The 570,449-nt window shown below is 37.4% G+C and overlaps 7 protein-coding genes across 17 annotated transcripts; 4 read left to right on the forward strand and 3 right to left on the reverse strand.

Annotated features, from left to right (window-relative positions):
- The first annotated feature begins 50,007 nt into the window (after positions 1–50,007).
- On the forward strand, positions 50,008–104,827 carry lrrtm4l1 (leucine rich repeat transmembrane neuronal 4 like 1). Of its 2 annotated transcripts, none has more exons than XM_087791100.1 (3): positions 50,008–50,454; positions 70,355–71,985; positions 103,225–104,827. In XM_087791100.1, the coding sequence occupies exons 1-3, from the start codon at positions 50,418–50,420 to the stop codon at positions 103,288–103,290; spliced, it is 1,734 nt and encodes a 577-aa protein (XP_087647226.1). In that variant the 5' UTR covers positions 50,008–50,417; the 3' UTR covers positions 103,291–104,827. The 2 variants fall into 2 exon arrangements, 1 of the variants encoding a protein (XP_087647226.1); XR_015711326.1 differs by having other exon boundaries at positions 50,009–50,454; positions 70,355–72,047; positions 103,225–103,242.
- Positions 104,828–115,907: 11,080 nt separating this feature from the next.
- Positions 115,908–163,707, reverse strand: LOC148079501 (putative flavin-containing monoamine oxidase A). Its single transcript, XM_087791071.1, has 12 exons — positions 163,556–163,707; positions 161,568–161,655; positions 157,582–157,762; positions 155,624–155,738; positions 149,822–149,979; positions 147,605–147,694; positions 145,897–145,981; positions 133,488–133,588; positions 132,160–132,318; positions 130,158–130,244; positions 128,029–128,129; positions 115,908–116,393 (listed from the first exon to the last, which is right to left on the reverse strand). Exons 1-12 carry the CDS (start codon positions 163,671–163,673, stop codon positions 116,123–116,125), a joined length of 1,554 nt encoding a protein of 517 aa, XP_087647197.1. The 5' UTR covers positions 163,674–163,707; the 3' UTR covers positions 115,908–116,122.
- An 8,359-nt stretch (positions 163,708–172,066) lies between these two features.
- vsig8a (V-set and immunoglobulin domain containing 8a) lies at positions 172,067–186,094 on the forward strand. The gene is made up of 6 exons (XM_087791974.1): positions 172,067–172,136; positions 174,288–174,463; positions 175,862–176,057; positions 176,203–176,355; positions 179,555–179,930; positions 185,884–186,094. Exons 1-6 carry the CDS (start codon positions 172,067–172,069, stop codon positions 186,092–186,094), a joined length of 1,182 nt encoding a protein of 393 aa, XP_087648100.1.
- Positions 186,095–187,087: 993 nt separating this feature from the next.
- On the reverse strand, positions 187,088–371,538 carry vav2 (vav guanine nucleotide exchange factor 2). Of its 5 annotated transcripts, XM_087791082.1 has the most exons (29): positions 371,315–371,538; positions 315,809–315,925; positions 248,173–248,231; positions 239,980–240,048; positions 230,267–230,372; positions 228,646–228,660; positions 227,829–227,927; positions 225,451–225,519; positions 224,913–225,013; positions 215,221–215,320; positions 212,300–212,395; positions 207,251–207,319; positions 207,080–207,166; positions 206,895–206,983; positions 206,683–206,815; positions 206,096–206,205; positions 204,998–205,099; positions 202,539–202,627; positions 200,259–200,272; positions 200,145–200,163; positions 199,813–199,940; positions 198,471–198,542; positions 197,601–197,662; positions 197,409–197,525; positions 196,262–196,349; positions 196,032–196,155; positions 191,559–191,648; positions 190,985–191,139; positions 187,088–188,800 (listed from the first exon to the last, which is right to left on the reverse strand). In XM_087791082.1, exons 1-29 carry the CDS (start codon positions 371,516–371,518, stop codon positions 188,753–188,755), a joined length of 2,631 nt encoding a protein of 876 aa, XP_087647208.1. In that variant the 5' UTR covers positions 371,519–371,538; the 3' UTR covers positions 187,088–188,752. The 5 variants fall into 5 exon arrangements, with proteins under 5 accessions (XP_087647208.1, XP_087647211.1, XP_087647210.1 ...); XM_087791085.1 differs by lacking the exon at positions 228,646–228,660 and having other exon boundaries at positions 191,559–191,645; positions 206,895–206,980; XM_087791084.1 differs by lacking the exon at positions 228,646–228,660 and having other exon boundaries at positions 206,895–206,980.
- An 8,532-nt stretch (positions 371,539–380,070) lies between these two features.
- brd3a (bromodomain containing 3a) lies at positions 380,071–387,630 on the reverse strand. Of its 2 annotated transcripts, none has more exons than XM_087791102.1 (11): positions 387,437–387,630; positions 386,527–386,878; positions 385,097–385,234; positions 384,881–385,016; positions 384,039–384,118; positions 383,719–383,958; positions 383,513–383,641; positions 383,303–383,449; positions 381,037–381,143; positions 380,322–380,590; positions 380,071–380,245 (listed from the first exon to the last, which is right to left on the reverse strand). In XM_087791102.1, exons 2-11 carry the CDS (start codon positions 386,743–386,745, stop codon positions 380,145–380,147), a joined length of 1,566 nt encoding a protein of 521 aa, XP_087647228.1. In that variant the 5' UTR covers positions 386,746–386,878; positions 387,437–387,630; the 3' UTR covers positions 380,071–380,144. The 2 variants fall into 2 exon arrangements, with proteins under 2 accessions (XP_087647228.1, XP_087647227.1); XM_087791101.1 differs by having other exon boundaries at positions 380,322–380,596.
- A 2,478-nt stretch (positions 387,631–390,108) lies between these two features.
- Positions 390,109–406,219, forward strand: hook3 (hook microtubule-tethering protein 3). 5 transcript variants are annotated; one of them, XM_087791089.1, is made up of 25 exons: positions 390,109–390,246; positions 394,120–394,205; positions 394,386–394,458; positions 394,544–394,594; positions 394,667–394,799; positions 394,883–394,950; positions 395,087–395,149; positions 395,402–395,485; positions 395,886–395,948; positions 397,151–397,314; positions 397,380–397,520; positions 397,603–397,690; positions 397,819–397,932; positions 398,023–398,133; positions 398,349–398,433; positions 398,519–398,588; positions 399,199–399,339; positions 399,821–399,908; positions 400,988–401,022; positions 401,126–401,208; positions 401,281–401,381; positions 401,461–401,565; positions 402,038–402,109; positions 403,263–403,399; positions 403,541–406,219. In XM_087791089.1, the coding sequence occupies exons 1-25, from the start codon at positions 390,190–390,192 to the stop codon at positions 403,551–403,553; spliced, it is 2,226 nt and encodes a 741-aa protein (XP_087647215.1). In that variant the 5' UTR covers positions 390,109–390,189; the 3' UTR covers positions 403,554–406,219. The 5 variants fall into 5 exon arrangements, with proteins under 5 accessions (XP_087647215.1, XP_087647214.1, XP_087647216.1 ...); XM_087791088.1 differs by having other exon boundaries at positions 404,487–406,219; XM_087791090.1 differs by having other exon boundaries at positions 403,263–406,219.
- A 10,845-nt stretch (positions 406,220–417,064) lies between these two features.
- trabd2a (TraB domain containing 2A) lies at positions 417,065–480,395 on the forward strand. Its single transcript, XM_087791072.1, has 7 exons — positions 417,065–417,465; positions 421,515–422,075; positions 448,602–448,748; positions 448,834–449,008; positions 473,543–473,633; positions 476,119–476,385; positions 479,432–480,395. Exons 1-7 carry the CDS (start codon positions 417,367–417,369, stop codon positions 479,640–479,642), a joined length of 1,551 nt encoding a protein of 516 aa, XP_087647198.1. The 5' UTR covers positions 417,065–417,366; the 3' UTR covers positions 479,643–480,395.
- The last annotated feature ends 90,054 nt before the right edge of the window (positions 480,396–570,449 follow it).

Here is a 570,449-nt window from a genome sequence, read left to right on the forward strand (position 1 = left end):
TCTGTCATCGTGCTGCCAGATTTTACAGCGTTCTCATCCCTATGCATGTCGAGTCATGCACATCACCGATGCCCAATCAATATCCACGGAGGAGAAACAATGTGCAGGACTCCCATCCTGCCCATTAGAAGAGCATATGGTGACATCACCCACTGAGCCTTCTTTTATGTGAGATCCGACTCTCCACTGGTAACCAGACGTTTCTGTCTTCTGAGTCATTATTCACATCTGAAACAGTCTTCTATATAAAGTAGTGTCAGGTTAGGAATCTGACTGACACTTTAATTAAACAAAGAATAGAAATCGGATCTGGTTCGAAGTCACACATTTTATATTAATAATACAGTTTACATGTCAGTCTGAATCCTTTCAGAAGCACACTTGGTTCGCTGTTATATCTTGACTCCAGTAGTTTTAGAAAAGCAGTATAAAAGCAGTAAGGTCTTGAAATGAGGTTGTCACTTATGCACCCACTGGGTCACACATTACAGAGTGATCCCATCAATCATGTAAATGTGAAGGGGTCTCTTATTTAACATGCCTACATGGGCACGAGTGTGTTGGTGTGTGTCCGTGAAGCAGCGAGTCGCTTGACACCGGGACGTCAGCCAACTTGATGATCAGAGAAATGGTTGACATGGAAGCCGGGAATTGTTGCATCTGGGTCATCCGTTATTACAGCTTTATAACTGCTCGTATCACGTAACTCTCCAGAGAACATGAATGAGAGGATTGGTCTGATTGCACTCTCTGCTTAAAAATACCACCTTATAATAATAATGATTCACTGAATAATTCACTGAGTAAAATATTTTCTTCATACTTTATTTTATTAATTATTGATGATATATCACGGTGACTTTATCAATTTGATTGTTTATGTTTGTCATGTTAAAGATCATTGTGTCATGTACATATCATGTTTACATTATACGTATGTGTATATGTAAACATTATGGGTCATGTGATCATTTATTTATGTCACTATACATTGTGTGTGTCATGTAAACGTTTATTTGTCATGAGGACATTATTTGTGTCATGTAAACATTATGGGTCATGTGATCATTTATGTATGTCATGTGAACATTATGTGTTTCATGTAAGTATCATGTGTCATCATGTGTGATTGTTTATTCATGTCAGCCAACATTATCTGTGTCACGTAAAGATTCTGGGTCATGTGATCCTTTATTTATGTCTAGTGAACATTATGTGTCATACGATCCTTTAATAATGCCATGTGAACATGCGAATGAGCTGTAAGAGGGAGATTCACAAGGCAAGGATTACGTTTTCACAAAAAGAATGTTTTGTTCCAAAATGTTCAAAAATGAAATATAAACGTTTCAATTTCTTTTCATTTAAAGTTTCATATCATAACAAAGTTATCTCAAGACATTTGACAGTTAAAGTTAAAACTATATTGGAGAAAAGAAAAAACACATCCCAGCAACTCATTGATAATTATATTTTATATAAAAGAAATGTTTACAAAATAAAACAAAAAACTTAATTGTTCACTCAGGCTTAACTAAAACAAACTAAACTCAATTGAAAAAGCAAAAGCATAATGTACACTATACTGCAGTCTTGTGTCTTCTCTATTCCCCCCTTGAGTCTATTTGTTTTGCACCTGGGTAGGAGCATTCATGCACTCATTCTGCTTCTCTGCTCACTGATGACAGTGTTCAGAGGATGACTGTCATCATCCATGATGGACAGTAGTTTGTTCAATGATCTCCTCTCAGCAACTGTCACCAGTGAGTCCAGCTTCATTCCAACCACAGAGCCAGCCCTCCTGATCAACCTGTCCAACCTGTTGACACTCCTCTTGGACACATTTCCACCCCAACACACCACAGCATAGAACAGGACACTGGCCACCACAGACTGGTAGAACATGCAGAGGAGCTTCTTGCAGATGTTAATTGATCGAAGCCTCCTCAGAAAGTACTCTGAACTTTCTTATATACATGGTCTGTGTTGCAGGACCAGTCCAGTTTACTGTCCATCCACACGCCGAGGTACTTAAAGTTGTCAACTATCTCCACCTCGTCTCTCCTTGTAAAGTATCTCTCCTTGGATGTTCATTGGGACTAAATAACAAATATTTTAAGGGACACGTGATCGTGTATTTACGTCATGTGAACACAATGTGTGTCATGTATACCTTGATGGTTACTTGTGTTTATTTTATCCATGTTTTTACTATCTTATCTTATCTTTTTTTTTTTCTTATTTAACTATTGCTGGCAAGGTTTTGTGTTCGCTATAAAAGGCTCACCCAGTGGTGCAGGAAGGCCCTTCTTTCTGTATAACCGGTAAGCTGCTCAAGGTTTTGGCGATTTGTGGCCGAGTCCCTGAAATCATTTGTCGCAGTCTTCTCTTTGAAGTTGCTCAAAATGATGCTTTGGAAAGTTGGCCAGTATTTGCTGGTGGCATTGGAGAACTGAACCATGTAAAAGGGTCAAAATAGCTCAGGGCTTGAACCTTAAATAATGATGTCGTGGAATACTTGTAAAACTGATGAAAATTGATGAAATGATGGTGAATATTTGTGTTTCTTCATTTGGATGTCAAATGATTATGAAGGTCGAACATTCTACGGCCTAGTTTAAAGTGAAAAAAGTGTCATGGATAATGCAACAAAGCAAGTGTGGAAACGGGCTCAGAGGGTTCGGGTTATGCTAATTGAATGAGACGATCGCATCTCCCAGACAAATCACATGTGGCTACATCTAGTTACACTCCGCCTTGTGCTGAAACATTGTGGGATTAATTAATGTTGTGTGTTTTTTTCTGATGGTTTTAAAATGATTAATAAGACGGGGAAATTAAATCAGGATCCAACTCGCAATAACAAATGTTCACAAAGTGGGGTACCAGTTGGTGAAGCATTTGATACCACACAGAAAAAAAAGAATATTTCATTTAACATCTCTTGTATTTGGTATTTCTGGTTAAGTTTATTTAAAAAACAACAACCATGGAAACAAGTGAAAATCAGTTAAATACAAATTTAACGTGGGACCCTCCTATGGCTCTCCTGCTGATTCAGCATTTTTATGAAATGTATTTTTCGTGCTGTTTTTATCAATGCTGACAATAAACATGTCCATTGTGCAAAAAAGATTGGAGACCCCTAACATGGGACATTTCCCATCATGTTAAACTTTGCCCTTGCGGATTGGTATATTTTCTATTTAGAATTTAGAATAAATATATTGTATGTTGACATTGACTGAGGGGAGACTGGAAGAATGAAATGAAGTTTTCAAGAAGAGTTGTAGAAAAGACATAGTGAAGACATATGTTATGAAATGAAATGATGATGGCCGATTAATATACAATGGATACGGTAGATTTATATGTATATACGATAGATACAATATAGATTGGAAGATACAAGAAACTATTTTTATATTTAGACATTATTGTCACAATGAGTTTTGTTTCCACTGTGTGTCAGTGTTGTTGTTGGTGTATGTGTGGAGTCCTGTTAGATAAACAATATTGTGTTTGATTATAAAAGACGTGATACTTACTAAACCAACCTCTGAATCATTACAAACAAAACAAATCAAATATAATTTGTTGTGACTTGCATAAGGTTTATGATTTGTTTGTGTTCCTTCTCGCGTTTTGAATTATCTCATTTTCCACAAATATTTTCATAGAAAACCTTGATTAATTAAAATAAGTAGTAAATTAAAATTAAAAAGTTAAAAAATTAACTTTTACTGAAGGTTTAAATGAACGTGTGCAGAACACATCTTTATATTTCAAAATCATTAACAGTAAATATGAATATGAAATAATAAGGTCATCTATTCATTTAGACTAAATAAATGCTGTTTTTGTGTGTGTGTGTTTGAGTGTAATTTTAAGAGAATGATGATGGTTTGACATTAAGCATTACGAGTTGCATGTTGTTGGATGAATATTTAAAATATATGCTATTTTCCACTTTTATAATTGACTTCATCAACCTCACTGCACGTCATTAAGTACCTACAATTGTATTATAATACACAGTTTTCAGTAAATCGTTTGTCATATTTTCCAATCGCTTTTAAAGTTGTGTTTTGTAAATGAATAAACTGGCACAAAACGATTGTTTATCACGATAAAACATTTACTTTATTATTTTATTTTTTTCAATAAAGTTATGTTTACAAAATATTGTCCCTTACAGTTTGTTATTTGTGAATACTGCAATGCAATCTAAACTGTGATTGTTTCTGTCTGGTTGCTGACGGAGTGAGAGAGGTCAGTGTTCATACTTGTGTGAATAATGTAATTGTGTTTATCCTGTACAGACATATACAACAGATACAATGGATGGATATAAGAGATGGATACGATAGGAAATGGTATATGGATGGATACGATGGTTGCGATAAATGGATACAATATATGGATGGATACAATGGATGCGATAAATGGATACAATATATATGATGGATGCGATAAATGAATACAGTATATGGATGGATTCGATGGATGCGATAAATGGATACAATATATATGATGGATGCGATAAATGGATACAGTATATGGATGGATACGATGGATGTGATAAATGCATAAAATATGGATGGATACAATGGATGCGATAAATGGATACAATATATGGATGGATAGGTACAATATATACGGTAGATGGATACGATAGATACAATATATATGTTAGATGGTTACGATAATATGGATATGATGGATGCAATAGGATGGATACGATGGGATGCGAAATATTGATATGATAGATACAATATGTACTTTAGATGAATACGATAGATACGATAATATGGATAGGATGGATAGGATGGATGTGATACGATAGATACAATATACACGTTAGATTGATACAATAAATACGATGACATGGATATAAAGGATAAGATTGGATGGATACGATGTATGCAATAGATGGATACGATAGGATGGATACGATAGATACAATGGATCAATTCAATATATGTGTACTAATAGGATACGATATATGGATGGATACGATGGATGCGATAGATGGATACGATAGATACAACGGATGAATACAATAGATGGGTACGATAGGATACGATATATGGATGGATAAGATGGATGTGATAGATAGATAAGATGGATACAATTATTGTAATACAAACCAAAATATTGCAAAAATTGACACTGTATTTTTATAGGATTTATTGGAAGATTAAAAAAGAAAAGGAAGAACAGTGAAGAAAAATCGAATGAAATGAAACCATGGCTGCGATAATATACAATGGACACGATGTCCACAACAGATAGAAAATGGGTAGGAAATCCGAGTTAAAAAAAAGAAAACATACAGTAAGTCTTAGACCCTGGAACAGCTGGCTCGTCTTTGATTTGACATTGTTACACGGAGGGTCTGGAGGGACTTCTAGCTCAGCTGCGTGTCAAACAAAAATCGTTAGAAAAACAAACAACACTTATTATTTGTGAACATCAAACCCAATACGATCCACTTCTGCTGAACCCCCTGTCAACACATCTTAAACTCTGGGGAACTTGTTTTTTCCCCCACTCTTTCCTGGAGGGGGAAGTTCTGATCATATCATGAAAACATGCATCTTCCCTCAATCCATGAGTGGGTGCCAATTTATTTAGGGTAATGATTTCAGTCATTTAACTGGATGTGTATTCAGGCTATGCTTTAATAAGGAGTTTTTTTTTTTTAAAGCATTTTCAGTGTAGATGTGGCAGAAGGGGACATAGATAGATTCCGGAACAGAAGTGTGTGTTCAACAGTAGATCTTGTCATAGCTTCAGGTGAGTCAGGGCAGACGAACAACAGGTGTTGAGTAAAATCTCAGCTTCAACTGTTTTCATCGTGCCGAGCTCATATTCAAGTTGAAATGAGGAGCTCACGGTTTCTTCCAGGATTTGTAAGTTGATTGTTTTTTCTCGTTCTGACTGTGAGGCCACAGCAATATCGTGCTACTAAGCCCCCAAAAATATATATATATATTTTTAAAAATATATATATATATTTTTAAATCATTTGTAGTATTTAAAGCCCAACTGAACAGAAAACTTCATTAGTCTCATGTCGTGTACAAGGGGTCCCAGTCGATGCTTGTGTCTCAGTATTAAATGAGTCCCTGAAGAGTTATTTGTTATTATTTTATCTAATACTTGTAATCGACACTTATGTTAATGATAAATAAACAAAAGAAATGAGTAAATATTCTGGTCATTGTGTAACATACCAGTGACTTCACAGGGTCCGAGGACATCAAGCTCCAATTATTCTTTCTTTCTAAAAGAACATTGACCGAACACACAGGAACTCGGATAAGTAGTTTGTTTTCTTTTTTCATCTATCGTTTATGCCATGATTGCGCGCTTGGAGACTTCACGGAGCTCACCGTGTGGGGTTTATTTTCATTTGGATTATAGGCCTTGCACACTGATTTCAGCCTTTTTGTTTGACTTTTGGTTGATCGTGGGTGTTTAAATTGTTTGTTTTTTGTCAAACTGTTCTTTTATCGCTCCGTTAAGGAGCGCCTTTTGTTATTGAGAGTAAGTTAGTAAGTAAAGATATTTTGGTTTCCTTCAAAATCAGCTTTGTGGATGTTTTTTTTTCATTAAATAAATGCTGCCACTCTGGTCACTGAAATAAAAAAAGTAATACGAAGCAGAAATTATATAAACTTTTCTTATCTCTGTTCCTTTAAAATCTATACATATAACCTAAATGTTCTTTAATCACAGATGAAAACTGATTTCTGTTATACAGTATATACATTTTTTTTTTTGATTGTAGAAAATTGACTTCAGCTGAAAAATGTTTGATCGGAGTTTTAAAAATCCTACCATTTTATGATGTATACAAAGCAAACACATGTATTAATCTAAGTTTACAAGTGTTTAAACTCTTAGTTTAACAGAAAAAGATGTGAATAAGATTGAAATCTTCTTTTTTCATATTTATCAACTGCACTCAGAGATTACTTTTTCTTACACACCCAGAGTTCGAGTCAGTAAACAACACTCTTACGATTTTCAAAATGTCTGGCGAAAAATGTTAAAGTGTCATCGTGATTGTTTTCAAATCAGTTAATCAAGAAAAATGCTTTTTAGAGACAATTTGTGCTGATTAATGCGTCTGTTTCCCTTCGTGTCGGGGCATGATTTGAATCCTCTATTCAAAAATAAAGAGGACTTGATTTTTGTGCGGGTTTTTTTTTTGACACATTTTTGACATAGTGGATTTAATTGGTTGTTGAGGGAGCGCCGATCGTTCAGAAATAGCTTCATATACGGCCGCATTAATTGCTGCTCAGAGAGCCGGCAGGACGTCTCCTCCTCTGGAACGGCAACAAACAGAGGATGCTTTCTCCGGAGAACACACAGCCGTATTCATGAGGATGTTCATGGCGAGGGACGGCTGAGAGCAGCAAGTGCAATAAATAAAAATGACTTAAGAATTACCGGGCGTATATTTCACTTTACTTTCTTGCTGCTTCTGCATTTATGAGGCTGTACGGCTTATTGATGTTCAACTATCATAGACGCATTATTGCTAAACGGAAATACAGATGCTTGCTACGGTATGACCTTCATAAGGTTTTTCTGCGAAGAAAATAGAAGCTATTTCGGGAACTGTGGATATAACTGTCTCCAGTCAAGATTGTTTTCATTTGCAAAGTTAAACTAACATTTGTGCGAGTCAGAACACAGGAACACATCAATTATAAGCACACCCACACTTCCTCCCGCTCGTAGGAAACCCCGCCGTGGAGTTTGAGCTGCAGTCTAAATTAAATTGATGTGGTGGACGGGGGAGTCGTGTTCACTAGCAGTCGTTGGCTTGGGGGTGTTATTGGAGTGTGATGGGAGTAAGTGAAGGCGAACGATCATTACTCTTTGGGTCAATTGGAAAATTAGACCACACGCAGAAGAAGGAGAAAGAAAAAAAAAAGGTCCTTCTCCCTGAGTGGATTTGAAGAGGGATGGTACAATTCAGAAGCAATAGAGGTGGCGCCAAGGAGGGGTTTGATGGTGCTTTAGCTAAAAATAGAAGGAGTGAGGCCATCATGAGATATCTGCAGTACATGTTTTTCCTTTTTTTTTTCATTTGTGAGAGTGTGCTTTTGTATGTGTTTTAGAATCTAGAAGAGAGGGAAATAGAAAAATGCCATGGATGGACAGATGGAAGTAATAGAAGTATACAAATTATTTATTCAGTAAGGGCTTGAAGAAAGAGAAAAAACTTGAATATAGATAACTCTGAGGAGACAGGTGGAGGAGAGATGACAGTAAATTCTGGAGGATTATGGGTCCTAAGGTTGAAATGAAAGTACCTGAAATTATGGAAATATGATATAAAATACCGTGAAGGTTCTCATTCATCCAGGTCATGGTTATCCGAGTGGTTTGAAAGCGAGTCGACGGGACTGTGTAGAGCAGTGTATTATTGATTATTACTCTGTCTGAAATGTGTTTTGCTTTGACAGAAAGATGGTATTTTCTCCGAAGTAAAATCGTCCTGTGGCTCTTGACACATCTAGATGCTTGTTTCAGTCAAGTTTACTCAAAATATAAACCTATAAACTAGGGAAAATGAGTGAAACACAAACTCTATACGATTTATTTTTTACTGTTTTATTTAAAGGTCGTCATTGAATAGAATGCCAACATGATACTGGTCCGTGGTGCAATGTTCTAGGAAGTCTTTAGAACTGTACACAGTGCAGTTGACTTTCAAACCAACTGGATGGTATACATTTTAATAAAATTGGACCCATTCAATTATTAACTAGGATCCCTTTGTGCCCCCTTACAATTGGCCAAAGAAATTCTGGAAATTTCCTTTTCTTAGTAGGTAAAACATATGGTTTTTGGATAGTCATGGAGGTCCGTGCCTCATACAGAATAATATATAATAACTATATACAGTAAAGTCCAAACGTTTAGACACAACTTAACAGGCTGATTCTGTCTTACCTTTGTTTCTTAAAGTAATGTAATAAGTCAATTATTTCAAATGTGTTTGTTGAGTACATAATTGCACATGTATCCATTCATCATTTTTGATGTCTTCATGAAAATGTGCCCAAACTTTTGGCCCATTGTGCATATTTAATGTTTGAATCCATTGGATTTCCCTCTCATTTTCATTTAAAAACGTTGCATTAAACATATTTATCAGACATGTAAAGACAGGTAAAGTCCTGCATTAGGTGTTTGTTATAGGCTGGACTGAGGGTCATGTATTTAAAACAATATATTTTCAAGTGTAACCATTAATGCACTTTGAATCAGACAAAATAAATAGTATTAAGGAACTAAAACACACTGCAAACAAAACCTGTGGTAGGATGTACAATAATAGCTAGATAAGGCAATACTAATCCAAATACCCTGGCATGCTAACTCAAATATAAATGAAATGTAACTGGACAAATGGTGGTTCCATCCTTATTTGTCACAGTGTTGTACGAATGTGTTTCTGTAGCCTGTAGTAGAACTTACACATTAATCTGTAAATAACAGAGAACAAGTCAAAACCACCTTTGATTTGACACATTTGTTTGGAGTGCAAAGAACCAAGACATTTCTCTCCTTCTTTCTTTGAGAAAAAGAAAGGTGACCGTGTTACTTTCAAAAGGTTGTGAGAGATCATTGCTGGGACATTTACTTTGCTGTCACAAGGATTTATGTATACAAGATTAATCCTTGGCAGCCAGCTTTGAGTTCAGTAAGTTTTTAAGTGCGTGCCAAACTTTTGACAAGGTGTACTTGAAGGTCTGGGACTTGGAAGCTACACTTGTAGATTCCTATCCAATTTCCAAAATAAGGAAAAACAACTCCGCATGATATAATAGTGACACTAATGCAAGATAAATTCAATAATATTTTTTGTGGATGTTTTTTTGGTTATCCAAGCTGAAGGTGATGCCAAAGAGGTGGATGACGCTGCAATAGATAATTAATCCTTTTAAGATCATAGACTGAATGAGATATAAAGTATGTATGTAAGTATTTGTGTCTTTTACTGAACCACAGTTTTTAATCTAGTTCAGATCCACAGAAATGCAGTCTTATGGTTTAGCCACATTATTCTTCAAGTGGTAGAGTTTGGGCGGAATTATGATTGGATGATGTACCTGTCCCCAATTACTTGAGGTCATAGTTACCCATATATTGACTAAGGGTTGAGATCATTTTCAGAATAATCTTTGTCTTTTTGGAGTTATAGGCAGAAATGTATGTTCATATGACGATCATGAATGGCACTGATTTTCTTAGTCCTCCTCGTCCAAACCTCGGTTTTCTGTCATGTCCACCTTGTATTTAAGCCTCGACAAGTGAGACATCTTTCAATTATTTTTTTTTAAACAAAGCTAAAAGGCTTCCTTTATACATACGCAGGAAACACTCCAGTAAATTTTGCACAAGCTACCACTGTAAACGGTACAGACTAGGATGCAATATTAATAAATTATTAATTAATACATTTTTTCAGATCAATTTCTATATTTTTATATTTGTTCTATACATTTTATAGGGGCATTACAGAAGAGCAGTATTTGGATGTTTTTTGACAAAGAAAAGTGAGCTCCTGTCGCCATCCTCATATGCATGTACATTTTTGCCTGTAATTCCAAATAGAAACGGATTACACTGAAAACAATCCCAACTATTAATCAACATGAGGGTGAGTAGGAAATGGAAAACACTTAATTGTCCGTCAAGTCGACTGCACAAATTCTTGTAAACTGTGAAAAAGGGAAAAGACTGAAAAAATGACAGTGTTTGTCTGATGGTTACATTAGGGTTCTACTCGATTAAGACATATGAAATACTAGGACGTCCTCCAAGGAGCAATTTTCACATCAGTAGACATAAGTCACCCAAGTAGTGACTTAACTTTATCATCAGGCATAATAAGAGAGTTTCAGTTTTGTCCACATTTAGCTGCAAAGTGTTTTCACTCAGACATTGTTTGATTTCTAACAAACAATTGACTAAGCTGTTCAGCCTCTGGGGCTCAGTTGGATCAAATGAGCAGTGAAGCTGGATGTCATCAGCAAAAATGTGATAAGAAACATCAGGAAATCTCTGAATGATTTTACCGAGGGGAATCAAGTACAGCAAAAACAATAGAGGATCCAAAACAGAACTTTAATGGACCCTAAACAACAGATCCGCAGATTTAAACCTTATTTGATTGGCAGAGAAAAAACTGGTTTTCAAAACATACTAACATGGATGAACAAATTTGGTGCTTTTGATTTTATTGTATTTTGTTGTATTGAGTAATGGTTACAAGCCATACAAGTCAATACAAAAACACCTCACATGTTTTTCTTTTCTATTCTTTTTAGCAGTTGACCTGGACCAAATTCTTGAATAATTATTTGTAGTTTTTTTATTTCTATTTTATTTATTTTAAATGAGTTCTTTGGCAGAGGTCTTCCTAGCACTTTTGAGTTATAAAATATGTATATTTAAAACACATTTTTACCGATCAATATTGCCTCAGTGAGTTTATAATCCGCATCACAAAAGTATCCTTGATATCCTTGATACATTTCAGATCATCAGGCGACATTTCTGTTACTGTTTTGCAATTAATTATTTCTCAAAAATGGCAAAAATGTAAGCAATTCTTGCTAACCAATGCTCATAAATATTGCCTTTTTCCAGCTTACACCACTGTCACTTTTTATTACCTTGATACACAACCACAGTGGAACGCTAGTGCGAGGCAAATGCTGATCCAGCAAAGTAAGACAGGCACACACACACACACACACACACACACATTTACACACCATAATTGTGTTTTGTCAGAATCCTTGGAAAAAAGTTGTGTTTAAATTGTGTTTCGGAGACACAAAAGAAATCACAGTTGTACTGTCTGGAGTGAGGCGGAGATCAGAATGATTATAATCTGTGTTGACATTGGAGCTGTAGAGAAATGATCTGTTTAATTATGTTTAAATGGCAACATGCTGTGACAGCAAAGGCACCTCACAGGAAGAGAGAGTAATTGAATTAAACTTGTAGCTGTGATGTATAAAGCTCAAAAGATCAGTTCATGTGACGCTCAAGTGATATCTATAGCTCAGACTTGAACAGCATTCACTGTATTTCCCCTTTTTTTTAAATTAAATATCTTCTCTATCCCTTCACTAATTGACACAGCAACTTTAATCTAGTCAACATTAAAAATACTTGATGCAACATTTCAGATGTCCTCCAGCTCTTGCTGATGCTGGTTATAAACCAACGTTTCATCAGAAGACGGCTGAGTCCCTGCCTCTAATTTGTGAAATTAAACCAGTATTACAGCACAAAAAGATTATATAAACATTTTAATTGGATTTGTTTGGGGCCAACTGAGTATGTGATCACTTAACACACAGCTTGTTTTAAATAATTAAAGAAACTTTCTCTTTGCGCAATACGATGCCAGTAAATGGAATATTTTTTGTTTTTATGGACAAAAAGTCTGAACGCAGAAAAGACAAAAGTTGGTCATGGTAATCTTTGTTTTTACTTCTTTTTTTTTTTTAAACTTTTTGTTTGTTTGTATTCTTTTAAACAGTGGGTGAAACCATACAAGTGAATGGAATATCGTTGTCGTTAGTGAAGGACAACCAAAAGAGTTGTAGCTGTTACCGAATGTTGGTTTGAAAATCCATTTACAACTTTATTAGTTGTGTTTACAAACTAAAAAAGATCTCTGCAGGTGGGATAGGTGGATGTTCATCCTTTATACCTTTGGGTCATGTAGCAGAAGCCTGGGAGCTTCAGACCTCCTGAGGGCTCAATACAGTTCTGACTTACCTTACCTTACCTTATTGTCTGTTGGAGCCATCAATTGCTCCGATGACCATCTACAGTTAACTTCACCTTCCAAGCTTTCTCTAGATCTTCTTGGAACCCATTTTTCCAGTTTCCCACGTTTCTTCTTCGTTATGTCGCTTGGTACGACTGTGTCTTCCACTGGGCTTTCCTCATAGATACGTTTTATTTTCTATCTGTTTGTAGCTAAATCACATAAAAACATGTTGGCATTGTTCAGGCAGCGCTTCCAGCATCACTTTGATCCTGAGGGAAATGTCCCTCAGGAGTTTACCTACGTTCATCAAAGGTTTCAGTTTGTTTTTTCTTTGACTCTGTAACTTGCTTTATGTATTCAGCAGTAGTGGTTTCATTTAAGGCTTGTCCAAATGTATGAAAGCTGTGTATGAAAATAAGCGTGTTTAGGAAAGCCTGCTTCAGATGGATGTTCAGGAATTTGGCTTTAAAAGGTGTTATTGACAAAACCTCAGTTTGTTTTAATTGCCAGATAGACATAAAGGAATTAGGGTCGTAAAGGTAAATATAGGAGTAGGTAAGTAGTTAAGTAAGTTAATGTTATTTGTTAAGCGCCTTTCTAGACTGTGGCCTAACTCACCCAAGTACTGACTCAACCCTGGAACCTTATCATCAGGAGCAATAAACAGAGTTTCAGCTTTGTCCACATTTAGCTGCAAAGTTTTTTCACTCAGCCATTGTTTGATTTCTAGCAAACAATTGACTAAGCTGTTCAGCCTCTGGGGCTCAGTTGAATCGAATGAGCAGTAGAGCTAGATGTCATCAGCAAAAATGCGGTTAGAAACATCAGGAAACCTCTGAACGATTTAACCCAGGTGAATCAAGTACAGCGAAAATAATAGAGGACCCAACACAGAACCTTGAGGGACCCCAAACAACAGATCTGCAGATTTAGCCCTTATTTGGTTGGCAGATACACTGAAATCTGCACCCAGAAAGGTATGACGAGAACCACGGTAACACAGACACAGAGGAGGTGCAATTATTTCCATCCATATGTGTTTGTATGAATGTCAGTGTTTCTCTGTTTTCCCATATGACGATTTCTTTGAATTGTCTCTCATTGATTGTGTTTCTTATCACTGTTTGTGTGGGAAGATAAGTCGGGGGACATGTGACTTCATGCCAGGTACCGATCTCTGAAGGAGTTAACGCTAACCTGACCTTGAGCAATTATAACTTATTCAAGTTTGTATTTGGTGAAAGCTTTTGGAGTAGCTTGTGAAACCAATAGAAAATCAAACCGCTCAGAAAGTCCTTAGAAAAGTCCTTAAAGAATTTAGACAGGCATGTAAGATGTACTTTTTTATTTTTTTTATTTCTTAAAATGTGTGACTTTAAACCAAATTTGATCTGTTCTCTGTAAGTTAAAAACATGAGGTCAGCCCAGAATTAAGTTTATGTTATTACCAGATGTCAAATTGTGTGGTTCAGTTATCAGAAAGCATCTGTTTTGCTCTGGTATTTGTGATTACATTTCCCGGCAAACGTGTAAACAGGATTCACACTGAATCTGCTTCGTCAACGTTCCTTTCGTCAGCTTCTTTGACAGGTGTGAGTCGCGGGGGGATGCGAGAAGATTCAAATCTGTCACGGAGTGTAACCTGGAGATAATGGTGCACATTAATATGAAACTTTGATTGCTCATGAGTGCAGTCATCCATGATTATTCATGATCACACTAGTGCTTCTAGTATGATTGAAACACATGATTCTGTCCTGTATTAATGTGACCTCGAATCAACATTAAAGTATTTTTACGCAATATTTTGAAACATATAATGACATATAATTATAGACAACACAGTTGTTTCTTTAAGCTCCAGGAAAAATCTGATTTAACGGTGAACATGGGACATTTCCTGGTGAAGATTGCGTGCAGAATTTTCAAAAGAAAGGGTAATATACCAGCAACAGTGTGTTTAAATATAGACACACTCAAGGGCAGTGACTAAAATGTCCCTTCATGAAATATTAATGTGAGGTCAAGAGGATGAGCCAAATATGTATATAAACCCCCATCATCCTTGAGGGGACTGGTCTGTGATACTGTTAAATATATTTCAGCTAAACGGGCAGCTTGATTTTCATTTATTTATTTATATTAGGTTGATCCAACCACACACAACACAAAAACGGTATTTCCCAGATGCCTTTTTTTGTTTTAATCAACCAAAAATAAATGATTCATTGTTAACTGCATAATGCACAACTTAAATTAACATTACAGTTTCCAGGATCGAAAACAATTGCTTTAACAATTATTCTTAAGAGACCCAAGACTGATCAAGAGTATCTAACCTTTGCTCGGTTTAAACGGGCCAATTTTGATCACAGACAAAAAAAAAACGAATAACCCTCCCAACGAAACTGTTGCAAAATCATTTATATCAATTCTAATAGATAGGAATTTTCTCCAAACTCCCCCATGTTTACTGAACTGTTGCAGCTTAACAAATGCACTTTGTTTGATAGAGGATTCAATAAATGTCTTTTTCCTTATTATTTTTTTTAGAATTGGTCAAGATGTTTGAGGAGTAAAAATCTATATTGCACAGTGTGTAAAAACTGTATATAGATTTTTCTTAAAACTGTTGAGAAGCGAGTCTCTATGGTGATAAACTTTATCCGCATTTTGTCTGTGCTGTTTAGGGGGCTTCATTTGGTCAGTTATACCAGGATGAGATTTGTTCTTTTTTTTCATATTTTGAGGGTTCATTTGGACAGGATGAGAGCCTACACTTTGAAAAGGAAATGCACGTTTAACCCCACACTTACGGTAGAGATGCTGAGAGCAACCAGGAATTTTGTGATCACCGGAAAACCATCTGCTGTTGTCGTTTGAATTATAACGTTTGTACCGTAGTCGATGAGGGCAAAATGGATATTAAATTAAAGAACATTTTTGGAATTGATCCCTAATGGTGGATGACTAATGTATTAAATCTGCGACGCCACCGCCCTTTTTTTGCCATCATTGTTTACAACTTCAAGTCAGCCTCTTACACCTTGTCGTCACATTGTGCCTCCTCTACAAATCATCTCTGGACAAATCACTGTAACATCATCGTCCATGACACTTTCTTCTGAATGTCTTTTAGATGTTAACCAGACAACGCTCAGAACCTCCAGTTTCTGGATAATAACTAACAACTTCCAGTATCAAACTTCGGCTCTTGTAACTCTATCTTGAGATCTTCAAGGAGACAAACTTGACATGACAAACTTTTTTTTTTTTTTAATTAGCCTCAATGCCAACAAAATATCTTGATTTCCCGACAGCCTCCAAAACCGCTTCAAAGAAAACCTCGCGAATCTGACATCCAACCAAATTGCTAATGAATGATCCAATTACCAAACGTTGAACTCGACTCTCATCTTTGACGAGAGAATGTTTAGTTGATTGAATTTGCTTCCTCGGCTCCAAACGTGAATTAGGTTTTTATGATCATTATATTAAAGATTCAGCGATAAATCAGAAGCTATATAGAGTCTGCAGGATGGTTTGAGGTATCATTTTCACTACGTACAATATTGATTATGGAAAAAAAAAGAAAACCGTAAAAATAGGAGACCTGACACAGCGTATCTGGTGTGTTTATGTAATTAAGAAAGACCGGAGGATTCATATAAAAATGTAAATTTATGTGCTGAAGTAGGAAGAGCCATTAATGAAACTCATCACAGCTGACTTTGTGCATTTCCTCCCAGAAGATGTCGATGTTGGCAAAAGCCCCAACTCTTCTCTCTTCAGTGACTTTAACTATAACTTTTTCCATAATTACATTGTCAGTTTGGGAGGAAATTATCATATTGCCAGGAGGAGCAAATTATTGACATCCGAGGCTGTGGTGTAACGTGTCGTCCAGTATCAATGAGAGCATTTTTGTAATTAAACGCTGTTTCCAATTTTGTTCATCGAGAATAATTAGTTCATTGTTTTGACACAGAAATTGAGCTGAAGGCACACGATGAATAATTCAAGTGAAGAGTTTTAAAAAGGCCCATATTATGGATTTAATAACCATGGAATATGTTGTCTTTCGCCGTGTGGGTAGTGCTATTGATTGTGGGGAGGATTGATTGAAAATCTTTCGGTATCTTAACATCGAGACCGGTTCCTGAATGATCCTTTTTTTTCCAATACCAATTAATTAATTCTAACAAAAAACAAATGACATTATACATGTTAAAAATCTGGATGTATATTCAACAAATATATGGATAAAAGAAATAGGAACTGGGAAAAAATAACATATGTAATCAAGGGGAGAGCCGAGGAGTTCGAGGAAATTTGGAAACCACTATTATATTTTGTTGAACAATGGGGTACACAGTTGCCCACTTCAAACTGATACTAATGTGGAGTTGTCTAATGTGGATTTTTTATAAATTATTAATATTATTTTGTTTGTTTGTTGTTTTTTCTTGCAATGTCTCTATTTTATATAACTTTTCTTAATTAAATGAATGTTGTTTTTTGTTTAATGTCAATGTTTTCGCAAAACATGTGAAAAAACAGTAAAACTACTTTAGTTTAATTTTTCAGCTTTGGTACATTTCCAGTTTACTTCAAGTTTTCTTATTCAGAACATAAATAACAAGTAATTTCCAGTGCAAAAGAAGGATTACTAAGCAGGGAAAATTGAATCTGATGTTCAATGCCTTTGTCAAATATCAGCTTTTCTTCAGAAAACCCATACATTATTAAGTTTTGATCATACATGGGAACCAAACCTTGGTAAAATGAAAGTATTAAGTTGCCATAAAAGAACCGAATTTCAATACTTTGCATAAGTCATCAGTGAGGAAAGTAGTTCTGGGTTTCAGGTATAATATCACCACTTCCGTGTGTTTCAACCCACTATTCCATTTGGTTACAGACAGTGTCAAATTCTGACACTTAAATTAAATTATTTAATTCTTTCATTTTGTATTATCACCACAAACAATACGCATTTATGATGTTTAACCCAAGTAGAGTTTATTTTAATTAAATATGAAAATACATTTGAAATGACAGAGAAGGGAAAAGTTGGGTTTTGGAAGTACGTGAATACAAACCAGAATTAAAGCTTCTGTGAGTCAATCAAAACTTGAGCAGCAGGTCGACGAACCAACAACAACAAAAAAACAAAAAAACACTCCTAATTTAATATTATGTATTCATAGCACACAGACCGAGTCATGATAACTTAAGATCCATCATTTTAGAAATTGGATTTTTAACCTCAAGATTGTGTTTATTAAAAACCAAACAAATCAGCTAAATAATTCCTTGAACAAATAACATTTTTAAAGGCTTCTTGTATTTAAAATGTATAAGTATGAAAACGTTCCAATCCAAGACGCTGTGAGTAAGGCAGGCAGCACTGGTAGAAAGGGGTTGAAGAAGGGGTCATTGCCGTATGTGCTTAACGCTCTTGTTATCTCCTTGAGTTAAATAAGTGGTATCTTACCTCGTCACTTAACAAGGTTCCAGTGTTGAATAAAAATTAAAACGGCAGTAAATGAACAACAGCGCATGAAGTGGAACGTACGGATCATAAAAATGAATTTGTTTAGTGTATAAAATTAACAAGTCAGAAAAGGTTAAGTACCCCTTAAATTATCAAGAGCAATTGAAAATGCAGTAATGTTAAATTAAAATTATAATTTAGAATAAAAGATTAATAATGAAAAACTGGGTCCAGACTTTCCTCTCTCCCAGGTGACATTGTACAGATCCCGAGGCATTCCCAGGCCAGCTGAGAAATCCAGCCTCTCCAGCATGTCCTGGGTCTCCCACCGGTGGGACAGACTGTAAACACAGTAAGGCGTCCAGGAGACATCCACATCAGAAAATACACCTTCAATGACTTCGCTAAGAATCAGTGGATCTGTTGTGTGGGTCCTTATTATTTTATCCCTTGGGTAAGAACATTCTGAGATTTCCTGATGTTTCTCACCACATCTTTGCTGATGACATCTGGCTTTACTGATCATTTAATCCATCTGGGCTGAACTGCTTAGTCAATTGCTTGTTACAGATCAAACAATGGCCGAGTGAAAACGCTTTACATCTACATGTGGACAAAACTAAAACTCTGATTATTGCTCCTAATGATAAGGTTCCAGGGTTGTGTCAGTACTACGATGACTTAGGTCAGTCTGTCAAACTGAGACTGAGAAACCTGGGTGTTGTATTTGACTAAGACATGTATCTATGGCAACACTGCAGAAAACTGACCAAAAACAGTTTTTTATCAACTGAGGGAAATCTCTAAACTCAGGTAATGGTGTCACAACATGATCTGGAGCTTATAATCCATGTGTTTGTGTTTTCTTGTTTAGACTAATGTAACAGTTTATTTTCATGTCTAAACAAGAAGGAGCTGTCTCGCCTGCAGTTAATACAAAACTCAGCAGCGAGAATTGGCTCTAGTAGAAGAACTCGCATTTCCCCGATCCTTAAACCACTTCACTGGCTGCAATTTTATTCAGGATCAATTTTAAAATTCTGTTTTTTACTTTCAGATCTATTCATGGTCAGGCTCCTCCTTACATCACTGATCTTCTCCAGCCTTATACCCCATCTCGGGCTCTGAGGTCTGTTGATCAGAATTTATTGATGGTTCCTGAAAATGCTTCAGGACCAGAGGAGAGAAATCCTTCCAGGCTGTTGCTCCTAAGCTTTGGAACGATCTTCCTCTCCCTCTGTGTTTGATGATCTACTGACTCCTTCAAGAAACATCTTAAAAAGACATTTTAATTTGTGCAGGCTTTTTCTCAATTTTCTCGGGGATGCTATGTTTGTCGCTTTGTTGTCTTAGCCTGTTAAAGTATGTATTTAACTGTGTATTGTTCTGTTGTTGAAGCGCTTAGTGACCCTGCGCCGTGAAAAGCGCTTTACAAATATAAATGACTTACTTTCATCGTAGTGTAGCTGCGGCTCTACTCCGGTTGCCTCCTTCTCCAACGCTATTTTTATCCGTAGGGGGTCTGGACTTTCCCTCAAACATTATTTCTGACATTTGTACCTGCTTATTATCTTTTCTTCTCATAAGATAAGCTACTCTCCTTCTGGTTCCTCTGTGACCTGGTTGCCTTGGGTGACCTTAAGACTAGCATGAAATCCCAGAACACATGGCTCCTGGGATCAGTGGGACACACCACAACAATGGTTAGGTGGTAGCTATTAAAGGAGAAGGCGGACATTTTCTTTTAAATTAATGGCTCCCTGTATTCCAGCGACACACAGCATGATGGAAATGATAGTCCTCCGCCCACATAGGCAAGATGTACAAATACCCTCACAGAAATAGTCATAGTTATTTACAACATTTTCATTATTCATCACCGTAAATTACTATTTTATAAAGGTTTGAATAAATTAATATATGACCGTATTATTGGCTTGTATAATTGTTTGTTATAATTGTAGTTTTAATATGTTTATTTATTTTTTTAAATCTTTTTATTAATTAGCTTTAATACTTGATTTAGATGTTTTGCCTCCGTTGCTCCATTATTTATCCTCCCGTTGCTATATTTGTTTAACTATTTTTCATTAACTTATTCATTATATTTTAGCTTTATTTATAACTATGTTAGTCTTGTCATCCCATAAAAATGCTATTTATTCCTATTAATAACCAGCTACATGCACATAAATATGCATGAACTGATTTCACGCAAAGGGAATTGAGTGGTTGCTGCTTAAAAAATGTCTGAGCATTCCGGGCATTCCTAACAGCCAACGTGACTCTAGTTTTAAGGAAGAAAATCGGCAGTAGAAGCAGGGAAATCAAAGCTTTAATGGAAAAAAAAACCCATTACCTGAAAGCGCAGGAGCTCATTAGCTTTTGTCGCACTGGGTTTGATTGGTAATGATGAACATGTCTTTTGTACTTCATCATGAAAGAAACGGAAAGCATGTTCACATGGCCGTTTGTTGGTATGCTCCGTAATTGTGTAGCACTTATCACACCCAGCTAAAGAAATGTTAATAGTAGTACTCGACAAATGTTCGAGTTGTCCATTAAGACAAAAAATTCATTGATGTTTAGTACTGAGTCCTTGCTTTTATTGACTATAATTTCATGTCTCTCTACCATCACTTCAGATTACTTCATCATCGGCAAACATCATGGTCCAAAGAGACTAGTCCCTGAACACAAATGTCACAGATCTTTCACTGCATGAGCATGTTTTCTAGGCCAGTTTATCAACTGACTACATCGATGTCATTTCTAGATCTTATGGTACCAGTTTTATTTCAGTACCCTGTTCTGTTTCGTGTCATTTTCCCTGATGTCATTTTTATGTCTCAACAACAGACATTTAAAGGGCAGCTAGGAAGACTTCAACATTTGAAACATGTGAGTGAGTCAGGGAGGTAAGAGTTTGATGCTAGTTGCCCTTTAAAATGTATTCAATAATATAGTCATGACAGTGAATTTAAAGCACTTTCACTCAAAACTCCCCTGGCAAAGCCAGGACAGGACGGTACTTTTGTCTGTGAAAACTCAACAAAATCAGCCCCAAAATATTACTTTAAAAACATCTAAGACAACTGTATGTATTTATTTCAGTTTTATTCATTTTGTTAATCACTTTAAAAGACGTTTTAGAAACGTTTTACATAATTATATTTGCATTATTCACTGTTTAACCACCAACATTCCGAAAACAAATGTGTTTGTGGTATCCCCTGTGTTGTCCCTGGGTCAATGTGAAAGTCCTCACTAGCTTTTAGAAATACAAATGCAGTGGTGGAGGTCGTTCACCTTGAGCCCAGAGCCAACACAAGGGATACCGCGAGCATATTTGTTTTCAGGCCTCCGGGTCACCTTGAGAATTGCTGTTAAAGCTTTTGTTATCCTGTATATACAGTTTATGCACTCAAACTGTAAAGGCAGCTGCTTTTCCATTGAAAGATGCTTGATTCAGATACAGGTTCTCATCAGAAAAAGATGGAGCTAAGATGACGGAAATGATGTGTACGGCACCAGACGAACAAAGAGCTGCTTATTAATGTGAAGAGCTGAGGAGCCTGGCTGAGTTTCTTGCAGATGTCTAAAGAGGCAAACAACACCCACATAGAGAACATCCGTGTCTACTTGCTTTCTGTCCCCAGGGTTTTCAGTCGAGAGCAGAAGCCACCTTATATGCTGTTTTTTTTTTTGCTTTTCAACAAACTCCTGAAAAGTTCTACTACTATATGTATAATTGATCTGCAGTATTTTTAATCTTTCATCCATGGGAACCAAAAATGTATTCACACTTTTGCTCTTAGTCTAAATCCATATCAGATTTATTTTATTTTGCAAAATGATTTATTTTCCTCAATGTGAAAAAAATCTTCACGAGGTTTTAGATCAAGACTGTAATTTAAAGTGTTGTAAATAAAAAAAAGGCATTTTAGCAGCCTTTGTCATTTTTCATTAATCTGTATCATGTCTATATCCTACATAGAATTAGAGCCAACATAATCCTTATGAATTCCCATCGTTTGTTTTTTCATAAAGTCCCTTAAAACATCCAAGCTCGCATATAAAAGCCATGATTTATGACAGTCATGTAGTACTACATATCACCCTATTTTACATATACTTTACTTTTGCTGCCATTTAAATCTCCCCCTCTAATCACTCTGATGGTTTAACTTCAGGAAGTCTACATAGGTTTCAAAATAAAGTAGACTAATAACTCTGATTGGTTAACCTCCTGATGTTACAGATAGAAACATTAAAGGAACATTCCAGTGACAGCGTCACTCAAACCCTTGCAGGAGCCAAGGTTCCCACGCAGTTTAATAGGATAGGCAGGGTCCATAAGAACTCAACAACAAGTTAAGCAAAAACATACACAATTCCTATTAATATTAAGTCTCTTTCATCTGTGTCAATTTTATGTATATTAAATTGAAGGACAATTTAAATTGACTATATTTGCTCGGTTAGCTCATTGATTAAAAAGGTTAGCCGTTTTCATTCTGGGATGAAATGTATCAACCAAGTTAAAAAAAAACACTATAATTAAGTGTATTTTAATGTTTGAATGAAGTGCATTTTGTATGTTATCACAATATTATCAGTGATTAATGTCTAAGGGGGGGGAAATATTGTTTTTAACATGATCCATCTGGGTTTGCTGTAAGGAACTTGCATGTTAGTACACTGTGACATGCATGTTTCGTTTATTTAGAGAGGTGTTATATTGGTCGTACATCATTTACACTTACAGTAACTGAAGGCTCATATTCTGTCTGCAGGCTGACCCAATTACTGAAGGGAAGGACGCTCCTTTCATTGACGAGACAAAATCAATGTCTGCTTATCCTTTTACTGTCACACACAGTGTGCCGCAATAAGACTTTTCATTCCCCCGAGGAACTGCAATACGGATGCTTAAATGTGTCGGTGTGGTATTATTCTCATTAGTTTAACCGTCTTCCCTGCTCGGTGGCGGTGGCATGTTCACACCTTGTCCTGGGAAGTCACGGTGCACAACGGAAATAAGGGAATAACTAATACAGACTGTCATCCCTCTGGTCACAATAAGACAGCCAGTCATCCCTTCCCTGCCGCACATGGTGTGATCTCAGCAGGCAATTGGCTAACAGTGTGTTTTTAATCCAGATCATTAGTGACGCCATACTCAGTGTTTCACCACAGTCCACCATGGGTCCATATTTCCTGCTGAGTTCTACTGCTGGGTGTTAACAAAAACTACGTAGGAATATAAACATACTTATATGGATCCATATTCATAATTACAACAAAGTATATCAACCTTTTCATTAACTATAATCATTTCTACACAAAACATCTGTCGTGCTAAAACATAATACAATAAACACAATAAAACAGTGATTCCGAACCTTATTTGTAGGTGGGTGGATGTATTTATATAAAAATAAAAATACACATAATGATGTTTTAAATGTTAAAACTCGTTAAGTTTAAAAGGATATTAAACATTTTCAAATATTCTTTCCATTATATGGTTTTCCAATAAGTTTCTCCTTTGTTGATTTCAGTCCTTTATGTTCATCTTCAATAAAAAAGTGCTCTGAGAACGCATTATAATTCCTTCGTATTCATGGGGTCGGAGGTCGGCCGCAAAGGTTTTTGAGACAAAAAAAGGCCCTGAGTTGGAACAAAACATTCAAAGAAAAAAAATGTTGCTTCTGAAATTCACCTTCTGCACTTTTGCACTTAATACTTTTGATGTTGTGGCCTCTAAAAAATTGCCCGAAACGGTGCCTAAAACACAAAAGCAAACTTAATTAAAGTAGTTTCCTAATAAAGAAAACAACTCATTTTGTTGCGTTTCAATGGTAATAAGATACGATGATATTATATAAGATATTTCTCTATTCGTCCATGAGAAGAAGTTCGCAGCAGCAAATTCACAATAGAAATAGAAATTGAACAAAGATTTAACATAACATTAACATTTAATGCCCAAAATGAAAGAATAGCTAAAAATATCAAATTATAATTAAATAAAAAATAAAATAATAATAATACTAATAATAATAGGTAACTAAATGGCAATATATATTAGTAGTAGTTACAGTGCATTAAAGTAAGTAAGCAAAGGTTAAAAGGTTTGTAAAGTGCCTTTCTAGATCAGGGTCACAAAGCGCTTTAACAATACACAGTTAAAATACTGTATATACTTTAAAAGGCCAAGACACATAAGACAAAGACAGGACGCATCAAAATGAGGAAAAAGCACAAATAAAATAAAAAAAGATTGTTTCTTGAAGGAGTCAGTAGACCATCAAACACAGAGAGAGAGGAACATCGTTCCAAAGCTTAGGAGCAACAACCTGGAAGGATTTCTCTCCTCTGGTCCTGAACCCTGTTCAGGAACCATCAGTAGATTCTGATCCAAAGACCTCAGAGCCCGAGCTGGGGTGTAAGGCTGGATCAGATCACTGATGTAAGGAGGAGCCTGACCATGAATAGATCTGAAAATAAGAACCAGAATTTTAAAGTTGATCCTGAAAGAAACTGGCAGCCAGTGAAGAGTTTTAAGACAGAATGAGATATATTCTGTCAGCTTAATTTTGGGGGGAAATTGTGTGTGTTAGGTGGAGTGCATGAGGGGCTTTGCAAGGCTGCTCAAGAGTGATATGGATCACTGTCATGACTATACTTTTAAATTCATGGAAAATGACATCACCGTTTTTCTTTTTAGTACTTAAGTTTACCGGTTCTGTGATGGTAAAGAGTATTGGTATGCATATGAGTACAGTGTAACTTTTAATTCAAAAAATCTTGGCGATTCAAGCCGTATTTTTTCCCGTTTTGTTGTTTTAAGGTTTGTAGCTACAATCACGTTTCAAGACACCAGTGAGCACCAACACCCAACCTCGTTGCCTTCCTCGTCTATTTTTAGCTGGATCAGTGGTATCCAACTCAATTAGACAAGGGGCCGAAATCTTTTAGCCCTTTTGGTCGCGGGCCAAACACAGCAGAGCCTATTTACTGGCACTGGCAGCTGCCAGGCGTCTCTGAAATGTGTCCTTCAGGAGGTGCCGGTAAAGTCGCCTGTAAACCAAAGATGCCAACCAGCCCTCGTTAAGAAGTGCTAGTAAATCTTCCTGAATATTTTTTTTTATTATTATACTTCAAGTTTTTTTTACGCTCATTGTCATTTTCATGTTTGCTGGTCCAGTAACCTTTTTTGAGCTACATTTGAAAAACATACCGTGATTATGATGAGATGTAATTTACGAATGTCATACATGTTTATAAACCAGCATTTCTAAATGACTTTAGATATAGTGACGGCTGTTTGTTATTGCTTTGACTTATTTTGAAACCAATGCACTCACTCCGCACCACACAAGACGACTCTGGGCTGTCTTTCGTCATCCTTAACTCAATAGATTTAAAAAAAAAATGACTACTATAAGAACATAATTATTATATTAATAATGTTATTTATTGTCATATTCTGATGGATCTCTATCATTGCCATATCATTAATACATGCATTCTCATTGGTGTTTTCTATGTTTTGATACATGTCTGTTCATTAGTTTATTATTTTTAAACTGTCCTTCGTATTTATGTTTATTGACAAATTATTATGTCTGGGAAAAAAAGGACTTGTTGTATAAACAAAGGAGGAGGGATTATAGCTGGCTGGAGGAGGAGTAAAGGACTTCATTCTCGTAACCTCTTGTTTGCTGAGATTCCAGACGAGGGAGAACTTTCCTGCAGAATTAACACACAGTAGTTGTAGTTACACAAGTTAATATGTTCTCATTCACCAAATTGATTATCTGTATTTATTAAGACAACATCGATAATTTTATAATGAATATTCTAATCCACTTTTTTATTCATTCAGAAAATAATTAGAAAAGATGAAGTGCTGTTTTTTTTTAAAATAATATAACAAAGAAACAAAAGGCAGTGTCACATGATTTGTTCATTTGTACACAAAACGTTTTTATTTTATAAATGTAATAAGAACTCGCGTGTGTTGCAGTTGCGTCACACATTTATATGGAGCTCAGATGATCAGATCATCTTCATCATCTTAATCATCAATACTGAGCGCTTTTAGTTACTGATTTACACTTAGACGTTTCTCAAAAAACCCTGATCGTCTGTGAATAAAGTATTAGCGACTGCACTATTTAAATGTAAGTATGTGATCCATGTCAGAATCCATGTTTAAATGAATGAATATAAACGGTTAATCCAGTTTACATTCACGTTTTCATTTGTTTGTTCTGATAGTAGAGAGAAATATCACATGACTTTGCTTCATTTAAACATTATTTAAATTTGTAAATAAGGGCGTGGAAAGTGACGAACAAGTCTGTGATTAATTCTACATTTATTGGGTTGTACGAAAGAAAAGTGCCTAAATTCGTGTCGCGCACAGATTCCTAAATCCGAATCTTTTTGTGCTGCGTCATCTTCTGGATTTTAGTTTCCAGACATATTTGGTAGAAGATCTACGCAGTTCTTGAGGCCCCAGGAGTTTAAAGTTACTTAACACGACTAAACTGTGACGTAATTTCTGAAATTGAATGCTGAACAACTATTGTAACAGAGAAATATTCCATGAACATGGTGACAAAGCCCACCCTGGTTCATCAACTTCAAACACACTTCTCATATAGCTGAAATAATAAGTAAATAAACAGATTAAAATGTGTATTAAATCAGATTTCCTCCTTATTAATGACTTCTTTGATTTTCATGCACTGGCGAATTGGAGAGTCTGTTTGCTCTTGAAAAATTAAATTAGTCAATGAAAGCTATCCAATCTAATAAATGGACCAGATGGATTTTGAAAAGTTATTGTTTATCAATAAGCCCCTCTACTTTTATTAACGTTTAATGAGTCTCTGGTGAGGGAATCTTTTTACCAGCCACCTCGACCCTACTATAACAGTTTTCCTGAAAGATGGAAACCAACTCTTTTTAGCCCTCAAAGGCCTCCCTCACTACTGATTGTAGATGTGGGACGTGTTGTCCAAATGCCTTTATGTTGAGAAAAGAAATTCCAAAAGACATTCAATAAAAAAAAAAAGATGAAGAAATAATAATTAAAATTGTAACTCAAAATAAATATTACAAAAGACACCACAAATATCATTGACATCTTATTGTTTCGCAGTAATACAGTAGCATGTTTTGTTTATGTTCTTTTTAAAATCAATAAAACAACTATCATTTCCATCTGATTGTCTGGCATTAAGAGGAGAAGATGGTTTTGGTAAATGGACTCCATGTTCTCCTCCCCCAACTATGATGAGGTGTGCAGCTACTCGACCATAAAGAATTAGAAAAGAAGATCCTAATTAACAAGATCATTCTTACAGTCTCCAACGTGTGTGTGTTTTATGCATCACCGCTTTTGCCTCATAGCTTCTACAGGCGCTTCAAAGAACTCAATCCAAGTGAAAGCTAACAAGACCATCATTGGATTTGTGCATCTGTGGAATGAGCTGGTTCCTTTCTTGAAACCACAAGCCAATGATGTTCTACTAATCAGTGTATTCACTTGTCTAAATGTGAAATAATACATTTTAATAATGGGTTTTTAGAGATGATTGCCTCTTTACTTATATATAGAAAAATACTGAATTTGATCTCAATGAAACAGAATGACTCTTTGACAGCGTCTCTTGAATAAACACAGAGGGAATGTTGGTCACAAACACATCGGCAGTCTTTGCTGGTTCTACACCACTTCATGGGAGATATCATGCCGGCGTACCAGAAGAGTCGCCTAGTTCACTCCAACCAGAACCACCATAAGCATGCAGAGTTGGTGCTGGATTGATAGTATCTGAAGGAATAACATGTTTGATTTAACTGCAGTTCTTAAAAAAAATAACTTTGCTGTCTTTGCTAAAGCATCACAAAAAATACTTATGGTTAATAACTGATGTAAATAATTTGTAAACTGTATAAAAATTACTGATTACTGATTAGCTAACAGGCTAATGGAGAGAAGCTGCCTCCATGCATGATAGCTTTGATGCTAACGTATGACTATCCTAAAAACATATTTATGGACTGCTTATGTAGTTCTATTTTGTCATTCTTTCATCGATTGCTGGTGAGTATTGAAAAGTATCTTCAGCTGCAATAAAAAGCTATTTTAGTGTCAAAATATGTATAAATAATGAAGTACTTTGATGGCAAACACATCTTCTCAAGTGAATAGAAGCTAATATTTTAGCTATTCTATAAAAGTTATAGTGGAGTTTGCCTCAAAAAACAATACGTTTGAAAACATCACTTGTTTTGTTGACTTTTCTGTTGATTGCAAAATGTCCAAAAATATGGGGAAATGGCAAATCATGAAAAAAAAAATAGGCCATCTGAACTCCAATCTTCCCGTCCGACACGCGGAGTGCATGACTAAAACCCTCTTGATGGGCACTTAGAGGACAACAAAGTCTGCCAAAGGAACCATGTTGCGTTTGTCGGGACAATTTCAACATTCCCCAAATTGATTAAAAAAAGATGACACCATGTCACTTTTGTCGTGATGTGCTCCAAAAGCAAATGGATGTTCCTTGGCTCAAGATCGACACATCCAAAGTGAAAACAACCAAACACAAAAATAGATATCGTGTCACACCGAAAAGTGCTTCTCTAAAGTTAAAAGCACATTTTACATCTAAGATATTTCTTCAATCCGATATTTATTTTTTTTGGCCATCAATTTCCAGACAAAACAATGAATCATAACAAAATACCTAAGCATTTTTACACACGTTTTCTTTTTCTCAATATCAAATGATTAAAATACTAGCTGAGGCAGTGGATTTTTTAAAAAGGAGGATCATTAATAAAAACTAAACACCATGAAAATAAATTATAGCTTCAAGGTGAAATGTTGAAAACGTAAGGAAACACAAAGCGGTTAAGAAAGCAATGTAATGACTGTCTTTTTGAAAATGTAGGTGGAATTGAAATGTTGTTTGCACCATTATTTTTAATAGTTATATATATATACATATATATATTTTTTTTCTTCATACTTTAACTTTTCTTCAGGAGTAACTTCTCCACGATCACGACTCAACTTTGGAGTAGATTGTTGTGAGTAATCTTTGATCTTTAACTGTTTGTTATTGAGTGGAAAAAAGGGCATCAACCTGTTGACAGTTCTGCACTGTTTCCATTTCCCGTTGGATCCTTTGCATAGATTTTACCTCACGCATCTCACTTCATTTGTCAAGCAGTGACATGTTGGATGTCAAATAGTCTGGTGGAAGACCCCCTGCGGTGCTTTGATAAATAGAAAGAAATGGAAATATGAATCTCACATACTTTTTTTAAATTGTTCTTTTTTCGAAATATCTAAATGTATACAAAGTGATGCAGCATAGTCTTATTTAGATGATTTAATAGTTATTTTCTTAATGAAAGCTCAAGGAACACAACTGTGTTACTATAGGATAAGATACAAACGACCGTGAGAAATGTAACTGTTATGAACATTTAAACATTTATGTCTAGATAATGGTCTCATACAGGTTTAATCCAGTATACGTGTCTAATCTGTATTTTTTTTAATTATCACATGGAGTCTTGACTGAAAAATCCCAAATTTTAAAGTTGTTTTAAATAATGCATTTTTTTTCCAAGTAATACACAATAACTGTGTTTTGTTCTGTCATTATTATTTCCAGGATAGAGTAGGAGTGTTGTGATTCACTTTTTCAACTTTTGTGACTTTATTTTTCAATGTATGTTGAATTATTGTATTTCGGAAACAATCAGTTCAAACAGTTTTTAGTAAAAATGACAAAATGACTTTTTGGTCGGGGTACAACCATGGCCATTATAGTACCCAGTCATAGTACTACTTATGTCTTAGTCAAACTTTAATTACATAATAATTTCATTGTATTTACCTCACTCCAATTAAGAGTTTGGTTTCTTTTTAAACACACTTTCGAACCTTGTAAACAAGTACTTAAATATAAGACAACACACAATACACAAATGATCACATGACACATATTATCCAAGGAAGAAGGTAAACACAACAATGCATATATGAATAATAATAGAAAAAAATAAATGCAAGTATGGAGTTAATATTGTGTTAAAGAAATAGATTAGTATGAACAGTAGGTAGCTTCAATCGTCACCTGATCACGCCTCGCTTTGTTTATACAATGGGTCCCTTGGGCTTCCGAGATTAATAACACATGTTGACAAACCTTGATGCTTGACCAATCACAGCAGCGTGGGTTTGGTTATAGTAAAGTGTTTTCAGTGGGCGGGGCTTAAGATAATTATAATGTAAATATTTCAATGAAAAGAGAGTTTTGTACAAACAGACACTGATGATACAATAGAGTCCAACATATATTTAAGACTCACTTAAATCCACACATTACTTGCTCTTTAATGAACCTATTTGGTATTTTTACTTCTCCTCCTGACATGACTCACTGTTAAGTGAAATCATTTTAGGGTCGGCTTTAGTCTCAAGTTTTATCTCTCCAAACTCCAAATGCAAACTTAGAGTTGTATCAATGTTTCTGTGCCCAGTTGCTAAGCAACCACTTGCACATCAAAACTATTCCTAAAGTTTTTGAAGAGTTTTCAACGAAGAATAAGTTTATATTTAATAAATGCTGAGGCAAATTCTGAGTCTGAACTTTGGACTATAGAAAGAACGTGAGCATTTGTTAATGTTATTGAATGTATTATCAATGTAATGTACATGTATTTAACATCAATACATGGAAATGTATGAAAGAAAAATCCATTTAAGCCTGTTCATTGATGTTAATATAATATATTCAAAGTTTGTCCTTGGTTTTCTCCACCAAGTAACCCTTAGTCATTTCAGTTTTTGTTTCAGTGGTTTCGGTTTACATTACATTTATAAAAACATTTAAGGGCAACTAAGGTGTTGATTTAAGTTTCTATTAAATTGATCTTGGACCACTATTTTACTATTACTATTTTAAAACCCTCTTTTTACTCAAATATTTATATTTGAGAAAGAGCTTAAGTCCCTCCCAATGAAAGCCCTTTTTCTGAAGATTAAATTTACCATAACCGCACCCACTCTGCTGTGGTTGGTGATTGGTTTGTCACCGCGCGTCATCAATTCCGAAAATCTCCACCTCAATCTCGTTGTATAAACAAAGCAGGGTGTGATTACAGCTGGCTGGCGGAGGAGTGAAGCCATTAATAAGTCATAACAGACTCCACTCTCGTAACCTCTCGTTCGCCGAGATGGGGGAGACATCATGGTCATGATGAGACTTACTTCATCTTGAAGAGGAAGACTTCAACATTTGAAACATGAGAGTCGGGAGAGTTGGGTTTTCACATTAGTTGTCCTTTCAGCAGTTAACCTTTTTCTTCTTTCACCATCAGAAGTAATCAGGGTTTAGTGTCTTGCTCAGGGACACAGAGTCACAATATTATCTGGAGCTGGGATTGAACCTGCAACTTCTTTGGCCACAAGCTAACAACGTCTCGGACGGAAAGTTTCATACATTTAAGTGCAACATTTCCTCCAACTCTCTGGTGAAAACTACATTTTCGCTGCTCAGAGGGCTACATCATTAACAAATCGGACATTTGATCTGTTTGGCTCAGAGTGGGAAACAACTGCATCCTCAGAAGGTGAACGCTGCTTCTGAACACCAGAGTTCTTTCTAGTTCAGAGACGTTTTTGGTTTCTGACGATTAAATACACAACAAACCTGATGATCATTACCTGCCCGATAATGATGTGGAAATCTTGGACGGTAAAAGGATCCACCATGAACTACATCATTCATCTGTAACCCTGTCATGTCTTCCTGTCATTCTCCTTTTCATTTTCGTTTTAATAGAGAAAAAAAATGCTTGAAGACTAAAACATTATAGCCATTTTCTTTAAATTTCTCTCTGAATGGGAGAAATGAACTACCTGCAGCAATTGAAACATTCCTTTTGCCACTTGATAGGTTTCGCTGCAGCATCCGTCATGACCTGCAGCAGTTCATCTGTAAAAGAGCCGCTAAACCTCCCTGGAATGTACTTTTGAAGTGACCATTTGAAGTCAGTGACTCAGCAGAGAGTGACAATGCTTTAGAAAAGATTCCTAGGAAATGGTTCCCAGGTTACCGTGCACACACACGAGACACAACAAAAATGAAATTTCTTTTTATTTCTGAGCAAACACCAGGTAGAAGCATAACCTGCACATCGAGTTGTAACACATTTATTGTCCTACAAATCCACCAAAGTGGGCTCCATCTTTGTACAATGTCAGAGTTAAGGAATATAGATCATCAAAGGTCATCATTTTCATTATAGAGTTGAGATGAAACAGATTTATAAAAATAAAAATAACACATAAAATGAGACAAAAAGGCTTAAATTAACAGTATCGCCACAAAAAAAACCATAGAAAATTCAACAAATACAACGTAAATATCAGTGGTGATACATGCATTTCACCTAAATAAATCCACAGTAGAAGAGAAGGAGAATCAAACAGAATCAAACATAAAATTAACTCTCATATAGGCTCTTCTGCAACACTTTATTTCCAGAGCAAATCAATGAACTCACATTCACCATTAGAAAACTAAGGTCAGAGATGTATCTGAAATGTAAAAAAAAAATCAGATTTTAAGAAATAAGTCAACAAGTCCACCAATATGATACATGAGCTTAAACAAGTTTTTCCTAAACATGTCATATTAGACATGAACTAGTTGAACTGAAATGAACTGACCAACAATTCATTGAAAATAAAAATAAAATAAATCACTAATTTACAGATTATTTGCAAAATAAAACAGTATAAGAAAGTTCAGAGTAGACAGTACTTTCCGATTATTTAACATCTGCAGGAAGCTCCTCTGCATGTTCTACCAGTCTGTGGTGGCGAGTGTCCTTCTCTATGCTGTGGTGTGTTGTGGTGGGAATGTGTCCTAGAGGAGTGTCAACAGTTGGACAGATTGATCAGGAGGGCTGGTTCTGTGGTTGTCATGGAGCTGGACTCACTGGTGACAGTTGCTGAGAGGAGATCACTGGACAAACTACTGTCCATCATGGATGATGACATCATCCTCTGAACACTGTCATCAGTGAGCAGAGAAGCAGATGAAGCACGAATGCTCCTCCCATGATGCAACACTAATAGACTCAGGGACTCATTTATTCCTTCGTGCTATTAGATTGTTTAATTCTGAGTTTGGGGGCAGAAGTGGAGTAAAAAGATGATTCTATTCCATGTTAATATTTGTATCATTTGTCTGTTATTTTTGTTTGATCTATGTTCTTTATCTTTAGACTTGTGTAATCTTGCACTTTCTTTTTATTGCACTTCGTTCTTGTTTTTTATGAATCAATCGTCTGTGTTGCTGTGTGCTGGAAAAACAATTTCCCGAAGGAGACCTCCAGAGGGATCAATAAAGTATGTAGACACACTTTATTCATACTTTATTTACGTAATAAATTACAGAATGTATATTTTTAATTTGTAGCATTTATGTAATTTCATTTTGTTGCATTTTATTGATTACTAACAAAATAAAATATCAAAACATAAAAATACTAATACAATGGTTGCACTCATCAAAGTGGATCTCCTCCACGTCGCACATTTACTTGATAATAAAATCCATTCTTTATTTCCTCAAGAAGACCTCATGTCTCTATTGTACAGTTCTATCAGTTCTCCTTTAACCATTTTCTGCCAGTCACAGGAAAAGACAAGAACATGTCAATTCACTGTAATTGTTGCTTACCCTCTCACAGTACATTTACTGTATGTGTCTGTTCACGGTGTCAGGACTTATAACTACCTTCTTCAATCACTTCAAGTGAACAAATAAAGCAATCTTGATCGTTCTGTGCCTGAGGCATAATGTCAGTGACATCACTAGCCGGCCTGAAACATGATTGGATACACTTGAAACTGAACCGCCAAATGGATATTAACATGACATACACCATTATTTCCAGGCCAGGAGAGAATCTATGCCGACCCTCATGCTCCGACACTGGGAAATGTGGATCAAAGACGTGTAGTTGAAGAGCTCAGTCTTGACAAGAACTTTCCTCTGGTGGCCCCCATTCAGTCTGAGACCACAAGAAAAGCAAAAAAAACATGTAGAAGAAACCGTTATTTCATGTTCTTCCCTTTGTCTTTTGGCCCGGCTAACTCGCCTGCAGAACTACACTGTGTTCCAAATTATTACGCAAATTATATTTTTCTCAGATTTTCCTAAATGGTGGATCCACGACAGTCAGCATGATTTTCAATTCATCAACTGTTATTTAATGAATTTGAATCTGTTATTGAACAAACCTGCAAATGACAACTGTATTTTTTTAAATACTAAAAAACGTAAAATGCACTGTTCCAAATTATTACGCACGACAGAGTTTTATAACATTTTATAGGTTGTTAATAACCGAAAATGCTCATTTTTTAAATTTGCAGCATAAGGAGGTCATAGTTACTGAAATCAAAAGCTATTTCAATCAAAATCATCTTAACAGGTCAAGTTACATTTGAACATAGGACCCTTATTTGATAGCAGCTTCACAATTCTTCCATCCATTGACCTTGTGAGTTTCTGGACAGAGTCTGCTTGAATTTCTTTACAGAATGTCAGAATATCTTCCCAGAGCTGCTGTTTGGATGTGAACCGCATCCCACCCTCATAGATCCTTTGTTTTAGGATTCTACAAAGGTTCTCAATAGGGTTGAGGTCAGGGGAGGATGGGGGCCACACCATGATGTTCTCTCCTTTTATGCCGATAGCAGCCAATGCAGAGGTATTTCATGCAGCATTCAGATGGTGTATCGTCATTCATGAAGATGATTTTTTTTACAGAAAGCACGGTCCTTCCTTTTGAACCATGGAAGAAAGTGGTCGGTCAGAATCTCCACATACTTTACAGAGGTCATTTTCACACCTTCAGGGACCAACCAGCTCTGTCCCAATGATTCTGCCCCAAAACATGACTCCACCACCTCCTTACTGACATTGTCCTTGTTGTGACACAGAGTCCGTCCACCAACCACGACTCCATCGATCTGGATCATCCAGGGTTGCACGGCACTCATCAGTGAACAAGACTTTTTGAAAAATAGTCTTCATGTATTTCTGGGGCCACTGCAGCCGTTTCTACTTGTAAGGATTTTTTTAGGGTTGGCCGAAATAAACTTTTAGGCACAACTGCAAACCTGTGGAGGATCCTACAGCTTGATGTTCGTGGGACTCCAGAGTCACCAGTAGCTTCAAATATCTGTTTGATACTTTGATATCCGATGTTTTTGTCTCGTTGTGCCTTCATCTGCAGGAACCCGTGTCTGCTCTGAATCAGCCACAAATCTCTTAACAGTAGATGATCCTGCTTAGGTTTTAGTGAAATATGTAAGGTTTTCATACCTTGCCCAAGGCATTAAAAAATTTCACGCTTTTCAGAAGCAGAGAGATCCTTTTTTCTTTCCCATATTGCTTGGAAATTGTCATCTGCTTAATAATGTGGAATGAAGTAGTTTTTCCTTAATTGGGATCATCCGAAAATAGATGATGATCCAAAGAGATCCTGGGACACAAAATTATCCATGAATTTAATTGAAAAACAATAAAATTGAATCTTTATTACATTTAAATACAATTTGCGTGATAATAATTTGGAACACGGTTTACAAAGGTAAATAAAACACGTGCTGTAACTATACAGTAGTTTTATCCGGTGGTTCAACAAGTACTGTAGCCAATATTTTGTGATTTCATCGACATTAACCGTCATCCCAGGGTCCTCTGAGACTAAACCATGTATGTGTATATTTTATGGAAATTTCTAATTCAGGAACCAATTCTTTCAGTTCAGGTACGATACCTAGTCTTGTGCTGTGTCTCAAATCACGCACTTCCCTAAGTGCACTGCTTTACAGTAGACTGTAAGACATGGTAGTACTGTCTCAAATCAAACACTGCCCCTACACACTTACCAGAAATGACTCGACAGCTTCTTCTTTTACAACCTTTTAACGCTGACGGCAACCAGCAGTTGCACCTTATCGCCAACACTTGACATCGCTTTTTGCCAATTAAAACAAGTTATTAAGTTGTGTTTCATTTTGTAATTACTGTTGTTGTGTTGTGATAAAAAAGTTGCGTTTTCTCCAGACATTTACGCCAGTATTTGCTTCGAAGACGCGTCGTCAGTGACGTAGCTTCTGTTTAGCGTCATCCACGTCTCTAAGAAGGCGGCTGTTGAAGGTGGAAAGTGTCCATTGATCCACACTGAATTTTCTGGCCGTTTGAGTGCGCCAATTTAGTTCTCATGGCGCACTTCATTTTTGCACACTGCTCGAGGTTTCTGCCTGTTAAAAGGGAGTTTTTCCTGTAGACGTTGCTCATTGTTATACCCTATAACCTGTTTTTCTCTTCTCACAATTCTCACATTCAGTAAGTCATATCATCATATCACATCTTTCTGTCAAGGTTCCGGTCGGCTTTGCTTGAGATAATTTTTCTTAAGGCAGGTCTGGAGAGCTAGAGATCCTTACAATAAAGAGGCACTTCAATTTATAATGGGATTGGAAAGAAAACAACTGGTATACTTGTCATTCATGTCACAAGGCAGGACTGGTGAAGTTGTCCGCTGCTCTTTGTTTATTTAGCACAACTCCAAATACTTGATGGTCCAGTTGAAGCGAGTCTAATCAATGACTTTAAGTAAACAAAAAGGAGGATTATACGATCCGAGCAGAGGAAATTGAAGTTGCAGTCGGCATGATTGGAAAAATGTTGACTTTTCTCGATGGTACTCATTGACACAGGACCTTGAGAACCTCATTTACCAGGAAAATCTCTTAAAATTCTTGCTTCCAATGGATAGATAAGCGAATATTTGACAATGTTTGCACTTCTGAGACTACTGGGTCTGTCTCGGTGTTGTCTTGAGCTTTTAAGTATTTATTTTATTGGGTACTTTTTGATGGTTAAAGCGCTTTGTGACCCTGGTCTTGAAAAGCACTCTATACATACTAATTACTTACTTACTTACTTACTTATAATGTGAATTAAGTTGTGACACTGTTTTTTTTTAAGTGTATTATTGTAGCTAAATTTATAATAAATACTACGATTTCTACAAATATAACTTGGATATGAAAATTTAATTTTTGGAATTAAAGTACATTTAATAAAGATGTTTGTGAATAGGTTGGTTTCAATACGACTTGTCAAAGTTTGAGGAAAACTTTTCTACAGCTTGTCTAAATATTGTTATTATGGAATAGTTCCAAGTGAAATACACTTTTCATTCTTAGCTGGTTGCTTGGCAACCGTCTAAAACCGCTCCGGATCCACAGTGTTGTTTTCTACAGTAAACCAGAACCTAATATTTGTGCTGAATCACACGTTTCACAATGCAAGTATATTGTTAATTCTAGTCAATATCCAATAGAATATCAAGTTTTACATTGTTCAAGTATGCAACCTGCAAGGCCCCGGGGCCGAATCTGGTCATTTTATGTGGCCTGTTGAATAGTACTCTCAAAATTAAAGTAAATACATTTTAAAGTTGACGTTGTGACCTATAGAGATGTCAGTGTTTAAGATAAGATAAGGACCAGAAGTTGTGGATGTCAAAATGAGCAAAACATTACAATGTAGTAAGCTTTACAAAAGTTTTTTAATAATAGGACAATAGATTATTTTTCTTCATACTAAGAAAAACTCATAGAAAAATAATTTATATTTTTAAATATAACATAAATACAGTTGAAGTTATAATGATAAAAGTTAGCTGCCAAAAATATGTTAGTTTTATATTTTTACCAGGGACATACGGCCTCACCTCTTAATGCGCAATCCATCACAAACTGCATCTCTGAATAGAAAGATAGATAGATAGATAGATATGTGGATATATGGATGGATGGATGGATGGATGGATGGATGGATGGATGGATGGATGGATGGATGGATGGATGGATGGACGGATGGATGGATGGATGGATGGATGGATGGATGGATGGATGGATGGATGGATGGATGGATGGATGGATGGATGGATGGATGGATGGATGGATGGATGGATGGATGGATGGATGGATGGATGGATGGATGGATGGATGGATGGATGGACGGACGGACGGACGGACGGACGGACGGACGGACGGACGGACGGACGGACGGACGGACGGACGGACGGACGGACGGACGGATTGATGTTGCAAATATAATGCTCACAGATAAACGTTTATTTGCCTTAATTTTCCACAGTCTGGCTGATGTATTTAACCATTACGTTTTTTCTCACCTGTATATAGATCTATTTAATACTCAATATTTATATTTATAAACTCTAGTATTAATAAACTCTAGTCCTTTTTGCTTCACTCTAGCCAATCACAGAACGCACCACACAATATTAACCAATCAGAAGCAACACAAATCGGGTCTTTCATGTGATCGAGTCATCCTAACTTAACATTTTAATACAAACACTGCGCTGACATCATAATTCTGTCAAGCTAACTATCGCTTGTGATTCTTCACTCTTGAGCCAAATTGAAATCTGGAGAGTTCTGGCTTTACTTGGCGGTAACTTCCCCTCAGTAGAAGAAAATAAACGTTCGGCTTTTAAATTAAGAGCATTGAATCAGCTGCGTCTTCCTTGTAATCCTTTATCATCACGGCCGTATTTTATACTGTTGAAATGCACGTCTGCTAATCCTTTTTTGGAATTATTTATCAGTTCATTCTTTTTTTCTATATCTATTGATTGTTTAAAACGAATTTGGATTTAGATTTTCAGCCAATTGAATGGTCCCAGATAATTAAATATGGCAGGTTAAAGATTTTCAATATAGAATTTTAAATACATTTATAATTAAAATATAATATTTAAGCCATGACTCTTATGTCAATGTCAAAGATGATGATGATTATGAAGCTATAAATAAATATTCATCCACAATCGAATACTGCCATAGATCTAGAGTATGTAGACTAATATCGCAAAAAAAATATCACTACAATTCAATATAGACTTTTGGAGAAATTATTAATTCAATCATATATTTTTAAACCATCTAAGTCATATGATATTTGTCAAAGATGACAAATTGATGCTATAACTGGCATGGAGGTGAGCCAGCAGTCTAATAAAATCATATAAATCATCTTTTAAAAATTTCACCCATGAGTGTGTGTGTAACTAACCAGTACCTGATTGAGCAAACTTTCCTTTTGGGTTCATATAGTTATAGTATATTTATATGAATATATTGCATTTAAATGGCCCTAATTCACAGTGAAACCAAGTTCAGAAGATATGAAACCACAAAATATGAATGGTTCATTGTAATTTTCTCTTTGACTGCTACACTTTTGTCAAAGATCCCGCCTGACACTTTTTTCGCCGCATGGTGCCACCGTTCTCGCACTCTCTTCTTCACCTCATTTGATCTCTGTCACTTGAACTCATGTGTGTTCTTCTGAACCCAGCATCTTCCTTCTGCCTCTCCCTCACTCCCACTGACCTTCATTCTTCTTCTCTCCAGCAGAGAGTTGACTATTGATGTTTTTTTTGTTTTTTTTACATTTCAAACTGAGAGGGGCTGATATGCACAGTTAAATTTAGTAAGTAAGTAAGAAAGTAAGTAATGGTTATTTGTAAAGTGTCTTTCTAGACCAGGGTCACAAAGCGCTTTAACGATCAAAAACAATACACAGTTAAGTCATATACTTAAAAGATCAAGACACATAAGACAAACACAGATGTCCCCGAAAATCAGGGAGAAGCCTGCACAAATAAAAATGTCTTAAGATGTTTCTTGAAGGAGTCAGTAGATCCATCAAACACAGAGGGAGAAAATGTTACAATAGTCTAAACGAGAAAACACAAACGCATTTATTTTTATGTATAAAACAACTAATGAAAATGTGTGAGAACACAGATGATGCACAGCGAAATAAAAACTGAAAATGCAACATATTGCGTCAGGATAGGAACAAGATAAATGACGAGAGGCTTAAATCAAATTTCTCTTAAATTTTAAGCCAGTCCTCCTAAAATTCTAGTGACGACAGATGTCAACTGACAGTTTCACTTCAAACAATATGAATTAGCAACACCGTGAAGCCGAGCGGCAGAACAGTTATGCAGTGAATCATCAATATTATGATGACATCAGCAGATTGGATCTGTAAATAACCTCAAGTTTACTGTGACTCAAGACTATCCTCTCACCCTCTATTAGCCTGGATCGTAAACTCCCGTCTGGCCGTAACTCTTCATCACGAGGTTACGACTCTAGATGTCCTTGACAGACAGACATTTGTCGATCAGAATCAAATCCAAGGACTCATGCTGGTGGCTAAGAAAAGGACAGAAATGCTCAGGGTGTACAGAATGAACATACTTTTGAAAGTAACATAAGGAGAAATTGGTTGTTTCTCCTGGCTCCCTGTCGCTCTTCTTCTTCTTCTTCTTCTTCACACCCTACCCTTCTTGTGACAGCGACTGCCGGTAACCACTGCCTGTCCAATCTTTTTGGGGGGCATTTTTCACATCGATATTGAAGTGCTCACTCGCTGCAGTCGTGCAACGTCTCACACGGTGGAAAAAAAAAAGAAAAAAAGAACCACAGGAAGTTACAAATGCCTGAAAAATGAAAAGAAAAATGTCAGTGATTTGGATTCATCCTGTTAAAGAATGTTATGGAAATGCAGAATGTTCCAGTGAGCTATATTTGTGTTCAGAAGGCTGTGCTGACCCCACTCTCGACTGTCGCTCTCTCTGAACAAAAGCCGTCGCTGCAGCTGTGCTGCCTGCAGCTAGATCTTTGGCTCCACACACACACACACACACACACACGAGGAGAATTCTATCTCAACTGTTCAGCTGCTGTGGTTTTTTTTTTTCTTTTGACTCAAATTATGAGCTTTTGTGACAAAAAGAATATTTCTTTGGTTGTTTCAGTAATTAGGGATTCAGGGCTCAACAAGCACAGATCAAAGTTATTGATAATGAAAATGATATTACCATGTTAAAAAAGTGGACAGCATCTCCAGCTTACAGTAAGAGATGAGCTTTCTACTTTTTCAATCGCCCCTAGTTTCTTTCCTTCTATTCTACTTGAGTTCCTTATTCCCTTACGTCTTAATTGTTTGTTGTTTTGTTTCCTATTCTCCTACCTTGTGTATTATTTTTTTCCTAGTTTGTTTTCTTGTTCTCTTACTTTTTTCTAGTTTCTTAGTTTCTTTCCCAGTTTTATTCCTCTTTCCTAGTTTGCTTATTTACTTTGTTTTTTTCCCTTTGTTTTTGGATAAAAAAAAACGCGGACGTTGTTGTTTCTTCTTAGTTTCCTTCAATGTATCCTTGTTTTCAAGTTTCCCTACTTTTTTCTCTACTTATTTCCTGCAAATATTTCCTTCCTTGTTTCATTGTTCCTTTCATAGTTTCCTAGCGTACATATTTTTCTACACTTTTCATCCTTGTCTTCTTTTTTAAATCTTAAGTCCTTGTTTCGTAGTCTACTTTAAGCATTCTTATTTCCACACTTCCTCCCTCATTTCTTACTTCTTGTCTCCTTGTTACCATCTTCATTTCCTAATTTCCTTCCTTGTTCCTATTTCCTTTCCTATTTCAAAGTTTCAACCCTTATTTCCTTGTTCGTATCCTTGTTCCCTAGTTTCCTCCTCTTAGTTATTATTGTTTTTTCCCTTTATTTCATGATGTTTTTCCGTACTTCTTTTCCAACAGCTATCAACCATTTCTTTTTTAACCTTGTGTCGAATTCAATTCACGAATGAAAGTACGAGGTCGACTGATTGCTTTGTCTCACTTACGGAGTGATAATCTTATAGAGGACAAGTGGTCTGCGTGTTGTTCAGGGTCTTGCTGCATTCTTGTGAAGCCTCGAGGTGCGCCGATGTGGTGAGAGAATGACTGCAATGTTTTGTGACTTTATCCCAGCAGATGTGGAAGTTAAGCCCTGACAAAGCAGTGACTGCAGTGATGACATCTGTAGAACATATTTGCAAAAGGACTCAAAAAGTCCTGAGAGATTTGAATGACATTTTTCACGTTTCCAAAATAGGTTAAGAAGCTCCCAAGTGCTAGGATCTTCTTAAGAAGGATGTGATATGTTTTAGGGTCGCAGCTTAGCTTAACTGTTATCATTAACTTAGAGAGGCTCCAGCTACTGCTCTAAATAAAGCTGTTGTAAAAGTCAGCGCATGTGTGGGACTTATGTTCTCTGCTCAACTTGCCTGAATCTTCAATTGATTCAATTTCAGCACCACTGTGATGGACAGCTCCTACTTAGAGCATCTTACGTCATAGGCTTAATCTTAACGTTCTCTTTAGAAAGCAGTTAAGAGCACGCTTGGGAAGCATGCATATTTTGGCTCTTCTTCTAAGCCGAAACGTTCTTAAGTTCCTTCGTATGTTCTTATGAATGATGGAATGAGTGAAACTTTGAACAGTTCTGGGGGTTCTTTTTGGATTAAGAAGGATCAGAAGTTTTCACCATTTACCTTTATGGCTTCTGTACGCTTCTGCTAGAAAATAAGTGGTCGAATCACTTATCTTAATAAAAACAGTTGGTTTCTACATTGAGATTTATTCGCATTGTTCCAAAGCTGCTTGTTTATGTCACAAGTTTGTGACTCAACACCACAGAGCCACTTAAGGGTAATATTACAAACATAATATTAAAGAAATGAAACATAAAGATGAAATGTCCATAAATATGAGTGTATGTGTGTGTGTGTGTGTGTGTGTGTGTGTGTGTGTGTGTGTGTGTGTGTGTGTGTGTGTGTGTGTGTGTGTGTGTGTGTGTGTGTGTGTGTGTGTGTGTGTGTGTGTGTGTGTGTGTTTGTGTGTGTGTGTGAAATGGTGTATATCTTTGTGTGTCCTATGACGGACTGGAGTGCTGTTCAGGGTGTCCCACGCCTCTCGTCTGGAGAAACTGGGATAGGCTCCAGCCCCCCCACCCCCATCCCTATAAGGGAATAAGCAGCAGGAAATGACTGAATGGATGTTAGATAAATCAAAAAATGAAAGTCTCTGGTGTACACTCCTAAAGTTCATTACATTTTATTTTGTGTGGGTCCCTTTAGTGTATGGGAGGTGTCACCTTATTTTTTGCAACTGCGCTCTACCACATGCTCACCAAGTAACTGGAAGTGCTACCATCAGTTTGTTACACACTTCTGAAATAACCTAATATATACTATCTATCAATTATATTCTCTAACACACTTATCACATTTTTGTTTAATCAATCTTAACCAAAAGGGCGTCAAGAAAAGAAACACAAAATAAAACATTTTAAGATAAAAAAAAAAATTGAATTACATTTTTTTAAAACATGTCCTATGCCCTGTTTGGGTGCCTTGTGTACTTAGTCTTAGTATGCAATCTCCCTGGCTTCCCAAAATACAAGGTTGTTCACCTTGCCAACAGACAACAGAAGGGATACCTCAGATACATTTGTTTTTGGGCCTTTAGGTCACCTTGACCTGAGATAACACAAGAGTTAAAACACATCGAATAGTGTTCTGCCCAGATTTTTAACAATACACCATTAAAATGTCTGGAGAGTGTGAAAAAGGGATCGAGCTGTGCACTGAAAAGATGAGCACACACAAAGCAAGAAACTCAAACCATGTATTTTTTAAATAATCTTTTTTTCTCTCTCATTTTTAGTCGCATTTTTTTTCCCTTCTCTTTTTGTTCCCCCGACAAAGAAACATATTTCTTTAACATCCCGTCTTTCTCTGACTTGAAAGTTTTATGATGAGTGCAGCAGTCCTGGACGTAATCCATTTTACAGTAATTCAAAAAATATAACAGACTTTAGCAGGAGAGCAGCACTGGGGGCGACCGTTGCATTTGACTGAACGGGAACTCCAGACTCTTGCTCAAGGACAGTTCGAAATTCTCTCCAGGAGCTTGAAAGTGAATTACTGGACTATCATACTGCTCCCTCAGCTGTGTGGATCACAGTCAGAGGCTGCCCTCGGAGAACAGCAAGCTTTTCATAAATATTTCTGACAAAATGAGTGAAAAAAAAAAAAAAGGGAAAATACAATCGATAGACTTTAAATCTTAAACTGCACGGATCACCTAGTGAGATAAAAAAAAAGTTGACAACCTTTAAGCATTGTTTGGTTTATTAATTAAAAATAGTGCTAAACCTGGTGTTATCTGGCTGAAAAACAAAAGTGTTTTTGGTATCTCTTGTGTCGTCTCGGGGTCAAGGTGAACGACCTCCACCACTGCATATGTATTTATGGAAGTCAGAGAAGTCAGAGACGACACAAGGGATACTACAAACACGTTTGTTTTTTCATCAGGTCACCGAACCCTGAGATTACACAAGGGTTAACTATTAGACCAATATTGTGAAACTTATATTGTCCAATCCCACTTGATTAGATGAGTTTGCGTTGACTTTTTAGTGATGCACTCATCTATGTGAATTCAATATTTAATTGTTTATGTTCATAGAAAAAACATATTTTTTTGTGGAGATTTAAGATTCAAGACTGTTACGGTTCAGATTTAAAAAAAAATAATTGAACTATAAACTAAGTGATTACTATTTTTTATTTATATTATAATTCAATAAGAATAGCTCAAAAGTAGAAATGTATTTCCCTTTTTATTAACAGTAAATAGGAAATGACTGGATGATGCATTTCTACTCCTAGAACTCCACTCAGTTCTAAAGTTGCCACGTAATGGAAGGCAGTGAAGAGCACGACCTCTGGGGCGACCTCTGGATAAAGTAGTTTTCCTTTACAAAGGACGGCCTTAAAAAGGTTAAACCCATAAACAATTCTTAACAGAGGTTACTTTTACGTGGCTGACCTTGATTTAAAAAAGAAAAAAAGAAAAAAAAAGTCAGAGTACAGGAGTTGTTTTGTGAGAAAGAGATAGGAGGCAATTTCTCAAACTGATTCTGCACACTCCTAAACACAAAATGCAATTCAATTGGTATCGGCTGATAACAAAAAGTCCTCTGAGGACAAATGAAACAATTCCGTCAACTATTGGGAATGAATGAGATACAGAATACAATGATGCAGAGTTTGTTCCTCTTTTATTTTTATTTTTTTTGGTAACCATTGAAACACATTTTAGCTTCTTTTTGTTTTGTGACAAATTTCTCAATATTTTTTCTTTTGTTCCAAATCTGCTAATTATCACGAAAGCTTCACCACAGTTGTTATTATATATTTTTAATTCACCAACTTCCAAGTCTGCAGTATCACAATGACAATGTTCAAACTATGCAAGAACAAAAACAAGGTCATGTTCAATGAGTCCCGAAAGGTTTGTTTTAGGAACGATTTTAGTCTGTTTCAACAATACGTGACTCGTTTCACAACATCACTTATTCGGGGTCGTATTGACTGATCTCAGAATCTTAAATTTACATTATCATCCGTACAATTGTCTGAACGTTCAGCACAGTAGCTTTTAAAAATGACATTATTATTGCCAATATTCTGGAAAATGCAGAAGAACCATTAGGAAAGAAGACATCCCTGCTACGTGTCAATGTGTAGCGACTCACACATCTTCTCTATGAAATAGAAATGAAACCTTACGCCTTTTTGTTGGGGCAATTTATTCATTTTTGGCCTTTAAATGTCATTCTGCGGAAACCTTGGGAAGATATTCGGAAACCCTTCAATGAACTAGTCCGACCCGATCCATTACCTTTTCCATACACCCTCTCATGACCACTTCCACTTCATCGCCCTTTTTAACACTCACTCCACTGTATTTTTATCCCCGTATTTTTCTTGCTCCATCTTTTCCATTTGGTCATTTTGTTGATACATTTTTCTGAAGTGTCATTACAGTTCAAACCTATTTTTTGAGGTCGTTTCTTTCTAGTTCAAGGCATACGACTGTTGGGAATTCATCCAGTCAGAAAAAAAAAACCTTGTTGTTGAGACAAAATCTGGACCGACACAAATCCTTCTGAAAGCCTGAACTTAATTTTTAAGGCCACATATTTTAAGAAGAAGAAAAAAAAAAGGCTAAGTGCAAAAGTTCAGTGAAAGTGCACAGTCACATTTAAGGGCTCTCATAATCTGTGTCGTTTAAGACTCGATGCGAAACTGGAAAAAAAAAAACCAAAAGAAGACAGGCGGCTCATCAGAAGTTGCCATCACTGAACTTCAAACTGTCAGAGGAGTGTTAAATATTCACTAAGTCACTAATTGGGACGACGGGGCCAAGCTCAAGTCAGGCCGTGCTAGGACAATCCCTGACAAAAGCGTTTTTTATAATTCATCATGTTTTTATCTTGACTGAGGGGATGTTAAAATGTGATTAAATGAAGCTGTGAGATGTATTCGTTGAGCATCGTAGGTGTGCGTGACTCAAACTGAGAGAAAGGCTTGATGAAGTATTACAGTCAACACGTATCCGAACATGGCGTTCGCTTGAGTTGACTCCATCGACATCCTGTGTTAAGACTGTTTAAGCTTTTTTTTAATCAAAATTTAAAATATCAAAGCCAAAACAGTTAGTTGAAAATGAAGTTTTACTTTGAAAATGATGGGAAGATTGTGTTTTTTCTCCAAATTAATATCAAATTACTTTAATGTCTGTTTTACTCGCATCTGTGAAATTCTTAACATCCATAATCTTTGTTCCTGATTTTAAATTCAACAGTGGAAGCTTTAAACTTCCCATAGTTTAATATCAACATGAATCTTCTTTCATTTGAGCCGAGCGTCTGGTGCGCGGCATAATGTGACTGTAATCTAGGACGAAACAACAATTTTTAAGGGTTTTTTTGGGAGTAGAAAATCCAGGAAAACTTGAAGGAAAAGATTTTTTAAATAGTTCTTGACGCTGGTAAATCATTGGCAACTTCACTAGTCAATTATTGAGATTAAAAAAAAAACTGAATTTAAACGCATTCTTCATTGTTTTATACAACAAAAACAAAACACAAAGGTAGACAAAACAGACAAAGACATGTCACTAGTTAAACAGCAAAAAAACTGACCAGAAACTGTTTTCTTCAACTGAGAAAAATCTTTAAACTTAGGAAAATGTTGTCACAACATGATCTGGAGCTTGTAATCCATGTGTTTGTGTCTTCTCGCCTGGACTATTGTTTATTTTCATGCCTAAACAAGAAGGAGCTGTCTTGCTTGCTGTTAATACTTTTGAGCCGCTCTAGTAGAAGAACTCACATTTCTCCGATTCTTAAAACTCTTCACTGGCTTCCAGTTTCTTTCAGGATCAACTTCAATTCTGGTTCTTACTTTCAGAACTATTCGTGGTCAGGCTCCTTCTTCCATCAGTGATCTGATCCAGCCTTACACCCCAGCTCGGGCTCTGAGATCTGTGGATCAGAATCTACTGATGGTTCCTGAACATGCTTCTGGACCAGAGGAGAGAAATCCTTCCAGGCTGTTGCTCCTAAGCTTTGGAACGATCTTCCTCTCCCTCTGTGTTTGATGATCTACTGACTCCTTTAAGAAACTTCTTAAGACATTCTTATTTGTTCAGGCTTTTCCTTGATTTTCTGACACTCCTGGGTTGTTCTCAGTGTTATCTTGACATTTTTAATATAGATTGTATTGAGTATTGTTTTAATTGTTTAAGCACTTTGTGAACCTGGTTTGGAAAAGCGCAATACAAATATAAATTACTTACTTAGTCGCCCTTTCATCTGAGATAGTTAAGATCTTATAAATGTTCTCTTCAAACCAAACCAATCTATTCACTGAGATAAATAAACTTTATGAAAACATGTGTTAAGGCTTTCAACTCTTAGCAACAACACAAGACGGTGGCCTTGATCAAATTCAACTTAATTTTGTCCTTCAAACATGTTCATTAAAGCAGAAAACTTGGATTATAGACACATCTTTTTCAAAGTTTTCACCTAGGAGTCGACACAACATTTAAACTTCGATGATTGATTTCGTTTTTTTTTTTTATCTGATCTAAACATAACATCTGTGGTGTATGTTCCATCACATCACACAATTCACCAGCAAACAATCGTGTCCGAACAAACCTCACAGACATGAACGCAGAAGTCGAAGAACAAAGGCAACTTCTGCGTGTTCTTAAATACATCAGATATTTGCAAAATGTAGTGTGTAAGAATCAAAACTGGTCATTAAACTGTTGACATTGTGTCATTGTTACCAACAACATGAAGAATTTCTGTCATGAATTATCAACTTTTATATATATATATATATACATATATATATATATATATATATATATATATACATATATATATAAACATCTCAAGTCTTTTAATCGGTATAATTAATATATATATATATATATATATATATATATATATATATATATATAATAGGTATATAATAGTATATTCTGTGACCCTTACATGTTCTTGCTACTACAAAGAACCTGTTTCTTTAACTCAAACCACTTGTAGGAGCCAAGGTTACAAGCAGACAAACTCCCATACAATTTGATGTATATTAGAAGACGTCAAAGTCAAGTTGACTCGTTTTTAAAAAAAAAGTTTATTTAAGCTTCTGCTGGCCTCAAAAAATGGGATCCTTGGCCGGATTTGGACACTGTGCCTTGACACTTTTATTTATTTACGTTTTAAGTAAGGTGAAAACTACACTTTGTTTCGTATAATTAACCCCAATTTTTTCATAGTGTATCACAGCCTTGCTTCTAAAACAGACGTTTGGAAATGTCATTTTATTAGGGGCTACATTATATACTGTGACTGTTGTGAGGGGCCGTCAACCGTTTTTTCTTTTTTTTTTTAAACAATCCAAGTAACACGAAAAAAATATGAGAAAAACAAGCTTATCATTAAAAAAAATCTAAATATGTAATTCAAATATTTATAAAATTTGGTAAAAAGGAGGAAAAATCACTTAAAAAATGTATCGATACATCAGTATGTCCTCATTTTTTTTTAGTGGTAAGAAATATTCGGGGGGAAAGAAAAAATTGACTAAAAAAGATGTATTAACGGTAAATAAATACAAATTAAAATAGTAATTTATATCAGAAAAACTTTTTTTTTTACATATTTTATTTTGATAAATACAGTTGTTGCATGGGGCCCTTTTACCACGTCTGTTCCAGAAGGTGAATCCGTGAATATATTTATTTTTTTAATTAATTTTTTTAGGTTTAGGAATTATTTGTTCATCAACAGCTATTGATTTGAAGATTGTTGCTGAAACACAAAGTAGTGTCTGGACATAACGTGTCTGCTGCATCCGTTTTCACTGTGAAATTGCTCTCTCTCACACACACACACTAACACACAAACACACACAAGAACAACGTCTGCATTTAGCCCCGAGGATCCGCAACAATTATGCAACATGAGGTGGGAGCAGGCATGGCAGCCCACTCACGAGATGGTGCAAATCTCCGCGTGTCCTCCGCATCACCTGCATAATGGACTTGGATGAGGCGCGCTGGCGTGCGTAAAAAAAAAAACATCAGGACAAAACAAAAACAAAAAGCAGAAACAAAAAGCAAATCTCACACATGTGCCCGCAGCTGTTGAACACCGCGTTGGTTGTAATTCTGTTTTTTATTCCCACCCCTCTTCCCTTCACCCACGGTCACGCGCATACAAGCACATATGCCCTCCCCACGCGCCGAGAGCGCGCACACGGCACTAGCTTCGACACCGTGGCGCAAGCAGACACTTCGCTGGAAGATCTGCGTCGAGGACGTTCAACAAACCCTAGCAAACTTTTCTCGTGGAAATTTTCCTCACGCCAGGTCTTCAGGATTCATTCCGAGGCAGACTTGCATGGATGGGACCCCGTTTTTTTTTTTCCTCTCCCCCCTTTCTGCGTTTTTTTTCCCCTTGAAATCTCCGTAAAGTTGCGCGCAATCTGGGAATCTTGGCCGCAAACTTTAGATGCGTTTTTTTTTTACTGCGGGTTTTTTTTGTTGTTGTTTTTCTATGAAGATAGGTGAGTCAAGTGCGGAGTGAGTTGAAGCTCCAGGTTGCCGAGGAGGAAGAGGAGACTCCGGGGGAAGTCGTGAGCTGTGCGGCAGATGCGCTACGGAGGAGCGCACCGATGTGACACCATGGGTAGGCGAGACAATTTACATTTTTTTTAATCCATTCATTCATTTTATTAAGAGAAAAAAATATTTTAAGTGTAAATACTAAACCTCCACCTTTTTTTTATATATTTTTTATAAATAAATTTGAATGTTTTATTCACCAAAATGTGTCATATACTGTAGGTAAAATATTTAATTCTAACTGCGACAAAATAACGCATTTACACTTGACATTGTGACAGTCAGACTGACATCTAATTATCAATCAGAGGATGATATTGTTGTTGAAAATGTGTTTTGTGTATTTTTTTTTGGGGGGGGGGGGGAACATACCCACCTTCTACGGTTCACCCACTGTCTTAAAAAAAAAAAAGCCTCATAAAGCCGTGACATGCCTTTGCCTATTCCCCCCTCTGACACCCCCGGTCTCATCCCACTCTCATCAACTCCCTCATTTCACTGCACGACCCGCCTAACAAAAGGCACTTGTCTTCAGCGGTGAACGACAAACGTCAGCTGCTTCATTGAAGTCCCCCCGGATTGTCCATTAAGTGCTTTAAAAAAATCACATTTTAATCTAGAAATATTAAGTGTTAAAAAACGTGAGGGGGTTCTTCTGCACCCCAACTCCCCTTGTGTTTAAACGTTTCAATAAACCCTCACTTATTATGTTTTTTATTATCATATTTAACTTGATTAGATATAATTATTTAGTAGATATTACCTTTCCCTAATTTTCCCTATAAAGAGTAAGCCTTGATTTAACAATCATGATGAATACAATCTCAGGATGAGTCTCCTGAGCTCATATTCCCTAAAAACTACTCCCAAAAAAGGGAGTAAAAAAAACCCTTCAATATGGAGTGACGATGACGACACAAACTCACTGACAAGTATGGTTAGCACGACTCAACCCAGCACTAAAGCAGAGTGAGTGGACATAACTCTGAAATGAAGACAGGTTTTATAGATTTTAAAAGGGAGATGGGATGAGCCTTAAATCGTTGCTAAATAACCAGCAGACCAGGCAGAATTACAGCACAACACCCCGAGTGCTAAATTAGGCACATCTTATTTCAATTTGTCATGCTCTCGGACCATCGTCGTTCTTTTAGATTACTCAGGTTATTCTCCATGAATCAGGTCGTCTCATTTCCTGAAGACGATTAGATGAATAATTCTTCCACGGTCGCCCTGGTCGCACTCTGTCCATCGTTTTCTTTTCTTTTTTTTGCCTGAGGCCAGCAGGTTGTTTGACAAGTTCGCCAGGTGAGCCAACTTTAAAAAAGACTCTTGGGTAGTTCAGTACTGTTCAGATTTCAAACCTCAGCACTTCCTGAAGGTCCATGAATGATCTTTGTTGCTTCGATTGTTCACTCACAGCTGTACTCACTTGTCCTTCAAAGAGTCTCAACAGAGAGAAAAATGTGCAAAAATAACATTCGAGTCCTGCTCGATTCTCCAAACTTCAAAATCAAGGAGATGCAGCTTTTTTCTCCCCACACCTGTGGCTTTCATTTGATCTAATAATAACATTATATCTATATATATAATGTGATTTTTAGATTTGGTAATACAACATTTATCTTAAATAATAATGTCCAAATATTGATCCAAAATTACTGGAGAAATTCAAGTTTGCAGCAGTTTTTTGTCGGAAGAGTACCAAATGTTAATATAATTGTCTATATATTTGACTCTCTTAATCTGATTTTTAAAATGAAAAAAAATAATCTTACAATGATGTTTAAATGAATCTGAAATACAGTCTAATGCAGGAATGCTTGTCTTAACAGAAATGGCTGATCTCCTTTATTGCTTTGGAATAAATGTATAAATAATTTGGCTGAAAAAGCTGCCGCAGCTGAAACTATCAATAAATATTCTGCCACACTAAGGCTTGTTTCCTCATCCAAAGTGAAAGTTCCCTGCGGGCATCTCTCCTCCTCAGTTTAGTAATATCCACTCCATCGCCCACACGCGCAATTCTCCCCGAGTCCATTTGTTTGGAGGTTTTTGTCTACGTTTTTTTTGCGCCGAGTGTGACACTCCTGAGTGATGTGATTGATCACTTATCTTTACTCATACCATTCAGCTCTCCTCCGAGTCGGGATAAATGTGTCTCTTGCTAACAACATTGCTGTTTGACATTGATCGCTGGAACAAAAGCAGGGACACAAAGGTGAAGTCTGGCAGTGAAGACAGTATGGAGCGCTTCTGGTTGAAGGTTTAGTGATTTTTCTGAGGCTTATTTACTCCATTTTCTTTCTGTAAATGTTGCAGCATTTATTGCATTTTACTTCCAGGTATGGAAAGTATCAGTGTGAAACGATTAATAGAGTGAGGGTCGCGGGGGCTCTTGTCTCAGTTAAGAAACACAGACTTCACTCTTCCTTGCCATCTTGTCCCGAGGGGCCCCAGGGCATTCCCAAGCCAGCTTCCAGACACAATCTCTGGTCTTCCCTGCACTCTCCTACTATAGGAATGTGCCCTGAACGCCTCACAAGCAATGCATCCTTATTATATGTGCAAGAGTATCAGCTCTGCTCCCAGCCTCTCACAGTTGGCCTTACTTTGCCGCCCAGCCACAGAAGGGGCAATAAGTGCCCAGCATAAAAGTTTGGGTCTTCAACACTGACTTGACTATCGGGCAGACAATGTATTGTAGATTCTTTAAGGTAATCTTAGAAAAAAATACTGTTTTTACAAATATGCATAATAATGGGCGGAGTTAGCTTGACTGACAAGCAAGTAGTAGCCAATGTAGCCTCAACTAAACTGGCGTGGCTTCTTCTCCCGATCACAATTCAGCCCACCTGTCTCCACCTCTTGATTTTAGTCTGGATAAACTTGAAGACTCCATTTCCAAGATGGTGGCAACCAACCGTTGGCTGACATCATAGAATCTACATCCGAACTCACATTTTTCCGATCCTTAAAACACTTCACTGGCTGCCAGTTTCTTTCAGGATCAACTTATTCATGGTCAGGCTCCTCCTTACATCAGTGATCTGATCCAGCCTTACACCCCAGCTCGGGCGCTGAGTTTCTGTGGATCACTGATCACACTCCTGAACACTCTTCTGGACCAGAGGAGAGAAATCCTTCCAGGCTGTTGCTCCTTAGCTTTGGAATGATCTTCTCCTCTCTAGTCTACTGACTCCTTCAAGAAACATCAAAACATTTTTATTTTTGCAGGCTTTTCACAGATTTTCTGAGACTCCTGTGTTGTTCTCGGTGTTGTCTTGTCCTCTTAAGTATATATCTTATTGAGTATTGTTTTGATTGTTTAAGCGCTTTGTGACCTTGGTCTGGAAAAGCGCTATATAAATATAAATTACTTACTTACTTAGTTATATAGGGTCATTCTCCTTTCTAACTCCAGTCTACTCATGGACGACCTATAATGACCTAATATGATCTTGCTCTTGCATCACTGTTACTTTGCTTAAAGCTAATTTATCGACCATAACAGTTCTCACAAACATATGTTCTAAAATACTTGAAGCATTTCATGAAATATATATCATTCTCAAACGTTATTAAGTATAATTAAGCAAAAAAAACCACCAAATATTGATTGATTGTTATTTGTCACTTTCCCTTAATATATTTAACTTATCGAGTGACTCAAATATTGTCGATACTGTATGTAGAACTACTTGAACTATCCAATGTTGCCTGAGGATTTTTAAAAGATACAGAACCAAGAAGATTTTTTTGAGGCCATGTGATTCAGTTTTAAATATTTAACTGTCCAATGATTCCAAAGACTTATAAAGTTCATTTTTGGTCGATAGTGGCAGAAGAATGACAAGTTACCTGCTAAGGGCTAAAAGGAGTCTAAACACTTTTCTGAGAATGAGATTTAAAATTAGATTTTGTAGCACTTTATAGGTAGTAGTTTGTGCAGAACCGCTTTCTGTCTATTTTGCCTTTGCAGAAGAATAAGGCCAAAAAGGAAAAATCATCTTAGGCCAGACAGTTCCTGGTGGTCATTTTGAGTCCAAGAAGATCTGTGTAGCACCCCTGAGACGCAAGTGCCTTTTATAGATATTTATTATCTAAAATAATGACGTATAAACTCATATCTGTTTTTTGTAACTCTCATTTCTGTTAATAAGAGTTTATGTAAGACGGGAGTTTTTGTTTAAACATCTTTTCCAGGAAATGTTTTGTCCCTTTAAATGAAAGAAGACGTGTTGGATTTATCTCAGTTTCTCAGAGAAACAAGATTCCTCTGGAGTGAAAAGCGTTCAGAAGGAACTGACGTTGATCAAGCTTCACCACTTCATGTCTGATTAGTCAACTCGAAGAGTGACATTGCATCCGGGATAGTAAAGCTTAAGATGAGTCGAGGGGCTGCTTCTCCGCGGAGGTTGTTTGAGGACGGGGCGCACTCAGGACAGGGTCAAAGTTTATCTTTGTGTGTTTGTGGGTCTTAAAATCCTGGCTACTTGAAACTGCAACCCAGCGATAAGAAAACTGAAGGATTTATGAGTAAATATCGCGGCTGTTGTCCAATTTATTTGCAGAAAAAAATATGGCCTATGTGAGTGCATATGTGAGTATCTAATAGTTAACGAATAACCACCATAGTAGTCACCATAGTATTACTCCACGAGTCACTGTAGTATTACTACGCTAGTCACCTTAGTATTACTTTGGGATCCACCGTAGTATTACTTGGTGAATTTAACATTTGAATCCCTATATAAGTACTTGTCTGTGAGTCTTCACTGTCCCAAAACTATGTTGATAACACAGTCTCCCGTCTGAATCCTACATCACATGACCCGTCAATTAAAAAGAGGTTACTAAAAGCTTGCATGTTATAAGAGCTTTATCTCCCAAAGTGCATGTTGTTGATTTGTGATTGAGGGGAAGCTATAAGCTAGCCGAGGAAAGGAAGGATTTATAAAACGGTCGTGCTTTTAAATTATTGTTTGTCCAGAGATAAACAATAATTTGTCTGGATTTCTTTTGCGTGAAAACCTTCACTTAGTCCGTCCAATTAAATACATATCTCAGTCTGAAAGCAAATGTGTTGTGCGCCGTAACTCGGAAACAGACGTTCATTATGTAAAGAAGGCATCTGACTTGCCATTAGTTTGGCAGGGACGTCGAGAGGCACATTGTGTGTCGGTTATTACCATGCAGAGGCTCCAGTTTTCACAGCAACTGTGTGGTTTGTTTGTCGGGCTAATGAAGCATTTCAATACAAACAGGATTTAAATCATGAATTGAGCGAGAGCTCTTCAACTGTCCCTTAGGGACGGATGATGAATAAAGGCAAAAGAGAGGAAGCCGAAGCCAGTGGTGGAAGGTGCGCTGCCAGCCCATACAGGTGGGCTTCACAGGACAGTCCCTGCAGAGACGCTTTCATGGCCATTAGAAAAAAATCATATTGTACTCACCCAGTGGGCCAAGGTCTGTTCTACCTCCCCACCGTGCCTCTTCACACCTTATCCCTTGTCAACTCGGAGAGTAGTGTCCTGCGCGTCTTTCTCAGACGGTCGTCAACCAGGAGACACAAATAACTTCTGAAACACATAAATTATCAAGCACCGGAACGCATGAGTGAGTTCCAAACTTACACCGTTAAATGGAACCCATCCTTCACCAAGGGCTCGCTGGAATACTTCAAGGTGGGTTCTGTCCAGTTGATTATGTATTTTGGATTCTGCTTGAATATCCCAGAGCCTCCAACCTGTTGTATGATGAGTTTTTTTGTTCTCACGTTGTGTGCTGTGTAAGTAAGCAAGTTTTCTGCTTTAATAAACATGTTTATTTATAACAAAATTAAGTTGTATTTGATAAAGGCCACCGTCTTGTGTTGTTGCTAAGAGTTGAAAGCCTTGACACATGTTTTCATGAAGTTTATTTATCTCAGTGAATAGACTGGTTTGGTTTAAAGTGAATATTTATAAGATCTTTACTATCTCAGATGAAAGGGCAACTCGCCTGTAAGTAATTTATATTTGTAAAGCGCTTTTCCAAACCAGGGTCACAAAGCGCTTAAACAATCAAAACAATACAATAAAATATATACTAAAGATTAAGACACATAAGACCAACCCAGGAGTGTCAGAGAATCAAGGAAAAGCCTGCACAAATAAAAACGTCTTAAGATGTTTCTTGAAGGAGTCAGTAGATCAAACACAGAGAGAGAGGAAGATCGTTCCAAAGCTTAGGAGCAACAGCCTGGAAGGATTTCTCTCCTCTGGTCCTGAAGCGTGTTCAGGAACCATCAGTAGATTCTGATCCACAGACCTCAGAGCCCGAGCTGGGGTGTAAGGCTGAATAAGATCACTGATGTAAGGAGGAACCTGACCATGAATAGTTCTGAAAGTAAGAACCAGAATTGAATGTTGATCCTGAAAGACACTGGCAGCCAGTGAAGAGTTTTAAGGATCGGAGAAATGCGAGTTCTTCTAATAGAGTGGGTCAGAATTCTCGCTGCAGAGTTTTGAATCAACTGCAGGCGAGACAGCACCTTCTGGTTTAGACATGAAAACAAACTGTTGCAATAGTCCAGGCGAGAAGACACAAACGCATGGATTACAAGCTCCAGATCATGTTGTGAACATTTTCCTAAGTTTAGAGATTTTTCTCATTGGAAACAGTTTCTGGTCAGTCTGTGTCCAGCCCTTATGCTCCCTGCGAAGAAATTTGCAACCTCTGCCAAGGGGAAGCCGCCAAAAACTAATAGATTTCTCAAAGAAAGACTCAAGTCTGGGTGAAATCCCAGTTTTTTGTTTTTTCTTTATTGGAATATTAATACTAGAAAATGTGCTTAAGTCCCGCCCACTGAAAACGCTTGATGATCTTAAACACTTCATTTTGCAGACAAAATCTTGTTTACTATAACCACACCCACTCTGCTGTGATTGGTCAAACATTCCGGTTTGTTACTGCACGCCATCGATCCGGAAAGTCTACACTTTCAAATGACTCGTAGAATAAACAAAGTGGGGGGTGATTACAGCTGGCTGGAGGAGGAGTGAAGACATTATTACATCATAATTGACTCGTAACCTCTCATAGGGTGAGATTTCAGACGGGGTAGAACTTTATAAAGTAATGTGTTCAAAACATGGTCATAATGAGGGACTTACTGCCTCTTGGAGAGGAAGACTTCAACATTTGAAACATGTGAGTGAGTCAGGAGAGTTCGAATTTGAAATAAACTGCCCTTCAAGGAAAGGAAAACTAGTGGTAGAGTACCTGGTTAGATTTTTCTCTAATATTGATATGTAACTATGAGCTACAGTTGTCAAATCTACATAGCTTTTAAAAAGTTTTCAGCCAATTAATTTTATGATGAAGATTGATAAAAACACTCTCATATATAGGATATACTTTTGCTTTGATACCGGGCTCTAACAATTATGACAATTGAATTAGATAAATTCTAACAAAAAACAACAACATTACACATACTAAAAATCTTTAATTTATGATAGTTACATTCTTCAGCTTTCATAAGTTGCCACTCCAAGCTGTTTTCTTAAATAAAAAATACCTAAAAACATTTCCAGTGCAAAATAACACTTCCAAAAAAAGGGTAAATTAATCTGACGTTTACTGCCTTTGTAGCTCTTTGTTTCTTCAGATAAATCCACACGTTATTAGAGTTTTAATAACACTTTAGCTTCTGAAACGTGGCACTAAAAGACGAAGCAGGTTTCGGTGCTCGGTACTATGGCAGCATTTTGGTTAGTGCCACGAAAAATAAACATTTCAAATGATAATTTGTTTTTAATGCGACTGACTATTTTCTGTTTCTTATAACTGCTAGCTTAAACTAGCTTTTCCATTTCTTGTATAAAATGAAACACATATCAACATGTCAATACTTTTCCAACACTTGAAAATCCCTTAAAACCTCACAGTTAATCTTAACCCTGCTGTGAGAGGAAGTTCAGCAGCAGCAGGATGTGTTGCTGAATCACCACGTCTGCTCATGGTGAGGACTGTGACATACTAGACTTCTCGTCAAATTAACCTTTTACAAACCATTTCCATCTCCACATAAAACCTGCTGTAGCAAAGAAGTTGACATTCAAAATCGGAAATACTAGTCTATAATAATAATAGTTCAGTTCACGCACGACATTTCATTAGAATCGTACCAATACAATGTGTTCGTCATAGTTCGCTGCATTTCTTACACATAAGTAGAGACTGGTTCATCATAATATTCCTTCAGCGGTTTTATCCAACTTCGATGTCAAATGTTAAAGTTACAAAGGTTTAACCTTATCAAGAGATTGTGGGTTTTAAAAGTTTGACAAGTTGAGTTTTTTGCACATATTACCATGAACAGTACTCACTTGAGCAAGACATTCAACCTTTTTTCCTCGAGGCAGTCTAGGCGGCTTACATTTTTTCTTCATATTTTCATCATTTTGTATTGGTGATAAATTAAACTAATGATTGTCAAGCAAATTTACAGACCGTTGAGTTGTGCGAAACAAAAAAATTAAGTTTGATTTCTGGATCTCAAACAGGTTTAATGTTAGCAGTACTTTCACGGTGCGCCCTACAGATATAAAGAATTCAAATAAAATGCCAAGACCTGCTAAAACCAAACAATAAGTGCGTTAAAATACATCTCACAGTAACGCTGAATCAGCAGGAGCCCCGGGCAGGTTTCTCTGCAACAAGATGGTCCATATAGAGTTTGTGTTTAAGTTATAAATACTGTCTTGATATGTCAAGAGTCACATGCTATTATGATGTGATAATCGAAAATATATTAAATAATTTAACATGTTTGCAGACAGGTGGTTGGGGGCCACTGATGTAAAAGACAAGATAAGATTGAGATTCATTGTTTTCCACACTTAAATAAAATGAACACTTTCTTTGTTAACAGCATTTTTCTGTATGTGCCATAAGATGAACCTAAAACATGACAAACTACACGTTGAAGGCTGTGAATTAGTCTTGAAACAAGTTCTTACAGTTCAGCAGCTGTATATTATTGGAAATAATGGGATTTAATCTTCAGCTCTGTTATTATAATAAGTGTGTTCACAACAAGACACTGAAAAAGCAAACACAAAACACAAACTCAAGTGCAAGTCACTCGGATCAAACAATTAATCGAAATGAAATGGAATTTAAATTTGTAAAAATAGGTCTTTTGTCTGTGTTGATGCAGTGTTTAGTGGTGGCGACAGATTTGCTCAAAATGTTGAATAACGCGAGTACTATGGTTAACCGATCTTTACGCTTCACTTTTCTTTTTAAGGATCAGGAAGATACCTGAGATGAGAAGAAACCATTCACAAAGGTTGGCCATAGGCGTTGCTTTCTTTACGTTCTTGATCATAAGGTCCCTCCGTTGTAGTTTCTTTGGATCAAGCAGCTGTCATTTTAAACTAGGGATGTACTGATCAGACTTTTAATGTCCTGATACCGATACCTGGGCTTTGAGTATCTGCTGAAACCGATCCGATACCAGTGTTAAAATATGAAACCTTCGTCCCCTGATGTGACACTGCTTTTAATAAGAAGGAAACATGACTTTATATATACATAATCACAAAGTTAATATTTATCCAAGTAAAATCATTACATTTTTAGAAGCATTTTGAGAATAACAATAAAATAACTTTTTTTTTTACTCTACAACCTGCAAAAAACTGGCAAATGGGAACGTATTTCAAACAACCAAAGTATGAAGCGCATTAAGCGAACGCAAAAGTTCTAGAATTTAATAAAGATAACGCTTTTTTTTAGAATATACAAGTCGCTGCTCGGATCGGATGTGTGGATCGGAGCTTAAACAGCTAATTTGATGTTTCAAAGATGGCTGAATTAAACTGATGCAATGAAGAATTGAAGCGACAGCTTCATCACAAAGTGAAGTGTTGGCGCACCAGTTATGAACTAACAGTATGAATTAAAGGCAAGGTTTACGTCTGCAAATGCTATCTTATTTTATAAACCGACAAGACATACTTTACTTTTATAACTCATTTCTGAGTGTTCTTATGAACATCATGTAATGTGGCTAAAGTAGAAATGCCATTAGCAACCGTTTTTTGTGTGAGTCCACGATTTAAATAGTATCAACTTTAAGTGCAGATTCTAGAATCCATTAAGACTATCAACGTGTCTGACGCATACATTTGTGTTGCTATTCTTACCACAGGGCTTTGTCTTCCCCCTGAAAAGATACACGTGTATGCTAGTAAACATGTGGAAGTTGATTGCATTAAGCTAGAAAACGTGGCTCGCTCAACACAATGCGATTTAAATCTCTCGTTAGGAGAGAAAACATGACGTTTGGCTGTTGGCCTCTCTCCCACGCACACACAGGCGGACACACACTCCAGGGCTTCGCTGCAGTTATCGCTCTGTGCCCGACACGTTGAAAATCTCCGCCTCCTACCACGTCCACCACACTTGCTGTTTCATCAAATATCTGTAAATTGAAAATGTCAGTTTGTGTCTCCTGCTGCCAAGATGTATGGATGCATTAGATTATATAAAATGAGTTTATTGTAATTAAACAAATATGATTTTAAATGTACTCCAACTTTTTCGGAACACACAATAAAAGCGTTTTGTTTTGTATATAACGCTGATTTCTTCCCAAACACTGGTTTATTTCTTATTTACAAACATAGTATTTTCTACTCAATACAAGTTAATTGGCTAAAACATGTGTTCCAAACTTCACCAAGCAAAGGCCCACAAAATTCAAAACACAACTTGTAGAGTTTATTTTCTTACTTTTAGTCAGTTTCAATATTTAGCAGTTAAGCATAGGGAATTATAAAGAATGTGTTCTCAGTACTGTATATTCCGGTGATATTCCCATCACGTTTCATCTCTCATTCCATGAAAGGTCTTCATATAATTCCTGTTTCACCTAGAACTCTAATCCGAGAGGTGAAGCTTCCATGACCTGGATGAATGAGAACCTCCACGGACATTTTCTGTTTTATGTTATATTCCATTCTTTCCCTCCAATTTTCTGAGGACCCTTAAGCACCAAGGCCGGCACTTTGAAAACCACTGGGCTGGATGACACTTCACCAGAAATATATTTTATTGATATAAATATTATACAAAAACAAATGTACGTATGATATGACTTAAAAAAAGTTTAAATTCTATTTATCTAAAATAATCAATTTGTGTCCCTAATCTTACGTTGTTTAAAGTCCCAAAAAGTTGACCTGAATTCCCTAATCAGATTTGAAATATTTCCAATTTTAATTCAACCATATTCATGAAAAGAAAGATAGATTTGACCTCCCTTTTTGTTTAATTTAGGAGGATTAAAATGGGTAGAAGAACTCAATGAAAATTCAGGTAGACCCAATTGTGAGGAGACAAAATAGTTTGAAAATAGTTTTCATAAACTAACTTTATCGAGCGTCTTGCTTATAATCCTTTATCATCACGGTTATACTCTAAACTGTTTAAAATCCAAGTTTGCTTATAATTTTTATTTTAAACTATTTATCAGTCCTTTTTTTTACGTCTATTGATTGTTTAAAACAAATTTAGATTTCGATTTTCAGCTAATTGAAAGGTCTCAGATAATTTAATTTGGCCGGTTAAAGATTTTTAATATAAAATTTTAAATAAATGAATAATTAAAACATAGTTATTCAGCTATAACTCATATGTCAATCAGGTCATCAGTCTTATGAAACCGTAGAAATTGTAATTTAAATTTTTTCAAAAGGTGCATATGTGCCTAAAGAATGCTGATGATATATGAAATAACCAGTAGCCAATTGAATAAACTTCCCTTTTGGGTTTAATTACCCATTTGACACTACAAGAGTCAGTGCCTCACCAACTGTGAATCTCACATTTACACATCTACACATCTACACATTTTAAATACGTATATATCTATATATAAGGATATACCTACATAATCGTGAGCTCACCAAATCTTAGCCCAAATTGAAGATCTCTCTTCATTGACTATCGCTACTCGCTCTGAGTGCCGTTATAAAGGCGTTTTCGAGTAGTAGAAAGAGCTTTTATCATACATTTCTCACTTATTCATGGGTTTTTTCCCCACAGCTTAGATCACAGATTCCAATTTTCAAATTAATAGCCATTATATAATGGGCTTTTTACCCTGTAAAAGATACTTCATTTCAATATTGTACCGCCAGTGTGGCTAATTCATCAACGGCCAGTCATGGGATTGCGACTGGTAATATGTCACATACTTCTATGCCCTGAAAGTATTTTTAATTTTATGTGCCTTAAATCTGAGTGAACACACTCAATAACGCAATATATCACACATACCAGAGTGCTCAGAATTCTGCTTGCCTAAGCTCTAACTCCCATCATACACTTGAGGATTCTTGGCTCGGGTGCAACTCGGAGGGAGGAAAAGGACTCAGATATTGTGAGTTTGAAAAAAGAAAAAAGACATTGTGATGATCACATTTATTTGAAAAAAATGCTCTATATTCACATCCCATTATTCCAAGAAAGTGAATTTAACTATTGTGCCAATCTTTAAGCCTGAATGCTTCCAGATAAAAAAAACTTGCCATTAATGTGTCTTACAATGGGACATTTAATAAAGAAACAACTACTGTAATGCTTTATTGTTTTTCTGTGCACTTTTCATTTCTTTGAAGTGCTTCTGCGTTTCATCCATTGTGATGTTGGCCAACCCACATGGGCACTCTGGGTAATAGCCTCCGCATTCGGTGCTCACAGTGGCGTGCATTTAAATGAAATATAATTTGTCGCAATGCCAAGGAACAAGGCATGACTGTACCGGGGTTGCCAGAACCTACTCTGGCCTTAAGCAGAGAAGAAATCCTTCTTTTTCCCACGTAGCATTTTCAAATAACAATCTGCCGCTGGAAGGAAAGTGAAAGGCGCAAAATCCACATAGCGTGATGGACCAGTTATGGTTGGTGCTTTATAAGGTATTTTGCTGAAGTAAATATGTTTCAAATACATACTCGGGAGCAGCTGCACAGCTGGTGGAAAACCATGAGTAACAAGTAAGTCCAGCTATAATCGACTTGCTGAACGAGGGAGGAAATGGAATGTGGCCCTAGTGATGGAATCCGAAATGATAGAATAAAAGTTCGAACAAAAAAAAAAAGAACGCTTGGGAATAAGTGGAAAAAATAAGTGGGAAAACGTTGAGAGGAAATGACAGCCATGAAGAAAGATATTGCCACAAGTAGGAAAGAAGCATCAAACAAATAGCATGAAGACATTCTAAAGGAACTGTCACCACTAAAAGATCAACTACAGTAAAAGGAAAACATTTCCTGGAGACAGAGGAAGGATTTGCAACATAAGAGGTTGAAGCGGTAAATTGATTATATATTCGGCGCTGGGAAAATTTGAGCCAGAACAAAAAAAATAATCGAAAACAAATTTGGATGAAGGAAAAAAGGTATTATTGCCTATGATTAGACAGCTGCTGCCTGGGTGGCTAACACAACTTCACCATGTCGGTGAAAGAATTATTGAAGGTCTCCGAGCAGCTCGACAGACTAAACATGTCGAGCTTCAATGATCAGGAAAGAAATTTGGCCATGATTGTCCACTTAAAGTCTAGAAAGAAAATTAAACTCCTTGACATAAAATACAAACAGGACTGAAAATCAATGACAGCTGAGACACAGGTCGATGAACCATCTGAGTTTGTCGAAAACATGACAAAAAAGGCAAAATGGTGAATATTTTGAACCAGAATTTGAACAACATTCACTGATAAAATCATATTATCTTTGAATTGTCCTAGCTTCATTACAGGAGATAATATGAAAAATGCAAAAGACTATTTTCAAGTTTCCAAAGTTAGCCATTTGTATGTTAAAGGAAAGTAATTTAAAAAGAGGAATAGTTTTTTAGATTGTCTCCAATGTGCTCCTTTTCAATCTCTAGGATGACATTGAATTGGAAGAGCTGTTGTTGTGCATATGCTGTAAAGTTTAGTGAAATAAACTACTGACTACTTGTGTACAACAGAAGAAGGTTTTCTACTGGAATGATTTGAAATCTTTGATTTTCTTTTTAATTTCTCTAAGTTTTTGACAGATATGAAGTACGGGTATGTTAGGGCGACTACAATAATAAGGGTTTAAGTCTTGAAAAAATGATACAATTTGTCTGTTACTAACTCAACAAAGAAGAAAAGGATCATTTTGTTTAGAAGTACGTTTTTATTGTTCTCCTATATTAACCTCGATGGTTCCAGAAAACGTCTTCCCGCCTTCCTATTTAGCCCTGAACAATGGAGATTTTGGCACCGGGAACACCCAAGACTCATAAGTGTCCCGATAAATTGTGATCCATTAAAGCTGCCTTAATTATAATCCCGCATTGACTGATTGGTTAATCAATCTTTTCTAAAGTGAAATTCTCTTTGCAGCTGACTCGATGAAGCGCCCCGTGAGACCCGCGTACTCATGTCGACTTGGTTTCTGTTTGACTTACTTTCTGTCTTAGCAGAAATCCATGCCGGACCATTTCAAGCTAATTAAACAGGCTGTCATATGAAGATGGCACGGAGCCAGTGGCTTGTGGATTTCTATCATCCCCCTGAACGGCCCCTTATAATGCTCCAGTGGGATTATCACTTAGAGAAAAATGATGAGTGTGGGTAACTGCTGCCTGTTTGGGGAAGGTTCACAGAATACCTAATGGAGGTGATGGAAGTGCCAGAACTAGTGTACAGAGATTATTCATTGAGGATATTTTACAGTCAACGGGATACAAAAACCATAAAGTATCTTATTTACTGTTTTAGGTTTTAGTGGAATACAGGGATTTTTCTTTGTCTCTTTAAATACGTAAAGCATAGAATAGAAAGTATTTCCAGTTGAAACAGGGCTTTGGACAGGAGCAACGTAACTATGGACCGATACTAAGGGATATTAAGGCAATTAAACAACGTGAAATTAAAAACATATTCATGGGCTGTGTCCCAAATCACACACTTCTCCAAGTGCACTTTAATACAGTGCACATACTTGCGACATGTAGTACTGTCTCAAATCAAACACTGCCTCTACACACAATTGACTCGACAGCTTCTTTTTCTACTACTTTTTAACACTGATTGCAACCAGCAGTTGAATTGCATTTAAGTTTATATTACATTTTAGTATTATTATTATTTTTGTTTTATTTTAGTGCAATAAAACATTTAACAACCAAGACATTTAGTCACACTTTGTTTATTGGACAGGCTGGAAACACACACACAGTGTTTTTAAAAGTAATATAATCTCTATTACAGCTGCAATGTTTGTTAGTGAACGTCTACACACAAGAGTCTGTCACGTTAGGCTGCTACTGAACGAGGATTCTCATCCGGGGATTCGCAAAAGATTCGTTCATTGAACGGGGATTCTCATCCGGGGATTCGCAAAAGATTTGTGCAGTGAACGAGGATTCTCATCCGGGGATTCGCAAAAGATTCGTTCATTGAACGAGGATTCTCATCCGCGGATTCGCAAAAGATTCGTTCATTGAACGAGGATTCTCATCCGGGGATTCGCAAAAGATTTGTTCATTGAATGAGGATTCTCATCCGGGGATTCGCAAAAGATTCGTTCATTGAACGAGGATTCTCATCCGGGGATTCGCAAAAGATTCGTTCATTGAACGAGGATTCTCATCCGGGGATTCGCAAAAGATTTGTTCATTGAACGAGGATTCTCATCCGGGGATTCGCAAAAGATTCGTTCATTGAACGAGGATTCTCATCCGGGGATTCGCAAAAGATTCGTTCATTGAACGAGGATTCTCATCTGGGGATTCGAGAAAGATTCGTTCATTGAACGAGGATTCTCTTCCGGGGATTCGCAAAAGATTCGTTCATTGAACGAGGATTCTCATCCGGGGATTCGAGAAAGATTCGTTCAGTGAACGAGGATTCTCATCCGGGGATTCGCAAAAGATTTGTTCATTGAACGAGGATTCTCATCCGGGGATTCGCAAAAGATTCGTTCATTGAACGAGGATTCTCATCCGGGGATTCGCAAAAGATTCGTTCATTGAACGAGGATTCTCATCCGGGGATTCGAGAAAGATTCGTTCATTGAACGAGGATTCTCTTCCGGGGATTCGCAAAAGATTCGTTCATTGAACGAGGATTCTCATCCGGGGATTCGAGAAAGATTCGTTCAGTGAACGAGGATTCTCATCCGGGGATTCGCAAAAGATTCGTTCAGTGAACGAGGATTCTCATCCGGGGATTCGAGAAAGATTCGTTCAGTGAACGAGGATTCTCATCCGGGGATTCGCAAAAGATTCGTTCATTGAACAAGGATTCTCTTCCGGGGATTCGCAAAAGATTTGTTCATTGAACGAGGATTCTCATCCGGGGATTCGCAAAAGATTCGTTCAGTGAACGAGGATTCTCATCCGGGGATTCGCAAAAGATTCGTTCATTGAACGAGGATTCTCTTCCGGGGATTCGCACGACAGGGATTCGTTCAGTGAACGAGGATTCTCATCCGGGGATTCGAGAAAGATTCGTTCAGTGAACGAGGATTCTCATCCGGGGATTCGCAAAAGATTCGTTCAGTGAACGAGGATTCTCATCCGGGGATTCGATGTTAACATCGGGTCTGAATCATTAAACCTAGTAACGGATTGTTTAGTTGCGTTCAGGAAGTAGGAGAAATTGCAGTCAGGGCTCCAAAAGCACAGAGATAGTGATTTGGTGAACTAACGAACTGAATGAATCTTTTGAAGGAATCCTTTTAATGAAGTGATGCTAGTGATTCAGTACAGTCAAAAGAACTGTCGATTCCATCACTACTCATCGGCACGCACTTGTGCACTCTAAATGTATTGTGTAAGATCAGAATTGCGCGATTAGGGACAAAGCAATGAAATGTATCACACCTTGCAAACCCCGCGCACACAAAAGTGAGTCCAAAAAATATACTGTAAGAATACAACTTGTGACAAAGTGTACTGGAGAATAATAGATTTTTTTTCCTGGCTTGGTTTTAAAAATAGGTGTGTAGAGACTTTATAGAAGTGGAGAGATGTTCAATTGATCTAATGTATTTTTGAATCTATCCACATTAGTAGTTTATACCAATAACAATACATTTCTTTGATACTTTTTGATAGTATGGTTTAAAAAAAAATAAGCCTTTACTTTAAAGTACGCAACTTTATTACATATTTTTCAACATATACTGTACATTAAAAAATAAACAAAACCAACAATTATTATGCTTTGAAACACCATTGAGCAGAATTAAAGTATAAAAAAAATACTTGTATATATATAGTTTTTGCCTTTCAAGGATTTCTGCAGTATGTGACTCACTTGCTTCACAGTTTCTTTCATTCAACTGACACTGTAAAGGAAAAAGGAAAACACATTTTAATGAGTTCAGCAATCCTCAGAAAGAATCTCATAATGTTACATTATCCTTTTGTATCGTTTAAATTTATTTCAGTCCAGTTCAGTTTATTTTAAAAGGATAATGTGCAGTTACATTAAAAAGATGGCTGCACCAGATTAAGCAAAATGATACCGTACATTATTTAACGCAATAAAGTATCACAAATTAGCAACGTCTGTAGTGAGTGTAGCTGAAGTGAAGTGACCCTCTCGTTCAAGTAACAGAACATTTGTTGGTTGTTAGTTTAACCTGAAATAAGTTATATTGAACTACATTTCCCTCGCCTTGATGAGTGTTTTCTGATTGTTACCGAAGTATCACTTTTTGTGACAAACCTAATCCACACATTCCTCGGAGAGTAGTGCTCATATGACGAGGTATGTCACAGTCTATGATGGTTCTGTGTTGGGTTGTATATTTTAATGTAACATTGTCTGAATATACTCTTCATGAAAGCAACACATTGCGTACCGCAGTGTTTCTATTTAGTTTATTTAAGTGTCCTTCTTTTTAAAATATTTCATCATAATTCAGTTTTTTTGTCTTAGAATAAATACCTACTTTATCTGTAAAGACTGGCCACATTGCTTAAAAAATAATCAAACACTATCTTAAAGTCTGTCAAAATGAAGAATTACCTCTTCATTCAAGTGTTCCTTGTAAGAACAGGCCTGGCTCTCATTTGCCATATTAATGTCAGTATATCTGAGATGGTGACACTTGCTTTATGGCGTTGGCTTTGTGCTGCGGGGTTTTTAATGGCTAGAATCAAATTTGAGTGTAAGTGGAAAAAGTTGAATGGCATTTAAAATGTAAGAGCAATCATATCACATCAAAGGAGTGCTCCACTGTTCTGGGAGAACTAAATATTGGCTGACTGTACAAGCTGGCAAGTACAAGATAATAGCATCATCTTAAATGGTCCTTTGTAAACATTGATTTTTCCTTTTTGCATCAATCATTGTTTGAATGATATACTGCATGAATAAATCAAACAAGGATTACATTTGGCAACATAATGAGCTCTTTGACAAATAAATGCTACATTGTTATCCAACGCTGAAGTAATGACGGTATGTTTAGTCGTGATGACTCAGCAGTAGCGTTAAAGTTTTTGCTGTCAGCAGCAAACACAATGGATGAAGTCTGCTGAAGTACTTTTTGCAATAAGTATTCACGTAATGCAACAGACTTCTAGTGGCTTCACAAAGTGGTTTGCTTTTAGTGGGTGACCCTATTCCATTTAGCTTTTGAAGCTGAACGATTATGTCACGAAGATTTTAACCATACTATGATTTTTTTGGGGGAAGAAACTACTTCTTCGGTTCACATATTATTCATAAAACTTTTACCATCTTTGAGGCGGTGTAGTACAGTAGCTCAACATCTGATGTCAGATCCAGATCCTGTTCTGTGTTATATAATTGTCCTGTGCTTGCTTGGATTTCCTACTGGCACTTCAAACTTAGATTCGTGCCTTGCGATGGACTGGCAACTAGGGATCAGTCGGTGCTTTAACCCTTGTGTAATCTCAGGGTCAACGTGACCCGAAGGCCTGAAAACAAATTTTTAGTATCCCTCTTGTTATAACAACAATAACAATAAACATCGTATTTATTTAGGTCTTTTTGGAACACACAAAAAACGCTTTACAAAAAGGATAAGAAACACATAAAAAAGCAATTTTGAAGGTGGGTTTGGAGGATTGATTTGAAAGTCTAGAGTGAGTCAGAGTTCCTGATATGTCAAGTGTGGTGGTGGCAGCAGAGAAGGCTCGGTTCCCCCAGGGTTTGGTGCTTTGTCCTCAGGGAAGTGAGGAGGTTGGCATTGGAGGATATGAGGTGACAGGGTGGACAGTGGAGGTTGGAGCAGGTCGGTGAGATATGAGGGGGCCAGATTATTGTAGGGACTTGTAGGTGATGAGGAAAACCTTATATTATATGCAAAGTGCTTTAGGGAGCAATTCGCAAGAGGACTTCTTTGAGGGTGTGGGTGGGCAGACGGGCAGCAGAGTTCTGGATATATTGTAGTTAGTGGAGATGGGAGGCCATAAAGGAGGCTATTGCAGTGATCGAGTCTGGAGGTAATGAAGGCGTGGAGGAGGATTTCAGCAGTGCATTGTGAATGGGAGGGACTGAGACCGGCAACATTGCAGGTGAATGTGACGGTGTGCATGAGTTTTGAGTTTTGATCCAGAAAGTGTTGTGAACTGGCGCGACTATATTTTTTACAATGTTGAATGGTCGTATATAACCACCGTTTATGTCAGAACTGGTGCGAGTATCAGTAACTGTCCAGTGTGTCTCCCTTCAATTTCTTCATGGATATATGCTCTGTTCAAGACACTGTAATAGAAGCAGAATACTACGAAATATCTTATGTGTGTTCTCCAATCACTTTAAGTCACAGTTACATTACCATTGTGCAAATGTAGTTCTTTAATCACATTTGCCCACTTAAGTTCTTGATTAGTCTAATCATTGTTATTAAGAATTAACTCTAATTCTCTGTCTTATCCTCCAACAGATGCATTGCTGTATAATGGCCGGATGACGAGCCTCCTCTTACCTCTGCTGCTGCTATTGCAACCCCCCCTGCTGCTCAGCTTTGGTGAGCGCACATGCCCGAACAACTGCAGATGTGAAGGGAAAACGGTGCATTGTGATTCATCCGGATTCATAGACGTCCCGGAGAACATCTCTGTCGGGTGTCAGGGTCTCTCTCTGCGCTACAATGAACTCCACACACTGCTGCCATATCAGTTTGCTCACCTCAATCAACTCCTCTGGATATATTTGGATCACAATCAGATCTCCTCGGTCGACAGCCGTGCCTTCCAAGGTGTGCGCCGGCTAAAAGAGCTCATCATGAGCTCCAACAAAATCATGTCCCTGCACAACTCTACGTTCCATGGAATACCAAATCTCCGCAGTCTCGATTTGTCTAATAATAAATTGGAAATCCTGCAGCCCGGACAATTCCATGGACTACGAAAGATGCAAAATCTACACCTGCGGTCAAATGGTCTCTCTAATATTCCCATTCGAGCGTTCCTAGAGTGCAGGAGTTTGGAGTTCCTCGATCTAGGGTACAATCGGATAAAGATTCTAACTCGCACGACCTTTTTGGGACTACAGAAGCTGATGGAGTTACACCTTGAACATAATCAGTTCTCGCGGATAAACTTTTTCCTGTTTCCACGCTTGGCCAACCTGAGGTCACTGTACCTGCAGTGGAACAGGATCAGGGTGGTGAACCAGGGGCTGCCGTGGACATGGTATACTCTACAGAAACTTGATCTGTCTGGGAATGAAATCCAAACCCTTGACCCTGCTGTGTTTCACTGCCTGCCAAACCTTCAAGTACTTAACCTGGAGTCAAACAAGCTCTCCAATGTGTCCCAGGAGGCCGTGTCAGCGTGGATCTCCTTGACTTCGATCAGCCTAGCTGGCAACATGTGGGATTGTGGGACCGGCATTTGCCCCCTTGTCGCCTGGTTGAGAAATTTCCGTGGTACTAAAGACACTACTATGATATGCAGCAGTCCAAAGTATCTACAGGGGGAAAAGATAATGGAGGCCACGAGAAACCATGGTATCTGTGAAGATACCGATTACATTTTGACTGAAACCCCTTCACCGATGTCTGATCTTATTTCCGAAGGAACCATTGAGCCCACTTTTGCTCCCACTATGGGCGCTCCTCTTATGCCACAAACCAACACGTTAGGACCGTTCCCACCGATGAGACCGCAACCCATTCCTCATCCGACTATCCCCGGACATATGAGCAAGGACCCGAGGAACTCTGTGGCGCGCAGTCGTCCCACCCACACACCTCCCCCAGAAATAGAACACATGACTCTTCACAAGGTGGTAGTGGGCAGCGTGGCCCTCTTCTTCACCATGTCTCTTATGTTGACCATCATTTATGTACTGTGGCGGCGTTATCCTGATGCGACTAGATTGCTGCCTCAGAGATCAGTGGTGGGAAGGAAGCACCGCCGGAAGAGTCCAGAGCCGGAGCAGAACCTAAGTACTCAGCTCCAAGAGTATTACATGAGCTACAACCCTGCAGCAACACCGGAGGCATTGGAAGTACTGGGAAATGGAACTGGCTCCTGCACTTGCACACTAACTAGCTCCAGAGAGTGTGAGGTATGATCGATCGCACAATAAAAAAAACTCAAACAATCAAAACACAGAGGCTCATCAGACAGGTAAATTGTTTGTGCAGCATGTCTACCAAGACACTGTTGCACTACTGCTACCCACCAATGGCTCAATTACCCTCACATACTTAATTTGGTGTATGATTTGCTTTTTTTAAATATTGATTACATTTTGCCATGATTGAACCGATCTAATCTAGGGGAGTTGTATTCCGCCTAGATTAATCATGTGGTTTTAATGAGTTGTTTCTGTGAACTCACCCAGAGAATGTGCATGGAAAAGTGGGGATAGGACCACACACAATTTAACACCACCCAAACCAGCGTGTCTGAAAAATGAGCACCGCATGAAACACTAATCCATAAAATATAAGTTGTTCTGCCTGTGTTTGTATTTGTGGTCATGCTGGCTGTGAAGACTTTTGCATGCTACTGTGTATAATAGACAAATACATAATAAGCTGTTCACAAAGCCTAAAGGGTTTGAGGCTATGATGTTTTTCAGGACTTGTATTTAATGAGAAGTTACGTTTTTAGACTATATCTTTGACAAATATTACTAAAAACACATTTTCTGCACTGAGAATTCTAAACTGTTCATGAATGGGGGTAATTAAGACTCCTAATGCGGGCGCACTCGACTGCTGATTTCTAAAGTTTGCTAAACGGTTACGTGATTGTTATTTTTGGCCACATTTGGAGCCAATTATGAAGTAACACAGCAAGAATACAGACACAAATCCACCACTCAATTGTTATTCATATCCGCGATACAAACATATTTAAAGCTACAGCTGTTGTTTAACAGGTTGTGGGTTTCTACTGGTGGTCTGAAGTTCCATGAGGCCTCATTTTTAAACTCTAAGATTTGGTCTTTTCATGTGCAAATTATTGGCTTTGTTTCAACTACTGTATTTTAATAGAATCTCACATCATTTATAAAACTAGAGTGCCACTCGTTTCGTTCTCCGGAATGAAGGCGTTGTTAATGCTACATCAGCAGACCAACACAAGGTCGATTCCATCTTAAGGTCAAATAACTTTCAAACCGCTATCCCATAAAGTCCCCTTAGAAACCCTTTAAAATAAGTTTGTATTTAGTTCAGTAGTAAAACATTTAACTACTGACATTGTAAACATTTCATTATAGGGAGGTTCAATACAGATACATTTACAACTTTTGCAGAAGCAGCAAAACATTGCAATCATTGAAAAGTACAGGCACAGATTGCTCATGCAAGATTTAATATATTTGTTAAAATAAATGCATCTGTGATGGCAACCAAACCTTTGAAATATTCTGTTAAAAAAAAGTGGAAATGTTTATCTTATTAATGTCCATTTTTGGTTAATTTGATCACCCGATTGGCCTCCTAACACAACATATTCAGAGTTTGGACATTAAATATTAAAAAGAGTAACAGTAACATTATATTATTATTATTATTTGTCACTATAGGGCTGGGTATTTATCGAAAATTCTCGATACCTTTATTCAGATACCAGTTACTGAAGGATACTTTTTTAACACTTTCAAACTTTTTTTTTTACAAACCTCTTTTGTGATCATTTCTAAAAAAAAAGAAAATAAGATTACAAATAGAAGCAAACATCAAGACACAAATAAATGTGATGTTCACTGCCTTTGAATATGACTTTTTCTCCAGTAAAATACACATATTATTACGTTTTATTAACACGTGGTTGCTGAAACTTGGCACCAAAAGATGAAGCAATATAGCATTTTGGTCAGTGCCACAAAATAACAAAAGTTCAATACCCAACCCAAATATATTTATATATACAAAACTTTAAAGGTAATCTACATTTGCTCATTTTAATTCTCAATACATCTTGGAAAAGAAAAGAAACGTTCTTAATTTGCAATTCAAGTTTTCTTCTTGCGGCTCTAAAGCCTGATGATTTATGTTCTTTTTGCCTGATATTGAACTGCCAGGAACTCATTATAATATTTCAACATTTGGAATAATTATTTCATTAATCATTTCTCGCTCAGTCACAGAATTGTTGGAGATAATTGTACACAGGCAGACGGACACGTCCCAGGAAGAGTAAACATACCCCGGTCTGAACTCCTAGAGAGCTCAGAGGGAATGCATACAAGCTTTGGAGTACAATCAGACTTTACACAGAAAGGCCCCCGGTTCACCTCAACAGTCCATCACACAAATCGCATCCGTCCTGGGAGGCTGCAGGACGACTAGCCGTGCTGCTGCACTGGCCGTTTACTTCATTTCAGGTCATAGGATGTTAGGTATTCCATTTGCGGCTTTTGATCCAGTTTCATTAGCCTCTGTCAAAAAATGTATTTGTGGCGCGTCAACACAAGTTCACCTCTATCCTGGTTTGACACTCTATCCTGTTCTCATCAGGATGTGTCTGTTTGTATAAAACTCTGTCTTCATTGAAATATTCACTTTTAGAAAATGTGCTTAAGCAACGCCCACTGAAGAAGGGTACAATTTCGGGAGATATAATCTTGTTTACCATGACCACGCCCACTCTGCTGTGATTGGTCAAACATCGAGGTCGGTCAACATCCGTGATCAAACAAAGCGAGGCGTGATTTCAGCTGGCTGGAGGAGGAGTGAAGATATTATAACGTCATAATGGAATCCGCTCTCGTAACCTCTTGTTCGCCGAGACAAGGGAGAACTCTGTAAAGTAATAAGTTCAAAACATGGTCATGATGAGGGTCTTACTGCATCTGCAGAGAAAGACTTCAACATTTAAAACATGTGAGTGAGTCAGCAAAGTTGGGTTTTAACATTAGTCGCTCTTTATGATTATATACTTTTTTTTTCTATTTAAATGTATGCTCCGCTCTGAAGTCTTGCAAATGGTCCTGATTACCCGAGACTCAGACCAACAGCTCAGAGTTCAACAGAGTTTTTCTTTTGCAGCTACGAAAATGAAACCACTAAGATCCACCTTTTTCCGAACACTGTACGGCACCGCTAAAAAAAGATTGGTTTCTGTTAAATGCGTTTTATTTAGCAGTGCCGACGTGCATAGATCATTTAGACAAGAAATTAGTGATAATAACAGAACAGTTTTTGCAGACTGGATTAAACCACTTTCAATTCATAACATGTCTTCATAACCGATCAGGAACGAATGAGTGAATACGTAGTCAGCATTTGAAAAGGAAAATAGAAAAATACAAGATTGCAATAATGTGTTTGAAATAATACAATAAAATGTATATATAGAATATGTGCTCAATATTAAATATAATAATGTAAAATTAAATTAACAGAAAATCTACTATAGAACGAACTCTGGTAATTGGCCGTATATTAGCCATTAAACAAACGGAATTCCTAAGAACGTATTAAGCATTTAACATATATGCATATAATTTGAATTTACGTAGATCATTAATAAAATAAAGCCTCATAAGGTCTGTGATGCACAGTGTTCAGACCAATGGGGATCTGGAGCAAAGTTGTGCAATTAGATCCTTAAAATAATTTCATCTTTTCACGACCAGTGTTTTAAGTAGTTAGTCTACTCCACTGTTGTCTCTTTTTTTTCCGTGTTAAATAATAGAAGAGCTGGTGTCAGCCTGATTTAGCTTGATTAAAGCTAAAGCTAGAACATGCTGGGCTGGTTCTCATGTGGGGAAGGCGACTCCACATGATAAGCACAGGAACAAAAGAGACGCATTCGACCAGCACAGTCAGTCGGGGAGGAAGGCAGCGGCTGAACGAACAATCTTCCCTCAATCTTTTCTAACTCAAACTTCATCTCGTGACAGGTGACCTCGGGTGGATAGCGCAGCGGTTTGATTCCGGCGTGTGATCGTCGATACATGAATAGTAATGTGGGACGACTTTGAATACTAATGTGACTAGCTGAGGTACGGGTCAAACTAGCTAAGAGTTACGAGGCTAAGAAGTCTAATACATCATGGTTGTCAGGTGGTACAAGTGTGATCAAATCGCTCATTAAATAAGCGACATTACTTTTATAAGAGTATTATTATCACTGCTTGTAGAGAGGCCAGTCAAGGGCAATAGTCTGAAAAAGTAGGCTCGATTTGTCAAATGAATTGACTCGATATTGTTGAGATTATTGGCTCTCTTGGTTTTTCTCCATGTTTAAATCTCCCACCGGATCGAATTACTGAGGTAATATTTATGTCCGCTCGTTTCGCTCTCGTAGGTAATAGCAATTGACGGAAACATTTATTTGTGATAGCGTTAAACAATGAATATAAATGGCTGGCTCTGCTCCAGGTACTCCATCCCAACCATTGATTTAGTCATCAACACGGTAGACTTGCTATGTTAAGTTGTCTCCCGTTAACGTTCAAATTCTCAATTTAATAGTAATGGTATTTGGTATAATTATACAAAAATAAAACTATCTAGGTTAATTATTCTATCCTAGCTTCTTGTTAGTGGACGTCATGTTTATGTTGCTTGAATGCAAACAGCACAGCTCACTCACTTGTTATAGGATTAACAAGACATTTTTACAATGAAAATGATGAAATTTGTAATCATGGGACTTATTTTACAGATTTGATTGTATACTATGTTTTTAAAGTTGCTCTTTTGGGGGAGGCAGGTGCAATTTCAGTGCTCCTCTAAGTTGTTTATGAATTTTTTCATCACTGGAATATTCTCAATGTTATCCAAGTCGTTGTCATAGTTTCACAGACAGGAGACATTTTTCGTCATTTACTTCTGCACCAAGACTTCTCTGTGAGGTATTTTTGAAGACAGAAAATCTTTGTCATTTAGTTCTAAGTATAAGAAATATTCTAAATCTTTAATAATTTGAGATACTGTAGAACTTTTTCTTAAAATAAAGCTGCTCTGACAGCAGCTTGTGCATTAAAATCATTAAAGTTTCAGCATCCTTGTATGATGCCTTAGCCTTTTTTTTTTCTTTCGCTTTTTTTCGGGGGGGAGTGGGGAACTTCTGTGGTAACTGAGGTTGTTCAAATGTTTCCCAGATAGTTGAAACCAGATTCTTTGTACTTCAGGAAACATAAGGGTGATTGTGTAAAAAGTCTTTAGGAGGACACCATCATTTCAAAACAAATTTGACTGTCAGGTCAATGTTTCAAGTGTCACCGGCACAAAAAAAACATTGTATTCACATCAGAATATTGAAGATAAAACAGTTGTTTAGTTGTGTTGTGGATATACAACTAAGAAACACAATAAATGACATAAAATACATTCAAATACATTGAGATGTATCAAATAAAAAGATAAGTTGAACGAAAGTGGGCTTATTTGAGAATAATTTACAATGAACATAAAGCCCAAGACAAATCAAAGCTTGATTACTTTACATTAAAAAAAATAAAAAACATATTCAATTCAGATATGTATTTGCCTAACAATCTATGCAGATAGTCATGACAAAGTAATATACTTGATTTTGTTTTTGTTCCAGAATTTCCTTCTTAATAATCGTCATATCTTGTTACTTATATTCATTGTATAATTACTCAATCTTATTATACAATTTGAATGTATTATTTTTTCATGAGTGCGATCCTTAAATTGTCCCTCCTGGCTCACACGGAAAAGTTAAGATTTTGTTGTTGTGTCCCTGAGCAAGGCTCGCCAGCACGGAAGCATACTCCCATCAGTTTGTGAGTGGAAACTATATTTATTTATTTTTAGTTTTCATGGTAGAAGATGAAACTTGTTTGGTCATTTATGATATTTGGCCTCCCAGTCTGCTTTGAGTACCTCAGCCTCTGTTTTTTAAATGTCGTCATGATTGGTAGTTGTTTCCACCTTGAACCAGTATGGTTTTGCCAATAAAAAATAAACAAAGGGAAATTTGAAAGAAAAACAAGAATGCATATTTCATTTTTATTATTTGCGAAACCCTGAAAAAATCCAATCTTAAAATCTTTTTTTTTTGGCGTCCTGGCCAAGAGGCAGCAAAGTCCAAAACACAGTAACAACTAATTTTATCAGAAAAAAACGTAATGTAATAAAAAAGTAAATTAGGAAAAGGAGAAAATATTAGAAATAGTTTCAGCTGTGTTTAAAAAAACATTCAGGAATAAAAATGGTCAACGTAAAGGCAACATGTTTCAGGGAGAGAAAAAGGTTAAAACAGCTTTCTTTCTTTCCCAGTAATCTTGTGTACAATAGAAACAGTTTATCTTGAAGAAAAAGCAGTGACACATCTCTGTGTGGTTAAAGGACATGTGTAAGGAGGCAGTTGGCCTTGTCGATAAACGTGTACCACTGCCTCAGCCTTCTGTACAATAGACAGTGTTATGTCAAGTGTTTGGTAATAAACCCTTAAGGAAGCATGATTGCCAGACATCGCGGAAACAGTGCCATTCATAGAAAACAACCCTGGTTCAAGGTGTGTTTTCTATGCGTGGATTAAAAGAAGACACAACGATCAAGACATTTAACATGTATATCAGGAGCTGATCCATATAAATAAGTAAGTGATAGTATCATCTGCATAAAAATGCTTATTTGCAGCAATGAAATTTTGACTCAACTCACCGATTTCGTACCGCTTTGTGGACAACAAGACATTTAGAGGCAGAGACCATCAAAATTAATGAGTCGTTTTATAGATGCATACTGTTGAAGGTCTCTCCAATCCTTTCACAAAATGGTGTCGTATCGATTGCGAATCAAAGTTCAAAGGAACTGATGACATGCGTTCTGTCAGGTATTTCTCTATACCTGTGTCAGAAGGAAACGATGACGCTGTTGAGTCGGCCAGGATTGAGGAGGGCAGGAGGGGGGTTCAGGTGGTGAATCATTATGCGACGGAAGGGCCGGGAAAATGATCTTTCATGTCAGGGGAACAGGGGAAAAGGAACAGTAAGAGATGGGCTGAGAAAGTGTCTGAAAAAGTAAAGGTCTTCGGTCGATCCGAGGGGATTGAGTTCGCAAGTGGATGTGTTCATGTGTGCTACTGTGAGTCGGACGCTTTAGGTGAAGATTGGAATTCTAATGGGGAGTTTTTATTAGAGTTAGTCCGGCATGTAAAAATTAAAAAAGGAAAAACACATTTTAGTGTTACGTAGCAGTGGCAAAGGTTTTAAATAGTATCCCAATGGTACGATTTTAAGCAATGGGGGTAGTTTAATACCCATATGTCACCCAAAATCTGCCCAAGCTCGAATGAGTCTCTGATGCCATCTTCTACAGCAGGGGTGGGCAATTATAATTCTTCAAGTGCCACATTAAATTGTGTGAATGTTGTTAGGGGCCGTCAAGCAAAAAGCAAGAAGAGGAAAATCCCCCCCAAAAAAGGACATTTATTAAGCTAAATAAGCTGCAATTTTCTTATTGTATATATATAAGTAAATTGATAATAAATACAAAATACATTTGCTAATGCATTAGAACCATTTATACACGATCATACTTTGACATTACGAGAGCCGCTTAAATACAGTCAAAGGGCCGCACTTTGCCCAGGTCTGTTCTACAGTGTATTTCTAGGGTCAAAGATTCATTTCGAAACTACTGCTGACAGATTCAGTAGCGTGTGGGCAGCATGTTGGATGTTAGCATTTGGCCATGAAGCTTATTAGATAGTGTTACGCCACCTGAGCTCAGTGGTACAGTTCCTTGTGTTGGCAGCCTTGAGCTGTGAACGTATCAAGCATCTGTCCCTGACATTTCTTAGGATAAAAAGTCATGCTCACAGATGTAACAGATGAATATATTCTTTTATAAAGTAAAAACCTACTATTTTTAACAATCTTGTGTCCAAATCAATCCATGCTAATTTTGAGAGCCACTTCATGTTAATTCTCCTCGAGTTAATGAGATTTCAGCCATGATTTTCTCAGCCTGACTCCACAGATCGGCTTAAAGAACGTGGAGTTGGTAATGTGGTGCTCTGCGCCGTCTGTGGTGAAACAGTCAAACATTAGAAGTCAGAGCACACTCGTCATGTGGGAAAACACACTGTAATATCGTTCACACTCAATGTTTGTTTTCATGAATCCAGGAGATCGTAATTAAGTCTTAATAAGAAATTGAAAGAACAGAAAACGATGCAAAAATGCAAATATCACTTGTAGTAAATTAAACAAAAATAGAGTTTGATTGTAAATAAGATATACTTAAATAAATGTTGGTTACTGAACCATGAAAGAATAAATAATAATTTAAATCATTTCTGATAAGATCTATTAATTTTCAAGAATCCGGCAATATGATATGCATCACGATAAAGAGACAAAGATATGTTATATTGCAACATATTCTGATGTACTGTGATGATTTTATATATTTGTAGTATTGTCGAGTACTTGACTGTGTTTCAGAATTTACAGACCCCATGACTCTTCGTAGTAAGCTGCTGGATTTGAATGTAGGGAAATAGTCCTCAGGACTCTACAGGATTACATTGTTTCTTCGGCTGTGGAGGACATAATTGCTGCCACCTAGTGGCTGGGAGTTTAATTGCAACACAAAAAAGCCTTAAACATTGACATGTTAATTTCATTATTTTAATTTAAATACATTTTATTGACGTGCAAAACTTGGATTTAAAATAAAATATCAGGCTGGATTCAATACATTTTACTGAACTAAAACAGATCAAACAATACCTGCATGAGCCAGATATGTGCAAGATAATTACTTTGGTGAAAAACAAAAAAAACATTTGGTAACCCCTTGTGGAAAAGAAATGTTTGATTGTCCTTATTTTGATGAAACCATTGCAGCAACCAAAATTAAAAAAAGTGAGACAAAAAAAAAAAACAACAACAGATTGTCTCTGTATCTTGAGGCACTCCTTGCATATTAAAGATACCGAGTTTCTAGCATCGCTCCCTTCAGACAGGTTTAAAAAAGAAAAGAAATGTCACACACTCGCTATTACACACACTCTGCACATCTCCTGGATAATTCCCTTCCCTCGAGTCGTGTTCCAGCTGACAAGTGTTCCTCTAAAAACCATTAAGATGCCCACTTCCGTCTTTTTTCACTCTCTGAAATGAGTGCTGAGAATCTGGAAAAAAAAAAGTTAAAAGGAAAAATCCCTGAAAAAAACATTCTTTTACTTAGTATTCTAAATGTAGAAAAGATCTCGTGTGATTAAAAGATGAAATCACAAGTCATATCTTATGGACGATGCAACAGTGTTTGGGAGCTAGATATAGAAAATACAAACTCTTAGACTAGAACAGTGGTCGAACAAACCCCCGGTCCAGGAACCATTATCAGTCTTTAAGGTATTGGTTACTGGGCCGCACAGAATATATATATTTTTTAATGTAATTACTTTATTAATATTGTCTTAAAGGCGTTTTTTCTGAAGTAACATAAGCCTGTGACGTCAAGACATTTTTTTACTCACAGTTTACTCACAAATTTAACTATAAACGAGTGACATTTTCTTCTTTTTTTATGACTACGATGCCACAGGATAGAAGGGATGAGTCAGATTTATGAACCTATATTCACCGTCATCGACACAAAAATCATCCTCAGTCCAAGTAAGATCATCAGTATTTCAGACTCAGGACACCTTTAGGCATTCACAGAGATTAGTTTCTGATACGTGAGTAAGTAAAGTCTTGGCTCCCTCCAAACTTAGAAATCTTTCTTATGGACAAATAACTTAAGATATTCCAGGATACATACCTAATATGGGGGTTAATGACCCCCACAATGACGTGCTATTTTACAGTGACGATGTGATTCATATAGCTTTAATTTAACGTTGACTTAATGTGGATAACTCTTGATAGAGTGTATATTAAGAGGGAGGAAAGTTAGTATTTCGGAAGCTTCCAAAGACAAAATGTTTATCAGTGACGAACGGCTGACAAGGTAAATGTTTATCTTATAGACTGATGTCAATATAAATACGAACCGACCATGTAAATACTGTGGCCCGATCATGGATAGAATTAAAAATTGAAATAAAATGTAATTGACAAAGTAAAACCTTGATTGATTAGAATCAAACATATGAATGATCGTTTTTGACGACATCATTCTCTAAAAATATAATTCTTTAAATCTTTTTTCATACACAATCATATCAATAACACAAACCAACATGAAACAAAATGAAGAGTCAACATTGATCGATCAATTATTGGCCCCTTGGGTGATTAAGTTTGACACCACTGCTCTAGACACACAACAACATTCATGGCTGTTGCCGTCAGTTGCCGTTATTTAGTGCCTGTTATCTATCTCGGAGGGGGGGTTTCATGACCTCTTCTCTCAATCGCTGGGTCGTTCTGGACGAGCTGGATGGTACTGCTTGTTCCGTAATGTCCTAATCACAGCAGCACTACCGACCGCACACAAGGGACTAGTGTCAGCCACGCTTTTTAAACAAAACCATAAAGTGTGTGTGGTAATAATAGCAGCACAGTGAGCTCTGGCTCTTCCTCCTCAGATCAAAAAGAACATGAATTATCGTCTTCTTTCTTTTTTTTTCCAACAAGATTAAATGGAAACAAAGAGTGTTTGATACACAATCAGTCTATATATGTGTATGTGTGTGTCCTAGACTATGAAGGGTAAAGCTGCTCAGCGCTCACAATACAAAAGAGACACTTCCTCCTTTGCCCTAAATTAAATTCAATAATCCTTATGCCCCCTTCTTTTTTTTCTCCTCTTGCCATCAGTTTTTGGCAGCAACTCTGCGCCTCATCCTCATAACAGTGGCATCAATCCACCCACCTTCCCCTTTTTGTCGACTACAAAGACGTCACATTTCGCCGAAAATACCAAATCTTCGAAACTTCCAAAAAGAAGACAAACTATTAGACTCTGATGACGATCCAAATTTACTGTAATCCACAAACTTCTGCACTCAATGTTGCTGTTATGAGAGCAGTGATTAGGGGACTTACAGGGGATAATAAGAGCTGAGCTAGAACACACACACTTGACATATAGCTTTGACAAGGCAACCCTTTTAACCCCTGATTGAGAATGTAATTGTTTTGACCTTTTAAACTACTCAGACTTGGCAAAGGCTTCTCTTAATGATACAAAACACCATCTCAGAATAAAGAACGGTGTCCTTTGAAATTATTACTGCAGCTAATTTAAAATTGCAAAAGATTTCAGAGAGCAGAAAAATAACATGTTACCAACGAAAATGTGCACGATGATGATAAAATGCATTTTGTAGGCAGCCATGAGTTCACTGAGAGGGAGGGAGCTAGAGAGAGATCCCTGATGGTAAAATATTGTTTAGAGCATGATCCTCAGTTTCAATTGAGTTAGAAAGTGAGTCGTAAAGTGGCTTTGTTTTAGTTAGAATGGAATAGATTTATGTCCTATAACAAAACTAATACATTTTTCTCATAATTATTGGTAGAAAACTGAAAAATAAAATCTCAATAGGAAAAGTGCAATATTGCAAATATGTAACATAGTTCCATGATTGGGTGGTTAATTGTTGTGACTTGGAAAATCCCCTTTTTGTTCCAAAAAAACAACATTTTCCGTTGAAATTATCAATGATAAAATGCCAGAAACTGAATCTTTAATAGGGGGACAAAAGAAATAATGTATTTTCCTGAGATTCCAGTAATAGAATTGGTTTAATCCATGTGTTCCAATCTGAAAATGCAAACTAATTAACTTATATTTACAATGTAGAGGTTTTAAAGAGCAAATGAAATCTATCTTTTGTAGAATAACATGTTTTTGTTATCTAGTGATAGCTGGAATGTCAGTGGTTGCCAAGAAAAAAAAAGTACGAGCCATTTTGATGTGCTGATTAGACAGAAACACATTTCTAGAACTGGAAAAGCTCCAAGACAGGGAATACATCCACCAAGGACAAATTTCACACAATATTGTAAAACACAAAGTAAAAAAAAAAAAAAAAAACCCTAATGATTGGAGAATTGACTTACCCAAAGCAATATAGTGAGTTCCCTGTTCCTTGCACTAAACCATCAGTGGCGTTAGCCTGGCAGTATTCCTGGGATAAAGCTCAAGAGATCTTATCCCATATTAGGTCTTCCATTTTTTTTGCATGGAACATGCACAGCAACAATGTGAAGCGCTACAGGATATCTATCACAACTAGGTCTTTTTGTTTTCTTTTCCTTAATCGACACTGAAAATATCAACCAAATCAGGACTTTGCAGCAAACATAGAGAAACACAACCTCTTCGGCAGAGGTACTAATAGAAGTTCTTGTCATTTTCCTGTTGTACATAAATATTTCCAGGAAACCAAAACAAAAGCACTTGAATACAATTAGCCGTAAGTAAGTAAGTATAACATCTGTTATTGTATATTTCAATCTTCAATCTTGTTATATGATCATGGCAGATCCTGTATCTATAGCCATATAGCGAAGCTAATTAAAGACTTCTCTGCTAAGTAGAAACGCCGAAAGTATTAAGTTCAATACAGCGAGGACACACTGTACACATTTTTTAATTTGTATACATATTTTTATGTGTATTTATTTACCCTAAACCCTTTGGTTTAAGGTTGACTCAGGGGCCTGAAAACAAATCAATGTCAATCTTGACCCAGAGACAACACAATGGATAACACAAGCACATTTGGTTTAGCACCTCTGGGTCACTTTGACCCAGTGATAACACAATCATCCAAAATATATCTGTTCCTTGTCTGTATTTCCACTCGCTTTTTATTACCTAGTTGGCATAGCATTGTACAGGAAGCATGTGTCAAAACGAAAGGGGACGGATGTCCTTGCTCTCGCAAGTTTCAGGATCATTAGTTAAGTGACAACAGCAACTGAAGAGAAATCGTGGCGTTAGCGAGGAATTCAATGCCAAGGGCTCGTACCTTGAATGGACGCTTTAAGTGTCTGGGATCATAAGCCTGCCTGAGTTCAAGATCCACGAGAAGATGCTTAACGAGCCGAGTGCTGATGTGCCCTTTTAAACCAATCATCCGCCAGATCTTTCACTCCTTCCTGGATCATGTGAAAGGCTCGACAGTTTTGCAGTCAAGGTGAGAGACAACTATAGCCTTTTTAGAGCGATCGATATTCTTTTTTTTTTTTTCGTTAGGCAGATGGATGGAACAAGGAACAAGCAGAGAGGCGGTTATTATTAAGGGAAATGTTTTGGATGAATGATCTAATCTTCTTTTCCCCAGGGATAAATAAAGTAATATCTATCCATCCATCCATCCATCCATCCAATAGCTTCACTGCATTATTGTTCTTAGAGACAGTGGTCTGCAAAGCTTCTCATGATCTTTTTCAGGGTCATAAGTAAATAAAATCTAGGAGCGTTGGCTTCATGTGAACAGAAAGTGATTTAAATTGAATTCAAACTAGCAACGAGATAATATGCACACACACAAACAACAGTGTTCTGTAGTAATTACTTCCTACTCTCTCATATTCAATGCTATACAAATTCTGGGAGCCATCATTACAGAAGACGTATTCAGTCAACATATGTGTTGTAACTTCTAAAAGCTTTGTGTTCCTTCCTTGAATTGCCTGATTCCAATGGCAGTGAATCTGGAAAGAGTACCAAGCTATTATTGTAATAGAAATTGACCACTCAAAGCTCTCGCTTAGAAAGAGTCACAAAGATCCCTAGCAGTACTATCAGTTCACAAACAATTTCACCACAAGGATGTTCTGCTCCCAACCTGTTCCAAAAGGATATTATGTTCAGGTCGGTACTTATCTACATGTCCAACGGGACATTGGGAACATGATAATGATCAAGAAAAAAGGATCATGAGACATCGGAAAAATACCAGAGGTTTAAAGAAGAGCTTGACAAAGCCTGGAAGGTAAAGGAAACAGTAGTGCCGGTAGTCAAAATGGTTTCAACAGATCCTTCAATCTGAGACTGGATCTCTCCAGAAAAGTGCAATCCTACATATAGCCACGATACTACGCAGAAACCCTAGCCCCGTGAAAAGCCAGCCACCACAACCTGGTAGAAGGAAGAGTCATTTTTGGTCAATTTAAAGCTTACAATCAAATCTTTGAACATAATTTGTTTCTGTTCTTCCCTTAACCAAATGGACCCTCTAGTGTTGGACATGGTGCTGCATTGGAAAGGTAGAGAAATAACTTCCAGATCTCCTTCTGTTGTGTAAACTAAAATATTTTTTGCCTTGAAATAGCCAAGAACAATAATTGTCAATCATCCAAACATGTCATAATCAATGTGGTTATTAGTGTATTCCATATTTTTCCAAACCAGGCAAAACAATCACAATCATACAAGCGCTCTGATGGCTCATAATAGATGTCATTAACCCAAGTCGCTCGCAACAAAATAAAACACATCTCGCGGGCTGAGGAAAAAAGTCTTTGGCGAACTTAACGATTTCCGCTTGACAAAGTCGCAAATGAGAAAGAAACGGTTTCTGTCTTTAAACATGAATTCCCGGCTCACAATTAGTGGGGAGATTGCAGATTCCCAGAGCAGAGGCGAAAGTTAGATAATCACAGGCTTTCACCGCCGTCAACCGTCTCTCAGCGGTGCACTGATCAGTAATCATGTTACAGGCTCTGACAGCTGTGACAGCTCAGTGCACATTTGTGAGTGTTGGAATCCCTCAAGGTTTTTTTTCCTGTTGTTTGATAAATCGGGAAGGATCCAACTTTGGTAAAAATGTATCTCTTTCTTCTGCTCCTTTGATCCCAGTGGAAGACACAAATTTATAGCACTGTCTGTTTTCTGCCTTTTCTCCTTTTTATGCGGTTGTACTCCATTTTTTTTTTTATGATCTTGCCCCGGATGTATTTAAACTTAGATGAGTATCTACTGTAGGAACTGTTAATTATTTAAGATCATTTTTATAGGGGTCCTGTGTCTGTTCGAGTTTTTTTTTTTCCCCACACCCATAGCATTTCTAAGTGGCATAAAAAGTAATCCCAGTAAAAGCATCCCATGTCCCATGAGTCAGGCTAGGATTCAAGGGATCAAACAGCCAAAGTTTCCCTGGTTTGGAGCTTACCCCAACCTTTTTGTTCCCTCTCCTGGTTCATGGCCCCCACAAAATATAAGACCCACATTGTCCTTTCAGGCTGCTCCCAAAAGGGGCCTTATGGTCGGCGGCCTGTACACGGTATAGAATCAGTTTTCCTTCTGGTCCCTCATTCTTGAATTTGTTTTCTTGGGAGACTGTGTATAGTGACTACAAATACATAATTGAAAAGAGTTCGCTGCCCCACAACAATAATAGTTAAGGTGGCTCAGGTATTTCAGGATGACCTTGGACACCGCTTTGGGGAAGTTCTGGGCATTCCTTACCGCAAGGAGATCCCGGAAATCCAGGATACATTATACTATGTCTTCGTGTTGGCCTAGAATGGGCGCACATTTCTCACATAGGAGTTAAGTTTCTGTATATACCTGTAAAATTGTCTGTTTAAAAGTGTTAAAAGTGAGCAGGAGCCTATGTACATATCCATCAATGCCCGGAAGGCGATTATACTTTTCGTTTTTAAGCATTTAGTTGATTGCTCAACGCTCATACGTGGCTATTCTTTCCCACTTAGTGTTGAGAAAGTAGAAGAATATTCGAAGAGAAGATAATTGTTTGACAGGTTTTGAAAGAAGAAGTGCTGTAACTGGAAAGCATAATGAATAGGTGGCAAAACAAAAAAGGATATCAAATATTTAAACTATTCCTCTGCCTTTTCTGACTTTTTTTTTAAGAGTGGCTTCAGGATAGATGAAAATCTATATTTTTTAAACATATTACACAGTATTTTATTAACCAAAGAACATGTTAAAGTATACAAGAAAGCCATGTTAATAAAACAGGATATTGATAAGCCAATAATACTTGGGACATAATGTATATGGTCATAGTTTAAATGGATTTCAATTTTCACCAAATGATTCTGATTAAATAAGTACAAATACAAGTATAATAATGTTAAAAAATAAATTATATAAAAAAAATATATATGAACAAGACACATACTGTGGCTGTGGTGCTAAATATGTGTTTTTTCAGGATTGTAAAGAACAACAAATATGTTGATTTAAGTTTCCCTTTAATTGATCTTGGCCCTCTATTGTACTCATTCTTCACTCTTTTCATTGAAATATTTACATTAAAAAATGTCCTTAAAATGGGTTTAACATAACCACATGCTGTTATCGAGTTTTGTCCCTGCGAGTCATCAATCCCAGAAGTCTCCACCTCCAAGGGACTTGTTGTATAAACAAAGTGGGGTGTGTTTACAGCTGGCTGGAGGAGGAGTCATTATGGACTCTGCTCTTGTAACCTCTCCTTCACCCAGATTTCAGACGGGGGAAAACTTTATGAAGTAATTACTTCCAAACATGGTCATGATGAGGAACCAAAGTCCTTATTTCAACAGCACTTTCAAGAATGAGCTTCGAGATTTAAATATATTATGGATGTCCTGCTTGGCATAGCATAGGTTTTTGTTTTCCTAGTGTTTTTTTCCCGTTTGTCATTATTGTTGAACTGTCAACAATTAATGAACAAACGATGTATCTAAAGTTTAGGATGGATTACTTTGTCAGGTTATGATGAATTAATTACAATGGATAATAGACATAAATAGAATAATTGACTGAACAGCCAAACAATCGCCACATGTTTCACGTTTAAATAAAATTTAAGTGAATAATTCTAATGCAATGTTGGACTAAATTAAATATATTTTGTATGAAAATTGTGTTGATGCAATAGTGAGAGTTTGTTGTTCAACTGTGATACATTGAAATGCCTTTTGTTACTTGAATCACTTTCAAGGGTAAAAAAAAAAGAAGCAAAAAACGTGTTGAAGGTGATACAAACATGAGACCACTGTTCAGATTTGTTTGGCTTCTTTCAATAGTCATCGCTGTCGTTGTGCTCTCATGGACAGCAGCACCTCAGTGATACAATCCTCATGAATAAATCAACGTCGCATAAGCACGTCTTTTTATTTTCAAAGACTCATATGTATGCTGGTAGAAAACCCTCTCAACACCTTGTTGATTGTCACGACTACACAACCCACTGAATGTGGATGATGATGTGAGAATGTGTGTGTGTGTGTGTGTGTGTGTGTGTGTGTGTGTGTGTGTGTGTGTGTGTGTGTGTGTGTGTGTGTGTGTGTGTGTGTGTGTGTGTGTGTGTGTGTGTGTGTGTGTGTGTGTGTGTGTGAGCAAGTTTTGATCTTCCTCTTATATCTATCTGAGCTTGTTTCCATACCCACGTATATTTTTACTGTTTAACATGTAAATATTATTTATTTTTAACTCGTAAACAACCTCCCTGCAATCCTCTTGAAAAGTACCTGCTTCTGAATTAACCTTTTATTTTAATTTCTATAGAGTTCACAGATAAGGAATGATTCAGACAGCAAATGTGTTGATTTAACAATTAAGAAACATGAAGGAATAGTTAAGCAATATGGACATACTTTCAGGGATTTTCTGCATAGTCGTGCACAACATTTTTATCAATTATGTCATTAATTCATTTTCCACATGGTGTTCGGTTCTTTTGTTCATCTGGAACTATCGATCATATTCCTGGTTCTCTTGTGTGGCTCTCGGACTAAGTAATTTGGCTTCACGGAGCTGATTAATTGAGCTGTCTGGGAGCAAAGAAACCAAACGCATGGGCTAGTGACTTATTTCTCCTCTCTAATTAGTCATCATTGCACTCAGCTGATCCAACATTCATGAGTTCATCTACGTCGCTAACAATCGATAATAAAATGAGAGAGTCGACGGTGGTTTAATGTCGCTTTGATTAAATATCTCATTTAACTTTTCCGACTCATTTCCAGTGAGAGTTGCGGTGCATTTGAGGTGTACTCGAAATTCTGAGCTCGAAAATCGAATAACCCTGGAATCCAAATTGGCTTTATTAAACTTGTTTATTTAATTTGTTCTTACATTAGATCAAAATAAATTCTAGTCTTAAAATTGAGAAATGTCATTTATACTTGTTTTATTCAACAATCTGGCCAAACCATTTTAACATGTGTACCTTATGTGCCATTATGTATCCTTTTATTATCTCAATTTCAATATTTCATGTTCAAACATGCAAGAGCTAGGCTCTATCTCAAATTGCAATTTATCTAAGTGCACTGCTTTAAAGTACACTGTAAGACAGTGCACCTTCTTGCGCACTGTGCAAATTTGAACAGGTTAGTACTGTCTCAAACACTGACGCTGCACACTTACTGAAAAAGACTTCTTCGACTACTTAACTCAGATTGAAACCAGCTGTTGGAACCTTATTACTACATTTTCACACACTGCTCAATGTAAACACACTTGTGTACTCAAAATATTAAGTGTAAGTGCATTAGTGCGTGATTTGGGACGCACCGGTAGAAACAAACCTGTGGTCGTGGCCATCTTCTATTACAACTTGCACAATTGGAACTCTCTAAACTCATCTACTTCCACTGTAACTGGAATTGTACCATTAGACTCCCCCTGTTACTGGTCCTGTTCTTTGGTTAATAACTTTGTAAGAAAGCCGCTTTATTGGTTCTTAGAATGGCACAACCCTCAAGGGGCGAAAGCTCCTGTGCAGTCCCAAAACACAACTAAATTACTGAATCAATCGCCTATCAAGGCACATTTCGAGGGAAAGATAAAGGGACCTTAAACTAGTGACTTCATCATGGATTCAATACTTATTTAAGTATCGATTTAAGATAATTTAAGACTTTGTTTAATCCCATTCAACATTAACAGATTTGATTCATCCAAGAGACAAATTACTGCGATGAAAGTTCTGTGTTAATCCCAAAGAAAATAGTGACCGACATTAAAGTTCCTTCATCCCTACTGTAAATATGGACGAGCTGGACAAAAATTTTCACTATTTATCAGGTAAAAAGCATTTATCTACGATTTATGATCACTTCCATTCACCTGCTACCCAGAATGCCCTAACATCATCAAATTCTTTTATTCCCTTTTCCTTTTTTTTTTTACACATATTACAAAATGATTCAAGAAAAACACAAAGCATCAACTCTCATAATTATAAGAGCATCAAAATAAAAGAAAAGTATATGCCCCTTTATCCTATTAAAATAGGTTCACTTCGACATTAGGGTATATTACAAGTTTGGGAAAGGGATCAGGCTGGAATTTTGTTTAAAAGTGAGGGAAAGATACAGCAAGAGCTGGGCGGGAAGGCACTTCAAAGTATGAGCCCGATTTTGCTACCTATATGTTGCCACCAACACATTTATACAATCATGTTCCTCTAACATGACATAGACCTCCAAATGTATCAGCTATTGCAGTGGCTGTAAGAGTCCACTAGGCGATTCCATGGTAAAAAACTTTCCTCACTTTGAAAATAGTTCTGCTAATTGTCAGCTGTCCAGAGATCAATTTGTTCTCTGGGATGTTCAATTAACTGGTACAAGAAGTGGAATTGTTTGGTTCGTGTTCAAATTGCACTCAAGAGCTTAGAGATTTGTTACACTCATTCCTTGGGCCCACGGTCATAATAGGTGAGGCAACCTCAGAGGACAAGACAAGATTGATGTGGGGTTTTTTTTATGGTGTACAACCTCCCCCTCCCTTCTTCTAGTTATCACACTGGATTGTTGAACATGTTGCTGGTGGGTGGGTTTACAAGGATTGATTCTAACTCAGTTGCTCTTAATCTATAACAATATTGATGCAAATCCTTTTAGTTCTGGCACGTAGGGAATCATGTGCCGTTGGTACAGCAGCATACGTTTGTTACAGATTGAGAACTAAACGAAAATGTATTTATATCCAATTTATTCAGTGTTGCATCACGGACTGGTTAAATGGAGGCTTTATTTTAATGTACAAACCCAAGTCTCCTGACTCACTCACATGTTTCAAATGTCAAGTCTTCCTCTCCAAGATGCAGTAAGTCTCTCATCATGATGATGTTTTGAACGTTTTACTTTATAAAGTTGTCCCCCGTCTGAAATCTGGGCGAATGAGAGGTTACGAGAGGCTCCTCCGTATCACGCCCCGCTTCGTTTATACAATGAGTCCGATGGAGGTGGACACTTCCGGGATTGATGACGCATAGTGACAAACCTTGATGTTTGACCAATCAAAGTAGGGTGGGCGTGGTTATGTTAAACAAGTTTTAATCTCCAGAAAAACAATGTTTTCAACGAACAGGGTTTAAGATAATTTTCTAATGTAAATATTTTAATGAAAAGAGAGTTTTGTACAAACACACATACTGATGATACAATAGAGTCTAAAATCTATTTAAGACACACTTAAATCAACACATTTATTTCCCTTTAGGAACGACCTTTAGATAAAAGAAGAGTTATTTTATTGCAAATTTATTAAATATTTATGCTGTTATAGTTATAGCCTTGACGTGTCAACAGTCGCAGACAAAAAGTCTACTCCTGACAATTTTTTAGACACTAATAAATATCTCATAGAGCCATAATCAGGCCCTTTTAATAAGCAACAAGGCCGAAGGAGAATGGATTCTTTCAGATATAAAATGGGCCTCTCTGTAGCCTATTTTTCCCACATACCAGACAATTACGCACTCAGAACCGTGGAAAGTGGATCCCATCAAAATCCCTTCATTCCTGATCTACTCTCCATTATCCGTCTCTCTATGCGGTGCTTACTTTTGTATCAAAGTGTTTTATGTAATGTACCTAAGAGGTTTATAGCTTTGCTTATTCAGGGAACGTGTGCAACGTAACCACAATAGTACTCAATGTTATGGGTGAGGTATCCCACGCTGCTCACCCGCATGTGATCCATCACCGGCATTAATTACAATCATCGTGGATCCAAAAGGCTGGTGATTCGAGCTTCCCTGCGCACACACATACATAAACATGTGCACGCGAGCAGAGGTTTCACATATAGAGGCTCACGGGATACTTATTGGATCTGGTTTCCTCTGGGAAATCCTAATGCGACACAAATTCAAACACTGTACAAGAAGGCTCGTCTACACTGTAGGTTATTGCGTGATGAGGTCATAGGCTGTATTGTTATGACAAGGTCATGCACTTGAAACGTGTTTTGAAACGTAAAAAGGTCACATTAAAGCTGCCCCAATATTTTGATAACAACTAATTATTACATCCCAGATTTATATCCATATTCATCGCCCACCAAAAAAAAGCCCTAATGTCACATCCTTGAATTCAAGGATGATTCTGTCCTCAAATGAAGCATTACTTGACTCATCCCAGTAGAAAACATTTCAAAAAGCACTTGTTCTTGAAAAAAGAGAGGAAGTCCTTAGTGAAATATCACATCAAAAGCTAGTTTAATTGTGGTACGTGAACTTATGCATGTCCTTTATTAAAGTGCTGTTTGTTATTTCAGCTCCAAAACCGAATGTTCATGTCAAGTTCACTTGTACCCACCAGGAGTGTTTGGGGGTGTATTCTTATTTTTTTCTTCCTATAATAACCATTTTGGGAAGCATTTTAATATAATTGGGGTTATACAGGGTTAAGAATCAATCCTGGTCTCTGTCTTTTCACTCGTCCTTGTTCCGTACACGGTTGTCAGTGAAACATTTTTTAAGGTTAGAGAAAATTCGTAATCTACTAGTTCACTGAACGATAGTACATAACCTTGTTCAAATTGTGAACTGATGGTGTTCATTCTGGTGTGCGAGGACGACACACAGGGATCGTCCTCCAATCATTTCAACTAGTTTTATCTCAACGGGCGGACGAAGATGGAAAAACATTACAATTCTATCAAGACTTTCCTCGTCCGCTTTCAAAATTCAAATACTTGAACATCGGGACCGCGAACACATCGTTGCTAGAATAGACAGAAATGCTACCATGTTTCATTAGGGTTTAAAATTAGACTTTAGGTTGAAACTTTTCATTCTTATGCCCACTTTAATGTTAGAGTCACTTGTTTGATTTGTCTTTTAATAATCTGAATGTATTTATTTATCCATCTATCTATCTATCTATCTATCTATCTATCTATCTATCTATCTATCTATCTATCTATCTATCTATCTATCTATCTATCTATCTATCTATCTATCTATCTATCTATCTATCTATCTATCTATCTATCTATCTATCTATCTATCTATCTATCTATCTATCTATCTATCTATCTATCTATCTATCTATCTATCTATCTATCCATCTATCCATCCAGCTATCTATCTATCTATCAAGTACACTTTTCCCCAACACTGCTTTACTCTGCTTAACATCTAAAAATATAATTCAAAGATATTTTTGTGGATGTTTCAGTTTCAGGTCAGACAATGTGAGCCATCTCCTCGTAAACAACATTTACTAACAACAGGTACAAGCGTGAAATAGTGTGAGTTGTTCAGTCTGGAAAGCTAATGCACGTCCGCACTCTCACAATGAATACGCACCTTTGGAGGGGAAAAAAAAGAAGAGCTTTTTATCCCAAAGATCAAAAGCATAAGGTTGTTGTTGTAATTAAAAAGCGTGTCGTCTGAACATTTTTATCTCCAACCTTTTTTTAAATTTGCAGCTGTGGAACAGCAATTTATGCAAATGAGTTTTGTGTTTTTAGCAACAAAAAAAAAGGTGGTGAGCTTAAGAGGATGTGAACGTATTTGTTCGCTGAAGCTCAAGAGCTTAGGCATGCTGTTATAGAGCAGAAATTGTCTCGGAGTGTAACTGATGTTTTTTTTTTTTTTTTATCCTGCAGCCAATATAAACTCAGTCTTTCATCTTTAATCTGCTGCCCTTTGTTTCTTGTATGAGAAGATTAGAGCTCTGTCTGTCATGACCTCCTTCAGAGGGAGCGGGAGACGGCGTTTATCGTGGCGCCAGAATATCTTGATCTCAATCCTCCCGGTGGTTGCACTTGTGGACTCATGAAGGTTTGCAGGTTCGGATACACCTTCACTCCAAAAGAGTTGTGCTACACACATCACTGACTGTCTGTTTATTTTTAAATCTCATATCCTTTGATAGAATGTCAGGAAAGATATTGAAAAAATTCCAAATCACTACTATAAATAATTAGAGGGCTCTGCTAAAGCCATGTTATTCCTTCGAGGGCAGCAGGCATACGTCGGTGTTGTTACTAGCGAAACTAATTATATTGCAGGAGTGCCTTGCTAATTAGTATCAAATTTGACGCACGGAAAGTTGACAGCTGGGGCAGGATTAACATAGTATCCGTTTAGAGAATGTGTTATTAGCGCTAAAGAAATCCACTCGAGGGCGTCTTACTGACATTTGATGATAAATCTTTTCATATGGTGTAACAATGTTTTTTTTTTTGCAACCTTACCTAAAGAGGAGCACTGAGTTGAGAGCAGCGGAATACTTGAACATTTTCTTGTGCTTTTGATTTTCTCAACTAAATTGTACTGACGTCAAAGATTTCATGTCTTAACAAGAAGGTGTTGTCTCGCCTGCTATTGATTCAGAACTCTGCAGCGAGAATTCTGACCGGCTCTAGTAGAAGAACTCACATTTCTCTGATCCTTTAATCTCCACACTGGCTGCCAGTTTCTTTCAGGATTAACTTTAAAAATCTGGTTCTTACTTTCAGATCTATTCATGGTACGAGTCAAATACAATAGACTATTCAAATATATATTTTGAGGCCCTTATAATCCCTCTATGCACTCTTTTTAATTCTAGGTGACCCAGTACCGGAAAACAATACAAAAACAGAGAGTAATCTTTGGAAAATAGTGACAATCTAATACGTACAACAATAAAAGAGCAGTGTGAAAGAAGTAGATAGGGTCAATGTCCAGTGAGTCTTTTCTCCAATAACAAAAGTCATAAAAACTCAACAGAGGTTAGCAGCAAAACATGAGATCTACTAAAGAAAAAACATTAATTAAAACCAAAAACTCACACTCAAATTAAAATAAATCAATTCACTGAAAAAACTGCCAGGAAGATGTCAAAGTCCAGAAAACACGAGTTATCCAACAAACGGTAGAAGGAGAAGTTAGGATTCACCAGATTGAACATTGTACTTGCTGACGCCGATCAGAGATTGTCCACAGCTCTGTGTCAACCCCCCGTCAGACACCTGTCAACTGTCGGCAGAAAAGACAAAGTGGGCAGAAGCATAACAGGAAGTAAACATCATAAATAAAATGACTGGAGAGAATGTTGAAAACTTTCATAAATGTTTTCCACATTCTCACACAGTTTACACGCTTGAAAACCCACATAGTTGTAAATACATGATGTTCCTAATAATTACTTTAATATTTGACAGCTCCTCTGATCGCGCTGCTTCCCCACCCTCTTCCGTAAAGTTGGTTTCCTCCTTTTTATAAACCATATTTCTTTATCTTCCCAGTAACAGTTAGAATCTTCTACTGTCGCTTGGGTACAGTAACGGGCAAAGCAACAGGTGCTGAAGGTGTGGAACGTTTGGCAGACATGATGCTGAAAAAGACTGCCAGGAAAATGTCAAAGAAATTTTCCAGATAGAATTGAGCACGTGAACAGCGAAATGACTAAAATTGGCGGTTGTAGATATGTCAACGTCCTTGAGTCTCCACCTAACCCTTGAGCCCAGAACAGGTAGTGAGCATCATAAATAAAATGACGAGATGAGATTGTGGCACCAAAACTAGATTCACTTAAAAACCCACATCATTTTAAATACATGATGTTCTTAATAATCACTGACTCCATAAAGTATTCTACAGCTCCTCTGACCGAGCTGCATCCCCACCCTGGTCCCTAGAACGTTAAGCAGACATGAGACTTTGTAGAAAAAAAAAAAGAATCACCAAAACTTTTCTCTGTGAAGCAACATGACCATGTAATAGCAAGTCAAGTTACTTTTCTCAGGACTAGTCCTTTGACCAATAAAGACACAGAACATGCACTTTTATGTTCACTGATCCAAATAAGGATCAAAAGACATTTGGTTGATTCATTAAATAGGATTTAGACATAGAATCATAGACATAGAATTGAAATATATTCTAATGTTCACTACTATATGCAAGAAGAATATGTGCAAAACAGACCGTTGTAGTTTAACTGTTATATGGCATGTGTCCACTGTATTGTTGGGCAAAAAGTATTTGGCAGCTACCGCCATGACCTTTTCAAGTAAGGATGAACAGGGCCATGTATTGTGAGGTACTTGCAAAACACCTCCTTCCATTAGTGGGAGCGTTCAGGATGAAACGTGTCTAGACCTTCTAGCACAACAATGACCCCTAACACAACGGCCCGGGCAACTAAGGAGTCGCATTTCAAGGATTTCTAGAGTGGGTCAGTCAGTCCCCGGAGCTTTGTGGCGTCGTCTCCACTGCTTAAACCTTAAGTGGTACTCAATTCTGCGCCATCTTTTATTTTGTTTTTGGAAAATCAGGAACTATACTGACGACAATATCTTCTCGAGCGGATGTAAACTTTTTGGGGGGCACACCACCTTGACATATAAAAATGCCAAATGAACAAGTGGTGAAAATCATGAAAAATAAGTGGTTTGGTTTAAAAACAATATGTGATTGTAAATAACAGAAAATAGATGACATGTCCAAACATACTGGACTTGTTTTGTCCTGTTTTTTCTTTCTTGTAACACCCTGTGGCTATGTATGTGTACTTTGAGTTAAATATATTTAATATGTTTATTTTAAATATATAATATAAAGTTTTCAGATTTACTTAAAAGATCATCTTACACTTCGCCTCTGATCGTGTGACATTGCTTTAATAAACTCTGTTCGTCCGTCTTAAGCATAATGGAAAATATGTGTGTCAGATTTAGCAATAGAAAAATCTGCCATCATCAAAACATCAACCATTTACTTAACCCTACGTTAGCAACAGTGTTGATGTAAACACGATACTGTCACCCTTTAGTTTAAATTGACAAATGTTGTAAAATAATTTATATTACAGTTACATTTCAAAGAATGTGAAATTTAAGTTTAAATTATTTTTAATTTGTCAAATATGAATCTTTATTTTATATTCAAATTAGGTAAGTTATACATTACTGGCTTTATTTTTTTTTTTAAAACAAGTTTTCAAGTTAATTAACTTCAAAATCTGTCTTAAATTTTGGATGTTGCACCTTTAAAGCGAGTGTTGTTCTATTATTTTTATACACAGCAACACAGACGATAGATTCATAAAACAAGAACAAGAACAATAAAAAGAATAAAAAGACAAAAGACAGAAATCTAAAGATAAAAGCATAGATTAAAGAGGAATAACGCAAAGAAAAGGCTACAAATATTCACATAGATTAAAACATATTTTCACTCCACTCCTGCCCCCAAACTCAGAATTAAATAATCTAATAGTGAGTAAGCAAGTAATATTTGTAGAGCGCTTTTCTAGACCAGGGTCACAAAGCACTTAAACAATCAATACAATACCCAATAAAATAGATGCTAAAATTTCAAGACAACACCGAAACCAACACAACTCTGCAGCGAGAATTCTGAGCTGCTCTAGTAGAAGAACTCACATTTCCCCGATCCTTAAATCTCTTCACTGGCTGCCAGTTTCTTTCAGGATCAACTTTAAAATGATGGTTCTTACTTTCAGATCTATTCATGGTCAGGCTCCTCCTTACATCAGTGATCTGACCCAGCCCAGGACGAGGAACAAATTAGTCCATGAGTCTGTTAGTGTTGCATCTGGGGAGGAGCATTCGTGCACTCATTCTGCTTCTCTGCTCACTGATGACAGTGTTCAGAGGATGACTGTCATCATCCATGATGGACATTAGTTTGACCAGAAATCTCCTCTCTGCAACTGTCACCAGTGAGTCCAGCTTCATGGTAACAACAGAGCCAGCCCTCCTGATCAACCTCCTAACACTCCTCTTGAACTAATTAAATAATTAAACTAATTTGTAATCTTGCACTGAGAGTCGTTCAACATAAATTGTTTCAGGAGCGCGATTAACTCCCTATAGCTAATTTACGATTCAAAAGTCGCATGTAAAGTCACCCTCCTTCAGTTGGCACTCAAGCTCTCAAAGCTGCTGCTAGATTGATTAAGTAATTGTTTCGTTTTGTTTTTCTAAATTGATCGTCTTGTGGTTCTTTTAAATAAAGTTTCAGTTTAGCACATCGTATAAAGGTTGTGCATGGTAAAAAAAAAAAGATGGACATGTATTCCAGGCATTATAAACCAGTGAAGAAGAGTGGACGCGGCTCTCCGGGGTTCTTGGCAGTGGAAAGGTTAATCAATAGAAACCGTCAATAGAAGCCGTGAAGGCTTTTGTTGTCCATGTGTACTTCAAGGTGTTGTCAGGGAGGATTTCATGTCTTTAGCAGGTGAAGGAGTATTAAACTTGTGGCTGTCTTATCATCCTTGTTGGGTCCATCTCTGAGGGAGATCCTTTTATCTTCAACACACTGTTTCAGGTGCAAAATAATCTGTTGTTCCTCCTTTACACGAAGCATCCCTGTGGTGTTCAACACCAAACTAAGTTTTCTACTCTTTCTTTCATCGTTTGCGTTTTTTTGTGTGTGTTTTGAAAGCGTTTGGATTAATTCTGTAAATTTAAACATGTGTCGACATTAAACCAAGGCTTTCAAACCAGCAGGCATAATATTTTTTGGCCCTTTATTGATTTCCAAATGTTGTGTGAGTGTGATTGATAGTATAAATTAATCCTTACTATGTCAAATTGTATCATTTTTATACCTTAAGAACAGGTTGTTTTTTTTATTGTTATTAAAACAATGGAATTAGCAAGATTGATGATTTTGCGTGATATTTATAAATAATTTTCAATTCACAGTTATACACATAAAAATATAGAAAATGTTACACTAAAATGTTTTTTTAGCAATTCAATGCAGGGAGACAAAAAATCAGTAACAGCAAAAAAGACGATTTTTACCATCTTATACAAGACTGTACCAACCATCCATCGGGTTCTGACCAGGGCAAAACTTGGCCTTGGGGCCACAAGCAGCCCTTTAACTGTATTGATGTGACCCTTGTGAGGTCAAAGATCATGTAGAAACTTTTTTTTCTTTTTTTTTTTGCAAGTATTTATTTATAATCTCAAAAAAGATTGAAGTGACTATTAAAAAAAAGGGAATAAGTAATTCTGCTGTATATCGGATTTGAAAAATTCAAGTTATATAAAAAGCCATAAAATATACATTTTAGCGAGTGATAAGTTGATGATACAGCTCTGTAGTGAAGACAATGTATCATGATACAGCTCTGTAGTGAAGACAATGTATCATGATACAGCTGTGTAGGGAAGACACTGTATCATGATACAGCTCTGTAGGGAAGACACTGTATCATGATACAGCTCTGTAGGAAGACACTGTATCATGATACAGCTCTGTAGTGAAGACAATATATCATGATACAGCTGTGTAGGGAAGACACTGTATCATGATACAGCTGTGTAGTGAAGACAATGTATCATGATACAGCTGTGTAGGGATGACACTGTATCATGATACAGCTGTGTAGTGAAGATAATGTATCATGATACAGCTGTGTAGTGAAGACACTGTATCATGATACAGGTCTGTAGGGAAGACAATATATCATGAAACAGCTCTGTAGTGAAGACACTGTATCATGATACAGCTCTGTAGTGAAGACACTGTATCATGATACAGTGTTTACATTTTGAATGACCACAAGATGGCACTCTCCTCTTTACAATGTAAGGCTCCGATAATTCAATGAAACTTGGCATCACCTTGAAACTGAGAGTGACATCTAGTGGCCTTAAAAAATGAAGACACTGTACAGTAAAAATGAAGAAATTGTAATGTAATTAATTAAGTCATGAATTTAGATCTTAAGATAAACTTATGATATGACACTTTAAATAATGTAATACAATTTAATTCAATCATCCAAATGCTTTATCAAGGTCAACTCTAGAATTTTAAAAGGGCTCCCTCCCGGATTATGAACCCTAACAAGACATTCTAGATCCTCCTACACAGGAGGCTTTGAAACTTTGATAGCATTCTTGTTGTGGAGTTAAACACATAAGTCGGTTCCATCTGGAAAATGTGAGTCTATTTCCTTTGTGAAGCCTCACGTCTCGCCCGTCCAGATTCTTTTCACAATTTCGATCCGTACATGGAGTCATGAAAAGACGCGGCAGGCTTATGGATCATATTCTTATCGTTCTGAGTCACGACTGTAATCTCCCTGATGGTACATATTTTTTCCCAGGTATTGACAGAAAAGATTACTTGTCATCACCGAGTGGGAAGAACAGTCCCGGCACCAACGATAGAGTCACAAACGCAGTTGGATTCGTTTCATGCCGTCGTTCGTCTTCGCAGCCACGGGAGAAGTGATGGATGCCTGTGAGATTAGTGCGGATTGACGTCAGGAAGCAGAGGAATTGTCGTGGAAAACACGGCAGAAATGAGTCAGCTTTAATGTGGAAGAGCTCCAGGTATTGTTAATGCTCTTTGTGGGCTCGGAAAACTAAGCGAGACATTTCGTTCGTCTCCATCTAGCTGGTGCTTTTAAGGATTTTAATTAGGACTGAGATTATCGAGGCAGGATGGGGAGGTGTGTGTGTGTGTGTGTAGGTGTGTGTGTGTGTTTGTGACAGAGAAAGAGAAGGAGAAATGTTAATAAGGTCAATGGTAGTTTCTTGTAGGCAGTGCAGTCATTTGTAAGCTATATAAGTTTCTCATTTTATTTGCCGTGAATCATCACACATGGCTCTGTGTGACAGATAATTCCTTCCTGAACTCTTTACTATCCTTTAAAAAAATCTGGTTAGAATCTTCGCTAGCTTTGAAACGTATGAAAGGTCAGGAAGAGTCTTGACAAACATGCTCACGGGGGAAAAACTTCCAATACGTCATTTTTGTTTCTGGTCGTTAAAGAGGAATTCATGCTCTTGCTGCCAGCGAGTGAGAAATGTCAAATGGTGTTCTAAATTGCAAATAGCAAGTCATGACATTTGAGTATTCTAGTAATATATTCTGATATAATTTGCTCTCAAGCAAATTAACAGAGGATTTTCACCTACCAAGTAACTTTTGTGAATTAATTCATGGTTTTTCTTAATTTTTTTATGTTTTTTTTCCACTTTTGACCATTTTTATTTTTAAAGCCAGATGCTTTCTATAAAGGCCGTGGAAATAATGACCTGAAAATGGATTCAAGGATTTTAATCATTATTTAATTGAATACGAATATGTTCAATTTGTTCTTGTTGGTTTTTTTTGTGTAATTACCATTTGCTCCGCCCCTACAATTTCACACTTGATGACATCACAAACTCTATAGTCTTCAAAGAAGCTTTTTAATGAGTGAAAAAAACAACCTTCAAATGAACATTTTTCACTTCGTGCAACACATTAAACTTTTATATTAACTTGTAATTTTACCTTCATCTAATGGAATGTGTCAGGGCTACATGTGACAACGCCACTGATTGGCTGAACCGTCCGTGTTCCGTGATACTTTTGAAATATTTTACGAGTAGTTGATTCGTATGACAGACGGACAGATGCTTGGAAAAATGTCTCTTTTTGTTAAATATAAATGTTGGATGTGTGGTAGAAAGTGTCCTTCAATCGCTCAGTTGAAGTCCCGTTTACTCATTAAAAAAAACTTTTTGAAAAGTCGCTCATGTTTGTCACCGATAATGGAAGCAATGCTCCAGCACATCCAACAAAAGATGAGCAACATGATGAAGCAGGACAGAAGACGTCCTGAGGTAGCAAAAGTCTGCACAGAAGAATGAAGATCATTGATCTTAAAGGAATGTTATTGTTAAAGAAGCTAGCTGTTGAGATGTTTGCCAGGGTTAGTGTTCGACGCTGTGTAAGCCTTTACATTCTTTAGAAAGTCTCCGTTCTTGTAACTCTTTTCTCTCCGTGTCGGATAATTCCTTTTGCTTTTAATGTGTCTAAGATGTTGTCTTTCATCTTCAAGCTGAACTGTACCTGTAACTGTAATGCAAGTCTTTATTGTGAAGAAAACTATGATCAAAACAGAAACAAGAAACATCTTGAGACATTTTTATCCGTGCAGACTTTTCCTTGATTTTATGAGACTCCTGTGTTGTTCTCGGTGTTATCTTGACCTTTAAAGTATATATTTTTATTGCGTATTGTTTTGATTGTTTAAGTGCTTAATGACCCTGGTCTGGAAAAGCGCTCTATAAATATAAATTACTTATTTACTTACTGTGCGCCACCATCCTATAGAAAACAATAACGTATTCAAAGAGTGAGATCGATGTTGTCACGCCTTTAAGTGTTCAAGGACGGAGGTAAACTCACCCTGTATTTAACTTTTAAATTTGTCTCTCTTGTTTCCTTACAGAATGAGTACACATGTCCGCGGCCATTACCTGGTGCCTGGCTGGGAGATCTGACTTCCATCCACTGAGAGTGAGATGAACAATTTGAAGGTGCAGGATATTTTGTCTCGTCATCCACGTCCCGGGTTCCTTTTTTAAATATATATATATATATAAATATATATATATATATATATATCTATGGCTCCACTATTGTTGCGGCAACAGTTGGTCGAGATAAGGCGGAAGGATTTGTTTCTTTTCCAAGTGTGTTTTGGGACGTGAAGAGCCAATTCACCGACAAGAACCTCTGATTGCAGGATCAAGATGCTCAGAAACTTGTGAGACTTGGGACCATAATCTGTCGGTTTTTTTTGAGACACAAGACTGCTTTCACCAGAGGCTTTAACATTTAAAGGAGCGCAAAAGCTGCACCGAGTCAGAGGAACTGGCAGAAAACAAAGCTGTGTACAATTCGGGGAGGATTTCCAATCAACACAAAACCATTATTTTTTTTCCCCAAGTTGTTTGTTTCAAAGGACAATTTATCAACTGCTCGGTGGGTTTAAATGTGCCTCATTAGGAAGCAGCCACTTTTCTAAGTGTCACTACGGTTGGAAGTCTTATGAATCGGCAAAGGAGTGTAAGATAAATCCCCGCCGAAGAAAAAAAATGTAGTTTTGTTTTTGTTTTGCTTGTAAAAAAAACAATCAGCTTATTCCAACAACAAAAAAATGGCTCTGTTGATGAAGTTTGTTTTCTATCCACGTTAAAATAAGACTTTCTGACGTTGATGTTTTACTTGATGTGCCATTTTTCACACCAGTATTTCGAAAAGTATGGGATCTTTTTAAAAAAATGATGTTTAACAAATGAAATCCTAGCTTTCAGCTTACACCTAAAAATATGAATTAGAAAAAAAAAGTGTGATAAGGAAAAGGTAAAGCAGGATTTATATTAATTCTAATACAGAGACGTTCAGGGACTTCAGATGGTCACATTATTTACTTCCTCCCTTTTTGGGAGGTGGGTGTGGGGGGGGGTCAGAAGGTCCCTTTTAAGGATAATATTTGTGAGTCAAAAATACCTCAATATTCATTAAAAAAAATCTTACCAATTTGATATATATTTGAAAACGACTGACTTTTTAAATATTCTTGTGACTCGAAAGATCCTGAATTCAAAGCTGTGTGTTCTAAAGACAAGCCTCAAATCCAACCCGGTCAAACAGTGCTCTTAACCCATGTCCACCACATGGTCAATGTACATGTCTTTGTGAAGAGGTCAATCTGAAACTGCAAGTACTCAGAGACACAATGTTTATTTTCTTTTAATATATTTGTTTTAATGATTGCATATGTTTGCTTCACTTTCCACCTCTCCTGGAATCATCATCCCATCTGTTGCCTTGGAAACTGAAGATGTTGCTCTGCACCGTTCGTTGTGTGTGCTTTTTTTTTTTCCCCACCCATGATACATTTTGTATTATATTCTAAGCACTGTTTTTTTCAGTTGTCTGTTTTGGTCTTTTGAAAAAAAGAAAAAAAAACAACCTTTCTACACTGGACGTTTTTTACCTATTGTAAATTCCTGCTTATCCCTATTAAATATGTTGATATTCAGTGAGCAGATGTCTTTGTTTAAGAATATGTATGTTGGTTGTTGCTTTATCGGCAAAGACTGGAATCCCTGCTTTGTTTTTATCAAGTTTATTTAACGGCAATAAATGGCTGATAAATTAAAAGAAAAATGTTGTAAAAAAAACGAGAAAAAAAAATATTCCCTACTTTGTTTGTGAATTAATTCCATCAACACAAGTCTGTCTAGTTAACACAAAATTATGATAATCTGTTCTGGAACTATTTTTGTTTTTCAGCAACAAAAGCGTTCGGTTTTCATGACGTTAATGTTTTGAAGTACGGTTCCACTCAGTTCATTTCTTCTTCTCAAATGGACTATAAATGGAAAAACATCATGCTAGGGCGATTTTCTTTTTCCATGTGATAAATGGTTGAGGGGTTGTGAAAGGATTTGAACAGAGCAAAGTGGTAAGTGCCTTTTAACAAATGTGAAAAAAAAAAGTGGACAGGGGGGGGTGGTAGCTCAGACGGTACAGTGTAAAGTTGTAGATTTAGTTACTACTGTGTCGTGTTCCTCAGAAAGACACTGATGGTCAACTGGCACGCAGCGTCGCGGCCTACTCCCATCAGTATGTGTGAATGGGTGTAAAACACTTTGATATAAAGCATGTTGAGTGCTAAATAAGTAAAAATGTCAAGTTAGGAATCTGACTTGTAGCTAAAAAAAATCAAACAAAGAAAGTCACAATAGTTTTACTTGTACAAGGAGAGAGAAAATACATTCTCATAGTCAGTTCCATTTATCTCTAAAGCAAGAACTGTTTCAATTGCATCGTTATACTCCATCGTAAATGATTAGTTATTAGTTATTTATCCGACAGAAAACAAAATTCACTAATTTTCTACTCACCCTCATCTCGACTAATCTGTTCCTTTTTTAGAGTTATAGACATAAATGTTTGTCCATTTTAATTTGCCGACTGGAGCTCAGTTGTCTTCATCTTCGTCCGAAAAGAGACTTAAAAAATCCAAATACCTCCAAACTGTTTGTCTGTAACGTCCTTCTTGTATTAAAGCCTTGACGAGTTTGTGGCAGACATTTAAAGTTTGTTTTTTTGGGGTGAACTATCACTTTAATGCGAGTTAATGCATACAAAAATTAAAGTTGTGCTAACTTGTTAGTCATAATACCTTAGGGGGATGTGAGTCAAATCAATTTAAATAACTTAAACGGAAAATAAAATGTGACTTTAATTAAAGAGCAGGAGGAACTGTTGCTTTATAAACTCTCAGTCATAGAAGAAAATAACAGTCAGAGGATCCTTTAAGTAACTTTCTGTTTTCCATATCATTAAACCTAAACGTATAAGTACCTCTTTCAACAAAATTCAAGGTAAGTGAGTGGATTTTTAAAAATGATATTAAACATTAATCTTTGATTAAGTTTCGACTAATATATAGAACAGTTATAACTAGAACTTACCTGTGATTTAAAATAAATGGGCCCCAGCTGCCTTAAATCAACTTAATAGTATTTTGAAATAAATAGTCAACACACTATTTTAGTTTTCATGTTCTCAATTATTTGTATTAATTTTTTTTTACTTCTTCCTTATATCCGTTTTCAGGATTACTTTTGCCTGTTATTGTGTATAATAAATATTTTCTTTCAAGTAAAAGTGTCACATTTTCATGTGGATAAATGATGTAAATCAAGACATGAAGAGACTAAAATGATGGAGAACCCAAAATGAGGAATAATGTTGTCTTAAAATATTTTATCTGGAAAGGAAAAGTGATAATATTAATAAAGAAGGAGTACACTGGTTGAAAAGGTTTCATTCTAAAAACACATGAGGAGTCAGTTTAACCTGAGCCAGAGCTGCAGCTGTGCTCCCAGTGAGGAGTTCAGTGTCTATCTTGATAAATGGACTTTTCAGCACAAACACAACATGTCAAGCTGTCAGCGCAAACGTCCAGATGGTCGTCGATGTAGATACCATTTTCTCACACACGTACCAGAAGCTACCAATTATCACGATGCCACGAACATCTTCATCATCACGTCACGATCGCTTTTCAGCCCGTCATTTGAACCACAGTATTTATAACTGTGTATGTAAAAGTTCGGAGGATCTCTCTGAAGTTTGTACGCTGCATGAAAATGTTGCTGCATCACAGAAACCGTCCAGGAAATGTCGAGTTTCCAGCTTCAACCATCTGGACCGTCCAGTCCGGGCATCGTAGCAGATCGTCATGCCAGGGACAACCCATGAGAGGGTCGACTACACTCACGGAAGAAAGTCAAACACACAAAAAAGAGTAACTAGGAACCTTTACTTGGTCCAGCATGAACATGGAAATACAAGTTTTTACCCCAAAATGTTTGGCAAAACAAGTGGCCCTTTTTTCTGTTTGTGTTTCTTTTAGCACTGTATTTTATACGAGAATGGGAAGCAGAAAATAGTCACATTGCAATATACTTAAATAAATGGGTTTTTTGTAAACAACTAGATGTTCAATAAATAAACATAAACACTGTTCCGACTTGTTGGCAGATGTGAAAGTTAGAATTTCCCAACAGATTGGTGTGTTTAAAAAAACAAAAACAATTAAATCTGTCAAAGAAACACAATTAGAGATGGGAGAAAAAAAGCAATCTTGTGTGTCTGCTGGGGAATCTAAAACCTTATATCATGTTTCTCTATAAAACAACGATTAAATTCACTAAAATATAAAGGTGGAAGTTGTTGCCTCAAAAGTTTGAGTCGATTAAGGAAGAGGAAGCAGCCAAGGAATCAGGTGAGTGGAAAAAAATATATATATATATATATATATATATATATATATATATATATATATATATATTTTCAAATGCGTAAAAAGATAAACACACAGCCTGGAGTTAAAGCTGAGATAAAAAATAGACACTTGAGCTACTGGAAAGATAAAAGTCAGGAACGTGGAGCTCTTAACTCCACACAGCTCCAGTTTTCAACCAAACACAGACAGATATGAAAAGATAAACACAACTGCTGGAGGAGACGCAAGACACCATCTTCAAATATCGAAGAGTACACAACATTCCTCAAGTTGTGTTTGTTAAAATAAGAATATTATGTTGAAACAACGGAATCAGAGAATTTAATAAATGATCTCTTTATTTCACTAAAACAGATACAGTAAATGGCTAAAAGACATAATTAGTAAATGAGAGGGGGGACAGTATGTATAAGAAGGAAAAGACAAGCATTCCAGTTCATGGACGTGGTTTATGAGGACCAGCTGAAGAAGAGGATGAGATGACACCGTTAAAAATAGTAATTAACGGTCAGAAAAATGTAATGAATAGCAAAAGAAAACTAAATGAAGGACACAGCAGGACACTGAAAAGATGCTTTTTTTTAATTAAACAAAATTAATTTAAATCTAAGTGTATTCATGTTTTTTTATACAATAGAAACACTTTTATACAGGTGCAATCCCAGAATGTTGATTTACAATACAAATGTAAAGCTGTTGTGGACCCAATTATGAATTTTAAAAAAACAAAACAATTTCAAGCTGTGATCAAACTATTTTTAACTTTATTTAACTATTTCCAACAGTAAACAAACAATTTCCAATGGTAACCAAACAGTTTTTAACTTTAAACAAACATTTTTCAACTTTAAGCGAACAATTTTTAACTTTATTCAACTATTTCCAAATGTAATCAAACAATTTTCAACTAAAATTAAACAATTTTTAACTTTAGATCAACCATTGTAATCGTGATCAAACCAATTTGACTCTTAATCAAACAATTTTCAACTGTAATAAAATATTTTTCAACTTTAATCAAACAATTTTCAGCTTAAATAAAACAATTTAACTGTAATGAAACAATTTTAAACTATAATCAAACCATTTCCAGCTTCAATAAAACAATGTTCAACTGTAATCAAACAATTATCGACTGTTATCAAACAACTAACAACAGATGGAAAACCTTTCAATTGAAAATTAAGTCTTTGTTTAATGTCAAATTGAAATTTTTAATGTAAGTAATGAAAAAGAATTCTTAAAAAATGGCTTATTTATTATACTATTGATGATGAGCAAGAGTCCATCCTTTTTCCTATGAATATTACTAACACAGGGCTTGAGTGTCTTTGTGTCTAGTTGTGAGTAATGATTTCAACCTGTACAAAGGTCCGTGTTTTTTGTTTGTTTTTTTTGCCACGCATGTGAAAATGCAACAAAATAGCCTCGGAAATAACACGCGAGCTGAGCTGTCTTGTCATTATAGTCCCGGTGTTGCAAAAGCAACAAATGTGTTTTTGTATTCACTCTTTTCAGATGTGTTTCTGCATCTCACGGTGCTCTTCTCAGTTACTCCGCCTCCATCCATAACACTCGGAGTACTGTGACCGCACAGACAGGGCAGTATGCCTGTGAGCAGATGTCTTGAATTATTCATGCCGCTGACAGATCACTGTCCAGCCAGTTTGTCGTCTGAAGCATCTCCCGTTATTAGCGAAAAAGGAAGGAAACGCAGATCGTGGTCTAGCACATTTGGAAATGAATCTCTCTCTCAAACTGAAAGCGTAAATTCAAACTCAGCTTCAAAGTCAGGAGGAGGTCCAGGATGAGGAGTCTCATGTCTCACCAGAGGTGACTCACGAGTGATTCAATCTGCTTTAAGACTGACATTATTAATCTGATGTGTCCAATGAAAGCTTTACATAGAATAAGTGCAGGAAAGTAATATGATCCCTGACTTGAATGTAAATCACTTTGTATGAAAATGATTAGACTCAAAAGTATGTTTCATAATTTCCCTCCCGTCATTTTCCCTTTCACCCCATTCTGCTCATTCCATGACTCTTAAATACACTTTCATTATCCGATCTCACTATCTCCTCATGCAGCACAGCATCTGGTCAAACTGCCTCTGGCCTGAGATGGATCAGTCTTTTTGATTGAGTTGGACGACACTTTAGGAAGCATCCACGGCTTAGGACTGTGGTAATAATGGTTATTTTGTGTATCTAGAAAATGTTTAAGATCGTTGAGTTCATCTCATAGAAATGGGACGAAAAACAAAAGTTTTGCGTTTATATATTTTTTCAGTGTAGAAGATGAAAATGAATGATTTGTGAATGAATCCAAGAAAAATATCTTACAACTCAAGTAAAACTGATAATGAAAGAAAAGGCATTTGATTGAAATGTTTGTACAGGACGTTAACGTCGAGCCTCTAAACACATCACAATATCACAATCCAACTCCAACTCTTTCTTTCACTGACAGTTTGGTGATTAAACGATGTGTGACTTAAACAGTTTAAATATTTGGACACACCTGCTTTTATTATAAGTTTGTTTTAAGTAAGTAAATAAGTAAGTAATGGTTGTTTGTAAAGTGCCTTTCTAGACTAGATTCACAAAGTGCTTAAACAATCAAAAACAATACACAGTTAAAATATATACTATAAAAGGCCAAGACACATATGACAAACACAGAAAGTCATAGAAAGCCTGCACAAATAAGAATGTCTTAAGATGTTTCTTGAAGGAGTCAGTAGATCATTAAACACAGAGAGAGAAGAATCGTTCCAAAGCTTAGGAGCAACAGACTGGATTTTTTCTCCTGTGGTCCAGAAGCATGTTCAGGAACCATCAGTAGATTCTTATCCACAGACCTCAAAGCCCAAGCTGGGGTGTAAGTCTGGATCAGATCACTGATGGAAGGAGGAGCCTGACCTTGAATAGTTCTGAAAGCAAGAACCAGAATTTTAAATTTGATCCTGAAAGAAACTGCCAGCCAATGCTTTAAGGAGTTTTAAGGATTGGGGAAATGTGAGTTCTTCTACTAGAGCTGGTCAGAATTCTCGCTGCAGAGTTTTGTATTAACTGCAGGCGAGACACATCCTTGTTTACAGATGAAAATAAACTGTTACAATAGTCTAAATGTGAAGACACAAATGCATGGATAACAAGCTCCAGATCGTGTTGTGACATCAAGTTTAGAGATTTTTCTCAGTAACAGTTTCTGGTCAGTTCTTTGCAGTGTTTTACTAGAGAAATGCTTTTGTCAAATACAACACCCAGGTTTCTCGGGCTCAATTTGATGGACTGGCCGTAGTCACCCAAGTACTGACTCAACCCTGGAAGCTTATCATCAGGCACAATCACCAGTGTTTCAGTTTTGTCCACATTTAGCTGCAAAGTGTTTTCACTCAGCCAATGTTTGATTTCTAGCGAACAATTACTGAGCAGTTCAGCCTCTGGGGCTAAGTTGGATCAAATGAGCAGTAGATCTAGATGTCATCAGCAAACATGTGTTAAGAAACATCAGGAAATGTCTGAATGATTTTACCCAGGGGAATCAAAAATAATAAAGGACCTGAAACAGAACCTTGAGGGACTCCACACAACAGATTCGCTGATTCAGACCTTATTTGATTGGCAGATACAATGAAACTGCGCCAAGAAATTTATGACGAGAACCATTGTAACACAGACAAGGACACTTCATCCCTCAGTCTTCTCAGCAGGATCTGATGATCAACTGTGTCAAAGGCTGAGGACAGATCCAGGAGAACCAGAAACGTAGAGTGATGTTTGTGGAAGCCAGATTAAAACTTCTCATGAATGTCGCTCTGATCCAGGAACAATGACAGCTGCTCCGACATAACCTTCTCAAAGATTGTTGACAAGAATGGAAGCTTAGAAATATGCCTTAAATTACTGTGTTTAGTTGGGTTTAAGCCCAGCTCCACAATGGCATGCTTAAATGCATAAGGAAAAACCCCTATGGAAAGGGGTACATCAAACACTTTAATAAAAGAGCCTAAATGGAAGGACGTCAGACAAGCAAGAAGAGGGTTTCATTTGCTTACCAGTGCTGAAATATTAGCCAGAGTCACATTGTTAAATGAGAACCACACGCTGGAGACATGCTCAGTGACACCAGGGGTTCCACACAAAAGGGGGTGGATTTTCTCTTTGATCCACTTAAAGTGTCAGTTTTAGATGAAAAACAACAACAATTGCGTGTTTTCATGGTCATGTTGTCTTGTCTCACTTAAACGCTATTGGATTCTGACATTCTTTCCACGAAAACGTAACTGTTCAAAAACTGAGATAGAAAAAACAACTAAAACCCAGCACAATTGATATTGACTTCAAGTTAACACGTCAACTATGTTGGGTATTAGGGTGAGCATGTTTTTTTTTGTGATTTTGAGTAAGTCAATTTCTCACGAAAAGCCCTTGAAAGTTTAAGCTTTCAAAGTCTTCAAACAAGCAGATGATGTTCTGCCACACAAAGTGCTATTCTCGTACCAGCTGTGTTAAACAAAACGTATCCACAACTCGACACAAAGAAAACGACAGTGGCACGGCTGACCAGCAACTTAGAAAAAAGTTTTAAAAAAGAACCTGTGAAGTTGAAAAGGTCAGAAGTAAAAGTCCATCACAAACTTATTCACAAAGCGATCCAGGGGAAAACAAAGGGAGAATAAAAAAACAATAAAATAAAAGAATCACATGGTCACTATGACAGTTCCTTTCTCTTAAAGTTGATTCATCATGCATTGTTTTTTTCTTTTTTTCTTGTTAATGTTTTTTTTTATTGCTATAATTTTTGTTGGGTTATAATTTGCTTTCCTACTGGGCTTAAGAAAATCATTTCACCCAATTCCTGGTTAATAGATCGACAGTAAAAAGTCCTTGAAAAAAACGTTTTTAGAAAAAGAGATTAATCATTATGATGATGAAATAACTAAACTAAGCTTAAATGTCTCAAGTGTTTCGATTTTTTTTTTTTTTTACTTTGCTGTCATAACTCACTGCCACCTGAACTTAGAAACATGGAATCATTTACCCATTTTAAATCTTATTTGTATGTTTTATTTAAAGATTTTTATTGTTCTAATTATCTTTTTTTGTGTCTTTATGTTTTAATTGTGTTTTTATGCTTGGCTGTTTGAATTTTAAGTAAGGCAAACTTTAGGGCCGAGATTTTATTTTATTTTGGGGATCTTGTTCATGTGTGAGTGAAGGTCCGTCCCTGACAAAGGTGAGTCAGTCGGAAATGCTCCCTAATGAGAGCACTGTAGCGATCTGTCAATGGCACCAGCTGTTTCAGTAATGGTGAGTGAGTGACATTAAAGGTTTCCAATCTACTTCCTTAGACACCGGCTCCGGCGGCTTGGGTGTCTTGATAGGATACGTTAAGGCGAACAAATTCTGTGGTATGGTCAGCAGGAAGTCTGGACAGAAATCAAAACTGATTTAAAACCCTTGCACTGGATAACTCTATGCTTCAGGAATAAGTGGCACTAAAAACTAAACCAAAGGTTTCTTTATTACTACGATTATACTGCAAATACATTGAAACGTATCTTATCTTTCCAAGTTCAAATTTGTCTGCTAACAGAGGGGTCAACTGTCATTATAGTGACGTGGTTTTAAGAGGACTCAACATTCAGAGCTTTTAAAAACATAGAGTCTGATATTAAGGGTTTGATTAACATGTCAAGAAAATAGGACTTTAATGAAAAGTAAACCTGCGATCGTTCTCACACCAAAGGAGGGAGAATACTGTAAGGGGTGGCTGTTTAATTCTAACCTCGCAAATCTGGTGGTAGAAAGTCACGAAAATTATAAAGAAATGTTAGTTACAAAATTGAAATAGGAAAACAATACAGAAAAAGAATGTGAAGATAAAGAAAAAAAAAATCCAAAATAAATGTTATGTCTAAAAATTATAGAAAACAATAATGTCAAAAACGCTGGACCTGAAACAGGGATGTTAGGGTGAGGGTGCAAGTCTCAATCTGGTGAAGCAATTGTCTTGGATGGAAACCAAGTTGGAACATAGGAAGAAATAATAATAAGGAGAAAGTGGTTGAATTAAGTTTTAGGAAAGTGGTTAAGGTTAAGGGTAAGGGTTGGGATCTGAACCTAAATAAAATTAGGGTTGGGTTTGGGGTTATTACACTATAGTAATAATAATGCTAATCAGTTAAAGTAGGCATGGCAAGGAAACCAGAAACAAGAAAGCAACTTAGTTTATCTTCAACGTCATGTGCAAAAATAACTGGATATTTTAATTTAACTACATAAAAAAAAAATGATGTGCGTTTGTGTTCTCGCCAAAGAACACAAACACAGTAAGGATATTAAAAATGTGCTTCTAAATGCCAGCAGACAAAGGAATGTGCATAATGTCCCTTGTGTTCCCCCAATAGAATTGTAAACTGACTTTCGAGGGATATTGATGGAAAATGCTCATTATAATTCTAAAGCATATGTATTTTGCAACATTTTCGACTTTATATACCTTGGTAGATTTTGAGTCGCACGACTCACCGCATGTAAGCGAAGGCTTCTGAGAGAGAAGTAAAAAGTCATTGAAAGTATTGTCATAATTGTTTTAATGAAAAAAAAGAAATCACACCTGTTTCTCACTGTGTCTCATCATTATAATCTTTTCCATTGTAATTATCAAGTAATTAAGTATAGCAACGTTCAAAGCATCGCCAACACTTAACACGGTAAGATGTTCAATTTGTTTAATTCCTTTTCATCGGCAGCACCTGGCAGACTAGAGAAAACGCCGCTCACAAATATATTTTAGAACCGTCATAAAAAATAAAAAATGGAGAGTTGTTTCTAAAAAAAGTACCGCTTTACTCAAAGAACAAAATAGAAAGGGGAGGGGGGGGGGGAATTACAGTACAAAAACAAAGTTAAAGTTATGTTATTTACAAAGCAGTCATAACGTGTATCATATTATATTATCCACAATCAGATTCATTACCTCATCGTTGTCCATCCTTCATTCAGCCAATGGAAGTCTGGAAACAGAAAATTCGTCCAACTGCTGCCAACCGGGACATGGCAACTTTTGCGACGTTTAGCGAGTGCTCATGGGAAATGTGGTCTCCCATCGACCTAGGCACTACCACTTTAGTCCACTGGCGTCGCTCAACTTCAAATCGCATAGAATCGCTTTAATTATAAATTGTAAAAGAATCAAATTAAACAACCTAAATAAAGTTAATTTAATGTTCAAAGGTAGGATAGGTCAAGTAATGTGAGCGACATGTGCTAACTTTGGGTGGAAAAAATGGAAGTTGAGTTTGACTGAACAATTAATTTAGGGTGAGATGAAATGAATGGACTTTCTTTTTGGACTCTATGTTGCGCAGATGACTTATGTGTTTACATGTATTGCTGGCTTAATTGATGGAATTTAAAGTGTAAATACAGTTCTATGGAAAATAGACCCAAATCTTCTAATTTACCTTAAACATAAGTAGTTTAAAGTTGTTTTATATTGTTCGCCCAAGTAAAGACTTCAGCCAGTCATTTCTGAATGAAACCCCCCTGAAATAGTGCTTGAGTTAACTATAAAGAAATCAAATTGACTGATGACATGTTGAATAATTCAATGATCGGGCAACTTGGTCACGCACAATGCGAAAAATCATACACACAACAGTGAAAGCTTTCTCTCCAAGGCCGCCAACATAGCTACATTATTAGCATGACAATACCCAAATATGCTGACTCGGCATTGCTGTAACCTCCTGCTGACATGATCTCAATAAAACGGCCACAACAGTCTTGAATTGCATTACGATGGCGCCGTTGTCATCACAACAACCGGAACGTCCCGGTTAGCATAGCATAGAGAATGCTGTAATAGAAAGTAAATCCAATTTGGCACCCGTACAGAAGTTGCTGACAATGCACCACATTGAAAGTTGGTCCACGTAGACTACATATTGCATGATCGGAATTAGAGGAATGTTTAAAAAAAAAAGAAGAAGCTAGACCCTTGAGTTGCAGCCTGTGTTTTAGTCGGACAAACATATAGCAATATTTGAAAAGCAAATCCTATCTTTTTATCTTTTGTTCAACTGAAAAGAATTACACCTAGAGATATTTTTTCTGAACTTCAATTACTAACAGAATATAAAAACCTCCAGCCTTTATTCAGAATCAATGACTGCAATTAACCTGCTTTTTTCCACTTACAAAGCATCTTCTGCCCCCATTAACAAAGCTGTGTTAAGCTTGAGAAATACCTACGCGATAACCATGTCTTTGAAACAAAGAGCAAAAACCTTTATGTGAAACATGAAAGAACTATTTATGGAACAGAAACAGAAATATGTATCGAAGTCAGTGGCCTTCACCGTAAAGAGCTTGAAAACATACGAATATTGACAATTTTTCATTTGAAAGTTTTGATTATTTAAAAAAGAAAAGATTATTCCATAATATATTTTGGTTTTGGTGTGTTTTTAGTTCCATTCTGTATTCTCCTGAGTTTTTTTCTATTAGGACTGGTAGGACAACAGCAGCGCTGCACCAATCGCCAGTATTCCCAACATCGCGGCCATTCCTGTCGTCATGAGTTTTCCGGTTTCTGAATGATTCCTGGAGTCCTCGTCACTTTGACCAGGTTGAACCGCTCGCAGCTCCTCTCGGGTCAGGCTACTTGGGTCGAGATCCGCCAGGACCTCCAGCGCCGCACGCTCGCCTGATTGCACGGCACCACTCATGTATCCACACCACTTGGTAGCCGTCTCGGTGCCCGCCCAATGTACCCTGCAGGAGAGAACATTTCTGATTCCACTCATGGAGGAGCTTCAAGTCCGAACATTGTTAGACGATATACCATCATTGCATGCTCATTTCAAATTATAGTAAGTCCTTGAAGAAAGCTCTAACAAGAAGATTTACATTCATCTGAAAATAATGACCCTGCTTCATGAAGCTTCATCAGACCATCACTATGTCAAAGTGTCTTAAACACCCTGTGACTGTAACAAGAATCATAACTCCTGTGGAATCTGTGAAAACTCTTTTTTTCTGATTCTTAATTCAGAAAAAAAGAGTTTTCCAAAGAGGTGAACATATTAAATAATGAGAATAGGTTGTTGAACGCCCACAACTGTAGCAATGAGTCAGCAGTGATGGAAAGTGTTTATTTCAAAGAAAAAGTCTCAGAAAGTGATTTTTTATTTTTATTATTATAATATAATAATAATAATATATATTACTATATTTTATTTTTAAGTATATGTGAGTATATGTGATGGAGCATTACTGAGGTAGAGTGTGACGATTGTGTTATCAGATGTACTTAACCAAACTAGAAATTATTATACACTATACGTATACGCCATACTTAAATTAATGCTAAAAAGATAATCAAAATATAAAGTATAAATTACTAGCCTCATCTAAGAGCTTAAACGTTTGAATACACATTCACAATCAACATTCCACTCAGACTTTGTGAAACAAAAGAGCAAAACGGAACAGACCCAAAGAAGGGGGGCTGGAAGACAAAGTAACTTGCCCACACAACAGGGAAGCAAGGAAGTTACTCTCCAGGTGACCCGAGACATGAAGAAGCTTGAAAGAACCACTGCCCCGGAAGAGACGACCCCCTGGACAGGAAACTTTCCCTTAAATACAGTGAAGCCCCATAACACGAGACCGTCTTTCCCGGAGCTATTGACCTGTAGAGCTGCCGGCAAAGAGCGAGTCCTTTCGATCGTAAAGTTTGTATCTTTGTTTGACTTGAAGCGGCGAATAAACGACCCTTACACTCTGCATTTTGACCTTTCTCTCCATAAAGCAAAGTATTAAGACCCGGACGTGACGTCGTGTTGGAGCGACAGAAACGGACTAAGTTTTAATCGTTTTAAAACGTATTGACGTAAGTTTCACGTGTTAAATGATTCCTTGTGCTTAAATCATTGCTTGGTTTGAACCGAAATGTAGGGGGATCTTTCTATTTAACATATACAAGGTTTACACAGATAAGCAATCAGAAAAAACACTAAACATTCTTCATCTCCATCTAAGATAATGTAGTCTTTCTTTTCCGTTTGTAACCTTTACTCTTGTCCCTCTGATAATTAATAACTTACGAGGGAGTAGAAAGATGCAACCGAAACCATTCTTGCTTCAGAGAAATAGAACACACTATGATCATGTATTTTCACTCCTTGTGTAAGTAAAATGATTGGTCACGTAATTAAAAACTGACACTTTAAAAAGGATAATTCGTCCAAAACTCCAATTTCACTAATTTTTCACTCACCCTCATGTCGATAAAGGGAAACGTTCTATAGATATCCGTGCCTATTACGATATAAAGGGGGTGGTCGGCAGCAGTGCATGTCCATATGAGTCCCGTTTCTTCACCTTAAATAGACTAAAATACATCTAAATACATTTGTACTGCTCTTCTGTAATGTTCCACTTGTATTGAAGCACTGACATGAGAAATTGTTCCCAAAATAATTCAAGTCTATATTTTAAGCTTGTTTTAAGAGGAGGCTCCCAGTGTCTCAGTTTACAGATCTCCTAACCTTTTAATATATTGATTAAATTTAATGATGTCTTTAATGATTATCTTCTCTAAAAAAGGGACAAAAGCTTTATAATTTGATAGCCATGAAATCAATGTAAAACCAGACGATCTTGACATTGTTGTAAAAGTGAAAGAGTTGAAATATAAAGTAGTTTAAACAGACCTACAATAATGTAGGTCAAGATGAACTCAATGGTGCCACGCTCCACGCTCCTTGAACCAATGCTCACGTCTCCTTCCATCCTGCGTATGCTGTTCACACGAGTCAAGCCAAGACTGAGCCACTACTGGCCACTGCTGGCTCAGTCTCAGTTCAGAAGACCAGACGGCAGATGTTCCCTTGAGTGCAGATGCTGTCACGTAACCTTTTTGGAGAGTCACTCCAAAAGCAACTCTCAAAGTTAACACAATCCACAACTGGTGAGTCTGGCCCACATTTCCCTCTCAGAGAATGAGGTCTGCAGAAGACCATGTCTAGGAATAGTTGCCTCTGCTGATGGGGTGTAAACTGGTGTCTCTTCGAACACTTACGGTGAAAATGGTGCAATAATGGGTAATAAGAACTCAAGTTGTCAACTTATTATTCAGTTTTTACCTAAAAAAAAGGAGCGTATTGTCCAGGTGAGTATGTTATGTTCTCTGTTTTTGTTTGGTGTTTGAGTCAGTTGTTTTTTTAGGGACACAAGTGAGCAATAAAAGGTATTTTCTTGTATTCAGAAAGTCCTGTGCCCACAAACGTTGCTGCATCTTTCTAGTCAACAACAGTACAACAAAAAAAAGAAAAGAATCAAGTTTACTTTATTGATGAAGAGTCTGGACTCATACAAATGTAGGATTTCAAAGCAAGGAAAACAACTTCCCGGCAGCTTTTATTAAAATTAAAGTAGCTTAATACTTAATACACACACTAATAATACAATGCAGCTCTGATGCTAAAGACTCTCGGAGCTAATTTATTACATTTGTCTTTCAAGAGCTTCGGAGAATCTCATTTGAATCTATTGTCATCGCATAAGCAGCGGAACGTAAAGATGTTTTTCTTCCAAAAAGTGCATTGAATAAAGCAATCACACGTTGAAGCAGGTACAATTGAAATAGAAAATAATTAAACATAACTAATCTAATTATGTTTGTGTATTGAAGATCAATGCAGCAATGAATGATATATAATTATATTACTTCAAAAATTGTAACACAGAACAATAAAGAAGTCTAAAATACACTCCTCTTCGTGATTTTGATTGTCATTTTATTCTTTCATATTCTAAGTTTCCAATACTGGTTCATTAACTCTGTACTAAAGTTCTGACTACTTTAATTTTAGATTATGAAAAATACATGTTTCAAATCAACAAATGTTCAACAAATATGTATTTAACAACGCAAAGATAGTTAATTTTAATATAATGTAAAAAGAAAAAGAAAAAAGTTAGGCCTAAGAGCAAAAGCACATGCATTACATATACTTATTTTGGTCCGGTAGCCACGCAGGTACATAAATGTCTCATTCTCCTAATGGAAAATTAAATTAATTCAAGTCAATGGCATTTACCGGCCTTTAAAAGGTTGTAGAGCGCTCATGTGACCTTCCTTATTTTAACCACATCCAGAAATTTAGCAAAAAGATATTATGCAAACTTATTGTGCAGACTTAAAGGTATTTCATGTTTGATTAAATATAACTGATGCACACCAAGCAAATATTGGAATGTGGAATTCAAAGAAGGTGGAATATGGGATTTATTAAGAATGAAAGTAAAACAATAGTTTTTATGTATTTATTTGTAAGTTACACGGCAGCATTCAAGGCTCATCGAACCGCATATATTGGTTGAGCTGCTGGTTTTTATATTAATAAGAACTTCTTCCTATGAATCTCTTGGTGATATGTCTGTTTTAATTTAAGACATTTTTATAAGCCGATTACCTTTTTCTTAAATTTGTTCTTTTTTCCTAAGTCCTTGTTCCAGTCCGTTGTGTCAGATTGTGGTTTCTTCTCTTATGCTTTTAATTTTGATATCTCTACTGTTCTCTGATTATTATATTTTATTATATTATATTGAGCATCATATTTTTGCTGGTTCTTTTGAACTTCTACATTTTATTCCATGTAAAGTTCAGATTTTCTACGTTTTTGGTGACAGTGGTCTAGAAAAACACTCTACAAAAATGACTTGCATATCTTATTAAATTATTTTATTCTGTACTGACACCACAAAAAATCCTATGTTGTGTTTACAACACTAGCAATAAACGTTTTTCATTCTGCCTCATATTTATATTTCAAATACACATGTTTTATTCTGCAATTGTTCTTTTATCAATTTTTCCATTTCTCCCTCCTTTTTTTACCTTCTATTTGTTCCGGAACAACCTTTTTGTTCTTCATTTTATGCCAATTGCCGATTTTATTTTTCAAAGTATAAATATTGTAGTTCGTGCTTTGTCGTGGGTTATGCTGAAAGTATACCGAAGGTTTTTTCAAAGAATGTGTTATGCAATGATATCTTTTATTCGAGGAATCATATTTAGTATTCCAAACCATGCTAGATATCTGTTAAAAAAAGAAAAAAAAGAAAAGAAATAAAAAACCTTGAGGGCTGTTAAAATCAAGGGAAGACTCTCCAGAGGCCAGCAGAGATACATGCAACCCATTTTAACATGATTAAAATTATTCTGAAATTGAGGCTACGGCTTTTGCATCACGATGCCCTGTAATTGATTTATCCGACCAAGGTTCAGCCGCAAATGCATTAGTCTTCGGGAATGATACGAGGTAGAGCTCTGCATGCACGAGTATAAAAGCTGCCTCCCAAGGAAAGTAATACATTACTCAAATATAGCAATAACACATAAACAAACCCTTTCAAAGTGGCTAAGCGACAAATCATTCAAAGACCAGAATTGTAGCAAAAGAAATGCATTTTAGGACGTCAACAGCAGGAGAGACGTTAGAAGCTGAAGGCTAAATTGTGTTTTGAGTGAGACTGATGTTTTCAAGCAAGGTAGGTCATTTGACAACAAAAGCCGGAGTTCATGTTTCAAAAAGCTGCCAGACTGTGTCTGAAAAGTCTATGGACATATTGTATTATTACTGATAATTGTTATTATTACTGCGCTCTACTTTGTCCACTTATGATGCATGAACTGCAGGACAAAGTCGAAGACTCTGTTACACACACTGTGTTATTCCTGAAAGATTCAGAACAGGTTCCTGTCTTCGAGACAATCATCTTTAATCAATGGGAAAACATATTGACACAAACTGATTTCAATAATCCAAAAGAGAACATAAATTATTTTAAAATAGTATTATTGATAAACATATTTAAAAAACGGTTGACATTTCTGCAGAGAAAATGTAGAAATGTAGTAAATTAACAGTAGTAAAATTAATTTTCAAATAATGATTTTAACATTTAACATTTCTACATGATACAAACATTAAAGCTGAATATTCAGGACGATAGAGGAAAATCTTATTATTCTAATTTCATGAGAATTTTTCTTTTTGAAGAATTTTGTAAAAATGTCCAAATTTGGCATCCTGTCCAGGGTGTCCCCCGCCTCTCGCCCGGAGAAACTGGGATAGGCTCCAACCCCCCAATAAGAGATAAATCAGCAGAGAAAATGAGCGAGAGAATGTATCCTTTGTATTGCGTCTTCGGGTCACCTTGACCCAGAGACAAAACAAGGATTAAGAAAACATAATTATTTTAATATCATTGTATTATTATTAATGCGTTTGTCCTTGTGAAGGTATGGACCATTTAAGGCTCATAAGTCAAACTAACAATCTAATAATCCTGGGGTCCAAAATTCAGTCTGCTGTGTTTTTTAACATGGTCCGCTAGATGATTGACTCAACATCAAGGAAGATAAATGGTTGTGTCTTTCAAATATATGATCTGTATTCACAGGTAGAAACTAAAAAGAAGCTACAAAAGTGTCTTCATTCTACGGGAGAGCTTGGTAAGACGGGTCGGATGTATATCAGACTGTAATGATCCCCAAGATATCTCCACGCAAAACCAACTTCCTGGGCAGTAAATGGAGAACATATCACTTGTTCCCAACTATACAGAGACTAAAACTGATGGAGAAGAGTAACTGAGATAATCAAGAGCGTGAAATTAGGAAAAGATAGATTTCAAAGTCACTTACCTTCAATCTGCAGACACTCGAGCTTTGTTCATTTTTTCATCTATTGTTATTCATTGTTCCATCTGCTGTTCAAAATTATTAACAAAAATTTTGAATTTGGTAAATTACTCTGTGTTAAGGTCAAGGTGATCCCCAGGTCCTTCATCTTGACCCAAAGGCTACACAAGGGATGAAACAATCACATTGGTTTCGGAAGACGTCGGGTCACCTTGACCCTGAGATAAAACAAGGGTGAAATTGAAAAACAGATGGATGTTCTGATGGACTGACAGAAAGACAGATGAAGGGACTGACAGAAAGAAAGACCAATGGAAAGATTGATGGATAATGAGATTGAAGGACATATGGATAAACGATGGCAAATTGGCAGCAGTTCTAGCAAAAATCGACAACTCTACTCCACTGTTCATCTCTAACATCTCTTGTATTCAAGCCTCGACGTCAGAAGATGTTCAGAAAAAAACTTCAATAAATCTTTATTTTAAGCTAGTTTGAAGCGGATGTATTTGGACGTCTTTAAGTGTGGCATTCTGGACGAGTAGGCAGACGATGACAACTGAGCTCCAGTCCCTTCTTTAAAATCGACTTATATGTTTGTCTATAACTCTGAAATGGGAACAGATTACTCTGAAAATAATCCAAACTCTAAGTTAACATGAGGGTGAGGAGAAAATGAGTTAAGTTTGAAGAGTGGGCGAACTATCATTTCTCCATTTACATTACAACTGATTAAACCTTATATTTTAACATCTTTTGCAGGTGTAATATATCCGTGGAACTCCACATGGAAATATAAGATGAGTCAATTCCAATTGACGACAACGTTGAGTCTTGTGCAAACGCAAACATGAAAGCAGCAAAAGATTGTTCTGGTCGTACAGAGGAAGATGAAAAAGCCCATCCCTGTGGACGAAACGACTAAAATGAGTTGTCTTCGGTGACGAAGGACTTCTGAACCATCTCCTGACAGCGCTATTGTTCGGAAGGCGAGATGATGGATCTCCAGATCTCCTCCTTCTGCATTGTTTAAGGCACATCACGGGCATACATAATTCACTGTATGGCAGCAGTGAAAGTAAAACATATCTGGAATCAAAATTCGGTTTGAAAAGCCGATGAAATTAGCGTCGCCACGAGCCGGATCTGACAGGTTCTCTTCCGTTGACGCATGTCCTGCCTCCTGAGATAATTGATGCTATAGACATAATTGAGTTAAATACGAACATGGAGATAATAGCTGTTGTTAAAGCAGCGGAAGACAGCGATGTAAACAGCAAGAATGATAAGAAATAGCGGCTTACCTTAAGTGCGTCACATCCCTCGATAATCGTATATAGTGTGAACAATGATCTAGAAATCCTACAACAAATGAATGTTTAGTTTCTATCTTTTATTTTCAGATGCTTGACAACATCTTATTGACGAATCTTTTTAAATCACTGAATTAAAACCCTTTTCTTATCTATGGTAGGTGGTGAGATAATAGCCTCTCTTTGCCACGCTTGAAAAAACAATGGTGGAAAAAGTTTGAATTCTGAAGAAATTCCTTCTGAAGTTTTTAATCTTTAAAAAAAAAAAAATATTTTTATGAAGTCATGAGTAGAGGGGACACTCTTTAAAGCAGCGAGATATTGGTAGAATGACGGATACAATCAGCATCGGTTTTTAGAAAATTTGGCTCACCTGGGTTCAAATATGATGATTTTTCTTTTTGTTTTCTTTTTGTTTCATACAATACTAGAAGGCAACTAAAAGAACTCAACGTGGTATGAAGAAAAGGATGAAAAAGTAAAAAGACGAAGACCAACTTTATTTTTTGCTGCTGAGTTTTTTAACTCATGTTGGGAATGCTCGGAACAGACGAATGTTATGACACATTTTGATGCTGACATAAAGGTATAAACATCAAGCGTTTCTCTCTTATCTCTTTAAGTTCTGACAGGATGAGCCAGTGAAGCACTTGAGGAACTTTTTTTTGGGGTCATTTTCCGCCTCAGTGGATTAAAGGCAGTTTATTTTCCATCCAATGGTTGACTAGATCAAATGCAAGCCTCTATTGAGTCACTGAGTTTGACTTCTGAGATCATCATTAATGTTCGAGGAAACATGATATAACATGTTAGTTTGTGGAGCTAGATACTGGATATGTCAAATGGTTTGAGAAATATTTTTTAGCCTGATTCTAGAATCAGGAAACTTTGTAAACTCAGCACTGAATTTTTTTTGGATGGCAATGTTACATGACATATAGATAATTAAAAAAACAAACCAAAAAAAATATATACATTACATTTAATAAAACAATATTATATAATATTAATATATTATATTAATATATTCATCATCCAGACACAAGACAGTTAGAAATATTTCTTGTAACGTGATCCTCTTGTAATTCTAGTTAATTAATTAAATAACAATTAGAGTAGTTCAATCAATGATTTGTTACATTTAAGATAGACTTACTTATTACATTTATTTGTATATACCTATCTTCTTTAAGATCAATTTATATATTTTAATATTGTGTTTTATAGTGTCATGATGTGATTAAATTAATTTGTATATTTAACAGTAACAGTATGGTTCGGTTCGATTTTTCTATTGTTTGTTTTATGTGTTATTTTATTTCATTCTTTTATTCTGTACCGACACAAAAGAAGCTTGTTGTCAATCTGGTCCGTCAATAAATGTTTCTGATTCTGATATATGTTTATTTCCATTTTTCTGGGAAATATATTTCCTCATTAGGGAATTACTTCAATGTTGGTAATTTGTATTTCTGTATAAAGATTTTAAAAGAGGTTCCAGTAGATTTTATGGCACCTGACTTCATAATTTGGAGTTCAAATAAATCCTTCAAATGAAGTCAGGGATATAAGAAGATTTTAGATCAAACTGTCGGTAAGTTGGTAACGATGTCCTTTTTTTTTTTCTTTTTTTTTGACGTGACCAGTCAAACAAAAAGCATTCCAATTAACCATAAGATAACATTAGACTTTTAAAAATTCTACACATGCAGCTGAATACATAATGTTCCCATCTTGATCCGCTTATGTATCAGATACATGTCGGCTTCTTGCCAGGACATGCAGGAGATTGGTGTCATGGTCACTGTGTGTCCTTGAGGTTTCATTTCCTATATGCGCCAGCGGGACTGTAGAGAGGGTCCACGTGCTGATGTTTAAAGTCATGTTATGTAATGAGCTTCAGTCGCTCCCCAAAGGATTGGATGCCATTATGGAAATGCATTACCTGGACCTCTCCGCACATTTCGCTCGCCCTCGTTCTTCTTTGTGTGATTACAAGAAAGAGATTAAGGGATGGATTTGAATATATTTTCTCGTGAGGACGTTATCAATGTTTCCTGAAAGACTATCCACCCATCAGACGTTTGAATTTTGTGAACGTAAATATTTCAAGGAAAAAGAGAGTTTTTTACAAACACACATATACTGATGATACAATAGAGTCCAATATCTGTTTAAGACTCACTTATACCAACACAATAGTTGTGCTTGTACTTGCACTTGTGGTTTCAATAGCTAACACAAGTTTCAAGATGAAACAACAAACTGACTTTTGATGAAAACTTCAATTGAAAAATACAGTAAATTAAGCTTTTTTTTTCTTTTTTTTTACAGAAAACTGGGGCTATGTGGTTTATTATTTATCAATAAACAATTGCACACACTCCTTTATTAAGATAAAAAGTGTTTTGCCAAGATGAGTAATGAAGTAAAATCTTCAATATTTAAAAGAAAAGTTACAAAAATAGATGATATAATCACTTGAATGTCCTAAGTAAGCAACTATTTTCATTTGTTTTGAAAACAAGCTTTTGAGGTGATGCAACTTAAACCTGAAAGCAATGAATGAATAACTCGATCATACAAAACATGAAATCTTATATGTAGCTGGTTCACTAGATAGAGGGCGGCTCTTTATATTTATGAACACAAGCATGTATCGCCTGCATTTTGATGACATTGCAAAACGTTTATCTGAGGGAAGAGGGAATTCATTTTGCTCTTTTTCATCTCATACATGCGCTTTACTTTTATGTTACATCAAGCTCCTGGACTTTGAGCCTGTTTCTTATGAAACAGAAAACAAAACATACTCACTCAAACAGTAAAAACCTTCCAGTCCATAAAAATACCGTTCTTTCTCTTAAAAAACATACTTATTTTATATCTAAAATAAAAGTGTTAAATAAAATATATACTGTATACTGTATAAGAACTGTATCCTGAGCTCAATATATCGTATTGAATCATATCGTGAGTTGAATATATCGTATCAAACCATATTGTGATCTGAATATATATTTTCTTATGGTATCGTGAGCAGAATATATCATATCCAATGGTATCGTGAGCTGAAAATATCGTATCGAACTGTACATATCGTATCAAAACATATCGTGAGCTGAATGTATCGTATCAAACCGTATCGTGAGCTGAATATATCGTATCGAATGATATCATAAGATAAATATATTCTATCAAATTGTATCGTGAGCTGAATATATCATATTGAACTGTATCATGAGATGAATATATCGTATCGTGAGCTGAATATATCGTATCGAAATGTATCGTGAGATGAATATATCGTATCGTGAGCTGAATATATCGTATCGAAATGTATCGTGAGCTGAATATATCGTATCATGAGCTGAATATATCGTATCAAACCGTACCGGAGCTGAATATATCGTACCGAACTGTATCGTGAATTGAATATATTGTATGCAATCGTATCATGAGCTTTATGTATCATATTGAACTGTATCGTGAGCTAAATATATTGTATTGAATCGATCGTGAGCTGAATATATTGTATTGAATCGATCGTGAGCTGAATATATTGTATTGAATCAATCGTGAGTTGAATATATTGTATTGAATCGATCGTGAGTTGAATATATCGTATCAAACCGTATCGTGAGCTGAATATATCGTATGGAATGATATCATAAGATAAATATATTGTATCAAATTGTATCGTGAGCTGAATATATCGTATTGAACTGTTTCGTGAGATGAATATATCGTATTGAAATGTATCGTGAGCTGAATATATCGTATCATGAGCTGAATATATCGTATCGAAATGTATCGTGAGCTGAATATAACGTATCATGAGCTGAGTATATCGTATCAAACCGTACCGGAGCTGAATATATCGTACCAAACTGTATCGTGAATTGAATATATTGTATGCAATCGTATTGTGAGCTTTATGTATCATATTGAACTGTATCGTGAGCTAAATATATTGTATTCAATAGTATTGTGAGCTGAATATATATAATCGTGAGCTGAATGTACTGTATCGAATGGTATTATGTTCCAATTATTGTATTGTGACTTTAGTTTATCGCTTCAGGTCTAATCTACACTGAGTCTGGTTCTGCTCTTGGTTTTTGCCATTTAAAAGGTTGTTTTTCCTCACAACTAATACTCGAATGTTATTGTCAGTTATGACATTTTAGATAAAATTTAAATATAAAGAAAAAAGAATGATTTACGCAAATTGACTAGAATTCATCATCATCTCCCTCTTTTTTCAAATGTACCACATATTGTTTGTTTCATCCTCATAAAGACATACTTTTTTAACTGTGTGCTTTAAAAACTTTGATTTATTGCTGTAAACTATATATAAATGTGAGCGTTTGTTTACCTGCCACAGGGTTCTCTTAGACTCGGATGGTAGTATGTTAGCATTCCGGGCATCATGACATTTACGGGGCAGCCGCCGCTGTACTCATCCTCCACCCAATCCTGGAAAAAAAATTCATAGATCAGATTCCATGCCTTGAATTCATCTAAAAGTCTAACATCGTAAAACATTTTACACTCAAAGTATGACGGGAAAAAAAAAACTCATATCTATCGTTTAACATTGTCTTCAGAGAAACAGAATCCGATTTATCTTGTTCTTTATTCAAAGTGAATCAAGTTTCCCCGGGGCTCCGCTCTCCTATATTAACTTTCAAGTTAATGTTGGAAAAGATAAATTCATATTTGCATGACTAATGTGCTGTTTCACTGCACCGCCATGTATGAAGCACATCATGCAGGCGGCTCAGTAGCCATCCCCCGTGTACGCCGAAGAATCATTTAGACAAGTGCAATATACAGTTTGATCTACGACAAGACGAAACTCCCCAGGGTCTATTAACCAGCTTCCCTGTATCATTTGGCTCCGAGCCTCCTACAACACGTTCGTCACGCCAACCTCCATCTAGTCATTGTTTTTTATCCTTTGGTTACTGAAGACTCTGCTGCAGGTGATGATTACCTGTATTAAACATTGATATTCATGTGGACCAACATGAAAGTAGGTTCATGTTCATGTCAATGTTGGGAGCTATTGAAGGCCTATGTTTGGCGCAAGATGTGGAAAAGATTTTATTGAACAATTATACAGAGAATTCCAATGACAGTAAAACTGGTGAAAGGTGGACAAACACAGAAATAAGTTCAAATATTGAGAGTCCAAGGACGAGAGGTACACAATCTCACTCAGACTCATTCCTCCTTTTTAAAGCAGTTGGTTTAGTATGGATTTTCCATGGACTGTGGCTTCTTTTTGTTGCTTATTCATTTGTCAAAGAAAATCTGTCTAATGTGCGATGCTTTAATTTGTTTAGCTATGCTGTGCTTCAGCACTCACCTTGAAAAAAAACAGGATCAGGTTAGATTTTTTTTCTCTATATGAAGAATAAACCATATAGAAAACAGAATAATACACTTATTATACTAAGTATTTAAAGGGACAAATGACAAGATGGAGGTAAGGCCAAATACAAGTAAGGTACATTAGCAAGTTATATTTCACAAGGGCACTTAAAGTGACATGTTTAAAAAAAACAACCTTTTTTCACTATAGAAATAAAATGTTATGTAAATATAATGTCACAGACTATATTGTGTGACAGATCCAGATAATCTGCGTAATTATTGGGGGAGTCAGTTGCTGTCTAGTTAGCACCGGTCGACACGCTTTTTTTTATTTCCCGAATCCTTAGTAAAGTTCACATGAAACTAAAAACACTCATACGTTTGATACAAAGATTCGACACATGTTAATAAAGTTAATAAAATGTGATTTATTTTTTGCTCCTTCCTTTCCGAAATTCAATTTCTGTTTATCATAACCTCCAATGGACTCCTTGTATAAACAAAGTGGGGGGAGATTACAGCTGGCTGGAGGAGGAGTGAAGACATTATTACCTCATATACTGATGACTATGCACTCGTAACCTCTCGTTCGCTGAGATTTGAGACGGGAGAGAACTTTATAAAAGTGATAACTTCAAAACATGGTCATGATGAGGGATTTACTGCATCTTGGAGACGAAGATTCAACATTTGAAACATGAGAGTGAGTCAGTAAAGTTGGGTTTTCACATTAGTTGAACTTTCACAAAGCTTAATAGTTTTAACTATAGTTTTATTCTGACATCATGAGGACCACATAAAGAACCCAAACTCTGGTCAGGTCTTCCTGTAGATAATAAGTATACACGTTTATTCCTTAAGCAAATGCTTGTTATAAATATTAAATCTTCACAGTCCTCGCCTTTGTGCAACTTTTTAAAGTAATTGTCATGCTTTCATGCAACTGGCTCGGAAAGATATTATCACAATCAGATTTTGCTAAATTCAGCCATGTGCATTTCAGCCATTTATTCTTTAAAAGCTGAGTAAAATAAGATTATTTATAAAGATAAGAGTTATCAGGGGTTTTATAAAAGAGCGACGTTTTGATTTTAAATTGCCATCTTTTAGTTTTTATACACTTACCTTCTCCTCATAGTGGATGAAAGATTCTGCCTCAGGCCCCAAATATTTACTCAAACTGGCGACCACTAATCTCCTTCTCTCTCCAGCCTGCACACAGAAAAAAAAAACCCTCATCAGGAAGACGTGCATCAATGAGTCGGATTGACATTTTTTAATGAGTTTTGCTTCCTTCATATACAGTGTATCCATACACTGTGTCCTGTACATATGTGTCGCGCGTTAAATTATTCAGCCCATCAGGCGATGGAAGCACAAACATCGGGGACATGCACACTCAGTGTCGACTCGCCTGGCAGACATACACCAACACTCGTTTCCTCAGTTTAAACAGGCGAACAGCAAGTGTGGGTTAATTATTTAGCAAACTGTGCAACCGCAGCCTGGTGCCACAGAGAAACAGCTTGACTCTGCCTTTTGTTGCTGCATGAGAATGGCGTCTGAACATCGGGAACAAGACTGGACTAATGTGCGTCTAAGAAGAAACAAGTAGGTGTCGAAAGGTAAGATCACGCCCTGGGAAATAAAGTAAAGGGAGAATGGTTTATTATGACATTTAAAATGTTCTTAATTGAAATGGTTTATTGAATTTTAAGCATTTCTTCTCTATATTGAAGGGTTGAATTAATTACTATCAAATAATATAATCAAATAAGTTAGTTTTAGTATTATTTTATAAATGTATATAATATTAAGCATAACAAATATATTAAAACATTTGATAAATTGTACTTTTTTAATTTCACCATACAAATTTTGGTATAATTGTGCCACCACATAATACTAAAAGAGTATCGAAAAGACGATCAGTCATGTGATCGCCCGCGCATCACATGAAACAAAAAAAATGTATATATTTTGGCCCATTAAACACTATAAATATGTTTTTAGCCCGATAGAGAGCTGAGCTACTTGTGACAGATCTCAGCCAGTCATATGATCACCCGCGCATCACATGATTGGCTGAGAGCTAAAAACATATTTATAGTGTTTAATGGGCCAAAATATATACATTTTTTTTATGTATTTTGAAAATATATAGAACTATAATTTCATCATTTCAAAACAACCAAACAAACGCAAATGTTCAAGGTAGAAATAATTGAATTAAATAGTTTAAAAAAGATAAAGGCAACAACTCAATAAAGGAATTAAAACTAATTTCCAAAAGTTTGAATGTTAAATCCAATTCTTATTGTGGCACTTACGCTTCCGTATTGTAATGCTTTTATTGGTAATTTGTTCATGTTTTTATCATCCTTCATCTTACTAAAGGGAAATCTGGTGTCTGTTTTTGTTTTACAAATGAGCCAATGTCAGGTTCGGATTGGACTCATTAGGATTTTATTTGGATTCTAGAGTATAAATAAACATCAAGCAAGAAAGAAAGAAGACTTCAGTTTGTTTATGAGCCTTTAAAGTGTCATCAGATTCTAACTATGAATAATTTGGCCTTAGCAGAACTCCCCTTGGAGAGGCGCCCAATTTAGACTCTAACTTTCATAATAAGGCAAGTAGAATTGCATTTGCCGCATCAGGACTGCTGTAGTAATGAGTGTGAACGATATTCTCAGTTGGCAAGGCTGTGAGACTTCATTTGTCAAGGCGGCGCAACAGACAGAGATAACCTTGAGGTAGGAGGCGAGAAAGATCGCTTGGTATTGTTACGTATAGGCGTACGTCCAAACAAAAGACTGTTTGACTTGTTTGACAACTTTTCTCAATTAAGAAGTCAGCACTGGAGAAGAGAACACAAGATGATGATAAATGACAGCCTGACCAGAGTTGTAATAACATCCGGAGCGAACAATGTGTCCAAGACTTTATGCCTCATGAATCTTTTAGAAATCTGATGATTTTATGCCTCATATTTTTTCTCATAGCTTGTCAAAACCATCTGGTGTATTTTGCGTTTCGCTTCATTAAAGTTGCCACAAAATGATGATGATGATAATAAACGAGGATAGAAAGAATGATGGTTGAAGTCATCAATGCTTTAATTTACCTCTTTGCTGCTCCACTGAGTGGCTTGCTTTCCAGCAATAAAGCCAACAAGAGCAGCGTTTCCTTTGGAAGAGGTGGCATCGAAAGTTACACTGAACGGGCATCCAGTGGAGGATCCTGCAACAATCGCTCCCGAGTAACCTTTTTCCTTCCAAAAGGCCTGTGAAAGCAAACATATTTATCGATCATTTACAGAAGAAATTGAAAATGATAAAACATTATAGATACACAGTTTCATTGAAGGTGTGACCAGCGAAAATGGTCCCGGTTAATTAAAACGTGTTCAAGAATCAATAAGAGCATTTAAACATTGTTTTGCTTTTGTTGCTTGTTTTTGTTAAAAACTAATGTGAAATTAAAGTTTTTTCATTTGCAAGTCCTTGTCTCACCAAACAAAAGTTTATACGTCTTTCAAAAGAAGCTCATTCAACAAAACACCGGCACGTTGTCTCACTGCTTAAACACAAAATTACTCTTAACAAACTGAACTAAAAAAATACCAACAGGTAATGACAACAAACAACATTACAACAAATACATCTTGTATTTCAATTGATTTTTTCGGGTAAATCAGTGTTTTATGTAGTATTTTTAGCACTGAATTGTATATGTTGAATTATATTGCACAACACTAAATATGTAATGCATCAAATAGAGATTACATAAACAATAAAGAAGAATCTCTGAATTCAAGGGGGGGTGGGTACAAATTATTGGAAGAGATAAAAAAAACAACTAAAAAACTGTTGTATTCAGATCCTCTCATCTGCATTCAACCATGTGTTTTCATCCATGTCACATCTTATGTCATCCCTGGCAAATACGGTAGAATATTCTTGAGTGTCTCATCTATCCCTGGCAGGCTTCGAGAGAAATATATCTACACAACCAGAATCCACGGCATCAAGCGAGGAGAGCTGTTTTTTGTGGAGACTGATCCTAAACCTTCCACCTCCATGCTGATAAAAATATTCAATAGGGTTTAAAGGGGGCGAGTACGGAGGCGTTTCTCCTAATATTTATCGCCAATAATTTGATATAATTTTCAATAGATTCAAACTTGGACATTCCAAGTGTTGGCATTTGAAAACGGTGTTGTTAAGTCATTGTGTTTTTCAGGTGTGAACTAGTGAACGAGAAAATACTTCCTACATTTCTGCACTTTGGTCACTAAATGCACTTCGCCTGAAAGACATTTTTTGCACACTGTGTTAAGAGTTCCATCTCACTTTCCTCCAAGTAGGTTCTTTCACAAAATCAACCTGCTTTTTTAAATGTTTTCCCTCTTTCTCAAGGATGTTGTGTTGGGATCGATGTCCAGGTACTCACTCGGTGGTATGTCACGATGAACTTGATCATGTGTCCCATTGGCATGTTCTGGGTGAGGAACTGTCTTTGGACGGGCAAGGGTGGCTTGTAGTGCATCTTTGCTGGGTAAAAGAAAATCCGAAGTCGATATCAGTGCATGGGAATTAGGCAGAACTGAAAGTACTTATTGACTATTGTACCTTCAACAAGGATCATCATTTAATTCAATATATTTATGCATTCAAATAATCAAAAGCAAGAGAGAAACACTACTTGATCTTGTGTTCCCCCGGCCTAATACTGGTCCCGTCTGTAACCTGGCAGCACAGTTTTTTATTTTTTCCAAAATCTAATTATGTGGTATCGATTGATACTCGAAAAGTGGATATTCTCCCAAGTAACATTAGCCACACTTAGCGAGACGATCGTTTCAGCCAAGTTTACTGAAGACAAATCTGTGAAAGAAGAGGAAAACACAAACTCTCTAAGGAACCATCCTGTTGTTTGGACACCATCCCAGGGCTCCTGCTGAGTCAGCGTTATGACGAGATGTATTTTCGATCCATTTCACCTTTTTTTGCAACCTATGTCATAGTTTTTATCTGTATATTATCAGTCCATGAAAATAATGTGACCTGGGGTCACTCCTCTATTAACAAGACTTAGTTTTTCAAAGAATAAACTGGTTTTCTTTTTTAAATGAATCCCAGAAGCTTCATTTTTGCCATTTCAATGACACAGTGCTGTACTTGTTTTCCCTCCAGCAAAGGGGGATCGTAAGGGGGGAAAGAAATGTTCAGATCTAGGACGAATTGTTGGCAAAAGTTGAGCATCAGAACTTTCAACGTACTTGGTCATAATTGCAACATTTTCCTTCATACAAGAGAGAACTTGGCTGCTGCTGTCCGTCTTGAAAAGCGAACTTAATCCACTTAGCATTTGTCACGGTCTTTAGGAAGACCTAAAACATCCCTAACTCATATAAATACAGGGTAGAGTCTTCCTATATAATCCATCAGTGCAGCGGCTGAGCTGTTGTAGCAGCATGTTATCCATATCTTCGTCATTTGTGTGAGTTACATGAAGTCACATGGGAATTGTGACACTAGTAGGGTCGTAGTCTGAGCAAATTGAATCACAATAATCGATGCAGAACAAAGGGATCCAAATCTATAAAGAGCACTTGAGTCATTTCGTCTTGGACTCAAAATGACCGCCATGAACTGATCCATGTCCAGACTGGACATGATTTTTTGTTTTGGCCTTAAAAAGGCCAACGTGGTCGTGAAATAACTACTTCCCTATTATTGGTACCAGTTCGTCTCATTCCAAGGAAGGTTTTAAACTAAATTAGATCTCAAATATTAAGGATGTCACATTACGTTTTCGGAATATGTTACGACTGGACGAAAATGTAGAGACACTAACATATTTATTAAAACTAAATTGTATGGCCTTTGTATTTTTCATTGAAAAGATTTTTCGCAGTTTTGTATCTTACAAAAATCTGCTGGAAAACACAGAGTACACGCCAGTGTTATAAAGAGAAATACAAGTTTGTATTTTCTAGTTTTCAAATTTTAAAGGTGCTAATTTAGAATTTCCTATTAAGTGATATGTTGTTGATCACATTTTTTTAAATATGACTTTCAGACTTTGTATTTTTTTCTTTTTATCATTGGATTTTTTTTTTCATGAGTTAAGGGTAGGATTAGATTTAGTTTACCACAGGATATCAATATACAAATAACGTCAGACAAACGCAAGATCGTACTTCCTGATATTCGTGTCAAGCAAATAAGAGATTAACCAGGAATTGTTTCTATATATATATATATATATATATATATATATATATATAGTGCAGTTTCTACTTCATAGCTAAAACAAACATTTCCAAATCATTGCTCATTTTAAATACATTTCTCTCTTTTTCTTGCCAGTCTCAACTGGAAGCCTTTTTCTTTTACATCGAGTCTGGTTCTGCCCAAGGTTTCTGCCTGATAAAGGAAAGAGTTTCCTCACCACCGTCGGTCGGTGTGATTTTCTGGAAACTCTATTTATTTTCTCACATATCATGTTATTTAAACCGTTGAGTCCCTAACGATTTAACACTTTAAATCAATTACATTTAATCGAAATATAAAATATCTCTCCTAACATCAAGCCTGACACTGTAATCTCTCAATCGATTTAAGTGTATTGGACAATCTTGTTGCGCTGCTCACGTAAGTGACAAACATAATTACAGAATTGCTACCACGACTCATTTAACAATAAAAGCAATTTCATGCCTTCAACAGTAGCAGGTAGGTTTAAAAATTTTTTTTTTCAAAAAAGACTCTCAGGCTGCCATAGCTAAGGCTTAGTATCTGGCTCTGGGCCAGGCTTTCACCAGATGAAAACATGGATGATGGCAAACATAATTCAGATGCTGTCCAGAACTTGTCAGTGGGCTTCTGTAATGTCAAGAACGCAAAACAAAATTGATAATCCAAGTGCAATAAAAGTGAAAAACAGTGACATGATAAGTGGACCCGCACTAATTTGACACACTCCCTTCGACGTCTGGACGTGTTGCAAGGTAACATATGACGGGGGGGGCATTCAATAAGTGTTACATGCCTGTTTCCTGTTGATGGATGAAAGGCTGTTTAATTCATAATCTGTTAAATGGATGTGGCAAGTGAGGTGCTTAATGAATATGTGTCAAGATCTTAAAAAGCTGTGATGCACTGTTTAGTAAGACGCATTTATCTTCGCTATATTGAATTAGAAAAAACACTTTGTTCATGATTGTTTATCACAACATGTAAAGGAATAGGTTTCTCTTTTTTTTTTTAAAGATCAAATGGGGATTTTATAAACGACTAGGGACCGTGTTTCTGGTACGACTAGTGTAGGCATATACAGATTTAACGTCCCAACACGTCTGTAGGTAAGTAAGTAAGTAAGTAATTTATATTTATAGAGCGCTTTTCTAGACCAGGGTCATAAAGCACTTTAACAATCAAAAAAAATACTAAAAAAAAAAAAATATATATATATACTAAAAAGATCAAGATAACACTGAGAGCAACACAGGAGTCCCAGAAAATCAGGGAAAAGCCTGCACAAATAAAAATGTCTTAAGATGTTTCTTGAAGCAGTCAGTAGATCATCAAACACAGAGAGAGGAAGATCGTTCCAAAGCTTAGGAGCAACAGTCTGGAAGGATTTCTCTCCTCTGGTCCGGAAGCGTGTTGAGGAACCATCAGTAGATTCTGATCCACAGACCTCAGAGCCCGAGCTGGGGTGTAAGGCTGGATCAGATCACTGATGTAAGGAGGAGCCTGACCATGAATAGATCTGAAAGTAAGAACCAGGAAAGGAACTGTCAGCCAGTAAAGAGTTTTAAGGATCGGAGAAATTTGAGTTCTTCTACTTGAGCAGGTCAGAATTATCGCTGCCGATGTATCTGTATCAACTTCTTCACTTCTTCTTGTTTAGACATGAGTCAGTTCCTTTACCAATTTTCTGTTTATTAATTATTTGAAATTTGAGGATCAATGTTGAGGAAAAAAAAACGTATTGTTTCTCATTACATGGATAATTCTTGAAAGAAATAAAATAAAATAGGAATAAATAGACAATTTATGTATTTACATTTCCAGACTTCTCTCTAGTCCATACACAGCAAGTATTCTGACAACCTCAGACTATTTCACACTCACATAAAAAGTCCAAATGAAACTGTGAGCAGGAGGAAACTGAACCGTAACTCAAGTGTTTGGCTCCAGCGTCTGACTGAGATGCCCTCATTGGTTTCGTCACGACTCACACAGGCTGGTGCTGCATCACAACAGCGGGCGCAGAGACAGACAGACGGTCCAGAGATGTTTATTCTGCCCCGGCAGTGATGGGAGAATTTCACTGACTTGAACAGACCTTTAATTATTTTGTTTGTTCATGACCTTTTTCCCAAGATGTGATGGAATCAGCAATGATTTATAGCCGCGCCGATTAAGCATATTAGAAATATGTTGCAGCCTCTGCTTGTTTTCGTCGATGAACTGAAGTCTCAGCAGAGTCTAATTATGAACAGATGTGATGAACAATGATTCAAACCAAAGACCGAGAAATTCTGCACTCTTAAGAAGGAAAAAAATCTTACGGAGTAGGGCTGTAGTGATAAATTAATCTCACGATATGATTCGATACGATTTATTTCAATTCACTTTTTCCTTTTTTAGGGAACAATACATTTTAGTGACATCTTGTCATTGGTCAACTTTCTGTTTGGTTGAAGCCAATATATGGCCAGCTTTAGAAGCCACTGGAGCCGGTATAATATCCTCTCGTGCTCAGTCGTCGGCAGGATCTCACAGGAATGACTGTTGCTATTGAGATAGTTTAATTGAAACACCGAAGTTCCATTTAATTAAATTTTATTTCAAGTGTCGCATCATAACAAAGTTCTCTCAACACTTTATAGTTTAATATTTGAACAAATGCTTTAATAAATGAACAAACACTATGAATATTTGAACTTAAAAAAACATACACTTATTTGAATATAAACCAAAAATCATCTATGATACAAATACTATGATTTGAAAACCATAAAAAATATTTATTTGTTTTTATGATTTTATCTTTTGAATTTTCAATTAAACTCTACAACAAGATGGCTAAATCTCTATCAGAGTTGAGACTTTGCTTCATTTCATTGTTATTTTAACCTAATGAAAATATATTTCAGAAAATTTAAAAAAATAAAATAGGCACTCAAAAACTATATTTATAAAAAAAAGAGTCTTTCTCTGCACCTGACCTTGTCTGGCCAAGCCTTTTGTGTGAGTCATCTCATGATTTTGCTCCTAAATTATACCTACAGAACACAACAAATACCTAGTCTGGTATTTTAGAAAAGTTAAATTAGCTCATGAAATCAATTTGAACAAAGTTGGCATGTTTTCTGTTTGAAGCACAGTGAAAAAACATGAACTGATATCACGTAAAACCTTAACTTTATCAAACTCTAATCCTCAGTGACGGACAGTTTTATTCTGATTGAGAGATGATCAAAACCTTATTTATGAAACCATCATCATATATTTAAAAAACATTTTCACATATTTAACAACCATCTTTTTGCAGCAGCTGGAAGGAAGGAGTGGAAAAGGGTTTTTTGTGGAAGAAGAATAGCAGGTAGAGGAAAATGATGTTACAACACGATCTGGAACTTATTATCCATGCGTTTGTGTCTTCTCGTTTAGACTTTTGTAATAGTTTAGTCCCGTGTCTAAACTAGAAGGTAGTAAGTACAAAACTCTGCAGCGAGAATTCTGACCCGCTCAAGTAGAAGAACTCACATTTCCCAGATCTTTAAAACTCTTCACTGGCCGCCAGTTTCTTTCACGATCCATTTTTTAATTCTGGTTCTTACTTTTAGAACTATTCATGGTCAGACTCCTCCTTACATCAGTGATCTGATCCAGCCTTACACCCCAGCTCGGGCTCTGAGATCTGTGGATCAGAATCTACTGATGGTTCCACGCACACGGTTCAGGACCAGAGGAGAGAAATCCTTCCAGGCTGTTGCTCCTAAGCTTTGGAACGATCTTCCTCTCCCTCTGTGTTTGATGATCTACTGACTCCTTCAAGAAACATCTTAAGAAATTCTTATTTGTGCAGGCTTGTTGGAGAGAAGAGACGCGTCCAACATGAAGAGATGCCAGACAAAAGGAGAAGAGGCGACTAATGATGAACCTAATTAGGTCAAGCAGGAGGACTTTAAAAAACGTAATAAATTAATACATTGAGCGGCATTGGGGTTTAAAAGAGTTTTCAGTTACCATGATTCATGCTCCCATTGATTTTACATGCTAACATAATAATGTTGATGTTGAATTATTAATCAGGACATGTTTCTAATGTAGAAGGTTTATTGGAAGGGATTGGGTGAAATGAAAATGATTTTTTCTTTTTTCAACTGAAATGGCATATAAATATGCAGAGACGCTGCACATTCTCAAGCTTGATGCATACAAAAAAGAGAATACATAAATGTCATAATTACTGAAGACTTTCTTTGTGCATCTTCAGCTTCATATAAACAAGTGTGAAAAACAGTTTTCTCTTTTGCTTTCACACGTTTTTTTGGTTGAACGTGAGCTTGCATTTCAGGATTTAAAGTAGATGGAGTTTAAGACCCCCTGCTCCCCCACCACCCCCCGCCCCCTTTCAGTTTTGGAAACATGAGTTGTTTTTCCTCCAGCGGAATGATTGAGATTCAATATGCAAATGTTGATCCAAAGTGTTTTAGCCTCGTAGGCTGCTTTTTAGTGATTTATTTGAAAGTAGTTTTTTCTCCCTCTGTCCCTGCGGAAAGATTTAGAAAGGTTGAACTGGAACATTTTAAACGTTTTTTTTTTTTTTTTTAGATCATATTGTCTGATTCATTTTTCCATTAATCAGATTTGAGCTAAACGGAGGAGCCTTTCATATCCATGCCCTCCTTTCTGTCGCCTGCAGTATCAGATATTTTCGTCTGGTTAGCGTTCCACGTGGAACCATGGAGGTACTCACTACTATAATGCCTGACTTAGTTTGGGGTAGAAAAGTGATCTGACCTCTGACAGTAGCTGGATCCAGAAACTACATTTCAAGAAGTCTTTTCCTACAAAAGGGCTTCGTCACGGATGGTTGCCTTCGTTTTTTGGGGGGCCTGTTAAAGTGTGGGAAACGAAATGCGTGTTCAGGCTTGTGTGAGAACAATTTGAACTCAGGTGACCAATGCCTGGAACGTGAGTACCATGGAGACATTTTTCACTCCGAACAATCAAATCGGATTTTAACCGGATTCTTTGCAGGTATGACGAAAAAATTGCATCCAAATTTCTTTAAAAAAACGTTTTCCATTTCATTATTTTAACAATTTTCATAGTAATTAAACACTAAACATCCCTTAATAATTATAATAATCTTAAATTGTTGTTTTGTTTTGTTCCAAGATCAATTAAATACACTTTAATTACTTCTGTTCAAAATCGTTCAAAAGTGAAAGCAATAAAAACCATTTCTCTCACACGGCATTCCTGTGAATATGTTTTGAATAAGAATTGCATGATACACCAGATAGCAGAGGATCTGACATGTTGCTCTGCGTGGGAAATATTTGACGCCATCACTGGAGACCGGAATATTAATTCTTTTTTTTTCCCCCGCTTCTCTCACTCAAACATCTTCTCCACTCCCAGAGTCAGGACCATGAGGAGATAAGGCCTTTGTATCTCCAACTGCTGATAAGAAAATGTCCTGAGTGTCATATGGTGTCAGATAAAAACTCAGGATGAGATCAAATCAAAAAGGAGAATAAGTGAAATTAGAAAGGTGTTAGACCCAACATAAGGCCTGGATTAGCTACAGATTACCTGAGCAGCCAAAACTATAAAATCTGCTTCTATTTAGATCTCTTTGTAATTCTGTCAGAACCAACTCAGCCTCTTCCATCACAACAAGTTTGACTGAACAATACACCACAAGTAGTTCATTTTATTCATTTTAATGTACGCTGTTTAATACTTTAAATAGTTAAAAGTTGTTTTTATTTTTTTTATTTGACTAGTTCTGTATAGGGCAGGGCACTACAGCAGCAGCGGTTAAAAGCCATACGAGTAAAATGACAATTCCTTTAAAACCGTCCTAAATACAGATCAAAGTGAATCACTTCTGACCCCATATGTGTGCGTGTGTAAAAGCATAATTCTATCATTATATTCAAGATAATTAGAATAGTTTACTTCAATTTTTCCAGAAGCACGGATATGATACTGTTGTTTATTTACAATCTTTGTTTTTCCTTCCACTTCGTTGTTAACCTGTAAATTAGGCTCTATAAATTTCACAGTTTAATAAAAATAATAACAATTATTGACTAGTGTTGCTAGTTCTAAACAAGGCAGGTCACTTGAGCAGCAGCAGTTAGAAGCCATACAAGTCACTGACCATTCAACTAATGTGAAAATCCCAACTTTCCTGACTCACTCACATGTTTCAAAAGTCTTCCTCTCCAAGATGCAGAAAGTCTCTCATCATGACCATGTTTTGAACTTATTTATAAAGTTCTCCCCCGTCTTAAATCTCGGCAGACGAGAGGTTACAAGAGCGGAGTCCATTATGACGTAATAATGGCTTCACTCCTCCTCCAGCCAGCTGTAACTACTCCCCGCTTTGTTTATACAATGAGTCCCTTGTAGGTCAAGACTTCCGGGATTGATGATACTGCCTGACAAACCTCGATGTTTGACCAATCACATCAGAGTGGGCGTGGTTATGGTAAACAAGATTTTAGCTTGAGAAAAACAAAGAGCTTTCTGTGGGCGGGGCTTAAGCACATTTTCTAATGTAAATATTTGAATGAAAAGAGAGTTTTTATACAAACAGACACATACTGATGAGTACAATAGATCTATTTAAGACGCACATTAATCAACACGTTAGTTGAACCTTAAAAACCCATTTAAATACATATGGAAGTTACAGAAGTTACAGGAAGGCTGAGCAAAGAATCACTCCTGACCTGATATAGTATAGTACAACATTTAATTTTGACATAAAAAAATTACAATAGTCTACTGGGGCACAGTGGTGAATTTTTACGTTCTCCCCATGTTGTGTGGGTTTACTCCAGGCACTCTGGTTTCCTCCCACGATCAAAAAAACCTACAGAGGTTTGCTTGGAAACTTACACTTAATAAGCTGCAGAAAATGAATAAATAAACAACCTTCTACTTCAATGTTCCAAACAAATTATTAATAGTTCTTTGACACGTTCAGATTGTTTAACGATGACTCCCGAGTGCAGAGATGCTAAACAGGATAAAGTCATTTTCTTACGATGTTCGAAAGATTCATATCACAGGCTTGTTTGTTATCGTCACAATCACCTATTCTCATTTCCTCCACTTCATTTATAATCCGTAAATTAGGCGCCATTAGTTTCGCTCAGAGCGCAGTGAGTCACACTGGCAACGGAACTCCGGTTCAATCAACGTCTGGAGTTCGGTGTTTACGCCTCCCTCCTACACTACGTACCTGATCCCGACGCGTAAACAAGAGCTGACTTTATTCCGAGTAAGCGGCTTTTAATTGAAGACGTCATGATTAATGGCGGAAATGTTAAATGGCAAAATTAATCGCTGTCACGAGAAGGTTCTAGAAATCAAGATCAAGAAGTTTCCACTAACTCCAAAACATGCCACGACACAAAGTCAGACTTTTAACATGCTATCCACACTCTTCCCCCGCTTGATAGTGTGAGACAGAAATAAACAAAAGAACCCAAAAAAAGTTAATTTAGCTACTTGGAGTCTGTCTCGACTGCTATCGCTGGCTGTTCATCTGTGCGCCTAATTGCATTATGCCGTGCACGCTTCACACCGAGACTGCTTCATTAGGATCGTCTTTGTCAAGTAATCTCGGAATAAACTCGGGAACCGAACCAAAACATCGCTTCCCCGTTTTTCCCAAAGTCAACGCTCGGCCCCCCCAAAAAAGATGTCCATTCCCATCCCTCCTCATGCATAGCAATCTGGCATCCACTGAAACCAAACAGTTCATAAATCATGGAGGTGAGTGAGAGAAGTGGTAACACAAAAAGAGGGGAAACGTACAGAACTCATTATAAAAGATGGATGGATGACGCCGGGCATAAATCCAGGAGCCAAGAACAGTGCTCGCGTGATGTATTAGAAAACACCGAGCTCCTATCCAGTCATGCATTATCTTGCATAAAAAGCGGCGGCTTGATCCGAGGCCACGGACCTTGTGGGGCCCCCTGGATAGATTAATTTATTTGAACGCTCTGGAGCTTTAATAGGGTCACAACCAAGTATGGGATTCGATGGCTTGATGAACGACATGACCCTGTTTACATGTTGGGATTTGGCCTCTCAGGTGTAAACAAAATATTGAGTAAAATTCAAACATTTAGATAAAGAAATTAATAAAAAAAATCCTCTGAGGGAAGCTGACCCTTCAATACCCCGGTTCTGGTTTGTAACATGTATTAATGGATTCAGGCAATGCTGGCAGCAGAGTCACCGTGGATCCCAAACGCAAACATCTCTGCATAATTCAACACTGATTAAAAATGGTCTCATTAAGGATCTTGGCCTTGATCCACAGTTGTTCTTAGGCTCAGATGAGAGATGGCGTTCCAGTTTGTACCCTCCAGGAAGGGAACAAGATAACATTTTTTTAATAAATTCAAGTTGACTCTTGTGATGTGGGATTTTCATCATGTATCATTGATGGCTTACGGAGGTCAATGCCATGCTAGACAAAACAATTAAAAATATATATATCAATCAATATTCAATTAATTATATTAATACCTTTAACTTTATTTATTTCCTATATACCCTTTTTTCTAACTGTCTTCCTATTTTATCAGTCTTAATTGATACCCTTAAATGTGATCTTATGACCTTCGTAGTTAAAGATTCTGGGTTAAAAACATTTTTTGTTTTTTTTGTTAAACAGCATTTACAATGCAAGACGACAAAAACTCGGTTAAAGGTATAGTCGAGCTAAAATTCAAACTTCCCTCATGTTCTACTCCCCCTCATGTCAAGAAAGGGTTGGGATTATCTTCAGAGTAATCTATTATTTTCTAGAGTTATAGACAAAAATGTTTGTTCATTTTAATGTAGCAGCTGGGGCTCAGTTGTCTTCGTCCTTATATTCGTCCATAAAGACAATTAAAAACATCCAAATACCTGCTCGTCTGTAATGTTCCTCTTGTATTATAGCCTTGAGAATTGTCCTGGAAAAACTCAATTAAGTCTGTGTTTTTTTAAGTTAGTCCCAGAAGTTCCTGCCGGAAGTCTTTCCTCATTCAAACACAAGTGGCAGTGTACAAGATTTATGTTGATGGCTTCGCAGATTCCACCAAAAACAAGCTTAAAATAATGACTTATTTTGTTTTTTGGGAACAATTACCCATGTCAAGGCTTCAACATGGATGTTACAGACGTACAGAGGTATTTGGATGTTTTTAAACATGTTAAGACGAAGACAAACACAACTGAGCTCCAGTCGCTACATTAAAATGATCAAACATTTTTGTCTAACTCTAAAAAGGAACATATTACTCTGAAAATAATCCTAAATTCCTTTAGTCGACATAAATATAACTAGAAAATAAGTGAAGTTTAAATTTTGAGTGAACTATCACTTAAGGATATAGAAATATATACACTAAGAATGCAAGTTGTTTTTTAAAAGGTTAAACTAAAGTTTCTGCTGATATCATTTATAATTTTCAATGTATTGCTTGCTGGCAATGTTTGACTAAAAATATATCAAATTAGAAAAAAAAAGATGTACTTTGATTTTTATTGAATAGGGATGTGTTCTTGTAAAACGGTTCATGAAAGTGTATGTTTTTAAAGTTTAATCTTCTATCTTCACTATAGACACTTTTTTTTCCTATTACAGGTAAAATAAAATACCTGCCAACATCAATGACCATGAATTCAAGAAGGATACTTGAGGACAATATAGAAGAAGTTAAACTTCTTACTTACAATGTGTAGTCAAGGTAATATTTAGCTTTGAAGAGCAGGTTATTGAAGTCGGACCAAGGTGAGAGGGTCGTAGGTTCAGGGCAGTTGAATGAATAAATCACCAACCCATCTTTTTATAGTTTTAAAAAGATCGGATGGTACATTGTATCTCCGTTTGTCCAACAGGTCAATTTAATTATTTATTTTCCTTTAAAAGAGCACTTTATGCATTGGATGATGAAGTGTTTGAAGGGGATTTCAAGGAATATGGGAACAAAAACTGCACAAGGTAGAAAATCTCCACCTAAAGTACAGTAAAGGATTTCATCTGAACACCAACGGTCCACATATGCTATTGTTAGAGCCATATTAAAATAGAAAATATATATTTATATATGCTCCCTTTTATATCAGACACAAATGTATTGAAGAAACGTGTTCGAATTAGTTTAATCAACACTGAATGTGAGTTTTAAAACTCTAATTTCAATTGATATTTCAAGTGCTGATGAAGCCAGAAAAGACTCGCTGAAGGGGTCTTCGCTTTCATGTCCCCAGCAGGACGATGAAGACGCTCTTCCCCCCCCCCCCCCCCCACCCTTCCCCCCCAAATCTCCAATTCCTAATTCAGACCATAGCAAAATGTCACATCAGCCCGCAAGTTTTCTGGCACTAACGCCTGTTCCATCTTAACTTTTGAGGGCAATTTCTGACATCTTTTACTTCTGCTAAAGTGACTGTCTCAGCCTCGGAGGCAGCGATGGAGAGAGAACATCAGAGGCGTCTCCACGAGGATGCGCAGCTTCAGGAGGAGAGCGCTATTTGCTCTCCGGTTCTCCGAGGAGTTAAGGTAACGGGTGACTCAGAAGCACACTGACCTGCCAAATGAGGAGGGCAGCTGACGATCACAGCTCTACTCAAGAAGGTCTCGGTTGCCGTCTTCACCTGAGCCCACTCAGCATCCTGTTGCACAAAAGGTACGCGTTAATACAAGGTTTTTTTTATCACAGTGTTGCATTTTCATTCACTCTAGGGGCCGTAGTCCAATATTTTTTTTACTTTCCTCTTCATTATCTCTATGAATTCAGTAGATTTGCGTTCATCTAGTTTGTTTTAAAAGAAGCTTAAATATGTATTCAGACAACGTTTCATTTTTTGGCCTCAGGTATGAGGAGCAGGGATATAGTTTTGTAGCAACAATTTTGTGATTTGTTTTTTAATATTTCGCTTGTTGAAGAAAAAAATAACTTTTATAAGTTTATTTTTGCACAATAAAATCCATTAAAAGTCCAGTTTTACCCTTTTTTTTTAATGTTTACAAACGATAATGATGATAATTTATATTCGGTATAATCCTTGCTAATAGTCAAATTCAATCGATATTAAACAGATAAATATTTTGACACAAATCTATAACCATTAAAAAACGCTTCTCCACATTTTATAGATTTTTTTTTTCTTGCTGAAATAATATTTTCCCAAATTGTGTTTCAATCAGATGCTGATCTTGAGCTTTGCAGGGGTAAGACATTTATTCATGACTCGTCTTTAACGGTTACAAACAGATGCATTTTACAAAAATGGTAACGGTTTACCATTTAATCGTTTTTAATATAAGATTTTGTCTATTAAATCTGGGATTGACAGACATATTTGATAAAAAAAAAAAAAATCCCTAATAATAAATAAAAAAGAACAATTATTATATACATTTTATAGAAATGGATCATTCTGAATCCCAAAATAAAGTCTAATGAAATAATACAAGCCAAGCTCAAAATAAACTTATTTTTTGTTTCCATTGAATATTATTTTTAGCCAAGATGGACAGAAGTTTACTGATTAAAAATGTTCAGTGTCGGACTAGTACTTTTAAAATGGTGCAAGCTTGTAAAGAAAGGATGCAGAAGTTGTTCAAGAACTTTAATTAAAGTGATATTTAAAAAAATAAGTACACTTCTTCCGAGTCACGGTATGTTTTATAGTGGCTAAATTGAGTGTGTATTGAAGAGACACTGTGGATACGGAATGTGTTCGGGCTGTCGCTTATTGATGACATCACATCGGGAAGTTCAGTTTTTTTAAATATTTTGGTATGTGTTGATAAAACTCTGAATTAAAACATTTTCTAACAGACAATAAATGATGATCTTTGTCAATCTGATTCGTTGCCACTTCCTGGTCTGACGATGTGTCATGATTAGTTTTATTTAACTGTTCAAAACAATACAAAAAAACATATATATGTCACCTACAATTTTGTTTTTTATCTCGTGCAACAAAATCTAAGTAAGTAAGTTAGTAAGTAATTTAAATTTTTAAAGCGCTTTTCCAGACTCCTGTGATGTTCTCAGTGTTATTTTGACCTTTTTAAGTGTATATTTTATTGGGTATTGTTTTGATTGTTTAAGCGCTTGATGACCCCGTGTAACTGAATCACTGAATAATAACTGATACAGTGATGACAGACTCTCTTTTGCCCCCCCCAAGGCAGCCTTTTGCAGACGGTCTGCTCCCCAAGTGGGGGGGCTGTTATCCCAGCGCCGCACCTCATCACTCCCTGAGTGAGTGGTTACCGTACACTACCTGCCATATGGCTGTCACAACAGAACCCAGTCGGACATTCTTCCGACCCACACGCTCCGCCAGATGCTCTGAAAGCTGTTGGGTGCCTCCCTGTGGAGATACAAATTCAAGATGCACTTAATAGCGAACAAATGTCTCTCTCCCCTAAGAGCCGCAGAGTTCAAAGGTCACTCACTCTAGATCCACAAAAATTCTCTACGCAAGCTAAAAAAAAAAAAAAACAACAAAAGATTTTCTTTGTTTATAACACGAGTCCCTTGGAGGTGGTGAATTAATGACGATTGGTGACACACCTCAATGCTTGACCAATCACAACAGAGAAGGTGTGGTTATGGTAAACAAGATTTTAGCTCCAGTGGGCGGGGCTTAAGAACATTTTCTAATGTAAATATTTCAATGAAAAGAGAGTTTTGTACAAACAGACACATTTAGACAAAATTAAATATCATGAGAAACGACACTACACCCGAAATAATACTGTTCATGTCGGAACAGTAGTGTGTCAGTGTCAGTGTCCATCTGTACTTAGTATTAGTCTTAATTATGCATTTTGAAATGTAAAGGTACATTTTATTTTATTTATTGTAACTACAAAAACATGCTTTTGAAGTCTAAACTAAAAACTGTAAGTTGATACAAAGTGTGAGAATGATCAGATTGCTTCTAGTAATCACAAAATTCATTTCTATACAACGTACAGTTATTGTAACCCAAGGTTAGGTTCAACTTCTGTTTGCATATCTTATGCTAATCATGTAAGATTCGTGGATGGTCGTTTGACACTATATTGCTTTCATAACTGTGCAGTCATGCAAGAGCGCTGCCTAATGGAATCACATCACACAAAAGTGCAAAATCATCTTGTTGAGTTGAAAAAAAAAAGGAATGGAGCAAATATTTAAGCATGAAGTTTCAACGATTATTAAGACCAGCTTTTACAAACCAAGCTCAAAAGAAACTTTTTTTTCTTTCCATGGAATATTATTTTTTGCCAAGATGGACAGAAGTTTACTGATTAAAAATTTTCAAGTACTAGTACTTTTAAAATGGTGCAAGTTCGAAAAGAAAGGATGCAGAACTTGTTCAAGAACTTATATTAAAGTGATATTTAAAAAAGAAAAAAACACTTCTTCTGAATCACGGTATGTTTTAGATTGGCTAAATTGTGTGTGAGAGACACTGTGGATACGGAATGTGTTCGGGCTGTCGCTTATTGATGACATCACATCCGGAAGTTCAAGCTTTTTAAATATTTGGTATGTGTTAATGAAACTCAGAATTAAAACACTTTCTATCACTTAATAAATTATGATCTTTGTCAATCTGATTAGTTGCCACTTCCTGGTCTGACGATGGGTCATGATTAGTTTTATTACCAATAAATGATAAGTAGCGGATATATTTAAATGGTTTTAACACATTTGGACCAATCACGATGGGCGTCGTTAGGCCGGGAAGTGACAGAACGGACAGAATCTTGGAAATCTCAGATGAACAAAGTGTTTTTGATCGTTTCAAGTCCTCAAATCCTATATTTAAGGATGAACCAACTTGTAAAGAGTTGTTTGTTTTTTTTACCATAAAAGCCTGAGGCATTGAGTATTGGAATTCATCCCTGTGTTTAACTTCCTTCATTGTTGATTACACAATGAGAGATAAACCAGCTGAATGATAATCAATGACAGCTGGCAGATGCAACTGTTGAAAGGAGAGAAAAAAAAAGACATTTCTTGGAAAGCTAGTTTATCTTATTGGCACATATCACAGGAAGGGAACGTGGAGACTGAGACCAGAGCAGTTCGTGCTGCTCGTTGGATTTCATATACATTATATGAGAGGCACGACCTGATGCTTTGAATACGTACATGATAATCAATGCACAGATTCAAAGAGAACAAAGTACGACGATGGCTTCAAAGCCTCTTTACGATCCACATGCAGTAATGCCTTAAAGAATCAACGAGATATGAGGAGATTCTTATCGCGTCAAATCAATAGCCTAAGAACAGATTTTGTAACAGCTGTTATGAAACTGACGAAAACACGAGCCAAAAGTACCTTCATCCGTGCCGAGCATTCTAGGATTGTCAATCAAGCCAAAGAAAAGAAAAAAGGATTCCTGCTGGGATGATTGTTGTGAGGGGAAATGCTTTATTTTCCTGAAGATGAAATAGACTGTGGATAGTGCTGCCTGTGGGCGCTTCAGTGGGGCCTCACCTCTATCTTGAGCTCTTGGGCAGAACCCGGGGTGCACTCCAGCAAAGGCGAAAGCCCTCCAGCTGCCGCAGCGTACATCAAGAAGTACAGGAAGGACATCTGGGATGGCTCCATTCCAAACACAGTCCTGCTGCACACTCCCATCTCTTCTTTCAGCTCTGGCGGCGAAACAAATACAATCTATTTTGAAAGGTGTTTCTGCCACAGAGGTGTCCTTTTCCAATCGATGAAGCCGTGACAGACAATAGACGTGTCGATGAGCCGGCTGTGTCAGGACTCGACAGGCTTGTTTTCCCAACGTCAAATGAGACGTCTTTGTAGTCCACACTTCATGAATTTGATGGGCTTTTTTGATTTGACACGACTCGCCGTGAATATTAATTCACATTTTTGACATTTGATGCACAGACAGGAAATTACCCGGCGTATTAGACTGCAAATCTACTGGGCAGAGAGATATGAGACAGTTTTTCTATGAATTCATTAACACTGGAGGATCCAAACCAACTAGAGGTTTCATCTCAATATACAAGTGTTTTTCTTACAAATGTAATGATACTTATCAAATTAGTCAGCTGACATCATCATTATTAGATTAAAATTGTTATATGTGTATACGCCATACTTAAATTAATACTATATGATAATCAAAATATAAAGTACAATTTACTCGTTTGATCTAAGAGCGGGAAACATTCGTCTACACATATTCACAATCAACATTTCTCTCACAATGATTGCTGGTTTGAGACAAGCTTGGATCAGAATTAGAGTTACGACCGGTAGATTCAAAGATTGTTGTTTGCCTGCATATCCCACCTTAAATTGTATATCAAAGACAAAGCCGGCGACACCCCAGGGTGGGAGCAGAAAACAGAAAAACAACGCACACAGCATGTGACCTCCGCCCGGGAACATTTCAATAATTAGATTTACCAGAGACAAAATAAAGAACTTGAAAGAACAATTTGGCCACAAAAGACGACCTCCTGGGCGGGAAATTTGACTTAAATGTAGAGAGTTTCCTACAGCTCGGGGTCCTCAGAACTGGGTCCAGTTGATTGTTATAAGAAGCTTGTATTTTCTTTGACTTGAAGCGGTGAGAAGAGCGACCCGAACTAATCTGGATTGTTCATCTTTCCCCACAAAACGAAGTATAAGATCGGAATGGAATTGACGCCGTGTTTGATCCTTTTATCATTAAAGTGATGGTTCACCCATAATTCAAAAGTCATTCATTTTCTACTCACACTCATGTCGACTAAGAGTTGGGATTATTTTTTTTTAGAGTAATCTGTTCCTTTTTAGAGTTATAGACACAAATGTATGTTCATTTTAATGTAGCAACTGGAGCTCAGTTGCCTTAGTCTTAGTCTTTGTCCAAAAAGACACTCATAAACACCCAAATCCCTCTGTCTGAAGAATATTGTATTGAAGCTTTGACAAGAGGAATTGTTTTGAATAAACCTAAACAAGTCTGTCATTTAATCTTATTTTTAGCAAACGCTGCTAGACTAGCTACTAGGCCAACATCCCACACAGACAGGAAGTAGCCTAGCAGCTTCTGTTTACCGGTACAATTCTTCTTTTAAAGGCTTCAATACAATCTGGACGTTAGAGACATGAATAACGGAAGGATTGGTGTTTATGTTTGCCTATAACTCTAAAATGCAATAGATTACAGAATAGAAAGAATCCCAACACTTAGACGACATGTGCCTGAACAAGTTCACTGAACGAAAGTTCATGAACTAGTCTATATTTTAGGCAAACGTTAACTGAACATAGTGTATTTTGCCTGATGAACGCTACTGTGAACGCGTTCATTCTGATATCCGTGAACGTCAAACTCTCCTCGTTCATCTTCGTCCAGTAGATTGTCAGATTGATACTAGAGTATTCTGGGGAAAACCCGGCTGAAGCACACTGTAAACAGCTTTTAACGTAAAGTGGAATCACACAATATGGCAACACCAGAGGCGCATAACTGCTTATGTCAAGACAAAGAGAAATGACAAAGTACAATCACTTAAACAGGTTTTATGTCAAGGACAATGAACTCATCACTGCTACTGCTGACTGAATAGACATAAATGCTACTCCGACATAAACCCATGTTCTTTTGTATGGATCATGAAAGCTTCAATTATTAAATTAAATATTCCCACTTTAATGTAAGAGTCACTTATTTCATTGTATTTTATTCATCTTACTTTAGTTATATTTATTTCATTTAATCTGTTTTATATGGTATTTCACAACACTTCATAAAATTCCTTTGTTGTTCTTATAATACTGACAGTAAATGTTTTAAAATTATGAAATGACAATTAGATTTTATAAATCGATATTATTGCTGTCTATAGTAACTGTATGTATCTGGCAATATTTTTTTCGAAAAAAGATGAGCTTTTAGCGAAACAGAACTAGTTAAATTGGTGAAACTGTACTTTGAACTAGTTCACATACAAAGTGAACTTTCCCAACACTGGTTAAGACCCCCACCTAATGCGGGTTGCCGGTAAAAAAAGGGGTCCAAACGCAGTGACCAAGATGCTGAAAATCAAGATTAAGAGGTTTATTCCTGGGTGTCCAGAGGGAAACATTGGCAGAGTGAGAACTGGATGTGTTGGATGTCAGCCAGCTGAAGTTGCACTTTACACTGCAACAGAATGCTTCTCTGGGATCACAAGTGTTCTGAGGAGGACATTTCCATGTAAGGAAAGTAGATCAAAAGGCTAAACTTGAGAAGTTAGTGAGGTAGACCGATCGACCCTTTTACTGCTGCAGCAGACACAGCAAGGTCAGTTATGTTTGGTCGAATAATCGTTTCTGCAGTTTCAACCATCAATTCATGATACGAATTGGCTGCTTTTTAGAATTCAAGAATTCCGTCTGGTCCGCCCAAAAAAAGTACTTCTCTACAGCATTATTAATGAATTATTTAATAAAACTTATTTGTGTTGCTGCGTAGGAACAATTTGTGTAGTTGTTCTTAAGGCACACATAAAACAACTAGACAAAATTCAAAGCCTATTTTCCGGAATAAATAGAGATTAATGTATTCAGTGAATATCACTGTAACACAATAATAAAACAATGGTTTGACAGTAATCTTGACAGTGAATTATTTTCTATTGACCAGTTTACATTTGGTGAAGTAAAACCTACATAGGTTTTAGTTTTTATAATTGACCTATATCTATGTATATATTGTGTCTAACTTGCTTTTACTTGTATGTTTTACTGGTACTTTGTTGACTCAGCAATATATCTAATGTACTATTCAATTATTAATGCTTCACTGAGGCAGTGCATACGAAGGAGGTAATGTCACATGACTTTGTAAAACCACAGCGTAACATTTTAAATTTAGATTTCAAGGCTCACAGCAAAAGAAAATAAAAATAGACACATCACAGTTATACCTTTGGTTTAACATACAAGGTCTTAACCACTGAGCCCCCCAGTGACTCATTTGAGTAAATGAACCCCAAAACTCGTGAGTTTAATCATGTCATCTTCTAATACTAAAGCAGCTGTTTTAATTGACAGCTGGCTGATCAAATTATATTATTACAGTTTTCCAAGAAAATTGCACCTAATGACAAAGAAAGTCACCCATTGGTTCATTTTTGTAGTTTTGAAGGGGGCTTGTCCAATCACCGGGACCTTCACAAACATGGTTTTCTGTGACTGTGTATTGTCAATCATGTTGTAAATGTACTTTTATTTATACAATTAAATATCAAAGCCAAAAAAATGATGACAAAAATGTTAAATATGACAAGAATAATGTGAGTTAACTGATTGACTATTGGAGTACCACTTGGGGTGCTAGAGTGACCCTTATCCCTATAAAAGAAAATGTGGATTAAAATTATAAAAATACTTCATAAACTGTAGATGACTATATTAAAGATTATTGACTTTATAATCCAGCTAGTCTTTCTCCATCTATGTAAGCCATACTGTATATGAGTAGTTTCTGATCTCTTTTCCTGTTTTTGTTTTGCCAAAAATCTATCACTATTATTCATTTTTAATCTGTTTCCATTAAGAAAAAAATGTTCATCTTGACTCTTTTCCCAAATATGAGGACAATTCTGGATTTCAGAGGGACATATTGTTGCCATGTTGTAGCAGAATGTACAAATGTAATTGTTTTCTAGTAATTTCTTCTTCCTAATGGATGTTATCATTTAGTTTTTGACAGTTTGGATAGTGTTGTTTTTTGGTTCACATCCCAAGGGTAGAGGAAATCCTGCCAGCATGCTGGCTCCATGTCAGAGGCCGTCACCCGGAGTCCTCCAACCGTTTTTTGAAACAGCTCCAAGAGAGTTAATCGAATTCCACCTTCCCAGCTTTTGTCAACACACAGTTGAGGAAGACACTGAATAACTCAAAACTTTTTCAACATTAGGTATTATTAGTGTGTCAATAATCGAAAAAATGGCCTCCTATCAAGGATGTTAAAGAGCAACTAATTCCAACTCTCCTGACTCCCTCACATGTTTCAAATGTAGAAGTCTTCCTCCCCAAGATGAAGTAAGGCTCTCATCATGACCATGTTTTGAACTTATTACTTTCTAAAGTTCTCCCCCGTCTGAAATCTCGACGAACGAGAGGTTACGAGAGTGGATTCAATTATGACGTAATACTGGCTTCACTCCTCCTCCAGCCAGCTGTCATCCCACCCTGCTTTGTTTTTACAACGAGACCCTTGTAGGTGGGTGACTTCTGGGATTGATGATGCGTGGTGACAAACCTCAATGTTTGACCAATCGCAGAGAGGGTGTGTTTATGGTGAACAAGATTTTATCTCCAGAAAAACAAAGTGTTTTCAGTGGACGGGGCTTACGATCATTTGCTAATGTAAATATTTCAATGAAAAGAGAGTTTTGTACAAACAGACACATTTTGATGAAAAAATAGAGTCCAACATCTATTTGAAAGACGCTTGTTAAAGCTTGGACCATAGAATTAATCACTTAATCCAGAGATAATGAATGATATACAGTTTTCTTCTTCAAAAACATTGGAATCGCGCTTCTATATCCTCCCAACGGAACCAACATACAGTACATAAATATATATTTATATATACAGTATTGATGTTTCTCTCATGTTTTATATATTTTATGTTTTTTTTGCTATTAATACAAATTATTGTCCTCATGAAATGATTGATCTACTAGCCATCATCACTGCCAAATGGTTTGAAAATTATCCTTTTTTTCATTCAGCCGATCTTTCATTGATCCCCGAGACCTTCTTGTTTTCGCAGCTTCGGTTTGATCGGTGAAGAGCTGTGAGGTTTGGAAACGGTAACACCGTCGGGAGTTAAACACGGCGAACAGATGGGACGTAAATGTTTGATCGTAGCAATGAGCGACAATGAATAATTAACCGGAGTCCAAAGGCACTTCTTTTTCTACGAGGAGACGAGACTCAAATACTATGATATACTTTAGCGTTAGATGGATGAAACTTGAGGACGGATAAAGAGATTCAATGATTGAATTCATTCATGCGTTTTAGGGCTCGGATTCAGATAAACGAGAGAGCGTTTCACATAAAGTTCTTTCATCTCCGCAACTTCGGGCGAATAAAAGAAAAGAACTTGTCAAATATTTCAGATGAGAACACATGCCTCTCCTCTAAATAGTCTAGCGTTGCCAACAGGACGTCCATAATTGACACGTCACCCGCACATCCCACGTACTTGAACAAATTGAGCTACTGACCGAGCCGCTGCATTCCGTTGTGTAGGAAGTGAAAAACGCGTATTTAACAACTTGCCTTTGGTCCAAGCGTGTTTCTGGATGTAGGAGTGTAAGGTCATGCTGTCAAATTCCAACGCATTGGGAGTTTTGTTGGGATCCTCCACGCATACGGTGGCGCACAGTCTCTCCATCTGGGAAGAGCAAAAATAGATGACGAATTTTATATCGTACCGATGCGTAAAACACAACACGATTGTATCTACTTTTATCTCCTCGGAGGTTTTAATGCTTAAGTTATCATTCATCTCCACAATGTATATTTTTCTCTTGTTGCCTAGCAACACATGTTTTGACTTCAGCAATGAATCACTGATTTTTAATCCTCAGGAATTCCAACTAGATTCTGGGATTAAAAGGAAAACGACTTATGTGGTCTAAATTCACAGAGAAGTGAGACCTGATCGTAACACACAGTCCAGGATGATGCCCCAAAATTTGTCCCTTGAGGAATGAATGAATGATTCAAAAGAGGTCACAGTTTCTCCAATAAGTATGAATTTTTTTAACTTATAATCAATTTTTTTAAGTTAAAACTTTCATTTCCCCTTCACTTGTGAGGCCATTATGCACCAATTGAATGTGCTGAATCTTAACTACGGTAGAAACACACGCAAAAAAAATCTTAGTAGAAAAATAAACAACGTTTAATCAGAATATTCAGTGTTATTTCTTTTTTCAAACATACACTTGACAATCACAAGTACGGCACTTAATCACAAAGGTTTTAAGATTGACAGGATATGAAATAATTCATAATTCAATTAAAAGGAATTGAGTGAAATACATGAATGTCTAATTAAATGTGTTTAATAATTCAAATTAAAGAAAGAAACATAATTAATTATATAGACCAAAAGCATTAATAATGATAATATATCATTGAATAATTAACTACATAAATATGGTGTTAATTGTGTTATCTCTGGGTCTCTGTTTTGGGGGCCTTTGTGTGAGCTTGACCCAGATACAGCACAAGGGATACCACAAACACATTTGTTTTGAGGCCTTCAGGTCACTTTGACCCAGAGACAACACAAGGCATACAGTACCTCAAATAAAAACAAATTCGGGCCTTCAGGTCACTTTGACCCAGAGACAACACAAGGAATACCACAAACACATTTGATTTCGGACCTCCGGGTTACCTTGACCCAGAGACAACACAAGGGATACCACAAACACATTTGATTTCGGACCTCCGGGTTACCTTGACCCAGAGATAACACAAGAGATAAATCAAACACATTTAATTTCGGGCCTCCATGTAACCTTGACCCAGAGTCAACACAAGAGATACATCAAACACATTTAATTTCGGGCCTCCATGTAACCTTGACCCAGAGTCAACACAAGGGATACCTCGAACACATTAGATTTCGGGCCTTCGGGTCACCTTGACCCAGAGACCACACTAGGGTTAATAGCAAAGAAAAATGTAAATGTATTGTACAAATAAATATATTTGCTCATTTCATAGTCAAAGGATCAAAAGTGACAAAATAATCAGGATTTACTTAAAGAAATAAACACTGTGTCAAGTATTGTTCAATAATCAAAGGTTAATTTGATTAAAAATAAATGTTTTTATTACAAACATGTATTTAGTTCATTGGTCTTACGCTGCACTTTTATACAATGCAATGCAACCGACACATTGATTGAAATACTTCACTGCGTCCTCTACATCAAAGAAGGTTCAAATGTATTTGTGGCAGGAGATGTTGTCGCAAACATGCATCAGGAACATTCGCGCATGAACTATTTCCATCTGGTCGTTAAAGGGGCGGCCGTGAAAACGTGGAACCCAGTTAACGACTCGTGCTATTCAGGGTCACTAATTAGACACTTATTTAGGATTCAAGGACTTTTTTTATTGTTATTTTTATTTTTTAATTATAATATTTGAATCGACATCGAGGGAAGTTCATGGTATCTTCCTACGCTGGTTCCGCGCGACGTCTTGAGTAGGTTCACCTTCCACATGAGCTGCATGAGGTCCATCAGCACCAGCGGTGACGAGGAGAGAAGACTTGTCTCATGGATGCGAACTTGAGCATCGGGTCCGCCGACGTGTTGAACCGACTTCCCGGCGGTGAACTGTGGGTACGTGCTTAGGTTCAGCTCCTTTATCAGCTCCAAGACGTGTGTTTGAGTGCTGGGAACAAAAAGAAAAAAAAAAAAACACAGTCGTGAGTCTGTCCAGCTAGAAAATAATAAGTGCAATTTTCTTCAGATTTCTCCAACTCTCACCGCTATTTTTATCACTTTCGCTGCAAAAATGTTTGCAAATGCAAATGTATTTTGTATGTGTTGCCTCTGGTTTGAGAGAACGACCTCCACTGTTGCTTGTGTTGTCTCAGGGTCAAGGTGACCCGGTGGCACGAACACAAATGTGTTTGTAGTATCCCTTGTGTTGTCTCTGCAGTCAAGGTGACACGAAGGCCCGGGAACCGATGTGTTTACTGTATCCCTTGTGTTGACTCTGGGTCAATGTTATCCAGAGGCCCGAAATCAAATGTGTTTGTGGTATCCCTTGTGTTGCCTCTGAGTCAAGGTGACACGAAGGCCCGAACACAAATGTGTTTGTGGTATCCTTTGTGTTGTCTCAGGGTCAAGGCGACATGAAGGCCCGGAAACGAATGTGTTTGTGGTATCCCTTGTTTTTGTCTCAGGGCCAAGGTGACACAAAGGCCCGAACAAAAATGTGTTTGTGGTATCCCTTGTGTTGTCACAATTTCAAGGTGACACGAAGGCCTGAACATAAATGTGTTTGTGGTATCCCTTTTGGTGACTCAGTGTCAAGGTGACACAAAGGTCCGAACAAAAATGTGTTTGTGGTATCCCTTGGGTGGCTCAGGGTCAAGGTGACACAAAGGCCCGAACAAAAATGTGTTTGTGAAATCCCTTGTGGTGTCACTGCAGTCAAGGTGACACGAAGGCCCGAACAAAAATGTGTTTGTGGTATCTCTTGTGCTGTCTCTGGTTCGAGAGAACAACCTCCACTGTTGCTTGTGTTGTCTCAGGGTCAAAGTGACCCGGTGGTCTGGAAACAAATGTGTTTGTGGTATCCCTTGTGGTTTCTCTGCATTCAAGGTGACCGGGTGGCATGAAAACAAAAGTGATTGTAGTATCTTTTGTGTTGTCTCAGGGTCAAGGTGACACAAAGGCCCGAACAAAAATGTGTTTGTGGTATCCCTTGTGTTGCCTCTTGGTCAAGGTGAACGACCTTGAGCCAGATAACAGAAGGGTTAAAAAACCAAACCTCTCTCTCTTTTGTGTGAAAACAGATCTAAATACATCATAACCTCCTGAGTGTGTGCTTTGTATGAATTAACTAGTCTTGTAGTGATAGTCAGACATTGCTGCTATAGAATGAGTCTGAACTATAGACAGTTCATAGTGTGCAGCTGCAAAGTTTGGTTTGTTTCAAACGAATCGCTCAGATTCTCGACTAATTCACCGTATTTTCACTCGTGTTTTCTATGAAAGTCAATGAGATAATGCTGAAAAACTTTCCTCGTTGACATTACACATAACCACGCCAACGTTTTATGAGAATTTTAAAAAATGCAATGAAAAGATTTTAGATAATCTAACCCACTCTCCTTAAAAGAAAAAAAGTGATTCATGAGGTTTGACCTTTTGCAATGTTCCTGAATATACAAACACAATTTCCATCTGCAAGTCTATAACTCCCTGAACGTACATATTCATCCTCGGAACAAGGTCGTCCGTGTTGCTTCTAATTAGTTCCATAATCCGTGCGTCAAGAGAGCCGAGAGGATCTGTCAATCTGCTATAGGTGTGCAAACTGATGTCTTTTCATCAAGGTGCTGTATATATATATATATCTATATATATATATATAGATATATTGGTCTTCAATCGTTTGTGTTAATTAGTTAAACTCATCATTCATTCATTATAATTATAATCAGTAAACTGTGAGAGTTTCTTTTCACACCTGGATAAAGGAAGGAGATAGATAGCAGAGCGAGCTGGTTATTCCTAGCTTAGCACTGGATACCACCAGGATAATAACTTAACTCGACTTATGAAGCGTGACACGCGTTGAGATTTTGCCTCTCGCTTCAGGGATTCACGCAGATGAGGCCAGCTCTGCTGAATATCTGTCATGGTATAATCAGAGACCATGAAACGTTTATTTATATATGGTTTGTGTTGTCATATGAATCGCTTGTGTTGTCTAAGGGTCAAGGTGACCCGGTCGCCCAGGAAACAAATGGGTTTGGAGTATCATAGCGTGCATTTGCAAAGTAAAAAAAAAACACTCATTCACTGTATTTTTACTTATATTTGACTTATTATACTTATAATTGTATTTTCCATGAAAGCCAATGAGATAATGCTTAAAACTTTCCATGTTGACCAAGCACATAACCTCGCCCACTTTTACATCAGAGCAGAAAGAGAATAAAAAAAATGTAATTCAAAGAATTTGATAATCGTTATCGACAAAGGTCACTTGAGTGAGCTTGGTTATGCTTTCATGGGTTCTGCAGGGGTCCTTCAGAGATCTTCATGGACTCACAATGACCGCCATGCTCTCCCTATTTATCCACAAAGGACGAAAACGGTGTGTATGCATAACTACTTTTCCTATTACCAGTATGACAGCCTGAATAGGTTTATTTTCTTCAAAACCTTCCTTGGTATTAGACGAATACAATTCGAGCTCTGTAGCTCAAATAGTAAGCAGTGGTAAGTAGAGCCTTTTAAAATTTGCAAATCCCATGAAGTTTTTGGCCTTTTTTAGCACTTATTAGCTTCCGCGTCTTTTTCCGGAATCTGTCGCGATATGCCGAAAATTTACGCAAGTTACGGGACAATAAAATGTTTTTTAACTAAATAAAATGGCCTTTGGGTTTTTTATTTAAAGTTCTTTTCGCTGTTTTGTATCTAATAAAAATCTCTATTCAACCTTGGGGACTTCAGTTAGTAATATAAATTTCCATTTAAAAAAACATGCACAAAACTATGCTTAAGTGAAAATGTATATAATATTTTTATTAATTGAATGTACATTATTCTCTACTCTCCCTCATGTCGACTTAGGGTTGGCTTTATTTTCGGAGGAAACTGTGGTTCTTTTTGGATTTTCGGATTTCGTCCGGGATCTTTCGCTACAGCCTTTTTAACCTTTATTTCTAGACTATTTGTCATGTTAGGGCTTTAATACAAGGGCGACATTACAGTGTCTTGTTGTACGAGGAAGACGAAGAGAAATATCTCAAACCCTTTGTCCAAAATGAGGGTGAGTAGAAAATTTCGGGTGAACCAATATATTTTTTTTAATCTTTGAACCAACCTAGGTTAGAAAAATCACTATAAAAAGCACTTTAAATAACTGCTGGGCATTATTCATTCATTTATTTATTTGATCCCTTTTCCTATACGACTGGAGTGCTGTATAATATGATGAGAAGTCCTGCCAACCTACACGGTTTAAATCAATCCCTTAAAGTGCTCACCGTTCACTGGCTTTCACAGCGGATCGGTACACCCTTTGTATTGACATGGGCACTTTGTTTGTGTGATTAATATATTCTTAAAAACACACGCACAAAAAAAAAAAAAAAAAGTCCAGCCTGGGTGCCGGTGAGGTGCCGCTAAGCAATGCATTCATCATCTTTATTACATTTTCTTTTCCATTGTCAGTGGGGATTCCAGCCAATTACAGCTCACATCTGCCAGGTCGGAGACGTTTCAACAACCACTGTGACTTTGTTACAATTATCATCCGTCTGACGCTCGGCCATCCAAAGACGTTCTGACGTTATAAACTCCAATCATGTCTTCTATTCCAAAATGAATATGAGAGTCAAAGGCAATAAAGGATTAAATTAAACCAATTGTTGCCAACACGGTAAAAAAAAAACAATAAATAGGAAAACAATAAATCAAAATGAAGATATTAGATTAAGTACAGTTCTTGTTACCTTCCTACCCACTGCGCTCCAAAGTCCCAGCGATCAGAACCGCCCGCAGCCGGTATATCCACGGACAAAGTTCGACCACCGACGCGATCTGCAAGACAAACAGATGGCTCAAGGATCAGACTGAAGAAAAGTTGCTTAATGTGCAAGACCTTGAAAATATTGTTTTTGCTTGATGGAAAATTCACTTCACATTTCATGGCACAAATAAAGACCACAATGGCTATTTTCTTGGTTTGCAACAGGCTTTTTAAAATGTTAAAATGTTGTTTCTACTGAGATTTTGATGAAAATATTTGAGGCATCGATTTTACTTTCAAAAAATTCCCTGTTTTCCCTGCTTTTCCAATTTTTTTTTAACCAACCTCCAAAACATAGGGTGAAAAGAAATCACAGAGTTTAGTTCAACACTAACTAACAGGAGAAAATTACCAATACATTCGGTCTAGACTACTTCCTTATTTCCACTGAATGAATCTTAAATACATTTGTTAATTTTGTTGTCATACGGCACACGTGGCGCACTGGTTAGCTCGGTCGCCTCACAGCAACAAGGTTGCTGGTTTGCTTCCAGGCCGAGCCAACTTGTGAACTTTCTGTGCGGAGTTTCTATGTTCTCCCTGTTTTGCGTGGGTTCACGCCAGGGACCCTGGTTTCCTCCCACAGTCCAAAAACATATACAGCGGTTGATTGAAAACTTTGGGAAATTGTCCGTAGGCATGAGTGTGTGTGTGAATGGTTGTCTATATATATATTTATATATAGCCTGATAGATCCTGATTCAAACTTACTTTTTTAAGACAGAACCTAAAATCGAATTTCAAACAGTACAAACCGGCCACAGTTCGTATAAAATTTTTTACGTATGTAAGTTTCTGTTAACTATATTGTTTGGAAAGTTTTTCTGGTCACACCTAAAACAATTAATAATAATACTAATAATAATCGATTTTCATTTCAAGGCGCCGTTTACAGCACTACAGCGGCTGGCCCATAGGGGGCGCTGGGCGATGCCCTCCCACTGATTTGGCTCTTGTTGTTTTTTAATTTATTAATCTTATCTTTTATTTATTTTAGTTTTTTGATTTTAAATTAGCAAAGTTTTAATCATTAGAATTGATCATTTTGTATATTTTTAGAGCTCTTTACATTGATTAACTATATTTGGTTGATTCACGTTCTGATTTTAATCTTGGTCTGTGTCGTCATTCGTCGTATGCGGTCTCTGGTGTGGGTGTGAAGACTCTTCTTGAATAGCCCACCTGTGACGTCACGTTTACATGGCTCAACACGTCGCAAAACAAAAGCAGGCGTTCCAGTTCTCAATTGAAATTCGGGTCGCTGGAGAAGGCGAACATCATGGTTTGAATAATTCATAGTAAACATTCATTCATCAGGTTGTTTAGCTCAGTTTTTTTTGGTTAATATCAGTTATTTTCATTAATTAATTAGTGATTTTATTAGTTTGTACTTTTTTTTTTAATATATATATACATTTATTTATTTTTTATTTGCAGTTTATTTGTGTGTTTTTGTGATAGTTTGGTAGTAAGTATCTCTATTATTGGTTGTTTTTTTTAGTTTTTTAATAATTTAGTTTATTCTGTATGATGTATATAAGAGTATAATTAAAACATGTTTTTATTTGGAATGAAACAAGGAGCATAATAAATATTATTATCCATCATAAACTTTAAGTGATTAGATTAAAGGTGCTTTACAAATAACCCTTACTTACTATTAATGTGTTGCTTTTTACATGTAATGTATAAGATAGGGGGGGGAAATTGTATTGGAAGAGCACCACCTAAAATATTTTTTATACCAGCCGCCACTGGTAATGTCATTGTACACAAACTGACCGATGTCTCATTTGATTTGTTAATATTAAGAACAAAAAATAAACATGTTGATCAACTGACAAAAACAATGTATTTATTCAGTTCATTTGGAAGAAACTTTTATAACACTTTAACAATATGTGGACAAACCTTTTGCCTCCAGGATCAGTATTTCCAAACTGGGAAGTCGCTTCTTCAGCAGATGAGCCGCAGTCAGCCCTGAGAGTCCAGCACCGACAATAACAACGTCCCATGTTTTCGAACTCATGCTCTCTCTTCCTCGGGTGACAGTGGCTGTGAAAGTGAGCGAAGCAAAAAGATTGTTTCTCCGCGTTAGACACTTGAACTCTGGACGGCAAACAATTCTGCTGAGTCATGGGAAATTCCGGTTATTTCACAACTGACTTGAATCAGTTTGTTTATTCAATTTACTAACTACAAAACTTTCTATGGAGGGTTTATTTTGAAAAGATTACTTTGAACAAAAAAAAACATAGAACTGGAAATACAGAACTAAGACTTGGGAATATAAATAAATGTGACTTTCTTTCTGACTTTCAATGGGGACATTGAGTGTATTTTCTTACCCTTTTTTATTATTTTATTGACGTCATACGGAACAACAAAAAAGATAGTTACGTTTATTTTTCTATTGATTGTCTGATAAAAAACATGATTCAGTTCAATAAACCTTTAGCAGACTCTGTTTTACTTGTTGTGTTGTTGAGTTATATAAGCAAACATAAAAACTAGTAATAAAATAAATAATTGTATTGCCATTTTATTGATTATTGCGGTCTGAAAGGTTTTTAAATTTCAAAGAAAATATTTTTATCCAAAGTCTTGTTGTTTTTATTTTTATTATTATTATTCATTACTCTTTTTATCATTATTTTAATATTTCTACTGTATGTCCAACATCATGTGTATCTATGTTTGTTGAATCTTTTTTGTCAACTGTCGTGACATCTTAAATGCCCCAAATCAAGGAAAAGATGCTGGTTTGGTCAAGTTTACACAAAACATAAGTAGAATAAATGAGTCCAAATTAACTAAATCGTTTAGACTATTCTAACAGTTTATTTTCTCTTAACAACAAGGAGCTGTCCTGCCTGCAGTTGATACAAAACTCTGCAGCAAGAATTCCTGCCCAGCTCTAGTAGAAGAACTTACATTTCCCTGATCTTTAAAACTCTTCACTGGCAGCCAGTTTCTTTCAGGATTAAAATTCTTCTATTTATCTATCCATCGATCCTCTTATCCTCTCATTCATCCATCTATGAATGCCTCCTCTCATCCATCCATTTATCTAAACATACTCTCAACCATATATTCATCTATCCATCCATCTATCTAACCATTCTCTCAACCATCTATTCATTCATTTCTCTAAATAATCCATCCATCCATCCATCCATCTACCATGTTGTTTCTGAGAAACGAGTCCAGAGCTAATGCTGATTCAACGTTTTGGTGATTTTTTTTTTTTTTTAATTTCTTTTTTTACACTGAATGTCTTGTGTTTGGAGGTCGTGCAATTTTATTAAAAAAAAGAAAGATTTACTTGGAGTAATGTCGACATTTAACTGGTCTGTACTTAATCATATGAAAACATTGTTTCTCAGGCTCAATGAATGTACAAAGTGAGTTCAGTAGTTTGTAAAGCAATATATCGTGCACATATCAGTGTATCTACCAGCTTTTGGTTATCATTAGTGATGTGCTGGTGAAGCTTCATGAAACAGTGTCATGTTGTTTAGAGGTCAGTAGGTGACGCTATCAGTTTAAAAATGATGTGATATTTCATTGGAGCAGTTGTTCAAAACAAAGGAAAATAGTGCAGATGCCGCCATCTAGTGGACTCTGATAATAATGACACTGCTTCATGAAGCTTCATCGGACCCTCACTTGTTATCGTCACTGTAATTATCATTAAACTCCTCTTATTCATTCATGTTTTGTAATTAAATCTTGGTTTGTTACAACTCAAGTGTTGCTGGTTTGGACAATGCTGGATATGTTTGGAGCTCTATGGATTCTTCTTTCCGTCCATGCTTATACCTTGTTAAAGAGGTTAGTTTGACAATAATTTAATTTTCCTCAAACTTTTCTTCTTATCTTCCCCCCATCATCAGCTACCTTGATGTTCATATTACAAAGAACTATGTTCCCGTACTAAGGGTGTTTTTCCTTTATCTGAGACATGCGTTCTTCTGTATTCGAGTGTCTGAGAAAGCTTTATTTTTATTATTTATTGTGTTTTTCATTTTGCCAACTTATACGAGCCACTTAAGATCTATTCAGAGGAGTAAATGAGAGGGAGAAGAACATATTCTCCATCATGTTTCTCCCGGCCGTGACTCCTGGTCGAGAACGGAGGCGATAATTAATTGAAGCTGAGAGCTTCTTATGTGGACCAATTTTTTGGTCACATCAGTTTGATAAGGTGGACTTCTCCCGCTGCTCTCAATCCATCACACCTCCAACTCTCCACTTTTCTCATCCACTCTCCAAGATTTGTTCCACACTTTGGCGTGAGCGCTCAATTAGGTGTTCAATCTTCAAAGCACGGTGGCGGAGGACGTGTGGTCCGAGGAGATATATCGCAGAGCGATCGCAGAGAACCGTGATCTCAGAGGCTGGTGGTAGCTTACGCTTAAAATATAGACTTATTTGGTTGTTTTTTTTTATAATTCTGGTGTCCAGGCTCCATTACAAGAGGGACATTAAAGGTAACTGGATGTGTTTTTGAAAAGAAAAACAGTAAGCCCAGTCTGCCACCTTCATATAGACCTGCATACATAACTCCCACCACCAAGGGGAGCCAGAGACTGTACTTCAAATCCTATATATAGGGCCTTTAACAGCCTTTTTTATATATATAAAACTTAATAGTTTTATTCATTCTAAGTTTGTCTCATGATATTTTTATTAATGCATTTGAAATGTACTTGTCACTCTCATTTTAGTTATGATTTTCAAACTTTAAAAAAAAAAAAATTCCAGTTAGAATCCTGTTAGGATGATAGTGTTTCTGGTTATATATATATATATATATATATATAATTAAAAAAACTTCCGCGTGTGAAATCAACCGTCCAAGTGAATATTACCATCAAAAACACAATTATTGTGGCTGAGTTTTGTGTCTTTTCAATCAAATTTTGGAATTCATACAACGAAGCACAAAAGCTTGGGAGATAAAAAGAAATATCACTGCATTAAGTACGAAGGAATTTTATTAAGTTTGAGAAGCGAAAGGTTTTTCATTTGAATCTCACTATTATCGGTCGTAAGAGGCTTGTGTCCTGCTCGTTTCAGGGAACTTTAAAAGGGTATTTCATTTCATTTTCGGAGTTTCTTTCAACTATTTCCATGAATCTCAAAACTATGTAACTATGTCTTTGTGTGTGTGTGTGTGTGTGTGTGTGTGTGTGTGTGTGTGTGTGTGTGTGTGTGTGTGTGTGTGTGTGTGTGTGTGTGTGTGTGTGTGTGTGTGTGTGTGTGTGTGTGTGTGTGTGTGTGGGCTTTAATGCAGCTCTATCATACACAAGAAGTAACCAATCACATGACAAAAATCAACATTTATTTGGCATTTTGGACAAAACCCTTTAATTCTTGATTAATGTTGGTTGTTTCAAGCCCATTATTATTATTAGCTTATTATTCTGACTGGAAGACAGTGGAAATGTTGGTATCCAAAGTAGTTACAACATCCATTTTGGGGATGACAGGGGGGACATATAAGTCAAAAGAATGGTTCACTTGAACCTGGAGAAAAGGAGTAACTTGAAATACAGACCATGACCTCATATTTGACGGTGGTTTTCTCTCTCAGACACATCAATTCACAGTGTTTCTGTAAAACAAAAACATACCAATGTTTTTTCAAAAGTATTTGTGACACAAATGACCAAATATGGAGAGCAGCAAATACTATTTTACTTACAATTTTTTTTCAATGATAAGAGTCTGAACTTAACGGACATCTAAATGATCTTGTCCTATGATAAAAACAAAGTAATGTTGACAAAGTGGTGTTACGCAATGGGGAGTTGGATTATTGTGTCTTTTATTTTGAAATGTACACCTTTTATGTTTCACTTCCTTTGTGGTGCGATTTAATCGCTGTCGATTGATGCATGGCGGCTCCGTCATCCGGCAAAAATAGACCTCTTGTCGTGTACAAGGATCCAAGTGCGGAAATAAAGGTCTTTTTATAAATTTCGAGTTCGCTAATGAGTCTCTGAAAACAAAAATATTTCCAAAAGTCGATGCGGCAAAGCTCCAGGGTCGAAAAACGTCCAACAGGAAAACCAAAATGCAAAGGGGAACAAAGGAGGAATTACTATAAAAATCTAAGTAGCGATGCAAGGATATGGAAAAAAACTGTACCATGTGTCAAGTAGCGATCTTCTGGCGATGCGTTCACGGACTGTCAGACCTTTCAGCATCGCTCCTTGATTGCTGGTGTGAACGTAACACGGGAAAATAAACATAGAACTATGAAACCTCTTGCGTATTTATACCGGATGCAGGAGCAATTGACTTGAATGAGTCCGAATTGCTCCGCCGATCCCAACGGAGTCAGGACAGACTGGAGACGAATCCAGTGGAAATTTGTGGTTAGTCAATCCAAAAGAAGAATTGTGTCTCTTCAACTTCTGACTCTTTTTCTGAAGTCTACTTAATGACTTAATTATACTTTCTCGCCGGAATCCCAGAAGCCCTTTATCAACCTCAACATTCCTTGACAAACTGCTGAGAAAATTTTCGGAAGAAATAAAGGAAACCGGATTAAAAGGTAATTAAATTGACCGGGTCTTTTACTATATCGTGCTGCTGAACTCTGGGAGAACGGATCAACGTTTGGGTTAAATGAATAAGGAACGTATTTCTAACGAGAAAATGTCACTCCCATTGGCAGTACTGTGCTTCCGTACATACATGTTCAATGTAAAACAATATAAGTCATGTTGCATTTGCATTTATCATTTAAAATATTGTTCACGGTTTTGTACATAATATAGATCCCTGAGCAACTCTGTAGTGGGCGTATCTATCCATCCATCCATCCATCCATCCATCCATCCATATCGGTGCCAACAGGATATTGAATGGTTGAATTAACATCTCGCTTTTTTCATACGTTGTATTTCTTTTAGCCTTTGAAAGTTTTTGAATATTCAAATCTATTAAGTTATTTTCAAAATGAATGCTTTTTTTTCTTTACACATAAAGTTTGATATACTAAATCCAATAACTACAAAAAAAAGGAGTTTTCAGAATTAATTGTTTTTGATTCGTAGTCGTTCTTTTAAATAGAATGTCAGATGTCAGAATGAGCTTGAATCTGGTGAAACCATCAGTCTTTATGAAGCTCGTTCTGTGAAAAAGGTTGAAGTTGTCTTCATAACAACCTTTTCAAAGAACGACCTTCAGTCGACTCTGTCTTACCAGATACAGACATGTAACCTCGCGTCACATGATTGGCTGAAAGTAGCTCGGTACTCTTTCAGTATTGTCTAATAAACTGACATTTTATATTGGGTATGAAAGCCTTCGAAATTAAATTAAAATATTGAATAGAAAAGATATCAAAAGGAATCTTCATGTAATGTGAAAACCCAACTCTCCAGACTTATTCACATGTTCTAAATGTTGAAGTCGTCCTCTTAAAAATGCAGTAGGTCATTCATCATTACGTTGCTCCTACATGTTAATCGTGAAAAACAAAATAAATATTTATGTAAACATGGTAAGAGTTACTTTAGGTGTTTTTGTAATGTGTAGATAAAGCAGCAAACTTTATTTTTATTATTTGTTTTTAATGTACAAAACGGGAGTTTCAGGGCTATTTTAGAAATTTTCGTGAGTCCTTGAATGCAACTCCTGTTTTTGTAACCAATCAGAGCAAGGTGGGCGTGGCTGCTCGGACGCGTATCAGCTGAAACGGAGCATTTTAAGTGGGCGGGGCTTAAGCGTATCTTCTAATGTAAATATCTTTATTAAATGAGAGTTTTGTGCAAAAAGAAACATACTGATGAGTATAATAGAGGTCTTAAAACAATTTAAGACACTTAAATCAGAACATTAGGTGCCCTTTAAAAGCGAAAAATGTATGGAATTATTTAATAAAAATAAATTCAACCTTTCAATATACACATCATTGAATTCAATTATTCAAAGAATGAAATAAAGTTACATCATTTGCGATGTTTAATTCATAATATTATGGCGCTGATCTACTTCTATACACTCTGTACTTCAGTTTGTATAGATATAAGTACATAGTAAAAATGCTCATTAACTATTTAAACTCCATGAACCTCATGGGAAGTGGAATCCATACTCACGAAAACTCTGTCTAAAGGTGTTCAAGTTTGTTTTGGGTTTTTTTTTGAGCCTGCAGAATAAAGATGCCGACTGACCCTGAACCGCAAAACAATCACGAGTCACTTCTACAGCATTATTTTCATCAGAAAGTTTCGTCGTAACCATTAATTACCGAGAGCGCCGTTCGTTTTCCTGACCCTCTGCCTCCGTCGCGCTGGCACTGGCAAGATCTGTTTATCTGGAGATATTTCCGCAGGTTTTCTATTTTTAGGAGCCAGGGAATAGAAAAAGCAGGTGTGATTGAATACTTTTCCCCGGATTTAGAGATTGTGCCAGCAGCACTAATTGTTACTGTAATCAGATGCAAATGAGGACCGACACGTGTGGCGTGCTTCACAGGAAGAGGCTTGGACTGGATTTGGGTTCCAGATTTACTGTATACGATGAACCGACAGTTGAGCGAGAGGACACGAGCAGAAGATTTGTTCCCGGGAATTCTCATTGTCGAGGCCATCTGTGTCGTGGACCCTCCAATTAGAGGATGAATACATGGAATATATACAGCCTGTTTTTTCTGTGCCGCCATTATTACCCTCCTGTTGACGCACAGCTGAGTGTTCTCGCGGCTGATACGCACCCCGGAGACTCGGCTGCACGACGGCTGAATGCTCAGATCCATCTTCACTAAATGCAACGGAGGTCAAGGTCGTGTGAGACCTTCTCTTTTTTAAAACGTTATCTCTTTTATTTTTCGACCCAGGAGTCATTTTCTAATGGAGTTTATGGATTTGTCTTTCATGGTCCACGTGTCACACAAAGAAAATAAATATAGATATATAGATATCTATATATCTATATTATATAAAATATATACGTATAATAATCAAGATTGTTTTTGTTTTTTTGTTACGCTTTCTCAATCTAGTAACAATTAGTAGAACACAAACTCTATATGGGAACTTCTTATTGCGGAGAAAAACGGCACAAGGTTTTTCCCGAGTCAGTACTGAGAGACTTTTAGACTATTCATATAAAGTACTGAGATACTTTTACACTATTCATAAAATACTTTTAAGTATATATTTTATTGAGTTTTGTTTTGATTGTTTAAGCTCTTTGTGACCCTGGTCTGGAAAAGCACTCTACAAAAATAAATGACTTACTTACTTACCTTTCATATAAAGTACTGAGGTACTTTTACACTATCCATATAAAGTACTGAGATACTTTTACACTACTCGTATAAAGTACTGAGGTACTTTTACACTATTCATATAAAGTACTGAGATACTTTTACAATATCCATATAAAGTACTGAGATACTTTTACACTACTCATATAAAGAACTGAGATACTTTTACACTATTCATATAAAGAACTGAGATACTTTTACACTACTCATATGAAGTACTAAGATACTTTTACACTATTCATATAAAGTACTGAGATACTTTAACACAATTCATATAAAGTACTGAGAGACTTTTACAATATCCATAAAAAGTACTGAGATACTTTTACACTATTCATATAAAGTACCGAGATACTTTAAAACAATTCATATAAAGTACTGAGAGACTTTTACACTATCCATATAAAGTACTGAGATACTTTTACACTATTCATATAAAGTACTGAGATACTTTAACACAATTGATATAAAGTACAGAGATACTTTTACACTACTTATATAAAGTACTGAGATACTTTAACACAATTAATAAAAAGTACTGAGATACGTTTACACTATTCATATAAAGTACTGAGAGAAACTATTTAACAGTTTGTTTTTTATGTTTTTGTACTGATACCTGATATATTTCACTAAACTGGCAGCTACAGAGTTTGAAGAAAGTAGTTTCTGTTCACTTGAGACTTCCTGGTGTTTCTTTGTCTTTCTAACCGTCTGTAATACCTGGAAGCATCAATGAGGACGTTGACCCTTCGTTAACTGTGGATGTGTTTCTCAATTTCTTAATTTCCTAACACATGTTTTTTTTAAACTAAGGTTCTTGGTATTTAAAGTTCAAGTCATCAGCGGCTGCCACGATCACCATCCGTGTGTAATGATCTCGGGGGGAGGCTGAACAACAAAAGGTAATTGCACTCTCTGAGAAACGGGAAAAACAGGTGGAGCAAAACATCCCAATTGGAATCGGCGTCATGGTGATGAAGAGGTGGGAACGGGCGGAGCTCTAATGGGAGCCGCAGCCTCTGAGCGGACTCTTTGCAAAGTGAGTCAGGACTCGGGTAATGTTTCTCTCTTGTGTCTTTGTTGACATGTAGTTTATTTTAGTTTGACCGTGTTGGAGTGCGGTGACGAGGATGGAAACAAGGTCGCGCCACGTCCGCCGATGGACGTCTTCGCTCTCACTGTTCATCGTCCTCTGCGCAGGTGAGAGTGTGACAAATGGAATCAAAAATAACCCAGTAATAGAACCCTCTTGTATTAGGAGACCTAAGTAAAGGGAAAAAAAAACAAAGAATGAATCTATATAATCCTCTACGATACCCTGCTGGTGTTGGAACTCTTCAGAGAGCCCTATGGAACGACGTTCCGGCCTTGTTGCCATGGCGCTGACCGCACCACCAATTAGATATTCATATACGTATCCAAGTGACGCGAGAGGAGGCTATTACATTCTACTAACACTAAAAGTGTTTTGTAATAGATTTAAAATCTCTAAAAGATTCATCTTCACGGTCAGTAAAGTGACATTTCAAGCGATCTTCTTTATTTATCATATATTTACAAAGTTTTTAAGTGTGAGTTACATTATTCAAGATCAAAAATATATCACAATTTTCAACCTTTCAAACTCTTTGTGTTCGTTACATTTATATTATACATTAAAAATGGTTTTACTTTCCTCTGGTCGAGAAGATAAACCATGAGCCGCATGGAATGCCGGATCTGTGCTGAATATCAATTTACTAAACTAGAATCATTTCCTATCCTTTAATTATTTTTATTGTTTTAGATTTCAGAAAATCCACATTTTCATTGATTCTGGTTATTTATTTGTGTTAAGATGGTCCTCGTTTCTGTGAACAATGCTTTAGCTGTATTAAAAAACAACTTTTCTTTAGAATTAAAAGCTTTTTATGTTTTCATTTTTACATGATCTTTAATAGATTTAGTTAGATTTCAGCTATCCACAATTTTTATCACTTATGGACATTTATGTGTGTTTAGATGGTGCTGGTTGTATGTAAAAAATTCTTAATAAAAACTTTTATTTACATGAAAATGTTTGTCTTTGGACGGTCATGTTGTCATTTTTGTTAAATTCAATAATACAAATAAAAAAATGTTTCACCTAAACTTTTAAACATTTTTTACATTTCAGTTATCCACAATTTTATTTTTTTTTAAATTAAAAGAAACATTTCTTTTCACATTTTATACATGATTATTTTCCAAGGTAGTTGATTGTCCACAATCTTTAAACATTTCTGGATAATTATTTGTGTATAAATGGCCCTGTTGTCCGTGAACATTGCCCTCGAGGCATTTTTTAAATTCAAGACCTTTTAAAATAAGTTTTACATGAGCTTTTTCACGTTTAGATTTTATAGAACTTAACAACATTTAGAACTTTTTTACAAGTAGATCAGTAGAGTTTAGAGTAGATTCAGTTATCCACAAATTTCAACATATTATGGACATTTGTGCTGTTGTCTGTGAACAGCGCATAAAAATAAGTTTTAGTTTTTTCCTTGTTAATTAAAAAACATGTTGTTTTTTTTCACATTATTTTACATGAACATTTACTTTATCCACAATTTTCAACATATAATGGACATTCATTTTTTGTTTACATGATGACATTTTTGTTGAAATCGAAAAATTTTCCAAAGAAATCTTTACATAAACTTTTCAACATTTTTTGTATTTCAGTTATCCACAATTTTCTTTTTTTTCTTCTTTTTATTTAAAACATTTTCTTTTTTTCCACACTTTTGACATGAACATTTACAGAATTTGTAGATTTCGGTTATCCGCAATTATTTTTACCTTTTTTAATTTTTTTTCGAATTTATTCGTTTTCTGTTATCCACCATTCTTCAGCATTTCTGGAGATTGATTTGTGTTTCAATCAAGTTCAAAATGTCAGATCTTTCAGATTTCAGTTGAAAATATTTTCCATCATTTCATTTATTTATGTTTGAAGGTTCAACCTGTGCCTTAACTTCAAATCCAAACCGACTGTCATTTCATTTGTGCAGTCCTGGCAGAGTTTTGGAGGTCGTTTTTTAACAAAGCCTTCATAGATCTTCATTTCTCCAGTTACAGTGATGAAAAGACGAAGAGGAAAAATGCTTGGACGCGAGTGTTATGTTCGAGTAACCCTTCACCGAATCAGCAGTACCAGAAAAAAAAGCATTTAAACAAACTTTAACCACCAGTTGTGTCTGAAAAACATTTTTTAAAACCACCTCGAGTCTGTTTTTGAAACGACAAAACATCTAATGTTACAAAAGCTGTTGTTTATTTCTCTAATTATACCTTCAATGTGTCCAAACACGATGTGTTCTTCTGCAGACTGGAGATGCAGCCGAGGGTTGTCCATCACCTCCAAGGGGCCTCAGACGCTCCGCGTGGCAGCCGGCGATACTGCAGTTCTGGGCTGCTCTTACGAAACCAGCGCCTTTGACTCGGGTGCTCTGGACATCGAGTGGTCAATGGTCAGCCCTGACACGACACAGAAGGACAAGATGGTGAGATTGTTTGAGACACTTGACACAACTGCAAAGACCACAACACAACCGCAAAGGCCACAACACAACTGCGAAAGCCACAACACAACTGCAAAAGTCACAGCACAACTGCGAAAGTCACAACACAACTGCAAAGACTACAACATAACTTAAAAACCACAAAACAACTGAGGTGGTGCTCTGGACATCGAGTGGTCAATGGTCAGCCCTGACACAACACAGAAGATGGTGAGATTGTTTGAGACACTTGACACAACTGCAAAGACCACAACACAAGCGCAAAGGCAACAACACAACTGGAAAAGCAAACACACGACTGCAAAAGTCACAACACAACTGCGAAAGCCACAACACAACTGCAAAGGCCACAGCACAACTTAAAAACCACAAAACGACTGAGAAGGCAACAACACAACTGGAAAAGCAAACACACGACCGCAAAAGTCACAACACAACTGCAAAAGCTACAACACAACTGCAAAGGCCACAACTGCAAGGGCCACAACAGCACTGGAAAAAACACAACTAATTTAAGTAACACCACAAATGCAAAAGCAACCTAGCAGTTGCAAAAGTCACAACACTACTGCAAAAGTCACAACACAACTGCAAAGGCCACAACACGACTGAAAAACCACAACACAACTGAAAAGGCAACAACACAACTGAAAAAAAACCACACAACTGAAAAACCCCAACACAACTGAAAAACCACAACACAAGTGCAAAAGCCACAACACAACTGAAAAACCACAACACAACTGAAAAGGCCACAACACAACTGAAAAAGTCCCAACACAACTGAAAAGGCAACAACACAACTGAAAAAGGCACAACAAAACTGAAAAAGGCAACAACACAACTGGAAAAACCACAACACAACTGAAAAGGCAATAACACAACTGAAAGGGCAACAACACGACCGCAAAAGCCACACCATGACTGAAAGGGCCGCAACACAACTGGAAAAACCACAACACAATTGAAGAACCACAACACAACTAGAAAAACCATAACATAACTGAAAGGGCAACAACAAAACTGCAAAAGCTACACTATAAGAAACTAAAGCCACAATGAAACTTCCCAGAGTTCTTCTGATGGACGAGTGAATTGAAGAGAAAACTAGCAGAAGATCTGAAACAAAGGAAGTTCAGACGATCAAAGGTCGAAGGTCGTTTGTGTTTATCCTGATCCTTCTCAACCCACGATGCAACAACGATCTTGTCTCGGCTTCTGGAGATAAAGCACAAAACACAACGACCTGAAAGCTTGTTTTGAAGCTTCTTTTCTTTACCGTTGATTTTTTTTGAGAGTTATTTTCAATGAACTCCATCAAATCTAAAGTGTTCAGCCTTGATTCTTTCAAAACCCACGAGTTTGTTTGTGTTCCTGCAGCTTCTCTCTCACACCAGCGGCTCCACCTACGACCACGGCGTGGGCGAGGACTTCAGCTTCGTGTCCCGGGACCCTTCGCTGGGGGACGCCTCGCTCTCCGTCGGGCGACTCTCGCTCGCCCGCACCGGAACCTACCAGTGCAAAGTGAAGAAGTCGCCCGGCGTGGACTCGCGCAAGATCTCGCTGCTTGTGATGAGTACGATCGTTGAACACACCCTGACGACCTCGAGGTCACCGCTCACGACCTCGAGGTCACCAGAAGAAACCCTCAGGATGAAGAACTGTGGGATGATATTTGAAGGTTTGAAGGACGAACGTTGTCTGTTCATTTTTCTTCTCAGAGAAACCTTCGGTGCCAAAGTGCTGGTTGGAAGGAAGCGAGATGGAGGGAGAACCTGTCGCGCTCCGCTGTGAGTCAGCAGGGGGCGCCACTCCGCTCACGTACTCCTGGAGGAGGGTCCCTCCCGCTGCCGTCCCTCCTGCAGCCTCGCAGAGTAAGTGTGACCTCTGCTGAAGCCTGGTGGCTACTGCACGTGTGTGTGTGCGTGTGTGTGTGTTTGTGCACGTGTGTTTCTGCATTTGTGTGTGTTTGTGCATGTGTGTTTGTGTTTGTGCATTTGTGTATAAGCTTGTGCATGTGTGTTTGTGTTTGTGCATTTGTGTGTAAGCTTGTGCATGTGTGTTTGTGTTTGTGCATTTGTGTGTAAGCTTGTGCATGTGTGTGTTTGTGCATTTGTGTGTGTTTGTGCATGTGTGCATTTGTGTGTGAGCTTGTGCATGTGTGTGTGTTTGTGCACGTGTGTTTGTGGATTTGTGTATGTTTGTGCATGTGTGTTTTTGCATTTGTGTGTAAGCTTGTGCATGTGTGTTTGTGCATGTGTGTGTGTTTGTGCATGTGTGTGTCTTTGTGCATGTGTGTTTGTGCATTTGTGTGTGTGTGTGCATTTTTTTGTAAGCCTGTGCATGTGTGTTTGTGCATTTGTGTGTGTTTGTGCATGCGTGTGTGTGCATTTGTGTGTGAGATTGTACATGTGTGTGTGTGTTTGCGCATGTGTGTTTGTGCATTTGTGTGTGAGCTAGTGCATGTATGTGTGTTTGTGTTTGTGCATCTGTGTTTGTGCATTTGTGTCTGACCTAGTACATGTGCATAGGTGTGTGCTTGTGTGTTCTTGCATGCGTGTGTGTGTGTGTGTGTGTGTGTGTGTGTGTGTGTGTGTGTGTGTGTGTGTGTGTGTGTGTGTGTGTGTGTGTGTGTGTGTGTGTGTGTGTGTGTGTGAGCCAGTGTGTGTGCGTGCATGTGCATAAGTGTGTGCTTGTGTGTGCATGTCTTTGCGCCTATGTTTGTGTGTACATACGTGTGTGTGCACATTTGTGCATGCATGCTTTTGTGTGTGTACATGCTTGCTTGTGTGTGTGTGTGTGTGTCCGTGTGTGTGTGTCAGTAAACATGATTAGAGTGAAGATATATATACTCATTAGCTCTAAAGTGCTTGGATGAGAAAAGCTATGACTGTCAGAATAACTCACAAAGACTTCAGGGATGATTCAGGGACACACTTCTGTTCAAGAGATTGTCCATTTCATCTCGCTTTTTTACATTAGAGGAAAACGTTGAAAACTTTTAAACTAAATCATAACAGACACACGCAAACATAAATGGTCAGTATGGCTGTGTATTAGCAAGAATCTGGCGATCGGATACGTTTCGCGATACAGGGACAACAATACGATATTTTATGATATTTTGCGATACATTAGGAAGAGAATTTATAAACCAAATTACTCTTGACAAATTCGTAACTTCTTTCATTTGATTTGAAACAAAATATATGTCCATTCATGAGCTTTAAATGTTGCTGAAGTAAATGTATCCTCTCGACCCCAGCCATTCCCGGCCTTAAAGGATGTAATGACTGCTGCCATCTACTGTCCGAAAGTTTTATTGCAACAAAAACATGGAAATGGAAAAAAAACATTAATATTAGCATGTACAATTTTAAATTAAAAAAAAAAAAAAGAGTGATTTGAACACTTAAGAAAAAAATGGATGAATTGCTGTCACATGTAAATACAGCAATATGCGCTGTTTTAAAGAGACTTTAGATGCAAGAAAGATTTTGAGATGGCTTGAGAATCTGCCGATTCACGTGAGCAGGGTCGCGTAACTTTTAAAATTTGAAGTCTGAGACTAATCATCATCACTTTTTTATCTGGATAATGTCTTCATATTTCAACAGCTGTTCCATGTAGTTGTCCGTGTGGAAAAGTCTGTTATTTCCGCTATAATCTCCGCCAAAATTCCTGCTATCAAAACAAAAAAATGAAACAAATTTGAACGCTAAAGAAAAAAATGTATACATTGCTGTCGCATATTGATACAGTATTGTTAAAAAAAACATATGTATATACAAATTGCTATATTGACGTTATATAAAAACATGAATTGGCACAAATTTAAAGGATAATTACTCAAATATTTTAACGGGCAATTACTTCTTTCAATCCTGCTACTCATCTGGTGAGATTGCTTGAGACACTTGACACAACTGCAAAGACCACAACACAACCGCAAAGGCCACAACACAACTGCGAAAGCCACAACACAACTGCAAAAGTCACAGCACAACTGCAAAAGTCACAACACAACTGCAAAGACTACAACACAACTGCAAAGGCCACAGCACAACTTAAAAACCACAAAACGACTGAGAAGGCAACAACACAACTGGAAAAGCAAACACACGACTGCAAAAGTCACAACACAACTGCAAAAGCTACAACACAACTGCAAAGGCCACAACTGCAAGGGCCACAACAGAACTGGAAAAAACACAACACAACTAATTTAAGTAACACCACAAATGCAAAAGCAACCTAGCAGTTGCAAAAGTCCCAACACTACTGCAAAAGTCACTACACAACTGCAAAGGCCACAACACAACTGCAAAGGCCACAACACGACTGAAAAACCACAACACATTTGAGAAGGCAACAACACAACTGAAAAAACACCACACAACTGAAAAACCCCAACACAACTGAAAAACCACAACACAAGTGCAAAAGCCACAACACAACTGAAAAACCACAACACAACTGAAAAGGCTACAACACAACTGAAAAAGCCACAACACAACTGAAAAGGCAACAACACAACTGAAAAAGGCACAACACAACTGAAAAGGCAACAACACAATTGGAAAAACCACAACACAACTGAAAAGGCAACACCATGACTGAAAGGGCCACAACACAAATAAAAAGCCACAACACAACTGAAAAGGCAACAACACAACTGAAAAAGGCACAACACAACTGAAAAGGCAACAACACAATTGGAAAAACCACAACACAACTGAAAAGGCAACACCATAACTGAAAGGGCCACAACACAAATAAAAAGGCAACAACACAACTGAAAGGGCAACAACACGACTTCAAAAGCCACACCATGACTGAAAGGGCCACAACACAAATAAAAAGGCAACCACACAACTGAAAGGGCAACAACACGACTTCAAAAGCCACATCGTGACTGAAAGGGCCACAACACAACTGGAAAAACCATTGTCACTGAGACCATTGTCTTCTTTCAACGCGTCGACAATCATCATTCAACTAGTTCTTTGTCGTGTTCATGCTGCTGTGAGAAACACATATTTCACGTCTCCGTGTGTTTTTCTTTCCTCTCAGGTCCTGACGGTGGGGAGCTGAAAATCAGAAACCTCTCTCTGAGCTTTGCAGGACGTTACCTTTGTGAGGCGAACAATGCCGTCGGCGCCGAAGGCTGTGGCATCAACCTGAGAGTGGAAAGACGTAAGCTCAACACAAACGCAGTCCCTTGTCACACACCAGACACTCGAGCTGCGAGCCGGAGATACGACGGCGTCGTTCACTCTCACCGAGACTTGTTTACTTCAACATCAGCTCCGACGGCAGCCGCGGTCGTCGTGGGAACGGTCGTGGGTTCCATTCTTCTCTCCTTCATCCTTCTGGTCTTCGTGGCTCTGCTGTACTGGAAGCTGAGAGTCGCCCGTCGCCGAGAGAAGGACTTCTCCAACGAGATCAGGTACAAATCTCGCTGGCCTTGAAACCTTGGTCACGGGCGAGGAGAACAGAAGGAGAAACTGAGAACATCAGCAAAGACTGTGAAGAGGAAAATGAAAAAGTCACAGGTTAAAAGTCAGTGAAAAGAAAAGAAATATGGTCGGATAATACACAGTGAATTAGCATTAGCAAGGGGCCATTTGAGGTCCTTCATCAAATTTCTTGTGGCCCTGGCCTTGTAAAGGTTCTTTAAAAATAAAAGAAAAAGTATGTAAGTAAGTAATATTTATTTATATAGCGCTTTTAGAGACCAGGGTCACAAAGCGCTTAAACAATCAAAACAATACTCAAAAAATTACATACTTTAAAGATCAAGATAATACTGAGAACAACACAGGAGTTCCAGAAAATCAAGTATTATTAACATTTCTTAAAGTGCCTGAAAATGGTACAAATACAACTTTTAACCAAATAGTTTTGTGAAACATTTCCACCAGGGTGGTTTATTTCTTTAATCGTCCTCAATTTTTGGTTAAAAAAAAAAATCGTTAAAAGCTGATTTTTGCTTATTCTAAGCCCCGCCTCTCTGGTTATAGCTCAAACTGGACTGTCAGCGTAAGTTAGGAAAAACGTGTTAAGACATTCTAAAAGCACAGCTTTTCTGCAGTCGTTTTCAATTATATATTGCTCGGAAAACAGTCGACTTTGACAAAATGCCTCGTAGATTTTTGGCCGCGGGCTGTTCTAATGCATCCATTCCACAAAAATCACAGTTTAAATTTGCCGCAAAGAATTTTCGAGGTAGCCGAGGAGTTGGTCTTTGATGCGTAACAGAAATTTCAATGCGAATCGTTTTGATTTTTAACTAAACAATTTAGCGGGAATCTGCAATAAAGAGAATCTCTCTGGCAGCAGGGATCTGCCGATTCACGTGAGCAGGGTCGCATAACTTTCAAATTAGAAGTCTGGGACAAATAATTCACTTTTGTCTGTAGATAATTTCAACAGCCGTTTCATGTATTTGTCCGTGTTGAAAAGTCTGTTATTTCCGCTATAATCTCCGCTAAATTCCTGCTATCAAACCACACTAATGTCAGTGTGCGACAAACGTCAAAGACTGTGTCAGTAGACAGTGGGAGAGGCTACGTTTCAACATTTTCTTTTAATCATTTAACTTTTTCTGTTCCAAATATGCTACTTCTCATTATATTCAAATTCAATTTAAAATCTCTACCCTGACATTAACTAGATAAATGTGTCCTAGATTCTACACTAGTCATTCATTCAAGGTTGAAATAATATTCAAAACAAGTGCAAAAAATTAACTTTAAGTAGTGAAAATAAATGCTTTAACCAAGTTTTTTATTTATGTATTGATTTTTAGGTGAAATCAAATTCACATCTTTATTTGAATGTGCCATTTGTGCCATGGATTTTTCCATTTTCCTTTGGAGACACAATTTAAAATATATATATATATTACTATATTTTTCTGAATACTTTAACATATTTTTTAAATGTTATTCCTTAAATAAAATATTCTGAAGAATATCCTTATAAAATAATTCATAATCCCATGAATTATTTAAGTGTTTTTTGAAAAACAAATCAATTGATTTAACTTGATTTCGTAGTATGAAATGAAGGGTTTTTGTTTTCGTTTACACTGGCTTGACAAAGAAACTATAAATTGTGGGTAAGATAAATTAAGGTAAGTTATCAGGTCTGTCAATGTTTGTATGAAACGTGGACATTCCAGAATAAATATTATTACATTTTCTATTAGAAGACAATTTACTTGTCAATAACAATTGATCAGAAGCTAATTTGTTATTTGAGAAGAAGTTTTTTTCTGTGATGAACAGACTCAAGATCAAAATCTCGATAAACGAAATCAACGAATCCACGTTTGTTGTGGACGGGCAGTTGAAACCAAAACAGTGCTTCCCCACTTTTAGTAAAAAAAAAAAAGGAAAAAAAGTTCTCAAAGCAAATCTGGGTAAAATTGGGAGGTGTGAATCAGAAGCAGTTGCCATCTGCCCACGTTCCTTTTCTATTTATGTGAGCAGCAGACGTTGATATGTGAGCGGCGTCAGGCGTGGGAGGACGGCAGAGACTCCACACTCGTCTTCTACGCCGCTTCACTTCTCTTAATATTTAAACGGAAAATAAAAGTCGGATGACAAAAGAACCGCTCGATGTAGTTTGCGACTTGTTGAGACACACATAGGCAAACTTGCTAGCAAGATAGAAAGAGACAACAAAGACACTTTAAAACAAGAAACTCCCTTTTTTTATGCTAATATTTGATTATTCATTTATTTTTCTTACCTTCTTTAGATTAGTATTTTAATTGTAAAGTACAAGAGCTTCATTCATGTATTAGAAAATTTGATAAATTGTGTTAATGACTTCCAAAAAAATGGTGAAACTGTTGCAGCCGGTCAAATAAAAGGGATGTTTCTGTGGAGTGTGTCGGGTCAAGCTGTGCTGGTGCTCGTCAGCCATGATGACAACACGAGTGTTTCCTGCCTTTCACTCACGGCAGGATAGAAAATCAAGCAAACGAAAGGTTTTGGGAAAAAGTGAATATTGAAAAGTGGACACGGTCATGGTTTAGTTAACGGGTAAGCTTTTTGGAAACTTTTAAGTGGTCGAGAGATTGACAGAAAAGGTTTTTTTCAATTGAGCTCAGAAAGGTGAATGACAAGAGGAAAAAAAAAAGGTTAAAACCTGTGTGGATGAAACTCTATGCAACACTGTTCATACCACGCAGACTTTTCTGGCCATTTCTATAAAGTGTTGAAGAAACGTTTTCAAGGCTAGTTGAAGGAAAGAAAAGCAAAGTGATGTTATCATTTGTGATGCTTGAACGTTGACCCAACAAAATATCTGATCCAAGCCAAGTACTTCTTTTCTGTGGTCCTCGTCTTGTCAGTATGTTGTCTCTGTCTTGTCTTGTCTTAACCGTCTCAGTCTAAACCACGGCAGTCTATGGTCTCATCTTGTCAAGACTAAGATAATACCCGGGACCATATAATGTCAATACTTGGACAAGAACAAGACCAGATAATGTCAGGACTAAGACAAGACAGAGACCAAAGACAGTCAAGACTTAGACAAAACTGAGACTGTAGAGACTAAATTTGAAATTCTTGAGTCTAAGACTGCGACTGTCGAGACTAAGACAAGACCAAGATACTTGACTGTCAACTAGGACAAGACAGAGACAGTGTCTAAGGTCTCCGTCTTGTCTTAGTTTTGACTTTGTCGCCACAGTCTATGGTTTATGTCTTGTCTTAGTCTCAACCTGGAACCCGTTTCAAACTGAGAGTGCCATCTAGTGGTCAAATAAAATTAAGACACTGTATCATGATACTACATCAGCTGTTTCATGAGGCCTCATCACTACTTCAAAGATAATGGATCTTGTTTGGCCTCAATAGACTTTACTAGTACTTTTCTGGCCATTTCTACAACGTTTTGATTTTTAATGGGTTTTTTTGCCACATTTTTCAAGGCTAGTTGAAGGAAGGAAAAGCAGAATGAGTCATATTTGTGATGCCTGAACTTTGACCCACCAAAATATCTGAAGTCTGGTAGTTCTGGAGACCAGTCTCAGTCATAGTCTCGACAGTCTATGGTCTCATCTTTTCAAGAACAAGACAAGACAAGACCATATTCTGTCAAGACTAAGCTAAGAACGAGACCAAATACTGTCAAGACTAAGACAAGACCGAGACCGTATACTCAAGACTAAGACAAGACGGACACCATAGACTGCCAACACTCCGTCTTGTCTTGGTCTTGTCTTAGTCTCAACCATCACAGTCTTATAGTCTCCATTGTTTCAGTTTTAGTCTCTACAGTCTCAGTTTTGTCTTAGTCTTAACAGTCTATGGTATCCTTCATGTCTCAGTCTTGACTGTCTTTGGTCTCCGTCTTGTCTTAGCCTTGACAGTATCTGGTCCCGGTCTTGTCTTAGTCTTTACAGTCCATGGTTTAGGTCTTGTCTTAGTCTTGACTGTCTTTGGTCTCTGTCTTGCCTTAGTCTGAACAGTCTATGATCTCTGTTTTAAACTGAGAGTGCCATCTAGTGGTAAAATAAAATGATACGATACCACATCAGCGGTTTCATGAGGCCTCATCAACTTATCACTACTTTAAAGTTAATGGATGAGAATGAAACTCACGAGGACTCAGAAGACAAAGCCAAAAGATCTGCCAAAAATAACAGTTATATAATATTTCTGTTCCCGTCTTGGTCTCGGGCGACGTGGTCGTGAACTCAAGTTGTTCTCTAACCTGTCAGGCTCAAGTTTTCAAACCAGACGTCAGCGACTGAGAGTGTTGGATTCATCTCCTGGTGCTCTCACTCCCTCTGAGGACATCAAACCCCGGCAATTAAAGAGAGACATTTTGACATTTCTGAGCGGAAGAAACACGCTAATGCATGCAGCTGTCCATCATAACATCTTTCTGATCCTTCCCTCTGGAAATATGAACAAAAGTGTTGAGAAGCTCCTCCAACCTGGCTTTTATCTCCAACATTAACATGACCCTGCATTACGAGGAGAGAGCAGCAGAAGGTCGGCCAACAAAAGGGAAACTAAATATTGGATTCATGCATCCTGTATCTTAGCAACAAACTCCTTAAAAAAAAAAAAAACAGGCCACACTGGTTCTTTCTGGCTTTTATTTTGCTGAAAACATTTTGAAAGCACTCAAAAATTCCCTCCATCAGCAAGAACTCGGCCTCCTTCAGAGCTGAAAATGCCAATATTGTTTTTCATTGCCAGCCCAGAGAAGAGACGAGGAGATTCAAAGCCTCGGAACTTCTAGTTCAGATGCGCCGCAGGAGGCTTTTAAACATTTCCAACAGAAAAAAAAAACACTGACCACATACCTCCTGGCTCACGTCAATGAATGAAAGTATGGAGTGTATGATGATGTGAAGTAGGCCTGATGAGATGAGCGAAGAAACAGCAGGGTCTTAATGAGAAAAACAGTTTGTGACTTGAAAAAAAAACTCACTTATGATTTTACAGAAACACAAACATTAGATTAGATCGCTGTGATGGTTCTGATCCGACCCTCCATCAGCATTATATGAAAGAGTAAATGCATCTGAAGCATTTTGAAAAAACTTGTTTTTATTACCAAGAGATATTTTAGATACGTATGTTGAAGTACAAACTGATAAATACTTCATAATCTAAACATAACACCCACTCACTAAAATTAAATAATTGGATTTAATTTTTTTTTACAATTTACATTAGTGTTTATTTATTTTTGTGTTTCATCTAGCAGCCATTACGTCCTCCGCATAATAAAATCTCTGGATATCCTGTCGATGACTGGGGACGAGAGGATACAGTCGACTAAATCAGCTTTTAAAGCTGATGTTTGGACATATTTTGGTTTCTTAACACATGAAAGCAGTTACAACTTCGTCAAGAGTCATGTGGTCTGTAGATTCTGCAACACCAGAGTCAAGTACTCAAACAATACTACAAATATATCCTTGTTACTGCAGTATCGCAATATATCCTATTGTTGTCCATGTATTGTGATACACATCGTATCACCGGATTCATGCTAATTCACATTCCTAATATCTTGGCTTATATGTTTGAACAGTTTGACACTGATTAGCAAACTACAGGTCAAGAGGTTCACATGGTTCTGAATTACGTCCATTTCTTGACGTTAAATTTCTTTGCATCAGAATCTCCGACAGGAATATGTTTTGGCTTAATCGTCTTCTACTGTCAGGAAGAAGGTTTTTTTCTGACAACTTTTGCTGCTTCCCTCTAATGAGTCTTCCCTTGCACCTCTGCTAAAATATGAAACACAGACAAAATCCCCCAAAAAACTTGTGAAAAGCTGTGAAATATTTGACTCTTGCAGAATAATTTAACATCTTTTAGGGTAGCTTGTCAATCATTTGATTCCTCTCCTGTCACTCGCAGAGAGGACGTTCCTCCTCCTCAAAGCCGCCCGGTGAGCCGACACACGAGCCACAGCGGCGAACGCCGTCCACAGGTGATATACTGTCCAGTGGGCGGGAGTGAGACGCAGAACGACCACAAAGACGGAGCCTCGTCACTCAGGAGCAACGGCTACGTACCGATCTCATCCACACCGATGCCGTATGTGAGCTCCAGAGAATACGGAGTGTAAAAGTTTCAATTGAATTCAATTGAAATTATCTGTGCATGTCTTTTGCTGTGAAAAACTGGAGGAGCAACAAGTTAAAAAAAAAAACTAGGAAGGATTCAAAATTATTATATTTTTAATTAAGATTTTCAGATTTAGAGTTGTGAAGAAGAGAGTAAGTAAGTAAGTAAGTGAGTATTTTTTATTTGTATAACGCTTTTCCAGACCAGGGTCACAAAGCGCTTAAACAATCAAAACAATATTCAATAAAGTATATACTTTAAAGATCAAGATAAAACTGATTTCACAAAAGGGAGTTCAAGAAAATCAAGGAAAAGCCTGAACAAATAAAAACGTCTCAAGATGTTTCTTGAAGGAGTCAGTAGACAGTAGAGTGCAGCCATGGTGGAATACGTAGGGACTGACAAAAGAGTAGAAGAGAGCAAAAGAGAAGGTTTATATAAAAATAAAAATAAAAGTACCAAAATCTTCCCACCAGTACCTTCGCTTTTCTTGATCACTGGGATTTATTTAAGTAATGACATGAGCCGAACATAAAGGGATTAATAATTGTTGATGTTTTTACTATGCATTTTCTAACATGTACTTTAAAAATTAAATAATTTGGGGACATTTGTTTGGTTTCAGTGATTCTTTTTTCTCATTATACGGGTTTTTCCTGTTTAAATCTTTTCCATCCATCCATGAATTTGGGACATTATAGATTGACACACGAATCCATCAATCCAACCGTCCAGTGACAGTTACATCCATCCATGTCATTTTTTTTCGAATGCAAGATATATTCAGTGAAAATCAAAATTCAAAAATCATCATTCTCTCACCTGAAACTGCGACACGTCGTCTTGCTCCGTTTATGATGGAATACCAGATGAGGACAGATTTCCTCCCGCGGTGGAATCGAACCATCAACCTCACTTTGAAAGAAGCCACATTCTTCATTACTTCATTTCTCTGAAAGAGCTTCAGCAAATAAACAATACATCACCAAACGCATCAAAAGCGAAATATTTATTTCATGATAGATCTTAATTTTTTGGAAAATGACTCAACCATCGAAAAAAAAAAGAAAAAAAATCTAGACGATGAAGTACAAGATGTTTTTTGTCACGTTTCTTCTTTTTCTTTTCATGATGGAGGGTAGACTGACAGGAGTTGAAATATCAAGAGCCACATGCGATGGGTTTCTGACCACGACAGCGACAGGAGTCGTGTGCCTCCAGAACACACCTGAGACCACACAATGTGTGCGTTTGGTGTGTCGCCTCTTTACACGTTTGATCCCCAAATAAATACTTTTTTATAAGCGAATGTGCTCAGAGTTCACCTTTGAATCCAAAGATTTACCAGGAAATATATTCAAAAAGTTGAATTAATGGTCATTTAAATTGATGGAACTGGTTATAAATCAATTCATATTTAAATGTTTTGCTCTATGATGTAAATCAGAGGGCAGAGAACCTTTTTGAATTTGTATTTTTGTCAAATTCCATGTTAATTTTCAGTATTTATTGAGGAATAATCAAGATTGTGAAGACTGAGCACATGGCGCCGAACAATCCACATAAAAAAAATGGCTCGTCGTTGAGTAACATTTCTTTTTTTTCTACTCAAACTCCTGAAAAGTGGCCAGAATAAGGCAAAGTACAAAACAAAGCATTTGACATTAATTTTGGCAAAACACTGTCGGTTCAAGTTGACGTCATGATGAGAAGGAGGACGGGCACAGAAACCATGAAGGGAGCGGCGGTTCGTCGCGGAAAGAGTCATTGCACCTGTAGGGGGCAGCACTGACAGGGTGTGTGAGTGTTTGTGTGTGGTCGATTTTTGTAAACAAAGTCTTGAAAAGTTCATCCAGTGTCCATGAGGGATGCGTGAGATACAGACGAGAGCTTGAGGAAAGTGGTGAAGTCCCTCTTTCCTTCTCTCTCACTCCATGGTCTCTCGTTCTGATGTGCACAATGTTTCGAGGGTTAGGGGGGGGGGGGGCGTTGTTTACCGGCTGATGTTGAGGTTTCAGTAAAGACGACGGTTCTTCAAAAGGCACCTTAACTGTACATTGGTCTTTTTTGTGTTTGTGTGGGCCGAACATGGACACATGCAGAAGTTTAAAAAAAAAAAAAAAAAAAAAACAGTCCACAAAGTCGATTTCCTCCTCTGGTGTCAACCCACAAGGCATCACCATGACAACTAAGGCAAAAAAAAAAAGTCTTCACAAAAAGAAAAGTGAGCACGTCTCTCTCTTTCTCTCTCTTCCTCCGTCTTCACTAAAGTGTCCTCCTCAGCTATATCTGGTGATAATAATCTCTATTTAATAAATTATCTCTACTGTACAATTTCTCCTCCGCCCTCAGACCTCAGCCCGGGGGCGACCAAAGTAAAGCTCTACTTTTCTCTAGCGCTTCATCCTCCTCTCTGTACACACACGGATGATAACACTGAGGAAACAAAAACAAAATTCAGAAGATGAAGAGAGAATCTGGGTAAGAAAATAAAAAAAAAGGCTTGAAGATTTTAACGAGAGTCCAGCAAACGACAGCAAAATGTTTTTGTTTATTTTCCCTGGAGTGTTTGTTTTCCTGGAGAGTTTCCTCTGAGAACAGCAGACAGTAGATGTGGCCCTTTCTTTTCTTTTTTTTGTGTTTGTTTTGAGAAGGTTTTTTACTGCACTCCTTCTTCATCCACATACGTGGAAGGAAACCATCCGATCTGCAAGAGAAAAACAGCATCGATCAGTCTCGATAAACAAGCCGGCAAACCGTCCAATTAAAAGGCTCGACGCGGAGATTAAAAAGAACGGTCTTAGAAATCCTCGCAAACTGAGGTCGGAGGATGTCAAGGTAAACTGAAGATTCGTGCCGTCGAGGAGAAGAAGAAATGAAGCAGTTATGAGGCAGTGAATCCTGCAGACAAAAGTGATGACTCACTGAAACCATTTCTGCGAATAGACCAGGACTGACGATGGACAAATAGAGCTTTTAGAAGATCATGGTAATGGATAATGATGTTGTCAAATCCTTGCCAAACAGTTGCTCGTACTTAATGTTCCATATACTAAAATAAACCTCTAAAAAAAGTGTAAACAATAATTGCAATGGCTTCTAAAGATGAAATAAGATGAAATAAAATATGTGATAAATATTTCTAGAACAAATCAAGCACTTTGGAATGTTGTTTTGCACATTCCGGGTTATCGTGTTTTTGGCGTTTTGCGATGATTGCGGTGAGAAAGAGGCGACTCATCGATGAAAGAAGATGCATTTTTAATCCTCGCTTGAATATTTTTTCTCATCAACATCCTCTTAAAGGGCAACGAAAAGCGTACAAAAGCAAATAAATAAGTTTAGGGATCAAGTACAAGTCAACTTTAGATCTCTAGATCTCTCCGTCACAAAGTTCACCACATTAACTTCCTCAAACTATCTTGGTACCAGCCTTAACCAACCGCTAAACTGCTTTAAAATCAGTACGTGCAGGATCTTTAAGGGCAACTGACGTCAATGTTTGCTTTGTTTATAAAACGATCCCTCGCCTGGTGGAGACCTCCTGGATTTATGACGCAGTGTGACAAATCTTGCTTGATGCTTGACCAAACACAGCGGAGAGGGTGGGGTTATGGTAAATTTTTAGCACTACAAAAACACAGGTGGTTTAAGTGGGCGGGGCCTAAGAACAATTCCTTAAGTTATATTTCACTGAAAAGGGATTTTTTTTACAAGCAGACACATACTGATGAGTACAAAAGAGGTAGCAGCACTAACTACTACTACTATCTACTCTCATTAATGACGGTGAAAACTGCTGAAGCTTCATGAAGCAGTGTCCTTAATTTCAGAGCCCACTAGATGGCACTCTTTGCTGTATAATACATAACTTGGAAAAGATGTTGAGCCCACACATGATGGCGCCACCTACGGATCTCCAGAAAAATGTAATGAAGCTTCATCAACACTGAGAAGCCTGAGTAACTGTTGCCTCCAGTTCTCTGCTTTCAGATGGTGTTTGAATTGTTTAGAAACAATTTACATCTCAGGAGTTCCTGTGATTAGACATGGGATTGAAAATCTCTCTTATTTATATCTGTATTTGTTTGTCTAAAAAGGTTCAGTCGTACTATGTGTCTTCACCTTGACACTGGTTTAATAAAATGCCCTTAAACAGACATACAACTAAGGCTCGATCACAAAATGTTGGTTCTAGTGGCACTGAGCAAATCTTTTGAATAGAACCGACTATTAAAACAAACACATTATAGTCCAGTAAGGGTTTTTTGAAATGACCAGGAAGGTAAAACTGAAACTGACAATTGACAAATGCAGGGCAAGGCCGTAAAACAAGGCAGTTACATTGTTTTGACACTGGGGGGAGCCATCAGTAATATTCTCAATCATCCATACTTGCTTCAATATTAAATATGTCAATTAAAAGACAAACAATTAAAGGAAAGTAAGATTTCTTCAGAAAAAAGTAAATCTATAAGGGAAGAAAACCTATGATGAAACTGAGGAATTCACATTTGACAGTCAAATTAAAAAGTAAAATTAAATCAATGACATTTTAGGAAAATTATGAATAAATACATCTAGAAAGAAGATGTATTTGCAAGTGCACTATTACACTGTTTGTTGGTTTTTTTCTGCTAGAAAACTTTGGAGTTGAAATTTACCAAATATGACAAATTTAACTAAAGATGTGTCTGTTATTGATTAATAAATGCATTTATTTAATCAAATGTATTATATAAATGTATAATAACGTAAATAAATTCAAAGTGAACAAATGGGTAAATATTCCATAGAACCCCATTCAATTATTACCCAGACGTGTCTTGTGTATAACAAAAACCTTTTGTTTTTTCAAACTGGAAAAGCATTTTTCGTCTCCAATACTCACTCTTCCGTTGGCCTCTCCTTTCCACCAGCCCTGATCTCCTCCGATCTTGCTGTAAATCTTCACCACGTCTCCCTCCCGCAGCGACAGCTCCCTCATGTCCCGGGCGGCGAAATTATACCGAGCCACCGCCGAACTCACCACACGAGGCGTAAACACTGCAAGAAGAAGAAGAAGGAGAAGAGACTCAATCTATTTATACCGGCCAGCGTGATGGCAAAAAAGAAGTCGTCTGGTGAGGAGAAGCAGGGGGAAAAGAAAAAAAAAAAAGTCACACTGGACGAAAATAAATAACAGCAGTGGACGCTGGTAAATGAGAAGAAATGACAACAAGTTGTTTCATTAGGCCTGAGGAAATTGGTTTTCTTTTCCAGGGCATAATGAGGGAGCGTCATCACTGGGAACAGTCGTGTTAGTGGAACGAGCAGCACGGAGCAGCGTAATGAGGTCGAGTGCAGAGGCTGATTATGAAATTACAAGCGGGAAGTGATAATGGTGGGCTGGAAAATGAGGGGGAAGGAGAGAGAGAGACTAGGAGAGAAAGAGAGAGGGAGATAGATAGAGAGAGAGAGAGTACCTGACCAAAAGGGAGCTGAGCTCGGAGAAGAGGAGAAGTTGAGGCCCTGCGGACTGAGGAAGGAGAAGTTGTAGGAGGCGCAGGTGGCTGCTGAGAGGTGGAGAGAAAAAACAAGGGGGGAAAAAAAGGGAAATCATAAAGCCGGGGAAATGTTCTGAGGTGCATGCAGAGCGTTGGAAGACGTCGACGGTGCGAGCCTCACGCTCTCTTGCTCATTGATGTGCTCGTCGACGGCGAGAGGCGGCGTCTCATTATTTGGAATCTTTTAGTCGTTTTTTTTTTTTTATTATTTGTCGGCGGCTTCAGATGATTTATACAAAAAGAATGTTGTGATCAAGACGATTCTCTGCCGCCCACTTCCCACGATGGCGAGGATTGTTCATGATTTTATCAAAGATCTACGTGGTGTGTGTGTGTGTGCCGCTTTCTCCAAATCGTTTATGACTTGTTATAGATCAAGTCCATTAACCGCGGGTCACACTTTATCACTTTTCCTTCCTCGTTCCTCGTTCCCATCACTCAACCTTTAATGATGACTAGAGAAGGCGCACTACAGGTAAAGTGCAGGATGTTGCATGAATGTGAAGCACGTCTTAAGGCAAGTGACGCCGAATACACACAAAGCATTAGTGAATCAACCAATTAGTGAGTGTGTAGAAATGTGAAAACATTGAAAACCATAATAAAGTGAAAATAAAATTCGAGAAACTCAATTAAAACAGCAACATGTACAATTTGTTTCAAATGAAAATGTTTTTGATGAAGGTTTAGTAAATAACACAACATAAACTTAATGGTTTATTCCAGGTGTGTCAAAAGGGGACAAAATAATTTTAGTTACGGGGCCGAAAAAAGGATTTTTGATAGTTTGTTTTCATTCTTTAAGGGTCAATTCATCCCAACTTTATTCGTTTTTTTTTAGTCTGACTTACTTAAAAGTCTTTGTTTAATCGTTTTCATCCATAAGCTAGCTAAGCTAGTCGTAACAGTGCTAACCGCCTCCATTCTAAGGTTAAATTTACCTGTAACACTTATTATATCTGTATATATATTGAGGATTACAGCAACAGTATGTAAGTAAAACTCTCTAGCTATTATTTTAATAATGTTTTCCACTATGCAACTTTCCCTCAATCTGCTTTACAGTAGAAGTTACAAGAAGATAAAACGAGAAAATGACTCTTTAAAGGAGCCAAAACAAGGCAGTTGCGATGTTCCGACACTGGGGGGAGCCAGAAGCAATATTCTCAATATTACATATTGCTGCTTTAATATTAAATATGTCAATTACAGGACAAACCGTATTAAAGGAAAATATTTACTTTAAATAAAACATAAAAATATGAATAAATAACGGTTGAAACATTTAAAAGTAAATTTCTGAGATGCAGTAAAAATAACAGTGAATAATACAAACAAATTCAAGCTGATCTACAAACAAGTGAATCTGTTCTTTTTCTATTTTCTTTATTCAAACGCCCTCACTAGCTTTTTCTCTCTGCTTTTGCCGTGTCCACCACAGAGCTTTCATAATCCGAACACGACTTTGATGAACCACGGGGCCGAGTCTTCCGAACCGTACATGACACACACAGCGACTAGTGTGGGTGAATCTTTATCTCCGACGGCAGAATTATCCTTTCACCCGGGACATTATGTTTCTGAGCGAGGCCAGCTGGGTCTGCGTGCGGAGCCAGTAAACGCCCGGCCAAAAAAAGATGCCGCCCGAGTGGAGGGCACAGCCAGGATTCACACAGTGGGACGGTAGGGAGAGCGGCCAAAGAGGAATCCTTTTTATTCAGGAAACAAACTGTGTCCATAATAACGCTCGCTATTTTTGCATGAGCGTCTCTCTTTTTATGAATCAGGCTTGTGTAGGATCCGTGCGTGGGTGTGGATACATAGAACTTATTCTTGCTGTATCCAAACATCTCAAGATATATTTGAAGTTTCTCCTGACATAGTTCAAATCTTCGGCTTCCTTCAAAAAATAGTTTTCTCTTGTGTTTGAAAACGTTTTCTCTTTTTTTTCTCCTTGCATTACAGTTAGTGCACTTTCCTTCATTTTAAGTGGATCAAAATGTGGAACTTTTCTGTAGCTAAATAAAAATCACGGCCCGTTACCAACATTTTTTAGCTCTCAATCAGGGCTGGTTTGAAAGATATCAAGAACTTATTATTATATTATTTTATTATTATTGATTTAATTAATAGTGTTATTTATTTCCAGAGTTTATTTCTGTGAAGAACCCAGAAAGGATTATTTTGTTACGTTTGGCTTCCTGTGCATTTTTACGTTTCGGCACTCTTGCGATCGTGACCCTTTTTCTGTTTCTGTTTTGTTTATGTGGCCCTCATAATAAAAAATCTAGTGACTCCTGCCTTTGATGCTAAATAAATGCAATCATTTCTTATCTAAAAATCATCATTAATGCCTGATCTGTAGTTATACTTCTAAGCTCAGGCGGAAAAGTTAAGATAAATTTGTATTTATTCGCTTTTTTTGTGAATGAAACTAATCAAATTAATTGTGTTTTTAATCTTTTGTTTGATCTTGATAAATAACAAATCAAGTAGAGGAAATTTTGTAGTGAAGAGGAATACATATAGGAGAAATTACACCTAGGTCACAATAGAAGGAGTAAACAGGGAGTTATGCCTGAGAGGGGAAATATAATTTATATAGTGCAAATGTTGAAATAATTAAGATTGTACTTTGATATTTTTTGCAAAGCAGAAGAAACCAGGTTGCATTATCAGGGGCAATGTTACAGAATATCCCGACCTGACCAATCCAGTGCTGTGTCTCAAATCGCACACTTCTCCAAGTGCACTGCTTTACAGTTCACTGTAAAGCAGTGCACTTACTTGCGCAGTGTTCAAATTTCGACAAGGTAGTACTGTCTCAACACAGTACAACACTCTGACACTGAGGTAGTACAACACTCTGACACTTTCATTTGAAATAACGTAAAGTCACTGTGTTTAGCTTATTTTATTTTATTTATATTTTTATTTTGTTTATACTGTCATTATATTCAGTTACTGTTTTGTTATTTAATGCTATCGTCCTCTTCTGTGTGCTTTTTGGTTTTTCTCTATTCCTTCTGTGCTACTGGAAAACAGAAATTTCCCTGAGAGTGTCATCTCAAAGGGATCAATAAAGTGCAGTCTAAGTCTAAGTCTAAGTCTGTCTCAAATCAAACACTGCCGCTACACACTTACTGGAAATGACTCGACAGGTTCTTCTTCTACTACTTTTTCACACTGACTGCGACGGGACGTTTAACCCTATCGCCAATCACTAGCGACAGCGCTTTTTCGGCAATCAAAACAAGTTATTAAGTTGTGTTGCATTGTGTTATTATTGTTGCTGTGTTGTTTTGTGGTAAAATTCTCAAGACATTTCATCGTTAGCCGCAGGCCACGACCGGATGGCGGCGGTTGAGGGTGGAAAGTTTCCATCGATCCCCACCAATGTTCTAGCTGTTTGAGGTAAGGTAAGGTAAGGTAAAAAACTTTATTGATCCCTCAGGAGGTCTCCTTCGGGAAATTGTTTTTTTTTTCCAGTAGCCAGCAATTTTTCACAAACAATAAAAAATAATACATAAAAAATAAAATAAGAAGAAGAACATAAGAGAAAGAACAAGATGACACAATCTAAGTATAAAGATAAAGACAAAGAACATAGATCAAAGAAAAACAGTACACTGTTTAAGTGTTAACGCACTTGTGTACTCAATGTTTAAGTGCAGAAGTGCACGATTTTGGGACACACCACATTATAGCAGACACTTCTTTGGAGACAACATTAAGCTTCATCATTTTTACTTTACATTTGATAAAGATAATTGATAGTTGTGATAACCCCTAGTAATCATCTTTTAATTCCGATAATAATGTTCCCTTTTTGTCCTTCGGTTCGCCATTAACTCACAGCTCACCTCCCCTCGGCTCCTCCTGAGATCAGATCTCATCAGTGATTCTGAAAAATCACGATGCTGCTGATGTGACTTAAAATCATTTTTTTAAATCTCTATTTTATTTTTTTTATAATTAATTTAGGATAAAGACACACATCCAAACACAAGGATTAAAACGTTCATTTCTTTACCCATCATGCACTGTGTTAAGAGTGCGGTCGCAGATATGAGCGGAATACAAGAAGATATCGGTTCGAATCTCGCCTCGGAACATAACCCACTCCCGTCACTGTGGGGCCGGCGGATCGATGGCTTTGGCAGAGAACGTGATTCATCTCAGAATTGAAGCCAAGAGCTTCATCTCCAGCTGATCCGGGCAGATTAAGAAGCTTCCTCGTGCCTGAGTGAGTATATAAGCCCAGCGGGGAGACCCTATATATGGGCTTCCAGAAAGTATGCGACTGAAATACGGTTCTTACCACGAGTTAATGAAAGACATCAGTGAGTAAATATCACTGCCCGGTAAAAAAAATTAAAAAAAGCCACCCACCTGGCGAGCGAGTGCTGGCGCGTGTCAGCGACCGCTCCCTCGACTTGTACGGATACCGCAGCGTCGTGTCTAACAACTTGAAGCTCTCCTTCAGTGAATGGGCCTGATAATACTCCACCAGCTCCTGTTGCGGAACGAGAATAAACGAGAGTAAATAAAAATAGAAAAACAAAAGAGAGAGAGCGAGCACCCCCCCCCCCCCCCCCGCTGAGACGCCGTGGTTTTCGTACCAACAGACTCTCGAACTTCTTGGCCTCGGTGATGTGGATCCAGCTGTCTTTCTCGATCACTTTGATGTGTTTCACTTCGTCGTTGAACCTGGAAGTCATAGGCCTGTCAGTCACTGAAACAAAGGTACTACAGGTTTTTTTGTTTTTTTGCCTGGCTTAGCTTTTTTGTTCATAGTAGCAGGAACATTTTATAGTTTATTTTGGTGAAGCTACTGACGAAACCAAGTCTATTTCCTTTCAAAGGAAAAGTTCCAATTGAAATGTTAAAATGTCAAATGGGGTCTCTAGGAAAGGTCAGAGGTCAATTCACATTTCTATCTCAACATTTGACATCACCATGAAGCTCAATAGAAGACACAGTGCCAAGGTGAACATAATTTTAAGGAACCCTTTGCTGAAACAAGCTACAAGTTTGATTAAAAAAGAACATCTGCCCTTCATTAAAGTGAAACTAATGTGAAAACCCCATCTCTCCTGACTCACTCTCATGTTTCAAATGTTGAAGTCTTCCTCTCCAAGAGGCAGTAAGTCCATCATCATGAACATGAACTTATTACTTTATAAAATTCTCCTCTAAAATCTCAGCGAACGAAAGGTTACGAGAGCGGAGTCCATTATGACGTAATAATGGCTTCACTCCTCCTCCAGCCAGCTGTCATCCCGCCCCGCTTTGTTTATACAACGATTCCCTTGGATGTGGAGACTTCAGGGATTGACGACGCACAGTGACAAACTTTGATGTTTGACCGATCACAGCAGAGTGGGCGTGGTTATGGTAAACAAGATTTACTCTAAAAAACAAAGAGTTTTCAGATACATTTACTGATATACACACACTTTAGCGTGAAAGTACTTGGTAAGATCCGTACAACTTTTTAAGATTTATTTTTTATATGCTACATGTTTGACATGTGGCCATGGTTACAGATAAAAGATAATAAACTAGAGTTAACTTGAAATTTAAACACTTTTTTTTTAATTACTAGGTGTTAAAATATATTTTCTTTAAATTAGAAAGATAAGTTCAATAAAAATACAAGTTTATAAAGAATATTTTCTTCTATGAACCAATAAAATAAAGTGTAAACTAGACAAATAAAGGACTTAATGATTCCTTCATGATTCCTGAGCCTTGAGTCGCACTCACTTGATGCTAATAGCGAATCTCTCCGCCTCGGCCGTCCTCTCTCGGATCAGGTACGTGCCGCTGCAGTGGGACTTTAGGAGGTTGTCGGCCTGTGTCCTCTCCATGTTGCCGGCGAACCTGTCGGGAAGCAAGTCACCTCCACGGTCAGTATAGAGACGACGGTGCATTGTGGGTAATCAAAGAGTCTCTCACCAAGGGTAGCCGTAGTAGTCGGATTCTCTGGAACACTGGCGGCTGCATAATGTTTGGAACGGCTGTGAAAAGCAGTTTGAGGTTATTGTCAAATCATCCAAAATATCACTTGATTTGGTCAATAACAGCACGCTGGACAAACCCCTGTAACCATGAATATTATTAACAAAAACTAAATTAAAAACTTAACTAAATGTCTAAGTTAATAGCTCATTTGTTATCGTTGATAAATAGTAAATGTTTTTTATTGTTTTTGTCTTTGAATGTGCATATTTTGATCAAAAATGTTTAAAAGTTTAATAAAAATCTAAAATGGCAAGAAAAGTAGATGATAAGCAGGTAAATATTCAGTTTTTCAATATCTTTTTTGAAGTATATATGGTCACGTGCATTCTTGACTTCCACGTCAAGATACGAATTCTTGTAAACGATTATCATGAGCGTAAAACAAATAAAAAAAACAATCACAATACAACAAAAAACAACAACTTAAAAAGCAAATTAACAACAGATAAACATGCATTTTTTAAGCTGGAATGTAAATACTATACTCTATAATAATAAAACAATGAGATTTATTTAGACTAGGAACACCAGAGATCCTTCCTTTTCTTTCCTTTTTATTAGTTTAAATGAGTGGTACAAAATGCACAGAAAAAACATGAATAAAAGCAATTTAAGAACATATAATCACATGCTTTTAAAGCCGAAATGCAAACAATATTAAGTCTAAAAGGAAACTATAATAGAAACTTTTTTTTTTGTGATTTTTGGTGTAAAAATCAACTTAAGATTTATGTTGATTATTTTATTTATTTTAATAACATGCACGTGTATACTCAGAGTAAAAAAGCCGAAAGAAAAACTTGCCTTTGGGTCCAAACAAGGTTTCACACATGAACTGGGGAAGAAGCCGTTCTTTTGGGACTGAATCAACTTCCCCTGCGAGAAAACAGAAGAATCATGAGTGAACTTTGCGATCCGAAAACTCACACACTTTAGCTAAACTGACTGTTCACCGTCTAAACCCTGGAGGGAGGAAGCAAGTCGTCGATTCATCTGGAGTTTAAATATGTGCGGATAAAGTACAACAACCTGGCGGGAAGCCTCGGGGACATTCTCAGTGGCACAAGTGATACAGAGACTTAAAGTCAGTGATGATGGGAAATGGCCTGAAGCAGAGTAAATATAAGTTCTCATTCTATGCAGAGGAAGTTGTGCATGTTTATGTGTGTGTGTGTGTGTGTGTGTGTGTGTGTTTGTGTGTGTGTGTGTGTATGTGTGTGTGTGTCAGTTACAAACAAATAATTCAGAAGAAGAAACCCTGATGCCTTCAACATTTAAACATTGTTACATTTTGTAAAGAAACATTTGATATAATTGTGTTGAAATGTGAACTCAGATTTAAACGATAATGATCTAAAAGTGAAACTACATAAAGGAATAATATCGCGTAAGATACGTGCACCATCACAAAATAGACACTAGAGGGAGCCCTCACATTAGTTTAGAAGTGCGGACTAGAATCGTTTTATACAATTTTTACATTTTTAAAACGAATAATGAACAAAAATACTCCTACCTGGAAGTTACAAAAATTTTACATTTCATTAATCTTAAATAAAAATGAATGTTACGCAATAAGATCACTGTGTCCACCAGATATTAATTTCTTATACTTCATTTATACTTAACTACTTGATACAATTGCTTCAAAATAAGAATGTTTACTACAGATCTCCAAGTGAAGGTTAAGGCTAATGGGATCGTTATTTTTTTTTTAATGATACGCATTGAATTATATATAAAAAAAAATATAGAACTTCAGCTATACAGCTACTTTTGGTAATTGTAAGAAATACAAAAGTAAATAAATAACATCCTGAAAATCCAAATAATTCCAATATTTAGAACATATTAATAAAGTTTGATTTCCAAGATTGGAGGTTCTTTTCTGCAATCCCATAATCCACCTGAACTAACTCTCTTCTCCCTAACTTCTCCCTTGGTTTTTACGACATATATTTTTAAACCTTTGTCGTCGATACGTTTCTCATTTTCTTGTTTTTGTTAATTTGATTCACAACCTTAGTAGAAAAACTAAATACTTGGCTTAACCCGGACAGCGGCCACATATTTCAGTTAGTTAATCATTAATCGATCAATACTGTTGACAATAGAAATAAATTGCTGTGAAGATTGTGTCTCGTACCTCCCACCACGTGGTGTCGGGGTCTCCCTTCAGCAGCTCGATGAACTCCCCAGTTTGAAAACACAGAGCCGTCTTCCCTGGAGGTGCAGGAGCGCCGTGGTAGTTCCTCACAGCGACCATCTTGGGACCTGAAAAAAAAAAAAAAATGTTTGTAAGTTTCCTTATGAGCAACAATATTGAGCTTCTGTGAAAAAGTTGCATCAGACCATTAAACACTGATGTCGCTGAAACTAAACATGTCCACTAGATAGCAGTAAAGAGCCAAACTTGATCTCGACTCACACCAACCATAACTCAAACTAGATTCATTTAGGATCGTAGTGACAACGTACCTGAAGATATACCAGGCTCCTAAAAGTAAAAATAAAAAAAACATCAGACAACAATACTTGTAAACTTTGGTGACAATATTCTGACACTCTTTTTTCTGAGAAGCTTCTACTCACCAGGTCGAGAGGATCTGGAAAAAAAGAAAAGACAAATCAGAATCATTGAATGAATGAATTAAACACTATTTCTAATGTTGTAACATTTACATTTATATCAAGAAAAAACTAAAATATAAACTAAAATCATTTTTAATTCGTATTTTACATTTATGAGAGCGTTAATATGGAAATTATATCAGATTAAATGAGGGAAAATAACCTTAAACTACAACATAGTGTTGCTTAAAAGGGAAATCATAAAGGTTTTCTTTTCAATCTGCATAGTTGATCTTTAAAGAACCAATCCGGGCACAGCAGTTCACACTGAGTCCAGTTCTGCTCGAGGTTTCTGCCTGAGAAAAGAAAGTGTTTTTTCGCCACTGTCTCTCATTGTGATTCGCTGCATCCTCTTTTCCTCTTCTCTTTTATAGTGTTTTTAAACTGTAAAATGTCTTTAGATGACTCTTATGATTTGACAATTTAAATACAATTCAATTAAATATATGTATATGATCAGTATTTAAAACAGTGAACCCCTTTTTATAACCTCAAAATGATTATATATATTCAGGTTAGAAGGGTTTTCACACTATTGTCTTCCCTCTCTTTGCTGCCTGGTAACAGTGGTGGAAATGTCGAAGCGGTGCTCAATCTCTGTCGACCGTTGTAAAGAAGCTTAAACCTCAGAGGACAAACTCAGCTTATGTTGCCTTCAAAGCCGAAAACTGCATTTTACTAAAACCTGTTGAGGTCAAATAGCTTTTTATAAGGAAGGTCATAGATCATTGTCAGTGTAAACATTACATTTAATTTCAAAATATATTGAGTTAGAGCAGCAACACACTTAGTACTTTAGTATCAAAGGCATCTAAATGTCCTGAGGGTCCACATTAAAAACTGTCACCGTTCTAAGAGGAAAATCAAGCCAATTAATAGACTTGGCAAAAAAACGTAACATGATTAAAAGAAAATACTTTGATTGGACACAATAGAAACAAAGGTGATTAAATGTTGGCAAAGATATGGAGAAGTTTAAGGGCACCATGACATTTAAAAGAAAATCTATAATTATAGATTAAACATGGAGGCACTTTATTTCAACAGGTAATGAAATTCTGTCTAAAAAGAAAGAAATTAAAACAATAATAAGTAAAAACAACTTTATAAAATGGGACAAAAATCAATCAACTAAAATATTAAGAGCAAAGCTTAAGAACAATTTGTTGACATTTTGCCCATTTTAAACAAAAACTTTGATTAAAGATACAAAATTCAGGCATTTTATTAAAAAATTAAATGAAATCAAACAACAATAAATGAAAGAAAACTTGATGACAAAACACAACAAATGTGATATTTGATACGTGAAATTTTTGTAAATCATCAGACTTTTTCAAATAAAATAAATGATTATTATTATCAATAAAACATGAAGGAACTTTATTTAAAAATGTAATTGAATACTTTACAAAGAAAGAACTTGAATAAGCGAAAATAAAATTAATATGTGGGACGTAAAACAAACTTGTATAAATAACGCAAATTGTGTTGCTTTCTACTCTCTGTGCCAAAATTGAAAACAAAAATATGTATTTATGGATAAAAACATGGAGGCACTTGATTTGAAAATGTAATTAAATACTTTCCAACTAAGAAACATATGGAATAACAATTAGTTAAAAGTCTTAAAATTAAATAAATTAACTTTTAGTTCAACAATAATAAGATTAGCCATGAAAAACCTCTACATGACCAAGTTTATATCTAACAAGGGCCACATTGATATAGTCAAAGGGCCAGATGTGGCCCCTGGAGCACACTGTGCCAAAGTCTGCACTTTTAAAACAACATTTTTACAGATCCATTAATCTATATTATTGTTATTCTCCAACAAAGACAATGAAATTAACCTTTTTAGATTTAAGTTAGCTTCTGTTGTCAATCATTTTATTAATTTCAAATGAAATAAAATGTAATTAAATTGTATTTAAAGTGTCAAATCAAAACATTATTTCATAACACTTTACAGTTTTAAATCCACTTTTTTTTTTTATTAGAGAAGAGGAAAAGCCGGTACCACAAAATAACAATGAGCGACAGTGGCGAGAAAACACTTTCTTTTCACAGGCAGAAACCTCGAGCAAAACCAGACTTTGACGCTCAAAACAAGAAAGTCAAAATTAAAAGTATGTGACTAATATAATGAAAATATTAATAGTTTGCTTCTTAATATGTGAAATACATACATTTATTGTAAATATATAATATAAAAATATAAAATGTATGGACGAGACGTACTTATTTTGCAGATGGTGATGACTTCCAGACACTCTTTGTGGGCTCCTGTTCCACAGCGAGAGCAGTAGTATCCCTGGTAGAAGATTCCTCTGTTGAAACAAACACACACGGGGTCACAGACGTCAAGTCGGCGGCTTGTAAACGCACTCTCCGTCTACTTTGCATCTTCGCCTTCCACACAAACAAAACGATCTCCAAACGCAGAAGCAGAAGAGTTTTTCGTAACACTGAACGCATCGCTGGGTAACCAGGAACATAAATCACGCCGGGATCCAGCGCTGGTGATTAGCTCTTAGCTAAGGAAGCGCTCGTCCCTGCTAGTGCTGTGGATTTAGGTCAGGCCGGGCGGGTGAAATTTGTGGGTCAATACACAGAGCACGGTTCAGACGCTCCAGCGTAATAGAGGGGGGGGTGAAAAAAAAAAGTGGTGTTTTTGGTGGATGAAGGTTATCCCAGAGAGCTGGTTCATCCCGAGGAGCAGCAGGAGGTGTTTAATAGGGAAACGCTTCCAAAATTAAAGCGCAGTGTGACGGCCAGATTCACTCCAGCAAACCCGGGCAACGGTTGGTGCGCAGCTGTGAGAGTTTCTTTAGTTTCATTAGGGTCGTTTCACTTTTGGAATGAAGTCTACGACTCAGCACTTTTTTCAAAGCAGTGGATTATCATCAGCTGACGATTCCAGTTGTGATAAGAGGTCACTCCAGGTGATTACTCTCAACGCACCTGAACACTTGTTATTGAGATGTTTTTTTAATTAATTTTTGGGATGGAAATGTGCTTGAAGAAGGAACTGTCTCACCTGCAGCAAGAATTCTGACCTGCTCTAGTAGAAGAACTCACATTTCTCCGATCCTTAAAACTCTTCACTGGCTTTCAGTTTCTTCCAGGATCAACTTTAAAATTCTGGTTCTTACTTTCAGATCTATTCATGGTCAGATTCCTCCTTACATCACTGATCTGATCCAGCCTTACACCCCAGCTCAGGCTCTGAGGTCTGTGGATCAGAATCTACTGATGGTTCCTGAACACGGTTCATGACCAGAGGAGAGAAATCCTTCCAGGCTGTTGCTCCTAAGCTTTGGAACGATCTTCCTCTCTCTTTGTGTTTGATGATCTACTGACTCCTTCAAGAAACATCTTAAGAAGTTTTTATTCGTTCAGGCTTTTCCTTGATTCTCAGGAACTCCTGTGTTGTTCTCAGTGTTATCTTGACCTTTAAAGTATATATTTGAGTGAATATTGTTTTGATTGTTTAACCGCTTTGTGACCCTGGTCTGAAAAAGTGCTATATAAATACAAACTACTTACTTACTTAAATAAATACATTATTATGATATTTTACAGGAAATAAAACAAGAAAGTTCAGTTAAGTGAAGTAAAACAATGTCTTTTTGAGATTTATTTTTCAACTTTATGGTTCATTTGAAAACTTTTTGAATTGAAAGCAGTCAATCACTGTAACAACTTAGTAATGCATTTTTTTTTCTCTTATAATTACACAGCGTAGAACATTGGTTGGCCCCGGATACAGGAAGGCACTAAAAAATGAATAATTTTAAAGTAAAAAATAGGACTTTGTTTGAATAAATATTTTAAAAAAATTATCATTAGATGATCACTCTTGACACGTCAGGACATGCATTTTGGTAAAATTTGATAAATAAAACAACCTGTAAAGTAGTGATGGTCTGATGAAGCTTCATGAAGCAGTGTTGTTATATTCAGGGTCCACTAGATGGCGGACTCCGCACTATTTTTTTTTGTTTTGAACAGCTGAAACATCACATCATTTTTAAAATGATGGCGCCACCTACTGACCTCTAAACAACATAACACTGCCCATGTGATGTTTCACAAGAACAGTGGTTTAAAACAAAGGAAAATAGTGCCATTAGACTGTCACTCTTGAACAAGTCAAGACGCTTGTTTCAGTCATGTTTACTCCAAAAATAAACCTGTAAACTAGAGAAAATGAGTGAAACTCTATATGATTGAATATTATGGCGACATCTAACCGGTCCTTGGAGCAAAAACAATTGAAGACTTTTGCATCAAGGAAATGTTTGTTTTCACACCATCATGTTGAACTCTAACAGTGCTAAGACAGGTGATAAAATAACACCAAACGTGGGTGTAAAAATGCCTTGTGATTTTTAGACCTTAGACACAATTGAATCAAACTTTTTTTCTCACCAACAAGACACACTCATGCACACAGTTATTCAGAGAGATTTTAATAATTCGATATTAAGATAGAGAATCAAATTACTCAGGACTGTAATTGTTATTAGCTGGTGCTTTTTCAAAAATCTAAATTTACATTAAAAAAAAAATATTAGGGTTTGTTAGATTTTTCAATGCATCTTAAGGCTCAAAATAACACACCGAAAACTAGAAAAATATAACTTTAGACCCTATATAAGACGAGGCCAGTTGAGCTCGTCAGGTATTCGGTTTACCTGAGCAGCATCTTGCAGGCTCGGCAGTTGGTGTTCTTATCAAACGTGTGCATCTGGAAGTTGTGTTGGTTGGCTGTGGCTCTCTCTGGCTTGATGTTGGACCTGAAAGGAAATATATTAACCATTAGATGACGTCTTAGCTGGATTTGTTAAAGTTCACCCCAAAAATTTCACCCATTTTCTACTCATGTCGACTTGTTGGGATTATTTTCAGAGTAATCGGTTTCTTTTTTTATAGTTATAGACAAAAACGTTTGGGAAATTGTTTTTTTTCCAATAGCCACAGCTAATACAGTAATTCTTCATAAATAAATAAATCAAAGAACAATAACAAAGAGAAATAAAGAGAAAGAACGAGATGATACAATCTGAGTCTTAAAGATAAATATAAAGCACATAGTAAAATTAAATTAACAAAGACAAAGGATACAAAGAGTAACATAGAACAGAACATCCGGATACTTTCACTCCACTCCTGCCCCTGAACTCAGAATGGTACAATTGAATAGCCCGAGGAATGAATGAGTCCCTGAGTCTATTTGTTTTGCACCTGGGAAGGAGCATTTGTGCACTCATTCTGCTTCTCTGCTCACTGATGACAGTGCTGAGAGGATGACTGTCATCCTCTCAAGTACTCTCAAGTAAGTAAGTAAGTAAGTAAGTAATTCTTATTTGTATAGCACTTTTCTAGACCAGGGTCACAAAGCGCTTAAATAATCAAAACAATATTCAATAAAGTATATACTTTAAAGGTCAAAATAAAACTGAGAACACAACAGGAGTTCCAGAAAATCAAGGAAAAGCCTGAACAAATAGAAACGTCTTAAGATGTTTCTTAAAGGAGTCAGTAGACTCTATCAAGCAAAAGTAAGTAAGTAGGTAATTGATATTTAAGTGTGTCTTATTGGACAAAGACGAAGACGACGACAACTGAGCTCCAGTGGCTACATTAAAATGAACAAACATCTTTGTCTATAACTCTAAAAAGGAACAGAATACTCTGAAAATAATCCCAACCCTTATTTGACACAAGGGTGAGTAGAAAATAAATGAATTATCCTTTTAAGTATTAACATTTGTAGACCCTATTATACTCACATGGCCATATCAAACTGTTCCATCCACTTCCTCTTGGTGTCTTCCGTTTTACAGAAGAACTGGAAGCCCTGCTTCCCCTGCAGGTGGATCAGGTAGAAGCCGTACGACCACTGGGGAGAGAGCGTGAGTGTGGAACAGATGGCGGAGATAAAGGACGTGCGGGTGAGGCGGCGGCGAGAGAGAAACCGTGTGACACGAGCATTCAGAGACACACACTTTTTCAATGAAGTCACATTATTTATCCACCATTTCGTCATCACAAGGCTAAAGTCACAGACGCCTCAGTCACCCGCACCGCCCAAAAAAACAACACTTTAAAAAATGAGGCCGTGTGTGCAGATGAGTTCAATGAGGAGGCGCTTGAGCTTACCATTTTTCCACTTGACTGGTAAGCATGCAAAAAGAAAAAAAGGAAACCAGAGAGAAAAAAAAAAACCCAGTTACACATGCGACAAGACCAACAACATGCACAAAAACAAAACTGTTAGATCAGCGCATTTTTTAACAAAAGTTCAATAGCGAGCACGACGACGACGACTCTTGCATCGATCATGAGCTCTTTATGTTTTCATCGAAGACGTCCATACCTTCTTCATGTCCCTGTTGTTCATGGGGTCGTCGGACATTTTGTACGACTGCAGCTCGATGATTTCCTTCAGCTCGTAGCTGTAACCTTTCCTCTTGCAGACGATGACGACTTTATCGAAGAGGAAAATATATCTGGAGACGCGGGGAAAAAAGAAAGGAGACGCCGGTTGAGCGTGAGGAGGAAGGGATGACTTCAAGGTTCAGGACTCACCGGTCCTGCTTGGTTCGGTTGACGATGGAGCAGACCTTCAGCTCGCCGTCTATTTTGGGCCTGCCGTACTCCTCCAGCTTGACCTGCTGCTTGAGTAACACACACAAGAACACGCATATAACCTGACAACTTATGAATAAACACCATTTGGATTTGAGTAACGAAACAAAGGGATAAGTATTTACCAAATTCTCTATCGAGCTTTGAAATTCGCTGATTTTCTTCAGCGTCTCGTTGTCCCTCTTGACCTCGTTGATGTACATGGCAAGATCCTGACAAAAAGACACTTTCTTGATAAAAAGCAACACACTTTTGTAGAGTTTACTTTTCTAAAACATTCCCGAAGTGACTCAGACCTGCATCGCCTCCAAAGCTTCCTTGAGTTGTTGTCGCTCCGGTCGGTCCGTTGAGTGAGTCAGCAGTTCCTGGAAAACAGAATAAGCATGAATGCGTTAGCATGAATTTTTTCTTTTGGTTCAGGCTAAAGTAGATGTAAAGGCCGGTGATTCAATTAAATGAGACATTTGATTTGTGTCATTCTCGGATATGTTTTATTCAGAATCACACAGAGGTTTGCTGCGTTTATTTAGGTCCAAAGAATTCAGATGAAATAGAAACATCAGTTTTACCTCGGTTGTGTCGGAACTTCTACATCAAATGTATAATAAAATGTGTTTGTAGAAGCATAGTCAGTAAGTAGGTAAAGGTTATTTGTAACACGTGGTTGACTTGCTAGCATACATATTAATTATCAATATTAAACTCTTTATAGGAGTGGCAGCTAGACTAGACTGAATAACCAAGATGGCTGCCACAAAGATGTGATGTCATGAATACTATTTTTCAATTCTTACACAGCAGTATTGTGACACAGTCACATTCAATCACAAAATGAGCCAACATCTTTAAGCAGTCTAAAAGGATTGATTCTACGTTAATATTATATGAAATTGTATTATTTGATTATTATGCGATTATTGAAATATTAGAACCTGCCAATTTTTAATGATGTATTGGGGGACAATCTTAATTTGTTTTATACAATCAATAGATATGATAGAAAATGAGTGAACTCAAGAATGATAAAAAAAAAAGATTAACAAACATGCATTTTAAACATTTCAGAGATAATGAAGAATGATGAATGCTCTTAATTTTGTTAAAATGCAGTTAAAATATACTGAAGAATTTTAAGGATTGGAGAAAAGTGAGTTCTTCTACTAGAGCGGGTCAGAATTCTTGCTGCAGAGTTTTGTATTAACTACAAGCGAGACAGCTCCTTCTTGTTTAGACACGAAAATACACTGAGGCAATAGTCTACACAAGAAGACACAAACGCATTTTCCTAAATTTAGAGATTTTTCTCCGTTGAAGGAAATAGTTTCTGGTCAGTTTTCTGCAGTGTTGAACTAGAGACATGTCTTTGTCAAATACAACACCCAGGTTTCTCAGGCTCAGTTTGACTGACTGCCCTAAATCACCCAAGTCTAGATTAACTTTATTAATTCCCTTGGAGATCTCCTTCGGGAAATTAAATTTTCAGTTCACAGCAGACAATAGAAGGTACAGAAGTTGAGGTTTAATTTAACTTTGTTATCTCTGTGTTTTTCCTACTTTGGCAAACAAATGTGTTTCCTTCAACATCACTTTACTCATATTTGAAGTCTCTGTATAATAGTTGTCCAGATTAATCTCTGTTCATTATCTTTTTTTAATGACTGGCATCTTCATAGGTCAACTTATCAACATTAATCTATTCTGTTTTTTTTTTTAACCATCCAAAAGTCCACATTAAATAACTTGGTGGGCCATGAGTTTAACACGTTATACAGTCAATGACCCCCGACCACGACCAATGTTTGGTGAAATCCACCTCTCAGGAAAAACTGGATCAAATAATTTCAGTTGAAAAGTTACATTTTCATGGAGCATTCTTACTCAAAGTCCTGGGTAGATCTACTGGGTGGCCTTAAAGAAATTATAGCCACCCCTGATGCCACCCCAATATATTTTTCTAACTGTTTACCACCCCTTCAAAGTTCCTGTCCCCCACTCGAGGCGCCCTAAATATTGTTCCTATTGTTCATGTTCTAGAAAAGTGTTGCATATGACTGTTGTGTTTCATAATGATATTCCCTGAACTACTCATATTAGCTTCAAAACAAATGTACGTGTATTATTACACGTTATATAATAAGTTTATATATCCAACAGTAAACACAACCTCGCTCAGCAACTCTTGCATAATCTACGATCAACAGTGGAGCCTATAGTGACAAAGTTAAGTACTTAATTGGATTATATACTTGACAGTGATGCAGCTAAGAATAGGTTGTATCTTGAGATGTATAATAAAAATACGTATATTAGAAATGTATTCTCCGTCCACATTAACAATGAGCTCTACAGGGAAAGCAACGTGGTGTGAAGAACATCCTTCTTCATCACTCCGCTCATGGGTTTGGCATTTGGTGATGAGATCAAACCAGTCATGTGTTCTCTATCAAAGTGTGAATCACACAGCAAATGATGAAGTCATGAAAGGAACCAGAGAGAAATTAATTTCACGTGAACGATTGGATGGATGAAAGTCATAATAAATGAGAGCAGTTTCATTGTCAGCTGAGAGCTACTGACTTCGTTTTAAATGCTGCAGAGTTACGCACAATGATCACTTGTGTTCATTTATAATCAAAGTTTATTCATTTCAAAGCGGTTTTTATCTCTTTATTTATTGTTATTAATTTTTTTTTAATCAACTAGGCTTTTCTTTGTACTGAGAACACAGTTGAGATGAAAAATATATTTTACAGGCAATTTTAAACATGATAATACTGCAATTGTAATAATCAAATATAAAGAACAGTAAATATAGTTTTTCAAATTCATTTAGAGATCAAACACGAGAAGTTGGACATAATTTAATTAAAATAGTGTTTCTCTGACACATGAGATATTGTCATAAATTACACGATGAAACACTTGGACACAAATGCTCAAACATTCTCCTGTTAATTCATCAATTTCTTGTTTTAATCTGCCTTTTTAAAGCATTTTTAACTAAGTAACTGTTTTATTTGAATTGCTGTGATTAGTGTTTTACCACAACCATTAAATAATGAACCCGCTGCCTTGAGGAGCTTAAATATTGTAGAAATATTGAAGTAAAAATAAATAAATAAAACAATATTTCATAATTCTACCAGTCCTATGTCTGGATCAGGAACAGTTCATGCCCACTTTAACATACAAATCACTTATTTTATCTTATTTTATTTATTTCATTCATTCTATTTTATAATGTTTTCCACAACGCCACACACAAATAATTGGGTTGTGTTTTACAAAACTGGAAATAAATAAAACGTTTTTGATCCGGATGAAAATAAAATCAGAAATAGTTGATAAACTTTGAATCTTTCCAGACATATCTCCTGTTAGGGGAACATATTGATATGGTGATATACAGCGCTATATTCTTTTCGACAATACTGTATTGATATTCGACAGCACTGTATCCATTGATAACATTAAATAAAATGATGGTTAATAGTTCAATGTGTATCAAATTAAAATTAATATTTTCTTTACAATAAACGTATTTAATTTTTATTTTTCTGTTGCAATTCACTTCTGGCCGCTAGTTTGCATCAGTCTTTATGTCCTCCGCAACTTAGTGTACATTGAAATCCCCGCAAGATCTAGGCGATGACTGAGGACAAGAGGATACAGTGGCCCCCAGCAGGTTTTTAAGCTGATGTTCGGACATATTTTAGTTTTTTCAAAGAAATCAAAGCAAGAGTCATGTGGTCTGTAAATTCAACAACACCAAAGTACTCGAACAATACTACAAAAATATATATAAATATATAGTATTGTTCCTGTAGTATCACAATTTATTGCAATATATCGTTGCCCTTGTATTAGTAGCGTATGGCTCATTTAAATCTACTTACAGGCTCGATACCTAAAACTAAACCCTAAAATCAAATGATCAAGTTGTTGTAGAATATTTACCGCATACTCGCTTCTTTATAAATATTTTCTTATGGCACACATTTCTTTCTAGAGAGCAGCAACAACACAAATCAACTTTTAAAACACACTTCTCTTCTCTGAAGCCAATATAAAGGCGTTCACATAAACAAAAGATGTCCCCTTGGGTCGGACACACACTAACAAACACTGCTGTCACTCCAAGTTGGACCAGGACTGCAGGGGAGTCGGATTTCACTGCAAAGCTGTAAATCAGTGAAATGGGCTGCGTTTAATCGCGTTTCAACATGGCTGATTTGACATCAGGAAACGGAAACACCGCGGGAGACGCTGCTAGATGTATCTAGCAGCGTCTCCCGCGGTGTTTCCGTTGAAGCAAGGAAACACTGATCGAGGAATGGCCTTAAAGGAAAAACCAGAGTCCGCTGGGCCACACGTCATCAAGTCACATATGGCGTCTACAGCCCAGTTACTCAGTCCATTAATCATGTGGAGATGACAGTCGTCAGGCCGTCACACATTAGCGAGGGAAGATTTGCTTTTGCATTTTAAGTCAATAAACAATCCAGAAGTTTGTTGAACACCTGCTTCTTTTTAGGTTGAGATCCACACTCGGAAACACAGTTCATGTTCTCCATTTTCTAGAAAATAGTTGCTATGGTTATAGCTATCAAATTGTTGTTGTTGTTTTATTCCCATAGTGGTCATTATTATTGTTTTTGTCGTTGTAATTATTATCGTCGTTATTAATCATGTTGTTATTGCTATTGTTGTTTTTTATTTATATGTTTGTTATTACTATACTTGTTGCTTTATTTCATTTATTGTTGTTTTGATCCTAATGTTGTTTTTACCTTACCTTACCTTTTATTACAGTTGTTGTTAGTATTGTTTCTGTTTTATTAATAATGTTGTTATTATTTTTGTTGTTTTATAACAATTGTTGTTGATATTTTGATTGTCCTTTTATTACCACAGTTGTTAATATTATTGTTGTTATCCTTTTATATGTTTTATTATTGCTAATGTTAATATTATTGTTATTTCTTTTTGTTATTTACTAGTTATTGCTATTGTTTTTGTTGGTGTCACTATATGTTGTTGTTGTTATTGCTATTGTTGTTGATACGATTGTTCTTGTCATTATTTATGCTAGTTTCAATATGATTCTTTTTACATTTTTAATCCCAAAACAAAGCACAATAAACTTTGTTCTGTAAATATAGTTTTGTATTTATATAATAATATACTTTTTTTTTTAATCCACCCAGAACTCCCGTTATATGTTTATATATTAAAAAACTTTTTTTTTTTAAATCCCCAAAATTAAACCTTAATTTGCGAAACTATCTCCTGTTTATAGAAAACCATTCAAATGATAAAAATGTCACTTTGATTTCTGCTCTTACCTTCAGCAGCAGGTGGTACTTCAGAACCCTCTGCATGGGGACGACGAGAAGATCCTGCAGCTTGAACTTCCCCTCCTGCACCTTCATCGTACATTCCTGTCAGACAAAACCAGGGGCCAATTATCACACATCATGTGCCGTTGTGCAACAAACAAGGTTCTCTTTGTTGTCGACCATTGTGTTGCACGTCAAGAGGTCAGCTGAGAACAGACTCATACGCTGACAGAGAATACATTACAATCCCAAGAGTTTCACCTTCTTCTATAGACTCTATAGATTTTTTAAAATTAAACTATAGGTTTAAAGAACATTTTCAACCTATATGTTGGTCTTTTCTTCTTCATCATGGATCTGCTACCTGCACTTCAGCAAGTCTAAAAATCTTGCAAATACATAAATCTTGTTCGTATCCTCAGGGATCTTTATCAGAGGATATAGCAGGAGTCGCTTTAAAGAACCATTTTCTACGTGGGTGTTTGATTCCATCGCAGCCTAGGAGCAAAACGCTTTGTTTGTTTTGCTATTCAAGGGAACGCATCTCTTCCCGCAGGGCAGAAGGTTGCGTGGGTGTTGTCCAGGATGCAAATGTTCAGGCGCAATCGACATGGAAAACTGCTGTAGGGCAAGAATCCTAAAGAGTGGTACCCTTTCTTTATAAAGTCTACTGTAGTGATACACCACTAGGTTGGCGATGCTGAGGTACGGGCACACATTTTGTTAGCGAACGCATCGGTCGAGAGCAGCTAGCATGTCCAAATGTCTTCATCTTTTTGTGAAGTGAGGCCCAGATTTCCCTCTTCCCAGCTATATAGTCCAGCTATTTCTTGGGGACCCTTAGACCAGCTAAGAGACTTCAACTTTCCAGTATGTCCTGGCCCTAAACACATCACCAGCCAGGCCTCCTAATGATGTCCATGTGACCTCAACTGACCCCTCTCAACGCTGTGGCGACTCTACTCTAGGCCTCTCGTCTGAGCTAGTTCTAGGGTCAATGGAAAGTTCTAGCTTCTTGGGAAGCTCACTCTAGCGCTGTACCTTTTGGCCCCCACCAGGTAAATAGCCCATGAGGAATTATCCAAGTGTGTCAGATCAATATGGAGGATCCTGATAGAGTAGGAATGAAACCATTACCCGTAAAAAAAAATTTGGGACAGTTATGGTTGACTTGGTATTTTCAAACCATCATCCAGTCATAAGAGTATTTGAAAACCTTTTAGCCGACCACGTACTCTGTCTTCTCTTTGCCTGAGGGAGGAGCAGTTTTTATTTCGTCTTCATCATTGGAATCTAAAATCAATAAATACTCATTTTGTGTTTAATGCTTAAATAAAGCGCTCAGTTGCGTGGTTGGGTGATCAGTGAAATACATGACAGACGTTAAGTTTGCATCATAACAATGTTAAAAGCTTCACTTACTAACTTCAACTCGTGGGATCAGATGATGAAGTGCAACAGAAAACTCATCGGCGTTCAATAAATCCAGCACCACTCAGTCTCTGTCATGACTAATGTATTCATGGAGCTGTTTCATGAATTAAAAATATTTTTCAAACCGCGATCATGAACTCTGGACTTCTGTTCCCCAGGCAAGCTGCAGCTTTTTTTTAAATTCAACATCGGATGAATGAACTCAGCAGTTCGCTATTATATGAATCAGGATATAAACCGTTTTTTTTATTGGATTTGTTAACATCATTTGGGTTGTTCTAATACACATTTAAATTTGAGCATGTTTCTTCGATTTATATTGATTTGCAGAGCCTCATTTATCCTTAAGCAGGGAATACAAAGTGTGCTTTTTTTTTACCTGTTCACAGAATTTGTGTTGTTCTAAAAACCTGCTTATTGTTGTATTTGTTTAAAAAAAAACAATGTTTAAGTTATTTTAAGAACCTTTCGAGCATGTTTCAAAAACACCGAGATTTTAATGATATCCGTGATCATTTTCGGCGGCATGAAATCTCAACACTACGACAGAGGTACAGTATATCGATGCGTTAGGTCAGGGGTTTCAAACTCGTTCTCCATTTATGTAGCGACCTGTTGAACAGATGATCTACTCGCGTAGAATGCAAACGTATGAAAGTCGCACAAAGATCCATCTTCAAACCATTGAACCGAATACAAGATTTGCTCATTAAAGCTTTTCTGGGATTAAAAAAACTCGAGTCTCATTTCAGTCCAAGGCCCGGTCGAGATGGTCAAGGCAGCAGTGAGTGTCCCTGAATACCCAAAGCAAAAGGGGAAGAAATTATTCAGTAGCTGTGCTGTTTGAAAGAGGTCATCTGTGGTCGTTCCCCTGAAGCGCCGCATTTACCGCGAGTGGCTTTAATCCCTGCCACACCTGGTGTGAGTTATTTTGGGTCAGCTCTACCGTCACTTTTTAAAATATCCCTCGGTGGTTCTCATCCCTGCCCCATTAGTTCTTGTCTTACACCTGATCTGAAAAGACTGTACACGTTTAGATTAAATTCCGAGGGAGCGCAGATGCTCGGACGCGCTGCCATCTGGTGTCGAACGCTGCGGCGTCCTGAAGGTATAACCCTTGAAAAATATTGAGATTGTCTTGCAGCTGTGGGGAGAAGTTGAGTGGCCAAGATTTTTACAGTTGTGCTGACCCGCTTCTTTTTTCTCGTGAGACAAAGACGGCGATGATCTGAGAGACGTGGGAGAGGAACTGCCTGCGGAGCTAACCATGAGTCAAAAAATTAAAAATCGTCTCCCATTTTAAAAATTACGTCTTTTTTAGTGATTTAAAAAAAAATCTGGGAACAAGTTTTGTATTATTCATAAACGTTTGCGACATTAAGCCCCAAAAATGGAATTAAAACGACAAAAATAAAGGAAAACGAATGCATCTTTTGATAATTCCGTCATAAAAGCAGTTCAACCTTTAGTTGGCAACAGATAAAGAAGCTTACCTCTACTTTAATCTTCACCTCCTCTCTCGTGGCTATGAGCTCGTCCAGTGTCTTCTGTGCGCTCTCCATGTGGCTGCAGTACTGACCGTAGATCAACAACCTAGAAGGTGATGAAAAAAGAAAATGTGGTTAATGACTTCTTTGAAATGTGAAAATGTGGCAAAATGTATTTAAAACAATAACCCAAATCTTAATTAAAGTGTTTAATTACAAACTGCATGTTTACGTTTACAATTTTTACCAGTTGTTTAACAGTATTATGCCATTTAAACATTCACTATGTGCTTTTTAATAAAAGATGTTGAGTTTATTTTTGAAAAATCCTACTGTTTTACATAAACACGCTATCATTTACATGTTATTGTTGTTACAAAGACACTGTTTGCAACATATTAACACATCACTAAACAAACTAGCAGGAGCCAAGGTCTCAAGCAGGCAAGTTCCTAGGCCATTTAAAAAAATGTATTTGTCTTTAAGGTTATATTAGGTTGGTCAAGCTCAGCTTTCCCCATTTAATAGCATTAAATAATACATTTTTCAATTGAAACATAAAACCAAGGACAACACATTTTAATCTTGCTATCTTAGCTAGACAAGAACTCTGCTAGCTGCATCTGATGTGAAATTTACTACCAGAGAAAATGTGTATCTTTTGAATATAATCTAAATAATCTGAAACTGTAATTGACAAACAAACACTTTTTATAGGTAAAATAGGCTTCATGTTTCAAATGGAGTGCAAAGTTGTATGTGACGTAAATAATATCAATCTTAAATAAATGTATATTTAGCGAACAGGAAATATCAGTCAGATTTTGATATTACATTTTTATAATTTAAAAATGTATCTCAATTATCTCTTTGTTTTAATCCTCTGTTTCAGCTCAACATCAGTTTAAATCTTATTGTTGACATCTATAATCCGTGTCCCTTATCTTATCTTAAGCACTGACAATAAATCACAATATCAACATGAATATTAATCTAGGGTTTTGAGGAGTTTCACACATGTGATCTATACTCATATGTGTGTGTTTCGTATTGTAAACGTGCACATGAACACATTTCAGCGAATTTAGGATCACAGTTGAAACTCCGAAAAAAATATTCTGCCAGTCACAAAAAATGAGACTGGAAAAAATAGTGCTAACAAAGATTCTGGCTAATAAGACTTACCTACTTGGTAAAAATGGTAATATTTGAGAAGAATTCTTAAAAAAATACCATGCAAAACCATGATGACACTGACATGATAATTCCCTTTAAGCAACCAAAGTAGCCATTCATACTAGCGAGAGGATGCGGATGAATAAGTGTGCGCATTGTCCTCGGAATTATACGTGAATGTATTTTTAATGGCAGCATTGAAACCCCCAGGCGATATTTGGAAGGGCAGTTTCTCAAGCCAATGTGGAAACTAATGAAAAAGGGAGTATATTCTTTTCAGCGCCGCACAATTCCTTCTTATCAGCACGAGAGAGAAAAGGAATCTCTTAATTGTGGAGCAGGCAGGAAATTAAGTCGGCAGTCATTAGACGTTACAATAGAGCCCGCAATCTTTATCAGCTGCTTTTGACTGGGAGTGAGGTGAAAGTGCCCGAGGACGACGATATGAGCTCACTAAAGAGGCAAAGTAGGGCAAAGGCAAACTGGCAGTGTAGACCTCTCCGCCCACGCACCTCACTGGTGAAGTTGGCACTCGTCGTTTTTCTTAATCTGAACCTTGAGCAAGGCAGGGTGGCCCAGCAACCCCCGAAGCCGAATGTGACAGGGATCGAGCCAGGATGAGATCAACAAGCAGACCAAGGCAGCGAATTGAAGACAGATCTTAAAAAAACATTTACTCTCCCTGAAGTGAAACGGATTATATTACATTTTGCTTTACTTTTTGAGCGATCTTTCACGTGTCCTATCTGCATCTGATTATTCCAATTACACAGTTTCAAACCTGGAACAAACCCAGTGGTTATTGCTCCTGATGATAAGGTTCCAGGGTTGAGTCAGTACTTGGGTGACTTAGGTCAGTCTGTGAAACTGAACCTGAGAAACCTGGGTGTTGTATTTGACAAAGACATGTCTCTAGTTCAACACTGCAGAAAACTAACCAGAAACTGTTTCCTTCAACTGAGAAAAATCTCTAAACTTAGGAAAATGTTGTCACAACTGAAGCTTATAATTTTTGTCTTTGTGTTTTCTTGTTTAGACTATTGTAAAAAGGAGCTGTCTCGCCTACAGTCAATGCAAAACTCTGCAGAAAGAATTCTGACCTGCTCTAGTAGAAGAACTCACATTTCTCCGATCCTTAAAACTCTTCACTGGCTGTCAGTTTCTTTCAGAATCAACTTTAAAATTCTGGTTCTTACTTTCAGATCTATTCATGGTCAGGCTCCTCCTAACATCAGGGATCTGATCCAGACTTACACCCCAGCTCGGGCTCTGAGGTCTTTGGATCAGAATCTACTGATGGATCCTGAACACGGTTATAATTGAAGATTTAAACCGGTCATTTTGTCAACAGTCTTTTCATCTTGAGTCCTGAATCGTGGATTGAAAGCCGTCAATGTAGTTCAACTTTTCAAGATCCTCTAATATCCTCCAGGACAAGGACACCAACACAGAAAGTTTTTTTTAAGGTTGAACACTTACACTCACAACTTCACACTTTGGTTTTTCACACGACCACTTCGCTTCACACCAGATCCTCAATTTGATCGGGAACACTGCCCTTTCGAAAGGTTTTCCTTTTGGAGCTAGTTTGGAGTAAGTAAGTAATTAAGTAAGTAAGTAATGGTTATTTCTAAAGCGCCTTTCTAGACCAGGGTCAGAGAAGAATCACGACAAAGAATACAAGCAGATCAAAGAAACAAGAAAGACGAAACAAAACCAAGCCGTTAACTTCAAGATGAAACAACTATCGATGAATGAATTACTTGATCATTTACATCCCTAGTTAGGAGTTACAGTTACAGTAACTAGATGGAGAATCAATGGACTACTTTAGTGTGAAGGGAACCAGTGGCCTTGAGGCAAACCAAAACCATGATTAAATCTTGATTTACATTCCTGAGGACAGTTCACCTTCAGCCTCTTCTGCTCCCCGTGCAGGAAAATATGAAGATTAATGGAAGACCTTGATCAATTTTTAGAAGAAGAGGCAGAGGCAGCGATGTTCTCCTCAGGATCCTCAGGGATCACACTAGATCGAAAATCTTTTGATTTAATAAACCACCACCACAAATCAACGTGTGGGCGGGAGGTTATCTTCTAGTTTATGAGCGTGATGGCCAAAAGCTCATCCAACACTGTGGAATGAAACCACCTGGGGGAACGAAACTGCCTTTGGGACATTGAGGGAAGACCCCAAACACACCAACATGCATAGATGAGGAGGAAAAAGATTAAGGAGAAAAGGAAGAACAGAGGAGATGATCCATATTTCTGGCTCTGTGTAGAAGGAAAGAGAAAATTCTTCAGTTTCCTCCTGATGTAACTATAATAGGGAACTGGAACCTAACACAATCTACTTGGGGCAAGAGGGAGCGGACACCATGGACATGTCCGTGTAGGTTCTCATTCATTAAGGTCAAGGTTATTCAAGCGAAGCAACTGGACTGTGTGGAGTTTAGGGAAAACGTTTTGGCTTCACACCGAAGAGACTTCTTCAGTTCCACAGTTGGAGCGAGGAGTCAGTGTACATCCTGCTAGACTCAAGGCAGAAGAATGTGGAAATATAGGGGATTGTGTCGGGAGAAAATAATATTTAGGTTGCCAGTTAGCAGGAAGACACCAGAATGGTTTAGGTTTTTTCTGATACCAATGTCATATCAGTACTTAGGAAACATACTTGCCTAAATGGTGCACTAAATGTTTCATAAAGAAATTAACCCAAAATTAGCCTTAAATAAATTCTAATTTTCAAATGATTGAATAACAAAGTAATATGTAAAAATGGTCAGAAATAATAATAGGTGAATATTATTTCAATTCTGTGTGTGTGAGATGGCGTGCATGAGGGGGTTTGACAGGAAAGTTCCCATTAGGAGTCAGTACATGTTATGTGTCATGAATATATTGTTAAATACATGTTGAATATGTCGGTATTTAAGTATTTCAGGGAAAATGATAATAAAAGAAAAATGAAGCACAGAAAATCTGTGTTGCTTTCCAGTCTGGTCAGTAGCATATATGCAAGAACTGGTGCTATGATGATACTGATACTGAGTATCATTATAGCACTAGAATGTAGAGTTATATAAGAATCAAGTAGTAATAGTAATAGTGACAGAATATGACAAGTATGAAGTATTTTAAATGGAGAAAACTCCAATTGTTGCGACAGACATTGTTGTGTCCTGTCCAGGGTGTCCCCTGCCTCTCGCCCTATAACCCTGGGATAGGCTCCAGTCTCCCCGAGACCCCAACCCCGGGATGAAACGGTTGTCAATGAATGAATGAATGAAAACTCAATTGTATTTTGTCACCATTTTAGGAAGATCATTATTATTTTAAAAATAGATATTTTTTAGGGAAAATAATATGTTAACAATTCACTGAGCACAATTATGGTACTACTTTGGCACTGGAACTATTACAAAAGTACAGCTTTGACACCAGAAAAATCCTTTACAATACATTCTCTAATTCTGAACCTGAAAATCAACAACTTTTTTTTCAGAAATATGAGGCGTAAAATCTCTGACCGAACGTGCGGCAGCAAAGGAAACGATGCAGACAGCATCACTTACGCTAATTTGAGTTATGATTTAAAATGTACAAATTTCTTCAGACCATCACACGATACCGCACATGCACTCTGGGACCACTCATGTATAATTAGTTCATTATCCAAGCAGAGATTAAAATATCTTTCAGGCTCAGTGGTTGAATGTGTGCAGTGCAGGATAAAATATGACGCCTGGGGGAGTTGTCACGCTGACATCAGAATCAATAAAATCGTGAAAATGTCTGAGAGATTATTGTGTAGTTAAAAACCACACCTCACTGTGGGGTTTTACTGTTTCACTTTAGTGCTCGTTGGTGATTAAGAAATGATGTTTGTTAAGAGAAAGTCGGCCTCAGCCTGCTCAGCGGCACACGGCTAATCATACTTGTTGTTTTCTCTCGCCACAAAATTTGTGGTTCTTTTTAAAATAGCGTAATCAGTTAAAAGACAATTCTTTTGATTGTTAATATGGAATATATAAAAAAAAGTTTTTGATCATACAAAAATAATAATACATTTTAATAACTTAAGTCAAGAGTTATATTAAAGGCCCAATATCTGGATTGAAATGGTCATTTCTGGCTCCCCCTAGTGTCAGAGCAGTGAAACCAAAGTGCCTTTAGAATACACTGCTGGGCTGTTGCCAATTTGCTGTGTTTGTTTTTGGTTAAAGAACAATTTAAAGACTCCTTTTTTGTCATTTCCTTATTTTGTCTTTCTGGTAACTACAAAAAGTATCTCTGTACTTTAGGCAATACTGTCTTAGACATTACATTTATTGATCTAACACTATAAACCATATATTCAGCTCAGGATACAATATATTTTCGATACAATCAAATCATTTTCGTAACAATTTTTGGTTACACAAAATTTGAGCGACATCTTGTGATTCTTTGACTCTTTTGGTTGAAGTGATAGAACTCAAATCCAAATTATGTCCAAACATCAGCTGACAAAGTTGCTGCCGTCTAACGTATCCTCTCATCCTCAGTCATTGCTGGCTTCTTGGCGAGATTGAATTTTTCCTTAAGCTGAAGAGGACGTGATTACTGTTGCCATCTAGCGGCTGGAAGTTTAAACGCAACAAATTAGTTTGATTGAACAAATGCTGTAAATATGTTCTTTTAATTTTTGAATAAAATAATTTGATATCATTTTCATTTATTAAAATATAAACCATAAAGGAACTATGATAAAAAATAAAATCTGATTGGAAAGCTCAAAAAAAGAATATAATACACTTTGTACAGTGCTGTTGAATAGCCATACAGTATCGTGAAAAAGTAAAATCGATATATATATATATCGGCGTCGGGTCTGCCAGCAAAGGTCCAAAGTGAAGAAAAACGTTAGGGACTAGACCAGGGGTAGGGAACCTGGTCCAGAAAGAGCCGCAGTGGGTGCAGGTTTTTGTTCCAACCGATCAAGCATGTACAGTTTAACCAATGAGGTTTCAGCTACAAGCAACACCAGACTGACAATCAACTGATTACACTCCTAAGACACCTGATTGGATAAAATGTGTCCTCTTGAATGGTTGGAACGAAAACCTGCACCCACTGCGGCTCTTTCTGGACCAGGTTCCCTACCCCTGGACTAGACTGTAGAAATACAATAAAAAATATATAATAATATATAATATAATATATGTTATATATATAGGTATCGTTGCATTAACAAGGGATTGTGTATTTCTACATCAAAATCAACGGTGAACATGAAATGCACAATACAAGAAAAAGAAGATGTTACAGAACTTTTTCCAGAGGTCTTTTATTGAGGTCTGTGTGGTCATTGTTATTTTTCTTTAACAAGAGCGAGAAGTCCTGGCGCGTCGACCTCTTCTATAATGAGGATGCCGCGGTGCATGTTATTTTGTGGAAAATGCAATTTAAGTAGCGGCGCCCGAGGCCGTCGCCCGCCCCCGCCCCCCTTGCACGACTCAAGTCACGGGGGCAGAGGAAACATCCCGGCAAACCAGAAGTGACAGGCCGTGCAGCCAGCTAATATCCAGCGACACGTGGCAGTGGGACCCCCTCACCTCCGCTCAACACATCCCAGCACAAAAGCGAATGGAGACCAAAGAACGGCGATGACTTCTAATAAAAAGTCCCGCCATGCAACCGTGATGAGGCTTGCCAAAGACATCAGCCGCCAGATTACTCCGGAAATGAGTTGAGGAATGTCACAAATGAGCACATCAACCGGGGAGCACTTAGATGCCAATTTAAAGGCCCTCCTTTGAGTGCACTTTTTCATTCTTCTGCCGGTCGGTAGTTGAGAATGGAGTCGGGGATAAAGTGGTGGCATTTTCCGGATGCCATTTACTTCAATGACAAGTACAAAAAAAAAGGAGAAAGCCTTCATTGTCAGCACTGAAGTGAGAAAAAAATGATACAAGCACATTGTTGTAAAGGTCACATGGACTTACAAGCGGAGATAACCAAATTAATTATGCCCGGCCGTATCCTGAGGGCGGAGCCGAGCGAGAGGCGATCCCTCGGTCATTGTCGTCCACGACCACGGTGCTCCATAATAAGGTGGGTTCGCTTGTCAATCACGTGCGTCGCCACAAAGCAGACCGTGCATTAAATCTACAACCTAATGAGGTGCTTAGAATAACAGTGTTGAAAATGCCACGGAATGTAAATGTTGACACTGTTTGTTTACCGATAGAAGGTGAATGTCGGCGGATGGAGAAAGCGGCAACATTGACCTCTGGTTTGACCACGGCTAACTTTAGGAAATACTTTTTTTTTAGTTTTTTTCGTGCTTTCCTGACACTAATCTTAGTGGACTGAAAAAAGCTAAAAAAAAGCCGCACAAAAACAGATGGAGTTTGGTTTGTATTTGTGAGGCATCAGGCATGAGGTTTACATTCAGATGCATTTCGGCTAAATCCAAGTCCATGGTCCTCCCCTGTTGGGGGATGAGATCCTGCCTTTGCTTACTTTGCGATCTTGTTCTCGAGTGAGGGAAGAACGGAGCATGAAATCGACAGGTGGATTAGGCCGGCCTCAGCGTAAACTGTATGCTGACGATGCACCGATATGTGGTGGTGAAAGGAGAGTTAAGCAAAATGGCAAAGCTTTCCAACCTCACCTACAGTTGAGTTAGCGATACACTAATCTATTGATGCACTAGGTTCTGATACATCCCAACTCACTTGCATATTTTTTGAAATGATTTAAGGGGACACTGACTTCTAGTAACATCTTGTGATTGTTCCATCCTCTTTTGATTGAAGGAATTAAACTAAAGGACAGAATATGTCCAAACTTCAGCGGCTGGAGCCGGCTGTATCCTCTTGTCCTCAGTCATCGTCGGGTATTTTGCGGGGTTACATTGTACCTTTAACTGTAAAGGACGCAATTACTGCTCCCATCTAGCAGCCGGAAGTTTAATTGCAACACTCGATGAACAAACTCAGTGAATATTAAATAAAATGAAAATTGTATTATCTTACTTTACAAACTATTTATTGAATTCTCTACTGCTTATTCCGTTTTAGGGATCATAGGGGGGTCTGGAGCATATCCCAGTTTCTTCAGGCAAACTTTTTTATCGAAATAAAAACCATAAATGAACTACGATAAGAAAAAAAATATGATTTCAAAGCCGATAGATATTGGTTTATTCACATCCCTAGTCTGAAGTGACCCAAAAAAACAAACAGAAATAGAATAAGAAGCACGTAACCGGGAGAGACTCGGAGTAGAGCAGCTGCTCCTTGAGAGGAGTCGGTCGAGGCATCTTGGACATCTGATTATGCCAAGACCAAGACCATGCTCCTTTCCTCTAAGCTGACATGGGAACATCTCAGGATCCCCCGAGGAAATGTGGGACACGGTGACACAAAATGTGGGCCGGATTTTTTTTGTTTTGAACATGTCATGGTTATTTAGTGTTCTACGAATGTTCAGCCTGAAGGAGGCTGGACGGAGACGCTTCTCTCACATATGAAATCTGTAGGCGCCTCCTTGCGTCGCGTGAATCCGGTCTGCGGGGGGGGGCAGTGTGGGAGGGGGTGGGACCCCAGCTGTTGTGTCTGCCTGACCAGAAACATCAAGCGACGCAGATCTCGCCTCTGAGCGGTGTTGTGATCATGAGGGAAGTGTGGATCGTTTCAGTGTGGAGTCATGAAGAGGGTCAGACACCATCACTGCTCTCATTACCACCCAGCACAGTTGGAGGCTGAATCACTGCCTCCACTCTGACAAATTACCCACACGTCCCTAAACGCTGGAGAACACACCAGGAAAAGCGCTGCCTGATGAAAAACTGGATTTCACTCTCATACAAAGCTCTTTCGAACTATTATTTCTAGTCGAGTCACGGATGGCTCGTGGAAGTTCTTTCTGGAATGGCCACCGACTAAGTTCTGTCACTCATATATCCGGGCGGGTTTAAGGAAACTTGCTTCCTCTCCCTGTCGACTTCTATGATCTCTCCGTGCCTGCATGGGTTTACTCCGGATACTCCAGTTTCCTCCCACAGTCCCAAGAAATAGCAGTTGACTAAGGACTCAATTCATCAGTAGGTGTGAGAATCAATGTTTGTTTACAGGCTTTTGACCTGTTCAGGGTGTCCCTTGCGTCTCACCCTGAGTGGCTGGGACAGACTCAAGCCCCCCCCTCCCATTACCCTGATTATATAAGCAGTATTAAAAAGAGTGGTGACTGTTGTATAAATAATTTACCAGGTAAATGTTTTTGTGTGGTATGGGAATATAATATAAAATAAATAATAAAATACAGTAAATTTATATTATTAATACCAGAACTACAGGCCTTTACCATAAAAATAAAAATAAAAACCTGTTAATTCAAACAAAGTTCATTGTCATGACACCATCGCGGTGTAATGCACTTGTGCACTCGAAATGTCAAGTGTAAGCGCAGAAGTGCGCGATTTAGGACAAAGCCCATCATTCCAGTTACTTATAGGTACATATTTCACATACCTTTCTTTGAAGTCCAGAAAGATCTTCCCCAGACCGCTTCCTCCGTTCACCATGTTGAGGTCTATGGCTCGCAGCAGAGCAAAGTGAACTCTGATAACATCCTAGAAAAAAAAAGTCATGTTGTCATCGATAGATAAACGGCAAACAGGACAAATATTTCATGAATTAAGGACATTGAGTTTTCACCATCACAGGATACGCTAGAAAGAGGAAAGTCACCTAAAAAATAAGGGGGTTGAAATAATGTGAATCTACAACTTTTAGATCGAACAGCTTCAGCATATCCTGGGTCTGACCCAGGACCTCCACCCAGATGCCTGGAATACCTGTTTTCGAGAGTCCTAGCTTCGTGGGCAGTCAACTTTGAGATCATTTAAAATAATAACAAATACAAAACACGTGATTCATCGAATATTTTTTGCCATTTTGTTTTCTACTAAAACCTTTGCAATCCTCCTTTTTCAATCCTTGTGTTTTCCATATTTTTGTATTCACATCAGTAAGTTCACAGTAGAAAAAAAATCATATTTTGACTCACCTCAAGATTGACGAAAATGGCCTCCATATCTTGCGGACTGAGAATTTGTTTCAAAGGAATCATGTAGTTCTTAAAGAAAAGAAAAGGAAAGAATGTTATTTTAAAAACATTATACATCTCCATAAAGGGTACGTTCAGGATGTTTCTCGCGCACCAACTGAACACTTGACAGATGTCTTATTCATCATCGGAGCGTCAACAAATACATCACCTGAGAAGCGATGCGGAGCTGACAAGCTTCATAAAGCCCAGCTCAATTAAGCATAATGTCTCCTCAGTTCATGAGGCGGTTGTTTATTTTCCTTGAGTCCCTGGTTGGTCCGACCAAGAAAAACACATTTTGTTTTAATGAAATTATCGAGGCAGATGATTTGTTGCGCTCCATCAAATTGCTAATGAAATCTGTCAACACGCAAAGTGCACGAGTCGTCATTAATAGGTGAGTCGCGCTGACACAAGTCGTGTTCGGAGCTCGAGGAAAGTAGAAACGTCCGGTGCATGCTCATTGACGCGCGAGTCTATAGTCGCCTCCTCCGGGGACTCATTGCATTCTGCTGTTTCCGAGACAATAATGATCGATCGGCTGCTGTGACACTCGTGCCCCCCAATGAAGCTGCCGATAGCTGACATTTGCACGGAGCGGGGATTAGAAAGGAGCAAGCGAGGGAGAAAAACAAGAATTTTAATAAAAGTAGAAATAGGTGTCATGTCGGAAAAAGTTCTGACCTGACAATTTCTCTGACATTTTTATTCGTGCAGGCTTTTTTCTTGATTTTCTGGAACTCCTGTGTTGTTCTCAGTATTATCTTGACCTTTAAAGTATATATTTTATTGAGTATTGTTTTGATTGTTTAAGTGCTATGTGACCCTGGTCTGGAAAAGCGCTATATAAATACAAATTAATCACTTACTTACATACAATCCAATCACGAATGCGGGTCTTAGCTACTTTATAGAAGTTTATAGAAAATAGAGTCAAGATATGATAAATTATCCACAGAAGGAGAATTACAGGAGTCGTACAGCTTAAGGCAAATTGAATTACGTTTTTTTTTTTAAATACTGTTCAAAATGTAATTTAAGACTAACTCAACAATTACCAACATTGAAAACTATCAAAAACGACACAATGAATGTGTAGAGAATTAAAAATAGAATCTTACCAGATATTTAAAGACTTCAAATCTTACTGACCATGTATTCTAAAGGGGCAACTAATAGTGTGTCTTAAATAGATGTTGGACTCTATTGTACTCATCAGTATGTGTTTGTTTGTACAAAACTATCTTTTCATTGCAATATTTACATTAGAAGATGTGCTTAAACCACACCCACTGCTGCTTTAATTGGTCAAGCATTAAGGTTTGTCACCGCGTGTCATCTATCCTGGAAGTCTCCAGCGCCAAGGGACTTGTTGTATAAACAAAGTGGGACGTTATTACAGCTGGCTGGAGGAGAAGTGAAGCCATTATTACATCATAATGGACTACGCTCTCCTAACCTCTCGTTCGCCAAAATTTCAGAGAACTTTATAAGGAGAACTGTATAAAGTAATAAGACAGTTGGGTTTTGACATTAGTAGTTTTCCAGGAGATTCATGAATTAAATCCCTTTAAAGACATTTTGAGGATTTGCGAGAACCCTCACGTATTCCAGGAAATAACTTGTTCCCGAGAGATATGGTCGATAGAGTTCAATAAATGAACTGGACGGTCTTGGTGTGGTGTAAAGCTAGAGAAAGACAGTCAGAATACAAAGTTGGTAGATCCATCACGGTCTAACAGGTGTTGCTCGACGGAAAGCAATTATACTCTGTGGTCAATGATGGTTTCAAACACTTTATAGATCTGTGACATATTTGAGCAACGAGCCAGGATGGGAAGGGAGGAAAGAGGGATGTTGCCTTTGTGTTATACGTTTCTTATTTATCGGTTAAATGTTTCACTATGCCCTTTTTTAAGATTGAAAATCCAATATATACAGTATATTCATTTGAAGGTTGTTGCAACTCACATTGTCCAATAAAAACAATTTACTCAGTTATAAAGAAACTCACTCCATTTGCCAGGAACCGAACTCTAAAAGAATGAACACCAACCCAGACCTTGACCCATATTAAATCAATGAAGTATGTGTTTGTTGGAAACCTTTGGAGTAAGATCATGTACAGCTTAGGAAACTCCAACGAGAATATAACAGCGACCTAACAGCTCTGGGCTTCAGAAATTATTCAGACAAACATTTAACTTCTGATTTATATTCTATGCAAGTGTCAAGTCAGATTCCTAGTCAGCTTCGGCACCATTTTAAAACATTAGAACTACATAATATCTTAAAACCTTGAAGGGTGGTGATACATCTGACCTTTCGATACTGACCTTCTCTATGTCTTCTAACGTCTTGTAGTACTTGGCCTCCGTCTCCTGGATCTCCACTAAGCAGCAGTTTCTCTTGTCATCTTCAGTCATTCCCATTTTCTGTGGCCAAAAAAAGAAAAAAGTGTCTTTGTGAAGGACGACATACAGTAAGTTTTATAACTTATCGAGCTAGTGTGTACAAATACATCTATGTTATTAGTAATGAGACCTCATGAAACAGATGATGAGGCCTCATAGTACCGTGTCTTTATTTTCTACATCCACTAGTTGGCACTTTCAGTTCGGAAATAATGCCAGGTTTCATTGAATTAGTAGAACAAAGTAAAATGTTATCAAGAGAGAGTGCCATCTAGTGGCCTTTCAAAATGAAGACACCGTATCATGATACCTCATCAGCTGTTTCATGAAGCCCCTCTGCATGTCTGCTACCTTTTTTAATGTCATCTCGAACCTGATAAAAAAAGCATTAATCCATCTTAACAATGGAATTAATACTCATGGTTCATCAAGAGTTTTAGGTGGAATTAGCCATAGAAATAACATCATATTTAAGTATATTAGGCGAGTGAAGATGTGCAACTGCTGCTCATGTTTTTTTGCGTTTAAAATAGTTAAAACGGTGTCTCGACTTCAATAAACTCACATGGGCAACAGTCACAATCGTCACCCGTGAGTCAATACCAAGAGCAGATGTGGGGTACGTTATATGTACAGATGGCGGGGGGTGTCAGGTCAATTTTCTCTACGGGTTCGGGCGCGACTGATGAGGTGAAGGAAGTGAGGTGAGAGGATGAGTCACGAGCGTCGCTGCACTCACCTGCATGTATCTGATCTGCAGCATGAGGAAGTATGAGAAGAAGAAGTGAGAACGCATCATCCAGTTTGAATGACACGTCCAGGGCTAGTCCACAACAAAATCATCATGCAAACACAAGCGCCGAGAGGGGAACAGGGAACGTGACAACGTGCATCACCGAAGTCACACAGACTGAACTAACTGGGAGTGACTTCCTCCAGAGAGCGCTCATTATGTAACGCTGAACACTTTCAAAACTAATTCTTACTACGCTGGATTGAAAACTAATTGGTTGGTTATGAAAACCCCTGAGGGGAGAGAGAACGTAAGTTAAATATTTATGAGAGCCACGAGTCACGTCTAATGTGATGACACATTTTTAAACACACTATCAGATGGTGTGTATGGAGCGTGTTCATAGTCCTTGCATAAATTATATTGTTCGGACTATGAGGTGCACAAGATTTTAAGGCTCATTGTACGAGCAGCGGCTTCAGGAGCCTCGCTGAGTAATACTACGGAGTCTTGTTGAGTAATACTACGGCATATTGCTGAGTAATACTACGGAGTCTTGCTGATTATTACTATGGAGTCTTGTTGAGTAATACTACGGAGTCTTGTTGAGTAATACTACCGAGTCTCCCTGAGTTACACTACATGTCTCGCAGAGTCATATCACAGACTTTCAGGGAGCAATACAACCGAGTCTAGCGGAATAATACTTCTGAACATTGCCGAGTATTTCTATGGAGCCTCGCGGAGCATCAGTTAGTGACCAGTAATCAGAGTATTATTCCGTGCCTGGTGGTGTAATGCTATGGAGTCTCACAGAGCAATATTAAGGGGTGGTTTGGAGTAATATTACTGAGCTTTAAGGAGTAAGTAACAGTCTCTAAGTAATACTTAAGAGCCATGCAAAGTAATACTAGAGAGCTCCAGGGAGTAATACTACACAGCCTGGAAGAGTTATACTAGGGGCCTGGCGGAGTAATACTACAGAACCTCACAGAGTATTACCACAGGGACCTCACAGAGTTATACTACAGAGCATCACAGAGTAATTCTCAGTGCCTGGTGTAGCAATACTGCAGAATCTCACGGAGTAATACTACAGGGACACGCAGAATAATACTACGGAGCTACAGGGAGAAATACTACAGGGAGTCAAAAATTAGTCTTAAAGAGCCTCTCAGAGTATTACTATAGAGGCTTGCGGAGTAATACAACATAGCTTTGAAGAGTAATACTAAGGAGTCTTGCAGAGAAATACTACGGACTCTTGCAGAGTTAACAACAGAGCCTGGCGAAGTAATACTTATAATACTAGTGATACTAATAAAGCTTACCAAAGTCGTGCTAAAACATTTTGACATAGTTTGCCGTTCACCGCATAAAATCAGTTTGAGGTAAGTAAGCAAAACTAGAATTAATATCGGCTTATAAGGCGCACTTTCAGTTTTTTGGGAAACTAAAGGATTGTAATATAGTCCGAACAGTATGGTAGATATTTAGTGAGGATTCTAAGTCAGTCGGCAAAACCAAATTTACATTAAATTGCTATCAGGCTACATGAGCTGCCGGGAGGTGAAAGCTAATGATGATACACATAATTCTACATCTTATATCTCCGAGGGTTTCTCACCATCGGTTGTCGTACTTCAACCTTGATGATGTCTTCATAGATGTCATCTCCATCATCTTCACACGGCACACAGTCGTAGATGTCATCTTCCCCCAGGTCGTGTTCACTAAAGGAGAGAAGAAAAAAAAAGAAAGAAAAACTCACATGGGCAAGACGCCAAGCTTTATCAACCTTGACTAAGAGAAAGACACTACTCGGTGGAAAACTCAATGCTCGATCTAACGCGTCCTGGCAGCTGGTTGTAAAAGCCGGGCCGAGGTCAAACTCATTATACTCCGTGAGTTTCGAACGGTTGCCGTCTCCTCAAGGGGACACGGCAAGTGATGTTCACAAACGCTCGCTGGGTTGTTCTATCGAGTTGTGCGTCTTCGATTCAGGGACGTCTCTTCGGCATCAAGCTAGCAAGCTGACCTTTAATTAGGAGAGCAGAGCCCAACCAAGGCATTTACTGCAGAGGGAAGTTTCCTGTGGTTCGGCTCATCACGGATCCGAGATGTAGCGAAACATAAAATGTAAAAAAAAAAATGTGGGAAGTGTATCTTAAACATTTATTGAATTATGAATTATGCAGTCATTTAATCAAAAGTATATAAAACTTCAGAACCATTTCGCTCTCGGAATGGAATATGTTAAAAAAAAACGTTTTATATTTATTTTTAATTAATGTTTTACTTTTCCAATTTAAGTCATGCAGTTTGCTCCCAAAGAGAAGTCATTTTGTGTCTTGGACTATGAATAAATTAAACGTCTATGAATATTTAGACGTTTTTTTTTTACTTTTCTTCGACAAAATTCTTAATGTTTTAAATCGTATCACTGCTTTTAAAGCCTGAACAAGCTTCAGACAGTTCAATAGAGTTTCAAAACTTCTAGAGGTTTCCCCAGAGTTTTTCACAAACCTGCTCAACCTTTTTTTTCTTATGTTGATGATGGTCCTAAAAGATCTATTATCGTTTAATAAGCAGCCTTCATTGTTAGTACCATGTCCAAATTTGTTTGCCTTTTTTTTTCAAAAAAGTCTTAGGAGACGAGCAAATCTCAAGATACAAAAGGAATACTATTTGGGAGAAAATTGGAATTAATAAAAAGTAAAATATTAAATATCATATCTGTTAACTGTATATATATTTGGTGAAAATTATTGTAAGATCCTTTGAGATCACTTATCCCGCATAAAACTTACACGTCATTTTGTTTCCTAGAAACTGCACAAGAAACGTTAAAGAACTATGACTGTACACAACGTGATACCCATCAGTAAATAGAAAGCTTTTTCAAATGGAAAGGTCAGCTATTTAACTCTGAATACGGCTCAGAAGTAGTCGTTCGCTTCCTTGAGCGCCGGCCTCTGATCTCCTGGGACGTTACGGCGTGAGCTAAACATGTTTTCCCAGTAAACCAAGGAAGTCAAATGAATAACTAAACATCATGAATAAATAAAGGCGTTACAATTTTGATAGTTTCTGTATCCAAGGTGAGCTGTGAGAATGCAGGAGTGTTTTTATAAGGCAAATACATGTATATACATTAAAGAAGGAAATGTCAACATATTCTGTTTGTTGTTTTCTCTTAAAACATCAAAATCTACTTAAACTGGAGCCAACACAGTTTAAGATCTTCTATACAAAAACGTTTTATTTTTATTTTGGGGAAATTAATAATTCAAAAAGACAATACAATAAAGTACTGTAGGCCTGTTGTAATTTCTTAAAAATAACTATGATTTTTCTCTTCTAAAATCGTTTGTCAAATAAAATGTTGAAGTCAGGTTTGGTTAAATGTCAGTAAAGATAATTTTTAAAAAAAATGATCGTAATCAATTAACTTAATATCCAAAAAGAAACATCAAAATAAATCAAAAGGCTATTATTAGTTCCATTTAAAAAAAAACAACTTTTTTTTCTGTTCCGCTGGTTTATCCCATTAAAATATTTCTTTTTTCTTTTTTTTAAGTCCAACCTTGAGAATGTTTCAATGACTGTAGCAAATATGCTTGAAAACCAATTGTTACGGTTTGTTTTCTATGCTGATGACGTCATGTAAAAACAGGATGAATAAAGTGTCGCCCATAGTGTGACAGCAAAGAAGAAAAGGGAAAAAAGATGTAAGGCAGAATTTGGGCTAAGGCTGTGACCAGTTACGTCACTTTCCTCCGTGACAAACTCTGTACCCTCAGACAGTTTGACGTTTTAATTGAGGTGACTGGGCTCGCTGTTAGCAGTGTGCTTCCTCTTCCTTCATTATAGAAAGTGGCTCGAGCTGGGAGAGCAGGACAAAAGGGACGACCGACGCTCCTCCATTAGCGTCTCCTCTCCCGGAGACTCCACGGACGGCATGACACGACCAACTTAGGAAACAGCAGCACTTCCTTCACCTCTAATCCATCTGAGCTGATATTATATGTGTGAGGGTCTGTTCAGCGAGCATGACTTATGGATGAGCATGAATATCGGGGAGGGATTCTGCAGGGCAGTCCTTGAAGCCAGTCATGTGTGCGAGCGTTCATAAATGACCTGAAGAGCTCATCATAACCAAGACAAAGTGTTGCAGAGACTTACTGCCTCTCTCATAGAAGGGTTTTGTTAAGCAAGATTGCTGGGATTCAGACGAATTCAATAGGTTTGTACGGTCTTTGTTTGGGACTATTAGAAAACTATGGATACAAACGAACCACTGGAGTATAATCTACTTATTATTTCATTAATAATATGTCACACTTCCCTCATTATTCTCATTCTGCTTGACCTACAAAGTGTATTTATTGTCTTTTCTGTTAAACCAAATGAACTTCGATAACTTGAGATTTTATTTATTGAGCTTAAATATATATATTTTTAGGAATTGTTCTTGATTTTGTTGCTGATTTTAAAAGCGTTCTCATTCACTTGTATGGCCTCCAACTGCTTCTGCTTACACATCCATTTTCATTCAAAAGAAGCAAAAACATAAACTACAAGACTTGACTTTGTTGAATGTATTTTTATTTTATTTCTATTCATTATTTTCTCATTATTTATATGTAATTTCAGTCAATTCCAGTGTAATAAAAGTATTTTGACTCCAAATGTGAAAGCATTCTGAAATAAATCAACTTTCAAGTGACCAGCGAAAATTGAATTTTATCTCCTCCTCCCTGTTTATTTCTCACCTATAAGTAAAACCTGCAAGTAACACAGAGCTGCTGTTGACCAATGAGGCTTGTGTGTTTTGGTCATGTGATGAGGGACTCCAAAAAGCTTATTCACAACAACTATTTTACCAACTGGTCTTTTCCCTCTGTATGTATTTATGGAAGTCACTCATGGTGCAGGCGAGGGGAGTAATATTATGCATTTATCATATTAAACTACAAGTAAACTATTTGTTGGGAGCCATTTTATATTATATATATTTCTTAAATACCATCTTACGTGTCCTCCTGCTGTCCCTCAGAGGTTTTACATTCTCACTAAAACCACGAGGGTCGTGTGTCCGTGCATCAGTGGCCGTGATTATCTAGAACGCCTCGGCTGGTATATGTACATCGATTTATTCAAGTACACATGTAGTTGCGCATTTCTATGCATGGCGACGCCTCGTTGAGACGGTGAGCAAGACAGCGGACTCTTGAATTAGATCAGATTTTCTGTGCGATTGCACAGTGACGGACCACAGGGTGCCCACTGTGTTTGCACGCGACCGGGCCCAGTGGTTCAGACGCTCTCGAGGTCCAGGAAGGAGATCCTGACTCATCGTAACCGTGGATCATAGGACCTCTGGCACCTAATTATGTCATGCGTTTATATTCTTGTCGCTGTATAAGACTCCTCTTGAGCAATACTGCAGCAATACTCCTGTAGCCTGGAGGCTGGTAATGATGCCACAGGCTGAACATAAACACACATTGTAAAAAAAAAATAAAACACAAATTGTGAAACAATGTCGGGTCTCTATCACATATACAATATGGCTCTTGGAATCGAACGTGAGAAACTTTTATTTTTAATTAATGTTTAAATTTAAGTTAAGTTATGCAGTTTACTGCAGTTTACTACTTAGGAATATGAATAATTAAATGTTTAGGAATATTTAGACGTTTTTTCAAACTTTCCTTCTTCAAGTTTTTGTAGCGTATCAATAAAATTCTCAATGTTTTCAATCTTATCACTGCTTTAAAAGCCAGAACTAGCTGCAGAAAGTAGGGTTTACTATCCAATTGATTCCTATAGAAAGGCTGAAATCGTGTGTTTCGGAATTTGCTGAATTCCAGAGGCTTCGCAAGAGTTTTTCACAAACTTGCTAAACCTTTTTTTCTTATGTTGATGATGGTCTCAAAGAGTTTTTCAAAAAAAATTCGGGTGACTGTGTACGAGTGAACAGAATTAATTGAACCTGAAAACAGAAATAAATAAAAGATGAAATATTAAATCTGTTTATATACATTCTGTGTTATTTATTATTATAACAAAGATTTCCAAAATTATTGAACTGCCAAATAGTTGTAGCGCCACTAACTGCCACTGGGAGGATCTTATAGTGAAAGATACGAATATGTTTTCACTCCTCTTTTAATTTTGTTTTCTAAGTTACATATTTTATTAATGGCTAATTGGAACAACCTGAGTTTATAATATAAGTTTATTTAGCTTGTGTTTCCTTGATAATTTGTGGGCTTTTTCACAGGATTTGAGGCAAGTAATGGTGGAAGAAGACGAGCCACAGATAACTGAGGGTCTGACCAACACAAGTTTACAAGGAGTGCTTTAGGTAAACGAGGAAAGAAGTAGTTGACATATGAAAGTAAAGATTCACTCAAGCTGTTTAATCATTTTTTAAATATTTCTCCCCAGGTTCAACACTAATAGACTCAGGGACTCATTCATTCCTCATTCTATTAGGCTGTTTAATTCTGAGTTTGGGGGCAGGAGTTTTTATGTCAATCTTTTTCTTTTGTATCCTTGTTCTTTATACTTTCAATTTGTCATCCCTTGCATTTGTTCACACTTTGTTCTTGGTTTTATGAAACTTGCCATCCATCTATTTATCTATCTATCTATCTATCTATCTATCTATCTATCTATCTATCTATCTATCTATCTAGCCATCCATCTATCTAGCCATCCATCCATCCATCGATCTAGCCATCCATCCATCCATCTAGCCATCCATCCATCCATCCATCCATCCATCCATCCATCTAGCCATCCATCCATCCATCTAGCCATCCATCCATCCATCCATCCATCCATCCATCCATTTATGAAACTTGCCATCCATCTATCTAGCCATCTATCTAGCCATCTATCTTGCCATCTATCTAGCCATCCATCCATCCATCGATCTAGCCATCCATCCATCCATCCATCATCCATCTAGCCATCCATCCATCCATCCATCTTGCCATCTATCTAGCCATCTATCTTGCCATCTATCTATCTATATTGCCATCTATCCATCTATATTGCCATCCATCCATCTCTCTTGCCATCCATCCATCCATCCATCCATCCATCCATCCATCCATCCATCCATCCAAACTGTTTTGGTTGACTTTGAAGGATTAAATAACATCATTTATAACTTTTAACCCAATTTACACTGAGATAGACTTAAAACATATGACACTCATGATATAAAACATTTAGTTTTATGACAGCAAGAGTCGCTGATATGTGAAGGGTGAATTAAACTCAGGATCATCAGCATAGAAACAATTATGCTACTCAATCTCCCAACTTAGTCACACCCACACATGTACTAAATCATGCATGCATCAATGTTTCAGGCTAATGAATAAGTCTCAGTGTCGCCTTATTGCAAGCGTGGCCCGTGGGCCACACGTGTCTTACTTTATTAGGGGCCGGGTCGGCTGATGAATCAATTATGGGTCCCTTCATTGATGAGGGAAAGTGCATGCACAGTCGTTGTGAAAGGTCAAGAGCAGACGGGCGAGCCCAGCGCCATCATTAAGTCAATAGGGTCCGGATCTTTGCGCCCCGAGGTTACACGGAATCCATGAGACCGAACCACACAGTGTTGGTCGACATCAGGACTAAGATCTAATTAAGTTTCTCCCGTTTGTGAATAACCTCCTGAACAGTTTAAGCAAAACACTACAGCAGGGCCGTTTAATAATCAACCTTGATGAAAGCAGTAACACATTTTTACGTCTCTGTACACAACTTGAATCCACTATTTTTTTGTTTACCTTCTACTTGAGTAGATTCGAGGTTAAGCAACAACCTGAAGGTACTTCTCAGTGAGAACGTCCAAAGCTTTTCGACCAGTGAAAATGTAGTCGCGTCAAGGTCAGTTTATTATTTTTCAGCATGAAGAAACATTTAAGCAAGTAGACGATGTGAACAAGTTGTTCCTGTTTTTTGCTTTTGGTAATGAGCGGTTTGACTTTTAAAAATCACTCTTTTGTTTGAAAGAAAAATGTTATAAATAAATATATTATTCCTTTCACTGCATGAGACTCAGGTTGGCAGATGGCTCGAGACATTAACACGAAGGCGGGAAGAAGAGTTTGAAGAGTCAGAGTTGAAGATGCTCAGGTTTTCAATGAGAGTAACCAGAAGGTTTGTAAACATGGTGGTGAAAAACAGACAGATGGTTAAAAGAAAAAGAGGAAGAACAACCAATGAAGTTTATAGTTGACGGGTAAAAAGTCGAGGGAATGCCGAAAAACAATACAAGATGAAAAAGGTTAAAGATATATCCATTATGGTAAATCTGAAAATCAACAAACATGTTTATTTTCGAAATACATTTAATTATAAATACAACATCACTTAAAGGTTTGATCAATGTATTTCAAATAAACAAAGAATGTTAACGTTAAAAATTTAACTTTTTTGAGTAAAAAAAGGACATTTAAATTTTGTAAAAAGTTAACAACTTTGTGATGATTAAAATAAAAAAGAATCTGCATTAAATAGGTAGCTTATAATTGAATAATAACTTAAAAAAACTTGATGGTTTAGTTTTTAGGCTCAGAAATGGGGGCAAAAGTATTATGAATGAATCTTCTCTCTGCTCTCTTTTAATACCGTAACAATATTTTTATTAGTTGAAAGGAGAAAAATTGCATGTGTTGGATTCAAAACACTAACTGTGTAAAATGTGTAAAAAAAACAACAACACATATATCACAGTAATACTACTAACCAATGAACGGGACAAGATTAGATTGTAAAAAACAGTGAACACTCAAAACTTTTCCGAAATAATTACTTAAATTTGGCCAATTTATGTGTTCAGCTATATTGGAAAACCATGACAATCAGTAAAACAAATAGAGAACGACCTACTGAGTAAGGAATTGAATTAATGTTTGTCATGGGAATCTATTTTATCTTAATTTTCCTAATTTAATGCATGAATTAATTATAAGAAGCAAAAAATCCTTTTTATAGTAAGTTTTAATGCAGAAATTGTAATTCGGTTAATACTTTGACCTCATTTTATCAACGATTTATATGAGGAGAAATTGGTCCATTTATGACGATTTGCCATTCTTTGCATGATCTATTTAGTCTTGTAAAGGAATCCGGTCATATTTGAAAACCTACAGTCCCTAATCCAGTCTTAGCCTGCTTGGCATGGACTCCTCGTCCCTGCAACAGCTTCAATTTCCTCGTCGCACAATCGCATATTCAGCAGTCGTTGGCGCGCAATCTTTATCTCGCAGGCTCCTCTGCCGACCACGTCCTCCGCCGGGAATCACACGTGTCGCGAGCAGCGTTGCTTTACTAATTACTCTCAATTAATACGAGACCAGAAGCTTCTGTCTTTAGTGAAGAATCCACTTCCAGGGCTGACTTTCACAGCCAGACTGATGCCCGCGGAGTCGGCGGGGAGGCGGCCGGGCCAGGAGCCAGAGCGGGCGCTTCTGTTGCCATAGCAACAGAGGCAACAAGTGGCGCATCAGAGTCATTTCTGAGAACATAATGAGAGGGTTTCGACTGTAACAATTACTTTTCAGCGGAATTTTCAGTTATTTCTGAAGGCGAGGGGGCGATGTGAGCCGCTACGCTGGTGACATGTGTTCCGTACGTGCCGTGGAATCAAAATTACAGTGATCCGTTTCATACAACGCACGACTAGTTGAAACTCCTCCACTTCACTGTTGTCAAATTGAAGTACAAAAGAATTTCAAATGGTCAGAACGAAGATGTAAATAGATACAGAACTTGAAAGTGAGGTGGTGAGCAGGGGTTCATTGTTCCTAAATGGTATCAATGTCATTTTTTTCCAAATATGTAGCGGGTCAACACAGCATCCGTCCACAAATCACCGCAGTATTACTCAATGTGTTACCGCAATATTTATCCTTGAGTCACCGTAGTATTAATTCTCGAATCACCGCAGTATTGCTCCACGAGTCACCGTAGTATTACGACGCGGGTCACAATAGTATTACTCTGTGAGTTACTGTAGTATTATACCTTGAATCACTGTAGTATTATTCTCAAAGTCACTGTAGTATTACTCCGCGAGTCACCGTAGTATTAATTCTTGGGTCACCTGAGTATTACGCCTCGACTAAACATAGTAACGCAAGTCACTGTAGCATTACTCTGGATTATCCGTAGTTTTACTCTGCAAGTCATTTTAGTATTACTCCATGAGTCATGTTTGTTCACCTCCACAAGTCAGCGTAGTATTACTCCACGAGTGACCCAAGAATTACTTTTCATGTCAACGTGGTATAACTCATTCATCATAGTATTACCCCACGAGTTAATGTAGGATTACTCCGCTTGTCACAGTGTGTAACTTTCAGAGTAGCTGTAGTATTACTCCATGGGTGACAGTAGTACTATTTTGCAAGTCACTGTAGTATTACTCTTCAAGTCGCCGTAGTATTACTATTCAAGTCACCGTAGTGTTACTCTGCGAGTTACCGTAGTATTACTCTGTGAGTCACTGTAGTATTATTCCAGGAGTCACCATAGTATTACTCTGCAATGATACATAGTATTTCACCGCATGTCACCATAGTACTACTCTGTGATCATCCATAATATTACTCTGCAAGTCACCGTTGTATTCCTTAATAAGTCACTGTAGTATTATTTCTTAGGTCACCTTAGTATTACTCCTCGATTATACATAGATTATCCTTTGTTTAACACCACAAGTCACCCAAGTATTACTTTTCATGTCATCGTGGTATAACTCATTCAAGTTATTGTGCGATTACTCCACTTGTCACAGTAGTGTTTCTTCCAGAATAACTGTAGTATTACTCCATGGGTGACTGTAGTATTACTCTGCGAGTCAGTGTAGTATTACTACGCGAGTCACTGTAGTAATACTCCATGAGTCATGGTAGTACTGCAACGTTTAACCCCCTGTATAATTACAGTAAACATTCATATCTTTTAACAACTGTTGATTTCCGTGTCACCGTTTACATGTGTAGACGTTGACACCATAATTACTAGTATAGCTGGAAGATACAAACATGTTCTGGGAGAGCGTCTTAACTTTGAGTTAAATCACCGAAAAAAAGATCCGACAGTCTGTTGTCATTCATCAGCGGTTCACGAAGTTAAGGCAGGAGGACAGAAGGTAAAACACAAGGTCAACCTCGGTGTGGACTCGCCTCACGTTAGAGTCATAACATGACACTTGATATTATGAATCTGCATGGTCTAAAGGTCGAGCGTCTCGATGCGGTGAATATGTCGGTGTTGGGTTGGGTGTGGGCGGACGAGCTCTCTTACTCTGCCAGCTCCTCAAGGCTCCTGTACACGTCATCCTCGTTTAGCGCGGTGTCCTCTGTGGGGAACGGCCTAGAGAAACACAAGAAGAAAAAAAAACAAACAAATAAATAAACAAGATTGATCAAATCCTGACAACCTTCTGACGACCATCTCTTATATATGACAAGCGAGAAGTCTTCAGTCACAAACGTCATCATCATCATCCATCGTTGCCACTTTTGCTGACATGTTGAAGTATCTTTCCATCACCGACAATCCCAGAGTTCCACGAAAGAAAAGTTGTTTTTTTTAGATGGATGACCAGGTGTCTTGTGTTGTACATGCTTTCAAGGTGTCTCAGGGGGAAGTGATGGCTGATACAAGATGACAGTGAGGAAGTACTCTCGCGGCAGAAGTGACCTCTGCAGTTAAACGGCATTTGCAGGGACCATTGTTTTATAAGTTGAAGCTTGGTTTCATTTGGAAAGATTTTGCTACAGTAACAAACATGTTTTGTTCATGCTTTTAATATCTACTCTGGTGACGTCAGTGTAATAACTCCCGAAAACAAACACACGCAGCAGGATCTGCCAACACTTCCTTGTCAAGCAACAGTTCCATTAACCGCCTTACGTGAATTCCAAGGATGGATTAGCACGGATGCTAATCTGTGAAAGAGTTTTCACCATGTGGTTCTATTAATACCATGCAGTCAAATCAATACAACAACCTCCACGACTCGAAACAAAAAAGGTTCCTTCACTGATGTGGAAGATCTTAACCTCTGTGCTACCAGGGATGTTGGGTCTTAACAATTATTACAAGCTTTTTGACATCACTTGATTTATTTCATAAGACGATCGTTGAAACCTTCCTACATCCAATTTCATCAACAGAATACTAGCAAAGATCTAATCAATTCTAAGTAGGCGCGGGCGACATATGGATTTTATTGTTTAATTGAATTAATGTGTTTTACTCCGCTTGCTTCTATGTGTATGATGCAGTGGTGTAGGGAAAGAAATAGATACTACAATATATATCAATATTTTCTGTTCAAGCAAATGTATCGTTTTTTCAACTAAAAAAGACAAATAAATATTAGATAGCCAAATCATGTTTTATCAATCAATCTTAGTTCTCTTATTGTTTATATTACAATAAAGTGTGTGTACAATTAAATAATTATCTTTTTTGATCTACAATTAACAGGCAAACATTTAAAACTTTTGTTTATTAAACAATTAAACTTCTAACTGCTAGATGGCAGCAGTCGTTACACCACAGCTAAAGGAACAACAGAATCCTGGCAATGACTGAGGATGAGAGGATACAGTGACTCCAGCAGCTTTTTAAACTGATTTTTGGACATATTTTGGCTAAAATATCAACGAAAAAAGAGAGTAAAGGAATCTCAAGATGTCACTAAAATCAATGTACCATCTATTTTTCCTTCACTGAGTAATAAACGGAGTGACAACATGGCTACTGCTAACAAAGGTTTGTCGTCTAAAGCATGTTGCAAAATTGGAAAACAATTGTGTTTAAAAAAATGTGTTAATGTTTGTTTAAAAGAAATACTAATAATAATAATAATAAAAAAAAAAGTTGTATTGTTTACTTCAAAATGAATTCAATTAATAATATGAATATATTCCCAACTTTTCATTTATGTTGTTTACAAACCAAAAACTTTTTACATTTATTATTATTAAAATAGAAAAAAAGTTTTTTTGTTTTTTAAATGAGGAGTAAGACACGTTTGCACAAAAATAGTAATAAAGTAATAATATTTAAAAAAAATTAAAGGAGCAAAAAAAAAATTAAACGTTTTCCCCCCTGAATAAATGTCTATATGTTATCTATAAAAATGTTTTTAAATTTACGACACTTCTTTTTTTAAAGACAGATTTTTTCATGAAGAAACGTGGTCATGGATCAGGTGGACGGTCCACGTGTCCATACAGACATGCCAGCTCAGCCTACAGTGATTAATCACCGGCACTAATTTCTCCATTTTTAATTTGGTGCGACTTCATTAAACGCTCTGCATTTCCTACCCAGATCTGAGTACACATTAAATGAAATAATAATGATTACAAAAGTCCCTAATGTGATTTGTGTGCGCTGGATATTGGCTGTTATGAGCGGCTCAGCACAGAAGGAGCTTCCTCGGGAGCGTCGTAACACACCCACATCCGCGGCCCCCTCCAATGAAGTGTGCACTATATTATAAGTTATTAATGGAGTCCCGCAAGGCAGAAATTAATTACACAGTAGTTTGAGGAGGATATGCAACCATATGCATCACCCCTGTGTTGTTTTTGCAGCGTCAAAGAAATTTCCAAGCAGCCATTTCCTTCCTAATGGTACAACAAGGTATTATTGAAGCCCATGTAATTTCATCAGAACTCCTCTCATGGCTCGTCTCTGGACGAATCAGAGAGGCATTAGCGAGCTATAAAAAAACATCCAACCTCGTGCAGGTCTGACGGAGCACGGCTCAGGATAAAGTCATGTTCTTGGAAACTTTTCGGCGGCTGCAAGTGAATCCCTAATAATGGATTAAAGAAACCTGTTGCTGCCGCTTTCTGAGGCACGAACAGTCATTTCATGGTGCGGACTAGATGGTTTCCGCAAAGTAGATCAATGTTTATTTTGTGACCTATTAAGATTTATTTAAGATGAGGTAAGGAACAGGAAATAAAATGATTTTGGGGGGGAAATGATTACTAACATAAAGATAAATTAAACATACAATTGGGAAAACAAACACATTATCAAATTAATGTAAAATGTTAAATACAGTTTAATTCACCCCGCAGTGTGATGAGGTTTAATACCCTTTTTCTACTGTATTTCGGAATTTAACTTCATATTTTTTTCTTAATAATATTTAGAAAAATCTAACTTTTTTGTTCAGTCTATTTCATGACTATTTAAAATGTGAATATGCTTGTAAAACACTGTAAATGAAGTATTACTGTACTTAAAGTACGTCAACAAATCCACCTTCACCACAAAGTAACGCATACACTAAAATTCCCACCTCTCGTATTTATTTAAAATTTTAGTTGTTTTTGTTACATTTTTTTAATTAATCAAGATGTTTTAATAAACTATTAATATTTTGAAAGTATTATTTCTTATTATAGATTAAAAAATAACGTTATAAAAACTGAATGCCTGACTTAAGAAATACTGTAATATTAGCAGGAGCCAAGTTCTAAAGCAGCATTTCAAACAAATATGATTTATTTTCTTCTGCAGGTCGACAGGGTTAAATGTAAATGTAAAGTCAAAATACATTTTAAACAGAATCTTTGCTAGCTTAGCTAGTCAACAGTGCAACTTTAGAATCCTCTAATCATAACATATTCTTATTTATCTTAATTCTCAAAGTGTATAATTAAAAGATAATTGCTATAAAACAATTTGAGAGTCAATTATTACGACAAAATATTGAGGGTTTTGAAATTCATGTAGAAATAATGTACGTCTTTCAGTGTTTCAGCTAAATTTAAATGTAAACTTCATGTCAATTAACAATAACATCATTTTAATGTACTTGATCAAATACAGGGTTATATTTCCAACATTGCGATTATGTTATAAGTATTCTTGAAGTGAAAGTACATACAGTATGAACAGTCCATTCAAGTACAGAAAAATAAATATATAAATACAAAAAAGCAGAGGGATTTAAAAGTCGATCATACTGTTGATATTAATTAAACTTCTTGATGATGACACCACGTTAAAAAGTATGACTCAAACCGAGCTCACAAGGGAGACTTTTTTGTTCTGCCAGAAATAGATATTACAGTATCCATTGTGTTTCGACTCTAGATTTAGGTCAGAAGTGGATTTCTTTTTTTTTTTTTTTACAATTTCTTGTCCTGAAACACTCCGAGGATTGCTGGCATGAATGAGCTCGAACCAACAAGAGCTTTCTATATTTATTAACCGGCAGAACAACAGCTGGCTTTTTTGGGGTTTTTTTTGGTTTACTTTATCTGCATGTTAACCAAAATAAAAATCTCCACAGCTACAAAAAATGTAGAGCAGCATTTAAAATGATTATCATGATTAATTCCACTACGTCTGGCGGTCTAATTCAAAATAACACTTGCGTGTAAATGTAACAACTTTTGCTTGAATAACACTTTTTTTTTCCCTCCAACACCATTTGCACGCGAGTAGTCCTCGCAACATTAGTGTAAATTAGCACGAGACGTATCCAACATGGCATGAGTGGGAGATGGAAGTGAACGTGCAATGTGCTAAATGCATTTTGCGATAAATCAAGTTCGGTGACAGAGCAGAGATACTTGCACGCTGGCAGTTGGCTGACAGTCAGGGAAGTACACGCGAAGTAACGCTTATAAATTATCAACGGAAACTGGCGTCTAATTTCAACGATATCTGTGGAAATTGCTAAATAAGCTGCCAGGCAAGCTTCATCTTCATCCAAAAATATTCATTTAAAAACATTCAAATACATCCAAAGTGCTCGTCTGTGACGTCCCACTTGCATTGAAGCCTCAACACTAGGAACTGTTCCACCAAAAAACCTAAAAAAGTCTCAATTTTAAGCATTTTTGTGGAAGATGTTGCTAGGTTAGCTGCTAAGCTAGCTTCATCTCCGTCCAAAAAGACACTTAAAAACACCCAAATACCTCTATACTGCTCGTCTCTAAGGTCCCTCAAGTATTGAAGCCTCCAGGTGAGGAATTGTTCCGAAAAAAATAGAATAAGTATATATATTGCTGCCCTACTACTTTCCTCATTGAAACACATTGTAAGTGTCAGTACGCAAGATTACTCTGTTAGTCTAGCATCTTCTGCTACAAACTATCTTAAAATATGTTGTTTTTTTCAGGAACAATTGCTAATGTCGAGACTTCAATTATAGTTACAGTCATAGACGAGCAGTATGAAGGTATTGGGAGGTTTTTAATTGTGTCTTTTTGGACGAAGATGAAGACAACTGAGCATCAGTCGCTACATTAAAATGAACAAACATTTTTGTCTATAACTGTAAAATAGGAACAGATTACTCTGAAAATAATCCCGACCCTTCGTCAACATGAGGGTGAGAAGAAAATGAGTAACTACTACTTTCTATGAAGTTAAATATGAGTCAAGTGTTCGTTGACAAAGACATTCTCATCTAATGGGCTTTTTCAAAATTCAGAATACATTTATTTCACAATTTAATTTTTTTAAAAGAATTGGATTCAACCCACAGGACGCTGTGCTAGAATTACAGAAGGTGGATGCATACCTTCATAGCAAGTATAGAGACAAGTATTGTGTTGATCTTTTGTGTTGAATACACAACATACTGTATGTATGTACATGCCAGGTATTCAACTTCTTTTTTTTTTGGAAACTAGCTTTGACCAGTACATATGTCAACAGAGAGACTTTCAAACAAATGTCCTAAAACTAGAAACTATTCTCAAAACAGGACAAAGTAAAGCATTCTGGGAAATTATTCTATACATATACAGTATATACTGTTCCAGATATAATATATTTTAATGCATACAACTTGAGAGTATGTTTAATAGCTTAAAAGATATTTGCGGTATTGTAACGTGTACATATCCTTGACGGTAACAATCCATTAAATATGTTTAAAAGACAACATGTATGAAATATACTTTTAAATTGGAAATTGACTTCCTGGTTCATTTCCCTAGCGGCCCAGGTGAGGAAATCATTGGTAGAGAATGATTAAATAAAAAAAATAATGATAAAACAAACGATGTTGCACGTTATTGTCAGTTGGAGATTGTTCAATAAATATTAATTCTGCTGCACTCGTGGCTTAGACCAGTGATTTCATTTGGTCTTCTTGTGTAATTGACTTTGACACCATTATTAGGATGAATCACGTCAACTAGTTGTAGCTCCAGTCAGTTAATCCTTGATAAGTTTTGACAAGAACCCTCTATTCAGCGTTTTATTTTATTCATGTATTCTCAACCCTTTCATCCTGGACTTGATTTGTTTCCATCGTTTAAAATTTAAAAAAGGAAGGATAGATGGAGGTGGAAACATCACGGAACAATAATATCAATAAGGAATGTGAAAAACAAGGTTTGTAAAACTGTAACTCTGCCTTCTGAATAAACAAGGAGACACGCGAGCTACCTGACATTTTCTAGTCAAGCGTGCATTTACAAGCCCGGGAGTGATGGGTCACGTTTTTCAAAACAACAGTACATTTTCACAAAAGTAAACACATTTGTAACCTGATCACCACGGAGTGAATACTTGTCTATTTTTCCCTTTTTTAAATTAACATTTGAATCAAGAAAATGGTTTTGTTTGTTGTTTGCTTTGGTTACACAATGAGATCTTTTTATTAGCAATACACTTAAATAATTGTTGCTTTGATTTTCTTCACTTTAGTCCTGTGTTATCTCAGGGTCAGAGTGACCCAAAGACCCGAAAATAACTGGTTTTTGGTATCCCTTGTGTTGCTTCTGGGCCATGTGAACGACCTCCACCACCCAGAAGTACCACAAGGGATACCACAAACACATTTGTTTCTTAGGGCCTTTGGGTCCCCTTGACCCTGAGATAACACAAGGGGGGTCAAAGCAAAAATGAGTTGTGTATCAATAAAATAGTTATTTCCTTAGGGATATAAGTTGCCTTTAGACTTTTCAACACACATCGTTGCATCGTCTGCATAGCTGTTGATGCTGCCGACCTGACGCTCCATTATTCACTCACTCATAAACAATACCTCGAGATGTTGTCACTTATGGCTGTTTTTAATATTAGTGGTGTGAAAATGTGGTCTGAAGCAGGGGCCCCCAACCTTTTTTGCCCCAGATTTTTAATGTCAGACAAGATTTTTCGGACCGGTGCGAGTACCATTTCATTCCGGGCACTTCCTACATGATGACAACACACTTCACAAACGCTAACGTCTCTTCAAAAGCTTTCTTATGACTAAAAAAATATATAAAAAATTCAATCTAAATGTGAAATATGTAGTAGAAAGTGTCCTTCAATCGCACAATTGAAGTTATTTTCACTAACCAAAACGTTTTTTAAAGACGTTAGTGTTAAATCGGTGCGTTAAATCCAAAAATGATATGACCAGCGTAAAACTATTTATTGTATGTTCAATATAATAACAAAACACCTGAACACACCGTGAAAAATTTATTTTCAACATTACGCCAAAAACCTAACAGAAAGTAACATCCACTCTCGTCTTTATCATACTTTCCGTATACTTTCTGGTCACTATGGTAACGTGTAAACATACCTTCAAAATAAAATGATACAGGTAAAATACCATGAAACGAGTATAAAGTGCATGTTTTACTCACCATAACACCGCTAACACATCACGTGACCCAGATGCGAGAAGAGGATCCGGTAACTTTTCAAAATAAATCATTGCGACTAGGATAATTTAAAAAGAGATAATGCAATTTTTTTATGCTTTCTCTGCGACCCAGTACCTAATGACCCACGGACTGGTGGTTGGGGACCCTCTGGTCTAAAGCACACAACAGGAATTCAGTAGGAACTTATGTGCGAAATTTAATATCAGAACCGTATTAACACGATAAATACTGAATGTATGAAGCGTGAGTCAATCAATGGATCAATAAATTGTGAATTCTTAACACTTCACGAGCAGGTTTAGGACGTCCCTGTGAACATGAATCTTTTCTCCACCACATTTTGCAATTTCCTCCCTCACGTCTTCCTTTTTTTCACACCCTGGCTTGATGCCCCGACTCACGTGTTGCCGCGACTCATTCATCATATGGACAATAACCGCTTCCACGCACAGATAGTGAACCACTGATGCTTTGAGGAGATGAAGCAAATGACTCGGAATGAGACTCGTCCCGCGGGAGAGGTAAAGGATTCCCCCGGCTTCACATTTGGGTGAGAAGAGTCACTAAACATTCATATCTGCCTACGAAACGACAGCATAGATCAACGCGGCGAAAAATTATCCTTCATGTTTTAAATGAAATATTGAAATGTTTAACATCCCCGTTTTTATGATTCATGCCGAGGGAGCACAGCGACTGCAGGTTCGGATATGAACAGAGAAGTTATTATGTCTGTAAAAAAAAAAGAAAAAAAAGACACTTTCTGAATCATTAGAGAGAGTTATGGAGTTCCTCTGCTGTTGTGAAGACAGATGAGAAAAATCAAGACACCGACCTGATTCCTTTGATTTGTGCGATGCTGTGGTGGGAGATTCTTGACAGCGTAGAGATCACCTGCAACCAAAAGACACAGACTCGTCAGGAATACGTAGTGGGATCTCAGATGTGTCGCTTAATGATGCGACAACAGCAAACAGTACTTTACTCAAAACATCTGTGCATTGTTTTGAAGAACATCAAATGGGACGACGTCATGATGTTTTTTTGTCTTCCAGTTTTTGTGAAGAAGATAATGCTTTCTGGCCAAAAGAACAATAATGCAAGGATGTATAGCACATGTGTCGAGGTCAAGGGGGTCCACCTTCTAATTTTATGTGGCCCGACAGATTGTTGTCTCAAAATCAAAGTAGATTAATATTCATGGCGATATTGCACTCATAAAGAAGCTAGTGTTAAAGATAAAACAACAGATTTCAGGAAACTGTAGGAACAAGCACATATTTGTAGTATTCTCCAAAATATGTCCAAAACATTAGCTTTAAAAGCCGCTGGAGTCAAGTGTATCCTCTCATCCTTAGTCATTAGCAGGATTTCGCAGGACTGACGCCATCTATAGGCCCAAAGTTTGATTACAACACAAAAATGAACAAGCTCTTAGTTGTACACGGTGCATTCGATACTTGCATGTGAATTGTACATATATATAAATATATACACTTACATGTAAGTGTGTTTTTTTTTATTAAATTGTATTTTACATGCACTTTATTAAAAAAGTAAAAATATAAACCGCAAAATAACTATGATACGAATAAATAAATATGATTTGAAAGCCCCAAAATGTAATATCGTTTTTTTGAAAATAAAACTGATTAAAGTTCTGATAAATATTGCAATACAGTAATGTGAAAAAATATTAAAATGTAATATTGTTTTTTCGATGACTTTTCACACACCCCTAGTATCGACACATGTTAAAGAGATCCGAGGCGTCCCCAGACATTTTTCCGCCGTCGATGAGGGACAAATTGAATTTATCCGACTGGTTCCGCCTAGAAAGTCTCTTCGGCGAAATAATCCAGATGGCATATTTTGCAAGGTCTAGTGCGGCTCCACCGCGGTGATCCACACTTTTCTACGCCTCATTATCCAGCGTATTTCGGAGAGACCCTCCCTTTTGCCATGATGGTGCCAGATGTCTCCTTGACGAGGAAGGGGGGGAAAATTGTTATCTCAAACACCCTTTTTTTTCCCTCTCCAACGGCAGGTGTGTGATCTGAAGCCTCTCCGAGTCACACTGGTATCAACGGTGAAGCCTGTGCTCATATCTGCTATCAATACCAGACTCGCCACCGGAAGGTCACTCGTGCAAAAGCACCGTTGACCTTTCCGTCGCTCTGTTGAAGTACTTTTTCCTGTTCAACGCCGTGGGTTTTGAAGAGAGCTAATTAAGCCCAGCACTCGAGCGTACACAAGCGTTTACCTTCCACTGCAGTACGGGAGTGAGACGTTGCTTGTTGATAAGAGCCATGTTGTTGTGCAAATGATCGGACCAGACGGCCATAGTTAGCGAACGATTACACACAACAGAGGGGGGGGGGGGGGTTGAAGGATATCGTGGTAGAGGAGGAACTTCTGATGATGTATATCAATCCGGACATGATCATCTTGTTGCCTGGTGGCACGCGGCCCGGTTAGCGTCGCTGCAGGCGGGGGTCGCATATGGCGCTGCAGCAACACTATAAGATTTGTTGTAAATCTGTTGGTGGCCTACTTTGTTTCTTTGTGATACTATAGGTACAAACGTTACGAGATGACTCCGGGGACTGGAATGCGCTTGGAGGGGAAGTTCGGATATAGTTAATTTGGCAGGGTAATGATCCTATTTTTGAGCCTTTGTTAGACAATTATGGCAAAAATTATAATTATGGTTATATAACTTGAAATCCCGATCCATAATCCAGATAATACAAGATCTTAGTAAAAACACATCTGTATTTTTAATAAATTACAACAAAACATCAAGTAAATAAAGTGAAAAATACATTAAATGATAAATAAAACAAATATAAAATGTATAGTTAAGTAGGACGAGGTATCGTGAAACGGCGGCTACGATACGATATCATATGTTGCAATAGACTGTAGCAACAAGGATATATTTGTAATATTGTCCGAGTACTTGACGCTGGAGTTGCAGAATTTACAGACCACATGACTCTTGACACAACTGCTTTCCTTTTTTTTTTAAAAAAAACTAAAATATGTCAAAACATCCACTTTAAAAGCTGCTTGAGACAACTGTATCCTCTCATTCTCAGTGATCGCCAGGCACTCGCGAGGAGTTCCTTTAGCTGCGTAGAACGCAATGACTGCGCAATGACAAAAGCTGAGAATATTTAAATGTTAAATTCAATGATATATTTACCAATCAAGAACTATGATAAACAATAAAATATATATAGATTTTATAGCGATAAGTTGTGTTGAATATTGTTGCGTGAACATTTTATATTATATCACATTTTTTTCACCCCGTAATAATAACCAAAATAAATGCTATCTACGTAGTAAGTAAATTTACAAAGAATCTACTCTTGACATAGTTTGGCTCTTTTCAACGTGTATTTAAGACACGAGTGGCTTGACTTCGTATCTTCGCTCTGCTCCTTTCTTGTTTTTTAAGGCAGTTGAATGAAGTTTTAACCATGTGGTCGCCCCCTAGAGGCCGGCTGGCTGACTGGTGAAATCACTTCTTGCTTAAAATGCATTTAAGATGCAATTTTTATACGTAATAATCAAGAAGGTTTTGTAGACTAATCCATGCGTTTCAGTTTAGTAGCCGAGTTAATCAATAACATATCAAGTGTTTAAAGTCACTTGATATAACATGTAATTGCATTTGGATGCAACAGGAAGTGAAACATATTTCATTAATGTGTCTGAGAAACAAGGCACAGAGACTCTAATTCACCCCCTGTTGTTAAGAAACTTGTTATGAGCTTGAAAATTAAAAGAAAAATACTTTTGTGTTCATTACTGTACTTTAAGCTAAAGCTTCTACTTCACGACAACACGGACACAAAAGACTAGCTTTTTTTTTTTTTTACAGTGTTAACAGTTTTCCCCGAGAGCACATGTGTTACTTGAGCATTACACTTCCCTCACCCTTTTTTCTGATCCTCCGGTTCAAGTCGATGCAGCTGAGTCTTTACACGCATTAATAGTCTCCCTCTCATCTCCCCGGGGGGTCCTAATGCCGGGGCTGGCCAGCAGATAAAGCTGCAGCGTTTAAGAAAATACAACGAGTTATAGCGTTTCATTTACACGTCGTCTCTCTGATCTACCGTTTACAGAGATGTGAGATTTATAGTGATAAAAAAGGAGGCATCGTTTCTTAATAAAAAATGTTTTTAAATTTCCAATCAGTTAATTTAGAGACGTATCAAACACTGAACTCGCTCACACAAATTCAGTCGACTCCACGAAGACCGTCACTGAGACCCATCGCACCTGCCGACCTTCTGTAAATATGCAGAGTCGTCAGTTTGGACGCAGAGTTCCGATGTGATTAAGATCACATGGATCGAGCCATCGACAAGTCCATGTCAGGACACACCCAGATCTGCCAATTGTACTTGTATTTCATTTAGGAATAATTGTATGACGCACCGAAGATCAATTCACATGCTGGGTTTAATCCATCATAACTGAAACGTGTGCTCGGATCGACACAGCATAACGCAGTCCTTGTGTTTGGCTTCCTTTTGAAGAAGCCAGGATAGTATTTTTTGTAATTTATTATTATTATATTACCACCCCATACCCCCTTATTTTATCACTGTGCCAATGTTAATTTATTATTTTCATACATAATGTATTTGGATGTAATTTATGTTGTTTATTTCAATTTAATTTATCTTATTTATTTCAATTTAATTCATGTTATTTTAATTCAATTTAATGTATTTCAATGTAATTTATGTTATTTATTTCAATGTAATTTATGTTATTTATTTCAATGTAATTTATGCTATTTATTTCAATGTAATTGATGTTGTTTATTTCAATTCAATTTATGTTATTTATTTCAATTGAATGTATGTTATTTTCATTCAATTTAATGTATGTTATTTTAATTCAATTAAATTTATGTTATTTTAATTCAATTCAATTTTTTGTTATTTTATTTAAATTAAAGTTATATTATTATAATTAAATTTAATGTATGTTATTTTAATTCAATTAAAATTATATTATTTTAATTCAATTAAAATTAAATTATTTTAATTCAATTAAATGTAAGTTATTTTAATTAAAATTAAATCCAATTAAATTAAATCAATTTCTATTTAATTAAATTAATTTATATTCAATTCGACCTAATTCAATGTATTGAATTCAATTGAATTCAATTTATTTAATTCAATTTATTGAATTCAATTTAATTCAATTTATGAATATATGTAAATTTTTAAGAATATCAATTAAGCAAATGGCTTTAGAGGTTAATAGTTAAATATTCCATTCTAAAAATCCCGACCGTGATTGACACAGAAAACATGTGTTTAAATAAAGTCATCAGATGACAGCATATCATCCCTGTGCTCAGAAACAGATTCACCACTGAGCTGAAAAGAGAGACAATAAAAGTGTGACTCTCAGACTGTTACTGGCTCAAGTGAAATCAAATCAAGTGAGTTGAGAGTGTTTTCACGGTGCGTTCCGAGCAGATGGCTGAGGAGACGGCGCTGCCTGCACGACATCAATGGAGGAACGCTGGAGCTCATGTGTCCCACTGCCTGCGGGAGTTTCTGCCTTTTTACAAACCTCTGATGGAACCCCCTTCCTTGTGACCCCCCTTTGGTCCGGGCTACAGTTTACAAGAACCAATTTAAGTTTCTTGATGAGGCGGCGAAACAAAAATGGTTTGTGAAAATTGATTTAAAAACTGGTGTTTTTGTGAGCGACCATTGATAACAAAGATGATAAGAACAATAAAAAATTCATGACAATAACAAACTCCAGTCCTTTTACTACAATTTTAACTTGTGGTGTTGATTTTCTCACGGAGTTATTTTTGTTTTATTTATTTGTTGATGCTGTTGTGTTGTATTTGTGTTTGTGTCATGTTTTTATTTTGGTGTTGGTCATTGTTGCGTTTATGTTGTGTTATGTTTGACCTTAGTTAAGTTGCAGTTGTTTTTGTGTCATGTTTGTTGTTGTACTTGTGTTTCCATTTTAATGTTGTTGTGTTGGTTTTTGTTGTATTGTATCATATATGTTTTTTTTTTTTGTTTTTTTTGTTTAATGTTATAGTGGGTCTCTGTTGTGTTTTGTAGTATTGCGTTTATGTTGTGATGCTGTTGAATTTGTGGTAGTATTGTGTTTATGTTATCTTTTATGTTGTATTGTGTTAATGTTGTGTTTGTATCATGTTTTTATTGTTGTGTTGGTCGTTGTTGCGTTTATGTTGTGTTATGTTTGACTTGAGTTTGGTTGCAGTTGTGTTTGTGTCATGTTTGTTGTTGTACTGTGTCTCTATTTTATTGTTGTGTTTTTTTTGTTGGATTGTATCATCTATGTTGTGTTTTTTGTTGTAGTGTTTTTTTGTTTAATGTTATAGTGGGTCTCTGTTGTGTTTTGTTGTATTGTGTTTATGTTGTGATGCTGTTGCATTTGTGGTGGTAGTGTGTTTATGGTATCTTTTATGTTGTATTGTGTTAATGTTGTGTTTGTATCATGTTTTTATTGTTGTGTTGGTCATTGTTGCGTTTATGTTGTGGTATGTTTGACTTTAGTTTGGTTGCTTCTGTTTCATGCTTGTTGTTGTACTGTGTTTCTATTTTATTGTTGTTGTGTTGGTTTTTGTTGTATTGTATCATGTTTGTTGTGTTTTTTGTTGTAGTGGTTTTTTTTTTTTGTTTAATATTTTAATTGGTCCCTGTTGTGTTTTGTAGTATTGTGTTTATGTTGTGATGCTGTTTCATTTGTGGTGGTACTGTGTTTATGTTATCTTTTATGTTGTATTGTGTTTCTGTTGTGTTTATCGGGGGTTGCATTTATGTTGTGTTTTTGTCATGTTTTTATTTTTGTGTTGGTCATTATTGTGTTTATGTTGTGTTGTTATGTTTGACTTTAGTTTGGCTGCAGTTGTGTTTGTTGTTATTTTTGTTATAAAACAAAAATAAATCCTTGAATCCTTGACAGTCATGTTTTCTGTTTATTTATTTTACTTCGTGTTTAGCCTTCATATCCTAATAGAAATTATGTTTTGACTATCACGAGTTGTGACTTCAGTTTAAAAGCTAAAGTTGAAAAAAGGACTAGAGTAAGATTTCAAGTCCTCGATGATTCAAAAAATAAAATTTGATTTAAATAATTTGGCTTCAAATGCAAAAGTCATCTCATTCGAACAGACTTTCATTGCCAAGTCTATTCTAAAGTTCCACTGACATGAATTCATTGGATCACAGTACATGTGTTTTATGACAGTATACTAATGTAATTGCTTTCACTTGCCTTATGATGGTAAAGACGTTGTCAACTCATTAACCTAATTACCATCTTTGTTAGACAACATCGTCATCCTTCAGGTCATTCTACCATTTTGTTCCCCGTTATTAGATCTCTGAAGATACAGATGGTGAAACACTTTTCTGACACATATTTCTTTGCACTGACATGTAGGTCAGAGCTGGGCCGACTGACCCGGGGCAGTCAGGAGCTTGAAGGGGAAAAGACGATGATGTACGTGAGCTCATTCACAAATATTTGACTGATTTTATATATACATGGCGCTCAAATATCAGTCAAAATGTTGGTAAACTTTGCTTATCGTATGATAACTCCATATACTCAGCAATTCTCATAGTATTACTCAGTGATTCTCACAGTATTACTCCACAAGTCTCGTAGTTTTACTCAGCGATTCTCATAGTTATAATCAGTGATTCTCGTAGTATTACTCCACAAGTCTCGTAGTTTTACTCAGCGACTCTCATAGTAGTACTCGGCAATTCTCATAGTTATACTCAGCGATTGTCATAGTATTATGCCGCGATTCTTGTGGTATTAGTCTGCAATTCTCGTAGTATTACTCCACAAGTCGTGTAGTTTTACTCAGCCATTCTCATAGTCATACTTAGCGATTCTCATAGTATTACTCAGTGATTCTCGTAGTGTTACTCCACAGTGCTCCTAGTATTTGTCTGCAATTTTCGTAGCATTACTCTTTGTTTCCTGTAGCGTTACTCCGCGATTCTCATAGTTTTTCTCTGCAATTCTCGTAGTATTACTCCGCAAGTCTCGTAGTTTTAACTAGCAATTGCCATAGTAATACTAAGCAATTCTAGTGGTTTTACTCAGAGATTCTTGTAGTATTACTCCAACTTTCTTGTATTGTTACTAGACGTTTCTGAAAATGTTACTCTGTGATTCTGGTAGTATCACTCCGTAATTCTGTTAGTATGAGAGTATAGTGCGGCTTTACATCTCCGCATGAGGCTACACCAGTTATTTTCTAATTTACAAAAAATATTAACAGTGTAAAAGTAAAATAAAGTAAAATACAACTCTCCCATCACATGACCAAAACAAGCCTAACTGCAGCTCTGCATCCCTGGCATGTCATTACCAGTGAGAATAAATGCGACGAAATAAATTGCGTGTTGCGAGTTATTGATTTTTCTTAACGGTTATGATACGATATCCTTGGAAGCATTTACACGTTTAAACGTTAACACCCCTATTATAAATACAGTGCCACTTGGTCCAAAGTGGTGTATATAAGAGGAGCTATATATATTTATTTTGTTCTTCCTAGGACCGGTTTTCAAGCACATTAAATAAAGCAGATATATCAGAGACCTTGTCACAAACGCTGATCTAACAGGATATGTAAAGTTCATAACTGGAGCTCGGTGGATTTATTACAAGAGGGATCTGCGCTTCCGCTCAGGAAATTGTATGAACCTAATCAGACTTCTCGGCTGGATGCGAGGTCTGCATAAATCCTGATTGCAGTCAGATTGGCACCTGCCTTGTTGCGCAAATCTCCTCAAAGCAGGCGTTACAGCTGCTTGATTACAGGGGATTTCACTGTGTTTGTCCAGGCAAGCAAAGCAGTCCGTCACGCCAGCCGACCAGCTGACCTAAAGAACCCTGTTTAACATCGGGGCCAGACGAAAATCCCCTGCCAGTCTGCAGAGGGAACGTTGCCCAGGCATCAGAAGGAGTTACCACTTATGTCACGGATTCAGAATGTGGGTGAACTTGAGAATACCAGACTGGTATTAAACTCGGGAGAAACATTGGCCGGCGTTCCCTGCATTAACCCCCCAGGGGGCGTCATTATGAATTATTGATGCGATTATGTGCCTGCAGATCAATTTGCAGCTTGTTTAGCTTCAGGACCTCCAAGCATTGATTTGATCTGAATACATCTAGAAAAAGGACAGAGGGCAACGGAGCCTTAAATGTTCGGATTGTATTCCAGCGACTGCCCCAGCTGTTTCATAATCAGCAGTATTCCGTAACCGTGTCCGTGACCTGCTCCATTTCACGCCGCCGTACGATGGTCCGCTCACCTTACTGTGACGCTTCCTGGTGCCACGTGGCGTTCATCCAAGTGTGTGTCAGCACGTAACAATTCACTTGTGTGGTGTGGACCCTCGCAGTACACAGATCAATTGTGTTTCATTAAAAACCCTTCGAGCCAACATTTGTTGCCATTTAAACGGGACAGGTTTTGCAGCTCTATAAATACCGATATATTTATTTATTTTTTATTTACGTAACAGCTATTACTGTCCGTCAGTCCAATCTTGAATTCAATATTGTTTTGTTTTCCGAGTCAAATGGATATCAAGCTGTGACATTATAGTTGTAATTCAACACAAGGACATTGCTAATAACCCTCGCTGACATGAGACACTGTGTTTCAGACTATTATTTTATATTCAGTCACCATACAAAATTCATTTTATGTATAATTGGAAAATGACTAACCTTCAACCTCTTTTTTGATTAAGACGTTCTCTTCTCACTAAAATGATTGCAGTGGCTTGTTTTCATTTGAATGGTTAGTGGTGGATGGATGAATAGATTGATGGATGAACAGATGGATGGACCGATTGGATGGATAGATGGATGGACAGTTTGGATGGATGGATGCATGGATGTACAGACTGATGGGTGCACGGAATAGATGGATGGACAAACAATTTTACACAGATGAATGGATGGATGGATGAACTTTTATGTGGATGGATAGATCGATGCGTTGGGTGGGTGGATGGATGGCTGCAAAGAGAGAAAGACATAAGGATGGATGGATGGATGGATGGATGAACAGACTGACGGATAGATGGATGGATGCAAGGAATGCATGGATGGATGCAAGCAATAGATGGATGATGGAAAGATGAATGTTTATGTGGATGGATAGATCGATGCGATGGGTGGGTGGATGGCTGCAAAAATAGACAGACATAAGGATGGATGGATGGATGGATGAACAGACTGACGGATAGATGGATGGAGGCAAGGAATGGACGGATAGATGCAAGGCATTGATGGATGGATGGATGGATGAATGTTTATGTGGATGGATAGATCGATGCGTTGGGTCGGTGGATGGATCGCTGCAAAGAAAGACAGACATAAGGATGGATGGATGGATGAACAGACTGACGGATAGATGGACGGATGCAAGGGGTGGATGGATGGATGGATGCAAGCAATAGATGGATGGATGGAAAGATGAACGTTTATGTGGATGGATAGATCCATGCAATAGGTGGGTGGATGGATGGCTGCAAAGATAGACAGACATAAGGATGGATGGATGGATGGATGGATAGATAGATAGATGGATGGATGGATGAACAGGCTGACAGATAGATGGATGGATGCAAGGAATAGATTGATGGAAGGGCCAACAGACAAACTGTTAGATAGATGGATGGACGAATAAACAAATAGACAAATGGACAAATAGAAGGATGCACGGAAGAAATAGATGGATGGATGAATGGACAAATGGACTGATGGACAAATAGAAGGATGGACGAATAGACAGACGGATGGATGCACAAAATAGATGGATGATAGATGCACAGAAGAAATAGATGGATGGATGAATGGACAAATGGACGGATGGACAAATAGAAGGATGGATGAATAGATAGACGGACGGATGCACAAAATAGATATATGGATAGATGCACGGAAGGAATAGATGGATGGATGAATGAATGGACAAATGGATTGAAGGATGGACATACGGGTATTGGATGGAGAGCTGGACAGACTTATGGACGGACGGGTGGATGGATGGATGGAAGGACAGAATAAAGGGATGGAAAGCTGGATGGATGGACAGACAGATGGACTATAAGGACAGACAAATGAAAGGATGGACTGACTGACAGATATAATAAAAGGACAGATAAGAGGACTGATGGACGACGTTCACAAGTTAAGAATTGAATTCCACTCCATGTAGCTCCTGCACTTTCGTGTCAACCGTGTTAAGTGTGTCCATGTCCAAGAGATCTCTGACGGGACATGTGGTGACACTGGATTAAGGCCACGGAGCAGGTCGTGAAGATAAGGGGGGATCAAGTGCGAAAATGGGGATTTCCCTTCCTGTGTTTAGACCTCCGTTGTTGAAGGCTAATGCTTCCACATATAGGCCTTATCGCTCACAGTCACCCGAGCCTTTGTGAGTCTGTTTGTGTGTGTGTGTGTGTGTGTGTGTGTGTTTGTGTGTGGCACGAGATGGTCCAGTGACTGCTGCTCTCACAGGACCAGGAAGAGAATGAATGGGATTAGGGTGACATGCGTAATCCGGGGAGGGAGGTTTGCTCTCGCTCTTCTGCTGGGGGAGATAAGGAAGTTGAGAAAAGGGGGGTGTGGAAGAAAAGGAGGGGTTCCCCACATAAACATCTCCATTCCAGATTTTTGGGGACAATTATTGAACCTTGCATAAAAAAAAAAAGAGGAAACAAAAACTAATCATTAACATGAATTAGAGCAGACGGTGAAGTGTGGCCCAGGGGGTCACATGTGGCCCTTTTATTGTATTCATTAGTCCCTCACGGGGTAAAACATCATGTAGGAACTGACCGTTTTATTTTGTGTTTATTTATAGTCTCTAAATATAGCCTTAAGGTTTAGGTTTTAGCACTTTTGTACTCCAATTTTCTCTTTTTTGCAAGTATTTATTGCCCCTAAAAAACAAAATAATAATAATAATATTAAAATAAAATATTTGGAAAGTATTTGCTTTCATATCTAATAGCAATATTAGATGTAATAATTTTAGCCTGATATTTTTTTTGTTGCTTACTTTTGCTTGCTGGCCTCTGCATAAAATGTGGCCCCTGAGGAAATGTTATTCCCTGCCACTGAATTGAAGTTTTTGGTCTAAATAAATAAATAATCAGCCACAAAGTTGAGCTCTCCTACACCACAGACCGCACTGTTTACCCAAGACTTCATCAAGACCCACTTCGGAGGTGCTAAGTCTTATTTATACATTTATTTCACAGTCACTCAGGGATATTTGGCATCTGCTTCCGCAAACGTCAACCTCAATTAAAAGTGCAGGGAATGTAAAAGTGATGTGGCTGGAGATGGTCGGGTACGATAGATCCCTTCAGCGGCAGCGCTGCCGCCCCGGAGGGCTCATCAGACGGGTCCAGCCGGGTGTTTCTATGGGAGCAGTGGAAGTGACAAGTGAACAAAGAGCTTCCATTAGAGGCCCCTGTACACTTCACTCCGCTGCTATTAAGTCACTGATGGTTGAGCCGTGAATGCCGCTGACAGATGGAGGGGAGTACAAGGGGAGCCATGTTGGGAGGAATCCCAGTCACTGCCAAATAGAAAAGTTTTTTTTTTTAAAGATGTGATGTCGAAAGTATCGCTTCTTTTCTTAGGGAGGGAAACCTTTGTTTCTCTTGCAATGGATGCACAATCAAACAGATGGATGGATGGATAGAACAATGTATTGGTTGGATGGATAAATTGACAAATAGACGGACAATACAATATCTTGGCAAACATTTCCTTTTGTTACTTTTTTAATGCGTTAGACAGGAAGGCCCTGCTTAGGGTAAACTCCAGGGGCCTCATGTACTAAGGGGTCATACATACAAAAACCGTGCAGACCAATTTTAGTTTTTTTGTAGTTAAACAAGTGGATATTAAATTATTTACAAACTTATAAATATGTTCTCATTCACCAAACTGCTGATCTGTACAGTATTTATTAAGAGAATATCGATCGTTTTGTACAGAATATTTTAATCGCTATTTCACGCTATTCAGAAAAAAATGTAAAGGAATTATGAGCTTGTTTTTAGAATATAACGAACAAAATGATCATCTGATCGCTTCAAGTCTACGAGAGTCACAGACGTTCTTGTGGAACAACATCACGTCAGTTTGATCAAAGTGAAGCTGCAGAATGAAAGCAGCTAAAGGTGGTTTAACTCATGCGATCACGTGATCGGCGCGATCTTCTTAAAAAACATTAATATAAATACACCGTCACACAATTTTTTTCATTTGTAAACCAAACGCAATGTAATAAGAATTTGCACATTCATATGAAGCTCGGACAACCAGACCATCTTCACAACATCATCAATACTCAGCGTTTTGTCAGAAATGTTTAAAATAACTGAATATAAACTGTTCATCAAGTTTAAATTCATGTTTTCATTTGTTTTTTCTGATCGCAGGGGGGGTGGGGGGGGTATCACGGACTCTGGTTCATTTAAATATGATTTAAATATGTAAAGGACGTGGAAAGGGACAAACAAGTCTGCGATTAATCCCACGTTGATTGGTATGTACAAAGGCAAAGTGCTTTTATTTGTGTGTACGCACAGATTCATACATCTGAATATTTTTGTACTTTTTGCACCATTTTCTGGATTTCAGTGTCCGACCGTATTTAGTGGAAGATCCACAAACTTCTTTGTACAATTGTCATCCATTTTTTTTGTAGAACCATCTCATCGGTTTGGGTCTTCTTTGAATTCTAACCAAGATATAAAGATTATATAGAAGCAACTAGGCTTGTGAAAAAATATTGATACAGCAATACAGTATATAATGATGTTTCTTCACAACACTGTATCGATATTCAAAATAACTATGTTGATTAAAAATAAATACAATAAAATGAACAGTATTATTCTTGTTTTTATTTTTGGCTTTTGAATTATTCTTCATTTTCACATAAAATGAAATAGTTCACTGCAACAGGTACAATAATATGCCGCAAGATCCAGGCCATGACTGAGGATGAGAGGATACAGTCGACTCTAGCTGCTTTTAAAGCTGATGTTTGGACATATATTGGTTTTCGAAAGAAATAAAAGCAGTTATGACTGTCAAGAGTTATGTGGTCTGTGAATCTTTCAACACCAGATACATAAAAAATCATAAGATGACAATACTACACATACTGTATATCGTTGTTTCTACAGTATCTCAACATATATATTTAATATATTGCATCTTTGCCCCTGTGATATGCAACGTATTGCCAGATTATTGCCAATACTCACCCTTACTGTACATGCAGCCACACCCAATCCAGACAAAGGGAAAGAGTTCAATCTAGAAATGGCTTTAAGAAAGATGGGTGTCCTTTTTGTCATCTAACACATTTCCAGCAGACGGCGGAGTGTGAAATAAGCCGGAGGAATGAGGAGGAAAAGTCCAACTTCATCTATCACAGTGATGGAGTGGTGTGACACACTATCAACACTGTATGCACAACTAGAGGCAATTCTCCAGATCCACTTGCTCCGGAAAGAATCCATTTTTTTTTTCCCCTTGACATTATCATACCTGAATTAAAACATGTTTGCAGTGGTTGAAAAATAGTTTAGCATGTCAGACCTGTGGGTTATTTTTCAAACAGAAGTCAAGGAAAATGTGTTTCAGAGACATGAAAAACTACATTAAAGGATACACCATTTTTTTTTCTGCTGCCAGTGTGAGTGTGTGTGCGCCAGGTGTGTGTAGCCGACAAATAAGTGTGCAGAATAATGAGTTAGATATTCAGTTTCAACTAATCTTTTAGATGAATTAAAAGCAGATAGAAGTATATATTAAATCCACTCATCCTTCTACTGCAACTATAGCTTCTGTCAATGTAACGCATGGGTAAGCCGAGTATAGCTGATTTACATTGTAATTGTTCACAACGACAATTATTTAAATGTATTCACAGAGTTTAGATTATAAATAATATAAGATATAGAATCTTAAGTATAAAAGAAGATATAAGTGTTAAGGAGCAATGAATTTGATCTGAAAAGTGCCCAGCTAGGTAGCAACTAGCATACACTGCAAATAAAATTGACATAGTTAGTTGAGTTTTGAAGCCAATTCACTGTCGCCATCTTGGAAAAGCAGTCTTCGGGTTATCAAGAATCCGGGCAGAAATATGAATGGGCGATAAAACCAAGCCCGAGGCCGATAATATTAACTTGCCGGTTAAGTCAACCACGCCCCTTATTATGCAAATCATGAAACTGATAACCAGAAATATGCAGTTTTAAACGTCTAGACCACTTTGCCTTTACTTCTGAAAACTGGACGTTGCCCCTCGGCAACTATACAGTTCAAATATCCTTCATCTCTCATGACAAGGAATCGGAATTGTTACAGTTTCCCTATGAGGGTACTGGAGGGTAAGGTTAACAGACTCTATCAAACTACCATTTCTACAATTAAGAGAGCTTGTGAAATGGACCAGACTTTATAGGCACCGTTAAAATGACCCATTAAACCAGGGGTCCCCAAACCTTATCCTTTGAGGGCCACATTACTTTTCCCTTCTCTCATGGGGGATTGGGTCAGTGTTTAAAAGAAAAAGTGTGATGAGAAATGTTGATATATTTCAAAGACCTTTTAAAGAGATTTAAATGTAGGTAGCTGTAGAATATATCAACTAAAAATCATACAGTCTTGATTTTTATTTAGCTACTAATGTGACCCCAAAAAACGGGTGGTCCTATATTTTTGCCAACCAATGTATGTGGAAAAAAAAAGAAAAATGTGTCTCTGGTATTGTTCAGGGTTCAGGGAAGAGCTATTAAAAATACATTTGGAGAAATATATGGAAACAAATGCAGATTGTTGCCATGTAAAATACAAATATTCATAGTCATTGATATTCTGCACACTTCCATATGCACAAAAGGGTGGGAGGTGGAATTCCATTCAATCATTTTGTCAGTTGAGGTATGAGAAAATAAATCAAAAGGATTAATTTCTTATTAATGTCCACTTTGAAGAAAGTATTTCACAGGGATGTGGGTTTGATTGTTTTCAGTTGATGAGTCCAGGCTTGTGTCTGCTTCAGACAGACCCCCCCCCCCCCAAAAAAAAATATTTGAAACAACATGGAGTCGCTGACTTTCGCATTCCAGGACAGAGAAGACAAAAAAAAAAACGTGTGGTATGAAGATGTGAACAACACTGGGTGGCGAGGAGAGGAACGTGTCATGTTGCATTGCATTGGCAAGGAGATTGGCGCTGGTTAACCTTTCGCGATGGCCAGACACATGTGCCAACACTAGCTGTCCGTGTGGCATCGTACTTCCCTTCCCCCCCGCCCCCTATTCTGGAACGCTTCCTTACGCCCCGATTCTTCTCACCGAATATTTTCACATCCCCCCCCACCACCGTGAAAACACCCTTAACGGCCCATATGACAGCACAAGAGCGTGAGAGGGTGGGTAATGTGTGATGGGGTGATGGGGGGGGGGGCGTGTGCTCCGAGCTACATCAACCAACTGTGCTAATCAGCCAACATGAACAGACACCAAAAAAAAAAAGGAAAATAGAAAAAGAATAATACATGACGATGAACGGGGGGGTCTTAAAAGGGATTGAGCGGAGGCTTTAAAGTTCTACGGTCACCAGTGAAACGTCACTGAGCTCGGTTATAAATTCTCTCTCATCCCAGTGACAGTTTTTTTTTTTTACGACCATTCTCAGCATGAGACAAACAAGACTTCTGTTGCAGACGATTCAGTCTGGATTACGGTCCTCTGAAGACGAGAAGTTACAAATCCTTTCACCCGCTTTTATCCCATAGTAAAACAATTGGCCTGTAAATAAAAACATACCTTCAACATTCTTCTGTTAGCTTCATTTTTCAAGATTTCTAGCTGCTAGAACTCAAAAGAAAGAGAATAAATGAAATCCTTGTTTCTTCTTAAACACTCAAGAGAGCGCAGACATCTGCCAAGCAGCTCATTGACTCTCATGTTAAGGTTCTTTTTTTCCACCCAATTTTATTGCCCCATATTTATTTTTATTTATTTAATTTGATTAAAGCTCAATGATGATCAAAGCTTAAATTAGACACCTGGTGGCGGTAGAGTTAAAGAACTTGACGGCACAACACACACGGTATTCGAAGGAGAGTTGTTTAAGCTAGCGCTAAATCGCGTTGAGAAAATAAATCTACCTTTTTTCGAGGAAAATGTATTTAAAAATCCATTTTGCCAAAGGAAAAACAGATGTATTTTAACTCCTTGGCAGAGGTATTAGCCCGGCTATTTATCTCTATTGTCAGAAAATAACTCTGCCACGAAAACACAAAAAAACATTGAAAATATTTGTATTTGGCATCAATATGATGCCTATCTTAAATGCAAAAACATTAAAAAAAAAAAGGTCCTTGGGAAGGAATCAAATACACATGAATATAAAAAAGATGCAGGACGCCTGAGGCAAAAGGGCAGCTTGAACAAACAAACCTATTGTTTATTCATTCTGGGCAGCTACGTCTGGATGCTGCTCTATCGCCGTCAGATCAATACGCAGTTCACGGCAGATCATAAAGTAAATACTAATAGCTTTGCCGGAGCATAAACCACATTTGCTGTGCTTAGAAAAACAATCAAATGAACTCAATAATATCATTATTTAACAAGAGGTAGAGGACCTTGAATATAAAAGGCCACTGGTCAATAGAAGTGCATCACTGTTTGATCAATATGACTTCAGGGTGAAAGCGGAACGATGCACGATGAAGCCTGTTCAGGAAGGAATACGGTGGAGGGATTTCACAAAAGATAATCCTGAAATGATCTGTCATAAGACGTGTTGATGACACAGTTGACAGTGTTATTTCTACACTGATAATAGGATAGGAGTAAAGATCTTTAGAGTTGTTTCACTGAGACATTATTTAAAATAAAAAGCTGTGATACAAACCACAGCTGGTGGTTTTACAATAGTTATTAACATGCTTTTTTTCAATTGGATTGTAATACTGTTAAATGGACCAGGTTATGACACCAGAGCGTTTTTTTGTGTTAAAATGTATTCAAAAGAATCTTTTCAAATTTTATTTGGAACCATTTTCCACAGAAAGTTGAATACATTTTCAATGATTTCAGGATTAAAATTATCCTTTGGATACTGTAGTTTATGGCTGTGAAAAAAAAAGTTCATTTTGCATTGAACCCCGTAACGCTCACATTGTCTGGCTATTACACAGACATTACTGATAACAGATACATTAAAGGAACCACAGTTTCAAACACAATTTGATTGGATTAAATATCGTATAATATCATATAATTATAACATGAATAATGTGGTATTTTCTCAGAATTAACACTTGAGACCTCAAGTCAGTTGTTTCAGTCAAGTTTACTCCAAAAAATAAACATGTAAACTAGAAAAAACAAAGAGTGAAACTAACTCTGTAGGATTTGGAGACTTACAGGATTGATGATGTGCAGTGACAAACATTGATGTGCAGAACAGAGTGGGCGTGGTTATGGTAAACAAGATTTCATATCCAAAACCGGAGGGTTTTCAGTGGGCGGAGCTTAATATAATTGTCTAATGTAAGGATTTCAATGAAAAGAGAGTTTTGTACAAACAGACACATACTGATGATACTATAGATGTCAAAGATCTATTTAAGACACACTTAAATCAACACATCAGTGACCCTTGAGTGACTGTTACTGTGAAATAAAAGTAAGCTGCCATCATTTATCAGTGCACAAAGTAAAGCCTGGTATAAATAAAAAAGACGGCACAAGAAAGTGCAACGTTGCAGGTCTCAAAGTTGAGGTCCTATTTTAAATCTCGCTCAAAGTTGGTCTTAATGGGAACCGGAGAAAGAAACTCAAGATAGCGTTCAAGTCGCCCTCCTATACTCAGGGACCCCTTGACGTGAATAATTGATCACACATCTATTAAAAGTGCCACTATATCCTTCAGAGATGTCGCCGCGGCCAAGAGTAAACAAACCTAAAGTCGTGTCATCAGCATGTTCCCCTCAGATGTAGCGGCAGACGGCTTTAACTTCCGGCAGTGAGTGTTGCCAGCGCGGCGCTCGCTGCTATTGCTAGACACGCGTCGCTGCCAGATGACACACTTGACCTCGATAAAAAAAACAAAAACAACGCCATCCACTGATTATCTTGAATTTCTGTAAATAACTGCCTGCGACGTTTTTTTGGGGAGAAGTGTCGGGAATAAGTGATCCACGAGGTGATATGAGAACAGAGGTGCGATGTTGTCGGGCGCCCTGCCACTTCCCATTATCCCCGTTAGGGCCACGGAGCTTTATGATCATGCTAATGTGCCACACGCTCGCGCCACAGGACCACAAGTAAAGGAACCCATTTGGAGTTCCTCAAACAACCGGATGGATTTCCGTGGAGGAATCCCATTATGGGGCGCACACAGTCTGCAGTGGGAGAGAGCAGTGAGAGGAACGAGAGAAGCCTCGCCACGAGTGACACATCACAGCCTCAGACAGCCTTCTGTGTCAGCGAGAACAGACAGAAGCTCATTATGGATTTCCATCCCGCGTGTCACACGAGGGGCAGCGTCGAGACGAGCCGGGGAGGAGGGGGAAGAGAGAGTGGAAGGGAAGATCTGAAAAAAAAAAAAGAAAAAGGAATGCAGCTCGAGAAACCATCCGAGGCTCGTCCTTTAAGATCTCGGCTTTCATCGGCAAAATATAAAGTCTTTAACAATTAATGTTGGTGAATAATTTACATTATCGGAGTTTGGTGATGAGCAGCGCAGTGAGAGTTGGTTGTCTGTACGCGAGCGGCAGATTGACCTTTCCAGGATGTCCCGGCCTTTTGCCCTACAAAGGCGGAGTTTAGACCCCGGAGTGAGGATGATACATTTTTTTTTTTACAGTTATAGAAATCTGCTTAAATCAGGGGCTTCAAAGTCACATTTTAATGGGTGTGACTAAGGTTTCTGAGAGTATACAGTGGAGATGCTCCCACATCATTGTGAGAATATGTTGGCTGTTTTAGCCCTCAAATTAAGGTCAAGGCGATCCTGAGGCCCCTGGGATTAAATGTGTTTGGGGTATCCCTTGTGTTGCCTCTGGGTCAAGTTGAAAAAACCTTCCTGGCTTCCAGAAACACATATACAGTGATGGCGGTCGTTCATCTTGACAAAACAAGGGTTAAGTTACATCACTGATCTGATCCAGCCTTACACCCCAGCTCGGGCTCTGAGGTCTGTGGATCAGAATCTACTGATGGTTCCACGCACACGGCTCAGGACCAGAGGAGAGAAATCTTTTCAGGCTGTTGCTCCTAAGCTTTGGAATGATCTTCCTCTCTCTTTGCGCTTGATGGATCTACTGACTCCTTTAAGAAACATCTTAAGACGTTTCTATTTGTTCAGGCTTTTCCATGAATTTTCTGGAACTCCTGTGTTGTTCTCAGTATTATCTTGATCTTTAAAGTATGTACTTTTTTGAGTATTGTTTTGATTGTTTAAGCGCTTTGTGACCCTGGTCTCGAAAAGCGCTATATAAATAAATATTACTTACTTACTTACTTAAGTTAAGGGAACACTTTAGTGTAAAGTGGATGGTTTTAAGGGTTGCATTTGCAAATACTTATTGTATGATGAACGTCATTATATCGTTTTAAAACAAAGCTTCAAATTGTATCTCTAAAAGAGCTGTGTATTGGCAATAATTTGTTGATATAATACTTTTCACAATACAGGGATAAAGCAAAGGATACATTTGTAGTATTGTCTGAGTACCTGACTCTGGTGTTGCAGATTTTATAGATCACTACATGCATTCATTTGTTTTGAAACCGAAATGTGTCCAAACAGCGTTAAAGCTGTTGGAGCCGACTGTATCCTCTCATCCTAAGTCACCCCATGGATCTTGCAGGATTTTATTGTTCCTTTAGCTGCGAAGGACGTAATGACTGGTGCCATCTAGCGGTCGATAGTTAATTCGCAACACAAAAATGTAAATATGTAATCGTTAATTTAAAAAAATCTAATATTCTTTTCTTATTGACACTTAATTGATATCAAAAACAATAAATCATTTTGATAAAAATAAAATGTGATTGGAAAGCCAAATCAACGTTCAGGGATGTTGAATATTGATACAGAATCTTATGAAACAACATCACAATTTATCATTGTATCAATATTTCAATATGCAAAAATTTGCAACAGCCATGGTGCGGTTACAATTTGTGTGTGTGTGTGTGTGTAGTTGTCATGTCACAGTCCCACCAGCAGGTGGTTATGCATTTGTTCATAATTGTTCAGATACACGTACATATTTGTTAAACTTTTGACGCATTTGTGACCATTTTGAAACAAAATTAGCTTCATTAACTCACAAAATTACAAAAAATGTGTTTTAAAAAATCCAAGTGTCCACCATATCTAAGATGTATTTATGTGTTAGCTGGTATGGAAATGGGAACTTCTTCCCTTGGCTCAGTAATTGTGGACAGGCTGAGAGTACAGTGCACAACAGGGACAGTAGAAAAGGGAACATCACAAACAATAGAACAATTAAAAAAGAATCCTTTGTTAAACGCAGCTTTAACCGACTCACTGTTTCTGTCACGGACTCCAACTATGCACTTCCTTAAATCACAACAAAAAGTCGATGAAAGATTTAGTATTTTCCCTCGGAACACTCATCTCACCACGTAAACCTCATGAGAGTGCATTCTTACAGCGTTTACCGTCATACCTGGACTCATCCTTTATCTGACCCCTCGGATCAAAAATAGAGAGGAATGCCCGTCGGTGCCATGAAAGCACTCTCTATTCTCCCCTTAATAAGAAATATCTGAGAAGGAAGTTCAATTTTCTTTTCTCTTTTTTTTTTTTTGACTGAAATATGAAGCGAAAAGCAGGTTCACCACCCCGTCACTGACTTCAACTGTTCCCCTGCAATGATGGCGGAGAGATTTTAACAGGGCTCTCAAGCTAGAGAATTCCATTAAGTTGTCAGTTGTTGTGGAGAACAGGGAAGCGCGGCGCACCTGTCTCATTGTATTGCACGGCAACGCTCGACAAAAGCCAACAACTTAGACAGCATGAAATAAACTTCCGCTGCCGTCTATTCATAATAAGCAGAGAACTTCTTTTTTTTTGTTTCGTCAAATCGTTTTGTTTCTGTGTAACATTCGACAAAACTGGTGTTGTACTGAGGCTTCAATACAAGATGAACATTACAGATGAGCAGTGGGGAGGTATATGGATGTTATGAAGTTTGAATTGTGGGAGAACCAACCCTTTAACCTTAAAAGTAAGCCTGAACAATTAATCGCATTCGCGATATTAAAAAAAGGCATTATTTTATCGCAAAGGTTGTGATTTTATTTAATAATCGACTTATTATTATTGACTTAATGTTTACATCAACCTTTTTGGCATGTTTTTGGATGAGTTTTTTAAGTATTTATATATATATGCAGTGAATATATAATGTTTGTTTGTAATTAAAGTATCTAAATGAATCTTCTCCCTTTTTTTCAATGTATGCTTTATTTGCCTTTATCTTATAAAAGGCTTAATAGCTTTATCTTAACAATCACAAAGAAATAAATCTTACTGTAAAGTTCATTATTTTTTGTATTAGAGAAAAATTGCATAAACAAGAGGACATTGAAAAAAATAATCGCAATATTTAGGAAAATAATCGCAATTACATTATTTTCTAGAAAGACTATATAAGGGAAAAGAAAAACAGATCTCAGTGAATCAACGATAAGTAAATCACAGTGTGACAGTGGCGAGGAAAAACTTTATTTACAAAGGGAGAAACATTGAGCAGAACCAGACTTAGTGGGGATGACCTCCTGCTGTGAAGGTCAAGAGATGGATGGAGAAAAGAGTGAAGGAAAAAAACCCGTGAGAGAAGAGGAAGACAAATAACTTTCGTCTCTTGCAACTTCAAAGTAGGGGACTTGAGGTTCACGATCCGTATTTAACATGAAAATGTAATAGTTTACCATTTTTTTCAATAAAAAAACAACTTTAAAAGATGTAGTGATGAATAATTCAACACCACATGCCAATTCATGCTTTTGAAGAAGAAATCATGTCTGAACTCAACAACTGATATTACAATCTTCATGGTCCCCTTTCCATCTACTGTGCCTCTCTTTCATTCAAATCAAGAGTGACAAGGCACGATCTCACCTTAAAAGTTGTGACCCCTACAAGGTCAGCTGCTTCATTAATGGTTGCACTCGATGCCAAAGCGATCGAGTTTGACGGCTGGTTCAATTACCAATGCGAAGAGCTTATCTCTCAAAGGACTATGACAATGACCTGTCAGTTAGATGGTAACCCAAATCACAACAACCGAAAGTAGATGTGACACCAACACAAGCCCCCCCAAAAAATGCCAAAAGATTACACACACATACACACACATGTGTAAGACACAACCCCGGTATTAGAGGGTGTGTGTAAGCGTGTCGTGTGAGACGTCCTCCGAGCTCACACACACATAAACTCTTGAGCGTAAACAGAAAGAGACAGTGACACTCTCAATAACCCTGAATCTAGGGGATGTTGAAGGAAGTGACAAGCGGCCCTGTCATGCCAGGAGACGAGAGGTTACTTTAAACATGGCTCTTACCAGTCTTTTTTTGGTGAATCTCAAAGGCAGGAATCCAAAATGAAAACAAGCAACATTCTTCTTCTACTGGTCTGAAAATCTTTTTTTTTGGTTTTGTCCAGAATCTGAAGCCATTCTTATGACACTACAACCATTAAAAAACAGCATGTAAACATCTAAATGAGTTCAATCTTTTTTGATAGTAGCTTTACTCCCGATTTTTTTTTTTTTAAATGGCCGCCAACCATCCCGTGAGTTGCGGGGTCTGGGGTGAGGACCAAGGTCGCGACCGTGAAATAAAACCAAGTCTTTTGAGAGATGAATAATGTAGGAGGCATTAAATGATAAGCTTTGTTCGATGAGTGACAAGAGCAGGTTCGAGTGTTCGCTGCTCCTCGTTCGACCGCGACCACTCTCGGTAATGAGCACCTGGTTTATAATGTATATCCATGAGTGAGAAACCATGTTGGGCTTAAGGAATTCCTCAGGTGAAAAAGGGTCGTGACACAAACTATTCAGTAAAGTGTTTTTTTGCAACAACTTAATTAGAAAATGGTTATTTTCACGTCCAGATATGAAAGAAGAGTTAAATTACCGTATTTTTTGCACTATAAGGCGCACTTAAAGCCTTTAAATTTCTCAAAACACGACAGTGCGCCTTATAAATGATCATTACCTGGAAGTTGACTTGTTTACAAACACTTTCAAGACTCTGCGCCGACCGAGCCGACACGCCTTGGGCGGAATTACATCATCGCGTCATCACAGGTTGGGATTACCGACGCAAGTCACATCATGGGGGATGGCTATGGAGTAAGATTACTGCCACCGTTTTGAGCGAGTGTGTCTTGGTTGTTGTACACTTAAATTTATGAAAAAAGTTCTAAAATAGGCCATTCATTGAAGGTGCGCCTTTTAAGCGGTGCGCCTAATAGTGAGGAAAATACGGTACATTTGTATTTCCCATACAAACTTGGAACGACAAAGTACAAAATTAAAAACGTCTGCACTTTGTATATTATAAGAAATGTTGCTACATTTGACACTCGTCCAATAGGTGTGATATTGACCTTGTGGGTAATGTAATGCAAGATTAAATGATTTCATGAAATCCAAACCGTCTCCTACAGTGAGTCTGTTTGTCTCAATGGAATGTTCCATCAGATGGTATTGATTTTTGTGTGTGTGTTATGCTTACTCTATGTGTCTTAGCTTAGTGTGCCGCACCTCAAGAGACACCACTAGTCATTTGATAATAGGGCTGGGTATCGATTGTAGTTGCTTTTGTGGCATTGACCGAAATGCTTCAGTAGTACAGAGTAACTAAACACGCTTTGTCTTTCAGTGCTAGGTTTCTTTAAGCATTGTGACAAAAACTTGATTATGTTTTTGTTTTTTTTAAGAAAAACTGATTCGCTAAAAAGGCAGTGAACATGAGATTGATTTGACATCTTTTTGCAAATTGTTATTTTGCACTGGAAATTATTTGTTGTTTATTTTTTCTGCAATTTAAGAACCTGAAGTGAAAATGAAAGGCTGTAAACATGTAACCCAAGATATAGGTAATACAATTTTGTATTTAGTGAGAATAGATAATTTAAAATTTGGGCACGAAAAGGGCATTGTAGTGAAGTTATCAATATCTGTTTATCATTATCAGTACCATTGGTTCATACTTGAACATATATCCGCCAGGTTTTGTTTGTAATGGGGCAAAAGCTTCTTCTTGAATTCAGATTTCAGCTCAAGTTAAAGTTAAAGTTGTTTAAGCAAAAGTTTTATTCAGGTTTTAACATATGGAATACTTAAAGGGAAACTAATGTGTTGATTTAAGTGTCTCTTAAATTGATCTTGGACTCTATTGTATCATCAGTATGTGTCCGTTTGTACAAAACTCTCTTCATTGAACTATTTTTAATCATTTTTACCATAACCACGCCCACTCTGCTGTGATTGGTCAAACATCAATGCTCGTCACCGCACGTCATCAATTACCGAAGTCTCCACCTCCAAGGGACTCTTTTTATGAACAAAGCGGGGCGTGATTACAGCTAGCTGTCGGAGGACTGAAGATCATTATCATGTCATAATGGAGTCCGCTCTCGTAACCTCTCTTTCACCAAGATTTGTACAGTGATAACTTTGGTCATGATGAGAGACTTATTGCATAAGAGTTTAACATTTGAAACATGTGAGTGAGTCAGGAGAGTTGGAGTTTGATACTAGTTGCCCTTTAATGCCTCAAAGGGAAGTGATGACACAGTATGTTCATCAGGTCTAACTTAAGATGTCATTTAATGGTATATGACTGGTTTAACACCAGAGAGAAAACAGGGATAATATTAGAATTAAGGCGGTGGATTATGGCAGTAAAAGTCAATTTAACATTCTTATTGCATTCTTTTTAAACACCATATGTTGTGGAGTACATAGTGCTGGGCCTTTCACTTCCAGGTAATAGTATTTCCCCCGAATCCCACGAGAGTATAAACATCTTCCTCAAGACGCCAGAAGAGTTACAACAACTTATAAGCGAGAGAGGAGTGACATGAGCGAAGACAACAGCCTCCTGCTTGTGTTTAGACTCTGAGGACGGTGTTTCCTCTTTATTCATCGAATCCTGGGATGTATTAAAAAAAAAAGAAAGAAGGCAGGAAGGAAAGAGAAGGAGCAGAGATGATGATTGCCGTTTTTCTCACTTGGTGACACTTTGATTCCGTGGAGAAACAGTGTGGACACTGAAAGACTGGGGAAGACAACAGCCCCAGGCAGACCCTTCACTTTTGGAGTTTGGGTTTTAATGGGAGATAGTTGCTGACACTTTATAGCGGCACTGCCTTCGGAATCAAACTCATAAAAAGAGACGATAAACGTGTTATCAAAGAGCAACAAAGACACAGTGTTCCAGGAGGTTTTCAATGGTGTGCAAACTCTAAAATAATAAATAAATGTTGGCACAATGTCACTGTGACATTTAAATACAGATGTCCTTTTGATCAAATACATCACACGAAAGGCTTGAATGAAGTCATTGTTATTCGTTTATTATTCTGATAAGACTCAAATAAAATCCTTTTCATCAGTCGCCCCTTATCAGAAAAATCCGTTATACTGCCTTCTTTATGAAGTTCAGAGTTCATCCTGGTTCCAGAACTCTTTTTCTCCGTCTTTTTGCCACATCATGAATATTGTTTAAATAAATGCAATGTTTTTTATTCATCAGTCAATATTTATTTATACGCGATTTGACGGTAATGTCTCTCGGCTTTTTTTTTTTGATTTATTGTTCCTTACTGTATACGTATTGTTTGATTTTAATATTCTTTGCTGGCAAAACACTGGCAATAAAAGTTTTTCGGATTTTTATTATGGAACAAACAACAGTTGGTGTTGTTTCGCGATACCAAACTTTCAGGAGTTGATACCAATATCGTGATTCACTTTCAATACTTGGGTATCTTTCAAATACCGTTATTTATAAAAGCTTTTTTATTAATTATACAAATTTAAAAAGTACAAAAAGATCACATTTTATATCCACAGAGGGCTGTTTTTTTAATATAAACATGGAAACAAATTACAAAAACTACAACTATTACGCATCCATACGGTTGTGATGAGATAATAATGAGACTCAAGAATCAACTTTTCTTTTCATTAAAATACTCCTTGTCACAAGAATTTACTTGTGTATTCAGTACTGACAGAGCTAAGAGAAGCTGGTTTGCTTATGTTTTTGCCATGTCGATACCAAGTATTGGTTGTTGTGAAAACCCTTTTTAAAGTGTATAAAAACTTTATCGAACTTCAAGACAAGTGTATACTAGTAGGTGAAGTCGTGGGTATTTCACAGATGCCTCAGAAACATGAATTATTATTTTATGGGGGCATAAAAATCTACCAGAGAAACTCTTGACTTCTGACATCCTGCCCTAAAAAGCCAAGGCTACATTGGCCGTACGCTCGTATTTGAAAGCCCGATCTCAACTCTGAGCCATTAACCTGAGCCATTAAAGTATCCTTGAGAGAAAAGAGAGTGCGACAAGAGGGAAGATGCTGATAGGAGGAGAGGTCTCACAAGTCCGAGGCCTGAAGGGTTTGACATTAAAAATAAATGAAAAGTACACTGGCACGTGTCACCTGTGGAGCGAGAGGTTTGCCTGCCGAACAACGAGGGAGCTATTCTTTGTTTGATCGAATCAAACTCTTCAAACACTGGACTGAGATGACAGGCGACTCATAGAAAAGATGAATCATCAACGATCTACTGGTGAATCTATAGGATGTGGTCAGAAAAAAAGACCGCTATTAAAGCAGTGTTTGTCTTATGTATTGTCTAATAATTTACACCATTTATGGAAGTGCTGCTAATACAATTATGCTTTAAAATGTGTATTATTTCAGCATAATTGTGCTGTTTTCTTGGCATATTTTATTGATATACATGTATTTTACTATCAAGATAAAATGAAATATATAAAACAAATAAAATATATTTACCTAAAACGAAATAAACTTTTGAGAAACCCTTAAGTTACATCAAACTTTAACGTCCAACTTGAAGAAACAATATTTTCACAATAGATACTGTACATCATGTTTCATAACTTTTTTTAGTTGAGTCTTTAACAAATTTAGACTTTCTTTGGAAGTATTATTAACATCAAGAAAACATGGCCACGCCAAAGCTTGCTTTAAGAATGTAGACCATCAGTTTTATAAGACATCGCTGGGTCATGCAGGTCTCGCCCCAAAGGGAAACTGTCACATTGCATACAACACTAGACACTGAGTATTTCATGAATTTATAATAGTTCTTCTGATCTGAGAGTCAACAGGTCGCACATGAGTCGCCTCAATGGTACCGTTAACATTCACCTTGCGTTTTCTTTCAAGAGATTTAATTCCGAAGGGGAATACAAAGAAATTACTGTATAAAGCACGACAGTAATGACAAAAAAAAAAGGTGCAACAGAAAGGAGCACAGAGCAGAAGAAATGATGACCTCCACATGACGGCGTTAGCTTTCTACATTGGAAAAGGAAATCACTGCAGAACCAATATATCCAGGGCTATCTAAAGCATTACTCAAGAGTGGGGACACACCTGGAGGGGAAAGGGGGAAAAAAACACACAAGCGGTGAGAGGTTGAATTCAATACATTGCCGAAGGGAGAAAAAAAAAAGCTATTTTCGATAGATATGTGAACTTATCAGAATAAAACATAGGACCTTGATCAAAGTTGGAAAAAATGAATCAAGGTTTTTCTTTCCAAGCTATGGGAATGGGCTGAATATCAATCAAAAAAACTGAAATACTGATACTTTCACTTCGATAACAAGTGTGTGAATAATCCCATTTCTGGTAGCAGTTTTAGAAGATCAATTCAAAAAATGAATACAATAAAAGTTAAACATAGTGAAAATCTTTAGGTTAATTGAAAAAAATAATAATTTGTAGTGTAAAAGAACTAAACAAATCCTAAAAACTAGACAAATCCATCTGATTTTCACCACTTTTATTACTTACATTATCATTTTGATCATACATGATAGCATGCTTTGCAATAAAAAGAGTCGGGATGTTTTCAACATTCCATACTACCTATACTAAGTATTTCTATAGGTGCCACGTAAAAATCGTTCGGAATGTTCGATACCCAGTCATAACGGAGTTGAGCAATTTCTCTGAAAGAAAAGTAAAAACTATGCAAGATGTTTTTTGTTATTTACAGTATTGTTAACCTGCATTCCCACCAAATAAACGATTTTATTGCAGTTAAAGGAACAATGACTTCTGCGATGACTGAGGATGAGAGGATACAGTAAACTCAGGCAGCTTGTAAAGCTGATGTTTGCTCATATATTGGTGTTTAAATCAATTTAAAGCAGTTTCGACTATTATTCTGAGCCAAAAAACGTTTGCTTGAGCGATTGTTGGATTAATCTAATGTAATGAGGAAGTGAAGAAAGACAGTTATCACAGAGGGATGTGTTGGTGCAGGCCAGACGATAAACTATTTTATTTTTTTGTCGCAAATATGAGCCGCTAAAGACTTGTATTGTGGAGCTAATGGAGATAATTGCAATTGATTCAATGAATATAAGTAAAAAATGTAAATGATTCACTGAAACGTTACTGTTTAAACATCCTCTGTGTAAGTATGTGTATTTAATATTAAAACATCACAACACAGTGCGAGAGTCAACAGTGTGGGTCAGTGGATCTGTGTGCTATCCCAGTTTGGGGAAGGCAAATAGAAAAAAAAAACGCCGCCAGCTCCGTCTGGCCTGTGTCCACCTCTGTTTATTTCCGTCTCAATTGGTACCTACGTTCTCTCCTCTACTGGCTCGCTCCCGTAGGGGGTGTCAAGACCCGGCTACTCCCTCAGGCTTCATGTGTGCCTGCCATTTGTGTCCGGCGCGGCACAAAACAAAGACATGCCAGGATTTCCACTCCGCCAGTGGAAGCAGGGATGCGGCGGGTGCCGGCTCATGAAGCTTTTTATGCTTTGAGGAATATCATCTGCACTTTGGTGTGTGTTTCCATCGCTGTATTTTTTGTGTGTCAAGTCTGAGAAGTTCCTGATAAGTTTCCCAGTTTGAAAAATGGATTTTCTTCCAGCTCTCATTTTTTAGGTTGTTGTAAAGAGTTGGATTAATTTAGTAAACGTCACTTTTTTTTCTCCACAATACTGTATTTATATTCAATTTCAATCGATCTTTTTTTTACTTAAAAAATCTTTTTTTTTTCCAAAAAAAGTATGTTTTATATTCTATTTAAGTGTGCATCAAATGAAAAGATAATGTATATTGCTATTTAAAATTAATATTCAAATATTTACTGCACTTTTGTCTTGCAAATAAACTTCCTGTCGCTAGGAAGCAGCAGTCATTACGTCCTCCACAAAGCAACAATGTAATGACTGAGTACGAGAGGATACAGTCGACTCCAGCAGCTTTTAACCCCTTGTGTTATCTCTGGGTCAAGGTGACTCGGTGGCCTGGAAACAAATGTGTTTGAGGTAACCCTTGTGTTGTCTCTAGGTCAAAGACTTAAGGCCAACTTGAGGCTCTGGGTCTGAATACGGTCAAAAGTAGATGAATCCAAAATAATGTAATAATAGTAATAAATAATAACAAAGTAGATGAATTGATTCAATTGTTATATATTTTACCTGAAATACATATTTAACGGTGGGGGTCGTTCACCTTGACCCATAGGCAACAGAAGGGATACCGCAAACACATCTGTTTTCCGGGCCACCGGGTCACCTTGGCCCAGAGACAAAGCTGTTAAAGCTGTTCTTTGGACATGTTTTGGTTACAAAACAAATGAAAGCAGTTGCAACTTTGTCTAGAGTCATGTGGTCTGTACATTTTTATACATTTTCATCCATTCTATCTGTATTTTTATCAAAATTATTTTATGTTTTCGATTAAAATAAAGTGTCTATGGGATGAATTAATTCCCTTTTTTTAAAATGTACAATTCAATGTTTGCATTTTTGTGTTGCAAATAAACTATGGGCCGCTAGATGTCACCAGTCATTACATCCTCCGCAGCTAAAGGAACAATGAAATCTTGCAAGATCCATGTGGTGACTGAGGATAAGAGGATACAGTTGACTCCAGTAGCTTTTACAGCTGACATTTGGACATATTTTGGTTTCAAAACAAATGAAAATATGTAGTGCTCTGTAAATTCTGCAACACCAGAGTCAAGTTCTCGGGCAATACTCCAAATATATACTTGTACAGAATCGCAGTATTTGGTATCATTCCCGCTGTATCATGATACGTATCGTATTGCAAGATTCTTGCCAATGGAAACCCATAAGAACAGCCACCAAGTGTCAGTGTCACATTTCTTAATGAACGTGTTTCTTGGCATCACATCCTTCTCTAAAAGTCTAAGTAAAAGGTTTATCAATCTTCTCACTGTGGCCTGCACTGGCACGATAATGAAATTGTGTCCACGTGTGCGCACACATCTGCAGAACAAGCACAACAGCGGAGAGATAAGCCAATCCAGATGCCACAGACGCAGGAAGGAATCCATTAATAGTCAAGTGAGACGAAGCATGCAATATTAATCAGAGCATTATCAGACATCATCTCTGATTGACTCTCACATGCTGAAGAGCCCAAGAAGAAAAAAAAAAAACATGCCGACCTGAAGTAGGTCTCAGAGGAAGGTAATAGAATATCATTGAAAGGAAATGAAGGGCGGATCCTTGGTTGGTATGCATTTGTTGGAGTGTGAAGACGTCGAGGTAAGTGGACCGTCGCGGCGACTCCCACGAGCCATGAATGTACAAAGCATATCGACTTATAAACACGAGGGCCAAGTGTGATTTTTCAGGCTGTACGTTTCTAGATGCCGCTCCATCTTTAATACAAACTGAAGGAACCGACAGTCATGTGACGACGCCGGAGGTGACATTGCTAGCGGTGGGGACGAACGGAAGAAAAGTAACACTCAGCAATATTTGGAAGCTTCAATCACCGATTGAAATGGTAGAAGAAAAGAAAACACGGGAGGACGAAGTGTGAATGTGAGCTAAAGGGACACGTGTGGGCGTTCTGACCCGACTTCAACCGGTCCAGGACAGTGTTCACCTGCAGGGACTCGTAAACAAACTTGCAAAGAAATATAAGCACGGTCACGTTTATGCACCGTCGGTAACACTGAGCTTGTAAAAAGTTGGAAGTTTTATGATTGATCTTGTTAATTCAATGTGCATACACACGATTTTGAAATTATTGGTCACCGGCCTATTGAAAATGTCTGATGGCATCCCTTTAGGTCAAGGTCATGTTTAACAGCGGGCTGATAAAATATGTAATCCATCACACAGCAATTTACAGCTAATTATACATTCTTATGGACGTTGAAGGGGAATGTTAATAGACTATTATAATGCAGAGAATAGCTTATACATTCTTTTAATCGAAAGTAATAAATGCTTTTTCTCAAATAAAAGAAAATATGATTTAGAAATGTTTGTGAATTTTGTTATTGTATCGTATTCAAGTCTTGTGTGTCCTTGGGATGTTGCACATATTTTAATTGGAATAAAACATTTTTTTAAGGACGTTCATATACTACTACTTTACCAGGAAGTTTGAGTGTGATATTGTCTTTTTCATCTTGGAATCTCAGTCTACTTTAACCATCTCCAAATTACTTTCCTTTTTATTTGTTTTAAAGAATATTGTTGGAATTATCTTTAAATCTGTTAACATCTTTTATATCTATACATTACCTTGTCAGGTCATATAAAATAATAATTGAATCAATTAATCTTCTTTAATTTCGGAAGGATTTACTTTCAACCACTACATAAAAAAGACTAGGCAGAGTAAATCGTTACACTTACAAAAGACACAAAAAAGGTATAACATTTCAGTTTTGACTTATATTAAAATCAAACTAAAACCTATCAAGTTGATGTTATGATTAATTAAACTGTATTATATTAATTTACTGTACAGGTACACTAAAAATATGTATAATTAATAAAAAATATATATTACTTTAGCTTTTAATCATTAAACATTCATATAGTATATAGTATATATATATATATATAGTATATCCGAGTAATGTTTTGGGGTCAACAAGCAGAGTTGGAGGTCTCGGTTACAGTCGTTCAGGCTTAAACACTTCTGTGTTAATGTGAAATGCTCGAGCATTATTGCCTAATGCTTTAAAGGAGGTTTTCAGCCTCACGCTCGGGTGTTTGTATCATGAAGGAGCAGAGTTCAAGCAATTACAAACTCAGACAGATGGAGAAACAGAAGCTAGAAGTCAACAGTTTGTCAGTGTCACGGCACCATTGTAAGGCAGTCCTCTCATTGGTCCATTTATTTATTTGATTAAACAACCAATAAAATACATTTTGCAGGAGAAAACTACATCCCTCTTGGATTTATGGCAAAAAAAATTGGATTTAAATCCTTGTTTTTTGGGGGAAAAAAGAGATCCGACCAAAGTTGACACTAGTTGATGTGTAAATAAATGGAACAAGAGATAATTAGAAGCTTATTTTTGCTGAATGAATAAATTGCAAATTATTATTTTTTAAATATTCTTCCTGTTGATGACTATCTTAATAATTGAAGTACAAAACAATTCCTGCTGCAAAAACTAAAATATGAACCACTTTGTAATGTAGTTATGATTAATTAAAACTTTCAATAAATCATATATTCATGTATGTTAAAAACAAAACTCACTTACTCTGGCATTTCAACACTGCCATCATTTATTATCTTTTTTTTTGCCTGTAGAGTTGAATCCAATTTACAATTACATGAGCGTGACTAGTCATTATCCAAATATAAATAGAAGCCGCTGAGGCTTGTTTCCTGTCACTCATTGTCGTCTGATTTGATATATAAAAGTGCTGACCGGACACAAACATGGCTAAAACAACTTGCCGAGGAACTCAAACTGTCTTCTCAACAACCGCTCTTGTTTACAGAATGCAATATTTTCCTCCGTGACGGACGTGAGGTAATGCAGTATTTAGAACTGATAATAGATAATAAAAGCTCTGGCGAAAATTTTCCTATTAGTTCTCAGTGGAGCCACTTCTTTATCAGCAGCCTCAGCTTGACAAAAATCCAACAAGGAAGTGCAATTTAAACAGCATACAAATTCGAGAATTATACCTTCAAGACCTTATCGTTTTCTTTCACTTCTCCATCACTGAAGCAGAGGAAGTCATTTGGCGATGAAAAATGAAGAGTGTCGGCCGGTCTGAGATAAAGATTCCAGGGTTCTCCTGCTTCACCTGAGGCACGAGGTTGGTATCGCATTTTCCGACGCTAGCTTAGCTTGAGATAATCTGCAGGTGTTTTTTTTTTTAAGTCGTATATTCCTGGATGCAATAAACCTCTGGCCTTATAAGCTGGTATGAGTGATCGTTACTCGGGTAGAGACACGTTCTCATCTATAGTACAGTGAGACTCTTGAGGAGGAAATTATATTTTCGCTTTGACATTCTAGGTTTACGCGAAAAAAAACGCTTGAGATTCTGTGTGTCATAAAAAATATTATGTAAACCAGAAAATATATGATGAAAGTTTTACAGTTTGAAACTGTAAAAATGAAAGTTTTGAATGTCACATAAACATGAATCCAGAAGTAAAGCTGGTAATGTGTTAATCCCTAAATATTGAAAAATAAAAAACTCAAAATAATTATTTCCTTACCTAAAAAAAAGTTCAAATTTGTTTTGTCGAACTGGTTGATGATATAGACAGTTTATATTTTGTACGTCTTAGAGAGATAACTATAGGTATTGTGTTGGTCCTCACTGGTTTCCATGTTATATAAATAAGAATAAATACAATTAAATCAACTTGACACCCCTGATCTAAGCATTTCCTACATGTATGACAAATTCGCAAAATACATTTATTTACAGTCTATTGGCAATTTTTCATAGATTTTTTTTTCTTTATAAAAACTACTACGTGTGATTTATTTTAATTTAAAAAAAATACACAATGCTACAAAGTCTTGGGGGAGTTCAGTAGGTCTAGCAGTAGCAGTAGAGACATGTTTTTCCGATTATTTTTTCAAAATATTACCAAAACGAGCTAGTTTTTTATAAATATGTTTATATGCAGCTATTAAAATGCTTGTTTTTCAGTCACTTTGCAATAAAATACCAAAAAAGTTATATCATTAATTCATTTAAAGTTGAAGATTTAAAGATTTGAAAAAAAAAATCCAATTAAGAATCTATGATTCTATTTGTTCAGGCTTTTCCTTGAATTTCTCGAACTCCTGTGTTGTTCTCAGTATTATCTTGATCTTTAAAGTATGTACTTTTCTTTGAGTATTGTTTTGATTGTTTAAGCGCTTTGTGACCCTGGTCTCGAAAAGCGCTATATAAATAAATATTACTTACTTACTTACTTACTTACAAACAGTTCCAACTTTAAAAAAAAAAAAAAGGTGTTTTTTTTCTCAAAAATGCTTGACAATAACCTCGTAAACAACTATTGAACATTTTGCGAACAGATTTCAAAACTCTTTTTTTAAGAGGATGAGCCAAGTTCTAAACAACACAATCTGAACAGCATGACAAGAAAAATAACTATGATGAACCTGTTCGATGGCAACATGCAGCAGAAGCTTCGGCGTCGATAAAGAAGCCGCTCGGATAAAGTTTGTTAACATTACCGACCCCGACACACTCGCACACTGTTGACCTACAGCGTTGTTCTGCGCACACTATATTAACGTCACAGGTACACAAGACAGATCAAGCAAGCGGACTTGTACGATCAATAAATAAAATCAGCCGTTGGCAGAGTCGCTCTCGTTGCTTATTCACGACGGGCTTGTTTATAATGAGGTTCCTCATTAAGAAAAGAGGGATGGAGGGGGGGGACGCCAGTGTCAGAGGGCAGGTGCACATGAAGATATGCAATTTGCAGCAGCATGGTTGACTGTGCACGCCTTGGATGTGTGTTGAACATTAATGGGTGTGACGGGTTCGGAGGCGGTCAAATATTGACTATTCACATAGAAATAAGATATTGTTGGTTGGCAAACGCCTCTAGAAGCATACGACTCATTTTGAGATTTTTAACCCTTGTGTTATCTCAGGGTCATGGTGACCCAGACCCCCGAAAAACAAATGTCTTCCTCGTATGCAGTAGATGTATTTATGGAAGCCAGTCAGGTCAGATGAAGAGGGTTCAATTAGATGACGTAAAAATAGAGTATGTTACGGCCATAGATTTTCTGCTTAAGGTATCTCAACTTTGTAGTGATTTAATAATAAAAAACTGGGTTTGACATAATTAAAAAATTGAATTTATACTACACAAAGATACAGGCACATGGGTCGGAATTAACGCTGGCATAACAGTGGTGCTTTTACAGGGTTCGTTCAGCTCAAGGCAAGTTAAATACACAACTTTATCAATATCTTTTCTATTTAAATTAAAGACCAACTCGTCAATCAACCAAAATCTTGAATTTAAATCAAAAATACCACACGTCAATTACTTGGAGTTAAGGGACAATTTCACCCAATTTCTGTTTATTTATTGTATAGTGTTTAGTTTAGTGTAATCTATATTAACAACATTATACATTAAAAACAGACTTTTTAGTCAACTCAATAAACTCAGTGAACTCCTATTGTGCTAATTTTGCAAATGTTCAAGCAAAACCCAATGTCTGGTATCACTTTCATCCATGAATAAAAATGCTTCTTGTATATTCATTTATAATTAAATTCATATTTTCAATGTTGCCTAAAGCAAACGCCTGTCATCCGAAGTTGCTACATGTACGCGTTGAAATACAAGTACAACGTGAGAGTCCCAGCATTTTGTTAGCTTTGTTAGTCTCGATATTGTGTGTCAATTTTGATTGTGTGTAGTTGTTTCCCCCCCAAAAAATGTGATCTGAAACCAACATAAAATCTTAGTTATACAACTTTACTATACACTATACAGGGAATGTATGAATTGTTTTCAGGAATATTTACAACAACAACAACAACAACAACAACAACAAAAGGGTATAAACGTTTGTTTTCTGTATCTCGCTCTGTGCCACATATGCTCTTTGTTACCCGCCCCCCCCATCTTCATCTGCTTCATGCAGCAGGTCTATTGAGACACGGCTGGGGTTGAAAGATGGGGCGGGGAATTCAACCGTGTGCGAGAATCAATAGCAAAGTAGAGGAGGAAGAGGGAAGACTAACAAGAGGCAACAAAAGCTCTTCCAAAATCCCCACCGGGGAGAATATTGTGATTCCTATTCCGGTGTCAACGAGACGTGTACAAGACAACTACACAACACGTCTTATTATCGGGGTCCTCGCGGAGTTAAAGCTCAGACTGTCGCAGGATTACTACCAGATTTAACGGCTGGTTAAGTTGGAATTACATTTTTATTTTTTAGTATCAAGGAATTTACTCAAGATCAAACAACAAAACCGGATAATTGAGTCTTCAATCACACAACTTCCTGGCCGACATTTGAGTGTTAAGTGCGTCAAACATATACAAATCTCTTCGGAGAAACTCTTATTCTTCCGACATCTTCATCCACGTTTACCTTCAAGGACTTTTTTTCTCTCCGTTTAGAATTAATAAAACGTACAAATTCGCCCAACGCTCTTCTCAGACGCAAAGGAATAAAAGTTGCATCGTATTTTATTTCTCCTAAAAGACGAAAGCGCCAGGAGCAACACTCTCAGAAGCCGAGGAGAGCGTGACGGGAATAAAAGGAGGACGGGATGATCAGTTTGGCTTTCAACAAGTTGACATCTTAATTAACATTGACAAGAAGCTCCGTAAAAGTGTCTCAACCGTTGTCCCGTTTCTCTTCATCATGGCGAAGTGTTGGGGATTATATCAGGAAATTCCTTCCTAGACTTTTTTTTGTCCAAATATCTGTCGAAAACAGGCTAAAAATGAACACGTGTTGTCCTGGGAACGTCATTGTGGAAGTACATGTCTGGTGCTGTTGTGAGTTGATCCCACATCGTCTGTAATTACTGCTGCGACTCCGCTGGAGGCCACAGACCCGACGTGTTGATGGACGTGTCCCCTGGTTTGACTTTGCACGAGTCCCTTCAGCCTGCTGTCCCGACGATCAGGGGGCGTATTCCAAAAGCTTTTTTTTTAACTGTGCTTTTGTTTTGACATTGACGTTTACGTTATAGACAGCTCGGAGTCTGGTTCAACTTCCAAACAACACTGGTAACATTTTGGTCCAAAGGTGTGATAATAGGTTATACAACAGTCTCTCTGTGTTTGCAAACATCAGTTGGATACTTATTTTACATCTCATCATGTTCTTATCGAAATATTTTGCATTTGTGTAGAACATTGATCATATCAAATTTGAGCTCACCACTATGGCTGTTTAGATATGCATCACGATACAGTGGAAACTATACGATATATTGTGATGCTGTAGTAACAAGGATATATGTGTAGTATTGTCGAGTACTTGACTCTGGTGTTGTCAAAATTTACAGACCAGATGACTCTTGACGAAGTCGTATCTGTTTTCATTTGTGTTGAAACCAAACTATGTCAAAACACATGTTCTTAAAGTTGCAGCTCTTGAGTCGACTGTATCCTCTCGTCCTCAGTCATCGCCGGGATCTTGTGAGATTTCAAGAAAAATGAACAAATAGCTTGAATACTTGCAAGTTAATTGTAAAAATGTGAATTATTTTCTTTTAAACACAGATTGTTGAACTATAAAAAATATATAAAGTAACACATAAAATATGGTTTGTAAGCCAAATAATTCATACAGTAAGGTTGAATATCCATACAGTATCATGGAAAATAATTGTTGTGATAAATCAGCATATCAACACTCCCCACTAACAACTGTTTACAATTATATATACTGTATATAGCCAATTAGCTGCGCAAGAAAAACGCAGTTCATTGATTGTCCACTTGAGGCTGGTGGCAGAAAGACTGGAGGTCTTCTACACAACCAGCCAAATACAGACAAATGGCTTTGGATTCATACCCATTTATCAGCTTCTTGACTAACCAAACGTAGTCTGGCTAAACAAGAACAGTCTAAAGGTAGAACTTCAGTGAGAAAATAGCTTCATAAAGGGATAACCAGGGGGACCCGGTTGTGGTGTCCCAGGAATCTCATCAGGACGACTCATGGACGGCTCCCTGGAGCTGAGGTCCATGCATGTCTAACTGTGAGGAGGCCCAGATGGAAGATTGTTTCTCAGTTGTCTAAGGAACTCCTTAAGTATCCATCTGTGTAGCTGAGATGCTTTATTGGATGAGAATGGCTGAAACTTTGGATCAGCAGCAGAATCCAGATTATAAAGAATTCATTTTCTTAAGAGAAACGTAAAACATAATGAAATCCCAAAAATCTACCACAATCAATTGTACGATTGTAATCATATGTGCACTTATAGAAAGTAGTTAAAAAATAGAATGGTTAGCTTACTATTAAACATGGCACTAGCTTCACTACAACATGGACCATGAGCATATATAAGAGACCACATGGTGACAGGTCACCACTCTGTTGGCTCTCACCATCGATGGCGCCTGGTGTTTTATGAATTAAACTTTCAAATGATTTAAGGTTCCTTCAGAACTGCAGACCTGCCATGAAAGCAAGAGAGAATGGACCGACAGTTTTGGAAGCAGAGTTTCTCCTTGGGGCAGCCCACTGATGGTATTTTGATCCGGAGACTTGACCACATGCAGAGGCCAATTTACTTCTTTGACAAGGGTGTCGTGGAAATACAGTCACTCACGCTGTGGCTCGAAATAGAGACTGAGACTTGCAAGAAAATGGTTATGAGAAAATCATTAAAAAAAAAAAATTTTTTTGGGGGGGGAAAGAAACTACACTCTTGGTTATGTCAAACTTTTTTTTTTCTCCAAACTAGAATGTGCTATTGGTGTTGACTTCTTGAGGGATAATCTCTCACTAACCTACAATGAGGATGAGAAATGAAACTTAAAACCTTCTAAAATCTCTTTCCACTGTCTCTAAAGTTACCTAAATGAAACCATATCAATGTTAAACAACTCAAATCAGGACAAATTTTATTTGACAAAATTCAAAATTCTCTCAGTAAAGAAGCTCGCCCTGGTCAAACAACCCCTTAGAAAGTGGCAAACTCAAACTTTAATCCAAAGGTTAATGGACTAAATGATACTGACAGTGAGAAACAAAGACCAAAGCCAACCTGGAATATATAAAGGGGGACGTCATAGCTCAGATGGTGCAGTCCGAAAAGGTTGTAGGTTCAATCCAGACAAGCTTGTGTCGTTGTGTCCCTGAGCAAGACACTTTAACCTGATTGCTCCTGATGGTAGCCTACTCCCATCAGTATGTGTGAATGGCTGTCAAAAGCACTACAGAATTTCCCCTCGCGGGACTAATAAGGGATTCTAAAAAATAAAATAAAATAATCTCTTCTTAGCGGCACGTTTTTCTTAAGAGAATAATGAGTAACGTCTGATCGATACCTACACCAGGACAACTGATAAGACAACACAATTGTTCCTGATAAGTAAAAACAACTCTGATGCCAGTGAGAATGTTTGTGATAAATATACAGTTAACCCATGCAAGAGACAAGATTATATTAAAAAATGAACAAAAAAAAAACATCTTATTTGTTTAAAACAAATCTTCATCTCTATGACCTTTTAAATTATTGTTAAATGCATTTCTTTGACAAGAATCTTTACTCTGATTCATAATATCCAACACTATTTTATAGAGAATTCATGTAAAAGCTTCAAGTCTTTCTTTCATGTTGTGACAATCATGTCCAAAGATATATAAATATATTGTTTATACTCTAATTAAAATAGGTAGAAACTAATATATTTCATGTCCTTTGTAGCGTTTGCTCTTATGCTTAGATATACTCAAAGTTCATACCTCTTTTATATGGTGCGACCGCTCTTTTCGGTCAGTCCGCAGTGAATTTGTACGTGTATTTATGCTGAATTTCACGAGATCAAAAGGTTGGTCTGTGAGTGAGTTGCAGAAAACACAGTTCAATGCATGTATTATACTGGCGAACAAGCCGAGCATTGTTCCTCTGTTCACATTATCCCCTCACCTATTTAAGAATGTATAGTTTCTGTCTGGAGTTCTAAATATCCATCAACTTAACCAACAGCCACAATCGTCATGGATCTATTCATCCACGCATTTTCTGCTTCCCTGCATTTCCTGGGGGTCGATCCGTAGCTTATGTTAGCGTCGCTATGTGCAGGTATAAGAGGGTTATATTGTATTCAACTCTGTAAGTAGCTCATAACAGCTGTGTCAACTCTTCCTATGGCACTAATCGTCCAGCAAGTACGCCAATGATCCACAAAGACAGTGATTGCTCAACGTCCTCTAGTTTTACACCGGCGTACATCAATGACCCGGCGCATACTGCAGCGTCTCCGTTCACGTTCGGCTGCGATTATTACTGCATAAAATCAGCCGCATAAGCCATCAAACACATTAGTGTTCAAAAGTGTCTTTTCTCCCGTGACCCGAGGCCTCTGATCCGTACAATGGAGATCGGAAAGAATACAATCCTTTATCTCCGATCTAAAAGTTTTACTGACACAGTTGCAGGAGCATTTTTGAACATGAGTCGGAAATAAAAAAAAACGACACGGGAGATAAAGAAATGTAATGGATCGGTCGGTGTCTGAGATTTAAAGGATCATATACTCTCTGTCGGCTCTGCATGTCTCAGCCGATAAAGTCCAAAATAAAAGTCTGCCCTTCAGGTTCCCCCGTTGAGTGCTTCTATATTATCACCCGTTAAATTTATACGGCGTCATTTTCCAGCGTAGCTCGGATTAATGTTAGATTAGCAGGTTGTGTCGTAAAAAACAAAGTAGCGAGGAAATCTTCTGGTCGTCCAGCAGCGAGAAATGTCTCCCTCACAGAAAGTGGTCGCAATAAAACAAGATTACAACTAATTCAAGATATGTAACCACGATGGGTAAACTGAGATATTATTACACGCAAATTGCCATGAAAATGTGTAATTTTTAAGGTAAAATAACAGTAGCTGAATGGTTTTGTATGGAAAGCTAGGAGTGCCATATTAGGATATAATAGGATAGGACATTGACAGGGAAAGGTATATTAAAAAACCTTTAAATTAATATAAATACACATAGTAATGTGTATATGGAAAAGGAAATAAGTAAATAAAATTCATTTTCCGATTTTCCCAAACTTCTCGCAATTACTGCGCTGTGGACTTGTGTCTCCCGTTGAAAAATGCTACCGCCCTTTTGTCAGAATGATTTAATGTCCACTAAATCCTCCACATTTTCTAGGCTGTAACTGACAAAAGCAAAACAAGGAATTTGGAAAACGACAAGAAGGAAATACATAAACAGTAAAAATGACCAGTCGGTAAGAGGAATTTTTGGGTTTTGGAAATGTGGTAAAAAATGTTTTAGATATACATATTTCCTTATTAAAAATTTAATTTATGTGTGTATTTATTTCACACTTGAATTACTGTGTTTTTATACATTTAAAAACATTTTATCCATGTTGTCCATGGGTGTGCTCCAAATTTGTTCCAAATTCACACTTTTGAGTGCATCCCAATGAGCAGTGTGCGAAAATGTAGTGCGCAATGTGCACTCAAATGGCCAGAAAATTGAGTGTGGATCGATGTGGACACTTTCCACCCTTAACCTTAGCCATCTCAGTGACGTAGATGACGCTAAACAGAAGCTACGTCACTAAGATGATGCGTCTTCGGAGCAGATATCGGCGTAAATGTCTCGAGAAAAGCATTCATTTTTACCACAAAACAACACAACAACAGTAATAACAAAATAAAACGCAACTTAATAACTAGTTTTGATTGGAAAAAAGGGCTGTCAAGTGTCGGCAATAGGGTTCCAAAGGCTGGTTGCAATCAGCACTTGAAACAGCACTACCCTGTTGAAATTTGAGCACTGCATAAGTAAGTGCACTGCCTTACAGTGTACTGTAAAGCAGTGTGCGATTTGGGACACAGCAAATGTCTTGGAAACACTGTAAAATATAAGCTGGTGGAAAATAAGGAATATATTTTAAACTGTAAAATACAGATAATAGGTAGAAAATAAAAGAGATAAGTCATTCAGTGAGAGACAGAAGCTGAAAGATGTCGAACACCTTTCACAAAAGTGTGCGACAGACTTTTCCCTTTATTAACAGATGAACCAAAGAAGTAAAAGCACCTTCGCATCAGGAACAAATGTGTCTCAGCGAGTTTTGCTCTCATTTAAATGACGCGAGCGTCAAGACGGTTGAAAGGAAATGACAGAAAAAATAAAGTTTTCATTGATTATACCTGAATTCTAACATTGTACTTTCATGGTTACTTGCTTAAAGGGCAACTAATGTCAAACTTCAACTTTCCTGACTCATGTTTCAAATGTTGAAGTCTTCCTCTCCAAGATGCAGTAGGTCCCTCATCATGACCATGTTTTGAACATTTTACTTTGTAAATGGCAAGACATAATAATGGCTTCACTTCTCCTCCAGCCAGCCGTAATCCCGCCTCCTTTGTTTATACAATGAGTTTCTTGGAGGAGGAGACTTGAGGCTGGTGACAAACCAATCACAGCAGAGGGGGTGTGGTTATGATAAAGTTGAGTTGGCGGGGCTTAAGAACATTTTCTAATGTAAATAAAAAAGAGATTTTTGTTCAAACGATGATACAATAGAGTCCAACATCTATTTAAGAGACACTTAAATCAACACATTAGTTGAACTTTAAACATGGCCTACAATGTTTGAAACAGTTTGATTTGATCTTCTATCATCAAATCATCTATTCTTTTGCATCATAATTCAAGAACCTCCAACTTATTAGTGCCGAATCTAAACTAAAATTCACAGGCTTGACGATCAAAGGCACTAAATGTACTTAAAGAACACACCCAGCACCGCCACAAAAAAAATAAAAAATATCACTCGAACAATAGCTATAACGATATATATCGGATGTGAATCCATTATTGGTACATTCAATTAAACTGTGATGACAGATCGCGGCCATGAAATAGCTTGGTAAGTAATGGAGTCATTATTTTTGCATCATGGCACTCTGAGCAGCCGCAGATTACTGGCTTATATTCATTTCCAGTCGCCATGGTGATTAACATCAGAGGAACATGATCATTTCACTTTGGGAATGTCTAACGCTGTAATTAATGGGACTACAAGGACGGTTTGCCACAGTTATCCACGTTTAAACACCATAATAATACGTTTAAAAAACTATTTTGCAAAGCTGGGATCCGACGACAAAGTGATTTACGACAAACCGGGGATATTTATCTATTCATGTATTAATTCGAGGAGCTTTCAGTGTCTGTGTGCAGGAAGCTGAAGGAACATTTCCTCCCCCTGGTAGAGCCGTGTCACAGAGTAAAGGAATAAAAGTGGCTTTATCTGACACAGTCTTATATTTTAGGTCATAAAAAAATAAAGAACCAAGTCCCAGGCTGATCATAACACAAGCCGAGGAACAAAGTGGGATTACTGTGTATTCACTGCACAGAAGGCTTTGTTGAAAGTATAGAAAATGATCGATTGCACGAGGAGGTACATCTTTGTGTACTTGGATGTGACTTATTAGATCAATTGTTGCCAGAAATAATGTGAAACATATATGATTGATGACTGCAAATGGCGTGTGTTGTCATTTTCTTGTAAGACACTTGTAACTTTAACTCTATGTATAAGAAAATAACCGATCCTTTACCACAAGGGTCCTCAACCACAGGGCAGGTAGAGGTACTGACTGAACTGTCTTAAGGTTTTTATTTTGATAAAAAAGACAAGATTTTCTAATATAAAGTCATATTATCTTGTGACTCTTGACATGACAATACGCTTTTTTTGAAAAGGTTTACTTAAAAAATGACAAAAAAACACAAACTTAATATGGAACCACCGGGGCTACTGTTAAATCAGTGTCATGGTGAGTTTGGTTTTTGCAGTTTCTGCCATTTTTTTTTGTGACATTTTAATTGTCGGTTGGTCAGTGAAAATAATTTGGTTATTTAAATGGTCCGAGGTGACAAAAAAAGGTTGCAAAAAACAAAATAACTATTAGAAATTAATGGTTTAATCATTAGTAAAGGGAATATAGTGACATTTTTTTTAACCTTAAACTCAAAGATATTACTTACAACAACAATTAGAAAGCAATAGTGAGCCTATTGTGACCCTGGTCTAGAAATTTGCTTCACAAATAACCTTTACTTACTTACTTCAAACCCAACTCTGTTCAAATATAATTGCAACTTTGTATTGTATCGACATATTTGTCCGACAACAATGTCTTTTAAGTTAATAAACTAAAGGAAGGTGCACCAAAAAGGGAGGTTAACTAACACAAAAATATATCCAATTCATTCCAAAAGAGTTGTCCAACTTAAATTTGAGTGGATTTATTCTGATGAAAGCCTTGAAAGTTTAATAAAAACATGTTGTGAAAGGGGCCAGTGGTTTAAGAATATGTTAATAAAACCGCACAGAGGATCCACAGCGTTAAAACTCCCAAAGAAAAGGAGAAATTCTTACATTTAAATTATTTATAGACTTCATTTGAGTTAGCTGAAATGGTTGTTGAGATGCTTCGTTTCGGAAAAAGACACATTCAAACTTTTTGGTTTTATTGTGGACACCAGAACACAGAGACGGTTTTTATTTCTGCTTCTTGAGAGTCGTTTTCCAGTCCAGGATTTGTGGGAATGCTCCTCCCGTGTGCCATTAAAGGGAGTTTTTATCGGTGTAACAAGCATAAAAACTTTGTTACAATACGTCCCTGGGTGCGACTTTTGCTGTTGCTCATCTACTTCTTTACATATCCCACAAGTTAGCGACTCATTTCTCAGGGGTTCTAGCGGTCGCTATGCGTTGAGGGTAAAATAAATTCTGCATTCGCTAACGGTTCAAATTTCAGTTTTCTGACCTACTGTTAGTAATGATAATAATCCAGCGTAATTCGACATAGATAATCGCCCTATAATCTCTTCACACGCGCCATTGACTGTGACAATTTAATGTCTGTGCAAGCATATTAGCGTGTCATCGACATAAGTGCTCACATCGTGCTGCGTCTGCATTCACGCTATCAGCATCCAGCAGATTAAATGACCACAGCGAACGTTTATGTCGGGTGTTTGCCTTGCTGTAGCTGCAGGCATCTTTATTTACTTTAGAGCTGTATTACTACTAATAGGTCATGGAGATTATTCCCTGTTTGTGGCTCATTCAAAAGGCAAGTGTGAAGAGTGCATTTATTGTGTTTACTTTGTCCTTAAATCGTTTTCTTTTAAGTTATTAAAAGTGAAAATGATGGCAAATATACATTTTACATACAGTTTTTCTGTTTGTTGTTGCTATTGGCTTAAGAAGTGTTGATGATTTCAATAGCAAATGAATGAATAAATGAAGAGGCGGTGACACTTAGTATGCAGAGGTTTGTGGTTAGAGACAGAGAGAACTTACAGTACATTTCTTTGCAAGATAAAGGAAACAAAAAGTATAAAAAGCCTCCTACAGGAAGGCAGCATCGACTTTGGTTCTCGCTTGAAAGGTTATTTTATTAAAATGGAAAAACCCTTGTCATCTTGTAATAAATGTGGCTACAAGAAACTATAACACCCTAAATTAGAATGAACTGAGGTTTCTACAAAGAGGTTCCTCGGACAAACTTTACAAGATGTGGTTTCTCTTCAGCTGCTTTACTGTGATACTCCCCTTGTGCGGTACTTTCTTGAAGTCATAATATTTTTTTGAGACTACGGCTATTCTGTACATGTAAACATTTTTGTTTAGTATGTTTTTTTTCCGTTTGTTGATTTTTCTGTTACTAGTATGTACTGTTATTATTATGATCACTATTTTAGCAGTAGTTTTATGTTTTGCTTTGGGTATTTTTGACATTAAACATCACTAAATGCAATTTTTTTTTAAGAAAAACTTCATCCTCTTTCCATTGACTGTTGTTACAACTCATACAATTGTCAACTAAATGTAATCTTTGAATTGTATAAGTGATACTTTCTCAATGCATTACATGAAATAAATAGTTTTTGTTTTAAACTCTGCTAAGCTATTAAAAAAATCCCTTTAGATTTTTCTATTGGCTTTAGAATTGTTTTAATTTATATAAGAAAATAATGTAAATGGGATATTCGTAGAAAATGTGTATTTTCTGAAGCAACTGATTGGATGATAAATGTAAAAAACCTAAGTCTGTTCCATTCTGAGTTTTCTTCTGAATGCCTGTTGACTTAAAGCCAGGCATGTGTCAGCAAGCAGCTGTACGTGATATGACGCTGACACCACTGCTGGAGGGGAAACTACAGAATGAGATATAAATATCATTCTGATGGGGATGACAAGGACATTGTGGATCTTACAGCCACGTTGCTGACTTGTATCCCTGGGGGACTGTGGACCTTAGGGCCATTGAAATCCACTTGCTTCTTGACAGGAAGTGTCCCGCAACTAGGGGTCACATCCAGTTCCTTACCTGAGGAGACATTCCTAGGCACGAGGGGAACATCAGTGTTTGTAAGAACGAAGGCGCTTGAGATTGACAGGAAGCACGAGGGAATACCAAGATGTATTTAGGAGCAGGACTAGTTTAACCACATGGTTGATGTTACTTGACAGTTCATATATTCTACTGTACAGCCATTTATGGTAGAATTTGTGGAACCTCTTAACAAGAATGTCCCAGCCCTTCTTCTCTTGGTGATCTTGATGCAATTATTGACCACCCAACAGAAAACGGTTTCGATCCTGTGGATAGAAAATCTTTTCCGATAAACCATACTCCTTATCGCAATGTTTAAAGAAAATGATGCAGTAAGTCCCTCATCATGACCATGTTTTGGACTTATTACTATATAAAGTTCTTCTTCCCCGTCTGAAGTCTCAGCGAACAAGAGGTTACAAGAGCAGAATCTATGATGATGTAATGATGGCTTCACTTCTCCTCCAGCCAGCTATAATCACACCCCGCTTTGTTTATACAACGAGTTTCTTTTGGAGGTTGAGACTTCTGGGATTGATGTCACACGGTGACAAACCTTTATATTTGACCAATGACAGCAGAGTGGGTGTGGTTATGGACAATGAGATTTCATATCCAGAAAAGCAAACATGTTTTCAGTGGGTGGGGCTTAATCATGTTTTCTAATGTAAATATTTAAATGAAAAGATAGTTGTGTACAAACAGACACATACTGATGATACAATAGAGTCCAAAATCTATTTAAGACCCACTTAAATCAACAGATTAGTTTATCTTTAATGGTCTTGGCTCGGCTCACTACTTGGATACCGGTTCTTAAAAACAGTATCTGCTTCAACGTACTGTGCTAGTCGTAGTTTGATTTTATTTTTATATTGGGGTGGTTTAAACACAACCGATACTAGAAATACACCATCAGCGGGATCCCTGCTGCTTTTTGTCTCTTTACCGTATGTAAGACAAGGAAGGTTAGAAGTGAAGTCAGGGCGTTAGCGAGGAAAACGGCAGCGCTACGTATCGATATTTATAGTCATTCCGCGACACTTCAAGCTGTCGCTGCGAGGATCTTGTGTCACAGCCGACAATTATCAGCCCGGGAACATCAGCAGCGATACAAGAGACGGTTGAAACAACATGGCTGTGTGCATGTTTGTGTCGCGGAGCATGAACGTGCGTCCGTGTCTCGCCACGCTCAATCTGCTGGTGCATAATGCCAACATCACTGATGGAACATGTGCGTGTCTCCGTTTGAAATCCTCGCTGCCTGTTTTATAACATCACAGCATATGTTTGTCTGGAGAGGAGAGAACACGTCTGTCACACAGAAGCATCAACCAACCTGCTCTAACCTCCCCCAGGGGCAGAGACCCCCCAATGGATGGGAGCTATAGAAAAGAAAAAAAAGGAACAGCAAGAGATGGGAAGGTTTTCGCTGCTGGTTTGGTGTTGGATGACATATCTGAGAGTTCACCGTCAGCCTAGGATGTCTTTTCTTTAATGAGTAGCTGTTCTGTCGGTGTTGACCTTAAACGCCGGTGGATTGACAGCATCAGTGAATTGTGTTTATTTTGTTTTGTCCAATAAAAACCTGATCTAAGGACTTCTGTTCTTATAATTGCTTTAAATGTTCTTTTTGTCTTTATACTTTGAGCACCAAAGACTTCTAAAATAGAAAAGAAAGAATTCAGAAATAATGAATTATAATTATTAGGATAATCAGAATATAGAACCAAATTAGTAAGAAAAGAAAAAAAAAATAAGTTAAATATTTTGATTTGGCAAATTCAGAACAATTAGGAACAACTGTGTATTTAGTGGGTCACGCTAAATGAGGAAATGTGAGGATAAATGAATAAGACAATTTAAAAATGGGACCTTTTTACCCAATAATTGTGTGAATGCTGGGAAGTGTTCACACAATTGAGATCCTGTTTTTCTTCGGACCTAAACTTGATGCCGCTTCTCCTCCCACAAAATTTATCCGATTTTAACCGTTCAAACTTTTATCAATTCAGGACCTTTCCGAAATGCGGGTTTTGTTCTAGCTTTCTTTAATCTCTTCCACTTTTTCTTTTATTCCTCTTTTTCTACCCCATTCATTTAAATGGGGAACATCTTCAACTCATGTTTCAACTCCTTCCACTTTGACCTACTACTTTTACTACGTATTCTACTAATACCTTTACTTTTCTACTACTTCTAATTTTAGTACTAATTCCACTTCTTCTACTTTAAGGACTAATTCCACTAATACTTCCACTTCTACTAATTCTACTACTACTTTTAATTTTCTAATACTTCTATTTTTACTACTAATTCCACTTATTCTACTTTAACTTCTAATTCCACTTGTGCTACTTTTAATACTACTTCCACTTCTAATTCCAAAGCACGGCAGGGTCAGCATTCACACTGCATTTTCTTCTGGAAATACACTCTTTCTAGTTCACCTTATATTAGCCCTACAGTGGAAAATGTAGATTAATTCAAATGAAAAAAAAAAAGAAATCCATCTGTTATCCAGCGATTAGAGTCGTGTATTAAATCTGGAATGCTGATGGTACACACAGGTAAGTACTCTCCTAATGCATTTAGGTTTTCATTATAAATTGGTGAGGCAGATTTGATTCGTATACTGGAGGCCGAATCAACATTTGAGGATGTTGAATCAGAGTTTGAGCAACATTACGTCTTCATAATTGACTGCATTGAATCTATTAAATGAGTATTAAATTGGTGTAAAATGCAAAAAAAATATGTAACAATTAATTGAAAAGCTAAAGCCACAGAGAGTCTGAGTAAAGGTCCAGATATTTAATTTAGCGTGACTTTGTTTACCCAGTAAATATGAACTAAACCAACACAGTTTAATGACTAATATATCATCTCTAATGAATCAAGATGTGAAACAGTAGCAGCTGATAATGGGGGGGAGGTCATGGACGGTGACCAAACTCTTCATTAAATCACTGGTTCCAGGAAGAGATGCAGTGGTTGGTGGTGGGGGGTGGAGAGTAGGAGGGGGAGAGTCGTCTCTTGGGAGAGGGATTAATAGAGAGACAGATGAGGTGAACGAAAGAGAATGCAGCCAGTCTGGGCAGGTGAGGTCATAGCCTCGACAACACGCCTATCAAAAGCTTTGTCACAGGGATAGATCCTGAGGCCGTGCACCCAAGACTTTTGTGTCTTTATACGATAAATGCTTTCTCCTGATGGCCGTGAGGTTCATCCTGCATACAAGCGTTCAATTTATCCAATTAGTGTTTCATGTTTTTCTGTAAACAGAAGGTCGTTTCGATTTAGTTTTGACATTTAGAGGTGATAAAATAGGCAGCTAGACTCCAAACAAGACAAATGAACCCTAATTATTTATTTAAAGCTCATTGTGCAAATGGTTAATTATCTAACAAGGTAGTTAAATGGTTTGTTCACTTAAAAGTTAACCCATTTTCTACTCACCCTCATGTCGACTAAGGGTTGCGATTATTTTCAAAGTAATATATTCCTTTTTTGGGTTAAAATCAAAAGTGTAAATTAATTTTAATGTAGCGACTATTGCTCATTTGTCTTTATCTTTGTCCAAAAAGACATTAAAAACATCCAAATACCTCGATACTGCTCGCCTTGTATTGATACTGCTCGCCTTGTATTGAAGCCTCGACATGAGAAATTGTTTCAGAAAAACTAAAACAAGTCATTATTTTAAATCGTTTATTCCAGAAGCTAAAAGGTTAACATGCTACACAGACAGGAAGTACTCTGGGTAAATATCGTGAGCACTTCCAGTGTAGAAAATAAATATATGTGAATTTTTAGTGACATGAAGGTGAGTACCTTTTCTTCCACATTGTTTTTTTTAAAATTTTTTAGTATATTTTTGTATATGTTGTTGTATATAAAATCCTCTTCTAATTTTTGCAAAAAACAAATCCGAAGACGTAGAAAATTCCATCTATATATACCAATATGTATTGGCAAATAAAGCTGCTATTGAATTTTGGGAGAAATATCACTTAAAGATGTATATGTACATATTTTCAGAACTTTTAACAATCCTAACATTTAAGGGTCACAGTTGTAACAATACTTTCATCCAGCGTCAGCATCACAACAAAGGTTTAAAAACCATATTCCCCTGCTTTTGTATTTTGATCAAACTGTCACATTCTATCAGTGAACAGCGGTTTCGCTACGGATGCAAAAAAAAATCCCCGGATATGTAATATATCTCAGAGCTATATTATTCTCCGTCACGGTTGACTTATGTCAAAAATGAACAACAATGCTCCGCTGCTGTCCTGAGGTAATGCCTTTTGTGCGTTCATTAGATTTCAGCGCAACAATAAAGTTGCATCATCATGGATCAAGCATTCTCAATACTCATGTGTATGTGTGTGCCATGTTGTTGGGGAGGTGGGCGGATTGGTAGTGTGTGTGTGATAGGGGTTTGGGGGGGGGTTCCTTCCCTGCCTGTCAGCGTCTGATAAATGATTCCACGTGAATATCTCCATTAAATCTGCCTTTATCAAGAGCAGAAGGCTCCGGCTCCATCCTAGCGTCACTGCTTATTTGGATTATAAGGCACGACAGATCAATCCCCGAGTGTACCTGCCCAATTCAGGCCAGATTAGCAGAAATTAGGCGGGGGGAGCTTTTAATAATGCATCAGGGAGACTGCGGGACGAAGATATCTATGGGTTCACACAAGGCTTTTGATTGGATATGATTCTTATTTTTTCCACTCTAAGGATGTGAACCAGAGTAAGCGGGTTAAACACTCAATATAATGATTTAAAGATGAGAGCTTCTTGTCAAAATAAAGGAAGAAATGGTTTACAGTTTTGGGGGAAAGAAAACCACATCCTCTTTATATATATATATATATATATATATATATATATATATATAAAAAGAGGATGTGGTTTTCTTTCCCTTCTTTGTATATATATATATATATATATATATATATATTAAATATATATATATACATCCTTAAATAACATCCCATTAGCAATTCACAAGAAGCTCAGGATGATTGACACATGTGACGGTGAGACGTCACCGAAGCTCCGGCACATCAAGCTGATATATGACAGACATGACTCTTGCTGGGAGGATATAGCGTGTGTGCACCTGAATACTTTAGGCTTTTTAAGAAACATTGCTGGACTGAATAGTGACAAAATGAGCTAATAAACCAGACCTATTACCCGGCTGCAGCTGAGACAGGGGGGGGGGGCGGGCAGGGGGGCTCCATCTAAGAACAGATGATGCCAAATGAGTCAGGGAAGCTGTGAGAAAAATCGCCGGTGAGATCATTGGACCCCGTTTTATTGTAGTGTGTAAACACAGACGTATATGTTAAGTTATTTAGCTTCAATCAATTTTATTACTTAAACCATCTGTCAGCCATAAACCTTGATTTCATTTAATTATTTAACAAATTCAGTCATTGTCTACACATTATATAAGTGTTTGTTCAGGAAGAAATCACAATTTCCAGGTAAGGTTTTGATTTAATTTATCTGTTTACTGAGCCATTTATAGCAAAACACGATTTAGTTTTTGTTTTGTAAAAACATTTTTTTTTCCAATTAGACAAAGCAATACAGCAATTATTCATAAAAAATAAAAATAAGAACAAGAACAAAGAGAAATAAAGAGAAAGAACAAGATGATACTAAAACTTTAAATTTATAGTTAATGAATGAAATAATAAGTCTGCAAAATACGGTTAAATCAAATGTATTAAATCAAATATGTGATCAACAACAACTCAGAAACCACTATGACGCATATACTGTACTTCCTGCAATTAAAGTACCAGCTGTTAACTACAGTGAAATTGAAAAGCCGACATTAATAGACAATTATTGCATTATTGAATGAAGAATAAACAGAAATTACATGTTTCATTATTCACAGCTTTAAACAAGGCCACAACAGAAGTAATTACATGAACATGCGCTACATCTTACTCTTAGCAAAATTAATATAGTTATCAAGTGGTTCGAACTCTCCAGATCTCACCAAGTATACTACTATAGTACACTCTATAGTACAAGCAGGAACAAACATTTTTTTATGAAAAAAACATGAATTAATAAAAAGGTTTTTAAAATCTCTATTTCTAAAACAACTTGAATTTTGTCATTATATTGCATACATTTAAAAATAAAGGACAAAGTCAATTGTTTTGACTTGCCTCCCATATACATTTGAGGACACGCTTGCCGCGGGCACCTCAACCTCAATGTTATTAACACCATGAATCCACAGCAGGGGACTCAAACCCGCGCCCTGGGGCCACATTAGATGACGTACCGCAGACCTCCACAATGTCAGATGGTTAAAGAATCATCGAATGTTATCATTTATTGAACTATGATTGTATATAGAAGATGGAAAAGATAAAGAAAATATATATATAAACACACAAAATTGGACAAAATTTGGCAGAACAACAGGGTTTTTTTTCTAGCTCTGGGTCCCTCAGTATAGTTGAGTTGGAGACGCCTGCTCTTCAACATGTCAGAATGCTAATTAAAAATCTCATCTGGTGACAAATCCCTCATTTACGTAACTGGATTCATTCAGCGAAACGCTCCATTAGTGTTGAGGGTTGAGCAACAATGCTAGTGAAAGTAAGGCTGGTACAAAAAATGTGTTGAGAACCAAACCACTTTATAATCTACTCATGATGCACTTGAATGATGGAGCAAATCCAAGACTGATCATTTATAATTAAGCCTCACACGAAGATGATGAAGATACACAAAGTGGATTTTACATCCCATAAAAAAAATATGCGGCTGAAGTGATTAAAAAAAGAGAGACACAGGGAGAAGTAATTTAAGAACCAGCAACTACCAGCAGTGTATCATCCGTGTGTACTACTTGTTAGTCACAGTGAACTATACGGGATTCTAACTAAATACATCATCATGTCATTTACAATTTTTAGGAGAGATCTTCAGGATTTGGTTCCTATTCTTATAAAAAAAAATACTGTTAGCTCAAACCAGGAAGTACCAGGAGTACCAGGAGGTTTGCATGGAATGTTTTTGAATATATTACCCACCAAGTCAAAGTAGAACCAAGTAAATTTCGATAGACATCTCTGTTGCTTTCTCTAATAAAAAGCTTTTATTTTATTTCTTTATTAAAATGTATTTCCTTTTATTCTTGTTAATTTATTATTTAATTGTACTGTAATATGCTTTAATGTAATGATTCTCATTTATATATATTTTATTAATTATATTATTAATTAAACTAGTTTATATACATTTCATCATTTTATTTGTAATGTCATTACCATAAAAAAAATCCTGTGTTGTGTTTACAACACTTGCACATAACTATTTCTGATTCCAATTAATGTAAGTAAGTAAGTAAGTAAGAAGGTAATATTTGTATAGAGCTTTTCTAGACCAGGTTCACAAGGCGCTTAAACAATCAAAAACAATACCCAATAAAATATATACTTAAAAGGTCGTCATCAGCAAAAATGTGGTAAGAAACATCAAGTGCAAGTACAGCAAAATAATAAAGGACCCAGAACAGAACCTTGAGGGACTCCACACAACAGCTCCGCCGATTCAGAAATCATTTGATTGGCAGATAAACTGAAACTGCGCCCAGAAAGGTAACAATATTATCAATCGAAAACAATAAATACACCTTTTCAGTGGTCCCAAACCGCCCCAACCCATTAGGAATTTGGTACCAGGCCACACAGAAATAAAAAGGTATTTAGATAATTTCTGTTCCATTGATTATTCATCTCTGAAAAGATAAAAGATGATATTTTCTCTAAAGTAACATTAGCACGGGACTCTTGACATGTGCTTGTTTGGGTCGAGTTTACTCAAAAAATAAACCTGTAAACTGGTGAAAAATGAGTGAAACACAAACTCCATTTGATTTATTTTTACTGTTTTATCTGAAGGTCGGTCCCTGAATATACTGCAGACAATAAACCACGATGTACTAAAGGTTGGGAACGACACAATACAGTACAAAAAACATATGCGCCAACTATGCATTGTAAAGAAATATCACAAAATATATAAGTGGCATCAAAAGAAAACTGTAAATTGGAATTATACATTTCTCAAAAACAATCAATACATGAGGTATATTTGATTGTAAGAAACTAAGACGTTACCAAGTGCAAGACAATAACAAGCGTGAGAGTAGAATTAGTGGATCTACATGGTTGTTACAGCAGAGGGACGTTAGCCATTGGTTTGCTCCGAGCTCTTAACAAAACCCTTTTTTTCTTTTACAACTCAGCATAAGTGTCAGCATCTTCAATATTAAAGTGCAGGCTAATATGAGCTCGGGGTTTTCTCTTCAGGAGCAAATGTTTAATGGGCCGGAGTGATTTCACTTGATGGGTTTTTCACAAGGCTCCGGGTGTTTAAACTAAAAAACAACAAAGAACACAAAGTTCTGTATCGGCATCAGTGCCACTGGGGGGTCTTTGTTGGTTTCTGATTTGTAGACAACATAAGAATGTGACGTTTAATTCCAGCTTTATCATAACTGTGACATCAATTCATAGTGCTATCTTCTGTATTATCTTAAGAAGAGCTTTTCCATAACAAGACCTAGAACTTTGTGGCCCTGCATCACCATCTCTAAATGAACTTGTTGGAGATTTTAGCTTTTAAAAGCAATATTGACGTTATTTAAATCAGTCAAGGTTGAAACTAAATTGAACTGAACCTATGACAACACTTTAAAAGTTGGCAAAGCTGCAGAAAAAGTGTATCTACAGTCAGAATTACAAGACATGCTTTTGTTTTTTGATTTGAATCATCCATGGAACACTCATTTCCAGGTCAGATTGTCTTTCTAAATCACTTTACATCAGAGGAATGTAAAGAGACTTAAACATAAAGGTACATGCGTGTTTGTTAAGTTCCAGCCATTACTGCCGCCATCACCCCGAGAGAAAGATCAATGTCTGGGCTTCCTACAGTCACTGTGGTCCAAGAGACTTTCAGCACCGCTGTGATTAAATGGATTTAAACATGAGCCACAACAGCTGACTCTTTTTTTTTTTCTCCTTCTTACAAAAATACATGTTGTTACACTTCCTTTGGCAGCAGCTCTGGAACCATTTGGACGAGGAAGGCAAGCAACCACTTTGGCCACGAACTTGACCAAAATTATACCCAAAATATTCATCCTTGTGGATTCAGATTTTTAAAGAAATAAATATAACTAACACAGAATTTTTAATTAGAATTTTCACAAGAACAGCACCATAATAGTGGAATTTGTTTCCACACAGTGACGGCAAAATTCATGTTTTATTAGTGTTGGATTGTGTTTTAGAGAGAACTGACGAAGAATGCCAGATTCACCACATCGCCACAGAAGATCCCATTTAGGGACAAACTAGTTCTGTTTTTGGGTCAGCGAACTATGCCAAATGTCTCCATCCATATTTTATGAATTGCAGCTTCTCTTGTGTAATGAATGCAGGCCAATGTGACTTCTGGCTGAATGTGTGTCCGGACAATTCTGCAGCTATGCACGTACAAGAGCAACACTGTTCTGGTCGGTGTAAAAAGTGCAGTACCAGGAAGCCTGAGTAGGCCAGAAGCTTCACAAAGTCTCTACTGTGTGTGTGTGTGTGTGGGGGTGTGGGTGTGTGTCCGTGCCATCTTAAACACTGCTGGTTCAACTGCTGCAATGCTGCAGGTGTGTTGACTTTCTTCAGCCGTTAATGTTGTGCACAGCTGACCACACTTAGTCGGTCTAACAGGGAGGCTCCTTGACAACACATGCTTTACTTTCACACAGGAAATTGGGGAGGAAAAAAATATCAATAGCAAAGTTGCAGCGTTTTAAATGGGTTCAACACATCACTGGTTTCTATCAATACTGGACGTGAGGCAAATATTGCACTCGTTTACAGCATCACAAACACAATTGTTGCAAAAATAAGGGAACGTATGCGAGTGGAATAAGGGTTGTCAAAAATATTGATATCTTGAAAAATATATTGCTGCTCAAACGGAAACACCTGGATAAACAAAGGATCTATTTGCGCCACCTTAAAAATATACGTTTAAAATGAAGAGCATCTACATTTTTTTTTATTTAAAAATGGTTTCAAATTGAATTGTGAATTTTATTTCGGTTTATTTTCTAATTTTACCAGGCAATGGCCGCAGATGTAAGCCTTTAAAGTACCATTGCGCGACAGGTTTGGAATGTCCATTCTCCCACAGCATAGACTTAAGGGATGAAATTTCAAAAGTTTTAGCACAAAATGTTCTAATCAATCCATCTATTTAAAATAAATTTACACATTAGGGGTGAGAGAAAAAAATATCAATATATATCTGTCAACTTACTAAATCGATATTCAACAGACCTGTATCAGGAGGAGTGTCAACAGGTTGGAGAGGTATCTATATATCCATCCATCCATCCATCCATCCATCCATCCATCCATCCATCCATCCATCCATCCATCCATCCATCCATCTATCTATCCATCTATCCATCTATCTATCCAACCATCTATCTAATTTCATCATAGATCTTTTTTTGGTTTATTTATATTAAATTAAGTGTGTGTAAAATAAATAATTTCGATTTTCTTTTATTGTTTTAACTTGCAAATATGCACCGACTAGATGGCAGTAGTTATCTCATCCTCACCAGTTAACGGAACAATGAAATCCCGGGAGAATCACGGCGCTAAGCGTGTACAAGGGAATAAAGCTGCTTTTTAAAACTGATTTTTGGGCACTTTTTGAAATTTCAGTTCCATTTTCAACTTCCCAACAGTCACAAGATGTCAGTAAAAATGTAGTGTCTTATACTATCGTGAGCTGAATATATTGTTTTGAGTTGAATCCTTAGTGTATTGCTACAGCCCTGATATATATATGATATTTTACACTGACATTCTCCCAGAAAATCCAAAATGCAAAAAAGGTTTTCCAACACAAATAAGGACAAACCATCATAGGAGGTACCTGCAGAGAAATAAATGAACAGTAGCTCGGCAGAGGGTTTCACTTTGGTGATCCTCCGCAGGGGTTATTTATAACACCACACTTTGCTGTGAGGACAGTGTCAGGTAGACTTTTATTAACTCCATGCATGCGCACCATGTTCCAATATTAGAGCTACAGGTACGAAACACAAGACTCTATAGACCATTAGGCAGCTGCAGGGGAAGAATCAGACATCTCACTTGCACGTGATGAAGACCCACGACGAGAAGGCCGGGTTAATACGAGTCATAAAAAGGTTACCGTCTTCATGTTTCCTGCCAAGATCAGTCACTTCCAAATGAGTTGCTACAACTTTCTCCCCGTGCAGGCGATAGACAACGCTATACCATGTCAACCGTTTAGTGTAATTTACATTTTAATGTCTTTAGATGGGAGAAAAAAAACCTGGGACTAACTGGACTTTATGGCCCTGAGCCGAGTGTGCAGATGTGTGTAGCTGGGTGTGCGGTTGGACGCCGCTATCTGTCCCCCCTGTGTGTAATCCGGTACTTTGATGTGCTCCTGTTGATGAACTGGACCATATAAAAGGCAATGGCAAATGTAATGGCTTTCAAAGATGGCGAAGTCAATGATCCAATTGAGTAAAGTGGTTATTTCCACTTCTGTGCCCACACAAGTCTGACACAAGGTTTTCTTTTTAGTTTTTTTTTGGAAGGGGGGGCGGACAATGGAGTAATCTTGTGTTAATGGGCTTGACTGCATCTCCTGAGGGAAACTGGGCATATTCCAAAAAAATAGGTCATTGCAGAATCATAACGGCCTATATTTAGATCTTTTTCATGCTTTTACTACACCAGGAGCCATGTGGGTTTAAGAACATGGCATCCGCATGTTCTACATTTCTGTTGATATACCGTAGCACTGATCCCTGAAAGGAGGTCAGGGACAATTGTGGCAACATCGCGTCTGGAATTATCCGATGTGTTCATGTTGAGCTATGTTGTGACTCATGATAAATGAAAGATTTGTAAAACAGTTATACAGCTTCTTTTTTTTCCCCACAATTACTTAGTTAGTTGGATTAAGAGGATTAGTTTAGAGAAAACCATATGACCTTAATTCCTGAATATTTAACTTGTTAAAGGGCAACTAATGTCAATGTTCTTTCTTTCCAAGATGCAATAAGTCTCATATCATGACCATGTTTTGAACTTATTACTTTATTAAGGTTTCCACTGTGTGAAATCTCAGCGAATGAGAGGTTCAAGAGCAGAGTCCATTATATCGTAATAATGGCTTCACTCCTCTTCCAGCCAGCTGTAATCACACCCGCTTTGTTTATACAACGAGTCCCTTGGAAATGGAGATTCCAGGATTGATGAGGTGCGTTGATGCTCGACCAATTACAGCAGAGTAGGTGTGGTTTAAGCCGATTTTCTCAAGTAAATGTTCCAATGAAAAGAGAGTTTTGTACAAACAGACACATACTGACGAGTACAAAAATGAGGTCCAAAAAATGGATTAAAAAAAAAAAAGTGTTTATTATAAATGGTTAATTTCAGGATCATGAGTCAGAGAACTTTGTAAAACCTCAAAGTTTCTGTTCAGCAAACGCTGATTTTTCCAGTAAGCCAGTATAGATAATGAATTTCAAACCGACGTAAAGTTGACACAGAAATTAAAAAAATCTAACAACGAATGTACATCTACACAAAGCAAATCCCAGAGGTTTGTGTCAAGCTTTATGTTGGTGCCGTCAACAATGAGTAAAGTGAGGAGACGATTAGCTGTTGCTATTTCAATACATAAGTGCAGAACGATGTATAACATTGTGCATCTATTGTAAATCTCTTTGCTTAACGTTATCTGTCCCTCAGGAATTTTAAATTGATTTCGCCCTGGACTACGTTGTTAATGCAAACAATGCACAAAAAGTAATTGGATTGAAACAAGCAAGTTTAATGATTACAATTTCCAAATTAAATTTTCATTTAACAGCTGGCCATTGAGGGAACAAAATGTCATTGGCCTCTTAGATATAGCTACTGTATCTCAGAACCATTATTTATTTATCTCTTTAACCCTTGTCAAACAAAGACACTACATTCATTTTCTGAATGCCGTTCATTCTACAAACATGTTTTACACTGCTTTGGTTAAAAAGTCCACAGAAGCATTGTTGTTGTGACATAGTTAACGTATGTGATGCATAGAAATATATTCAACAGTAGAGAAAAGCACAGGAAAAACCCTCGCCGATGATGTATTCACTGTGATTTACGAGCAGGGAAGGTTTAGCCTTTCAACTCCACGAGAGCGGAATCTCTATGCGATGTAAAATGATGGAGGATGGGCTCCCTTTAACTGTTTTTTTTTCATGCCAGTGACTCCTGAGAGGATCTACCTGTCCATCACAGCCTCGCCCGTGGGCCCTCAAGGGGAGAAGATATAATGAGAGCTCGAACCAGCTCCAAATATTTCAGGAGTTTGTCTCTGCAGGGGCTCTTCATAGTCATCACTCCGCCCTCGGTCCTGCGGTGCTGAGAATATGAACCTCACCGGCAACAGAGACACACCCTGATCCAGGGTCAAGATGTTACTGCCAACAATATTTTGGCTGGAATAAGATTCAAACTTATCCAATCTGACCACCAAGAACAAAGAGGACAGTTTAAAAATTGTGTTTTTCTTCAACAATTGGATCAAATATTTACTCATAATTAAAAATAATATCTAAGTGACCAATATGTAAGGATTTCAGGAAAATACTACTTTAAGTACGGAGCCTGATGCAAGCACAGTGTCGACATACATACAGAACCCCCACAAATCCCTGCACCTGTGATGAAAACGGCTCGAGGCTAGACAGACGCCTCTACAGTCGAAATTTCAGAGTCAAGCTCCAGAGCCAGAGGCCATTTCATGTGATGTAAAAACAGTTATAGAATAAATATTAAAATTTTTTATGTGAAAATAGTTTGAAGAGTTCAAAAGTTCACAAGATTTTTGTTGATTTTTCAAAGCCCTGTATCTTTTTATTTCTATACGCTAGAGTATTAGGACCACTCAATGAAAAATATCTGTAATATTATCCAACATATACGACTTTATTTTTGTTATGGTATCGTAGTATAAAGGACTTCAATCTCATAATAAATGTAAAACATTCATTTTAGAATAAATGAAATATATATAAATTTAATTCTGAGATAAATGTAATATATACGACTTTAATCTCGTAATGAACACAATATTTACGACTTTATCCTTCGATAAAAATGATGTACACAAATGTAATCTTGTAATTAACGCAAAATTTACGACTTTATCTTTAAATAAAAATGATTCATACGACTTTAATCTTGCGATAAACGCAATATTTATGACTTCCATCTCGTAATAAACGCAATATTTACAACTTCTATCTGGCATTATACATACATACATACATTATACATATTCAATCTGAATTCCAATCTGTACTAGAAGGATTCCAGATTCTACCAGTAGTAATCCTACTACTGTATTGGGATCTGAATATTGGAATTCCAATCTGTACTAGAACAAATGGGAATTCTACCAGGACAATTTCCAATTGTAATAGGAGAAATTCGTATTACATCATAATGTTTTGGAAAATAGAATCATTTCAGTATAGGTAAGCCTACATTCACCATTACTATTCTAGGTGAATCACTTCATACTTAAGATACCTGATAACCCTTCTATCAATACACCAGGTAACCATGGGGACAGTTCAGTATTAGGATTGTGTACGATTGGAATTCCAATCTGTACTGGTAAGATTCCAGATCCTACTGGATTCCAATCTGTACTTTGACATACACACCTTATTATAACATTAGCATATGTAGAAAATCGCAACTAATTACTAAATAAATTAGTCACATTTTTCTTTATTCAGACACAAAATCCATCATCTTTTTGTCGCTTTCTTTCAATCGCTGCATTTTGCTGCCACCAAGCTGGAGTTTAAAAATGTAAGGAATGAATCAGGTGACGGCTACATGGGTCCACTCCAAGGTCTCATTCCGGTGACATATTTGGGTCATCTGGATTCCAAGATTCACGCCAAGCATGACATAACCTCGGAATCGAGCAAAACAGCGTAGCCGAGGATAAGAAGACAAGAATCTACCAGACGAGCCATCGCTCGGCAACCACCTGTTTCCAGCGGTATCAAGTAATGAGCCTCAGGAATAATGAGGTCGTCGGAGAGACAACACGAAAGGGGGTCTCTAAACACAGTCAGGGGAGGAAGCTCCCATTTATAATTCATGTCAAAGGAATTATCATCAGTGCTGTGGCATTTGGGATGAATTATTGATTTGGTCCTGGAAGCTTTATGTAAAAATATTGCTGTTAGCAGGGGTCTTGATGGACAGCCAGTGAGGTAATAAGGAACATCGACTGGCCACTAAACTGTCTGTGAGGAAGCCAGCTGGATTTTCACAGCTCTGGTTCTAATCTCAGAAAACCACATGAATAGTTAAGGGTCCAGAGTCAGATTTGAGTTGAGATGCGAGTGAAATACTTTATCAGATTAACAACAGAATACTGATTTTCGTGCGTATAGATTCCCTTGAATCGGACCATTGGTACGCCACCCTCCCCACCGCGCGAGCAACAGTGGACGCGGACACAAAGCGGCTGGTTTATTTTCAGCGGTGACGCGAGGGAAAGGAAATGAAAGAAGCAAAGTTCAGCTCGGGGAGGATTCAGAGCGGCGAGCGAGGGTAATCAAACACTGGCAATCACACTGTCCTGACACAATGGCTGCTTGCCTGCCACTAGCTTAGTCTTATCACAACATACTCACGGAGAGCGTGGGTGTGAGACGAATGAGTAAGTGAGAGGAGGACAGTGGGATAGAGATGGATGAGGGAAGTGACAGTGAAGAGAATGGCATCCGTGTGCAAGGGGCAGCGTGCGAGTGAAGATGAGGAAATGTTTGAGGAAATTTAAAAAAGAGGAGAATGCATATTATGTATTGCTTGGTTTCGCATAAAACAAATCATCACATGTCATATGAAGTCAGAACAAAAATGATTAAATTTCATCTTCCCATTATGCTAACCATCCAGGGGTGTCAAACTCACAAGAGGACAACATTATTTTTGCGGTCAAGGTCCAATGAAATGGGTATTGAATAAACAGGAAGTAAGAATCTGATGTGATATTGTCTTTGGAGACATGTTTGTTCCCTTATTCAAAACGTCAAATTCCTTCCCTGGTTTGACCTTGGTTTTTTGGATTATATCAACTTTTTTTTATCTTATCTTAAGACAGTGATGTTGTTATAGAACATTAACCTACATTTACGTACTACTCGGTTATGTTTCCACCTGGTGTAAGTATCAGTCATGTTTTTGGTATTTTCGGTCAAAGCACTTCCTACGTGATGACGTCACATGGCCACAAACGGAACATCTTTTTTACAAACTTTTTTTGTGAGTGAACAGAAACACAATAAAAAAATCCTTGACAATCTTTGGCAATCGGATCATTTTCAACCAATTGGCGTCGTCGTCACTTGTAGCCCGAACACATTGCGTACGGGTGAGAGTCAAAATGCTAATGTACATGTGTAATGTTGGTACATAGTGTCATTTAATTGCTCAATTAAAGTTTTGTTCACTCATAAAAAAAAGCCTTTAAAAAAAAAAAAAGGATTTGCAGTGTGTGACACTCATTTGGTCCAGAATGACAGGTCGGACCAAAATGGTACTTAAAGTGGCCCTGCTACCTACTCGCGGTGGGCGGGGCCTTCGAAACATAGCATACAAAACTTGGGACATGATGTTCCTAACAGTCACAATAGGGTCTGGACCTCGTCCTCCTACCACCGAGATACTGTTATTTTTCTTGCAGTGTTTATTCGTTTTTTTAAATGGCGGGTTTGTTTCTGGTGTTGGGAGTCGTGCTGATGACTCTTAAACAACGTCATTCTGTGCCGGCTCAGCTCGATTTGGAACCAGAGCAGAGCAGGCACTAAATCGTTTCTGGTTCGACGTACCTGGAGAAGACGAGCCAGTGTAAAAGGTGCATTTGGAGCCCACATACAAAGACTTGGTGGGCTGGATTTGGCCCGCAGGCCTCCAGTATGTCCGTAAAATTAATCACCATGATATTAGCTGGTTAACAGAGTTTTATAAATTCATTAATAAAGTATTAACTTACAAGACTTAGACAAAATTAAGTCTGCACGACACTCCTGACTGATGCGTCGAAGCGAGAAACCAATACCGACGATGCCGTCTGCATTGCAAAACAAACCAGCCCATGAAGATAATGAAGACAGCAAATCTGTCAGAGCTCGCTTCCTTCTCGGGGTCTCCAGTCACAGATGGAAAATGACTAAACTGTTGATAGATCGCTAACAGGTGCAGGCTAATTACGCTCATCATGGCAACGGCCAAATAAACTGATTGCTATGTTCATGGAAATGACGGGAAACGTTCCATTGGTGGCTAATTAAACCGGGTTGGAAGGGCAAAACCGAGGCGGTCGTCTTTGGCTGAGGCGGGGAAGGCGTTTAAGTAAAAGCGTTCTCTTGGGTCGCCGGTAATAAGCCGTATTTCATCGGTTTAATGGCGTCATGGTGAATTTCGAACGACGGAAGTAGAGGGGGCGGGAGATGAAGAGAAGGGCGCGGTGTGATTAAACCGAACACACTGCTCGCTGTGTTTAAAAAAGAATGCTGAATGAGGGGGGCGTGGCGACAACGGGATTGAAAAGTGAGAAAAATGACAACAAAGGGCAGAAGTCTCTATGTTGCCTCACTAGAAAGACTCCAGTGAGGATGGGATGGGGCAATTACTCTTTTTTTTTTTTTCTCTCCATGAATTGGACCCGATTGGATCAGCCTCCATTTGTCTACGACCTAGAGAAAGGGCATCATTATAGGAAGAGAAATAGGGATCTGTGTCCATGGGAGATGAACTCTGGAGGCCCAAGGCAGCCTTTATGGAAACACCAGAGGAAGACCGGGCTCTGATGAATGTTTATGGAGGCAGAGCCGTACGACCCCCTTTACCTTCCTCCGTTTCAGACGACGCTACAATCCGAGGTTTAATCTCAATCTTTGCGCATGAACAATTTGTTTTTGCAGAAAGCCCTCCGGGGAAATGCTCAGAGTTCCACTTGTTTTTGTATTAAAAGATCCTTCTTCCGCTTTCTGTGATTTTTGTCCCTTGAGCTGATTTTATGCCACTACATTTGATCTCAGTCTGTGTGTGGAATCTATCCGTCTCTCTATCTCTGGTTGGCTTCTCTTGACAGTTGACAAAGTCGAGAAAACAATTTGATGAGTTCAACATCATGTTAAGATTAATTTATCCAAACTCGCGCATTAGCATCTAGCACCAAGGACCCAAGATCGGCAAGCTTAAAGGGAGGTTCACGCAAAATTCAAATTTCATGGCAGAAATGTCTATACATTCGAAGGAGGCTCAATTTCTCCTCTTCCAAAAAAACACATCAAAAAATCACATAAAAATACCTTCACCCTGCTCGTATGTAATGTAATCATGTTAATGTTGTATATAGGCTTTGACATTTGAATTTTTTATGAATTTTAATGAAATAAATCTATATTTTAAGCTTGTTAAGCAGATTCTCGGGGTAAATCTTGCGTAGTTGGATTTTTGGTGTGTCTATTTTAGTCCAAGATAACTTGCAAACTTCATCTGGACACACATCTCTGTTAATAACTCAATGAATATACGGAATACTCCGAAAATAATCCTGATCCTTAGTCGATATGAGTGAGTGAAATTTGAATTTTGAGTAAACTATCCCTTTAAAAGAACCATCCAGACGTGTGATTTATTGGTCATTTTCTGGCAAACAAAACTTCCATTTGGAAAAAGAGTTTGTTTAATAGTTAAAATGTGAACTTAAATTATTTAATTCAAAAAAAAATATTCTGTTGCATTATCTGTATGGGTATGATGCTCACTCTTCTCTGATAAATAGTGTCTACCTCATCTTCCAAAATATAAGACGATTACTCTGTTTATTATCGTTTATTTTTGCTGTATTAAAACAGGACAAAAATAATTAGCAATGTGAAAAAAATAATTCAAGAGTAGTAAATCATTGGGAGTCTTCAATTTCAACAAAACTTTAAATAGATATGTTACGTCACCTTCAATCTGTCATATTTACAGGACGCACAACAACCATGTAGGGTAAATGAAATAAGCAAAACAATATGATTCAGACTTTCAAAAGGTCAAATTACCATATACATTTTTTTTATTTATTAGGCTCCATGGAAATGAACAAGCAAATGTAATCAACCTATGTAATAGCCATGTTTTACACCAACACTAGAGGAAGAGAAACAAATCCTTGATTTATCTGGTGGTGAACAACTACTCTAGTTAAGAGACTTTTTTCTGTGGAATGGAAATGAATGTTACAGATAAGAGACCAGGCTTTTGTTCTTCCTCTGCGAGGCATTCTCACTATTTAAATGTATCCCACATTAGTGCGGATCTACCCAGTTCGATTTATTATAATGTGATGTTCGTCCTTAATGGAAAATCAATGGTGAGACAAGCCCACCGTCGCAGACACCATACAGAAGCAATTTCCAAATTGACATATGGAGGACCTGTGTGATTGATTCTGACTGGAGATTTTAATATCATTCACTGCGAGCTCATTGACTCTCAGGCATCGTCTTGCGGTTTATCTACGAACTGCCACGAGCCCTTGTCGCCTCTTTCTCCTCTCAGATTCTTTTTTTTTTTTTCAAAATCCCAAGCAAGGTTCACGTGTTGAATCAAATTAAATGTTATTACAATGAGTAATGACTTCTCTGAAATACATCCTCTCCGTAATCAATCACGTCGGCCGAGGTCTTGCCTCTTTTCACCAGTAAAATATTTAATACATTCTTTCTATCGAGGAAACAAGCAACAGCTTTGCAGGGGTGTCACAACAGCCCGCTGTCATCATCCATTCAATGACATCATATAATTCATGTTTTTATGTTTCAACGGCCGATCAATCTTCCCGCAAGAGCGCCGGAGAACAGACAAGCCATTCAAAGAGATTAAAAAACCGGAGAGAAAAATGTAATGCTGGAAATATATTGATTTGACCTATTGACAGTTTGGAGTTTGAGTGTAATGTGTGCAGTTGGTGATCGTCGTGCAGGGGTCCCCCGACATTTTTTTGTACCACAGTCCGGTTAAATGTCAAGATTATATTTACAAACCATCGTTCAGATAGAAAATAAATAAAAAAGTGCCCATGTAGAAAAGAATACACTGGCTATTGCTTCGTCACTCTATGGCAAGAGACCAGGTTACTGACCCTGAAGTGTGAGCACCGGATGCTCATCCAGATACTGTGCCAGATAATAACTTTGAACTGACTTTAAACCCCGATTATAACACCTTACAAATCTTTCCCAGCTACAAACATCCCCATTCAAGAGTCAACCCTCAACAGTACTTGAGAAAAAGCAATAAAACGAAACAGAATTTTTAAAGCAAGGTCACAGAAACGCCTAATTTCTTTAAGCACTTTTATACGTTGATGACCTCGAGGAAGCAACATTTTGGAACAGATATCGACAATATCCACGTAAAGGGCGAGAGGATTTTCGGAAGCATTTTTGTGACAATCAATAACATGATATAAAAAAAAAGCTTACCTTGCCGAAGTCCCTGACGTCAAAGAGATCGAAAGGCTCGAACAATTCGCTGTTTCGAAGGCCGAACTTGTCGTGGCACACCTTAAGAAACGTGCGGATGTTCTTCAGACATAAGAACTAAGAAGAGAGAGGAGAAGCAAAGGTTAGCGATTAATCCTGATAAGACTACTTGAGTCAACAATATGGAAATACATTTTAATGTAATTTTTCAGGTTTGTTTAATATCCTGGGTATGGATGGCTCCAAATGTTACCCCACATAATTATTGAGCCCACGAAAAAAAAAGCTGACATTATCACCCTCTGATACAGATAAAAAAAACAACCCTAAAGCGGAGCCAGTTTCCTGACCTTAGAGATCTACAGACGACCCCTGGTGAGCTGCCTACAGCATAAAAATAAACTGTCTGTTGAGGTAAAACGACGGCTTCACACTTTAAGGTCCAGGTCACGTCTCTAGTGGCTTTAATGGAAATCCATAGGATGAAAATAATTGCAATACCACACATGTTAAAATGATGTATTCCAAAAGATAAGATAAGGTCTATGTTGGAACAGTTACATGTATAGCTGCAGATACTTCTTTTTACTTTGTCAAAACCATTTTACAACAAAATAAAATATAGCATCAAAAATAAATGTTTCAGTCCAAGATAGTCCAAGTCTTTTGTGTGATTGAATTCTTTGAAAAATATCAGTGGAAAGATCAAGGCCGATAAAGAACAATGTGACATTCGTGTTTGGAAAGTTTCATCCCCTCTGTGAACCGAAAAAAATATCGATCAGGAACTACAGAGTTTGAGTTCAACTTTGGGGCATCAATGTTCCGTTAGGCTCTGAACCCATCATCTCTGCTTCAAAGAACTTGAAACTTAAATGTGTTTCTTAGTTTGACTTTAAATGCTAGTTATCTTGACTTTTAAAGTATATATTTTAGTGAGTATTGTTTTGATTGTTTAAGCGCTTTGTGACCCTGGTCTGGAAAAGCGCTATATAAATATAAATTACTTACTTACTTACTTACTTGTATGAATGAAACAGGCCGAATAGAATTTCAGAAAAGTCTTTATGAGGTTATGTTTTGACGAGCATTGATTAATGTGACTTGTCCTTCATATCTAGGCCAAAAGCATTACTGACATGAATACTTTGGAGTTTTAAGTGCCTTAAAACAGTCGCTACTAGGGACGTCCCTTTTTGGGGGAATACCAGAGAAGGTTGGTTTAATCTATAAATCTATATAAAACGCGTCTGTCTGCCTCATCTTAAAGGGATAGTTCACCCAATATTCTAATGTCACTCATTTTCTACTCACCCTCGTGTCGACTAATGGTTAGGATTATTTTCAGATGAATCCATTCCTTTTTAGATTTACAGGCAAAATTGTCAGTTCATTATAAAGTAGCGACTGGTGGTTAAATATCTCCAATTTCTTTTTCCAAAATGACACACTTAAATACCCAGAGTACTTTCTGTCTGTGTTCACGGTCCGCTTAAAAAAAAGTTAAAATATAGACTTGTTTTTTTTCGTGTGTTTTTGGACGAAAATGAAGACAAAGATAACCGAGAGTCAGTCGCTACGTTAAAATGAACATTTTTGTCTACAACGCTAAAAAGGAACAGATTACTTTAAAATCCCGACCCTTAGTTGACATGAGCGTGAGTAGAAAATAAGTGAAGTTGGAATTTTGGTCGAACCTAACCTTTAATAACTTATAGACGCGCAAAAACGCTCAATGAAATTGGTTAAAAACAAGACGACTGACCTTCCATTCAAGCATAAGACGCTCAAAAACATCACATTTTTATGTATTTTAAGCACAGTATTTGGCATAAAATATATATTACTGGAAATGTGTTCATTTTAAAAGAGAGGCAGAAGACCCCCATGGTAATTGAAATATGTCCAATTTGGATAACATTCATACTGTAATATATGTTAAATAATGATTATTTCCATTATTTTAGCTAATACAATTTGTTGTTGTACAATTTTAAGACATTTGAGCAACGCCAGGTCTGAATGATGTCAACATGGACCGACGTACCAATATAATGTATCAAGGTTTTTAAATTTAGTTATAACTATGTTTCTGCCATATTTATTTTTGTAATGGGATCAAACAAAAATCGAATGTATTACGATGAAAACTGTTAAATTACCTTCATAACGGTTTTCTTTCTTAACACTTTCTTTTATGTTCGAGAAGTTTAGCCTCGAAGACACGCTGCTTATAATTTGATTTGTTTACCGCAGAATATCCATCACCTGTTTGACAGGACTGTACAGGGGTCAGAAACATACGCGGAATTAAATGGCGTTTTGTTTTTAAAAGACGACGCAAACCAATACTAACGGTCACCAGGTCAACCAGCTGTTGCAATTGACCGATTCCACCTCCGATATACTCTTGAGATGCATTAGTAACTAATGTAGAATCCGAACACTATAAGGTATTCCAAGCACAAAGAGCTCCGCTGACTCACTCATGCGTGCAGATGTGTCCAGACCGAGTGTCAAGGGTTCGCACACAAGCTTCACCCGCCAGTGAAAACATCCCTGATTGGCTCAGCCAAAAAATGGCATTTGCAGTTGAGCAGCAAAGGTTATCGTGTTTTCCGACCGTTTCATTCAGAGGAGAGCATGAAAAAAAAGATGTATTCCGATGCTGCTGATAGGAGAAGGTAGAAATTTGAGTCACAAAAGAGAGAGGGGGGGTTCTTTGGTTATGGATCAGAGGACAGGAAGCGATGGCAGACATTTTAATATATGTGTAGAGATAAGAGAAGCAGAGCTGAGCAGAATTTCCATGATAACTTCCAAGTCCCAATTCACATGATCACGAGCATAAAAAGGACAACACGTACCAGTGTACGCCAAATCTACCGCAAATGTAATTTTCAGCAGCATTCTATTCATCTTTTCATCTATTCCGTGCCTAATGTTTTTTTTTATCCCTTTCTAATGCTGCTATTTGTTTCAGTTCCTTAATGGCGCTTTCCTCTGTGAGCGGAAATGGAAATTCAATTTTAGCTTTACGAGAAACACATTACAATTAAAGTGAATTGAAATGGCCTTTTTTTTGTTCTTTTTATGATAGGAAAATGGTAGAACTTACCAAAAAAAAAAAAAAAGATAAGTAGCAATGAGAACCCTTGCGATGCAACTTCTGTCTTCGAATACATTTTATAATAAAGTAATGTTAAGTGTTGAATTCAAATGCACAGCTTAAACCTTTGTCGTCGTCAAGGGTTTAAAAAATGAGGATTATTTTTCCTCCAGGAATATTTTTTATCGGGTAGTAAAAGCCAACTCCGGGTATTGTTTCTGCATAGAATTCTGGCAATTCTTGTTGAGATTTTCACAGAATGTATATAAACAGATCAAGATTTTATAATTGATGTTTTAATGTTGTTCCATTTTCAGCCAAACCGTTCAAAGAGAAGTCATTTTGTGTCTTGAAATACACATACAGTGAGGCTTTTATGCACAATTTGGAAAAATTAGATCTAACAATTTGGACTTGGTCACACAATTTTCACAAAAATCAAAAGGGTCATACATTATTTTGCAACTGTGAGCTACTTCAAGGGCTACAGTCGGTTTGGTAAACACTTCTGAACTAACTTATATATACAGTATATATTACTATAGCTGATCTACTATATTCCTCTTATACACTATTGACATCGTTGATCATCCAATGAATACCAACAAGAACGGAAACACAAAATCAAACAAATTAAGATGTATGAAAAATAGTTTTTGAACAGGCCCGAGGGCTACTCCTTTAGCGTCGGGCACCACGTTGGTGACCCCTGTGGTCCATCAGAAGAGACGCTTGAGCAAGTTCGTAGAAAACCCTGGTGATGCGCCAAAAAGTCTGCAAGGAATTTTGAGACTTGGATGACACTTTAGCCAAGGAAACGATAGGAACTAAAACCCTACGGTCTGCAGCCTGTTCAGGGTTTAAAAGCAAAAATACCAAGAATTTTATCGTGAAATGCTAGATGAAGTTGAAGAAAATAAATTTGACAAATGTCGAATTATATATATACATATATTATTTATCCGTTTCTATACATTTGGGGGAAAATTGGAAGTTATTTCAACAAGAATTACCAAAATAAATGTTTTGGAACACCCTGTAAGTACTTTAACCTACTAACAATATCATTTATTTTGATTGACCACTAAATATTTAAGCATATTTTACCCACCAATACTTGAAAAGGCCTCAGTTTGCACTTAATAAACAGAAATAAAAGGGGTAAAATGATAAAGAATCGTCGACGTTGACCGTGTCGCGGTTGAGTCGCAGACATTGTACACAAGGTGGCTCGTGCGCTTCGCTGAAGCGACAGCTCTGATTCGGGCTTCTTTCAGTCAAGAGCAAACAACTCTTAAAAGAGGTGAGAGTTGCTGTCACGGTGGCGGGGAGAGGGGAAGAGGGATGTGGGCGGTGGGGGGGCAGAGGAGAAAGGAGTCAGGTAACAAAGACCTGCCTCTTCCCCGACAAGTCTTTGGAACGCATCACTCCACATCATCTCTCAGACAACAGCGCATCACTCCTGTGGGAATGCTGTGGTTATCTACACGTGCTCCGACACGCTGGAAGCAAAACACTGTAAATCTCACATCTCGCTAATGAAAGGTCGTGAATTTGGCATCGACAAGAAAGTGATGAAAACAACAAGCGTTGAGCAGAAAAAGCGACGATTAAAGTCGATTAAAACAGTGAAAGAATATGAACACAAAGACACGTTTATTGTCACGAACAGATGGTGGAGAAATATTTAAGCACAATTTTGAAACGGCAACTGCTGCTGCTCATCAGTCAGTAGCTCTTCTTACAACACAGCACATGCTGTTGAGCAGTTGTCCTTGTTTTTTAAGGACGGCAGAATAAGAAGGATTTACGAGGAAATCCGACCAATAAAACATGAGGCGAACTCTCAGCAGGAGAGGGAGCAACAACATGGACCAAGCTCCACTCCACGGGAGCCATCGTGACCATAAGCAAAGGTTGTCTTAACCCGTTTCCTGAAATGTTGTCAAGACACACACACACACACACATACACACACTTGCACACACCTACATTAAACCAAAAAAAAAACTGCAGGGCAGGTGATGATGGATGCTGTTAACACCAGCCGCTGTTAATGATCCCGCAGTCTGGTGTTGATTACTTTCAGGACAGATTTACTGAATAACAAGTTTCACACGACGGCTACAAAGTGCTGCAGCCTCTTATGTTCTGCATATTGTGTAAATAGAAAAGTAATTGAAAATATTACGTGCGTTCTTGTAAGAATCAGTCGATTTATTTCTCATATTACAACGTCTTCTAAATGCTTTGACTGTGGAGATTACATTTTGTTGACCATAACCACACCCACTCTGCTGTGATTGGTCAAACATCAAGGTTCATCACCACGTGTCATCAATCCCGGAAGTCTCCACCTCCAAGGGAATGATTGTATAAACAAAGCGGGCTGTGATTACAGCTGACTGGAGGAGGAGTTAAGCCATTTAAGTCATAATGGACTCTGCTCTTGTGAACTCTCATTGACCTCCCAGATTTTAGAAGGGGGAGAACTTTATAAAGTAATAAGTTCAAAACATGGTCATGATGAGGGATTTACTGCATCTTGAAGAGGAAGACTTCAACATTTGAAACATTAGATTGAGTCAGGAGAATTGTTTTCCCCATAAATGGTTACATTGGCCATGATTATGACAGTGTTTGTTATGTTAATTTGCTTGTATTATTGGTCGATAGTTTGGCGTTTGACTATGTTGGTTTAAATTAAAGTTTCTGAATTTCTAAATCAACCCCATCTTATTGAAACTTTTAAAAAAAAACCTCTGCATCGGAACAATTTCCTTGTGCAAGTCGTCTCATGCACACAAAATACACCAACAGTATGTCATTTAGGATTTGCTCTTTTAGTTTATTCCAATGAGCTTTTGGGACCATCTCACCTTACACTCCATAAACTCTCCCTACTTTTTACACTTTGATACTTGTCTACACAGACTTCCTCTTTGTGTATTATCTTATTGTCTTAGTATAGACAAAATGTTTGAATAACTCCAAAAATTTCCCTTTTATTTAAGTTGTTTCACAATGTTGCGTTCATTATTAAATACAGTTTCAAAAGAACCCGTTTGGCCGATAAAAATACAGGAAAAAGTTTATTAGTATCGAAAAAGATTAAAAGTCAGAAAATATAATAATATAATCTATACAACTCCTATACTACTAATTTAGGGTTAACTAAACTAGCAGAGAAACATAAAATATACATTTAATTTAATTATTTTGGGATTAATAAAAAAAACCTAGAGGACAAACACCAGTAAACTTCAGTTTCCGACCAAACTTTGTGGCATCTGTTGACACCCAGATTGGATTAGTGATCAATGTAGCTTTCCTACCTCTATCGGGTCACCCTGATGTCTGAGTTGGTGATTAGAAAAAAGCCCATCTCTTGCAAATTACAAACGACACTGTATGAATTATACATAACTCTGCTATGCAAATGTGTTAATCTCATCCTATTAGCCTTAAAAGCCTGTAAGCGGGCAGGGATTGACCAGTTTAGAATCGTCTACAACCTCGGGCACACGCCACAGATCTGCTTCATTAGCGACGTTCAAATATGGAAGTTGAGAAAAGCCTCGTTGTTGAGGTTCATCTACATTACAAAAGAGCAGCAGAGAATCAACCCTTAACTAAAAAAGTGAACGCCCCAGTGATGCTTATTTCATTACATAATACATTGAATGATCCATTCCTCCCTCCAAGAGTCTAGATTGTATTTTATAAAATAAACTCAAATTTTAGCGTATAAATGAATGATTTATTATTTATAACATCATCATTGTCTATCATAAAATTAATGACCAGTAACCAAAAAAGTAAATTACCTTAAGCTAACATTTAACTAAAAATATTTGTGGATCCACACCATTAACCGGAGCTTCGACAAAAAGTATCTCTCAACTCCAATTTCTTATATTCTCCTAAAATGTAATTTAATGTATCTTTTCAGCTATTTTGCCAACAGACAGAAGCCAATGACCTTATAACATCCTTTACGGAGATAAACGAGCTGAAAGATTGTATAAGTGAAATTCTTTGAAAGGCTCTTCATACATAAGATCAGAGTTTGAAGAGCTAGTGACCATAAAAGTACAAAGTCTCTTTCGTGGAATAAATAAACTTTTGTGTTGAAATAAATGGTACTTAATATATCTCTAAGGTACAAAATCTTCTCTAATGTAGAAGCCAAAACAAACTTCTTTAGCTTCTTATATGTTTGAAAACACAATTTCTCCATTTTTTTTTAAACAAACCATGAATGTACAAGATAGTGAGTTATAGAATAGTAATAAATATAATTTATTTATGACAATGTATTCATCAATAAAAAGACCTTGAGGTTCCTCTTTTCGCCGGCAACCGCATAGTGTTTTCTTTATGTATTGTGCATTATTTACTTTATGATAGTGTGACAGGTGCCATGAGTCTTCTGGTCTTTTATCATGGAGCACGACTGGCATCTGAGACGTGTGCAGTTTATCAAGGGAAGAGGTGATGTCCTCAGCGTCAGCTCGGTAATAGGTTTATATCTATTAAAACTTCACAAATACAACATGTTTCACTTCTTCCCATCGCCACGACCTGAATCAATGCTGAGGCTTCAGGAAAACCCTGGAACATTTATAATGGTATCATAAAGTCAATCGGGCAAGAAGGTCAGTGTGACCGACTAAGAACCAGACTGTCTTCAGCAATCCTCACTAATCTCAAGTGCTCTAAAAAAAAGAAAAGCATCTTTAAATTTGTATTTAAAACTTTTTATTCACCAGCAGAAACCACATAATTCTATACCAAAATTTCGATCCAAAAAATAGCGAGTTTGTGTTTTATACTGGTTGAATAAAGGCAGACAGAGCAGAGGTCCGTGTGTGACGTCAGAGCAAAATTTAACTTTCAGAAACTTTAACGATGACACAAAAATACATTTAACAAGTGTTGTTTAGTCATAACACCATTAAACACTTTTTTTTAAATTATATTATAGATTATAATAATTAAAATAACTTTGAATTAAAGTAAAATGTTATTTCAAAGGTTAAATATATATTTAACATCAGCTTTTAAACCTGATGTTTGGACTTATTTTTAATTTAAAACAAAATGTAAAATTTAATTTAACACTGGCATGTACTGGATATTGCATGTTGCTCCAGGTTGTTTGAGATGTTAATGCACTTCACTGTTGATTGTTAATGTAAGCTTACATTTTTGTTAATATTTTTAAGAAACACTTTCCTACAAACACTTTCACATTTGATTAGAGAAAGTATTTGCTCATTTCTTTGCTTTAAAAGCCAGAAAAAGGGTTGTTTCTTTAAAAACATACAATACAATATATCCTTGTTCCTTCAGAAACCCAATATATCGCAATATATCGTATCGTCACACGCAAAATTATACGTATCGTTTCAGAGGATTCTTGCCAATACACAGCCCTAGTTGCAGCAGTGTGTTATTGTGTGTGAATGGGTGAATACATGTACTTGATAGAAGTCGCTTTGGAGAAAAACATCTCCTAAATATACTGTATATTATATAAAATATTTATGGTACATTCATAATAACATGTTCCAAAATGTCAAAATGTGAAGTATTTTCTTTTAAATAAAAAGAAATGATTAAAAAGAGGTTAATCAAAATAACAAAAACACATTTTAAATAGGTGAATACTTGTGCTCGCTCTAGCACATTTTTCGTGAGCAATTCATTCCACCTTCTCTCCTGACCATCTTTGAAAAATGATCTGCCCACAAGACCTGAGGAAACTAATGATCCCCACCCCAACAAAAAAAAAAGAAAACTCTTGCATCATGAAGTTCTCTGGGTCCAATCAGGTAAAATCAGATCAGAGCTGTATCTAAGCAACAGGCTTCACTGCAGGTCCAACACACAGCGTTCGCACTCTTGCTTATTTCCAGACTTGTGGTCTGACGCATGTGAGAAGAAGGTCCGCTGAGAATCCCAGACACCCACGAGATCAATGACCAATGTAATTTATGGCTTGAGGCTAAAGAGAGGATGACTGCATCTATCTTTTTTTTCTGCTCCTAACTAAAGTGTGGAGGTGCAAAACATGCTTATATAAATATTTGATAAACAATTAGCAAAATATTTGTGAAGCAAAAACAGTCCTAAAAAAATATTTTCATCAGATGAAATATAGCTTAATTAAAGTTTGAAATGTTTGAAAGTAGTTGAAAATGCTATGATTGTATATGTTTGTTTCATACAAATTAAAAAAAATGTTTATGGTTTGAGGTGAACGTTTGTTAAAACAAAAACAGGAGAAAATGGTCTAAATGTAGTTGAAAACATTGTGATTGTATGTTAGTAATATATATATAAAAAAGGAAAAGGAATAAACTGCAGGATTGTTTGAAAACAAAACTTCAAACTGATGCAAAAGGACACGGTTAGACTGTAACAAATAAACAAACCAACGTTTGTGGTATATCCATTTGAGAGCACAGAAGCTTTGAACCAATGAAAGTACCCTTTAAAAGTGAGCAACAAAGTACTTTTGTTCTTCTGGGGGGATCAAGGTTACGACGATATGGCACGGTTACAGCAGGATGTTTGTCAGTGTGTCTTTATCTTACTTTAAGTGGATGCTCGGGAGGATGCAGCGCTGTGGTCTTGATGGCCGTGATTATCTTCAAGGTGACTGATGCCATTAACATGGAAAACAGCCTGTTAATTACTACCTCTGGGGCTACAGTCGTCCCATTTTAATCATCATAGTTACAGGGCTGGAACAACAATTACGTAATGCGTTCGATTAATGATTAATTAATAGAACAGAATGAAAGGCATACAGATAAATCAAGTATATTTTACAGCATCTCAGATGTCGGTAACACTTTACTTGATCTCTGTACCTCGTTATAAATACATTTATGATCAGTTATGATGAAGTTAAAGCCGTGTATAAACACTCGTAAATGATCATTAAGTTTAACAAAAAGAATCACAAGACACTATGAATAATTTTATCTTTAATTATAAGGTCTAAGGTTTTATAATATGTTATTACTTTCAGTTACTCAGTGATAATGTGCACAAAGATAATAAGTAGATTTTACAGCACATTCTGGCGGTCGTGCTACTATTGCCATTTTTAAACTATACAGTTCCATCCTTACTCAACTGGACTCAACCCCTGCTATCTCCTTGTAATGGGCAGGGCCGATATAACGTAGTGCCACAGAACTAATGGGCAATGGTGTACTGACATAAGTTCTGGACCTCGTCTACCGAGCAATTTTTTGGACCGACATACTGTAATCCACATCGCTATGTTTTTGTTATTTTAATGCCATTTTTTTTTCTACTGTTAGGATTTGGTTCTGGTGACTCTTCAGTAACGTCACTTTCTGACCAATCAGTGGCAACTCATCGTTAGTGCTGGCTCAGCTCACTTGGAACCAGAGCGAAAGCAGGTACTAAAAATAGTACCTTCTTGTCCGTACCGTGCTGGTGGAAACACAACACAAAAAAAGGGTCGAGTCGAGACGAGTTCAGTTGGGCTAAGCGGGGCCGGTGGAAAAGAGCATTGATTGAGACGACCTGATTCTGGCTCATGCTTTGGAGCATAAGAGAGCAGCTACTTCACTGCAAGCTATTGAAATTCAACACAGGGTCCAAGCTTTTGTGGGCACCCGAGCTTTGTCCAACATGACAAACACTTTTAGGGCCAGACCTGGCTGTTGACTTCCCAGAGTTGCCATGTGGATGCCGGGCTCGTAGTACTCGAGTGTATCCCTTCCCTCCAAACAACATGTCTTGTAAAGATAGGCGTTAAAGAAAGTGTTACCCAGAAGTTTATTAGACAAAGACATAGGCGGCAGGTGTTTCCGATAAACTCCAGACAACAAGCACTAAACATGAACTTTGCTTAACATCTCCAGATTCCTTCCCAAATACTTGATTTCAAATGGAGACACAGCCTCTGCAGTTTTGTCACTTCCTTGCGAGACAACCCTGTCAAGTGTCTGCCAAAAGAAAAGGCTACCGTGGTTACACTTCTGCCTGACAGCTTAGGGTCAGTGGATAATGTCCTCTGTCACATTCCATCACACTGCCACATATTTTTGGTCCATGTCAGCCTCTGTAACCAGCATTACACATTCACAACAGACTTCCTCTTTAGACCTCGACACAAAATTACATCGGAAGGCTTGTTGGAACTGTCCTTTGTGATTAATCACTGGTAGAATAAAAGCGTTCACTCAGGGGAAACTAAATCATGAAGGACTTATGTGGTAGGCTGATGTGTTAGGCAAATGTGTGCGAGTCGACACAAGCCATGTATCCACAATTAAATGTTTTTTATTAACAAAAAGTTCTGTAAAAGTTTCAGGCGCCGACACAAACTACTGGGAACGAAACATTGTTGTTCACATGGTAGGGCTATATGTGGTGTTGTAGTGCTTTCACAACTAGTAAACAAATATGTGTAGCAATTAATAAAAAAGGAATTTGAGATAGTACTATTGTGTCACATGGCAAATAGAACTATTGCACACTCACCAGAGGACTCGCAAAAAAAACAGGGGCTGCGTTTTCCAAGATCTCTGCACCACTGAAATTGCATTTGTTTCTATTTTAACCACATCAAGTCGTTACAGCGCGTCCTGGGAATTCACAAAATAAAACAAAAAGAATTTGACGTTAAATAGTTTTTGCTTCATACAATAACACGTCCCTGTTACAACTGTCTCGCCTTCAAAATGCTTCAAAATCAGCTGTTCTAATTGAAAGCTGGTTGATCCAATGATATATTTCAGTGCTCCAACTTCAGCTAGACCTTCACCAACATCGCTTTTGTGACTGTATAGTGTTAAAAAAGTTGTAAAGGTACTATAAAGGTCAAAGCAGAGACAAAATAAATCCTCTAAATATTTATGTTTGTGACGATCGTTACCACAGAACGTTGTCTATTTTGTCCGTAATGGTTTGCAGCTTATTCTAAGAAATTAACTTTGTTTTAATTTCTATTATATGTCAGCAACTGTTCTTGACCATTTAAGAGTTCAATGGTTGCGCTCTGTAGCCCTGTTGATTATTTAGATTCAAGGCTTGTGTTATCGAGTGGTGAAAAGGTCGTCAAGACCAAAAGGCGAAACCAGCGGTATCAAATCTATCGACTCCTAGATGCGATTTTAAAAAGCTTTGGTCCCACAAACTTAAAATGGCATGAAAGGTCAACATAAAACTTCATGCTGGGTTTTATTATCGACCATCTTATCCACTTCAGATACATAAAGAAAGCCTAAAGAAAACCATGTATATCTGGACAACAAAGAGTCGGAACATTTTGAGAAACTGACACTTCTATACACTACTATACACAACTATACACAATTATACACAACGATTAAAATACTTTTATTCTTAATTATATTTTACTTCACAACGAGCTATGCTAAAAAAGATACTGCACCATTCAGGTATGTACTGTACTTGTACTCACTATGAGTGCTAAAGCTTCAGTGTGGTCAGTTCACACAGCCATGTATTTAAAAAAAAGAAAGTCAGCCAACAAAGGACACAAGGGGAGCCTTGTCAGGCAGATATAGAAACTGTGGGGCACAGAAAAATGCGATCAAACGTCCAGGTCTACGTTAATCCTACTTGCCAGGAAAGGAGGGAGGTGAGAAGTGCAGTCAGTGGGGAGTAATGGAGGAGAGTGGAGGTTGGTTACCATGCCGCTGACAGAAAATGTTAGTTTTTTGTTTTTTCTTCATGCTGCTCAGGAGGTGACGCCAAGGCTCTCTACAAGTCTTCACACTGGCAGTCTGGCAGACCAGCCACGGGAGGAAAACCTTGGGAAAGATCAGAGCGAGCTGCCTCGAGCATGGAGAGAGTATGTCGCTTCCTACTTTAAAATGTACTTTTAGGTTTTGATGATTGCACAATATTGGACATTTAAAACTGCAGTGCATGACACACTTTGCTTTTGTATTTTTTGTTATATTTTGTTTGTTAAAGTTCAAAACATTAAACAAGCACGTACATTTTGTGATGCATATCTAGCTTATTTGGTAAAAACTCAACATACTAGCTTAATGTGGCTGTGTTAGTTTAATTTGTCGCTTATTTTGTCCTGGAAATTGAAAAAAAAAATCCAAGGACAAGTGTCTTTTAAGGATATTAAACGGATTTTTGAAAGGATATAGTTACATAAAGTAGCTCGTAAATTAAACAAAATAAAGAATAGTTAAGATTGATGATAGAAATAATTATAACATTAGGAGATTTTGATCTGCCTAATGGTTTTGTTGGGCACAGCTCCAAAAGACAACATGAGATCCCCTTCCCATGTGACAAGGCCAAACGGGTTTTGAGCTGGACAATAGCCTAAGGCGAAGACCTTGGCGAGCAACCTCTGTGGTGGAGCGAGAACCTGAGCTGGTGCGTTTTCTGGATGGATATAGTCCAACTTGCCTTGATACACAGAGTGGATTACCAAACAAGAGGAATCGGATAGTTTTCCCATTCTTAAATTGCTACTGGCAAGAGACAAGTGGATTAGTGCAGTTGTGCAGACACTGCTCCTATCTCTGGTGGTAGAGAGAGAATCAAGACAAAAGACAAACCTCCTTGTATACCGGTCAATCTCGGTCCCTACCCTCACCTACAGTCATGAACGCTGGGTAGAGACCAAGGGAACAGAGCAGCTGAAATAGGTTTTGGTCTATGGGTGGTTTGACTCCCTTAAAGTGAGAGCTTCCACTACAATTAAACCTAAAATATACACACTTATTTAAGACAAGATGGACGTTACTGATGAGCAGTTGGAAAGTTTTGGGATCTTTTTAAGTGTGTCTTTTTGGAGGAAGATCAATATGAAGAAAACTAAGCTCCAGTCGCTACATTAGTATGAACATACATTTTTGCTTCGAACTAAAAAAAAAAGAAGATTACTTTAAAAAGAGTCCCAACACTTGGTCGACATGAGGTTGAGTAGAAAATGAGTACAATTTGAATCTTGGGTGAACTATCCCTTGAAGAAAAGTCTTGGCCTACCCAACTCAACACTGGATCAGTTGAAGACGAAGAGATTTTTACACTTTTTTTTTTTAAATCTCAGAATATATTCGACTTAAATTAATACCAGTTTACCATCGTCTGACAACTTGGGAAGATAAATAAGTTTTAGAAAGAAAACAACATTGACTTCTTAACAATTAGCTCTGCCAGTTATTACTGTAGATAACGGAAAAAATGTAACAAACTGTAATTTAGGTTTTAATGCGATAAAATCTCTAGAAGGAACTTTTGGAACAATCTATTTCACACGTGTATCTTCAAGTTACAATGATGCCAAATGTATTCGACTCAGAATAGATCAGACCAAACAAGCTTTAATATATCATTATGTTCTTTTTCTGGCATTTCCCAGCATGACGTGCCTGAATAACTCATCCTTCTCTACTTTGATCCTCCTCCCTACTCACTCCAATCCTCTCCACGTCTTCTTTGTCTTTCACTTCCTCTTCTACCTGCTAGCTCCACTTTTAAACATTCTTTGTCCAACATATGTTTGGTTCGTGTCTCAACGTGTCCAGACTGATTAGAGTCTTGCCTCCCTGACTTCTTCTCCAAACTTCTCCACCTCTGATGTACTCGTATCTAGACACTACCGAAATATCATAAGAATATTTACCTAAACTCATCACCATACACTTGGATTTATCAGAGTAGATAATCAGAGATAGTACATTTGTAACATATTGTTTATGTAATTTATCTTGCTTTTCATTCTTATAAGTTATTAGTTATTTAGTTTTTCTTTTCATCATTGCTGTGCTTAAGTATTATTTGTATTTATTTATTTTATTACCTTCTACTTTGGTTGATTAAACTCTCATATTAATATTTTTAAAAGGTACTTTAGATAAGTCTTGTTTTGTTTTGTTTGCCTCAGCCTGCACACACTAAGGTAAGCTATGGTGTCCCACAAGGTTCTGCTCTTGGTCCAATCTTATTCACAATCTATATGCTCCCACTAGTAGACTTGATCAGGACACAACCACAGTCCTGTATCACAGATATCAAATCCTGAATGACCAAAAACTTCCTTTTAAACTAATAAATGCATAAATAAAGTTGTATTCCGGTGGTTTGGATTTGAATGGAGTTGGATGGCGAACAATAGTGATGTCTTGATGAAGCCTCGGATGATGAGGCATCACGATACAGTGCTTAATTTTGAAGGGCCACTAGGTGGCACTCACTGCCTTCTAGTATTTGGCTTTGATCTATTAATTCAAATAAAACCTGGCATCATTTTCAAACTAAGTGCCATCTAGTGGTCTTTCAAACTAGAGACAAGGTATTGTGATACCTCATCAGCTGTTTCACGGAACCCATCACTAGTAAACTGGGTTCGACAACACCATGTGATGATGTCATGGATTTCTTCTTTCATCGACTCGATTACATGTTTTAAATCATCTTCTGGTGACAGACACACGGTTGACAACTCATGTGAGTGGGTAGACATGTACCGAACAGTTAACTGATGCTACCAACCGCGGTCAAAAAGAGCCTCCCACGGGGCAGAAGGTGTGAATATCTACAGGCAATGAGCCTTTTATAGACAAGATCGCTCATCTCCGTCTCCCACTCAGTCGGACACCGCCTGCAGCACCTCTTTAGAAATAGGAGAGGGAGAAAGCTGTCACTCTAGATTTAGCCTACTTTCAAACATGCCATTAATTTCAAAGCAGATGGTAAAAGAGTGGATTGAAGGGAGGACGCTCGAGTAAGCTGTAGAAATAACAGATCAGGGATCAGTGACCCGAGAGCACCAGGAACGACAGTTTTGTGTTATTAAGATGATGATCACTTTTAAGGAACCTCGCTGCGTCGACTTGGTTTCAACATCCAAATGATCATACTGTGTTTCTAGAATGAAACAGAAAAAAATGCCAGCAGGGTTGCGTATGAAATATCATCGATCGGAGTTCTCTTGCAAGCACTTATCTTTTGAGTGTGTGGTTAAGGGAGGCCACAGGTTTTTTCTTGCAGCATGAATACAGCAAGGATACGAGCGCAACATTGTCTGCACCAGTGCAATGAAAAAACCCTTCAATAGATCACGCATACAATATGGCCGGTAGCCAGCGTATATTGAGATGTCTCCACGTCTCATGATGTATAGTTAATGAACGCATCACCCGGGTAAATCATATTACAAAGAGGCTGTCCTCAAGGACTGCCGTTAATCACGGCTCCGCTGACATAATGAGAGTCCTTGGGTAATTTCCAGAGACGAAATGCTAAGCTTGGCATATTCTTGCCATGTATCCAGATGATTAGCTCCGATGTACACTCGCCCCCATTCATTTTGGTGCATCTTGACATGTTTGTGACTCACACGGCTGCAAAAATCCTCCCCATCTCTGTCTCGGCTCGCCTTCTTCTCTCGGTGGAATGTGGCCGAGTTTAAGCAACAAAGCTTGTGTATTACTCGTTGCCATCCTGCGATGAGACTCGAGCATCTGCTACGCGACGGCAACAGGCTTTTAGAAGACCAGAGAAGAAGCCAGGCGAGATGTAGGGGCCAGAACCCTGCGACAGGAATCCAATGCTTGCGAACCGTTTGGCCAAACACTCTCGCTGGCACCAAAACCGATTGAATGAAGCACTTTATTCTCACTTGGCCGGAGGCTGCGAGAAAAAAGGACAGCCACTTTTGTAACTTGGAGAAACGGGTCTCTGCGGTGTGGAATTCCAATATGAAAACCAAGCGACAAACATGCCCGGAAGATCGCTTAAGTAAATATCGTCCGACACCTATAATTAAACACTCTGTCAACAGCCATATCCAGAATAAATTCAATAATTTAATCTTCATCTGTGTTTACCTGTTTGTAAAATAACTCTAAAGGTGGTTTTCAATGAGATTGCCAGTACAACGGGGAAAAGGCAAATATTCTCAAATTTGGTTGTTCCAGATGAAAGTGTGGACATTTATATTTTGAAGGATTTGTAACTTTATTTAAAGAGAACTGCAGAGCCTGTTCCAATTAGTATGTGTGTGTTGTTCGACAAGTACTGTCTCTTAAAATGCTAACCCTAATGGATATGTTTAAAAATCCATAATTACAAAGCAAAAAGTGCTAATGAAAACAAATCATACTTATATAGTTAACATTTATTTTATGTATTTAATGGATAGATGGACTGTAGCGATACACTTATATCAAAGTACGATAGTTTTAGCTCTAGATACGTTTCTCCAAAATATATTGCGATGCACTTTTTACGCAATTCTTGGAATGATTTTAAGGCACATCTGATTGTTACACTCTCTTTTGGTTGAATCATTAGAACTGAAAGCCAATATATGTCCAAACATTAGCTTTTAAAGCTGCTGGTTTCTCTATAGCATCCTCTCGTCCTCAGTCATTGCCGTTATCTCGCAGGATTTAATTTTAGCTGCGGAGGACCTAATGACTGCTTCCATCAACCAGAAGTGTATTGGCAACACAAAAATGAACTAAACTCTGCGAGTAATTGCATGTGAATTCTAAATTCAAAAATAATATCATTTCATTTTACAAACTTTACTGAAAAATAAATTCTTTGTTTATGAATAAAACAGTTTTTTAACTGGATTCATTAATGGGTTTTAACTGTCTTTCAATGGTTTAATTGCATTTTATTAAAATGTATATGTGCTTTTTTATGATATTGTTATTATTGTATTTTTCTCAATTATTTTCATATGTATCAATCTGCTATTATGTAAATCACTGTGTTACCACTGGATGTTTATATAAATAATTATCATTCTTATGCAATTAGTCACTACTCATCGTGTTGACTCTTACAAAAACAATTACAATTCTACCTATTCCAGAGTCATGGATCATTATCCTCCTATTACATGCGACAGAGTCATCATTTGGAAAAGCAAACTGAGAAAGATGACTTCATAATTCATGTCCGATCAGAAGTCGAGACAGTGGGCGACTACTGCGCTAGGCCGATGTTGAGAGAGCTAATTATTTGTCCACTGTTGCCCGAGTGACTAATTCTGTTTGCAAATGGATCTGATCCACTCCATTAATGAAGTGGGCTGCAGTGGCGACAAAATATTTGATCAGAGGAGATTGACGCTTCTGCCAACAGTATTTGGACAATAGGAAACTATGGTCATGACACAATCCACAACGATAAGATGAAAATTGTTTATTTGAAAAAGAAGTATACATGTACACATGTACTACTTCAGTAGTCAGGCATCAATAATATGTTGTTTGTGTTTTAGTCACATGTGCTGTTAGTTTCAGTGTCGTTTGTTTCGAGGTCATTAGTTTCACCATTGTTAGTTTCTACATTGTTAGTTTTTCGCCTTTGTGACTTTCGTCACTGCTTTTTTCATTGACGTCTGTTTCTTCGACGTTTGTTTCTTCGACGTTTGTTTCATCGACGTTAGTGTCGATGTGTCGCTGGTTTTTTCGTTGCTTGTTTTGTCGACGGAACTTTCGTTGACGATAGTTCGCCGTCATTTGTGCCGTTGTCGTTAGTCATGCTGTTGTTAGTCTTGTTTTCGTTAGTGTCGTTGTCATTTGTGTCTTTGTCCTTAGTTACGCTGTTGTTAGTGTTGTTTTCGCTAGTGTCGTTGACATTACGGTCGTTGTCATTAGTGTTGTTGCCATTAGTGTTCTTAGTGTCATTTAATTAGTGTCGTCATTGTCTTTAGTTTCATTATAGTCAAGTGTTTTTGTCGCCAGCATTTTAATTGTCATGAACTTTGTTAATGTCCTATAAATTGTTGTTCATTGAATTAGTGATGTCATTATTACTTTCATTGTCGTCGTTAATCGTTTTGTCGTCATTGTTATTATTCTAATCAACCTGATGTCGCTCATACAAATGAACGAAGCATAAATGGTAACCAGACGTGGACTGAAGACATGTTGACGCAGGTAATGCGACTTCACAAGAGCAATCTTCACCTGAACTCTTCACCCCTTAATCATTCATGTCTGGTTTGATCCCATAAATCCTGAAAATGTCTGTCTGAACTTTGAAAAATTCCAAAGCGTCTGTAGGCAGATCCATACATATGTCAGTTCAGTGAAAACACCTGTGGGCTTTTATGATGGCGGTTCTGGGAGTCCACCCTTTAAACCAGGATAAGTCATTTCTTAAGTCCTTTTTTAATCTTTTTAAATTATATATTTGACACACGCAAGTCAAATTGTAGCCTCAGATTGATGATTCACATATTGAAGCATCATTCTGTCAAGAAGTAAATACCAACTATGAAAAAACATGTTTATACAAATTGTGAAAATAAGGACTGTATGACATCATAGCTAGCTTTCTTTATAATAGGAAAAGTAAAAATCTATAATTTGCTGTTGATTTTTAAACCAATATTACCTATTCATGTTAGTCAATGTTGAATTGAATAAACAACACAAGCTTATGTCCGCTGTTTCTCCTCTTGCCGCCACTTTTCTATTCTTGTTTCAAAGTTTTAATCAACCTCAACGAATGAAAACTGAAAAGAAATGCTAAAACTTAATGGGTTTTTTTTCAATTTACTTCTGCCAACAAAATTGTCCTGAGGATTTTTTTTTTCTTCTTCTTATTGACACTCTGCAGATAAAAGAGTTGCTCGAGGGAATGAGTCATGCTTCTTATTCACTAAAAACTAAGCTTTCAAATTTACTTGACCGTTTATTTCAGCTCAAAATACACACTTACAATTTGCACTGTAGCAAATCTGAAAATACAATTGCAACTCTTACCTTAAGGCCACGGGTGTCAAACTTAATCGGACAAGAGGCTAAAATCCTTTAGAATTCTTAGTCGCAGGCCAAACACATATTATATTTACCAAACTGTCTCTAACTTAGAGTATAAAGTCCCATTCCTTTTCTTCAACCTTATGTACTACAAAAAGTATTTTTATAATTGATTAACTATCCTTAAACATAGAGTGGGCGACATAAAATGACTTATTACCGGATGTGGTCCATACGTTTTTTTACACAGGTTTTTACTTTATCAGACTTTTTTGGACCGATATCTCTTTCACGTTCATGCATAGGCGGCGGTGTTGCACCTCCAGCTATCAGTTCTTCTGATCCGTGTTAGGACACTCCACCTGCTCCTGTTATACATCATCTTCCAACCGTTACGTACTTCCTAATGTTGTAACGTATATGCCAAAAGTGCTTCCCTACGTGTCGGTGCTGATGTCAAAGTGATAGCGCACAAGACAAACAGTCCATTTAGCCTTATCGAAGAAGTAATGACGCTGACTAAGAGGAAATATAAGCTCAGACAGATACTATCTCTTTTTTTGCCTACACTTTCACAAAACTTCTTCCACCAAAATGCACAAACGGAGCCAAGTGCTTGTTTAACGAGTCAATAGGACGGTCGATATAACAGGTAAATGTATACTCAGGTGAGCTGACTGGCACGCCGTGCACAAAGCTTGCTATATAGCTTTTCGCTGTGAAAGTCAATGGAGTAAAGCCTGAGCAGAAAAGATTACCTCGACGATATAACATTGAAGTGCAAACACACAGGCTTTGAAATTAATGGAGCATTCACCCAAAATTCAAACTTCACTTATGTTCTACTCACCAGAATGGTGAGTTATTGGGATTATTTTCAGAGTAATATGTTCCTTTTTAAGAGTTATAGGCAATAATGTACATCCATTTTTAAATAAAGCGCCTGAACATCCAGTGGACAAACTTCCTCCAAAAAAAAAGCTTAAAAATATCCATATACCTCCAGACTGCTCGTGCGTAATATCTTGTATTAAAGCCTCAACAAGATGGCTTCTGAAAGTACAATCATTTGTTGAATACTTTTTAAAAACAGTTATTTTACACCAACAGTTTCAACAATAATACTTGATATACAGTATGTGGTTTCATAGATGACGCATGTGGATACCTCTGAGGATGTCCCAATTTTCTTTAAATCAGTTTTCCCTCTAAGCCGAGGCTGAGAAAGATCAGCTATGAGCCAACTCGTTTGAAAAAAACATTCAACTTTTCATCATTCGTGTAATAACAAATTCAATCAAAATGAGTGGGAATACAGCCGGGACTGAAGGCCACGGCTAAGCTAATCAGTTTGGTGAAAGTAAAATTATTTCTGACGGTTCAGCTATTGGAGATTTTCAAACTTTCTCCGACGCTAAATCAAAACAGACTGCTATGAGTCAGGAGTCAGAAGTACATCAGTGAGGGGTTGAAACTGTTGAGCAAGTTTATAATGGAAAGTTCAGTTGCAAGGATCAGGGAAATCAACGATATTGATTCGATCTTCGCCCAGTGTGTGAATAATAACTCAAAGTTGATTGCTGAGGAAAAATGCAACAGTACTTTCTGAATGATGATTTTTTTTATTTTGACAGAATTGTGACTCACCTATTGACATGAATGTTGAGTCATTATCAAAGGTTTTTGGTTCTCCATCATATGACCCACTGTTATAGACTTAGTGATCTCAATCTTTAAGCATCGTGATAATCCAATAAGAGCCACTGAGTCAGGTAAGCTCTTAGAAGTTTTGCCAGTTTTTCCAGCTTGGCTCAAGCCACTCTGGACAGGAATGTCTGACATTTCTGATAGGATAGTTAGACTCATCTGATAAAAGATGAAGTACCCGGCATTGCCCAGGAATTCTTTCACAAAACTGCAAATATATTTAAAATGAAAAATGTAAAGGCAAGGTTATTGAGTTTTGAGTATATTATTGTCCCTTTTATATGCTTGCATTGATAAAAGGGTGATAGCGTCATTTTTTGTTCAGTCACAGATTCGGCGAAAGATTCCGGAAAATGAAGCGAGAGTTGCTTATTGCTTAAAGAAGGCCGAAAAGTTGGAGTACTTGAGAGTTTTAAATGAACGTTCCTCGAAATGAGACAAACAAAAGGAGCCTATTCGACTACCGTATTTTCCGCACTTAAAAGCCTTCTCAATTCTCTCAAAAAAAGACGCAAAGTGCGCCTTATATTCCAGAGCGCTTATATATGAAAATTACCTGGTGGGTGACTTGTTTACAAACACTTTCATGACTCTGCGCCGACTGAGCCAACACCCTGTTGGCGGGATTGCGTCATTGCGTCATCACAGGGTGGGATTTACGGACGCACGTCACATCATGGCGGACATCTATGGAGTGATATTACTGCCACGGGTTTGTGTGTCTTTGTTGTTGTACACTCAAAATCACTCTGCTGCGCGCTCAACCAGTCATACACATGCATTCAACATGTCATACACGCGCACTCTAGCTGTCTTACACGCGCTCAACTTCACTGTCTGCTTACAACACCAGTCTCGCACGCTGCTGCTGCCTTTTAAACGTCATTTGAACATCTTTAACATGGGAGTGAACGGAGTTGTCAGAACGCTTGATAAAGTTTGACTTTATCCGACTGTTTTGTTGACATTCCCTTTGACACAGCTTTATCTAGTGGATGCATAACGCAACCGAAGTCAAACGTTTGACTGTATCTTTTATTCTATGCGCCTTATAATCCGGTGCGCCCTTTTTATGAAAACAATACTAAAATAGGCCATTCACCGAGGGTGCACCTTATAATCTGGTGCGCTTACAAAAATGTCGCTTAGTCCAGACAACCAGCAGTGTAGGACCCCTGTAACAACCGTCAAAGGGTAACCAAAGGACTGAAGTGCCACTGATAGATATAGGTATGTGCAAACCCAAAATCTTATCTGCACTTTTAAACAGTAAATCTTTTTTGAGAAAGGGAACAGTACAAAAAAGGAAGAAAATGAAGAAGCTGGACTTTGGTGAAGGACACATGGAGGGGTGATCTTGATGCTAGTAAAACAGCAGGAAGCGCAGTAATCTGCTGACAGAGATTGTAGTGCAATAAGAGCAGATATTTAAACTAAGCTTCCTCTACAGGAGGCTAATGGTAATTCGAAATGTGCTTCTTTTGGTTCATCCATCACACGGCAGGGAGTGAGAGCTGCATCTCCAAATATTATCCAGTGTCTGCTTCCAAAAAGAAAAAAAAAGATGAAGGACGATAATGTTTCGACAGCAGCACCACATATGGACGATGCTGAAGCAGTTGCTAATGAGCAGCAAATAAAAATATATCGGTGGATAAGATATATTTACGGCGGAGGCTCAAAGTTAACTTGGGTTATAAAGCTCACGCTGCACATCCAGACCATCAATACTGCTGCCATACGTCCATAAACATATCATAGCTGGGTTTTCTTTACAGTCCTATCCATCCGCATCAGCCATTATTCCGCTCAGTCTCGCAATATCATCCGAATGCATCACTCGCTGGAGTCCCGATGTTCTCTGGCAAATTAACTACCTGATGAGCCTTCGATCAGCACGTGTTCTCAAGCAGCTGTCATCAAAATGAACCATAATCTCTCCATCTCCACTCCTTCTTCCACCCACATTCGCTCTCAGCTGGAGATGATTGCATTTAATGCGATTCCTCTTGTGGCATTTTCTGGAATTGTATTACCAAGAGTGAAATGGGAGTTATTGCAGAGGATTCAAGACTAATTATTTATTTTTTTGTGTGTGTGTGCGCTTTCCCTGCCTGGCTGGAAAATTTTAAAGATAGAACAAAACAGTTGTTTGTAACAACACAATCAAGGCCATTGCAAATCACATTACAAACCAGCATGGTGGCACAGTGTTAACTAAGGGAATTAAGCATTATCCCACCAAGTCCCACAAGGAAATATTCAATTACACTTTGATTATATTTCCTGATGTGATGGAACCCTCGAATGAATAAAGACTTGGATAAAGTAATGAAGGATTTTAAAATAAAATAAATTTGTTTATTTATAAAGCTTTTGAGAGAACATACAAAGCAAGGTAAAGAGTATGCAAGTAAGTAATTTATATTTATAGAGAGCTTTTCCAGACCAGGGTCACAAAGCGCTTAAACTATCAAAACAATACTCAATAAAATATATACTTAAAAGATCAAATCAAGGAAAAGCCTGCTAAAATAAAAATGTGGTCAATAATGTCCTATATAAAAGTTTTAAATGGCAACTTAAAAACAATGTGGTTTTTTTATAAAAATCAACGAGTAAAATATCATAAAATTCATTCATATAGTATTTTAATACTTTGAGATCAACAGCCATAATTTAAAGCAGTGCTTTACTTTTGTTAATTTTGTAAAAATAAAAAAAAATATTTTTGTATACATGTTTATTTGTGAAATAACAAGTTTTCAAACTTCTATTCTTCTATTTGTACTGTATACTTATCTAAGTATTTCATTCAATTTAGTTTTTTTTGTGTGCTCTCATTGTTTATTGGTTTTTTTTCCCTGATGCTGCTCCAACTAAAATGTACCCTTGTCAGACTTATAAAGGATAATCTCTCCATCTATCCGCTACACTACCATACACTGATGACACCTTATTGAACTTGGCAAGTGAATGATCAGTTGTTGTTTTCGGTAGCTCATTTAACGTCATCATCATGTTTTGGTTTCTGAAAGGGTCAGCGCCAAATCCCCCCGCCCCCAAGAGAATGGCTTTCCAGTGTCAGTAACCCTCAAAGGAATTCCATTTGTTGATATCACGTCCTTCCTGCTTCCGTGCGCCAGTTTGAGGTCGATTCCCATTTCCCTCCCCATATTCCGGAGCTGACAGTCCTATGGGGGCCAAGTAGCCACAAACCTCAAGTCTGTCAAAACAACCTCAGGGGGGCTTACAGCTTCATCTTAAGATCAGGCACCAGACTCAAAGTGGTTTTTAGAAGTGCTGATTCTAATGGTGAGTTTGACTTGACTCGGTAATGACAAGAATAATCTGTGGGCAGAAGAAAATACGGAACAACATACTTTTTACTTATTGCATATCATGAATCAGCAATCGATATCAGGTTAAAACAAATGAATAAAACAGTTATCCACATAACAGAAATTGAAATGCCAAATTGCAACCCCATAGTCACTATACTTGGCATACTGGACCTCGGATAGATTCTACTTAAAAACAAATTCTTAAATCATGACAGATCAAGGAATTTAATTAGACTTATTATGTTATCATATTCATGTTTTTTGTCCAAATGTGTTTCCTGCATATCTTCTCCATCACCTGTACACTTTAACTCTTCCTCCTTTCACACTCTCCTTCACCCCGTCATGACAGTGTCAACCGATCCAGTTTCCTCTCCATGACCCGGTCGGTTCCCTGTTGCCCTTCTCTCCCACTCTCTCCTCCCATCCCCCTCTCTCTCCTTCTCTTCCCCCTCCCCAGCCTTTCCCTGCAGAAGACCCTTCACACCGAGTCTGGTTCTGTTTGAGGTTTTTGCCTGTTAAAGGGAAGTTTTTTCCTCGCAATTGTGATTCCTTGGTCCCCTTTTACCTCTTCTGAAGTATAAAGAATAAAAGATATGCACATCACACATGGTTTGAAACATGCTACAGATACATGTATTTTATTTTTTCAATATGTTTTTCTTTGCCACAGATTGTACATAATTCTGACCAAAACAAATGTTCGCAGGAATTCTAAGTGGGCACTTTAAGACTAGATTACCAGTCTTTTGTACTCGACTTGTTTGCTGCGCAAGCACAGCGTTGAAGCACCCGGGACTGGAGTGTTGCACAGCGCAGAGTGAGAGGCTTTACAAGATACACCCTACAATTGAGCTCTGGCTGAACCGCATTACGACTTGTGGGTGTAGTTTTGAAGGTTAGGAAATGTTGCAGTGCATCTCTTCTGTTATTTCCTGTGGCCCCCCGTCCCAAATATCGAGGCCAAGGTTTAACAAACAAGCACTCCGGAGCTATCAGGCCCAGTTATCTAGCACGTCACACAGTATGGCGAAGATAAATCTAGGCAATTAAAATTTAAATTGCTGTGTGCACTGGCGTGACTTTCCTATCAGTGTGTGTCTCTCTCTCCAGCTGGACCGCTCGCACTGGATTTGAGGAGCCGACAGAAAAAACAAGCTGCAGCAAATACGAAACATACTGTTCAAATAACCATAAGCGTCAACCTCAGGACAACTTAACTGTAAACAAGTTGTTTTTTTCCAACTTGGATCTTTTATCTGCCGTTTAGGTGGTTTTATATACATACCGTATACCTTAAAATATAATTTTTCCATCCTTAAAGTGGGATGCGCTGCCCAAAATATGTAGATGTTGTTGGTGAACAATTAGGACACGACCAGTTTTAGCAATGACTAATTACAGGTTTATCGCCTCTGGCGTGCTTTGGAAAAGGGAAGCTCTAATGTCTCTACTGAACAGGATCAATAGCAATAGATCTATCTCTGGAGATAATTTCACTCTCATCAGTGCTTATATTGACATGGTGAGAGATCGGGATCAGCATTGAGGGATCAACCTACATCTAAATCAAGATTTGGATTTAAAGTTTAATGAAGATGAATATTGTGGATTAGGATGGATTATTCCATTTAATTACTCAAAATTTAAATTAAACTTTGGTTTTATTATGTACATTTTTATTTTGTCTTTGATGTTTAATGAACATGGATATTATGGATAAATGATTATTTCAAATCTAAATAAAAAATAGATTTATTGTATTAACTTGTGAGTTTGTCTTTGATTTTTAATTTAATGAATCAGAATCATAAACTTTTGTTGCCAATGTTCTAAAGACATCATAGTAATTTGTTGTGGTGGCGGTACAAAATGAAAGAAAAAGACACAACATTAGTAAAACAAAAACAAAAAATCAAGTACCAAGTATTCTGCGGCGCCTAACAGGAATGTTGTGAACTAAATAGGATTAAAGTTGAGTTTTACTATAAGAATTTGTGTCCCTGATGTTTAATGACCTGGAATGATTTAAAATATCCTTACACAAAGAAATATACCTTTGTAGTTCAAGTATAAATGACATGGAAATTAATTAAGTTTTTATTTTTTATTTTTTCTGTCTCTCGAAACAATTGGATTAACTTCTAAGTAATAACATCAGAATAAGAAAAAAAACACAGGAATTTTGAGGTGTTGAAAGTATAGAAACGAATGAATAAATATAATTTTAAAAAATTAATACATTAAATAAATATATAATTAATCCATTCATTATAACGACAAGTGGACTTCTAGTGGGCTTGTTTTAGGAAAACCTTTTGTCATTGTTTTAGTTTAATATATACTTATTTATACTAAAATACACAAGTTAATTAATAGACAGTTGACTATTCTCACATTTCTAGGGTAACTCATTTATTATCAGGTTTATTTAATTACCAGGATTAAATGAAGTTTAATAAAATTGTATTTTCATATAATTACAGACATTATAGAGTTTCAACTGCAATAAGGACCTATTAGAAAAGAGCAAACGGGTCACAGCCAATAACATGAGCAAGTATTTGGCGACAGTGACGTGGAAAAACTTACTTTCAACAGGCAAAAACCTTGTGCAGAACCAGACTCAATATGGACTACATTCTGCTGTGTTAATTGATCAAACTCTGAACAACCTCCACCCGTATATGTATTTATGGAAGCCAGGGAAGATGCACCTCGATCCAGAGACGACACAAGGGATACCAAAAAGACATTTGTTTTCAGGCTTCCGGGTCACCTTGACCCCGAGATAACACAATGGTTAGCAAGGGAACATCTTGCAACAGATGAAAATATGTATTAATTCTTCTTTGTATAACTCATGCATACAAGACAGACACATTAATTGCATGAAAGCCGGTGGCAAGGTAAGGCTGAACTGTTGCTACCCCTGTTGGCTGTTATGTCTCTATATCACAAACCATCATTCATCTGAGCTCCATTTAAATAGTAGCCTTTGCTTTTCTTCTCTTCTTTCCCCCCCCGGTCACTGCCCGTTCGTACCACACCTTTTTCCGCTGAGAATGAAATGAAGTTCTCGCCCCCTAGCAACAAGGCAGTCTCGCGAATGCAAATGCAGAGATAAGCAAACGTACACTTGCACGAGAGGAAGTAGCCTAATGACAGAACAATATTGACTGGGGCGAGGTCCTCGTGAACGCCGGGAGATGAGGGTGATGAAGTCTCCGCAGTGTAGTGGGCGAGCGCTGATAAGGAGAAAAAATGAAGAGCTTCGCCGTCTGCTGCCAGAGGGGAGACTCAGGCGTGACGGAACGGCAGATGCCACACCCAGAGACGACAAGCATATGCAGAACGTACGGCGGCTCCGGGAGAGAGAATGAATGCGGGGGACGAGGATCCGCACTGAGACGCATCTCATTTCCTTCACACCCCTGGCTTCACTTTTGTGATAAATCTCCAGCCACTTTGCGACCATCAATCTTCCTAATGATACCACTCTCTTATCCGAACTGCAATGTAAATATCATCGGTTATTGCTCGGAGACAGGAGTGTGTTTGCACCTAAGTGCATTTAGGTGCTTTTCAAACTACCTGTGTGCGTGTGTGTTTGTGTGTGTGCAGGAGTGGCGAGGTGTCGTTGTCCGCCAATAAAACAGGGTTACTGGCTTCATGAAGGCCAATATGGTCCATATAGCTGCCACCTCGCTTGGTTTTAAAGCTCCCAAGATACTCAGTGGGAATATCATTGCCTCTGTGTTTGCGATGTCGGAGGAAAACCCTTGTAAGGACTTTTATGAGGGTTCTGTTGTTGCTGGCGACAAAACATTGAACTTCTTGCGACAGATTGCATTTTAAGTCAAGAAGGGGGCTGTGTTTTGGGTGGACAAAGGTGGCCTAAGAAGAAATTTCACCAATAATCATACATGTGTAAAGCTCTTAAACAATCAAAAGCAATATACTTCACACAATCGATCTGAAAGTAAGAACCAGAATTTTTAAAATTGATCCTGAAAGAAACTGGCAGCCAATGCACAGTTTTAAGGATCGGGGAAATGTGAGTTCTTCTACTAGAGCGGGTCAGAATTTTCGCTGCAGAGTTTTGTATTAACTGCAGTCGAGACAACTCCTTCTTGTTTAGACACTGAAATAAACTATTACCATAGTCCAAACGAGAAGACACAAACGCATGGACTATAGGGTTGAATTGAATGTACAGGGTGTTCTGCAGTGGGATTACATTTATGTCACTATTTTACTTACCAGTGCATGTTTTTTACTGTCACTCAAAACATTTTGGTAGAAAAAGGACATTTCATCCTCCAAACTCAACAAACATGTTGATAAGTTTTACTCCAATTTAAAGTCTCTTTATAATTGTTGACCTAAATATCAGACTATGATATATTGCAATATATTACGATACAATAGCAACAAGGATATATTTGTAGTATTGTCGATTACTTTACTCTGGTGCTGCAGAATTTACAAGTCAAATGACTCTTGACGTTGAAGTTGTAACTGCTTTCATTTGTTTAAAAAACAAAATATGTCCAAACATCAGCTTTAAAAAGCTGCTGAAGTTGACTGTATCCTCTTGTCCTAGGATGATTTGACACGCACTGAACTATGAAGCATAAATTATGGTAACAAATTAAATACGATTTTTTTCAATTTAGTGCTTTCTAATATAGATACAGTATGGTGAACAAGAATATTGCAATATATTGCCGCATCGAATACCCCTACGGTCAACGACAGACAACTAGTTTAAAAACACTTTACAACTTAAATTTATTTTATTTCTAACCATTTTTTCTATTAATTTACAAAATCATAAAGCATTTTCACATATTTTTAACCATGAAATACAAACAAATGATGTAGGGATATATTTATTTTATCAATTTCATCTGGGGCAACCATCAAAAGAAAACAGAATTTGGAACTTTTATTTTGAAACCATCTCAAGGAGAGGATATTGCATCACCGAGACGTATCCAGGAGCCCCGTGTAAGGAACTGGAAGTCTCTATCGATAGTATCCTTGTTTTTAAATTGACCTCACAGTTATAGTTATCAATCACGATCAAAGATGCATCGACATTACTGGAACTGTAAAATGCAATTCAATATAAAAACATAAAAAGTGTTTCACAACATCAACGTTTTCTTGCAATAATTAACTTGATGAAAATTGCATCATGGTGGTGTTGTCACGGCAACGTTTGGGGAGGACATGGCATCCCTCTCCAGGCGTAAGTGCTGATGTGGTAACCTCAATTTAAAGGATGTGCAAGTGCCAGCTTGTACTCCCTGATCTCATCAACCCAGATCCAAAAAGGAAAAAAAAGAGAGTGAAATGGGTGGACTTGCTTGCCTTGCAGCAATTTCAAGATTTTCCCCATCACCCAGAAAAGTTATTTACGTGACGATTTAATGGCAAAAGCAGAGCCAGCGCTGGAATTCTGTTAAGTTAAACTTCAGTCTGGACTTGTGTCATCAGACCGAACGAGGGGGTTTTCCCAAAGCAAAAAGCTTCACAGGCTCTTGCGACATCATAGCGTGTTAAATGAGTCAGAGGCCGGGTCAGACATGAAATCATCCGAGTGTTCCTTTGGTTAACGAAAAGTCACACAGCCGAGGGAAAGACCTTCCCGGTCCTATAAATAAACAGCAGGCTCGTCCAACTTCCTGCTGCCCTCAAATGCTACACTGCAACAACACAGACTGAAACATATTAACTTACATGGTGGTGAAGTTGCATGACTCATCGTCTGATAAAGTAAGGCTGGAAATTGAACAATACACTTTTTGGCAGCTGTCTGAAGAAACTTTCCTCTGCAGGAATGAAATAAAATCGGCCCAGTGAACTCAACGTTACCCTCTTTTGTGTCCGAAGGAATTGCGTCTGTCGAGTCTAAATCCGTTTTATAAGCTTAACAATTACAGTCTGGGTTTCATGTATGTTGGCCTTCTTTTGCTGACTCATGAAACTAAACTAAAATGTATAATGTAGTCCAGTTAATACTATTCAGGTAAATGCATTTAGATTCTTATATCCTCAATTTTGGCCATATATCTCAATATGTTGACTTAATTTTAAATTCAAAACACATCAAAAAGCTTAGTCCCGCTCCAACACCCCCCCCCATTCTTCCGAATTCCAAAGCCAAAATATCTTCCTCTCCATTTGTAAACACTGGCAACATCCGTCCCCCCTTTGTTCCCGATAACTTGAGCCTTACATCAGAGTAAAGCATTTAAAAAGACACCCTTGTTTTTGTCCGTTTTAAGTATGTAATTAGAAAAATGATTGGCAAGAGAAAGCAAAACAAACCGCACAAAAAAATTCAAAAGTACAGATAAAACACTGTAATTCGTGATTCAGGGTTATTTTTACCTGCTACTGTACATCCAATTCAATTATTCGCAATCGCTTGCCTTGCATTATCAGAGTGTCTGAGCATGAAAGGACTTTTTTTTTAAATACCAGGTCATGCTCAATCATTTACTGCAGGGGTCAACAACCATTCTGGTACCCCAGACTACTCCAGAGGCACAGAAACTCACATCAAGTTTTTAGTTCTTTATAATAATTAACCAGATTGGAAACATAAAATCAAACATCATCAACATAAAGATGAATAGAAACACAATATATATATATTTTTTTAGAACAGGCCTCATGGCTACACATACGGTATATCAAACACTACAATTATAGCAATGATTTAAAATAGTTCTTAAGGTGGAATTGTCCAGGAGGGGAATTGCTCCCCAGCTTAAAAGCACCATGATACAGTGTTATCTTGACTTACCAGTGTTGAGATACAAAACGTTTCAGCTGTTTGGTTTTTTTTGGCGATAAGTTGAGAGCTTAAATTTGGGGTATGAATGACACAAAAAAACAAACAGCATCTGTGTCTCACTTGGTTCAAACTGGAAGCATGTGTGGCGTGATTTTTCTTTTTTGTTTGAATATTTCATGTTTCTCTGAAAATGCACTAAACCATTCATCTACAGTCACACAACTTGAAAAATGGACAAAAAAATAACATTCAAGACACGTCCTTGTGATTACCTTAAATTGGCATAACCATCACAGATCTAATTTTGCAACCAAGAGTCTGTGTTTTGCAGGAAAAAGGTGACCCAGAGGAGAAAAAAGTGAATAAAAAAAATGTGTATTTGGAACGCAATAAAACAACTAGATAAAATCACTTTACTTCAGTCGGTTTGTTTTCATACATAATTTAATATAATTACTACATCATTTCTTGAATGGAAACAGATTGTCTAAGTTGTAAAATAAAATCAAAAAAGTGACTGAAACAAACAAAGTTGTATTTCAATTCGTCATTTTTTCATAAAAAAAATATTTTCATTGTTTCCGACAGATTAAACACAGATATTAGTGCCGAGTCATCATGGACATTTAAATTATTCATTAAACCGCCAAACCCCGGATCCGCCTGCTCAGGCATTTGCGATCAATTCCTCAGTGTAGAAGCAGAGCCCGGATCAGCCTGCGAACACTTACACCAGCAGCAACCAATCACTATGTTTGCCTGCTGTTTGGAAACTATCCATCACTGTCTGGAATTATGAAGTCAGGAGGGGTGAAGAAGTGCTGGTTTGCTTTTTTCTTAAGCAAATATCAAACTGTACCACATAATCAATCACACAATGGTTGACAGACTATTTACAATCAATATAGTTATTAAAAAAAGATGTATATGTAAAAGTATAGGAAAATGATAAATCAGCTGACTCATTATTAAAATAATTGTTTTTGTTTGGTCACATTCATTTCAAAATTCTTACTTTTGAAGTTGTTAAACAGATATTGTTGTGCCAGGATATAGTTGTGTGACACCATGTTGCCTGCTCTGTTATCAAGTCTTAACTCATGTCATATTAATCGTCTGTACTTAAGGGAAGCGAAAAAATAAACTGGCAGCCAATGAAGAGTTTTAAGTATCTGAGAAATGCGAGTTCTTCTACTAGAGCGGGTCAGAATTTGAGTTTTGTATTAACTGCAGGCGAGACAGCTCCTTTTTGTTTAGACACGAAAATAAACTGTTACCACAGTCCAGACGAGAAGACATAGCAAACCAACATTACTAGAATTCTCACAAACCAATTGTAATTCAAAGTCAAAGCAGTCAAATAAATAATCCACTAAAAACTGGTTTAATATCCTTCATTAATGTGACGTTGTATTAGATTATAGTGAAAAAGTTATTTTTTTATTGATGGACTTTAATGAGTGTCTAACTTAGTCATAATGTTTCAGCCGTCAAGGTCACGGACCAAACAAACCCAACAGGAAGTCTGACTGCGATATTATCTTTCTATTTCAAAGGTTTGATCCTAAATGAATTATTTTCAGAGTAATCTGTTCATTTTTAGAAGTTATAGACCATTTATTGTAGTAACTGGAGCTAAGTAGTCTTCGTCTTTGTTCAAAAAGACACTTAAAAACATCCAAATACCTACATACTGCTCGTCTGAAGAATAGTTCCGGAAATAATTTGTTTTACCAAAGGAACTGAGAGACTGATAATTTTGCCTCAAACATGCTTAAAATATAGACTTTTTTTTCAACAAAATTCAATTCTTATACGTTACAGACGAACACTATGGAGGTATTTGGATGTTTTTAAGTCTGACTTTTTGACCAATAAGTCCTGAGATAACTTCATTATGATAAGACACTTTAAATAAAAATCAAATTGAAATTGAATTAAAGACTGGGCCCCTCCGATACAGTCTGCTAAAACCTTATTTTCTCTTCTTCCATATGTAGTCAGAACCAGGCCTTATCTTCGCCGCTAAATAATTCAGGAAGCAGATGCTTCGCTGACGGACAGAAGTCATGAGAGAAACAACTTTTTTTTTTTCACAGCTCTGTCATCTTTTTCGAGAACACAGCTGTTGAAAACACCACCGTTATACCCTGAAGTGTTGCATCCTGAGTAGCTGCTAAAAAACAAGTTAAAATCAGAAGCAATTAATCACCAGCATCGTTAAATTTAACATTAAACAAATGGCAGGGTATCTTCTGTTCCTATCGTACTTGAAGCTACCCCCATTGTTTTCTCATTAGCGCGCTTGTTTTGTCCTGAAGCGTCTTCTTTTGCTTTGCTTGTTTGATCATGTTTCTGCAGAGACTGTTCCGTTCAGGAGCTTGTTTGTTATCGGAGTCGATACGATTTAATTAGGGAGACGTTTAGGAGGGCTGTGAATGCTGCCAGGCTTATCTTGAAATCTGCTTTATATGGATGCAGGATAGTGGAAATTGGGGGGTGAGGGGGTGACCTGTGCACAGGCAGGCTACTTTCCTCAGACCCTGCAGCCCCTGCATTTTTTAAAGCTTATCTATAGCATAATGAAGCTGTCGCATGTGCAGTACTGCCGTTTCTTTTGTGTTGCTGTTGTTCTCGTATTGTACTTTAATGGGGTACACACATTACGATAATTAGGCAGTTTTTTGTTACCATCAAAGATCTTCGTATGTGCTTGAAGAGTCAACTGCTTTCTACTTGAATTATGCAATGGATCGGGACGTAAACATTTAGCTTCTAAGTCTGGATTTGCAACTTTTCCTCAAACTTTTTCTTATTTGCGGTAATTCTTCCATAAAAAACGCATGTGGTGTCGACATTATCGGGGAAACACCACATATCAACCGTTATACGCAAGTGGTTCTTACTTGTGTATCACTTTCAAAACCTTTTGACCCTTATGTTATCTCTGGGTCAAGGTGACCAGGTGGTCCGTAAAAAAATGGGTTTGAATTTTCTGTTCCTTTGGCTCATTGCATATTGTGTATGTATTTCTGGAAGCCAGGGAGGTTGTTCACCTTGATCCAGAGGCAACACAAAGGGTACTACAAACACATTTGTTTCACCCAGCAGCCGTAAAAACGTTCAGTCTCCAATTGAACGATTCACGCACACAATCACATGAGAAAGGGAGTAAGGTAAAACTTTATTGATCCCTCAGGAGGTCTCCTTCTGCCACGCAGTTGCTAGATCACCATTAATTGCAATCAGGGTCTTTAGTTGAACATAGAAGCAGATGCAACACTAATAGACTCAGGGACTCGGATGATATTCTATCTATATATAGTATACCATTTTAATCTTTGTATCCTTCTAGTGTTATTTCCTTTGATTCATGTTATTGATACTTGCTCTTTGTCATCCCTTGCATTTGTTTGCACTTTGTTCTTGTTTTTATAAAACTTCTGTACCTTCTATTGTCATGTCCTGGAAACCCAATTTAATAAAGTCTATTTAATCTAATCTAATCCAGTCTCTTGCTCAGGACGACACAATGATGCAACTTCTAAGCAAACCACTCTTCCGTCTGAGCCATGCCACCCTACATAGGGTACAAAATACTTCTGGCTTTTGAGTCCTGGAACACCTAATAAAAGTAACAAGAGGACTTGTATCCCGAGAACATCATAAACCCTCCCGAGGGAGCGACGGTTCCAAGATCTCTTAGGAGCACTTTACTCTCCACTTTTGTAAAGCCGGAAAATGACATGCTGATGCAGTATGGGAGAATGAAGCGATTTTATATAAATTAAAAAAAAGGACATTCCCAGTCGGAGTCGAAATTCTCTCGTTGCCGGCGACGCGAGTGGGGCTTTTTCTAATTAATGGTGGTGGAAGCGTTGGTGACAGCGGGGGTGAGCAGAAGGGCAAAGGGCCGGAGGCGAGTCTCCTCTCGTTCCCCTGCTCTAATGCCACTCTACAAGGGGAAGACCTCCCTGTCGCAATCAAACCTTTTCACCCATTTAAAGATCTGGTTGTGACCTCACAGATGTGAGGTAACACATCATCAACGGTCGCTCCCTCAGGCTTTAACGCCGACGTTACCGCGTTGTCAAAGGGCTCCCCGGTATCAACACGAAATACATGTTAAAGGAGAATGATTAAAAGGAAGCTGAATTCATTAGTGGCCATTTAAAAGAAACCTTTTTTCGACTGGTTGAGTCGCACGGATGGGAGCTTTTATATTTTAATAACATTCAATTAGAGATATCGGTTCTTTAAAAAAAATGTAAATGGGCCATGAAAATCCTACATACTTAAAGTCCAGCAGTGTGTTTTTAATTGAGCATTAGTAATGAGATAAATAGTTGTTTACAGGAATGTTTCCGCTCTCAAATTCAGATATTTAGAATTATGCTTGTACAGTTAAAACTTTAATTTAGGAAAATGTTGTCACAACATGATCTGGAGCTTATAGTCCATGTGTTTGTGTTTTCTCAACTGGACTATTGTAACAGTTTGTTTTCATGTCTAAGAAGGAGTTGTCTCGCCTGGAGTTGATACAGAACTCTGCAGCGAGAATTCTGACCCGCTCTAGTAGAAGAACTCACATTTCTCAGATCCTTAAAACTCTTCACTGGCTTCCAGTTTCTTTCAGGATCAACTTTAACATTTTTTTTACTTTCAGAACTCCTCCTTACATCAGTGATCTGATCCAGCGTTACACCCCAGCTCGGGCTCTGAGGTCTGTGGATCAGAATCTACTGATTGTTCCTCACACATGGTTCTGGACCAGAGGAGAGAAATCCTTCCAGGTTTTGCTGCTAAGCTTTGGAACGATCTTCCTCTCTCTTTGTGTTTGATGGAGTCTACTGACTCCTTTAAGAAACATCTTAAGACACTTTTATTCGTGCAGCTTTTCCTTGATTCTCTGGAACTCCTGTGTTGTTCTCTGTGTTATCTTGACATTTTTAGTATATATTTTATTGAGTATTGTTTTGTTTGTTTAAGTGCTTTGTGACCCTGGTCTGTAAAAGCGCTCTATAAATATTAATTACTTAGTTACTTACGGATGGATAACATGCTTTTTAAAAAAAATAAAACTTGTTTCAAGTGAAATACCAAAATGCTACTAGACTATCTTATCCGAGCCTGATGTTCTGCGCTAATGGGCGTCGACTCTCAGAGGTTCAATTATGCCTCTCAAGCACATAATGACTCCCAAAAGCATCCCAGATGAAACAATTAGACCTAGATGTTGTTTTAAGATAACACCGTATTGGAGGAAAATTGCTTTGGACAACCGTTTTCATGGTGAGAACTCAAAAATGTACCATTTTTTTTTTTCATTGATTTTTTCATCACTTTTACAATCCCGAAAATAGAAGGGAGGAAAATGTGCGGGTTGAAAAATGGGAGTGCGAGGGAAAGACAAATGTTAGAGGCAGTGACACTTTATCATCACAGGGTGCTACACGACTGTGGCAGTCAGAGAAAGTGCAGTCCGCACTCGTCCAACGCTTCACTTTCAAGGTTGAGTCACGTTGGAGGAATAAAAGGAAGATAGATAGAAATCAAAAACTGGAGCCGGGAGCAAAGTCACACAGGTCACTCGATGCAATGCAAACATACTCTCAGCCCATAGTGTTGGCTATGACAGCAGAATACTGAATGGATTTGTGACTTTCAAGTGATATTGTTAAGATTTAGCTTACACATTTCTTTTAAATGACGCCATGTTTTATTTAAAAACTTTACCCTCTCAAATATTTTACAATAATTTAATTAATTCCCTCTTAGATGATTATTATGCTGAAGGTTGTTAGTTCGCGCAGAGGTCAAGTAAACCTCCTTTTTGTGGGGTTTACACCGGGTACTCCGGTTTCCTCCCACAATCCCTAATCAAAAAGAGTTTTAAAAAACATATGAAAGGCCACCTGAGCCGGGTCCCCCATGATCCGTCACGGGGGGGAAAAAAAGCTGTAGACATATGAATGTATGAATTTCTTTATAACAGTATTTATCATTTATTTTGCATGTCCCAGCTCTATACTCTTTGATAAAAGCTAAGAGAACACTGTGCAGGTTGTGAAGCAAAAAACAAATTAGTATTCTGTCAAAAGCAGAAGTAGGAAACCTTTTTTTTTTTTTTTTTTACAAATGTGGCAGTAGCACCTGCAGGAAATGTCATTTCTTTTCAGTTTGAATTGTAATATGCATGATGAAAAATCCAACAGTACTACAGGACCGAAGTAAAGCAATATGGTAAATGTTTTACACCTGCCACTCTTACAAGCAAAAGCAGAAATAAAAAAGTAACATTTCTCCATCATACAGATGTTATCAACTATTCACAATAAGCACTGCAGACTACACCCATGGATACTTCTCAGATATTATCGGTCATGATAAGAATGCATCTTTTTTTTTCAGTGGGTTTGCTGGGATAACAGTTGGGAGTCCGAGTGCTGACTTCGAGCCAAGCATTGTTGCATTCATCCAAGGTGGGGATTGGGTGTGTTCCGAGCCCTCTGTTCCGTGTCCAGATGTTTCTTGTTTTCTGGCTTAGAACTGAGATAGGGAGAGGAGGGATTACACAACCCTCCTCTCACTCCTTTTTTTTTTTTTCGGTGCTTTTCGTAAGCACTGCCACAAAATCTGTCCCATCACTGCCAGATTTTCTAAATGTTGATTCAATGGTGACAGGATTTTTGGAATGGAAACACCATTACTTGTCATTGTTTGAGAACATGTTCCTAGATGATGGTTATTTCTATAATTTAACAATAATGAAATAAAGTTCTTTTTTTTTTATTTATTTATCATACACGACAGATGAAAATTAATGTCAATTAAAGAGACAGTTTTATTCTACTATCTTTTAATAAGTTCACAGAATATCAAGAACAATTGAATCAGATATTAAAAGAGAGATAAATAGAAAATAGACCAATTAAACCATCATGATAGAAAAATAAACTAATACTATAAAGTATTATACACCGAATACATCCAGTGTATAACTGAATACATTCCATTTACAGAATTGTGATATCAATTGGATATTTAAAAGTGAAACTGATAAACTTGCTATAATAATATAAAATATATATATATATAAAATTGGATTAAGAATTTAATAAAAGCTGTTTTGTAGGCTCATGGAAATTGGCACAGAAAGTTTGAGAAAGACCTTAAGCAAGTGTTTTTTTTGGATTAAGATAGTCATGAAAATGTTGTAAATATAAACAGAAGGTTAGTTAAGTGCCAGAAACATATCGCAATCATCGGTTTTCTTATTGTTTTTCCACATAAATACTGGGAAAGGGTTGCATTTTGTCCAGATCTGATCTGAAGAGTTCCAAAATACACTTTAACAGTTGTTGCATAATTTACTGCAAACACAATCTGTCAAGGTAAAAGTAAATGTTGCTTGTTGTCAGAGTCAAATGTAATTAAATGCTTCTTTTGTCGGAGGTTAGCCAGTTGTGGAGAAGCAGGTGAACGGTGTACGTCAGTGTGAAGGACAAGCTCAATTTCACAAATGAAAGCCACTAACAACATCCACTAAATCAGATTGTCTGAAAAACCACCTTCTTTGTGCCCGTTTCCGTCGCTCAATGTGTTCCCCCAGAGCTTTTGTCATTAATTCTAAATTGTTTAGCTTTTCCTTCTTCACACACCATCACACCCATTATGCTAATGCAAAACTGGTGCAAAGCTCGAGTTATCTCACTCTTTAGATGGAAACTGCATAAGGAAAACGACCTTTCGACTATTCATTTTGAGAAAAAGAGGATTAATCAAAACCTGAATGTCAAGTTTTCATTTAGGGAAAACTATCAATTGAACTTGGCCAGCCTTCAACATGTTGACACAAGTTGAGTCAAACTACGAAATTGAAAGAAAATACTTTGTCAAAGTGAAAGTAACAAAGTGGAATGATAGATAAACCGAGATAAAAGATGGGCCCGCACACAGAGCCGCATGGTGTAGACTAAATATAAACACGGTTTATATACAGCGTGGTGGAACAGTGATGCAAAGCCAGAGACAGACTCATTAAAAAATATACAGCTTTGGCTCCACTTTCAGCCTCCAGAGAGCCTTTTCTACCTTCCCATACCAGTGTTTTTTTTTTCCCCACTCTCCTCTTTTGCGGTGCATTGGAAGGTTATTTGAAATATTCAAGGGACAATAATGCGTGACAATTTCCCTGAAGATAAGCTTGAACGCAGGTTTTGGTGGCCTTTGTTCACTCATACAATTACAACTTCATTCGTATGCAAGACGTTTTGTATTCAGAGCCGGGACTGCATGATTTAACCAACTAAAAATGGGAGTCATCATCATGATCATCATAGTAGTTCAATGATTCTCATACAATGATGAGGCTCAACCCCAGCGCACTATAGTCTCATTTCATTTTAATAGTCACAGAACGTTCATGTTGCCTTTAACACAGTAAAGAAGCAGTGGCGCTGAAAAGTATTTTCGGTATATTTCCTTACATCTATTGAGGAAACTAGACTTTCAGATGGCGATGACGAATAAAAGAGACTGAAACGGAAACTACTGAAACCTTTACCTTCACTTCAATACCGGTTCCTGTTTTTTGATAGCACTTTAGAATATTCATTTAAACAGAAATAAAAAAAAATAATTACACATGGTACAAATCTTGAGTTTCAGTTTTTATCTTTAGTCAATTTTGACTCCAAGCAACGTTCTTACAAAAAAAACTAATTAGCACATTTTCAGTACAAAAGAACACTTGCCAACAAGAGACAAAACAATCTGAACGCCTTTTTCACTCTTTCAGTTTTTCTTCGGAAATAATCCACATATTATCAAGTTTTGATCACACATGATTACCAAACCCGGCAACTTCATTGGAGAATGGAGGGTTCGTGTTGAATCATTTTCCCTTTGCTACCCATTCCTCTTTGGGTTTTAGGGTTTGTTTGTTAATTAAAAAATGTCTTACACTGAATAAAACCCCAAGCTTGTAAGACAACATTCGTACTCAGTGGTGGTTCTAGGCACAGGCGAACCAGGAAACGCATGTTTGATTCACGTCATTATAGCCACAAGCCCACAACTATCACATGAGTTTCTGAATTGAATTAATTAAAGTGACCCATATGTCCTCTTAACCTTACATGTCATCTTTTATGGGGAGGCCTGTCTGGGGGAGATTTTATAAAAAATCCTTTAAATGTCAGAGGAGTTTGTGCGGCATTTACTTTATCTTTTCATCACATACCATCGTATTTATGGTTAACTCGCCATCATATTTTCCCTCATGATCTCATAGGGTCTAACACTTTTGATGCCAGCTTGAAAATCCCATTTGGTATTGGAATTGTTTGTGTTGATCCTACCATTCTGCAATAAACAATACACCGCCGATGTTTTCCTTTTTGTTCAGGCATTATTCATATTTTTTGCATTAGGGAGAGGGGGTGGAGGGCGGAGATATTCAGGGTTGGACCACCATGGATTTTACTTAGGGTCTGATATTGGATTAAAATGAAAAAAAAAATGACTTTACCATCTCTGCTCTGAAACATCTTAGGCCTTAAACTTAAAACCTAAATCATCGTAATGATATTAATAATAACTGGTCGAGACTGTGTAACCCAAAGCAGGGACAAACAAATCATTTAACATGTCCATCTTTGTTTAGTTGCAAATAAAGTTTCAAATTGTCGATAAACGGAAAGCAAAAGTCAAAAACAAATGTCCGGATAAAGCTTTCACTAACGACTTCACTTCCACTTGGAGATTAAAAATAAATGAACGGACACAATTTACAAATGAGGTAAAAAAAACAAAAAAACAAAAGCATTTGGAAAATGATCTCTTCCGTCCCTGCAGCCCCAGCACACGCTGGTCCACTTTGTTTGCTTGATTAACGAGGGACTGGGCCACGGACCGGATCAATAACTCTGGCCCTTTTACTGGATTGAGTCGAACATTGTAACCCTACCCCTGTGCCCTTCCTACACCACAGCCAATTATATGATATTATCAATACACATCGGTAATGGGATATCAGCACTTCTTTTGTTGTTCCCCAGCTCAGACGAACTGAAACACCCAGAACTGCTCCAAAATATAAACACTGCTCCCCCCCAAAAACCTGCTCTCTTGCATCACAAGGGCGCACGCTATCTATTTCATTTGGCAAAGAGATAGAAAAAATATTAAAGTGTTTATCTTTCCTCCCGGGGAAGAGGCTTCTTGTGCATGTGTGTGTGTGGGTGTGTGTGTGCAGATGGGGTTGGAGGTGTCCACAGGGGGGGGATGGGAGCTGCTCTTGCTCTCCCGACAGTCCAGATTCTTATCTTTTCCCAACCGCAGGAAACAGCCACGATCCCTCTCTGACCCCCGACAACTAGCTTAGCGTGTGTGTAGGTGTCATTGGAGCCAGTGGTGTTCGTCATTAGACAACAATAATTTCTGAATAAATCCTTACTTTTGGCGATGTTTAGTGCGATCTAAGCATCGATCCGCTTCATTGCTCGTCACGGGTTCGAGCCTCTACTTGAATAAGACCGTCTCCATATCCGTTTTATTCAAAGGTCTTAGAAAGTTAACTAATAATTCCCATTATTTATGATTTAATGCTGGATAACATAAACAAAATAAAAACATATACAGTTGAATGTCTTTGTTCAAAACACATTTTTACTTTGGGTAAAATTTTAAATATTGCTTTCTTGAGATGGAAAAAAAGAGTGTTTGGCTTTTGGCCTTAGAAGTCAAGGGTTCAATAACAGCTCTGGTGGATGATGTGCCCCGGAGCAAGACATTTAATTGCGATTGATCCCGATGGTTGAGCTGCGTTCGCAGCCTACTCCCATCAGTCAGTCATTGGTGTCAGTCCTTTTTTTTCATTATATATTAAATAGTAGATTTTGTCTGCACTTTTTCAAAGCGCCCAACGGCGTTTACGGAGTTCTAACTTCACACTTCATCTTCCATGTTGCTTTTTGTAAAAGACAAGTTAGTACACCCATTTACAGATATATATATTGATAAAAAACCCTGAATAATACATTTCAAATAAGTGTTAACAATATAAACTGCTTAAATACAAAATGGAACAGTCCAAACATGATATGGTTTTAATTCTATCACTTTTTTTTTCTATGTGTGGAAACAATGAAAAGTCTATTGAAGATATGACGTTCCTCTGACAAATTCCTCCCCCCCTTTGTTTCTGAATTATGACTTTGTGTTCCACGTGGTCAGCGCAGCTGCGTCCTTCGCAGGATTTGTTTCTGTTTTGGAATGATCGAAACAACATAACATGATGAGGATCACTTGCCCGCGTTGCTAAAATATTTATTCTAGTGCAAGAAGAATCATCATCTTTGCCCTGGAGATACGTTTTGGTGTGTCTCGATATAAACTCCTTTTGAACAATCACCAACTCCAAAATACTCTGTTCAAAGCTATTCTTTGTGAAAGTGCTGAGCAGACAATGTTCTGTGTGTGTTTTGCAGGAGAATTTTTCTCTTTCTCTCCCTCAGAATAAGATGGTAAAACACTAGGCAGTAAACCACAGAACAAAAACAGGCTGGGTTTTAGGATTAAAAAACAGAGAAAACCATCAGAAGAATCCACTTTCATCATTGTAATATATTGGATGAATAAAAGGCTGCTTGGATAAAAAATGTATTTCAAAAAATGTAGTTGATGTTCTGGTTCAGCATTCATTATAATTTCAAACAAAGTGAATTACGTCTTGAGAAGACATGTTGTGAAGGCCCTAAACAATTGTAAGTAAAAGTAAAAGCTCTCTGTGTTTGATTCCCCAAACAAAAAAAAAAAAAGAAATTTTAAACATTTTAAAGTCACGTTAAATTGTTGCGTGAACAGATTTTATAAAGATAAACAATAAAAATATGACCCTTTCACCAAAAGTCTTTTTGGCTAATACAGAATGTGTCAAAGAAGTCGTGGCAAGATGACCTTAAAATCAAAAGAGGCACGTTGATCTATGATAAGGATTTTATTTTTTGTTTATGTTATTGGTAATACATCTTTTTTTGTGGATTCATGGTTTATTATTTACATTGTTAGTTTAAAACTTGCTCTATGCTACCAGTGCTGCTCATGTTGCCAAGTGCTTACGATAACAACATCACTGTGGCGAGCAAAAACTGGAGGCAGAAACCTTAAAAGGACGAGGCTCCAGTCAGACGAATTGTAAATGTATATAATACATTACACATATAATATGGTAAATAGACCCAAGTTGGGGGAGAAGAAACAAAGGAAAGAGAGGTTTTTATCCTTTGAATGAACTTTGGGGCCTGATAAAAGTTTAACCAGACTTTTGCCTGACCATAATGCCGACTTTTTAGGAAAGTGTTTATTATAGTTATTTATATTTTTTCCTTCCGTCTTTAAAACTAGCTTTCAACTATGACACATCGTGAGTCACGACAGAAAACAACAAGCCGATGGTTGCATGAAGTGGAAACACTGAGAAAGTGATAGAAAGAGGAAAACGATGTTAGCAATAGATTTTTAAGCTGAAGTGTTAACATACAGATGCATCATGGTGTTGGACAAACATCTTGAGAGTGTGATGAACCTTTAGAACCAAAAACTTGGGATCAAAATCCACATGAGAATAGTCAGTAGTATCAATAACCCTGAAGAATACAGGCTAGATTCATGAAATAAAGTGGAAATTGGACACAATGAAAATAGAAGCAGTTAACAAGCGTTCGTTAAACAGTCCTTCGTCATCTGTAATTAAGATCCAGTCTTCTGGCATGGAAACAGTTGATGCATAATGCATACAAGCGCACGGAAACATGCAATCGCTGCCAAAATTAAAAGCACGTTCAAAATTAATTTCCTGTCATCTCACTAGTCTGAGCATCTGCCTGACAATTCATTTTCACAAGATGCATTTCAACCATGACTTCTGTGCAATTCAATCATCAGAAATACACGATGTTTAATGTTTTAAAACGGTCAGATTTTCAGCATTATCACATAACATGTCACTTTATTAAAACTATTTTATATTTAAAACCTTTAATAAAGAGTTGAAAGAAAACGAAATACGGTCAGTATTAAATGCAATAACAGTCGAGTTCTGAATGAATACTTGGTCAGAGTGAATAAAAATATACGAAAGAATTAAGGTTAGAATATTATATTACGCATTATTCTTTCATTTTTCGAAAAGTGCTTCCATAAAAGGTACATCTCCATTGTCCCATTTTAATTATTCTGACACAAAGTCGTGGAAAAAAAAGGTTTTATTATCCTAAAAATAGAATCTTGCAATTTTAACATCACGATTCAGGTTAATGCATTTAGTCCAGTGTAGCATAAATTGAGCCTCAAGTTTTTTCATTTTTTGTAGCGTTTTTAAGATAGAAAATGACAAACAGTAGCCAAACTTATATACAATATATAAAATATACAATATTCACAGTAACGATTGACATTCTCCTCAAGCTTATCACCTGGAGAGTCACAAAAATGAATCATTTGGATTTCTGGTTGGTATAATTAATGTAATATCGACTACATATTATATTAGGCTTAATAGATTTTATGTAAATCTGATTTATTCTTTCAATTCTCTTCTACACCTTTAATCTCTCGTGTCAGGAAAGTTTATTATTGACACTCTACTAATCCAGTTGTGCCCTTAACACAAGCCTTTTTTTGAGAACCTGTACTCACTTAAAAAAACAAGTATTTGACACACCAGCTTTCATTTTTTCCCTTCGACAAGAAGAAAATGTTTCTACTTCACCTGCTCTGCTTTGGTAAATGTTAATAAGAATCAGCCAAAAACATCATTAAAAAAAAAAGTTTTAAAGGGCAGAAAAGTAATCTAACACTTGGCTTCCACTGTGACTTTTAAAAGAGCTGCCACTTCAATTTAGTTTTGTTTAAAATGTAGAAAACAAACAGAGACACACCATGAATATTTGGAAAGGTTTTTGATGACCTTGGGAAATGGATTAACTCGCACTAAAGGTTACAGATCAAAGTGTCGACTCGTTCCCTTCTTGTCGATCGTATTCGCTCCCAGTGGCTACATTATAGCTCTGTGACCCCAGATGTGTCCCTAACAAGCTCCATTAGCGGTATTACCTGCATCCGGCAAGCACTGGGGGGGTCGTGGGGGTCAACGCCAGACTAAAGGCAGGGATTAAATTACCCCCCGCAGGAGGCCCGGGTGGGTGCTTGTCTACAGTACTTACGAGTCAAACGGAGATTTCAGTACCGTAGGTGGTCCACCTATAACCATGTTGCTTTCTGGCTCGCTTCGCTGTGATCTAATTTCGAATCTGTTAGAGCTCCATCAAACAGGGCTTTCAGCATAATGGACACGACCTCCAGGAACCACACGGTGGTCAGGTGAATGTGACCAGGACAAAAGACTGATTGGATCAGGTTTAAGGAGTCCGCCAAAATGTAGGGGCACAAGTCACCGGAAAGGGTTTAACAATAGTAACACCCCCCAATTACAGGAAATATTAGATTATACGTATTTTTAATTTTCATATTGATGATATAAGAGGCAAAACTGCAAGAATCTGATGTATTGAATGAAAACATCATATTATTGTAGTCCAAGCACAATGAGGGTTACATTCATTTCATCATTGTAAGTGCTTTTATCTGTGATGGGACTTTATGGAATGATAGAAAAGGACCTTATTAGATCAACGTTAGACCACAATTCAGCTACACAACAATACTCCTGATTCAGAAAGTGGTTTCCCCCATATGTGCAGCCCAAAACCTACTTTTGTTAAGCTGCGCCCGTAGATTAACAAATAAATAAAACAGAGTAACTGACGAAAAAAACAAACAAGGGCATAAAACAAATGAATCTAACAATAACACTGAGTTTGCAGTAGCCCTGGACTGGTTTGCCCCCAACAAGAAGGTGCCATATAGTGTTTTACACAGTTTTGCTAGTTATCAGGCTTATTTTGTTCCACTAAACTTGACCGAACCAAACGCTTGAGTCACAGGCAGGTTTTACTTTGGCTTAAACCTAGTCTTATATATCTGAACCTTTTAGATATTAATAAGCAATACAAAATAAATTTGCTGACGCTAGTAACATATGCATCTTGGACTGGGGGCTTGTGGTTGGGGTAGTTCAACAAAAATTCAAATTTCACTCAATTTCTACTCACCCTCATTTCAACTGAGGGATAAGATAATTTTCAGATTAATCCATGTCTTTTTTGAGTAACAGACAAAAATGTATATCCATTTGATGGTAGCGACTATCCACCTACTGGGCTCTTCTTTATCCAAAAAGAAACATCGAACAACGTCCAAATACCTCCATACTGCTCGTCTGTAATGTCTCTCTTGTATTGAAACCCAAACATGAGAAATTGTTAGGAAGAAAATAAAAAAAAGGCTGTATTTTCAGCTTGTTTGTAGCGGAAGCTAAAGGGCTAACATGCTACACAGTAGGGCTGAACGATTAATCGCATTTGTTAAAAAAAACGTGACTATTATATCGCAAAGGTTGCGATTTTATTGAATTTTATGTTGAGTTCATTTTCGAGCCGTAAGTCCTTACATTAAGGTCATAAATTTGAATTGAAACATGCTCTGCTGGCGTGATTGTATGAGTGTGCGCTGCTGCCGTGTTTGTGTGTCAATACAAAGTTTGTTCCTTTGTATAATCACACAATTTAAACTATGTAAATTATAAAATATTAATGAAAGGAGATGTAACAAGAGAAACTGTGCAAAAATGTGCAGAAAGAAAAAGTCAGAATGAGTGACCAGTGTTTGCACCTTTTCTTTACACTGAAGTTAGTGTAATTCATTATTGACTAATAAATATAATTGTTTAAATCACACTTTTATCAAGTTTTAGCTGCAGCTTTTAAAGTATTTGCTGTGACTTACGGGCAGCAATTTTAATGACCATTTCTTTTGGAATATCGTGCAATTTTGTTTTTGTTTACAACTGTAGTTAAAGTAACTAAATGAACCTCCTCCCTTTATTTCAATGTATGCTTAATTTGCCTTTTTATCTTAAAAATGGCTTAATAACTTTATCTGAACAACAAAAAGGAATACATTTGAATGAAAAGTGAATTATTTATTGTGTTAGAGAAATTAATTTAAAAAATAGGAGATTGAAAAAATAAACGCATATTGAATCGCAATATTTAAAAAAATAATATTATTTTCAATAACACTTCAGACCTATTAAAACACTGGGTAAATATGGCGCAAGTATGTACTGTCTACACTGTGAATTCTGGGTAAACTTTTAGAAACCACCATCGCCAACAGTCGATGCAGCAGAAGCATAAAGCAAAGGTTGCCGACGGCAACGGTATTGCGGAATATACAAGGGAACAAATTTCATTTCCTTTCATCAAATTTGCCCTAAGACAACAGGCATCTACATAATAATGGCCAAACACTTTAAATGACTATTTCTTATACAACAAATAATTGCCAACAAGCTGCTCTTTTTTCAGCCTCAAGAAAAGCTTCTTTTTTTCTTTTTTTTTAAAGCACCAATACATTAAACTCTGTCCGTATCCTGCCTGTAGCGGAGAAGATCGCTCGGGGAAAGGAGCCGGACAAAGAGGTAAGACCTCAATTATCGCAAACAGAAGCTGTGGTCTTGGTGTGAAATCTACAGCCTCCCTGGAAGCTCAGCGGTAGCCCAGGGCCCTCCTGTGGAATCACACACCGGCAACCAGACAAAAAAGAAGGTGCACGGACAGATACACATGCACAGATATCCACCTGAGTCATCCCATAGGCATTCACGGCTACCTCACTGAGCAGGGATGAGGGAGGCCTTGCGGAGAAAAGAAAAAAAAAGAAACAGCAGTGCAGAAACGCTTTGAGAGCGCACGGCTCAGTCTCTTGTTTCAGATTCCGCCGGCGGCGCTGGATTCAGCCTACATACACGTTCGAGCACCTCCAAACACCAGAGCTCATTAAGCAGCCACTCACCACCTCCAAGAAAAAAGACAAAGGCTTTGCTGTCTTGAATAATACAAAAAGAAAACGTTGTAGCCCACCGGAATGGAAGTCATTTTCACCACTGAAACGATTCCCCTCGAGTTACGCCGAACTATCAACGCATGGCGTGGCTTTAATGTGATGGCGAGAGTAATGTCGTTTTTTTGTTTGTTTTGTAGTTGCTTTACTGCGGGGAATAAATGTTTGAGTTTAACGGCCGTTATTCCTACGCGGTTTCTACGCCCCGCAGAGATGTGATGTTCGAGCTCATTGCTCATTATTTTCTTCATGAATATTATAAATAAAAAACAATAACTGTGAACTGAATGATTCAGCAACAGACATTTTCCATATTTTAGTCACTTGAACGAACAATTGTTTGTTTGTTCAAATGCATTTGACTTCACCGAAGCTCTACTTGAGAAGCGTTAACATGACCATGTGATCTACACGCTTTTGTTTTTACATTATTTTTACTTTGTAGATTTGTAGTATTGTTGAGTACTTGACTCTGTTGTTGCAGAAATTACAGACCACATGACTCTTGATGAAGTCGTTACTGCTTACATTTGTTTTAAAATGAATGACTGTATCCTCTCGTCCTTAGCCATCACCGAGATCTCGCAGGATTTGATTCTTCCTTTATCTAAGGAAGCAAAATGCCTGGAGCCATTTAGTGGCCGGTAATTTAAAAATATGACATAACATCAGATTTAAAAACTGCTGGGTTCGACTGTATCCTCTCATGCTCAGCCATCACCGGGATATCTCATGATTTTATGCTTCCTTTATCTGCGGAGGCAGAATGACTTGGGCCATCTAGTGGCCGATCATTTAAAACTATGACATAAAATCAGCTTTAAAAGTTGCTGGATTCAACAATATCCTCTCGACCTCAGCCATCACTGGGATCTCGCAGGATTCTATTCTTCCTTTATCTACAGAGGCAGAGTGACTGGGGCCATCTAGTGGCCGGTAATTCAAAAATATGACTTAACACCAGCTTTAAAAGTTGCTGGAGTCTACTGTATCCTCTCATGCTCAGCAATCACTGGCATCTCACACACTTTACTGAACTTTGAACTGCAAACAATAAAATAACTATGGTTTAAAAAAAAAGAGGATTTTAAGCAAAATTAAATAAATAAATAAATAAGTAAACAATACAATCGGCTTTTATGAAAAAACATAGGATGAATTAACGCCATAAGAGATACAGGTGTAACCCCACTTTTTTTTTTAAATCTAAATTATTCCAAACATCCTCAGCACCTCTGCTGCTACTTGTATAAGAGACAATTGAAATTATAAATAAATCAGTCAAATGGTAAAAGTCTGCAGGTAAATTCAAATTAAGATATTTGCTTTTTGAAGTCATGGAAGCGACAGTAACATCAACAACCACAAATGGCTTATTTTCAAGAAAAGGTTGGTTTACCGTCAATCTCCAGCCAAATGTCAAATCGGTCGTTTTTTGTTTTTTTTACGAGCCTCATCTTTTTCATTGGAAACGCCATGTTTTTTTATTCGTTGTTTACGTGCATAAAGGGCAGCTGTAGCAAGCCATGAGCCGAAAGTTCAGAGAAGCTTTATTGAAAGAAAGACTTGAGGAAAATGATGCATCAATTATATCAATTCTTATAAATGCCGGCTTCTATACCAATATTAGATTAGACTTTAGTTTTAGTATTAAGAAAAAAGTGGGAAATACTACTAATTTAGCACTTGCATAATATTACACTGAGCTCTTGTGTTGCGTGTTAGTTTTCTGTGTGGTGAGGTTGCGTGATCTCCACTTCCTTAAACATAAATAACATTTATGACTTCCTCAGTGAACTTGAGTAATTTATACTGCAAATAGTCTGATGTTAAGATAAATAATATTTCTATAGGTTTACTTCAAATTCCTGTGACGTCAAATGCTATTCTTTGTCAGCATAAAACAATGGGATTATTTTAAATAAAAGAAGCGAATTCATCCTTGACACAACTGTATCTTCAATTGCTTAGCAAAGATTTCAAATGTTTCACATTTACTTGTTAAGTAATATAAAAAAAAAACTTTTAACATGGTCCAGAAAGTGTAATAGCCATGTCCTGGTCCAACATTTGTTCCAATCCTTTATCCCCATTATAATACATATTTTGAAAACGGTGACTGAAATCTGAATACCCCACGAGTTAATCTGCTTACTCCAAGTCTGACCCAATTCCTGCTAAATCAGTTAAAATAGTGGTGACACGAGTCGCAGTCATGACTATTTTCCTATTTTTTTACCCAGAAGATTAACCCTTTGAGTGGAAGCTGTGACTGGTATCTTTAAAAATGCCTACATAAATATTTTAAAACAGTGAATAAAACCACCACTGATTATTCCTTGTGATCCTTTACTGCAGACACAACATGAATTTCCGGAAGTTACAGTAAAATATTAATCAATTTATTTACTTATTCAAGTCTTATTTTATACCGTTTTTGTATCTATTCCACTCCAGGCTGGATCTATTCAGGAGCAAACACAGCTTAAAGAGAATAAAAGTTGTATCAAGAGACGATATTGTTATCAGGCCGGTTCACAAGAGTAATCAAAGCTTTGACCTTTTTCATATCATAAATCACCCCAACGACTGTTTTGCTGCCAGTATGTTGCTAAACCCAATTTGTCACCGAGGACACCCCTTTAAACCCCCCGCCCCCCATTCCCTGCAGAATCCGACTGGGAGAAGTGGGATTAGTGGGCGGATCAAAGAGTGCCCTCCACACTCTCTCTGCCAGCCTCTACACTCATAACCGCGGAACTCTGAAGTCTGCTGGAAAGTGAAGGCTGAACAATGAACAATACCGTATTTTCCCCTTTTCTTAGTGCTTTGATAAGATTTATTTACCCTGGACGGATTTTTGAGAACATCTCAGAGTAGGGCGGGACACGGAACTAGTACTAGTAGGAAGTAGTACCGAGCATCTTTCGGTGTCAGGTTTTGTTTCCTATTGGTTAATCACATGATCGAGATAAAGGTTCCAGTGACTGGATGCAATGTTGATGTGATTGTGAAATGAAGGAGAAATACATGGTAACCGGATACTTTACAAAGATGTTAATGTCACAGTACAGATTGGAATACACTAGGATCTGGAATCCTACTAGTACAGATTGGAATTCCATGATTCAGTCTATTTTCCAAAAAATGTTGATGTAATCCGAATTTCTCCAATAAGAAATGGAGATTGTCTTGGTAGAATTCCCATTTATCCTAGGACAGATTGGAATTCCAATATTTAGATCCCAATACAGTAGTAGAATTCCAATCCCTCATAGTAGAGATTGGAATCAACTAGTAGAATCTGGAATCCTCCTAGGACAGATTGGAATTCCAATATTCAGATCCCAGTTCAGTCTGTACATGTACAGATAGGAATTCCAATCTATACTAGTATAATTCAAGATCCTACTGGATTCCAATCTGAACTCTGACATACAAATCTATGAAAAAATGGCTGCGATATTCAAGGGTTGGGGTATCTAGCGTCAGTATCTAGCGTCAGTATCTAGCGTCAGTATCTAGCGTTCTTGACTTCATTCATTATTTCTGTAAGAAAACAAACTCAAAATTTCTTACTATGAGTATTGTTATTTTCTTTTCATTTGAATTTATATTGTAAAAGGTTAGGTCAGGAAAAGTGATCGGAGTGAAGGCATCGGTATTCGTAACGGTAGCAATACCATTTATACTAGGGGTGTGAGGAAAAAAAAATACTTGATACACCGATATATAATAATATGTTTTATTCAACAGCACTTTATCCATTTTTATTGGGATTTTTTTCCAATTATTTTTGCTTTCAAAATACATTTTATCTTTATTATAGTCATTTTATGGTTTATATTTTAATTATTTATTTATTCACTGTTCAATTGTGTGTAGTTATCTACAATTAACGTTTGTACATTATGGAGTTGCAATTAAACTTCCGGTTACTAGATGGCAGCAGTCATTTTGAAATGATATCCCGAGAGATCTCGGCAATGACTGAGGACAAGAGGATACTATAATCCCGGCTCCAGCTCCTTTTAATGATGATGTTTGGGCATATTTTGTCTTTCAGTTCTATCACTATAACCAAAATGGATTCAAACAATCTCAAGATCTTACTAAAATTCAGTGACCCCTCAAAGTCGTTTGGAAAATAATGCAAGTGTATGAAAACATAATGTATTGTAAGACGAGTGTATCGCTACAGTCCTGATCCATAACCTAGAGAAAGACCAGCCCGCTACATTGATCCGTGGATAAAAATGTGAAAAGGAATTCTCACTCTCATATATTTTCCCAACTACAAATCAATCTGTCCTCCCTCGTGTTCTCTCACAACGCCATTTTTTTCTTCTTCGTGTTTTAGAGTCAATAAAAGTCAAAACGGAAACCCTTTAAAACAGTTTCTCCACTACTGTGGTCGTAAACTCGTCCTGCACGCACGGCTCACACTTCCTCATTTCTGGCTTTCACGACGAACAAATAGCAGAAGTCGAGAGGGAACTAAATAATCTCACACATCTATAGTTACGGACCATTCCGCTCTCACAGTTCAAAAAAGAGGAAACTTATGTTTGCGACGCTTGAACCAGACGGACGAGGGTCGATGGGAAAAGCTGGCGAGGGTTGAGAAGAAATATCCATTAAGCATCAAGCATGAATTCTAATCTTCCTCTTGCTCGTGGTTAAGTTGGCACACACTTCCTCGGAGATTAATAGGGCGAAAGGAAATACTTGACTCCTATTAGGGAAAACCTTTGCACACTTCACACTTGGTTAGAGTTGAGAAGAAACTCTCGTGAAACAAAGGAATACGTACGATAAGCAGGTTAGAATAGAAGTAAGATGAGTCGATTATTGAAGAGAACTTTGATGTGGTCAACGCCTACGTTAGTGGTTAGTAGGTCATATTGATGTGGTGAGTCCACTGCAGTTAGTACAACAAACTCCACTTCAATTTCAAGTGATATAAAAAATGTGAGTAATTAAGTGAATCGTCTGTTTTCTTGTGTGTTTTGATGATATTGCTGAACCAACAATCCTAAAGTTGGACAATCCGATCATGTTTAGAGCCATTATAGTCATGACATAACCACTTCTCTCTTTGGATTACATTCCATTACATCACTTATTTTTGTAGTATTGTCGAGTACTCGACTCTGGTGTTGCAGAATTTACAGACCACATGACTCTTGTTGAAGTCGTACCTGTCTTCACTTGTTTTGAAACCAGAATATGTCCAAACATCAACTTTAAAAGCAGCAGGAGTCGACTGTATCCTCTCGTCCTCGGTGCGATTTGGCGGGATTTCATTATTCCTTTCGCCACAGAGGATGTAATGACTACCACCACTACTAGCCACCTAGCGGCCGGAAGTTTAATTGCATCACAAAATTGACACTGATTATTTAAATGTTAATTGTAGATCAAATTTACAGAAGATGTAATCATTTTATTTTATACACCATTTATTGAATACCAATAATGTATTTTTAAATGTATTGTTCGAGTACTTGACTCTGTAGTACTGTTGCAGAATTTACAGACCACATAACTCTTGACAAAGTCGTAACTGCTTTCAATCGTTTTGAAACCAAAATATGTCCAAACATCAGTTTCAAAATGAGCAGGAGTCGACTGTATCCTCTCGTCCTCAGTGATATTATTCCTTTTGCTGCAGAGGATGTCATGACTAGCCAACTAGCGGCCGTAAGTTTAATTGCATCATACAAATGACACTGATTATTGTTAATGTTATGTTAATTGTAGATCAAATTTAGGGAAAATTGAATAATTTTATTTTATACACCATTTGTTGAATATCAATACCGTATTTTGTTTTGTAAATATCGCAATGTTTAAGTGAATGGACTTTATTTTTTTACACCCCTACATAGTTGGCATGGTTTCCTAAGCAAATAATGACTTTACCAGATTCTGACAAAAAAAATGGAAAACTGGATTTCCAAGAATTAGATCCAAAATGAACGCTAACGTCCGGAATATCAGGTACATATTCTATGTAATCTATAAATTGATATGTCAACGAGTTCAAAATGGGATTTTTTTATTTGACTAAATACTCTTTTTCTGGTTGATATTTTTGCCTGAGAGGGATTTTGGGGCAGAGACAAGGTTTGAGAGATGTGCAAGTCATTGAACCTGGGGCCAACAACCAGAGTAGGGGTATTGAATTCCCTCAGGGGCCACATTATATACCGAGACGGTTGTGAGGGGCCAAGAAATAAAGAATAGGATGTAAACAAATGAATAAGAAAAACAATTCAAGCAAAAAAGTCTGAATATGATGTCAATTTTCTCTTCTCTCCCGGAGCTCAAGGGCTCCACCAGCAAGAGTCTGGTTCTGCTCGACGTTTCTGCCTTCTAGGAGGAATATTTTTCCTCACCACAGCCATGCTGTGATTCACTCATTGTTGAGTTGCTTTCCCCAAATACAGTCTTACTTAAACTGTCAAGTGTATTGACTTTGTTATGATAAGACGCTTTAAATCCAGACTGAGGGGCCATAAATATTCACAAAAAGGAGGAAGAGAAAAATAACTTAAAGTGATAGAGTAGATAAAATGATACATAGAAAATAAAAGTGTTGCTGACCGAAACAGTTTCTACATTGAGACACTGCTCTTGGATGTGATCAGAGACAAACCCGCTGCCGTGACAACCAACGATGGGGGTGACAAATCCCGGGTGATGTACACAAATGAATCTCTCACTCACCTGTGACATCTGGGGTCTGAAATTGATCTCCTTCAGGTCCACCGACCCCGGCGAGAGGTTGTGCAACATCTGGCACAGGAGCACCCCGTCTCTGAGGGCCTGGGCCAGGTCGAAGACGGCCGCCGAGGGCCACACGACCCGGTGGTTGGGAGGCAGAACCTTGCAGTCTATCAACCACCGCCCGCATTGTCTCCACTCCTCCATGGTCGAGTATTATTCCTTTTTTTTTTTCCTACTCAAGTTCACAATGTTGTTGTTTTTTTTAAATAAATAAAGCACCTAGAGAGATTGAAGAGAATCGAACCCCCTTGTTTTCCTAACTGTACCCCCACATGTCAACCCCCGGGTCAACTGTCAACATGAGAGAGACGGGAGCATTTTTTTAACACAATTTTCTCCTCTTCATTCTTAAAAAAAAACTTTCCCTGTGTCCAGTCCGAAAAAAAACCAGAGCCCACGCGTGTGCGTCGGACACACAAACAACAACAGCTGGAGGTTTTTGACACCCGCACGCCCCTGACTTTCATACAAATGTTTTTGGGGGGTGTTTACATGGCCAAACACTTCCACGAAAGGAATCAGCGCGGGGTTTTTTTTGTGTTTTTTTGACACAAAGAACAAGCTCCCACGATGGATCCCCACGACCTCCTCGGGACGCGCTCCTCACGACACCCGCGGGTAAAATCCAGACGCGCTTTTGGGGGAGAAGAAGCCCCGATTTGAACGTATCCGTTACTTTTGTTTGGCGCCTTCGCTACTCCGTGATCGCTGCCTCGCTTCCGTCCATGTCCTCCTCCTCCTCTTCTCTCCTTTTTTTTCTCCTCCTCACTCTCTCTTTCTCCGCGTCTCCAAAAAAAAAAAAGTTCCCCGGGTGAGACGCACTGACGCGTGGAGGGTGTGCCGGGTCGCCCTCAAAAAAGGGTCGTTGTTATTCCGGGGGAAAAAGGTGGAACTTGAAGGGGAGGCGTCCACACTTTGTGGAAGTGGCTCCGTGAGAGTGGGAGTCTCGGGGAATGGGTTGTGTGTTTTTTTTTTTTTCTGAGGCGAGAGGGGTGGTGGCGCGCCCTCTAGCTGGGTGGTTATGTACTGCAAGGGATGTTTTAAAGGGACAACGTCTAAAACAATTTAATTCAATTTTATTAAAAGTGTCTTATCATAACAAAGTTATCTCATGACACTTTACAAGGGGATTTCGTCGTCGTTTTTTTGATTTATTTACATAAATTAACCATTATTTTTGATCAGATCAGGAAGATAAAGTCAAACATTAATATTATATGTTTATTTTTTTGGAACCTTGTTTACGGAAAATTCATACGAAACTGTTCAGTGATCAAAAGATTATTTTAAATTATCAAAAGTTTTTAATTAAAGTTTACAAAATAGATACATGGATAGATAGGCAGACAGAAGGACTTTCTAGATGGAATGAATGGATGAAAAATCTTCCATCTATTGTTCTTATTTTATTTTGATTATTTTTTATGAAAAATGTCTGTATTTGCTGTGGATAATTTGAAAAACCAAAAAAAATTCCCAAAAGAGACCTCCTGAGGGATCAATAAAGTTCTACCTAACCTGACCTAACCTAACCTAACAAGGCATGTTTCACTCTCATTGTAAACAAGAAACAACACATTATATTTACCATAAGGAAATGGAAATTTTTTTCATAGTCAGAATGTTCCTGTTCATTCAATCATATGCACGTTTTAAAAAGGCTGCCATCAAGAAAGAGTCACATAGATGGATAGATGTAACTTCATGGATTCTTAGGGGAAAATTATTTATAAAATGAGGGTGCCAGTCACCACACAGCAGCCAACCAAAAAAAATCGAACTCTTCCCACAATGTGCATTGTTCTTCACTGACTTTAAATAGTTGACTTTTAATAATAATGTCACTTCATACTCTGCTTCTTTTCTCTGTGTTTTGTGTACTTTTTTAATACTGGGAGTTTTATCTTGCTTGTGTTAAATGCTATATATTGACAATAAACACTCTTGAATCTTGAAAATATAGTTTTATCCGAAATATGCCCTTGATTCTATACTACAGTATATGTTGTTTTATATTAATATAAAATCTATAATGGAGATGTCTCGCCTGCAGTTAATACAAAACTCTGCAGCGAGAATTCTGAGCGGCTCTAGTAGAAGAACTCACATTTCCCTGTTACTTAAAACTCTGCATTGACTGCCAGTTTCTTTCAGGATACATTTTTAATTTTTGGAATGATCTTTCGCTCCCTGTACTGACTCCTTCAACAAGCATTTTAAGACCTATTTATTTGTGCAGGCTTTTTCATAATTTTCTGGGGCTGCTGTGCTTTGTCAATGTGTTTTCTTGACCCTTTAAGTTTTGAAATATGTCTGTATTTTATATATATATATATATATATATATAATATTATTATACAAGCATCTCAAGCTAAGATAGTAAAGTGGTATGCTTATGACCAGAGAAGTTGCGGGTTCAATCCCAGCTCCGGAACTAGATTATTGTGACCGTACCATTTTTTATTATTTGTTTTATCTAGATATAAATAGATCACAGGCCAGGTCAGGTATTTAGGATTAAAGTCTTATGAAGAGCTCATTTTATTTTATTCTCAATATCATTTTCTTGGTTTAAAGCAATCTCTGAGGATTTCAATGAGCTTTTCATGAAATGAAATAACTTCCATTCAATAGATTTGTGACTTTATTACCGAACTACACAATTTATAACCTTTTGTTTTTAAACAGTAAAATGCTCAGGAGTCGACAAAAACGACTTAAATGATTTTTTTTTTCAAAGTAGATGAATTAGTCAAATGTTTCTTGTGAAGCAGAAGTGCCATAGTTCATTTAGTTCAACACTCTATTAGATGGTCAAATAAACCCACTTTCTATCTTCTTTTCATGAAGATTAAACCTTACATTACTGTTTGATCTTTTGATATAATGTGTGTTTAATTCCACTGCAGCAAAAGTGTCTTTTTGTATTCAGACATCTCTCAACGCTTTTCTTAGTAGCGTACAAATTGTAGTTTAGCAATTTGTATTTTCCCTTAAACAAAGTTAACACACACAGGTGGGAAAACATCTTATTTGGATGTTGTGGCTAAAGTATTGGTCACAGCCTATTCCCGGAGCAGGACCCACTGTTTAAGTGACGGCGACACAGAACATGACTCAAAAGGTGAGGCTCGTAGTGTCATTGTGGAGGCTGAAGGTTATGATGATGCATCGTCACTTTTCTCTCCACAGAGGAACGACACACTTACTTTCAAACTCTTCACATGAACCCATGCACTCCTCATACTTCATCATCCTCTCTGGTGCGTCCGTTTCGTTCTTCCTCGCTGGCTAATCATGTGGGAAAATTACAACAATTACTAATAGGCATTGCATATCTGAAGACATTTGTGGCCGGAGAAGTCACTCTATCGTTAATATTAATTATTGAACCTCCTTGCTGAAAATCTGTATCATGAACAAGGCAAGTCAGATCAGCACACAACTAAAAAGAGATGTGCACCCCATCTCTTACTTATGGAGACTATGCATTTATTATTTACTATTATTTATTTATTATTTGTCAAGGATACATTGCATTTAAACCACCTTTGAAAACACACAAGGTAGCTTTATAAGTACTAAAAGGAAAACAATAAAATCACATCAACAACACAATAAGGCAATAAGAGTGAGAGTGAAGAGATGTGTTTGTTTTTGGATTTGAATAGAAGGAATTTGATCCTTATTTAACACATTCTTCATTTATTCAAATGCTGATAAATAATCCCTGTTAATCCATTAGGACCGTCAGGGATCACAGTTCCTTTGTACTGTCTTCTTCTTTACACTGTCTTAAAGTGTACGTCTAATCTTAGTCGCTCATCTTCAATCTGTTGTCTAGCCTCAGACTTTCAAAATAACTTTTTATTAACGTAATGTAAGTAAATATTCTCAAAATATATGTATACTATGACTAATTTACAACTTCTACTTGAGAGAGACTGGCTTTCTAACTGATTCTTATTGAGGTGTTGCACCGAGCAAGAGCAAGATTCCTTCTCATTAGTTCTGACCCACGGGTCTAAACCTGCGGCCGGTTTGATAGAAAGTCAATTTGGGAAGAGACTGCTGGACGTACGGGAACCACCGTGGAGTTTCATTCCACCGGCATCGCACACACATGAGCCACAGGTCTGCTGCATAGCCTGAGGGTCTTTTGTTGTTGCACAACTGCAACTGACAGGTGTTTTCTTTAGTGTAAATCCCATGATAGATAAAGAGATCAGAAATGATATCAGTCATCTCAACGGTGTACAGCACACTTGTCAAACTCAGGGCCTCTGGGGGAGAAATCTAGGGATTTTTGTGTAGCCCCAGACATTACATGGTTAAGTTATTTGTGGCCACGAAATACCAATTTTTTGGCCACAAAATATTTAAAATTCTTTAATTTATTTCCTGAAATCTACATGTGTTTCGTCACTAGCCCCTGATAGCTCAATTGGTAGGACACGCCCCTATGAATCTCAAAATACAAATACTTTGTTACGTGGTTAAAGACATTAAATAAGTCTTGGAACCAGAAAAATGGTAATTTCGAGTGCGGGGATCAAACCCACGTCTTCCAAATCCAGAGAGTTCTGCTCTAAAAATGTAGCTATCTATACAAGAATAATTGGAGTATATTAAAAGAAAGAATTCAACACATTTAAGGTACTTCATGGTCACAATAGTTATTTTTATTTTTTTAATTGTTACAATGTCATGTCTAGGCTGCGTGTTGACTTACAAATATGCCATTATTTAAGATAAGATAAGGATCAGAGATAATGGATGTCAACAATAAGAGTAAAACTGATGTTGAAGGTGAGATACTTAACCCTTGTGTTAGCTCAGGGTCAAGGTGACCCGAAGGTAGCGATGGTCTGATGAAGCTTCATGAAGCATTATTTTAAGAGTCCACTAGATGGCGGTCTCTGCTCTATTTTCATTTTTTTTGAACAACTTAAACATCACATCATTTTTTAAACTGAAGGCGCCACCTACTGACCTTTAAACAACATGACACTGTTTCATGAAGCTTCATCAGACCATCACTACCCGAAAGCGCCAAAACAAATATGTTTTTGGTATCCCTTGTGTGGTCTCTGGGTCAAGATGAACTTGATGAAGGTTGTTCATTAAAAATGATGTGACGTTTCTTTAGAACAGTTGTTCAAAACAAAGGAAAATAGAGTAGATGCTGCCATCTAGTGGGCTCTGAACATAATGCTTCATGAAGCTTCATCAGACCATCACAACCTTCGGGTCACCTTGACCCAGGGTTAAGAAAAATGTTTGGCAGTTTGGCAAATAAAGAATGTTTTCTGCCCACGGCCCAGACTGCTAAATAAATGTGGCCCCTCATGTGATTGAGTTTGTCACCCCTGGGGTCCAGCTTTTGTCAAAAGCAGTCCAGAAGTCAGCATGGTCCCCGAAAAACACTTGTTTTAGCTCAAATGTTATTACGTTTTGTTATGCGAAGGGTGTATCACGAGAGCCAAAAAGTGCCACCGAATGAGAAAAGCAATTATGGGATATAGGTCACATGGGAGGAACGCTGGCCTGGTTTAACATCTTCTATCAAGACTAGAACTTCAAAAATGAAGCGACAAAAAAGTCATTTAAATTAAAACCCGCCGTGTTCTGCGCAAAATTATTTTAATTAAAAACATTTTTTTTCTTTTCCAGGATTTTTTTGCCGATCATTCCCAAGCTCGGCCCACATATGCCATCGAGCCAAGGTCAGTGGCCGTGTGTGTGCCCGTGACCCGACCACTGACCGATGCACTGCTCTCATCTTTAATAGGACACTCTGACAGGCTTCTGTAACATTAGCTCAAGGGAGAATAGATGAGCAGAGATGAACGGCTGCTCAGAATGTTCATTGCGTGCTGGGTAAATGCTCTTTGGTCTGTGGAGCCATGAGATCACTTAACCTTTAAAGACCTTTAAAACGACCCCATCGGCCTGAAATACAGCTTATAAATCTTTAAGCAGGTTCGGCGCGGGGGGAAATAACCTCATGGTGCGCTCAGGTCTGGTACAGAACATGTGACTATATTTCGTCATATTTATTTCAATATTTAATATTGAAGGGTTTGAGTTGGATTGAAAAATCATGTTTTTAATTAAAAAATAGGTTATATTAGGGGTGTCGAACTCAATCACAAATAGGGGCTAACATAAATTTGGCACTTTAACTTACAGGCCAACCAAAATATTATAGAAATATCTTAAACACATTTTATTGAACTTTCTACATTTTCCTAACTTTTATTTGCGTTTTTTTTTTTTTAATCTATTTTCTTTTGTTTGCACTTTGTTCCATCCATCCATCCATCCATCCATCCATCCATCCATCCATCCATCCATCCATCCATCCATCCATCCATCCATCCATCCATCATCCATCCATCCATCCATCCATCCATCCATCCATCCATCCATCCATCCATCCATCCATCCATCCATCCATCCATCCATCCATCCATCATCCATCCATCCATCCATCCATCCATCCATCCATCCATCCATCCATCCATCCATCCACATAAGTATATCCAGAGGGGAAAGGTGAAAAACAGCAAATAATGAAACAAATAAAAAAGAATTTAAAAAAATACAAATAAATAAATTAAATAAATAGTATAAAATGAAAAAATACCTATAGCAGACATGTAATGTTTCTAGTGTTATTTCTGTCATTAGCCACTTTAATATATACAGTATATTCCATTAGAGAATTAGCTGATTGTTTGTGAACTTTTCCCCATGTTTTTCCCCCAAATTTCTGATGATATTTCCTCCTAAAAAACTGGGCTTTTAATTTAGACTCTTGTGACTCTCGGGAAAATAATTGTGTCCCTTCAAAATGTACATTTACTTAACAGGAAGTAAAAGTCTTATTTCGATGTTGCATTTTAATTTTTTTAATTTCATTCGTCTTTCACCAAAAAAAACCCTATAATAAATCAGTTTAACTTTATTTATAATCCATAATATCTGTTTCTTTTCCGGCCCTTAATACTAGCATCTCTATAGGTAACCATATCAATTTGGAAATTTTGAGCTAACCATCCGATGAGCTACGTGACTTAGTAGGTTAGAGGCTGATGAATAATTGATGTATTTAAGTATTTAAGCCTCAAGACTATGTCCTTCTTCTCAATATCGACAAATATGTGTTTATATCTACAGTTCAGGCTTGAGAACCTTCTACTTCATGACTTTTAAAAAGCTAAAATATCTTAAAATGATCCGTATCATCTAACGCAGTGAATCAAGACCTCATTTGTAAATAAATACACAACACAAATACACATCCTACCCTCTCCCCAGTATGATTTCTCATGCAGCACTGCAGAGAAAGTAAATAAAAGTATTTCATTTTTCAAACCAAAGGCCGTTTTGTTATTTTCTTTACGTAAAGGACTGTGTGGGGTTTTTCTTTTTTTTTAAAACATGGGATTCATGTGCCGAGACTGATGGCCAGAAGTGCCTGCGATGAATAGTTGTCATTGAAGTTGGGCTATTGATCAATCATGCCCCAAGGTTGTAGAGGAGGGCTGCGTGTGGGGTGGAACTGTGAGTGCTGTGCTCCATATTGCATGTTAGTGGAGAATGCAGGTCACAGTGCTGCTGCAACGTGCGCAGTGTGAGCTGAGAAAAAGCCGTAAATGATGAATGACCCCACGGTTTGTATGCACTTGGTGCTTCCAATTGTATTTTCCCTCTTTGCGATTGATGTGTCGTGAAGCAGCACTTCCTCCAGGGCCACTTTATTTGAATATTAAACTGAAGGGATATATGTGTATTTATATTTAAACATACACACATGTGTGATCATCCTGTTGTAAGGATCTAAATCCCCCCACAAAGGAAAGAACATTCAAAGAGGCACATTTTTTTGAAAGAATGTGCATCACAGGAGTTCTGTAAGCTTAATGAAACTTTATGAAACAATGATTAAGTTCATTTTTAGATTATTTTTAAAGAAAAATGGTCCCTTACTTACTTACTACTCGTATTTTTTTTTAAATAGGGGCTTGGGACTGTTTAGTAATACACAAATGAGCACTTTAAATCTAATAATACTTTCTATAAAGGTATTTATGAAGAATAAAACTAACCAACTGATGCTTTTATGTCCATTTTTTTGTCAGTTTAAATGTATACTTAAAGGGAAGAAAAATACATTTATATATACACATACGTTTACAAGACTGGCAATAAAATGTTCTGTTTTTGATATGCGCACATCATGTTGTAATAATCTAAAATACCTTATTTTTAATGTGCATTGCTTTAGTTCAGTTAATCGAATCCAACTTCAAGAAATTGTCAATGCCAAATTATATTTTTAGATTTCTCCCCAAAAATATATGTATTTATGTATGATAAAACTAACAAAATGCTGCTTTTTATGTCCGTACTTTAGTGTTCTAGAATTAGAATTAATTATTAAATGAAAAAAATAGGTTAAAATTTCAAACGCTTGTTATCAATTCACCTCGGAGCACATCGTTTAATTGTTGCCCCCTGCTGGTTAATTAGAGAACTGCACGCAGTGTGATGGAGCGTTGTTTTCATTTGAACTGTATTGCTCTGTTGCATTTTAGACCAACAAACATTTTGTGCTTATTTTATAATAAAAATGGCAGTTATTTTCATAGTAAAAACCTTTTATTGTCACCCAGGACATGTGTATCTGAATATCACACTCTCATTTTCATACGTAAAATATTTCTTTTTAATATAAAATCATAGATTTAAAGAGGAAATAAGGTCACAGGTCACAGTTTTCGGGGCTGCCGTCTTCAAAGCTGCTGAGGTCTGACTCCGAGGAGGAGCTGCTGCTGCTGTTGCTGGTGGTTTGACTGATCTTTTCTGCAGGGAATCCAAACATAGAAACAGTGTAAACTGATATACTTATTTACTTTATCGATCTGTTCAAACAACGTACTCTGATACTTCCGGAATCTTTTGCTGGTGCGGGACCTGACGTAACGCTCCAGCTCGCGCAGCGTCGAGGGCTTCAGGACCTCGAAGTCGATCTCGAACTCTTCCGGGTCGCTGTTCCGGGTCGTGGGCTCTCGTTTCTGAATGATCCGGACCACGCGGCCCAGCTCCAGGCTCGGTAGACGGTTGATCTCCAGGCTCAGCAAATGTTTCTCCTCGTACGTCAGCGATTCGTCGTCTGTGTCGCAGTCGTTGCTCCCTTTCCAGGAATGTCTGGAACTCAGAAACATCTCTGGATGAAAAACCTACGACAATTTATTGATCTTTATCTAAATTTTCTTTTCTTTGTTCCCCTCTCAAAACCAAGCCTTCATTCTGAAGTGCCCTGCAGGAGAGAACCCTTATATTCAGCACGACAGCTGGGATAAATAAATGTTTCTCCATGACAGGAAATGATCTTTCCTCAAGCGGAAATTAGAGTTTGGTGTCTGAGACTTCGGAGTTAACCTCATTGCCCGGTCGTGCATGGATCCTTATCATGGACAGAGGGTCAAGGTTATGAAATGGAAGGAAAATTCCATCAGAAAAAGAAATATAAAGCAGATCAAATTTAAATTGGGGTTGATTTGAGGTGCGCTTCTTTATTTCAGGACCTGGAAAAACTACGGTTAAAAGCCAAGTGTGACACACCACGCGTCCATCGTGGAGAAAGTGTTTACCTTGAGGTGGAATTCTGTAAAATATCCAAGTGTTCTGAACTCTCCTTTTGTTCTTCCTTCGTTGGTTTGACCTCCTGAGCATCTGATTTCTCCTCAGCTACTTTCACCTGTAAGGAAATTCACATGTAAGAGACTCATGGTCAAAACCGTGATTAAATGTTTTTATAAGTTAGATTCATGTCACAATAGGTTAAATTCCCGATCAAGGACTACACACTTGAATTAGCTCGTAGCTTAACTGGTATTGATGAAAGCGTGTCCCTGTTATAAATATGGAATTAATCAATTCTCACAATAATCTTTCAGAGGCTATCTATGCAATACATTTACATATTTGAATCCTTGCGTATCTCAGGATCAAGGTGACTCGACGTCCTAAAAAAACAAGTGTGTGCGACAAATGTGACCCGGAGATAACACAAAGGTTAACGGCATATAAGCGACGCACAACTGCTCTATATCTGAGATGCTTGTAACTTTATTTGACAGCACTGAACGATCCAACTAAGATAAGGATGCCGTTTTGTAGACAGATATTTTATTGCTCAATAAACTAGACAGTTTTATTTGGTGGCGTGTTTGTTTTGTGCATTTCTGATTAGTAACCTGTTCTCAAAAAATACCTTAAATTCAGTAAATTTCGTTGTTTTACTATTTAGATCCTTTTAATGGTTCATCTTTTTTTTGTGGAAATATGTTAAATATTCAATCATATGGACCTGGTTATGTGTGACGTCAACAGGTTTCAAACGCCATCTAACTGACTAGTAAATACAAGTGAATATTCACAGAAATAAATGTGGATCTGAGTGATTTTTCCACTAAGAACAAGTCAAGGATATTGATTATGAAGCATAAATAGATGAGAATCTTGACGAGAATCTGACTTTGATGCACAAATGTCCGACTACGAATCTACAAAACTATTCATAGGTGATTATTATGGAATACTAAGGACAAACTCAGGAGGTTTAGATGTGTTATCATACAAGAGAGAGAAGTTTAGGGTTGTTTTTTTTAGTGCAACAGCAGACTTTTATTTTCTCTGACTTTCGCTCATTTATTATTTAACGTATGTGAATCCGGGATAGTCGTTGAGGTATTCGCTTTAAGGACATCCAAACGCTTCTGGTGTATTTCTGTTGAAAACTGTGTGCGAACACACTACTACAGGCTATTTTGTCAAATCCTTTTGTGCAAAATCAATAATAACGTCTATAATATACAACTGTGTTTGCAAAGATATGTACCCATCGACATCATTTCATTCAACTGTTTCATTTGCCTGAAGAAAGTCTTTAAACCAGTGAAAGACAGTGTTTTATTTATCATTAAAAACCACTGAGGATTGTAAACCTAAATATACATCAATCAAAATTTGTATTTACCAATTCACAAACACTTTTTATGTTTGAGTTTATGTTTGATTAAGGTATTGAATCGTAACAGTGTCATTTTAATGTCATGAAGGTTAATATTCTTTCTTGTGGCATGTTCTTGGGTAATATTAATATTGTTTTATTAAATAGGGGAAGGCTTCAAATCTCTGAGCTTTGTTACTTGTTTTTTAAGATGTTTCTTAACTGAAAATCTCAAAACTGCAGGAAAATGGTGTCACAATCGGATCTGGAGCCTATAATCCATGTTTGTGTCTTGTTTAGACTCGTTTAGACTATTGTAACAGTTTTATTTTCATGTCTAAACAAGAAGGATCTGTCTCGCCTGCAGTTAATAGAAAACTCTGCAGTGAGAATTCTGACCTGCTCTAGTAGAAGAACTCACATTTCCCTGATCCTTAAAACTCTTCACTGGCTGCCAGTTTCTTTCAGGATCAACAATAAAAATCTGGTTCTTACTTTCAGAACTATTCATGTGATCCAGCCTTACACCCCAGTTCGGGCTCTGAGGTCTGTGGATCAGAATCTACTGATGGTTCCTCGCACACGGTTCACGACCAGAGGAGAGAAATCCTTCCAGACTGTTGCTCCTAAGCTTTGGAACGATCTTCATCTCCCTCTGTGTTTGATGATCTACTGGCTCCTTTAAGAAACATCTTAAGACATTTTTATTTGTGCAGACTTTTTCCTAATTCTCTTTTTGCTGCTGTGTTATGTGTAGTATTCTTTTTGATTGTTAAAGCGCTCTGTGACCCTGGTCTGAGAAAAGGCACTTTACAAATAATGACTTACTTACTTAAAAAGTAAAGAGAAGAAAAGTCAGTCTCTCTAGGGATGCATGAGTTACGTTCTTCTAGCAGACAAGTCACCTCAAAGGGTCCACTGGGGCGACGCTCAGACGAGTCAGATCTGTCCCGACCTCTTTCCGCCAAGACATTAGGAGGAAGGACTCTTGCCAAGGAGTTCACATTAACCGGCTCATCTGGAACCTTCGCAAATTTTCTCTCAAAGACGCCCTGAGGGGGGAGGGGAGCAAAAGTGAGGAAATGCAGAAAGTGTGTGTTTGCTAAAAAGCGTACCTGCAGCCTCTTGGCCATGGAAACAACAGAGTGGTTCGGAGGGTTGTACTTGTAGCAATTAGAGAAAATCAATCTGACATCTGCGGCGAACGCTTGAGAATCCTGGTACTCTCTTCTGCTCATTTTCCCCTGAAGAAAAATGCATTTTATTTAAACAACCAGGTCATCGAAAAAAAATGAGGTTAGAGGGAACACGGTGTAAATACTTTAACAGTACTGAGATCCATGGGGTGTTTGATGATTTCATGATAGTCGTGAAGCTCCAAGAGTTCCGTGTCGACGGGTTTGTAGAACGGCCAGGCGACAAAAGCATATTTCCTCGACAGCAATTCCGTGAGGATGTCGTCGCAGAACTTGAGCGGTTCTTTTGCTTCCTGGCTGCTGGACCTTGCACTCTTTTTCTTCATCAACCCTTTGCTTCCATCTTCTGTCCTCCTCAGAGTTTTCTATTTCAATCAAAGTAGAAGAAGATTTTTAAAAGTACCCGCTGACATTTATTAAGACGCTGACATACGGGATAACTTGCCTTTTTTGCTGGTGGAGACAGAGTTGAGGGAGAGCGAGGAGCTTCATCGATTTCTGCCGGTTCCGTTTCTTCTTGGCCCCCTGGAGGATATTTAATTTAGCTGTGACAGTTTCTGCACATAAATGCTTTCCCAAGGCATGAAAGGTTTAGACGAGACCTCATGAGGACGGAGTAAAGCTATAAAATGATCATGTAGAAATACATGATTAAGTGAAATAAGTAAATAAATACACGATTAAGACATTATGGCGTCATTTTAAATGACTTTTGTTTGATACATTTTTTGCTAGTTCCAATAATAAATGATAACAACAGTGGTAATAACGATAATGGACGAATGCTCCTCCCCAGATGCAACACTAATAGACTCAGGGACTCATTAATTTCTCGTGCTATTAGACTTTATAATTATTAATTTGGAAATTGAATTTGAAACTATATCTTTTACAAATCTTTCCCTACTTTTTCATCCCTCAAAATTATCTTTATTTTTTTCAACTGTCTGTCTTCTGCTCGATGGCCCCTCGTGATAATCACCATATGTAATTTGGCCCCAGGAAAAAGTATTTGCGAACTTTTTGCTTAAGAACAAATGTTAAAGACAAAAACAAAAAAGGTTTTATTACAAGAAATAGTTCTGAGGATACATTTGTGATCAATTTAATGGTCTCACAGCAACTTTTTTATACGTTTCTTCTGTGGAAAACAGAATTCCTCCTTTACACATAGAATGTCTGTGTGTAATTGTGTGTGCGTCTGTGTGCGTGTGTGTGTGTATGTGTGTGTTCTTACATAAATATATAAAACATATATTTAGCTCTTCTTTCATCTCTCATACGAACCTGTGTTGTTGCTCCTCTTAACTTTCCCTCTCGGTCCTGCCGGGAGAAGATCGACTTCTCTCTGAGGCATTATTGAAACCTTTGATAAGAAAACCTTCTCCAAGGCGAGAGCCATGAGGACAATATCATCCGTGGGCTGGAACACGGAGAGAGAAGGTCGTGAAGTTTAAGGTTTTATTCGAAGTATTTAAAAAGTGAACCAGAAAAGAAAATCACCTTGTTATAAATGTAGCAGTTGGTGAACATGGTGTTGAAGTCTTGTAAACATTCACTGGCGCTCCAGTAGTAGGTGTTCTTCAAACGGCGTTTAATGGTTCCCAGGTCCATCGGAGAGGTTATGATCTTGTAGTAGTCCTGAGATATTTGTTGAATAAACACATTTATTTTTAATACAATGGAATCTAAACATAATGATTTTACTGTATTAAATAAAGACATTATTTACTAATCCATATATATTTATTCTATTACTTCGTTTCATTTGATTAATTTTACTTTCCTTTTTTGTACTTATTTTATTTGTAAAAAAAAAAAGAAAGATTTTCTTAAAAGGTTTTTCAATTGCGTTTTCAAGTGTTGTGAATTACTGTTCTTAAATGTCAGTGAAAATAAAAGCATCTTACGTAAAAATCGTGATTTATGTCCCTACAATTGTCCAGCTAGTAACAAAGACACTGTTTCTTTAAGTGACATCCCAGACAGCACCAATCAAATCATTGCTGAATGAGTTTTTTGTCAATTAAAATTGTATATGATTCTCTGTTTATTTTGTTTATTTTATATGTCAGACTTAGTTTGTTGAATATGTACAAAAACAACAAACAGAATGATTATTATAGGATAACTTAAGTGTTTTGCTTCTCTGTCACTTAAAGAAACCCTTTTTTTGCGAATAATATATAAAATATAACTTCTTGAGTTTGTGTCAAGTATTCCATAAGAATCATTTATGAAGTAGTTGCACGTTTTGGCATCAGAGTCATTCAGATTCTAATCAAGATTCTTATCTATATATGGTTAATTGTATCTCTGTATTTACACATGTAATTACTATGGAAGTCAATTAGATGGCGCAGGAAACTTCCCCTATTTGGCGTCTTACATTACCAAGCCCACCTTCCTGTCAGACCAGGGGGTGCGGCTGGAAAAACATATTTTAAAATTCAACGCAAATATTCTTTATATTTCTAAAAAAACCTTATTCATTATGTTTGGACCATATTAATAATAAAAAGGTATTTTGAAAAATTACTTTATCTGAACTTTAATGTATTTTATGCTTATTGTTTTTGCACTGTAGAATATTTGTACAGTTTAGATAGAGTCCATTTTTAGATATAGAGTCTTGCATTTCACTTCAACCATGAGCTATAAGTGACTGCAGTGCAGAGGGTCATGAGAACTGCAAACACCACAAATGTGTCTACTTTTCAACGGTTGAGCAAAATACCGTCAAAATATATATCCAGTAAAAAAAAAATCAATAATGTTAGCGCCACAATATATCATTTTGCTGGATCAATTAATAGAAAGAATGCTGAGTAGTCAATACTGAAACCAAAGCTACCACATTCAATAAAGTAGGATATGAAATATCTTTGAAAAGAAACAATGATAATCATGTAAGACACGATTAAGAGACTCACAGGCAGTTTAAGCTTCACAGCATCAACTGGACAGAGGAAAGGCCAGGCAAACTGGTGACGCCACAGGGATTTGAGCACTACATTCTCCATGAACCGCAGCTGGTTGGTGCTCCTGCCTTGTTTTTCAGGAGTGCTTACTTCAGGTGGCGGAGGATTCTCAACCTGTTGAGGGTTTTGGTCCGTCTTTGATGGGTTGTTCTCATGATCAGATTGATCCATAATTTACAAATCCTTCTACTGGATTTTTTTTATTTTTTTTATGGCTGGTGCTGTGTGTGGTCTTTATCTCCAGGTGGACAGAAGCGACAGAACTCCTGAAACATTGTTTAGTTTCAAATAATCACTGCAGGACCTGAAGGTAAAAAACAACAACATTAAATACGTTTTTTTTTTACTTGGAATCATTATGTTGTAAATCCATATTTTGCAGGTAAGTTTTTGACTATTTATATTTTTCCAGAGCATCTCAAAAAATTGTTATATTCTTATTTACAAGATTATAAATAAACCCACCCATAATAAACCCATCACTTGGTGAAGAAGAGAACAATTTAAAGTGGTTTCTGAATTAATAGAATCTTAACACATCCATCTATTTCTATTCTGTTGTCATCACGTTTATCTCTTATAACTTGCCTGCTCTGAAATATCAGAGCAATAAATGCATCAGTTTCAAGTATATAAAGACGAAATGTTTAACCTGTTGTTACTAAAAACAAGGGATCTCACACATATTATTAATAACGAGTTCAAATACTAACTTATTCTATGTAATAATTATTCAACTGCACGTTAAAGGTGGGAGAACTGGTTGATGTATTTTAGGATTAGATGTTATGACTGCACATATGTGTATATATTATATACATATATATACATATACATATATAAATACTTTACAGCACTGTACCTTCGACAGTAGCACATGCATGTGTTCAGCGGATCCGAGAAACTTTAATTAAAGTTGTTTTAAGTGATCGTCAAGAAGACATTTTACATTCTTGTTAAGAATTCAAAAGAGCAGATGATCGGATGTCTTATTTTACTGCAGAACTATGAAGATTGGCTTAAAAGAATTCTCTTCCTGTAATAATAACAACATGCTTTTTCTTCAGTACCAGTAACAGTCCTAATTTCGTGCTGGCATGTAGCGCCATCTGCTGGGCTGGAGTATGCATTGTCTCCACAAGCGCGGCAACTATATTATATTATTATTATTATTATTATTATTATTATTATTATTAACCCTTTTTATCAGTAAAATTAGAGTGATTGCTAGCAGGGATCGAGAAACTAGAACAACTCCAACACAAAAAACACAGGAGTAGAAAAATTGTAAACAGTGTTTGATATATTTTTATATATAATATTATTCAAAAAGTGCAATAATTTAACGTTGATAGTGTTGAATAAGTAGTCAATGAAAGCAGTTATTCATTATTGTATTGAATGGTTAGAGGCTGATTTTTATTGATTTATATATGTTTTTTTTTCTTTAAAATGGTTTCTGTAAAATGGTACAATTAGAATTCTATGATCTACTTGGTTATACTAAATATTGCATTTCAGGTCATAATTAATGACTGTTTCACTTTTTTTTGTCAGAGTTTTTACAAATTCACAATGTAAAACCAACAGAAACTTTACTGCTGTGATCATTAAGGCTCCTACGTAACACATCGCTGTTTTTTTATTTGATAGTAAGAAGCCTGTAAATATATAGGTTTGGGATTTGTATGAAGATCTTCTGATAGCTTCAAAAGTATGGCAATTTCTATGGTTTTTTGTCCATTGCATTGGTCTAGGTTCAGATAGTGCGTTTCATCATGTTAATCTGATGAGATTTCTTTCAAAGTATTGTCAGTTAGATATATCTTTACTGCATAATGTGAATAACAATGCAACAAAATAGGTAAAATGAAAGGTTTGCTTCTTTTATCATAATCTGAAAAGTATTATTATTTTATTTCCATTCAGTTTAAAGTAAGTTTTTTAGTTATTATTGTTCAATTATTGTATTTTAGATTTTTCAGAATGCAACACAAAACACACCTTTAAACACCACATGAAAATACATTGAAAAAGAAACAACAAAAAGAATCAACTAAATTACATAGAATAATAATTACATTATCCAAAATGTAGATTTCGTATTACTATAGACAGCAGACAAACAATCAAGGAAAGTAAATACAATCACACAACCTATATTGTCCAAGAAAGGCTATGAAGTTGTTCATAGATTGTTGTGGTGTATTTATGGTTGGGGTTATGCCCTTTTGTACATAATCAATGGTTGATTTCTAACCTTTATCCTAAAAAAATAAAAAAATAAAATGGGTTGGAACTAACTAATAATGAATATTTCTGTGGAAGTTGATTCCAAATACAAATGACCACCTTTTGTGTACTGACTGAGCCTCAGATGTCTATCATACCTGTTGTGTTACGAAAAAATAAGAGCAAAATTAAGTTTATTTATAAAGTATATTAAACTTTATAACGTTTATTTAACTTTATGAAGTTCATAAAGGAGTCAATTATGATGTAATATGGGCTTCACTCCTCCTCCAGCCAGCTGTAATTATGCCCCGTTTTGTTTATACAACGAGTCCCTTGGTGGTGGAGACTTATATTATACAGTATTGATTACACATCGTGACAGACCTTGATGTTTGACCAATCACAGCAGAGTAGGCGTGGTTATGGTAAAGAACGTAATCTCCAGAAAAGAAAAGGGTTTCCAGTGGGCGGGGCTTACGAACATTTTCTAATGTCAGTATTTAAATGAAAAGAGAGTTTCATACAAACAAACACATACTGATGATACAATAGAGTCCAACATATATTTAAGACACACTTACATCAACACATTAGTTCACCTTTAATTAAAAGCAATTGGAAATAGAGACAACAACGGGTAAAAAAAACCAACCAATATTGTCCAAGAAAGGCTATGAAGTTGTTCATAGATTGTTGTGATGTATTTATGGTTGGGGTTATGCCCTTTTGTACATAATCAATGGTTGATTTCTAACCTTTATCCTAATAAAAATTAAAAATAAAATGGGTTGAAACTAACTAATAATGAGCTAATAAATGAAAATATTTCTGTGGAAGTTGATTCCAAAATGAACATTAATTCAAAATGTGTGAGCATCTTAAAAAAAATTAAAATGTTGATCCTGTAATAAAATTTTGTTGAAATAAATACTTTCCATACCAACCTTCTATTTAAATCTGTGTTTTTTTTGTGTTTTACTTTTTAGAAGTTAGAAATCCTGCCTGACAAGTTGCTTTGGAATGTAAACATCCAAACACATGAGGATGCAACAGCAAAATATAAATTAAGTAAATTCAAAAACTTTTAAAAACAATTGTGTCATCTAATTAAATAGATGATATCAAACTATAAACACATTCACGTCACTATGTAAACAACAAACAAAAGACAACAGTCAAAGCGTGAGCGTTCGATATGAACAAAGCCGTGAGTCTTTCTTTAAATCAACCACAGACTCCGCCCACCCCGCCCTCCTCCGGCAGACGCCGGCGTCAGATCGAGACACCCCCCAGAGAAAGGGAGAATTCCGACCGTATGAGACGACCGTCAACTTCGGCGCTCTGTGAACCCCATAAAGTCGCTTTTCCCGTGTCCTAACGATGAGTACATCGGAGTCCCTGGATCGCATGGAACTCTGTGAGAGCTTGTTAACATGGGTACGTGAGAAAAAACGCGATATTCGCCTTCTTTTATTGAACCATCACGCGAATGCTAACGTTAGCTCACGCGAGCTAACCGCTAGCAGGGCTATAGGAAACTGACACTGGCTCATGTTGGTTACGTATGCAGGCCAGCTGTTTGCTGCTGATGTGTTGCCTGTTAGCCGCCAGCGAAAAAGGCTAGACTAGTACAATTCACCGCAAAAAGATACACAACAAGACGCTTCTTCACCACCATACAATATTTGGATGTTTACGTGTCAGTCTTGGTCAGCTGTGATCATGAAGTTCTTGTTTTTCTTTTGGTGAATCCGTTCCTTGTGTGACTTGGACCCTCGGTGTCTGGAGAGAAAAAAAAAAGACAAGGAGCTTTTCTGATAAAAACAGATGTTTCTTACACAATAGACAAAGATAGTTCAAGGATCTTACATCAGGGTTTTAAGTCTGAGGTAATACACTTCATGATGAGTACTGATGATGTGTCGTTTCATTGGCTGTCAAATACAGTTTAAACAACAATATATGCAGAAGATTGACAAGTGGAATTTCGGGTTGACAAGTGACACATTGTTGTCGACACAATACTAATTGATGCATTCATTCCACGTCAACCACTAGACATTCAACTCAATTCCACGTCTTGTCAGTAAGTAAGTACTGTCATATTTTGGAGACTAAGCATTAAAGTATGTCCATGAAGTCATCAGTCAAGGTTTCAAAACAAAACAAAAAAAGGAAAACATACATTTGACTTTCTTTTGTCATATGACGTATCTGTCTGAGACGCCAGTTCCTGAGCTTGTGTTTTGATCCACACAACCCCTATACTTGTCATTTATACCCAAAACATACCATTGTTAACATGTATACAAACGGCAGATCCAATGGGAAAATGTTGCTTCAGGCTATAATCTTATAATTATTGCCGGATTTTAATGATGGTATAATGAGAGGAACACTTTTTGCAGCTTGAAGAGATTGTCAACATCATTTGGATAACCGTGTCATCTGGAGAAAGATGATTTAAGATAAGATAATGATGTATCTGTTCCACATTTACTGGAACTCCTGTTGTGTTATCAGTTTTATCTTGCCCTTTAAAGTACATTCTTTATTGAATATTGTTTTGATTGTTTAAGCGCTTTGTGACCCTGGTCTGGAAAAGCGCTATACAAATAAAAATGACTTACTTACTTACATTGGGAGAATTATTGTTGCCACGGCACCAAGTTCTCAGTAAAAAAATGAAATATGAAAAAGATAATGATTAAAAATATCATTAAATACCCACAAAAAAGATTACAATATCAAAATATGCGGTAGTATTGCAACACACACAGAAATAATGATATCATTATGTTTATGTTTGTTTAAAAGGCAAGAGATGAACCTTATTTTGTTTGAAAGACAGGTGATATTTGGTCTCTCTACAGGTGTAAAGTTTGATTATAAATATTTGCACCAAATAACTGTGTTATGTTTATAAACACATGAGCTTCATATTTTAAAGTGATTGTCCAGTGACGCCAGCTTAATTCTATTTTGGTTTGATATGGAATATGATCGTAGTTTGTGTAAGATTCATGACGCAATGTTGTCACAGAAGTAGAATCCAAGTGAGGGTTTCAAACTTGATGTTCTGACCAAGTATGTGGTCATGTTTTTAAATAGTATTCTTCTTCTTATGTTCTGCAATATCAAAGTGATTAAGCAAACAACTTTCTTGACATCCTTTGATCATTTTACTGTGATTTCCTGTTTCTTTTTTACAGATTTGATCCACTCTCTTGTGATTAAATCCAAATATGAAGTTGCTCGACTAGTTGTAGAACTACTGTCATATTTTCTGCAGCCGTCTTTTGCATCTATATTCTGCAGATGATTACAGAGCATGGGTTGCCACGAGTTACGGTGTTCCTACTTCCAAATGTTAGGTTACCTAGAGGAGTTTTGTCTGTTATCCTCGCCCCTAAAGTAGCATGGGTAAGTAAGTAAGGGGTACGGCCCTAACAATCCCATGAAATGGATTAAGCAGGAAATGAATGTGGGAGTTAATAAGCAGTTTGCTGTTACAGGTATGTCACATCCTGGCCTCTTGCCAGGTCTGCTTGACTCTTGTAGTAATGGCAGTGGTTCACACTAGTGCACACCCTTGATAAGAACATGCATTCCTCACATACCTGTCAACTTCTTAGCCATGTGACTTGAAAGTACACTCGCATATGCTTATGAAACAGAAATGTAGATGTTAAAATATGTTTTGAGTGTATTCAGTAGTTGAATCTGATGGTATTAGTGGTAATGTATAGGTAACTTAAAATGTATAGAAAATATACAATGATCAATATATTTGTTCTGTATTTTTGTTTAAAAACAACAACTGTGTAATATGGTGAGGCTTGGGAGTCAAACACAAAAGTCTCACATAGTGGTGTAATATATACAAACATGTATTGCACAAGACTTGAATAAATCTGTGTATTAAACTACTTTATACTAGTGTTGGTATCAAAAAGAATGAACAACACATTTCTGGATTGTTTTTAATATGAAACCAGTGTTTGCATCAAAAGTGAGGCATTCAAAATACTGCCTTAATTCATTTTGTTATCAACATATAATGTATATCTTTATTAGTAAAAGTATAGTGTGTTATATTGTGGTTAGCAAGTGAAAACTGATAACTGGCACTATAATGAAACCCACTTCAACGATCCAAACAAATCATACACCAACAGTTGACCTATTATCCAAATGAGAAAGCCACATTATACCCCCTCCCCAAGAGCCACAGATACACAATTATGGAAAAAATGTGACCTACAGAGAGAAAGGGAAACATGGAATGTCTAAAATCACAGTTTTTGGCAGTGCAATGCCATAGCAGAACTTAAGTTATTTTGGTTGTTATCATGAAAACCATGGAAGATGTCAATGTACCATCTCATAATTGAACTCTTGTTAGTTATTATTGTGTGCATAATTGAACAAAAAAATGGGAGAAACCCAGGGTGATCTAATCATCCATGACTGTTTTTGTTCTCAATGATGTTGCGATAAACCAAATGACACCGAAACAAACTTTTGAGTTTTGGGGTGCAACCCTAATTTTTTGTCATTCAATGTCATTGATGTATTTGATTTTAGCCTTAAGAATTGGCCTCCCCACTAATATTTACTTGGTGAAAATCATTACTAATATAAATAAAAGCATTTAAAAGTGTTTTATTCAGTTACAGGATCTTTGCGTGTCTTTTAAAGTTTATAAAGCCTTGACTTTCCTTTTTTTCCCCCGATAATTCTTTATTACTGGTGACTCAAGTGGTCCTAGTGCGTAACACAGGATATGATGTAACCGTTATTGTGCTTCTACAGTTTGGCCGAACTAGAGTGGACTCTGTATGTTGTTGACAATGGTGGGGTCCCAGTTTCTCGCGGTTAATTGTGTTGTGTAAGAGGGGATTGTGTTGGCTCTGAACCAGGCTAAAACCATGACGGCTTTTTTTTCTACACACTCAAATAACCTTTGTGGTTATATGGAAAAACTGATAGAGATGTTGTTTGTTTTAGAAATGTACAGCACAAAACTCCCAGCTTCAGAAAAATTGTTATATTTTAAATTAATTAAATTTGTTTATTAAAAACGTAAGATACAATCAATGACCAACTCTACCCAGTGTCGATCTTGGCTGTCATGTGTAATATATATCAGTTACATTTTAGGCTTGTAATGGTTTTCTTGTTTTTGCTGTCAAAATGTGCTCTGCATATCATTTACTTGTTTCGAGATTAAAAAATAAAAGTTGAATATTTTTTAATGTTGAGTATTTTCGTTGATTTAAAACTAATACTTGATATTATTTCTTTAAGATTCAGACGTTTGGAGTGGAAGCTACTTGCAAGACTGTGGATGACTTGATGAGTGGCATCGTCATGGCTCAGACTCTACAGAAGATGTGAGTTGTACCAATTTTAAATTGCACTACAGCTGTTTAACTTCACACACGACTGCGGTAAAGATAGTGTTTATGAGCACAATTTCAGTTTAAAAGCATGTGAACATTAAACATCCTGTTTTGAAAGTTGGATTGTTTCCACATCAGCGTGTTGATCATTTTCATTCTCGACGTTTTTAGAGATGGTGTATATTTTAATGATCTATGGATCAGTCGAATCAAACCAGAAGTCGGAGACAATTGGAGGTTAAAGGTGAGACTCAGAAACTTGTTCCTCTCGTTCTGATCTAAAAAACAAAACAAACCCATATATTGATATAAATGTTCTTTTCCAACAGGTTAGCAATCTAAAAAAGGTGCTGAAAGGCGTTTTAGACTACAACCAGGAGGTAACAGAAGTTTAATGAAGCCATCAAAGTCAAATATTTGCTCAATGTGTGTGCATTGTTTTCTCTTGTCAGATCCTTGGTCAGCACATCAATGACTTCGTACTGCCAGATGTCAGTCTCATCGGGGAGCATTCAGATTCAGCCGAGCTGGGAAGGATGCTGCAACTCATACTGGGCTGTGCTGTCAACTGTGAACAGAAACAAGGTGTCCTGCCGTTGTAACAACTTCATGCCATACTTCACAATGTCCCTCTTTAACCAAACCGTTTTCATGCTGCTTTTCCATAGAGTACATTCAAACCATTATGATGATGGAGGAATCGGTCCAGCATGTTGTAATGACAGCAATCCAAGAGGTGAAGTGGCTCATTGTATCAAATACTGTCTTGTCTGGAGAGTTCCTTTTATATATATTTTAATTGTATCATTTTAATCTTAAATACTCTAAATATAAATGAACTTCAAACCCACTACTTTGTTTCTTTCATACAGTTGATGAGTAAAGAGACTCCAGTGCCTAGAGGAAATGACACATACGTGGATCTAGATAGGCAGGTAAGAAGACGGCATGTGTTGTGCTTGTTGCTCAATCGCTCCGCCAAAACCCAGAATATGTCACCAATGTTTCTGGTTAACATGAAAATACACAGACAAAGTTTTCCAGACTGTTATTACTCACACAACTAGGTCTGTCGGCGGCGACTGACTAGTTCATCCAAAGATCCAGCGGATTTTAGCCATGAAGCCAAGAATGACGAAAGAAGTTATTATATCTTTTATTTGATTGAATCCTTTAATCTCTTTCAGCTTAAGAAGACTGCTGAAGAGTTGAACGATGCGTTGGCCACAAAGGAGGAGATTGCCCAGAGGTGTCGAGAGCTTGACATGCAGGTTTGTCTCGAGCACTTAAGCAAAATCTTTCTATTGTCGAGAATATGACATCCATGAACGAGCTTTTACTGTAGTCATTCATGCAGACTTTTGTTGGAAATGGAGGTTGAAAAATGGTTAGAATCATTATAGTACAATTATTTTCATTTAAAGTTGTATATAGAAATGTTTTTTAAGGACACAAGCTTTTGAAAACCGGTTTTCTGCCTACATTGTACAACTTTATTAGTTAATTTCAATTGGATCTCTGAAGTTTTCATTCGTGGTTATAAAAATGTACATTAGAGTCATATTTTATTTACAATTGTTTTGTAAAAAAGAAGCTGAAATGACTTGCTGGTTGTGTCCAGCCTTCCTTTTATCCCCTGACTATTTCAAGTCTCTGTGCCTTGTCTTGAAGGCCCTTCATGTCCAAGAGGAGCGTGATAGACTGAGGTTAGACTTAAATGAGCTAGAAGAAAGGGTAAATCCACACTTTCTTTTCTCGTCTGTCTCTGTACTTCATCCATGCTGTGTGCTGTGTCGAGTGGATCCGAAGGTTCTTCAGCCTGCTTGCACCAGATCTCCCCTTTAGATTCTGTGTGCATGTCTGTTGCTGTTTAAGCGCACACGTTTGTGCACTTGTGTTCTGCATAAGAATTATCCTGTGGTTAATCACCAGCAACAACTGCAGTTTGGTTTGTCCAAAGTCTTCCTGCACCTACTTCTTTCATTCATATTAACAATGAGAGCCCATTAAAAAACAAAAACAAAAAAAAACAAAAATAACACTCGCTCTTTTTTTTTATTTTTAACTTGTTTATTGTCAATTCACATCAATCATAGATAACATATCCATAATATGTAGTATACATACAACAAGGTACTCCTATTCAAGTCACTCAGCTTGTTTATTAATCATTTTATCATTAACATTTTAACTGAAATCCATTAAGTTATAATGAATTTGCTCATCCCCCCTTTTTGTCACTTTTCTTACCAATTATCTAAAAAGAATTGGCTTAAAACCTTTTGTTTAAATATTTCATACTTTAAAACATTTAAACTGCCTTATTTAAATGATTGATATTATTTATTCTCTCTTAATTAAAAAAAAGAGTCAATTCCATATAGTTTAATATAAAAAAAGCTCCATACTATGCACTCATTTTTAAAATGAATCTATAGATGAGGTTAAGATTTGTTGAAAGTCTGTTTGCATCGAGTCACAAGGAAAGCTTCAAGTGTATGACTTGTGTGAACATGTCAATCATCAACAGTTACTCTTGAGGACAGAAATGTTTTTTATATGCAGTGGAAATGGTTTTGCTTTGCTTGGCGTGAAGCGTTTGATTATCTGTCGGTCACACTGAGACGACAACATCAAACCACATACAGACCTTTGCTGTGTCCAAGTTTGTGTGTTGGGTTTGTTCAAGTTTGGTTTGTGTCACTAGAATAGTTATAATGCATCAACAGTTCAAATATGCTTAATGGCGCTTCAGTCAATCTGTTACACAGTTTTTAACTATGTCAATCTTTTAATTCGTCTCCTTTTTTTGTATCTTCTTCACACCTTTTTCTCCTCTTTTGTCCTAATACTTCCTGCTCTTCTGGTCGCCATCATCTACCTGCCATTTTCCTCTTTGCATGTCCATCCTCTTTCCACCTTTTTCCTGCTCTTAGGTAGCAGCTCTGCAGGAGGAAAAGAGCAGTTTACTCGCTGAAAACCAAGTCTTAATGGAGAGACTTAACCAGTCGGACTCCATAGAGGACATAAACAGTCCCGCCGGGCGAAGACACCTCCAGCTGCAGACACAGCTGGAACAGCTACAAGAAGAGACTTTCAGGTAAGAAGAACAACCCTTTCTACTCATGTGGGCAAGCGTTTGATGTCTTTCTTCATACCCTCTAGGTTGGAGGCATCAAAAGACGACTACAGAATCCGATGTGAAGAGCTGGAGAAAGAACTTCTGGATGTGAAGTCGCAGATTGAAGAGCTGACGTCACTGGCTGACGAAGCACAATCGCTGAAAGACGAGATGGATGTCCTCAGGTGAGTCCGGAGTTGATCAGCGTTTTAGTAAGAATCAATAGTTCTTTGTATCATTTATCTATTCAATCTTTTTGCCTGTCAGGCATTCCTCGGATAAGGTTTCAAAACTGGAAGGTACCGTTGAGCACTACAAAAAGAAACTGGAAGATATGGGGCTGCTCAGAAGACAGGTCGGCTTTAATTCAAATTTAGTTTCCCACTATTTTAGCCCTTTATGATTGAGAATATTGCTTCATAACTTCTGCACATCGTTCACTTAAATTAACTTGTCTATTTTGTTTTTTCAACCATTTTACAGAGTAAGCTTCTAGAGGAGAAGAACACCTTATTGATGCAGACAAACATCGGTTTGGAAGAGGAGCTTCGGAAAGCTAACGCAACCAAGGGTCAGCTCGAGACGTACAAGAGACAGGTACACGGCGACGTTTACTTTTGATGAAGGTGAAGCTGCTGATACAAAATGTCAAGATACGTAACATCCCTTTTTTTGTTTTGGTTTCAGGTGGTTGAACTTCAAAACAGATTGTCGGAAGAGTCTAAAAAAGCAGACAAGATGGAGTTTGAGTATAAACGTGTCAAAGAAAAAGTGGATTCTCTACAAAAGGAAAAAGATGTACGTTTATTTGAATTACATTTTCTAATGCATAGTAGGTCCATATAAGTATCAAACGTAAGCGAAAGATTTCCAGTGACACACGTAATCTGTATTAGCTTTTTCCCACCTCTGGGAATTGTCTGGAATTTTACGAAATGGACAAACCTGCATGTGTTTATGCTCAAAACTTGGTGTTGATGATTTAGACTTTTCATTCTTTATTTTCTATACAGCGTATGCGCACAGAGAGGGACTCACTAAAAGAGACTATTGAGGAGCTACACTGTGTCCAAGCTCAAGAAGGACAGCTCTCGTCAAGTATGATCCACATGAGAACCCCAGAAGTTATGAGAACTAGTGCTACTCTAAGCTATCTGAGCTAATCAACGCTTTTTTTGCTCAGGTTTGTTCCCGTTGACCAGAACTGATGGTTCCGACTCACTTGCAGCTGAGATCACAACGCCTGAGATAAGGTAAAACATTTTTTTTTAACATTGTGTTGTTTCTGCTCTTCCTGTAAAATATTTGCAAAGTCACAGCCTGGTGAAGCTGGTCGTCCAAATAATAGTGAAAGGTTTTGCATTGAGGGCTGTTTTACTGTAACAAAGGAGGGCAACTGCTGTGTTCGCTATGTAATCGCACAAGCTTGCACTTATTCACCGCTTTTTAAAAATCTCTTTAGCTTTTATTGATCTTCCACAAACGACAAAGTAGTAAGCAGGTGTTTGTGCTGTTATTTTGACTGTCTTAAAAAACTAAATTCAAATAATTATTAATTAAATACATTAAATTAATTGCACTGTCTATCGAAAATAGTGTTGACACCTTTTCAATTTAGTTGTAGTCAAACTTTAAAATACCCTTTTGTAGTGAAAATGACTAAAGGTGAACTGGTTAAAATCATTAATACACAATCACAAAATAAAAGGTGCAAACAACATATAGTGTTTATATTTTATTGCCTGATATATTGATAGGCTGTGGAATGACTTTGTAGATGTAGAGTTGGTAGAGTCAGAGGTGCTTTTACTCCTCTTACTGTGTTGTGTTTCATAATAAATAGTTTGTTTTTTAATTTTGCAGGGAGCATCTAATTCGTCTTCAGCATGAGAACAAGATGTTGAAGTTGGCCCAGGAGGGATCGGACAACGAGAAGATAGCGCTCCTTCAGAGTCTACTGGAAGACTCAAACCGACGGAAGAGTGAACTTGAGACCGAAAACAGGTGAGCACAAAACCTGCAACATTGGTTTCATAGCTGAATTATTCTTTATGTTTTTACACACAAGTGAAATATGTGACTCAATGTGAATGCACAAGCAGTTTTTGTGGTATTAGTTTATCTAGTCATTATTAGCTTATATAATAATGATGGTACACATTAAGGTTTCGAACACACTGGCCTCTTATACACTTGTGGTCACGACGGTTTCACTTCTGCTCACCACAATGGCGAAACAAAAACAAACTTTGATCTGGTTCTCTTATAAAGCCAAAACTAATGTTCCCACAGAATGTATTATTGATTATTACATCTATAAATGCTTTTATTTATTTTTGTTATGATGGTTTTATTCAAAGTAAAATACTCTTGCGTCATGGATTTTCTTGATGACCGATGGTCCTGTATTGAGCCAAGTTTCCGGTGGAGCGTTTACTCATCACCACTGTGTGTACAAATGTTGTCCTTCTCCTTTATCATCTAGGTTAATCAATCAGCGTCTCTTGGAGGAGCAGGGTCAGATAGAGGAGCTGCAGAAGAGTCTTCAAGAGCAGGGCTCCAAAGCAGACGATGTAAGTCGATTATCATCGGTTTGTTATCTACAGGAAGTGTTTGGTCCTTTTTTTTATCACACTCAAATGTACACTAACATTTCAACAGACGTAAAAGATGCATCCAATATTATATTTCTCATTCTGCTGATTTACTTTCATAGATCGAGAAATTAGGAGGAGAAAGTCAGAAGTCTTGGAGTGCTTAGAGGAGGGATGCAGATGTAGTTCAAGGAAGGATAGTGAGGGAAAAACTGCAGGTTGACTCAGGAGAGGAAGATGAAAGAGCAGGTTGAGCGAAGACAGATGTCCTGGTACTGGAGAAGAATATTTAAGGCAGGAGATCAAAAGAAAGTTTACGACCTAAGAAGGAAGAATATTTGTCTAATAAATGAAATCTAAATTAATATATATATTGTCTTTCTTTTTACATAATGCTTCCACTGTCAGACAATAGTAAGTATTTGTGGACTATTTAGTAAATATAATAAATATGATTCTAATATGAAGGTAGTCTGTGAATAGAGAATAACCCCTGTCATGATCAGTGTTGTGCGTAAATGGAACCAACCCTGCGTTTATAGTGTATAGAATATAGAAATGTTAATTTCTCATGGAAAAAAAAACCATTAATAAAAATGTTATAACTGCTTTTTATTAGAACCAACTTTGTATTACAGGTTTTGATATCATAATAATGTAAGACATAAATTGTTACTGAAATCATTCTGTAAATTAAAGTTTATCCTTGTTTTATTTTTGATATATATAGCTTAAGTTCTTTACATTTAAATAACTGAGCATTTGTGTTTTACTTTTATTCAGATAAAGTTATGCATATATTCTTATCCCCATTCTGTTCTGCAACGTTAGCGACTCGTCACTGCCCTCTGTTGGAAGCAAGTGAAAATATGCGTTAATAAAAGCATAAATAAGAATAAATAAAGCTGTTTTTTTTTACTAGTTAAATAGCATTTCAACCATCTGCGTAGTGCTGGTAGATTTAAACATGAGCTTTAGATGTTGCATTCCTACTGAAAACCTTGTTACTGTAAGTAAATAATGGTCTGTTTAAAACACGCTCTTTTTTCATTTTCCAGTCTTCGATTTTAAAGAAGAAATATGAGGAGCACATGTGAGTTTTTGAAATATCAATAGAGTCAGAATCATACCAGCTGGTGTGATCTTAGGCTTTTACGTTTGGTTTATTCTTTTTTTCCCCGTGTTTTTGTCATCAGGGACAAAGTAAGAGAACTGAACAACGAGTTGATGAAGAAAAACGCTGTGATTGATGAAATGGAGCCTAAATTCACAGCCAATTGTAAGCAAGGACATCTTTCCTTAATCCAGCCTGAAGGTGGTACAATGTAATTATATATTTTTAACTTTGTAGCCCAGCGAGTGGATGAATTGGAAGAGGCCTTGAAAAAGAAGGATGAGGAGATGAAGCAGATGGAGGAGAGATACAAGAAGTATCTAGAAAAAGCCAAGAGCGTGAGTCTCGCATCACATTGCATGCAAATATATTTGTCTTCCAAACAGAGATCAAACTTTTGTGCTTGTTTGTGTGAAGGTTATTCGCACCTTGGATCCTAAACAGAATCAGGGCTCTGGTCCAGAGGTTCAGGCCCTGAAGAACCAGCTGCAGGAGAAGGAGAGGATGTTGTACTCGCTGGAGGTAATAACTCATGATACATGTGTCTATCAGAAGTTACCTATGCTTGTTGAGATATATCTAATATTAACTGCCAATAATGAGCAACACAACGTATAAAAGTGGAAGCTTTGGGCATTTTAAAGACAGAAAATAAAAGATCTTAATATTTTTGTATTGTAGCATTTGTGATTAACCTTTGCTGTTCAACTGGTAAATGTGAACTTCGAGCGACAGGGTTTCTAAACATCAGCACATGTTAAGATAAACCCTGAAAGAAGTTGTTGACTCTGCATGCCTTGGCTAATTCTACAGGCGATCAATGATACAAAGTGGAAACGTGATAACATGTTGTTTTTATTTGAAGTCTTGTTGCATGAGCTATTGGTTCAATAATCATTGGGTCTGACTCTACATGGCTTTTAGAGCTTCATGGGAGCTCCAACTGTATGGTTGTTGGTCACTGCTTAATTTTTATTCCCTTATTTACCAACAGAAAGAGATGGACAAGACGAAGAGCCAGAGAGAGCAGGAGGAGAAACTGATAGTAACTGCCTGGTATAATATGGTAAGCACACATTTGAATCCCTCAATTATTTAAAACTCTCCTGATTTAAAACCAAATGTCTATTTACCCAATTGAAATTCTAAGAAGGTTGCGGGTTTGCTTCCAGCTTGAGGCAGCCAGCTGCCTTTTTTGTGTGAAGTCTGTCCCTGTGTTTGCAGTGGTTTACTCCAGTTTCCTCCCACAGACCGAAAACACACAGAGGTTGAATGAGAACTCTAAATTGACTTAAGTTTGTGTGTGAATGGTTGAGTGGCGACCCGGTCCGGGGGTCCCCAGTTTCTGGCCCAGAGTAGCTGGGATAGGGTCCAGCCTAACCGCAACACTAATAATGGGAATTTACGGGAGAAGATTAATGAAAATCAAAAAAGTTTGGCACCTTAAAGCCTCTCTTTAAGTACTTTGACTGTAACCGTTTATGGCCACTTGATGGCAGCATTAACCCGATAAGTGAAGCTGTTACAGCTCATAAACTTCTTCACTTACTGTGCTCACTGTCAGTACAGGAGGTGATGCAAAAGCAATTAATGCTTTGTTCTGTACGGTTTTAGAAAAATATTTTTCTCTAAATAACAAGAATTGACCTGAAGCGTCCTTTAAAAAATAAAATAAAATAAGAAAACTGTTGTTTTTTTTTCTTTAAGAAATCACCAACATTGACTTCATACATAATTTCATACTGTACAGCAGTAAACACAGCAGGACCTTTCTAAACTTAATTAGCAAAAACGAGTAGCTAAAGGAATCATAAATGCATGTTTAGCCTGAATTTAGAGAAAAGACTCCATGTGGTGACGTTGACTAAATGTATGATATAAATAAGTCATTTGTTTTTTAAATGAATTGATTCATTCATCAGCTTCATATGTATTTGACGATGTCTAAAGTAGCAAATTGATGATGTGAATCAAACTATTAATATTATTTTTAAACTTTAAATCTTTGAAGTGTGATGCATGTATAAAATAAATGTTTTAAGGTAGATCTAGTTGTGCAGGGTTTTATGTTAGAACTGTAGAAGATGGATGTTTCATACTTGACTGACGCTGACCTCCCATGTCTCCCGTCATGTGTTTTATACTTTGAGTGTTTCCTCTAGTTACTCTTGATAGTTACTAGAATCATTGCCCTTCAATGCTCTTCTTGTCTCCTCCAGGGCATGAGTTACCAGAGGAAGGCGGCAGAAGAAAGACTGGCCAGCACCGGGTCGGGTCAATCTTTCCTGGCGCGCCAGAGACAAGCCACCAGCACGCGGCGCTCGTACCCTGGACACGGCCAGCCAGCTACTGCCAGGTAGACGGCAGCCTAGCAACTTGGAAAAAACCTTTCTTTTTATTACCTACATGTGTTGTTTTCAGAGGGAACACAATCCTGCTCATAATTCTTTTGTGACGTTTTTTTCCCCTGATTTTTCTGCTTTTCCTTCTCGATCAGATCCGTGAGGTAGATTCAAGAGAAAGACCCGGCAAAATTTGTGCCACTTAAATTCCACCATAAGTATATACGTCGTCTTGCGATGGCGAGCTTTGCTCCGACTAATCACTCCCAGCTTTTCTAAAAGTTGATTCTTTTTTGTGGTCATCGAGATTCATGAGAGTCCAGAACGTAATCACTCCTCTACGTGTGATGTTTGCTCCTCGTTATCTTCTCATTTTTTTGTACTGACATTTAAAGCTTGAAAAGCTGACAGATATAGGAATGTCTATAATCCTCATGTGTTTCTGTGTTGTCCTGTCGCTGTGTTGCTAAATCACAACATTGTTGTATTTCAAATGGTGCAATCTAAAGAGCTAAGGTCATAACTCCCTACCAGCAATATTTAAGGTGCAAATGACCTTCTGTCTCCAAAGTGCCAAAGTCCTTCTTTCTTTCAAGTATTTCTTCAACGGTATTTGCAAGTCTGTGGTTGTAGGTATTCTTGATTTCAGCACAAACCAGTTTGCTTGTTGAAAAGTAGTCATCCAAGTCATGGTAGAAAGTTGTCGTCTGTCCTCAAAGTGATCATAAAATTACGTGAATATATAAGGCAGGTTTTTAAGAAATAACTTCATAATGTGAAACAGAAAATGGGGTTTTAAAAAAAACAAACTAATGTTTCAAGATTAAGAAAAATTAATCTAGATTTTTATCGCACATTTACTTTAAATTATTTTAGAAAACATTCAAGCTCTTAATTTGTTGCGAACACGAGAAGTATTTGATTAGTCATCTTATGTAAAAAATAGTTTTTAGCTTCAAAAGAAATTGTTATTTTCATCGTCCAGGACTGTGATTATCACGACCTCAGCTCCGCCTCAATTCGACCATCAACGTCCTCCCCTAACCATTTTCCTGCTTTGCTGCCTGACCGTTTTTTCCTTTGTCTCTCCTCCCTCGACAGCGATATCACTGCATGATTGGCGGGCCGGTGACCCGAGCGAGCCGAACCGAACCGAGGGCCCAGACCGTGGGCCTCTGCTGGTCTCGGCCGAGGCTCGCCGTGCATGAAACGCCCACGCCTTGCCTGCCATTTGCATGAGTTTGTCCGTTGACCGCAAATAACCAGCCGCCGCAGCCATGTGAGCACTAACAACTCTCATTCATGCAGAAGTCTCATCGCCCTCCATTGCTTCTTTCTCTCTCACTCGTTACTGACGCTCTCTGTTACATCCATCATCAATTTTCGGCCTTTTTTTTGGTTTTCACGCTCACCGGCAGAACCTCAATGGCTCAATCCACCACACGTTGTTACTTCCGTTAAGTGTGGGGACATTTTTAAGAAGATATTTTAACCAGTGTATTTAACAATCACCAGTGTTTGATAACGACTTCACCTCTTACTGTTACTGGACAACTTCTATCTCCGACCTTAAGTATTAACATGTTTTTTTTAAGCTTATCCAGACCATAATATAATGGGGGAAAAATGGGTATTTCTTCTTAACAGTATCAATATATATAAGCACAAAAGCCCCCATTAAGTCATGCCAAAAATAGAAGCCAGTATTTTTAGATGTTTAATGTTGTTTATTTATAGCTACATGTGTCTAGTGTTTGATTGACATGTGTCTGTTAAAGAAGATTGACAGGTGTGTGTCAAGCATCAAGGAAACAGTGAGGAAGTTTAAAGGGATTTTTTTTTTTAAGCTTTATGGGTCATTTTCTAAGAAAAGAAACGTCATTAAATCTGCGTTTTACAGAGAAATCCTAACATCAGTGGCCAAAAGGAGACACAAGCTCATTTTAAATCAGAAAAATGAAAGGTAATGTTGAGGTTGTTGGACCTATTGATTATGCATGTTACAGGCATAGATGCATAGTTCGTCAAGAGAGATGATTGAATCCTCCAGTTTAGTGCCTTTTCTGTTTTAAAAATATTTAAAAGTGTTCTGCGACATGATGACGGCTCTTCAAAAAAAATACATTTATAAAAATATGCTTAATGAGGGCTTTTCTTGTTACTTTCAATCTCTTTTTTTTTTTTTTATTCCTAAATCGTGTTTCCATTACCTATTGTATGCAGTGCATTTTTATTCTTTACAACTTAATTTATTAATTTAGCCCCTTATTGCATCAGTGTTACTCGTATTAACTCACCACCAAAGCGTTTTTATGGCCCATAACCGCAGGACTGTTAGACAATTGTCTTGTGTTAAAGAAATGTAAGAACATTTTTTCAGCTGAATCGATTGGAAGTGTATTTCTGAGTTCTTCGACCGTCCACCGTCAGTTGTCTTTGACTTTGTGTGTTACGGAACTCATCCACAGTGGGTTTTTTAAATTCTGGACAAAAGAGACACGGTCGTGACGAAGACCACGTTTTATTTCTCCGTGTGCATCCGCAAGTCTTAAGAGAGGACTGTGAGACTCTTGAATCTCAGTGATGATTTAAAAGTCAAGGAAAGAATTGCAGTGTTTCTTTTTTCTTTTTTTAACCGTTTTAAGAAATTCCGTTACATACTCGCGTAGCAAATATCCTCCCATTTGCCAAGTTTTCTATTGTATATCCACTGTACATACTTCTCTTGACGTCATTAGAGGAAGTGTATGGACACGACAACAAGGACTAAAAACATGTGCTTCCTAAAACTGTAAAACTTGGAAATGACATTGTAAATAAAGCTTGTATAAAAACATATTGTTTTTTTTTTCTTTTTTGTTTGATATCGTTGGTGACACCATGTAAATAATCTGTGTTGTAATTGTTGTTTTTAAAAGCATTTATATCAACGCTTTTATTGCTTCTTTATAAAAATGGGTTTTATTTGCATTTGTTTGTTGCATTTTGACCACAAGATGGCGCTGTTTCATATACAGATCGCGTAATTTTAAGAACTTGACTGGTTATAACTTTAACCTGCTTCTGCTTTTCCTTCAGGCTCTGTTTCTTCCACAGTAACATACAAAGATTAACCGCTGACTCTAAATTCACCTTCTAGTTGTGTGACCACATTTGACCATTCTGCTCTCTCGGCGACCCCATCCTCATGTGACCCCGGAGTTCCGTGAACGAGCGGCAGAAGACGGACGGATGGAAAATACAGGTAGATGTGTTTTTCACGTGTAACTTAAGCTGCTTCTCTGAATCATCTTACAACAGGATTCAACAAAAGCAGAAATAAATGTCTCACTGTGACGACTCACCTTCACCACGGCTCCTCTTTCAAACTTCCTCAGGTATTGTTACATACATCACTGAAGAAAAAAAAAGCCTAAAAACGGAGGTGTTTGATCTGAAACGCTTAACTTTTCCCTCAGAATGTCGACTCAGTTGTGCCATAAGGTCAAAAACAATAGTTATCTAATCTTGATTATAGAGGTTATTGTGCACCGTCTATTAGACTTATATTATGAATTTATAAACACTGAGTTTCCACGGCATCAAAGTCAGTGTTTGAAACAAATTTCAAGGACTTCTTTTTTTGTATCATTATCATTGGTAGAAAAATTCAGTGTTTTATTCGGAAATTCATGTACAAAAACCAACGGCTCACATTGACATCCATACTTAACTTTTCGAATTGTCTTCCAACACTGGAATACATTCATGTATTTCAAAACTTCTCCTGTCATTAATAAGAGCTCTAACAAAATTTTGTATTAAACATTTTAAAAGGTTATTTTAATATACCAAATTTTCTTAAAATCTACAAAGATTTGAGTGTAGCTGTGTGCGTTTAAAAAAAAAAGTTCTGTTTATAGTATTTAATCATTGAGAATTGTGATACGAATTCAGCGTAACATGTTGCATAAAATATGATATTTTAAGGGAAACCACTTTTTGTTCACCTGCTTGTGGGGCACCAGGAAGAAAGCCCCTAGATTTCAGCGCATCAGCCAATCACAGACATAAAATGGTTGCACGGAAATACAAATTCATCCAATCCGCATCCATAAATCTGCCGCCTAATCAAACCTATTTATAAAGGACTCTTACAAATAATGATTTAAAATAAAATACATTTTACTTTAGACAGTGACAGACCTAAGGGCCTGTTTTACTGTATATCCCGCACTATATGTCTTGTAGTACGTAAAATATGGTATGAATGAAATCAACAGAACTGTTTATATTAAATGATCAATTTAAATTATATATATTAGGTGTAATTTCTCTTTACATAAATAAAAATACTTTTTTACTATATAAAAGTTTGTAATGTGATAATATACATTGACTTTTGGGTGTTTATTTCCGTCGCCCTAAACCGTGCGGCGAAAACAACTGGTGCCGATGATGCAAGCGAGGTTATCTAGTTCCGTCGAGAACCGGACCCGTTTCTCCCCGGAGGCCTCGGACACAGGAACTCCTCGGTATCACTTTCGGGGCCCGCTTCATTCCTGAGAGCTTCTTATTGTCTGTCCGACCTCCGCCTGTGGCTGCTCCCTCCTGACATGTCACAGCAGAAGTCCAAGAGTCAATAAAAACACGCCGCTCATGTTTCCACCTCGAACCACCAATGAGATCTTCCAAAAACACGAGGAGCACAAAAGAATGGGATCTGATGCGCTTTGATATCACTCTGCATATCTGCTCTCTTCCCAGGAAGATGCCTAGATAAAGCTAGTACGAGCTCGTCCACACATGAAGTCAATCTAAGTGCATAATAGGGGCTACCCTTACCAGAAGCCAGTGCAATTTAAGTTAATTTAATGTGTACTTGAGTATAAGTTTAGCGAGTATACTAAGGTATATGTACTTGGAATTCACAAAAAGTATCCTAATTTACTAGGTTTACACTCAAAGTTTATAATTTAGTTTGCAAACCAATGTACTGATCATATACTGCTTGTACGTATTTTGGTAAAATGAACTACATCTAAGTCACGAGGGACACAAACCAATAACCTCAAGTTACCCACTAACCATCACAACAATGTATGTCACCTGTAGATTCCAGAGTTTCAACGTATATAACATAGTTTTGTCACAATAGATTCATCAAACATCGAAGGCAAGACAGACAAGCTCACAGTTATGATTCGTATTCCTATTGCCAGACCCTTACGGAAGGGACTAGAACTTGAGTACGTTTTTTGCGTGAATTTAAGGTACAAAATCTAAACTCCAGAACATTTATAATAGTGGTTATACATCAAAGTTAAGGTGTACATCAATAACACCAAAAGTTTGTTTTCTGCCACCCATTACGGACTCCCATAATCCTTTGCTGTTTATCTTTGGACAACTGTATTATTGTGGTGATCGAGAAGTAAAGTAGTATACTGTACTTGGGGTACATTTCATAAGGTATGCTTAGTATAACATGAGTGTAGTATTTTGAAACATATAATGTCAAAGGTAGACTTCAATTATACTTCAATTTTAGTTTAAATAAGTATCCTCATAGTACAGTTAAATAGTCTCTCAAACCTCGGAGTGTGAAAATAAACTCCTGAGTGGAACGTGTGATCGAATATTTGTGTGCGTTGCTCACACATCCACTCCGATCATCGTCAAAATAATTATCCGCGGTGCCTCTTAACAACCTGCCGTGCAGTCTCCAATAATCCTCAATCTGTCCTGATCTCAAGACTTCCCAACACAAGCAAACACCGAGCACACTGCATCGTTCTTCCCCCCCCCCCTAACGCTCGGCACACTTATCTGCCTCTTCCAAACACTTTCAGAAACGTGATATTAGAGCTCGGAAAACTTGTCTCGCTGCCTACGTGACCACGTGGGTTTAGTCACGACATCAAAGTGGAAGCTAGTGTCGGTGGTCAGAAGTGCTTCCTGGAATCCCAGAATGTCCTGGTGGAGCTGTGGTTTTCGACCCACATACCGCCAGATCCAGCGGTCTGCGCTTTAATTACCGTTGACTCCCACCTTCCTTCCTCTGGTCCTTCTCATAAGTAGCGTTTCATCAGTCGCCACTTTTACTCGGATTTAAGTGCCTAGTTTTTTGTTTTTTTTTCACTCCAGACATGTTAGGTGTTATTAACCCGCCTCAACCTTCCTCATGTGTGCTCTCATCACTCTCACACCCGCCGCCCAAAGAAACCTCCTGAGTGCGCTCGTGCGGCTGCTAGCGATGGTTTCATTTATGCTTCATTAGATAGTTTTCTCATTTTCAGAGCTCAGCAGGTGGCGCTCTAGATTTTGTGCCGTTTTCATTTCCTCCCCCAAGAAGCTTAAGCGATACTCTTCATTCATCTGTTGGCAAAATACATCTTTTAAAAATATAAATTGAATGTAAAGATTTAAGAGGAGGGCCAGGTGCTGTAATGTTGGTGGTGTTTAGAAATACCATCTGGATCCACAACTATGTTGAAGAATTTCCAATGTGGTGTGTTGATGTAGCTCATTTTTGTAGCCATTTTTATTGCTTTGCCGTTGAATTCATTACCGTCAATTTTATTTAAAATGCTAAAAATACGGTTTGGTTATTGTATATAGATACAATAAGTTTGGGGGGTTGATTTTGTTTTTGAGTTAAAGCATTTATTGTAGTGTATTGTTTGTTGTACTAATTTCGGGCCCCTTTGATCTAAAAGACAGTGTTATTACCGTGTAGCTCTCAAGGTTGGGGGGCCAAATAAGGACCTCCAAATGTATTATGAGGACGGCCACATGGTTAACTTAAAGTAACGTTAAGTTTGTGACCTATAAAGATGTTAAAGTATTTAAGATGAGGAACAAGAGATAATTGATGGCTACAATTATACAAAGACTTTCAATAACGGATAAAACTGATGTCGAAGGAAAGGAATGTGTTTGGGAAAAGATATCAAACACAAAGATAATTAATATAAATGAAAAGACAACATCATCAGAGTCGCACTTCCTCTTACAGACAGTTTGGTAAATTTACGTTTTGTTTGGCTCGCGACGCACATTGTTAGAATATTTTGGCTTCATTGTGTGATTAAGTGTGACACTCCTATTTTTGTGATGTCCACGTGTGCGTTTCTTTCTTTTTAGGAAAGATAGAAAGACTCTTGTTAAGTACGATTATTCTGAAAGTTTCATTAGGAATCCAGACTTCAACCATGATGGAAAAAAAATGTATATTCATTTTGTATATCCTGCACAACTATAATAACAACTTGAAGAATACGATGAAACTTCACTGATGATGAATTGTGGTGTATATTTGGTATTGTACAAAGGCTTCCAACAAGTTTTCTCGAGGCGAATAGGTGATAAGAAACGCTCTGTGAGCCAATCAGCTACGCGGATACAGAACTAATGCTGCCGCTCGTCTGTTAGTCAATAGCATGCTGTGTTTATTCTACATGGCACATACATCCGGCACATCCCACGATACGAAGACGCAGAATAAATCTTTAAAGTGGTGAAGACGCGTAATATAAACCGGGGTATAAGTATGGAACATCGTATACTAATGAAACATGGATGGATAATCGATTTGAATTCTAGTGCGCACTGAAAAACAAGGCTTCATGAAGCTTCATCGAACCATCAATAATGTTTTCTTTTACAGTTTTAGTATCAAAAAGATGATTTGAAACCTCAGAAGTAGGAGAATCATAACCTTTCACTCCTAAGACGCAACACTTGAGAAGATACCTCATAGGTCACCGGTGTGAAACTCAGTCACGCAAGGGGCCAAAATATTTTATCAGACTTGATCGCGGGGCCAAACTAAATGTATATTTACCAACAGGAAATACCCGTCTGATTTCGATACTGTACTTTTCATACTTGGAGACTTATTTTTTTATACGTTTCTGTGTGTTTGATCAAACAAATTACATTTCTTTACTGTCAACATCAGTTTTTCTCTCTATAACCAAGACGTTGATTGATCTGTTTCTGTTTTCTTAAACACTGGCATCTTTATATGTCACCATATCAACATCGACCGTTTGTACTTCGTTAAACATTCCTTTTGAAATCAAAGTGTTGTCGATGTTTCCCCACAGTGGGCATTAGTGCACTGAGTGACATCATACGTACGTTATTAGGAATCATCGAGGTCGAAAAAAAAAGATGGAGAAAGGAAAAAAACAGTTGAAGGGTTGCCGCGGAGACACGATCTGTGATTAATGTTGCCCCCTTAAGTGATGACGAATGTGTCAGAAGACGAGACAGAATTCCGCATGGCTGCGAAATAAAAGACTTGGCCGTTCTCGGGGTAAAAGGAAAGAAAAACGGTGTTTATGTTCTTTTAATGCAATCTGTCACTCAAGCACGAGTGTTTGGAGAGGGGAGCGAATACATAATTCTACCGCAGGAGCAACATTGTGTCCCGACTTGACCCCCGTGTTCTCCTTTGATAAATGTCAAACTCTTGACACCGGGAGCTGTCAATCATACCTCCTGCGGAGTCCGATCTAAGGGGGTCCAATCAGCCTTAAAGAGACGGGCCGTCTTGTTTCTCCGTCAACGACCACAAAGGTTCCAGTTTCAGCGGCTTCTCACCTGGATTTCGTCGGGAGCGTTACGGAAATGTGCTTCGAAATGTGTGTGTTCTTCTAATTTGTGCGTGTGTGTCGGAGAGCTGGAGTGATTAGAACCTGTGTGTGTGTGTGATTGTGTGTGTGTGTGTGTGTGTATCAATAAGAGCCTTGTGCTGTCACGCCGTCGCCCTCCTCGACAGTATCGACATTAAAATTGAAGGTGTCAGCCTGAAACGGGGGTTATGAAGGAATAATAATGAAACGCTCTTTCATTAGGGTAAAATGATGGCTCTTATTTGCTGGGGTTTCCTCTCGAATATTTCAGTAATGACTTCAATATTGAGAGGAAAAAAGGAAGGTTTCGGGGGGTGAACACCTGGAGCTACAATCCAAACGCGATAGATTTACGTCCATTGAATTATTACATTTAAGATGATAAAGTTGCAGTGAGAATATTTAAGATGATGAAGCTTCTGCTCCATTAAAAACATACTTGGTAAGTACGTTTTATCCACATTAAAGCTGCAACACATAACATTTGACTTTTTACTTATTTGTATAATGACTTTAAATTTGTATAGACGACCATCCTGGAGAGTCTCTGAGGGTCATGTGACCACCAAACTGCAAACTCCTACTGGGTCAGAAACCAGAGTCAGTGTTTTTATATGAAGTACTGAGAGACCGATCGAAGGGCCTGGGAAGTTAAAACCACAACCAGACGCATATTTCAATTTAATTTTAATTTGTTGGTACAAAGCAACCAAAACATTGCACTTGCACTGTTCTGACACTGGGGGGAGACAGAAACAATATTTGAAATCTGACTTGTTACTGCTTTAACCTGGTTGAAGTACACGACGATCACATTTTGGGGTTCTCCTAAAATCTTTTTGAAGTAGGGCCACATTTAATGAAGCGAAAAAGAGCAGGGGCCACTTGTAAACGGAGACATTAAACCAAGAGTTACCTCATGAAGAAGGTCAAAATATAAAGCATCAAAATCTTCAACCAGTTCACCTCAAATTGAATGGATAATTTTTTTTTTTAAATCACCCTATTGTTTAAGAATTAGCATCGACATGTAGCTTGGTGATCTCTTCCTAAGACTGCGGAAATGCGTACAAATCCTGTTGTTTTGACAATGAAAAACATTTTTGCGTTTTTTTTTTTTTTTAATTGCTCCCCTGTGCTGTACGTTGGACATCTCTTATCTAGAGCCATTTCACATTCGAAGATTAATCACTTTCTTTGTTCAAAGTCAGCTGACGACACCAACTCTGGTGCTGTGTCTCTTGTACTACTCTTAGTATACTAGAAGTTAGTATGCATCAGTTTAGTGTACGTACTAACTAGTACGCAAATTCTCCACAGATAGTATGTCTCAAATCAAACACTGCTGCTACACACTAACCGGAAATCACATGACAGCTTCTTCTTCTACTTCTATTTAACGATGTTTCGACCAGCTGTTTGAACGCTATCGCCGCCACCTGCTGGCAGCACATTTGCAAACTTTGGAAAAAGAAAAAATATGAGATTCGAAATATTCGCGAGATATTCCAGCACCGAAGACGTGTCATCCTTCTACTGCTGCTGAAAATACACCTTTGCGTATATGAATATATATGCATTTATATATGATGTAACTTCCGTTTAAAAAGTCATTAAGATGGCGGCCGTTTAGGGTGGTTAGTGTCCATCGAACCATACTCAGTTTTGTGGGAGTTTTAGAACGCCACTTTAGTGTGCATGGCGCACTAAATTTCGCATACTAAGAATTGAGACGCACTTACGCACTAAAAATACTAATTTTGAGTACGCTAGTATGCGATTTGAGACACAGCATAATTCTTGCTCGTAACTACTTTTTCGTAAGAAACACTACCGCCCCCTGCTGTCCCTCTGATGGCATCGACATTTCAAATGCTTCATAATTTCATTCCATTTTGTAGCGAAAAGAATCAACAATAAATCAAAGCAGGCCTACACAGAGATACAGGAATAGTCGACATGAGGGTCTGCAGTCTTGACTTCAAAACCAAAATATTTCAGAGCACACTCCTCTGAAGAAACCTCCCATTTCCAGCCCTAGATCCGGCCTTGACCTGCGAATAGAGATTTAATGAAAACTTTTTTTTTTTATAATTGATAAGTAAAAGAAGAAAAACAGGGCGTAAATGTAAATTTGAAACACATCACTTGACGCAGCCGTCAAATAAATCAACTAGTAATTATAGATTCAACTTAACCGACTCATCCCTCACACACACACACCAGACACACACACACACACTAGATACACACACATAGCTGAAGACATCGGTGCCAGGTCTTTTCACTCAGAGTTTAATGTGCTGTAAAGGAAGTGGACCATGGTCGATAGGACTGACCATATGTAATGGACTGAGTCATACGAGCTGTTTTTCCTGGAAGATCAACCGTCTCTGTGCTACTGCTTGCTTACTGAAAGTCGTGTCCCCTGAGGTTTTCTGGATGATAAAAACACCAGGAATGTGGCACCCGGGTGCGAAGGGCAACCTAGATGTTCCGTCTGATGTACATGCAGGAATATATGATACAATGATGGAGTAAAATTACTGATAGAAATTCAGTGTTGTTGTGTATAGTTAATATGTATTTAATATGTCGGTGTTTTCGTCCATCCGTAACTCTCGATTGTTTTACCGCTCATCATCAGCTTGACTTCTTTTCCCAACTACTGTTTCCCATAAATTCATCTGGATGGGTTTTTTCGACCAAATATTTTCTGTCTCTCCGGCGAAAAGGAGAAGGAGAAAGAGAGAGAGGCGGTCACCTGCAGGATCAAATAAGACCATGGAAAACATATGTGCTCATTTCCATATCGTGAAAAAGCTTTTGAAGATTTCTTTAGAGAATCAGATGTTTGGGGTTCTGTTTGATGCAGACCAGCCGAGGCACTTCTAAAGTGGAAATATTCAGATGTGTAGTTGTATCTCTAAGGTTGGGAGCGTTGGGAGCCGGACCAGACTTTTGCCTAAACATCTTGTATGTTTTGAATTGAAAGTTTTTGAGAGATTTCATCGGAACGGTCCAGATGGTTTGGACTCTCTTGGGTTCTCCTGCGCAGAGAGGACCTCCCGCAGCCCAGGTACCGGGGTCTCGGTTCGTTGAGTCTCGACTCGGGAGGGTTCCTGACCCCCACATTACCGTTTCACCCCACGTCTCATTTAAGTGAAGAATTGAATTATGTGGTTTCTGTTGGCAGCCATGGAAAACAATACAAGATGTTTTTGAGCGAGATCTGGATGGCAGATTCAGACCTGCAACATTGTTAGTACGTATAAACTTTACTGGATTGTACGTGAAGATGACGGTGAAAATGTATGTTTGCAAAATATCGCGGCAATATAGTAACAACTGCTTCTGCCGTTAACCAAAAATAATCTGTATTTTTTTTTTCTTTTGCAGATGTGGAAGTGCGGAGAAATTAAGATGGAATTTAATATTGCAAGATGTATACATAACTAACTATTAATTTAAGGAACATCGCATAATGAACTACAAAGTAAGAGACATTATCTCGATTGGAACATCGAAAATAATTGAAAATGTATTTTTAAGATTTTTTTCAAGATAGACCACCAGTTATTTCAACAATATACTTTAAATTAGTAATGGTCTGATGAAGTTTCATGAAGCAGTGTCCTTATTTCCTGCGTCCACTAGATGGCACTCTTTGGCTCTATAATCTTTAAGCTATTTTTTTGAAACCTCACTTAATTTTAAAGCTGAGGGCGCCACCTAATGTCCACTGAATGAATATGACACTGCTTCATGAAGCCTCATGTACATTAGGGATATTCAGTTAAATAGTTATATAAGTTTTAACTTTTGATTCAGGTTCCATATATAAGCTCACGTAACGATAACAAAATGTGTTTTCCTAAAATGATAAACTGTTTATAGTTAGTAAATATAAACTGAATTTAATAATTTAATTTTAAATAAAACATCTGTTTTCCAAGACCATCTCTTGAAGTGGAATTGGCACCGGTTTCGTGGAACATCCGATTTAAAAACGCTTGTAAACTGCACAGAAACGTGTCGGCGTGATTCTAAAACCTGGCGAATATCTGTATCTTCTCCCGCTCTGATCATTTTTAATCCCAATCGCTAACAAATACGTGTATTTTTTAAAAGCTGCGATAATCAAACGAACGTATTTTCTCCTCCTCCGACTGACCCCCATTGGTAAAGACTCGTAAATGTCCGCTAGATGGTGCCAAAAACAACTCATGCAAAGTTGAACCACTTAAAGATAATCAAAGAATTTGTATTATTATTAAGTATTTGTTATAAATGTAATGTATTACACATGCAGTATATATATATACATATATATTTATAAACATAACTGGTGTTTACAAACAAATAAACCACACATTGGTTTGATGAATAACTTAAAGTTTAAGGTAAACACGCACATTAAGATAATATATTAAAAAAAAGGGCCACGCAAAGGGTGACTCGATATGTGACGTATTCACGGGGACGAGCCCGTCACCCAGTGAGATTTATGAGGTCACCAGACTCCATTTGGGGCGCCGTTATTGCGTGTTTTCTCATGTTAATGTGACGAGTTTAAAAGTAATCTCCCTCAAAATAATCTGGCTCTGGAATCTCCACTGGCTCCCTGGATTGACCCTCGGGGGCCTCCTGTAGGGAGTCAACAAGAGGGGGGGTCTCCATTTGGAACAACACAAACACGTGATTGGGACTTTAACGCATGGAGATATGTCTTGTTTTTTTTGGAATAACATGACGCAGAAAGTGGTTTAAAAGTTGCGTAAAAGTGAGTCGTGAATGGGGGGCGTCTGGGGGGTCAGATGATTTTTTTTGGGGGGGGGTGGGGGTCGCTGACAGAGATGCTTGCATGCACACGTCGGTGAGAGAGAAAGCGACACAAACAGACAGTCCACAGAGATGCAAATGTGAAGAAGAGACCAGGCAGACAAGAAACTTTTTTTCTCGCTCCATCATCATCATCATCATCATCATCATCTGTCCTCCAGGTGCGCGCGCGCGCTCGCTCCTCCACCCACAAACCCTCTCTCTCTCTCTCTCTCTCTCCAAACACGCACAAGACTTTCCCACCCGGTAGATGTGGAGGAGACATGCAGGGAGAGGAACGATCGTGACCCGGCGTCAACTCTTCTGAACACGCGTGGATATAGTATCAGGAGTTTGTGGTGCGTTCACGGACCCACCCCCAGCACCAGGTCCTCCCGCGAGAGCCAGCATGTCTCTGTCCGCCGACGGAGTCCATTCATCTGCGTGAGTTTTTTTTAAGAAAACTCCATCCGTGGATCGGACCAGAGAAACACGCCGTGGAAAGAGCGGTTTTTAAACGCGTGGAGAGAAGAGTGACGATGCGAGGGACCGTGGGAGCTTTCGTCCACTCGTGTCTGATCCTGCTGGTCCGAGCAGATCAGTGGAGGATGAGGGACAACTGTGAGCTCAGCAAGAGAGTAAGTCCGATTCCCTCTGAAATATGTATACGTTAAAAAATAACTTTTAGTCACTTTTATTTTATTTTTTTTTGATTTATGAATCCAAAAATTGCCAATTCTTGACATGTCAGTGCCAAAAGCGATTAGACTTGATGAAAGAAAACAAATTGTGCAACTTTTGTGGATCCAAGCAGCTCAAAATCTGCTATTACGCAGAAAAAAAACCCCGTTTAAGTCATTATTTTTCATTCAATAATCTTCAAATATGAACAATAATGTTCTACTTAACTTGACATGTCAGTGCCAAGAGCGATTAGACTTCCCTAAAGAGAACATTTTGTGGATCAAAGCTGCTTATTTTGTTATTCTTATATTTATTTCAGTCTATATTTAACATTAAATAATCCAAAAATATTAAATCTTAACCTTTCATGACTTGACATGTTATTCCCCAAAATCGAAGAGGATTGCTCAAAGAAAAAATGTTGCGAGTTTTATGAAACAAAATTAAGTTAAGGACAAATTAGGAAACTTATAAGTCAGTATTTAATCCAAGATATTAACAAGAATGTTCAACCTAAACTGCCAATTCTTGATACGTCTGCCAAAAGCGATTGGACTTCCCTAAAGAGAACCCAAAGCTGCTTATTTTTATTATTCTTATATTTATTTCAGTCGATATTTTGCATTAAATAATCCAAAAATATTCATCTTAACCTTCCATGACTTGACATGTTAGTCCCAAAAGCGAAGAAAGAAAACAAATGTTGATAGTTTTGTGGATCAAACTTGCTTTTTTTTAGCAAAAAAAATCAAGTGAAGGACAAATTAGGAAACTTTTAAGTCACTATTTAATCCAAAATATTAACAAGAATGTTCAACCTAACCTGCCAATCCTTGAGACGTCTGCCAAAAGCGATTAGACTTGATTAAAGAAAACAAATTCTGCATGTTTTGTGGATCAAAGCTGCTCATTTGCTAAACAATCTTATGTTACAGAAATGAAATTGAAAACTTTTTGGTCACTATTTTTCATTCGATAACCCTTAAAAATATTAACAAGAATGTTCTGCTTTACCTGCCAATTCTTGACATGTCGGTACCAAAAAGCGATCAGACCTGATTAAAGAAAACAAATTCTGCCAGTTTGGTCGATTTGCAAAAATCTTATGTTACGGTAGAAAATAGAAAAACCTTTTTTAAGTCACTGTTTTTCAGCCAGTAATCCAAAACTAATACCCGTAATATTCTACTCTACCTGCCGTAACTTGACATGTCAGAGCCACAAACGATTAGACTTGATTAAAGAAAACAAATTCTGCGAGTTTTATTGGATCAAAGCTGCTCATTGGCGAGATCTTGACTCGCTTAACTAAAATAATATTAGGTTTAGATATCAATATAATAACATTAAACCTTCTTAACTGTTTAAATGAAGATTCAAGAGTCTTTATTCTCATTATTAAGCATAATGAGACTTAAAACAGCCCAAAAAAACACAAATAAAAGAAGTTCAAAGTGTCAGTGTAAATAAATGGATTTTTTCTGACACAATGAAAAACCAAACAAAAAAAAGTGTATCGCTGATGTCGCACAAACATGGTTCCACGTGTGTATTCACGAGGTCAACCCGGATCAATCGTCTTTGTCTCTCCCTGATAATGTCTGCAGCTCATATTGATCGGCACTCATCCCGTCGCGTCACGTCGGGTCATATCTCTGTTCCGAGTGTGTATTGTTGTCGTCGCTTTGACACTTTGTTCCTAAGTGGCCTGTTAATAAGTGATTATGAGTCTGTTAGCAGTCGCTCCAATAAACAGGAAAGTGTCAGACCACACCGGGGCTCGTGAAAAGTAGTGAGGTGTGTGTGTGTTGAACTTCTCAGTTGTGTTTCTCCACAGGGTCAGGAGTTTCTCTGCCTGTTTGTTTTTATGTTTAATCCATTATAATCAAACAAAAAAAAGGCAAAAATATGGAGGTCTATCTTGAATTTTGACTTCAGCTTATTAAGATAAAACTCTGCGATTAAAACGGGTATGTTCCAAGGGGCCAAATTCAGCCCATGATTTAAGTGGTTTCGGTCAAAAGAAGATTTATGATCATGTTGATATGGTGACCTGTAAAGATGCCAGTACTTAATATAAGCTAAGAAACATGAATGTCAACATACAGGGACTTAATATAACAATAAGAAAGTTAAGGACTTTGGGTTGCAGATGTCGTGGTAAATATGAAATTTGTACAAGTGCCTAAAGGTTGTGGCCCCTTGTGTGATTTTGTTTGAGACCCCTGGTTTAAAACCATGTGTTAATACTTTGGTTCAAATGTTTGAAAAAACAGTTTTGGTTTAAAGCGGTGTTGGGCAACTGAACTTCCTCAGGGGCCACATTTTATACAGTGGATGTTGTGAGGGGCCCTTGGCGAAAAAAAAAGTAGGTAAAAGTATAAAACCAATTATAAGCAACGGCTAAATATGATAAAAATAATGTTTTTATTTCTTTAAAAGTATTTTTAAAAAAAGCTTATATTTCCTTAAATCTTTTAGAGGTGCAATTAATACTCACAAAAAATGCCAAAAAGGTCTAAAACAAAAATCGATTATATTGAGAAACTGGAAATGAATTATATAAATAAATGTGAAATTCAATTTTAAGTTTCCACATGATCCTTCACCTCATGTGGTCCTCACTAAAATACAGTCAAAAGGCAGCTGAGTCCACGAGTACGCAATGGATGAAGACAAAAAAATTAGTAAGAATAAACGGAGAAAACACCGTTGTTATGTTCTTGCTTTGTCAAACCTCAGCATAACTAACTCAACGCCAAGTTTGGACAGACTTGTCTTTAGCCCACCAAGAATACGTAGTCTGTCACCAACAAGTGTTTATTTGGACAGTGATCGGCCAGATTTCCATTACTAAGAGCACACAAGGGGCCAGAAATCTTTAGCTGTCTGAGTTGCAGGCCGAACAAAGTGTATATTTACTAAACCGTCAGTAACAGTAACTATGAGTCTGATCCTGATAATGTTTTCTTTTAATCTTGGAGGCTCAATACATCTTAATTATCTGAGGGTTTTTTTCTCCTATCAAACACTCACCAAGCCAATTTAACATAACTCTTTACTATTATTGGACGTCTCTGTCAATAAGCTCTTATTCCTTATCTTAAATTAAACACTGACATCTTCATAGGTCATCGTATCAACATGAACAGTATTCTACTTTGGGTTTGAGTCGACCTTCCCATGGGCCGGATTGGGAATTCAATTTTTTTTATTTAGCAGTAGATTCTAAGTTTTTTCCACCTGAAAAAAGTTTTTATAGATCTTAATATTTTCCATAAAGAGACCTGTCCAGGTGCTGAACAGTAGGAATAGAGTCAACATGGAAAAGTTACTTCCTCGTAACCAGGAAGTGATGCATACTGTGTTATGTCCCAAATCGTGCACTGGTTTGCAGTACACTGTAAGACAGTGCCCAGTGCGCAATTTTTCGACAGGGTAGTACTTTCTAAAATCAAACACTGCGGGTACACACTTGTTACAAATGACTCGATAGCTTCTTCTACTACTTTTTAACGCTGATTTCAACCGGCTGTTGGAACCCTATCGCCGACACGGTGTTTTCGACAAGTTATTAAGTTGTGTTTCATTGTGTTATTGCTGTTGTTGTGTTGTTTTTTTTGGTAAAAATCATGTTTTCTCAAGACATTTACTCGGGTATCTGCTACGATAACGCGTCGTCAGTGTCGTAGCTTCCGTTTAGCGTCATCTACGTCACTAAAGATGGCGGCCGTTGAGTGCACGTTTTCGCACACTGCTCATTGGGACGCACTTGTGCACTTAAAATATTAAGTGTGAGTGCAGAGGTGCGTGATTTGGGACACAGGTTAGCAGTCATTTGACAGACATATTGGAAAAAAAGGTGCAGAATTTTGTAGTTGACTTATGTCTTGAGGCAACATCAGAAGATCCAGAGATGATGCATCCAAAGTGATTCAATAAAAAATGTTGTTTTGTCCCAAAGACAATAAATTAACCGTGTTCACGTTCTTTCTCTCCGCAGCAAACGGACTTGAACTCCTTCCTGTGGACCATCAAGAGAGATCCTCCCTCGTACTTCTACGGAACCATCCACGTCCCCTACACTCGCGTCTGGGACTTCATCCCAGAAAACTCCAAGCAGGCCTTCCAGGAGAGCAACATCGTCTACTTCGAGCTGGACCTGACCGACCCGTACACCATCTCGGCCCTGACCAGCTGCCAGCTGCTCCCCCAGGGGGAGAACCTTCAGGACGTCCTCCCCAGGGACATTTACAGGAGACTCAAAAGACACCTGGAATACGTGAAGCTCATGATGCCGTCGTGGATGACCCCGGACCAGAGAGGGAAGGGTCTCTATGCGGACTACCTCTTCAACGCCATCGCCGGGAATTGGGAAAGGAAGCGGCCGGTCTGGGTCATGCTCATGGTCAACTCCCTGACCGAGGCGGACATCAAGACCAGAGGGGTGCCGGTGCTGGACTTGTACTTGGCACAGGAGGCGGAGAGGATGAGGAAGAGGACGGGAGCCGTGGAGAAGGTGGAGGAACAATGCCATCCGCTGAACGGTCTCAATTTCTCCCAGGTGAGTTTAAACTTTCTTGAAGCATCACGACTATTAACTGAACACATTTTTGAATTTTGGTGCTCATTTAAGCCTTGCGTTATCTCTGGGTCAAGGTGACCCGAAGGCCCGAAAACAAATATATGTGGGTTACCCAACACAACACAAGGGTAACAAAGAGATTGACTTTGTCTTGTGTACTCCAATTGGGGGGTCTGTTGGATTAATACTTTTAAAACATGGACGAAGTGCTACGTCCACTTTTTGTAGTGATATACGTATTTTTCCTTTTCTCACAACGATATGGTAAACTTTATTTCCTACATTGGACCTGACTCTGGACTCGTACCAGCTGAGCCACATTTGGAGTGATGAACTGTTATAATAGCTACACAAAAAAACCCTCAATTTTTGTATCATACATTTGTTTTTGGATTTGCATATATATATTAAATATCATTATCACTTGCCTGCCTGGTTTACTCAAACCTACACTTCAAGGATATGTTTGTCCCTAAACCTTTCTGATGAAGTGAAAACAAGTAGGGGCCAAACGTGAACCACGACATCTAACCAAGAGTCACTTATACGTTCAAAATAAAGGCTCCTGTATCATCAACCAATCCAACACAACATTAAAATTAAAATATGAATTAGCATTGACACTTAGCATAGCTTTAAATAAATAATAAATTGCCCCCGACTTTGGACATGCCTAGTACCTGCTAGTGTCTGGGGCCGGAGCTAGGTCATGTGAGGGCTTAAAATATATTTGAAATTCTATAAATACTTAAGGTATACTGTATCAAAAACTAGATCAAACTACTTTCATCCCAAATATATATATATATATATATATATATATATATATATATATATATAATACGCAGGTCATTCAGCAAGTGCATTGCAATATTTCAAATTTTATGAATTAGCGAAATTATCCAATAGGAAAATACATTTTCTATATGAACTACAAATAATCTGCATAGAGATGTTTTATTCTCTTTAATATCATCTTCCAAGGAGGTTATTTTTTATCTTTCTGTTAGTCAAAAACCCCTTAAAAAATGGGTTTGGATCAGGAACTTGGATGATGGGACGCTTTTCGGATTACCATCTGGTTCCCAAAAACTTTTTCCACCTGTGTCTCCCGTTGAATGGGTGATTTATAAAAAAATAAAAGAAGTGGTTTTGCCGTTCTAATTTCATCGATTTAGCACAATAATTAAAAAAAATGTGTATTTTTGATGTACAAAGATTCATAGTAAATTTAATTGTACTTCATGAATGAATAATTTTCCCTCCACACCGTCTGGGTTGAGCCCCTTTAGAAAAGGTGCAGCTTTAATAAATCAGCTGTACAAACACTCAGTCGTGCTCCGCCACATTGTTTGTTGTTGGAGAGAAGAAAAAAAAAAGGGATCGTAATGACTGAAGTCTAAGAAAAAAAAAAAAAAAAAGGAGCCTTGTTCCTCAAAGCGAGTCTTCCTGCTGGCCTGCCTGTCTGTCTGAGCCCCTCTCTGACCTCCCTCTCTCCCTCTCTCTCTCTTTCTCCCCCCTTCTCTCACTCTCTGAAGCTGGAGTCGCCCGTACAACCATGTTGCGTATTATTGAGGAATTTTGGCTAATGCCGGCAGAGCGCTGAGGGGATTACACTTGACCATTTACTCTAACACCCAGAAGCTTAAAGTGTTGTTGTTTTAAAGTGAGCCCGGTCGGCCCCTCGGATGGCAATTTTCGCTGGAAGCCACACAGCAGCATTTTTATTAGCGTTCGCCCTCTGAGCTCATGGACTCATAGGATGCCAAAGACACGGGAGGAAATACAAATAGAACATTTGGATGTGGTGCGATTCATGGCTTTATTGGAGGTTATTAAACGCTAGAAAGAACTTTGTTTTTTTATTTTATAGCTCAGGGAAACTGTTGTTTGTTCATTTGGCATCCCGTTGAACTGACAGCTCAAATGTTTTCAGCCTCCTTATACAACTGACGTTGATATTTGACATGATATTCCACAGCTCTCCATTTATTGTCAACTTTATCTTTTTTTTTGGAGTGCATGCAGAGAGTTTACCATAACCACACCCACTCTGCTGTTATTGGTCAAGCATCAAGGTTTATCATTGCATGTCATCAATCCCAGAAGTCTCCACCTCAAAGGGACTCGTTGTATAAACAAAGTGGGGCATGATTACAGCCGGCTGGAGGAGGAGGAGTGAAGACATTATTGCGTCATGATGGAATCCGCTTTTGTAACCTCTCGTTCGCCGAGATTTCAGACGAGGAGAGAACTTTGTAAAGTAACAATTTTAAAATGGTCATGATGAGGGATTTACTGCGTCTCGGAGAGAAAGACTTCAACATTTGAGACGTAACAGTAAGTCAGTTTAAACAAAAACAATGAAAATTAAATAGAAATTGTACTTTTTTAACACTTCAAACTTCACTAATTTTCTACTAACCCTCACATGGATTTAGGGTTGGGATTATTTTCAGAGTAATCTGTTTATTTTTTAAGAGTTATAGACAAAGATGTAAATCCATGCGACGGTCACAAACATAGCATAATCTTCTCCGACCGAAAACATCCAAACACCTTGCATGGTGCTTGTCTATAACTTCTCTCTTGTCTTGAAGCCTGGCCAAGTGAAATTGTTTTAAAAAAACAAACATAAAACAAGTCTATATTTTAAGTATATTTGTTGCAGAAGCTAAAAGGCTAACATGCTACACAGACAGGAAACACTTTTGGTAAATATTGCACATCCTGTATGGTGGTATTCGGATGTTTTTAAGTGTCGTTTTGGACAGAGACGACAAAGAAAAGTGGGCACCATTTTTGCCAATATCTCCAAAAAGGAACAGATTACTCTTAAAATAATCCCAACCCTCAGTCGGCATGAGGGTGAGAAGACAATAAGTGAAATTTGAATTTTTGTTGAAGTGTCCCTTGCTGCCCAGTCTCTGCAAGAATTGACCTCTGTTCCCCCCCTGACCAGTTGAGACTTGGACCCCTGGTCTAAAAGGTTAACTGTTCAAAATGTCCAAAAGTTTAATGAGTCCAAACTTGGTTACCTATAATTTGATTGGCAGGCCCACACAATGAATAAAAAGTCCTTCGCATTTTTCTCTCTTGCCGCCGCAACGTAGCCAGTGTTGTTTTAAATCAGGCCGAGTGTGAAAGATGAAACTGTCATCACCAGGAAAAGAAGCAGACAGCATCGGTTGACTTTTATTCTAACCCTTTTAAGGGGGGATGTCGGATTTACAACGTGTCTGACTTTGATATCGGAGACCGTCCGCATTACTTTCTCCCCCCGACGTGGGGTTCTTTCAAAGCTGGCAACAGAGCACGTCTGTATCGTAGATCAATGTGGTGGATTAGTCGGCCGAGACTGTGTGGAATAGCAGGAAGTTATATATTTGTGTTCGGGCAACTCATATTTCACACCCAGAAAAAAAAGGGCTTGGAAACAGCCAAGTAAATACCGGTGGGAACTGAAGTGGGTGCAAGTTTCTTTAATTTTTGGTGCTTTTCAGTATCAAAAAATGGTGTTTGATATTGTTTAGCTGCTTTTCCCATTGCACATGAAACTGACTGATCTCTTCCTATGCTAGAATAGAAAGATAATATTCGGCCATCTGGCTTTTTACTTTTTTTTTTCCACCTTAAAAAAAAGCTGACCAACAGGTAGCCGTGGATGAGTCTACTGTTTACTGGCCCAGGGGCCAAATGTGGCCTGTCGAGTCATTTAATTTGACCTGCAGAATGGTTGGCTAAAAACCAAAGTAGATATTGATACGGTGACCTATAAAGATGACAATGTTTAAGATAAGATCAGGGATTATGGGATTATGGATGTCAACAATCATACACTGACTTCAAATTTTAAGTTAGAATTGAATGATTTTGGCCCATTTTGCGATTAAGTTTGATACCTCTGTTGAAGTGGCATCTTTTCCCATTTCCAGCCCTGTTTACAAAATAGAAAAAACACTTTTTAAAAGGATTAATGTAGTGATAAAATGTCAAATGTATCTTTCTACACTGTTTTTGGTCAATATAAAATGGAAGAAACCCATCAAACTCTTTGCGCTATAAAGTTTTTTTTGTTTATATCAGACAGAGGGTGACTTACTGTTTCATATAAACACAGGGGGGAGAAGAGAGACGTTTGACGTTATTCAGCCTGAAACGGAATCAAAACTGTACTTTTTATAGCAGCGAGTCTACACGCTCGTGCAGAGAGCTCACCAGTAAAAATTCTGTGTCCCAGAAACAACCCCGACTCTGACACGGCACTAACCCAAAACACAACTCTCAGTTTCCACACTCGATTTCAATATCATCATCAGCCCTTTGATGGTTGTCTCCCCCGCCTGGCATGAAAGCAACCCGCCTAGCATTTCAGCAAACATTCTCCCTGCACGGTTTTTGGCGTGAAGTCGGACAAAAGGGCCAGTTTCATTGAAAGTCCTTGGGCTGAACTGAACTGCTAGATGTGTAGATAAAATGTGTTGAGTGAAATATACACTACGATTACATTCTCTTTTTTTTTTTTTAAAAACCACGTCTAGAAAGTTGTTTTGTCTAAGAGTTTTGATTCATTAGGACGAAAGTATGGAGTCTACCGACGAGATGTGCACCTGAAGGCATCCAAGAACCATTCAAGTTTTAAGACTTGTTATATGGAGAAAGTTTAAACACCCTTCCCTTATCCAGCCCCGGGCGGGGTGGGTGGCTGTTAATCCTCTTCAGCTCGAGGCTTTGGAGCTTGAGGGTCATGTGCAGTATCTCGGTTGTTCCTAGGAACGCACTACAGAGGGATGTCTGATGTTTTCCAGGGATCTGTCGGAGCTACTTCTCCAGTGTAAGGGTCACTGCTCCGAGCGCTCCAATAACGACCGGCACTACTGTAGCCTTCATCTTCCAGTCCTTCACCGGCACTTCTTTAAGCCCCTGGTATTTTTCCAGTTTCCCATGTTACTTCTTCCCGATCAATGGCTACATCTAAAACAGCTGCTTGTCTATGATCTTGATGTCCGGTGGGTTGGCCTTTAACTTCAACTGAAAAAAACCCTCTAAATTTAGGAAAATGGTGTCAAAACACGATCTGGAGTTTATAATCCATGTGTTTGTGTCTTCTCGTTTGGACTGTTGTAATAATTTATTTTCGTTATTTCCTGACCCGCTCTAGTAGAAGAACTCACATTTCTCCGATCCTTAAATCTCTGAATTGGCAGCCAGTTTCTTTAAAATTCTGGTTCTTACTTTCAGATCCATTTATGGTTAGACCTTACATCAGTGATCTGATCCAGCCTTACACCCCTTGCCTGGTGAACGCCTGTGCTGTCTCTCAGTCCAGCCCACCCTTGCCATTTATAGGAGTAGTTGATATGAGGCACTTCACTTATCTGTCAGTGGTAAATCCCTTGTAGGGTCTTTCCATGATGGTTCCTGCGATTCCTTCTCTGTCAGCTTCCATTGTCTTAGCGCTTCATCTCTTGGGGCATTCCTTCTTCCTGATTTGGTCTTGGAAGTATCATCATGGACGGGGGCTCTGATGTTCACTAATCCTCTCTTTTTTTAGCTTCCGCTATAGAATCTTGATACTTGACTTTTGGTGAACCCGCATATGTGCCTGATTAGAAACCACTGACCTGTATTTGATTTAACCTTATCTGCTTTACCTATTTTATTGTTGTACGGTGAGTTTCTGTGTGATCAGGTTGTTGTAGACGTGTTGACAGTATAGAAGAGTTTGTTGTCCAGAATCAGACATTATATATTTTCAGTAAAAGGGGATTTATTTGTGTCCAGTAGCTTTTTCCCGACAATCTTAAACTAACGTGAACTTTCCCGACTCACTCACTCTTAAAGGGAAACTAACGTCCAAGATGCAGTAAGTCCTTCTTCATGATCCTGTTTGGAACTTATTACTTATAAAGTTCTCCCCCGTCTGAAATCTCGTCGAACGAGAGGTTACGAGAGCGGAGTCCATAATGACATAATAATGGTCTTCACTCCTCCCGCAGCCAGCTGTAATCAAACCCCGCTTTGTTTATACAACGAGTTCCTTGGAGGACGACGTGGGGTAACAAACCTTGATGCTTAGCCCATCACAGTAGAATGGATGTAGTTGGGGTAAACAAGATTTAATCTCCTGAAATACAACGCGTTTATTTTCTGATGTAAATATTTCAATTAAAAGACTTACTGATGAGTACAATAGAGGTCCAAGATCTACTTAAGAAACTTAAATCAACACATTAGAAGCGAAAAATTCTTCAAATCACATTTTTTTAGGTTGTTTTCCTGTTGACTGGTCATCTTCCCAGTTTCTAAGAACGAAGGGTGATGACATCAGAGGAATTAATTCAAAATGACAATAGATTAGATTCAGTGAATAATCCCTCACAGGCTGGTATTTACAAACCTCTATGAATTATGTCTTCTTTGAAATCTGGACGTGCCTGACTGCTCATATTCGAGCGAGGAGCCCCCCAGTCTTTTGAAGCGCCCCGACTCAGCCTTTGCCCATTAGCCTAAGTGAGCCGGTCCAGGACAACAATAGTGGTATGAAGGCCGCCTTTCTCTGTCAGTGCTGCTGGAAAGCCACAGGACATTCCACACCTCGGCGCAGCCCTTCTGCCAATGAAAGTGTCGTTTCTTTCCCCTCTATCATCGCGAGTAATGGCGCGGGGATGAATGCGGCTCTGAGTGAAAGTCTAAGAGAACATGAACGGAATCTTTGAAGCCCCGTTTTGCTTCATTCACGTCCGATTGAGGTGAAGATGAGTCGACTCCCTCTGAAAGGTGTGACGACTCTTTCCTGTCCAGATCGGTTTGGAAGTGTGTTCCATCATCTTCTTTTTGATGCTGAAAATCAAGAGGTTTAAATAACCGTCGTTAAATAATAATCGTTTTGTCTGCAAGGTATGAATCTTTCGCTCGATTATCCTGCTCCATAAATCTCAGACAATTGGCCGGTTCTTTTGAGGACAGATGCCGTAATGAAAGCTCGAGCTTCTTGTAACTCTCCGCACCAGGTGTTATCCCACTGGAACTGACTTCTAAGTATTTGAGCTATGCAAATCATCCCAAAAGTCAACATTGCGGCTCGGCTCGTGCCAATCCACAGCAGGGACCACAACTGATGTTCACGGAGTTCATGAAAGAGACTTTCTTTCAATTTTCCAAGTGATGAGATATGAGTATTTGTACAAAAAAAAGAAAGTGCATAATATTACGAGTCGAATCGATTTGAATTGAGAGGAAGCAGCATTTAGCTTAGCATCAAATAAACCCTTGCAATGTTTTCTTTTGGCAGAAAGGACCACCTTATTTAGCGTGTAAGCTAGCAGTATCTAAACAATGAACTTCTAGCTATTCTAAATTTCTAATAAAGATCTTAACAATACTAGCTTCATTATTAGCTTTTCGTTTCTCAAGTCATGTAGCTTTTTATCTTAGCTACTGTAGATCATTTGCCGTGTTAGCACGTTAGAAAATGGTACACACATTATCTTCTTTATAAAAATCTTCTTACATCACAATCTTTCCCTCTAAGCTGATCATTTCTCTGCGCACAAAAGATTCTTGGTTCCGCAAAAAACGGATGATCCAACCTCGGATTTGGATTTGTCTTTATTTTAAGCGGATGACATTTGTGAGCAGCTTTCGCGGGTTCCTGGTCGGTTTGAAGACCAGCGCGGACTTTCACGCTTTGAGCCATTCTCACGCCACACCCCTATATTGACCGATTTAATACTCTTTATTTGTTGTTGGTAGTAAACTTTGGCCAATCACAGAAGGCACTCAGCAATATTAACCAATCAGAAGCAACATAAGGCGGGACTTGGCATCTCTAACTATTCATAACACAACGGCGTGATCGAGTCATCGTACTTTAAAAATGCACATTTGTTATTCTTTAATATTTTTATTGTTTCTAGTTCATTATTTTAAATTAAAAATCAAATTATTTTTACAACACATTTTTAATTTTCTCCCATTTAATAGGTTTCAGATCATTTAAATGGCAAATTTAAGATTGTGATAAATCAATACTTTCCATGGGTAACAATCATGGACATTGATCTCTTCTTGAAGATCTCACAAAATATCATATCATTTGAATGTAGAATTTAGAGAAATTGATATTTAAATCATAATATTGTAGCTAGGAGGCGTATAATTCATTGTCAAAGATGAATGGTTTAAGATATAACTCAATAATTATTATTAAGTTATTAAGTGTTCGCTCGGACGGGAAAAATGAGAGGTAACATATATATATTGGGAACGATATACCATGTTATTATTTTTTTTATAATATGTTGAAAGCGTCAAACATAATACAGAAACTGTCACCTTTCTCTCCCCCTTTATTTGGTCAATTTGCCAAAACTGTATTACTCCAAACCAAATTTTAATAGCGTGATTAAAAAACAACAACTCTATTAAATAACAATATGAACATTGACACATTTAACATTCAAATAGTACATTTATTTTCTTAGGAACGTGCATTTTTGTCGTACCTACGGTATACATCATAATATTGTCAACACTGTTAATTATTTATTTACTTGTGCATCCAGTCAGTTTATGACAACTTACACCGTCTTCAGGAATAGACTCAAAACCGACAACAATCGATCTCAACATCCGTCTCATCAGGATGCTGCTCATTTTTCAACCAATATTTATTCTAATTCCAGCTGCTTGAGACCAAAGACCTCGTATGAGTCATAAAGTGAAAACATGTGGTGCTGATGCAAAAAAAAGATGGATTACAATGGAATATACCTGCTAAACTGCTGTGCGCGGAATCTTCCAGAAGTTCCTGGGATTACAAGCAACATGTTGTTTACACGTCGACTTATCACACATGCTTGCCATTTAGTTTCCATCTGAAAAAAAAAAATGTAATTCTGTCGACTTGATTAAAGGAAGTTTAATGCTCTGGTTTTAATTAGCGTTTAATTCCTGGACGGTGCAGTTGTCTCATTGTTCTTCACTCTGTTTATTGTATTTCGAGTCGGGGTATGCATGAGTGTTTGTGCACGTCGTTCGGGACCTCATTTCATCTATGCATGAATGAGCCTGTGTGTGTCTTGTTTGCAACAAGTCTCTGCAGCTCTGAGTACCAGACGTGGCTTTTCGCGAGGCTGGATTTCCTTCCCCCTGTTGACCAAACACTTCCATATTGAATGTCGACTCAACTCGGGTGACGTTATCTCCAACATCCGACGGAAAAATGTGATACGACAATGCGAGGACGGTTTCTGTCACCATTTTTTTTTGATTGTACCGAAACGAATATCACAAAAAAAAGGGAAGGTATTGACTTGATGGTTGTAAATAGTTGTGTCATATGGATCCAGTTAATCAGGAGAAAATTCACGAGTCGGCACTAAAGCCGTTTTGATGACTGGACAGAATTGGTTTCACGATATTAACTTCTCTGATCAAAGAGTTGGAAACACTCGAGCTTCCAAAAACTGCAATCCAAACATGGAATCAAAATAGCTATCAACATTAGAAGTAGCGGATCTTAAAGAGTGGTTTTTCAGATGGTGCTGCTTCCATGTGGTGTTTACTCAATGGCTGGAATGAGTGTCTCATTTATATGAGAGGGAGACATTTATTTTTACATGAAGCAGATAAGAAATAGTTTCCGCAGTCATCACGGATGAAAGCTTTAATATGCTGCCACTCCTTCTTCCAAAAATTCCATTTATTGGTCCAACATCTGATAATCCGGGCTCCAGCCAACGTTTGGAAGGAGCCAGTTGGCCCTCGTGTTCATTTCACTAAGAAAAGCAAATGTCATTGATAGTCACTGATGGGAGCCAGCGATTATTTAAGCTTAACTCAGCGTTTTATGCATGAGCCGGTGGAGTCATTAAGATGCTAACTGGAATTTGTTTGGTGGCCATCATCCGTCTCATTGTTGTGTAGGTTAAGATCGTGGCCGCTTGAATGGAGCCCAGACCCCGGAGGTCTTTGTTATTATAAACCGCTGACAAATTGGTTAACACTTAGCATTAGCATGTGACTAATACATGACGATGATGTCTCTTCACTGCCATGCAAGGTTTTGTATCATTTCATGACGTATACTATCATCCATCAATCCATTCATCCATCCACATGTCCATCCATCCATCCATATAGCCACAAATCCACAGATCCATAGATCTACCTTCGTATCATCCTTCCATAGATATCTATCTAATCAACCAGCCATTTATTTATTATCCAACCATTCATCCATACATCTATCCATTTCTTCATCAATTCATCCCACTAATCATCTATTCGTTCGTTCATATAATTATCCATTAATGCATTCATTCATCCATACTATTATCCATTCAATAATAAATTCATTCATTCATCCATTTATGCATTCGTCCATCCAGCCATTCATTAATCCATCCATCCATTCATTCATATTAACATTAAGCCATTCATCAATACATGAATTCCTCTATTCATTCATTCATTAAACTATTAATCCAATCATCAATTAATTCATCCAGTCATCCATCTAAACATTAATCTATGAATGCATTAGTTAATTTATTCATTCATCTATACATTCATCCAATCATCAATTAATTCATCAAATTATCGATCTAAACATTTATCTATGAATGTATTAGTAAATCTATTCATTCATCTATACATTCATCCAATCATCAATGAATTCATCCAATCATCCATCTAAACATTTATCTATGAATGTATTAGTAAATCTATTCATTCATCTATACATTCATCCAATCATCAATTAATTCATTCAATCATACGTCTAAACATTAATCTATGAATGCATTAGTTCATCCATTCATTCATCTATACATTCATCCAATCATCAATTAATTCATCCAATAATACATCTAAACATTAATCTATGAATGCAATAGTTCATCTATTCATTCATCTATACATTCATCCAATCATCAATTAATTCATCAAATTATCGATCTAAACATTAATCTATAAATGCATTAGTTCATCTATTCATTCATCTATACATTCATCCAATCATCAATGAATTCATCCAATCATCCATCTAAACATTTATCTATGAATGCATTAGTAAATCTATTCATTCATCTATACATTCATCCAATCATCAATTATTTATCCAATCATACATCTAAACATTAATCTATGAATGCATTAGTTCATCCATTCATTCATCTATACATTCATCCAATCATCAATTAATTCATCCAATAATACATCTAAACATTAATCTATGAATGCATTAGTTCATCTATTCATTCATCTATACGTCTATCCAATCATCAATTAATTAATCCAATTATCGATCTAAACAATAATTTATAAATGCATTAGTTCATCTATTCATTCATCTATACATTCATCCAATCATCAATTAATTCATCCATCTAAACATTAATCTATAAAAGCATTAGTTCATTCATTCATCTCTACATTCAACTATTCATCAATATATTCAACTACACATTAATCTATAAATGCATCCATTCATCCATATATCCATTCATTCATCCATTTATCTATTCATTCATCCATTCATCTATCCATCTACTTATCCATTCATCCATTGTCTGCTCTGAACATCAGCCCAGTGTTCCATTCTATTATTTCAGAAAGTAAAACTCGTTTTATTAGTCAGATTTGCAAACACAGCAACTTAGCCAAACACTGAAAAAGAAGAAAAACCACGAGAAGAAAACAACAATTGTGTTGCTGTTAATGTTTGTTGGTCAGATCTGCACACGCATCCTTCCAGAGTTTGACGTGACGTCTTCTTAAAACGCTACAGGTTTGCTTAGACTGGCCCAGTTTTTGTCTGAACTGGATTAAATCCATCTGCCTTTGCAAAAAAAACGAGTCGCTGGACTGGAGCCGAGAAACACAAGAGGCCAAGACTCCACAAGGATGAATAGTTTTTGCTGCCTCATGGTAATACCTGTTGCCCGGAGCTGGAATATATTAATATTGGTATGACATTTTTTAACAAGGTGGTTTTGTCTGTGGGAGGCTAGGAAGCAGATCTGGACAAAGTCGACTTTTAATTTCATAAAAATGAGACCGCATTGAATATTTATGGTGGGATTTAGACCACCAAGTCAATACTTCAGACATGATTCCTCGCACTAATAACGTTTATGCTACTTGGCGCAGCTCTGGATGAATAATCTGTGCTTAAGAATCATCTTAATAAGAGCTGGTAAGTGAGTGAAGTGAAGTTTATTACTCGGATTATGATGTTTTGCTTGCATTCAGTTTTTCCAGAACTATAAAAAATATCAAATAAAAAGTTCTTGAAGATTTGGTCAAATCTAATTTATTTAAACTTCAAGTTTGCGCTGCTTTTGGCGTTTCCTGTGGTATGCATTAGTAACAATCTTTCCTATTGAGTTTGTATTGTTCAATGGAGTTTTTATTAAGTATGAATTGACACAAACATGAGTGGTCAATTAAATTTCCTCAGGGGCCACATGCCAAAAGAAGGAAGGAACATATAAAGAATCTAAAATTGTGGGAAATAAATAATTAAAATGACATTCCTAAAAAAGCTTCACACTTCATTTGATTCTATTTATTTCAATTTTTCAAATTAATTTTATTCTAAAGACTAGCAACTTACCCTAACCCTAAATCCCAAAATAACTTTAATATATTTTTAATTGAAAATTTAGTGCATCAGATTCGAAAAAAGCATCATTATGCTATAAAAAAACTTCTCATTTTATAAACCTTTAATTAAAAAAAAGGATGATATTAAAGAACAACGGAAAATATAAAAACAAATAAATCCATGAACTTTAAAAAGTTAAAATATTCATACAGTAGTGGCCAGTTTTATGAAATTATTTTTATATAATATAATATAATATAATTTAAGTATTAAGATTTCAATGTTGAATTATTTTCCTGTTGTTTCCCCGGATCACCGCTAGCCTTAGTTCATCCCATTTACTTGGGACAAGGGACGAGAGACACCCTGGAAAGCTTGCCAGTCCAATAGTGCCCACGCTCGGCTTATCTTCCTCAACCAAGGCATTAAAGTTCAGAGTGGCAGCAGAAACCCAGACAGGTGATGTCCACTTGATGGTTTGATTCCCCCAAGAAAACAAGTAAATCAAATTCCTCCCACCCAGCGTGACCAGATGCAAGCCGTGTGAATTCCCACCTTGACGGCTCACAATCTGTAGGCTGGTCTGCCGGCGGTAGCCGAGGTCATAAACCTGTGAGTGCTTTACAACAGCTTCAGTGTTTGGCCGCCTCTCGCTTACTTAACGTCCTGTGTGACTCTCTGCAGCTGAACTTGGCCTCAACACATCACATTTTACGACCTCGGTGTTATTTTGATGGCAGTTGGCACTTTGACGCGTGCGCTCGTTGTTTGCTCGTAAACTGGGCCTGAAATTCATTTCATCTGTGAATGAATCGGATGTGATTGTGGTTTTTGAATCTTTCTTCTTCCCTTCGTGATCCTCTCTTTGCCTCCGATGGTTCATTAATAACTGTAATGATGTTTAATGGTTCTTAAATCGTTGGTTAAATCCATCTATAAGATTCAAACTTTTTGCACGGTAGGACATTTTTTGGTTCTCAGATCGTTTTTCAGGGACTTTTTAGTTCTTAGGTCTTTTCTCAGTGAAAAAAAATCTGTCTCCAAAATAAGCAAAAAATTGTCTTGTTTTGTAAATGTTTGTACAAATATGAAGATATCTTGGTTCTATGTGTCTTTCCTGTCATCCTGTGACTTTACAAGATGATATTGCATCAGAAAAAACTAACTATAGAACAATGAAATCCATCAGCAGTGGTGTTTGTGAATTAAAATCAGCAAACCCTACTTAATAATACACAAAATGCAAGTTATGTATAGATCGTACCAATGTCAAGGGCTGTAGTAGTTATTATTAAAGGGTTCTCTGGTGATATGATTCAAGTTTTATGAGGAAAACTCTTATCTTGATGGACGCCTCGATCCATTAAGCACCAGGAATGAAGGTTTCTTGGTTCAGAACTACATTTAATTCAATTAAATTCTATTTAAAGCAGCAATTCATAACATATTAAGATTTTTTGAAAGGAACCCAAACTAACTAAATCCTAACAATATATTGGTAGAAAAAAATTAGGTACCAAAAAAACACAATTGGTGTTTAAGAGGCAGAAACCTCGAGTAGAACCAGGCTCAGCTACTGGCCTTCTGCTGTGACCGACTGGGAATGAAAGAAGGAAAGAAAAAAATAGAGGTGAGAAAAGATGGAAAGGAACATTTTTTTTTCACAGCTTACAACTCTAGACCACAGGTTTCAAACTTATGGCACGGGGGGCCAAATCTAACCCACCAAGTAATTTTTAGGCGGCCCGCCGGATGGTTGGCTCCAAAACGGGGTCGATTAAAATTATTAAACAAATATCTGAGGTTGAAGGAAAATAATTTGACGGGAATAAGAGACTGTAAAGACGGTTTGGCAGATACAAAATGAGTTCAACCTTCAACTGAGAGTGTGAAATTGGCCCCTTGTCAGTTCGACACCACTGTTTCCTGTAGGTCCTTCTAAAGGAGCAAGAAAAATAGGTCTTTGGAACTTTTTTTACTTGGTTTTCCTTTGTGAAGTTAATTTTTATCTGTGAAAAGTTTCAAGGAGCTAAAATAGTAATTAAGAAGGTGCTAATGGTTGAACTTCAAATCTGACACAGGGTTGAAAAACACCTGATTCAGGGTCATCCGTTGTTTTCTGAATCTGGAAAAAAAAAAGGTGAGAAGGGGAAGCTAAAGAACCGACTGAATAAAGGCTGCGGTAAAGTTTTCCTTCCCTGCCCACTCCTGGCTGTTCAATGTCCAACTTTCCTCGGCACCTTCATTGATTTCTCTCTTCTGGTCATCCAGGTTGGTTTAATAACAAACGTGAGGGGAAAAAGTCGACTTTGTTCGACCTTCCACACATGTTCCATGGCCTCATCGCCAAAAAGGCACCATTATACTTCAGGTACTTCAGTAAAACTTTGTTTTAAAGACACTCCTGCCACTGTAAAACAAATACAAAGACGATTAACTGTAGCAAATCACACTTGAGAATTTCCCTCCCATCGTCTGGCTGAACTCGGTTCTTCTTCCCTCGCTGAGCGCTGACAGATATTCCTATAAAAGGACGACAATATTCCCCCTGATTTTGGCCCTGTTTCATATTTCCATATTTGTTTACCCGTCCGCGGTTGTGAGTTCAGTGAATCGTGGCAGACGTCTCACACCAACAAGTAAATATCCCTCCTCTGTTTACCTCTCCCGATCCCTGTTTTTCTCCCGGACAATGTGTAGCAATTTTCCATGACGCGCACAAATCCTGTCTATTCTGGAGGTTTTGATTGATAATGACACCCCTGCCTTCGAGTGTATCCGCTCGGCCTGTTCAGTTTCAGGTTCTGAATTCGGGACAGCGGTTTGAGGGAACTGTGGATCCTCTTAAATAGCTCGCTGTGGGTTTTCGTTTATTTCCACTGTCTTCTCCCGATCACACTGTTGAGCCAACAGATGCATTCTTGATTTCAGGAAGTTATTCCTATTTACGGGAAAAACACCGCCACAAGAACCTTCCTTGTGTCTTCTCTTCGTCGCTGAAGATTGTACGTCAGGATTATACACTGTGGACTGTAGAAGTCTAATAATTGCAGTTCTCTGAGACGGTGTATACCTCCACTATTTAAAAACACTGATTAGAATCAGATCAATAAAAAATTTGATTGACATACAGGTCAACCAGTCAGGTGACATCTTGCGTTTTCTGATAACAAGATGTTTTTGGTCCAGAGAGTCATGAGAATGACCAAGAGTGTGTCCCAAATCGCGCACTTCTGCACTTATCTGCTCCTAAGACGCAAAATGTCATGCGCAATGTGCACTCAAATGACCACAAAATTAAGTGTGGATCGATGGACACTTTCCACCCTTAACGGCCGCCATCTTAGTGACGTAAATGACGTTAAACGGAAGCTACGTCACTGATGTGTCTTCGGAGCAGATACCGGCGTAAATGTCTCAAGAAAAACACAAATTTTAACACAAAACAACACAACAACAATGATAACACAACTCAATAACCTGTCTCTATTGGCGAAAAGCGCTGTCAAGTGTCGGCGTATATAGTGTTTCAACAGCTGGTTTCAATTGGTGTTAAAAAGTAGTAGAAGAAGAAGCTGTCGAGCCATTTTTAAGTCTTAATCTTAAAGCGTACTATAAATCAGTGCACTTACTCGGGTCACATTATTCTTGTCAAATCTGTCTTTTATTGTTCGTTTCGTTTCCACTTTGTTATTTAATTCAGTTAATATAAGTAACTTTATTGATACTACACAGCCCCTGAAAACAATCTTTCTGAAGGTCCAGCTGTTTTATTCTTCATAAAATCCAGTCATTAGATCAGCCGGTTGTCAATCAAAACAGCTGATTCTTTTTGTTTGGGAGATGATAATAATTTTATTGCTGGATTAAACAAATAAAACACGGTGATTCATCCACTCTAATGCTAATGAGCCGAACAAGCATAATAAGATGTCAAATCCACCCTGTGTTTCTATTAACTGACATGTCTGAACCGTTTAAAGGGAATTATTGAACAGTTCTCGAGTCATGAATATATAACGTAAACCAAACACAAACAGTATATATTAGGAAGTGAAGTCATGAGTCCTGTCACTCAGACACACACACAGTTACACACACAATGGTTGCCTGGGTGTCCACAAGGTAAAGATACAATTTCTAGTTCCAAATTGTTAAATATATCTTTTAAAAATCTCTCAACTACAAGATCAATTCAGTGTTTTCCTGAATTGCAACATGTTTGAAAGAGTTTTGTTTGTTTTAAGAGGTAGATGAGATAAAAAAAAAAAACAAACAGGCAGAGAATAAGAGCTTTTTATCACTTCCATCCAGATGGTGTTTATTTTTAATATAGAGCGAAAGTGTTTCAGAAATGTTATTGTAATAACAAAGGGTGTCCATTAGTGACCCCGCCAATGTTGATGAGGTGGTAAGTTTAATCCCTTTGACTCCGACACAAGGCGGTGTGTGTGAGTGTGTGCGTTTGTCCACGTATGAATGTGTGTGTGCGACTCGATAACAACCATATAAAAGGAATAAATGTGCAGTTTTATATCAAGAGGAGAAAAAAACAAAAAAAGACAGTATAGCTGTCATCATATCTTCCTTCTTTTCCTGGACCGTCGGCTCCGATCTTGGTGTAATTTTCTGTACTTTCCATCCTCCAGACACACAACAGGACAACTGGTTGAGCGAGTGTGTGTCTTCGCGTAAAGTGCTAGCAGCTGTATCGGTGGGATTCTCAGCACGACACACCTCGGCTGTGTTTTTTTAGAAGACGTGTGGAGCTAGAGATGAACAGTTTCCCTCGGAGCCAGGAGAGGAGATTGATGGCTGTTTTCATTTTTGGCTCGCGGTGTTTTCGAGACTGTTGTGGAGAAATAAGTCAATCAGGTTTGGGCTGGACACCATGTAGCGTGTGTGGTTTGGCATGTGTGTGTGTGTGTGTCTGTGTGTGTGTGTGTAAGAAAAAGTCAAAGGACATCAGGCTCACATCAGGCTACATCATATGCACTCCCATAATGCACTGCGGCATACACTTGAAACTGTTTTAAACATCCAAAGGTTTAAATTAACCGTAATATTGAATAAAAAAAGGCCTTAATTTGGAAAATGAAGTTAAAGTATTTGGCTGATAACAGCTAATGTGCGAACAAGGTTGTTCTTCTAAAGTTAGCATGTAGCTGGTAAATCTCACATAATTAATTTGATTCAGAATTGAAACCGTGAATCCGATTTGTAGTTGAGGTGCCGATAAACCACTAGTAATCCCTCCGTTATAACAGCGGATTAATCGAGGGATAAAAAGATGAAAATCAAGGATTATTATTGACAATTAAACTGATTTTAACAATATTTTCACTGTTTAAACTCATTTGAATTGTGTACCAAACACTTGCTGTTTGTTGTAAACATTAGTTAAACACGTCATGGAGGTGCTTTTGCAACGTTCATGCTCACTCGCACACTCAAAATCAGACCTATCTTCTCTTGTAATATACAGTCTCTGTTTCATCTTGAAATTCATTTGTTCTTCTGTATTTTATTTTATTCTTTTACATAGGAATATTTTGGTAAGTAAAAGTTTGAAGGCCACATGTAAAATACCCTACCACTTAAATGATCCTTTTTTATTTGACAAACAATAACAAGAGATGCTCGAAAGATGACGTAGACCTCTGCCAAGCAGCTCATTTTCACCCAAATGTTGAGTTCCCTACATAAGAAGCTAACACCAGAAAAGTGAAATCATCTGTTTCTTGTCCCAGTCAACATCAACCTCTCCTAAAAATCCAGTTGAATTTTTTTTTTTCCTGAAAGAATTAAATGTCGCCTTTTTGGCGACGGGGTTAATACTAACCTCGGTCCAGAGAGGGATTAATGTACCTTATATTGGGGGTCGTCAACCTTGTTTTACACCATGTATCAGTTTATTGACGGCATTATATTCATAGCCATTCTGATTTGTTTCACTAATTTTCACTAATTTACAGGTTTATTTTTGAGTAAATTTGACTGAACGTCTTGACGTGTTGAAAGTAACAGGCTAATGTTTCTTCAGAGAAATACTTTTTTATCAAAAAAAAACAACAACTTTCAGAAATTAATAAACAAGGGGTAAATTTATAGACACCATAAATGGACTTGTACCCTGGGCTGGGGGTTTTGGGGGCAGTGCCTTATATGAGTGGTCCATAACCCCCGGTCTGGGGACCTTTCAGCCAAACAGAAAGAATAACAATTAGTATTATTGATTATTTCTGTCTGTAATGTGTTTTGTTTTGACCAAAATATTCTATTTCCTCCAAAGTAAAATTAACTTGTGGCTCTAAGTCGAGTTTATTTAAAAAATGAACCGGTAAACCTGTGAAAATGAATGAAACACAAACTCTATACCATTTATTTTTACTGTTTTACGTTCGATCCGTGAATTTAATGCAGACGTAATACCGGTCCCTGGTGCAAAAGGGGACCCCTGCCTTAAATGATCACATAGCTGTAATGGTAAAGCAATATATTGCATGTATTTCTGATAAAAAAAATCAACAGTTATATGATTACAGTGATGAATTATTTTCCAAATCAGCACAATATGTTGTTGATGTATACATTTCCCGGTGTCCAACATGGCATGAACTGGTGATGAACGTCGGTAGATCTCAGTGATCATCTTTGTCTCGGCCGCTCGCTGGTCCAGCTTGTTCAGGGTTGTGTTGAGGTTGGATCACAGAGGGGATTTAAGAAGTTGACATTTCAATCACCACAATCCCCAATACACACGCACACACACTAAAACACACAAGCGTAGACCTCCAGCCATTTGGTTTGAGGCTGATTCTCTCTGACAGGCTAAATATTTGGCTGCGTCCAGGCAGCAAGGTAAATGCACCCCGCAAGAATGTTTTTACAGGGCTGCAGAGTCGCAGGGAGGGGATTGGTGGGTGGCAGAGGAGGGTGTTGGATGGTGATGAAGAGAGGGGAAGCAAAGGAAAGGAAACTTTGTAGGTTTATATAAAATATACTTTTACTGCAGATCACCGAGAGAAGAGCTGTGTGAGAATCATTCAGAGAGTTGTGGAACATTCATGGATGCCTTCTTTGTGTGACGATGATGATGATGATGATGATGATAAAAAACCACTGAAACTCTAGACTCTTATCAGAAGAAGTCCGTTCAAGACCAACACAAGTTTTCCAAAAGTTAAGACCACTGGCGCCAACCTTTCTGGGTTTGCAGCAATTTTTTATTAGTATTTCCCCAAAAACCTTTGTGTCAGGAGGGCGTTGGAGAGCTCAGTCTAGATGTGAAGATATCCCGGAGCAACATCAGCACTTTTGCTGAGAAGCTGGGTGAGGTTGAAACCAAGCTACTGTTGTTACACCATATTTATAATACATGTATATGAATATTTAGGTATACTTGCCTAATATAAATCTGAAAAACAACTCTAAAGAGAGGCGGAGGAGAATATTCCCTCATTCAACCTTATCTAATATTGATTAAATAAAGTAGGAATTTAATTGAAATTGGATATATTTGGATTGTCATGGGGGTCCAATTTCTCTCTGAAATTTGACGAAAGGAGCTGCAACTTAGGAAACAATTTTTCTTAAATCATTTTTTTTATTGTCATGATTGAGTTGCTGTCCTTTCTAAAACGTTTACTGAGGGTTCAGTGGAAAGCAAGCTAATTTTTTTTTAGCATTTGAATTTTCATGGCGGTCTTCCGCCCCTGTTTCCACCCCCTTATAATGACCAAATGGAGCACAATTCCTGGAAATCTCCCTTATTTAGAATGTAAAACATATGGCTTTAATGTTATCAATGGGATGTATTTGAATTTTCAAGGAGGTCTTCTGCCCTCCTTGTGCCCCCTTTTCCCTTGACCTGATGGAGTCCCCCCTACCCCTAAAACCATCACTGAGAGGACATGCTCAATTCCAAAAACCTTTGTTCGTTATAAAATATGGTTTAATATATATTTATCCGATTGGACTTCTTGATGCTACGCAGTGAACCCAGTTACTTCAGTTCAGTTCACAAATATTTGTGACTCTAAATGTTTCATAACTAAGTGTGACTAACCGTTTTTTTTAAAACTCTACGATAAAATAACGTTGTGTCCAGGGTTCCCTCAACCTTACCTGCCAAGCTACTGGGATAGACTCATGGCTAAAATGAATGAATTAATTCAAATATATTATTTTCCTTTATAAAAGTTAATTTAAGACTATTACTTCAGCCAAGGTGGTTATGTCAATCTGTTTAATAAAGAACTGAAATATCAACTTTTGATTAAAAAAAAATGTGTTCTGGAATACCATCTTGAATACCTTTTTGCTACTAATAATACTAATAAAACCATCTGCTGAGCTTGTTTCAAATCGACAGTTAATGACGTCCAGATTTTTTTAAATGCATATATAAGTCAATAAAGCAACAATACAAAATATTGCTCTATATGTTTTGAAAATCAAAAATATGTCCAAACATCTGCGTCAAAAGCTGCTGGAGTCGACTGTATCCTCTCGTCCTCAGTCATCATTTCATTTTTCCTTTAGCTGGAGTGTAGGTAATGGCTGTTACCGTCCGGCAGCTAGAAATTTAACTTTAACACTTTGACTAAACTCTTCGACTATTTGCATGTTAATTGTGAAAACATACATTCTGAACAAATTTTATTAAACTGTGAACAATAGTAGACCAAGGAAAAAAAAATCTTTTTTGTTTTTTGAAAATATAACTGATAAATTGCTGTCGAACATCTGTACCGTATTTTAAAAAGAATATCACAATATATCGCCGTACAAATATTTCCTAACGCACGTACTAACTATATGGGAAAAAATACTCCAGAAGTTGATTTAGTGTGACTTTATCTTTTCGTCGTGACTTCAGAGGAGGCAACAGGCTGTGATGAGGAAAACCTCTCAAGCATGTGCAACACACAGTCATGCAGGAAGAAAAGATGTGCACATGTAGATACAAACACGTGTGCTAAATCCTAATCTCGTACAGGTGTACACACACTTACATTCACAGAAACACACACATCCACGCAGGGAGGAGGTCATTAGTGACCCGAGGAATGTAGAGGTCACGTCTTAAAAGACCTAGCTGATAGAGGGGAGCTCCGGGATCAAAGCAGACCGAGAAAACAGGGAGGGAGAGATGGATGGAAAAAGCGATATAAGGAGAGGGAGGAAGGGTATGTACAGGATCAAAGTGGAAGGGGAGAGGAGGAGTGGAATCATACGAGGAATATTGGCGTCCGGGGAGAGTTATTCTTTGGTGCAGAAGGAGAGAAAAAGGGAAGCGAGAGCAAGAAAAGAGAATATCGTAATAAAGTGCAGACAATAAAGATAACTCTGACAGATGTGAATTGTTTATGCGTCCGTGAGCGAGTGAGAGAAAGGGGGGGATGGAGGGGAAGGGGGTGAGAGGGCGAGTTCTCGGCCAGAAAAGCGAAAGCTGACTTGTGCGGTGGTGAAAGATTTACGACGGTGTGAGTGGAAAGTGTGTGAGACGACCTACTGATTCAAAGTAGGGCCGGTTTTAATGCAGCCGTCGTACTTGTTATGGACTCTTCTGGTGCTGCCGATGTCGCTTCGGATTCACTGTCGGTATTTCACGGTCGAGTGGACGGGAATCTTTTAACTATTCAAATCAAAGTATCGTAAAAGTAAATGTTAATTTAATACAAAGTTGGTCGTGACCTTTTTTTGGTCTTATCTTGGCTAATTCGACAAATATTTGTCTTAATTGGACGCCAACATACCGGAATCGCGGGAATATTTTTTGCCGCGTGGAAAATAGAAAACAATTCAAACTTTATCAGATGACTCGGACAAATAGCGCAGTTTTCTTCAAGATCCGGACCACGCAACGACTGTTGACAAGATCGTTCGAGCAGGAAACAAGTTATAAAAGTAAAGTTTACCCCGTCAATTACCAAAACAGACGTTAATTAAACGTGACACAGACTGTAACATGAGCATAACGCCTAGGTTAAGTCGGCTCCCTAGAATAACAGAGTATCATCTGTGTTACAGTTTCAAATGAACCTTTTCGCCGGGAATTGCGATCTTACGATGTTCCCATCTCTGGCGATTGTTCGCAGTGCGTCACTTCGGTGGTTGGTGTGTGTTTTTTAATACATTTTTGAACGTATGTGATGTCAATATGGTGGTCAAATAAACGCATGAACAGCATAAGAAATATTTGTTTTACTTACAGTTGATTTCATTTATTACCTTATAAAACGGTGTTGAGTGAAGCTTTATCTGAATCTTATCTTAAAGTGTAGAAGTGGTTTATTTTAAGTTCTTCAACAACTCCTTTTCTTTTGGTTCTCAGACAAAGGGGGTCTTAGTCTGAGGACTGACTCTCTGCTTCTGCAGTTTTCAGGCTGAGTGAGCCAACTTATATTCACTGATAAGATAGTTTACAACTAAATCTGATTATTTTTCTGTTCGGTTCAAACTCGTTCGCCGCCTCTGATGTTTCACCGATACCATCGGCGAGCTTTAATTGCTCCTACCTCTCTGTTATAGCTGTAGATCCTTATTTTGCTTCTTTTTTAGAGTGTTTTGTGCGTCTGTGTGCGTGTGCAGGGTGGGGGTGTATTTGTGTTAAGAGTGGGACGCAGAAAATGGGGAGTTGTATTACCCTGATAACATCGCAGGCAGGAGTAAACAGCGGAGCTTTCCGAAGTCTTCATTTGTACTTGGTAGAAGGCCAGGTTTCATTGCCTCGGCTGGTGTGTGTGTGTTGCTTATATCTGCTTGTGTGTGCAAGTGAATGTTGCCAAAAGTGCTGACAGGCCTCTTTTAAAAAATGTACTTTTCAATCCAAAAAGAAAAAAAACAAAACATCGCAGACATGTTGATGGTTTAATCAATAAAAGGGAACAAAACTCTGTGAAGAGCCGCGAGGTTGTGTTTAAAGAAAGATAAATCGCTCGGCAGTTTAGCATCGCGCGGACTGATCGTGGCTGGGATGTTGATTTACGCAACTTCTCCGTTGGTTCTCATGCTTTTTGTCATCAGATTGTCTCATCGGACACAAAGCTACTCAAACACACTGAACAATGGGTTTATTTATAAGAAAGAAAAAGAGTTGAAAGCTCTTTAATTTTGACCTTAACAGAAATTTTGACAAGGAAATTCAACTTCTTATATAAAATAAATACTGTATTTCTTCTTCTACTTCTCTAACTAATGGTAATATTAAGCATTATTTGCATAAAACAAACAGAAACATGTGATTCTCTGCCTCTAATCGCATTAAAATATATTTATTGTATTATCATTCGGAACTTATTTGATTTCACCAATTTAGCTGCATTTTTTAAAGATATTTTAAATTTCAGATTCAACTTTTACTAAGTTTCTGACAAACTAATTTAACTTCCTAATACACTCTTCTTATTCTAAGAATGTATATATTCAACAAGTGTTTCTCTGCTATTAGTCACTTTAAAAAATATACATATTTCTTTCTTTTTATTATTATTTATAAATGAAACGATAATGTTTGGCTTGTTTCTCTTCAGAATCTGTGAAATACATTCAAGTTATTTTACCCATTTTGCCTTAAGATTGCAAATGCATCCACGGCTACTAGCCCCACCTATAAACTGCATTTTCACATAAATAAAAAACATTAAAAGTCCTTACAAATTCCACTTTAAAATGTTCCTGACAAGCTTCTTGTATATAGAAAATATATCAATTATAAGTGTTTCTCTGCTAGTAGGTGGTTTAAATATGTTTTTCCTTCTCTTATAGTTTATAAATGAAACAATAAAGGTTAATTGTTTTTGTTCATATATATTGATCTATACATAATCGGCCAAAAATAATTAAACAATTTCCAGAGGAAGACCTCCATAGGGATCAAGAATGTTTTATCTCTCCATCTATCTAATTGAACTTTCGTCCAGTTACGTCTTACGATTGCGAATAAACTCTATCAAATCAAAATGAAGCGTGCATTTTAAAAACCGTCTCAAAGTTGCTACGACCTTTCCTGGACCATCTCTCCGTCGTCGTGCACTTTCATCTGCCACCGAAAACACTCCAGATCTCCACATGTGGGAATCTTAAGTGTGATGATGTTTGCTCTGCGTGCACACGCCCACTCCACTCTCATCCCCGAAAAAGAGACGGCATTTCCATCACAATGGACAATTATTGACTTCCATTGGCTCCGCTCGCTTTGATACCAGCGAGAGGGGTGTGTCCGCGAGTGTGTGAGGGTGCGACGCCCGGGGAGGATGGGAGGATGAAAGCGGGTGATCGAGAAAGTTGCACCGACGAAAGTCCAAGAATTTTTGGAAAACATATTTCCTCCGTCGACGATCATTTCCTGTGTCTTCCCCAACTTTTTTTTTTTGTTTCTATCTGCTTTCAAAACAGTGCCCTCCCCCACCAACCCTTTTTAACCCCCTTTTCTTTTTAACTGGCAATGACTGATCCTCCCTGCACCCCCTTCTTTTCTCCATCCTTGTCCCTTCACAGCCATAATTTAAGGGGCTGAAAGGCACAGCGAGGAAGAGAATGAGGAGAAGAGAGCGCTGAGAAAAAGGGAAGACCTTGCAGATGAGGGCCTTCCTTCACGGACGTGGCACAGATGTGAGGGTGTTTTTTTTTTTTTCCTTCTCTCTCCTGTGAACCAGTAGGGGAGGGGCGGCGATAGGCTAATTTGAGTGGCATAAAGACCGGGACCCCTTTTCATATGCAGAGCATCACTTTGATGCGCGGCCGATGAAAGCTTGAAGGGAGCCTAAAAGGGAAAGGAGAAGAGAGGGTGACGGAGGGGTCCTTTGTCCCCTGACAAGAAGGCATCTGCTCCGCGCTGCCCTCCTCTCCTTGGCTCCCACAATGGGCCAACTGACAGGGAAAGTGTCATTGGGATCGGATCATTTGGAATGATGAGGCGGTTTCGGTCGGCGGAGAGACGGGAGTTGACAAACAGAAATCAACAAGCAGGATTGGGTGTTAATGTACACAGATGACTGGTACTTCTTGGTCTTCTTTTAAACTCGCCCGACTCTGTGTACGGACTCGAGGAGGTGTGGTGTGTGCTCTCACTTTGTGTGTGTGTGTGTGTGTGTGTCTTTCGCGGCACTGATCATAGGCGACAGGCTCACCGGGGTCCCCTCACCAAACACTGACCGATTTCACGCTCGCACAAAAGCAAAATCTCAGCAGTAGAGCGTAGAGACTTTAGTAAGGGGGGGGGGGGGGGGGGGCACTCAACTAGCCTCCACTCCATCCTCCATAACTAAATAATTCACCTCAAAAATACAAGAAACATCCAACTGGCTTTTGATATCGTTTCCTCCGGGAGGTTGTTAAAGTTGCCTGCAGTTGATACAAAACTCTGCAGCGAGAATTCTGACCCGCTCTAGTAGAAGAACTCACATTTCTCCGAATCCTTAAAACTCTTCACTGGCTTTCAGTTTCTTCCAGGATCAATTTCAAAATTCTGGTTCTTACTTTCAGATCTATTCATGGTCAGACTCCTCCTTACGTCAGTCATCTGATCCAGCCTTATACCCCAGCTCGGGCTCTGAGGTCGATGGATCAGAATCTACTTGCCAGAGGAGAGAAATCCTTCCAGACTGTTGCTCCTAAGCTTTGGAACGATCTTCCTCTCCCTCTGTGTTTGATGATCTACTGACTCCTTCAAGAAACATCTTAAAACCTTTTTTTTTTTTTGTGCAGCTTTTTTCTAATCTTCTGAGACTTCTGTGTTTGTCTTATGTTATCTTGACCTAAATTTGTAGGTATTTTTAACTGTGTAATGCTTTTGATTGTTCAAGCGCTTTGTGACCCTGGTCTAAAAATAAATGTTGAAAAAACATGTTGGAAATCAGTATATTGAAGTGTTTATCCCCCTGCAGGTGATCTTTGCACTGAACCAGACGTTACTGCAGCAGGAGTCATTAAGAGCAGGAAGTCTTCAGGTCCCCTACACAACCGAAGACCTCATCAGGCACTACAACTGCGGAGACCTGAACTCCATCATCTTCAACCACGACACGTCCCAGGTAACGTGGTGATTATCATTCCATCGTCCCGCCCTTCAATATTTCCCCTCGAGTTCTCGTCTCACAACCGGTTTCATGAGTCCAGGTCCCCAACTTCAACAACGTGACGCTGCCGCCCAGCGAGCAGGAGACGGCCCAGGAGATCGACAGCTACTTCCGACAGGAGCTCATCTACAAGAGGAACGAGAGGATGGGGAAGAGGGTGAAGGCCCTTCTGGAGGAACACCCCGACAGGAGCTTCTTCTTCGCATTCGGTGCAGGTAGGTTCTTTTTTTTTTAAAGTTTGGATCATGATGGCGAAAACCCCAAATAAATCCATATATCAGTATTTTAAGAAGATAAAAAGAAAGGGAAGTTTGTTGCAGACGGGCAGGAAACAGCTGAGAAGAAGCAGACTCTCTCACACACGCACACACACACACACACACACACACACACACACACACAAACATACACACAGACAAGAACAAGGGGTACATTTCATGACAAATCCCTTAGGAGGTACTTTTACAAGCACTCGGTCTAAAAAGGTGTGTACCTCAGAGTGTGACTGAGAAAGTGTTTGGTGCGTGTGTGTGTGTGTGTGCGTGTGTGTGTAGGTGTGTGTGTGTTTGAGGGAGACCTGGTGAGTGAAAGTGATACGACCAATCACGACTGGATTGCGGGTCTCCGACGTACAAAGGGCAGATTAGGCCGGTGCACTTTTTTTTTTTTTTTTCAAAAGCGGCGCACACACGTGCACGCTCGCACATGTTGACTCACACACATGCATGCTCATGACAGACGTGGGTAAATGTGTCCTTAATTATCCCTGGTGGGGTCAAAGGAGACACATCCACGCACACATGTATGAGCTCCTGCTACAATGCAGTCATTATTGCCGACTCTACATCCCCATTGTGAGGTTGTGCATATCAGTGACCGTCTAGTGTCTCAGGACATGAGCGAGTTAAGAGTTGACGTGGATTGCTTCTCCCTTAAATACAGCATCAATTATTTCACTCTATGTGCTACTTATACCCAACACAAAGTCATACACGGATGACTAGACACTTTTTTTTTTACGACGTTTGTTGGATCCGTGTGCGTGGTTGCGACCGAGGTACGCCAGATCCGTCTTCTTTAAACTCCCCGACTCGTCATAATAATAGTAATAATAGTAGATTTGATTTGTATTGCATTTTACATTCGGTCGACACTGTTCAAAGTATAGAGGTTTAGTACAAGATAAAGACGTTAAAACACGACAGTACTGTCGTACATTATGGGCTTTACAATTGCTGAAATATAAAAAAACCCTGAAATTATGGGACTTTTCTTAAATATTATGTATTAATTTAATTGAAATTGTACCTATTTGAATGTTTATGGGGGTCTTCTACCCCTTTTGTGCCTCCTTTATTTTGACCTGATAGGGTTGCCTTCCCCCTCTGAAACTCTTCAACAAAACTGGCCATATTTTAATATCATACTTTCAACCCCCATTAACCTAAACAAAAAGCTAAAACTCTCTTAACTTTATAAATCTCTTTATTTAAATGGTTTAAAGTACAATAAAATTAGACATGTTTTAATTTTCTTAAAATCCCTCTTAAAATGACAAAAAGGGCTAAAATTCTGACTATATTTCTCATGTATTTGATCATTTGATGTTATTTTTTACTTTAATGTGGGTCTTCAGTCCCCCTTGTTGCCCCCTTACAATTAACAAAGAAGCTGTAATTTTAAATATATTTCTAATGGATTATTTAATGAACATTGGTTTAAATTTTTATCTTAAATGTACGAATTTGAACTTTCATGGGGTTCTTCTGACCCCCTTGTTGCCCCCTTACAATTGACAAAAAGATATGAAATTCTGGACATATTTCTTCAGTATTATGTAATAGATATTGTTTAGATTTCATGGCAATTGGAGGAATTAAAAAAATGAATTGGGTTGACTGACCCCCTCCGACCCCTATGATGAAGAATTAAGTAGTAAAAGTATTTAACTAATAAATATGGTTCAAAATCTCATCTAAATTGATTTTTTTTTTAATTGATTTGGGTCTTCTGACCCCCTTACCGCCCCCTTACAATTAACAATAAAGTAATAAAGTAATTAAGTAATAGAAACCATTCAAAATGTACTCAAAGAGAAATAGAAAGTATTTGAAATTTCATTGGGGTCTTCTGACCCCCTTACCGCCCTATTACAATCAACAAAAGAGCTGAAATTTGGAAGATATTTCTGATGTTTGATGTTTTTAATATAGTCTTAATTTCATCAAAATTGGTTGCGTTTATATTTTCATGGGGGTCTTCTCGTACCCCCTTACCCTCGATCTGATCAGGCGCACACTCGGACACATTGAAACTTACAGATCCACTATTCTACAGTGTGGAAAAATATTTTTGGGGGGCAAACGTTTGAAGTTAAACAAACGTATATGACTTGAAATCTATTCTGGATCAACTCAAACCTTTAATGGGATTTACAAGAATTAGTAACCACATGGTGCGTTTCACATATCTCATCCCCCCCCTATAATGAATCCATCTCTCCCAGCGATCATCAGATTCCTCCCTCAAATATGTGGAAAATGTTTGAGGGTTCAATTTCTTCTTTTCACTCAAAAACGCTGCTAGGACAAATAAATAACAGTTTATTATAGATATTTTACTGTCAAATTAGGTTTTATGCTGCCAGGGCTTGACATTTGGAAGCACTGCTTCAACATTTATTGAAACCTCATGTCTCCGTGTTTGTTTGTCTAGACTGACGACAGTAAGTATGAAAAATGGCTTTAGGCGAGATCGTCCAGACAAATGACAATATACTTCTCTGCTTCTGTGAAAACCCTCCTTCTGGTTCTCATTCTGGGACGAAAATGTATCTTGAATTTCCACTTTTACTGTTCAGGACGAAGAGCAGAACAGCGACTCTTGTGTGATCTGAGCGTTTAAACCGGCGTTCTGGAACATGAATTAGGGTCGACTTTAAAAACAAATTGCTTCAATTAGATGCTGCTCAGATCTCTGCCTCTGGTGCTTCACCTCGACTGCGACCTTGAAAGTTACAGAAGATCATATTAATGAAAGAAACCATTTTTATAAGCAACCAGATTTTTTGTAAAGGCACAGTTTGTCTCAGAAATAAAACCTTTGTGACGATGCAGCTGAAAAAATATTAATTTTTAGTAAAAACATTTTCTGAGTACACAGTATCCTTTTTCACATGTATACTTTTAAACCCTTTGTTGTCTCTGGGTCACGACCTCCACCACTGCATATGTATTATTGAAGGCAGGTAGGTCGTTCACCTTGACCTTAAGATAACACAACTTTCTTATTTAAACCTCATGACACATTTACTTGTTTGTTTTAATCTAATTTAGTCAGTTTGATGGGTTTACATTTTTCTCAAAATCAGGTTATGCACACAGGATAAAGAGAAAAGAATATATACAAGACTAGAATAGCAAATATATATCTACTTACATGTATCTATGATTTATATACAACTAAATTAAATTTCCCTGAAAAGGATCTGTTATTATTATTCTTCTGCCTTTAATATGAAAGCATATTTTGCTTATATATTTTATTTTACTTGGACTTTTTCTAAATATTTTACTTAGAATTTTGAAGATCAAAGTTAATGTATGTTTGTCTGGGAATGTTTTTTATTTTTTAATTGTATCCTTTATTTATCCAGGTCAGTCTCATTGAGATTAAAATATATTTTAAGGGAGAGACCTGGCCAGGATGGACAGCAAAACACAGTTACACATAAAAACAATAACAAGTTCAATATGAAGTGCAGTAATACAACATGAGAAGAAAAAAACGCGATTACTGACTAAAAACATTCACAATACCCGATGAAGTCGGACGTCAAACCTGTGAAAAGAGCCTTAAATTTAAGTTACTAGATCCTACTTCTGCATCTTATCCATGTAGACGGCGCAGAAAACTTAAAAGCTGTTTTAGCCAGTTCTGTATGAGCTAAAGGATCAGTCATAGGCACCATATCCTGAGACCTTAACGCATGGGGGACACATTTTCGGGACATATACAATTATGTAAAAAAAGTTTACCTAAAATCTCTTTGTTGATAAAGACATATCAATGACTACGTCATCGCATAAAGAGAGAAAGTTTACTCTTGAGTGCAGCGTACATTGATGAGTTAAGGGTCTGATGTTTGGAATGAACCTGAATATCATAGGACATTGATGGAAGAGCGGATTTCTGATGCGTCGGTGGTGTCAGAGGTCGTTGTTTAGAATCTGATTTCCCGTTAAAGGAACATTTTTAATCCATAGAACCTTTGCTCAACCCACGAGTCCTTTACACAGCATCATTGGTCTATATCACCTGTGTCAAACTCAAGGTCGGAGGCCAAATCTGGCCTGTCAAGTCAATTTATGTGGCCAATCTGATGGTTGGCTCAAAGTCAACGTAGAATAATGTTCATGTTGATATGATGGACGTCAGTAAGGACGTGTATCGGCAAGAATCTTGCGAAACGAAAATTATCCAGATACAGGGGCAACGATACGATATATGGCAATATATTTTGATACTGTAGGAACACGAAAATGAAGTACTTGGACTAAATACTATACTAAATATACATGTAGTATTGTCCAAGTACTTGATTTTCGTTTAGCTGAATTAACAGACCTGACATGACTCTTGATGAAGTCGTAACTACTTTCATTTGTTAGTAAATAAAATATGTACAAGCGGCTGGCGTCAACTGTATCCTCTCGTCCTCAGTCATCCCCGGGATCTTGCGGGATTTCTATGTTTATTAACTTCGCAGTATAGAATGACTGCTGCCATCTAATGGCTGGAAGCTTAATAGCAACAGAAAATAAACAAACGGTATATACTTGCATGTTAATTGTAAAAAATTGTATTTTTGTATTTTACACACATTATTGAGCTATAAAACCATGAAAATAACTATGGTAACAAAAAATATGATTTAATAGCCAAAAATATAACAATCAGTACAATGCTGTCCAATATCGATACAATATTGTTGGAAGAAAAAAAACACTATTTAATTTAGCTGAATTGAGCGTCAAAGAATGAAACTAAAATATCAAAATCACACTCGTACTTCCTGTTAGGTGAACATGTTGGCCTCTTGTGTGATTGAATTTGACACATGTGGTCTAAAGCTTCCAGGTGGTAATCCAGAATCTGTTCCATGTCACATTATCAACATTTAATTTCAATCTGATCGCAAATTATTTAGCATACAGATGAATAAATCAACAATTGCACCTATTCTTTTAACAATATCATGAAACATGGATCGTTTGTGCTTTGAATAACTCAACTGTATTTTCGGTACTTGCAGATCTACCACGCCAAACACATCGTTAAATCATATTTGTACTTCATATTAAGTCCTCAGTTGCCACATTCTTGGATGTGGGTTTTGTTTTGCCACATTATGTATGACCGGAGTGTAAGTAAATGCCTCCCGGAGTCGTGTGTTTTCCCATCCCGCTCGCCTCAAATGCGGAGCCATCACTCACTGTAAATGATGATGTTGAAATAGTGACACATGTTCGGACGTACATATGGAAGCGGTTATTGCTCCGCTCCGAAACGTACAGTAATTCAATCCATGTATACAATTTGAACCCTGTGTTGGCTTCGTAATCTCTGCCATACGCTGGCACCGGCGGCTCTAATAGAAGGACGTGTTTACATATTGCTGAAGGCAGGAAGAGGATTTCTCATACCGAAAATTCCCGTCTTTTTTTTTTTTCCGTCCACCCTGCCATATTTTTTTTAATTTTTTTTTAACAAAAATCGGCGCATCCCGACCCGTCCCTGGGTCCAACTTCCAAAAGAACCACACATTTCAATACTTGTGGCCATTTCCAATGGGTCTGACAAGGCTGTGACTGTTGCTGTACTCTTCACAGACAATTAGCGTTAGCCACTGGATATTCTAATATTGAGGGTGTTTTTTTTTCCTCGGAGGGGGCCACACTAAATACCGGTTAACAAGTGAGCTGTTCAAAAAAAAAAAAAAAGCAGCAACCGTTGGATGGATCGACCCGCGAGGTTGACGCCGACTCATAACTCAGCTCCAGCAGCACCGACCTGTCAGTGTGCGGCTCGCCCTCGGATCTGGAGCGGAGAAATATGTTCACTTAATACTCTGCACTTATTGAACGCGCCGTTGCGCTGACAGAGTCCACGTCGCTCTGGTAAATCTGTGTTGAATGCGGTATTTTGCTAACTCGGTTCACGTGCAAATTTCGACCTGGATGTGGTCCCGGAGCAACACCGAGACGAGCGTGATTGAAAATTTCAAACGTGTCGCACAGAATGAAGAGACTCATTTCCCAACCTAATCCTGGCGTGCTTTACCCTTTAAATTTATGCATCGATTCATTTACTTTCCAAGCAGATATCAACCCTCATCTCAAACCCCTTGCGGTCAAGCCTTTTTTTTTGTGGGCCAGGAACTACTTTTTAAACGACATCAATCTCATTTTTCTTCAAGAACCAGATGGTGTGAAAGTCAAGAACGTGGCACTTTCTTCCAGCGGCCTCATAAACAGTCAGTTTACAACTGTTTGGGGCCGTCGCTGACATGAGCGCACACATGTCGTACCGCGCCGTTAAAAGCCAGAGTCGTCCTACCACGGGCTGGAAGCTGTCAGTCTGGAGGAAAACATCTGCCAAAGAAAGGCTTCCAGATATGGCTTTGATTGACAAGCTTGTGTTCCGCTGCTGTACTAGAAATGTTGAGATCTTTCTTTCATGCATTACTCAGAACTCCAGTCCAGTTTTTTTATTGATCGCTGGCTTCCTTTAGTTGACTTTTCTTTTGTTTTGTTTTTTACAAAAATTAGGAAAAATATTCAATTTTTAGACATGTCTATTAGACAATATAGACATTTCTGGTCTTTATAATTATGCTAAAATGAATATTATAAAAAGATAGAAGATATTTAATTTGAATTACAATTTTATTGTTCATGAACTCTTATTTGACAAATAATCGAATTAATTATTTAATTTTTTTGGCTTGATTTATTAATATTTTCTTTCATTTTGTGACACAAATACCATGTTTATATAAAAAAAAAGAAGAAAAAAATGTAACGGTGATTGGTGACTCCTGATTATGGAAAAATGTGGCTTTAGTACTTTACTTTTTTAGCCTTTAAAATATCCTCTGTACCAATAAGCTGAATGGTGAACTTACTTGAAAAACACTTCGAGACAGCTCATTTTGCAGCACTGATAGTGACAAATCTTCAAAGGATTTGTGGATCCAGATGGTAATCCGATTTATTCCTTAAAGGTTTTAAACTTGCTGCTACAATCTTTTAACAACTTAACTTGATAAGTCAATACTATGTCACTTACATTGATTCTAATCAGTTGATATAAACAAATATATTTTGTAACCAGTCCTCTGCACTCAAAAAAAAACGAGTGATATTCGATCTCAGTTCTACAAACGAATCATGTTTCACTTCAGTCATTAGCTCATAAAGTATTCGGTCCTTGTTACACAATATACTCCTTCCCTCATTAGAACTTCAGTCCTGGTAAGACGAGAGAGTTTACAGCGAGTCTGAACTTTTTTTTTATCAGCAAGATAAAACCACCAGCAGTTACTCTTAATCACCGACTACAAGCGTAAACTTTCACGGCTTGTTAACGGCAGGAAAGCGGCTTCGGTGATTGATTGTGTGAACGTTTCTGAGCCACACACCGATTGTTGAAACGTTCTTCCTGAATGTTGTAGCTCATTTATAATGTTGGTGTCTTATCCTTTTTTTTATCATTTCCAAAACCAATGAAATATTTTAGACCAGGGTCAAGTCTTTCGTTTTTCTTTCTTCTGGCGCTAGTATTTATTCTGCCTCTTGGGTAATAGTAGTGACAAGTAGTGGGAAAGAAAATATGTTTTAAAAACATTATGAGGGAAAATGAAAAGTAATTTTTAGGCATTTAAATGTAAAAAGTAATTGGATTTGTCTTTAAAAAGAGTGACATAATATTAGCTAAAATTATATATATTCAGTGTATAAATGAAAATAAGGAGAGTACTTGTAAAAGCACAGACCCCTGCTAAGAAGGTTGTTTTATATATTTTCACGCAAATTTATTGTCCTACATTTGAAGCCCAGGTTTTTAATTTGTAACATGTTGGAAACAATCCTACATTTAAGTGCTGTCATATTATTCAAGTTCCCAAGTTGACAAACAAAATCTAAGCAATTCTAAACAACATATTTTGGCAACACAATAGTAAAAGTTGCTTTATCCACTTGATTTTTGTTGTAGTGTTATTTGAAGTCATGTTTTCCATTAATTCCTGAATTGTCCTGAATACAAAATATTGCGTAGTTAAGCTACACAAGTGGGCGACAAATCCTTCTAAGGATTCCTGGATCCAGATGGTTATCCGGAACAACACCAAAATGTATGTAGTTGAGTTTAAAACAATTTGGGGGAAAAAGATTGGAATATAAATACCAGGTTTTTATTTGTAACACGTTGGAAACAATGCTACATTTAAATGCTGTCATATTGTTTAAGTTCCTAAGTTGACAAACTAAATCTAAGCAACTCTAAACAACACATTTTTGCAACACAATAGTAAAAGTTGCTTTATCCACTTTTTGTTGTTGCGTTTTATGAAGTCATGTTTTCCATTTATTCATGAATACAAATTTTTGCGTAGTATAAGCTACACAAGTGACCGAAAAATACTTCAAGGGATTCCTAGATCCAGATGGTTATCCAGAACAACACCAAAATGTATGTAGTTAAGTTTAACATATTTTTGGGGGAAAAAGATTGAAATGAAACACACGATAAATACAGGAAAAGGGATAATCTCATTGACAGACACAATAAAAAAAAAAGCCAAAATGAACCAGATCTCCTCCTGAGACTCCTCTTGTTTACGTGAAGCTCCATTACTATCAGACAAAACGGGGAAAAAAACCTGAACTTTGTGTCGTTTGAAAGATGTCAGAAGCGTCTGCGCTGCATCATCCTGCACGTCTCTGTCTCTTCTTAAACACGAGGATAAAGCTGTCAGCCCTCGTGAATGACTTACTGTCTCCCGGCCCGCTGATTGAATACCGACTAAACACATACATTTTGTTGCACTCCCCGGGTCAAAGGCCCGTGTACTTGAAAGACATATTTCATGCGGCCCACACGACTCTCCCTGTCGTAGCGGCCGATGCTTGTCACAACAGCTTTCGGTGATTTATTTAAAGAGTTGAACTCTTCACCCCTGACCCCTTTGGAACCCGGGAGGAACTTCCTTCGCGCACCTGGAACCGGCTCTTTACATGCCTGCCCAGGAGCGACACTTTTATTTGAACCACACCGCCATATGAAAGGGAAAACCGGAAAGGAAAAACGGTACGTTTAGCTAGCGAGCAGCCGCTCAGCTGTCCCGCCTTGACTGAAGGCTGAAGCTGTGTTGCTGAAGGAAATTAACTATTTTAGCTGACAGTGGGGAAATCTGGTCGCCAGGGTCTGAGATGGTAGATAACCTGTTGAACATAAGGTTTTAAAATAAGCTATTCTAAGAGGAAATAGTATGGATTTGTAGTTAAGAGGAGATGGTGTTAAAGGTTTGGAAGTCTCAGGAAGATCATTTTTTCTTTTTCTTGCTGAAGAATTGAACCTAAAGTGACACGAACGCAATTCAATTCTCAGATATTTTGGGTCAATTATAGTCATAATGAACACTCGGGACACAAAACAAACTTGGTGATTATTTTTTTCTTAGATATATTTTATGTGATGTAGTTACTAGAGTCTTTATGGTTCATAGACCAATTTCTTTTGTGTTTAATAAAACACATTTGCCCTCAAATCTTTTTTTCCCCAAAATTTTGCAAAATTTGCTGCTGTATCGTTGTAACTGACTTGCATGATTCTCCTTTTTTAAGTCAGTTACAATATTTTCTTTTAAAGGTGCAGAATAACATATTACCTCTCGTGTGATCTCTGGGTAAAGGTGACCCAAAGGCCAAAATTAAATGTGTTTGTGGTATTTCTTGTGTTGTCTCCATGTCAAAGTGAATGCCCTCCATGGCTTCCAAAAATACGTATGCAGTGCTGGAGGTCGTTCCTGAGATAACACAAGAGGTTTACATGTGATTAGTACAATACACAATAGGTAACTTTAGAAAATACTCAAAAAGGATGAGCATTTTTTGTGTCCATTCAGTAAATACAGACATCTGTAAAAAAAAATTGTTTTTTATGTTAAATGAATCCCAACAGCATCAATAGTGTTCATCTAATAAATACAGGAGCTACCAATGTATGCTGATGATGTTGCTCTCTATGTCTCTGCTAACAAAAAACGAAAACAAACAAACATCCCTTTGATACCAAGAGGGTCAATGAGACAGCTGATGGAAGTCCACACTTGACTCGAGTACAAGAAACCACATATTTTTGTACTAATAGAGTTACAAATCTTTGTGTGATTTGTGGATCCAGATGGTAATTTGATGATCTGTTGTTTGTAAATTATCAGAACTTCCACAAATTGTTGTCAATGAACAGAGAGACAGTTTAACTGTGACACAAACTCAGTTGAGGTGAATAGGTTTCATTGAATTCCAAAGTAATACTCACAAGTGATAATAATAGTTTGTTTTTTAGGATAAAAATATCAAAGTTTATTGTATATCCATCCATTAATTCTTCATTCATGTTGTCTTAACCTGTTGATGCAGGACAAACGGAGCTTTTGCTGCAATAACAAATCATATCCTGAATATAACAGCATGCTTAGCTTGAATTTTCATCCTCGTGTTGGTTTTGAAACTTCTGTTTTGCATCACGAAAAGGTCTGGACCGAGTTAGAGAATGCAATCAGAAAACATGATTTTTCTGTCGTGAGATGCGGCCGCAGATGGAAAAGTTGGCCGAATAAACCGCAACAATGACGACTTCACAAGAAGGATATCGTTAACATCGGGGTGATTGACTAAACACACAGATTAATCCATCGACGTGCGAGTGTAAAGATGAAGGAAGATGACAAATTCCACATGAGGCCGTAAGAGAGATGAAGCCTCCGAGTAACCAGAAGTGACTCGCGCTCGGACTGACCGGTTCGTGTTATCGATCTGTTCATCGTCTCGCAGGAAAGCAAACGTCGCTCCGCATTACTCAGGCTTGAAATTTTCATTCAAAGCACCTTATTTTTTGATGAAAACCTCCTGAAAGGACATCTGGGATAAACTAGCACCGGGAATGGATTTTTGTCAAAAGAAAATTTGTGGTCGTGCGTCTCGCCTCACAGCAGGATGCAGAGACTGGACTGGCTCTTAGTAGAAACCCCCTGGAGTACTTCTTGGCAGGGTCCAATCAGAAACTACAGACTTCTGTAGTTCTTTATTTTGATGTCGGCTTTATTCTACTACGCAACTGCATCCATGGGGTTCATCTGAACCAGAAGCAAAACAACGGTTAGTCTGTTGTCCGGGTTATCAGATTTGGCAAATCCTGCTCGTAACGCAAACCTAAAGCGACATGACGGCTTCCGTGAATATTCTACTTATCGTACTGAATAGTGTGTAATTCATGAGATTACAAATGGTTTCGTAACACAATGAGACTCCCCAAAATCTGAAACAAAGTCCTTAGGTAATCATTTTTTACTGTAGTCATTTTCTACCACTTTATCCCTATTGGTGGGGGGGACTATTGGTACTGTCCCAGTTTCATTGGGCGACAGGGGACACCCTGGACAGAAAGGCACTCAAAGAAACACAACCATTCACACACACACACACACTCATACCTGAAGACAATTTCTCCAAATTCTCAATCAACCTCTGTATGTTTTTGGACTGTGGGAGGAAACCGGAGTGCCCGGAGTAAACCCGGGGAACATACAAACTGTAACCACTGCACCACCTTACTCCCTTATAATCTTTGTTATTGTTATTTATGTACTATCTATATAATTTACACTCACATTTGTATAAGTAAAAATATTTTTTTATCTTCTAATTCAACATTTTTTTGTATAGTGAGAAATTGTATTTATTCAGTTGATTTATTTGTTAGTTGTGATTCATATTTTCTTGGTTTCTGTGGTCAAAAAAACAGGATTGAGTTTAATCATCATATACAAATTATATATATTTTTAATTTTTTTATTAAAAAATACATTCATAGACTGGCAAAAAAGTTCCTCTGGAATTAAGGGAAACAATTATTACATTTTTCTGCTTAAAATTCAAGATATATAAGATGCTGAACCCCCCGAAAATGGTCATTCTGCCCTTTTATTTACTGTAATGATGATGATAAATAAATCTGAAAAAGAGGTTTAGCTTTGTCAAGTCGAGGTCATGAAAACTGACGACTACCAGGTTCACTGATCCAGAATACAGATGAGGTGAAGAAGAGGGTGCGGGAACGGTGGACCAGCTGGAGAATGAGTGGAATTATGGAGATGATGAATCAGGCAGAGAAAAAAAGCAACAGATGATGACGTACCATGGTGTTTGATCTGATGAAACTCTTGAGTATAAAGTCAAAATATTGAACCAAAAATAATCCACAAAGGGAAAAATCAAAAAGGTATTTCAAAAAGGACAAAAAACAGAACCAAGAGATTCAAAAACGAGACGACGGGATGTGCCACAGAAGGAGAGATTTTGAAAGTAATTCTTTCATCTCAAGAAATCTGGAAAAAAGTTCATGTACCTTTTCACGAGACTCTATTAACTTTAATTTTCTTCTTTAAGTGGAGGAAACCATGTCAAAAACAGGGTGCACCAGTTAGTTGAAGGATGGAAAATGCAGGAAGATGAAAAAAAACGTCGTTTTTAATTCTGAGGAAACGCGACCGAGAAATTCTAATGTCAAGGACTTAACTGCTTTCATAATTGGCTTGTGTCAACCACGGCTTTGGGCCCGTTTGCATCCATAAATGTTGCACTTGGTGTCACTTATTTCATCCTTTAATACCCACTTTCACCCCTTCGGAAAAAAAAAGAAAAAAGAAAAGAAGTTTGTCTGAATATCTGCTGAGGCGGTGATCAGAAGTGGAGCGAGACACTCAGCGTCAGGGGCATCCAGTGTTGGCACCGCTTTCAGATTAGTCCGTCAAAACCGCTCACTTTTACAGAACTTCTCAGTCTTTGATCAAACGTTCACACGACCAGAGTCAATGCGCTGGTGTGTTTAAGCTCCGTAATTCCTTGGCAGACAGAGCCACACTCTGAGAGAGTCAATCGCTGGCTGACACATGTAATCCGCGTCACGGCTCCAAGAGTGCCGTATTCCACCACATATTTGACACTGACAGGTTTTATTTTTTTTGGCTTTTTTTCGGGGGGGGGCGAAAAGGAAAAACACTCTGACGCAGCAGGACTCTGCTCTGCCCTGTTTTTCATTTGGACTCGGCATCAAATGTGAGCTGCAGCTGCTCCGCACGCTCTTCTGGAATCTGACAAAAGGCAGCTTAATCTGATTTATAGGATGCTACTAAGATGTAGACGCTTTTATTGCGGTTACATTTTTTATGTAGATGGTGGTGCAAAGGCAAAATAAATGACCTCAAAACACTTGAAAAACCAGGAGCAGCGTCGTTTTCAAGTCAGCAAGTTTTTCAACAACACCACGGAAGATCAAAGTCACATTTTTTAAATTAAATTTTCTTGAAATTGCTCTTGTTTGACTATAAAATATTTCTTGGACTTCCTGATAAAGTGAAGCTTAAGACTGAAATCCTGCCTTTTTTTTTTTTAAACGGTCAATGATTGGATTGAAATCCCACATGTGGGATCAATAAAACCAGCACAACATTCTTTAACCCAACTTTTACCTGTGAAGGCTACATCACTTTGGATAGTATTGTAAATATATAACTCATAATTGAGAAATAAAGAAAAGTTCTTTAAGATATCAACATTTTTGGGATTAAAACCTTTTTTTTAAATTATTTTATTTTGATTTTTCAAAGACAAAACAGACAAACAAGAAAAAAAAACACATCACCAAACCCCCCCCCTCAAAAAAAGCAAAAACAAAGAATAAAAAGAAACTAAAACAGCACTTACAAAACAAAAATAATTAGACAATCCAGTCAAACACTAAAGAAAAATATAACATTTTAGGAGTCCATTCTGGGATTTAAACTTTTAAACCAGACATTTTGAGATAGCAACACAATGTGTGTAGGTGTATAATATAACAACACAAAACTAAACTAACACACAGTCTTAATTTTTAAGTCAAATTTATTTACCCCCTTAAAATCTTAATTGTTTGGTCTTAATTGTTTGTCAAAGAGTCTCTGATATTGGTATTGTTTGGCCGAGGCAAAAATCTTTTTTTCATTTATTCGTTCATTTTCTTCCCTTAGTGGGGTGGCTGCGGTTCTGTAGTCTATCCCAGCTACTTAGGGCGAGGGGCAGGGGTACACTCTTGACACTATGACACTACATAGAGACACACAACCATTCAAACACACACTCAAACCTAAGGACAATTTGTAGATCTTAATCAACCTCTTTATGTGTTTTTTGGACTGTGGGAGGAAACCAGAGTAAACCAACGCAAGCAAAGGAAGAATAAAGTACTCCACATAGAAGCTTAAAACGAAAAAACTAACATTTATTTATGTAGGACACCAAATTAGATTTTAAAAAATCAACACGGAGGCAACTATTTTTTTTCAAAACACAACCTCATAGGACTCGAGGCGTCTCGAACGCTGCACTTCTCACAGGACGACCTCCAAAGTAAACTCGGGTCAGGAGGGATCAGCGGACAAGTCGTGTAATTGGGTGGTTTACCTCAGCGGTCGGGCCTGACGCAGCCGTGTGGCAGTCGTTGCTGATGTTTTTTTAGAGAACGGTTTGCAAGTATTTAAAAGCAAAAACCCAAGGACTTCGTTGAGCGTTTGCAAGGCATGATCTGAACTGAATATTCTGAAGCTGAAATTTGTCGTTGTTGTTTCGGATAAAAATTGTATAATTTATTTAATTTCTTCTTATTAAATGTGTTCTACCACCGAGCTAAATCCTCAGTAATTAGATGTTCTTGCTAAAACCCACAACCACACAAGCAAAGTAATATTATTGTAGATATTTGGAAGTTTAATACTCTTGGTTTCTTTTTCCCTCTACGTGTTTGCGATCTTGATGCCACAGCTGTCTCTTATCAGATCTTCCTGTCTTTACTCTCACTCGCTGTCGGCGCTGGTTGAAAGATAGATATGAGCCTGGAACGAAAGGTCGACGAGGACTTTTATGAAAATGATGTCTTTGCACCGAGCGTTCCAACGAAGATCAAGAACACCTGATAACGATGGGAGGTAAAACCCTGAATGACGGATTGGAAGAAGTCGATCAAGTGTTCAAAGAACACTCGTCCGGTGACGGATATGTTGAAAAGAGTCACATCCCTAATAGGCCGGAGGGCGAAAAACAGTTACTATCACAGCCTTTCTTATCACTTTTGTCTCGCTTGATAAGAAACAAGAAACTGTCAAGCAAGTTAGTCTTCAACGAAGAAGAAATATTTCACTTCATTTTATAAATTATACGTCTGTTCATTCAGCCAACTTTTTTAACTTTTTGTTTGACCCCCAAATCTTTTAAACATCCGGTTCTGAAAACCATCAAGAGTCTGTCGCTCACTGGTAACTTAGCAACGTTGGTGCACTCGAAGGATTCACACTTTTCTAGTTAATAACTTATAAAACTAAAAGTAAAACCCCAGGTAAATTAATAACCCTGTCACACTGTCACACTACTTTATTTTTAGAAACCAACAATTCTAACATTTTTATTTTAAATTACTTTTTATTTTTAAACGCAACACAGTATTCACAACAGAGTGGGCGTGGCCTGGGACGAAAATATGAAATCCTACCACTAAAAAAGGTGTGGGATTACAGAAAGCTTTTCATTTTATTTTTGGAAACCGACAAAAACGTATCAGAATTATCACATTTTTAATTACCTAATAAAAAAAATGCCTTAAATTCTAGAATGAGCCACTACAACAAATCAGTCTTTTTAAACAGAATAGGGATCATTTTTCCAATTAAAATGGCAATAATTTCAGTTGATACCAACTTTATAAACGCAACTGTAACAGTAGTGGTGGAACTCGCAACAGAGTAGGCGTAGTCGGAGACGAGAATTTCAAATCCCTTCATCAAAAAGCGTTGTAGCGGCAGAGCACACAAAGCTCTATTGTTCTGTAAATAATTTGACATTTATAGAGACGACAGTTCTCAAGTGGGGTCCAACATAATTAAATAAAATCCTTGAAATAATGCAGTGTCCCTTCAAATTACTTTCAACGCTCAGCTATACGTCGAGTATAAGGCGCCTGAACTTCAGACAAGCTTATTTTCTGTGGGTTTTCTTTTGGACTTGGAAGACAGTTTTATGACACTTTAGAAGCTCAAGGGCTGTTTTTGCTACTGACAAAACACGGGGCAAAGGTCTTCGTTGTCATTCTCAAGTGACGGCTGACATCATCCTCACGTTCGCTGCCTCACACAGAAAGTCTTTTATGAGTTTGCAATGGAAGCACTAGAATAACACACACAGGTTTGCTCCGACTGAGGTGTTTTAAAGGGTGTTTTTAAAAGAGATTTATAGAAAAAAATGGATGTTTAGGATGTTTTGATTGTTTGACCAACAACAGTTCACAGCCTACTAATAGTTAAGTAAAAATGCTTAAATAATCAAAGTCTTTGGATATTACCTCTATCATACACTTAGCCAGGAAATTAAATATGATATAGAATTTGTGTTTCACCATATATTCTTCTTCTTCCTTTATTAAAAGAGCAACTAATGTGACCATGTTTTAAAGTTATTACTTTATAAAGTTCTACCCGTCTGAAATCTTGGCGAACAAGAGGTTATAAGAGCAGAGTCCATTATGACGTTATAATGGCTTTTCCCCTCCTTCAGCCAGCTTTTTTTATACAACAAGTCCCTTGGAGGTGGAGATTTCTGGGATTGATGAGGCTCAGTGACAAACCTCAATATTTGACCAATCGACGCACAGTGGGTTTTGGTAAACAAGATTTCATCTCCAGAAGTGTTTATGAAAAGATAGTTTTGTACAAACAGACTCATACTGATGAATACAATAGAGTCCAATATTTAAGACACACTTAAACAATTATTTTCCCTCTAATTTAATACATTTAATATAATCTCCATTATTCTCTTTAAAAGACAAGTTTGAACCGATAAATCAGTTCGAAGTCAACTTCTTTTTTTTCTAATTTAATTGTGGTAAAGCTCACTTCACACACACACCAACCACTGCTTTTAGCTTAATCCATGTGATGTTGTCATTGCGAGTTTGGCGCTGCCAGTTGGAAAAGTCTGTTTACATTCTGTTGGTTTTCGACCAAAGTTTCTCATTACATCTTTTCTTGAACGTCAGCAAAAATGATGGAGCCCTTCTTTTTTTTTTAACGGCGTCATCCCACCATTTCCAGCGCAAGACACTTGATATACGTCTTCTTGCTGAATGTTAACATAAACATTGGAATAAACAGTGGATTTGTACTCCAGCCGATACCCCATAATTTTCTTTTTATTCGTCCTTGACACAATCATTTCGATTCGGGCGACCGTGTCTCTCGCAGAAGACAATTTTCTGTCTGACTTGTTTTGAGCGTCGGTGTGAGGCCAACTGATACTGATCTGACATGTCATCATCATTGGAGACGACAAGTCAATGTCAAGGAATCAAATTGAACAAACGCTGCACATTTTTGCTGTAAGGATTTTAATATCTATATTTTTAAAGTCATTATGCTTCACCGTTGTATGTCTTTATGTCCCGTCTAGTCAGGAAATCATCGTTGTGAATTTACAGTTGCAGTATTTAAGAAATCAATGAACCATTATATTTATTTTACATTATTTACATAATATTTCAGCAACCCTTTTATTTCCAGTCGATGAAATATTTAATTTTTTTGATTTTTTTAGAAGTATTATTGTAGCTTAGTACTCTTTCAAATTCACCTTTTTAGATATTAAAATAAAGCCTGAATTACTTGTTTATAGTTGAGAAATTCTGCTAAAGGGGTAAAAAACATTCATAATACAGTTCCTGAAAACAAGATTATTGTCTTAATGCAAGAAAATACAAATATTTTAGTGTATACCAGGCACTCCATCATATTCTTGTCTTTCAAAATCAAGAAATAAGTCAATTTTCTTTTGTGTAAATGTAACTTAAATTAAGTCAAACCTGACAGTTCTTACATAGAAAAAGACTTCAGTTTTTGCAGTGTATTCATTTAAGAAACTTCTTATTTCTTGACAATATTTACTTGTTTATGGCTAATAAATTCTGCTAATGCGGTAAGAAACATTCTTTATACAGTCAATAAAAACAAGAATGTTGTGTTGATGTAAAATAATACCAATACACTCATGGAAGATGTTTCTTTTAGTGTTAGAAAAGCTTTCAGGTCTCATTTTTGTCTTGAAATCAGGAAATAAGACATTTATCATTTATCAAGGCCTTATGGGTAAATGTAACTCTAATTAAGTCAAACATTACAGTTCTTTCCTAAAAATAAGACTTTAATACTTGCTTAGATTTCAGTTCTTGCAGTGTATTCTGATTTCTGGACGATATATTTTAAGATAACTTGTAAAGTAAAATGATCTTGACACATGAAACGATCATTTTAATCATTTGAAAATAGATCAACTTTCTTAACTTCGACCCATTAACAACCAAATCTGCAATAGGTTTCTTTCCTGGATTGGTTTGTACTTTAAACGTTTCTCCCACATCTGTTCAGGTGAAGAAATAATGAAAATATCATGTTTTTCCTTATTTGAAAGTGTTGAAATCGATGAAAAGGTGGAAGCGAAACGGTTGCCAGATTATTCCGAGAATGTCGAAGAATAAACCTTTTTGACATAAATATTTGAATTTCTTCATTTCTTTATCATTCCTCAATGAGATGGTGCCAGGAGCAAGTCCAGGTTTCAAAACATTCTTCCTCGATAAGGCAGCAGATGTAGAAGCTGTGATGAAACCCAAACGTTTGCTTAACTGATTCCATGTTTAGAAAGTGGAAATTACAAGCTGGTTCTTCTTAGCTTTCTGGGTTGAATTGGAATTGAAAATATTTCTTATTTATTGATAAATATTTATGGCATTTAACGCACTTTTATATAAAGCCGACAATTATATAAATACGTTTTTAAACTTCTGTTGTTACCACAGATCCATCGATCAGCTCCTCGTCGATTAACACTTGCCTACAAATGAATCAATCATCACAAATATACTTTTCTTTGGCCTCGAGGCTCGGTTTTTCGGCGATGACGCGGCTAACTCGCGCGGAAACGCACCTTTTCTTTTCTGGTGCTAGACGGCTGGACGGAGAAGAATGGCCTCTGTGCTGCCTGTAGCGTTTGTTTATCCAACATGCTGTAATGTTATGAGAACTGCTGTGAGGGGCCTGGTTACAAGTCCAAATGTAAATATTGATGTATATGTAAAAGGAATAGAATTTAAGGCTTACCATATGTTCTAATAGCTTGAGCCGATGATTGTTAAATCTGAATGCCACCCGGGCTTCTCTTCCCTCGGACTCAGAAATGAAAGAGCGACACTTTCGTTTCTTCTAAATTACTTTCTGAACACTTTTCTGGAAGACTTCTTTTTAATAAATATGTATTTCTCTTAGCTCCTAATTGGAGCTGGAGCCTGTCCCAGCTAAATGGGGTGAGAGGCAGGAGACCCCTGAGAACATAAACATTAAATATGAATTTTGAGAGTTCCTTGAAAAAAAAAAACCCTCTCAAATACTATTATTCCAGAAATAGCCTTAAACTGTTACCTTTTAAATCCCTACACTACTGTTCTACCCTTTTAGCAAGAAATAGAAATAGTTCAATATATTTTATTGTGGGGCTTTTATTTACTCCAAAATGGATAGGAAGGACTAACGTAAAATAAACCTGAATTAAAACTTACAATTAAACCTTTTGTTTTGAAATTAAAAAACATTAAAAATCCAGGAAGAACTATCACAAATCACAAAATAAAAATAAAAATACAAATAGGCGCTAAAGCAGCTAAAAAAACTAAAGGATATTAATAAAGGATGAGTTTGAATATCTAAATAATGAAAAACAAATGAAAATAAAATGCAATTCAAGGGAAACTGTGGAGTTGTCAATGATCTCCCTAGTTCCCTATGTATGAGTGTGTGTGTGTAAATAGATGTGTGTCTTTGCGTGTCCTGCAACTGGCATCCTTTCCAGGGTGTCCCCCGCTTCTTTCCCAGAAAAACAGGGATAGGCTCCGGCCCCCCCGCCCCCGGCAACCCTCAGAAGCGTCATAGAAAATGAATGAATGAATGAGTTTCTCAATTAAAATTATAACCACCATCACCGAGATCAAGCACATTAACCCTAATATTCCATTTTTATACTTCCATCATCATTTCCTGGTAATTAGAGTTCGTAAGGTTAAACCTCAAAACTTCACATCAACAAACTTCAAAAACGACAAATGTTGATCTGTTTCCGCGAGCATACCGTGCGCGCACATGAGGTGGAGCGACACATGAGTGACTCTGCACACAGAGCTACTTGTGAATAGGAGCACTCAGGTCCATTCAGCTCTTTATCTTCACCATCGCTCTGGGATAAAAAGGTGTACAGTGAGTGTGTTGTACCACGTACATCATGTATGAATATGTTTTGGATGTCTCTTGAGTCTCGGGCTGGCCGGCAGGTCAAAGTAATATTGTCAGTAAGTAAAGGTTATTTGTAAAGCGCCTCTCTAGACCAGGGTCACAAAGTGCTTGAACAATCAAATACAATACACAGTTTATATTGGACTTTAAAAGATCAGGACGCATAAGACAAACACAGGAGTCTCAGGAAGTCAGGGAAAAGCACAAATAAAAATGTCTTCAGATCTTTCTTGAAGGAGTTAGTAGATCCATCAAGAGGGAGAGGAAAATCATTCCAAAGCTTAGAAGGATTTCTCTCCTCTGGTCCTGAACCGTGTTCAGGAACCATCAGTAGATTCTGATCCACAGACCTCAGAGCCCGAGCTGGGTTGTAAGTCTGGATCAGATCACTGATGTAAGGAGGAGCCTGACCATGAATAGATCTAAAAGTAAGAACCAGAATTTTAAAGTTGATCCTGAAAGAAACTGGAAGCCAGTGAAGAGTTTTAAGGATCGGAAAAATGTGAGTTCTTCTACTAGAGCGGCTCACAATTCTTGCTGCAGAGTTTTGTATTTATTGCAGGCGAACAGCTCCTTTTTAGACATATTGATGAACTTTGACTTATAGTGGAGTAAATCCTAGAAATATTTGGACTAAAAAAAAGGAATTAAGTGTTATTTTTATTGATAGAATAAGTATTTGAGAACAAGATATTTCTCTAAGAAGCACGCTCAAGTCGCTAACAATAATTTTTCCAAATTTCTATTGAATGTTCGAAAGTCAGTATCATTTGTTGGAAATGTTAACAAATTAATTATAATTTCCGAATTAAAGTATAGTTGTATAAGGAGCGTCTATAGAACCTGGTTCATCGCGTACCAAGTCCTGCATCAATGATTGTTTTCAGGATAAATAGTGTTAAAAACTAATTTTTGTTTAAAATTCCCATCCTGAAGAATTTCAAGAGATCATTTTGGATTTCTTTTTTTTTTGCGTTGCAAACAGAGGCTTTTTTTGGTGACAGAAATAATGTTTGTATATTCAAGAAATAAAGTTAACAGTTAGAGTAAGTTGTTGTTGTTAGTGCTATAATTTTAGAATCAACTCTTAACTTTACCTTAGAAATGTCATTTTCTACCAAACATTAATAAACTTTAAGCTAGCACCGATAAACCTTCATATTTAAATTATTACAATTATTAAATTGTACAATTCTGAGTTCGGGGGCAGGAGTGCAGTGAGAGTATCTGGATGTTCTGTTCCATGTTAGTCTTTGTATCTTTGTCTTTGTTGTTTTTCTTTCCTTGACCTATGTTCTTTGTCTTTATCTTTAGACTTAGATTGTGTCATCTTTTTCTTCCTCTTTATGTTCTTCTTCTTATTTTATTTTTTATGTATTATTTTTTATTGTTTATGAAAAATTGCTGGCTATTGGTAAAAAACAATTTCCCGAAGGAGACCTCCTGAGGGATCAATAAAGTTTTACCTTACCTTACTTTACCTTTATATGTATCGCTCTAATTAGTTGCTTTTACCTTCGATTCTTGATCCCTCGTTCTGATCTTTGCTGCCATTGTGCGGGAAAATCATGAGGATTTCCTCTTTTTTTTTTTAGCGAGCGGACATCAGAAGTAACTAACGGTTCCTTTTATCCCCAAGATTTGCATTAAATTGTGTGTGTGCATCGGAGTGTACGCTGGTGTGCGTCCCTTTGAAGTCCTGAAACCTGCCCACTCCTCTGTCGCCCTACATTGTCCCGAATAGCTCCATTTGTCCACCTTAATCCCCCGACATAAACGTCCATAAATCACTCCGCCATGTTTGGAAAAAAAAAAAGTGGAAAACTCTGTCACTTACAATTGTTTTGCTTTTCTAAACTCCCAGGGGAACGTTAATGGAGCCCATTCTTTCGGGCTCACTCGCGGAATTCCATACATGTTGCTGTCGTCATTGTGTACGATCCAAGCGTTTGCAAATAAATATTCTCCAAATAAATAAAGAAAAAATGACCTTTTTTTCTGATCCGGAGATGGAGGAAACATCGCGGCACATGAGTGCATCTAGGCCAAGCTCTCGCTGGATGGCTCTCGGCCAGATTAAAGTGCCGGCTGTCATTGTTCGTCCGGCTCAGCGGTGGCATGGCTGAGCAGGTCCAAACAATGGACCCCTGCTCTCTTTTGTCAGTGTGAGGGGAAGAATGGAGACCTCTTGACATGGCAACCTGAAGCCTCAATGCCCCCTCTTCACCTATCCAAGAGGGTCAGTTGGAGACAGAAAAAGGGGGGGAGGTAAAAGATAAGGATGTAGGAGAAAAGGAAAGAGGGACGGACGGAGGGAGGGGGGGGGTCAGGATTTAGATCGATCGAAGGATACGGAGAAGAAGGGATTTGACAAGAAAGCTGTCAAGAGGCAGGTCAGGTGGTGAATCAGTGACTGTGTTTCCCCCAAAGCTTTTTCTGTTACAGATGTATTTCTGGAATAATATTTACGAATTGCACGTGAAAATTTTGCACACATATAGGACCTCAAGAAGCACTGGAGCAAAACTGAAATTGAGATATCGTAGCTGTTGTCCTGCACTAGAAAGTCCAAGATGCAATAAGAAAAAGTGAATTCAGGAAATATCTACTGTGTCTTTTACCATCACATTCACTTAAACCTGCGTTCAAGTCTTGTTTCAAGTAAAAACTGTTTAGATCCTCTCTGGGTCACATTTCATGCTTTTTCAAGATGTTAAAAGACAAAAAATAAATAGTAAAAAGAATCATTAGTTAGTTATATTTTGTAGTTTTATAGAAACTTTGTAAGATAGTGTTTCAAATTTGTTTAACTATAAACAATTATATGAAGTTAAAATGGGTCCCACATACCCATAACACACAAGATTTGTACTAGTACTATTAACTAGCATTGACGTAACTTCGTATTCATACTCGTAATCCAGAAGGTAATCATGCGTAGTTGAAGACTTGTAGTCGTAAAAAACGTAAAACAAATGTTGTATATATTTTCCAAGTTACAGATTTGTTTTGCACCTCAATCACTGCTGAAATAGTTGCATATATTCTACAGACTAGTAGCATGAGATCTGTACCCGTACTTCAAATGCCCAAACACTTAACTAGATATTTGTACCCATAAAACACAAGGAACGCATGTGTAACTAAAGAAAATAATTAAAAACAAATTTTTACAGTATATTGGAATAGAGCACCTGTTCTCACTTTATACAAGTAATCCAAGTGTCCATTTTGTATCTTAATATCTTCTTTTAATTGGAATTGAGCTCATCATTAAGTCTAAAAAGACACTATTCAGGTTTAAATGAGACATCAACGTTTATTTTGCATCAGAAAAAGTCAAATAAGCAGTTTCGCTAATCCCAAGGGACACCTCCACAGTCCTGTGATTAACTTTCTGTTTGTGATGAGCTGATGAAGCTTCATGAAACAGTGTCATGCGGTTGAGAGGTCAGTAGGTGGCGCCATCCGTTTAAAAAATTACAAGATGTTTCATGAGAACTCAAAACAAAGGAAAATAGTTCATCCATCTCTTAAAATAATGACACTGTTTCATGAAGCTTCATAGGACCTTCTCTACTAAATATACGTTATATTTTGGTCCCATCAGTTCTACAGACGTCCCAAACAAAGCTTAAATGGAATGTGAGAAATAAAAAAAACACAACCAAACTGCAATAAGATTCTAAATGAAAGCATTTAATGTAAAATAACTCTGATGTTTCAACTTGTGTAGAGTTAATATTAAAATTAATTCACCTGAGTGTCCTGTCAGTGTAAGAATGAAGAAGACTTGATTTAAAAATGTTAATTCCGTGTTTGCACCGCAATAACTCTTGTCATGTGTACACAATTACACACCGAACAATGTGTATCAAAGAAATGATCATTAGCGTGTTCCTCAAAAACCAAACATGCAAGAAATGTCATAAAACCTACAAAAGAAAAGGTGAAATGTTCATTCAAAACACTAGCATACAAGCATGTAGTTAATGATTCACCACTGAATTAGTCAAAAACTTTCCCTTTTTTTCTGTTTCAGGTCACTTTCTGGGTAACAACACGGTCATTGATGTGCTCCGTCGCCATGGTTACGAGGTTGAGCACACTCCTGCCGGGCAACCCATTAGCAGGTAACTTTCACTATTTGTCACATATTTCACCGTCGTGCATCGTTGCCGGCACACCCAAAATTAGCCAATCATATCTTTGCTTTTTTAAATAACAAGCTAAGTCTTCAAAGCCAAAAACATGTTCGACGAACATTTACTACTTTCTTTCAGCTTAATGTCATTTTCCGCCTGCAGTTCTCTCTATTTCACGGGTATTTTAAAGACTTTAACTTCTAATTCTTTGATTCAGGCGAACTGTGAAGCCTTATCTGCGTTTTCCTTTCATCTGCAAGTCATCGTAAAAGTTTCGTCCAAAGACTTCAACCCTTTAATTCCTCCCACGTGTCCCGAAGCTCGGGCTTGTATCACTTAATTTCGGTTTCCCCCCCGACCTGTGACCAATTTAAAATCGACCGTCCTTTATGAGTTTAACCAAATGATCGATGGTTCACTTACCAATCGTAAAAGGTATATTATCACCTCTTCTTTTTTCTATGAAGCGATCGTAGGAGTGACGTGCGACGCCAGATCGAACAGCGGCGTTCGCATTTTGTACGTGCTGCCGCTCCTGACATCTCAAGTGTTGTAGACACGGCAAACGAGGCCTGACTCGTACCCCGGCTGTCAAGCATGTAATTCAGTGTAGCGTGGCGGACTGCACGGGTGGTTATCTCGCCGTAGATCAGAGCCGCTCTCCATTGAAGTCGGCGTACTTTCACCCAGAGACCGTCTCTCTGCCGCGTCCTAGATGATTGCTTTATTGAGACTTCCACTCCAGCTGTTTCCACACACGGTTGACAAAACATACCAGCTCTGATGTCATGCAAAAAAAAAAAGCTCCGACACAAGTCGCTGTGTTGTTCATAATTCCTGATGTCATTTCTTTAAATACTACATCCAGATGGAAGAAAATGTGTTTTTTATTTGAAGAAATGAAGATCGGTCATTCCTGTTCGCTGATTAGTTTTTCCGGAAAATTGGTTGCATGTTTCCCATTAGTCCTAATATTGGAACTCAACTTGGTGCTTCCTGTACTTGCGTAACAATTCCCTGGAGTGGCTCGGGAGAAAAACGCACAACCCTCCGGTGGAATACTCGACAAGAAATAAGCCAACTTCATCTTTATCAGCCAGTTTGAATTAAGCGCAGGCCACGGTGTTATTTCCAAGCATTAGCCTGACGTGCTCCCTGTTTTGCTGGCGTCGCTTCGTTCGTTTGTCAACGGTATATAACTCCAAAAGTTCTGAATGGATTTTCAAAGTAAATTATTGTTCGTGTTGATATGGTAACCTATAAAGATGCCAGTGTGTAATATAAGATAAGGGACATCAATAATGGATTTATTATGCAAGTTAAACTGGATTTTTTTCTTGGATAAATAAGATAAATTGACCCTCAAAACAATGAAAAGTATATAACAAAGTATAGACTTCCTGTTAGGTATACATACATTTATTTGGCCCACAACTTAGACTGCTTTTTGGCCCCTTGTGTAATCAAGTTAAAGGGTTCTGATACTTGGTTCGGGCTGTTGTTTTTTGACCCCTTAAGGTATTTTCCAACCCTTAAGAATTACAAGTTATGAAAAGTAACCAAATCTGAAAACCCCCATTATTTTTCTATTTAATATATAAGATGGCTTTTTTATAGATTTTTTTTCTTCTTGCTGTTCCATTATTTGCAATTTGTTTGTCGTTAATCGTGTTTTGGAACTGTCAACATCCTCGATATTCTCTACAAATGAACCTTTTGAAATAATAAAGAAATCTTGAAGCTTTAATCTTAAAGATATTCTGTAGTATCATATAGATTATCGGATGGTTTTAACCCTTACCCCTTATCTCGGGGTAAAAAGGCCATAAAACAAATGTGTTTGAGGTATCCCTTGTGTTGTCTCTGAGTAGAGGTGAACGACAAACATTTGTTTCAGGGGCCTCCGGGTCACCTTGACCCAGAGATAACGCAGGTGTTACAGGGATTTTGATGATCATTTGAATGGCTTCTCAGCGCTACTGTCTACGTGGCAAAGTCATCACCAAAACAAATCAAAAGTGAGTTTTAGGTTCGAAAGTTGGGCTTTGATGAGGTTGTAAGACTTTGTCAACATTTTAGGATTTGGAAACAGTGACAGTAGTGTTCTGGACAGTTTCAGAGTTTAAGCTTAAGAAAAAAGGAACCCCAAAACAAAAACATGACTTTATAAAACACAAGATACATTCCGAACTGTGAACTAAATCAACTTTCTAATGCCTGATTTGACATGATTCTGAGGTGTGCATCACAGGTGGTTCATATTCTGATGTATATGGTCCCTGACCATGAAGGTGCAGGTTTGATTCCCAGTCAGGCTGCCTTTATTAATGCATTAAGTGCTCTCTTCCAGTTGTTAAATGATATACGTGTTTCAACCATAATAGTTTATAGAATGTTGGACCACAAAATCACACATAACAACAAAAAAAAACATCCATAATCCTCACTGAATGTCAATTGATCGATTCTCCAGGCGATCATTCAGACCTTCCTTCCCGGAGTCCGAGGACCACCACCACCACGACTCGCCTCTCCTGGAGCCGTTCTACCACGAACTTCCCCACAAGGAGGAAGACCAGAGGCTGGAGGACGACTCTCTGCCCCACATGCTTCTGCCGGCCGACAGTCTGGAGATGCTGGAGAAGGTGGAGAGGAAGATGATGAAGAAGAAGAGGAGGAACAAGCAGAAGAAGCAGCGGCACCGGCACTTCAACGACCTCTGGGTCCGGATAGAGGAGAGGTAAGACGGACTCTTTTATCTCTCCACAATGACTTGTGAGATAGAATGCCAGGAGGTGAACCAGAAGAATTCCGAGGCTATTAAGCTTCGCTGAAGGAAGGAAGGGTGGGGGAAAGTGCAAGGCAAGCGTTTTACTAGACTATAGAACAAGACTTCCTGGTGGGGGGGTGGGCAGTGGCAGTATCACATCACCAAAACTTTTCACGCACCCGTGCACACACACTCCCGCAAAGAGAGTCCAGACCGGCTTCTGGAAGGAGTAGCATGGGAATCTCCAGTATCCGGTGTTGGTCTCTCGGTAGCTTCAGGCGGGGGACTCACCGGACAACCGGAAAAAAAAGCTCACCTTTCAGATGTGTCTCCTGCGCTAGGTGTGGCTTGATCTATTGAGGGGTTTGTGCGTCGGAGAGCGACTCAAGATTTATATTTGCTCATGAAAAAAAGAACACATTTTATCTCAACTTTTCCACTTCAGGGAACGGGGTGCACCAAGCCAGGAACAGAGAACCTTCTCTCCGAGACTTTGTATATTTAAGAGAAAGGAAACAGACTGTTTGTGTAAACGTGCGACAAAATGTACACAATTCTTTTTGTATATTTTGATGTGAAGTGACGAGAAGTGGGGAAAAGGTGGAGTGTTGTGTCATCATCGAAAAAAAAAGGGTGAACAGCGCTGCTGTTGTTCCGCGAGTTTTTTGAACCCGGTTTTGATCGACGTCCTGTTGATCAAAGTTTACTCGCGTCGTAGGAAAAAAAGGCTGCTGTGTTGTCGCTCACCTTTCAACACAGACACAACAGCTCAGGAAGTTGTTGTAATTGGCTCGGTCGGGTTTTTAAAAATGGATCAGTGAGGTTATTTGTCTGCAGTTGGATTCGTAAAATCTAAATCTCTTTTTAACCAAATTCTACTCCGACTATTTCTTCATGACTAATGGATTGAAGTCAACAACGTGATGACAAGAGAGCAGAGTGACTGACAGGCTGGAGTTGTTTTGCAACAGAGGCCCGGAAGCTTCACGGGGAGAAATATGAGTCAGGGATGGGAAAACAGATGGGCTTGAGGAGTTTATCATCATCGATCAGGAAGTTTGCCTGTGAGTTCTCATCCTGATTGATGATGTCAAAGTTCCGTCTGGAGTTTTTTTTTTTTTTTTTGCCGTTGTTGCTCTGGAACAGAACACAGGTCATCGAGCGTGTGGTTGATGGATTTCTACGGGAACATGGGGAATTCTTCGCAAGAGGTTTTAGACCTTTGGTCTTATCTGATTGGATTGAGGTATGAAGTAGAGGAGGATAGAGGTGGAAGAATCTTAGGCTACAGGTTATATATTAAGATGGATGGATGGATGGATGGATGGATGGATGGATGGATGGATGGATGGTTGGATAGATGGATGGTTGGATGGTTGGATGGTTGGATGGTTGGATTGATGGATGGTTGGATAGATGGATGGTTGGATGGTTGGATAGATGGATGGTTGGATTGATGGATGGTTGGATAGATGGATAGATGGATAGATGGTTGGATTGATGGATGGTTGGATAGATGGATGGTTGGATAGATGGATAGATGGATAGATGGTTGGATAGATAGATAGATAGATAGATAGATAGATGGATGGATGGATGGATGGATGGATGGATGGATGGATGGATGGATGGATGGATGGATGGATGGATGGATGGATGGATGGATGGATGGATGGATGGATGGATGGATGGATGGATGGATGGATGGATGGATGGATGGATGGATGGATGGATGGATAGATGGATAGATGGATAGATGGATAGATGGATGGATGGATGGATGGATGGATGGATGGATGGATGGATGGATAGATGGATAGATGGATAGATGGATGGATAGATGGATAGATGGATAGATGGATAGATGGATAGATGGATAGATGGATAGATGGATGGATAGATGGATAGATAGATGGATAGATAGATGGATAGATAGATGGATAGATAGATAGATGGATGGATGATATATTAGATTTTGTTTGTTTTTATTATTAATTTCAATATATTACTACACCATAAATGTTTGCGACTTTTCACCTCTTTATTTCCTTGTTTTTTTTATTTGTCCTATCTGTGACAATTTATTTTCCCTGTGTTAAGAAAATGTTTCTATTTTTCTAAACACTAAAGTTTTATATTTTATTTTCAATTCAGTAAAAACGTAGATTAGCTAGCATTGTTATAAAATGTCATGGCATAATGACACCATGTAACTATGACTGTCTTTGTGTTCATGTGTTTATTTGGCTGGTTTGCAATATAGGCGTTATGAGTGTTTTTAAAGAAAGATTTGTTTCGACAAAACATCACCAACATGAATATAATAATACAAATAATTGTAATATATAATAATGACAATAATGTACAATATAAATGTCAAGTTACATCTGGGATGGAGTTGACCTTTTGGCAGGTTGGCTTAGATTTCACATTCTAAATCTGACCCGGACTGATTGTGTTTGTATTTAAGTGGCCCTCGTGACATCAGAAATCATGTAGAAACTAACTATTTTATTTTGAATTCTTTATTTTATTCGTTACTAGTCTCGAAACATGACTATAGGGTTTTTGTTATAGGATTTTTGTCCTCTAATTTTGTCGTTTTTACAAGAATCATTGCCCCTCGAAAAAAATGTATGGGAATACAAAGAAATATTTTGGGAAAAATAGCTTTTACGTGAGATTTTACAATAAAAAAAACCATCTACAATAGTTTGTTTTTAACATATTTAGCTCAGTTTTACTAAGTTTAACTACTCAATTTTAAACTTTTACCTGTTTTTTTGCTAGTTGCCAAGATAAAATGTGGCCCCTGAAGAAATTGAATCGCCCACCACTGTTCAAAATGGTGCTTTCCGATTTATAAGAGATGTTTAGATATTTTAAAACAAATATTTAAAGATACGCTTGAATCATATTGTGTCAAAGATGCAACAACATACTAGACAACATTTTAGTTGTGATTTTAAAACATTTCTTTGACTTTTAACAATGTACCTTCTTTCTTCCTCTCCAGTGTCATCGCTCAGTCTCCTCCGCCCCCTCAGGTTCGCATCATAAACGGCTACATCACCGTGCAACCTCCCGAAAAAGTCCTCAACCACTACAACAGCCAGGACTCGCCCTCTTCCTCTTCATCCTCCTCCTCTTCATCATCATCATCGTCCTGGCTGCTCTTCCTCTGCACGCTGCTGACTGTGGTCCAGCACATTAGGACACACTTGTAGCGAGTGGGCCTCGATTAAAAGCAAACGCTACGCCTGTGACGGTGCGTTCAAGTGCCTGCGTGGAGATGGTGAATCTGGACTCACGAGGTGTGGAGAAAGGGCTGTGAAATCGAGCGGAGCCCTCCGGTGAACGATAATCCCCCGTGAATGTTGGCGGTGAGCTCGTATATAAAAAAAAAAAAAGGACATTTAAATGGTTTCCACCCAAAATAAACAGCGGGAACAAGGAAACCCAAGACTTCTTCCTCGCAGGTGTTCGTGGAAACATAAGACCACAAGTGTTTTCCTTATTGACCCCTAATTTATTCTTCAATTTTCGAAGAATCGACTGTTACACCTCCTACATCAGGACTAACTTGTACATAGTGTTGAAATATCATAGATGTATTTTAGGATAAAAATACTTTTTTTTTTTTATCATTGTTTATATGAATATATGAATAGATATGCAGTATATTTTTTTTTTCCGAGAGAAAACTTCAGGAACTAACCACCCTAGTCAGAGTTTCTGTGACGAACTGTGACTTGTACTTTTTGTGTATCAGTGTTACTCGCGTGCGAAACGACAACAACAAAAAAAAAAGATTATAATGTGTTTAAATATTTCACGTATAGATTATTTGTTTAATTTATTTAACTGCCATAGATTCGCTATAGGAACATTCTGATTAACTCGAAACTGTTCCGTCTCTCCGCCCGTGAGATGATTTTGTAATAGCATCGCCATAGCAACAATAAAAATATTTATCTAGAGTTTTTTTTTTGTCTTTATCAGCGGAGGGTTCATGGCGTGTTTACGTGAGGTTAATGTGCTGCGCCGGTTGCGGTCATTAGCGGCGGCTCGATGTGTGTATGCGGTCCCTCCACAAACAAAGAGGCTGCTCCGCCGGTGTGTGTGTTAATCCCGAAGGAAACAAACAGGAAACCGGAGCCAGCATTCTTCAGATCTACAGGAAATGGGAGCTAATTGATTTGTTATATCAGCAGAGACAAGAAAGCTCATTTGTGTTTGATTTATGGCTGCGGTTCGAGTGGGGGGGGGGGGGGTGGGGGTCACTGAGGTCAGCTTATGACTGCGGTCATACTTTTTTTTTTACATTAAACCAGACGGTACGTTTTCTCATGTTGGTGATGAAAAAAAATACAAATAAATCATCGTAAGTTGACAAATAGAGTGAAACTATTTTATCTAAACAGACCACAACGCCACCAGATGTACGTCAAATTAAAACAACATGTCGTTCCCCGACGGTCCTCGGCTTTGTAACGCAATCCCTAGAATAACACCGGCGCTGGTTCCAAATGCAAATTAACAAATAAAAAAAAAAGCTCTGGTTTTCACTTTAATTGCCTGCTGTTGAGAGATGTTACAGCTCATTAACAATCAGAAACGTTGAAGAATAGTCCCACTGTTCAAAGCAGCGCCGCCGTTAGAAGCGGCTCAACTACTGCTGCTGTCGCTCTGTTAAATCCTGGGTTAACAAACTAGTTTTATTAACTAGTTCTCAAGTTTTAAGCTCATGGCTCGGGGGGGGAAATCAAGCTCCTTTTATTTGGCCCCGACCAAAGGTTGGCTTGAAAAATCAGAGTTGATTAATGTTCATCATATGATGACCTAAAGATGATTGATGTCAACAGATCTACGCAGACTTAAACTTAAACTGAGGTTGAAGCAAAGGAATTTGATAAAATTGGTTAACATTTGACCAAAGAGATTGTGGCCCCTCGTCTGATTTTGACAAACTTGTCTGGTTTACAATAAAATATAGTGTTTTTAAAATTAAGATTAATAGTAACTTAAGGGTTTACTCCGGGCACTCCTGTTTCCTCCCACAGTCCAAAAAAAAAATACAGAAGGTTGATTGGAAACTTGGGGAAATTAACAGTAGGTATACGAGTGTGTGTGTATGAATGGTTGTCTGTCTTTGTGTGCTGTGCAACAGACTGGAATCCTGTCCAGGGGGTCCCCCTCCTCTCGCCTGGAGAAACTGGGATAGGAATCAACCTCATAAAGAATTTCATTGCATACTTTATTGATTAAAAAAAATAAAAAAATCTAATGTAATTGTATGTATTTCTTTTTACATTTAGCTAGACTAATAAAAATAATGGAGAACATTTTAAATATTAAACTTATTGAAATAAACTTAATGTTTGCTTCTTTCAGTGTTTAAACAGATTTTTGTTAAAAAAAAGAAGTTGTTTTTATTAAATTCACAAGGAATTCACTACAATATAAGCCAGATTTTTTCCTTCCACTTTTATCACATGGAAAAATCTCAACCTATTTTTTAAGACTGGCTCCTCCAGTTTACAAATTTACCTTGAGGTGATTCTTTTGATTAGAAAATAAAAATCAAGGTTTTCACGTCCTCTAGTTAAGAGTCCAACGGTATTTTATAGTATTTATCTAGACTTTGTGAACTAAACATCCTTCATAACATAACAATGTCAACGTGACGTATGAAATCTTTGGAATTCTGAGCTTTTGCTTTATCGTAATTGGGATTTCGCTCCACTCATGGAATTAAAATGTTCTTGTCAGAGGTCGTTTTTATTCAACGCTGATACAAAGTTACATTTAATTTAAAATCGTTTGTGTTGTTGTTAAAAAATGTAAATGTTAACATCTATAATTAGGGAAAAAAAAGCAGATAAAGAGAAAGTACCGATGCAAACAAAACAAAGCGAACATCGTGTTTTCCATTCGTAACTGGCGTCTCTGAAATGATCAACTCTGGTTTAAAAGTGTTGCTAATTTTAAATCACTCACAGAAGAATACAGAAAAGGTGCAAAAGCAACAGGGGAGACTAAAAAGGAATCACGAAACAAGTTGGAGGAAACAAAGCGCAGACGAAAATCTCAACGCGCATCCAAGAGGTAGAGAACATTTACCGGGAAGAATTGGCTCGACGTTCTGGCGCCTGATCCGTGGATCTTCTCCGGAGGAATGCAGCAAAGAGGTGATCAGCTGAGATTGTCGTCAGCTGCGGAGGTTCGCAGCCAAACTTCTTCAAGTCGGATCACAACAAGACCAACCAAGTAAACACCAGACTACGCTTGAACCTGCCTTAGATATCCCACAAATCTTCAATTGGTGCCCCATTTATTTGTTAGAGAAAAGATCAGTATTTTGGTGATTGCTGCTCTTAAAATAAATGTATTTTTGAAGTATTAGTTTCTTTGTTTGTTATGGTTCAATTTGAGGAAATGGCTTTTACTTTTAGGTGGATTGAGCAGATTTAGTGGCGTCGTTAAAACAGGTGTGACTGCAAAACCAGTGTTTGTCGGGTCGACAAGTGGGTCACAACTCCAGAAACTATAGATGGTTTTAATGATCAGCAAGAACCGGGTCCTGTTAGCTGGACACACGACCTGGAGCATGAATTTCATCTTTGAGTCGACATATTGAGGAGAACATTGGTGCTGGTGGACGTGAGTAGAGCTTCTTTTCTCCACTGTTCGTTCTGTAGACCTGAAGAGAGTTGACTTCCATGTATGATACGTTGAGGGGAAAAAGGGTAACTTGTGTATTTCTTAAAAGTGTATCAGTGTAACCTCTTGAGATGTGTATTTCGTTTTTTTTATTTGAACCTGGATTTTGTGTCTTTTAGTTTTACTGCTATTGGGAATTTATGTTTAAAAAATGATTTATTTTTTATTTTTTATGGTCTCTTACTGTGATATGATATCCAGGATTAAAGTACAGAAGTTGAGTTTAGTACTTGGGAATCAAACTCACCAGGACAAGTCCAAATCACAAGCAAAGAATGTGTAAATCATGGACATCTGTGACATCACCCGATTATTACTGTTTCTCAAGCTTATTCACAGCCTTTCTTAGAAGGACGTAACACAAAATCTACATGAGGAGATTCGTGTTATGATTAATAGATCTGAGTTTATCAACCATAGTGTCTGAAAGGGCTGAAATGTTTTGATGAGATCTGTGATGCCCACATGAGGTCAAAATACTACTATAAAACTTACCAGGAATACAATAAAACGGTGCTTACTGAAGATGTATCACCAGATTTTAATTTGTTCTAGCAAACATGACAACTTACGGGGTAGCAAGATTTCTTTGATAGCCAACTAAAATTTGTATTATATACTAGATCTTTGTTTGACTATTTTTCCTGATCTTACTTTCCTTGTTTTTTTCTTTTCTAAATGAATTTATATCAAATTTGAAATGGAATCTATATGAAATTAAATATTACAAAACTGATTTTATGGCGTTATAACATATTTGTTTGCTTTTTACTTGTTTTATTTTAAAATGTATGAAACATGCGATTTATTTTTCATTACAATTTATGAATTAAATGAATTTAAAAATGAAAAGATTTACTATCAGTTTAAAAATAAAGGTTATTTAAGAATCTTCTCGTATATTTATATCTTCATTATTTTACGTTTTAGTCCCTTTTTTTTCTTTTTGCCTGACGGCCCCTTGCAACAATAACAGGATATCTTGTGGCCCCTGAGGAAATTGAATTGCCCACCGCTGTGCTAGACAATATGCAGGGTCTTGAATTGTATTGTATTGTGTTTGTACTCCTTCACTCTCCAATCCTTTACTTTGACGTCAGTTTTTGACTGTGACTGAGTCTCTAATATCGACTGTATCTGTCCCTTAGCTTAGCTTAAACACTAGCCTGTCTCAAGGATTTGTTTTCCAGCTATGATACAGCCTTGACTTGTTTTATGTTCATATATATAAGAGGATTTCTGATGATAACTCCAGTTTCGTTGGAATGAAATAAACGTCTGGAAGGGACGAGCCGGACGACACTTAAAGGTACGAATGGTTCTAATAAAACCGCGGCCGTGGAGTTGAGGTGTGGCTCCCACATCTGACAAAGTAAACGTGTTTGAATTGAAAGCAGATGTTCCACTAGACGTCTGCTTCCTGTGAGGTTGGTAAAAAGCGAGATGGAGCAGAAAAAATAATAACACTCAAAATCACGATTATTCTGGTAACCATTGGCGAAATCCAGCGGCAGTAACATGCAAACATCCTTCAAACCATTCCCGGAGAGAATCTCTGTTGATAAATATATTTTCGATAGTAAAAGTTTATAATATTTTTTGACATTCAGTCGATCAAACCTCTTTAAATATTTATCTTTACGCATCCTCGTCATTCTCTAGACTCGTCTCTTGGTTAGAAAATGAAGCCGACCGAGCCGATGCGTGACAAATATGACTCAAGTCTTCAAAAGTCAAGTCTACGACGACTCGGACCTTCCATCTGCACCGCTGACTAATTCCTTCAACATATCGTCATGATGTGAGCAATAAAACCAGAGCATGAGTGTTGGCTGAAAATGAGACGAACAAAGTGGAGATTTACGACATTAGCCAAATGTTCTGGTCCGTTCAGGAATGCTCGGTACAAACCCCGACGTGTTGCTAACCTCATTATAACCTGACTTATTGTTTGAAATCTTGGTGACTAACGCCATGTGGTGCTTTGATTCGTGCACGACTTTCATCCTTTAATGGTCTTTTTCTCAAGGTTCTTGTGAGGCCAGAGTTTTATCTAGCGTTAAAGCTGAGGTGGCAGTATTCCCCGGCCTCCCGCTGTGTTGAGATTCGCAACTAAAGGGTTTGTTCTTAGAGTTTAAGTGACCCGACGTATCGGGAAGAAATTAGTTTCAGTCGAATCAAATTGATGGATTGAAAGAAACAGACAATATTTCTTTTTTAATTTAAAAAACATTTCCTTTTGATTGCAGAGGTCTGTCATCAATTGTGTCCATGCTCCACTTTCTTTTCATTTTTTTCTTCATTGACTATTAATAATTATTCCCAGCTTGGGAGGAACAATAAACGTTTGATCTTTCCTTGTGTCGAGTTAGTCACGCAACGATCCATTTTGTTTTAAATCTTCTGTTACAAGAAGTAATTGAAACATTTTAGGATTTTTCTTTTTGAGATGCAACTTAAAAATGTCGCTCTTTGAACATCCTCAGAGTAGATTCACAGGAGACCTCTGCCAAGCAGCTCACCATTAATCTGATTGCTATTCCAATTATGAACAGTTACCGTGTTGTTCTTTGTTGAGCAAAAAACATGTTTTTCCTTTCCTTTTTTTTCCCCCCCCCGCTTCATTTCTCACACAATGTTTGATGTCTGCAGGGGTGAGTACGTCGAGAAAAGAAATATTTATACTCTCTAGAGTTGGCCTGGCTGTGAATGTCAGCTCATAAACAAATGAACCATTTGCGTGCTGGAAGTAAGCCACAGGGTGTCACTCAGCACCGCCTCAGGTCAATGGATCCCATTCATTTCAGTTTGTTTTTTTCTTTAAGAAAGAGCATTCGATAATTCTACAGCAGGAAAGTGAACCAGCCGTTATGTTACTTCTCTTGGTCCTTGAACATCAGGATTAGAAACTTTTATTGCCAGTGACGTAAACACAACATGGCTATAGTGTTAAAGTTTTACTTCAAATGTTCAAATACATGTTACATTTTCAGTAAAAAAAACAACTAAATCTGCAACGTTTAATTAAATATGCTAATACAGTTGTGGGAGTATGTTTGCTAACTTGTCTGACAAAAGGAAACGTGTAAAAAAAGGAAAATTTGTTGATAGAAAACATAACCTTTGAATGACTTTTAGCCTTTGCCATTTTTTATTTACAAATATCTCTATTTATGAGCCTGGAATAAACTATCATTGTGTTAAATAAACTTTCATTGTGTTCTCTCTTACATAGATGGTGGACTTTGTTATTCTTTTGAGATTTAAAATATTACATTTAACAACGTTTGGTGGCTATAATTATAGGAGAAAAGCTCTATTGTGAATCATTTATGATTCCTGGAATCTTATAATAAAAACCACAAAAGACTTTCGAAGCGCAATATTATTGTGTAATCACCTTCTGTTCAATGCTGCCCTCTGCCTGTAATACAAAATATTGCTTTTGTTGATAAGCTTTGGGAACCATACACTCGGCTTTCCCGCCATTGATGATAAGAAAAGTTCACTAAAATAGACAATTCAACTCTATTTCATACTGAAAAAGTAAAGTATAAAGTGACTAATGGAAGAACGAAAAGTTGTTTTCTGTAAGTTTCTTTACAATTATATTTCTGTTACTTAATTTTAAAGTGACAAAAATCCCCCTTCAAGTTTTTTTATTTATTTTATTTGTACCTTCTCATTTGAATGATGAATAGTTGTGTAGAAAGTAATTGTAGTGAAATAAATGTTCTTACAGTGCAGACATGAATAAGTTAACAAACATCATGATTGCGTCACACCTGAGGACATTTTCTTTTCTTTCTTTTTAAAAAAAAATCATATTTCGGGTCGGCCCCTGGGTTTCCTCCCTGTTAGTCATGTTCGTTTGGAAAAATCTCAGTTGAATTCGAGGCCAGCCAAATATTTCGATTTATGTCCATATTGTGACGTATAAAGAGAGTTTGTGATTAGAAACAAAGCTAATGGATTTCATAAATTATACAGTGGGGAAAAAAAGTGGTTCAACTGTGACTGAAAGACTTTTGATTCGAGACGGTATGTCAACTCAACCTGTAGAAATAAACAATCGACTAGTCAATTAAAATACTGGTAAATAAGACCTAAAACAATTAAATTAGTATCATTTGTGTTGGTTTTATTAACAGGTTCTGAAGAAGGTTCACGTTTAACCCTTGTGTTAGCTCTGGGTCAGGGTGACCCAGTGGCCTGAAAAAAACAAACATGGGAACACAAGGGGAAACCTCAAAAACATTCTGGCCACCGGGTCACCTTGACCCAGAGATATCACAAGGGTTAAGCATTAACGACTGGAAGGAAGTGTTCAGTCTTAAGATAAGCTTAATTAACCTGAAATCTAACCTGCAAATAATTCCAAATGCATCCCATAATCGAGCCCCGTCATCAGGAGCTGTGTGCAGTTCGAAGGCTCTGCATAATGCATGCGGTGAAAGCCGCCCGAAGTCCTCGGTCTCATCTAAATGCAAAGGTGAAAGGACAGTGACGCCGTGAAGCCCACTTGTATTCTGGAGACCACCACTGAAGAATGAGAGCATACTATGTATGAATCATTGCTGGATTATGCAAACACTGGAAATGGCATGTTTTCTGGCAACGCATTCCTTCAAAACCATTCTTGAGCAAATGCCTCCCTATGCCCTGACGATTTTGACAGAAATTGAAAATAGATGGCTTTGAAAAATAGGGATTTGATGCGTTTGCAGGACAAAAGAACTGCTTTCATTCAGCGTCCAAACTCAGAATTGGTAAAAACGCAGATATTTTAAAAAAAGTTTCTGATGGAGGATGAATTAAATGTTTCTTCTACAAAAGAATAGAAGAAACTCGAAAAGGCATTTTCTTCCAGAAGTATGTCGGAAGAAAGAATGTTTTCTTGGTCATGTTCTAGTCACCAAGGACGTTATCTCTTTGGTTCTTTTTTAATTTGAGATTTTACACAAATGGACACGATTGAATGACAGAAAAAGGAGAAAGCTGTCAGGGTTCTTTCAACAAAACACAAAAAAGGAGAGTGGAGTGAGGACTGATGGGGAAAAACCCACAGAACAACTGATAACAATGTATACATTTGATCAAAGACCCCCCCCCCAAAAAAAAAAACAAATGAAAGAAAATTCCAAAGCTACAGAAAAAGTGTCCCAGTCTTGACAGTAATTTAACTTTTTTGCTATTTTTTTTTTTTAATAATTGATTTTAAATGAGTAAATAAATGCAACTGTTAAAACACCAAATACAGTATATTACATGTATATATCATTGTTGTTGGCTCACTGTGCAGAAGGGTTTGGCTGGATTCTTAATATATATTACTCTGATTTCTGAGCACAAAGAAGTAAAAAAATAATCCTCATTATTTACCGTTTTTCACACAGTTGTGATATGCCATGAATTCCCGTAGCGTCAACCACGGGTGGGTGCTTCGGAGTTTCATCATAAACCCGGCGAAGGTGCAGACGTCCACGGCTACAATGATTCATTTGAAGCCATTAGGAGAATTGGGTTTTTATAGAGAACCGAACGGCGGCGCCTACACGCGTCACAGCTCATTAGCTTGCTGTATGTTTACACCCCGTTTTAATAGACTCCCGTCCTATAAGCCGTTGGCTTTCGTACCTGCCAGTCTAATGGGGGAAGCACTAATGAACTTGACTGCTCCCTGCAGGGGGTCCTGGCATTGACGACGTCGAGACGTCCTTGAGATGAATCTAGGATGTATGAGCGAGACTTTCTTTTCCATCTGGTCCTATATATTAGCCACTATTTTAGTATTTAGCAGTCCATCAAATGTCTATTGATGTTCAAGTATAGCGAACTACCGCTGCCAAGGAGGTCATTTGTTCAACTGTGTTTATCCTCTGCCGTTTAAACAAATAACTTAAAGTTTCTGAACACAATCTTGAGGGAAAAATACATTCTCCTGTTGTGTAGTTCAAAACTGGATTTTGGAAGGATTCCCTTATTCACTTGTATGGCGTCAAACTGCTGCTGCTCAATCACCGAAACTACCGAAAATAAAAGCAGAAAATCTGACTTTAAATAACACAGCACAAAGCTAAATCATTTAAAATTAAAATCATAAAAAAACTGAGTTTTTTGGCAGCAGGTTTTCATCATAGAAATGCAGCAAAGCCACTGTAGGCTCAGCGGTTTAAACCCAGTACATATTGATCAAATATGGATTTTTTTTCAATCATTTTTCTTAATGATTTAATTATAACTTGTTTTATGACATAAAAGTAGTTACTTGGCAGAGGTATGAGCTCACTGTGTTTTTCTGATTGTGAATATTTTTGTTTCATGTTTGTTTCTAACAAAGTCTTCAAAGAAAAGTGAAGAAAATTTAGTTTTTCCATCTAATATTTAGTGCCAGAAAACTGCCAAAATAAAATACACACAAAGCGTTCTAACCGATGGTTAATATTTGAGCAGAATTTCAGTTAATCGAATCTGTTGAATGAGATGACAAAATGACGGTTCAATGCGTCCTTTATGCAGTTCTCAGATCCATCTGGATAACAGGTATTATATGCTTTCAGTCAGTGGCTGAAAATAATTGAAATGGGTTCAGACCCATGAACTGAATAAAGTGAAGGAGTTTCTTTGTAAGTTCACTTCCAGCACAATATTCTAATAATTTAGATGAAATAAAACCCAAACTTCATTTGCGCTTTAATGTCTAAAAGTCGTGAAGGCGACCGCAATTACTTCACTATTGTGTGCGGAAATGTTTTGGGTTCATTTAACTGAGACCTGCAGCAGGTGGAGAGACGGAAAAATGTTTGCCTGCCATTGTTTCTCAGACGCTTAATTTGACCTTGCCACCGGCACAAACACCCACTTTTAATGGACTTTCAGTTCTTTTGCCGAAGTTCATTTTGTTTTCTTTCTGTCAAACTGGCAAATGTTTCTAATTTCCCTGCGTTTCTACTGAATAATGTGACAATAAAGTCTAGATTCCAAGGTTCAAATCTCATTAAATATACTTATAGGGTTTTGTTTTTCTCACTGCCTCACAGCAAGAAGGTTGTGGGTTCACTTCCAGCTTTAGGCAATCTGACTAAATCTGCCAGTGGGGTTACTGTTACGGTCTGTCGGTGTGAGTAGTTTGTATGTATGAGGCTGGTGAGCTGTCCAGGGTGTCCCATGCCGCTAGAATAGATTAGAATCAATCAGATAAAGTGTTGTTTTTTTTACGATTTTATCAACTGTTGAGGCTCCAAGATTCACTCAAATTAAGTAAATGTTCGATTGTTCACAACATCCTTTATCCACCGTCAACTGAGACATCATGTCTCGTCAAAACACCTTCCATTCCTGTCCATTTTTCCTCCATGTTTTTGTGTTTTCGAGTCCAGTAACCTGTCAAACAGAAGTAGCGAACAGTATTGGATTCAAAACACCTGGGAGCAGCGCCCTCACACTGCCACAATCAATTTGTAGCTCAAGATATTAATAAACACCAACAACTCTGAATAAAGTAAACGACTGTCTAGTGTAAGAAAACCGATGTCACCTCTGTGTGTATTTTCCCATTATTAACAGTTTGCATCACATTATCAGACCTGCTAACTTTAGGGTTTAGTTTGTTATGAAGCCTGTCGGAGAAAATACATTGATCGATCTTTATTGAGGTGTTGCAGGTCAAAATTGTGTTCACATATAAAAAAAATGTAGAAATAACAGCCAGAATAATGTTGTTTTAGGAAAGATGAATAAAACGAGCAAAATATCTAAATGTAAGAAAGGGCAGAGAAAATAATGAACCCCTCAAAGAGCAAAGACCTCTGCCAAGCAGCTCATTTATATTGGGATTTTCAATTAACCTGTTAGGTTAGGTTAGGTAGACCTTTATTGATCCCTCAGGAGGTCTCATTCGGGAAATTGTTTTTTCCAATTAGACACAGCAATACAGCAATTATTCATAAAAAAAAAATTAAAATAAAATAAGAACAAGAACAAGATGATACAATCTAAGTCTAAAGATAAAGGACATAGATCAAAGAAAAATAACAAAGACAAATCATACAAAGATTAACTTTTACACCTTTTTATAGCATTTGAAAAATTTAAAAGGTGAAATACTTTATGTAATATGTTCGGGAAGTCATTCTCACAACCCGCTAAACATTTTGCAAAAGCGTCATGATCTACACTGTTGGCATTAAAAGGAGATAACTGCCGTAGACCATATAATACCTCTGGCGATCTCTTTTGGGAAATTGGGTTTTCCAGTACACAGCAGACAGTAGAGGGTACATCAATTTTTATAAAAGCAAGAACAAGAAAAAAGGGCAAAGATAAACAAAGTGCAAAACTAGCTGTCTCTAACCAGAAGGATAAAATTCTCTTATCGGTTTTACTGATAATAGAAGCCTCATACATTTGTTGACATCCGTGATCTTTTTTCCTTATCTTGGACTTCACTTCTTCCTTTGAGCAAACTAACAGGCGGGCCATATACTTGGCCGGCTGGATTTTGGTCCATGATTTTTAGATGGAAACTGATCAAAGAGGTCAACCATCGACTACCAACGCGTTCAAGGTGTCCTTAAAGTCCTTAAAACACATACAAAATGGCTAAAAAAAAACGTAGTTTAGGTGATTCAACTAATAAAGTTGATAAATGGCTGCACGTTTATATAATTTTTGTCAAAACTCTATTAAAATCTGACTAATACATTCCCTTGTCTGCTCGGAACACACAAAAAAAATCAATTCATCCTGCAAGGACTTACTAAGACGTCACTTTTAGAAAGAACCATTTTTTGGATCCGAGCTCGACTCATTTTACGACTCTTCATCCTCATCTGTGAAATATATTTGCCTCATTTAATAGATGGTAAAACCAGTCACACTCAAACCAAACCTGTGCCTTCCTTCCATGCAAATCCTTCTTCTCGTCCACGTTGAGATGATGAATGAAGGGATTATTGATCTGTTATTCAAGCTAATCCTTGAGATCATAAAGGCTTCAAGGAGTCTGGTGCTATTGAGAGTAGAACCCGGACACCGGGTGCGGTCGATGTCTGTAAGAACTGGACGCAAGTGGGAAGAAGAGGAATATTGAGCTCGACGACTGAGCACGTGTTTTCGATTTTTTCTTTTTTAATCAGCAGGTTTGATGAAAGTTGACTTAACCACACTCAACACTAGATGGCAGTTTGACACAGAGTCAATGTTCTCTTCTCAATTCTCAAACTGCTCACAACAATAATTGCTTCTTTTTTTTTTTTTAGGGTTGCCACAGATTAAAGTGGCGTTTATCTCCCTCTCGATTCTTATCAGGTTTCAATTATCCCGAGTCGTCTTTGATTTCAGATCACTGTCTTGAATATTAAACTGCTGCCACGTCGCTTGTTTGTATTGAGATGTTATGACACAGTTTGAAAGTGCCCTGGAGCTCCTCTCCTCTCTCTGAGTTCACTCGCTGCTGCAGTATTTGAGCTACGTCGACAACAACCTTAATATGGCTTGACAAGGATCCAATCGGCAGCTTTTCTGCTTTGTGTTTTGTTCTTCTTATGAGATAAGAAGACGAGAATTGGGTGCTTGAAAGATTTGTTTCATTTGTAACCTTGTATGTGTGTTTTTCTAGCTGATAAGAAGTGATTCGCTAGTTTTATTAACCAGGTTGCAGAGGAGGGGACACCCTGGACAGCCTGCCAGCACATTCATAACTTTAATCAGAAAAATTACTGCCAGACAAATAACTTTTCTTCTGATTAACCAAAACTTTTTTTTACTTATAAAAACCAGACTGTTTGGTTGTCTGACGCTGCAGAAATATCTAGTGTTGGTCTGATGAAGCTTCATGAAGCAGAGTCATTATTTTCAGGGTCCACTAGATGGCAGCATCTGCACTATTTTCGTGGGTTTTGAACATCTGTTCTAATGAAACATCACATCATTTTTAAACTGACGGCGCCACCTACTGACCTCTAAACAACATGACACTGTCTCATGAAGCTTCATCAGCTCATCACTGGAGATAACCACTAGGTGACCTATTTAGTTAAAATTTGTGTCAAGGTTTTTCAAATCAGTTGACAAGAAAAAGTCCTCCCGCATGTCGCACAGTAGTCACTTTCCCCTCATGTTTCCGTGGCCTGATGGTTTCCACCTGTTCCTCCTTCACTCATGTGTTAATAGTCTGTGTCTTCCTTTATTTCCAGCCATTGGACTACGCCAAGTTAAAAAGTTTGTATTTCTGATCCTCGTAAGTGAGTGACTTTTTGTTTGAAAGTTTTTCTGTAAAGTGAAGTTTTAAGTTATAGTCCTTTTTGTTTGTTTTTGATTGACTAGCTTTGCTGATAGCTTTTGTGTTTCTTCTCTCTAAAGAAATGTTTTGTTTTTTTGGTTTTTTTTTATGCCAGGGTGCCTAAGAAGTTTAGTTTATTGCTATTTTATTTCCTCTCCGTAGTGAGTGACATTTCTTTTTTAATTTCTCATCCTCAAAATATACAAAAATATAAAGTGTTGAAGGATAGTAAATTTCACCTCAATATGACTACCACTAGTTTTGTTATAGGCCAGCTAAGCTAGCAAATAAACTATTCTGCTGAAAGTTTTCTATAGTCTTTATTACTTGTTTTGTCTGAGCTGCCTGTTTAAAACCTTGGCTACGTTTTTAGATTTGAGTAATATATATTTTTAGATAAGTGTGTCATTCAAATAAACAGTGTTTTTGTAATAACTAGAACAAAAGTGTTACATGTGGTTGTACTATATTGTAAATCATGATCTTTTTATGTGAAATCATCCTTTTTTTTTACATTTTAAATGATGAAATTAATGAGAAATATTTTATTATAGGCTGGGTGCTAAATCTATAATGTACTTATGTTCTTGGTAAAAAAAAAAATACTCTTAAGTGTTGGATTGATATTTACAATAATATTGAAAGATTAGTTAAGTGTTAATCTTACCAGTTACCCTTTTCTAGACATGTTTAACCCTTGTTTCACATCAGGGTCAAGGTGACCCGAAAACAGTCACAAGGGGTAAGAATAATTGACATCAACTCGCTTTGCAGGACATTCATAAAAGATCGTATAAGATCTGTCAAATTAATTGTTCTTGCTTTTGTTAAATGACGTGGTAACAGGAACCTGAATGCATCATTAATGTAAGCATTAAAAATAATCCCAACCGCACTGAAGCCCTCAAATGAAACCATGTAAGCAGAATAACCAGAGGTTTAGTATAACATTAAAATGTAAGATATACAGGGTTGGATGGTAAGAAGTGAAATGGGCACATGAGGCCCCAGAGGAATCGGTGAACCTGGAGAAAATGCACACAGAAAATGTGAAAAATAAGGTATTTGGCTTTTTCCATCAACTCTCAAGTGGATGTATTTCGTTAGAGGGGGATTGCTCACCATTCAGAATGTTATGAGTTTGGGGCTTTCGCTGAAATGGCAGTTCTACAGAGAATTTACTTCGGTCAATCTCAGCTTCCATTAGCGACATCAGCGCAATGACTCCCTTTAGAATGTTTTATTCTGAGGGAAACCAAGATTATATCTTATCATTCAACCACAACGTGCACAAACATGAAGACTTGTCGTGGCCGAGAATTCTGCTACTTTTAAAACTTTTAATTCTCAATATCTGTATTGCACCTTTTTCACCTACTCGGTCCAAACTTTTATTCTTTTTTTCCAAAAGTACAAAAATATGTATATAATAGAGGGGAAAAAAAATCCTGGAGACACGTATAGCTCCTAGAGATTTGGTGTAGGACGCTCCGGTCAAAAGGTTTTTCAGGCCCTCGAGAAGTATTTCAATGAATATATCACCGCATCCGCTTGTTTGTTTACCTGTATTGAGCTTTTTCCTTGATACTGTTTGGGGAAAACAAGACCACATTCAGATGACTCACCTCCATTTCTTGTTTTTGGAAGCTGACTAACGTCTCAGACCACATAAACACGAGTCCCTAGGGGCCAATCTAGCCCACCAAGTGGTGCTATGTGGCCCATTAATGGTTCAATTTGATGTTGTGACCAATGAAGATTGTAACGTTTAATATTGGCTTGGACACAGATTTTGTTTCGTCAGCGATTTTCATGGGCAACTAATGTGAAAACCCAACTTTCCTGACTCACTCTCATGTTTCAAATGTTGAAGTCTTCCTCTGAAATCTCCGCGAAAAAAGGTTATGAGAGCGGAGTCCATTATGAGGTAATAATGGCTTCACTCCTCCTCCAGCCAGCTGTAATCACGCCCCGCTTTGTTTAAAGAACGAGTCCCTTGGAGGTGGAGACTTCTGGGATTGATAACGCATGAAAAATGACATATTTTACCAATCGCAGAAGAGTTTGGTTATGGTAGACAAGATTTAATCTCTAATCAAATGAAGCGTTTTCAGTGGGCGCGTCATTTTGTAATTTAAATATTTAAATAAAAAGAGTTTTGTTCCAACAGACGCATCTATTTAAGAGACACTTAAATCTACACATTAGCTGTTAAAAAAAATCAACTTGAAGGGAATTTGATTAAAATGCAGGTCATTTTTTAAGATAAGGAATTATTTTAGCTAAGATATTACAAACACAGATAGTTATGCTAGATTTAGCATACAAGATTAAAAACCCATCATATTAGTACTTCACTATATCTACCCTTAATGGAGTTCCTGGTATAGTAAAAAAAATCTAGTTTGGTCTGGACTTGGGCCATGATTAATATTTAAGCGATTAAATTCGATACTATTTGATCATCCCTGTGATGCTAACTTTACTAGACTACTCTGTGTGTCAAGCTTTTTCTGCTGTCCAGTTTTGTCTTTTTAAACTGCATTTTCTTCTTCTTTTCTTTATAGTATGTGATGTGAGTCACCATTTCTACAGGTAACATTTAATTTAAAAAACATCCTACGATGGGATCTATTGAATTAAACTTTGATTCAGAATGACTCTGACCAGAAACTTTCCTTCAACTGAGAAATATCTCTAAACTTAGGAAAATGTTGTCACAACATGATCTTGAGCTTTTAATCCATGCGTTTGTGTTTTCTCGTTTAGACTATTGTAACAGTTTGTTTTCATGTCTTAGCAAGAAGGAGTTGTCTCGCCTGAAGTTTATTCAGAACTCTGCAGCGAGAATTCTGACCCGCTCAAGTAGAAGAACTTACATTTCTCCGATCCTTAAAACTCTTCACTGGCTTCCAGTTTCTTTCAGGCTCCTCCTTACATCAGTGATCTGATCCAGACTTACACCCCAGCTCGGGCTCTGAGGTCTGTGGATCAGAATCTACTGATGGTTCCTGAACACGGTTCAGGACCAGAGGAGAGAAATCCTTCCAGGCTGTTGCTCCTAAGCTTTAAAAGGATCTCTTTGCGCTTGATGATGTCTACTGACTCTATCAAGAAACATCTGAAGACTTTCTTATTCATGCAGGCTTTTCCCTGATTTTCTGGGACACGTGTTTTCCTCTGTGTTTTCCTGATCTTTTTAGTATATATTTTTTGAGTATCTTTTGATTGTTTAAGCGCATTGTGACCCTGGTCTAGAAAAGCGCTCTATAAATATATATTACTTACTTATTTACATACACTCAAGGTCATATTTATTAACTGTATTTTTCGTGGAAAATCCAAGACAATTTAAGAAATTATTTTTGTCTCTTTGGCGCCACCTATATGTCTAAGGTCCGGCTAATGCAATCATTGATACATTAATAATCCAGCATGAGACTCACGGTTTACTTTAAGTTGTGAAATGAACAATCAAGAAAATTTGGCAACAGAAAAATGTGTTCTCAACACTTATGGGCTGCTCGTGCCACGGGCTGTCAGCGACTTGCAGACGAGCTGTCAGCATCAACAGAACTAAACTCTTGACCTGCTTTTCTTTTTTCTTCACCCTCACAACTTCCCTTTCAATCCATGGCCAACACTCCAAGAAGAAGGTTCAAGATAAACAAGAGTGAGATCAAACTTAATATGCGGGTCTCGACTTCATCCTTGACAGAATGCGTAGCCTCTTTGTGAAGGGCAGTCTCAAACAAGAAGTACATTCAGTAACTTTCATGACTCATTCTGATCCAATCGTGGGCGAAGAGCGAGTCCTAAAAATCACTTCAAATGTATTACATTTACACGACACCGTCATGTGGTTTCTACCCTTTATTATGTCTCAGATCTTATAATGTATATTTTCCTGCATGGGACAATAAATTGAAGTTTTCCTCATATTCCCGGCTCCGGAGTTTACCTCAACCAAAGGTCGCAAAGTGGCAAGAAAAATGGTCCCCATTAACTGGTATTGATCGCCGGGGCCACGAGTGAAAAGGTGCCTCTTCAGAAGAGATTGCCCACCGTCGTGATCAATGAAAATACATTACATGTGTTTAACTTTCTTATCCTCTCCGGGTTCAATCTGATCGGCCTCCTGCTACTTGGGCGAATGGGCCTCGATTCCCAAATGGATGGGATGCTGAGGAATAGAAACCTTTAGAATAGAATGTGATATACATTCTAAAAGAGTTGGTGCAGGAGAAAAAGAACATTTCAGGCATAACATCTGTCATTTTTCAGCTGATTCTTTCTCATTTATCACAACTTTATGGGAAGGATTCCCCCCTGTTGGAGACCTAATGCGAACAGTTATAATATCTTTTCTGCAATTAAACAAGTTCTTAAGTTGTGTTTCAGTGCGTTGTTATTGTTGTTGTTGTGTTGATTTATGGTAAAATGTGTGTTTTCTTGAGACATTTACGCCATTATTTACTCCGAAGAGCGTCGTCAGTGATGTAACTTCCGTTGAGCGTCATCTACGTCACTAAGATGACGGTTGTTGAGGGTGAAGTGTAAGTGCAGAAGTGCTTGATTTGAGACACTGCTCCGGTGTTTCACTGTCCTGTCGGATTACCCTTGAGCTTCAACACCTTTTTTCCTTCTCTATTTGAGCTCTTGTTCCCTTGGTCTGTGGCCAGTATGTCGTCTATGTCATGTCAGATCCTTGTGCTTTCTCTTTCCATGTCAGTCTTTGAAACTTTATCTTTTACCTTTCCTGGAATACTCCCAGTGCTTTTTGTAACGTGTTAGTAAAGTCTTTCTTTTTTCCCAGAGAAATGCCAGCAGTCTGATTTTTGATTGTGTTTCATTTTTATTAAACCCCGACAACTAGGTGCTGAGTTTAAGGTAAATTGTCTGTTTAATTGATAAAAATTAGTTTTGAAATAAATCGAACTTTTTAAAACCTATTTTTAATCTATTTAAAAGAATTATCATGAGACATGTATAATGTAATTCAACATTCTTTAAATAACAGTTTTGATCCTTTTTAAGTATGACTGATTTTACATTTTTGAGAGCTCAAAAACCATGCGTCAAACTCGGCCTGGGGGCCAAAACAGGCCTGCCAAGTCATTTTATGTGGCCCGCTGGATGGTTCTCTTAAAGTAGGTTCTTGTTCATGTCGGTTTGGCGACCTATAAAGAAACCTGTGTTTAAAAAAAGATAAGATAAAACTGTTGTTGTTAATGTTTTTTAAGGTATAATACAGAGATAATAAATATCATTTGAGCCTTAAAGAATGGGGAAAAATCGCTACAAACATTTTGGCCTCTTGTTTGACTGAGTTTGATAACCTGAAACTAGACCAAACACAATGACTTCTCGTTGAATTACCTGGAAATGATGATTACGAAAAGCGTCTGAAGCTTGTGAAAGGTCAAGAAGTTAAATCGTTGGATCAGGAACACCTTCAAAAGTCTAATAATTCTAGCTTAATTTTGAATAAAGAAGTGTTGACTATTGTTGATTATTACGAAACCTAATGTGTTGAGGGTTGTCAAAGGGATAAAAAAAAAAGAAGAAAACACTGAACCATTGCCAAGAATGGCCAAAAAAAACCCATTTCCATCTTATTTACAAAGACTTTTGTCAACCTGTAACAAATGAATCACATTGTGAGATATTATCTAGTCTTGGGTGACGATAAACCACTTATTTAAACATTTACAGTTCGAGAGATTGTTTAAAAAAACGCGATAAATCTGGTCAAAACTCCTCTCGGACGTCGCAATGTTTTGAGTGAAAACACAACAGGAACCTCCGGTCATTAGCGGTCGCAGTTTTATGTCTCACCATGTCCCCTAAATTGGATTGTGGGGCAACACATTCTACTTCAATGCAATTTATTTCACTATGACTTTTCCGATAGGGCAGAGCCGTAGAGGCTCATGCATATATTCATTTTGAGCTGCACACCAACAAGACAATGAAACCAATTTTGCTTTTCTTGAAAGGGCTATATTTTATTGACAGACGTGAAAATTACGACTCTTGTGAAAGGACGAGAGCAAACTTTCAAGGGAAGAAAACAAAATAAATTACAAACCTTGCATAAATGCACACAAAATAACTAAGCAAATGCAGTATAATTGGACTGAAGTTAATTTCAGTGCGGGGCTCATTAAATGTAATAATACTGAAATATGTTTGCGGTTCTTTTCAAACTGAGTTCTTTAAGGATCATTAAGAATAACTAACTATGGAGTTAACAGTAAGACAGTTTGCTATTGAAACGATAAACAATAGATGTAGAAAAGCAAAGTGGCAGAATGAAAATATGATGATGATTAGAAAAATCCCCAAAACAATTTCAGTGCTATTCGAATGGAAGTATATCAGTTATATATCATTCTATGAAATAAAATAAAATATTTTTTTAATAGTATTAAGGTTACATTTTTGATATTTAATTGAATTAAATTATTTATAATATGGTATGTTTGCATTTTATTTAAAAAAAAATGTTTTTATTTATTTTTTGCTTTTGTATAACTGAATTGGGAAAAAAATCCATTTAAATATTTTTTTACACAGAGTTTAGTTTGATAATTCCAATACTTATACAATATTGTTGTTTATTTAAGAGTTTTTTATTTGTAGCCTTTTAAATTCTCTAAATGCTGGTATAATTTTCCTATCAAACAATGCCACAGACGACCGAGCTTCTTGAACTTAACTAAATTCAATTATTCAATAAAATAATTCCATGATAAAAAAAAAAAAGAATGTGATTAAAAATGAATAAATTAAACATTCAATATTTTGATGGCACTGATGTACTTCCATGCAATCTGTTCTTTATTGTCTGAACACACCTCTGTTGATGTTATTTTCAGGCAAAGTTAACAAACGAATAATAAAATGTAGTACTGTTCTGAAACTACTTCATGTTTTAACATTGTTTTGATTGTTGTTCCTTGTATGGCTTCTAACTGCTGCTGCTCAAGTGACTTGCACTGAATAAAACCCACCAAAAACTTCATATCTTATTTCTCTCAATTCTGAGGGAAAGTCCGCAACTGATCGTAATATTTATAAACCATAAAAAAGTGGACAAATTGACCCAAATAAAGATATACAAATAATCTTTTGAACCTGATATGTATAAGTAGAAAAGAAACAATCCAGCAGCTAAACTGACAAATATTCTCAAGATAAAATTCTTGTGCTACATTTTTATTCTATTTCCTTCTCCGGCAGAATCTTTCAGATGATAAATACTGGATAAACTTTGACTCACATTTTCAGTTACGCTGTAATTCCATCGACAATCCCCCTGAGAATCCTTTATCTGTGGAGGGAAACGTTTTTTTTTGAACAGCTGAGATAAATACAACGATTATCGCTTGTTCTCTGTGTTTCCATTTTCTCTGACTGACAACGTTCTTCACTTCACAGATTCTTCTGTTCCAGCGTTTTAAGACTTGAAAATGAAAATATTCTTGAATTGTATGGATCGATTGGAGGGCTGAAAAAAAGTATTTGGGATCAACCCTGGTGTGAAGAAGAGAGTGAGGTCAGGGTGGAAAGGGTCATGACAGCAGTCTTGTTTTAAACTGTTCTCACTTCCATTCAGTCACTCCTCTGTCTTCCAACATCCCCCTGTCTTTCTTCTCCAGGCCTTGCTTTATAGCCGGGGTCCCCGACCGGTTTGAATTTTTGGCATTAAACTCATGTACCGAGCCTGCAATTTACCAAAAATAAAAATGAAAATAAAATGTCATGACTCACAAACAAACACAAACAACGTATATGAAAAATAAATGTAACCATAAATGCTGAATCAGCAAGAATATGTTTGTGTATTTTAATCTATTTATATTTCATTGTATGCCGACGATGGCGTTCCGTATACGTGTGTCCTAGCTTTTTTCAAGTTTGTGCCAAGGTGTGAGCGAGTTTGTGTTTAGGATTATTTAAGTGTAATGATGAATCTGAAACTAAAAATGCGTTCCTGAACAGTTTGTGTTTCACTTTTTTTTTTTTTCCAGATACCTGGTTTATTTTATGAGTAAATAAATGTAGCTAAAACTAGTGTGTTGATGTGTCAGGGATCACAGGCTAATGTTGCATCAGAGAAAATCTGGGCTTCTTTCAAAATGAAACACCTTTCAAGCAGAAATAATCAACAGAACAGAAATGATATAAATATTTTCTCTTTGTTCGGCCCGGTCACAAACGCCTATAGAACAGTGGTAGTTTGTAGACGGCAGCTCAAACAAAAACAATATTTTAATGAATGCTCAAGGTTTCTTTGGGAGAGACTAGAAAGGACAAAACTGAAAACGAATTGATCAGAAGGACGGTTCACGTGTAGAACCTGGATGGTTTGACAAATGGAGAGGAACCACAGGGGGATGTGTTGAAAGTAGAATATTAGAAATGGAGAAAAAAGGTGGGGAAAAAAAAGGTAAATGACCAAAAAGGTTCATGGTAGAAGACAAAAAGGAGGTTGTGTAGTGAGGGATGCTGATCAGAAAATATATTCTTATTATTTTGTAAAAAAATGTATGAATGGAAATTTTGAAAAAAAAAAAATGTTGCAGTTACTTCAATCGGACACAAGGGGAAGCCAGAAACGTGGTTTTAAATACAGACGGATTGACCCTTTAATAACAACATTTTGATTTGTAATGCCGTAAATGAGTCAGATTTGGTTGTTATCTTATGGAAGATCACCAAGCAGAGACTGAGATGATGGAACATGTTAATACATGCTATTGCTATCACACCTTCTGCTGCGTTTTCTCTTCCACAATGGTGTGTCATCATATCAGCTTCCGTCTTCCGCTCTTTGTAGCTAACTTTGTCATTTCCCAACCCGCATGTCAGCCCGTCCATCCATCACAGAGTCGCTGACAGTCCCAGCTGAGCAAAGCTTCCAATACCACAGAGACGTTCCAACTATTCAAAGATGCTGAGACGCACAAAACAAATATTTGACGAGTGAATTTCATATGAAATATTACGGACATCATTCCCAGCCGAGTAAAATGTGTCGTGCTGGTTTTTCAAATAGCTCATGTTTGCGACACTTTTAGTGATGTAAATATTTATACTGTCGACCATAGATGCCGATCTATTAAAAAGAGGGGACACACTCCCTGGACGTTGCCTCTGGAATAATGAGTCTCAGAGGATCAAAGGGTGTCCAAACATTCTGTCTAAAAACTCATCGTCACACAAACGCAATTCAAGAGCGCACCATGAAGCAATTTGTTTTTCTCTGTACCATTATGAGCTGGCAGAATTGCCTTTTCAATATTCCACTTAATCTCCTGCCCTCTAAATAATGAATCTTTAATGGGGGCAGTGGAGCTGTTAGAAATGGCTTTGTTACACCTTGTCTTTTAAAATTTCATCTGCTCACAGTTTACTGCTCACTGCTTACTGTTTTGTTTCATCAGCTTTGTTTGAAATTCTGCCCTTGTGCTTCAGTTTCGTCTACCTTTATACATTTTTGATATGGATGCTAATGTTTGAAGCCCTTAGGCAATCGTCAACGGGTTGAATCTCTTTGAGGTGACAAAAGCGTTTTTGTTTTTAAAGCGTGATCACGACACAAAGCATCAAGGGAGTTCAAGGAACCCGACTTGCTCGGTTTGCCATAAGTGTAAACACATTTTCTAAAGAAAAGAAACCGATGACTTGGACCGACAGGGTTGAGTCGGATCTCTGTACCCAGAACCAATCCCGGTACTATGGCTGCTTCTATCCTAAGAGCAGATCTAACACTTTAAGATGACTTTCTCGGTAGATGTTCTCTGCAGAAGCGGTGAAAAAACAAGACTGTGTGGAGGAGTCGATGGAGATGAGTATCATGGGAAAAAAAGAAAACTGATCATCACCTCCCATCTTTTTTATGATCGAACACAGCAGATAGTGAAGGCAAATATGGCTTCATAAAGATGTTTCAGAGCTCGTAAAATTTTAAAGATACACAGTTCAAATGTTAACCAAAGATTGCATATCTACACCAACAAGCTCATTTCACACAGTGTGATCATATGGGACACATGTATGTTTGACATATACAGAGAGTAAGATTTGAGTGTCATGATAAGCTCGGCCAAAAAAAATAATCGCCTGCAGTTAATACAAAACTCTGCAGCGAGAACTTTGACCCGCTCTAGTCGAAGAACTCACATTTCCCTGAACATTAAAACTCTGCATCGGCTGCCAGTTTCTTTCAGGATCAATTTTTAAATTCTGGTTCTTACTTTCAGAACTATTCATGGTCAGACCTTACATAAGTGATCTGATCCAGCCTTACACCCCAGTTTGGACTCTGAGGTCTGTGGATCAGAATCTACTGATGGGGAAAAAATAAATAACAAGCGGCAAAAATGTACTTTACGGCAAAAGCCCCTAAAAGAACCGTACAATGGGTACCTTTTAATATGTTTTTTAATTTATTTTATTTGATGACTAGAACGTATTCACATTCTCAGTTATTTTAGAAAATACTAAAGAGACTGCTGCTTGAATTCTGACGGCACTGGTTCTCCCCAACATTTAAAATCAAGTTTATCACCTCACACGTACAAAAACCCACGGAACAATCAGAAAGTTTAATCCCACTCTCGCTGAATGAATTAAGCCGATTCTTAATTCTCAATAAACAAACCACTGACGTTTAAGCCATCGTAATCTCCCCAGCAAAAAAAAAACCCGGAGCTGGACTTGGCACCGTTCACACCCAGCCTCCTTTTTTTAATGTACCCGGTGAGCGTGGCTGTGCACCGTGCTGGTGAACAGCCAAGTGCAAGGCAGGCAACAAAGTTCAGAAGCCTGCTCGACTGTGAAATAGACTTCAAATTGCATTTAATTGACCCATAATAAGATAAATTTAGTCCACACAGGCATTAAGCAAAACACCGTAATTGTCTGACTTTTTAACGGAAGAAATATCCCAAAAAAAGATCAAGGGCTTTAAAGGTCAATAATGGCTGCAAACAAATTGATTCTAACCTTCCATAAAAACTTCCTGCTTTAATTGAAACTTTAAAAGGTTTAACACAACATTAATGTAATCTCCCTGCTCCGGTGGATCTGAGAACACAAATATGAGCGACACAGCTGACAAAACATGCTGTGGGAACAAAACGCACAGTCACCAGCTGAAGATTTGTGGGGTTTAGTTTTGATAGGTAACAGTATGTTGCTGAGCTCTTCAGATATTCAAGTCCACCATTTTATAACTCTCTAAAAATCACTTGTTGAGTCTTTCATATCAGTGACATCGTGAGAATCGTAGTGAAAACACTAAGTTCTAAATTATATTCATTGTGAAAACATGCCAAAATACTGAATGACATGCTTTAAACTGATGACAATAAAATAAAATTGATTTAACGACAGATATATCATTTGTATATTCACCATTTATTTCAGTTAAATGTTGTGTGTCGTTGAAAAAATTACTTGTTTCAAACTTAAAGCCCCTGAAGCCATATCCAGCCAGACGAGTTATTACATTTGGCCCTTTGAGAAGTTGAAGAATAGAAAAGATCACACAGCAAAATGATAACTTTTCTTAAATGTTCAACCTCTTTCTAACGTGTTGTATAGATTAAATATGTCTACACTAAATACCAAAATGTAACGTTAGCCTGATACTACCCCAGAAGAGTTGTGGGAAGTTTCAGTGGAAAGGAAAAGTCTGGATGAACGGATGTTTGCAGGTCAAAAGTTTCATATATGTTGATTTAAATGCATTTTAAATGATTCTTGCACCTTTATTTTATTAATAATTGAAATATTAACATTAGAAAATGATCCTACGCCCCGCCGCCTAAAACGTTTCTTTTTTTTCCTGGAGATGAAATCACGTTTACCTCAACCACACCCACCCTGCCGTGAATGGTGAATCCCAGAAGTCTCCACATCGCAGGGACTTGATGTATAAACAAAGGGGGGAAGTGAAGCCATTATAGAACTTTATAAAGTAATGACTTTAAAACATGGTCATGATAAGGGACTTACTGCATCTTGTGTGTGGTGTTGCAGTCCCTGTATGTCCAAACATACTCCAATGAAATCTACTCTGAACATCAAGTATTTGAGGACATGTATTGAAATCGAATGACTTAAAAAAAAAAAAAGCTCAACCTCTTTCTTGAGACTATTTGAGATAAAACGCTTAAACAAGGTTTATTAACAGCTTCCACAAGTGGATAAATTATTCACCTCCTGCTCAACAACTTACTCATCTGCTTTAAATCATCCCTTTCTTTAGTACAGATGCTCCTGTTTTTGTTTTGTAGAGAAAATGATTTGCGCTCTCTGAAAACTGAATGGATGTGACCTTCTCTAGATTACAAACATAAACAGTTATGTTGATGATTCTATCACCAAGTAATAATACAATCATTGATCAACTTGAGTAGGTAATGAGAAGTTAATTATGTAGATGTTTAAGAACTATTCTTGTGTACCTCGGCAACTGTGATGTGAACCTTTGGGATTTGAATCTGGATCTTTGAGGTCAGACAATGAGCCATGGTGTCCACCTCCTGTTTCTCACTGTGCTAGTTGATATTCCCATTTGGTTGTAAATAAAATCCCTTGTATCCTGAGTAAGTGTGATTGGCTTATAGTCTGGACTCATGGATAAAACAGAACAGATTTATTTTCATATCCTGGGCGAGGGTCCAAAACAAGCAATCCCAAACCTTTTGAGTGAAATAATCGAAGACCCTGTTGCCTTTCCAAGACCTGGTTCATAGGGTTCTAAAGGGTGGGAGCTGGGGAATCAGGCAGGTAAGGGCTGGTTTAAGGGTCCAACTCTTAAACCATTGTGTGAAGTCCTGACTAGCTACAGTTGGACTCACCTCAACACATAAGCAGTAGTGATGCGTTGATGAAGCTTCATGAAGCAGTGTCATGTTGTTTAGAGGTCAGTAGGTGGCGCCATCAGGGCATTGTATAGAGACTTTCTCCCGTTGGCCTGATACTATCCCTGAAGACTTTCGGGAAGTTTCAGCGGAAAGGAAAGTCTGGATGGACGGATGTTTACATCAACAGTTTCATAGATACAGCAATAAAGCAACCCAGTGTGGCATTATTTCATTGGTTTATTTTTTTTTTTAGTTCCGTGGGCATCACTGTTTTGTTGTGGGTCCTAATCCCATTAGATATAAGATTAGTGTAAATCTACTGTGGTGACAACAACGAAGAGGTTAATCTCTGTTTCCACCACCTGCTTCTGTTACAGTGGCTTAATGCAGTAATCTTTATTAGATTAAACTAAATCTAAAAACACCAAATAATCAGAGACCAGGGCGGTCACGACATTTTGAAAATCTCTACAATAAAAACCCGCTTTTCATCAGACTTCTTCAATCCATCTCTTTTCAAATTTTTGCTCGCAGATCTCTGATTTAACATTGTGAAACGTGTTTGCAGACGAGAAGATTTTGACTTCCCCCGTTTCTTCTGGCACTCCACCTCCTCGCTCCCTCTGCGACTTTTTGATTTATCGAGACTGTTGACATCAAGGTGTTGTGTGCTACATAAATCACAAAGCAATAAAACACTGGAGAAGAAAGGGAGGGTGTCTTTTTGAAGTTACAAAGTGACTTGCGTACGTCTGCTTTATATTTCTCGATGTGTACCGCCGCTGATATCGGGACAATCAGACGCAGATTTAGTCAGTTTGCAAAAAAATCTGTCTTTGCAGCATAAAGCAAAAAAAAATTTAAACCCCCGTATCTGCAGCAAAAATGGCTCTTATGCAACCGGTAGAATGATGGAAGGCGGCAGTCGAGCTGAAAAGGGGGTAATGATGATGTTGGTGGTCAGCCAGGTTGAGATGAACTGGCAGACGAAACCACGGACTCACGCCAAACGAGGGTTGAGAAAACAAATGAAATTGACAAAGACATCTGGACGACGGGAGAGTTTTGGCTACGACGGTGTTGGAGCTCCCAGTGCAATGGAAACGTCACGGACTCAGTGACAGCTGACGTATGAACGATACATTAAACCCAAATGTAAAGTTCAGGTCGTCAAAAGGTTGGTCGAGGAGAACGCTTGGATTATCTCAGGGTCAAGGTGACCCGAAGGTCTGTGAACAAATGTGTTTTGGGTATCCCTTGTTATGCCTCTGGGTCAAAGTGAACAACCTCGGGCTTTGACCCAGCGACAACAAAAGTTTTAAAGGAATGGATTACTAATGGGTAGCATCTGATTTTAAAAAGTAAATGGTAAAAAGATGCAGTTCATCCAACGTCCACTTGAGGCAGAGAAAACAATATTTTTCAGCATTTCAAATCAGATTTACAGCTTAGGTCATAAAAATTAACCTTTAACACATGCACTACTATTTCATCTCGAATGTCAGCCAAATCAATTACAAATAAATACACAATTATTGTATGTAAATGGCTACTCCTTATACTTGTTGATGAAACACACATTGTCTTCGGTATTTGCTTTGTGTGGATTATTTGTCAATAAATCTTCTTTTTTTCGTGTCAACTTTAGATTGCTTTAAGAGAGCCATGTGGCTTTATCTAAACTATCGCTTCACAGCTTAATCGTAATAGTCTTCGCAAACAATCTGCGCAAAGATCTGCGAATCTTAAGTCGGGTTATTGATAATTATTTTCATGATTTATTGGTGAATGGGCTGCAGCTACTCTTAATTGATTGAAGGAGTCCTTTTTATTCAAATTATTTTTCATCAGTTTTCCTCAATTTTAATAATAAGGGGCTCAGTTGAATTGACTGATTGACAGGTGAGCGTGTATTAGGGTCCCTGTAACCTCAACAACGGTTTCATGGTGCAATCTTGACTTTGAGCTTGAACTGGAACTCAAAATGTATTCTGAATAATTTGCAAAAACCATTACAATAGGATTTTTAAGCCTTACAAACTGTGTGTGATGTAAAGCAATATTCAGTTTTATTTACTTGTTTTTTGGGGGATTGAAAAGTATTGTCACTATTCGTTAACCTTTATTTAGGCGTATTATGTTTAGTTGCTAAAATAATTAATTTAATTTACCATTTTACACTAGAGTGGATCAGTTATGATTATGGATTATAGTTCACCCTAGAGAGAACTCACAACCAGACAGTGGCCCAATAACATAAAAAGGTGGAGAAAAAAAAAAGGATACTGTTTATTTTAACCCAATGTTCCTTCCAAAACTCACTTGTTAGGTTCTGGGCTCACAGGGCTCCCGAGTGCCGCTGCGACTGCTGCAGGCCATATGTCCCTCTCACACAGATAATGACTGCAGAGAAAGTTCTGGCAACATGTCAACTTTTTAAAACATTTGTTTGGCTCCATTACTTGTGCATAACCTGAGCTCCATGGATAATGGCAATGCTGGTTTGTGCTACATTTAGGTAATGAGCAGTTATTTTATCTACATTCAATTAAAAATATATATATATTTTAAACATTTTCTGATTAATCCAAGGGCGACATTAACTGTGGGAGATTTGATTGGATATACAGCATGACCTTGGAGGGCAAATATAAAAACTAAAGAGCAACCGAAAAAAACAAAACGCAAACAAAACGATGATAACTTATACTGGACATGTGCTGTTTTTAAAACTGTGATTTTGTAATAGTGTTTTTAGATTTGAGGATAGGTTTCTAGTCTTGCGATTTGGTTTTCGCACCAAGTATTTGCCCTTGAGGGCCACTGTAATTTTCATCTGACATTTCTTTTATTTGTCTATACAATTTAATTGAATGTATCATTTTATCAAAGGGAAACACGTGTTGATTTGAGTGTCTCTTAAATAGATGTTGGACTCTATTGTACTCATCAGTATGTGTCTGTTTGTTCAAAACTATCTTTTAATTAAAATATTTACTTTATCTATCTTAAGATCATCTTAGCCCACTGAAACCGGTTTTCTGGAGATTAATTCTTGTTTACCACAACCACACCCACTCTGATGTGATTGGTCAAGCAAGGAGGTTTGTCACCACACATTATTAATGCCCAGAAGTCTCCACCTCTAAGGGACCCGTTGTATAAACAAAGCGGGCGTGATTACAGCTACCTGGAGGAGGAGTGAATACCATTATTAAGTCATAATGGACTCCGCTCTCGTAACCTCTTATTTGCTGAGATTTCAGACTTTATAACGTATAAGTTCAAAACATGGTCATGATGAGAGACTTACTGCCTCTTGGAGAGGAAGACTTCAGCATTTGAAACATGCGAGTGAGTCAGGACAGTTGTGTTTTCACATTAGTTGACCTTTAAATGCAATAAGCAGAAGGTTTCCAGAACTTGCTTTAAAACATTACTAAAGTGTTACAAAGAGATGAATTCCTTTAGTCCTTAGGCCTGTTTCTTTTCTACATTTTTCCTCGAAAAATTCAATAATTTTAAAGAGTTACATGGAACTAAATAACTGGCATAACACAAAATAGAAATCAAGAGTCAAAGTCATTGCTGCTGCTTAGATTTCTGAAACTTCTGACCTCTTGAAACACATCTCCTTTGTCTTGGGTTAGTGGTTTCGCAGTGCGTTGAACTTTGACTTTTTCTCCCCATACACTAGCGCATCTGTAGAAAAACACAATGCATCATCATGACACACTGTTCAGAACCATCATTCACGCTCCCTGCAATTGTGCACCGCTACAGTGTCCGTGTGTGGCCTCTCAAACATTCCGGTCGGATGACAAATTGTCCCTTCACGCGTCCGCCGGTAAAGTGAAACCACTACGAATCACCAAATAATCGGCCTTTGACAGCTCTTTCATTCCTCAATAACAATTCTTTTTTTTTTTTTTTGTTCTGCGCGTCCCACTTTGAAGTTTGAGCAAAGAAAACCGTGTGTGTGTGAATACAGAGGTTTATTCAATCGGTGTGTGTTGAGTAAGCGAGCAGGCCGGGGATGTCTTCCTGTTCGTTTTTAAATCAATGTAAACCCTTGAGATTCGTTGTGGTCGACTGTCAGAAATCAATTCTGAATTTTTTTTGGCAACAAAAAAGTTCTGTGATAAATGATCTTGTTTTTTCTTCTTCTCTTCTAATAGACTAGCTGGTGTTAACTTAGCTGTGTGACAAGGGAAGTGAATCGACCCCATTAATAACCGATTTTTTTTTTTCCTCCATTCTAGCTTCACTTTAATTAAAGTTGATCCTCCGGTACTTAAAGTGTTTCTTTCCCTTGGCAGACAGCTGTTGTTGAAAGTAGTTCTCTGAACCCTTTTGATAATAGTTTTGTTGACGGTAACAAACTTTAATCCAGCTAATAATTGCTTTCACGGTTTGGTGCTGCAAGGCTCAATCGATTCAAGGCATTAGGCTGTTGATGTGAACAGGAAGTGATGCGTTTACTTATAGTTATGTTGACTTAACCGATGCCAACTTTGTTTCTGGCTCCTTTTAATTCCTTCTGATAAAAATAGTATTATTAGAAAGAAAGAAAAATGTTATTTACAGTATATCCTTCAATCCATTTTCACGGTTTCGTAATTTCTTTTGTTTTCGTCAAATTAAAATAAGAATATTTGCAAATGCTTCTGAGTTGCGGCACAATTCAAACACAGGCTTCCAAAAGGGCAACTGAAGATCGTGAAGACGTTCATCAAATGTAGAAGACGTGTCTGATTTATAGCCGTCCCTTTTTCTTTTTTTTTTACAGCAGATTGCGAAGAACTGAACATGACCTAAAGAAAATCCATTTGACCAATGTCGATAATTAATGAAAGTGCTTTTGTGCATGAGTTCGGCAGGATCGTTTCTACGAGTGATAAAAACAGCCGGTGGGTTCAGTGCTTAAAGCAAGGTTGCCCGGAGGTTAAGCGTTATCACAGAGCATGATTCTCCTTTGATTTAACCCGTCTACAGATCAAGCGTTGACATGTATTGATCAGATCTTTTTGCTTTTCACTTAATTTGCAGGATTTTTTAAATACAAAGTGAACTTTTCTCTTTGTTTTTTTGTTTTTTTAAGTAAAAACGACACCAAAATCTTACTGCCATTATCAAGTACAAAACATAAAAGGAGCCTTAGATGGAAGACCAAACAAAAGGAAAGCCCACAATCCAATAGTTATCGAATGAAAGTACAAGTTTCATGTTGATTTTAATTATAATTTATGTGATAATTATATGATATTTATGTCTTTTCTGATCCTAAAATCCTTTGTTTAGCTTTTAGGACCTGCAGCTTGTAATCCATGTGTTTGTGGCTTCTTGTCTGGACTATTGTAACAGTTTGTTTTCATGTCTAAGAAGGAGGAGCTGTCTCGTCTGCAGTTGATACAAACCTCTGCAGCGAGAATTCAGACCTGCTCTAGTAGAAGAACTCACATTTCTCCGATCCTTAAATCTCTTCACTGGCTTCCAGTTTTTTTCAGGATCAACTTTAAAATTCTGGTTCTTACTTTCAGATCTATTCATTGTCAGACCTTACATCAGTGATCTGATCCAGCCTTACACCCCAGCTCGGGCTCTGAGGTCTGTGGATCAGAATCTACTGATGGAGAGAAATCCTTCCAGGCTGTTGCTCCTAAGCTTTGCAACGATCTTCCTCTCTCTTTGTGCTTGATGGATCTATTGACTCCTTCAAGAAACATCTTAAGACATTTCATTCGTACAGGTCTTTCCTTGATCTTCTGGGACTCCTGTGTTGTTCTCAGTGTTATCTTAACCTTTTTAGTATATATTTTATTGAGTATTGTTTAGATTGTTTAAGCGCTTTGTGACCTTAAAAATATAAATTACTTACTTAGGATCCTGAGGGATCAATACAGTTTTAACTTACCTTACCTTACTTTTATGGCCTATATCTGCAGTTAAAGTGATGGTTTAAGTATTTTCTGGCTTAGCATTCCACACTGTATCTGCTCGTTGTTATGAGCAGTCATGCGCAGAAATTCCTTCGTCTCTGATAATCCTGAATTCCACTGCGTCTGTCTCTTTATACTTTCTCCATCCTTTCTGTTCCCTTTTATTGAAAAGCTTTTTGTACTTTATTTCATTCCAACGTAACAAAAAAAGTGACTTGGAGCCAGAATGAAAAGTGGAAATGGAGAGTGGGCAGATTTTATCTTCTTAAGCGGCAGACTTGTATCGTCACAGCCTATTCATTCGTGACTACAGTTGGCCCTGATGTTGCACCTGACTTGTTGACGCTAAATAACTGAAATAGATGGATAGATGGATAGATAAACTTTATTGATCCCTCTGGAGGTCTCTTTCGGGAAATTGCTTTTCCAGCACACAGCAACACAGACGATAGATTTATGAAACAAGAACAAAGTTCAATAAAAAGAAAGCGCAAGATGACACAATCTCTAAAGATAAAGAACATAGATCAAAGGAAAATAACAAAGAAAAAGGATACAAAGATTAACATGGAATATCATCTTTTCACTTCACTGCTGCCCCCAAAATCAGAAATTCTGACCATGAGGACTGATATTACCTGGCTGTTAGCCCCCACGAGCACTTTTCAGTTAAAATACAGAAATGTTCTTCAAAATACCCTTGCCCCCCCCCCCCCCCCCCCAGGCGGACATGCATAGAAAACTGGGCACATTCTTGTGTCTGATAGTCAGGTCACCACCACTGGTTTCTTTTGACTTGGAGGATTTTAGTTGTGTGTCAAGTAATGTGCCATATAGTGTGCCCTGACGTGTGTCAAGAACTATGCCTTGAGGTGTACCTTGAGGTGTCATGAAGTGTGTCATTTAGTGTGCTATGAAATGTGTCACGAAATGTGCCATATAGTGTGCCATGAGGTTTGTCAAGAACTGTGCCTTGAGGTTTGCCTTGAAGTGTGTCATGAAGTGTGCCATGACGTGTGCCATGAAGTGTGCCATATAGTGTGCCATATAGTGTGCCATATAGTGTGTCACGAAGTGTGCCTTGAGGTGTGCCTTGAAGTGTGTCATTCAGTCTGTCATGAAGTGTGCCATTACGTTGGTCAAGAAATGTGCCAAAGTGTGCCATGAGGTTAGCCAAAAGGTGTGCCATGAGGTGTGCCATGAAGTGTGTCGTGAAGTGTGCCATGAAGTGTGCTATGAAATGTGTCAAGAAATGTGCCATATAGTCTGCCATAGTGTGTCATGAAGTGTGCCATTAAGTGTGCCAAGAGCTTTTCCATGAGGTGTGTCAGGAACTGTGCCTTGAGGTGTGCCTTGAAGTGTGTCATGAAGTGTGCTATGAAATGTGTCAAGAAATGTGCCATATAGTCTGCCATATAGTGTGTCATGAAGTGTGCCATTAAGTGTGCCATTAAGTGTGCCATTAAGTGTGCCAAGAGCTTTTCCATGAGGTGTGTCAAGAACTGTGCCTTGAGGTGTGCCTTGAAGTGTGTCATGAAGTGTGCTATGAAATGTGTCAAGAAATGTGCCATATAGTGTGCCAAGTAGTTAGCCTAAAGGTGTGTCAAGAAGTGTCTTGAATGAGTTTCACCGTGAGGTGTGTTATCTACGCCGCAGAAGGTCTCGTCTTAAAAACAGATCTTTTTTTTTATTCATTTCACCCTCTTTACAGCTATAAACAAGCTTTTAAACCAGGCGAGCTTCTTAATATTTTAAGGTAATGTTAATGTGCTAAGTGACCTGGGGCTTCATAATTAAACAATAGCTGTTAAACATTCAAGAAGAGGAGTTCGTAGCAAGTTTACACATCTGCTGTTTTCCTGTATTTGTATAATACATTCACGCCTCGCACATTTAACATTTAAACCATGCACATAATGTGATGTTCTTTGATAAAGATGAGAGCTTTATTTATATGTAAATGTTTTCTTCTGTGCTCACCTGGATCACAGAAGAGGATCTACGTTGAAATGAGTGTATAATTGCTTATCCATTCTTGGGATTCGTGGTCTGTGATCGTAAAAAAAACAACAAAATCATCCCCTGCTTTATCTTTCATCCCACATTTCAAACGTCTCATCTAACAAACTTGTGATGTATGGCGGAGCAGTGAGTGTACTAATGTGCTTAATCGCCCCGCGGCTGTATTTGCAATTTCATTAAGAAGTGATGTGTGGAGTAAATGGGATCATCAATTTGTTGAAATCATAAGTGAATATAACAATATATGATATGTGAGCTCAATGCTAATAGAAATTGGCAGGAATGAAAGTTTATAATTAGTCCCCATGAGGTTGTACTTCAGTCAGTTTCAGGATTAGTGATAAAGGAAGTGAAATGAAACTTTCCAGCAGGGATCTAAGGATTACAGTTTTTTGATCCATAATAATTCAGACTACTACAGACAGGTATTTTAAGTATAAAACTACAATGTCTATTATGAAATGTATATAAACTATAATGTATACATTTCTATATGTAGAAATACGAAGGCATTATACTGCGTTCTCATTTCCTTGTCACAAGTATAATACTCGAAGGAAAAACAATATAATGAAAAGAATATTTGAAAATGTTTAATATCCTTTTAAACTTAAGAAGTTTTAACATTTATAACATTATTATGTACATGGCTGTGTATTTTTATATAATTACATCTACTCTCCCACAAAAAATGATGACCATTTTGGAAACGATTTTACCCCCCACTTGCAATACCATCGCAGCCCACAGGTTGGGTATCACTGGCATAAGCTTTTGAAAAAAACATAATAAAAACGAATGACTTCGTTGCTCACTCTTGTCTAAGACAGAGGTTTTCGAACTCGACCACAAAAGGGGCCAAAATGTTTTGGCATTTTTTTCCAAGCTGTCTTTAACAGAAAGTAACAACTCATATTATAACCTCATTTAAAGTCTCTGTTTTATTGTTGATCTGTAAAAAAAAGTTAATGTTTTGTTTAAAGCATTCTGAGATGGCGTCACAAGAGATTAGTAAAGTAATTATATAAGGTATATACATTATATCAGGTAAATAAATACATTTGAATTAAGGATTGTTTATTTTGGACAACATCAACAACATCCATAAACACTGTTCCTCATCTTAAAACACTAGCATTTTCATAGATCACAATATCAACATGAATCAACTTTTATTTCGGGGCAACCCATCATAAAATGATTTGGCCTTGAGTTTGATAAATTATGGTCTTTGGCAGTGGTTCCAAACCACTGGGCTGTGGCCCTATAACGGGACCGTGAGGCATTTGTCACCAGACCACACGGAAAGATATATTTCTTAATTTTCTTTTATATATTAATACTGTTTGAGGGTGCACCGTCGCCTCACCACAAGAAGGTTGCCGGTTCACTTCCAGGTCCGGAGGGAGCCAACTTGTGACCTTTCTGCGGAGTTTGTATATTTTCACCTTGTTGCGTGGGTTTACTACAGGAACTTTGGTTTTCCTCCCACAGTCCAGAAATCACTTGAAAAAATTGTGAATGTCTTTGTGTGTCCTGGCGACAGACTGGCGTCCTGTCCAGGGTGTCCCCCGCCTCTTGCCCTATGAAACGGACCAGCACCCCTCCAACCCTATAAGAGATTAACCTGTACCCAAAATGAATGAATACTGTTTAAAATGTTTTATTTTAAATAAAGACCTTCTTTTTTCTTCACTTGTAACATTTTCTTGTGATTCTTCACAAGTTGAGGCATGTGTTGTTAACACAACTCAAGTTTATTCTGAAAATAATCTTAAAAACTAACACAAATTAGGACAAAACATCTTATTAGCGAGAAACCAGGGTTCCTGCTCATTCAGTGTGTTGTTGGATGTATTTTTCATGCACTTAACTTTTGTTTTTATCTGCCGCTGACCTAATATACAATGTTACTGACGACCAAATAAAAATTCCTACACGTGACTAAACGCAAATAATACTACACTACAAAAATACCCTGCAAGTTTAAGAACTTTGCCCATCTTGAAAGAGTCAAAATTACACACCTCAAGCAATAATATTCTCAGCCCACATGTGGGTGTGAGGTCTGTGGCTGCAGGCGATAAGCAGTCAATCAGAATCTTTCTACTCGTATCCAATTACTGAAGTTCAATCTACTGTGGAGTAGTCGGAGCCTTTTGGAATTTTGACGAGTCGTTTCACTATACCTGGATTCTGCACTCAAATATTAAAATTCATCCTCTCCCGACGCTCTATCAAATCCTCACATCATTAACCAAATATTCTCGTTAAAAATAATGTATTCCCTTTAATATGACTCGCACTGAACAAGGATTTTGGAAAATAATTATAACTTCTGGATCATTACAAATTACTATTGTTCAAGAACTTAATTTTTTTTTTTAAATATACAACATTTTTCAATATAAGAAGACACACCAAAGCAGACTTATACTATATATACTTGTATTTGTCAAAATCTCACCCTTATGGATTTTAGTTACCTTATTCCCTGCCCTCTACTTTCTGTTTGCAGTTGGGAGGTTCTTGGGGGTTCCTTTGGAGACATACCGCTTTCAGCAATTTGACAATCTTCACAGTCTTGTTTATACGCTGGATTTTCTGCAGACCAGCATCAGCTTGTAGCTCAGTTTGTGATTCCTGTCAGTTTTCTTGTCGGCGTTTATAATATATATATATATATATTTTAAAATCTTAGTGGAAATTGAGTCTTGAAGCTCCTCAGTCTCTTTCTCAGTCCAACGGACACAAAAGAGGAATTACAGACAGTTGGATTTACTTTGTTGAGAAAACTCTTTGGATTTGCCGAACTCTAATGGGCGTTTTCAGGAACAGTTTCTCTTGTTTTGTATAAAAACCTTGTTTTTGTAAATTTCTCTGCACTGCATCCTTATTGTCTTCTGCTCCTGGGTTGTTTAGTAGTAGTCACAGCAAAATTTCTTGGAGTCCGGAGCTCTTCTCTCCGGCTGTCCTCGCAATACCTCTGTTAATCATTGGAACATGGATGGACGACCCGATAAGGTTAGAAAGTGGTTGACACCTTAGAAAAAAAGAAAAGGTACGAAAAAGCAACCTCTGCAGTTAATTACACCAGCAGCTTTTAAACCTGATAAAACAAATGTGCTTTGCTGCTTTTAGCTTTATTGACTCATAAATATCGCAATCCATCACCCCGCGTGAGGCCATCGCCTCCCTCCGCATTTAGCCACTCTGTGTAATTACATCCAAGACTTGTAAAACCCCAAATCTGCAGATTATTTCCCAGATCAGGCTCTTAGTGTGTATGTTCATTAGCATTTTTTAATGGAACATTAAGGGAAGAGTAATTTAGATATTTGAGCTACAAACATTTCTAGTGAACAGTCGTTCGCTATTGACGCAGTTAAAGCTGCCTCTACAAATGACTAATTATGTGAATTGTTATAATATGTAAGATGTATCCAATCACAAAACTATCCAACCTCTATAACATATGACATCATTGATGGCATTGATAAATGCTAACGTGAATATAGACTTTAAATAACTCTAAAAATATGTATTATACCCTACACATGATTCATCTTTCTTATTTAAAACGAAATTATACATATGCAAATATTACTTACTTACTATTGATTCATTGTTTTAATTTGACACTTCCTTGGACTTGGTTTGGTTAATGGCGTTTGTTAAGGATCTGCGCCTGTTGCTGTTCCTCTGAACTTACTAACTGAACAGCTGTGGAGCTATTAGCCACCTCTTCCCCAGCAACAGTCGCCAGATCGTGAACTTTGTCTCACCAATAGGTCTCCTATTCCAATGAGGGTTCACTTTTTGTCGGTCTTTAGTTGAGCCTGTGCTTGCTATTTGTCGTGTTCTACGACCACTGCTATTTCTTTTGCATTTGTCTAGAGTTTGTCCTCTACCAAGTATTAGGGCCACTTAAAATGTTATTACATTGTTTTGCTGTGAGATTAAATTCATATAAAATAGTTTTATTCGTGATTAAAGTCATACAACATACTTTATTACAATATTAAAGTCGTAAGAAAATAATTAATTATTTACGACTTTAATCCCATAATAGGGGCGCAGACCTTTCTGTGTGGAGTTTGTATGTTCTCCCTGTGATGCAGGGGTTTACTCCTTCTCCTCCCACAGTCTAAAAACATACAGAGGTTTGAATGAGAACATGGGTAAATTATCCATAGGTATCAGAGTGTGTGTGAATGGCTGTCTGTATTTGTGTGCCCTGTGACATACTGGCTTCCTGTCCAGGGTCTCCCCTGCCTCTCGCCCAATGAAACTGAGACAGGCTCCAGTCACCTGGCAACCCCCACAACGGATAAAGCGATAGAAAATGAATGAATGAATAAATAATCCCTTAGTAAAAAAAAAAAAAAATTGAGTGGCCCTAATACTTCGTTGTAGTTCTCCACCTGATTCATGGTTGTCGTTTTTGGACTTTGGTTGAAACTCATGACCTTTGAATATCGTTATTATTAAACCTGTGTGTAATATCCATTTTCTTCCTAATCTTTTCTAGTCATTGAAAAACAAATGTCTGAGATAAGAAAAAACTTAATCTCAGTTGTTTGTACCATACAAATTAATTGGAAACTAATTTTCTAACCTTTACTTTTTTTTAAGTTTTTTTTCCCACAATATACAGTATAAGTACATGACCTTTACAAGTGCACAAAAAAGTTCTTGCAGCTTGTCCTCCTTTGAAGTCGCCGTGTCACATCAATTAAAGTCACTTTTATACAAAATTATTAATCTTTTAAAGCCTCCAGGCAAGCAGATGTATTATTGATGCGCTCTGACCCGGCTTTAATTCTGAGTGGCAAGCCAAAATGTTGTGCCCGTGCTGACTCACTTTGTGTACAAATGAACCCGAGTGAGTGCTTTCCGTGTTTGATCCTGAAAAGTAAACAAGAGCGAACTATAGTTTTCTGGCATATGGTGTGTGTGTGTGTGATCTTTAAGTGCACTGAGAACGACGAGAGAAATGGAAATTGTTGAGACCAGCAAAAGGATTGTGGAGGTGCTGCACAGGAAGGATCGTGACCACACACAGATTGGATGTCAGTGGGGTCACATGTTAGTGTTCAAGTGAATAACAAACTGTGATTGAATTCTAGTAATGTAAAGAAAAATGCTTTTAAATGTCAGGTGTTAATGGGAACTCGGTCTCGCCGGCTCTTCACGTCTGAACTAGCGGTTTGTGGTTGCTGACCCTCATGTGGGCTCGGGTTCGCTCCATTAAAGTGTCCTGTGAGTCCCTGAATCTACACTGTTGTACACTCAGATCAGAGAACCTGATATTTCTTAAGGGATTGTTATATCGATAACAGGAGTTGACAAAGAGGACGTTTGATGTTTGTATTATGAAGTACTTTTTTTGTTAAACAGAAAATAATGTATTTTCATGTACACCGTTCTATTTCTGCACATTCTGGATTCATGATAGATGCAGTACTGACTCCTTTAAGAAACATCTTAAGACGTTTCTATTTGTTCAGGCTTTTCCTTGAATTTCGTTGTTCTCAGTATTATCTTGATCTTTAAAGTATGTACTTTATTGAGTATTGTTTTGATTGTTTAAGCGCTTTGTGACCCTGGTCTCGAAAAGCGCTATATAAATAAATATTACTTACTTAGTTACTTACAGTTTATTTATAAATATGGTAAAAAACCTACAAAACCCATTAATATGGAATATTAGTATTTTTTAGTTTATTTGTATAAATTACATTGTTTTTCCGCCAATTATTTTGAAAGACAAGAGACAAGACGACGACATGTTTTTGTCCTCTTTAAATTAAATAATTATAGAAATATAGATGACAAATTAAATAATATTAATATAAAAGATATATAGATATAATATATGTAATATAATAGATATACAGACAACAAAATTGTTTCCTTTTTTCTTTAAAAAAAAGTGTAGACAGAGATTTTTTTTCTGCAACAACAAAAGTCAAAATTATATCAATTAAACAAAAATACGTAGTATATACATTGAAAACAAGTTTATGTACACAGTACCAAGTGTAATTATGCCATGACATTATAAAATATAACAACTTTTATTTTACTAAATATATTTCATGGTGTGTAGATTTCTTTAGATATTCTCCATAATGATAATAAAATATATATATATTATGGTTTAAAATAATGCATTATTATTTAATCATAATTAATTAAGTTGTGCATAAAAAATACAAAATAAAATACAGTACATGGTATAAACAGTACCAAGTCTAAATATGCAATGACATTATAAAATAAGCTAAATTGTGACTTTATTTCAAACTTAAAAGATTCTCAATAAAAAATTTTTAAAAACTTTGGACTACACGTGTAAAAAAAAAAGTTGTTCTTATTGTCAGAAAGAAACTCTATATATAAAATAGGCATTTTATTTCACACACACAACATTACATCTTAACCGATCGCTGAACCAAAACTTGGCACCACTTGAAAGTCTTTCAAAAACCCTTCTGGCTGCAGCATAGACTTCATTTTTCATATACATTCTATACTTTCCACCCTCCTCCCGAAACAACACTCCCTGCAGCCTCTTCTTCTGCATTTATCCTGCCACTCAGCACCACGCAAGTGTCACAGACGCTGAATTATTTAGGGTGTCGGAGCCGCTGTGTCCTTTTCGCTTTAACTTTCCGACAGAAACACCACAAGCAAAGTGTTTTAGAGCTTGTATCTGAGGCTAGAAGTCGTGCTGTGTTCAATTCTCAACTTTTAACTCTCAAAAAATGTATCTTTTTTTTTCCACGATTGAGCTGCCATTTTACCCCTTTTTGGGTTTATGATCGGGAATGCTGGAGCTAAATAATGAATGTTGAGTGCTCTGACGAGTCGGTGTGAACTGTGTTGTTTCACATAATAAGATATACTGAAATGAAAACATGACACAAACAGTATCATGAGGATTTCCTTAGTCGTGGAGCTCAACAAAACATGTTATAATGTCATGTTGTGCTGAATATATCTGCAGGAGTCGTGACACATTCTGTGACAAAAACATTTAAAATGACATTTTTAAGGGTTGAAAGAGAATGCTAAAAGCTAAAACCTCAGAATTATTATAATTCTATTCTAATTATTTATGATAATTAAATAAGCATTGAGCAAATGAGTGTAACCCCTTCACATAAACAACGAGATTCTGCATCAGTTTTTTTTTAAACACGAAACAAAAAAAGTTAACTTTACTTTTTCATGTACCAATGTTAAACCAAAGTCATGTTCAAGTATTTTTACAGTGTTTTTTTTAAACTGATTTCATTTAGAAATGTTGCACTGACCAGTAGTGATGTGATGATGGTGCTTCATGAGGCAGTGTCATGTTGTTTAGAGGTCAGTAGGTGGCGCCATACGTTTAAAAATAATGTGATGTTTCATTAGAATGGTTGTTCAAAACAAAGGAAAATAGTGCAGATGCCGCCATCTAGTGGAGAACACAATGACACTGCTTCATGAAGCTTCATCCGACCATCACTATTTAAGGTTTATTAAATTGTGTTTCCTTCAAGAATGCAGATTATTCACAGCCATTATCATTTTAAGCAATATTATTATCCTACATTTATTTAATCAAAACTAATCCGTCCCCTTTTTTAGCATTTGAAGTATCAATGATATCACTGAGTTTAATCAGCAGGGGGCAGCAGTGTTCCAAAACCATCAAAAAACAGCGGCCAAGAAGCAACAGCTCTCTATTAACCGAGACGAATGAAAACCTTCCCGACTCCTCGTGACACCCTTGAACACCGTCGACATTTAAATATCGGTTTCTCGTGCCTCAAGCAACGTTTAACATGGTATTTCAATCTGTTTTGTAATTATTTCGCTAACTATTATTTGAGTGGATGTACTGCTGACACTTTTGAAAATGTTTATTTTTAGCACAGCAGCGTAAAGATTGATCCTACAGACATTCTGGAAGGTTAATAATGGCCCTGTAGAAACCTCGGTATCCGTCGTGAGGCGGTGAGTTTTTGCTGAGGGCAGATGGTAAGGAAAAAGGATTACAAGAAAAACTGCCTTTTCTCAGAGTTTACTCCAAACCACCCTAGAGTTACAATAATCTGAAGTTGCTTTTAATGTTGAACGATTTAAAATGTTGAATCCACGACTTCTTATACATTAATGTGAGATAAGATAAACCTTTATTTGTCCCACATTAAGGAAATTGGTTCAACTTAAGATAATAGAAAACATAAAAACAACATACAGTAAAAAATAGATAAACGTTTGCACTGAAAAACAAACTAATATTTATAAAAAAAGTAACAAACAAAAAAACATAACAATAACAAGTTACCTTATTTTTCAAGTGAATTAAATACACTCAGACAGTAGAGTCAGTAGCAAAAAAATGGATATTAATACATTATATTAATATTAAAAAAAAGAGTAATAATTACTGTAAAGAAGTATCACAATAGATGATGGATGAATAAACTCTGAAATATATTCAATATGAAAAGCACATAAAGGATTATAAACAAAAGAGATGCATATTATTTAATTTTTAATTAAAATGGTTTAATGACGACCTCCGCCACTGCATATGTATTTATGGAAGCCAGGGAGGTCGTTCACCTTGACCCAGAGTCGACACAAGGGATACCACAAACACATTTGTTTCCGGGGCTTCGGGTCACCTTGACCGTGAGATAAAACAATGGTTAACTGCTTTGCCTTTTGCTTTGAGTCTCACTGAGGAGGGTTTTTTAGGGAATACATTTTCATTTCCTTATTTTGCCTGTGGTGTGCGGAGGCGTGACTGATGCACGAGGAGAGTTGTGTGGTTGGTGTCAACCATTTATGAAGCCAAGTGTGTGTGTCACCTGTGTAGACGGCAGCTCGCTAAGTGATCGCTTGTGTTCATCTCGTCGTCTCCTTCTCTTCTCATTCAAAGTAGTGTGAGAAGACGAGAGCTCGCACCCGACATTGTGATTCCACAAACATTGTTTCATGGCACAGCAAAACTCATCCTAACCCTTGACATGGATTCACCGCCTGGTGTGTAACATATTGTGAAGTCGCCGATGGGAGCTGGACGTGTGTGTGTGTGTGTGTGTGTGTGTGTGTGTGTGTGTGTGTGTGTGTGTGTGTGTGTGTGTGTGTGTGTGTGTGTGTGTGTGTGTGTGTGTGTGTGTGTGTGTGTGTGTGTGTGTGTGTGTGTGTGTGTGTGTGTGTGTGTGTGTGTGTGTGTGTGTCTCATAAAGTGCTTCCATGTACTCGTGGTCACTTTTGTTGCTCCAGGAAAAAAAAGAAAAATCTCGTTGCGTACACTTTTATATTCCTGCAAATTGTGGATTTATGATACAATAAAGGACGCGATGCATTATGAATAAGCCAATAAATGTAAAAAACAGAAGCTGGTGGGAGAACGAGGGACAGTCCGGGGATATAACGGGGGAACATGTACTGTAGTCGCAGGATGTGGGAGGACAAACAACACGCGATCATCCCTCGGTGGCTTATTGGAGCAAGAATAAAAGGCAACAGCTATAGGCAACCATTTAAGAGTGCAGAATGGGAAAAGAAAATGTTTTATTCCCAGTGTCCCCACGTGCCGCCGCCTCCTCTTTTCTCAATATGTGGGTGTGAGCGGTGGCTGCGGTGGAGGCTGAGGACTCCTGTGGTGCAGTGGTGAGGGAATATTTCTTTCACTGCATGATGAATATCTGGGCTGCTCCTGGAATATCTTTGCATTAGATTCGTCTAAATGTGACTCCAGACTGTTGCCGTTAAGTGAGTTTATTAGACCATTCATACATTTTTAAATACGGGCCAAAATGTATATATACCAAAAATGTCTTTAACAGGAAGTGCGAGTCATCCTTCACCAAATATTCCCATCAAATTTCTTGACGTCTCTTGTGTATTTGTTGACATCCATTTTTTTTCTTATCTTATCTTAAACACTAGTATCTTTATAGACAATAACATTTGAGTTTGTGTTTGACAACTGTATGTTGTTGTATTTTTTTCTATTGAAAGACTCATGTGAGCACATCTACAAATACATAACTGTCAACTAGCAACGTCTGTTTTAAAGTCATTGATGTATTTCATTATTTGAAGTTAGAACTGTAGTCCAGGGATCGTCAATATAAATACTTGGGTCCACATTAGGGGCCGTCAAGCCAGAATAAAGGAGTCAAAATAACAAAAACACAAGAAAAAAATATATTTTCAAGGCAAAATATGAAATGTCATTTTCTGATTATGAACAAAATAAACCTAAATATCCTTTACTGTAAATGTATTTAATTGAATATCAACTCAATTATTTTAAAGCTCAAGAAAGTATTGATGAAATTAGCAGAAAAGTCCTAAAACCAAGAACTTTAGCAAGTTATATTTTAAGTTGAAATAGTTATTAATTATAAAAATGAATCCAAAATAAAACTGTGAAAACATGAGCATTCTAGTCACTTCTTCTATGACTTGAAAAGGGCCGCATAAATCCAGTCACATGGCCGCATGTGGCCCCCGGGCCATGCACAAGAGGATAAAATCCTTTAAACGTCTACGTCGCAAGCCAAGCTAACTATATATTAAGACAGGAAGTATGAGTCTGATTGTGAAATTTTCTTTTTAATCTTGGAGGTTCCATTTTTTTTAAATTATCTCCGTGTTTGTCCACCATCATTTGTTTTTCTTCAACATCAGTTTAATCCTTGAACAATTAGTTCTAGAGTTTGACTTATGTGATTTTCCCAGACCGGAAAATCGAGAATAAGTTACGACTTCACCAGTTGCTACATCGTGTCCCTTCGTTTTGGTTGTAGGTAGTTTGAGAAGTGAGGCAATCACAGGTAAGACGACACGAGACCAGAACTGCTTACGAACATCTTTTGAGACGACATAAAGTGGGGAAAAAAGGAAAATAATAAAGGACAGATATGTATTTGTCGTTGGGAAAGCAGTAACAATTGATAAAGAAAGTAAAAAAAACAAAAATCATTAAATGGCTCTAGCAGGACTATATTTTAATATTGTTATAGTTGTATGGTTGTCATTACTGTTTATTAGCTTCAGCGAATGCTCAGCAATCCTCCTCATTATGTCAGACCTCAATTAACTTTTGCTATCTTCCTATAGAAGGTATTGCACAACCATTTTCTTTTAATTATAATGAATATATCTTTCCATGCATAAAAATGTGTTTCAAAACAGTGTTTATTCATGTGATCATGTTTATTATGGAACAAGCTGCAATATATTGTGAATGTTGGTTAACCACTCTAATGCTCTAGTAGAAGTGAAATATATACAGTGTATATATAGTAAAAATGTTCAGGTCTATTCCTCACCTTCTGTTTTATATATTGTGTAAAATAATATAGTTGAATACCTGATGAATGGAGGGAAAGTTTTCCGGCCACGATTCTTCAGAGCAAAGAGATCCTCTGGACTGCAGTAACACCAGGAGAATCAAGTTGATGAGTCAGCAAGTTGAGAGGAGAGGACAGCAGTGTGGTTTCATGAGGGAGACATCAGACCACTGATTGGTTGTTGAGGACGCCGGACATAAGAAGTCGGCAGGCTTTTCTGTAAAGAGATTTTTTTATAAGATTTTTATACACATGATAAACATTAGTCATGAGCGCTGTATTTGAAGCGAGTTTTCCCTACGAGCCTTCATACATTACGTCATGCGTGGGTTTCTTCCGGGCGCTATGGTTTCCAGCCAAGGTCCGAAAAACAAGCAGAGGTTAACTGGCCAGTGGGTGGCTGTTTGTTTACATATGGGCTATGATGGACCGACAACATGGTGTTTTCATGATTTTCTTCTGTAAAAGAACATGTAAGGAACTTTACACATTTTGGGGCCCTCCACTGATTTTATGCGGCCCTGTCTTCGTTTTCGTCCAACCAGAGAATGTAAATATGAACAAAATGGAGATTTTTTAATTGGGACAGAAGATCTTGTCTTTTTTTATAAACTTTGTGGGTAACTAAGATTGATCAAAAAAATTTTTTTTTAATTAAGTCGTGATACATGGATGGATGGATGGATATGTGGATAAACTTTATTGATCCCTCTGGTAAACATATTAAATGTAATTTGAATATTGAGTGAATATTATACATATATTGACTCAGGACATCATTTAAAAAAAGGTTCCTCAGTCTATGAATTTTCTAAAAATTGATCCAAAAGCTACGTTGAGTTCACCAAGATTATCCACCTCTTCCACTCGTATTTAAATGTGGGCGCGTGTCCGCCGTGAATGTTTACATTGAGGGAAATAAGTGGACGTAAATCTCTGCCTCACCGTGAGAACACCCATCTGGTAAACTATCTGCGTAGGCATTATTTCTTATCCCCCCCTGGAGTGTGTTCGAGAATTAATGGGGTGATTTTAATCGTCATTCTCTGCAGTCAGAGTCTGATCTCATTACTGGGCAGGTGTGTTTTGTTAACAGATGTGCCTCGGAACTTATTTTCCACCAATTCCCAAAAGAATCGTTGGAAGATAAATCATTTTCTATGGTTTGGAGATTGGAACAGGTCAGTTCACGCAAACACCCGAGAGGAAACGTCACATTCCAATTCTTATAATTTGAATATCTATTTTTCAACTTGACTTATATTGCAACGTTGAACTTGTACATCCTAAGAACAATTTTATTTAATTGAAATGATCTCCAAAAAAAAGGCTAATTAAAGAAAAAATGAGTTCAGAGATAGAACACAAGGGATATTGTCACTAATGGCGACAAAAGCTTATAAATAAAAGGACAAAAATCTTAGCTGAGAAATAAAATGTGCCTTGTCTGTATTTACAGCAGAGCAAACGGCTTAATATGATAAATAAATCTCCTATTAAGGAGCGAGCGGGTGAGTTAAAGTAATACTAATTCAGGCAATGAGTTTTGAATTCCGAGATGTCTACTCTTTTAATGTGCCATTTATGTAAATAGTGTAATTAAAGAGTTATTTATCTATTGATTCCAAGAGTGTTACTCATTCCGCATAGTGACGCTGAATGTTAATACCCACGAATGGAATGTATTAGTGGAATATGACGGTTGCTCAAGAGCTCACTGAAGGGTGGGATTTTAATAAAGTCAATATCTGGAAAAAATAAGCTCAAACACAGGCTATCAAACTTCAAACTGAATTTAAAACTTTTAAGCAGTATTAAGAGAATCAGTACTTTGTTATCTTTAGCAACTTTTGAGGATTCAGAACACCTTAGAACACATGTTTAGTAGTGACGGTCTGATGAAGCTTCATGAAGCAGTCTCATTATTTCCAGAGTCCACTAGATGGCGGCATCTGCACTATTTTCCTTGTTTCGAACAACTGTTCTAATGAAACATCACATCATTTTTAAACTGATGGCGCCACCTACTGACGTCTAAATAACATGACACTGCTTCATGATGCTCCATCAGCCAATCACTAACATTCAGAGACATAAAGAACTCTGCAGCGAGAATTCTGACCCGCTCCAGTAGAAGAACTCACATTTCTCCGATCCTTAAAACTCTGCATTGGCTGCCAGTTTCTTTCAGGATCAACTTTAAAATTTAAATGTATTGGTCCCGTTGCATGACTAGTTCAACACTGTAGAAAACTGAACAGAAATGGTTTCCTTGTGTGTTCTCGTCTGGACTATTGCAACAGTTTGTTTTCGTGTCTTAACAAAAAGGAGCTGTCTCACCTGCAGTTGATACAGAACCGTGCTGCGAGAATTCTGACCCGCTCTAGTAGAAGAACTCACATTTCTCCGATCTTTAAATCTTTTCACTGGCTGCCAGTTTCTTTCAGGATCAACTTTAAAATTCTGGTTTATTACTTTCAGATCTATTCATGGTCAGACCCCTCCTTACATCACTGATCTGATCCAGCCTTACACCCACGCTTCTGGACCAGAGGAGAGAAATCCTTCCAGGCTGTTGCTCCTAAGCTTTGGAATGATCTTCCTCTCCCTCTGTGTTTGATGATCTACTGACTCCTTCAATAAACACATTTTTTATTTGTGCAGGCTTTTTCCTGATTTTCTGGGACTCCTGTGTTGTTCTCAGTGTTATCTTGACCTTTAAAGTATATATTTTATTGAGATTTGTTTTGATGGTTTAAGCGCTTTGTGACCCTGGTCTGGAAAAGTGCTATACAAATATAATTTACTTACTTACTTACTTACAAGAAGCGACATTTTGTCTTTATACGCTTTCCCCAAAAAGTCCCTCTCTCATATGTCACGAGTTATATCACGTTATTAAGTGGATTCTGTTCACCGTCCTGTCATCAGCACCAGCAAAAATAGACCGCCTGTTCCTTAAATGGAAGCAGATGAACAGAGTCTAGCGCCATTGTTCCTGTTCCTACTCAGAGGGCTGGTTTTACGGTCCCACGTCAACTGGCCTACTTGAAGAAGGAACTAAGAGCCGAACCAGCGTTGAGATAAACAGGAGTATCTTGTCAATTATTGTGGGCTTTGGTTTGCCAACTCTGTACTACCATGACGAAAACATTACAAAAACACGCTGCTTTGTAATAATAATAATAAGGTTCAACATGTCAATCTATTTTCAGTAGTTTTGTGTTTTTCCTTTCATCCCTCACTGTGAAATTATAGCACACATAATTTCAGAAGGTGGTTGTTATTGCTATTTTCGCCAGTACAAACACATGAATATTTATATTTTAGTCACTTTTTTTTTCCCACCAGCATCATTGTCTGTGTGGACAAGACCATCATTTTTCCTTTCAAACTAAAATAAACCTTAACAATAAATCAAAACAAACAACTCTTTGAATATTTGTTTTGCTTGTTTGTTGTTGTAGCTTTAGGATAATGCCTAGAGCAAGAATAGACTTTCATTTTCATAGTTTCAAAAGTGTATTTGCGAACCTTCCTTTGATTCTACGTAAATATGTGGAGAAAAGACGCTCTCACAGCGGTTGATTTTGTTTTTGAGCTCCTCCTGCCTCATTTCCTTCCCTGCAAGCAATCAGACAAATCACTGTCGTTGTGAAGCGAGTAAACAGGAACTTTTACATTCTTAACTCACTTGTTGTTTAGAAGCTCGGTGAAGAAAACAAAACTAGACATTCCTGGTGCAAAGACTTACTCCTAGTGACCAAGAACATTCTTAGAGTTGGATTATTTTCAGAGTAATCAGATCCTTTCGAGAGAGTTATAGTAAACAATGCATGTTAATTTTAACGTAGCAACTGGAGTTCACTTCTTCTGTCTCCGAAAAGACACTTAAAAAATCCAAATACCTCCTTACTGTAAGGTCTGTAACTTCCCTCTTGCATTGAACCCTGGACAAGCAATTGGTGCGAAAAAAAAAGGCTATAATTTAAGCTCGTTTGTAGCATCAACTCGTTGAATGAAAGATTGCATTATCCTAAAGCTACAACAACAAACAGGAAGTAAAATAAATATTTAAAGAGTTGTTTGTTTTGATTTGTGGTGAGGTTGTTTAGTTTGAAAGGTAAAATGACAGGTCTGTCCACACAGACAATGATGCTGGTGGGAAAAAAGGGACTAAAATATAATTATTTATGCGACTGTAGTGGCAAAAATAGCAAAAACAACCACCTTCTGAAATGATGTGTACTATAATTTCACAGCGAGGGATGAAAGGAAAAACTACTGAAAATAGATTGACATGTTAGACTTTTTGTTTTGAAAAGGTATAATAAAGCAACATGTCTTTGCAACTTAAGGTTTTCTTCATGGTAGCACAGCCCCAGTTCCAATTGATTGAAACACATCGTAAGTGATGACTTTCGATCTTCCACTTATTTAAAATATGAAGTTGTTTTTTTTTTGTCTGAACAATGCAGCTGTCTAAAACTCGTAGGAGGTTCCTAAGCAGAGGGCATGGTGGACAGTTGAGGCAGCAGAGATTTTCTCCAAACACTTGATGGTAGTAAATACATATAATGTACAGATTGGATGGTGCAGGGATCATGTTTGTAGTTGATCTTATTAGAGATGCACTTACTTATTTAACTCCACAACAACAAATACAAAATCAGAAAAATAATACATCATTAAGTGATAATGTTTACTACTTATATAACAGATGTTTTATTTTTTGTGAATTATTTTTCACAAGTACACGTTCATAAGGTTCGATTCTATGGTTAGAGCCTATACTTTCACCACTATTGCCTATTTTTATTTAGCTTTTAGGATCAAATAATCACAGCGTTTGAAATTGGCAACGGTAGTCAACTAAGATAGAAGTTTCTGTCCATTCGTTGCTCAGATTACACTGAAAAATCTTCTGGAATCACTCCTTTACTAAGACTACTTTTTAAGGTTTAGTAAGGAGCTCTCTGAGAGGATTCTCATAATCTATAGTGATACAGGCTCTGGTATCTTTAGCATCATCGGATCACTTCATTTTAGATATAAAGTAAATGAATATAAATAACAATAAATAAATAAATACTGAATGTACACAGACAAATCATACCAGAGTCATCTGAGTAAGCTTTAAATAACACATTATGAGAAAAGAGAAAAACAGGTCTTCACATTGAGTGGTGAAGAGAAAATAGTTTTAAGCAGGCAGAAACATTGAGCAGAACCAGACTCGGTGTGAAAGACCTTCTGCCGTGAGTGTCTTGGCGGGAGTAGAGAGTCATGGGGTTGGAGAGAGAATGAGAAACAGCGAGAGAAGAGTGTTTATTTAGTTCTTTGCACGTCAATGATCCACTTGCTTAATTCTTTGTGGACACTGACCCTGGAGCTCATATTGTCTTCAGAGGTCATCCCACCGAAGAGCAGTTCATGGAGGGCAGTGCTTCGAGCAAGTCATGAATATCCTGCTCTCGGTGAAGCTTCAGGATCAAAGGTTGGGCTCTGTAGTTCCTTCTAACTATTGAAATATGCAGCTGTTTTTTCCTCTGAATCTTCTATAAGGTACCAGTTTATCAAAAGAATCTTAACATCGACATTGAAATTTTAGACTCGCGTCACAGAGGGCTACATAAAAATATGATATATATATCGTAGGGGCAGTAGAAGAATGTCTTCAGGATCTGACACTTTGGTTAAAATTTGTTACAAACGCACAAAAAATACAGCCTTTTGTGGCACAAAGTCAAGGATAAAATGAGATTTGGATCTAACTTTGGGGGAAAGAACATGAATAAAAGCGTGAGATAAATATAAAACAAATGACATCAGTAAAAGTGAATTTGCAAATAAGTATGAAAAAAGTTTGTAGACTGAATTAAAAATATAAATGTATTGTTGTATTTAAAAAGGTTTTGACACGTGAAGTAACAAACAGGGAACATCTTCTTTTGCTGTTCCCATGTGAGACACTTCTCCCTGTATTATTACAAACCGGCATATCTGGGACAAAGCTAAACTTATCCGTGTCTGGTTTTAAAATAGCTTGACGTTCAAAACAAACAAAAAAACGAGACAGACGGCTCAGAAACCGAGACACCGTTAAACAAGATGTTGTCGTGATTATCCCTACCCAGACCAGACCAGACTGTCGCAACTACCTTTTAGTCATTCAGCTCTGTGATTCAGAGAGAAATACACTGTGACAAGTTGTTGCGGTTTTTATGGCATGTAATCCAAGTGCTTATGTCCAGCACTTTTCCGGAGAAATTTTCCTTTTCCATCATTCCTTATCTTCAGTTCCTGCTGCCGGTACTGCAAGACTGGCTTCCATATGAGAAATCCCCACAAATAAAACCAGATATATTCAAAAAAAAAAAAAATCCTCCATTTAAATGGACAACCCCCACAACACGGCCTCGCTGGTTCATGAACTCGTATTTTAATTAACGTCACACATCCCGATAACTCAAAAATATTACCCAGAGGTGAAATGTATGCTCCTATCTGGAGTGTTGATTCATGTCTCTCTCAAACTCCCTGCCTCATTTGAACGAGTGGGTGTCCGTGTTGTCCCAGTTTAAAGACTCCAGCATTTATCCGCCACACTTCTACAGGCGAGATTATGAATTAGTCAGGGAGCTCGGTGGGAAAACAACAACATAATTAGGAACTCCATCACCTCATTGCTCAAAGTGTAATAAGGAAATTCATTCTTATTGGGTCCTTGGGGAACGCAAATCTGTTCACAATGCCGAGATCCCCCGCAGGGATAAAGGAAGCTAGTTCCATTTATTTACTTGTTACAAAATGATTCATGGGTGTTCTTTGAGACAATTTAAGACTTTTATTTATTCAGAAGATTAGAATAAGGCAACCTGACTCGGATAAAAATGTTTCACCTGAATTATAAACACTGAATTGAAGGGGAATGTTGGGAAGGAGGTGAAATGTTATCAAGAGCTTTCGTTACTGTATAATAATCGTAGTCGTTGAATGAATACTAAATGTGTCAGGTTAGTAAACTGACTTCGCTCTGAAATGATTAAAAGTCACAATAATATGGATAAAATACAGAATATAAAATACAGAAAGTCGGTCCGATTTCTCTCTAAAGCAAGAACTGTATGGTTGCATCTTTATACTCCATCGTATGTTATTGATTATACAAGAGACAAGTTTCAAGTTCCCAACCGGAGAAATACAAACTGGAATAAATAAAGTTATTTGCAGATGAACAGCTATGAACCCTACATAAGTGAGATTCTGACAGATTCTGAAGCGGAAATGTTCGATTACACCTTCAAGAAATACTGTACAAACAACATCTAGCAGGGTTTTTAATGATGAAAATGTCTATAAAATTGTTTCATTATATGTGGACATCAATTAACAGGTAAGACAATCTTAATATTTACATATTTAACTATTCCCTCAGAGCTCATCAAATAGATGTAAAAACAATAAAGTTCATAGAAGGACCAATGGCCATATAATCACATGCATTTAAGGATGGTGCTGCTAGTTTCTACACAACTTTTATATTCATGTAAATGTCTATTTTTGTTAAAAACAACAACACTTTTTAGAGCACTCCACTGGGGTCCCAAAACATTCAAAAAGCCTTTGAAATGACCAATATTTAGCCACTTGAAAATGACCAGGAGTCATCTTTTAAAAATTCCTTTCTACTGACAGCCACAGATACACACTTCTTTTGTTTCTTTTGAGGAAAAAGAAAGGTCGACCGACCTTTCTTTTTCCTCAAAAGAAACATCAACCTTTGCTCTGCATTATTCACACCCGCAAATGATCCTTTCCACTACTCACACCACCTCCTCAAATCACCATAACGGCACATTTAAATGGCTTTTAGCAGTAAATAAATTAACCTTTGCGATTTGCGGTCGCTCCTGATGCGTCATTTAACCCAAGCTTAATGAAAATGTGATGCGGACCTGGAGACCTGTCAGCAGGTCAAAGTTATTCATCTCAACAACTTCTACAGTCCCTGAAGCAGCGAGCAACACAATCACTCATGACCGGAGCACTCAGGAGGGACAAGAGTACCTCGGGTGGACGGGTCAAGACATCCCTCAACCCTTCTTTAAATGCACCGGGAGTAACTGGTGATGGATTGGCACCAGCTCCATTTGGATCTTCTGAGTCCGATACTTTCTCTCAATGGACCAATTGAACACGTAGTTGTATTAATCATTGCACTGTATATCAACGATCATGTTTATGCCTACGCTTGAGATTTCTCAGAGATTTGCTGCAGGCTCAGTTTTAAATAAGCTCACTTGTCAGGAATTACTTTGCAATGAGACCCAGATGCGAAAGAGAATAAAATTACAATGGCTTAGGTGGCAAAACACAATTTAATACAACAAATGTCCAGCAGATGTCTTGCATTTTTCCAGATAGCTCTGCAATGGCGTATGTGGGCAGGGTTTGGCTGGGGAAGAGGCCATGACTGAGCCTCCGTCTTTTATGCCGGAGCAGCTTACTAAGTTTTCTCTGAGCCGTACCGTGACTCGCTGTTTCAGACGGGAACGTAAGAAAAAGTCGACTTGTTCGCGGCGGATTTCGGAGGGTTTTTGGTCGGAGCCGTCCTCGGTGCAATAACTGGTCTTTTGCTAACTACAGGTGGTTGACAGACTGCTGTGCTGCTGTGCTCCTGCAGGTAGAGGGCGCTGTGGAGGCTCTCACAGAAGCAGTTCTGGCATCTGAAGTTGTTCTGGGTGGAACCGTTGTGGGTCTGTATGAAGGTCCATAAGGACGAACACGCCTCCCTGTCACTGCAGCTGAAGCTACGTGATGAAGGTGAGCAGGACAAACAAAAGACGGAAAGAGAAAAAGAGCCAGAATATGATCAAAATGAGTTTGAAAGAAGTCAGATAGGAGCGAGATTTACCAGGATATCATGGGCAACATAGTTTGACTGCTCATCGTCGGCAGCCGTGGTTCTTGCAGAGCATCGCACTCATAGACGTTCAAGGGAGAGAGAGAGAGAAGGGCAGGAGCAGGAAACAACCATACAAAATAAAAGCCACTGGAAGTGGGATGTGACATCACTGACATTTTCTATTAAAAAAAAACAAAAAAAGGTTACATTTTTAAGTTGAAAATTAATTTTTTATTATTTATATTTTTTTACTGAATATAGTCATCGAAAACATACCAAGGGTTGGGGGTAAAAATCATGAAACCCCTTGACTCTTGCTACACCATTCAAAGTTGCCGCTAACTGAATGCTAACAATGATCAATATAAATAAGAATATAAATGGCTTTTCCGTGGCCACTTCCTGGGAAATTAATCGTAGCACTCATTCATTTTCGATGGGATGTATAGCCCTTCGTTTTATCCCTTGCATTGGAGCCAACGTAGAATTTGGATCCACCTGGCTATCATTGGCAGCAATGACATTAAGTTACCATAAATTCAACCAACTTCAGCAACTATTTTTTCCGCTACCATTCCATTGTCTACTCTCCCTAAGTTGTTGTTGTAGTATCTCTTTGTCTATGTTTGTACTGTATGTATTGTCGATCTGTGTGTTTTTTGTTTTGTGATTTTGAAAAGAGTTTTTAGGGTAACTAAAAAAAAAGCGCTTCATAGCACCTTGGTTTTATTTTTATAGCCTGTCATGGCTGTTTGCGCCCACACCATCGCAAGCTGACGACACAATTAGTATTTCAAGTATTTCTTTTTATTTTCAAGATTTTCCTCCGTGTCCTTGAGTTTGCATATTGGCATGCGCTCCTGCATTCTGAAAACCATTAGAACACGCAGAGTCAAGGTAGAAGTAAGGTGTAAAGTCATGATAACAAGGCTGAGACGAACGCTGACCGCCATAAATCACGTAATGAGGGGAATTATCCGGAGCCTCTTTCGTTGACACGACAATTACAAACAGTCGATGCAGGCACATTAGCATTAAATCACTTTGAATGTATTCCAAATATAATGGAACAAAGATGCCAAATGACGAAGTTAACTGCAGGAAGAGCAAAAAAAGGAATTGGAATATGCTGTTAAATGTCGATTTTTTCCGTTAAGAAAATCCTATTAAGGGTTGTCAGTGATACAGCTTTCAAATGTTGTTGCGTTAATGCTTTTTCTAAGACCTCAAACTCAATTCATCTTGATTGTTAAATCGTAATTGGTTAAACTTGGCTCAAAAAGATTAAAATTTATTAGGGCCTTCTTAATAGCACATATATACATATATGTATATATCTATTATATTTCCTTTATAAAAGCATCATCATATTTGTTTTATTATATATATTTATTATTGTTAAAAATAATGATAAATTAAGGTGAAATTTGAAAAAGTAGAGGCACATTCATAGTTCCAATTAACTTTTTTCAACTACATTTTTAGTTGAATCCAATTTTAATAATAATAATAATTAATCCTTTTAATTAAATACATATTAAGGACAAATCGTATTAATTAATATTAATAGTAAAGTTCAAATGACCACAGTGTGGTCAAGATGACGGAAAATAACTAAAGGATTAAGCAGGTAATCTGATTTTAGATCTTCCCCCAACCACTTATGCTTTGCTGAGTAATTTAGTTTAGAAGGAAATTAGGATTTGCATATTTTAAAATTGGTAAAAGTTGAAATGTTTTTTGTTTTTTTTTAAGGTAGAGAAAGAACTGAAGTCACAGTGCTTTTTTTTTCAAACGATACCGTGCTCCTGTATTTCCTATCCAAAATCGTATATGAATGTCAACTTAGGTACCTGAAAAATAACAAGAAATTCTTATTCTTATTCTAGGTACTATAATGTGTCACATCTAGTCCTTAGATTTAAATTAATGTTTATTGGATCATATGCATTCTTGATTACAGAGTGGGGGGGACTTATCAACAACGCTACATGGAAATGAGCAACATTCTGTTTTTAAATTGTCCTGATCAGCTTCTGTTTGCTGTTTTGGGAGTAGCTACCAAAACCATTGTGGACTCCAGATTCAAACGATCGGACACAACAAACGTGGTGAACTGGATCTTGTAATTTATGCAGTTATGTTATCTTTCGAGGCATAATTTGTGATGTACACCACTGTGGCTTCCAGTTGTAGAACCAACCAACGGCTCAAAAAGCCTTCACTCACAACATACTCAAGATCAGATTGGTCATGGATCAGGAAGCTGACGGATTTAACAGAAATAGATATTACATTTCATGTGGCCTCCGGCTTATTACAAATAATTAAAAGGCGTCTCAAACTCTTCCTTCTTAACGATGGCTGCCTCCCCTTGAGAGTTCTTTGTTTTGCTCAATGACGTTCCAATCACGGGCTTGATGCCTTTTTAATGAAATGTAAACAGAAGATGAGGAAATGAGGAGGAATCGACAATTACCACCAGATTCATGTTGCTCTTTATCCAAGCAGCAAAACAATTTTGCCGTGTGTATTCCGGAATTGTGTTGATTGTTTATGGCAAGCTGTTAGATTTTGGCAAGATAGGATGGAGGATCATTTTTAAACAACTGGATTATCATCGAATGCAATCATAATAGAACGAGCATGCGGGTCTTAATTGTGAGATTTTCCCTGGAATGGTATTTTCAAACCGTTTTCCTGGATTTAATTCTGTGGCGAGATTAGTTGATCTTTGTGCAACTTTATCTCCATTTAAATAAGACTTCTCGCTGGAGCGAGAAATCCTATTAAAAGATTTCACATGTTACAAGTTTGACTGAAATGGAGAAGAATTTTTAACCAGGAGAGTGATTTAGAGACTTAATTAGATGATATTTAACGGACCAAAAAAATGGATTTAAGAGTAAAACTGCAATTCTTTAATCCCACCACCTAAAACACATGTGTCAATCTAAATGCCTGGGGGCAGAATCTGGCCCGCAAAGTCATTTTATGTGTTCTGACAGATGAGTGGCTTCATTGGAGTTCACACTGACACCTAGAAATAGTAGTATAAGAGGAAATAAGGAGATAAGGAAGAGATATTATCTACGTCAACTTCTCATTAGATTAAAACTGACGCCTGGGGGAAGCATTTGTATTAACTTGTCACACTTCCTGCCACAGACAGACATATAGAATTATTTCAACCCGTGACTCAAATGTTTTAATTTATTGGTCCCGTCGCATGTCTACTTCAACACTGCAGAAAACTGAACAGAAATGGTTTCCTTGTGTGTTCTCGTCTGGACTATTGCAACAGTTGGTTTTCGTGTCTAAACAAGAAGGAGCTGTCTCGCCTGCAGTTGATTCAAAACTCTGCCCTGCTCTAGTAGAAGAACTCACATTTCTCGGATCCTTAAATCTCTTTACTGGCTGCCAGTTTCTTTCAGGATCAACTTTAAAATTGTGGTTCTTACTTTCAGATCTATTCCTTAAATCATTGATCTCATCCAGACTTACACCCCAGCTCAGGCTCTGAGGTCTGTGGTTCAGAATCTACTGATGGTTCCTGAACACGGTTCAGGACCAGAGGAGAGAAATCCTTCCAGGCTGTTGCTCCTAAGCTTTGGAATGATCTTCCTCTCCCTCTGTGTTTGATGATCTACTGACTCCTTCAATAAACATCTTAAGACATTTTTATTCGTGCAGGCTTTTCCTTGATTTTCTGAGACTCGGTTCTTGGTGTTATCTTGATCTTTTAAGTTTATATTTTATTGAGTTTTGTTTTGATTGTTTAAGCGCTTTGTGACCCTGGTCTGGAAAAGCGCTCTACAAATATAATTTACTTACTTACGTTCCCCTGACCTACTAGAGCCTTAAACCAATCCCAAACCCATAACTTAGAACGGCCCTATGTAAATATGACTTTTCTTTCTTATATTTAAATAAGATGGATTAGATCATTTGACGGTATAATAATAAATACATTTCACCACAGACGTAGTTTCCTGATCACCACAGTCGCCTGTTTTGAGCCACGTATCAACTCTAAGGCACATCTGGTTAGATCAAGAGAGATTAAGACAGAAAGACGGTTCACAGAAGTTTTTTGTTGCTTTAATCGAACACAACAGAATTCAAACACATCTTGAGGCACATTCACCATTTCACTTTCCTCTTCATCGCACAACAGTCCAGCCTTTCGAAACTTGTTGGTGTCTGTGGACCTATTTATCCCCCCCCCTACCCCCAAACCCGTCAGTATCCACTCACAGACTTGAACAAAAGATGATTTCGCTTAAAAGCTGCACCATGATGAGGGTGTGTATAATACGCAAAAATTAATGATTTTTCCGCATGTATGTCACACTTTTGTCGTTTACTACAAGAGGGGCCACTAAAAAGAAGTAGTTGCTTATAGTCCGAAATTTACGGGACGATTATTTCATGGTTTATTAAAGGTCCTGGCTGTAGTTTTTTATTTTATTTGTTCGGCTTCTGGGTTTATCTTCCTGGTGAAAGAACTCTCAGTACTTCATGTGAAAACACTGTCTCTAAGCAACTGCTGTAAAGCAGTTTGGTTGTCATGTGACACACACCGGATTCTATGTCCATACAAAGATGCATAGTAACAATAACGATTGATATAGTAGGTAGAGATTTATACTGATGACTGCTGAAAATTAAACAAATCATTACAGAAAAAAAAGGAAACAAAAGTTAGACCTACTCTAGAGTCCGGAAAGATATCCCTGAAAACATGTTGGTTTTCGTTTGATTGATATCAATGTTGTTTGGGGGGAAAACAGCTTTATTGCCTTCGATTCAAACTCTCAACTTGATTGAAATGTTTTTCATGCACTCGGGGAAATTAAACACACGTAAAGACGAGCAATCTAACAAATGAATCCCGGCAATGCTAGGAACTGATCCAGGGTGAAGTGTCAGTTACGTTTTAATAGAATTAGTAAATCACGGCAGGAAACGCTTGATTAATAAGAAGGCTTTCAATCCCAACGGGAGTCAATCGGTTTAAAGAAATAAAAGTAAAACCTTGACAGCATCTTGTATGCCATGCAATCTAATTCAATTACATTATTTTCTGTTTATGACTTTGAATGGACGGAGGAGAGCTGAGAAGGTCGGTTGTCTTCTTAGACAGCAGTATCCAGAGTTGTTATCGCACAGTTTAAAAGTTAAAATGTCTACATTTTTAAACACAAAAATAATGGTAATAAATCCAATAATGGTGTTTTTTTTCAATTTCTTTAGATAGGGTACATAGGTCAGGCTTCTGGTAAGGTAAGGTAAGGTAAGGTAAAACTTTATTGATCCCTCGAGAGGTTTCCTTCGGGAACAGAAAATACAATTTTTCATAAAAATTTAAAAAAATAAAATAAGAACAAGAACAAAGAGAAACAAGGAGAAAGAACAAGATGATACAATCTAAGTCTAAAGATAACGATAAAGAACATACATCAAAGAAAAATAACAAAGACAAAGGATACAAAGATTAACATAGAACAGAACATCAAGATACTTTCACTCCACTCCTGCCCCCGAACTCAGAATTGTCTGATTTTAGAAAGGTTTCTGCCACAAACTACAACAATACATTGGTTAACCTTTAGGAACCTTATGAATTGGAAAACAACATTCGATGAAACAACATCAGTTAGGTAAACTAACTCAACTATCTTTGGGAAAGCAATACATAGCAGATTCACTGTTGGCACCGAAGATGTCACCTTTTCTTTCTTTTTTTTTTGTTCCTCTTAAGATTTCCCAGGCAAACCTTGTTTGATGTGGATCAAACAGGACCAGGTGGATAGATGATTTCACAAACATGCAGCAGGAGAATCAGGCAGTTGCTTTGTGCCGCTAAAAAGATTCTGGTTACCGCTCATGATCTTTCATCCGCTTCCAAGCCGACATGTTAAAAGAAAACATTATCAATGTTGATCCCTACCTCCCTCAAGGTGTTGTTGACATTTGCTGGATTATTTTTAAATACCGGTAGAATATCCACATATAGCAAAGGTTGCTCATGCATTGTTTAAAGCTGTGAAAATCTCAAGAAACAACTCTTACCCAACTAATTACAGGCACTGAACTCATCTCGTATTCTGGTTTGAGAAGCAAAACTTCTTTAAAGGTGGAAATATTTCTCGTTGTCTGGAGTTTAACTCAAAAGAACGTTTTCTTTAAATTATTTTTCAACGTTGATACTCTGTCAGAGCTAGTCAACGAAAACTAGGAAACTATCAAGCGTGGTGCAGATCGTTACAGCGTCTTCCTGAGGTTTAAAACTTTAAAAAGATCTTAAAATATTTTCTTAGAATTACTTCACAATAACACAAATCACCATCGTCATTGATTTAAAACGCACAACAACTTGGGTGTATATTTGTGAGCTATGTATCCCTATTAGTGAGGATATGAAGCTGTGGTATATGTCAGCAGCCGTATATATTTATAGAAACTTCAGCTTCATTTTGAAAATTTCTCTTCTTCCAACCTCATTTGAAGGTTGTGCTTTATTAAATGTCATGTTTTTTGTCATTTCTAATCTTAGTCACCTTTTCCATGTGCGCTTATTGTCTGACTACTGACATTTAGCCGAGTTTCTTTTGTGTTGTGGTGCTGTTTTATTCCTTTTTTTTTAAGATCTTAGGAAGTTGTTTTTTGTAAAAAAATAACTTCAAAGCAGTTCTGGGTAGTTTTGAGTACCTATATTGGGTAATATTTTTGAACTAAAATATTTTCATAAAACTTGTGATGACACATTAACTTAAAACTAGTTGAATGATTCAAAAGTAGCCAAATTTACAAGTAGAACAAATAACAAGAAGTCCAGTCAGACTGATTCCAAACAAACAAAACCAGAGTCCAATATCTCAAAGTCCAAAAACCAAAGCTTCCACAAATATGGGGAACTAAACAAGAAACAGAGCAAAGAACTGATCCTAGAAACCGAAAAAAAAAACACAGCGGTCAAAACACTCGTGAATAAACTAAGACATACTAAGCACTCTGGCACTGGAGCACATGGACAAAAATATAAGAAGTGCAATAATCATGATTCAGGGACGGGAATGAGAGAAACAAATAATCAGCGCAAGAAATGATTTCATCTGGCACACGGGTTTGGACTGAGGTGGTTGAATTATAGTTGAGGTTTCTTGATGGACTAGCAGTGTTGCATTAGTCAAGAGAGAACAGGAAATAAGAGTACAAAATAAAAGTGGCGCAGTTGAAGGAACAGATAAAAAAAAACGAAAGGAAAAAAAAAACAGGAAGAAAAATGAGAAGGAAAAGTGATTCCAATGGCGAGAAGAGAGATAAAAAGTCTAATGTCTGAATACAAAATTCAAGAATACTGACAGACACGAAACACAAACGACTAGAATGAGAAAACTGAATAAGGGCGACGAGTGGGAAGTAAATGAGATTGCTCTCAGGTGTTGACCGTTCCGGGCTCCGTCAAGAGGTAAAGGAGAGAAACACAACAGGAGGGGAATAAAATGTTTTTTTTCCTTTTAGGATTAAAACAGTTATTCAATTTTTGAAAGCCTCTCCACATGAGTTTGACCCTCTGATACAATCATTTCTAAACCTGTCCCGTCTGGTTACTCCCAATAAAAACAATCTATTTCATCAGCTGTCTGGACTGGTAAAATCACCAATCAACTGTTTTGACCCAGTTCAACTGAATAAACGTTGACTTTTTTCTATTCAATGCCGCTGTTTCCTGTTTTCATGTCTTAACAAGAAGGAGCTGTCTCGCCTGCAGTTGATTCAGAACTCTGCAGCGACAATTCTGTCCCGCTCTAGTAGAAGAACTCACATTTCTCCGATCCTTAAAACTCTTCACTGGCTGCCAGTTTCTTTCGGGATCATCTTTAAAATTCTGGTTCTTACTTTCAGAGCTATTCATGGTCAGACTCCTCCTTACATCAGTGATCTGATCCAGCCTTACACCCCAGCTCGGGCTCTGAGGTCTGTGGATCAGAATCTACTGATGGTTCCTCGCACACGGTTCAGGACCAGAGGAGAGAAATCCTTCCAGGCTGTTGCTCCTAAGCTTTGGAACAATCTTCCTTCTCCTCTGAGTTTGATGATCTACTGACTCCTTCAAGAAACATCTGAAGACATTTTTAATCGTGCAAGCTTTGCCTTGATTCTCTGAGACTCATGTGTTTGTCTTATGTGTCTTAATCTTTTAAAGTATATATTTTATTGAGGATAGTTTTGATTGTTTGAGCGCTTTGTGACCCTGGTCTGGAAAAGCGCTCTACAAATATAAATTACTTACTTACTGTGTAAAAAATGTGTACTTTGGTCTCGAAAAGCGCTATATAAATAAATATTACTTACTTACTTACTTACTATGATCTAATGAAGGCAATCCCTTTTTTGTTTTTTAATTCGACCACTTTTGAAAGACACTGACCACTGCAACTATTAATACCCTAAACCACTCTTGCTGAAAAATGAATAAGAATAATAAGCTGTTGAAAAAATAATAGCTTTAAAACCAAAAAAAAGGGAAGTTTCAGTCGTGCAACAATCCTTTGTAGAGCTCTGATTTACTCTTAAAATAATTAAACAAAACATGGAGCGTATCCTCCTCCACGCCAAATCACATCCCAACACTGTGGGTGGAAGGTGGGCACAGAAAAGTACAAAAACTGTAGGTTGATTGTCAGCCGAAGAGCCACGGCCATTAATGGGCTTAAGAGCTTTGCAACGGTCGGAAATAATGGTTTATGGTGAATCAAAGGGCTTGGAACACACAGTCTTGGGGGAGAGTTTTTTTAAATTTTGTTTTGTCTTTTTTTCATTGACATGGATTCTATCAGAGAACCATTGTAGATTAAAAATACTTTTTTTGCAATTATCCTTTCAGTTCATATAGGAAATCCATGTCTATCATCCAGTGAGATTCTACTCTACGTCCTGCATGTCAAACCCACGCCACATCAAGGGTTAAGTGTGTGAATGAAGGAACAGTGTTCACAGCGAGACATATCAGGAGAGATATGACACTGTTGTCACTTGTCGACTTGTCAATTCTTTCAGTGCTTTCATTAAAACGTGTCTCAAATCTATTTTGGGTTTACACTTTGTACTTGTCTTGTCGACAGTTTTCACGGGGAAATGAAGGCTTTCTGTCGCCTGCTGTCTGTGCAGATGCTCTATTTTTTATTACTTGTGGAAACTTCTCCGAAACTGGGGGGGTGAGGGGGGGGGCGGATATATGTCGGTTCATAACGTATGGATGTATTGAACAATCCTCAGCGTGGATTCACTTTTTCTCTATTAAGGCTTAGACTATTCATTGTTTTTTTTTAATGTAATAATTTAATGATATTATTTAGTTTTAATTCATAACACTTGGATACATTTAGTTTGCTTAGCAGTATAGTAAATGAGAATCCTTTTTGAGAACACTTTCTTTGGATGTGCTTTTTCTAAGAAAGATGTCGACATTTAGGGGTTTTGTGTTCAGACCATTTCTTTTGTTCTTCCTACCTGTTTCTCTCCAACGACTCTCAGGTGGGGCTTTTATGTTTCTTCATATAGAGGAGCTGCTATATGGTGGGTTTTATGGAGTCCTACCTTTTCCTGCTTGGACTCCATTGAGGCTGCTTATCCTTGCCCTGTGTTTGAATGAGCTGACCAGTTTTTGTTAGCCTTTTCGTTAACCAATTAATAGTCTCAACAAATTGAGATAGAGTTTGAGTCGTAGTCGCTTCCTTCTATTTTAAAATTGTAAAATGGCATGCTTTTGTCAACTTAATCTTCAAGGCCCTCATTTTCGTTTTAAAAGACTGTGTGTAATCAGCGTCACATCTGCTTTGGCTGGTTTTCAATGGGAGTCTAATATGCTAAAGGTTAAAGGTCAACTTGGTTAATGAATGACACGGTAACAATAAAAGGTATGGTAGTCGGTGAAATGTGAAGCAGACATGATGTTTGTGACCGCCAGCAGAAGCAGTATGAGTTGCTCTGAAAGATGTAATAGAAGTTAATAAATAATAATAAATACTAATAATATCTGATGTAAGAATATATCTAATATCAATAAATATTAAATAGATAAGTTAATTGTACATGTTCTTCAATTTTAAAGTTACGACCTTGGTTGAACTATTGTTTGCGGCTTTTGGGGGCTATTTTTTCTCTTCAATATTGCTGGTGATGCAAAGTTTCTAAAGTCGTTTTTGAAAGTTATCATTTTCCTGTATGTCTTCATGGCAGCGTGGAGTTTCGAAAGTTAATTTGATTACCTCGATGTAGCCAATGAGGTGAAATGTTTATTTTATATTATTATCTTTGTAATTGTTAGAAGAATGTGTTTATTTATACGCCCCTTTATGTCTTCTTGAATATATTTTTCAAGGCTTTAAAAGGCCCATATTTACAAAAACATTGAGTTTGTCATTTCGAAGTGTAGGGACGTCACAATGTCTGTCAATGTAACTCAATAAAGTTTATCCATTTTCTGCTCTTTTGACTTTCCTGATGAATATAATGAAATTCTACTCAGTGGTTCTCAGTTTATTTTATTAAAAAAAAAAAAGAGAATAAAATGCAATTCATAAATTGGCAAAGTTATATTGTGAAAAGCATTTTTAATGGTCACTTTAAAATACAACTCGGGAGTTCTAATGCATGAGCCAATATTCAACTATAATTACAGAAAAGATGATAAACATAATAATTATGTCAAAATGTTGCATTTTGCTGCTTTAAACAGTTGCGGATTGTTTATTAAGTAATTGGAAGTATTATTTGTCTTTTCTCTGTATTGATGATTTAGAGAGGTGGTATCAAAAAAAACCTCCTCCTTGAGTAAATGACATTTTAAAACAGGTTCATGTAATTTTTTTTTTTCGTCATTGGAAGCCATCCAGTTTCAGATGCCTGCCAAGCTTGAGGATAATGCTTTTATATGCTTGTGCCACTTTGGAAATAATGTCCTATCATAAACTCCCATCTGGCGTCTTCTTCCCGACAAAGCCCTCGATGGTCTCTGACATCCACTTTGATTATGATCTACAGCGCCAGTGACTCGCGAGCCACCACATCGGTTAACAACCTCACTGTTTGTACTGCTGAGATCAATTTACTGTCATGTTTGGCTTTACTAACTGCTGCACAGCACATTACGAAAGCAGTAAAGAGAAGTCGGATCCAAGGACGTGGAAGAGGAAGACGGGTCGATGGAGGAATAAGGTCGATGTAAACAAGCATCACTTTAATTTTTTGCGCCGATGTATGCCTCTTAAATTAAATCTTAGTCAAGGACTAAAATGATAATCCGACAGTTGTTGCCGAGACGGACTTTGAATGTATGAGATTGATTCTTAAGGGATGAAAGGAGGGAGAACTAAATAAATTAAATCCTCCAGTCGGACTTTCTCGTAGGTCAGTGATGCTTAAATTAGCAGAAACCTTAAATGACTCGACTCAAGCTGATGAAAAGCTTTGTTTGTGCAGCAGGAGTTGGATCGTTCTTCATCAGTTTTCAGGGTTAAAGCTAAAACTTTATATTTACTTTATGCAACATTTACACAACAACATCAAAAGGACGTCATATGAATAACTGGAGCAACTTTCCTAAAACACAAAGTACACTAAAATCAATAAAATGACGAAAATGACTTTATTTTCCCGCATGGACTATAATAACCCCTGAAAATGCGCTAATTTATGGTCAACCTCCTCCATACTAATCAATGGGGGTCAATATTTTAGCTGTGACCTTTTTTGTTAAACCCGACTTTGAAAATGCTATAACTTGCTCAATATTTGCTCAATTTTAAAAAGGTTGGTATCATTGGAAAGCTTGCTTAAGAACAAAACAGAATACATATGTTAAATATGTTAATCATTTTAATTAATTAATGAATTTACGGTCAAGTAGAAAAACATTGGCACTTAAAATATGCATAGAAAGAACAAATGAATAGCCCATTGTTAACAAACACAAGTTGTTTAAATACACAGTAATGGAAACATGAAACATAGTTATGGTGTATTATTTTTACTTTTTAATTAATAACATTTTGAAAATAGAATTTGAAATGATGGGAAATATCAGTTAAGAAAGAAACCCTTGTGTATTGATGTAAATATTTTTAATCATTTAATTCCAAAGTTTTATATGCAACAATAGATGCATTTCTGGATTTAAAAAAAAGATAATTATTTGAGAACTACAATAAATATAACTATAACAACGCTGCTGTACGTAAATATTTTTAGAATAATAGGTGCTATAAAGTAATTAAGGTTCAACTTTATCTGTGGTGAGAAGACGATCTGAGGTGCAAGCTAAGAATCAATAGGTGATATGTATAAGTTATATATTTGAAATAAACATGGTTATCTAAAATTCTACAGAAACATATACAGTGTCAGTCCATTAAAAAAAAAAAACATATTTTAGCATACAATTAAGTTCCCGAACACAAGGTCAGCACCAAGTTCATTCTTTGAAACTTCACCATCACTTGTTTACTTGTCCTTTTCTTTTCTTAACTTTCTTAATACTTTCTGAGTAAACAATCTGTTCTTAGGTTTCAGCATCAAACCAGATATGGCATACACAAATGTTACGACCCACTGCATTACCAGACAAGATATCGACAAGGTCAACCATTGGATTTTCACTCAATTCTGAAGCAAAAATGGTTTTGATATTATCTATATCAACATCTTTTAAAAAGAATTCCACCTATTTCCTTTACTTTCCTGTTTACTTTTGTGTCTTCATGACTGCTCGATTTGAAAGTTCATGCCAAACTGGGGCTTTGTTATTGGCGGTGGGTCTTTCCCTTCTTTCTAGCTATACACACAGCCCAGTTGAACAGATTCGCTATGTTTCTTTTTTCCTCGCTTTAATTCGATCGGCAAGGAAGTTTAATGATGCATTCTTCAAACTTAGTTTCTCGCCGAAGATTTTAATTCATTGAGAGTTTTACTCCATCTCTTGTTTATCTTTCTGATTGCAGCATGGTTTACTGCCACTCGATCCGTCATTGAATTTGAAATGTTGTTGATTATTGTCGACCGGCAGTGCTCAAAATCTTCATGGTGGTAATTTGCATATACAGAGGCAAGATTGTCATCTGCCGAACACGCATGGTCGGCATAATCATCAGCAGTTTCCCTGGAAAGTTCGTCAACGGCGATGATATAAACCTCATTTTTTGTGCTAAGGCGACTGTTGATGTGTACACCGTCCTGGTTTGTGGCATCAAATGCAACTGTGTTTAGTCTTCATGCGAATTTCTGAAGCTTGAAGATCTGCAATGACGCCTAATTCATGAGCCATCTGTTCAACAGTTCGTCCGATGAGGAACAGAACTCAACTTAGTTCCACTGTGCTCTGTGTACCGTTCTATCAAGGGAGGGATCTTCTGTGTTGGAGACAGATTCACGATCGAGTCAAACACCATCTTTCGCATATCACTGGAGAAATTCTTTCCACAACTTTTTGTTTCTTCTTCAACATTTTTCAACTCCATCACTGTTTCCTCCAACTCATGTTTTTCATCTTTTAACTTCTTATATTCTTTATGAACACACTTCTCGTTGGCAGATTGACTTTTTAGTTTGTTGACTTTTCTTTATGCGTTCATGGGCTCTGACCAAGTTCTTCACATTTAGGTCACTGTCCTCATTTTTCTTGCACCTCAGTTCATTTTGTAGCTGTTGCATAGTTTTCCGTTTTAAGTCTTGATGTAGATATTTTATCTTTACTCGCTTCTCAACATTCACCATATTTCTGAGGCGTTTCATTTGACTGAGATACTTTATCTTTTGTTGACTTTTCATGTTTGATATGAAGTCAAGCCGTAGAGAGTAAGGTAAAACTGCAGATGATGGTGTAGAAAAGTCCAATGCTTGTAATGGACTTGGCTGTGGCTCATTTGGCAAAGACTTTACACCAAGTCTTTCATCAAATATGTAACCTTCTGCAGGCTTATCATTGAAAATGTAATCATCCTGGGTCAACACTTCTTTGCTGATAGGAGTATCAACAACAGATCCCTGATTTTCTGGAACTCCTGTGTTTGTCTTATGTGTCTTGGCCTTTTAAAGTATATATATTTAACTGTGTATTGTTTTTGATTGTAAACGCGCTTTGTGACCCTGGTCTAGAAAGGCACTTTAAAAATAACCTTTACTTACTTACTTACTCACTTACTTGCTTACTTGATTTGGGCAACAGTTGCTGTGCATAAGAAATAACATTGATAAGAATTGTGGTATGTGTAATTAGACAACAAAATGACTATATTTTTGAAAATATAAATACTGTATATCCTGGCCATCACAGATATTTTCCTTAAAACTATTTACTGCAAACCAGTTGATTCAAAAAAAAATCCCTGTAAAGTAGTGATGGGCAGATGTAACACCTATTAGAAACAGCCCACCGTAAATGTCTAAACTATAAATATATTTATGATTTGGAAAAGCTGATGTTGCTTCTGCGTTGCTTAATAAACTGATCATCCATGTGTTTGGAGAACTGTAACTTCAATAAAAGCCGAGCCATCTCGCTGACTCTGTGATCTCCTCGTCTCTTCGGCCAATCCTTCTTAACACTTATAATTAAAATTTAATATAAATCATTTTTAACTTGTATCGACCAATTATTAAATGGGAGTTAAGCTTTATTTGAAACACAAGATTAGCAATTAGTTGCAATTTTCTTCGAACAAAAGGAGTATTAATTGGCTGAAGATTAAGAATCCTTTTTCTTTTCTATTGTAACATTATGTTGGCAGACTCAATGTTCCTAATGTATTTACTCTTCCTGGATTTTCTGAGTTTCCTGGCATATACAACATTATTGTATGTCTCTTTTTATATATATAATGATCATACTTTTACAGAAATGTTACAATCTGGGTGAAAAGCAGGACGATTAAAATACATGCAAAGTATTCATAAAGTAAAGATCACAGCAGTGTGAACATTAACAACTTATTTTTGTTCACAGATTTCCATGTTTTGGTTGAAATTTGATCATTAAGTACTTGGACTTTTTAATCGGTTTAGCAGTTTGACCTTACCTGGCTAAGGGACCATTAAATGGACATTTTGTTCTCCCATTCATTGAAATTTCATCGCCCTTTAACCTGCCGCCGTATCCGAGGTCATGGGTCGCCGGGAGAAATTGTCTAATTGGAGACATTTAAAATCATGTTGCGCGTCATCCACCAGGTGACTCAAAGGGGATTTCCATGTTATCTTTGCAAGATTTAACAAGGAAGAAAAGTACTTTCCTATTTTCATCTTGAAATCTGACCCAACGAATTGACCTTCACTGCTCTTTTCGTCAGCTCTGGCAGACCGGTAAACCTTTTAACCAGAACTCTGCAAGAGATGCAAAGTGTCAAGGTCATGTAAACAAATATTTCAGTAAATTCCAAAACCAAGAGTAAGCTGTCAAGTCTTTCTATTTGTAAATGACCCTAAAATGATCTCAAAATGAGTGTTATTTAGAAAAAAGACTTGTGTCACCTCTTTTATAAAAAATTGTAGTGAAATGCTAACACTTTAATACACTTCTTATGCCAAAGAAGGAGTTTAGACAATTTCTCAACCGGTTAGCTTGGCGCACATTCCAAGAAGGTAGGAGGAGGACATGATAGCCCGCCTGCATCCAATAAGAGAACCAGTGTGATAAATACTGCAGAACTGACACCTACATTTGCTGCACGCTCATCATTCACAGTGGCAGGTCTGTCTTCCCCATAACACCGAACAACCGAGTGGGAGGGAGAAACAGGTCCACCCTGAAGAAGGAAACTGTTCTGCATTACTTGTTGAGATTCTGAGATAGGCATTTAAAGTTATTTATTTTAATTTGATTTTACTTCTTAACCTCAGAGGCTAGCAGCCAAAGTCAGTAGAATATATTATACACAATATTTTTAACCCTTTAAAACTACTACTTTTATACATATGAACTGTTGGTTAAAGTACTTTTTTATATATAAGTAAGTAAGTAATATTTGTAGGGTGCTTTTATAGACCAGGGTTACAAAGCGCTTAAACAATCAAAACAATACTCAATAAAATATATGATTAAAAGGTCAAGACACCACTGAGAAAACACAGGAGTCTCAGAGAATCAAGTAGGCTGCACGAATAAAAGTGTCTTAAGATGTTTCTTTAAGGTATCAGTAGATCCATCAAGAGAGTTAAGGATCGGGGAAATGTGAGTTCTTCTACTAGAGCGGGTCAGATTTCTTGCTACAGAGTTCTGTAAAAACTGCAGGCGAGACAGCTCCTTCTTGTTAAGACATGATAACAAACTGTCGCAATAGTCCAAACGAGAAGACACAAACGCACGGATTATAAGCTCCAGATCGTGTTGTGACAACATTTTCCTAAATTTAGAGATTTTTCGCAGTTGAAATAATATGAATATGAATATACAGTATTAATACTAGTCATACGCTTTTTTTACACAACTATTCTGTCACTGATAATATTATTTAAAATATATATTTGTATATAAATCTGAGAAGATAAACTAATATATATCATATTCCTATATTTGTCCTAAAGTTGGTACATTTTACTTTTCACAGCAGCAAGTACATATATATAGAAACAGATCTACTCTTTTGAGCCAATAGATTTCAAACTATCAGATTTTATATTCATTCAATTATCTGTCTTTTCCCTGAGTTTGTATTTCTGAATTGGTAACCAGGTTTCAGGTGAAAGAATGGAGGTCTTGGCTCATTATCTACAGTGTCATTTCTGCTGAGCAAGAAGAGCTACATCTTCCTCTTGTGTTATTTAATTCAGTCGATCTGAAAAATATCTTTCATAAAGTGTCAAATAATCTAGTTAGAATAATGTTTCCCTCATATGATTAAAACTTCAAAGTTTCTAAATAATTGCTTGACTCAATGACCTTCTAAGCGAACCAGAACCTTTAATTAGATAAAAAAAAGAGCACTTTTCATTCGTGTTAATCTCCGGAGAGGACCGTAAAGGCTTTAAAAAATTGTTGAAAATATCTTCTACAGGATCCTCCATGGCAATCCAGCAAATTACCACGGTGTAGGCAGCCAGCTGCTTTCGCAACCCCCAGAAGCTTAAATTCCCACAACTTTTAAAAATAAATTCTTGCAAAGCATCACTTGGAACTTGATATCAAAAACGTTTCACACCTACTTCCCACCAGCCTGTTTGGAGATTGTCTCCCAATTTGTTCCAGCAGCAGAATCCCGTCATTGAAAAGTTGGTCATTGCTCTTTGTGTAAATGGTGCGTTTATTATAAACTTGATGTGTAGTAATGTGAGTTTGTATGTGCTTGTATTTTGTCAGTTCGCTCTGCAACCACTACGTAAGCCGTCTGGTTTCAGTCCGTGGTGTCAGATCGTCTTAATCTGTATGTTGGTAATGTTCACCCATTAAAGGTTTTCTTGTTTTTCTCTTGTCTTTTCTTTGAACATTCAAGGTTTTCTTGAATGTGTTAGTGTGTTTGTGAACTAACTTGCGAGTTTCCTTCAGTTTTTTTCCATTTTTGCCACACACTTGTGTTGACATTTCTATTTTTGGTTTAGTTTTTATTATATTCTTTCTATTTCATTTATATTCCATCTTCTTTTCTTCCATGATTGTTCTGACTTCCAATTCTCGCTTGTCATCCTCATTTGTATCCTCCTGATAATCCTTCTGTTTTTCTTTTGTGTGTGTTCGTCCCTGTTCGATGTAGCCTTGGCTTCTGCATTTCTTCTCTTTTGTGTAAATAAAATGTCAACGTTGTCAACATGTCCCTGGACAATACAACCACATGGGTACGCCACATGATGGTGCTTTCTATGATAACCAATAAACCACACACCCTGTAATCCATGCCAAAACCGTACCAGTAACCGTTATCCAACAAAGAAATTGAAAAGAAATCAAGAACAAATGCTACAAATAGAACTGATATTATTATTGAGTTGATTTAGTCCCAATCGTTTGATCATTGAAACATTCTTTATCCTGGAACTAGTGTATCAGTAAATAGTCTTGAATTTAAACATATACTGTTTACATTTAGCTCTGCCTAAGAGTGCCTGCATTGCATCCCAAAATTATAAGTACGACTTGTGTTTACTTTATCTCAGGCAATACAGCACCAGGGAAATTCAGTAAACAAGCATGAAGTTTATTGACTCTGTGATCTCCACGTTCAAGTAGATTATTTAGGTGCTATTTCACTCAAAATAGTAATGCTTTTAATTCAAAATGCTATTGACAAACAGCACTCAAACAAATGGCCCAAAACATTAACTGCTGTCTGTTTTACTGAAGAAATATTGGCAGCTCCGATTATGCCTTCCAGCTTCCTCTTTCTATCGCACGCCTACAATGAGTAACAAAGGAAAAACAGTGGATGAAAAACAATCTTTCTGCTTCTGCAAGGATTTTAAGTGATTTCATCTGCTGTCTGTGATATCACCTAAAGCAGCCGAGAATGTAGACTTACACAAGTCCTGACTTTATTATAAGAAATGTCACTTTTTATGTAAAAAAAATGTTGATTTGATTGTGACCTAAACCATGCTGGATTAATAAAAAGTAAAAAATATATATATATTTTTTAAATATAATTTATAGATACATTTAATGCATTTACACAACGTTTTTTTATTGACAGGGGATCAAAAAAAAGACAAAAGTAAATGTTTTCATACAATGACCTTGTTATTCATTAGTTTTCTCACACGGTTCAGGACCAGAGGAGAGAAATCCTTTCTGGCTGTTGCTCCTAAGCTTTGGAACGATCTTCCTCTCTCTTTGAGTTTGATGATCTACTGACTCCTTCAAGAAACATCTGAAAACATTTTTATTTGTTCAGGCTTTTCCTTGATTTTCTGGAACTCCTGTTGTGTTATCAGTTTTGTCTTGATCTTTAAAGTATATACTTTATTGAATATTGTTTTGATTGTTTAAGCGCTTTGTGACCCTGGTCTGGAAAAGCGCTATACAAATAAAAATTACTTACTTACTTACTTACTTCCTTCCTTCATCACAGTCAAAGTCAGCAGTAGCCTGTCCCAGCTACTTCGGGCAAGAGGCAGAAGGACACCCTGGACCAGTCACAGATTACACAGAGACAAACGATTGTTTTTGGCTTGTGGGAGGAAACCCGAGTGCCAGAAGTAAACCCATGCATTGGGAGAACACAGCAACTCCACACAGAAAGGCTACAGTGTCATTCTTCCATTTTATGGTGGTTTTATTTTGTATGGTTACTTCCTGTTTCCTCCCTCTCAACTCACATGAAAGTGGCTAATGACACACGCCTTAAGTCGATCACCTGCAGGATATGAACCCTTTTTAACATGTATATTTATATTTATTTATATTTATTTATATAACCGCTTGCTGCTTGCGATTCTTTTCACTCACACTCGGGGTCAGCTCCGTATTAACCGTGAAAAGGCAGGTTGCCTCAAGCTAGACGTCAACCTGCAACCCTCTTGCTGTTGGTGAAGTAGCTATAACCACAACCACAACCACTCTGCACCTTGACCTAGTTACCGTATCATTCCACGTATTGACACATTTACAAGCAATCATGATGAAAAGGTGTCAACATCTTTAGCACGTCGGTGGATCCCAGGGGACGTCTATGAGCCAAACCATGAGTCATTTTTTAAACACCGTCACTCAGAGGATGATAGCAGATAAAAAATGGAAAGTGGCCAGTTCTGAACGTTCCTGGGCAAGCACAAATAAACAACACTTTCCAAATGAATATGACTTTGATGATCTTCTCTTCAGTCAAATGAGTGCCGAAATCAAACGGCAAGAATCAAAGTAACGGTCTCTGCTCGTCCTTCAGTACCATTTATAATGCCTCCCCGTCACTTTTTTTGCTACCGGAAAGTAAATTGGATTGAAAACTGAATCTAAATCGAAGAAGCCACCGCTTATGAATTTGTATAAATTATTCAATATGCTTCCCAAGTGTAAATAGAAAAGCTATGTAATGTAAGCATACACAGATTTGATTTATTTATCAGTGGAGCTCCTGCTGGCCTCCTTGCTACACTCCCCTTGTTATCTGAGCAGCTCTCACACATATATTCTCTTTGTTTTCTTCTGCTTCTCCCTTATCTGGAGCCTCAGCCTCCTCCGATCCTACGTCTTCATCAGTCGTAATTGAAATTTCACCAGTGCTTACTTAACATATTCCACATAAATAATTCACACGTAACATCTTATTTTTTAATTTTCCTGAACGATAAAACAAAGGAAACAAAGTCTTAAAAACCACATTTGTTTGGCTGAATCAAGTCAGACCTCTTATGAATATATGCAGTAATCTTTCCTGGCTTCCAGTAGCTCACTTTTCAGATGCACTGCTGTTATTGTCTCATGGAGCACAGCAAGCGTCTGGAATAATGCAAATTCCTCACTGGAATTAACAGCGCAGATGCTTCATCATCGAACAAGTACAACAGCTCATGTTGTCATCTTTCACTGAGTTGAAAATGAGGATCTGTACTCAAACTGAAACAATGTAATCCTTGCAAAGATGTATTTAAGGTGACGACGTTGATTAAGGTGTTGCCCTTTAGACTCGGAAGAGGGAATTTTCTGTCGATTCCTTTGAGTTGTTTCACTAAACTTTTCTGTGATTACAAATCTTTGCGTGCGAGAGAACATCTTCCCTCCTCGTCTCAAACTCAGTCGTTGCTTACTTTTGAGGAACAAAATGAAGCTTAATTCAGGAAACGTGGGAGGTTTCTTTAGTTATTTTTATCGGAGCGACTGATCAGCCATTGATTTTCAGCTTTTAGGGACCAGGTTTGTCACAAATTCTTCAACTCGATACCATAATCATCATCGGCTGTGGCTCGTGTCCGAGCATTGTTTCCGGGTCAAGTTTAGTATCGTCCCTTAGTTAGGTTCTAGCTGTTCTTGGGTGGTTATGACTGGTGTGACTGCACAAGCCCAGGGCTGTATAGAAATGTCGAGGGCATTTTGTACAGGGCAGGGTGGGTGGCGAGCAAGGTTGGAGAAGTCTCGGTATCTTGACTTCTTCCTTGCAACGCCACTGGTTTTCCATCTTGTTTTCTTCGCCTACAGTGCGGTTTAGAACAAGATTCTCCCAGTTGTCGGGGCTCAATGTCGCAGTGGAGGAGAGTGGCTTCCGATATGTGGCAAAATCTACGCTTGGGAGATCCTCGGGATATTGTGCAATGTTCAGGTTGTGAGAACGGAATCTGGCGGGGCTGGAGTCGGGTCGCGGGCATTCTCCTCATGTCATGCCATCGTAGCCTCGATGCTGGAAAGATTAGCTCGGAGAAGAACAGATTCATTTCACTACAATATATACAAATACAAATAATCGGCAAAATATAGGATACTTGATTAGAAATGATTACACAAAAATGTAAACCACACACCAAAAAAAAACAATAAGATACTATCGATACTTTTGAAAATCAGTATTGTATCCAGAAAAAACATGTTAGTGTAAATAATATTTAGACTTATTTGCACTTTGTCATCCCTTGCGCTTTGTTCTTTTTATTGTACTTCGTTGTTGTTCTTGTTTTTATGCTGTGAACTGGAAACCAAATTGCCGTCCGTCCGTCCGTCCGTCCGTCCATCCGTCCATCCGTCCATCCGTCCATCCGTCCATCCGTCCATCCATCCATCCATCCATCCATCCATCCATCCATCCATCCATCCATCCATCCATCCATCCATCCATCCATCCATCCATCCATCCATCCATCTCTGTCTGTCTAGATTGCATATGCAAAAACTGTCCCTTGTTCTCTGACGTCTTCACTCCGTTGTTCTTCGGGGTGTTCATCCGTGCGTGATCTACGCCTTGCTCATCTCAAAATGCAGATCATCTGCTTTCCCCCTACAAGACAGACTTGTGCTCCGTCTCAACACCAGATTGTTTGTTTTGTCTCCGCGGTAAGCTCCAGGCCCTCTGGCTATTTTGTCGGATTTCTTCACTTGCTTGTTTTCTCCTATGTGTCATCAGCTTCTCGACTCTGCTCTGTTCCAGTTTACAGTTCTGCCTCAACGTATCTGGAAATGCTCTGAAGAGAGGAGGGAAACTGACAACCTTACATGGTGTCGAAATGCCAAGTTCTGATGCGGTCGGTTGTCGTACAGCTGCAATAAATCATTTTGGCTTGGACTATTCAATTCTGTTTTTCTCCACATTTCCCTGAGTGCCTAGAAAGACCCAAACATTCTCGTTCAATTGAAGACGGATGCTTTCCCAGTTTAGAAATGATGGACAGTTTCAAATGTACTGTATTATGTAAAGAGAAACCACCAACAGCCGAGGTCTTGAACTTTTTATCAAAAAAAAACACACTGTTATTATCCTCTCCCACGTCCACAAGCATTCTTATCCTTTATTTACTTTTTATCCAACTTCTCATCGGTTTGCTGTATCGAATCATCTTCTCCGTTTGTACTAACACAGTATGACAATCAGCAGCACACTGTCCTTCCAGTGGGATAAACAACTACGGATGTTAAAATCCCAGATAGCATCTCCTCAAGTCCTCTTTCTTTTTCTTTGTTTGGATGCAGAAATGATTCTATTTACTTTTATCTGTAAAAGGGGTATAATGGTACTTCCAGAACCAGACTTTTTTAGTGACCCTGTGTTCAGTTCATAGTCATGTTCAATTAAAACAAAATTGAACAATAAAGAAACAAGAAACATTAAACTTTTAATCTGAAAGTTTCCCACACAGTTTAAAGTGAAACAAAAGAGAAAGAGACATGGATTACTCAAGTACTTTTGGGGTTTTCTACTTTCTTTTAATAAGAAACCAATAAACAGCACATAAAACAGGGTGTAAATCTGAGGATCATCTTTAGATTAACATAAAATGTCCCACTCCACTGCCCCAAATTCAGAAATATACGATCTAATAGCCAAGGAATTAATGAGTCCCTTGAGTCTATTAGTGTTGCACCTGGGGAGTAGCAATAATGTACTCCATCTGCCTCTCTACAAACTGTGAGGATCTCCTCTTAAATCACCGGGCACTGGCTTTCTGGAAAAGTGCTATATAAATAAAAATTACTTATTTACTTACTTACTTTCTACTAGGTGGTGTGCTGAGCCTCCTCCTGTTCACCCTGCTGATATACAGTATATATATATATATATATTGATCTATGTTCTTTATCTTACAGTTAGATTGTATCATCTTGTACTTTCTTCTTTTTATTATAGAACCTTTGTTCTTGTTCTTATTTTTATTTTTATGAATTATTGTCTGTATTGCTGTGTATTGCTATTTGTAAAATTAATTTCCCGAAGGAGACCATCCATCCATCCATCCATCATCCATCCATCCATCCATCCATCCATCCATCCATCCATCCATCCATCCATCCATCCATCCATCCATCCATCCATCCATCCATCCATCCATCCATCCATCCATCCATCCATCCATCCATCCATCCATCCATCCATCCATCCATCCATCCATCCATCTATATGTTCTTCAAGTTGAACTATGCATTCTAAACATAGCAAATATTTTTTTCATTATTTCATACCCTAATCACAGGGTAGGCTGGCCTTAGTTATTACCTATGGCATAGATTTTCTAAATATAAAACATAAATTCCAAGAAATTCCTTCAATAACAATTTATGTGATACATTACAATCTGCCAGGTACTAAATAATATATTGAAATCAGTGAAATGATAAATAAAATAATAATTTATCTGTAACATCAATAATATGTGTATGTTTTCCAGTTCAGGCAGGAATGCTTTAATATTCATTTTAGCCTGACATTTTGACCCAGAAGTTCAAATATATGAATTTTAATAAATCTGAATCACGTTGCGCTCAATTCAATGTGTCTATAATAAGACACATATCAAATAATGATCAGATGAGAAGTAAAAACTAAAGGAAAAGAGATTCCATTTCTAGAAGACATGTTTCCAAGGCAACTGAACTGAGATCCAACTTCTTTAAGGATGTCCAGTGTCTTCTCAATGGCTTTTTCCCAGTTGGTCGCCTCACCAGGGGCTCGTTGAGGATGGATTTTGTCAGACACCTCTATTTGCTCCTCTACAAAGCCGCATTTGATCATATTCAGAATAATTGAGCTACATAACTCCTCTCTGTAAGATTCCAGGCACCCTGTGGAGGAAAATTAATTTGAGCAGGTTGTATCTCCAATAGGTCCTTTTGGCCGATTCAAAAAGCTTTTGACCACAACTGAGAGTTGGAATAAAGATATAATCTGAATCTTCAAAATCATAGATCATTGTTTTGTGTGTTTAATTAAACACAACTATGTAGTTGGAGAGCATTTTGCCCTTTATGTGCCCCTATTACCTTTAACCCGAGTGTTGTCTCTGGGTAAAGATGACCTGGGTGCCCAAAAACCAATGTGTTTGAGGTATCCCTGGTGTCATCTCTGGGTCATGGTGACCCGGTGGCCAAAAACAAATGTGTTTGAGGTATCCCTCGTGTTATCTCTTGGTCAGGGTGACAAGGTATACCTCAATTACATTTTTTTTCCTGCCACCACGTCACCTTGACCCTGAGATAACACAAGGGTTAAAGATATCACAAGTTTTATACGTGATATTTCTGTTACCATAGACATAGGTAACCTAGATGTGCACTTTTTACCTGCACAGATGTGGAGTCCAAAACTCTTCAAGTAACTTCTAAGTAAAACATGATAATAGTACTTCCTGATTATGTAGCACGTGTTGGTGCTCTGCTGTAAGGTAAACACCTTGATATTTGCGTCTTGAGATTACTTTAATTAAAGCTCCACAGAACATGCATGAGAAGAAAACGATTCCCCTGACCACAATCATAATCATCTTCTTCGTTATGTTTGCTTTGATGCAGAGGCTATTTTCTCGGTACCAACAGTCCCGGTGTTCCAACTTGTGTCTGTATTCAACTCACGGTCTTTTTATCCCACGTTTTCTTAACTTCAAAATATAAAAGCCTGAGTTCTTAGCTGAGCAGTTGAGTTACAGCAGGGTAAACAGGAGGGGGCTCAGCACAAAGCTCTAAAGTAAGTAAGTAAGTAATGGTTATTTCTAGAGTGCCTTTCTAGACCAGGGTCCCAAAGCGCTTTAACGATTGAAGCCAGAGTGCTGAGAGTGATGGAGTAGGAGATTTTGGATGTTTTGTGACCTGTTGATCAGTAAGTCCAAAACAATTACAAAAATTAAGCTTTAAGGCCAAGTGATAAGTAAGTCTAGACCAAGGGTCACCAATGTGGTTCACACAGACACCAAAGGAGCGTTGGGCTAACTTCGGGGGGCTACCATTAGCTTGCTTTGGTAGTAGGGGCTACCACTTGGTGCCCTTGAAGTAGTTCAAACTTGACAAAAAAAGGTGATGACCCCTGGTCCAAACTATACATATGCAGGCAATATATAAGGATTAGGGGATTGCTCAGTGTCAAGATCAAAGGCAAAACGGGTATTACTAGAGAATAACCATGAGAAATATTTAGACGGGGGCAAGGGAGATCGACGTGGAACTTTCTTTGTTCAAGTAAAAGGAAAATGCCTGATAGATGTGCTTATATCAACCAAAGTTTCTGACACTACAAAGAGGAGGAAGGGTAGATAAGAGTAATGTTCCTGCTGCCTCTGGCTTGCATGGTTATTCAGCGAGCAGGCGGGTGACGGGTGGCCAGGAGAAGGATATGGAGTGAATGAGAATGAGTGACTGAGAATAGGCAGTCTGCGAACTAAGAATTTAGTAGACTAAATACATAATTCATAAGAACACTTTCCCATGTTTTGTTGTCTTGAAACCAAAGCTTTTTGTCTGATGTGTATTTTTTTTTTTAATTACTGAGCTGTCTGGGATGAGAAGGACTGAAAATATAATAACCTACTTATATATGCTGAGATCTTTCAGAAGGTGAAAGTGATTCATCCAGTACCTCTACTTAAGATGTTTCACTGCCACTTTGTTCAAACCACTTATCGCGGTGTATAAACTACATGTTGTAAATTTCATTGTAAACATGTTAAATTAAATATTTTATTATCACAAGAGCATCCATTTATGCTGCTTTCAGTTTGTCTCCTGTGTAACTTTTAACCGCTAAATCTTTAATGCGATGCGATAAAACCTTATGACCAGCTTTTAAATTCACGAGTATGAATGAGACACGGTATCTCATATATTCATCAAATGAATACGAATGAGTAACTATAATAACATTTGCTGAATTAAATCTATATGTGTTTTTCAATTGTGTGACGCTAAGCTTAGCAGTTCTTAAGCTCTTCTGTGTCATAGACTGTGAGTATGTTCTCCAGTGTCAGGTTTTGATCCACCATCGATATCTGCTTCTCCAACTGGGTATGTAGCATATAGATCAGTACCAGAGCAGCATTAGCATTCTAACATGGCTTACAGGGGGATATTAAAAAGAGACATCAACCACCACATCGGGAACTACAGATCGATACTTGTTCAAGGAGAAGACTGAGCGGCTTCAAAAACTATGGATGTGTTTCATTAGTTGCCCTTTGAGTAGCAAATATGAATGTCTTTCTCTTTTAACTTAATCCATTTATATGTTCTTGGGAGAGATTAAAATTATTAAAGATCGATGAGGTAACAAAACTCAGCTTGACAACTGGTTGTTTTGTGTCTAAGAGTTCACTGGTTCCTCTTTCAGACATGTTTGTGTTCAAGAGCAAGACAATTATACTGTGATGGTTCATAGTATCACTTCCTGCTCCTATCGGTGTGGGATTGTGTTCATATATGGTCAACAATAGCTTGTTTATTGAAGCCTAAAAAAGCTTTGAGATGTTTATTTTTCATCTTCTGCTATTGAGGTTGAAGCAAATATTTAGCAAGACGCTCTCATTTTGTGTGGTACTATGGTCGGTTATCACTCACACTGGATTTAATGTAAAATGGTAGAAGCATGGGCATAACAAAAAGATTGTTCGAGTTTATAGTGGTGACGCTCTAGTAGAAGAACTCACATTTCTCCGATCCTTAAATCTCTTCACTGACAGCCAGTTTATTTCAGGATCAACTTTAAAATTCTGGTTCTTACTTTCAGAGCTATTCATGGTCAGGCTCCTCCTTCCATCAGTGATCTGAGCCAGACGTACACCCCAGCTCGGGCTCTGAGGTCTGTGGATAAGATTCTGCTGATGTTTCCTCGCACACGGTTGCTCCTAAACTTTGGAATGAACTTCCTCTCCCTTCGTGTTTGATGGATCTACTGACTCCTTCAAGAAATATCTCAAGACATTTTTATTTGTGAAGGCTTTTCCTTGATTTTCTGAGACTCTTTTTTTATTGTTTTAGCGCTTTTTGACCCTGGTCTTGAAAAGCGCTCTATAAATACTAATGACTTACTTACTTACTTACACATGATCAAGCCGGTATAGATTTCCAGCCTAAATGCTAAAGAGAATGAAAAAAGCAACCGTCAAGACTTCAACAATTTAATTACTTAAGCATAGTTTGTTACTATTTGTCCTCAAATGATGATGTTACTTCTTAGTCCTCTTGAAGCTCAGGCCTAGTCCAAGCCCAAGCAAACAACATTTTGAAGCCTGTATGGTAGCTTCCATCTATCAACACTACTAAACGGTAAAATGGGTCACACATCTAGCTAGAATATATCTCTGTTGATAAAGTTTTTTGGAATGTGGTACTGATCTGAAAATTCCCTTCCAGTCAGAGCATCATTCATCTTTAACCACGTACAGGTAGTGTATGGGTTTTCTATCCCAGAAAAGACAGTAATTGGTGCCTATGGGGGCCGTCACACTCCAAGCTTCCATAATCAGCCCATCAGTGTAAGGCTTGTTGCACTACCAGCTTCTATTTAATAAGGCTCCAGTCTTATCTGTGGTTTCTAATGAAGTAAATCCACCATGAGCCATCCTCAATCCGTGTCACCCCTGACGCCTCTCCTTTGTTTTAATTGACAGCTCTCACAGGTGGCTGTTTACATGTGACCCCAGAAGTATAAATTGGATAGGGGTTAAGGGAATTAGGGATAGTGCAACAGGGGTTAGTTTGAGGCCAACACTAACGTCTAACAAGCTATTTAGTTCTACAAGGTCGGTGTTGATATGAATATATATGAGTGTTTTATACCAAAAACAGCAATGCTTGAATGCATACGTTTGGGAAATGCAGTGATGAATGAAGCCTGAAGCAAAAAACAACAACAGGGTAATTGCTGGAGGCAAAAATAAAACACACATTCACCATAAATTGGACAGGATTGCTTTATGCTCAAAGTATTCTACTATGGTCTGATACTTGTTGGTTGAATGTGTCATAAAAATCATAATAATACTAATAAAAACGAGGGTGCGTCAGCAGAGGCATCTTAAAAAACAAAACTACACATTAAATGGTGTTTTTTATCAGGATTTTATAGCTACACTATACTGTAGCTATGATTTCCAGTTATTATTATGAGTTGTAATAGAAGAGATCATTTTGCAATTTGGTTTTGCAAATTTAAAATGAAGATTTATATGTATATGTATGATCCTTGAATCTGTAAAAATGACCCAATCCCGTTGTCATGAAATATAAATGAGCAAACTGTCCTCAAAGGGAGCAACAATGTGGAAAGACGTTGCAGAATCCAGAGAGAAGACTGCGGCTCATCCCCACCGTCCACATTGTTGGATTTATAATTCATCAAGACAGCCAATTAGAAAATTCCTCTCCCTCACCTCCTCCATCATACACACAACTGCACCTAACGATAGCAAAGAGAAGAATGTTTTGCATTATTATTGTATGCATGAGGTAATTGGCTTCTCTTTTCAGATAGTGTAAATGCACTTGCTGTGGATGCCAGAAAGCTTAAGATCATTTTCTAACTTTCACTGACCTGCAATTATGAATCAGAATAAATAAAGTAACTATTTCTGTTTACTGCCTGTGATTAATTTGCTGGAATATTATTACAACAACAGAATCCACTAGTCCTAGTATTAAGAAATACTTCTAACAGACTGATGTGTTTTTTTTTTTCCTGCTCGCTGACCTTTTTATGCTGCAGGCCCCCAACAACCTTTCTCTCCAATCTCTGGAACGATTGAGGCACGATTATAAATCAAGCCTTGAAGGTAATCACCCAATATGACACCTGAAATTATCGATAACATCGACTCTCAGCACGTTTACACAAGAGTACCCGTGTAAACCTCTGCGACTATGAAAGAAGCGATTGATCTCGATCGGAGATGTTTGTGGGAGTTTGTCATCCATTAAGCATCAAGGATCAAGAGTTTCAGAAAAATCGTTTACAGACGGTTATTCCAGCGTTGTAGATCATTTCACTTTGATTGCCTCACTGTATTTCCTCCCAACGTTTGACATTTGTTATTAAACAGGAAGGAAGTTGTTTCCCGGCTGTTTAAATACGTAATGAGATAGAACTCTGGGTGTTGCTATTATGCGTGCAGGAGTCATTGCTCGAGACAGACAGATCCAAACTGCACACTTTGGAGCCCAGAGAAATCTACAAGTCTGCTCAGTTTAAACAAGTTTTACCAAATATTTAGCAAACATATCTAAGATATTTAGATACTAGATCCTATGCTGCTTTTTCAACACTCACAAAATCATTCGGACCTACTGCCCATGTAAGTAACATTTCGGTCCCCACTACTGTTTCAGTCCAGGTGCCTACTATCTGATGTGCCACATGTTACAAACACCAAAGTCTTTTTAGATTAATTTTTTTATGAGTGAATAGAACTATTCGCCATCTTTGGCAATCGGATGATTTTCCAAGCATACGTTCGTCAGTCACTTCCCAGTCTGCAGCACATGTGACGATGCCATTGATTGGTTGAAATGTGTTTGACTAAAATAATACACGGGCAGCAAAAACATTCAATTGACTAACATGGATTACCAAATAAATAGCTGTTCTAATTATAAAAAGAAAATTATTAAAATGTACTGATTTTTGACAAGTTTACAAAGCGTCATGGGACACGGTTCAGCCAATCAGTGGCGTTGTCACATAACCCCGACACATGCCATAGGATAAAGCTAGTGATGGTCCGATGAAGCTTCATGAAGCAGTGTCAATATTTTCAGAGCCCACTAGATGGCGGTCTCTGCACTATTTTCCTTTGTTTCAAACAACCGTTTTAATGAAACATCACATTATTTTAAAACTGTGCACCTACTGACCTCTTAACAACATGACACTGTTTCATGAAGCTTCATCAGCACATCACTAGTTGAAGTCACATGTGTCTTTTTGTCAAAGATATAAATGTTTTATATGTAGTACAAAGTGTCTTCTAATTGCTCAGATGAAGCTTTGTTCACACATAAAATAGCTTTTAAATATGTTATGTCATCACATAGGAAGTGCCCAGAAGAAGGTAAATCAACCACTTGTTCCATTGTTGTATTCTTCAGCAATTCAGTCTGTATTCTTATCATTCTTGACCTGTTTTGTTTTATTGACTTTGTGTCACGGTGAGCAGTCAGAAGACCCAGTAGCGGAAACAGTCAAATATGATCAGCAAGCAAAAGTTCAACACTTCTTTTACTCCAAATAGTCCAAAATAAAGATAAAAACATTTCCTCAAAAAGGCAAAAACAACATAAACAGAAGATTCCGTCTGAATAAAAGTCTTGTGAGCAAAGAAAAGGCCAAATAATTGACTATTCCTTTGAAGGTATAAAAGACTCAAGTGCCTTTTTTCCAGTTTGAATTGTAGTTGTTATAAGTAACAATTTATTTGCTTCATCTAATCCTCTTTCATCTGTATTCCCCACTGAAAAAAAACCTTCTTGATAAAAGCTGTAAACACCTACTTATAATATATAACCTTGTTTGCTTGCTTTAAACATGGGATTTATCTGTGAGAACAAAGTGAACTGGTCATAATCTCTTATCCAACTAACCCTTATGAATGGTACTTCGAAGGACCAACGATATTATGTACATCTCAACATCATCATATAAATCTCCCTGTACTGCATGATATGAAATAATTGATGACCAAATGTACTTTCATATAAAGGTTATAGTAAGTTATCCAAACTATTTCTTTTTCACTTCAATAGAATTATACTGAAGCCTGCAATGAGTTATTCAACTTATTTTCAAGGTTATAATACTGGGAATTGGATAAACTTCTGGCATGCTAATGTCGTTCATCAATTAATCCTAGAGAAAACAGCTCTACCTTAAAATATGGGAGAAGACTTAAAGGTTTCAAACTCATCAATATATTCAGTGGAGAGCGAGTCAAAATACCACTGAAGCCTCGAGGGCACAAATGTTGAAAATGGGTTTTCATTGAAATTAATGCAATTCAACGCTAAAATTGAGGTTCAGTTGCTTTTTCTTTTTTTTTTTTTCCGGTATTTGGAACATGGTGGGGAGATAAAGGGGAAAGGTTTTTTTTTGTTTTTTTTATATTATTAAGGGTGAGATGTTTGTATCACTTCATGTGTGACTGGAATAGATATATTCGAGTGAATTAATTAAGATTATACACATTTGCATTTGCAGAAAATTTCATTTTAAAATGTGCATCTGATTCTTCGTTTAAAAAAACATTGCACAACGTTATAAATTAAATCTGGCATTTCTTTATTTCAACATTTAAACCAGGTCTTAACTTAATTCTGGCAAGTTTTTTTAACATCCCATTTATTGTATGCTTAACCTCAGATGTATGTGCAGTGTCAGTGCTTTATAGTTACTATAGTGTCCATATTTTGTCTCAACTTGTTTAAATTGATAAATAAAGGGTAAAGAGATGTGAAAATATATATATTTAAAACTAATTCCCATGTAATATGTTGTGTAATTTTCCACAAAAAAAATATTTTGTATAGCTTTGATGTCATAAGTACACTGTATTTGAATAATTTACGTTGTTTTCTTTGTAAGTTTTTGGAACCAGACTCGTAGCCTTTTGAAAAAAAAATGTGTTTGTGCTATCCCTTATGTTGTGTCAGGGTTAAGGCTAAAGAGCTCCCTGGCTTCCAGAAGTACATATGCAGTGGTGGAGGTCGTTTATCTTGACCCAGAGTCAACCCAATCGATATCACAAACACATTTGTTTCGAGGCCTTGGGGTCACCTTGACCCTGGCATAACACAAGGGTTAAGAAGTTACCATAAGTATGAAGGCAGCCTCCTAATCAACGCGGCCGTGTAGCAACTTTTAAACAACTGCTTTGCTAAATGAATTAGCAACTAATTGATCAGAACGGAGGCAAACAACAACACCAACTTACCTCTTTAATTTGGAAACTGTCCCTGCCTCATGTTTAGTTATGCATGGAAAGATTGAGATAATTATTAAACCTAATTACAACCTCAGCGCAGATTAAAAATCATTTCTCCATCTCCTGTAATAAGTGGGGAGCCCGCTTAAGATCAGTGGCTACATGAACTCATACATCAGGACACTGGTATGTTTTGCTGTGTGGAGTCAAAGGTTTGCTCAGTCAGTGTGTACTTTTACTTCAGCAATATATCATGAAGTACAGCACAAACTATGGACAGTGGGTTGGAACGGCAAGATGGTGGAATAAAAAAATAAGAAAAATCTTGTTGGATTGGTTGCCTCAGTTGTATATTTTACTACCCAGTCTGTCTGTTCCTCTGACATTTTGGGTGATGCCTCTTTTTCCCCCACGGGTGTAAAAACAGCCTAGAGACTTAGGAAGTTTGATATTTGTCTCCCCTTATATCCTACATGTTTGATAACATTTTGTTTTCGTGCAGGGTTCCGGTGACAGGCGCAGACTTTTCTACAGTTACATAATTTATCAAACCTTTCTCTTAAATGCATGTGATTATAGAAGAGCAAGAGTAATTAGCCGTGTATTTCCATTTATCCCCTGAATATCAAAGCAAAATAAATACCTAATGACAGGAAGTTTTTTATTCTAACAAACAAAATCAAAACTGTTATGTTAAATAAACTTCATCAGCATTTTCATTTACATTATTATATGTTCTTGGCAGAGGAACACCCAGCACTAGACGCAAAAATCTACCCAAGAACATCTTTATATCACTTTGGTGAAGAACTGAGAAAACTTGAACTTCCAAATAAGATAAAGATTCTGGGCTACCATGTTTTAAGATTTAAGTGTGTCTTAAATAGATGTTGGACCTCTATTGTATCATCAGTATGTGTCTGTTTGTACAAAACTCTCTTTTCATTCAAACATTTACAATAGAAAATGCATTTAAAATCTTCTTCACCATAACCACACCCACTCTGGTGTGATTGGTCAAACAATGAGGTATGTCAACGCATAAATCCCGGAAGTCTCCACCTCCAAGGGACTCGTTGTATAAACAAAGTGGGCGTGGTTAAAGCTGAGTGGAGGATGATGGAAGTCATTATTACGTCATAATGGAATTCACTCTCGTAACCTCTCATTCGACAAGATTTCAGGCAGGGGAGAACTTTATAGAGTAAAAAGTTCAAAATATAATTATGGTTATAATGAGGGACTTACTGCATCTTGGAGAGGAAGACTTCAACATTTGAAACATGTGAGTGAGTCAGGAGAGTTGGGTTTTCACATTAGTGAAATAGTGAATTAGACTTTTAAGCAGAAGGGGGAAAATAAAATGTGGCAGGTTCTAACCGCTCCATGGCGCCACTGGTTTTCTTGGCAAACACAGGAATCTAAATCTAAAAATTCTTCCTGAAAACGGTAAATCAGATCCTCCAAAACCAGGTCCATGATTCTCAGTCGGAACAAAGGAGTTGAGTATCTTTGGGGACTTGGTCACAGATGCGGAAAGAAGAGGGCGTAAGATAGACGGGTGGCATCAGCAGATGTGCGAAACACTGCACCAATCTGTGATGGTTAAAAGAGAGCTAAGCCAAAAGGCAGAGCTCTCTTCATATTGGTTGATCTACGCTTCTACCCTCACCTATAGTCACGAGTGGTGGCTAATGACCCCCCAAAACAAGATTGAAAGTACAAGAAATCAGTTTTCTCTGGAGGGGGGTTGGACTTTCCCTTAGAGAATCATGGTCATCCGGGAGAGCCTCGGAGTACCGCTGCTACTAGTGAAGCAGAAGCGAAGACAAAGCTTACTTTTAAAATTAAGTCCAAGATATTTGTCAACAGATAAAGACCACAGTGTTAACCTAAGGCTCAAAGTATTTGGATTCAAGATAGATTTAACTAAAATAGCTAGCCAAAAATAACATGAAATTAATGTATAAATAAAGAAGATCACCTATAAAAGGGAAAGAAAAACGTGTTATAAATGAGAATAAGGGCTGTGTGTGAACTTATTAGGGACTTCCAAATTCAAAGCCCATGTTATTGATTGACAAAACACAAGTTTCAAAATATATCTCGACTCTGGATAAATCACTCGCTCAAGCCTGTCACGGGGAGCAAATTGGTATATTAATTTTTTGTCCTCAGCGGCGGCTAGTGCTGAGGCAACATCTGCTGACGGCTTTATACAAACAATATCAGAGTGTGGGGGCAAAGCCATAAATCTTCTTCTTTGACACATCAAGAGGTCTGTTTTTTTGTGTGAAAATGGAAATCATCAAGAAAGTGTTTCTTAATGAGTCAGTTTTATAGGCCACTGGGAATATTCCGATTATTTTTAAGAAATAGTTAAGAAACTGACATCTGACAATTTTGTGATTCTCGTGTACAGCTTGGATCAATATATAAATATTTTTAGAATATACATTTACAAAATTCATCATTTAAGTCCAGAGATATACTAATTCGCCATCAAACAAAAGTATTATTCAGCAAGTAAAGAGTGTCTGACTTTCTTCTACCAGAATCCTCATTTATAATGCAGGAAAATCTCCTAGCTTTAAGGATGTATAGTCTTACTCAATGGAGTTTTAATTTGTGCCACAGGCATTTGACTAGAGTTGCTGAGACAAAGGGCTTTTTGGATAAATGTTCCATGAAATAGGATGACTCGGGATTTCACAGAGTAATCAACTTGGGGTATTCCAGAAACAGAGACAATTTACAACTAGTCTTGCGTTAAAATCTAAAAGAATACTTTTTTTTATCAAGTTCAATTTGATGCAGTTGCGGAAGTTTAAATCCAACAACTTTTTATTGATATCATTATAGAAAAATATTTTTCTTAAAAGTTCAGACAATGTTACAAGTAATCAAGATGAAGCTCCAGCTATGAAAACAATCAATAGATGGATAGATAAGTAAAGTGGTATCTAACATATTTGACATTAAGTATAGCAGGTATTTCCAAATTAAGGCTGGGGGTCCATGAATGCCCCTTAAGCAGATCTAATGCGGCTCGTGGCATCCCAACCAGTATTATATACTAGAGAATGTTAAGAAGACATTTTTAATATTGGAAAATCAAATATTTTAAAATGTTACAGAAGATGAATATAACAAGGTCACACTAGTCAGACTTCAAAATAATAAAAACAATGAGGAAGAAATGTTTTTCTGTCACTCAATTTTGTGTTGAAGCAGAAAAAATATCCATGTTCTTTTATTTGAAAGAGCAGATAGAATGTTTGCAAAAGTAGGGGCTTGAGAGAGTGGCTGGGGGGGCTTGAGAGAACAGCTGTGCAACCAGACTGTTTTGCCCTCCTCTATATCATCAGAGGATCAGAAAAATATTTATCCCTGGATTACATTACACGCTTCAGTTCGAGCCTTGAATTATTCTCTTTTTATAGTGAACTTCCAAAGAATCTGTTGAAAATAAACTTGTAAGATCAACATCGTTCAGCAGCGATAGATCATCATCAGACACAGAGACATGTTGTGAGGTTTACGCCGTGAGGAATATTCATCAGTCAAACATGACTGATGGCTGTCATTATCCGCATCATGACTTGAAGT

Source organism: Callionymus lyra, chromosome 5 (assembly GCF_982586985.1).
Source record: "Callionymus lyra chromosome 5, fCalLyr1.hap1.1, whole genome shotgun sequence".
Taxonomy (NCBI): Eukaryota; Metazoa; Chordata; class Actinopteri; order Syngnathiformes; family Callionymidae; genus Callionymus; species Callionymus lyra.

Coding starts and splice junctions, on each gene's coding strand:
- lrrtm4l1 (XM_087791100.1), top strand. CDS start 50,418: ATGCGCTACGGAGGAGCGCACCGATGTGACACCATGG. Junction 50,455..70,354: donor GCACCGATGTGACACCATGG/GTAGGCGAGACA, acceptor ATCCTCCAACAG/ATGCATTGCTGTATAATGGC. Junction 71,986..103,224: donor CTAGCTCCAGAGAGTGTGAG/GTATGATCGATC, acceptor GTTTCCTTACAG/AATGAGTACACATGTCCGCG.
- LOC148079501 (XM_087791071.1), bottom strand. CDS start 163,673: ATGAGTTCGAAAACATGGGACGTTGTTATTGTCGGTGCTGGACTCTCA. Junction 149,980..155,623: donor GAAACACGCTTGGACCAAAG/GCAAGTTGTTAA, acceptor TTTCGCCGCCAG/AGCTGAAAGAAGAGATGGGA. Junction 128,130..130,157: donor TCATCCACTATGAGGAGAAG/GTAAGTGTATAA, acceptor TTTTTTTTCCAG/GATTGGGTGGAGGATGAGTA.
- vsig8a (XM_087791974.1), top strand. CDS start 172,067: ATGGAAACAAGGTCGCGCCACGTCCGCCGATGGACGTCTTCGCTCTCA. Junction 172,137..174,287: donor GTTCATCGTCCTCTGCGCAG/GTGAGAGTGTGA, acceptor GTTCTTCTGCAG/ACTGGAGATGCAGCCGAGGG. Junction 176,356..179,554: donor CCCTCCTGCAGCCTCGCAGA/GTAAGTGTGACC, acceptor CTTTCCTCTCAG/GTCCTGACGGTGGGGAGCTG.
- vav2 (XM_087791082.1), bottom strand. CDS start 371,518: ATGGAGGAGTGGAGACAATGCGGGCGGTGGTTGATAGACTGCAAGGTT. Junction 198,543..199,812: donor CCGACACCACGTGGTGGGAG/GTACGAGACACA, acceptor GTTTTCTCGCAG/GGGAAGTTGATTCAGTCCCA. Junction 188,801..190,984: donor AAGGAGAGGCCAACGGAAGA/GTGAGTATTGGA, acceptor TTTCTCTTGCAG/ATCGGATGGTTTCCTTCCAC.
- brd3a (XM_087791101.1), bottom strand. CDS start 386,745: ATGGATCAATCTGATCATGAGAACAACCCATCAAAGACGGACCAAAAC. Junction 383,450..383,512: donor CCATGGCCAAGAGGCTGCAG/GTACGCTTTTTA, acceptor CTCCCCCCTCAG/GGCGTCTTTGAGAGAAAATT. Junction 380,246..380,321: donor AAGATTCCGGAAGTATCAGA/GTACGTTGTTTG, acceptor GATTCCCTGCAG/AAAAGATCAGTCAAACCACC.
- hook3 (XM_087791088.1), top strand. CDS start 390,190: ATGAGTACATCGGAGTCCCTGGATCGCATGGAACTCTGTGAGAGCTTG. Junction 397,933..398,022: donor TCGAGACGTACAAGAGACAG/GTACACGGCGAC, acceptor TTTTGGTTTCAG/GTGGTTGAACTTCAAAACAG. Junction 398,434..398,518: donor AGAAGGACAGCTCTCGTCAA/GTATGATCCACA, acceptor TTTTTTGCTCAG/GTTTGTTCCCGTTGACCAGA.
- trabd2a (XM_087791072.1), top strand. CDS start 417,367: ATGCGAGGGACCGTGGGAGCTTTCGTCCACTCGTGTCTGATCCTGCTG. Junction 448,749..448,833: donor TCAACCACGACACGTCCCAG/GTAACGTGGTGA, acceptor TCATGAGTCCAG/GTCCCCAACTTCAACAACGT. Junction 476,386..479,431: donor TGGGTCCGGATAGAGGAGAG/GTAAGACGGACT, acceptor CTTCCTCTCCAG/TGTCATCGCTCAGTCTCCTC.